The 576,716-nt window shown below is 40.7% G+C and overlaps 1 protein-coding gene, 2 long non-coding RNA genes and 1 pseudogene across 11 annotated transcripts, besides 17 other annotated features; 1 reads left to right on the forward strand and 3 right to left on the reverse strand.

Moving 5' to 3' along the window:
• Positions 9,338–9,887: an enhancer, noted in NCBI's record as "active region_25901". NCBI's record gives its function as "activates an Ori minimal core promoter by ATAC-STARR-seq in GM12878 lymphoblastoid cells {active_cell/tissue: GM12878}" and the evidence as "EXISTENCE:reporter gene assay evidence [ECO:0000049][PMID:35858748]".
• On the reverse strand, positions 57,496–61,489 carry LOC124901618 (uncharacterized). The gene is made up of 2 exons (XR_007060294.1): positions 61,275–61,489; positions 57,496–57,888 (listed from the first exon to the last, which is right to left on the reverse strand). It is a non-coding gene; the product is annotated as an uncharacterized LOC124901618 (long non-coding RNA).
• Positions 88,848–392,167, reverse strand: GLI3 (GLI family zinc finger 3). 8 transcript variants are annotated; one of them, XM_047420208.1, is made up of 15 exons: positions 391,893–392,167; positions 351,029–351,194; positions 276,125–276,367; positions 204,651–204,756; positions 176,390–176,595; positions 173,283–173,429; positions 167,937–168,138; positions 154,098–154,311; positions 153,163–153,276; positions 151,367–151,507; positions 106,498–106,647; positions 105,457–105,621; positions 100,236–100,526; positions 95,495–95,822; positions 88,848–94,540 (listed from the first exon to the last, which is right to left on the reverse strand). In XM_047420208.1, the coding sequence occupies exons 2-15, from the start codon at positions 351,150–351,152 to the stop codon at positions 92,229–92,231; spliced, it is 4,743 nt and encodes a 1,580-aa protein (XP_047276164.1). In that variant the 5' UTR covers positions 351,153–351,194; positions 391,893–392,167; the 3' UTR covers positions 88,848–92,228. The 8 variants fall into 8 exon arrangements, with proteins under 8 accessions (XP_047276164.1, XP_047276163.1, XP_047276161.1 ...); XM_047420207.1 differs by lacking the exon at positions 391,893–392,167 and adding an exon at positions 365,683–365,803; XM_047420205.1 differs by lacking the exon at positions 391,893–392,167 and adding an exon at positions 365,398–365,555.
• Positions 157,097–157,597: an enhancer, noted in NCBI's record as "H3K4me1 hESC enhancer chr7:42068797-42069297 (GRCh37/hg19 assembly coordinates)". NCBI's record gives its function as "activates a minimal SCP1, AML or CMV promoter by ChIP-STARR-seq in primed H9 embryonic stem cells {active_cell/tissue: H9 hESC(primed)}" and the evidence as "EXISTENCE:reporter gene assay evidence [ECO:0000049][PMID:30033119]".
• Positions 193,743–194,396: an enhancer, noted in NCBI's record as "OCT4-NANOG hESC enhancer chr7:42105443-42106096 (GRCh37/hg19 assembly coordinates)". NCBI's record gives its function as "activates a minimal SCP1, AML or CMV promoter by ChIP-STARR-seq in primed H9 embryonic stem cells {active_cell/tissue: H9 hESC(primed)}" and the evidence as "EXISTENCE:reporter gene assay evidence [ECO:0000049][PMID:30033119]".
• Positions 219,429–220,124: an enhancer, noted in NCBI's record as "OCT4-NANOG-H3K27ac-H3K4me1 hESC enhancer chr7:42131129-42131824 (GRCh37/hg19 assembly coordinates)". NCBI's record gives its function as "activates a minimal SCP1, AML or CMV promoter by ChIP-STARR-seq in naive H9 embryonic stem cells {active_cell/tissue: H9 hESC(naive)}" and the evidence as "EXISTENCE:reporter gene assay evidence [ECO:0000049][PMID:30033119]".
• HMGN2P30 (high mobility group nucleosomal binding domain 2 pseudogene 30) lies at positions 241,155–242,338 on the forward strand (annotated as a pseudogene).
• Positions 266,552–267,062: an enhancer, noted in NCBI's record as "NANOG hESC enhancer chr7:42178252-42178762 (GRCh37/hg19 assembly coordinates)". NCBI's record gives its function as "activates a minimal SCP1, AML or CMV promoter by ChIP-STARR-seq in naive H9 embryonic stem cells {active_cell/tissue: H9 hESC(naive)}" and the evidence as "EXISTENCE:reporter gene assay evidence [ECO:0000049][PMID:30033119]".
• Positions 273,902–275,808: an enhancer, noted in NCBI's record as "VISTA enhancer hs1586". NCBI's record gives its function as "enhancer in: limb[3/3]" and the evidence as "EXISTENCE:transgenic organism evidence [ECO:0001131][PMID:17130149]".
• Positions 280,028–281,938: an enhancer, noted in NCBI's record as "VISTA enhancer hs111". NCBI's record gives its function as "enhancer in: forebrain[4/4]" and the evidence as "EXISTENCE:transgenic organism evidence [ECO:0001131][PMID:17130149]".
• Positions 320,901–321,488: an enhancer, noted in NCBI's record as "OCT4-NANOG-H3K4me1 hESC enhancer chr7:42232601-42233188 (GRCh37/hg19 assembly coordinates)". NCBI's record gives its function as "activates a minimal SCP1, AML or CMV promoter by ChIP-STARR-seq in naive H9 embryonic stem cells {active_cell/tissue: H9 hESC(naive)}" and the evidence as "EXISTENCE:reporter gene assay evidence [ECO:0000049][PMID:30033119]".
• Positions 341,131–342,860: an enhancer, noted in NCBI's record as "VISTA enhancer hs1213". NCBI's record gives its function as "enhancer in: hindbrain (rhombencephalon)[5/6] | midbrain (mesencephalon)[5/6] | forebrain[3/6]" and the evidence as "EXISTENCE:transgenic organism evidence [ECO:0001131][PMID:17130149]".
• Positions 341,881–342,455: an enhancer, noted in NCBI's record as "OCT4-NANOG hESC enhancer chr7:42253581-42254155 (GRCh37/hg19 assembly coordinates)". NCBI's record gives its function as "activates a minimal SCP1, AML or CMV promoter by ChIP-STARR-seq in naive H9 embryonic stem cells {active_cell/tissue: H9 hESC(naive)}" and the evidence as "EXISTENCE:reporter gene assay evidence [ECO:0000049][PMID:30033119]".
• Positions 349,957–350,465: an enhancer, noted in NCBI's record as "OCT4-NANOG-H3K27ac hESC enhancer chr7:42261657-42262165 (GRCh37/hg19 assembly coordinates)". NCBI's record gives its function as "activates a minimal SCP1, AML or CMV promoter by ChIP-STARR-seq in naive and primed H9 embryonic stem cells {active_cell/tissue: H9 hESC(naive and primed)}" and the evidence as "EXISTENCE:reporter gene assay evidence [ECO:0000049][PMID:30033119]".
• Positions 356,211–356,990: an enhancer, noted in NCBI's record as "H3K27ac-H3K4me1 hESC enhancer chr7:42267911-42268690 (GRCh37/hg19 assembly coordinates)". NCBI's record gives its function as "activates a minimal SCP1, AML or CMV promoter by ChIP-STARR-seq in naive H9 embryonic stem cells {active_cell/tissue: H9 hESC(naive)}" and the evidence as "EXISTENCE:reporter gene assay evidence [ECO:0000049][PMID:30033119]".
• Positions 364,852–365,833: an enhancer, noted in NCBI's record as "H3K27ac hESC enhancer chr7:42276552-42277533 (GRCh37/hg19 assembly coordinates)". NCBI's record gives its function as "activates a minimal SCP1, AML or CMV promoter by ChIP-STARR-seq in primed H9 embryonic stem cells {active_cell/tissue: H9 hESC(primed)}" and the evidence as "EXISTENCE:reporter gene assay evidence [ECO:0000049][PMID:30033119]".
• LOC105375249 (uncharacterized) lies at positions 454,201–466,235 on the reverse strand. Of its 2 annotated transcripts, XR_927202.3 has the most exons (4): positions 466,133–466,235; positions 465,777–465,862; positions 460,662–460,756; positions 454,201–456,919 (listed from the first exon to the last, which is right to left on the reverse strand). It is a non-coding gene; the product is annotated as an uncharacterized LOC105375249 (long non-coding RNA). The 2 variants fall into 2 exon arrangements; XR_001745011.3 differs by lacking the exon at positions 460,662–460,756.
• Positions 464,848–465,352: an enhancer, noted in NCBI's record as "H3K27ac-H3K4me1 hESC enhancer chr7:42376548-42377052 (GRCh37/hg19 assembly coordinates)". NCBI's record gives its function as "activates a minimal SCP1, AML or CMV promoter by ChIP-STARR-seq in primed H9 embryonic stem cells {active_cell/tissue: H9 hESC(primed)}" and the evidence as "EXISTENCE:reporter gene assay evidence [ECO:0000049][PMID:30033119]".
• Positions 465,353–465,857: an enhancer, noted in NCBI's record as "H3K27ac-H3K4me1 hESC enhancer chr7:42377053-42377557 (GRCh37/hg19 assembly coordinates)". NCBI's record gives its function as "activates a minimal SCP1, AML or CMV promoter by ChIP-STARR-seq in primed H9 embryonic stem cells {active_cell/tissue: H9 hESC(primed)}" and the evidence as "EXISTENCE:reporter gene assay evidence [ECO:0000049][PMID:30033119]".
• Positions 473,449–473,743: a silencer, noted in NCBI's record as "tiled region #1141; HepG2 Repressive non-DNase unmatched - State 24:Quies, and K562 Repressive non-DNase unmatched - State 24:Quies". NCBI's record gives its function as "represses a minimal TATA promoter and a strong SV40 promoter by Sharpr-MPRA in HepG2 and K562 cells {active_cell/tissue: HepG2 | K562}" and the evidence as "EXISTENCE:reporter gene assay evidence [ECO:0000049][PMID:27701403]".
• Positions 498,996–500,195: an enhancer, noted in NCBI's record as "MED14-independent group 3 enhancer chr7:42410696-42411895 (GRCh37/hg19 assembly coordinates)". NCBI's record gives its function as "activates an origin of replication core promoter dependent on BRD2, BRD4, P300/CBP and CDK7 cofactors, and independent of MED14, by STARR-seq in HCT116 cells {active_cell/tissue: HCT116}" and the evidence as "EXISTENCE:reporter gene assay evidence [ECO:0000049][PMID:35650434]".

Raw genomic sequence — 576,716 nt, forward strand, 5'->3', positions numbered from 1 at the left:
ACCCAAGTGGTGATGTGCTGGTAAACATTTAGTGACCCATTTGAGGTGTGGGGGGAGGCTCTAACTGGTAACATTTGTTAATTTCTGTAATGCATACTCCTACTAAGGCTGCTTTTAGGCAACCAACGTGATGTCACTGAACACAGTTTGGAATGGATGCACATAATCAGTTCTCATGATCCAGGATGAACCAGCCCTAGCATACCACTGCCCCTAACCCACATATAACTGTGTCATCATTTAAAAATAAACATATTGGGTTAAGCCTTTGAGATTTGGGGGTTGTTTGTTATAGCAACTAGGTAGTGTTAACCTAGCTAATATAATCCAGTACTTAGAAAATTATGAGAAGCAATCTACTTCATTTTAGTGTAGCTGTTACATCAAAATTTGACAATGTAATAGAGGAAAGAAAACATAAACAGTCCTTTGTAAACATGAACAATTAATGTCTTACATAAGCTTTAAAGCTCTTAAACAAAACCCAGTTAGTCAAACAAGCAACAAACAAATATTTGTGTGCAAGTTCAATTTATTGTGAGGATGCAAGAATGATTTAGAGTTAGAAATTCCATTCATAATTTATCACAGTAGGTTCAAAGAAAAAAAGCATATTAGCATTATAATAGGTCCTGAAAAAGCAACACCCATTCTCCACGTTGAAAAAAAACAACAAAAACTCTACTAGGAATAAGTGAATGTTTGTTTCTATAATATGAGAAAGAATATGGATACTAAATAGCCAATGTCATAATTCATGCTAAAATATGAGAATTTAGAATCAAGAGAAGGATGTCCCTTCTTTTTTATTTTATTTAACATTGTTCTGAAGTCCTAGCTATGCAAATTATACAATGAATGGAAGTTCAATAATTACTCTGGGAAGGAAGAAGAAACAAATCACATTATTTATGATTATACATCCAGAAAACCCTAAGATTCATGGAAAATCTATTAGAACAAACATGTAAGAAAAAACACACAATAGCTGTTATATCCTGCCCAGTATCTTTCAAGCCTAGAATGGAATTTGAAGATGCAAGATGTTTCCACATAAGCCTGTTGAAGATGCAGACAGAGCCCAGAGTAAGGAGGAGGTGTCTTTGCCTGATTCTCCCTTCTCTCTTTCTAGCCTGCGCATTTTCATTCTTCTCCTCTCCCTCCTGTCTCTCTCTCTCTCTCTCTCTTTTTCTCTCTCCTTCACAAACACAAACATACAGCCCTTGGGCATCTGCTAGATAGAAGGAGAATCAAATTCTCTGCTCTTTTCTCCTGCTTATGGAGGAAAATAGAGGTGTAGACCTGACAAAGTGTTTGCATTTGATTGGAAATATTTAAAAAAAAATAGCTAATTTTGAAACTTCCTCTGGATTTTCCTGATTTTAAGGATGGGGCCTTTTTTGGCTTAGCAGATCACTCTGATGAGTGTAATGCCAGGATGGAGTATAGTGATCATATTTGGAAGAGAATACACATAGAGAAGCTCAGAGATTGATGTGATCTGAAGAACAAAAATCCTCAGCATTAGGAACAGCCAGATACTGGGGAGAAATGGACAAGGACCTGAGCGAGAGGAGAAGAAATTGAGTAAGTCTGGCAATATTGTGGGAGAGTTGGGTTAGGAGAAAAGGGTGCAAAGCAAAGCAAAAACCCTACTAGCCCATGTAGCTTTCAGAGCCAACTGTTCATGAAAGACGTCTGCACATGTCTACTTTGTCTCCTCCAATTCACACTTCAAAGAATTCCAGTCTAGTTTTCTCCCCAGAGACATCTCTGATCCTGCCCTTGTCCAAACCGACTACTACATCCATACTCCAAATCCAAGATTTATTTTCTTGGCCATTTTATTTGACCTCTCAGTGGCACTCAAGGCAGTTAATAATACAGTCAGCTACTTGCAATTTCTTGCATAACTTCTCTGCTCTCCCTTCCTTTTCACAGCATACCCCCTCTTGGTACACATTGCTGGGCAGGACAATCCTAGTGTTGAAAGTTGGTGGAGTTAAAGTACAATAAAAATTACATAAAATAATAAATTTCAAATGCAGTGACATTGAATACAGATCATGGGGATCACTGATCTAAAGTGATCCTAGACATGAGAATGGACTAATCTCATTTCATAAAAATGTATACTTTATGTAGAGTTTAATTTAAATTATGGTGTGATATCCAATAATAGCATCTCTCATTGGGACACCCTGGGTTCTTGTCTGTACAAGAGAGAGAAAGAGGGCAGGGAGGATGTGGTCTAAAACCAACTGATGCTGATCTGATCAACTGTTGCTGATCTGCAGCCCCATTTGGGTAAGATGTAGCAGATGGGGGAAAAGAAAGCTCCCAGGAGGGAAGATGGAAATTCCAGGATGCCTCATGTTGTCTGGACAAATGAACCTAAAGCCAAAAGGTCAGCTTGATTTGCTCTGCTACAGACTTAGAGTTCTCCGAATGCACAGGGCACACAGATAAGAGTCCTTCCCTGAAGGCACCATCGCAAACAACCCCCTCCCCCCATCAAGAATTCAAGAATGCCTCTCAAGATCTCCTTTCTGTTGTATCCCTGATCTACCCCTTTTTGCTGCCTCCAGAGCCCAGCAGTACGTTTTCTTACTCAGATAAAAATTCACCCCAGAGCTATCCAGTGTGGCCACATGGAGTGACATGAGGGTTCAGGAGGCTCAGAGCCCTGTTGAAAAGTCAGTTAATGAAGGTTTTATACCTGGCATTGTGGAGACACCAAGCATCGCAGATGCAATCCTAGTCATGGAGGATATAACCGTGTACTTGGAGGAGACCAGTCACACATCTGAAAAAAGGAGAATATGAGTGCAAGGGAACATCAGTAAAGCTTCAGGGATTGTGAGTAAACAGGGCACAGAGATGAACAGGGCACCACCCAGACAGGGGACTAGGATGACTTCATTGAAAAATGGGACTTGACCTGGACTTGGAGTGGCATGTAGGATTTGGAAGTGTGTTGAAGAAGGAGTAGGGATTCCAGTGACAAGGACAGGGGCTGTGCTGACCACTGGTTCCTGTGGGAGGGAGCCCCCGACTCTCCAAACACCTCTTTTCTTTATCATGTTGGCCACATAAAGCAGCCTTCATTCTCTGAAGAGAAGGCTCATGTCTGACTCCACACAAGATGCACAACTCAACACTTGTTGAATTAGGGATGGAGGAAGTCTGAGGGTGGCTTGTAGCTGCGCTCCTAACAGATAAAATTGGATCTCCCTTCCCTATGACTCTGTTTTTCTCTCATTATCTCTCCTGGTGTGAGTCTGCCATGTACTTTGTATAACACTGTTCTGGTGGAGGACACACGTTTTTATTGGAACCCAACAAAAGCACCCCCTGTTTGTGACTCCTTGGGATCCCCAACTATGCTCTCACTAGCTTGTGCATGGGATGGGATTACAAACTGTAAATCAAAAGAGAAGGCTACAGAATAATTAACCACTGACACGACCCGAGTGATGACCAGCGAGCATGGACCTAGTACTCAAACACATGAGCTGCCTGTCCAACCTGTCAGGGCAGACACGGCCCAGACCAACTTTTCACTCAGATTCTGCAAAGACTGAGCATTTAGTATTGTTTGTCTGGGAGGCCATGTGCTGCCAATCAGCACCATTAGAGACTGATTTCCCCAGAGAGCATGCAGAAGAACACAAGCTGCCCCAGCTCTCCCTCCTGCAGCTCATGCCTTGCCCACAGCCCTGGAGATCGTCTAAATATCTCGACATCCACTATTTACTTCACTCTGTATGTAGTTTCCCCTACCTGGCAAAGCAAGAGCTGTTAAAACTATTCTCCTCATTTCTCTCACTTTCCCGGAATGGAAACTCCAGCCCCCATTTCAATTGTCTACACATCATTTCCACAGGTAGCTCCACTTACAGTGACTTCCATCCCCAAAGACCTACTTCTGTGCACATTCCCCGCTTTTGCCACCATTCAATTCTATCTGTTCTATCTGATATCTTCACTGGTGTGTATGCATGTATTTAAAGATTTCCCAGAAGGAATTGGGACTGTTAGATCTTTTTTTTTTTAGACGTAGTCTTGCTCTGTTACCCAGGATGGAGTGCAGTGGCACAGTCTCAGCTCACTGCAACCTCTGCCTCCTGGGTTCAAGCCATTCTCCTGCTTCAGGCTTCCAAGTAGCTAAGATTACGAGCATGCACAACCACACCCGGCTAATTTTTTTATTTTTAGTAGAGACGGGGTTTCGCCATGTTGGCCGGGCTGGTCTCGGACTCCTGACTTCAAGTGATCTGCCTGCCTCAGCCTCCCAAAGTGCTGGGATTACTGGCATGAGGCACCACACCCGGCCAATGGTTGGATCTTTAGAACTTCCTGTTCATAACTGTTGAGAAATTACTGTAAAGGGTTTAAACTCCAGGGCATGGAAGATTCCATCCTCTGGAGGCTTTGAACACCCCCCTCACCCTGTAATGAAGGGCACTGTGTGAGGCTTTGCCCTCCAGGCACAAGCAATTTTCTTAATTAAATATCATCCTGTGGGAATGCAATGACCAAGACATAGTCTGAACAATCACTTAATAGGGATGAGAAAACACCTTTTAGCTAATCTACTTCTTGAACCGAAATCACAGTGTCATGTTGAAGTTGCTTTATAGCTGGCCAAAGATTACCTTTAGGAAGAGTGTTTCTAAAGTCCTGTGAAAAAGTTCAGAAGGCTTCTTGAACATTAAACGAGTCTTACAACACAAGGTTCTAATGAGTTATTGTAATTGCAAATGAACCAGAAACAGATGGATTACATTTCCTATTGAAATACATAAGGGATTGAAAATTAAAGGGAAAAAAAGAATGATTGGCAAAATACAATTTGCGGCTTGGCAAAAGCCAGCCACTTGGAATAATCATATCTAGTATGTGCCATGCCCAAAGTGTAGCCAGGTCAGCTAGGAGGGTGTTCTGTGGAAGTCCAGTGTTGAGAGCCGGATGCAGGTGAGGCCCAGGCCTGTGGTGGAGATTCTGGAATGCAGCTGCCAGATGAAAAGGAAGACTAGGGACAAACGAGGTGGAGCAGGTGAGGTAGGGCAGGGAAACGCACCAGAGCGGGTATCAGAGGAGAAAGATAGACGTGGAACACAGGCAGCTGACTTTGTGAAAGAATTTGGAGAGTAGAAGCCCCCTCTTCCCTCACTCCTACCCTAGCTCCTCCCACCTCCACCTGCCAGGCATGTGAAAGAGTCAGCTTGTTCTTTGAAAAGGGCACTGGCTCCTAGAGGTGGGGCTGAGCATCCAGATGTGCTTAGGAGCAGTGACTGAGTATGAGAGGGGATTTGAATAGGGCAATGGATTACACGCAAACTTCTCCCCTGGAAAGCAGGCAGAAGAATACGATTTGAACGAGAAGAATATAAAACATGAACATCAGATATAAACTATGAAAAATGCTTTGTTTTCAGTCTTCTCTGCAAAGTTAAATAAAGCCATTTGTTGGAAGCAATGAGGTTTGCTGGGCAGATGAAACCGTCAGATTTGTTGGGAGACGTTGACACCAAGGGGTTAGCTACAGAGAAATAAAAACAGCAGGAGCCCAGTCCAACTCTAGGAGGATGTGGCTTAAAGTCCAAGCTAGGTTACTGCAAAATTTGGAGATATGAAACATTTCCCTTTGCCTCTTTGTCAGGCCTTCCTTTCCCACACAGCTACATTAGCAGGAAATTCTCCAGCTAAGGCCGGCCTGCCTCCATCTCTTGAGCAGCCTCCTTGTAGGCTTGTTATAGGCTCTCAGTCCCTCGAGTCCAGGATATTGACTAAATAAGCCATGTGGGTGTTTGGGGACCTCGCAGAACCATAGGCTAAGAAGCACCTATATTTGCCTAACATATTTTTTTTCCTTTTTTTTTTTTTTTGAGACAGGGTCTCGCTCTGTTGCCCAGGCTGGAGTGCAATGGCGCGATCTCAGCTCACTGCAAGCTCCGCTTCCCGGGTTCACGCCATTCTCCTGCCTCAGCCTCCCGAATAGCTGGGACCATAGCCGCCCACCACCACGTCTGGCTAATTTTTTGTATTTTTAGTAGAGAGGGGGTTTCACTGTGTTAGCCAGGATGGTCTCCATCTCCTGACCTCGTGATCCGCCCACCTCGGCCTCCGAAAGTGGTTTTTTTTTTTTCCTTTTTAAAGCACTGAACACATCTTAGCCTGACAATATCATGTCACAGTTGTGTCCCCAAACCCTTTCACTTCACACTTGAAATATTCAACAGGAATATTGGACAAATAAAAGTTACAAAGTAACATAAGCTCTATTCAAAGAAATGACGGAAGAAACAAATGTAATTGGTCATTTCTCAAACATTTTGTGGTGACTCTGTCCTTATGTGATTCGTTTTTGGCACAGATTTCAGGATCTTTAAGGCCACTGTATTTAGATTACATTTTATAATGTCATAACCTTATAATTAACATATTGAACATGCCCATGTTTTTCTTCTACCCTGCCTAGCAGCTTAGTTTGGACAAGGGAAATGTAGATAAGAAACTATTAATTATCTGCCAGAAAGAAAAAAAAAAGACTACTTATCTTTTGGGGTAAAATAGATCTGAGCACACATAAGAATTATAACTATTTTTGCATAAAATAAATAGTCTCCTTTTGGTGTTATCAAGAAGGCGTGGTGAGTTGTCATTTATCTTGTACTCCCAGCCCGCACTCTTGATCCTACTGTAACCCTTATTATTTGCAAAAGATGAAAGCAAGATCAGAATTTTGTGGAGCTGGGAATTGAACTGTAGTTTTGTTGCAATAACAGTGAACGTCCTTGAAAGTGTCTCACTCATGAAGACTGTCTGGTTTATTATGATTCTCTGGTATTTGGCATTTGGTATCAAGTCCAGCTGGATGAAATTATATCTGGGAAATTATCATCTATCTGATGCCAGTCTTCAAGTGTCACCAAAGCCCCCTTCATCTGGTAGGCAATTAAAGGAAGCTCTGGAGTCCTCGGGGACTTCTCAGCCCCCACTGAGTACAGTACACTTCAGATAAAGGAACTTTCAAGCTGATCTCATCTGTAAAGTTCTGGACCTGGAGAGGAAAGGCTGGGAGATGGGCTGTCCTGCCTGAGTCACTCCTTGCGGTCAAGTTAACAGGACAATGGTGAGCTTCTGCTTTGAGAAAAGGTACATACACTTTCTGTCCTGAGGACCCCTCCCCTTGCTCACCCTAGAGATGGCAAATGTGAAGAGCTGATTTATCTCTGCAGATTTGCAGCTTCTGGGATTCAGGAGTGGAGCCGCATTTGTATCCCTCTCCAGCCAGAGAAACTGGTGGACTTTCACACTGGCCAGTTGGATATGTGGAAGAAGAAATAAAGTTCATAACTTTGGGGATGCAAAGGAAACTGTTTTCATGATTCCCCAAAAAGCTAATCACAGGAGAGCTCTGTGAAGTTGGCCAAGGGCATGCTTTGAGAATGATAGATTTAACGTTTGCTTTCTTTGGCCTGGACGTTTCCCAGAGTCTCCTTATATCTTTTCTTGATACATAATGTGCATTCTAAGGGAGGCAAGGGAGGACTGTAACTTGGCACAATCTTCCTTACATGTAAATCCCTAAACTGAAACGAAAGACTACGATACGCTGACACAGAGAAGATGATGGGAAGGGAAATAAAGAGGGGACAATCATCTATAAATTTTAATAAAACTCTGACTTAATTTAGTATAACAGTCTTGTGATTTAATAAAGCACATATTAAATAATGAAAAGGTGCTTGCTTGAAATGGCTTTCAGTAAATATTGTCAACAATAACTGGCCTTTTCTTTATTGTCATAAATGTCCCTGCCAATAATACTAGATATGTAATCAAAGAATATCTACAACTCCAGTTACTGCTCTGTTTTTCCACATGTGATTTGGACCCTTTAGTCACAAATATAAGATGAAGTCTATTTACAGACACCTTTCCTTTGGCAGACACTAATTAAGAATGAGAAAGATAATGAGAAAATTTTGATAAATGAAGAATGAAGGAGAAACAAATGGTTCTCTCCAGGGTATTCCCAGAGCTCTGGCCTTGAAAGATGGGGCAAAGCAGGAATGTCAGGAATTGCAGGCATGAGAATGGAGGTGGCTGGAGATATTCCATAACCAGACCAGACAGACACTGCAGAGCACCGTGTGACATAGACTGGGGAGAAACCAGAAGGTCGGGGGAAGGGAAAAGCAAAGTCCAGAGGCCTGGACAGAGTCCAGACCAACATCCTTCCTGCTGCAGAGCTTTAGGTGGTGGACCCACAGTGGGATGTCTCATGGATGCCTTTCACAACACGGATTTGGCACTCACTCTTTGTCAAGAAAGGGGCCAGGCACCAGGGGTATATGCCAGATTTCCCACTGATGGTTGAGCTCCAGGCCCTATAAGCCTACAAAGGCTGGCTCAAGGAGGCCAGCTGTGAACACTCATGGCCCTGCAGTCTACCCTATGCCAACTCTAATGCTGGCAGGTTTTCACCTCACCTGCATTATTTTCTGCCTTTGCTGTATTTTGAAAGACAAACAGAAGATTATCTAACAAATACTGAAGTAGTCATTGGGATTACAGGGATCCACATGGTCAAAGGAGGTGAGGGGCGAACAATGAAGCTGTGTGTCCCAGGAGCTGTCAGTGTGCACATGGCTGGTCTATAGCATGAGAAAGGTAGGAGGAGGGCAGTGGATGTCAGTTTATGAAGGATAAAGGTTGTCAAAGTATTCCAATTAGGGGGCCGTCACCTACTAGCCTTCTGCTTTAAGAAGACCAGCCTGGCCAGGCGTAATGGTTCATGCCTGTAATCCCAGCACTTTGGAAGGCCAAGGCAGGTGGATCACCTGAGGTCAGGAGTTTGAGACCAGCCTGGCCAACATGGTGAAACCCTGTCTCTACTAAAAATACAAAAAATTAGCGGGTGTGATGGTGGATGCCTGTAATCCCAGCTATCTGGAAAGCTGAGGCAGGAGAATCACTTGAACCTGGGAGGCAGATGTTGCAGTGAGCCGAGATAGAGCCACTGCACTCTAGCCTGGGCAACAAGAGTGAAACTCCGTCTCAATTTAGAAAAAAGAGAAGACCAGGCTGACTACAACCCCAGGGACAGTCAGTGGCTTACACAGATCTTCTGGAACCTGATGTTATACAATTTGAGGAGCCCTTCTTAAGCAAAAAAATTCAAAACCAAGAATATATAATTAGGTATAAAACTGAACAGTTATTTAGAATGAGAAGATAAACCTCAAAAAAAATAGAACTTTAGAATGATGATAAATACCACAACCATAGGTTAAAACATGAGAATTCCAATAAATCTCTTTTGCAGAATTCTCATCAAGGAGGAAAGGAAAATGTATGAGGCCTGTATAATTGTATACACAGCATGGCGTGCTATATTCCTGAAAGGAGACAACTTCTGTTTTGACTAGCTGTCATTGAAAACAAAGTCCTCTGCTTACGATTTTACATATCTGACTTTGGAAGAATTTTCCAGAGACCAGCTTCCTGCTTTGTATATTTCAAACTTTGCTTCTCCTTGATTCTGCATAAACGTCTGGTGTCAGATGCTGCAGGACAAATTCATATCACCAGATGACGTTTGACCCTCCACTTCCTGTCACGAGGCTGGGTGCGTCAGTGCAGGGGGCCGTAGGAGTATTCCTAGAAGCCGTTCCTACACCAGGATGACTAGTAATAACTTAACTGCATTCAGAAACAACTACCAACCACAAAAATATCCCCTACTGAACCCAAACTAAATATATTCGCAACTCAACTTCCTTTTAGCTGGGGCCCCAAAGTGCTGGTGACGACGCTGACACCCTAACAGTAGGTGCACAGAGGGGAAGTCGAAACAGAAAGGGGAAGCAGTCTTAACCAATTATGGCTAAATATAGCTCACTTTTAATACATTTTACAAAAATATATGACCATGTGAACACATTGCAAGGTCTTCCCCCAGCTCTTGTAAGGGACCGTGCAAGTGAGGCCCTGAGCTGAAGTTTATTAGTTTATTAGCTAACAGGTAGATCTTTCTCTGAGGACTCACAGATCTATCTGGTGGTCTGACTGCAGCTGAGGACCCCAATCTGGAGTAATAGTAAATAGCTGTAGAAGCCAAGGATCAGAGGCGAGGCAATGCCATTGTAGTGGAAGGGATACATTCGAATGGTAATTAGCAGGTGGAACCAAGATGATTACAGTTTGGAAGAGGACAGAGTTAAAAATGTGGCACCATCTAGTCTGGCACTTGCCCCTCTTAATTTATCCAAAACATTGAACAACACTTAATAACTTGTGCCAGGCATAGTGCTTGCTGCCAAGCAGAGGGGAGGGTGTGTGACCTGGGCTGTGAACTCATACTGGCCGGCTCGCTGTAGCGTCCCCTGCCAGCCTCAGCTCCAGAGGATGTCTGTTTCTCCTCTACTCAGTCAGCAAGGGATCTTTCTCTTTGTTCTTACGAATGAGGCCACCCATTAAGATGTGTCTAGATACTTTGGCTCCCAGGTCACACCCAACTATTGCCTCTTTTTGATCCAATATATACTTTTTCCGTAAACTGGTCAAAACCCATACTTACACAGAGATGGAAAGAGGAGTATAATTTCAAATTGCAAGGGGAAGCTGGATATAACTCAGTTTTTAAATCTCGAATGTATATATTTTTGGCCTGATTTCCCACTCTGAACCCCCAAATCAGTAAAATCACAAGGTGAATGCAAACAGGAAAGAGAAAGGAGAAAACATGTCTGCCAGCCCATAGATATGACCCTGGGGCCCTGGGGGAAAAGAGAAAGCAGGCACTTTCCCATCATTACGGCTGCACCACCGCAGTAATGATGCCCTGAGAACATGAAAGCCAGCAGTAGGGGAAACCCCACCAAACATTTGAGATCCGCAGTCTAGGGATTACTCCCCGCCAGGCACTCGATCTTTGCACAAATCTTACAGCTAACGTGCTCCTTTCACAGGAAGCCTTTACTGCTTCTCAAATAATCCCGAAAGGAGAGTTGCTGGATGTCCCATAATGAATAAAACTGCTGATAGGAATGGAAAAAGTTTATGAAGGATTTGTAAACCCAAAATACCATATGTGGAGTCAGAACGTTTTATTTATACCTTTGCCTGATACTTTGCCCGCGCATACAGGATTATGGAAGAAATATATGGCCGCCTGCTGGCCCAGAATTCTCTCAGGCCATCCCCACCGGCCTGCAGGGAGCGCCGCTGACCCTGGGCCAAACGTCCTGTAGCACAAAATTCCTTTCCAAGTTGAAAGGAAAAGTAATAGAGAGTAGAATTTAAAACAGCAAACATAGGCCCGTATATTTTGTTTCTGTTTCACTCTACAAATAAAAATAAACCTAAATGGCCTCTTTTGGCATAAGATTATAGGTTAAAAAATAAATCCACAGCATATTATATAATAAGATAAGAATAATTAAGACCAATATATTTCCTTTTAAGAAACTTGATGGATAACCTTTAAGATGTTTTGAAGGTTGTGTTCAGGCCACACACATGATAGGCAATATTTTATCTTTCTTTTTTACAAAGAAAGAAAGCTAATTTTGCTTAAAATAGTAGGAGGTCTATGGGTCTTGCCTTTACCAAAGAAATAAACTTTGTTAATCACACAAAATCATCTCTAACTATTTCAAGGAAATTAGAACAAAAGCCAAACAGGGAGGTCTGTATGCACATCCATTTGCAATGTCTGTGGACAGGGAGAAGGAGCTCAGTGGATCCTTGGTAGAAATAGAATCTTGTTTGCTGACTTTCTGTGATTCCAGAGCTCCTGTGGAACCCAGAGGCTGGGCGGGGTGAGGGGGATATAAAATCTACAAGGAACACAGAATTCAATTCCAGTCTGGGTTTTACCCCTACTTCTATTCAGTAGTCTATATGGGGCTTTGACCTCAGCAGATTTTCATTCCTTGAGCCCTCTTTTCCGTGACTGTGGAAATAGAATGAATGGGCTGCATGCAGCCAGCCTCCAGGAACAGGGAAAAGAGGGTCCTTCTCCTTCAGGAGTATCCCCTCCACTAAGAAGGGTGTAGAAGGAGCAGAAAATGTCCCACACTCCGAAGCTCTGCTACCACGTGGCCCTCCTTTTGGGGAGGAGCATGGTTGGAATGAGAGCGAGGTAAGAAGGTGAGACTGTCTACCATGAGCCAGCAATGTCACAGCTGTTTATCAGACATGCTGTCTGTTTTAATCCTTGTCACCGCCCCATGAGGCGGGCATTATCGCATCAATGTGAAGTGAACAGAGGCTAGGAGATCTTAAATAACTTACCTAGATCACTTCATGTGAGGGCTAATTCTATGTTAGGTTGGCTAGGCCACGGTACCCAGATTTGGTCAAACACTAGTCTAGGCGTTTCTGGGAAGGTACTTTTGAGATGCAAGTAACACTTAAATGAATAGATTTCAAGTAATGCAGATGTCCCTCCGTAATGTGATTGGCCCTCATCCAATCAGTGGAAAACTTGAATAGAACAAGACACAGAAGCCCCAGAGGAAGAGGGGATTCTGTGGCAGATCACGTTTGGCCTCCAGCTGCAAGCCCAGCCCTTCCCTGGGTCTCCAGCCTGCTGGGCCTGGCCTGTGGATTTTGGAATTACCAGCCCTCAATCATGTGTGAGCCAATTCCTTGAAATAAATCTCAATCTCAGTCTCTCTCAATCAATTGATCTACCTATCTATCTATACATCATCAATAGATAAACAGATCTCTGTATATATCCTATTTCTTTTTTTCTATCTTCCATCTATCTATCCATCTATCTCTCTATTATCTGTCTATCTCTACTATTGGTTCTGTTTCTCTGGAGAATTCTAACACACCATGCCACTACTGGACCCAGGATTCAAGTAAAATTTGGTCTGATTCCGGGGCTCATGTTCTTTTCCTAACACCTGGATGTTACCATGATTGACAGAGACTTAACAACACTATGCTTAATCTACTCCCTCATTCATTCTGGAAATATTTATAAAGTACCTCTTGTGTCCTTGGTTCTGTACTAAATTCTAGAAATCCACCAGAACAGTATAAACATGGCCCCTGCCCTCACAGAGCTCAGGAATGACTGCCAAGAAAACTTGCACTTCCAAGATGCAGTCAGAGTAGCAGCTCCTGGAGAAGCAGGGAGGAGGGCCAACTCATTGACAGTGGGATAATTAGTAGATATTTAAGTTGAAACCTTGAGAGTGAACTTGAGTTAGTCAAATAAGAAAGAGGAAGGTGATTCAGGCAGAAGGAATTGTGTGTGTGCAAAGATTCAGAGGTGAGAGAGAGTGAGAAACTGGAGGTAACCCACTAAACCTGAGGCTTTCAGGGTCCCAGGTTGAGAGGGAGAGACAGGTCTGGGAGTGAGCAGTGCCAGCTCTCCTTCTGTAGCCTGTGAGGGTCTGTTAAGGCTTTAGGGTAAGAAGAAAACACTGGAAGCATCACAGTCAAAGATGACTATGGCTTTCTCTAAGATCCCAGCCAAATGTGACTGTTGCTGAGGGTGAGGGGAAGGTTGGGAAAGGGGAGGGAGATGGAGGCCAGGAAACCTGCTAGGTGGCAGTAATTGCAGGTGAGAGTGGGCTTGGCCAGACCAGGTGACTGGCTTATGGGCTTGGGGACTGGGAGGAATCATAAGGAAGAAGCAATTTGGGGGATAAAGACGGTAAATGCACTTTGCGTTTGTTGAGTTAGGGATCTCTGTATGATGGCAGGGGAGAGCCATCCAGACGTCCCTCCTTCATCCCTGTTTATCTCTCTCTTCTCACTTCTCCTTCCTGCTCCAGGAAACTGGAGATAGGCTGGACGACCTAATCTCCTTTGGCCTGAGAATAATCAGGGCTATGACGACATACCAGGTCCTAAATCTCCACTTGCTAAATGGAAATGAACTCTTGCCCCAAATATTCAGCTTTTGCTTTTGCTGAGAATTTATTCAGCTGAAGACATATATATTGTGCAAAAATGTTAAAAAACACACAGGATCCCGCTACCTTCTTTTGACCAACAATGGCTCCCTGAGCACAACCAGGTCCTTCCCAGTGTGTGGCTGAATATCTGGAATAAAAATCCTATCACCTGCAGCACTAATAGGTCAAATGGCCCCAGCACAGCACTGCAAGCTTCCGATGACAAGAAGGAGAATTCCAGAACCCAGCCTCTTCTGGCTTCCTCCTGGATCCTGGCCCCCACAGAGCAGGGAGCGTCATGCCCTGAAACCTGCATTATGCTTCCAGAATCCCCAGGCTCAAATTTAACCAGGGCTTTGAGGACCACTGAGTGCATGCAGGCTTGTAAAGGATGACTCAGATTGTGTGAAACCCCGGCAGGCGCTGTCAGGAGCTAAGTGCTTTTGGCAATGGCTGAGGGGAAGCTGCCGACACAGGGGAAGAATGAGAAGAAGCTACAGCTCCTTGGGAAGATGCACAATCGACTTCCCCAGGGACCCTCAAACACAGCAGTGGAGATTTTCTCGGGGATGCTTTCTATGAACCCTTGCACCCTGGGCTGCTTCCAGAGGACACTATTACCACTTAAAATGTGTGTGTGTGTGTGTGTGTGTGGTGTCTGTGTCTGTCTGTGCATACAACATAGAAAGTAGGAAAACAGTAGAGAGAAGAGAATAATTATTTCTTCCTCTTTGTCTTCTACATTAAATCTCAGCATTACATTCAGAGAGCTTCCAAGATGGAATTAAAGGCAGGCAGTAAAATCATGTTTTTCTGATCACAAAACACTTTAACAGTTCATATTTTGCAGGTGTAGGTCCTAAATTGCTCCTGATTTGTTTGCCTTAGCTTCTGGGTGGGGCCCCCATTTTCCCTGGCTCCGGCTCCTTGGCAAGGCCTCCTCTCATGCAACGTGTCTCCATGAACAAGTAACTACCCAGGAATGTGTATTGCAGAGCAGGCAGCCCCTTGGCTCTGGGCCCTCCAGGATGGGGCAGTTTCTGAGAGCAGAGCCCGGAAGGCTCCCACATGGGGCTGCAAGCTAGACTAGCCCCTGCCGGGCCCTGCCGGGAATAACCTCTCCAGGGGCACTGAGATTCTCCTGCAGCCCTGGCCAGCTGTCTGTCTCCAGCTTGGAGAACTAGGCAGCTTGTTAATTATCTGATGGCTTCTCTGCTTGGGTTCACTGACTCTGTAGGCCACCTGTGGTCTCTGAGGTGCTGCCACAGCTCCTATTTCACCCCTCAACCCATCCCTGCCACTAAGCAACCTGGAAAATGCTGTCATAACAGCGGGATAGTAGACTCCTTCCCCTGCCCTTCCTGTGGCCAAATCCAGGTCTTTATCAGGGGTTCTTTCACTTCAAGAGACAGAAACGCTCTCAATCCAGCTCTACCCTAAGAGGGGAATCTTCTCCAGGGTCCTTTCTTCCCCTTATGGATGCTGCAGATCGTAGGACTGATTTTGTTTCCCTGTTCGTGCTGTGCAGAGCCAAATGTGTGGTCCATCTCCAGCAAATGCACAGGAAATTACATTATGCATTTTATGCAATAGCCTCACTTCTGGATTCATCTTTCACTCCTATTTTTATCTTCTCTTTGCCTTATTTCTTCACTTCTTTTAACTTAATTTTATCTTGCTGCTTTGGGTCCTTTGTGCTTCTCTAAAATCTTTTTAGCAACAAGGCTGGAAATCAGCCACCCAGTTAATCAGTCTAGTCCGCTAGCACCCAGGCTCCCCACCCACCCCAAAGCCTTCTGTAGAGCACTTTGAGATCAGTCTTCCTGGCCTCATTTCTTTATACTCTCCCTTTCCTAACCCTGCACTGAAGGAAGCAATTTCAGAATATAAATTTTAGACTTGGAGCTGGTTGACCTAGGTCTGTGACTTTGAGCTTGAACCTCACATTAGGTTCTCACAAACTACATGGAAAGCGCTGTAGACCTGCTCTGTCTCTCACTGTATCTTTTGACAAACTGCTCACACTTGGATTCCCAGTGTCTTTACCTGTAAAATGGAGCCACAGATACCAAACTCCCAAATGTAATGTGAGCAGAGCCTGCATCTCTCCTGACCATGCCCTTCCTCATGTTTTATCCACCTGTGCTTCAAAGTCAGGCTTGGACCCACCCCCACCCTCCTTTGTGAAGCCTTCCTTAACCAAGAGTAAACTACAATATGGGCATAGGGCTTTACAGTTTACAAAGTGCCTCATATACACAACCTCTTGATCTTCATGCGATCCTCTCAATCAGTCCAGAGAGGTGGGCAGACCTGACTACTCTTCCCTGACAGTTAAATACCCCACTCTCTTGACAGGTCCTTCTTTTTGTTAAGGTTCTCTATGGATGTGTGTCTTGTCTCTCTGACTATTTTCTAAACTACTTTGGGGTAAAGGTCACATCATTTATTACCTTCCCTGTGCCACAACATCCGTATCCAGAAATGTATCTACACAAACACAATTTGCCACGTATTTCATACTCAGAATAGAATAGACGTGCCAAGTTCTCAGCTATCCCCATTTCGAATACTGGGGCTTCTGATGGAAGGGGCGACTCCCCTGAGCATTGATGAAGGAGGGGAAAATCTATGAGAGGCAGGGAAAGGTTGATTTGATATCAGAGAAGTAGGAAGTCATTAAACATACAAGTACGATGGTTCACTTGCTCTTACAAGTAGCTAAACCAAGAAAATCCACAGCACTAACTTCTGGAAATGTAACTAATCCTCTCTCCTACTAAACTAAAAAGTAAGGTTTCTCTTCTACTTTTCAGGTTTTTTTCCCTAAAAAAAAAAAGTGCAAAGCCAACAGAATATATTGTTACTCTCTTTTCATAAATGAAAAACTGATCAAAAAGTGATAAGCCACTCCAAATGTCTCATGACCAGACAGGGGCCAAGTGAGCAGTTCCAGCTCTCCTTCCTAAACCTGAAAGTTTAGACTCCAAATGCAAGGAGCTACCTTACGAAAAACTTCTCCTGCTATGTTCAGTAGTTTACCCTTAGACAGAGACAGAAAATGAAAGTGTTTTTCCAGGTGGAACGCAACTGGGTGATGAGCTCTCTGTTCCACTTGTGTGCATGGGCCATCATCTGCCCCCTAAGACATGAGGGCTCCCTGTAGACCAGACACACACCACCAACCCAGAATGGGTGGGGTGTTGAGGATCAGAACTGCAGAGCATGGCCCTCTCCTGGCTAGAACAGGGCCCTTCATGCCTGGTGCATGTCAGCACACACAATCGGCCTGCAGAAGAAAAAATCCGTCTATCAATCAGCTAAGCAGCAACACCTCCTTCCTGTTCTAATCAGTCGTCTAGGGGCTGCCACAAGCAAGAGAGCAAAGCCAGCAAAGAAAGCCACCCCAAGCCCTGTGTTTCAGTGTCCCCTCCTCTCACAGTCCCCCTCTGCCCTGGCATGGGACCCACTTCATTAGCGCATGGTCCCGCTGAGCCTATTTCAGCTGGGCTTCATACCCTTCCACTCCCATCTCCTGATTCCACTGGAGCCAGGCTCCTCTGCACTCAGTCAGTAAACATTGAGTGACTTAAGTATTCATTAGCTAGAACACTTGAGGCCCTCAAGGGACTCAGGAATGAGTAGCAGCCTTCTGAAGGTCATGTCCCATCATCTAGGCAGAAAGCACTGAAGTGACTCAGACGGAGGGAACCTCAAGTACAACAGGGAGGATTGTGGCACTAGATTCAAATGGGGGCGAAATCACCTTAAGACTGTCTTATTTTCTTTGGATTCTCAGATATTAGCAATGGATATGGCACACAATGGAGATGGAAATTCAAAAAGGTGATAGTAATGGCTTACACTTATTGAGCACCCACTGTACACCAAACAATTTATAATGGAGTATCCAATCGTTATAATAACCTTCTGAGGCCTGTAGCATTATTCTTACTACTTACAGATAAGAAAACCGAGGCAAGATTGTTGAGTAACTTTCCCAAAGCTAGTAGCTGGTGGAGCTGGGATTTGAATCCAAGAAGGCTGGCATCAAAGCTCCTTTTCTGTGGTAGACACTGATAGTTGTCCCTATAACTATTCTCTCCTTCCTTAGTGATGGAACACCCATTTTCCTCCAGAATATTGTCTCTTAGAGTAAAAGACGTTTCTCAGCCTGCTTGATAGCTGGATGTGTCTATATGAATAAGCTCTGCTCTCTGCCATATGAGTAGCAGAGTGATATGGGAACTTCAGGACACTTCCTTGACAAGGAGGTGGTGTGCCCTTCTTTTTCTCCTCCTTCTTCCTGTTTGGAGCCTGAATGTGATTGCTGGAGTTCTAGAAACTATTGGGGACTATGAAGTAATGTTGGTAATATCAGACCAGAGAGTTACAAAGAGCCAAGGTCACTGATGACATCCCAGATCTGATGTGTCTACCTTCTCTGCCCGGGGATGGAAATTAACTTTCTTCTTATTTAATTCACTGCTGTCTGGTCTCTCTCATAATCTGACGAATAAACTTTCTAACCAGATCTCATGCTTTCCTGATTACTGGATTTAATCCTCACAACCATATTGTTAGGTGAGTGGCATCCATTTTATAGATGGGAAAATGGCAGCGTAGGGAAATTAGGCAACTCAACCGAGGTCACCCAGGGGGAGCAGCAGGAATGGGTACTCATGCCCAGGACAGCAGATGCCAGGTGAACATGTGCAGATCAAGGCAAGGCTGCCTGCATCAGAGCCCACCAGGGGATTCGCTGGTCCAGGAGTTCTGGGTGGGGCCTGGGAATGTGTACTAGAAACAACTTCCCACGCAACGTTAACACACAGCTGGAATCACTGCCCTTTCTGTGTTTTATGATTGTTGGACAAAAAAAAAAAAAAGGTGAATGGAAAAGGAAAAGTGAGACTGAAGTAACAAGAGTGGGAGCATGAGGGAGGATCCCTGTGGGTCAGACACACTCAGAGGGTGGGAAGGAGAGAGAGAGGAACAGCTTCAAGTCAAGAGGCTTCCAGCAGCTGCAGAGACAGGGACAGTCTGAGCCACAGCAGCTGGGACACAGGCACACTGGTCAGTTAAGGAGATCTTGGCTGGACACCCATAGCATTAGCTCCAGTATGAAATGCATTAGAAAGGACGAAGCTGAGTTGACTGTGAGCTGTTGTTCTCGCGGTTAATCCTAGACAAGGGAAGGGCAGGCTGTCTTTAGCTTCAGTACACACTGTCCACGTGGCTCAGCAAAAAGCTAGGGGGTTTCTGTGACCATGGCCGCTGATGGCTCCAGCCTCCTCTGCTTCTGTGGATCTGTTTTTATCATGTTACTGAAAGGGTGTTAATAGATGGAAGAAGAAAGAGAGCGTCTACTTTCCCGTTTCCTTTCTCTTACTAAGGCTTGTTTCAGTAGTGCTGAGAAATTAACTGCTCAATAACTATCAGATTCAAATTACCAAAACCTCATGAATTGAGACTAGCTGCAAGAAAATCCAAAGTATAGAATTTTTCAAATGCCATTTTATTAGTGAACAGCACATACAATAATGTGTCGTCTGTTAGACATTTTCAAGTGGGATGGAGGTGGCAGAGGCTCCAGAACCTCCCATACCCTTGTGCTGCTCCATCTGCACCCTTTGCTCTGACTTTGTCCTCCCTTTCACTTCCAAAAAGTTCCTGTTAGACGCATACACATAAGATGAGAACTTCATCTCATTCACTCAGTGCCACTACCCTTGCATCTTATGGAGAAAGAACCACTCATGTATGCCCCCTTCATGCAGTGCTGCTGGGTACTCCACATTGTGCTCAGGGCTAAGAGTACAACCCAGGAAAGCCTGACTCTTACCTCTAAAAGCCCACCGTGGAGTGTCCCATGAGCTTGGACTTACAATGCTACCCAGTGAGTGCTATCCAGAAGTAGACACAGTATATTTTGGGCGCACAGGGAAGAAATGAAAACTCCATCTGTGTACAGGAAAGGGCAAGAAGTGTTTTTAAAAGGAATTAGTTTTAGTCTTAAAATATGAATAGGAATTTTCCAGGTCAGAGGGTGGGCGGAGTGGGGTTTCCAGGAAGAGGGAAGCCGTGGGCATACGCACAGAGGCAAGAAAGCTGAGAAGGAGTTGGGACGCTGCAGATAATTGCGGGGGCGACCACTGCACACTGAAGGCCGGCTGGATCAGACAGGCCTCTCTAATTTAAGAATGGTATCTTTCCAAACAGAGAGGACAATTTTGCCTTCAAAATATCTCTAATTCTCACAGATATTTTAGTTAAAAATTAATTATTTCAACAAATGTGAACTAATAACCTAAAGTTCGCCTGGTCAGTAGATTTAAACATGGATCAGATCAAAATTCATGTTCAAATTTGGATGGCTCTGAGTCTTCCTCTGTCCTAACAGCCTCACCACCCACAACACACGGCCCGGCTCTCAGTGGGAAGCTTCCCTTGAGGCTAGTGCCCCCTGTTACCCCTGGAGACCCTGAAGGACACCTCTGACATGCCCCCTGCAGGCCATCTGCTGCTGCTTCATTCAGTGGTCTCCTGGCCCCTGCAGACTCCAGGCTGCCTGAAGTAGCTTCCAGCTGGCTCCTGGGGCAACAGCTCAGGGGTGGGTTCTAGAGTGGGAGAGTGGCCTTCTCTTTATCATCTTAGTCCAGAGAGGTGATGCTTACTCCCAAAACCTCACAAAATATACTTTGAAAGCAGCTCTATCAGCTTCTAAGTTTCCCTCTCCCCACAATGACCAGGCATGGCCAGGAAGCAAGCTGTTCTCATTCTCCTCTGGCCCCAGCCTGCTCACAGCATTGGTCCTTACCCCTTCTCAAGTGCAAGAAGAAAGCCTTCTGTGTATGTATGAAGGAAAACAAATGGGGAGGAGGCCAAAAAGCCAGAAGGCCCAGTGAGGGCTTGAATTCTGACTGGAGAAATGAGAAGGAAGGGGAAATATGGACTCTCCTCTCAGGACCTAGCAAAAGAACTGGAGAAATAAGATGCAGTGAGTATAAACATGAGCAGGGAGTGAAAATGAAGCCCAAGGCTACATAGAAAGTATCTTGAAGGGTAACAAGCTAATGGTCTATTTTATTTTATATTATTTTATTGGAGAGAGGAGTAAGAGGAGGTGCATTTTAAAGAATATTTAATGTATTTGTATTTAACTTTCGGAGTTGATCATTCACATGGTTCAAAATTCCAAATGGATGAATGAGTGTACAATAAATGTTTCCTGTCTCTGTGCCCAAACACCCAGTTTCCTCCCCATAAACACCCAACATTAACTGTTTTTGCATATCCTTCAAGAGACACATACAAGCAAATGCTTATACATATGTTCCCCTTTTATTTCACAAATGGTAGCATATTTACACCAAATTCTACACTGTACTGTTTCCATTTAAGAATGTATCTTGAAGATATTTTTATACTGACTGCTGTGGTCCAAATGTGTCTCTCTAAAATTCATATATTGAAATCCTAACCCCCAAGATAATGGTATTTGGAGTAAGTGATTTTGGGAGGTGATGAGGCCATGGGGAGAAGCCCTCATGAATTGGAATTATGCCTTTATAAAAGAGGCCCCAGAGAGACCCTTCCCTCTTCTATCATATGAAGACACAGCTAAAAGGCTTCTTGAACCAGAAAGACACTGAATCCGCCGGCAAGCTGACCTTGGACTTCCCAGTCTTCAGAACTGTGAGAAATAAATTTCTGTTGCTAATAAGCAACCCAGTCTATGGTACTTTTTTATAGCAGCCCAAAAGAACAAAAACACTGTTACATAAAGATGTCCTTATTCTCTTTTATAGCTGCATAATATGATTCCACTGTGTGAATGTCCAAAGGTTTCTTTAACAAGGCCTATTTATAAGTATTTTCATTGTATACAATCTTTTGCTACTCAAACAATGCTTCAGTGAATAGCCTTGTGCATATGTCAGTCCATTAATGAATGAGTTTATCTGTGGGATAATTTCCTAGAAGTAAATGCTGGGTGAAAAGGTGTGTGCAAAATTTGTAATTTTGACAGTTATTACCAAATTATCCTCCAAAAATATCATTTCAATTTACACTTCCACCAGTAGTGTAAGAGAGTGTCTCTTCCCCACACCCTCATTAACATTATCAAATTATTTGCCTTTTGTCATTTATATGAAAGATAAAAAATGGTCACTCAGGGTATGGTAATTTGAGTTTCTCTTGTTCTGAGTAACATTGGATATTTTGTTTCCTGTTTTTACAGAGCCATTTATATGTTTTTTCTGTGAAAAATCTGTCACAGTCTTTGCCTGTTTTATTATGGTGTTGCTAATATTTTGTTCTTTTGTAGAGATCTTTCCACAGGAGGAGAGAAAGAAGCCCTGGTCTATAATATGAGATACCAGTTTGGGACACACCTCATTTGATTTCATTTATATGACATTTTGACTATGCAGATTTTTGGTTTGATGCAATTGGTGGATTAGTCTTTCCTTTGTGGCCTCTAAATTTTGTGTCATAAAGAAGTCCTGGCTGGGCGCAGTGGCTCATACCTGTAATCCCTGCACTTTGAGAGACAGAGGCGGGTGGATCACCTGAGGTCAAGAGTTCGAGACCAGCCTGGCCAACATGGCAAAACCCTGCCTCTACTAAAAAATACAAAAATTAGCCGGGCATGGTGGTGTGCTCCTGTAGTCCCAGCTACTTGGGAAACTGAGGCAGACTTGCTTGAATCCACAAGGCAGAGGTTGCAGTGAGCCAAAATTGCGCCACTGCACTCCAGCCTGGGTGACAGAGCTGACTTTGTCTCGGGGGCAAAAAAAAGTCCTTCTGAGTGCTAACGTATTTGGGAAGAAAAGCAAAGGTATTTGATTTTGTAAAATAACTTTTTAGTACTTCTGAAGATAATCATATGGCTTTTCTCCTTAAATCTATTAACAAGATATTTACTAACAGACAATCTAACATTGAATCATCCTTGTATCTATGGAGTAACTCCAGAAACTGGTCATAGTATATATTATATTTGAGTATGCTGTTGGATTCTTTTACTAGTGTTTTATTTATTTTGTACAAGTATTCATAAGGTGAGATCCTCCTTATCCTTTCAAATTTTGCTATACCATTTCTATATCGTCTGGCTCTATATCCCTCAAATTCTGTTTTATTGACTTAATTTCCATATTTTTGTACTACAAATAAGTAGATTCAATTGTCACTCCCAAAACTTCTCCTATAGATTTTCCTCAAGAGCTCATGAGATCAATATTTTTGGAGTATGCTAAAGACTATCTGGGGTTTTTTTTTTGTATGCTAAAAACAATGGTTTGACTGTAAATTTGTAAGTATGATGCCTTGCTTCTAACAGTGAATGAAACTGTGAAGAGGACTAAGCCAGCCTTATTGGTCCCCTTATAAATAACCTTATGGGGGAGAGAGTGAGCTGATTTAGATATTTTTTGAAGCCCAGTAAGTTTGCCAGAATCTTGAAATGGATCTGTTTTCCTTGTGGCACACAGTGCCCCTACAATATCTAAATTTAACTCCTCTCATTTTATGAGTTATCTTTTTTATTTTTATTTTATTATTATTATTTTTTGAGACAGAGATTTGCTCTTGTTGCCCAGGCCAGAGGGCAATGGCACAATTTTGGCTCACTGCCGCCTCTGCCTCCCAGGTTCAAGCAGTTCTCCTGCCTCAGCCTCCTGAGTAGCTGGGATTACAGGTGCCTGCCACCACGCCAGGCTAATTTTTTGTATTTTTAGTAGAGATGGGTTTTGCCATGTTGGCCAGGCTTCTCTCGAACTCCTGGCCTCAGGTGATCCACCCACCTCGGCTTCTCAAAGTGCTGGAATTACAGGCGTGAGCCACCACGCCCGGCCATGAGTTACCCTGAGTTCTAACTTCAATATTGGTTCTGTTGCATTCCTTCAGTTTCTTCTTTAGGAGTTCTCATTAAGCATGTCAGATCACCTTTGCTGTCTTCCAAACTCATCATTTTCCCTTCAGTTTTTTGTAATGCTTTATTTCAGGTCATTTTACTCAATTTTGTCATTTCTGTTTCTGTCTCCTGCTGGGATTTGAGCAATGTCCAACCCTCCTTGTGTTTCTTTGGGTTTTACCTGCATTTCTATGGTAGTTTTGATTTTCTTCCACATCCTCCCTTCACCCTCTCTGGTGTTCCTGCAGTCCCTTCCCTCAGCTCTAGCATTTCACCATTATTCGTAATAAAAAGTTCGCATGAAATTCTTTATCTGATGCATGGCAAGCTGTTTTTCTGAAATTGTTCTTTATCTACCATTTTTTCCTATCTCTTTTCTCATTTTGCTATGGTATTTTGGTTTAGATCCTCTGTTAGTTCTATTTTTTTTTTAATCATTCATCATTAAAAGCTGAAATTTTCCTAAACAACTAATTGCAGGAAGTTCATGTGCCTAAGAGCCGGGGGCATGGACCACACTAGTAGAAACATTTCCCATGATTCCTAGTTTTCCATGAGTTTAGCCTTTACTCTCTCTCAGCTCACGATAATGAGCAGCTATTGAATTTTTCCATTGCAAAGTCTTTCTTCTCCAAAGTCACATAAATAAGTTGTTTTCTGCAGATATGGCTTTTCTATATGTCCTCAAAGAGCCCAGCCTACCCTGTCTTTCAGCACCAAGTCGGGAGAGAGAAGCAGCTGCAGACGTAGCACACCAAGGTTCCCACTATTGCCAACCTTGTTTTGGAAAACGAGGTTTTTGATGACTCTTTTTGAGATTTGCAGCTCCAGTGTCCTTTCTCTCCAGCATCTTCTCCAAGCTGCCCTCTATGTATCATATGTCAATTGATCACCCCTGCTTTTGGCAGCACTTTCAAATATTCTGTCATCTGGGCTTTTAGCTGTCTCCTGGTTTCACCCAAAAGCAGATTTCCATATCTGTTTCTTGTTCTCCTTGGTACTTGAGATGACTTACCAGAAGAGAATGGGTAATACAAAAAAAACTCAGTAAAACTATTCTATTTTTAATAAAATTCAAGCAGAAATAATTTTTTTAAAAAAGATAAAATACAGTGCTTTTAAGACTCAGAATAATGGGTACTGTCAAATTCTACAAAGTGGAAGAAAAAATAGTAAAACCCATTTGTAAGTCAATTGACAATTTTAACAGTTATGTCAAAAACCTTAAAATGTTTATACCCTTTGACCCAGCAGTTTCAAAATAATAACTAAAAAGATGTTCAATAAAGCATTACTTATAATAGCAAAAGTACAGAAATAGATGAAAAGTTCAATAATAGGGTGAAATGATTCATAGTTCATCCCCATGGAGTTGGAGATGTGTAAGATCATAGAACAAAGTTAATGTTATAAGCCCATATGTGTAAAATAAGTAAAAGGAAAGAAGAAAGGAAAGAAAGAAGGCAGGCAGCCAGGGAGGTAGAGGAGAGAAGAGAATGAGGAAGAAAAAAGAAAGAGGAAGAGAAGATGGATAAAGAGAGGAAGGATTTACACTATAATATTAACAGACATACTTTTGGAGGGACGAAGCTACAGGTATATTGAATCTTTTCTTTGGGCTTCTCTATATCTTCTAAATTTTCCAAAAAAAAAAAAAAAAACTAGTAGGTCAAGACCTATGCTGAAGCAGACATATCTTTTGCCCCACTCCTCGCCAACACACAAAAATATACTCCGCAACGTCCCAGACCATGGTGCCACTGCTTTCCTCTATTCTCACTCTCGAACCCAGAATCTCAGCTAAAACTGTTGATGTGCTCCACCTGGTCCCAGGGGTCTAACTCAACAAAGAAATGCTCTAAGGAGAATTTGACTCTTAGTTTTGAATAGGAAACATTGATAGTAACTATTATCTTTTGTGAAACAAAAATATATAGTGTTTTTAAAGATCTAATTTAAGCAACTTACAGACAATAGAGTAACCCGACAGAGTCTCTCCATTGTAGTGAGATGAGTTTGGGTTGAGAAGGCTGTGTCAGGTATTTCTTATCATTCTTCTGAGTCTGCACCCTCTTGAACTAACCTCTCATTACACAATCGTGTATGTTTTGAAAGGTATCCTCTCTTAGGTTAGGAAATGTACTATACTTGAGCACTATCTACAATTGTTAAATTTCACATGTGAAGAATGGACCCTTGAGCAACTATTCTTATGTAGGGTTAGCTTTGCCACTTCCATCTCAACTATGCACAGATCCACGTGTGTTATAGGTGATATTTTGGGGATATTAACTGAAGGTTTTCATTCCTGGAATAAAATGGCTCTAATGTCTTGTAGCCACCACCCATCTACTCCCCCGTTGAGTCAAATGTATTCTGGTGTAATTTGAGTGTCTGTCTCCTGATATTTTTTAATGTTTAGGCATTTAATGCCCACTCTGATATGGGCTTGCAGGGACAACATGCTGACACTAAAGAAAATTACTAGCAGAAAAAAAGGAAAAAGATACCTGTGGGTGCTCTTTTAAAAATTAAAATCCATGGAAGATGGCACCATCTGTCAAGCCCTCCAAATGCTTTCACCAATAACACCATCCCTAGCTCCCAACCCTCCAAACCCATGTCAACACAGATTACTCTTCCTTTTTTTGAGACGGAGTCTTACCCTGTCACCCAGTCCCCCAGTGCAGTAGCTTGATCTCAGCTCACTGCAACCTCAATCTCCCAAAGTGTTGGGATTACAAGTGTGAGCCACCATGCCCTGCAGATTACTCTCCTAAAGTTCCATTTCCTTTTCCCTCTCTTCCAGACTACCTGTTGATTAATTTAAATTCAATGCCTTCTAGACTCCAGAGTACTGTATGTATTATGGGGAACCACTCCCTGAGACAGTGTGGTAAATGATCAGGGTAACTCTGATCATGACAACTGGTTCTGAAGCATCAGCATGGAAGCCAAGCCTTTTCCTTGTCCACACTAAGGGGCAAATGTGGGGAAATAGAAAGAAATCTGTCCCCTCACATCCTAACAATAAACATACCAATTGTGTAGTTATGATTTTGGCTACATTTCACTTACTTATCAACTGTTGTAAAATTATCCAACCCTATTTAAAACACGAGTCCTATCTCAGACTCTGGAAAAGCCCCTCTGATATGGATAATCATTTGTACTAAATACAAGTGAGATAAGTGAAAGGAGCACCCAGAAAGGTATTTGCATAATCATCCTAGAATTCTGCCTAAATGTAAAATGGCAGAGTCTAAGAACAGAAGATCAGAGAGCTAAACACGGAGTTACATGACCAAATTCGGAGATGCAGGATAAGTCTCAATGGATAGCCCAGAGGCTGTCTGTTGGGGAAACAGAAAACTGGTTGCCCTAGGTCACAAGCTGTGAGCACTCTCATTGGTAGCTTGGGATCACTGTCTTCATCCCAGGACCGTCTGGCACTCCATCCGCTCAGCATTCTACAGGAACCCATCAGGGCTGTGACTGGGGGCCTTGACAGGATTGGACTTGATATTTAAGATCATAAGTTGTCATTTCTCCTCAGATGGTTGTGTCCCAAAGTTTAAAACAATATTTTCTTCCTAGGAAAAGTATTAACTCTTCTCTCAAAGGAGAGTTTAACAACTGAACCTTCAACAATCTCTCTCTGGGACCAAGTTCATGGGTCCCCAAACCTACCATCACAGAAAACGAGGCACTTAGCCAGGGAGCCAAGTGTTTCATGCACAGTTGGAAGAGTATGATTTTTCCCTTCTTTTTCAGGTTTGCCTGAAATTTTCATCACAATTCTATATTTCAAGTACTTCGCCTGAAAGAAAATATTTTTTTCCTTTGGTGCTTACTGAAAATTTAGCAAACAGTAGGAGGTGATTTAGTGTGCCTGGCATATGTAGAAAATAAAATGCTTTGTTATTTTCATGTCTGAATACAAAAATCCATAGAGGCTACACTTTTCAGACATTCTTGATGATTGCCATTGTACAAGAAAAATTATTTTCTTTACTTCTCAGTCCAACAAAGATCAGCGTGAGAGGGCTCAGCCAAGGCTTCTGAAAAACTAGGAACACAGTCCCCAAAGTGCACTGGCTGACAAACAGAGTGGGGAAGAAACAATGCAATATTCGGAATTTGAAACGCCAGCTTTGACAGGAAGCTGATGATCAAACAAACTATATTTGTTTCTCTTTTATTTTCTGTCTGAGGAATTTGCCTTTTAAGTACTGATTTTTTTTAACTTAATGGCATACGCTGCCCACTGACTCAGGATCTCTAAGATGAAACAAAGAAGCTATCTGGATATTTCATCTTAGAGGGCCATTAATTGTCTACTGATTATGTCATCATATCAAGGTTCATCACAGGAAGGAATATTCAGAAAGTTAAGAACACAGAAACAGTAAGAGAGCTCACCCTCAGCTGTTTTTTGAACCTAGCCACACATATGTTGGTATTTACACATGTTTTTACCAAACACACTAACATGGGTCAATCAGGAATGTATAAGTGCCATCTCTTCAAAAGGGGTTATCATAGATGGCATAATTAATCTTTGAAACTTCACTAAAGGATACTGTGCTCTCAAAATCAATGTGTTTCTCTACCACTTCCAGGTGTTTGCAAGATTGTAATACTAGAAAAGGAAAGGAAAGACAGAAAGATGGCCTCATTTTCACAGACACAGTGGGCTGGATGAGGAAGGAACAAACCCTTGCCTACTTCTGATCTGGGAAAATAACCATCAGTATACCTGGCTCCAAGAGTTCTCAAATGACCCTCTAGGGGTTCGTGATGACTCATGAAAAAGTTTGCAATTGTTTGCAACGCAATGAGAGAGAAAATAATACAATGGCAGTTAAAGGGGATTTTTTTAAAGCTCAATTTATTCTGTGTAAAGATCATTACCTTACTCCTTAATTAAATACTTTTTATGTTAGGGTGGTAAAATATATTTTTAATAGTATATTGATGATAGTAGAGGATGGGTTTTCATTGGTGTTTTAATCTTTGTATTTTGCAAAATAAAAAAGTTGGTGTTGCTGAGTTCTGGGAGCCACTGAAGGACACTGCACAACCAGAGTGGTGTTTTCCATTCTGGAGGTACATTCGAATGCCTGGGATACTGAACCAATACTGATGCCCACTCTCCACCCAAAATCAATCCCATCAGCATCTCTGCAGGTGGGGCTCTGAGTCAACATTGTTTTTAAAGTTCTCCAAGTGCAGCCAAGATTGAGAAGCTCTGAAGGAGGAGCTGGAGGGGATGTAGTGTTCTTGCCCCGTCTGTCTCTCTTTCTGCAAAGCGTTACTGCTTAACTGTTTCATAGGTGTAAGAGGTATCTATTCAATTGAATCCTAAGATTCTAAAATATAGCTGATAGTAACTTCTTTATCCTTTATTAAATCCTGTTCAGCATCATAGATAATCTCTCAATGAAAAGCAGGCCTTAAAAATTATTTCAGAAAGAATAAAAAAAATGCCATGGCTTGACAGCAGTAGGTTAGAGTTTAAAGGAGGGTCCCAAGAAACATTTGGTTTTCGTTTTCACAGAAACTGTTTTAAAAGGCTGTTGAACTTCTCAGTATATAAGAAAATATAAATAATAAGTAGGAGATAGTGTGGAAAGAAATGAGGTTTTAAAACATGGAAACAGAGAAATTGAAAAAGAAATAAATAGACAAGCTAATAAAAAATGTAAGATGATGTGAGAATTGTGACACTAAAACAACAAAGTGCTACAGCCTGTAAGAGAAGGCGCTCCCCACAACCCCTCAGTATCCTCCCCTCCCAAACACTGCCTGTTGTTCACCCTTAAGGTACCACTGTCCTGATTTTTGACACTCACTTCCTTGCTTTTCTTTAAAATGTTAATATCTAAACATATACAGTAAATTCTCACTTGACACAGATAGGTTCTTGGAAACTGTAACTTTAAGCAAAAGGACTCTAATAAAACAAATTTTGCCACAGGCTAACTGATACAAATTCCTCTGGCATATTTCTGGTTACAAAAACATCACCAAACTTCTAAACAAAGACCCCAAACACTTCTAATAGCAAACATTGGGATAAATGTGAGCTGCATATACATTTAAGAAAGATTAATAAAAACAAAGAAAATAATTACTCAATTTCTGGTGAATCACTGAGTGACAGTGTTAGTAGTGGTGGCCTAAATCAAGGAATAAATATTTGTGAAGTGAAAATTGTAAAGAGCACCTCCTATAAACATGTAGTTCAAACAATCACAAATAGGGCAGGCTCACTGAGAGCTTTCTACAGCATCGTTTATTGTTGTGCATTTGTATAACTATCATAGACTATGAATTTGTATTTGACAGTAATTTGTACTCATTCATTCATTTTTCATCCTGCTTATTTGAGTTCAGGGTCACCGATGGCCTCAGCCTCTGCGGCAATTCAGAGCACAAGGGAGGCCCAGCCCTGTGCAGGACGCCATCCCATCACAGGGCCTCTCACAGCCAACCACCCTCACTCAGACTGGGACCACATAGCCATGCCCATGGACCTCAAGTGCACCTGGAGGAAACCCAAGTACACATCAGTAGAACATGCAACCTCAACACAGACAGTGGCCCCAGCTGGGAATCAACTTTTTTTCTCATCAATGTTATGGGCAAATGATACTAAATGAAGCAACTATTGAAGAACATGCTATGCATAATAGATTGAATGATCACTTTCATTTTTTTATCCCTTCCTGTAGCCATGGTTTTTGCTAGTCATACTACCTGGTCCACTGACTTTGGGCTTGTCCATATGACAGGTTTTGGCCAACAGAATGTATGTAGAAGGAACAATGCACCAGTTCTGAATCTAGGCCTTAAGAAACTTCACACCTGTTTATCTGTCTTTCTTTCCTTTTAAATGCTTTCAAAATGTTATTTTCTTGGGGAAAAAAGAAGACAGAATCTACAGTTACTTAAAGAGAAAAAACTTGAATAAATATTCATCATGACCCAATATACTTTCAGGGAGGCAAAGGCATCATTACAATGCGAATTTTTCTTTGCTTTTTTTCCTCCCTAAAAAACATTATAGAGATATATTTATATGACATACAATCGACTAATTTAAATTGTACAATTGAATTATTTTTAATTTATTCAGAGTTGTGCATTTATCACTACAACTACTTTTAGAAAGTATTCATAATCTTAAAATTAAAAACCATACCCGTTAGCAATCACTCCCCATTTCACCCAAGAGGATTTATGTGTTTCTGCTTGCTGTTTTACACACAAGTTAGCATGCTGATTCAAGATGCATGTAGAGAAAACACAGAACCCACCTAGAACTAGAGACATGTAAACAACCCCAGCCCAGATCAGTCAAACCTCAGCCCAATCACAGACACACAAAAAAGACACATGCTATTGTGGTATGCTAGTAAGATTTTTGCAGGGTTTTGTTATGCAGCAATGGCTGACTGTTACAAGCAAGTCATAGACAGAAAATATTTACAAAACACAGATCTGAAAAAGAACTCTCACAGCTCAATAACAAGAACGTTTTAAAAACCTAATTTTAAAAAATTAAAAAAATTTTTGAGCAAATATTTCAGCAAAGAAGATAGATGGGTATAAAATAAGCACATGCAAACAGGCTCAACATCATTAATCATTAAAACTACAGTGAGATACCACTATAAACCTATTAGAATGGCTGAAATAGAAATTAGTCAATCTGAAAACACACTGTCTTAGTCCATTTAGGCTGCCATAACAAATTGGGTGCCTTATAAACAACATAAACTTATTTCTCATCATTCTGGAGGCTGGGAAGTCCAAGATCAAGACACCAGCAGTTTTGGCGTCTGGTGAGGGCCCACTTTCTGGTTCACATACAGCACCTTCTAGCTGTGTCTTCACATGATAAAAAGAGTGACTGAGCTTCCTGTGGCCTCTTTTATAAAGGCACTAATTTCATTCGTGAAGATTCTGCCTTCATGACCTAATCAAGACCAAAGGCCCCAAGTTCTAATACCATATCTTATAGGTTAGGATTTCAACGTATTAATTTGCTGGGACACAAACATTGAGATCGTAGCATCAACTGTTGGCAAAGATGCAGAACAACGTGTATTTTCATGGATTACTGACGGAAATACACAATGTTACAAGAGCCCCTTTGACAACAGTTTGGTTGCTTCTTATAAAGGTAAATATCCATGTAACATATGATCTAGCAGTCTCACACCTAGGCATTTACTTGAGAGAAATGAAAACATATGTTCACACAAAAGTCTATACATAATTGTTTATAACCACTTTAAGTCACCAAAAGCTGAAACTAACACAAAAGTCCGTTGCTGCAGACTGAATGTTTGTATCCCTCCAAAATTAAGACATTGAAACTCAATCTCCAACGTAATACTATTGAAGGTGGGGCCTTTGGAAGGTGATTAGGTCATGAGGGAAGAGCCCTCGTGAGTGGGGTTATTCCCTGATAAAAGGGACTCCAGAGAGCTTTCTTGCCCCTTCTGCCATGTGAAGACACAGTGAGAAGACCGCGATCTTGAATCTAAAAGCAGGCCCTCTTGGACATCTCAGCTTCCAGAACTGTGAGAAATAAATTTCTGCTCTTTATAAGTTACCCAGATCATTGTAGTTTGTTATAGCAGCCCTAATGGACTAAGACACCCATCAACTGGTGCATGCATTAACATTCTGTGGTACACTCATACAATGGAATACTATTTGGCATTAAAAAGAAATAAGCTACTGATACATTAAAGAATATAGATGAATCTCAAAAGCATTATGCTGAATGAAAGAAGCCAGGCTGAAAAGGCTATATAATTGATGTGAGTGTATTACCAGCCTTTCATTGGTTTGGGACTATTCCTCACCTTTATCTAAATATTTCTTCTGCAAACGATTTTCCCTCTTCTCCTTCTATACTTCAACTGCTTATATATAAGACTTTCTCACTGAAATTTTCATAACTTTTATCTTGTACCTTCCATCCTTTTTTTCTTTCAGTACTTCTTTCTGAAAGTTTTTGTCTTAACTATCTTCCAATTCACAAATCTCTATCCAGCTGTGTCTAAAATGCTGTCCATTGAATTCCAAATTTCAGTTCGTGTATTTTCCAGTCACAGATTTCCCATTCAGTAATTTTTGTATTTTCCAGTTCTCTGCAAAAATAAATAAATAAATAAATAACCAATAATTTCATCAGAAGCATAGTTTCAAAAATTTGGTTTTTGGTAACTTTGACATTGTCATCCTCTATGTGTCTATTTCTACTATATATTGTTTCTGCTGAGCTTTGTTCATGCTACCTTATTTATTGTTGTTCCTAGTTATTTTTTGCCATATATCACATGTTGTATTTGCAAATTATTTCAAAACATAAATTCAGATCTAGAATGATATGATCTTCCATTAGAAAGGATTTACATTTTTTTCTATCAGAATCACCTCATTCAAATTTCAGAGATTAAGATAAGATTAAGTTGTGCTTCAATCTATGCAAAGACCAGAGTACCCACAGTTTACTGTTAGTCCTGCTGTGCAAGTTTCTATGGTCTCAACCCAAGTGAGAAGTTTTACTCACTGTTTCTCTTTGGTTCCTGGATTTCAATCCCTGTACCACTAACTCTGAGAGGCTCTCAGAATTTCTCAACTTCCCAGCTGCCCATTGTGAGATAGGCACATATTCCCCAGGAAAAAGGATCTTCCAAGTGTTGAGCCTTTTTCTCCTTCATATCATGGCCCAGTATTTCTTCATGATCTTATTTGCCCTCCGGCACCTTCAAGCATGTTTTATTAATATTTTGTCAAGCTTTAAATATGTCTTAAGTAACAGGGCTGATTTGAATTATTTATTCCACTATTAAGAAAAGCACAACTTCCCAAAACTTTTCTTAATATGTCCAAAGTCAATCATCTGATCTTCCTGACACCTGGATCTCCTTGATTTTCAGTCTTTTCATCACAGTTAATGGTAACTTCATCATTCTAGTTTTTCAGGCCAAGTTTTAGCATCACCCATAACTCCTCCTCTTCTCTCACATCCTCACTCAGACCAATAACAAATCTTTTGGGTCTATCATCAAAATATCCAACAATGCTATATAACAAACCACTTTATGGTACTTTATAATAATGAGTATTATTGACTTGCTTATGAGTTTTCAGATTGATTGTGGATTGGCTGATCTAGTCTGGGCTCGGGTGGCTCTACTCTAAGCAGCACTTCTGGTTGGACTTGGCTCTTTGCTGTGGGTTAGGCTTAGGTCTACTATAAATGGCTCTCTGATGACAAGTCTGAAGGGTCAGCAGAAGTCAGGGAAAGTTCTTCTCACAGTGATGTGAGAAGAAGCACAAGAAGCACAAGACAGCAAGCAGAAACATGGGATGTGTCTCAAGGCCAGGCTTGAACTGGTGCATTGTCATCTCATTGTCCAAAGTAAGTCACATAGCTGAGTTCAGACTTATGGATCAGAGACATGCCCTCTATTTCCAGCTGGAAGCTCTGCAAACTCACGTGACAAAGGGGTGAGTGCAGGATGGAATAAATAATCTCATTTACCACAAAGGCCTAACATATAGTGGCCCCTAATTACTTCTCTGAACTCACCTCCTCGTCCTCTCTTCTTTACTGAATCTCCTGCTCCAGCCACATTGGCCTTCTTGGCATTCCTTGGCCACACCAGACCAGGCAAAGCCCTCACATTGGCTCCTCCTGGACTATTCTACCCATTTTAGTCTACATGGCTTTCTTTCTTCTTTCAGGTCTATATTCAGAATGTGCATTCCCAGTGAGGCATTCAGTGACCATGCTATTCAAAATTGCATTCCCTCCATCTTGGCATGCCTCTTACACTGCTCTCACCAAAAGCACTTTTACTTTGGAACAAACTGCACAATTCACTTAGTTGTTTTGACTATTGTCTGCATTCCTCCCACTAGTGTATAAGTTCCACGAAGTCAGGGGTTTTGCTTATTTTGCTTACTGAGATATCCCTAACACCTATCTGGCACTGAATAGTTGCTGAAAATATTTAGTCATAAAATAATATAATAAAAGAAAACAATGATGTGGAAAAAAAGAAATATCAAGAAGAGTAACAAATCTGTATATTAAAGAAAACATAATTCAATCTGGAACAAGTAATATTTTCATAGCCATATTAATATAAATACCATTTATATTACTGATTTTAATGAAATTCACACTGAATTTAACTAAAAACAACAATTTAACTACAATAGACGTTCTCTTCAATATAATTGACTTGCCAGATTAACGGCACTCTTCATTTCATTTGCAAATTACATTGACGGATTCCCATGTACACTGAATGCAAGCCTCTAGCATACCATTTTCTACTACTGCACTTCCATGGGCAAGCATCAACCTCTCTTCACTTTATTATCTTCATCTGTAAAATGAGATGTTAAAAGTTTATTTTCCAAAAAGACAAAATCATGATTCTCTAAGAAACATTAAATGAATATGTATCAAAAATTGTATTCAGCTCATTGAGTAAAGCAGTAAGATGTTAACCCAGTACAAAGAGCATTTGAGAAGATATATATAATTTAATAATTAGAATAAGATTTCTAGGTCAAAAGCAAGACTGATAATATCCAACACAGTCATAAATCATACCTTTTGGGGTTACTTCTTCTTTCACACTTAAACTATTTGCATCTCTACCACACAAAAATATATAAATTAGCCTCTTCCTCTACATGGTTGTAAAATAGTCCAGTCAACAGAAAGTCAAATCCCAGTGGTGTACTGAAAGAGGACCCAGGAATCCCTTTTGGTTATTTCAAATTTCACATTATTTTTCTGAGAGGAATAATAACAGGACTTGTGAGATAGGACTATTAAGAGCTTAAAATATGTTAATATGTCTGAGCACTGAGGGCAGATCCTGGCATACAGTCAGTACTTAATAAATGCCCACTGTGACAGCAGGAGCAGGGGTGGGAGCCCAATCTAACACCATATACTTGGTGCTCACTTGTGAGCTCCATGCTTCCCAAAATTCTGTGGGTTTTGTTTTCAAACCTATGTTGTATTTGTTATGGTAATTACTTGATTTTGTTTCATATTACAAAAACTAACGAAATTAGGGTGAGACAAAGAGTTCTTTTTAAGGAAGCTAAGTTGAAAGCTTTCATAATGACAAATCACTAAAAATATTGTTAAAAATTAGAGCGATAACTAGTAATGACTAAAGAGAATAATCCAAACTCTAGAAGTATTCTGTTCTCAGTTTGCTTTGCAAAGGTTTTTAATTTCTTGCACTGCTTTAAAGAGACCAAAACTGCAACTCCATCCTAAAGATGTGCTCTGCATTTGGTTTTTGCAAGGCCCATACTAAAGAAGAAGTCCTTGGCCCTACTTCAAAGGATTATATGCTTTCTGTTATGATAAAATAATCAGGAATTTTATATGTAATTCATATGATACTTGCTTTAACTCACTATTTTCACATAAAGAATCAACTACCAGGCATGATTATGTTGGTAAGAAGGTCTCTATAATACATGGGAAAAATGAGAAATCATGTAGTGAGAAATCATGTAGGTGACATGTAAGAGAGCTAAATCTTCATCTATGGTAATGTCAGAGGTGTTTGAACCAGAGTGACTCCATCTTGAATAGGGTCCGGATGAAAGAAGGCTGAGACCTACTGGGCTGCATTCCCAAGAGGTTAGGTGTTCTCAGTCACAGGATGAGATTGGAGGTCGGCCTCAAGATACAGGTCAAAAAGTCCTTGCTGATAAAATGGGACCCAGTAAAGAAGCTAGCCAAAACCCACCAAAACCAAAATGGCAATGACAGTGACCTCTGGTTGTCCTCACTGTTCCTTATACATTAATTATAATGCATTAGCACACTAAAAAACACTCCCACCATGACAGTTTGCAAATGCCATGGCAACATCTGGAAGTTCTCCTATATAGTCTAGAAAGGGGAGTATTGGTGGAATCCACCCCCAATATTTCAATGTAGGTTCTTTCTATTTTCCATAAGTGTCGGCCAGCTGAGAAATAAACAGAGACAGTACAAAGAGAGGAATTTTGCAGCTGGGCTGCCAGGGGTGACATCACATATCAGTAGGACCGTGCTGCCCGCCTGAGTCTCAGACCAGCAAGTTTTTATTAAGGGTTTCAAAAGGGGAGGGGGTGTAAGAACAGAGAGTAGGTACGAAGATCACATGCTTCGAAGGGCAAAAGGCAGAACTACTAGTAAAGGTCTAACAAAGATCACAAGGCAAAGGACAAAAGCAGAACTATGATAAGTGTCTATGTTCAGCAGTGTACATATTGTCTTGATAAACATCTTAAATAACAGAAAACAGGGTTCAAGAGCAGAGAACTGGTCTGATCACAAATTTACCAGGGTGGAGATTTTCCCCACCCTAGTAAGCCTGACGGCACTGCAGACCAGGGTGTATCTCAGTCCCTATCTCAAACACGTAAGACAGACATTCCCAGAGTGGCCGTTTATAGACCTCCACCTAGGAATGCATTCTTTTCCCAGGGTATTAATATTAATATTTCTTGCTAGGAAAGGAATTTAGTGATATCTCTCCTACTTGCACGTCCATTTATAGGCTCTCTGCAAGAAGAAAAATATGGCTCTTTTTGCCCAACCCCACAGGCAGTCAGACCTTACGGTTGTCTTCCCTTGTTCCCTAAAAATCACTGTTATTCTGCTCTTTTTCAAGGTGCACTGATTTCTTATTGTCCAAACACACGTGTTTTACAATCAATTTGTACAGTTAACACAATTGTCACAGTGGTCCTGAGGTGACGTACATCCTTAGCTTACGAAGATAACAGGATTAAGAGATTAAAGTAAAGACAGGCATAAGAAATTATAAAAGTATTATTTGGGAAGTGATAAATGTCCATGAAATCTTCACAATTTATGTTCCTCTGCCACGGCTCCAGCCGGTCCCTCTGTTCAGGGTCCCTGACTTCCTGCAACAGGGAAGAACCCTCAGTTCTGGGAAATCCTTGCTCCTTTCCTAGAGAACTCATGAATAATCCACCCCTTGTTTAGCATATAATCAAAAAATAACTATAAGTATACTCAGTTGAGCAACCCATCTCCCTGCTCAGCCTATGGAGCAGTCATTCTTTATTCCATTCCTTTCGTAATAAACTTGCTTTCACGTTACTCTATGCACTTGTCCCAAATTCTTTCTTGTGTGAGGTCCAAGAGCCCTCGCTTGAAGTCTGGGTCAGGACCCCTTTCCGGTAACAGTAACGGTTAGTAAATAGAAAATATCTCAAATTGGTAAACCTAGAAATAATAGCAGAGACGTATGTGGAGATAGAGAGTTAACATATAAAGAATCAACACAGGAATTAAAGTGTTTGCCTCTAGAGTGTAGGACTATTGGCTGGGGAGGCTTGGAGCAAAAGACACTATTATCGGAGTTTGGCGCCACTTAATGATTTTAAGCATGTGCATATATTACTTCAGTAAAATAATTTTTTAAGTGATGGGGAGAGGAAGCTGTGAAGATAGCTCATGAAAACTCTACCATCTCTTATGGTCTTTAAATAATCAAAGATGTGATTTTTCTCTCATTTCCATTGGATGGCTTATTCTACTGCTAATTAAAGCTGTTTTCTTTTTATGCTTTAATTCTATTAAAGTAATATTTTAAATTTAAAATTTAAATTTTTAATTTTTAATAAAAATTATGTTATTCTATTAAATTGATAGTTTTTCTTTTCTTTGAATTTGCATTTTAACTATCTTTAATATTTACTATCTGTGCTGTTTTAACACACTTCCACAAATTCTTTGATTTTTCTCCCGCCTTAAATGTGGGCTCGTGCTGACACTGAAGTGTGACAGAAATAAAGCAGTGCGACTCCGGATGACAGATCATAAAAGGTATTTTGGCTTTTATTCTACTCTCTCTCTTGGGTCATTCACTCTGGGGGAAGCAGCTGCCGTATTGGAAGGATGCTCCTGCTGACCTATGGAGAGTCTCCTAGGAGAAACTGAGGCCTCCTGATGACTGCCACGTGACTGAGCCTGGAAGCAGACCCTCCAGCTGCATTCACATCTCCAGATGACTGCAGCCCTGGAAGACACCTTGATTGCAAGTGCATGAGAAACCCAGAGCCAGAACCACCCAGCTCAATCACACCCAAGTTCATGATTCACAGAAACTGAGATAATAAATGCCTGATGTGCTAAGCCACTTAGTTCTGGGATAATTTCTTACAGGCAGTAGATAACTAATACACCATGAAAGTAATATAGATCTGGTCCATCTGGCCTTTTCTCAAGAAGTAATTCCATTCCAGAGACGTTGATATTCAACACTTTTCATCAAGGAGAGATGATGAAGAATTCCTCCCAGATTGAAATGAAGGTCACCCTAGAAGCACAGATTATGCAAAGAGCACTACAAGAATACTTAACACTTGCATAAGATTTATTTTAGTTTATTCAGGCCCTAGAATCTTTCCTTAAGTCATTTGCAAGTTAAAATATAACAGCTTAACTGCTAGTGGTTTTACATTTTTCTCTTCCCCGTTCTTTTGATTTACTTACCTATGTAATAGCCCATTGATCAAGATCCTCCCTACACCTGAATTATACCCTCAAGGAGGAAACATAAGGAATTGTAAGGGACAGCAAGGCTATAGGTCAGGAATGCTCCTCAGGTCATAGCATGGAAACTAGTACCAAGGCAGAACTTGCTGTCTGTGTAATTTATAAAAGATTTTGTTTTGGTTGTTTACAATTCCAAAACTTCCTTACAGAGATTCCTAATATTTACACAGTCTGCAAGGGCCAAAAATAGACTGTTAGGAGAGGATGGAAGAACAGAGAAAGGTACAGAGAGATGACACAGAAGGGAAATGGAGAAAAGCCTGCTACATCCCCATGTGTTGCGTGCAAGCTGGTCTGACAATTAGTCTCCATGGTGGGCTCTGCAAAGTGTGTTTCACATGAATGGCTTCTGACTCACAATACCTTTGACTGTTATTATTCCATATCTCAAAGGCCATTCTACTTGCCATTTCACATCATCGATTCATATGGTGTGATTCATTGTCATCTTCCATTCATTGCAACTAACTTTGGAATGACTCTTTTTCTCTGCAAGTCTCTTTCCCATAAACTCAACCATTTTTATCCTGTTTCCCAAGGAGTATTAGTCTATATTTTTCCAAATTTGATTCAGTTGTTATGTTACTCTTGCATTTCTTCCCACGGACTAAGTATTACAAACTCTTGTAATACAAAAGTATCACAAGACTTGCCAGTAAAGTCTTTGAGAAGCCATATGCTAACTGCATTAGTCAGGAAGCTTTCAATTTCAAGTGACAGAAATCTAACTCCAACTCAATCAAGCCTAAAAAGGACTTCATTTGCTCACATCACAAAGAAGGGCAGGGGTATAGCTGGGGAAAAATGGAACAAGGATCTTGACACAGCCACTCTCTGTCCCCTTCTGCTTTGCTTCTCTGCTTGTGAATTTCATTCTCTCCTACTGCTAAAGGACTTTTCTCCATGAGAAGAACATATGTAAGCAGTTCAGTTGTTACAAACTTACAGGTTTGCCAGAAGAGAGAACAAAAGGTCTTTCACTCCCAAACAGTGTGAGGAATTCTGGTGACCGGTTTCAATTTGGTCTAATGTGAGTTGCATGCCCATCTTGGACATGTGGAGACAGGACACTGGGAAGGAAATCAAAGAAGATTAGCTAGAAACTCATAGACAGAGGAGAAGAGGAGGGTGCTATTTTCAGATAAAGAGCGGTGAAGGAGTGATGTGCATACAGAAATACTGTGGATATACTACACTGACTGTCCAGATTCATAGTTGTATATGATCTATAACAAACTAAACACCCGGGGAACTAGGGAAATATTTGCAAAACATACAACTGATGTGTCTAGTACCTAGAATATACAAAGAACTGTTACAATTGAAAAATTAAAAAGGCATAAAAATCAATTTAAAAATAGGTGAAAGATTCATATAGACATTTCCCCAAAGAAAATATATAAATGACCAATAAGCATGTGTAAAGAGGTGCAGCATCATTAGTCCCCGGGGAAATGCCAATCAAAACCACAATGAGATAGCAATTCATATCCATAAGGATGGCTATAATTAAAAACAAACCAAAACAGAAAATATTAAGTGTTGGGGAGGATGTGGAGAAATTTCAGAATCCTCATTAGTGAGAATGTAAAATGGTGCAGCTGCTATGCAAAACCGTTTGTCAGCTTTATAAAAAGCTAAACAGAGAGTTACCGAATGATCCAACAATTCCACTCCTAAGTATATACCCAAGAGAGATGAAACAACATACCCACACGAAAAAATTGTACACAAATGTTCATAGCAGCTTTATATTTCATAGTTAAAAAATAAAAAGGACTCATAAGCTGATGAGTAGATAAGCAAACGCGGTATATCATTATAATGGAATGTTACTTATCCATAAAAGGGATGAAGTTGTTACATGCTACAACAGGATGAATATTGAAAACATTATTCTAAGTGAAAGATGCCAGACATAAAAGACCACATATTGTCTGATTCTATGTATAGGAAATGTCCAGAATAGGCCAATCCACTTAGAAAGAAAATAGATGAGTAGTTGCCAGGGGCTGAAGAAAAAAGAAAATGGGGAGATTGTTCACGGGTAAGAGATTTTGGGAGTGGATGGTAACGATGTTCTAGAATTAAATAATAATGATGGTTGTTCAACCTGGTGAATGTACTAAAAGCTACTGAAGTATACATGTTAAAATGGTTATTTGGTATGGTATATGAATTATACATCAATAATAATGAATTAAACAATTTTTGGTCCATTCTGATCATCATTTAGTTGGGGTGTTTTTCCTTTTTTTTTTTGGCATGACATTTTTGCATCTGTCCTAGTTTCAAGTTCCTTACCAAATGATTTTGTGAAATGTATACACATTAATTGGCTCTTTTCCTACAAAGAATAAAAAAAAAAGCCTCTAAGAATGCTAGTTCTAAAATATGTGTGTGTGTGTGTGCATGTGTGTGTGTGTGTGTGTATGTATAGATATAGATATAGATATAGATATAGATATAGATATAGATATAGATATATGTACACATTCCTTCATGGGTTTTATTTAATTCATTCTGGAAAGTATTTTTGTCAACACTTCTCTTACAAGACTCCTTAATCAACCATGGCCATGAACTCTAAGGTATTTTTTCAAGCTATAATAATGACATTATTCCACCAAAAGGGCTTCCTTTGTAATCCTGTTAAAATATTTGCAAAAAAGAGAATTCCAAATACTTTGAATTATCCAGCATGCTACTAGTGGAGAGGCAGCTAGAAATGATAAATCCTAGCACTTCCTAAGAAATTCCTAACAGCAATTAAGCCTGTTTCGCAGTGTTACTGTACTGCTTAGAAAGGAAAGATACTCAGATACATGAGGGAGGGAGAGAAAGGAAGGCACAGAAAGCAAGAGAGAGAACAAAATTGTTGCAATTATCTTGGTATTAATTCTTTTTGACCAGAATGTCATCCATTTTGACTAGAAATCATCCATGCAGGAGTTGAGATTGTAGTGGAGTCCAAAGCTCACACTGCTCACCACACGACAGCCAACACATTGAAAGACAAGGTGTTGGAAGACGACTTTACTTCAGAGAGAGCCAGCAGAACAGCGTCCTAAATAACTATCTTAGAATGCATGAATCTCAAGCTTCTTTTTATACTGGGGAAGAGGGAAGAAGGAGGTGGCTGGTGACCACAGACATCTGAGCATCAGCAGAAGTCCAAGGAGGATGCAAAACTTCTTTGTCCTTGGTCAGGTCACAATGCTCCTATAAATCTTCAACATAACATTGTTACTTGTGCATATGTCCTCCTTATCTCCTCGAGGGTTACTTTGGGGCAGGCACTGTTATCATCTTTGCTTTAAAATTAAACTATAGGCTGGATGTGTTTGTTCAGGCTTGTAATCCCAGCAATTTGGGAGGCCGAGGCAGGAGGATGGCTTGAGCCCAGAATTTTGAGACTAGCCTAGGCAACAAAGAGAGACCCTGTCTCTACAGAAAAAGTTAAACAATTAGCCAGGCATGGTGGTGTGTGCCTGTAATCCCAGCTACTTGGGAGGCTGGGGTGGGAGGATCATTTGAATCTGGGAGTCATGTTTGTGCCACTACACTCCGGCCTGGGAGACAGAGTGAGACCCTGTCTCAAAAAAATAAATAAATAAATAAATAAATAAATAAAAATTAAAAATAAAGTTAAACTGGAAACTAAATTCCTCCCATAGTTAGCTTGGCCTACGTGCAAAAACGGGCAATGGCAGTTAGCTTGTGAGGTCACATGCAAGAAGGAGTCAGCTGTATTAGATTTCTCTCACTGTTACAAGATTAGCTCTACATATGTTTTAAAAGTTCAAACTACAATTTTCTTATTCATTTAGAAATAATTGAAAAATCAACATGTGAGTACTAAATTATCAAAATTACCATTGATAAAACCTAACCTAGCTCTCCCAGTGTGCGAAAGCAATGCTGAGCATTATTTATATATTCTTCCATATCTACTAGTGAAGTAAATAGTGAATAGAAATGCCACTGGTCTTGGACTCAGAAACTTAAGGTTGAAGTTCAAGTCCATCATGGCCTAACCATCTGTATGGTCTTTGAGTCACTGAATCTATTTGGGTCTCAATTTTCTTATCTATGAAGAATATTTTTCTGCAGTCTGTGCAGAGATAGCTCATGTCATTCAGGTCTCAGGTTAAAATGTCCTCTGCTCAGAGCTGCCTTTGATGGTCATGTCATCTAAACTAGCTGTCCATCCCACAGCCACCTATTTGAATTATCTGAATAGCACTTAGGACTCTTCAGTTACTTTTTCCTCATTTAATTGTTTATTATGTACTCTTTGTTTTATTGTCTGCTACCCCTGGCAAAATACAAGCTTCAGGGAGGGAAAAAACAAAAAACAACAAAAAAAAAACACCTGCCTACTGGTTCACCAGTGCATCACCAGTGCCTGGCACAAAAATAGGCATGCAATAAATAGTTGATGAATGAATAAGTGAATAAATATAAAAGGGGCTCAAACTGGTGCCCTGCCAGCTTTCAAAGGCTCTTGTGAGGACCACAAAGAGGAAGTAGATGCGACCATGGCTTAGAATGATGGAACACTCTGCAAATGGAAGATTTTATTACTCTGATTTTAATTTTCCTTCAAGGTTAACAACATGTTTCTACCCATAACTTCATGAATTATTTTCATAGCTAATAAATTCTCCACATGGAATGTAAGATGGCTCTCCAATTTTCTGAAGCAATTTCACTTAGAAAAAATAAAAAAAAAAACACAATGAAATTCACAAAGATAATTATGTCAGGGTCCATGTCCTAATTACAGTTTCTTAGCAAGAGTTAGTTCAAATTTCTTCGTTTCCGTAGCCAATGGAACCTCAGGACTTGAGTGCTTTCCCACAGCATTCCATAAGAGGTCACAAAAGAAAGAGGAGGCAGGGAAGAGCATGCCGGCTTGTGTGCATGTGGGTCTCACATTCTCCACCTCAACGTCTTCTCTGATGGCCTGTCTTACTCAACCTCTCAAGTGATGGCAAAGTAGGTGGCAAGTCACAGACCTCATGATGAAACTCTGGCCTCTATGTTCTTGTTCAAAGCTGACTGCACAAAGCCCTGCCTTTTTCTTAAGTCTTCATGATTTATAGGAGGCTGTAGAATAAATATCAGGCTGGAGCCTTGCTCAACATGTTGTCATTGCCTGAGTATGAATTCCTGAGCTATGGAATCACTTGCTTTTCCTACTGGGGGTTGGTGAGTTGGAACGCTTCAAGATGTCAGTGTGGAATCTTCTAAATCCACCCGGCTTCCTGAATATTATGAAAACATAGTGGTTAAGATTATTATCTTTGGAGTCAGCGAGACCTGGGTCACAAACAACTCCATCACCTATGATCTCTGCAACTTTGGCCAATTTCTCGCCTCTCTAAGTCTCAGTTTCTCCAACTTTAAATGGGGTGATACCATCAACTATCTTAGAAAACTGTTCGGATTAACTGGAAAAATGCATATGAAGCCCTTCACATAGTGCCTGGGATAACAGGCTTACTTATTGTTAATTATTGTATGACAAGTCCACAAATATAGAACTATATGTGCTAAAATTCAAGGTTGAGAGAAAAAGTAAACTCTTCTAAACTTCAGTCTCCAGTATCCAGAACCACACAGGCATGATTGCTGCATAACTGAAAGTTAGTTTATAAAAATCTTTTTGCTTTTGAATACTCTTCTCAAGTGTATGGGTTTAATGCTTTGGTGCATTAATAGTAATAGATACATAGTTTTAAATTCTGTAATATACCTAATAATTATATATATATATATTTTTTTTAATTTATAAAGTGGTAAGAGCCACTTTATAAAGTACATTGAAATCAAAGGGTCAGGTCTTTAGCTCTGTTTCTTTTCTTGAATAAGTCCTGAGCCCTTAGGAGCCTCAGTTTACTCTTTGTGATAAAATTAGATCATTGATCCCCAAAATGAATTCTCCAGAACATTAGTTCTGGGAGATGACAAATAGTGTTTAATAGTCAAATTCTATTTGGAAAAAGATAAGTAACAGCTGTCTTTACCATAGAATTTCCCAAATGCTTTGAGCTCCAATTTGGTCATATGTATTTCCCTATGGAAATGTAGTTTTCTGTATTTCCCAAATATAATTAATTAGAGAATTGTTTAATATCATCAGGCATCTTGTAGGACTAGAGTTCTAAGAAATATTTTATGAAATGTAGGGCTATATAAACACCCAAGGTCCCTTCCAAATCTAAACTATAAAGCTCTGATGCACTTCTCCCTTCTCCATGCTCAGACTGGACTTTGCCACAACAATGCTGCTGATCTCTTCCACAACATTTTACCAAAACCCAAGCTGCTGGACGTTTCCCCAAACATCCCACACTTTCCACTCAATTCTTCATAGAACAGATCCTTGTATTGCTGGGGTCAATTGGCACATCAGCCAATGCATGATGCCCGTCTTCAATCATCATGAAAATGCATTTGTGGAGAGATGAGACCATGGTCTGCATCGCAAGAGTAGAAGTGGTGGTCTCTGGGCTGCGGTGAGGAGCTCACCCTCCCCAAGTGTCTATCAGTCATGGTTTCCCAGGTAACACTGCACTTTACCTCTTTCTTGGAGGACTTTGGATGCTCTTAGAGAAGGAGGAATTGAACTATGTTGTTTAAAGACCATGGGATTTATAGCATTAAGAAAGCTGCCTGACCTTTTTGAGCAGCTGATTTATCATCCATAACATGGGAGTGTAATGGGATAGGACCTGCACAGAACCCACCACATGCAAAGAACATGCTAGGTTCCTTTCCTTCATTCCTTGCCTTACTTTTTTTTTTTAACGTCCTTTTATATCATGGAAACACATGTTCTTTCCTCACCGCAAAGCTGGAGAAGAGCGGCAAATGGACCACCTGAGTCCTATTTATACTCTGAGAGGACACAAAATTTAGTGAATTCCAAACAGTTTCACCATGGTACAGGGCATTATACTGCAAAATGATGATGCAGGGGAATTTCTTTCTCCTAAAATAAGTTAATTACAAAACTTGCTTTTGCTCAGAAAGCTAAAATCTTTATCAGGTTAGGCAAAGTATGAACTGAGGGTTGTGAATGAACTTTAGTTCCCATGAAAGGAACACGTGTGCTATTTATATGAGTCACAGATACGATGGGAGAAACTGACCAGAAACAGAAGGAAAGCCACTCTCCTATGACACACTCCAGTGGGTGGGAAACTCAGTAGGTTAGGATGAATGATGCCTATGACCAGAAACTGACGACACTCGCTCCAGAGGTGGTCTTCCTTCTGGTACACTCGATGACCATACCTTATGTTCTAGATTCCACACAGTCAACTTAGGTGGGTTGGGACACAATTCTCATGACCTGAAATCTCAGGTTATGAAAGAGGTGGCTGGGGTGGGTGGGGAGATGCTGTACACTCACACAAGTGTCAAGCTCATATTTCTACACTCTGTGTCCCAGGAAACAATCCTCCTGGGGGCCATGCTATCTTTTCTAGTAGATGGGAAGAAGTGGACCAAAAATAGTCCTTTAATCATTATATTAACTCAGAGGGGAAATGATTAGTATGTCCATTTTACACATGAGGAGTGCTGAAGTTGATAGAAGTTAAGTAACTTGCCCATGGTCATAATGCCAGTATGTGGGGATTTGAAATAACCTTATTTTGCGACATGCTCTCTCTACATCATGTTAATGACAAAATGATCCCCAAAGCAATCCTTGCAAAACTTATAAGTTAATTATAAATTTAGAACACAGAAATGAAAATGAAGAACCAGAGTTCTGGCCATAAATGAATTCTGTTAAGAGATTTCCAAAATTTAATCAGAGTCCCTCCAAATTCTATCTTGACACAAAATACGTGTTTTCACTAGATTCCAAAATCTTACCGAAGGTATTTATCTGCTTAAAATAAGTAAACCAAGCTAAAGAAGTATTCACTTAGCATATGCATTGAGAAAACACTGAAGGAATGATAGTAGAAAACTGAAGTGAGAACTTCTAATAAACTCCCCCAAGGGTATATATGCCCTCTTTCTAAAAGGACGTTACTTTTTATCGGAGCCCTGGCTTGGGAGTTAGGAAATGTAGATTATACCTTTAAAATATCATTCCAGTTCATCTCCACATCTCACTGCTTCCTTTGAATTAAATTTACTTCTTTCTTTTTTTTTTTCTTCTTTTTTTTTGAGATGGAGTCTCACTCTGTCGCCAGGCTGGAGCGCAGTGGCTCAATCTCAGCTCACTGCAACCTCCGCCTCTCAGGTTCAAGCAATTCTCCTGCCTCAGCTTCCCAAGTAACTGGGACTACAGGTATGCACCACCACACCAAGCTAATTTTTGTATTTTTAGTAGAGGTGGGGTTTCACCATGTTGGCCAGGATGGTCTCAATCTCTTGACCTCGTGATCCATTGGTCCACCTGCCTTGGCCTCCCAAAGTGCTGGGATCACAGGTGTGAGCCACCACGCCAGGCCCAAATTTACTTCTTACCCAGGTACATTCAGTAATTAGTCTATGAGTACTAAATTCTCATAGTCTTTTTCCAGAAATGCCTTTATTTTCTCTCACATTAAATCATAATATCACAGTATGTAGAATTCTAAAATGATAGCTATTTTCCCTTTGCATTAGAAAGTCTTCCTCCCATTAATTTGTTTGATTTTTCTGATGAGAAATTTTCTGTTTATCTAATTTTCCTTCCTGTCTAGATAATCTGTCTCTCTTTGATTGTCATTAGGATTTTTCTCTTTGGTAATCTCCAGTTCTATTACAATATATAAATGTGTGAATTTTTCTTTTTAACTTGTCTTGGTTTTCATTCTGGAAGCTGTGGTTATTTTAATCTCGGTATTTGTATATTCCTTCAATTCTGGGAAATTATCAATCATAATCCCTTCAAAGGTATCTCTCCCTTCAAAAATACCTTTCTATATGAGTTCCTTTGAGAATTCCCACCAGAAAAATGTTGCATCTGCTGTCTCCCATCTGTCTTAACATCTTTCTTCATCTCTTTGTGATGCTTTCTGGGTGAGTTCCCTGCTATGTCCTTCAATTATGAATTCTCTCAATAATCTTCATCCCTCTACCTCTCTACTGAGGGCTTCCTTTTAATGACTATACTTTTGATTTCTGGTTCCATAAACATACCTATGTATTTCTTAGTGTCCAGTTTTAAAATTATATTTATATTCCTTCCTTTATTTATTTAATGCTACTGGTAGACTTGTTAATAATCTTGTGTATAAACCATTTCCCTTTGCTTGGATTGGCAGGAGTGCAGCTGGGGTGCCTGTAGGGGTGCTGTGGGAGACGTGGCTGGTCATGATGGGTGCTACGGGTCAAAGTCAGTTCTTGTAAGCAGGGAACTATTAAGAGTTTTTAGTAACAGACTGGTATGACCAGATCTGCACTTAGGATACAGTTCTCTGACAATAGTAGGTACGATGATTCTGAGTAGGCAGAGATCAGATTTCCGGAGACTCTTGTAATGTTCCAGAAAAGATCTATCTTTGACTGTATCAGTGAGGCTAGCATGGGTGGAAAGAATGGCAAAGACATTGTGGATGTCCCTCAGTTTGACCTTCCTCAGATAAAAAGAAGCGTTCAGCATCCTGATTTTAACAGGATATATTTGACATGTCTCCTAAGTCACTCGGGTTTTATATGAAATTGCTCCAGTTGTTAATAAACAGGAAGTTCTTTATTCTGGAATTTGGTCACCTCTCTTTGCTTTCACTCCAGTTCAACCTGGTGACCAGATACAATTTGAGGTGAAACTTAATCAAGTCCTCATTTTGCTTAAAAAAAAAAAAGTATCTTTTTCTGCCCTGTGGCCAATGGAGCTTCCGATCTCAGCAGCCACTGGAGAGAATTTACAGTATGTCAATCCTAAAACATTTTCCAGATGCACTTCCCCATCCAGCACCCTAGCTATGTCCGATCCATTCTGACTCAGAGCAGGCAGCCTTAGGGTTAGGCAGATGTGCTGGTGCTGTCTGGCCACTTGAGCAGGAGGCAAATTAGATATGCACAGACTTCATGGCAGGGAGTATTGGCCAAGATTAGGCCTAACATGAACTCTTGTGGGTTTGAAGATTCCTGTGCAAGAACAGTCCTTTTTGAGAATTGGGATAATTTGTTTTTGGCAAAACACTGTTTCTTTTTTTGAGGGTGAGAAGAAAAGGAGTGTGGGAAAAGCTTTGGAAATCTTGCAAGACCTCTTGGACATGGACTATGTGTTACAAAACACATTTTGATGAGTTAAGTGTTAACCAATCAAAAACAGACAGATTGTCTTTCCCATGTTGGCTTCAAAATGCGGCAGGGGAAGTGCCATTGCTGAATATGGTTGAGAATTGCTGAACCCAGTCATTTACAAAAGAATGTCAGAGTCCATATCATAAGAGGACAGGGTTGAGTTTGCTTGTTCCTTTTCACAGAATATGACTGCAACCTTCTGGGAGAAAAAAAAATGAACAATACCAAATCAAAAGCAGCTCCAACTGTCAGCGGAGGGCAGTCCAAAATAAAAATTTCAAAGGAGAGAGAGATTAGTTTTAAGCCATAATGAACTCTCTTTGTCATTGAAAGCTCATCCAAAAAAAAAAAATAGTTCATGACAACTTTTGACAGGCAATGATCTGGATGCTTGATATACACAGACAGTTACTTCTTGCTCTCACCCAGCTCCTAAAGTCTCCCTAGGCAAATAGACTTACAGGCAGATAATTACAATATATTGGGATTCTATAGAATTTAATGTAGCAAGGAGGGAAATGCTGACTTTGGTGAGATTGGGAAAGATCTTGCGGAATTGTTGTTTTTAAAGAAGGTCTCTAAAGATGTTCAGGCATCCCAGAATAAGTAAATAGCATATGCAAAGATTTGGATTCATGAAGGAATTTTGTGACCATACACCAAGAAAGGGAAAGTGTGTACACGTTGCAGAAGGTGTGGCCAGAGCCCTTAGGACAGATTGGAAGGGTTCCTGCATGGCATGCTGAGATACTTGAGCCCTAATGCAATGCAATATTTGTTTAAATAAGGGATTTTACTTTTCAGCTTAGGACTTTATTCAACAGAGATGTGCACTTTTTTTGTGTGAAAAATACCACTGTCTTAGGATGCTGACCCCATATCTATAAAGGAACAAGAGCACTACCTTCTGCATATAGCACAATTAAAACTAAAATATATCACAGAAAGACACAAGATTTCTTACAAAAGACAGTTCAGCTCAGAGACATGGAGGATAATTTAAATACTGAACATGTCTGAAAGGAGTTCCATAAAAATGAATGGAAGAAATAGGGGAAAAAAGCAGCAGTATAGAAGGGAATTTTACAGAAATGAGGATTAAAAAGTCTATAGATTGAAAATGGATTCCAAGCACTAAGAAGGATGAATAAACATGAATTCACACCCAGAAATATCAATATCAGTATAGCATATTAAACAAAATAAAACAAGATTAAGAGAAGCTCTTAAAAGCTTTGAGGCAGATGAAAGAAATTACCTAGGCAAGAATGGAAAATAGCAGCCTTCTCAGAGATATCTTCAGAGTAAAGGGAAAACAACCATCAAGCTCGGAGTTTATATCCAGCCAAATAAACTGTTACTAAAGAGTAGGGAAAAATAACAACATTTTCAAACTTGTAAAGTTTTTGAAAGTTTACCATCCTCACAGTTCCCAAAAAAGCTACCAAGAAATGAGTTTCTGAAAGAAAAGAAGCAAAAATAGAGGTGTTGGAATAAAATTTAACCAATAATATTGATAACATGTCTTCTTAAATGTTTTTATTTTTAAACTTTTTGTTTATTATTTGTTTTTGCTATTTTATTTTGCTGTTCATATTAACTTATTATGATTAGGATATTTTAATTGAAAAAATACTAATTTTTAAAGGACAAAATTAAACTCCAGACAACAATAACAAGAGTGGGAAATAGAATGTCAAGTTATGTAAAAATTTGTGTGTGTGTGTGTGTGTGTGTGTGTGTGTGAGACAGAGTCTTACTCTGTTGCCCAGGCTGGAGTGCAGTGGAGCAATCTTGGCTCACTGCAACCTGTGCCTCCCAGGTTGAAGCAATTCTTGTCCCTCAGCCTCCTGAGTAGCTGGGACTACAGGTGTGCAACACCATGCCTGGCTAATTTTTGTACTTTTAGTAGAGACGGGGTTTCACCTTGTTGGCCAGGCTGGTCTCGAACTCCTGGCCTCAAGTGATCCACCCGCCTCAGCCTCCCAAAGTGCTGGGATTACAGGCATGAGCCACCACAACCGGCCAACATGTGTGAGGATTCTTGATTCTTATAGTGATAACTAGGAAAGTATACTGAATAATTTTCAACTTCACTAGAATAATATACAGTTAAATGTATATGTTAGAATTTTAAAGTAACCACTAAAATAATAAAAATGCAATCCATATATATTCCAATCCAACATTAAAAGTGAGAAAAAAATTTTAAAAAAACAAATGTTTTTTAGTTCCACAGAGCACAGAAAAGGAGAAAAAAGGGCAAAGAAAGAAAATGTTCTTTGAAACATAAAACTGTATGGTTGAAATAAATCCAAATATATTATTAATCATAATAAATATATACAGATCATACATGAAAATTGAAAGGCAGAAATTATCATGCTAGGTAAAATAAAATAAGATCTAAGATTCAACTTACAAGATATGCCTCTACGGTAAAAACACACAGAAAGGCTAAAATTGAAAGGAGGAATAAATATGTTTTAATAATAATCCAAAACAAAATAATACAACAGTATTAACATCAAACAAAATTTACATTAAGGCAAAGCATGTTAATAAGTATAAACAGAGGCTACAACATGATCATAATAGAACAATCATCAGGAAGTTAGAGTAATCATAAATTTGTACGGGCCTAACTCCAAAACCTCAAATATAGAAATCCTGAATTAACAAAATTAGGAGATAATTGACAAGCCAATGAAGAATTTAACACAATTGTATTAGAAACTGATTGCTTAAGCCTAAAAATCAGAAGTAAGGAGAGAAAACTTTTGAAAAATTCTATTAATAGACCTCAGAGAGATCTGGTCTCCTGGATTGATATAATATGGAACCATATTTCCAACCAATATATGTGTTTTTTTCAACAATGCTTGGAAATTTTAAATGATATATCTTTAAACTAAGGTTTCTCAGGACATGTCTTCTTTTGACACGTTTTCTCCTATTTTTCACTCAGATTTATTTTCTATGACTTATGTCTTCCATGTGTCTACTGAAGAGTCATCTAGCCAGTCAGATGGTGTCTACTGTGGCTGTGATTTGAGACTGATGCGTCTCCTGGGAGCTTCCCAACTTGACCAATGTCTTCCTCTTCAGCCTTTGAACAGTCGTCAGTAATAAGATTTAGTCACACTGATGTGAGTTGAATTTCAACTTGTGGCCTCGAGTTCAGAGGTGCTCATTTTCATTTTCTGAAGAAGAAAGTTTCTGTCTGGGACCCTCCCTGCCTTTGGAGGGAGACACGCAAGTCCGGAGGTTATTCGTGCCCTTTGGAACTCTTCCTGGGAGAGTCCAAGGAATGTCGTAGAATCAACCCGAAAATGACAAACACTCACCAGTGCCCTTGAATGCCGTCACTATCTCTGACTCCATTAGCCTTTTATGGTCTTTTCCAAAAAGAACCTAATTAAGTTATCAGAACGGGTCAGGCCATATGTGTCTTCTGACCTCAACTCATCTCTCCAGGCTTCTACTATTGGGCTGGAATGCTGCCTGTTTTTACTTTCCCAGAAACATAGAGAAATTAATATGCCATCCTTCATAAGTGACAATGATGCTATGGCCATACTCTAGGCTAGACGTTCATTGTGCCATGATAAGAGGTTTCCATGGAGCCATAACAACCACTTACATCCCCACCGCCCTCACACTTTACCAAGCCTTTTCCTAAGCTGGTGTCATCTGATATGACCCCAAATCTTATTATATAGGCAAGAGAAGTATTATCCTCTTTATTTGAGAAATTTGAGACTAACAGAATTAAAAGCGATATCCTGATTTTCACACGGCTTTCTGGAGATGTAAAAATTAAAACTGACATTTTCTAACTCAAATTCTTACCCTCTTCTCACACTCTTTTTGGCTGTGTCGTACATTTCAAGCTGGATCTATGGGTGGAAGTGCCCTGGGCACTGTTGCTCAGCAACAAAATTCACTCTTCTGAGAGGACCTGACAACACCTGAATATACCCAAATTACAATTTGGCAAAAGACACACACTCTGAAGCCAGACTGCTTGGGCTCAAATTCTGACTCCAACACACAGTCTAAGCTGTGTGACCTTGGGCAAGTTTCTTAACCTCTCTGTATGTCAAGTTTCTTCAACTATAAAATGGGGATATGAATTTCACCTAAGGTTGTTATAGGATTCTATAAGTAAATACTACACTCAAAGTGTCCAGAATAGTGCCTGGCAATTAATAAGTACTTGCTGCTGTGATGTTGTCATTGATGTCGCTGTTGCTATAGAATCAGGATTGTTTGGCTCAGGCAATGACCAGTGTTTAACTGCTGTGACCAAAACACCACAAACATGCCAGGATCTGAGGTTAGCTTAGAGGAAAGGGAAACCCTTCCTTCATTGATGAGGTGGAGAGGATGGTCTCATTGTAAAAAGAAAAGCCAGGTGGGTCTGCACAGATGAGCGGGTTAGAGAGGCACACAGGCCTTCTCCTGGTTGCCGTGTTCCCAGACACAGAACATCGCCACTGCAGCCACGGTGAATTTTCTCCTTCTTAGGGATTTTCTCCAACTCTGTAACCAGCTCACGAATCTCATCCCTTCTTACCTCCATAGGCCTTTGTGTCTCCCCTGCACCCCCTTGTTTTGGATTCATTTTAGAAAAGAATGAACTTGAGTACCTAAAGTGCCAAGAGCCCAATCCTGCTGATGACAGAAGTCGATGTTCCAGTCACTGAGGCCTGACATGTTCACTCTTCTTTTGTCATCACCTGGTTCACTTCGGTGCCTAACATTTGCTGGTTCAAATACAAATCTGAAGGGTGCCACAGTGGACAGAGTGTTAGGTACATGCTAAATGGAGCCCCCAGGAAACCCTAGATAATTTGAACTTTCTCTATGATCGAAGAAAGATTTTAAGTCCCAAGCATCCCTTCTTTCTGGTTTTCCCTTGCTTCTTTCACTTTTTTTTTTTTTTTTAAAGAGACAGGGTCTTGCTCTGTTGCCCAGGCTGGAGTGCAGTGGCGTGATCACAGCTCACTACAGCCTGGACCTCCCAGGCTCAGGCGATCCTCTTGCCTCAGGCAATCCTCCTGCCTCAGCCTCCCAAGTAGCTGGGACCACAGGTGTGCACCACCATGTCCAGCTACTTTTTTAAAAAAAGTTTTGTAGAGGGCCAGGCGCAGTGGCTCACACCTGTAATCCCAGCACTTTGGGAGGCCGAGGCAGGTGGATCACAAGGTCAGGAGATCGAGACCATCCTGGCTAACATGGTGAAACCCCGTCTCTACTAAAAATACAAAAAATTAGCCAAGCGTGGTGGCGGGCGCCTGTAGTCCCATCCAGCCTGGGTGACAGAGTGAGACTCTGTCTTAAAAAAAAAAAAAAAAAAGTTTTGTAGAGATGGAGTTTCACTTTGTTGCTCAGGTTGTCTTGAACTCCTGGCCTCAAGGGATTCTCTCACCTTGCCCTCACAAAGTGCTGGGATTACAGGTGTGAGCCACAGCACCCAGCCTTCACTACTCTTTGGAGCCCGAAAGCCCTGTCCCAGACCCTGAGACCATGACAGCTCTCATACTGTGCCTGCGTCCTCCAGCCTATCTGGTTTTGTCATTGTCGTGGGCTGTCAGGGGAGCAGACCCTTGACTTCCTGGGCTCCATGAATAATTACTGTGGTTTCTGGCAGGAACTCCCTGTCTTCCCACCACCCAGCCCGCCACCCTTGTCCTCTCCCTCTTCCAGGAAGCCTGCTTGTTCCTTCTGCTCTCTCCAGCCTGTGCTCTCAAGCACCACTCGCAGGCCTCGCCAGCTGATTTTCTGGGTCTTCTCTGCCCTTCCTTAGAGAGTGCATTTCTTTGGTCCTGCATGTCTTGTTCACTCCAGTTTTCTCACTTGGCTCCTCACAGCCCATCCCAGAGACCACACATCCACTTAGCCTTACGTAAGCAAAGCTGGGTTCAGCATCACCCAGCAATGCCACACACACCTCCTGACGAGGCTGGCCTGCTCCTACCTTGGAAAGCCACCATTTCCTTCCCCCGTGAAATGCAAAATGCCAAATTTACTCTAGGAAAGTAAAATTAGTTTGTGGTCATGGGGGTTGTTTGCCCCTCCGTTTGTGGCCTGTCTTGAGGGAGCTGTCATTGTTTGCTGTTTGTGCAGTTCAGGTGTGCAACTAACACCTCTTCCTTTGCACATCAGCCCCAGGAGGGGACTATTCCTGAGATATGCAGAACAGCTCTGTAGTCCACCTGAGGATCCTGACCATACAAGCTTCAGGCCTCAGGTTCTAACTAACATTTAAGTACATTTCAATTAAACATCACATTTCAGACTAATATGTCTTTAAAGTAAATGCACTAGGGAGATATGGAAGCCCCATGACACATTTAGCAATCACATTTTCTCGAATTAGTAGCTAATGGTACATGAAGTGAGGTCTCCTGTTCAAACCCAGAGCTCAGCTGTATGGAAGTCCTGTCTTTCTTCCCTACTTCTATTTGCCATTGAAACTTCTCCCTTGGCAGGTCAGCTGCTATGGAGTGCCTTACTTCTGCCTGGGAAACATCTTCACTTCCCCATCTAGTAATATGGGAGATATTTACTTTTTCTCTGTATTTCCCTATTAGCCTGTATATCTATATATCTATATATATTTTTCATCCATGCCCTCTATCTCCAAAAGGCATCTGTTTAGGGTATCTATGCCCACATCCTGATATCCCAGTCCCTTCAGCTGACAGTTAACCCCACAGCACTTTCAGACCCAAAGTGAGGTCCACTGGTGTTTTTGCATGTTATATAATACTTACACGCACATATATGTGTATGTATATGTGTATATATATATATCTGTGTGTACATATATATATATGTAGATATTCAGCTGTCAGTGTTATCATTATGTCTGGCAGATTTATAAACAACAGCTTTTAGACGCTCAGTTAGAGTTTACATCATTGAAACCCACAACAGATTGAAAAATAAAACGGAAAATTTACTGGAATGGTAACCATCCTCTTCCCACTGGCTCCAGGATGTGATATCCAGAACAAGAAGATTCCAGGATGTGAGGCACAAAGGAGGCTGCTGTAAAGATCCCCTAATTGGGGCTCTCTCCTCCCACCCTGCACTCCCCAATACCACTGGCCCAACCCATTGCAGATGTCTGTGGTCCTGCTGTGAGGAATAGGAATGCCTTTGAATTAGCAATGTTTTAATACTAAGAGAGTAAGTAACTGAGGGAGCCAAATTTGGTCTGCTAATGTAAACTGCTTTATCAGATCCTTTCCAGTTTGATAACAACTAAGAATATTTCCCCAGAAGAGGACAAACTATAGGAAAAATTGCAAAGGTTGGGGGTGGGGACTTAAAATGGGAACAGATGAGCAAGTGTCCTGGGGAGGTCAAAAAGGGGGCAGAATCCAAAGAGCCTGAGGCACTCCTTGCCTTCTTCACCACCCACAGAGACCTGTTCTGGATAACCTGTGGCTCTGGGCTCCGGTGGGCAATTCCGGCCCTCACCACACCTGTCAGCTTTTGAGTGTCTGTCCATCCATAAGTCAGATCAGAAATTCTTAGCAAACTCAGCTTCTCTCCCAGCCCATCCACCCCACAAACACTGCCCCTCATACACCTTCCCACCATGAGAACAATCCTCTTTCAGGTCTTTGAATATCAAAGAACTCTCTTTAGGTCATAGATCATCCTTTCCCAACCAGCCATAGACAAGTGGCTGGAGGGAATAAGAAACCAGGAGATGGAATAATAATGGTATTTATTAAATAGATGATATGGAAATATATAGTAATGGCATTTCTTATAGAATAGACTTATGTAATTGTTACCAGAGCACCAGGCATTCAGTCTAGGTCCCATTGCTCACTGCACAGAAAGCCAATCGCTGAGACAATGAGTATCGCCAGGAAAGAAAGGCTTTGTTCAGGTGATGTCAACAAGGAGAATGGGAGAGGAGTCTCAAATTCATCCCCCCGACTTGGGGGGTTTGTACGGTGGGGGAAGGAAGGTAGCTACATGCAGGAAGGATTGAAGGAGAGATAAGGAAGTAATCACGACAAATGAGGGGTCTGTCTTCTCGTTGTCTGGGAGTAGCAATCTGGCGAGTTTCAGTCCCTTGCCTGAGAGTGGGTTTCCTGAGGAAGAAACTCAGATGAAACAAGTGTAAGTTTCAAGTTTAAAGACTGGAAAGGTCAATTTCCATGTTTATTCAAAAACTCATAAATATCATTTTTATGTGACAATTGGGTTGTTTTATAATACTTATGAAATAGATAATAGTATATATAGTTAAATTTTCCATCCCTCAATTTCTTATCTTCCAAATGGCAATAACAATAGCATGTACAGAATAGAGTTTTAAAGATTAAATAAGCTGATATCTGTAAAAACTTGCTTGGAAAATAGTAAGTGTTCAGTAAATATTATTTATTGATATGACTATTTCTGCAGAATCTTTCTAATATTCTGGATTTAAGAAAAGTTGAGTAGCAAGTAATAGATTCCCACCTGCATCTGGGTCGTTAGTTGTAGTCAGAGTTGGTGCCAAAATATTCCAAGTGTTAATCCTCCCACATACACACACTACTCCCCATGTGAAATGAACTCAGGTAAAAGCAGAGAACCATGTGGTCAATTAGGAGGAACTGGCAGAGACCACTAATTTTTGGGAAAACTCATTTCTGACTTTTTTCAGATCAAACAGAGCTGTGAGCAAATTTTTTCTGGCTGTAAGGAAGGAACACATTCATAAGCCAAAGACACAGACCTATGAGGTGTGCAACTTCCTGTTTCCTTGGTGAATGCTTCAGAAAACACTCAGTTGGGAATTTAAAATTTTTCCATTTGCTGTCACCCTTCAAAGCTCGTTGAAGAATGGATGGGGTGAGTCAGGGAGCTGGTTTGGGGATAGACTTGGGGGAGGCTTCCACACTCTTCCTTGATTTTGTAGTAACTCACAGAGACCAGTGACCTTTGCATTCTGACTCTGGCTCTGGGTAAGGGTGTGTGACTCCTTAAATGCACAGACCCAAAGCTTCTGAAAAGCATAAGGTATTTCGTGCAAGTCAATGACTAAACCATTCAGGGAAAATGGAACCCTATTCTCTAACAAAAATATCTCTTGGGTTAGTGTTCCACTCTGATGGCTCATCCTCAAGATATAACTGTTTAATTAATTCAAATAAGTTTGTTTTGACCTTTCTTGACCTTTCTGTGGCTCTTGACAAGGCAGGCATCGGCTCCATCTTGAAACCCTCCTCCCGGGGCTTCAGGTACTAGTCTTTCTTGGTTTCTTTCCTCTTTCCCTCACCACAGTTTCTCAGCTCCACTGCTAATAGATCCTCTTTCTACAACTGCTTCTAAAATGCCTGGACATTCAGAGTTTCATATTTATTCTTTTTCACATTTTAATTCTAACCAATGGTTTTTAATCTTTTCTGGCGACCAATCAATTCAAGAAATCTGATGAATCTATGGATTTTGTCACTGTAAAATTCACACTCTTACATCTGAAATGTTACACACGACTTCGGGGGATCCCCAGCCCACTGTAATGACCCCACAGCACCCCAGAGGATCTGTGTGGGAAAGAAAAAAAGCAGCCCGTGAGACTCAGGAACTTGTCTGACTCTCGGAGCAGGGCCTCTGTGCTGAGAAGGTTGCTGGTGCTCACATGGAAGATGGAGGATGTCTTATCCTCCTGTCGTATATGAACCATCTCACAGAACACCAGAAACACCAACATCAGACAAGAGCACTTTGAGACCATAATAATCACAGACAAAAACAAGGTGACCATGTAACTAACAAAATGCTGCACCTACCCCCTACCCCAGCAAATATGAAAGATGTTTTCAATTACTTCTTTATCAATTACAGCTGGATCCTCACTCTCTCATCTTCCATTTCTATAGAGAAGATTTATTTAGATACTCAGCCATAGAATTGTCTCTGCTTTCTTTTCACTTATTTTTGGTAACAGCTTTATTAAGATATGTTAATAATTCATACAGCATACAATTTACCTATTTAAAGTGCTCAATTCGATGATTTTTCCAGTATATTTAGAATTGTTCAACCATCATAAGAATGAATTTTCGAACATTTTCATCTCCTGCAAAAGAAACCCTGCACCCCTTATCAATAACCCCCAATCGGCTCATTCCCCCAACCCTAAGCAACCACTAATCAACTTTGTCTCTCTGTATATTTTCCCATTCTGAACATTCCCCATAAAGGGAATCTAATAATACATGTTATTTCTGTGTGGGGGACAGAGGGAGGGCTGGCTTCTGTCAGTTGGTATAGTGTTTTAGGTTCATCCATGTTATAGCATTTATCAGTATAGCATTCCTTTTTACGGGAAAATGGTATTCAACATGTATTTCAATATTATTTCAATGGATATACCATATTTTGTTTATCCGTTCATTAACTGATAGACATTTGGGTTGCCCTTGTTTTCTGACAGCACCCAATCTAGAACAAACCCCTGCTTTCTTAAACCCACCTTAAATCACCCAACTACAGCCAAAGTCTTATCATAAGTCCTTTCTAATACCATCTTATGGAGACACCCCACAGTTCTCCAGGATACATGTTTTTCCTTACTGCAATGAGTAATAAACCCAAGCCTTTGGTGGTCTTTGGCTGGAGAACATTGACACACAGATTCTATGTTACTGCAGATCCTTGCTCCAGAATTAAGACCTGGCCTAAGTTACACCATTCAAGTCCTTAGCTTCAACAATCAGCAAAATGTTAGCTCCTAAATGAATATACCCAGGCATCATACATCTCACTATTTATTAGACATATCTACCATGGTGTCCTACAAATACCTCAAATGCAAATGTCAAAAACAAAGTACTCTAAAATTTTATTTTCCTCTGACTGCTATCTTAATTAAAGCCACCACCATCTAACAATACACAATTCAAAAATCAGGAGGTCACCCCACACGTGTAATCCCTCAGCTCCTAAATCTGTACTTGCCTCTTCATTTCCACCAAAGCTGCCTTATGTCTTTTACCTAGACTTTTGCAATGACCTTCTTGCTACCTGGCCTCCTTCCTCTCCAGCCTTCACTCCTTCCTTTGTTCCTTCCACATGGCACTGACGTTTTAAAAATAGAAAGCTTATTATGTCATTTTCCTTCTCACAATCCTTTCATGGCTCCCATCATCTGCAGAATAAAGTCAACATTCCTTAGGAGGGCATTTAAAAACCCCTTGTGTTCCTGTCCCTGGGTATTGCTCCAAGTACCTCTGTCTTTCATGAACTCCCTGTGTCCCAACCACAGCAAACAACTTGAAGGGCCTGGAAAAAGTCACCATCTTTAAGATCTTCTCACATTAGCATTCCCCCCCACACCCACCCCCAGACTACTTAGCAAGATCCTTTTTTCCCCGTCTCGTCAACACTTACTTGAGTCCCCTCATAAGTCACCAACTCCAGGAAGCCTTCCATGTTTGACTCCATGAGTCCATAATGCTCTTTCATACTATTTTTTAGCACTTACCACCTACTGAGATTCTTAAAGATGGCATCCTGTCCCAAGGAGACTAGAATTATGCTGTAATAACTATTGTATCTTCACCGCTTAGCGGCGCTTCACACAAAATAGAGAGTCAATAAATATTTGATAAATAAAAGAATAGTGCAGTGATCTGATGAACCCAGCCCCAGCCAGTGTCTGACTCCTAACCGCATGAGACCCAGAACAAGGACTGCTTAGCCAAGCCCAGTCAACCCCTAGAGCTGTGGAAAGATAGTAATAATGAAAGACCATTGTTATACTCCACTGAATTTGGAATGGTTTGTTATGCAACAATAGGTGACTAGAACAACCTTAGAAGAGCTATAAGACATAATCAACCTGTACTAAGAGAGGCCAGGAGAGTATCTATGGGCCTGGATCCTGGGGGTGCTAGATCAAGGAGAATAAGGAAGAGTTAGTCTTTGTGAAAGCCCTGCCCCCTGACCCAAGATTTAACACTGTGGCAAGGTTCCTGACATGCTGCTAGGTCAGACCTTGGAAGCTTAGGCACACTAACCGGAGGAGAAATGCTGAGTCAAATGGTAGAGAAAGAATACAATGCCCAGGGAAGTGGGCATAGTATTGTAGATACACTTCATAAGGCCAAAACTCTACAAGACAATGAAGGCCTGGAGTCACTCCATTTACTAAGGTAATCAATCATTTTATTGGCAAGATGGACAGCAATACCATTAAGCTCAGGGATGACTGTCTTCTCTAGGCAAGTCCTGCAATAAGGGATGCTTACATAAAGATGCTGTCTTTGGCTCATTAATATAATTCTGTAAAGCATCATACCATTCTTCAAGTGGGGTCAAGAGCAGATCAGGACTCTATAACAGACTAGGCTGCAGTGCAAACAGACCTTCCACATAAGGTATATGACATAAAAGACCTTAGGATTTCAGTAGTACCTGTCATGGGAAAGACAATGTGCTATAGAGTTTTTGGCAAGCCCTGATAGTAAAATTCCAACCTACACCCCTAAGTTTCTGGAGCAAGGCCATACTATCTGCAGTAGAGAACTATGTGCTAGTTGAAAAATAGCTCCTGTTGCTATGATTTCTTAAAGGGCTGGGCCTTAGGGTTTCAAGTGACCATTCAGCTAGAATGGTGCCTATCCGTTCTGCTAGATCTGTGAGGCCATAAGTTCTGCTAGCTCTACAAGGCCGTAAGGTCAGGTAGGCTTACCAACAATGCATTGTAAGTTAGATGTGTTGTATTGAAGATGATCACAGAGATGGAGGACACAAGAAAAGGGCATGAACATGTGTCCCAGACCCTCATGTCATTCACCACTGTCATCCTGAATCTCTTCCTCAGCTCTTGTAACCTACTGACAGAGGAGGAATTAGGCCAATTTTGCTTCACAAATGGGCTACTGAATGTGTAGGTGCAAGCTGAAAAACTGTCCTGAAATACAGCCTTACTCAACTGGTGGTTCTGAGAGTCAGGGGTGAGGTTAAATCCTCTCAAAGGGCAAAGCTTGGATAGTGCACTTGATCACTTACGTTGTGTAGAAAGAAAAGTAATCTAACTTAAGAATATGTATGGACTTATGGTCTGTGGTGAGTGCCTCTGTTTTTTGTCATGACCCTGGAAGGAGAAAGATAGGAAGATGGGGAATAAAGCAGTCTGTAGAAGATGTATGTGCCTAAGTCTGTGGAGTGGACACAATTAATGAAGATTTTTGTATCACGTTTTAAGGTTCACCAGAAAGCAACTACCACTAGAGAGCCAGTAAGCAACTAAGCAGACAAAATTAGTTGATACCATCCAGTCTCTGTCATTGACCACCTCATATCTATCACGATGGGCTCATGAACAGTGTATGGAGAATAGCAAAGAAGGAGGCTATGTGTGGGTCCCACAGCTAGGTTCCCATTCACTAAGGCTGATTAGCTACATCTGTATCTTCAGTCTACCAGCAATAGATACCTGTGCTGAGCCATCACATATGGCACCATTTCTCAAGTTGATCAACTGGCTACTTGGTGAAAAGTTGACTACACTGCACCAATTTTACCACTCAAAAGTAGAAATTCATCTTGACTGGAAGCAACAGATATTCCGGGTACAGGTTTGCCTTTTTTGCTTGCAGGGGCTCAGCCAGCCCCACTACCAAACGCTTGCAAAGTATTTGATCCATGATGTGGAATTCCACATAATATTTCTTCAGACCAAGGAGATGTGGCAAAGGAAGTGTATCAGAGGGTCACAGAACTATATCACACCACTAGAAGCTACTAGCCTGATAGAGTACCAAATGACCACCTGAAGCCCCATTTGAAAATCATGTCCTGTGAGATGGGACGTCATCCTCCAGGTACAGTGTACATGCTCGATCATATATGATGCTCTGACCCTGATAAGTAGAATATAGAGTCCACGAACCAAGAGACTGGAGTAGGCATGATCCTGCTTATCATTATTCCCAAATGTGCACTTGAAGAAGCTGTGCTTCCCATTCCTGAAATTCTAGGTTCTACATAACTAGAAGTCTTAATTCCCAGAGGACAATCACAAGGAACATTGCATTAGACTTGAAGCCATTTCTGCAGCCTGGTAACTTTAGACTCTTTGTTTCTAGATTCCAGCAATCAAGGAAGGAATCACCATACTTGCAGATGTAATTGACGTTGGTCACTGAGGGAGGTAGAACAGGCATTACATAATGAGGGCAAAAAAGAAATTTGGTCCCCCAAGTGATCCAGTGACACATCTCTCAGTATGCTCCAGTCCAAATTTGACAAGAAATAGGTAAGTGTATCAACTGTGGCCTGAGAATGTCATGGTACTAGGGGCTCAGAGAGATGAAGGTCTCAGTCACCCACCAGAAAGCCACAATACAAGCAGAGGTACTAATCAAGAATGAGAGTCATCTAGAACAGGTGGTAGGGGAGAGAGATGGTGAGTACATATTGTAGCCTCAAGACTGCTGCATTGGCTAGGGGTGAGGGAGTAGATCCTTCTACTAGCTTTCTTCATCTTGTAGGTTTCCTCAAGAAGAGCGCCAGCCACAGTTCTGGAGTATCTGTTCCTAGACGGAGGTGAATGCACTAGATGAAGTGCATGAACCTGAACAACTTGAGGGAAGGACAGTAGTAGATGCTGGGCTGCTGTCAAGATCCCCCTTACAGTTGGGGCACCCATTCATCCAGCTGCCCGGGTTGTTGAAGGGTAGTGATGGCTCTCAGATGACTCCCTGTCCTGAAATATCCTCAGCCAAGGGAAACTGACTCATCTAAAATTTTGCCCCCTCCCTGGGCACAGGCTGCACCCATGACTAGTCTTTCTGGGGACACAAAGACTTGATTCCCTTGTCTCAATTGAGACAATTCTCACGGCTGTCTCAAGTCCAGAGCTCCCTGTCAGCCTCTGTTGAAACTGTATTGCAATTCAACTGCTCCATTTGCCAAGTTCTGCCTTTGCTTCTCCCTTTGCCCCATTCTCATCTTTCAAGATCTTTACTCGATAAATATTTTGCATAAAAAGCTCAGGGTTGTGGAGTCTGTTTTCCAGGAAACTTGCAATACAACAGATGGGTAAACGAATATTCAAATAAAGAGATGATCCAATCCACCTGGCTCAACTGTCACGTTGTCAAGGAAAGAAAAGTTCGGTTTTGAGAAGCTTAAAGATGTATGTTTGATATGGTTTGGCTGTGTCCCCATCCAAATCTCAACTTGAATCGTATCTCCCAGAATTCCCATGTGTTGTGGGAGGGACCCAGGGGGAGGTAATTGAATCATGGGGGCCTGTCTTTCCCTTGTTATTCTCATGGTAGTGAATAAGTCTCATGATATCTGACTCTGATGGGTTTATCAGGGGTTTCTGCCTTTGCTTCTCTTGTCATTCTCTCTTGCCGCTGCCATGTAAGAAGTGTCTTTAGCCCTCCATGATGATTGTGAGGCCTCTGCAGCCACGTGGAACTGTAAGTCCAATTTTACCTCTTTCTTTTGTAAATTGCCCAGTCTTGGGTATGTCTTTATCAGCAGTGTGAAAACAAACTATACAATAAATTGGTATCAGTAGAGTGGGGCACGGCTGAAAAGATACCTGAAAATGTGGAAGCGACTTTGGAACTGGGTAACAGGCAGAGGTCGAACAGTTTGGAGGGCTTAGAAGAAGACAGGAAAATGTGAGAAAGTTTGGAACCTCCTAGGGACTTGCTGAATGGCTTTGACAAAAATGCTGATAGTGATAAGAACAATAAGGTCCAGGTTGAGGTAGTCTCAGATGGAGATGAGGAACTTGCTGGGGACTGGAGCAAAGGTGACTCTTGTGTTTTAGCAAAGAGACTGGTGGCATTTTGCCCCTGCCTCAGAGATTTGTGGAACTTTGAACTTGAGAGAGATGATTTAGGGTATCTGGCAGAAGAAATTTCTTTCTTTTCTTTTTTTTTTTTTAAGACAGAGTCTTGCTCTGTCACCCGGGCTGCAGTGCAATGGTGCAATCTCAGCTCACTGCAACCTCCACCTCCCAGGTTCAAGCAATTCTCTTGCCTCAGCATCCCAAGTAGCTGGGATTACAGGAGCCTGCCACCACACTGAGCTAATTTTTGTATTTTTAGTAGAGATGGGGTTTCACCATGTTGGCCAGGCTGGCCTCGAACCCCTGACCCCAGGTGATCCTTGGCCTCCCAAAGTGCTGGGATTATAAGCGTAAGCCACTGCGTCTGGCCTGGCAGAAGAAATTGCTAAGTAGCAAAGCATTCAAAAGGTGACTTAGGTGCTATTAAAAGCATTCCATTTTAAAAGGGAAATAGCATAAAAGTTCAGAAATTTGCAGCCTGATTAAACAGTAGAAAAGAAAAACCCATTTTCTGAGGAGAAATTTAAGCCAGCTGCAGAAATTTGCATAAGTAGTAAGGAGCCTAATGTTAATCCCCAAGACCATGGGGAAAACTTCTCCAGGGCATGTCCTAGCTCTCATCCTTCTGTCTCCCCACACAGAGCTTTCACGGCAGCAGATTCTAGAAAAGGGAGAGAGAAATCAGACAGGGTGCTAGTGCCTTAGTCGGCTTCAGGCTGCTATAACAGATTGCTACAGACTGGGTAAATTATATAGAACAGAAATTTACTTCTCACAGTTCTGGAGGCTGGGAAGTCCAAGATCAAAGGGCTGGCATCTGGTGTTTGGCAAGGACTTTCTCGCTTCATCCTCTGAAGGGAGAAACACTGTGACCTCACATGGCAGAAGAGTGGAAGAATACAAGGGATAAGCTCTTTCACACAGGCCCCTTTATATATAAACAGCATTAATTCATTCCCAAAGGCAGAGCCCTTATGATGTAAACATCTCCCAAAAGCTCCACCTCCCAACACTATTGCATTGGATATTACATTTCTAACACAAGAATCCTGGGGGACATATTCAGGCCATAACAACGAGATAAGTAGAAATTTCTCCCTCTGGCTCCTCTGGGTTGGGGAGTTAGGGCAGGGTGAGGGAACATGCTGGGGAAATGAGATTGGGACATTCATGCTCATGGATGGACCACAGGCTGAGTTTTCCACTGGATGTAAGAGTCACCTTCTCAGATATTATGGAGAATTTACTTTGTGTGCCTGCACCAAATCACATAGGCCAGAGGAGAATGCTGAATGTTAGAGAAAATTATTGAACAGGGCCAGGTTTAAACTCAAGGTGAAGGGAATCTAAATAGGAAGGGTAAGACCTGGCAATGTAGTTATGACCACCTCCATAATTATTAACCCCCAATCCTTGGTTCCAGACTTTTAATCCAAAAGGAGAAGCATCTATTGGGCATGCCTTCTTGTGTGCCAAGTAATGCATTGTCTACACTTGAAAGGGGATGGGATGTTGGACTTTAAAATCAGTTAAAAAGCCTATTTCAAATGCAGATTCTGGCCTCCAGAGATTTCAGTAAGAAAGGGACAAGGAATCTGATTTTTCATTTAAGAAGCAGACCAGGGCCGGGCGGGGAAGCTCATGCCTGTAATCCCAGCACTTTGGGAGGCCAAGGCGGGTGGATAACGAGGTCAGGAGATGGAGACTATCCTGGCTAACACGGTGAAACCCCGTCTCTACTAAAAATACAAAAAATTAGCCAGGCGTGGTGGCGGGCACCTGTAGTCCCAGCTACTCTGGAGGCTGAGGCAGGAGAATGGCGTGAACCAGGGAGGTGGAGCTTGCAGTGAGCGGAGATGGCGCCACTGCACTCCAGCCTGGGCGACAGAGCAAGACTCCATGTCAAAAAAAAAAAACAAAAAAAAAAAACAAGAGGCAGCCCCGAAGATTCTGAAGCAGGTGATCTCTTAGCCACTCTTTGACAAGCACAGATTTAATGTCTCCTAGACCAAACAGGCAGACACAGCAGAATGAAGCTCTCCAGCTCAACTGCAGGGTGGATGTGCCTAGTCTGTCTTGTCCCTCTTCCTTGCCAAGGTGGCCCTTTACAGCTGCCCTGTTCAATACAGATGAGCCACAGGAACTATTGAGCATTTGAAACGTGGCTAGTCCAAAGTGAGATGTGCTGCAAATGTAGCACAGACATGGAATTGTGAAGATTTGGCAAAATCAAAAAATGTCAAAGGCGTCATTAATAATTGTTGATGTTACATACTGAGATGACAATATGTTGGATTTATAGGTTTAAATAAAGTATAAACTTGATTTCACTTTTTAAAAACTTTTTAAAGTAAGGCTACCAGAAAATTTAAAATTACATTTGTGGCTTTAATTTGTGACTTGCATTATATCTCCATTGGGCTGCCCAGGTCTAGTCAATCCCTGCCACAGAACACGGAGCAACACCTCCATCCTGTCCCCAGACCTACTGCTCTTAATCACTGAGGCCCCTTTGGAACTCTAATAACTATAATTTGTGGTTCCTTGTGTGCCAGAATTGCACTAAAAACCTTATCCATGTTCTCTCATTTAATGTTCACAATCGCCCTCATGAAACAGCCATTTCAATCTCTGGTTCTCAGATACACTGCTCCCAGTACTGACCTCTTCTGAAGCTTTTCTGGTGCTGTATTGAAAACCTCCTCCTCTCTGTAAGTCCTCCAGCCACCTCTGAGCTGCTGGAGATCAGACCCATTTGTATTTTAATTCTCACTTCCTAGCACATGGCGCTCTGGGACGCAGACAGATTAAGTGACTTATCCACCCTCTGGGTCACAGGGCACCAGGATTTGAATATGATCTGTCTGCAAAGTCCACGCTTTTTTTGTGTGTTTTTGAAAATCACTTTATTGAGGAATGACACGTAAAAAGCAGTATGCTTTTCAACCATCACATATGCCAGCTCCCAGGTGGGCTGCTGTGGGAGCAGGGAAGGGTGCAGGGAGGAGAGCCCACTTCTCTTTCCCTGTGATTATTTTTCCTGCACGGGGTTGTATGGCCAAAAAGTGCGCAAATAGATTGGTAAACACTAAAGCTGGTCCTCGTTACTGACAGGTGAAAAGAACATGTGTAAGACCCAAAACACCTAGGAAGGACATTTGTAAGGTGACTAAGCCTGAGCTCCGCCTGTCTCTTTGGAAGCAGCCAAGGTACAGTAAATGCTCTTGAACACCAGGGGGCAGTGTGTGACTGCCGTTTCTCATTCCGCTCCCTACAGAGCCTCAAAGCAGTTTTTCCCAGTAAAGCTGATCTCTGCTACATGGGTCCTAACTCTGAGCCTCTGTCACCTCTGTCAACAAGACTTTCCTTGAGTGACAAAAACTGAACTTAAGTAATGTAAGTGCCCACAACAGCTGAAGTCTGAGCAATTCTTAGCGGCAGGAAGATGTTTCTCTTGCTGCCTGAACTACTCCTAGAATGGTAGAGCATCAAAGAACCATAGCTCCTTAAGCATCTCTGGGCAAGAGGTGCCTGACCCCTATCCCTGATGGCACTGAGTCCTGTCTGGGACACTCTATTACATTTCTTTTCTGTCTTTCTCCTTCCTTTCACCTACAAGTAAATCTTTTCTGTTTTAAGAAATCAGTCAAGGCATCAGCAATGAACTCTGGGTATGAGACGCCCACTCATAGGAGCTCAAAATCCCCAAGCTCCTGGGTATTTTCACATGGATGGGATGCTCTCCTCACCCTCAGTGTGCCCCAGCCGCGGCTCCCCACCCTCGGCCCCTCCCCTTGTGGGTTCCCTTCTCAATGCCCTGCACCTGGGAGCCTCCCTCTCACCCAGACTTTGCCATGACCTTGTTCTGCTCACTCTCTTCTCCTTTCCCTGCCTCTGGCTATTCCCTGTCACCCACTGACTCCGTGGAAGAGGACTCCCTCCCAGCTGAGTGTGTGACCCCAGGGCCCACTCTGCTTTCCGCTGGAGGCAGCCAGTGAGTGGTAGACGCATGGGATCTGCCTTCACACAGTCCAGGCTCTGTCACTGACCAGGCAGATAGCCTTGGACACCTGCCTGAACCTCTCTTCCCTTCCGCCCTTCAGATCCCTCATTTCCTCATTTTGGAGCCTCCTCTGGGGCACACGCTAAGACCTCTGGGCACATGGTCATCGCTATGACCAGCCCTGGCCCTCTCCTTTTGGGGGGCAATCAGTTACATGCTTCTTTTGGCACAGAGTTCATCTATATCCATGTTTGAAGTGATTGCCCGGACATGAATATAAGGGTCACTGCCTAACTCGCTGCAATAGTTAAAGGGAGTAACGAGAAGGGGGCCCTGCTGAGTGGTCTGGAGTGGGGTAAAATGAAAGGCAAACACACCGCCCTTGATGATTTAGACTCCTCTACAAGAGAGACTAATCTACTACATAGACTAGGACACATTCCACAGATGAGGAAACAGAGGCTCATAGAAAGTTCAACAACTGGCCGGGCGTGGTGGCTCACGCCGGTAATCCTAGCACTTTGGGAGCCTGAAGCAGGCGAATCACTTGAGGTCAGAAGTTTGAGACCAGCCTGGCCAACATGGTGAAACCCCATCTCTACTAAAACTACAAAAAAGTAGCTGGGCTTGGTGGGGGGCGCCTGTAATCCCAGCTACTCTGGAGGCTGAGGCAGGAGAATTGCTTGAGCCGGGGAGACGGAGGTTGCAGCGAGCGGAGATCGTGCCATTGCACACCAGCCTGGGGGACATAAGTGAGACTCTGTCAAAAAAAAAAAATTCAAAAGTTCAACAACTTGTGCAGAGCCACTTGCTACCCGAGGACCCGTGACTCAAGCACATCGGTGTGGTTTAAAGTCCACCCTGTGGCTCCTCTCACGCTCCTCCTACCTCCGGGTCAAGGGGCGCTGATGTAAGGCATTCCGCTTGTGCCTTTCAAAATAAACAACTGCTTTCAAAAGACAAACGGAATTATACATAGACTAGGACAGTTGAAAAAATGCTAGATTCTGTCCCCGCAGGGAAGTGGCCGACCCGATGTGTGGAGGGGCTGGGAGCTGCCATGCCCCGCACAACCCGGCGCACCCTGCGGGCTTCACGCGTGGGCTTCACGCGTGGGACTCGCAGGCTCAGTCTGCAGGGGCGCTGCTGTCACCGCACCCGCCTCCCCAGCTCAGGCAGCCCAGGACTCCCTCTGGCTTATATGTAGTAAAAAACAAAGGCAGTGTCTGGTTCAGATCCAAGAAAGCCACAGCAGTGGCCACAGAGATGTTTCTCCAAGTCTCATATTGATGAATCCCAAGCATATTTGAACTGTTTAATACCCCCATCTCCAAAGATGCTCTTTTTTAGCTAGTGTCCAATCCCTATATTACAGTTCCTAAACAAGAAACATTCCCCGTGCTGAATCCGCGTGGTTCTTTCCTCTTCAGCGCAGAGAACGGAGGTGGAGATGGGCTCCGGTGCTCCCGCTGAACAGGGACGGTGCGCAGTCATTCCCCGCCTGCACCACGCGGTGGCAGCAGCAGCATGGGCTGAAGGGGCTGTTGGACGCGTTTGCAGCTCCGCCCGCTGAGAAGCCACTATTAAATGCCCTGCAAACTGGGCATTAATCCCCAGGCCCTCCACAAGTGTGGTGAGGGGAGTGTGGAGGGAGGGAAGGAGGGCAGTGGACAGTCAAGTCTTGGAGATTGTGCCTGATGGCTGAGTGTTCTGGAATAGGCCTGTCCTTTCTCTCATTGACAGGGGGAGCTAGAGCTGGCAGGAGAGGGCCAGGAATTTTTCTCTTGCTGACACTTTGCAACAGGTCTGGCCTTTGGACCCAGAACCCCATAAGACCAGGCCTGTTCTTTTGCCTATGAGACTTCCTCGTTCACAGAAGCTATGACTTCTAGACCAGGCATCGTTGACTTCTGGCCTCCTCCCTCTTCTTCTAAAATTTTCTCCAAAAAGCACACCCACTGGCCCCCCTGGTGTGTCCCCTCCAGCTCTGGTCCTCCAGGGCAAAGCCCAGACTCCTTCATGGGGTGTTTGGGGCCTATGCACCTTCACCCCGAGTTTTCACTCCTGCCAGTGCCTTATGTACATCCTGTCAACCTCCTTCCTGACCCTCATCTACAGAGGTCCACTCTCCCACCTCATACTGTCTCTTGTACCTTCCTCTCCACCTCTTCCTCTTCTGAAAGGGCCCCTCCTTAGTCAGTGTTTAACTCATGTTCTTGGAACCCTTCCCTGATGTCTGAACTGTTAATTATAACCTGTGCCACTTCCCTGGTGCCTGCAAACACTGCAAGACTTAACTCATCTCCTGCTCACAATGATTCAGTCATCTGGACAGATGAGGACACTGAGGCACAGATACATAAACTTGCCTGAGGTCCCAGAGCTAAGGAAGAGGCAATCTTAAATTGTCATCTCTGAGTAAACTCACATATTCTCTGCCTTGGAACTCAGAGACTGGGATTTTGCCACTATGTTTCTCTGTGACTGATTATGACCCAAACAATGTCATAACATCTTTTTTTTTGAAACATAGTCTCACTCCGTCACTCAGGCTGGAGTTCAGTGGCACAATCTCAGCTCACTGCAACCTCTGCCTCCCGGGTCCAAGCGATTCTCCTGCCTCAGCCTCCTGAGTAGTTGAGATTACAGGTGCACCACCACGCCCGGCTAATTTTTATATTTTTAGTAGAGACGCAGTTTCACCATGTTGGCTAGGCTGGTCTCGTACTCCTAACCTCATGTGATCTTCCTATCTCAGCCTCTCAAAGTGCTCAGATTTACAGGTGTGCACAACCACTCTCAGCCAATGTTTGTATTTTTAGTACAGATGGGGTTTTACCATGTTGGCCAGGCTGGTTTCAAACTCCTGAGCTCAGGTGATCCACCCTCCTCGGCATCCCAAAGTGCTGGGATTAGAGGCTTGAGCCACTGTGCCTAACCCCAAACAGGGTCACACATCTTGATTCGCAAAACAAGGAATGTGGAGAAGTGGTGAGGGTTGGGATCCCTGTTCTTGCACTTGCTAGCTGAGTGATTTCAGAAAGGTAACACACACACTTTCTCTTTCTCTCTCTCTCCATTTTTAAAGTGGTGGTAATACTAGTAAGACTATTATGAGAATAGAGATTAGAGATATAATATAAATGTGTTCAGTTTACAGTTGAGTCTGTGAGTGCAGTATCCAGAAGTATTCCATAAAATGGAATACTCCTATAGCCAGGAACTCAGCATCAGTCACTGTAAATGCAAATACATGCAGCCGTACCCGGATGGCTCTGCGGTTTCTTTTCTTTTTCTTTTCTTTTTTTTTTTTTTTCTGAGATGGAGTCTCACTCTGTCACTCAGGCTGGAGTGCAGTGGCAAGATCTCAGCTCACTGCAAACTCTGCCTCCTGGGTTCACGCCATTCTCCTGCCTCAGCCTCCTGAGTAGCTGGGACTACAGGCGCCTGCCACCACGCCCTGCTAATTTTTTGTATTTTTAGTAGAGACGGCATTTCACTGTGTTGGCCAGGAGGGTCTCCATCTCCTGACCTCATGATCCACACGCCTCGGCCTCCCAAAGGCTCTGTGAGGTTTCTAAATAAACACTGTAACTCAGAAATATGTGTTTGGAGGTATTAAACTGCAGAGAATTGAAGGATGAAAACTTACCAAGAAATATTAGCTAGGGCCCTTTCTTTGACAATGTATCCCACATGAGGTTAAATCCCATAGCTGTGACCCACAAGGGGGCCCAAGAAGCCCCAACTCTCATTTCCAGAGAACACTCTCCTTCTGCAGACCCCATTTTCCTTCCGAGCTTGCAGCCTGATTTCAGGGTGTGTACTGGTTCACAGTGACCCCCAATCTGACACCCGCCACCCCACCTTATGCACAGGACTTACCTGCAACCCTCAATTGCACGATTCAACCCCACACTTCTGGCTGGGATGCTGGTCACATCTAACCCTGACAGAGTCATTCCTAGACCCCAGGACTTTGGAGGTGGGAGTGAGGAAGAACCAGTCTCTGTAGGTGACTGTAAATCTGAACGAAGAACCTGGGCACTGTGGGCCACCATTTCCCACCAGCCAGGCAGAATAAGTGTGCTGGGTGGGATGCGTGAAGAGAGGATGGAGAAATCAGAATGTAAAGATGTGAAGAGGTTGCTCCCAGGGCTCCCAGTAACAATGTAAGCTCTCAGTTCTGCTCTCCCCAAAGGAGATCTCCCTACAGCACCATCACTCACCTGGCTACCTTGAATTGGCCTCTGTTCCTTGCCACCAAAAAATGTCCTAACTATGACGTCAAGCTCTCTGCAGCCAGAGACCCCCAACATGCTGTGATGAGAAAGTGCTGGACACTGGTGATCTTGTCCGCAGCCTCACACTGTGTCCTGCCATCCCAAGTAGGTCTTTGAGAGAAGGGAGAATCCTTCCCTGCCATTGTTCTGCATGAAGAAAAACAGAAGTAAATGGCACTGGTGATGCTTCTGCCATCAATAGAAGTCCCTTGCACATCCCTCCAGTTGATTCATGGGAGCCCCACTCTCTGGGTGGATTGGGTCACCTCCAGCCACCCAATTCCCACTTAGAGCTATAATGGGGCTTGCGAGGGGAGTGCAAGCCCAAGCCTTTCCCCTGTAAACCACAGGTTCTGGGCCTCCTGCATCACCTGGGAAACCGTGAAACCCTTTCCTCTAAAGCCTCACCTGGCGAATGGCCCTTCAGCATGAGCTCAGGACCCACATCCTAGGAAGATCTTCCAGGAACCCCCACAGGCTTCAGTTGGGAAGGTCTCCTCCTCCAAGCCCATGCCTTCTGCTCTCACAATACTTCCCATCCTCCCCTCCAATGTTGCATTTTTCTCTTTTTCTTTCTGGACTGTGAGGTCCTTAAGAGAAGAGTTATCCTTCATCCTTTTTATCCACTGGTGATAAGTATTCAGTAAATATCTGTCAAACTGACTTTTCAAAATAACAACCAACCATCACACCCTTTCTTAGCATTTCTGTCCTTCCAAATGGAACTTCAGGATACACACAGGCTTTCTAGCTCATGTTCTTCTCACTGTCTCATCCACCCACTCCTAAGAAGTGTAGAGACCCTTTTGGTTTTACAAGATTTGGAGTAGATCTCTTCTAGAGAATCTAGAATACAGGAAAGGCAGAGGCAGTAGGTAATCATACCTCCCTGGTTTGATTACCCGCACAAGATTCCCATGGGCAGCTCCGAATCTTCTGGAAATCAGTCCCAGGTTGAGCAAACAAGCAAAGTTTTCACAATCGTGTTTTTGGGTTCTAGTTTTTGACTTACAGATTTGATAATTCTGGAAGTCCTGAGGCCTCTGCACCAGACCAGCTGACCCTGTGGTTTCAACATGTGGACCCCATGTGGACCACTTTGAGGCAGCTGTTAGACATAGTAATGTCAACATGTAGGAACTCTGTGTGATACCAAGTAAAGAAAGCACTAGGGTGGCATGGGAGACATGGAAGGGTTGGGGTGAGGGTCAGGGTGAGGGGCTGGTGACTGTGAAAGAGGACAGTGAGCCATGGGATGCAGAGTGGAATCTGGGGAAGGCATGGAGGGGCAAGGATATCTACGGACCCATTAGCGGGTCATGTTTCCATTCGACTGTGGTTTTAGGCCATCTCAAAATGTCTCCATTATAAAAAAGACCCTGTGTCAATGCTTGTGTGCCAATATTCCATACCCCACAGGGCTCCTCCCTCCCCTCAAACTCCCCTTCTGATCATCTGCAGTGAGGCTCAGAGCTACCATCAGAGGGTGATGTTGCCGGGTGTCCAAGTATTACTCAAATAACCTGTCCAAGGTGGCATACATTTCTGGAGACCCTTGCGCCAGAGTATCCCCAGCCCCAGACTGTCAGCTGCCTGGTCCTCACATACCCTGCCCTCCTACCACAGTCAAAACCCCGGTACAGACCTGCTGGAGCCAGAAAAGGAAAACAAATAAACAGAAAGTCTCTCTCTTCAGAGCAGATGACTTTCAAGCTACCTCGTGAGCTGACCTCAGGAGTAATAATGATGACAGTTGGATACTCTGCCCCTACTAGTTTTGTTATGGTACAGACACTCACTCTCTTCCCTCTTCCTGCCACTGTGGCTATGAAACCAAGTGTGGCTGGAGCCTGGTCAGCCTGGGCCTGCCTGGCAGTGATGGGCAGAGTTCTTCCTTTACCTATGATGGGTGGACAGCAGGAGTGAGAGATAAGGGTTTTATTCTTTTTTTTTTTTTTCTTAAGATGGCGTCTTGCTCTGTAGCCCAGGCTGGAGTCCAATGGCGATGATCTCAGCTCACTGCAACCTCCGCCTCCTGGGTTCTGGTGATTCTTCTGCCTCAGCCTCCCGAGTAGCTGGTGTTACAGGGGTGCACCACTACCCCCCAGCTAATATTTTTGTATTTTTAGTAGAGATGGGGGTTTCACCATGTTGGCCAGGCTGGTCTCGAACTCCTGACCTCAGGTGATCTGCCAGCCTTGGCCTCCCAAAGTGCTGGGATTACAGGCATGAGCCACCGCACCCAGCCACGGGTTTTGTTTCTAACCACTAAGATCTCGGGTTCTTTTGCCAACATTGCGTCCTCCTGCCCAGCCACTGACACTATGTGCAACTGACTCTTACATGGCCTCTTACATTTTACTATTAGGTTGGCACAAAATTAATTGTGCAATTACTTTTACGCCAACCTAATATGTTTTCACGTATCCACACATGGCCTGCAAGAGTAAGCTAAGGTTCAGAAGGATAAAGTGGCTTGTCCAGGGCTATACAGCAAGTACACAGTGACATTAGTTAACATTTCATAAATACTTGCAGGCTCTAGGATCTGAGCTAAGTGCTCTGCATGGATCATTCATCTTGGCCTCACAACAAGCCTAAGGTGCAAAGTTCATTTACCACCTAAATGCATCTCTGTCTGTCCCCTGTGGAGCTCAGGAACTGACTGTGGCCTGGAGAGTGTAACCTGGACTCAGTTCTGAAGCCTGTGCTCATCTGACTCCACCTTTAGCATATCCTGACTAGCAAACCCAAGCAGAAAACAAATGCATGCTTTTATTATGCTTAATGCTGAGAGCTCAGAAGACATGACTGTTTTTTATTAAACTAATGACACCAAACTCATCTTATGTACCAGATTGACCAAATCATGTGATAGTGAAAAACACTGGATTAGCTCCTGTACTTCTGAAAGTTTTAGGAATATTTAATTTATATAAGTGCTTACTTATTTCTATCTAAGCCTATTAGAATAGAGCTCCTTTAAGGAATTTTATAAATTAATTTAGTAATACCATTCGGAGGTGGGAAAATATCACATATATAGTCATCTCTCAGTATCCCTAGGGGTTAGTCCAGGACCCCCGACAGATACCAAAATCCACAGATGCTGAAGTCCTTGATATAAAATGGCATAGTATTTGCATATAACTATGCACATACTCCTTACACTTTAAATCATCTAGAGATTACTTAGAATACCTAATACAATGTAAATGCTATGCAAATAGATGTTAAACTATATTGTATTTGTATTTTTTTATTGTTTTGTTATTTTTATTTTTTCATGTACTTCTGATTTGTAGTGGCTTGAATCCATGGATGTGGAACCCACTGATACGAAGGGCCCCCCGCACCTCACATGCATACACAAACATATAGACAGACACAAATAGAAATGTTATGGCTTTCATTCAAAAATTTTAGCTACCAGTCAGAAATAAACGGAGGAATGCACAACTTCCCAATTTATGTAAGGGTCGTTTCTTGTCTTTGCCCCACTGTATAGTTTAATCCAAATTGTATTTCTAGAAGACAGAACAAATTGGAGCTACCTGCTTAATATGAGGGTTAAAACTTCCCACCAATATTTGCAGAGGAAATATTTTAAAATTTAAAATTTTTAATTTTTAATTTAAATTTTAAATTTGAAGAGGAAATATTTTAAAATTTTAAAGTTTTCTTTGCCCTGCTGAGTAATCCTATGGGGGCTGTGGACTAAGTTTTAGGTGGGGGCTGTGGACTGAGTTTTAGGTGAGGGACTGAGGATACATCTGTATGTCTCCAAAGCCCATCTGAGTAAATAAAATTTGAATCTGCCTCAGATTAGTGTTTTAAGCCTCAGGTGCTTGCTTTTAGGGGTCCCTGAATCTTTCAAGAGCTCCTAAATCAGGGGAGAAGGGGGTCTAAATTCCCAGTGACTACAGGGAGTTGAAGTGCTGGAATGGAATGTAAAAGTCTTAGAAAAGTCAACTTGGAAGATCTTAAGTTTTCTCAAAGAAGCCACTGACATTTTAAATTATCCTTAGTGCAATGACGCCGACCATAAAGGAAGTGGGTAGCAGTGGAGCAGCAGCAGGGGCTTGAGAACGGGGTTCCAGTCGACTAAGAAGTTTCCATGGAAGCAGTAAGATCAAGTAAGGAGATTAGCAAGGCCTTGAAACAAAAGCTAGGAGGAGCTTCCAGCCCGAGAGGTACCTCTCAAACAATCCAGCCTCAGAGAATATACTGTGCTCTAATCCAGCCTCAGAGAATATACTCAGTCTCAAAAGTGACTCAAATGAATAAGCCTTTTTATGACTTAACCACAGACACAAGAGGCATCTCCAAAGGGGGCACAGAAAATGCAGCCCTCGTAATCCAAAGTCATGCCCAAAGATAACAGAAAGAAGGAAACCAAGTTGTCACAGGCATCGAAGGCAATGGTCAAGGAAAGGGCTTAGATTCGGACATCCCCTGAGAGGTGGCAATGGTGGGTAGGAGTGTAATGTGCCCTGTGTCTCAGGTTCCCTACTTGACCTCTAGACACTACCTCCAGACACAGATCTGGCAATTGACAACATTGACAGGTGGAAAACCAGAGAGAATGCCCTCTCTGATTTCTAAAGCCAAGCTCTCAGGACACTATCAGTGAGCAATACTGGCTTATAGGACCAGTACCTGGGTTCTGCCCTATCATTCACTTTCTTATAACAAATAATACTTTAAAATATTACAATATTTAAAAGCAATATTTATAAGCAATATTGGCTTATAGGAGCAATACTTGGGTTCTGCCCTATCATTCACTTTCTTATAACAAACAGTACTTTTAAACAGCACAACACAAAACAGAGCAGAGACACCATTGCTATCTATAACAGGGGTCTCAACAGCCAAAGACCTAGTTCTAACCAAAAGCATTCTCCTGTAAATCTAAATTTTGAAAAAGACAGGGAGAGACTCATACTACCCTTGCTGGGCTGGACCCTGAACAGAAATCTTAGGTTCTGACTGGTGAGAAAGCATCTTTCATCCGACTTGGTCATAGAGCGAGGAGTCCCAGCCACATCACCTTCATTGTCAGAACTGTCAGGAAGAAAACTTTTCCTCTACCATATTAGGTTTAAATGATTGGAAGCCTGCGAATTAACTGGCAATAGATATAGAAACAGGAGAAAAGACAAGGCTGATTACCTGCATGCAGGAGCACCCTGTAAAGAGTAACTCACTGTCTAGCCAGAGGTACAGGTTTATGCAGCAGCTTAGCAAAAGGGAGAGTTTAGAGCTTTAAAGGCAGGAAGGTTCTGATGAGGCTTAACACAATTTCCTTTTTGGAATGTCATGGTGCCTAAGTCAGTCACCATCCTGACCTCTGCAGATTTGTATGGGGGATTGTGGTGGCAGCTGAGTCTCTTAAAGCTCTGCTTAAATCAGATAAGGTAAGTTCAGATAAGATTTCTTTCTGTGTCTGTTGTTGAGTTTTTGATCCCTTCATAAGGAAAGAGAAAACAGAACCTAGCCAGCTTTGCAGCTATGAGGTGGGAAAAGCAGTTCAATCTCCTGATTCCCCACCACTGGTCCTCCCTTTCCCTCAGCCACTGAAAAGTTTCTGAAGGATTTTTAATGAATGACATGGAAAAAATATTCATTAGCAAATGTATTATGTTATAAAACAGACCCAGAACTAGATCACAAAATATTATTTCTGGGTAATTGAATGACAGGTGGCTTTTATTTTTTTTGATGCCTTACTCTATTTTCCACAAAGAGTATGTAGTCATTCTTTTTTTTTTTTTTTTTTTGAGACAGAGTCTCACTCTGTCACCCAGGCTGGAGTGCAGTGGTGCGATCTCGGCTCACTGCAAGCTCCACCTCCTGGGTTCATGCCATTCTCCTGCCTCAGCCTCCTGAGTAGCTGGGACTACAGGTGCCCGCCACCACGCCTGGCTAATTTTTTTGTATTTTGTTTAGTAGAGACGGGGTTTCACCATGTTAGCCAGGATGGTCTGGATCTCCTGACCTCGTGATCCTCCCATCTCGGCCTCCCAAAGTGCTGGGATTACAGGCGTGAGCTACCATGCCTGGCGTATTCATTCTATAATAAGTAAATGAATAGGCATTTTTCTGAAAAAAAAATGCGTTAAAAAAAGACATAGCAAACATAGCAAACATAGTAAACATAGCAAAATATTGAGTGTCTGTCTTTGCACAGAACTATATGTTTCTCCTCACCAGACTTATCACTGGGTCACATTCTTGAATGCTGTGGAAGATAATTTATCTTAAATTCAAAATACTTGAAGCATCTAAACAATAAATTTTGTGATAAAATAATTGTTCAGAAATATCACCCCTGAGGCTGTGCACGGTGGCAAGTGCGGGTAATCCTGGCAACTCAGGAGGCTAAGGTGGGAGGGTCACTAGAGGCCAGGAGTTGGAGACTAGCCTGGGCAACATAGCAAGACCCTATCCTAAAAAAGTTTCTTTTTTAATTAAAAAAAATAAATGATTACCCATTTTCAAAACCATGCCAATAAAATAATTGAAGACAAATTTGCTACAGGGTTCTATGTGGTGAAATATGGATTGCCTTTGACCTCAAGTCTTACTGCAGTGAAAAGAGGTGTGAATCTTACAGTCTGGTGAGGTTTCAGAGTGGGTCTGGATTGTGCAAATATATTTGTTGAGTGTAGACACACACACACACACACACACACACACACACACGCATATCCAGGGCAAGTATTCCTTATCCAAAATATTTGGGACCAGAAGTGTTTCAAATTTCAGATTTTTCTGGATTTTGAAATATTTGCATATCCATACTGAGACATCTTGGGAATGGGACTCAAGTCTAAAGACAAAATTCATTTATGTTTCATATATACCTTATACATATAGTTTGAAGGTAATTTTATAAGATATTTTTAATAGTTTTGTGTGCCCATCACATGAGGTCAGGTATAGAATTTTCCACTTCTGGTGTCAGGTTGGCAGTCAAAAAGTTTCAGATTTTGGAGCATTTCAAATTTGGGATTTTCAAATTGAGGTGCTCAATTTGTATTATAGCTATATACACACATAGATATATATAAAAAAACAGACTTAGAACTAGATCACAAAATGGTATTTTTGAATGGGCAAATGACAGTTGGCTTTTATTCTTTTTTTTTTTTTAATTTTTTTTTGAGACAGAGTCTCGCTGTGTCACCCAGTCTGGAGTGCATTGGCGCAATCTCGGCTTGCCGCAACCTCTGACTCCCGGGTTCAAGAGATTTTTCTGCCTCAGCCTCCCAAGTAGCTGGGACTACAGGTGCCGGCCACCACGCCCAGCTAATTTTTGTATTTTTTTAGTAGAGATGGGGTTTCACTATGCTGGCCAGGCTGGTCTTGAACTCCTGACCTCATGATCTGCCCACCTCAGCCTCCCAAAGTTCAGGAATTACAGGCTTGAGCCACCGCACCTGGCCTATTTTTTAATTTTTATATCACATATAGGTATGATAACAAAATATCTTTTAAAAATGGTTGTCCTTTTTTGTTAATTTGGTATTAAATATAAATTCTAGAATTCCTGTCAGGAGCCGATTATACATTGGACATTGGAGTAAAATACCATGTCCAGTGCTTGCTTCTTTGGACTTTTGATTGCTACAAGGTTGGATGAATGAAGATACGTTCATAGTGTTCTGTTCTCACATCCTAACACACAGTGCACAAATCTGTCTGCCTTTGGTTTCAGAACTAACAGCAGGTGGATGGGCTGGAGAGTATAGGCCTCAATGCACCCCTTTGCGAGGGCTTCTGGCTCCCAGGAGCTGTCCCTCTTCCTGCATATTGTGGGCCTTCTTTCCTGCAATTCAGTCCTGTGCAGTCCCTGTCAGGGTGAGGGAAAAGAACGAACAACAACACAAACTTTCACTGAACACTTACTGGGTGCTGAATATGCTCGGCATTTTATATCGACAATCTCAAGTCCTCTTTTCCAGATGAGAACTTTGAAGCTACAAGGAATGAATACATTGAACATCTAGTTATTGGAGAAAGTGCTGGGGCTCTGTCCAAATGTCAGCCCAGGTCAGCTCTTCTCCAGTAACCTGGGACTCCACAGCTCTAGGCATGTCTTACTCTCATCTCTTTTTCTTTCTTAGTCCTAGACTGGTTTATTTCCAAGGAGATGCCACTGTTGTATAAGAAGAAATTTGACTGAGGCCTTTTTCCCTGGTTCCTGGTAGGGAGATGCTAAAACCCTTGGAATTTCTCCAGTGATAGGAGTGTCTTTGTTATTATGAGACCCTTGGATCGCACCTGAGTTTTTTCTAATGAGGTAACTCATGGTGGCTTCTAGATGGCTTCAAGATGGGGTTGGTCACAAGAAAGACCAACCATACGATTGAAGGGCTGGGACAGTGGGCCAAGCCTGACTCCTGGAGAGGGGAAGGGGGCTGGAGATGGAATTTAATCGTGTGGCCAATGATTTAATTAATTATGCCAACATAATTCAGCCCCAGTAAAACCTCTGGACCCCGAGAGTCAGTGGAGTGTCCTGGTTGATGAAGATATTGATCTGCCCACAGGGAGAAAGACCCTGGCTCCATAAGGAGAGGGCACGGAAGCTCTGGGTTCAAGGCCCTCCCAGACCTCACCCTATGCATCTCCCCATTTGGCTGTCCCTGAGTTGTAGTCTTTATAATAAAAGTTTAATAACAAGGGTGGTGCTTTTCTGAATTCTGTGAATGGTTCCAAAGAATTATCAACCTGAGGGGGTTAGGGAAACCTCTGAATTTGTAGCCAGTTGGTCAGAAGTATGAACGGCCCTGGGAACCCCCTCAACTTCTGGCTGGCATCTGAAGTCGGGACTGTCTTGTGGAGGACTGAGCTCTTAATTCATGGGGTCTACGCTGACACCAGCCTCCACATAGTTGATGCCAGAACTGAATTGCAGAATTGAATCCAGCCAGTTGGGTTGGTGTCAGAGCACCACCTTTTCTTTACCCTTTTTGTACTCCTTCTCAGGAGTGGAAACCCTGTGACTGAATGAAGCTAAAATTCTAGTACACAGGGCTGGTAAGGCTGGATTAAAATCAACTTGTTTTCCAAAGCCTTCCTTTTGGCTCAGTGTTAAATCTACTTGATTTAGGATAGCCTCAGAATGCATTTCAAAAAAGTTGGAATCATCACCCTGTTGGAAGCTGCCGGGTGTTCAGCTGGAACAGTGGGAAATCATATTACCTTGTCTAAAACTGCAGAGCTAGTGAAGAAACTCTGGGTCAAGGGAATCCAAGGAAAGTCTGTTCCTTGACCTTCGGTCTTGCAGGTCAGCAGAATGTTCTTCTCCCCTTTGCCTTGAAGGCTCTGAGAGAGTGTTGTTACTGTCCTGTAGATGAGGCAGAGGTGGGTGAGAAAGGGTCTGGGCTATTATCTCAATTCAAAAGACACATTTATCTAAGCTCAAAGGGGAAGGAGCTTGGATTGTATCTTTGGTTTTTGTTCTTTGCATGAACTTCAGAAGAAATACTTATCATATTTCATGACTTCATCTTTGGACAGATGTGGATCAAATGGAAGGTGTCTCGGGGACCTGGGTTCATAAAGCAGTGAGTTTCTGAAGAGCATCAGGGCTAAGAATGGCTGAGCAATAAATCTGTAACTTACAGTCACCCCAGAGAGCCTGAGATATCCAAGGCATGAGAGAAAGAAGTCTCTTATTTAGGAGAATATAGCCAATCCTTGAGCTATGACATACACACTGGGCTTTTTTGTTTGTTCTTCAGCCAATACAATTTTTCTTGCCTACCCAGTTTGCCGCTTAATAAAAAATTCTCTCTGGGCAATGCATCTAGGTATATTTTGGATAAATATTTGGGGGCGTCAGAATCATCTTCAAATGAAAATGTAAGCATTTCTTGTCTTGGCTCACTGGGGATAGCAGCCACAGCCTTCTTATCTTGGTAGTAAGTGAGGCAGCTCAGTTCCTTTTCTTCTTCCCCCAGGGCCCTGGCCTGTCTCCAGCTCTGCGCCTCAGCGGGGGAGGAAGAGAAGGGAGGTAGCTGGCTGCTTGTCTCCAAACAGCAACGGAATGCCTTGGCCTGGCTGTTCAGTAATCCCCTGCCAGCTGGCTGCCTCCCTTTCCTCTGGGAACTCAGTGAATCACACCTCCGCAGCGCGTTTGGCTCTTGCAAGCCCTGAAGGGCTGGAGGCTTGTGCCTGCCAGCTCCGAGGAGCTGCAGCCCAACTTCTGAGCATGGATCATGTCGGGACCCTGGAATTTCTGAGCACAGGAGGCTTTCCAGCTGCAGGGGAAGAACACTCATCTGGAGGCACTGCAGGATTCAAAGTGGGTTGGGCTGTTCACAGGGAGGGGGCGAGCGCTTTTTCTTTCCCCATCTTTTCTTAGGGACCCTTCCAGGAGCAGAGGTTTTTGCGTGTAGGGAAGCAAAGTAGGAGAAGAGTGCTTAGTCCTCTTCCTGTATCTGCTCCATGATGACCTCAGATAAGGTAAACCTTGCATATGCTCTCCAGCCATCAGTCAGGGCATGAGCAGAGCCCCAGGACGGTTGCACCATGTCCCACGTATGACCAAATGCGTATTTGGAGTTTTTATTTCAATAGTTCAGGAACAGGCATACAGAAGGGAGGTAACTGCTGAGATGTCCCTTCTACCGCTGGCGTAGAAGCATGCATTCTAAAACTGGATCTTTTTCAAAGGTAGGGATGTGATCAGGTTTTAGCTTCTTCCAATTGGAGTGACTAGAGGGTCTTTCTTTAGATGGGGTAGGAGGACAAAGGCCGAAGCGGCGCAGGAAGAGAGCAAAGCCAATCCATCCATGCACATTCTCCTATCCAGGCATGCTAAATGCTTCCTGAAGTTAACAGCAAGCCTCGGTTCCAAACGGAGGGCCCCAGGGTGAGGCTGGCCAGCTCTTCGGCACTGCAGTGCTCCTTCTAGTCGGGTTAGCAGACTTGCCAGGCCACTTCTCAGCCACAGGCTGGGAAGTCTCAAGTAGGAGAAGGGAAACCAGGAGCAAGAGGGAAGTGTGAGCTGAGCCCCACAGAGCCGCGGCAGGGTGGGAAGTCGAGGTACCTGTGAGGAAATTAACCTGGTACTTCATTACAATATTCCTGTAGAGTGAAAGGAAAAAAACTAGGTCCATGCCCTGCTCACGGGGAATTCCACATACAGTTCCCTCCTTACTTGGTGAAGAGCTGGTGATGGCAAGTCCTGCTTCTTGGCCCCAGTTCTCCCCAGCATCCCACCTCTGTGGTCACGGTCTTCCTTTGCAGGGGTCAGGCTGGAACCGGCCTCCTGGGGGCTGGGAGGAAGCTGAGGGAAGAGTGCATCATTCCTGACCTCTGCAGCCCCTCCCTTGCCCACTCTCCTGCTTTCTTCCTGCAGGGAGGGAGGAGGAACTTGCAGAATGGGAGGGGGGTCTGGCCGCTTGAGGAACCCAGCAGCAGGGCAGCTGTGGGCCCCATGAGAGTCCGAGGGCACCCCAACCACCTCCAGTCCTTCTCCAGCACCCTCCTTGCATGCCACTCCTGTCATTGCCAAAGGGTGTTTTACAGAATTATTTTTCCTGAAAAGATCAAAATAATCTCCCCCCACCACCCCTGAGGCTTGCCCCCAGTCTATTCAACCCAGGTCCTGGAGGAACTCAGCAGTGGGCAGTGAAGCATGATCCTCGGGCTGATTCACGGGGTACTTCATGCTTCCTGCTCTACCTTCCAACCGCTTCTTCACTCCCCATTCAGTTCAGAGGCCCAGGTCAGGCTCAGCGGCCTTCCTGACACATTGCCAGATGGTCTTGTCTTCACAGGTCTAAGTCACCTTTGCATTCTCTGGGTTGCTTGACCTATGGCCATTCCAGCACATCAATCGGAGCTTCCCCTGGTCCTTACCCTTTGCCTCATCACTCAGGACAGGTATCTATCTCATGGGTCAAGGGAGTTGCCATGCCGGCTCTGTTCACTAGAACATCTACCTTGTCCATGCTGCTGCCTCTTTCCTATTGGCCAAGTAGCACAGCCAAGCCTCTTGCATGGAGGAGGAGAGAGAGAGGAAGAAAGAGGAACAGTTACAAGAAAAGTTCAACCTTTCCTACTCTCCACCCCTTCTTGATCCACTATCTCTTTCCTTTCCTTGGGAAATAATGTCTTTCATACTCTCCAAGGTATGCATTTTTTTTTTCCAATTTGGTAACTACTAAAATTGGAGCTTGCCTGTTAGAGGATGAAAAGCACCATGTCATAGTTTAATGGACAGTGCGTGTTCTTTCTTAGTGGGAACATGGAGTACCATGTGTCTTACTGTGGAAGGCGTCTCAGAGGGGGTGAAATGCAGTATGTGGCTTAAAAGAGGCCACTGCATTCCCCTTTTCTCATGTGCCACTTAATTCTCATCTGTTGTGTTCTAGTTTCTCTTCCCAACCACGCCACTGAAAAATACTTCCCTGCGGTCATCCAGGGTCTCCTAACTCTTAAAACCTGTCTTTTCCTGTCCATGTTTTACTTGATCTGGATGTTGTTTTTGATAGTATTAGCCTTCTAGAATCGGCCTCCGTGTTTCTAGAGCACACCCTCTCTGCTGCCTCTCCCACCCTCCCTTCCCTTCCCCTCCCCTCCCCTCCTCCCTTTCTTATGCAGGCCTTCTTGTCTCTTGGTCCCTGGGGCCAGTGATCCTCAAGATTTCTTCCTCAGTCCTCTACTCCTGCTACCCCTGTGCCTGGCAATGACACTCTTACCCTTTCTTCACCTGTCACCTGCAGACTAAAGGCTGCTGAGTCTGGGCGTGTACTGGGATCTCTCTCTGGGCCCCTGCCTGCAGAATATCTCTACTTGTATTTTCATTCCATAAACCAGGGGTTCTCAGTCTGCAGCGATGTCTCCCCACTGCCCCGTGTTGTCTGCAGATGTTTTTAGCTGTCACCACGTGGGGGAATGCTACTGGTATCTAGTGGGTACCGGCCAGGGACACCACTAAACATTCTATAGTACTTAAGACAGTGCCCTACAACAAAGAATTATCCAGCCCCAAATGCCAGTAGTAGAATGTCTAAGAAGCCCCACGATAGGCACTTCAGATGGACAGTGCCCCAAGCTGAACTTCCCCTTGAACATCTTCCATTATGAGTTGCCATTGCATCCTGTTTCCCTGTCTGCCTCTCCCACTGGGCTGGGAGCTCATGGATATGAACTGTGTTTTATTCATCTCCTCATCTCCAGTCCCTATAAGAGAATATGAATGGAATATTAGATACTCAGGCAGCAAGGTTGAATTAATGGAACATGTCATCACTGCCCTATGTCCCAGACAGTGCAAGGTCTCTGAAGGCAGGGGTCATGATAACCTACCACTGGGTGCTGAGGAAAGGTGGAAGCAGTGTGTGACATTTGAGATTTGGGGACGGGTGAGAAAAGTTGTAGAATGGAATTTCCATGGCTCTGCTGGGTGAGTGCTGGCCACAAAATGTATGCAAAGAAAAAAAAGCCTAAAAACAATTTAGACTCTATTACTGTTTTGAAAATTGTCAAGAGCTTGAATAACTAGGTAGAAAAGGCATGAACAAGGTCTATGTTAGTAAAATGAAATTTTAGAAAGTAAAGGCTAATATGAAAGGAAAGACGTGTTCAGATTATGTTTGGAATAGTAAATGTACTCTAAAGTCAAACCAAAAGGGAAGACTGCCAAGAAAATAAGTAGAAAACCTGGGAGGGGGAAAAAAAAAGGACAAATAAGACATTTTGGCAGTAGGTAAATTTTTGCTTCTCATTTTAGCATTCTATTATATTCTTGTTTGGGTAAGATATAATGTCTTTACATTCCCAAAATTACTTAAAGGAAATCTTTATGAAATAACAGATTGTAGCTCCACCTTTTTACCTCAAACTCTGCTTCCTTTGTATTTACTGTGCAAGAGGCATTTTTACAAACAAAGCTGTGAGCCCCATCCACCCCCAGCTCATGTGGATTGAAGGAGTGCACATCACCCACCTCGTTCCTGGGGGTGTCCCTTCCCTAAGTTTCCTTTCTCTTAGCCTCATTTCTCTCATTTCTTTTATTTTGATTTGGTACATGGCATGTCTCTTTGTGAGCTGACAGTTTATACCTGAGGCAGGGCATAAATTCATATTTTCCTTATTTTTTTCTGGATTCATTTGGATACCTTATATAAGGGATCTAGTTACAAAAGCAAAGCATCTTGGATTGGATGGGGGGAAATTCTCCCCGAGAATCAGGAAAGCATGAAGCATCCCTATGGCCAAAGAAACCCTGCTGGAGGACAGGGAACATACACCCCCCACAGGATATAAGGCCTGGGGAACACATGCTGTTGTACCTGTGTGTGTATACATGCATGTGTCCATCCTTGTAGCCTTGAGATACCCACAGCCAGGACTCCTGCCCTTCCCAGAAACAATTATCCTCAGCTGATGGCTCAAAAGACATGTACTACTACTTAGAAAGAGGAAGGGAAGGCTTTTGGAGTGGCTTACGGTAATCTGGAGAATAATATTGCACACTGACACAAGAAAAACATGGGAGACAATTTATTCTGGCTGAGGTCAGTTACTAAAAGCCACATAAAGTAGGCTTCTATCGTGTCAGATTTTCTGTTGACATGTGGTAGGGCATCTCTGAAATGAGAGGATAACATACAAAAGAGGGACAAATTAAGTTGTTAGACGTTAAACCCCATCACCATCCTTCCTCACTGAATTTAGAAAGCAATAATATAAAGAAACACAATAATTGTTGCAACTGGTGTGCCCCCCGGGTACACATCCTCAAAACACCATGAGCATGTATGTATTTGCATCTTATTCTCCAGTTTAGGGCTAAGGAATCTGGATCTCACAGCAAAAGTCCATTCATCTTCTACGTGAGGGGTCTGGATCCAGCTACAGGCTCTGGATGTTTTCAAAGAAAGCAATCTTTCCATTCAACTATGCATTTAATAAACAACCCAATAAAAATTTCCATACAAAGAATTTTTTATTGACATTGTAAGAAACATTTTTTTTTCTTTGTTACAAAAGGACTAAGTGGTTCTGAAAGCAAAGGTAGAGTTCATCTGTGGCTGGGCTGCAGCCCCTGGGCTTGAGGTGGGCGTGATCACGGGGAATGCAGGCTTGTCCGAGGAACGCCTGGGCCAGTCACATCTGAACGCTATGCCTACAATACTTAAATGTATTTACATGTGTTTCTTTTAAAAAAAGGATTACACATTTTATTTTTTAAAAAAATCTAAAAAAGGTGAAAAAAATGAACTTGTATTTTATTTTACATGTCTGCAGGATACACAAGGGTAACTTGTCAGAAGAGAACATCCTCCTATCAGTTCAAAACAACACATGAAACCAGGATACAAGACAGCCTCGACTCTGCTACCACCGTGCGCTCTCTGGCTGGTGCACACACAGCCTTGGAGTGCTGATTGGGCAACACCAACTGGTCCCTCTCATTGACAAGATTAACATAAAATAAGGCACATACATCGCAAGAATCAAAACTTTGTGGCTCAAGAGGAAGAGCCAATGTGTGAGGAGTTGGGAGGGGTTAACTTTTTCAGAAAAATAAAACAAAAATGGTTAGAAAACGTTTAACACAGACATTAAGCAGGAGTAGAATGTGTGAGCCTGCATGTTTTAGAAAAGGCAGGATGGTGACACTAGTGAGGCGGTCCTCTCGCTCTAAAATGCATAGGTTAGAGAAATGGAGAGAGGCTTGGAGGCTGGGGGTGAGTCTCAAGATATGAGATGCCTAGCCTACAGAGATCCCAAAAGGATGTCCCAAAAAGATGCTTCTAAGTGACCTCAAAAGACCTTCCTTCCACTGGACTGCCACAACAGATCACTGAAATTCTGGAGGAGTATACTTTCTTCTTCCTCCCTCCTCTCCTCTGTCCTTCTGAAATTTCCATATTGAGAGAAGCCAAACATTGAGCTGAAACTTGCATCTCCTGCAAATCTAAAAGCAGTAGAAAGGAAAGCAAATATAAAAAAAAAAAGAAATAAAAGAAGAATAGGGGAAACCCAGAAAATAACCTGAAACCATAGGAAAGAGCAGAAGCACAAGACAACAACAGTGGTGGGCCGGATCACTGTGCATCCCTCCAGGAAGGACAAAGCTGATACAGGAAATAATGGTAACTGAGAAATGGAGGTTGCATCCGAGAATACTACTGGAAGAGCCCTCTGATGGAGGAGGTCAGCATGGTCCCTTCCACCCAAGCTCCTTTCTTAGGAGGAGTGGAGAACACTCAGGCCCCATGCTTTGAAAACAAGAGTTGGAAAGGGATTGAACCAAACCATTAGAGCACACAAGATAAGACTGGAGATTTGGAGATTTGTGGAAAAGTGAGACTGGATCTCTGATTCTGTGACAACATTATGCCTTGTTTCAGAAACACAGAGAAAGTCTTGCTTTTTCAACTGAAAAGTGGTAGAGCCTCTACTTTCCTATGCTCAGATCAGTAGTTCTCTTTTGTTATGGGGCTGTTCCAAAGGAGACACATCCGTTAATTTCAAAGAAGACTTACATGGGGGAGAACAGCAGGCATGGAAGGGGAATTGCAGTGTCCCTCTGCTTGTCTCAGGAACATCTAGTTGAAAGCAAACCTAATAGTCTTAGCCAAAGTCCCCAGTGGCAAATCAACCTCCATGCGGAGATTCTTGGTCCAAATGAAAGAACATAAACATGAGAAAAGTGGGCTGGTCTTAACACTCTTTCTATTATCTAACACTTTATTTTACTTGATTTTGTCTTTCTACTGTAATTTAAATGGCAAGATTAAAGGGGAAAAGCCACATAATTGAATTATCAATCACTTGCAGTAAATCCAATTCCAGGGGTCAATGGGACAGAATACAGCAGGTAGCCTGAGGTGTTAATATTTTAACAGTTTATATAATTTTTTAAAGCAATATGCTGGAAAATCCATGTACTCTTTGTGCACACACAGTATGACTTTTATGTGTATCAAATGCACGTGGGGAGTAGCTGCACTTCAAAAATCTTTAAATGTTTTAATCCAAAACAAAAGTACAGATCCAGTCCACATTAAGGACTAACTGCATGTAACATTTAACTTCGTGAATGGATGCAGCATTCAATAGACAGGGTGTGAAAAAAGGCATCCACACAGCTACTAAACATCTTCCCTAGTGCTCTCAAATACTAAAAATGGCTGAAGCAATTTATTCCCACTATGTGGGCTTTCTCTTTTACAACTAAGTTTTATAAATCCCTCAAAATAAGGTATTTAGAATGGAAATCCTCCCTCACTATAGTGGAATTAATAAATGTTACTGATACAGCCGCTTGTGGGGTTGTTTAAATACCTATATACTTAGAGCTATATATAATCAATTCTCAGTTAAAATGGGAAAGAGATGGAACTAATCAACAAACACAGCAACTCATAAATATTCCCCCAACTAATTCTACCCAATTGCTTCAATCTACCATCTATCTAACTTCTTACCAGAACAGATAAAAGTAGCAATGTGGCTGAGTGTCACCAACTGTCCGTCCCTTCTCTCTAACTGCAGTGCGAAACAGCACTGAATGTTCATGAAGGTAGTGGGAGGAGAGGCAAATGTGATAACTGAGAATCGACCATACAGACATAGCCTCCCCCAAAGCACACTTACAGACATGAAGAGCTGAAAACCAAAACTGTGAGCGCCCATTTCATTTATAAGAGCCCCACGTTCCCATTTCTGTTTAACTGTGGAATGCCCTGAACTGAATTGGAGATGGGGGGAACATCAATATTCTGTCATCTATGCTACAGTGCACCCACAAAAGTTTCTTAAACTAGCTATCCATATTCTGATTCTTGTGCCCAATGTGGGAATTAAAATAAAAAACAGAAACCAAAACACAAAACAAAACACTGAGCACATGTAAAGGAGAATTTTAAAAGCTGGAAGTGTAACCCCTTGGTCACAAGCACACCAACTCCTATTTCCTTTGAGCAACAGCAAAACATGTCAAATCCTTTAATTTGACTGCTCTTCTAAAAGAAAGAAGAATATGCACATCACAAATTTACATCGGTTTACTAAAAAGGGGGCGGGGCTTACAGTTTTTTTTTTTTTTTTTAAAAAGAGGGTGGTTTGAGTGTAACAATACTGATTCAAAACTGAAATGGAAGACAGTTTCTCCCTAGAATACTTTAGGGTTTTTCAGAGTCCTTTTCCATAAAAGGAATATAATTGAAACACATCTCAGTTAGGTGAGATGAGATTGCTAAAATACATACAGAACTAAAAAAACAGCCAAAACAAAGTCAGTTTAATCTCTTCAACTCCTATTGATTTCCGTTGGTTGCAGTCTTTTTTTCCTAAAGCCTATTGCATAACTGCAAGGAATTTGCTTTCTTCCGCTAGGGAGGTCAGCAAAGAACTCATGTCCCCGATAGCCATGTTGGTGGTGCTCATGGACAGCGCTGGGAATGGGAGGGACGCCCGAGGCGTGGTGAGGCGGGAGGAGCTATGGGAAAGGTTCTGAATGATACTTGGGCTCAGGGCCCCCGACATCAGGCTGGAGTGGTCCCCATCGTCTATGATGGCATCGAAGTCAATCTGTACCCCTTCCAGGTCATGGCTGTCGAGGCTGTCCACTGTGCTTGTCACCTGATTAGCACCTGGGGAAAGTAACTCAGAGTTTTTGGCGCTGGTCCCCTGTAGCAGGCAGCTGGCGTCTGAAATAGAGAATGAACCAGCTTTCGTGTCTTGCTGACTGAAGCCCACGGTTTGGTCATAGAACTGACCAGAGTAATTCTGCAGATTAGAGCACAGCGGATGGGGCTGCCCTTTCATCTCCATCTTGATACCATTCACCCTGCAGGTCTGACTTGTGTCACTGAGCTGTCCTGACTGCAGAGCAAGGCTGTCCCTCGGCATAGCCTGGCGCCTGCTGCCCCCAAAGCTGGCACATGGCTGGTAGCCCCTGACAACTGCCAAGCTTGACGGCTGGCTGCCCATGCCGTGAGCCCCTGGCAGGCAGCTCTCTGGCCCTTGGTAGATGTTGATGTGTGAGGTAGCACTAATCTGCCCAAGCATCTGCTGACCGGGGCGGCCTGCCCCCGGGTGCTGCATGCTGTCGCCGAGGAGCTGGTGAGCCAGGTACCCCTGTCCCACTGGGTCCTGGTTCTGCATGCCATTCACCATGCTGCCAGCTGACTCATTTGGCGCTACCGGCAGGCCGAAATTCAGCTGGCCCCCGCTCCCTTGCATGGGGGTGCTCTTCAGCTTTGAGGCTTGAATCCCGGCACCACAGGCACCGTCGAGTGCACCAGGGGCCACTGGCTGCCTGTTGAGACAGTTCCCATACTGCGGGGCCTTACAGGGCTGTTCATGGAAGGCGTTTCCACTGGTGCCACTTCCGGGGCTGTTGTGGAGCATCAAGTGCTCTGGGCCACCGTAGGGGTTGCTGTTCTCCCCGAGGGTCTGATAGCCCCCAGCAGGCCCGCTCCTCAAGGGGTTCTGCGGGTGGACGACCATGCCGTTGCAGAACCCAAAGGCGCGAGTCTGCGGCACAGCGGGCCGCGGCCCACACTTGAGCTTGGAGGAGGACAGGTCGGCGCTTCCGGAGCTGACTTCGTTCCACTGAATGGGCAGGTCGGTTTTGCTGCCCTCGGGGCAGGGCTGCTCGAGGGCATGGAACTGCTGGCCAGCGTGGCTGTCTGGCAGCCCGGGCGCGTCAAAGTCACCGGGCCCGTGGGGCACTTTGCTGTCGTCCGGGAGGGCGCTGGGGAAGTGCTGCTCGTACCCTGCTTGGTTCTGGGAATTTAAATACTGCACCACGTCGTCCGGCAGGAAATCCTCATCGTTCAGGTTGGCATCAGCGTCCATGGTCAGGGACTCCAGGGTGACGTTCTCGGTGATGCTGGGAGGACAGGGGGACGAGTGGAAGTTTCGGGACTGGCCGCCCTCGGGCCGCGTGTAATTCTGAAGCACGAGACTGCGCTTCTCCGCGGACGTGGCCATCGCCGGGGGGTTGCAGCTGCTGAGGCTGCTGAAGCGCGGCACACGAGGCAGGGCCAGGCCCTCGGAGCCTGTCCGCACCGGGTCGCTGGCCCTCCTCACGCCGTGGCCCGGCGCATCGTGCGGCTGCAGGTGGCGCCGCCCGTAGCCGTGGGCTCCCCCGTCGCTGCACCTCCTCGGGGCATGAACTGGAGGCAGGGCCACGCCAGGCTCGAGGGCATCCCCGAGCAGCGCCAGGCGCGTCTTCAGGCTCATCCTCTCCATGTTGGGCAGGGGCGTCGGCGGCGGCCCTCCTGTGGCAGCCGCGTACTTGGCCTTGAGGCGGTACTGCTGGGCGGGCGTGAGGCTGAGCAGGCTGGGCAGGCCGTCGCTCTGGCTGGCTTCGCTGGAGCGGCGCGAGGCGTCGGTGGAGATGGGGTCGTAGGAGTCGGCCACGCTCACGTTCTGCGGCCGGCCCTCGGCCTGTGACGCCTCGCTGGAGCGGCGGCTGGAGAAGCAGGGCGAGATCCCTGAGGAGCGGCGGCTGCTCAGGTAGGCCGAGCTGATGGTGCTGGCGCTGCTGTCCCTTCTGTTGAGCATGTTCAGCATAGTGACGTCCACCCCAGAGAGGTCGCTTCTGCCCGGGAGAAGCGTCATGGGCCCACCCAAGCTGCAGGTGTTGTTGGACTGTGTGCCTGGAGACAGAGAAAGGGAGAGACCATGCGGAGATGAATTCCCTTCGAGCATGACTTACACCAGGCATGAGCAACCCTTTTCTGTAAAGGGCCAGCTAGGAACTATTTCTGGTGTCCCAGGCCACATTGCCTGCCTCACAACTACTCAGCTCTGCAGTGTAGCCCCAACACGGCCACAGAGAGCAGTGAGCAAGCAAGCGTGGCGGGGTGTCCATGAAGCTTCCTTTACAAAAACAGGGGCGGCTGGAGATGGCCGCAGGCTGTAGTTTGCTGATGCCTGGCTTAAACAAAACAATAACAACTCCCTCGATTCACTGAAGCCCCTCCCCAAGCGCTGTGCAAGGACAAAAAGAATCTTGTGATGGTACACAACGCTTGAGTTCCAGGCAAGTCCCCAGGCAAAGGTACTCCACGAGTTTCACATTCACGCTCAGGGCGTCCTGTTCATGCCACATCCTACCAACAGGTAACACCTGTGTTGGTGCAGGCAAGAGCTTCACCCCTTAGGTGCTCTCAGAAGTGTAATCTCAGAAGTGCAAACTGACCTGGGGACTGACAGTGGGGAGGGATTTCTGACTTTCCTTGAACTGGGTAAATATAAATAAAAGTGGCTGCTAACCTCGTGGTTTTAAATTTTGGAAACCAGAGACAGAGTTCCAACCACAGATGCCTCCACTGCTGGCATTCCCTTACCCTAATCTAACAGTTATGATTTCACCATCAGAATATGAGTCATGCACAGTCACATTTTTTTCTCAATATTATCCTGTTCCTAGCTGTTTTTAAAATATGGACAATCCCAAAAGGCAACTTGAATGGGCTAAACATTAACGGATGGTTACAGCGTCATTTTAGGACTGGTGGAGAAACTAGCAAACATAAAACTGAGGGCCTGCATTTAAAAGAACAGAAAAAAAAACCCTGAGCAGATGCATGGTCTGATGTAGAACTCACCATTTCCTATGAGAGGAGAGACCGCAGGGGCTTTAGGGGGTAGAATGGGGTTCAGTCGCGGAAACATTCCATTCACTTGTTTTAGCCTTTCTAGTTTTACGTGCTCCATCCATTTGGTCCCTGCCGGGTTTCTCCTGGCTTGCAAAGCAAGGGCTGTGGTTGCAGTGGAAATGGTTGAGTCCATGATTGGGGTTTCATCGATGGCACTGAGGTCTCCTATACTACCTCCATCGGTCAGAGGAAGCTCGAGCCCACTGTTGGAATAGTTGCTGATGGGGGACTGTTGGCTGCTGCATGAAGACTGACCACCAGGGCTTGGCTGAGATGTCTGTTGGGGTCAAGTGGAAAGGAAAGAAATGTCACCAGGGAGGGTCAAGGAAAGGGAGCCAATAATGAGAGCTCATGCATATCGAGATCTTCAAGATCATCAGTTGGTTGAATGAGAAGAAAAACTATGTTCTGGTGAATGGAGCTGGCCACTTTTGGCCAGAATGACGGATGGACCACCAGGCTGATGGGCAACAGGAGGCAATGGAAAGCAGAGAATGCTAGCTGCAGTGTGACTGGCATGGTATCAGCCATGGAATCCTGCCCCAATCGCCAACTCTGCAGACATACTTCCTCGGTTCCAATCCCATCTCCACCACTTTATTCTTTGGGCACATTACTTAGCCACTCTAAACCTCAGTTTCCTTATCTATAAAACAGGGACCATTTATTTCAGGGATTGTTGTGAGGAATTAAGTGTGAAGCCCAGAGAGCACACAAGTATAAAAAGACCTGGATAATAGCAATTGGTTCACAGGATGTTAGCAATTATTATGATCCCGGGTGGTTTTAGTCTTGAGGTTCATTTTGCTCAGCTGAAACATAAATGTAAGATATGCGCCATCAGCACACATTACCTCCTCCAACAAGAGCCCCTCTAGGCTGTTCAGGGCTGGTTAGCCAAGCTCTTTGTAACCTCTCCTCCCTCCTTCCACATTTTCTTGCTTTTGTAGAACCTCAACCAAGGTGTCAGTAAAAGCAGTTGAGAGAGGTAAAACTTCAATCACTTAGCTTGTGCTATACCAAGAAAGAAAGAAAGAAAGAAGAAAGAAAGAAAGAAAGAAAGAAAGAAGAAAGAAAGAAAGAAAGAAAGAAAGAAAGAAAGAAAGAAAGAAAGAAGGAAAGAAAGAAAGAAAGAAAGAAAGAAAGAAAGAAAGAAAGGCTGCAGATCACAGCCGTCATGAGTCTGTAGAATGATTTCACTGTTCTCCTTAGTGTACTCCCTAATAGTTCACTAGGAGGATTAGGAAATGATTCCCTAACCCCAACCGAGTAGACTCTATAAGACAATGCTGCAAACAATGGAATCTTAATCTAGTCCACCGTAGTCCTCAATCAGGGAAAGTACTGCCTCCTCTCGCTCCCAGGGCTCCTGGAAATTCAGGGTGCCCAATATCTGGGGATTACTATATAAAATGGCCTACAATGCACAGGACAGTCACACAGCACAGAATTGTTCCATCTCAAGTTCCAGCGGTGTCCTGGTTGATAAACAGTCGAATCCTTTTTGTACAGATAAGAAAAGTGATGTTCAGAGAAGTTTAGTGACTGCCCAAAGTCACAAAGTGAATGGTGCAACTAGCCTGGACTCCTAGGCCGGCTACTTCCATGCGTCTGCAGCGCCTTCACCAGTGTTACTATAAACACGGACAGCAGCCGAAAGGGAGAGTGCTTTAGGGAAAGATAACTACACTCACTCGGTTACAGAGTACTGTAGTCTCAGGTGGAATGCACAGTGCCACCAGGAAGGGCTCTTCGCAGTGGAACCCTTTCACTTCTTCTGCTATCATGGTACATACACCCAAGCAAATGAACACTTTCTAAGTGAGTGCTGCATGGTACACTAACTTTGTCCCGGGCAACCAAGCAGAGCCAAATAAGTTATACAAATTTGATCGTGAGTATGTGAAGCCTTGCTTAATTTTTGGCCTCAGCAGAGTGCTGGAGTGCCAGACCACCTGCTCCTTCCTGAGGTACTTGTTTCCAGAGTTTTGGATGTCTTTGACTCCTGGACTGTCAAATCAGAGTGTGTGCAGACATGAACTTGTGCATTTGTGCAAACACACAGGCAGACACACTTCATATAAGGCACAAATGCACTCACAATTAGGAAATTGCTTCAATGAGCGTCCACATTTAAATAGAGATTACATTGCTAACAACAAATAAAGCCAGATCTTCCTCAAAGAAGGTGGTGCACATCTGGTCTAAGGATGAATTTGCATTAGTCAGTACAATAATGAGTCTTTCAGAACATCTGCTTGGTAGGCCCCAGTGTGATTTGTTATGGAAACCTAGACAGATAGAACAATGAATTTCACCAACTAACTCCACATTTTTCACATGCTGAATGTTGAAAACACATTGCTTCTATATTTGAAACATATCTGAGTAATGTTCACTACCAAAAGTATCACAAAACCACAAAAACTAAAGAAAAATTAACAGAAAAAAGTAAATGTTAAAAAAATGAAAACAAAACAAAAAGGACAGAGAAGCCAAAATTCCCTCACCTTATTACCCACTGTCCTTAGGAAGTGAGAACAAGACATTTAGGAGCATTAGACAGAAGAGATGTTGCATTAATAAGAAAAAAGAAGAAAGAATTTAATTTATAGCATGATGATCAAATCAAAGACATGTTTTTTAAAGAAAACTAGAAATGTAAATTTCATGTTTATTAGTAAATGTCTGTGAAGATACCTACTTTTAAATGTGTGTGAGCATATACACACATAATATCTGCTGTGGAAATGTGATTAATTTATTAACCTCACTAAGCCTCAGCTTCCTCAAAATATGGGCATAGTCTTGATCTCCATGGTTTCTTTTAGTCCTATGGTTCTAGGTTGGTGCCAAAGTAACTGTGGGTTTTGCCATTAAAAGTAATGACAAGACCCACAATTACGTTGGCACCAACCTAATATGACTGAATTACTTTATGAAATATTTCACACATTGGGACATCTCAATGTTGCTGAGCCAAATCGCTGTAATTTTTATTTCTACCAATTTTCTTTTTAAACAATGGGTGTTTGAAGAGAAAATGACAATTTTCTTGAGCTAGGAATGTACACTAAAAGTAGAAGAGATTTTGGGTTCTTGGAATATCCCAAGAATATAAATCATCGGTTTCATGACATAATCTAAGACTGCAAATTAACTTTCTTTGTTTTGTTAAACACGTGAGGATAAACCGTTGAATGTTCTGTACAATTATTATACAGGTAGGCTTTATTTTAAGAATAGACATGTGCTCCCCTTCAAAAAAAGTATATAAAACACAGTTTATGAACTGATTAAAATACAGTGATCAACCATAATGTATAAACATCTTATTAAGATACTTTTTTAAAGCAAAGTACAGCTACCCACTGATAAATCATGATAAATCTGCATAGCTGATTTGTGTTATTTTTGGCTAGACTTAATGTCACTCTCTAAGACTCTTAAGAATTCAAAGACAAACTCAGTAAGTCATTAAAACATAGCTTCTCACCGTCTCAATGGTAAGATTGTGCATTATTTCCCACCCACACGTACTGTGACATCACTCATGAATTCATAGGCTCTCCATCCGATAGACTGCTCTAATTTTAAGAAAATGCTGGCTTTAAGTATAAATCTGTTTGCCTGATTGTTTCCGTGCATCCGGCAGTCTGAGCATGAAACTTCTCTCTGGTACACTTCCTTCACAGGTTAGAGAGTGACAGCCCAGAACCCAATATATTTGCACAATTAAATCCATTCTACGCATGGCCAGATGGGCTGAATCTCCTCTACTATACTATCTACTCTTAATTTTTCTTGTTGTCTTTGAAATTTTTAGGTGTTTTATAAAATCACATTCATGAAGCGAAGTCACGAACTGAGGTTTGAAAGAAGCTGAAAGAGTAGCAGAGCCCACATGTCCTATTAGTCTCCAAACACAAAGATTGCCTACTGAATCTTCCAGATCCCTCTCTCATGCTCTGCCTTACTGGTTCAGGCCCAACTGCAGAAGTGGTCTCCAGTTTACCCAGTTTCTAGACTGGTACTGGAGTGGTTTCCTCAAAAAACAAGAACAAAAAAACAAACAAAAAAACTCACCCCTGCTATGCTGTTCCCCTCCCACCCCTGTGCTCCTCTGCCTCCTCATCCTCCTCAGCTCTTCCCTCTGGAGCACTGAACTCCTGTCCCATGGCTTCCTCTGCCCCGACTGACCGGCAGTCCGTCCCTCTCCTGAATCCTCTTTACACAGACTTGTGTGTAAGCCTCCATCACACTGCACGGTATTTGTTTTTCAGTCTATCTATCCCACTGGACTGTAAACTCCTAAAGAATATGGGCCATGGCCTATTTACCTTGGGGTCACCAGGGCAAAGAAGACAGAAAGCATGTTTACAGGAAGAGTCAATGAATGATTTTCGACATTACAGACACGCTGGAGAGACAGACAGTCGTGTCTTTCTTCCTTCCATGGCACAGTGGTATGGTTCTGGGAGGGATTTTAAAAATCAGTTAGGAAACCTGGAAACTCTTTTTCTGAGCTGATCGACTTCACGTAAGCAATACGGGTCACTGCCCTCATCGCCTCCTCAGATCAGAGACAGCCTGACACAGTGAGGACCGGGAAGTCCTGTCCCTCTATGCACCCTACCTGGCTCTTTTAAATGGGCCTGCTGTGAAGTCAGAAGGAGAGTGAATGACATACCATTGGCTTCTCTGCCTTGACGGTTTTCACCTGGAGGCATTCTTCCCGCTTTGAGGTAGTGTTGCTGAGGTCCTGCTGCTCACCAAGGGCTCCCTGAGTCGGTCGGCCAGGCGACCTGGACTGTGAATGGCTGCCGGAATCTCTCGGGGGTGGCGGCCGAGGATGGATGTCCCCTCGCTGCTTCTTGGTGACATGAGCCTCTGGGCCATGCACTGTCTTCACATGTTTCCGGAGGGAGCTTGGGTCTGTGTAACGCTTAGTGCAGCCTGGGATTTTGCACACATATGGTTTCTGCCAAATCCCACAAGAACGAGGTAAGAGATTGTTATGAAAGAGACTATGCCCCAGCCCAAAAGTCCTTTATGGTTGCTCATTACATTTTTAATCCTTTCAAAACACTTTCACAAGGCTTTGAGGTGTTCAGATACCTCTAGGAACTAATAGTTTAATAAGGCCATTAGAACACTGTTCCGTGTCCATAGAATTTAGCTTTAATAGATTATGGCTTGAGAGAGAGGCTCAGGGAGAACTAAGAATGTGTAAATTGCCTTGATGTTCTTGGAAGCATTTACACTGTGAGTGAGAAGTATCACGGTGCCATAATAGGCACTCAATAGATATTTGATGATGATGATGATGATGATGACGATGACTATGAAGATGGCTTAAAAGACACCCATCATCTAATCAGGAGAAGACTGCACACCTTTCAGAAGAGATTGTGTGACAAAGTTTTTTATGGATGTCCTGGTTGTGAGATCTAATATCACTCTGATCCTTTTGAAAATGTGCTATTTATGCACAGGCATAATTTAAAAATTGCCGATGGCATCTCCCATGTTAGATGACACTAAAATGTGCTCCTTTGGGTAGCATTACAAGTGTGGGGATGTTCAGGGCTCAAAATAGCCAGAACCTTTCTGCTCTTTGAAGTTGGAAAGCCCTGTTACAGACTGTCCATGAATCCTCATCATAAACTGCAGAGGGCTGACGGATGTTCTGGGGACCAGGATTTCTGGTCTGTTTTCTTCTCCTCAGTGAATTTATAACTAAGGTCTATAAATTATTTCATGCTAATTTCATTTTCTATGTGGGTCAGTGATCAAGCCTAAGGATACAGTCATAAAAAATTATGCGGATGCTTATATAAGCGGATTATTTTCTGAAATCACAGAACTGCTGACCTTTGGCTCATGACCAACATCGGATTTGTGAGTTTGTTCACTTGGCTTAAAATATAATATACGCAAGAATGCTTTCATGAATATATATTTATATCTATGTATAGCAGAGGATGAGCTTTTACGTAAGCAAGCGTCATGAAAAGCAGGATTACTATAATGTACCTATTATATTTAAAAGGATGCCGTGTCTTGTAGAATGTATGTCTAAAAGATGCTTTTTCACTAAAAGCCCAAGAACAGACTGAGTGCTACCTAAAATGCTGAAATGTCCTAATGCAGTGAAGCAAAGATCCTGAAACTGAGAGGTTTCACCTCCAAACCTGAGACTCCTTTGGGCAGAATTGATTCCCATTAACTATGAATTACATCTATTCAGGAGCTTGTGTGATTTGCAGCATATATATATATAATAAGATGAGCACATCAAATTCTATGCATTAGGGACAAAAGACTGGCTCTGATAATTAGTGCCATTACCTTACAGTGTTCTGACACAGGCCCTATGCTTGCTCACAGCATTCCTGTGACAGGTTGTTCCATCAACAGGCAGACTGGGATATATGGGGCAGAGGTATGGAGACCAGAAGGAGAGAGGGAGCACAAAGCCTGCATGTTTGGAGAGCTACTCTTCCTGTAAATATATGGATGTACATTATGGGTTAGCTTAGAACCAAGGACGCAGCCAATATGTAATGAGATACAAATGTGTCGGCTCCTGCACTTCCAGAAACAACAGCCCATACAGGTGCACCTGTGCCCGTGTGCCCTTGTGTGTGAACATACACATTATCTACCCACAAAAATTCACAAATTCACAAGAATACAGGTTCAGGAAATGTATACCTCACAACAACATAACATAAACAAAATATATTAACCCTTCACACAACTTTTGCCCACAAATTTTGTTGTGATCAGTGACTGAAATAAAATATAATTAGAGACTAAGAAAAATGTTCTCAGACTTACTGAAGTGCAAGATTCTGCAAGCACAAAGTTGCATACAACAAAATTTAATCATAAGGAATACAAAATCTGATAGGAAAAATAAGAAGATGCAATGATCTGTAATATAAAGTGTGAAAGCTATGTAAGGATATAGACAGAGGAGGGATCATTTTTCAGCTAGGATAATCATGGGAGGCATCAGTTATTAAGATTCTATATCTGGGCTTAATGCCCAGCTCACGGGATTATCAGTAAGTGCTAAATTAGATCATGTACATGAAGTGCTTACCAGGATGCATGGAACATAGTAAGCACTCAATATACAGAGCTTTTATTAGGAGTCATTTTACTTGGGATGCCAAAAAGAAGTGTCCTCAGCAAAGGTCCAGTGGCAGAACCACTTCATGCACCTAAGCATGGCAGTGCACAGCACCAGCTTCTGGAAGGTTTCATTCATGGTCATGATAGTGAGAGGTCAGGACTAGAGGGATGAGCTTGGGCCCTGTGAGAACTGACACTTACACAACCTTAGGGAGTCTCAAGTCTCCCTATAGGAAAGAGGGAGCCATTGCAGCTTTCTAGAGAGGGAGGTTCAACCGAATCAGAGCTCAGGAAACTTGTTTAGCGGTATCTTTGGGGGAAAAATGAGCTGTCTGATCTGGAGTAAGAAGTCCTGTCAGAGCTACGGTCAGTCTAGCAGCCCTAAATGAGCAGGACAGCCAGAGGAACAGAGAAGTGCCAGCAATTACTCCCTTCCCATTACAGTCCATTATTTTCTTGGCCACACTTAGAACAGCAAAGGGCTTGGCACATAAATAGCTTTAAGTATTTGTTCAATGAATAAATGAAGTTGCAAATAAGAGAGGAAATAAATGAAGGCAAATCACTTGATTCATCTAGGATTGTGAAATTGCACAAATCTGGATTTCCTGGACAAACTTAGTTTTGATGCGTCTGAAAATGTCCATCAGTCACACACAGGGCCAAAGTCTTGCATATAGAAGAGAGAAGTATAATTTGTTTGTAAATATGTCTGTGGGTAGAATTTTAATTATGTATTTATGATAAAAGTTAGTAATTTAAGTAAATTGCTCAAGTGTGGTCAATGACATTACTACCCAAGATATCCTTATCTTTTAATCTTATAACAAACACTCAACTCTCACACAACATTGCACTTTTTACCTTGGAGAAGAACACAAGCTCAACTACACCACAATTAAAGCAAACAGACATGTACAAATATTTTAGGTCCATAAAAAGACAAAAAAGCTTGGTAATTGTCTTTATATGTGTGCATTCTGATCCTAACATACCCTCTGTCCAAACTTCTCCATGATAATAGGAGACAGCATTGGCCTAACATCTATAGGAATGAATGCCCCCTAAATTTCTAGTCAAAATTACACTTAAATCTATGAAATATATGAAATACATTCTGTTAAGTCAAAACCCCTTAAAATTTTAAATTGAAATATAATTCACATGCCATAAAAATAATCCCTTTAAATTGCACAATTCAGTGGCATTAGTACATTCTAGACATTGTGTAATCATCACCATTACCTAATTCCAGAATATCTTCACCACCCCAACAAAAAAACCTTGTATCCATTAGCAGTCATCACTATTCCCTCTCCCCTCTGCTTTTGGCAACCACTGATCTACTTTCTATCTCTATGTATCTATCTATTCTAGACTCCCTAAAATTTTGTACAAAACAAGTGTAATAGATTATATTCCAGCTACTGCATACTGTAAAAGCATTTTTACATTAAAAATGGAGATGTGGCATCTTTAAAATGTCTTCAAACAGTTAGAAAATGAGATTCCGAATAACTCCAGTTTCCATGACCTTTTCACACAGAAAGTTGGTATATATATGAACTTACATGTGTGAGTTTATGAGTGAGTGTGCTTTTTACAGAGTGCAGTTAATCCCTTTAGAGATGTTTTTGCTCTGTCAGTTTCAGCTGAAGAAAACATGGTGAGAACCATCTTTGCCACCTTAAAGCCAAAAGTCCACTGAGCAGAATGGCTCACTTTGTTTCTATCAAGATTCTCTCTGCCCAGCTCTCTGTCTGAAAGATCATGAATGTGTTTGACCTGCACTGGTGAGATGAAATGACAGCCACTCCAGGGTCTCATGTGTGCACGATGTTCCTTCTCTAACACATTTCAAGCAAACTGATGACACGCTGTGGTGCTGAACTATGTCTCATGTTAACAAATTCTGGTTAGCTATCCTATTTCCACTCAAAATGTGGGGAGTCCTTTTGTTAATCTCTCAATACATTCAAGAGAAGATTTCACAGACAAGCCAGAATTTGAGCTAGACCTCCAAGGCCAAATTGGAAGTCTGTAGGAAGATGTTCACTAAAATGTAAGCAATGAATTTGGAATAATTTTTATTCTTATGCCTCTCTACAATTTAGGGGGGATCGCTACCTAAAAATAACAGTAACACAACAGGAATCACCCTGAAGCTTTACTCAATATGTTTTCTTAAGTAACTGCCTAGAAAGTATTCTGGGTTTCTGAGACCATTTTCCAAGATCCTTTGGAATTTAGAATGTCTGAAAATTGCATTTAGCCAAGGCTGGTTGCTCTGTAAAAATCTTTTTTGATATAATACCATTTGAAGATACCACTTGGAGGAAGCAAATAAAAGTGGATGACTTAGCAGGAAGCTGTCAGCTGTCAACATGCTACTTCTTAATATATCCTTGGGGCTTATGGGGTCATCCTTTGCATGGATTCCTGCTATTTTGGGCAGCGTGACTGGCTCAGATTCCAAGTCAAATGCTCCCACTGTTTGACCAGTAGGTGGCAGTTCAAAACAACATGAAACTAGTAAGTTCGCAGGGGTTTTAAGAAGTTTCCTCCTCATCTCTTATTATTCTCCAAATAAGATCCAGTTTCCAGTCCCACCTAGGAAGCTCAAGCCTTCACCTGCAGGGGCAGAGCCCCTCATGCTGGGAATGGCCAAGGGGAAAACAAAACAGAACACACTGCGCCTTCCCATGTGCCTTCCCCGGGATAGTTCTTTGTTTCCTTATGCAAGCTCCATGCCCACTGAGGATGCTTACCTCATTGGAATGCGTTCTGTTTTGGTGTTTGGCGCGATCAGAGGCATTTGAGAAAGCCTTGTTGCAACCTTCGTGCTCACAGACGTATGGTTTCTCTCCAGTGTGAGATCTCAAGTGTGTTTTCAAGTTTTCTAGTCTCGAGTAGGCCTTTGTGCAACCTTCAAACTGAGGACAACAGGTAAATCTGGATTACTCTGCACAATGGCAACAGCAGCTTATGCCTAACACGCCCTCCAAGTTGATGAAAAACTGATGTTTCAAGGGTCAGCAGCTTTTCAAAACCCAGGAACAAAAAGTCCACTAAACTCTGCATTTATTGGGATTCAGATGTAGCTTGGTGTAGTTCCAGATAAAGAGTTTTCAGTGCCAGTAAAAGTCCTGAAGTTTTTTTTTTTAATAGACCGCTCAATGTGGACAATGGGTTTCATTATCTGCTCATTGATCTCCTCAAATTCCCACTGATTTCAGATTCAGCACAAAGTTCATTAATATAGCTTTGTGTCCATACAAAGACATGGAATTTGATCATGTTTGTAAAGGGCCTTTAAGATGTAAAGTACCAGGGCTCAGCGTGCCCAGTGCGCCTCGTGGGCACCTCAGTGAAGAATGCACAACCTTGCGGCACCCCCTTCCCATTCCATACGCCTATGCCTGAGGACTCACTAGGAAAGGAAGGGAAAACTTTAAAACCTCGTATAGGGATTAGCTGTTTTAAAAGTCAACTTCAACTCTGTAAGTTGGAAGCTGGCACTTCCCTTTGCCTTCCAAGCCCCGTGGTACCATAAGCTGTTGGGCTGCGGCCAGCAGGGTGGCCCGCTATTCATTCCCAGTGCCAGCCACCACTGCCCCCTTGCCACTGTGCAGAGCTGCGCTGTCCAACTCAGTCACTCAAACACCGAGGCATTTATCACCAGACAATACTCTAGTCCTCTTCTCTTGCCACCCAACCACGCTTCCCCTGAGCTGGTGTCATCAGTTTGCACAGCTCTTATGAGTATGGGGAAGGACCCAAGTGTGCCTGCCACCCACTTCTGTACTCACAGTGCATTTGTGAGGCTTCTCGCCCGTGTGTCTTCTCATATGCACTACCAACATATACTGGGCTTTGAAGGGTTTCTGCTCTCTTGAGCAGTCCAGCCACCTGCACACGAACTCCTTCTTCTCTCCATGAATATGGTCGTTATTTATATGCTGGGGTTTGGAAAAAGAGAGAGAAATCAAATGGAAACGTATTCATCATTTCTGAAGGCGACAGAAGAAAATGCAGAAAATACCCCAATCTTAAAAATTCTAAAGACCACAAGAATAACTTTACCATATTACAGATTATAAAAATTCCAGTTAGTACACTTCTCAAGTAAATTTGCTTTTGCTAACTGTGTATGCATGCTTCCTAACCAGTGGGAGTGGCAAGACCGGGATGGAGCCTGGCATTCCAGGAAATATACTACAGTACACTGGCCATCTGAAGAGCAGAGTTCAATTCCAGGTTTGGGACCAGCTAGTTATGAAATGAGGTGAGCCACTGTTGACCTTTCTGAATCTCTGTCATTTTTCCTTGCCAAGGCTGGCGATTGAGGCTAAACAACTGCAGAGATGTTCTCCAACTCTCACATGCTGGGCCATGGGTTAGCACCGCGGCTTAGGCTTCAAAAAGGGAAGGCACACACAGACATGCACAATTCCAGAACAAAAAAACCAAAAGCACTTGCAAATGAAACTTTAGCTCAGGGTTAATCAGACTGCTTCCTGAATAAGAATTGCAGAGAAAAGAATTATACTGAGGAAGAGGACTGTGTGGTCATCAACAAATAAGTTAGTCTTTCAGGGCCTTGGTTTTCTTCTTGTAGAAAATAAATGACTGGATTCACTAGTTGCTAAGGGACTTTCTAGCTCTAAAATTCTATTAATACAGTTTTTAACATAAAGATGAAGTTCTCTGAATTACTTACCAATTCATGGTTTTAGAATCATTTAATTTCTTGGATTAATACAATTAGGAATCATTAGAAACCTACTGCAGCATGAGAGGAAGAGAAGCTTCTTAATTTGAATCAAATTAAGGTCAATTTCAACAGGTTGAGCATACTATTTCAATGTCCAGCTATGGACTACTGAAGACATTTGCATCCTAGGTTGATGCTGTTGGTCTTTATTTTCTGGTGATTCTACATTTTATTTGCCTTAATTTAAGGCTTGTGGGAACACTTTCTGAAGTATACATAGAACTACATCACCAAAAAACTTCGTTCAATAAGAGAAAGCTCCCTTTGGCTCCATGCCTCGTGTGGTAGTGACACAACCTCTCATTACTTTCCTGCTGAGTCCAGGGCTCCTAAAGCGGTGGTCGCTGTGAGTCTGAAGGTGAAGTTCTGCCCTCAGAGTGTGCCTTTCCCAGTTACTCCACTAGATGGCCTTTCGCTTTAGGTAAAAAAAAGTTTTACAAAAGTAAAGTTTTCTATGCTGTTTCTGGAGTTTAAAACTGGGTGAGGACAGAGAAAAGAAATTGTTGTTCTCTATCTCCTCTCCTTGGAGCAGTTCCCAGAAAAATCTGATGAAGAGCAGAGAGAGAGTGGTACATTGCAGCACACAAGAAGAGAGCCAATGTCCCGTCAGTAGCTCCAAAAATGACACAGAAACTGCAGTGGTTGGGGAGCAACCCCACGGCAAACAGATGTGGGTTTCCTATGAAAAGCCAGCCATGCTCCATGTCAGTGTTTCTTTAAAGTTATGATGATGCACACAGGTATAGGAAGAGAACAGATGTTCTGGACAGGGGTCAACGTTCAATCCGCACGTCTGCTTCTAGTAAGTCTTTGTAGCCCATACACAAGACCAGGGCTTTCCCAAATGTGTGCTGAAGCCCAGCCTTGGAAACCAAGCTCACATCTTACAGAGGGGTTCTATGGATTCTCAAACGGGAGAAAAAGAAATGATCATACAAAAACACTCCCTAACAGTTGCTCTTGGTTCAGTTTTCCAAGTCATTGGAAATAAAGCTTGGATCCTTGGATTAATGCATATGAAAGGGAAAGAAAAAAGGAAGGAAGGGAGGGAGGAAGCAAGGAAGGCAAGCAGAGAGTGAGGGAGACAGAAGGAAAGGGAAGAATAAGGAAGGAACACAGGAGGGAGAAAGGAAAAGGTAAAATTGGGAAACTGAATTATAATTTGTGCTGAGCCAACTGCTTAAGGTTGGATCCATGTCTTATTAGTTCCCTGTTCTCTCTCATGCTTTTATGAGGATGTGCTGGGTGCCACTCACACCAGGCCCTGTGCTGGAGAACATGACAGACATGATTCTTGCCCCAAGGAATTAAGTCTACCAGAGGGAAACAGGTCATGGCTTAAATTACTATACAATTACAGTTGTGATAGGCATTATGAAGGGAGATAACAGGGTTTTATAAAAACATGTAATGGGATCATAAGTCAGTGTGCAGCATCAGGAATCAGGGTCCGCTTCTCCAATGAAGCAGCATTTAGAGCAGGACCTGAAGGATGAGTAGACACATCAGGTGTGCAGGGAAGGATGGGGTAGGAGAATGGGACACTACAGCGGACCGATGACACAGAAGTACCTGCAGAAGAACAGAGCCTGGTGCCTTTGAGGAACAGCGTGAGGGCCACGCATGGCAGGAGAGAACTGGCCAGGGAGAGACTGCCACCACTTGGCATGGCGAGAAGGCATGAGTTTTCTGTGGGTCAAGTGGACATCCATGACGTAGGTAAGCTTGGGTTAGCTTGCCAGGGCTCACCTAAAATGCTGTGTGCTCAGTCATGTCTCCAGCAGTGAGGATGTGGGAAATACCCCTGCATAAAACTCACATACACCCCAGGGGAAAGCCAGGCTTGCATGTCTGCCCCTGAAGAGGAGGGCATCAGGGAAACCTGGTGCTACTCAAGGGAGCAGGGGTGGCTAAGAAGGAGGTGCCAACAGTGGCCAGTAAAAAAAGGGACTCTCATATTTTCCTTTCCTGTCTCATCCAACACACTGGAGGAGCTGGACCCTAGAAAGAAAGGGAAGGCATCTCCTGGCAGCACTCCCAGGCCCCAGCTCCTTTAGGTGAGGTGGCAAAGGGAGGGCAAACAGCCTGCCAGTTCCCTTGAGGCCTGTGCCTCGCTGCTGACAGGGAAGGGAAGGCTCTGGATTGGACCTGAGATTGGACGTTTAAATTGGACACTTTAGTTATCCAAAGTGACGGGGAAGGTATAGAATCTGCCTACAATGGTGTTGAGGGATCCGGCACTGAGCAGAGAAGGGAGAACTGGCAACCAGCGGAGGAGGGCAGTGCCTGGAAAAATCCCAATCATTTCCTATTTATACCGCACCCAGCTTCTTCTACCTTTGCCACTGAGACAATGTGTGGAAATTTGAGTGGCAGGAAATCCCACACCAGTCAGCAAGCATGAACACCCTTGCTGTTGTCTCCATGTGGGGAGGGGTGGGGGAAACTTATGTTGGGCACTTAAAGCAACCTCATTTTCATAAGGTTAGCATCTTGGGAATGTTCCCTTTCCAATCCCTTAGACCCGAGTCCCAACTAATATATTTTTGCAATTTTCTGGAACTGCTCTTAAGTTCAAACTTGCATTGAGACCACAGTTATTTTTCTTTAAATGAAATTCTACACCTAGGAGGCTGGGGAACCAAGTCAATCTTCCTCTTCTTTACTGCTTAAATGCTGCACAGAGGATGTAATCAATTGCTATAAGGAAAAAGGGAGGCATCTCTCTGCCTGTTTAAGCAGTTCAAATGTATTTTAAGCTTAACATATTTCCTAGAACTAGATTTCAAGTGAAAATTAAAATTCTAAGAACTCACAGACTTAACATGTGCATGTGTTCTAAATATTTACTTTCCTTTAAAAAGCTGCATTGGGCCAGGCATGGTGGCTCACACCTGTAATCCCCATATTTTGGGAGGCTGAGTCAGGAGGATCACTTGAGCTCCAAGACCAGCCTGAGCAACACAGCGAGACCCCATGTCTAAAAAAAAAATCAGGGTGTGGTGGTATAGGCTTGTAGTCTCAGCCACTTGTGAGGCTGAGGCAGGAGGGTCACTTGAGCCCAGGAGGTCAAGGCAGTAGTGAGCCAGGTTTGCACTACTGCACTCCAGCCTGGGAGAGCAAGAACTTGTCTCAAAAAAAAAAAAAAAAAAGAAAATACATTGTACATTGCCCTCTGCAGTGAGTGTTCATCTGAGGGCCTATATCACAGTAGGCAGAGCACTGGAGGGCAATGGAGGAAGCATTCCAGACAATTTCTGATGAGTTGTGTACCTTTGGACAGACCAATTCACCTATTTGGCCCTTACTTTTCTCATCTGTAAAATTAGAGTAATGAATTAGATCAGGTGTTGGCAAACATTTTCTGTAAAAGCTAGATAGTAAATATTTTAGGCTTTACAGGGCTGTAAGCAGCCACAGACAACATTTAAATGAATGGGTTATCTGTTCATTTATGAATGTGGAAAACTTTCACGTGTCACAAAATATTCTTTGACTTTTTTTTCAACTTTTAAAAAGTCTAAAAACCATTCTTAGCTCATAGGCTGCACAGAAACAAGCAGCTGGATTTGGCCTATGGGCCATTGACTGCTAATCCCCAAAGTGGATGAGCTCTGTTTCCTTCTCGTACTAACATCTGACAGGTGAGCCCTCAAGCCTGAGAAAGCAAAATTAGAAGGAGGTACGTTCTAGTGCCAGAGAAAAGAAAAGGCAGTAGGAAGGACTGAAAATCAGGATCCTGCGCTATAAAAGGTACCCCAACGAAGGGAGGGCCATACATTAGGCCAAACTTCACTGTTTGTATCATATTCCTAGGACTAAGAAAAAAAAACACATTCTTTTTCTCACCAAAATCCAAGGTAGATAAGAAAAGTGATAGGCAATGAATTCTTAACATTCGATGGACGAATTGACCCCATATGAAGCTGGCCTGAAATTCAATGGGCACGAGTTTATTTGTGGTTTCATTGAAAATTTGACTTCCCAGCAGTGAAAACGTTAATCAAATATATAAATAATTTAATTGGAGGGAAAATAATGCATGATTAAATTCCAAACTAATCCAACACATAGACATGCAATTTGCCAGAGGCCCGAGAGTCAGAAAGAGATAGATGGTGTAAATTACAATGTGGCATGCCAACTCTCTCGGCGCAGCCACTCTGAACTCTCCCTGTCTGAATAAACAGGGCCAGGACATCAGGACCAGGAAATTTCCCCAGAAAAGCCAAGTCCCGACACTGAGCTTCCCGATGGGTCCATGTCTTCAGTTTTCCAATTGGGGCTCCAAGCATTAGCCTTAGGGAACTGGTGACTGAGGAAGTGAACACCTCATGAGCCCATAGCAAACCAATGAAATGATGTTTTTTTAACTGTCATCGAATGGGAGCAAAATGAGCCACGACTCAGTATTTCTTCCACTGTTTCTTCCACTCCTTTGGGGCTCCGGGAGCCCATAGAAAGGTGGGAGAAATCACAAGCTGGTTTAGCAATCAAGGAGGCAGAAGGTGCTTCTTTCTTTTAACGGAGTTTCTTTGGGAAGCCGAGCCCTGGATGTCCACCAAGGAGGCTTGGAGAGCTACAGGAAGAAATGGGAAAGTGAAGCTTTTCTTTCACTAGCAGCAAAATAGATGCCACAATGGACTTTACTGAGCTAATCAGGGTCCTTTCTTCTCACTTTGTTATTTCACTATTAGCTCAGAGCAGGCAGTTTTCCCTTGGTCTGTTCCTAACCCTCCAGATGAAAGGACACATGCAGTCCATGGCTCGCAGCTCTCCAAATAAAGCCGCCGTTCACGCAGCTCATGAGGCTGGGAAGTACACTTCTGCTTTCCTTCAGTCTCCTCTCCACCAATTCCCACTCAGAAACACAGTTCTCTGGATCGATAAGTGTCCTCCCTTCTAAGTGACTTCTTCAGAATGCTACCACAAGGCTCAAATGTGTGTGTGCAAGATCTGCACATCCCCATTCAAACCCTGCCCGAGGGAATCACTAATCCATAGATACACACCTGGCTGCCTCAAAAGTCTGTCCACTCTTTACATCAGCCAGTTTCTTAACATCAAGAAGGTGAATTCCACTGTTGTAATAAAAATATTACCTTTAAGCATTGCTAAAAACAGTGGAGGGGGGAAACGCGAAGCTTCAGGCTCAACCCTCACCAGTTTCCAGACAGCTCCCCTGCGCATGTACTTTTCACGCCAGTCTTTCTGTCAGTATCTAATGTTTCTCAAATCCCACAGAACTGCTTTATCAATTTAAAAGATTTCTACAAGGTACGACGCCAAGTTCATCACAACACAAGCTACATGTAAAAGCAAAATATATGTTCATAGTTTTCAAATACATATGATCTCTCTCACATACACACAAACACCCATGTGCACACACAGGTGGTGTTATGGCCTTCATAGAAAATAGAATAAGGGCTTAGAAAGCAGTGTGTTCCATATATAAACATCTAAGAAAATGGAACAGCCTTTCTGGCTGGTAGTTCACTGGGTTCACTGGTGAGTCACTGGTGGAAGGCTGAGCACACTTGCTCCACCCCCAGTTGTATTTCCAATTCATGCCTTTGCTACATTTCTCTCTCTTGAACCATTAAGATGCCACCATTTGTTGCGGTGATTATATTTTTAAAAGGCAGAAAATAAAACTGAAACATTCTCTTCTCAGAATGTCAAACTGGAAATGTTTGATAGTTTCAAAATCTTTTTATGTTAGTCTACCAGGTGAGCTCATAAATGCAGCTTGAGTTAATTAATACACTGAACAGGATTCGATAATTTGAAACTTCTGTGGGATTTGCTGGGGAAAGATATTAAGAAAGTCTTCTACTTTGACATAAGATGGGATATAAAGAAGTAAACTATTTCAAGTAAGCTCAATTTTCAGTGTTTCTTGACTTTATGTTATAAGCCTATTACTCTTTAGGTAGTATTACTCTTTAGGTAGTAGTCCAGAAATATTTCTGAAAAGAAAAAAATGGGAAAATAATTTAGAATCTATTAAAATTTAATTTATATTAAAACTGATTTGCAAGAAAGACTGAAATGTTTTGCCTAAAAAAACACTTTCCACAAGAATCCCTCAAAACTTCCTGCCTGAAATAAGGTCTATACCCTCCAGTTTTGTGTATTACTTGATAAATGCAACATTTTTGAAAGTTTTACAACTGTCATGATGTGGATTATATTGGGGATACCTTGTAATTGGATTCCTAAATGCTTCACTAGGCAGACATAGAAAAAAACATGAATCACAGACTATCAGGACTGAAATAGGCCTTATATATCAATGTGCACTTTAATTTTAGATAAATAAAATAATTTAAATTGTTTTGGTGGCACCCATCAATCTTCCTTCCTAACAGATTATTTAAAAACCTGAAACAGCCTCTGCTGTGGGAGGGATCTCCCTGAGACTTCACAAAATGCCTGTTTCAATTCAAACTGGTTAATATAAATATCAAGGCATCTTTCAGTTTCTGACATAACTATAAAATTATACCAGAAAATACCCAGAGGACTCAAGACTTTGGGTACAAACCAGCATTCTCTTTATAAAAATAAAGCAATTTCTTATTTCTGATTTGTGAATATTAAGAATTAGGACGAGATAAAAAAATACGCTTCTTGGTTAAAAATGAATAAATAAATGGACTTCTTCCTGGCTGTTATTTGAATCCTGCTTTTAGGTACAAATGTGTAACAAAATTATTTTTTCTTATGTGTAAGAAAGGCAAAGTTCTTTAACAAGGTAGATGTTTTATCTGAACAAAGGGCTTTATAATGTTGGATCTGAAGAAGAGAAATGAACTAACCTAAAATATGACCCCCACCCCACCCCACCCCATCACCTCCCCAGACCTCCCCAAGGAAAGCTGGACTATGCTTCACTGCAGCAGAACACTATCATTTCACATTTAAAAACAAAAGTCTATTAAAAGGAATGAAATACGCATACACATTACAACATGGTTGAACTTTGACAGCATGCTAAATGAAAGAAGCCAGTCCAAGAAAAGATAAATACTGCATGATTCCATTTATATGAGTATCCAGAATAGGTAAATCTATATATTAAAAAAGGTGGGTGAATAGAGAAATTGGGGATGACAGCAAAAGGGTATGGGGTTTCTTTGTAGGGTAAGGAAAATGTTCTAAAATTCATGTGGTATTGGTTGCACAGCTTTGAGAATATATCAAAACATACGAATTGCTGTATACTTTAAATGGATGAATTACATGGTAGATAAATTATATCTCAATAAAGATATTACCCCCCACCCCCACCCCACGCCTCCAAAGAAAAACTCACAAAAGTATACTTGGTGATGAAGTCTGGTACCAGGAAATTGTGGGAGAATAGGAAGAAGGTTGAAGGAACAGCCAGGTAGAATGGAATCTGACTTCCCCAGAGCTACACCTCTCCTTCAGACTGACTGGGGTAGGGCCCGACAAGTGTTTTTCCATGGAAGCACAAGACTGCATCTTAATCACAACTTCTGCTACAACATACACAGACACAGACACAGACACACACACACACACACACACACACACACACACACAGATGGGTTGAGTCAAAGTGGAACCTATTTTATTTTTTTGAGACAGAGTGAGACAGAGTCTTGCTCTGTTGCCCAGGCTGGAGTGCAGTGGTATGATCTCAGCTCACTACAACCTCCACCTCCCGAGTTCAAGTGATTCTTCTGCCTCAGCCTCCTGAGCAACTGGGACTACAGGCATGCGCCACCACTCCCAGCTAATTTTTGTATTTTTAGTAGAGACGGGGTTTCACTGTATTGGCCAGGCTGGTCTTGAGCTCCTGACCTCATGATCCACCTGCCTCGGCCTCCCAAAGTACTGGGATTACAGGCGTGAGCCACTGCGCCCGGCTGTGGAACATATTTTTATGATACAGTATTTTCCAGTGGGTTTCTTACTGGCCTCAGTTAATAACCTGGGAACCTCACATAAATGACGACTTCTCTGTATTCCTCTGTCCTCATCGTCCAAGTTGTAGAGATGAGTGGAAAGATGGAGAAACCTGAACTTTGTGCAGAGTTGTTAACAGAACAAAGCCAAAAAACATCATACGCTAACATCAGTTCAAGTATGCAAAATAGTGCATGATTTGAAAAAGCAGATAGTTTCTAATCCATGATATATTCTAAAATTTACTAAAGATGCTTGAAAAATTGACGCACTGTTAATTCAGAATCTCTATCTTTTCAGTTTTGCTGTTACCTTGGATTATATAATAACTAGGTATAAATGTAAAATTTGTGACATAATTTATCTAGCTGACCCTCCACCCTACCCTAAGGAATGCACATGTCGCAGGCTCAAACTCATATAAATAGAATCACAGTAGTGACTTAATATTAACGTGACCTAAAAACTGAAGGAAATGTGAGTTTTTGAGAAGAGTTTCTAAGAAGTAAATATTCATAATATTGGTTGATGTTATTTATATTATTTAGGTCAAAAGGAAACATCCTCATTCTTCAAAGTGCCTTAAGGGCCCTGCTATGGTCTGAATGTGTCACCCCTGAAATCCATATGTTGAAACTTAATCACCAGTGTGGGTGTATTAAGAGATGGGGCCTTGGCCAGGCACGGTGGCTCACGCCTGTAATCCTAGCACTTTAGGAGGCCAAGGCGGGTGGATCACCTGAGGTCAGGAGTTTGAGACCAGCCTGGCCAACGTGGTGAAACCCTGTCTCTACTAAAAATGCAAAAAATTAGCTGGACATTGTAGCAGGTGCCTGTAATCCCAGCTACTCGGGAGGCTGAGGCAGGAGAATCACTTGAACCCAGGAGGAGGAGGTTGCAGTGAGCCAAGATCACTCCATTGCACTCCAGCCTGGGCAATAAGAATGAAACTCCATCTCAAAAAAAAAAAGGGGGGGGGGGTGGGGCCTTAAGGAGGTGATTAAGAGGGCAGAGCCCTCATGAAAGGGATTAGTGACCTTATAAAGGGACTGGAGGGAGCCCTCTCCCTTTCTGTGTGAGGACACAGCCAGAGGCTCCAGCTATAAGGCATAGAATGAGCCCTCACCAGACACTGAATCTTCTGACGTCTTGACCTTAGACTTCCCAGCTTCCAGAACAGTGAGAAATCAACTTCTCTTATTTATAAATTACCCAGTGTTAAGATATTTTGTTATCGCAACAGAAACAGGCTAAGACAGGCCCCTAATTCCTTCTAGAAACTATAAAAGTGCTCCTTCTCTTAAAATTTTGTTTTCTGAGTTCTAAGTTATTTTACTAAAACGAAAATGTAACTGTTGTCTCTTAAGAGGCTTCTCTTACCATCCAGTAAGTTGCCTTTTGTTAAAGAGCTTCTCAGAGTTTCTTTCCTGGAGTGGCCTGTATTTAAGTCCTATTGTGATTTTACATGGAGAAGTAAAGTGACGTGTGTAAACTATTCTAAGACTCTGTGCACATCGTTTCTACAAGTTACTGAGCAGATTTAATTTTATACCATATCCTTTTAAATATCGACTTTGTTTCAGCCAAATGACAACAAAACCAGTAAACTCTTCTTAAGCAAATTGATTAGGGGCTTAATTACCAAAAAGAAAGATATAGAGTTAAGCAAGTAAGGATTCAGTAGTATCTATTCTAGAGATACTTTTAAAAAAGACTATTAAACACAGATAGGCAAAATTATTTTAACTGTGTAGTCATGGAACGAAATTATTTGGAAAACCATTCTCCAAAGAGGCACCTTCTATTTCATCTCTGTAATGAACAAATCCAGCAAACATGGTAAGAGCCAAGGTTTCTGATTTGAGCTCTAGCCCCAAAGGAGGTGCAGTTAAATCCCAATTTCCTGTTCCACAACTGGCTCCTAGATGAGGAAAATAGAAAGGCCAGAGGAGCTAAGAAAGTGGCTATAAATGCAACCTCTCCGAAGGATCAAATGAATTTGTCACTCTTATGCACGATCATTCCTACAAGTCCAGCATACGGAGAAAGCATTACCATCCATTGCAATTGCATTTATATCCAAGTTAAGGATTTCAGAAGCCAGATTGTATCCCAGAACATTAAAATTCCCTCACCTATGGGCTTGGTTTTCTGCCAGATTCAGAAAAGAGAGTTAATGGATAGTTTCTCTCTACACTAATAGCAATTTTACTATTCAACCTGTTGTCAAAATAATGCTTATTTTGGGCTGGGTGCAGTGGCTCACACCTGTAATCCCAATACTTTAGGAGGCTGAGGCGGGAGGATTGCTTGAGCCCAGGCGTTCAACACCAGCCTGGGCAACATAGTAAGACCTCATTTCTAACAAAAAATAAAAATAAAAATTAGCACACGCCTGTAGTCCCAGCTACCTGAGAGGCTGTAGTGAGCTGAGATTGCACCACTGCACGCCAGCCTGGGTGACAGAGCAAGACTCTGTCTCCAAAAAAAAAAAAAAAAAAAAAGGAAACATAATGCTTATTTTCCTATTAAAACTTTGAAAGGTAGGACGAATAGGTATAATAATATTTATAATAGTACATTTGCACTTTTAACTGTAGGGTGATTAATGCTTGCTTACACACACACACACACACACACACACACAATGACTATCCCTAAGAAGAACAGAGAAGATTTAATTTTTAGTCTCCTTGATTACAAAGGTAGGCACAAAGTTTTCCTGTTGGAAAATCAAGCTACTAGGAGCACCAGTATCTAGAAGTACACAGAACATTAGCCTTTATTTCCTAATTTTTATGATTTCAGCAATCCACATGAAGCCTAAGCATATAGGTATTACTAGTAAAGGATCTGAACATGCAGTGTGATTCCAAGAAAATTCAAAAGTTAAGAATAAAATAAAAAACGTAAATGAAAAACGAGATCCAATTTGAATGGGTGGTCTCTGTCTTCAATGCCCTACGAAAGCAACCATACTCCCTCCACATCACTGAAGTCTGATTCTGAACATTAGAACAATCAGCTCTTGAACTGGCCTTCAAGTTTAGAAATTCTGATATAATTTTGATCACTAAAATATAGGTTAAAATAATCATAGTTACAATAAAATGTATTTGAATTTCAAGTAGATTTGGAGAGAGTATTTTTAATATTGGGAGAAAAGTTGACAATTCGTTTTAATGAAATCTTTTGAAGATGGGAGGTAGAGAAGTGTTTTTGGTACCAGCCACAGTCCAAACTACATCCACGGTCATGGCTCTCCCTGAAGGCCTACTGCTCGTCACATTGCTAAGGGAGGGTCTTACACGGTAAGTGCTGGGAGAACTTTCCATTGGCAATTAAAAATAGATTAAGGCAAGTGTGTGTGTGTGTGTGTGTGTGTGTGTGTGTGTGTAGAGATGGATGGTGATTGCTGATCACAGAAGCACAGGCACGTCTCAAGAACTACTGGAAGAAAGGAAGGAGGCAGGCAAGTAGGCAAAATTATCCCTTTGGAAATCTGCCCACAGTCCCTGCTGAGCTGACGCATTCATTCACTATTCACTCAAAGCTTATTTATGATATGACAGTTACTGTGCTCAACACTGAAAAGGCAAGACAGAATAAGACATGTCCATTGGATCTTATCCAAGGTTGGCTGCGGGAATGCAGAAACGAATACTGTCTAAAAATTAGCCTTCAATGCACGGACACATTTGCTTGGCAATTAAAAGTAAGCTACTCAGAAGAATGCATGATTCTTTTGCTTCACTCATGCTCCCCACATCATAGAAAACTAGCAGGCCCATTGCCCAGGGCTTTTCCAGGTTTGTCCTACCAAACCAAGGTGGAAAGCAAGCCCCTCCGCTTCGGCATGCTTTTCAACCTGTAGAAGTATCAACTCTATCATTTTTCAATCAACTTTTATTCACAAGCCACCCTGGTGTGCAGTACCCTCCTAAACATCTTGACCCCCTATTAACAGTACATCTAAGTATATAAAAGCAAAATCTCCATACACGCAATATGAGTATCCACTACATGTTCTATACCTAGATTGTAATTTTCTTTAGCTTATTAGTAGAAGGCATAGAGTTTAGAGAAAGAGCATAAGCCCAGACAGTAGGCTATAGGGATTCATTCATTTGTGTGCCATGGGCAAAACATATATGAGACATAGGCATTGTGCCTGAGTCTAAATAAGGTGAATGGGAAACAATGGGATAGGCACTAATAAAATAGTGAAGAAGGGAAGGTTTCATAAACAGGGTAACTGAGCTGAATTCAGAAGGAAGAAAGGGAGGCTGACACAGGAAAAAGTGAATTGAGGAAGAAGGGAAGAGAGATACAGAGGCCCAGTGTTAAGAAAAACACAATGTGTTGGAAAATGGTGCCAAGTATAGGATTGGGGAATGTGTGTGCGTGTCTGTGCATATGTGTGTGTATGCATGTGTATGTGTGCACATGCTGGTGAGTGGCTGTAGGATGAGTGCTGCAGAGGCAGCCTGGGGAAAAATTATAAGGGGAGTTGAGTGCCCTAAGGCAACCAGATCCCAGGCAACCAAGAGCAGGTTTTAAGCAGGGCAATGATCAGATTTGTTCTTATAAAAGGTAACTCTGGCAGCATCATAGAGGCACTAAGCAAAGACTGGGCAATGAATCCATCTAGGAGTTGCTATAATCATCCAAGAAAGCTGTGACCTTGAACTACAGCAGTAGCCAGGAGGATGAATAGTAAGGGGCTAGATGTGAAAGACATTATGGAATAATTTGTGGGTGATGAATTAGAGAGAGGAGTAACAGGTGATACCGAAGTCTCCAGCTTGAAAGATCTGAGACAATAACAGTATTGGAGGGCCAGGAGATTTGGTGACGATTACCCTTCTGTGTGGAACATATCATAGTGGAGATGCCTCCAGGACATCTCTGGTAGAGAGATCCCACAGAGAAGACAATCCTGGACATAAAGATTTGAGAATCTAAGAAAGACTGCAGCTGATGCAGGAATGTGGGCCCCTTCCCTACCCCATGTTATCTTTGGTAAACTAAAAAACACCTACACAGTATTTTAAAGATTTCACAAAGCCCAATTTGAAAACCCCTGACCAATGGAGACTGTACAGAGGATGAAAAAGGAAGAAATTGAAAACAATGACGAGACCGGTATTTTAAGAGATAGGGAAACAAAAAAAGAAAGTAAAGGAGAGAACAAAGGACACAGTAAATGGCAGGGGACAGAGCATGTCATCATGTGGGGTGTCTTTGGAGGACCCCAAAAGAAGCGATTAAGGCAAGGAAGTATTAAGTTCTTTGCCAGTGGTAGCTTGCCAGCCCCAGTAAGTTTGGGGGGATCAGACAGGAAAGACAGAAAATGTCTAGCAATATGTTGGAGTGTGGGCTTAAGCAGGAAAACTGGTTCATTTGAAATTACTGTGCTGGAAGGGGCTAAGGAGTTGCAAATAGAAATCAATATAGCACTCGAGTTTTAAGCAGTTTGTTGTTTTGAACCTTTTGTTTCTCCCATGCTGCCTGCAAAATTCAGTTCTGTGCAACAGCCTTTTATCAAGGAGGCCTGCTGGAAAAGTGAGACTGTGACCTCATCCCAGAATACAGATGAGTGGTCACCAGAAGTCAGCTGGATGTGTGACAAAGTGTCCGGCAAGAAAAAAGGTGGAGTGAGAGGAAACCCGAGGACCACACTGACCTGGAGGCACACCTGACCACCCCTGAAACAAGGGAGACAGAGCAGAGCCAGGGTTTTAGAGGAAAATGCCCTCCAGAGGCTGGCAACATAGAGATCCACAGCTGGAGACGTGTGGTCACGTCTAGGATGGGGTCACTGAGCGAGGATAACTTGACCTCTGGCAGTCCTTCTTCAAATGCCACCTCCTTACAGAGACTCATCGCCCCGCTCGATCCTGGTCCTGATGACCCCACTTACTGTCCAACCTCCCCATCCTTGAACTCTCCAAGCCCTACCCTGCTGCTCTCCCTTTTTTCCCGTGGCCCTTATCACTTCCAACACACTATAATTTACTGACTGACATTGTTTAATATTTATTGTCTGCTCCGCCCACCAGAATGTGAATTCCACACAGCCAGGGATTTTTATCAGTTTTGTTCAATGATATGTTCCAAGTGCCTGGAACAATGCCCAGCCTATAGTAGGAACTCAGTAAATACTTGCTGGAGGAATGTGTTATTAGAAATGTGTTATTGAAAACAACAAGCTTTGGAGCCAATGTGGTCCCAGGCCTCAATATACTCCCAACCGGCTGCCTGCCTTAGATTTGTGCTTTGAGAATCAGAAGCCACAGGAAACGGAAGCAATTTCCTGTGATTGCTCTATTCCCCACAATCTGATAAACCTCAGCATCACAGATGCCTGTAGGGTCCACCAAGGAGGGCCTCCTTTCAGACTATAATTTTAGACTGGGGTTCTGAGTTAGTCATGACATAATTCAGAGTTATCTTAGTTGGCTCCTATTTGTTATAAATGAAAAGAATTTTAAAATTTATTTTTGCCCACCATGACAATGTTGACATAACTGTGGGGTAAGGGTTCTGGCATTTAAATGGTAACCCTAACTTTCAATGTTATGTCCCACTGGCTGTAGAAAAAAATAATCTGATGCTTTATCGTAGGTTTCTCTTGAAATAATTCATTAAAGCATCAGATGAAGGAGGAAAAACAAAGACCAAGTTATCCTTGACAAGATTAAGCTGCACTCTATCTCACTGGAATTTGGGCCCCTAGCTATTGTTCTTGTGGACAGTTTGCACAGAGATTTCTTCCCAATGCAATGCTGTCAACGAATAGAAAACTAAAGGGCATATTTCCTCCTTAATCTGCTTGTGGAAATCTCATTCACGGAATAGAAATCTTGCCCCCTATCATGACTAACATGTTTGAAGAGTCAAAAAAGGGAAGTAAGGTTGGTCCTACAGAATTTTCATTGGAGCAATAAAGAAGGCACTTTACCTAGAAACACAGGTTTAAACTTGGCAATTTAAAATAAATAAATAAGGGTGTGTGTGTGTGCAAAATTCTGTGGTCCTTCCAAAGGGGAACTGGGAAGAAAGCCTGCCTTGTGCTAAGCACCATTCTTCACATGGTGAAATCACTCCTGGGGGAGGGTGACTTTTCTTGAATTTGAGCCATTTCTGCAATTTTGTTTTCTTGCTTTGTCTTTTACCTCCCCACCAAAGTAAGAATTTCATTCCTCAAGAAGTGCTAATTTATTCCTCAAAATATGTTTTTAATTTGGTACTTTTATTCCATAAAACTTATTTTTATAAGCAGATTTTCTTGGGAGTATTTGGCCGGTGTATATTGCATAATCATTCAAGTCTTTAAAATCTTTCATTTGACACTTCAGGCACATGCCTGTGACATATACGTGGCTTTCATAATGATCTCCACATTGCATGTGAACAGAATATTAATTTAGTGTGGTTATACCAGAGCAACTGGTTAAAAGTTTATGAATTTCAGCACTCTCTGGGGAATAAATAATGAATGCGCTTGCAAAATAAACCAGACTGAAACTAACTGAAACTCAATGTTCGGCCAAATTTTGCCACCTGGATTTTTAAAGTAAAAGTGTCCTGTTAGTTATTTTATCTAAAGTACATGCAAAATGATGTCTGTATATTTCATTTGTCAGGTAACACAACTGCAGTACAAGTATCAGGAGCATAGTTTGTTTAGCAAAAAGTCAAGATGTGTCCCCTGGTCCCAGGCTATAGGTATTAAGGTCCTTGCCACCCATGATGGATGTGAATCCATCCGTCATAGATGTGGGAACATGGCTGCTTGCGTTATGCTCCTTCCTGGTTTATCTTCTCTCATCTGTTTGCAGGAACCTGGTGTGTAGGCTGCACACACTGGGCTTTGGCTCATGCCAACTCTTCTGCCTGGCCTGCTTGTCCGATGTCTTTCTACTTGGCTGCCTCCTCCTCACACCTCATCTCCCACAGGAGGGTTTTCCTGATGTTCAGAGGGGTTCAGAAGCTTACCTAATAGTGCACCATGAGTTTGTGGCATAGATAAGAACAAAATTCAGGGCTAAACTTTCTACCCACTATGTAGATGTAGCTGAGGAAAAAAGTGGCAATTTCAAGGTCTAAAAGTTTGCTCATTTGTGAGAGAGTCAAAGGCCTCGACAGAAGAGAACATTTCCCAAATGCCTTTTAATTAAATGCTACAGAAAATGCACAGAAGAGAAGGGGTGCTGTGTACCCATTAAAATAAATGAGATGAAGAAAAGAAAGAAGAAAGGCAAGAAGGGAGGGAGGGAGAAAACCGAAAGCATCCATGCAGACATGCAGACACAAACACACACAGTGTACTCCTGATACTCTGACTATACTTGATACATATTCCAAGATCCTAGACTCTGGGGCACTGTCAAAACCAGTAACCAACATTACAAGGGTTAAATTAGTTATCCTTGGTTGGCAATGGGTCTGACCTCTGCTAACTGGTGGTCTGGAAGGAGATACCAAATCTAAGTGAAAGTCCCCTTCAGTGTAAATGGTAAATTTGCTCTGTTTTGATCCCAGGGCCTGTGGTTCAACTCTCAGGAGGGATGTGTTAACACTTCATACAGTGGATGGAGAGAAAACTGCTGTTTTTAGAAAATTTATTTTTGGTGGCTAAATGCCTTTAAACTGTATGTTCATACATTTGTATAAACTATAATTCCCTCTTTATTTTGGTCTTGATCCATTCTTATTAAAATGAACTGGCTAATTTTCCTAAATTATTGTACCATTAAAAATTATTTGTTGGAACAATTATTTTTTTTTTCCTCGAGTCCACATTAGAGAAAAGGCCTCTCTCAGAGCCACGGCCAATCCACTTTCCCAGTGGTCTTCACTGAGCATCAGCAGTTCAAACATACCCAACCTGTACCTTTCAAATGCTCAACACAGAGAATTCCCCAAGGGTTAGTCAACCGCTGGCTCATATACAAAGAAAATACTGTATTTTGCTCTGAAGAGCTTTCTGAATCAATTTAAACACAGTGAGACAGACACAATATCCCAGAGAGAGGAAAACCTACCTTATTACATTCCTGACCCAAGAGAAAGGATTTGCCCTTAGGACATAAAAGGAATCTGAGGGGGTATGGGGAAAGAATTATCTAATCCTAAACGTAAAAACAGTTCATAATGCAGCATGACAATGCTTTTAATCGCTGACATAATTGTAATATGTATATATAATATGATACAAGGAAGGTAAATGCAGCTTGCTTTTCAGCCTTAAAGGCTCTCTTCAATATTCTACTTAAGGTCTTCTGGATTTTATGCATGCTTGGGGGAATTTTCAGGGGGAGGTAACGTGATATTATAAGGATTCTTTCTCAGTAAGATCACATCTTGTTCTGATTTGATTTGATGCATCTGTATGTGGCAAGTGTGGTAAAGTGAAACTAAGCTCTGTGAATGCAGTGTTTTACAATTCCTCCTTGATTTCCTGTGCAAGCCCATGTGGCCATAAAACAATGGGCAGAAGAATTGGGATTTTTATTTCTTCATATGGGAAAGCTGCTGGGAGAGACACTCCCGTAATCTCAGCTGTGAGTGGTGTGGGCGTTCACTGTTTTCCTTTCAGGGCTATATAAAATATATTTTTTAATGGGAGTTGAGTTTTTCCCCCAGATGTTTCCATACATGATATAATGTAAGCCTATGGTACCATCTCCCAGGAAGGAAAGGCATCCCTGAGTGATTGGTTGGAAGGCTGATAAAGAAACCTGACATTTTGAGAAGTCCAGCTTTTTTTTTTCTTCTTTAACATTATTTATGGAAAGAATTTTACAACACCCTTAAAAGTCACTATGTGGTGGCTGGACTTTACCAACTTTGCAGGCTGACATTTTTACACTAGGCATGGCTGGGACCTAGGAGTTTTGCAGTGTTCACATTTTACTAAAGTGAACGCTACTGACAATTCTGGCAGATGCCAATGATCATTCCAGAATACTGAGTATCAGATCCACTATTGCTCTTTGCGGTCATATGATTAGATGAGCAAAAGAAAAAAGTGTCCAAGTAATAGAAATTTAAAAATAAAGAGAGAAAGAGCTGGTGTTCTGGCTGGACGTTGTGTGTGTCCTAATTCTCCTGAACATCAAAATCCCTCAAATGATACCTTCTGCTTTGCTTTCTAGCTGGGTTTATTTTGCGTGAGCATGGCTTTGACCCCTTCTGGACTGCTTCCTGAGTAGAGGAACTGTATCACATTCATCCTGGTACCCCACAGGCCTTCACCCTGACTTCCACACGCAGGTGCTCAGGAACTGGTGCTTGGTGCAACATAAATATATAACTTGAACCAATAATCTGTTTCCTCATATTTCATTGTAGCTGCAGTTAAGCCGTTCACCAATCCAGATGCACTGAAAAGATTTTCTCAATTTAGCTCTAATATTGATGTTTTCTTGCTCTACGTCAGAGGAGGGAAGCTTCTGCTCTAGGGCAGAAGACATCTCCTATATGCCGGCTGCACACTTAAAATTTTTTAATTTAAATTTTAATTTATTTTTTGCAAAGGGCAAGAATTAGGAATTCTTTTTGGTTCACATGTTGTCATTAAGCTGGCTCCACCAGGTCATTCTAAGGTAATGCTTGGAAAGAGGCGGTAAAGGATGGAAATGGTCACTAGGGACTTAGAGGAGCCAGGGGCTGACTTCATTTATTTTACAAGTAAACTGAGATGGCTGAAGTAATCAATATATGGCACCTCTTCTAAGGTATTCACACCACAGGCTCAAATTCCAAGCATGTGACAGAGAACACTGTATTTTCTTTATACATATTAAAAAAATAGCTCTTTTACTGCTTCTTATCTGAAGTGTCCAGAAAGCCTGTAAAAACCATTCAAAAGAAGCCCAAAATATGCTGCAAACAGCTGCTTCCCACCATGGCAGGACACGGGATATGTCAAACAAATTGCTAATTATGCATTCATTAATGGGACCTATTCCATGGCCCTCACTTATATAATTTTTCCCTTCTTAAATGCCTCAAAAATAAATTTCACCTCTAACTTTTAACACCTCTCATCAGACTATGAAGTACAAAATCCATTACTCCTAGTAAGAAAGTAAAATAATAAATTAGAACATTTCAATAGAGTGCTTGATTTTATTGGCAGAGACTCTGAATGGTGTTAACATTGGCTCAGTACAAATTACACTCCACAGCCAACTTAATGCACAAGCTATGGATATTTTCACCTCTACATTACTCACCAAATTATTCGTCAACTTTGGACATCAACAATCAAAGCACTTTTTTGTGTTATGCAAATCTATGATGTAAATATAAACTAACACCTGCAATTATTTTGCATCTTTCTCTTCTGCTAAAAATATTAGTTTTCACCCCAACCTACTTCAATGTCCTATTTAATCTTCTGTGTTTTCCCCCACACAGCCTTTCACCCTCTATGGAGTGTGATGGGCACGTGCACTGAGATTTTGTTCAAATGTGTCCAGGGTTTTCCACATTTGGTATCAAGTGACTTGAGAAGTTGGAAGTTTGCTTAGTATGAAAAATGGATTATTCAGATGAATGGAGTTTCCTGTTGAAGAGAGGGTAGCATATCATTTTCCACAGGACATTACGCCATGATAGGAAGTTATCATCAATAAATGCTGGACCTTAGATGGCAAAAACTACTAAGAAAAAAAATGAGACCATCTGGATTAACATGGGGGAAAAATGAAAGTGACCTAGGACACCTGCCTTCATCACTGTATGCACAACAGCAGCACTGAAAACTCACCCCACAGACTGCTGCACCCTCACAGAGCAGCGTAGTCTTGACTTATGCAATGTGGCCTTTGGACACATCTTCTGAATCAGAACTCAATACTGTCCACAAAGACAGAAAAAGGTTCTGATTGATACTATTGCTTTTCATTGGCTCTGGGCTACTGGGGCTTCACTGGCCACAAAATTAGGCAAACATCTTCCCATAAACCACAAGTACGTCAAAGTCATCCAGGGTGGTTATTCTTGCCCTCATCCACTCCTCTTTTACACCTTTCAGACACCACATCTCCAACGCCCTGCATCAGGGGCCCTGAAGCTCTCTGTGGTGAAGGACCATTCTGGCCTCTCTCATCTGTCGCCGATGGATATGTGGTCCTGCTACACATGACTAGAACAAGTGGGGGCCACTCCTTGGCGACCTTGAATTTGATAACATCCAAATGAGTCTATCCTCTGTTTGGTGAAAAGAACCTTTAAATCCCACACTTTTTGGCAATGTCAAAATGCCATCAAAGTTTCTAAATGCATACTATCCATTCTCTGCCCATGAAGCACATTTTGAGCCCCAAGGCTCTACAGAATCAGAAAAAAAGAGAGCACCTGCAGCAGCCTCATGGATAGGGCCTCAGACCAGCAGGGGAACTGAAAGCCACACATCCAGAGACCCACACTATGACATGCTGTACTAACTAGAGAAGAACCAGTGGCAATGTCTTACCCAGACAGGGAGAGGGAACATCCCACCTTCGTCCTGCAGGGCTGAATGCCCGTCAATCACAGAACTGGTTCAGGCTGAGCCAAGCACGCTCATCTGTTGACCGTATTACACACAGGAAGCACGGCGGGAACTTTCTATCTTAGAAGGGGATGGAGAAAGAAAATGTATACTGTGTTTGCTTATGTATCTACAAAGGAATTCCAGAAATATGCAGAAATTAAGGGTAGTTGATTTGTAGAGTAGAGTGAGAATTAGGCAGATCCAGGACAAAAGAAAGAGGAAGATTTTTCAATATAAACTTTACGACTTGCTGGTTTTTTAAGTACATGAATGCATTCTAATTCAAAGCTCTAGAAACAATGTAAAATAAATCAGAAAAAGCAAACAAATTTTTAACAACCTAAAAATGTTTGCGAGTTGAGATAGGAAATGTTCCAATATGGAATGGGATTATTTTTGTACACCTTGCACACAGGCCAAAAGCCCCCACAGTCATAGGAGGTCCACGAACATTCTTTTCTTGCTGAGGACAAGGGGGAGGACCACTAAAGACTCGGTAAAAGCAAGCTTGTAAACAAAGAATTGAAAAACAATCAGAAAAAAATTAGAAATGTCTGCTTTCTGTCCCCAAATAAAAAAAGCAATGATGCCTATAAAAAAAGAAAGCATTCAAGTGGAGAAGCATGTGGCTAGAAGGCTGAGGGGGATAGGAAGCAGTCTAAACATACAACAGCAGGACAAAACCCACAGTGGAGGCAGCAAGGAGCTGATTGAAGACCAAGGAAACCAAATCAGATCAACTCATGGACCCACACATGTCCTGAGAGAAGAAAGTGGAATAAAGGAAACTGAGATAAATTAAGTCACAACAGAATTAAACATTCTTGGAATAAACCAGACCTGAACTTCACGTATAAGACCTAGGTATATTTGGCACCATTAAAACATTTTAAGAAAAAAAAAGGAGGAGGGCCGGGAGCGGTGGCTCATGCCTGTAATCCCAGCACTTTGGGAGGCCAAGGTGGGTGAATCATGAGGTCAGGAGTTTGAGACCAGCCTGGCTAACATGGTGAAACCCTGTCTCTACTAAAAATACAAAAATTAGCTGGGCGTGGTGGTGAGCGTCTGTAATCCCAGCTACGCAGGAGGCTGAGGCAGGAGAATCATTTGACTGTGGGAGGTGAAGGTTGCAGTGAGCCGAGATCACACTCCAGCCTGGGCGACAGTGTGAGACTATGTCTCAAAAAAAAAAAAAAAAAAGTTAAAAAAAAAAAGGGGAAACAAACACAGAAGTATCCTCCCAAAGAGGAAAGCACAAGTTAACATAATTTTGCCATATACTAATCAGGAATAGGATTCTATGATCAATGGTGTTAGGAGGCCAACCTGACCATATTCTCCTCTTGAAGAGCTGCAAGACATAGTGGCATAAGAAAGGCTTGGATAAGTCTCACAGCCAGGTATGGTTAACTCTATTTATCCTAGCTTTCATTTTCACCTGATACTTGTCGACATCCTGCAGAACTAGTGTGCTGCAATCCATTTTAGAAAATATTATTAATAAATGCATATAAGAGAAAATAAAATTTTCTCTGCCAAATTCTTGAATTGTTACTAAGGAACAAAGGGATGGCAACAAAAATATTTCAGGAAAGAAGAAGCCATTGCATGAGGGAACCCAGCGTTGAAGTCAACTAACACACAGGGCAAAATATGAAACAAAGTTGAAGACTGTTATAAAAATAAACATATAAAATAATAAGCAAGGGGGACAATAATGGAATAATTAATCATTTTACAATAATAACTGAGTCTACTGCATTAATTGATAAAAGCAGAAAGAAAAGAAAAGACAGAAGGTAAAAAAATTTTTAAATTATAAATTGTCTTGCAAAATCATGTATGTGTGTTTGGGGGGCAAGGAGTGATATTTATTTTTCCACAATTAGAAATCATGCATTTAATTATGTGTTCATTAAATGTATAAGCAAAAACACTATTTTTAAAACACTGTGTTTACTTCCAAATTGACCATGGTAAAAATAAGGAAAACATGGCAAGACACACACACACACACACACACGCACACACACACACGTGTGCAAATAAAGGGAAGAATTGAGAGGGCACACAAAAATTCACATTCAAAATAAATGACTCATTGCCACCCACTTTAAGGCAAAGTTTCTCAGAGGGTGATGAACGCAGCTATAATGCTCATAAGAAAGTCACTAAAAATTATAGAGAATTGTTAAAAAATAAACAGATGAATATATTAGTGATAATAATCTTGATATTAAACAAATTAGACTTATGACAAAAAGTTTAAATAGCGACAACAGCTGTAGTTGTTCTCTAACATAATCATTAAAGAAAAGCAACACTTTTCTCCACCAAATAACAGAGCATCAAAACATAAAGTAAAACCTGTTAAAATAGGAGGAATATGGCTAGAACCATAATCACCTGAGATTTAATATACCAGTACCAATTTATAATAAAATACGTAGACAAAGAAACAAGTAGAGACAAAATGAATTTGAACATCATTAGGAATCCTGAAAGAACAGACACATAACAATCAGTATTGCCTGAGAATCTATTTTCACTTGACCACAGAATATCATATATATCACATCATGAAAATAACCTCAATAAAATATTTAAATCTCTATCGTCAAGATAAAATTATAAAATTGTACCACAAGCTGAAACACTAATAAGCAAAATCTCATGTCCAGGGGCTATAAGAAATCATAGCATACTTATTGGCACAGTTTGTAAGAAGCCAACTTGGCTCTCCCACTTACTGGCAATGTGACAAGAGACAAGCTGCTCAGACTCACAGTGACTTGTTTCCATCATCTGGAAAATGAGGCTAATGATAATATCCACCTCATTAGGTTACTGAGTGGATTAAGTTAGTGCATGCTCTTAGAATAGTGCCTGGCATGTAACACGTGGTGACAAACCAAGCACTAGTTGCCTAATATTAGTTTCAGAGCCTGTATTGTTACAGGAATGCAAGCACCATGAGGACAGGCATCTTTGACTGTTTCATTCACTGATGTATCTCCAGAATCCAGAACAGTGTCTGACTGATAGCAGTAGATCCAAAAACATTTGTTGAGCAATAAGGAATTAATGACTGAATAAATCACACAAATATAATTACAGACTATTTTGAAATATCAAAAGAAAGAAGACAGTCAAAATTCATGGAAGTCAAAGGTAAATTAAAGTGAATGTTATAATCTCGAAGTGCATGTATTATTTAAAAAGAAAGAAAGAAATGAAAGCAGCATTTCACACTAGAAATTATGGAGGGAAAAGCAAAACTCAGCCCAAGAAAATGATGCTAGAGAAAAATATTTCCTAAAAGACACAATTAAAATTTAACATAGCAGCATAAATAACTAATTTCAGAAACTCATTCCTGGAAAAAAAATGAAACAAATAAAAAAGAAACCACTGATAATAACTAAACAAATGAGTGAAAGTACAAATGACAGAGAAATAAAATAATGAAGGTGATTTAATAAAGTGTACAGCAGGCATTTAGTTTAAATAACCACAGTTTGATAATATTAAAGTTGAAAATCTCATCAAAACCCGAGATTCTTCTGGAGAAAATAGAAATAACTCATTCATTCAAATATGACCCAAGTCATAAAAAGAAATTTTAAAAATCATTATTAAAGGATTTTATTCTCAAAAGGCTGTAGATCCAAACAGCTTTACCAGAATGTTATTTCAGAAATTCCAGGAGCAAATTATTATGCTACGTAAGGCACTCAAGAGACGGAAATGATAGATATGACGTAGAATATATATTTTTGTACATCTAGCCATGTCTCTGGTATCAAAGCAGCACAAAAAATGAAACAAAGATATAAATCTCAGTCATAACAATGTGAAACTTATAAATAAACAGGAAACCTGTATCTAGCAACATATCAAAAGAGTAACTCACCTGGCACACTCAAGGGATGCAAAGATGATTTAAGACATAGAAATATATCATACCACACAGTAATCTCTATGTGGCAAACAGTCAGTAAAGTAACTACAATCACTTGAGATAAAAGTCTTAGAAAATTTAGGAGGAGAAAGAAGGGCACTTCATTCACATGCCCAAACATTATCTATGTTAACTGAACAGTAAAGAGAATAATAAAGGTTGAACCCCAAAGGCATTATTCCCTTTAATACCAGATACAAAACTGGTGTTATACAACCAACACAATTATCTAACACAATGCCAAGAAATCTATCCAATGCAATGAGACATAAATGAAATATGTATCTGATATTTTAGATAAATATGTATCTGATATTTAACAAGATAAAATTATTCTTACTTACAGATCACAGGAGTGTATTATTAGAAAACCCAAGACATAAAATACAGAGGCATGAGGAAATATCAAGAGTATTCAATAAGTTGATTGCACATAAAATAAAAAGAAACAAAAACCCAGTATACCTTTGCTATTAAAAGCAATGACCAGGAAAGGAAAAATGCATACAGAAAAAAACTTCCTACCTAGGAATAGGCCAGAAATGAAATATGAGGTAAATCAAGGTAGAAAGCTCAGAAAATGAAAAAAATATATACTCCATTATTATCTGGGGAAACTGAATTTAAAGGAAAATTATTTAAAATAGAGACAGGGTCTCACTATGTTGCCAGGCTGGTCTTGAAGTCCTGGGCTCAAGCGATGCACCCACCTGGGTCTCCCAAAGTGTTGGGATTCCAGGCATAAACCACCGTGCTGGGCCAGGAAACTGGATTTTAGAGAATGATATTCTTTTCAATTCAAGGCTTTAGTAACATTCCAGGCAAAATCCGAATGGTATATTCTTTTAAATTTAGTTCAAATCATTCTAAAATTCATCTGTTTAACTCAGTTATTTGGTTTTAAAAATTATATCTGAAAGGAACAATCCAAATTAGGAACAAAGAATTTTACACAAAGAGGTTTATTATTTCTGATGGCAAAAAGAGTGGTGAGAAAAACCGTAAATTACACACAACGATTCAGTGATGATGGCACATACATATGATGAAAGCAAGACACAAAATAGAAACTCACAGAACCAACACATGAAGTACAGACTCAATTTTTAGAAATACATGAAGACAAAAATATTTTAAAATATTAATATTTTAATAAAAGTTGCCTCTGGTTTTAACTGCTTTTGAAGGAATTATGGATTTGGGCTTTAAAAAAATAGTTATCTGAACCTTACCGTTTCCCTGTTGCTTTAGTAAGCCTCATTATGTTCCCCTTATTGAATGCTTTGGTGAGCGTGGTCTCTTTAAGGGCTCTCTACCGTATGTGACTATAATGTTTGCCATATTTTAGAACGTCAAAATTTAAGAACGGATGGATGGATAGATGGATGGATGTGGTGCAAAGTGCTTAACTGCTAAAAAACATTTTTTATCCTGAATTCACATACACACACACACACACACACACACACACACACACACACAGATTCAGAGTCATGTCTGGATGGACCTCCTCTAAATTTTGGGGTCCATTGAGTGAACACGGTGCTGCCTTTTGTACCCTTGGCAGGGAGCAGCTGATACCTGCCTCCCTAGAATACAGCCCAGGTGCTCGCCTCCCCAGGTCTCCTGTCCACTGTTCAGACACCGACCCATTGGGCTCTGCTGCAGCATTAACCACTGCCCGACGTGGGAAGGGAGGGAAGCGTATGAAGACAAAGGATATTATTTTACTATCTCTCTAACTTCCTGTTCAATTTCTCTTTCCTTGTTTTGTTCCTCTCGAGTTCTAAAGACCAAAGACAGGGTTCCCCTTGGAGTCCTCTGGAGGACACTAGTTAGTGAGAGGAGTTGAGGAAGGGGAGAGGGATGAGGCTGTTTTCAGGGCGTGAGGGATGGGTATCTCACATTATTCTCTAGAAATAGTCCCAAGTTCAGCATGGTCTCCATAAGCGAAATGATGTTACAACTCTTAGAACCAACCAAATGCATGTTTCTACCATAAAGGATCTTGTTGCTTTGCCACTTATCCCTAATTTGAATATATCATCCCTCAAAAGATAAAATAAGTTTAGCAAATGACACAGAGAACAAATTCTAAACTAGAATATGGATCCCCCTGTACTTAAAAAAGTATAAGGGATACCCGAGCTCGAAGGGCAACATTGCCCAGAACAAGGCTGTCTGTTGTCTGCCAGACTTCAGGCTCCAATGGGGCACAGGCTGCCTGGTGCTTCCCTCAATGCAGAGTTAGTGGGGGCAGTGGTTCTCAGATCTCTGTATGCACAGGAATTATTCCTCAGCTCTGGAGTGAGGCTCAGGAACAGACATCTCCAAGAGTGGGAGGAGAAGAGGGTGGGCTGGGAGACAACTGTCCCTGGGCCACCACGTGCTGGCAGAGAACTCTGAGGAGTCCAAGAATTCTCTATGAAACCTGCCCTCCCTAGTCACAATGCAGGTGTATTAGACAAAGTATGAAACATTTCATTCATTTATCAGCTTGTGAGCTTGGCTTACAGCTTCTAAATATTGAGATATACAGTGTGTGAACCTGCATGTGTATGAGGCTACAGATATCCTATCAGGGGACAGGCCCAAAAGGCTCTGACAAGGACTACAACTCCTAATTTTGGGGGCTAGGGACAGTAAGGTTTATTCCCAAGTCAGGAATGTGCTATTCCAGGGAAACATGGATAACTTCAAGTGACCCAGCCAGGTAGAGCCCAAGTTTCTCAGGGGGAGACATTTCTGACACTTACAGGATCCCTAACAGGAATTGCCAGGGAGGCCCTGGTAAGTGCATTTCACAGAGCACTTTCTTAGGACTTAAAGACCAGTTCATTTCTATTTGGTTCTTTTTATTCATTTCTTAGTTTCTAAATTTCTTAATACATTTCAGGAGTTCCTGACAATAAAAGCATTAGGAAGTGGAAGTGATAACAGGGTTGGGTCATTTCTCAGGCAACAGAAATGTGGCTGGGTTCCACAGGCAGCAGGTGAGGCTCTCCCAGGTGTTTTTAGCTCAGCCTCAGCTTAGAGCCAACAATCTCTCAAAAGGAAACGTTCATTCTTAACTCGAAATTCTTGAAGGAGAGAAGGAAAATGAAGGGCCAGTTGACCAACACCACCAAAGATATCTTAGCTCCACCCAGAACACAGGGGAATAGAGTGAAGTGAATTACCAAGATAATGATGCTAAGGAGGAAATTTAAAAAAAAAAAAAAAAAAAGGAAGGAAGAAAAAAGAACCCAACAGCAAGATATTGCTACGCAACAGACAGAATGAGAAAGAGCTCAGCCAAGTTAAAAGTTCTTATGTCATCTCTTATGTGCTTGAAATAAAAACAAGATTGAGATGCACTCTGCTAAGGACTGCAGTTTAAAAAAAGTGATTTTAAAAACTCAATGATCACACCAAGTTTTATATCCTTCAGGTTAAGAGTTAGGGCACACATTTCCACAGTGCAAACCCAAGAGAAAAAGAAGTACTTATTGAGGAAAAAAACGCCTTTCCTGGTATTCTCAAAGTACTTGATTATTTACCTCTCAATAAGCTCGGCACTAATGTTTTTATCTCAAAGGATCTCAGAATAAAATGTATGTGATACAAAAGCACTCACAGCACAAGACTAATTTCTAAAGAAAATTATATGGGAATTTTCATATGTAATACCCATAGCAGGAATGGTTACATCAAAATGAAGTGAGAAAAACTAAAAAAATCTAAGAAGTTTTTACAATAGAGGTGGCTCTGGTATACAAGGAAAAACTGAGGCCTCACAGTACCCACATTCTTACCCCATGTCAGTTACCTGAGGAACTCAGAGGTTCACCCTTTCAAACAGTATGTCGGCCTAGTTTGTTTTACTAAGTAGTAATATGTTTTATAATAAAAAAATTAAAATAAAGAAGGAAAAGTCTTGACCTAGATGGAGAGGAAAAACTGCTGGAGTGTTATAAAACTGAGATGATATTGTTCTTTGTTGAGAACAAATGAAAATGAGTCCCTACTTTAAACATAGGCATGTAACTGGCTTGCAAGAAACTTCTGCGGTATAAAGAATTTCACTCAGGTTCGAGTGGGACTAAGTAAATCTAGTCCAGCAACCCACTGGATGCTCTGTATTACCTCTATAATACCCCACACCCATGGTGTACAATTTAAACAACCTCACATTGCAGTACAGGAGCTCCCTTTCCCCTGGGTAAACATTTTGGACGGGTCTCAGAGGACAATTCGGTTTTCCTTATACCAAGCCTAAATCTGTCTCCCTATGGTTTCCATGCATTGGACCTTTGATCCATACATTGAGGACAAGCTGGATGCAGCTCCCACAGGACAGCCAACCACCAACAAATATTTGAAAGCAGTTATCATGTCCCTTGGCACTTTCTGCCCACCTTCAACTTGCAAAACTTCTCTTCCTTGGTTCTTCTTTATTTTTTCAGAGATGGGGTCTCCCTATGTTGCACAGGTTGGAGCATAGTGGCTATTCACAAGTGCTCACTGCAGCCTTGAACTCCTAGGCTCAGGTAATCCTCCAGCCTCAGCCTCCCAAGTAGCTGGGACTATAGGCGCAAACCACACCTTCTTATCTGGTTCTGTCAACCACTCTACACGAGGCAAGTCTGGTTCTTTCTCTACCTGATCCAATGCCTATACATCAGTGTATCTTTAGAAAGTGGAGTGCCAGACTAAGGTGCTCTTTTCCAGAGATACTTTGAGTGTAATTCTAATAACATACTTCTATTTCTATAGTTGAGAATCACATTAGCTAGGCTTGGTGGAAACTATCTTTGTCTTGTAATAGTGAACTTATAGTTGATTAAAGGTCCTATGTTGTTATCATAATTTTTAATCTCCTTAGAGCTATTTCATGTTTTTTATTTTTCAAGATCTCTGAGGATCCTGATTCAGTCACTAACTGGATATAAATATTCCTCACAAACAACTCTGATGATAATTGCACTCCACAACTTCATCCTGGAAACAGGTACACCAAATTGTTATGCAGACCAGGGCTGGGAGCCCAGCCCAGCAGCACGATTCTAGAAACAGCTCCCTTGACTGATGCCAAGCCATGCCCTTATCATCCACCCAACAACTACATCTCCTAACTGCTGTTTAACACAACCATCTTCCTCTGCCTTGGCCGTAGTTTCTTATTAAAGGTTTTGCTGAAGTCCCGTCAATCATATTTACTGTATTTTCCTGAACAACCAGTCTAATGATATTGTGAAAGAAAATATCAGCCCGGTCTAGTGTGACAGTTTTCTTAGTGAACCCAGAGGGTATCAATGATCACCATTTTATCTTATAACAGGACAACACGTTTATGATAATAAAAATAGAGTTTTCTCTAGAATTGACTTGACCCTACCCTTGGAACTTTCTGAATTCATTTTCTTGTCCCCTTTGAAAGTACAGAACGATAGTCACCACTTTCTATCTCCCCCAGCAAATTGTTCTTTTTTTTTTTTTTTTTTTTGTAATTGATCAAAAATTTCTGATATTGGTTCATCGTGCCATTTGTAAGGAATTGCAGTCCTGACGTTGCCACTCAACTGGCCTCTGACTCCCTTACCAATCAACGATCTTACTCTTGTGTCAGCTGGGCACGCATGCTTCCTTTTCCTGCTGTCTCTGTTCCCAATGGGAAGCCCCAGGAGAACGGGTCTCATCGGCGTCATCACTGTCCTCTCAGTTCTCGTTCCAAACAAATAACAAAATGAACAAATGAACATTCACTTGGACCAACACAGAAGATGAGCAAACGAGGAAGTGAGCTGCTTGCTTTCACTGCCATTCGTTGATTGTAAACCATTCATTCCAAGGGATGTGCCTCCCCGTTCCTGGATCCCACAGCATCCTCTCTGTGGCCATCAGGACCCACAGTAGCCCCAGTGGACTGGATATGTTCAGGTAAGTCTATGTCACTAGTTCTTTCTTATTTCCACATATTTACTTTCTTTCAATCTTTTGTATGTATCTAACTTTATCAAAGAATTCCATTGAGATCTATATTCTTCAAACTTGGTCTTTTCTTTCTTAGATAATCCATGAATGCTTACAGTGGCTTTCTGGAATGATCCTCAACTGACTTGCAGCACTTTCTCCAAAGTCTCTTGCTATTCAACAAGGCCCCCAGGGAAGCCAGGATTGACACTCGGAGCTGCTCCTGGGCACCTGCTCCTGTGCCTGCACGAGGCTCCAGAGGCTGCCCTGAGAGCTGTTTCCCTCTGGAGAAGCCTCATCTCTGCCTCTCTCCATGTGAGGCTGCGGCTTAAAGTGGGACGGTAAATAACACAGGGCTGGGTAGGGGAGTGCACTGGGAGCTTGGAGGTTCAAGTTAAGAAGTTATGCTTCTTCTAAGTGTTGCTTCCAGCTTTAAGTTTAGGATAATCGATAGCACACCTGACCACATCAATAGACAGATGCCTCTTCTGGATGAGTTCATGGGTTTCAGCCTGAGTGGAAATATTCAGTTATAGATGAGCATGTGATTTTCACCTGTGTTTTGATCAAAGAGTCTGAAGTTTCTGATGAAGTGTTATATTCGCTTTCAATGGTATCTAACTGGCCATAAACATGTGGGAAAATATCAAACTTGAGGCAACTTGACTGAAGTGGACAGGGGAAGGGGACTGTCTTTGTTGGGGTGAAGTGTGAGATAATAAAATGCATACATTTAATAGTTAAGAACATCTAAAGGCCAAACCTTCCTTATATGCACCAAGCAGCCATTAAAACAATATGATTTGTGTATGAGGAAACTGATTAATCAGTAGCAAACCACTCACTAATGAGTTTAGTGGCCTTCAATATGTTTTTTAGCCTTGCTAGACCTCCTTGTAGTTGGTTAGGTCATTTTTAAGATTCCACAACTAGGAGGGACCACAGCAATAATGTCCAGGAAGGAGGACACAAACCAGCTACTAAAAGAGGATTATGTTCATTCCTACAGAACAGAACAGAACCTACACCCCATTCCTCTGAATCACCATTTAGAAATAAAATGTGGTCAATCTACCAGTCTATTTTATTTGTCTGAGTCCACCTAGCCTAATGCTTTGACTATTCAGTCCCACTTTGTTTAGGGGAAATGTGGCCACTGTAGATGTGGCCACTGTAGATGTATGGAGTTATTTGCTGGGTAATGCCTGTGTACCCACAGATAGCAGTGTCATAGAGCACTCCACAGCCAGACTGAGTCCCCAGCCCAGGGGAGCTTAGGCAGCACTCAGGCAAGAAGGGGTGGTACTGAGGGAAGCAGAATGAAGTTAAAGGTGAGACCACCTGAAAAAGGCAGAGCCTACAGCTTAAACCCTGCCATAGCTTTAGCAGTTTCTGAAATAAAGCAAAGAGAATCACCATATGGCCCAGCAATCCCACTTCTAGGGATATACCCAAAAGAACTGAAAACAGGTGTTCAAGCATGAACTTGTAAATGAATGTTCATAGTAACACAATAGCCAGAAAGTAGAAACTCAAATATCCATCAACGGATGCACGGATAAACAAAGTGTGGTATAGCCAGCCATCCAAGAGAATATTATTCAGCCATAAAAAAGAACAAAGCACTGATACCTGCCACAGCATCAATGAACTTTGAAAACATGGTAAGTGCAAAAAAGGCAGACATCGTACAAAAGGTCACATTTTGTATGATTTCATTTATAAGAAATATCCAGAATAAACAAATCCATAGAGACAGAAGGCAGGTTGGTGGTTTTCAGGGGCTGGCGGGGAGGGGGAATGGGAGGTAACCGCTTCATGCATACAGAGCTGCCTTGTGGGGTGATCAAAATGTCCTGGAAGTGGACAGTGTTGGCGGTTACACAACACTGTGACTGCGCTCAATGCCACACAGAACTGCAAACTTCAAAATGGACAAAATGGTAACTGCTATGTGATATGTATTTTACTGCAACATGTTTATGCTAGCCCAGTGAGTACACTGGCCAGATCCCTGGCCGGGGCCATCATCTCTCCTCTCTTCCTCCCCGACTTCCTGCTGGTCCTCACCGCTCGTGCCTCTGAGCAGAAAGGATAAACCTAATGAGCCCAAGTGTCAGCGCAATATAAATTACGGCCAGGGGAAAAAAGAAACGACTTGATGCATGGCCGAGGATCTAAGAGAGGAATGTCCACCATTGTTTGTGATTATGGATCACGTCACAATCTAATAGCCATTTTTATTTAATCAATAATTTCCATGCTGAACAGACAGCCCTGTTACAGAGAATCGACAAGCAGGTACTGATAGCGACAAGCCTCGTTATTAATCTTTCCTCTGCCGGCTTATCAGCCAAACTACTGTAAAAGGCACCACCAAGATGGATTTTAGAATCCACCTTGCTCCTCTCCCCCCTCCCTTTTCTTCTTCTCTCTCCTGTAACATTTCATGTAATGCAGACACTACATTTACTTGAGTAACCTGGGGCTTGTGTAGCATAAAAAGGCAGTTCACGTTAAGCAATTTCACAAATCAGTAGGACCTAGACCATTGCTCAGGGTTAGCCATTATAGGCTAATAAATCATACTTTCTCTTTGAGTTGTCAATCGCCAAAAAGCTTTGTACAAGTGCTGGCATCTGTAATTCCGTAAAGGCTTTTCATCTTAAAATAAGATGCTCTGGACTGATAACAAGAATAATCCCCTCTTGATCAAGAAAAAAAAAATCTGCATTATATCAATTAAAGCTACAGCCAGAAGCCAAATGGCTCAGTACTGAGATTCCAGTGAAGTTTATCTCTGCTAAACACGAGGAGGAATACAGTGAGGGCTGTGTTTCACTTGCAGCTTGACTGCTTTATCTTGTGGTAGAAACTGCACCAGAGGAACCTGTGCAAACTCTCCCTGCCCCCAGGAAAGGCCACCAGGAAGACCTCCTCTTCACAAACTGGGCTCTCCCGCATGTCCTAGAGAGCTCCTTGGGACAGGTCACATGTGCTGAAGCACAAGGGAGAGCCTAAAGAAACACCATGTCCCTTTAGGCAGGTAGAGCAGCCGAGATAAGATTGGGCCGGTTATGTTAGAGACATGGTTGACCGGAGAGAGTCCTGTGAATCTAACAGAAGACAGCTGGTGCAGTTTTGTTTTCCTGATTAGAAAGACATTTTCATTCCTGCCAAACAGATCAGGAACTACATCCCATTCATCTGAATCACCACTTAGAAATAAAATGTGGTTGACCTACCTGTCTATTTTATTTGTCTAAGCCCACCAGACCTAATGCTTTGAATATTCATTCTCTGTATTCGTCCAAAACAATCCTGCCCTGATTGGAAGAAAAGTGGCCACTGTAGATGTATGGAACTATTTGCCAGGTGATGCCTGTGTGCCACAGGATTATATATTCATAACTAGAAAATAAGACACACCTTATTTTTTTTTTTTGAGACAGTCTCACTCTGTTGCCCAGGCTGGAGTACAGTGGTGCAATCATAGCTCATTGCAGCCACCTCAGCCTCTCAAGTAGCTGGGACTACAGGTGTGCCTCACCATGTTCGGCTAAATTAGTATTATTATTGTTATTTTGTAGAGATAGGGTCTTGCTATGTTGCCCAGGATGGTCTTGAACTCCTAAGTTCAAGTGATTCTCCCACCACGGCCTCCCAAAGTGCTGGGATTATAGGCATGTGCCACTCGCTTGGCCTGGCACATCTTATTTTGCACAAAGCAAAATAATGACAAAGGAAAAATGATAACAATCACAATAAAAGCTAACTGGCTCTAAAAACTTGACTAGCACTGTAGTAGGTATCTCCCATAAACTATCAGAGATAATTATCCCAACGACCCTGATAATCCTGTTTTAAAGAAAGATAGCAGAATCTTAGTACCCTTTGGTAAAGAGCCTGATGCCACACAGGCAAGACACAGAGGTTCCATGGGTAACGTCTCCTCCCAGCACTCAGCCAGCAGCCCTGAAGCTTCTGACTTCTCTCTGGATATCATGCAGAACATCCACATCAGCTGCTCAAACTGTACTCGTAAAACATCTCCAAACTATCCTCCCAAATTTTAAAAAATAATTTCAAATAACTTCCACTGCAGAGTCTCACTTCTGGCCCTACCCCAGTCTAACCTTGCCCTCTTTAATACACTGTACTTGCAACTTGCCAGGTTTTGCAAGGCTCAGCCCCATCTTTCTAAAGCTGATGCTGGCTCAAGCCATTCCTCTCATCAAAAGCATTTAATTATCCTTACTCCACCTGGAATAAAAGTCAGACTCCTAGTCTAGCAATCACATCTCCCATGACATGGTGCTACTCGGCTCTTTAATCTTACTACCCACTACCCTTCTGCCTTCCGGACATACTTTGGTTCTGCTCTAACTGCATTACTTATCATACCACTCTTCAACCAAAAAGCATAAAACAAATCATTTGTAATTATATTTCTAATTCAAAGAGATGCCAAAAACCTCAGTCTTTTATTATATTAGCTATAATCATAGATAAAATTTTCCCATACTTTCTGTACCCTTTAACTTCTTCCTGCTGTCTTCTCCACATAGAATCCCCAATGCCTTTCTGCAATGGTCTTTCTGTGTTTACATCCACCAGTTTATTCCATACCATGCTCATATCCAATCTCCATGAGATGTATCTTTCATTCCTTCTTCTGTGCCTTCACCTTACTCATTTTCCCACTGTCCTGCTTGTACATCGATAGTACTCATAACAGCCTGCCCTGTATGCTCCCCTTACTCAAAGGGATAGCCCCCAACCCCAGCACCCTAGATCGGACATGCATGAAGCGTTTTCTTCTAGCTGCTATGCCTGCAATTTCTGTAGTGGCCACCAGGTGGTGACGATGGATCAACAGCAGATGAGTAAACAGGTAAGATGAACAGCAGCCTGCATAGGCGAGCCTGTGCAACTGAAATCAATGGTATACTTATGACTATTTTTAAATGTTCATAAAAGTGCACTTAATCTCTCCATTCTTCAGTTGAGTGAGTTTATTAGTACTACTTGCTATGGATTTTTCCTTATGTTTGAATAAAGCTTTTGAGTTTACAAAGTACTTCCATTATAGGATCTCATTCTATCCTCATAAACAAAAAACAAATTAAAAAACCCAGTGAAGAACCTAGAATGGATATTATTATCTCCACTTTACAGATGAGACACGGAGGATTTACTGCAGGGTGACTTACTTAAATTCAGAAACAGTTTCTGGCAGATGTAGGAATGAAAGACAGATCTCCAACACATTATCTGGTGTTCTTCCCATCCCCCACTCACTGATTAATGCTGGTTTTACTGGTAACTGGGTGGGGTCGGGTGGAGTTGGTTTAAGTTTAAGGCCTTGGCTTACACATTGTCTCCTGAGGATATCCCATTTACAGTTCTCTTCTCTTGCAACATTAATTGTTCTAGAAAAAATAAAAATGCCTCCATGGTAGTATTTGGCTAATCCCAGAGAAGCCTAAATATCCCCAAATCTTAAAAAAAAAGTCCTCGCATTAGAAAACTGCTTTCTGTTCCCGGAGCTCTGTTTTATGTCAAAGCAGGAGCCTGATCTCCAACTCTGCTTGCTATGATCTCAGAAGTTGGAGTCTGTGTGACTTCCCTAGGCCTGAAAAAAAAAATAGTGATGGAGTTTCTCCACCAAGAAAACGGGCTTGGCTGGTTATGGGCCTTACTGAGAACTACTGTGTGCCTAACCTTAGCAAATGTGGTTTTTAAATTAAGCTCTGCCAGTTTACACACGCACACACACACACCCACCCCCCCACACATAGGTATATTTAAGTAGCTTCTTACTAGAGACATTTTAATGAGATCATCTCTTATTTCTAATCTGAACATTCTAAAGAACATTTAAACAGGAGAAACTTTTTCTTTAATCACAATTTTTTTTTGTTTTTCTTACGTGTGTTTTTCTTTCTCCACACTACGCGACAAGAGGAAATATTTAGGGCAGAACTGGGGGCAATACTGTCTCCCAGGGACATCTGACAATGTCTGGAAACAGTTTTGGTTGTCATGACGAGGGAGGGAATGCGCAGGACAGCCTCCCACTATAAAGAACTGGCATCTCATGGGGAGAGGCCTGGGATGCTGCTTAACACCCTACAATGCCCAGGACAACCCCCAACGCCAGAGAATGATCTGCCCTTATGTGCTACAGTGGAGAAACCTTGGTTTGGTGTAACCACCGAAGAAAATTTCCAGAAGGATGTCAGGACACATGAACAGGAGAGATGGAATCTCCGCACTGCAGAAAAGCACAAGGAAGAACCTGCAATGGAAGAAATGAACCCAGAGCGCCGCTCCAGTTCTTCTCTTGCAGTGTTTCATGAACTGGGGGCCTATCGACATCTTTCTGCAATTACTAATTTCATGCTGACATACCAACCCCAACACTGCCTGAATATTAACCTAACCCCTGCTTTTATACGTGACATGCATGGACACAGCAGCCTCTAAATATCTTGACATTTTTCTCTCGTAAGCAGAATCACTAACATTTTATTGAGTATAACTTTTTTAGCTAATTCCCTCACCGTTTTATGTGGTAAAAGTCACTATTTTCCTTGGGAGCAGAGCAGGCCGTGAACCCAGGTCTGTCTGCTTTGAAACACATTCACACTGTACTGCCACTGGGTAATGATGGGAAACAAAATTATTCCTTCAAATCAGGTGCTAATTCTTCTCAAATCATCATCATCACCACCATCATCATCATCATCATCATCACCACCATCATCATTTCATCAGGCCTCAAAAGTTTACCTGCATGATTTACTTTGACCCTAACCATATTTTCCACCTGTTTCCTAGGAGTCTTTTCCAGTATTCCTCTGTACTCCTCCCTCTCTCAGCCCATAGAGTCGCAATACACAATTATGGCTTCTTTATGTTTCACCTCTTGTTGTTCACTATGCTTTTATGTTTCCTTATCTCCTCCTCCCAGTCAGACTGTCCAGTCTTTGAGGGTGTAAATCATGTGTCCACCACAAAGCTGGGGCTGTGGGTACCACATGGGCTGTCCCCAGCCCATGTAGCACCTGCCAGGGCTCTGCACATCTCATCAAGAGCTGTTGAGCAAATGGCTGATCCACTAATGTTGGCTTGTACTTTTCCTAATAAACAGGAGAATACATTATGCCAGCAACATCTGCTATAGGCAAGCATATTCAAATGAGGTATGCAGCCCAGCCCAAAGTGACCACCATTCCCACTTGTCTGGAGTGGATCCATACAGAATATTCCAGGGCACTAACTATTGGCAGAATCTAGAATCTCACCTAAAGTATCATTGAGAACCAGCTAAAAAGCTTTCAATAGGAAAATGTTCCCCAGATGTCAGAAACAGTTACTCGGAGGAAGATTTTGATGAAATATTTCAGGGAGTATACAACGGATGAATGAATTAAGAAAGTAACTAATACATGGCCGCCTCTTAAACTCCACCTGGGGGCAGTCACCCATAACTGTTCACAGCCCCCCGCCACTCCCAGCCCACCCCAAACTCCCTCCCAGGCTGAAAGGGGAGGGGGACTCTGCACAGTACTCCTGGTGGCTGCCAGCCAGCTAGCTCGCACTTGAGGGAGAATCTGTTTACCATCCCTGTCCTAAGGACTATCCAATTCAAACTTTTTGCTTTCTTTGACTGAAACCAAGGTTGAACGAGGCAAGGCCAGGTCTTATTCAGCAGACACACAATGCGGAAGAAAAAGGAAGTCTCTTGGCTTCAGTCTAGCGTACATCCCAGTTTAGCAACAATTAATATAAAATAAGCCACAGAAACCGACAGTGCCACCGCATTCTCCTCCCCCACTCAACCCAGCGAAACACACACATAAAACAATGAGAGACTGAGTGACCTCTTCGAGACCCTCTGTCTGTTTCTCATTAGACCTACTGCATGTGATCTGTGCTTGGCCTTGGACGTTGGGGACAGCGTTTATTTTCATGGCTGTTTCACAGTATGATAAGTGAGAAAATAACGTTCTAAGGGGTCAAATGGTTCTAAGGAGGTCATCCCAAGAGTCAGGGCAGAGATGGGGCTGCCACTCAGAATCCTAGCTGGGCCTGGGGGGCTCTGGCCGGTGGACCACACAGCCCTCACACACCCTCGCAATCAATCTGATCTCCTGAGTGTCTCTTTATGGGAACAATTTCTGCAGGTGCAATTTAGTCAGCAACTTTAAAGAGAACGTGACCCTTAAGGCAAAATTGTCAAAAGATGGCTTTGAAGTTTGTAGTTCTTAGTCTATATTTTATATGCCGTGTTTCCAAATAATTAGAGTAACCGAATTAACTAGCAACTCCATGTAGGGAAAATAAGATCAAAATCTCCACTCATTTGTTTTATGTTTTATGTGCACACAAAACTAATTTCTGCCTCATATCTGAGACCCCTATCGCATCTTAAACTCAATTTTCTCTTAGGTAAGGATAGACAATGCAACTTTAGCAAAGGGATCGAAATTATATGGGAAACATTTAAAATGCAAATTTAGGATCACGGTATTAATGTGAAAAGAATGTCTTCACATCCTAACTCTTCCTTGCGTTTCTACAGACACATCAATTCTTCACAAATTAGATGTGTTTTCTTTATATCTAAATCTCTATATTAAAAAGAAAGCCCCTCATTTTCATGCTGCTGATGTATAGAATTTGTTTCCAAATGGCAGCAAAGGTGATTATGACTGTGTTCTTCTGATAAAGGAAACTTCAGCATGCTTTTAGAGATCAAAATTCGCAGCATATGAAAGCATTTTAAAATCCAAGTAGGTGGTTAATCACTCTACAAAAAGATGAATTTTTGACACAATGCTTCACGGAGACAAATGGAGGATTACAGAGACTTGAACGCCACCCAGTTGAAGCTGGGTGCTAACAGAAATACATCTCACTTTCTCTGCGGTTCTGCCCCACAGGTAGAAGACAACATCCCCCAGTGCGATTGCCAAGGGCCCTGCAGGGTTATGCTGCTGGGGATTGGGCTGGGGAATAAAACTTTTAAAATCATTTGACTTTTTAAAGACCCTTGGGGATAATATTACATGTGTTATTTCTTACACAGAAATACGGGGTTGGATTGTTGAAATTGAGGGTGAAGAGTTGCAGAGTTACAGCAAACAGGTGGACATGAAGTATGGTGATGATACTATTATTCTTTCGATCTCAGCACTGATGTTTTCAAGCATAACCAGCCACTCAGCAGTAATGACTCCACACTGAGATGGAAGTTCTTTATGTTTATTCCTATTCCTCCTCTTAGAAAGCCTCTCAAAACATAGTTGGTATATACAATGTCATGCACAACCAAAGTGTGCAGGTTTCAGAGAACCTGAGACTAACGTGTGCTGCAGGCTGTGCATATTTCAGACACCTCAAACATCAAAGACCCAAAGATGGAACTTACTTCTCGGACAAAATTAAAACATGAGGGAAATGGATCTCCGTGTAGACAGAAAGCATCCTTCCTCCTTGGAAGAAGTTGGGCTGAGCTGTTTTACATAATAAACATAAGCTAAACCAAATAACATCAGCACAAACCAAATAGCATAAACAGAAAGCAAAACCAAACGACACTTTGAGAGTGGATACACTACAACTCTCAGAAACACATTTGAAGTTATGATTCACGTCTTTTATAATATAATGCTCAACAAAAAAAAAGGTCTGGTTAATTTAAAATTGAAGAAAAATATGGACTTTCAACTCATTTTGAGATGTTAGAATGTGTGCCTTTCAAATGGCAAGAGAAAATACTTGCATCTTGGCAAATCAATAATAAATTCAGTCTTCAATGTACTTGGAATTAATTTTCTTTCTATATACTCCTCTTGCTTTTTTGTTTCCTTCAGTTTTAACCGACACCAAGAAAGGGATGAAGTACAAGAACAAAGCTAACAAAAATACACACCTATCTTCTTAGCTTCTGGTCACAGAAGTAAATTTATGACAAATTTAATACTAGCTTGAGAGTAACTAAGCCCAGTTGTAATTATACTGCTGGAAAGAGAAATTAATTAAACATCCCTGTGATAAAGACCCAGCAGCAAACCTAGAATAAACACATAATTGGTGAAGAAGAGGGGCTTGAAATAAAGGAGAAGAGAAAGGAAAGGCGAATGTTTAGCCCATCTGTTCAGATAGTAATGAACGAGGTAATCTTTTCAAGAGTACATGGAGTGCATTACAGTGGAAATCAGACTACCTGGCGGGCAAAGTCAGCCAAGTTTCTAATTCTCTTCTTCAAATCAAATTGTGATTTGCTAATGTGAAACACATGTCTCAAGTTCAAATAACTCTGGAATTCCAACCGTGCAGCTCAACGACTGAACCAGAACAAGGGGAGAACTTGTCAGGATTTAAGAGCTTTCAGCAAAGCCCTTCAATTGCAGCCAGCACCCTATTCCCCGGAAGGATATCAATTATAGATAGTGACTTGCTTTAGCAGGCAGTCGGGACTGTCAGACACTAGATAGACAACCATGAAGAATCATGAATCTTTCTATTAACTGTAAGAGGGGGAAAAAGAATGGGTCACGGCTATAAATAAGGCAGAGCATCAGAATGGTTTAACACCTTGCCTCTTGGTTGTATGTGGCATGAAAATTCAACTAATTCACAAAATGTCCTCTCTCCAAGGAAAGTCACAGGAATGGAAACTGTTAATGCTTCCCTCTGTAAAAAAGTAGTTTTTTCCTGGCTAACACGGTGAAACCCCGTCTCTACTAAAAATACAAAAAATTAGCCGGGCGTGGTAGCGGGCGCCTGTAGTCCCAGCTACTCGGGAGGCTGAGGCAGGAGAATGGCGTGAACCTGGGAGGCGGAGCTTGCAGTGAGCCGAGATCGCGCCACTGCACTCCAGCCTGGGCGACAGAGCGAGACTCCGTCTCAAAAAAAAAAAAAAAAAAAAAAAAAAAAAAAGTAGTTTTTGCAACTGGTATTTATTCTACCACCAAAGTAATTAGGTGGACTTGAAGTAGCTATTCCTTCAATCAACATAATACAAAGCACCTACCTATTCTATAACAGGCCACCATTACTGCTGCCAGATATACTCATGGGTAAGAAAGTACACGCATGTCATGCAATGTAGAATCAATTTAAACATGCAAACTTGGGGTTCCTGCACCTCAGACAGTAAGTAAAAAGGTGGAAAATAAGTGACATAAACTAGTATTCTTATTTATGTTGTTGTAAATTATAATTCTTAATTCATTTAATTAAGTTTATTTACTCATATAATTTATCTCAGACTAAAATTAATATCATAAAGGTAAGATATTAGATTTTCTTCTAATCCTGACATGAATTTCTTCTGGTTAATCTGAAATTAAAATAGTCCACTGTATATGTGCGCATTCATATTTTTTAAAGACCATTTCGATAAAACAGACAATATGGTGGTCATTTAGTTGGTAGTTTTAAGCAGCCTTCCTTTAAAACTACTCAGATCTCTCTATTAAAACATCGAGACCATCGGCCACTGAAATTAAATTCAAATACCTGCAATTTCACCATCTTTTAAAAGCTTTCACATTACTGTATTTAGGTTGTGAAAGGGTTAAGCTACTACCGCACTCCAAAAAATATTACTTCAAACCCTGCCTCTTATGAGGAGCACAATTCATTTTAAATGTAGACTTAGAATAAGCTCTTATTTCATTCCTGATTTGGTAATGACTGAACCAGTATCCAACATTCCTTGCAAACTACAATGACTTATCCTCCAAAACGGCACCATGAGACTGTCACCTTCAGGATATTTTAAAAACCAAGACACCCTGCCAACATCTGTTCTATAATGGCAGCTTTTACACAAACAATTCTCTTCATGTTTGTTGGTCATTCGTTATATCACTAAGGATACACATAGCATATGCTACTCTTTGGGAGTATTTCCCCATAATAAAACAAAAATTCCAAACTTTTCCCCTTTGATATTCCAATGTTTTTGTGATTTCCATTAAAACAGTCAGCAAGAATAAACGGCCATTAAGTCAGGCTTGGCTTCAAAATAACACTTGCATTAAATTAAAGAGAAAGAATCGAATTAAGTTCATGGAAAAATTCTGGAAATATACCTTAATTAAAAACATTTGACTTTTTTTTTCTGTGCTCAGAAATCTATAATTCTTCCCATACAATTACCAGGAGACATGATTTAAAAAGAAATGGAGGGGAGGGACCCTGGCGATGTCATGTAAAATCCTCAAAACATTCTGTATAGAACAGAGCTCAAAATCTGGCAACCTGCGTGCTTAACACTATAATGTAACTGCAATGCGTGGAATACATTACATGGGATGCGCCGAGTTGCAAGAGACACACATTAAAAGTTCACACTGCCTATGAAACGTGTGGGATGTAAGAGGGACTTCATAATTTTAGTGTTTAATCTAAATGGAGGAGGGTTATCAAGAAACATGAATTGCCTAAAAATACAGTTACTGTAAAAAAAAGAATGTACCACGAAAGAGAAAGTGGAGAGAGAAAGAGAAAAAGAGAGAGAGCAGGAGGAGGGGAATCGCAACAAATGCTACTTTGTCCAATTTTTCATATTAAAAGTTTAAAAAACTGCCACACTTAATGCCTCAACAAGACCCTGTGCTTCTGCCAGGAGTTGTAGCACCTGCATCTTTTTATTCTCGATCATCTAAATGCCCTCCACGTCAGCCAATCCTGGTCCCATTTTCCAGGGAAAACTCCACTGGCCTTCAAGAAAGTGCCAAGAACAGTGAAGCACTGGGAAGGGGGTATCACAAATCAGGCATGGGGTGGGGAGAAGGCTTTGTGCACACTGCATTTTTTGAAATGATATGCAGGAGAGTGTGTAAAAATTTCTGAACCTGGTTTGGGAGAGGAGGTGTGGTTCTCAATCTGACCATGCTGCAGTTTCCAAAACATCCATCACTAAATACATTTAAAAACACTTACAACTTTTTCCATGAAACTACTAACCCCACAAGGGCTGGCCTCAAACCAAGAAATTATGCTACCTAGCTCATATAGAGTACTAACTGCAGCTTAAAAGAACGGGAGCTTCCTTAGGCTTTGAGAGTTTGGGAGAGGAAAAAAGAAATCCCTCATCTCCACATTTTTTCCATTGTTACCGGGTCTTGGAAGGGGAATCAAACTTGTTTAAAAGGTTAATCATAATTCATGTCCAGCTTACTATTACTCAATAACCATCAAAGTCGCTAACTCAAAATAGTGTTTTCTGGCTTACAGGATCAGAGTCATTACACTCTCTATTGAAGACTTTATTGAATTTTACACTCAGCTTTAGCTGACTGAACAGGTCAAGCACCGTGGCTCCGAGTTTTCTTTATTCTCAGAAAGTCATAAAGCCCTCTCCAGTTCGCAATGCGGCTCCTAAGAAACTTGACTCAGCTCAGGGTCAGAGAGGCTGACCTCCCTGGAAAGTGTCACAGAGCTGTAAAGCTCGGTTCCTGAATACCATCCACTTACGTGCACAAGCTGCTCTTGGGTGTCGAACTCCCTCGCGCAGCCTTCCCAGTGGCAGTTTGTCTCATAGATGACTTCAGGCTCCTGTTTGCTTTCATCTTTGTCCCCTTCCTCCTTGACAAGGGTTGTTCCTTCGGGCTGTTCCTGAAAGAAGAGGGTGGGGGGCAGGGAACAGAGAAGGGGGAAGAATCAGACACAACAGGAGGGAAGACAAGAAGAGAAAGTAAAAACCCAATTTAGATTTGGGTCTAGGGTTTTGTGAAGTGAAGAAGTCAAACAATAAAATCATATCTGTGCATATTTTCAGATTTACCAAATACACTCTGAGAGTTTTAAACGTCTGATTCAAGGCAACAGCCTGTCAAAATTATGAATTAAAAGTTGAGGTCAAACTTTGCTGCCCTGATTACAAAGCTGAAAATAAACCCAAATGTCATCTAAAAAAAAACCCAAAACAAAACGTAAAACAAACAAACAAAAAACAAAACAAAGCTCATAAGAGAATAAATCAAATCAGGTCTTTACCCAAAAGATTGGTACTTCTATTTTGTTTAGTTGTTTTAATTATTTTTGGTCTGTTACTTTGTTTATTCTTATATTTTGTAATCCAGGGAAATGGTTTACTAGTACTTCTAATGCTGTTTTCGCTGCTGTTGGAGACTGTGTGAGACACTTTTGTAGACTTTATAGGGATAATGCCCTCTCGATTCAACCTCTGATCTCTAAGGATATGCTCACTACCCAGGGCCCAGGGGCCACAGCATCAAAGCTCAGGGGCACAGTCCTTCCTAAACCCCTGTGGCAGCTTCACAGCAATGCCAATACAAGTCATTTTGAGAATTCATCTTGTGTAGATTCAGGTCCCAATCCAGGGCTAGATGATAAAAGCCATATGCAGGCATTGAAGTGTAACCAGCAAGGTTGTTGCTGTCTGGCGATATGCAAGAGGAAAGATCCATTTCAGAGCCCGTGACACAATTTACTCCAGCCTCCACGTTCTTGCTGAAAAGGAAATTTGGGCAAGCAGTCTGAGGTTTGGGCTGAAGCAGCCTGATGACAGCAAGGTCCAGATTCTGTGGACATCTGGACTCTTGTCCAATCTCTATGGTGGGGAATTAGCATTCATAGAGCTCCTTCCTGCATCAGGCTGAGAGCCCTATGAGATGATATTATGGGTATAACCTACACATCCTTAAACTGAGGCCCAGAGAATTTAAGTGACTAGAGGCGGAGTCCGGATTGAAATCCTACACTCTTCCTTTCAGAATTTTAGGCTGAGTGCCAGAATCCAACTAGCCTTAGGTTAGTTATGTTTTCATCCCTTCTGGTTCGCCAGGCTCTCCTAGAAAGTGGGAAGTAGCAAAATAAGAAAAAATGATATAGGAGCCATCAGTAGATCCGCCACAGCTCAGGCTTGGGTCCAGGAGCTCAATAATTCAGGCCCAAAATCACAGATGAGGACTGAGGCCTGGTCGCACCTGTGGCCAGCAACAAATTAATGCAACCATTTCCTCTACGAACTACAGTTGCCAATACTCCCAAGCTGCCTAAACTATCAAGAAGGTATGTCCCGCATGGCTTCCTGCACTGCCTGTGTTTGCTTCTGAGCTAGAAAAATGATTTAGTCACTCCATATCTAGCCTTTTGTACAACATGTAGAGTACGGCCAAGGTCAACAATGCAGTGGACAAGGAACTGCCGTGAAAAAGACACCAGGTCTGGGGAGGAAGCGGGAGCTGACCCAAAGACACCAGTCTTGGGAGGAGTGGGCGCTGGCCTGTGCGGCCTCGGTGTCCTACCTGCTGCCCCCGAGCCCCTGGGCTGGGGAGGTCTTCATCGGGTTTGATCTTGGACCTCTTGTTGTGCATCGGGTCACCAGTGCTGCTCACTGCAGACTCACTCGTGGGCTTGTTCTGCTGGTCACATTTGCAGAGCCAGAGACAAAAAGATTTTCATCAACAAGGAGCAGTACCATAATTAAAACCTTGCCAACTCGGGACAAGCGGTCTTATTTGGCTATAAAGCAATGACTCTGATAATTCTCCAATCCCAGTGTAAGCAGAGTTCAGATAGTATGTTCAAAGCTAGAAAATACGTTCATGCGGCAGCTCTTCATTTTTAACTCGTGAGTATAAACTCCCTATGGCTTTTAAAAGCTAGAAGAATGGAGCTGAGGCCCTAGGCTTTAACAAGCTCCAACAGGGTATTTCAAAAGAACAAAGTTGTGAGGAGGGTAGAAGACCAACACGTTCCATTTGTGAAGTTCTTTAATTAGAGCAACCAGATTCTTCTCCAAACAATATCAAAGTGGCAACAGTTAACGCAGGGCAAAGCACAGTTTTAGTCTTACTCTAAAGTACCACCTGGTGGTAAGTCGCAACTGTGGTTCTAGCGGAGGGAGTGAACAGTGACCAAATGAGAGCAATGCATCCACATGCTGCACTGACATGGGATGCAGGTTACAGATGGCACCAGGTCACAGTGAAGCCTTATCAAGCAGCCTGCTGCTATGCCCATGGGAAAATGACCCTGGGGGAAAAAACTGTTTGATGAGAAGCATTTACACAACACGTCCACCAAAACTGAAGACTAGACCTCAGCATTAAGAAGACAGGATGCTAGTACAGAGGCTGTGAGAACACAGAGGTGCCGTGTTGATTAACAGCTGACGTGGTGGCCTGCCCCCACCCTCGGCTGACCAGCACGGCCGGGTGCATCGACCTGTCCCTCTCACCTGTGAGGACTCAGAAGGGCCGGAGCTGACCTGGACGGGGTTCAGAACCGTAGGGATCCCTGGAATAGGCCTCTGTGTTGGAAAAGTTGGGGCAGGGTGGATGAGTGGAGGGCTGTGTCCAAAGGCTGAACCTAAGCTCTGTTGTCGGCTTAGGATCTGCTGATGCATGTGGAGAGAGACGGGCGCGGAAGAGTAGGTGAAGCTCAAGGCAGGGCTGCACGGGGGAGATAAAAAAAGACGATCATCACTTAAACGCTGAGCTCAGACAAGTACACAAGATCTGCAGCTTTCTATCTATAATTTTACCATCCCAAATCAAATTTGTTTAAATGAGAAGGTAGGATTATTGCCAAGCATCTTGAAAACTTCTAAGAGAAAGATGAACACTGAGATGAGACACACATGTGTGTGCACACATACACGCAGACCTAAAACAAGATTCTGCAAAAACGGAAATAAAAGGCATCAGTTCAATAATAACTATTTATTGCAATAACAAACTTTATATAAAAAGAGAATGGGTGACTACATGCTTTATAGGACTTTTATTGGCTCTTAGTTCCGTATGTTCCTGTGCATGGAGCAATTCCTTTAATCTTAGCTCACACTGCACGCTTTCATATGTCTCCAGATCTTATTACAAGAGGAAAGAAAATCAATTGGTTAAATGTGTTTTGAACACCATGCTTGTCATATCACTCATTTGTTTGTAAAGATGGAAAGCTTGGTTCATCCAGAATGCCACCTAAAGAATTTCCATCAGTGCCGTCTGGTTACAGAAGCTGATGGATTAACCTCTCCCCGCTGAAATCAGTGATCAATGGGCTTCGATGGAGGAATATTCCAGTGGGAGAGCACTGCTCCCTCTTCTAGCTAAACAGCATTTAATGTCTATTAAAGCCCATTATGCATGCTAATGACTGTCACCACTTTATTATGCCACACTATTTCCCAGGCTACAGTAAGTCCTGAGGAAGCAGTGATAATACCTAAAGATTTCTCGACTAGCAGGCAATGCCAAATCATTCTTTGTGCCAGTGTGGTTCTGGAATCAAATCCTCTTAAAAGAATGGAGTGTTCTTAAGGAATTTGCCAATGGCTTAAAAATGCATGAAAAACTAATAATTGCATTCATGGAAATTTCTTTTTAAAAAAATAATCAGTGAAAAAAATATTTATATATATATATGTATGTATTTCTCCCTGTCCTGCTGTGTAATACCCAGAAAGAATCAGGGTTTCTTGTAATGTCAAAGTTAGAACTCATGCAAATTTCCAATCTGGTGGGTTAATTACTATGGCTATTAAGCGCATTAAAGGAGAATAAAATAATTACAATAGCAAAATTCAAACCATTTCAACAACTTTAAGTAATAATTCCAAAGATATACTCTGTTCATTAATGTGACTCTACATTTTGCCTATTTGACTACAATCCATAACAGGCAGCTTCAATGGGATTACATTACTATCATTCCTGCAGAGAACCTTACATTACAATAGCTTGCCCATTTAAGACTGAATATCATTAAGAATACCCTAGGAGAATTTCACCAGGCTTTGAGAAACTCTCCTTTCATTCTACATTGTATTTCCTTAATAAAGGAAAGCAGAAACGTGGTGAAAACAGTCATTGTTCACAGTAAGTTAGGGAGAAATCAGTAATAATATTCCGTTTCTGCAGCGTTATAGTTACTGCCAGTGTTTCCAAAAGCAAGCATGAATGATTATGGCAAGACTTAGCTAAGGTAGCTGTGTGGATGATTGATAGGGCATTAATCAAAAGATGCATATCTGCCTCAGAATTTGTTCACAAGCTTTCTTCTAATAGCTGATTTCATGTTCACTGAGCTCTATGCCAGTTTGTCCAATTTATTTTTCAGTGTACAAGCCATTCATCAAAAAACACAATGATTTAACAGCCCCCCTTCCTTTGGGTGAATGAGTATTACTAAGTGTAACTACGTTATTCTATTCATTAAATAAACAAAAACCAAAATAACCCACTTCACATATAATTACCATGGCACACCGACTTTGCATGTATCTCCAAACACCTTTCCAGGGTTCTAGGAGCCTAGACTATCTGGCAGAGTTGAAAGAGGGTCCCTGAAGGTCATTTATACTTCTAATTCTGGGAGACACGACATTTGGGGGCTTAAAAAATCAGTACTTAATTAAAAATAGAGACCATTCAGAAAACATGCCCTTGATTTTATACAAAAGCAACTCAAAAGCATTCACAGACGGATAAGGGAAGTGCATTTTAAAAAAGATGTAGGAGGCCGGGCGCGGTGGCTCACGCCTGTAATCCCAGCACTTTGGGAGGTTGAGGCGGGTGGGTCACCTGAGGTCAGGAGTTCGAGACAAGCCTGACCAACATGGCGAAACCTCGTTTCTACTAAAAATACAAAAATTAGCCAGGCGTGATGGCATGCACCTGTAATCCCAGCTGCTCGAGAGTCTGAGGCAGGAGAATCACTTGAACTGGAGAGGCGGAGGTTGCGGTGAGCCAAGATCGCGCCACTGCACTCCAGCCTGGGTGACAGAGCAAGACTCCGTCTCAAAAATAAATAATAATAATAATAATAATAATAATAAATAAAAATAAAGAAATAAAAAGATGTAGGAGATATCCTTACAAAAGATAAGACTCAGCATTCCCACCGCAGTTTCCTAGGTCTACGATCCTCCTTGTCCTCGGGGAGCAGGGGTAGGGGTTCTGAAAGCTCTTCACATACTTTGGCCATATCCCCATTCAGGGCCTCCACCTTTTTGCTGGTAAAACCAGGTGACGGGAATAAATGTTCTCTAAAATCCACATCAACAATTAGACTGCAAGGGCTATGAGGGAACACACAGTGGACGGTGATCCTGAGCCTTCAGTGCTTATTCATAAGAAGCCAGCAACAGAAACATTCTCCTCCTCCTCGTGCACAGACCTGGGCCAGGGCAGGGTATGGGACAGCTTGTCTGGACCCAGAAGGGCTGGCCCTCGACCTTCTGCTGCTGCTCCTGCCAGGGACTGTGCGCAGGAAGGCTGCTCCACTCCAGATGACAAAGCCAATTTAGAATTTGATGACAAAAGTAGAAAGTTCTCAGCTCTGACACAGTATCACTTAACAGATTTGGGAGTCAAGGCTCCTCTGCTCTCAGAACACTGCCATCAGAGTGCTGGGGCAGAGGACGGGCGATGACTGGGCACAGCAAACGGATGTCAAGAGTCGCAGACAAAATGCCCATGAGAAAGGATGCCTCCCACGCATACCCTCAACTCTCTTGGGCAAGATCAAGGTATGAAAAGATTCTCCTGAGGTTTTCCCACTAGGGGGATAAGAAAACCTGAGCCACCACAGCCTCCTCCTTTAAATCAAGGTGGGGAGGGCCGTGGAGGAGGGGAGTCCTGCATCCTTTTGCCTCCTGTCACAGCATGAGTCCCTCTGCATCTTCAGCACTCACAGTGTCCCCTGCCTGGAACCCTTGGCTTCCAGAGCTCACAATGGCCACTTCCTTTTTTACATTCACGTTCCAGCTTAAATGTCACCTCCTCAGAGGGGCCTTCTTAGACTCATGCCCCATCAAAACGAGGCCCCTCTGCACCTCCTTGCCCCATCGTTTTCTACTGCGTGACAATTCTATTCTCATGGCAGCACGCAGTACTCTCTAAAACTCTTTCTGTCTCTCTGTCTAGGAGGCAAGGTCCAGCTGGGCCGGGCAGTGTGCCTGGCAGAGCAGACACGCAGTACTGAGTCAATGAGTGACTGAATCCATTCTTCAGTGTCTATTAGTTCCCTGTTGCTGCTGCAACAAACAGCCCAAACTGAGTGGCTTAAAAAAACAGACACTGTTTATTACCTTACAGTTCTGGAAGTCAGAAGTCTGCAATAGGCCGGCGGGGCTGCATTATTCCAGACGGTCTAGGCTCCCTGCCTGTTCCATTACCTGGAGGCTGCCCACATTCCTTGGCTCAGGGGTCCACATCACTCAGGCCTCCTCCTCCTCCTCCTCTGACCCTAACTTGCCTCTCCTGCTTCCCTCTCACAGGGGACCCTGTGATTACATCACTGCCACCCGGATAATCGAGGATCATCTTCTCATCTCAAGATCCTTAGCTTAATCACACCTGCAAAAGTCGTTCTGGCATGGAAGGTAACCTATTCACAGGTCCTGGGGATTAGGATGTGGACATCTTTGGGGCCGTTATCCTGCCTACCACACTCAAAAGAGTCACCTCAAAGAAAACTATGTTTTCCTCTGAAAACTACAATTTGACAACATGTCTGTAAAGCAGTATTACACAAACGAAGCTAGTGTCTACATCCATTTCTTTCTGCAGCACTTCAATGGCACAGGACAGACTTTGCTGATTAAAGATATCAGAATTAAAAACAGAAGGTAAATTCTATTTTTAGGGGCCCTGAATAAGAACCTTCCTAAATAGTTCATGTATTCATTCCACAATTTCCTACAAATAGAAATTATTACTATTGTTGATTTGTTTTTTTTTTTTTTGTTTTTTTGTTTCTTGTTTTTTTTTTGAGATGGAGACTCGTTCTGTCTCCCAGGCTGGAGTGCAGTGGCACGATCTCAGCTCACTGAAACCTCCGCCTCCCAGGTTCAAGCGATTCTCCTGCCTCAGCCTCCCGAGCAGCTGGGATTACAGGCATGCACCACCATGCCCAGCTAATTTTTGTATTTTTAGTAGAGATGGGGTTTCACCATGTTGGCCAGGCTAGTCTTGAACTCCTGACCTCAAGTGATCCGGCCGCCTCGGCCTCCCAAGGTGCTGGGATTACAGGCATGAGCCACCACACCCAGGCATAGTTGAAATTGTTAATAATCTCTTATACCTTCTCTAGAGCAGGACATAATCTACAGTCTAAACCTTGGTACCTGTGCTTCCCATCCTCATAGCCTCCATGTTTCTGTTCACCCCACTCTTTCCAATGAGTCACCAGAAATTAATTTTACATTCTGATTCTGAATTCTCTGCATTCAACAATTAATCTGTTATTATTTCTAAAATTACTTTTATAGCTTTTGTTTCTAAATAACTATATGAAAGATGGGGTAATTTAAGACAATAACAACAAACATTTATAAAAATGTGACCTGTAACTGTTAATCTATATTTAGTCAATAAGATCAGTAGAAAGAAAGTGTTAGATGGCCCAGATCTTCCCAAGCAACGTGCTAACACAGTCAGAGGCCTCCTGAGGTGAGTAAGTGTAATGGAGAGAAAGAGAAAGAAGTACCAAGGTCATCAAACTCTTAGGAATACAGCCCAGGCCTGTTTCTCTGTGCATTCCTAATGTCCACCCCAGATACAGGTGGCAGCAGGATGTGGAGGAGCTTCCAGAGACCAGTGTTCCTCACAATACACTTTGAGAAACATTCTTCTAGGGCAACAATTATAAAGCCAGAATAAATTAATTTAAAAGTTAATTTGCCCTTTATTTTACTGAAGAGCAGACAAGGAGAAAAATGTGGTTGTTAGATAGCTTACTAACCAGAGCAGGTGTATGGTCACTGGATTGTTAGTTTGAAAGGGCATTCCACTGGATGCAGGGTCTAAATAAGGATAATTTCTCAGTCAGTTTCATCTCCATATTCAGCTCTGAGCTCAGTTAAAAGTGATTAACAAACCGTTGTCTGACTGGGAACCATTTTTTCTATTTTACGAAGACTTCAAAATAAAATTATCAAAGTCTGAATCTTTAAGAAAGTTCTGATGTAGATATACATCAGAAATCAGACATATAAAGTTTTGTCAATACTCTTAAAAAGTGTGATCAAAGTTTGCAAACTGGTTCTTGTTTCTTAGCATTACAGTAAACAGCACAGTAACACCTCACTTACATGGAAGTCTCCCTTCTGGGAATCTCAAAAACTATACCCAATAGGGCTAAACAGAGTACAGGTAAAAGGAAAACTGCTAAGCAACCAAAATAAATGTCCTAAAGTCTACACACTGCATCTCATTCATTAATTCAGCAAGTTTTAACTGAGTACTTTATACAAATCCCATTTATATTGCCAAAGAAAAAAAAAATTATTTGTAACCAGAAAGTTACATATAATTTATAATTAATACATTAAACCTGGAAATACATAATCATGTTTGGCTTTCACAATAAATATTTATTTTTTTCACACCAAGGAAGTGATGTAAGTCAACATTTGTACAGAAACCCTTGTGATCCATTCTGCTAATACAATTTATATTTATTCCCAAAATAATATATAAAATGGAAACACAGAGTTCATATTGTAGAAAATCAATCATTAAACATTTATTTACCCTACTATACATATAGGCACTTCAAAGTCATTAATATTCAAATCAAATGGATAAAACCCAATTAAAACAGTATATGAGAAAAGCCTATGTTTTTTAAATGCTTCAGGAATTCTATATAAGGCAGGAGGGTCAGAGCGCTGGGGATATACTGGATTCCTTAACAATGGTACTATAAATAAAGCAGCATAATATGGCTTGCTGTAGCCCTTTAAATTGGAATGGTAAGTAAGAGCTGATTACAATATTCAAGAAATTTGTTTTTATATAAAAATAAAGAAAACAATAGAGGAAAGTACGAAAAATGTCAAGAGGCCGTATCATCCAGCCACCACACACTTAAAGGTAAAAGCTACTATTTTATTGTTTGATGATTTCAATCCACAGGACATTCTTAACCCTTCCCTAACATAACAGCTTTTCCTAGAGTTGCCATGGAATATCTCACTCCCATGTAATCACAGTGCCAGGGTTTCTGCACCAGCACACGATATATGTGGGGAAAGGGCACAGGAGGATGTAGGAAGCTGAGCAGAAAGGAAGGCTCTTCAGTTTCCAGGTTCATCTCTGAAATCTCTCAATGACCCAGCGCGGTGTGCACAGAGCTGGGCAGGTAGGTGATGCATTAGAGAACTAAGCCACAGGCAAGCCCTGGCGTGAGTGGTAATCACACTCCATCACAAAGGCGCCAGCTCTCAGTCCAATGTGAAGAGTAATGAATATGTGGCACTTCTGGATTCTTGGGAAATGTCTTGTAAATGTAAAATCAACTCTGTCTACCCGCCACCTATAAAACACTTCTTCCAATTGCTTTGGTTGTTAAATTTCATTCAGGTTTGAATTTTTTCAACATCCTTAAAAGAAACTCATGTGATAGTATCAGGATGTATTCCTTTAGGTCAGGGCACTGGAATTAAGAAACTTCATGCTACAACAAACCTAGTTTACTACAGGCCGAAGAAGAATCCAATGAGTATCCCACCTCTCCTAATTCTTTTGCTCATGAAATCAAGATTGGAAGTAAAGTCAGGCAACAGGAACCACTGAGATGACATGGTACCAGAATGTGAGAAACTGACTTCAAGAAAAGAGAGGGGAGAGAGACACATTCAAAGCCAAGCCAAACTTCCTGGCTACTTTGTGACTGTTGCACTAAGAGGTCATCCTCACTCTGGTTACAGCTGTGGAATTCACTGCACAACAGCTGCCATCCAAAGAACCATTTTTTTTTTCCAGTTTTGCAGAGAATGGGCCAACAGCTATCATTACTTGTATATGTGTAGGGACACACATGCACACATGTGCTTCTATTTGAGAGGGAAAAAAATAAAGCTTCCACTTCCATCTATAAAAGTTTCCAGGGCAAGTTTATTGGAAACCCAGCCCAGCCTCAGAAGTAGAGTACACAAAGACCCACATGCTCTTAAGTATCTCAACATTTACATTTAGGCATATGCTCTCTGAATAATGCTTTGGAGAAAAATACATTAGGTTTTACATTATGAAACTGATCTAAAAAGCTAAAAAGCTACTTGCCATTAAGCAGCCAAATAGATATGACCTCAATGAACGTGAATGGCAATAACACACTCTTACATGAGATCTGGCTCATCAGGTATGTTAGATGTGGTTAGAAAAATCATGTTAATATATGCATAATCCGTTTCTTCAAAATATCATCAGGTATTATTATTTCTATTATAAATAGCATTTCCCGCCAATGCTTTTCACCATGCCTCTCATTTGAGGATTTCTAAGAGAGAAAGAAGTGTGTCTGGTGAACACTCAGAGTTCGACCCACCAGGTTGAATTTGTGGTTCTGCCATGTGAGTAACTGAGTGCCTTTGATTCAGTCTGCTAACCTCTCTTAACATCAGTTTCCTTATCTGTAAAATTAAACAGCCTTGTGGGGGGCCTCCAGGGAAGGCCCTTAGATTTCTGCTCTTCCAGATCTAAGGCCCCAGATCTTAGGCCCTTCCTATTGTCCTTAGATATGTGGTCCAAGATGCTGTGGTATAACTTGGACCCTGCCTGTGTCGCCAACCTTGTGCTTTGGCTAACCTGCCCCGTGTTTAACTGTCATCTGCTGACAGTTCCCCCAATGCCTTACTCCTCCCACCTCAGGGCCTTCACCTGCTTGGCCTCCTTCTTAGAAACTTGTAGAAAGCTTTCCAGGGTATCTTGTCATCATCCTATAAGTCAATGGCCAATCCGCTGAATTAGGCCCGTGGTGCTATTCTTTCTTAACATCTGGGTCATTTCCTTTACAGCACTGACCAGAACCCTTACCAGCTCCTTTGCTCCTTTGTTCATTCATTTGTTCCCTCACTAGCTCTTTTGCTCATTCATTCGTTTATTAATATGCTTAGAGGCTTTTCCCTTCTGTAAGTTCCATGAAGGTGGGGGTCGTGTCTCTCTCAGGCATTTGTGTAGCCCCCATTCCCCCAGTACAGCGACTAGCACAGAGTTAAGCTCAGCTAAATATTTGGGGAATTAATAACTGATTAAATGAAATACTATATAAAACTAACTACCACTTCAGGTAATATTAATTACTTTTAAGGAAGTAAATGAGAGCTATCTTTTTAAGGTAGTATTAACTACTTTACTGAAAATCGGGGAAGGGAATGTCATCTCCAAATTTTTAGAAGACAGAATGAGAATTTTAAAGACGTCGGTAATTTGGCACTGTATTTATCTGTTTGTCAGTATGTTTCTCAATTCATTTGTGTGTTATTTCTCTGACATAAGCAAGGTGTTTACTAAGCACAGAGCCAAGGAGCTATGGAGGCCGAGCTGACTTCCACCCTGCCTCAGGCAGCATCAGTGGACCTGCCAGATGCACCCTTACTCCAGGGTCCTAGTGTCAGACAGGGCTGATGATCCACGAAACAGAAAGCACAACTTGCCCTCTCATCATCAGGCTGAGCTCATCAGTGTTGGCAACAGAAAAACATTGCACTGTTTTGTGACGCTGGAGATCTTGGCACTCAGAGGGGTGATGTGCAAAATGGGAATGTCATTTTCACTGAGATCTCTTTCCTGGTCACACCAGAATTAAAACCACTAAGAATATAAAACCACTTTCATTGTAGCCATTAAATAGAAAGTGAGAAAGTGATACCCAGTGGGTTAGAAATGCGTAGAGTACTCATTTCTTCATCCCATTTACATTTGCCGGAAGACTACAGAAGAAGGGGGTCATTTTAAACACCTTCTCTTCCAGTGGTGGCCCAATTTCCTAGAGAGAAGGGTTTTAGCAAAGGTACACTATTTTAACCTACTGTGATTCACTGGCTATTTACAACGTTAGCCTTAACTATGTAGAGTGGGGGTTACTGGCTGTATTTGATAAATATAAATTATCTAGTCTTAGATGGGGAGTCTTCCAGGTGATGGAGAAGCCACAACTTCTTGAAACATGCAATATTTTATAACATACTTTCCAATGTGCATGGAGTTATTTTTGAAAGCTATTTAATTATGAGATTTTAAAAGACTTGTCAGGTACGTCTAGACAATGCATTTTAAAAAATCTGACATAATCAAGTACTGTTATAATATGTCAATGGGCTTTTGTGAATAAATATTAGTTTTATATGGTATTTTTATAGTAGTCTGGATTATTAAGTAAATATATAAACAAAAGAACCACACACAAACTTAAAATAGACATTTGCTTTTTTAATCCTTTATTTTCTATTCACCCCTCTGGCTCTGTATCTATCAATCTCTGGCCATGTAATAATATAACACTCATACAGATTGCAACTTTCAGAAAGCCAGAATTATTCATCCACCATGTAGAAACTTACTTTAATAAGGGGATGATGAGAATTCTAATTACTCATGAGAGAGCTCCTTAATTTATTTACTCAAGAAATATTTACTGAATGGCATCAATATGAGAGAATGCAGGTGTCACAGGGGTTGAAACAAGAGGTACACAGTGATTGGCTTTTTGGTGCTTGTGTTCTATTGGAGAGAAATGGATAGCAGACTACTAAAGGAGAAAGAAAATATGGAAACGTCAAATAGTGGTAAATGCTATTACAGGCGTCTTTAACCACATTTGCACTAGGGCATAGATGTGAAGGAGACAGCTATGGCATTTCTTAGAAACTGAATGAGTATCTTTAAACATTTAATGACATGTTTAGAAATGTAAACATCATTACTGATGCACTGCCAATACCAACAGCAAATTAGGTATTAGAAAACATGTAAGTGTGAAAGTCAAGTGTGTTTAGAGTAAATTAACAAGCAGGAAACTGGAGTGCTAGTGCTGATGCCCACCAGGCACGGAACTTTGCTAACTTCATCTTGCAAAGACCCACTGGGCTTATGTGTAAAACAAGAATAAGGCCAGGTGTGGTGGCTCACACCTGTAATCTTAACACTTTGGGATGCCAAGGCGGGTGGGTTGCCTGAGTTCAGGAGTTCGAGACCAGGCTGGCCAACATGGTGAAACCCAGTCTCTACTAAAAATACAAAAATTAGCTGGGCACAGTGGTGGGCCACTATAATCCCAGCTATCGGGAGGCTGAGGCAGAAGAATCGCTTGAACCTGGCAGGCAGAGGTTACAGTGAGCCGAGATCGTGCCACTTCACTCCAGCCTGGGCAAAAGAGTGAAACTCTGTCTCAAAAAAAAATAATAATAATAATAACACCACTTGCTTTGCCAAATAGCTGTGACGTGAGAACGGTGAGTGAGCATGAGCCGTGCACCTGCCCTGTTAGTCAGCATGTCGCAGAGGCTAAACGCACCTGAAGTCGACTTTCTCTCCTGTACCTTTCGCTGTTGAGAAAGTTAGTTACCTTTTCTAGATGTCTCCTTGCTTCTTTCCTTTCCCAGATCCTCTGGTGCTACCACTAACTGATTATTCCTGAAGTCAGTTTTTAGATCTCAGAAAATGAAACTTACAGCAGGAGTAAGCAAGGCACTAGCACTCCTCCAGCTAAAGAACTGGCAAGTGGTGCCAATGATAACAATTATTATCATCATTATATGGGAAGCTGATCTCATCTTGGGTTATCTGCATTACCTGCTCTGTGTAAGAATAGACATATAGTCCTAAAATACAGCAAATGTGTACTAAAGAAGGAGAGATTGCACTGAGAGAGAAAAGATGCAATCGAAAGTCTCAAAGGCAAGAAAGAAAATGAGGACACAATGGGCCCAGGCACCCAACTGTCACAGCCTCCAAGGACCTGACTGGTCTTTAAGTGAATCTCTTCTTCCATCTCTAATGATATAAAGAGTTGTGGTATAGCTCCTTGGAGACGAAATGGGCAATGATGATTTCAAGTCAGCAGATTGACAGTCTGTTAAGTACTGTCACTAGCTTACCTGGGTGAAGATGAGGAGACCAGGAGACCGTAAGGACTAAGGAGGCTGGGGTAGGAATAAATAAAGATAGCATCATGACCATTTCTATACCATATTCTAATCTATGTCCTTTAGATGCTGTAAAAAGTCAAGAGACCTGGGCAGAGAGCAAGAGGAAAGAAAAAGTAAAGAGAAACAAGAGAAGTGAATGTTCATGAAGTGATTTTGTGTGTTATCTTTCTGACTATCACTGTGTGCCACATTTCTGCTACTTGGATGCTATGACTTTAGTCATGCCATGTAATAATTGCACAATTGCAGTAAAGTCGCCTCCAGTCCATGTCAGTCTATGACCCAGGAATATTCGCCAGGAGTGCAGGAGCAGCCAGGCCAGGGTTCTGAGACTGGCATGCTTCCTCGGGGCCAGACTGGGATGGAGAGCAGTGTAGCATAGACAGCCATCACAGGATGGCTCCTCTCCTGGATGAACCATCCCAGCTCAGCTCCCCCTGAAACTTCACCCCAGGTAGGAATCTCATCCTGCCATTGCAGATCCACACCAGCTTTAGTAAAATGTGCATTCTTCCTGTATAGAGGGTGTCTTATCTGTAGTTTACAGATGTGAAGACTAAACTTCAAAGAGCTGAGAGGTAAGTTAGGTTTGTATAGCTGGTTGGTGGCAAAGCTGGAATCTGACCATAGACATATCCAACTCTAAAGCCTATATTTGTAACTACAGTGGTTAATCTGGAAAGTGCCCCAGGACCCCTCCCTGTGCACTGACTGCTATCACAGTTGCTTGCAGCTATCCACGTTTCCACACTTCAGTGACCATATGAAAAGAACAAAGAAAAGCAGCGGAAAATGACATCATATTAAAATTAGGATTTACCACATTTAAATATTAACTTGCCTACTGAAGAACATTGCTGATAATTGAACAAGAATTAAAACTGTAATGGAGAACATTAGGGAAAGACAACAGTATTCATTATTTTTACTAAATGTGGGTATCTTGCTACTGCAAACACTTTTTTTTCTGAACTGATGAAGTTTCCCTAATTGTAATCTACCATGGAAGACCTATCAATGAACAACTAACGCTACCGCTCATTCATAGAAACAAACAAAACCTCACTTATTAAAACAAAGGCTAGTGAAAACATCCGTTAGTATGTACTTTTCAAGCAAGGAATTATTCACAATTAACAAAACTACAATTCAAAAAGATTGCTAGTAACTGAATTCTTAAATTATTGGCAAAAAATTTAGGGGAAATGAGAGTTTAAAGTTTATAACCAGGATTGCTAAATTAATTAATTAGAGTACTATCTAATTCTATGTCTCAACCATTTGTGAGCTGGCTTAGTTCAAACAATAAATGATCAGGTAATTCACCTAAAATTCATATGTTGGCTTACTTTTATTCCCTACTTACTGACATCAGTCCAAGTTGATCATTAGCAGTAAGAAATATTTTATGTTAATCATGTTTACAAAAGTCTGTGCTTGTACCTTCACATGCAAAAACAGACATGAGGTGCTTCATGGAAGGAAGTGTCAAAACACTTTCTGTCAAGCAAGGAACTATCCACGGTTAACAAAGGTGTATGGTCAAAATAGGGATCTTTCAGATTAAGCTAAAAATACTTAATGGAAAAACAAAGAAATATTCTTTTGCCAGATTTCCTCTGATATCTATGCTTTCCAATGTCATCTGCACTTATTTTCCATCAGACGAAAAGTCCTGCTGTTTCTCTCTCCCTCCCATGGACTCCTTTCTCTTCAGAGTTGTAGGACAAGACTTCTGCCATGACTGGTCTTTTTATTTTTGTTCATGTTCTGTACATGTGTCATACAACCAGGTATGAAGTCAGTTTTCCTCTAGAGAACATTATTACAAGGAAAAGGCTGGATAAAAAGATTTGCCCTACTTACTGTCTCTACGAAGTGGATTTCATCATAACTCAATAACTGCTATTTCTATATAGGGGCTATTGACTAATGTCTGCAAACACAAAATAATCTGGGGCCCAATAACTGGTTTTGCAATTCATTGTGATATTTGACCTGCCTCTTGGTATAGGCACAGCATCATGCACTTTTATTCTTCCTCATAGGCAGTTGGTACTGAAAATGCATCACTACAGGTGCAAACAAGTGCTGACATTACATTTAAAAAACACATAATGGATTCAGGAAAATACATACCTGATTGCACTTGCAGATAAGTGACCATAGGAGCCACTTGCTGAAGAGCTGCTACGGGAATTATTGAGAATCGTGACCAAGGAGTTGGGAGACGTCCTTATCATGGTCTGAAGGTCAAAGCTATGATCGGAGAGTGGTGATATGGACAGTGTACGTTTTCGGCTCGGCCTGGCTGACAGCCTGGGGCTGGAGAATCTGGTGCCTGTTATATAAACAAAAAAGAACCTAATTACCTGCAGTTGGACTCTATACCAGCTATTTATTGCTACTTGCCTACGTGGAAGAAGTGAAGGATAAGAAGCTGGCAACTTGCGGTGACAAGCACCTCTCCTCCCCCATGTGATCTACTAGCTACAGTTGAGGAAACTAGGGAGAAATATTTGTCTTCCAGGGGCTTACCTCGGGGGAGCTCTGTTTATTAATGTGCAGGGAAAATGATAAATTGCTAAACAAAAGGGAGAGATTTTTATGTGTTATCCCTTTCATTTCTGGTGATTTATGAATCTGACGGCTGCTTAGATATTCCCATCATTAATTCACCACAAGCGACAAAGACAGTGGTTCCCACAATGGCAACATACCACCCTCCCCACCCCAACACACACCATTTTAAGTCATGAGCCAAAGGAAGGAAATGAATTAAAGTATCCTAAGATTAAAAATTCAGCTCAGTTATGCCCTCAGTGCCCAGTGATTTCTAGAGTTACCTGCTCTATGGTATACTTAAAGCATTACTAAAACAACTTCTACATAATTACCCTGAATCAGTGCTTCTCAACTGAGAGCAATTTTGCCCCCCAAGGGACACCTGACAACATCTGAAGACATTCTGGTTTTCGGGACTCAGCAGATGCTACTGGAATCTAGAGGGTAGAGTCTAAGAATGCTGCAGAACACCCTATAATGTTCAGGGTCACCCTCCCCACAATAAAGAATTATCTGGCCCAAATGTCACCGAGGTTGAGGACCTCTGCCTTACATTCCCCATATAAGAGGATAAATCCCAAGAAACATTTAAAAGGTGGGGATGTTGCTTGTTTACAGATTTTCCAAGGCAGAGGAGAAACCCTTACGAGCATGATAACGAGGTACAATGAACCTATAGGGCATTTTAGCTCTTCTCTGGACCTTGTTTCTCTAGTCAGACCCAATAAGGGGTAATAAATTTATTAGAATTTTTAACCTTCAAGAAGATTCCACTGATGGAGTCTTAACCTGGAGTCCAAATCCGGAGGTGAGTAACTCAAACTTAAATGCATGCCAACTTAATACAATGGTTTCTTCCTGAAGAGTTCAAAATTAAATGCCAATTTGCATTCAAATTTGGTAGATATTAGAGATGTGAGCTTCAAGACACAGAGATGAATGTGGCCCACAGGTCCATTCTGCCTTTTTGAAGGTCATATTTACATTACAGAGTCATCAAACTAAAGTTTAATGAACGAATGAGAACATAATCTCACCACGTAGGAGGCAAACAAAACATGATTAGTTTTAAGTAAAATGAAGAGTTTCTAACACCTCATAGAATGAGTATACCAGTTTATAGGAAAATGGCAATTTTGCGGTACCCAGAACAACTGAAGTAGCAGGTAATCTTTCTTTATTTAAAAAAAAATGTCCAGGCTCTTGGTCTCCAGAAAATTCTTTGGGAATATTTTATTCAATAAAGATGGTTCTTGATACAAGATAACAATCCAACATGCTTAGAGATCATTTAATTAAATGGGATAGATAAATATGAATGACTTCATTGTCAATACTATAGAAATAATGAAAAAAAATCCACAAACTGAAATTTACTAAGTTAGTGCCATCCACGTATAAAACTTAAAAACCAACTTGAATGATAAATGTGGTACCTACTCAAATTTTTCTTTCAGGCACAACTAAAACGAGTTCCTTCATTTAGAATAGTTTCATTACCAGCCTGATTTAGAGCATGTTAGCACAAAATAGCAATCCCAACGATTTCCTTTTTTTTTTTTTTTTTTTGAGATGTGGTCTTGCTCTGTTGCCAGGCTGGAGTGCAGTGGCACGATCTCGGCTCACTGCAACTCTGTCTCCCGAGTTCAAGCGATTCTTCTGCCTTAGCCTCCCGAGTAGCTGGGACTACAGACACACACCACCACGCCCGGATAATTTTTTTTTATTTTTAGCAGAGACGGGGGTTTCACTGTGTTGGCCAGGATGGTCTCGATCTCTTGACCTTGTGATCCGCCAGTCTCGGCCTCCCAAAGTGCTGGGATTACAGGGGTGAGCCACTGCGCCCACCTGTGCATATTTTTAAGGCATTTAAATCAGCATCTTACTTTTATAATGGCATCTGCCTTATTAAACACAACTCCTTCACATTTACTCACCATGAGAGGCTAATTTCATCATGGAAGTTTTTCAATGAGGAAATACATGTCACTTCCAAGTGACAAACCAGATTTGTTATCAACTTCCATATAATCCTGGACAATAATTGCCCTTCTCAATGGTACTCAGTGATCACTGGCAAAGTTAGAAGTGACAGCACATGCTAGACAGGACGTGGATATATCCCTAGAAAATCTCTAATGTTTTAGATCACTAATTGTGATGCAAAAGGAAGAAGCCCATTTGATGCTCTCAAACCCTAGGAGCCTTAGATCACTCTCACATCCTCCAAAGAGGGTGAGGGGCCTCTCAAGACCTTTTCACCCTTTCCATGAAACCCTTTGGCTTGCTCATAGCCTGGCTGGAACCTTTCCTCTCTGTGTTTTTCCCTCCAAGACTGGCTCTTATTTAAGTCTATTTCCACCAATATAAATAGTGGTCTTCAGGGGCCCTCATCTCTAGAATGTTCCTTATAGGGAGTATTTGTTCTCATCTTTTAAGGTCACTCCAACACTGAGAGGTAGAATTGGGACCATAAACAGACTAGTTTATCCTAACAAGCTACATATAAACACTCTGTCCTACATCTTGCTGAAACCTAGACGTGCCCACTATTTAAAAGTCAGGTGCTTACCTGAACCCAGTTTATTGAGGGTTGTGTTAATTAAGAAGTCCTAAATATCTGTAACAAGGGATGAAGAGTGACCAGATAGATCCCAGGTTTCGATCTACCACTGCAGATGGACAACCACTATAAAAATTTAGGATTAATGTTTCGCTTCTTTGTTGGAAAAAATCTCCTATGGTGGAAATTTCTGGGCAATCTTCTTATATTCTAACTAAATAACTATTAATAAATGCTACTTCAATTACTTTAGAGGAAAAGAATATAGTGCCTTAAGAACTTTCCAGCCCTTTAATATGTTCTTCCCAACTCCTTAATAAACAAGCAAAAGAAGAGAAAGTCAGCATTTGGGGACAGTGATTTGGGATACTCTGTTGAAGGGAGCTGCTAAAATACAAGGTAAGCATTTTCAGAACAGCCAAAAGAGAAGTAGCCCAGTTCTTCACTGATCATACCACTTCCTTCTTAAATATAAGCCAGAGAATTCTTATTGTTCTAACACAGATATCTCCGATCTGGCTTTCTGTTAATTATTTTGTTTCCCTATTCTAATAAGAAATTCTGACAAAGAAAAAAGAGGTTTATTTTTATGTGATGAATGATAGGACATCTAAATTCCTACTTAATGACAATCAATTTACCATATACTCAGGCAAATTAAAATTCCTTTAATTAGTTTTTACAAAGTAAAAGGGTAGCTTCATCCTTTATTTAGATAAAAACCGCCACTGCCTGACTAAACACATTCTCATCAAATAGGGAAAGTAATGCGGGCTGACCTTCCAAGGATTCTCTCTTATTTTAATTCTTTATTTGCAGATTTTAAATAACTGATTTGCATAATAACACAACTTTTTTTTCAACAATCGCTAATTGAAATGTGGTTATGATGAATCTGAAATGTAAGCTCTCTATGCTAAAAAGCCAAACAACAGAACGCCTGAAGAAGACGTAACACATTTCTTTTACTTTCCATGTAGTAATGAGCTTCCCAGTGGAAACCAACAGAATCTTGTGTTCCAATGAAACACACAAAGGTAGCTCTTGATGGTAAGCAGACTAAGGCTGTAGAGTTTTTACCCCTGTATGAAATAATCACCTTCTTTCTAGTCCGAGACTCAGGACTAAATAACTAGAGGACATATGCTCGCCCTCTGTCACAGAAGAATCCAAATAGATTGTAAATGGAAAAGTGTAAGTTAATTGCTGCTACTAGGAAAAACAAACAAAACGCTAAGCAAAGGCCCTACTCAAAGTCATACTGTTGTCCTATTCAAAGGTAGTGGCTTTTGCTGATGTATGACTTGGATGATGCTTTAGGATCACTTCAGAGCGCCTTGCAAACGGATGTGTCCTTAAAGGATCTGAAGAGATGAGCGCTCTGGAATGCTCTGATGAGAGGTAATTATAGGCTTACTTGTCTATGCGTCTACATAAGTGACCCACAAAAATCATTACACACCTAAGGGACCCCAAAATAAGTGATACAACATGCATCAAGTAATCTCACCTTATTCCACTGCTAGGTACTAAAAGTAGTCCCTTCTGATTTGGAAAAAGTTTTTATTTTTTCCAAATAAGCTATTTGGCAACTATTGATAACTTGATAACTATTCTGATCCTTTCATATATTCAGCAGCTACAAACTGTCTTAGTGGAATACAATTTTTTTAATGTAAAGAAAACATATGGGGCAAACAATCATTTAAGGCAAAAATGTAAAACCTGTTAAAACAGGTATTTTTTAAAATTAATTTTTAAAGCATAAAATCCATGAAACCAAGGAGTGGGGAGGCAAAGTCCATCCATATATCAAATCCATTCCCCCTTATTTTGTTATCAAGACAATCACGACAGGAAAAAATTTTTTTGGTTTGGGGAGACAGGGTCTCACTCTGTCACCCAGGCTGGAGTGCAGTGGCGTGACCAAGACTCACTGCAACACCGACCTCCTGGGCTCAAGTGATCCTTCAGCCTCAGCCTCCTGAGTAGCAGGGACTACAGGTACATGCCACTACACCCAGCTAATTTTTAATTTTTTGTAGAGATAGATCTCGCTATGTCACCTGGGCTGGGATTTTTTTTAACCAGCTAATATTTATATATCGCTGTCAATTACAATTGCCTGCATCTGTCAGTTCACTGGTATCCTTGAGCTAAACAGGGGGTCTCAGGATGTCCAAATCTGTGGAAGCTTCTAGAAAACGAAGGGAACCAGAGCACCAGATAGTGGTGGTTCCACTTTCTCCTCCAGATCAAAAAGTTACACAATCACCTAATCTTTGTATCTTCTTCTCTGTTTCATAAAGTTGCCTTTGCCATTTCCCAAGACTCTAGAAACCAGCCCCGTCACTTACTATCCATAGCATGAAGATATTCCATGTGGATGGCCCCCGTGCCGGCGGTGGCAGCTGAGGGAATAATGTCTGCATAGGGGCTGCGCTGGCCAGTTAGCAGGGCCATCTGATGATAGTATTCTGCTGGGCTGACTCCTGCATGGGGCGCTAGGAGGAGACAAGAGATGTATGGTTACTAGCGAAAGAAGGTCAACTAGAAGTTTCTCTTGAGGCATCTCAGAGTCCATTACACAACCCACATCAGCAATTCCTTTTATGGCTTATTAGAGTAAAGCTCCTTTAACTCAAATTGTGCTCTTACTTCCATGAAACATCTTTTATTTGAAAATAAAACTGAAGGAAAGGAATAGAAAAAAGTGAAATGCATTACTAAGTTTTTGTTGTTGGTCTAAGAAATTATCAACAAATCAGAATGATTAAAATGTATATATGTACATAACCACATTTGCCCCCCAAATAAAATCATTTTTATATCAAATCACTGTATGTTTGCATTTCTTACAATAGTAGACAACTTAGAAGACTATGATATCTTTCCAGACATACTTAAAATACTTTTCTAAGCTTTCTGACAAGAGTGTCTGAGTTAACTCTCACTCACATGAAAAGTCAGGGTTTACCAGTATGAAAAAAGGCAGCACAGCTTTAATAACACAACTGAATGATAAGCTACAATTTTACATTCCATAATTTAAAAGCTCTCTTTTCCTTTTCTTCATTACAAAATCAAAAAGAAAATATACCTATCAATCTGGAGCAATTTACTGCCAAGACTCAGCTTTCTAACAGGATAATAGTCGGTTTCCACCTGCCAATTTTCGTGCAAAAGCAGCAAGACATTGTAGCAGTTCTGAGGGTGGCCTCCAGACTCATAGAGATCTGGATTTAAACTGGCTCCATGAGGTCGTCAGGAGCAAAAATTAAATTATGTATGTAGCACACTTAGCACATAGCATTCAATCAATAAAAGTTTTACGATTATTATCTAGAAATACCAGCACTCTAGTGATAGGTTTGTGGGTATTTTATATTTGTTTCATATACTTTTTATCCATGATACATGGTAAAGATAGAGATTTAAGGAAAAAAACTTTAGGCCACAAGGGAAATATTTATCATGTTACTTTATTTGATTATATTAACTGGATTCTTGAGAGGCAAGAAAAGGAAGGCAAATGAACCAGTCAAAGAATGTGATATATATACTCGTCATCAAATGCTACACAAAGCAGATGATAAGAGTGCTTTCAGTAGTTTAACTCGTGGTATGACTTTCCACTAGCCCGAATAAATTTCTGCAGGCCAGGCATAATTCCAAGTCCATTGTCAGCTAGCCTCCCTCTCTCCCTCAGTCTATTCTCCTTGTTAGTCATTTCCACCAACTCCCAAGGACTTGAAGGAGATGATTCTCCAGTTCTTCAAGTGCAAAATAAAATCTGAAGCAGAAAATCTAATTCATATTTGATTTTTATTTTTAAAATGTGAATCTTGGCCAGGCACAGTGGCTCATGCCTGTAATCCCAGCACTTTGGGAGGTAGAGGTGGGTAGATCGCTTGAGCTCAGGAGTTTGAGACCAGCATGGGCAACATGGCGAAACGCTGTCTCTACAAAAAATATAAAAATTAGCTAGGCGTGGTGGTGCACACCAGTGGTCCCAGCTACTTAGGGGGCTGAGACAGGAAGATGACTTGAACCCAGCAGGTCTGGGGTACAGTGAGCTGAGATTGCACCAAGGCACTCCAGCCTGGGGAACAAAGTGAGACCCTTTCTCAAAATAAAATAAAATGTTAATCCTGCCCAAAGGGCAAAACTTATTCTTTAGCTACCTGTATTACTATTATTAACCAGTAAATTCAATGCACTGAATCAAAAAAGAAAAAAGTGGCTGTTACTGAAGGAAAGCTATTTCTGAAAACCCAAGTGAGTGGATGTTTCCTGAGACACTTCATGCAGCTTCTCACCATGCACACCCAGCCTCAGGAAGGCGTCTACCTAGAGAATGTGGATAGGGCATGGAAGTCGCATCAAGCACTGCTCAGTGAAATGAAATGCCTGGTGTTTCTCTGATGTGGAACAGGCAGTGGTGATTTGCGATCTCTTGCAAAGAATTCAGAGCCTGCTACCTGTAATTAATAGGTGATGCAATTCTGGACCTTGATTCAGATTCCAGTGATTATTGGGCAAGTGAATTCCTATGTGTGCGTGATATGGAAAATACTTTTCCTGAATCAAAGGACCAGTTTATAAGTTGACACCAGGAGAATACACAGCTCCAATTAAGAAGAGTCATGTGGAAAGTAATGGGGGGACTAACAGAACCAACAGGAATTCGATCCTTAAGAGCCTAAAATGAGCAACAAGTATAAGAAAGTCTAAGCTCATTTCCTTTCCCAGTACATACTTCTTCGGATTTTCATGTGGCATGGTCAAGAATAGAAAGCACAGGCAACAGCCCTGGACCATGATGTTTTCTAAGACCTTGCCACTCAGAGTGTGGTCCAGGCACCAACAGCACTGACATCATCGGCTTTTGAGGAGCACAGAATCTCAGGCCCCACCTGATCCCACCTGATGCAGAATCACGTTTTATCAGGCTCCCCAGGTGATTCATAGACACACTAGAGTTTGGGAAGCCCTCCTCTAACAGACGCATCTGTATAAATGTGCTCAGACACACAGAACAGAAAAGTGTTCATCAGAAGGTGAGTAAAACACTCATGTTACACATGCACGTGTGTGAATGGCTACAGGACCAGTCTAATCATATGTGAAGCAGCAGAACAGAACCCTAGTTACCAGCAGGGATTTGGGAATCAGAAACATTTTCAATGAATTCCACCTCTGCCCCTTACTAGCCATGGGATTGACTGCGTTGCAAGTAAACCCCACTGCACGCTGCTATTCTGACATGAAAATGGAGATAATAACACCACTGCCAATGAGGTGTTACAAAACTGAAACGCAATCATGCATGTAAGGCACAGAGCACAGCGCCTGGCACATGGGAAACACTCACTAAACATCAGGTCTACTTTATACACGTCCCGAGTGAGGAGCGGGGAGGAGGCTGCATGATCTCCAGAAGCAGAATCCATCCTGGACTTACCATCTGTAGGGCTCAGCCCACGGGTTGCTGAGATCATGGAGAGCGATGGGCTGCTGTGCAAGGAGCGGATATAGTCCATGTAGGGATTAATGTAGGGATGTGGAGGGCTGAAGGGAGACTCGGAAGCAGCAGTGGGGTTCCGGTGTGGGGAGATCCTAATGAAGGGCAGGTCCGGATACGTAGGGCTACTAGATAAGGCGGAAGTCCTGGGTACAAAGAAAACCAGATACAAGGGGTATGCATGAGACAAATATCTCCACAGGCAGAGGCTGTCTCTGAAAGAAAATAAGTAAGATTTTAAGTGAATTCAAAGGAGCCTTGTGGAAAAAACTGCAGGCAAATACATATTAGTACTATTATTTTAAAATCAGCATGATATAATGCAGGCAGAGCATCGCTATGCAATTGTTTGGGAAAATAAATTGATCTCTGAGAAACTTCATTGCACTCCAAAATAGTAAAATAAAGGTCAACCTATGGCTTCTTCCATGAGAAGAAATTCTAAATAACAGGCAACTGGGCTTAAAGTGGTTGCTACAATTGTATTTTCCACTTGACCCAAATATTAATGTTACCATTTAAAACTTACCTCTTACTAGCATGGTGTTGCATAAAAATAAGAAAGAAAAGAAAAGAAAAAAGAAAGGGAAAGAAAAGAACAGAACAGAACAGAATGAAAGAATACAATCCCAAATTTGTCTGGTCTGGAAGCCTGATCATGCACATGGCAGAGCTGTCCGTAAGGAAGAAGACCCATTGCAAAAGTCTGCTTAGAAATGGGAAATCGGTCACTCTAAAGATCCAGGCACATGTCTGTTTAACTTCCCAGGGCCTCGCAGTGGTAAGTAAAATGACTTTTATGGATCCAGGTGTGAGTGCTTGGAAGGCAACTCCTCCCCTTTGTGCAGCAGCACCTGGAATCAGCTTTCTGCTCAAGCCCTTTTCCATGAGGCATCCCGATGAGCCACGTTCAGTGAGCAGTAGCAACTAAGTGCTCCCGGGTTAGAAAGTTGGGGAAGAATGCATTTTCAATCAAGCCCTTGCGTCGGTTATAATGAGCTAAGGTAGAATGTAGGCTTTTGGTTAATAAAAATAAATTCTAAAACACACCTTGCTACCACGATATCCTGATCTGCTTCTGGAGAGAGATTCCTCAAAATCCCCTCACACCTGCTGCCCCATAGCCACAGCCACACCCTGAGACAGCCACTTCTAGAATGGCCAGTCTGCATAACCTCCTGGACCACCAAGTTCCTTCTCTAACGGAAAACATTTGGCATGGATAATCAGGGAACTGGCTCTGACAGGTTAAACAGTTGTGCTCCCCGCTTTTCCTCATTCACAGAGGGTGCGGCCATAGGAAGGGGAGGCCCTGATAGAGAGAGATCAACTGAGAACAGCAAATTCCTCTTCCACCACTGGCTTTAGGAGTGAAATGAAAGGGAGGGGGAAACACATTTTCTCCTTGCAAAGCAAATGCTCACGCACAGCCCGGCCCCCATCACCCTGTCAGAATATAATCTTGGTAAAAGCCAGCTCCACTAAGTGCACAGCGCAGACACTGAAATAAATGAAATCAGAGATCAGATAATGAATTTTCTCTCAGTAGAAAATGAAAGAAGTTGAAATATGGTGGTGGGGGTGGATTTTCTCACTTTCTCCTTCTGACTCTTTTTTCATTTTGAACTAAAAAAAAAATGAGGCTTTTTATTTGTTACTTAGATGCTACTTTGGGAAAGCAAAATAAAAATCCAAAGTTTTCTAAATTTACACATGGGAAGAGTAAGAAATCACCACCAGCAAATAGCTATTTCTTTTCAAAACAGCTTGAGGCTTTCACACCCAATCAGAAATTAGTAAAATGGCTTGTTTAAATAGAAATCAACATAACCTATTAGTCTTTCCTATTTTAGCTCTTTACTACAAAACAAGTTGGCTTTCTGTTCTTTGTTAACTCAGCCCCTAAGCTCCATTTAGACGTGTCCGCCATTGGTTAAATCTTACACCGTATTTAGATGTGTTTGCTACCTTAGAAGGTACAGGGGATGCTCTAATTCATTCATTTATTCTTCACAAGAAAGGACAAGCAATCCTTCCAATCTGATTCTAAACACAGACTTGTTTATAGATTTCCACTGAGGGACTGGTGCCACCGAATGCAGAAGAGCTGTTTCAAGAAAGCCATGAGATGACGCCTCCTGGGCCAGCTTTTGCAATCCAGGAATAACTTGGTCTGAGCAACATGAACTAAACATCAGGGTGGGCAGTGACATTTCTTACTGGCTTTTCTTGATTTACCCAAAGATTGAAACCTATTATTTCTCCAAAATTCCAGAGTTGAGAAGAGTGGTAAGAATATCCCTAGAGGTCCAAATTCTATTTTGGAGAATTATGCACAGGAAAACCAATCAGCATCTAGAAAAACACAAAAATTATAGCGGCCAGGCTAGGGTGGTCATCAATCCCAAAGAAAGCCTAGGAAGCTGTTTTCTCCTCACAAAAGTCTATCAAGTCTGATGTCCCTGTCACTGCTTCACTTGGATTCAAGCCTTTCCCACCAGGACACTGAAGGTACCTACTAAACCAGCTTCCCACGAGTGAGGCTCCAAGACCTGGTCATATCTTCTCTGGCAGGAGCACTGGGCTCTACGGTCCTTTTACATACTGCTGAGAAGCAACAGTGGAAAGGAGGGTTCCTCCAGGATTTGAAGATAAAGATACAGGTGCATCAGGCAGTCATAAGGGGGTCATCAGGAATTCTAGATACAGATGTATCCAAGCAGTGGGACTCAATGTGCGTGGACCTCAGCCTTGATACTCACCTTCTCCTCTTCCTTAAAGGTCCAATGGGGAAGATAACCTCGTGGGAGTCTTAGGAAGTTGACAAGAGTAAAGTCTCATGTACTGAGCCTAGTATATACTGAATGCTCAACACATACACACACACACATATATACAAATATACACATACATCCATATGTAAAATCATATGTGACATATACATCACATACTGTGCTAACATATTCCACCCATAATACACATATACACAAACATATTTATATACACATGTGTATATGTACACAGATATATGCACACATATAAACATATATACATGCATAGTAGGGGTAGCAAATGCAACATACTGTGTGATTTCAAATATTGAAATATTAAGACATTCTTTTTGTTAGCAGACTTTGTTTAGAGCAATTTAAATTCATAGCAAAATTGAGCTGTAGTACAGAGATTTCCCATATAACCCCCACCCCCAGCCTCTACATATAAATAGCCTCCTGTCATTATCAACATCTTCTACCAGAGTGGTGCATTTGTTACGAGTGATGAGCCTACACTCACACATCATCGTCACCCAAAGTCCATAGTTTAGGGTTCACTCTTGGTGTTATCCTTTCTACGGGTTTGGGCAAATGTATCTACCGTTACAGTATCATACAGAGCAGTCTCACTGCCTTAAAAATCCTCTTTCACCAATTCTTCCCTTCTTCCTTCTCCCAGCCCCCAACCCCAGGAAACCACTCATCTTTTTGCCCTCGCCATAGTTTTGCCTTTTCCAGAATGTCAGGCAGTATGTAGACTTTCCAGATTGGCCTCTTTTACTTCGTAATATGCATTTAAGTTTCCTCCATATTTTTTCAAAGTTCATTTCCTTTTAGCACTGAATAATATTCCATTGTATGGAATAGCTTATTTACTCTTTCACTTACTGAAGGAAAACTTGGTTATTTCGAAGTTTTGGCAATTATGAATAAAGCTGCTATAAACATCTGTGTCCAGGTTTTTTGTGTGGAAGAATCCCCTTTCCATAGCAAATCTGATCACACCAGTCGGCTTTGCTCCTCTCCCTGACAGCACCTTGGAGGCACCTCCTTGGATTTTCCAGGACCTCCCTTAGTAAAATCATAAAGTCACATGAGGTGGTTAAGAAAATGAAGTCAGTAATTAAATGCAAGGGCTTTGAAGGAATGGGATTTGAAGGTTTCTTCACTTATTCCCTCACTCAAGCATCAGTTTCCTTATACACAAAATTGGAACAATCACAGCTCCCTCCAGGAGCTGCCGTGAGGGCTGAAATCCTGTGTGTAAAGGTAGGAACACAGTGCCTAAGTGCTGTGGTTGTTGATATTCTTGTAGAACCAGCCAACAACACTTCTTTTCTTCTGATTCTAAACTCAGAAAAAAAAAAGTCCAAATGGCGATTTGTTCCCTAGCGGAGCAGTGGCTGGTATTCAGTTTCTCATTAAAATGTGGTCACTTATTAATTGTTTCCACATTAGGCTCTCGTGAGCTGGGTTAGCATATTTCTCTAATGCTAAAGTGTGACAAAAATGAGTTTCTAAGCAAACAAAGCTGAGCATCCAAACTTCAACTACCATAGCCAAACAGCCTCCTGACATGTAAATAGTCTTTAAATAAAGGTGTTTTTAACCTTACCTAACGGAGCCATCTTCAAATTCTTGGCAGCTAGATCATTTGTCAGTTATTGTGGCTTTGTTTTTTGTTTTCGAGACAGAGTTTCACTCTTGTTGCCCGGGCTGGAGTGCAGTGGCGCAATCTCGGCTCACTGCAACCTCCGCCCTCCAGGGTTCAAGCGATTCTCCTGTCTCAGCCTCCCGAGTAGCTGGGATTACAGGCATGTGCCACCATGCCCAGCTAAGTTTTTGTCTTTTTAGTAGAGACAAGGTTTCACCATGTTGATTAGGCCAGTCTTGAACTCCTGATCTCAGATGATCCGCCCGCCTCGGCCTCCCAAAGTGCTGGGATTACAGGCGTGAGCCATGGCTCCCGGCCCAATTATTGTGTTTTTAACTGGAAAGCAAATCTGGGAGAGAAGGTTAAGCTCCTTAAATTTATCAGGCAGACGTGTGTTCACTGCTATGTGAGGGGCACTCAGGATTATGACCAGAGGAGGGCTGAATTCCACTGAAGGAAGAGGACAGGGGAGGTATGGAGAAGGCGGCCACAAAATTTCCCATAGAAATGACATATATTTTCCTACAAACTATCATCAACTTGGCCTGGTAAATATTTGTCGAGCTTGTTAAAAATCTTCATTTGAAGATTAAAAGTAGTGCCAGGAAAAAAACTGTGGTGTCTGCTTGATGCACATTTTTAGTAGATACACACAGAAATGAACTGAGGATCACCGCTTTCGGTCTTTGTGGCAGTCCACCTTCTCTCTGTCCTGGGACTGTCTGTGGCTCAGTCATTGGAGGGAGACACAAACCAGGGAGGAAAGAACAACAAACAAACATTCTGAGAAAAACACTGAAATTCAGAACTGGTCCAAGAACAGACATTCCATGCTATTTATGTTGCAGCAAAAGAGTATAGAAATATGCCTGTGGCCCTCCAAACTAAATCTGACAAACTGCTGTCTGGGCACCAGAGATTCCCAAACTGTAGAGTGTTGTTGGGACTACAGGGCACAGCTGGGAAGATGTGCCTCGCCCCATTATCCCTGTGTCTTGGCTCCTGTATGCAATGCCTCTGTGTCCTCTCAGGGATAAGGCCCTTTATGCTGTTTCTACCCCTCTGTCTTCCAAGACATTGGAGACCTAATGAGTCACTGGCATTTTGTTTCCGTATTGCCCAGTGGAAACTGTTTGTTGGTGTAGGTAACTTGATTTCAGAATATTTTTTATATGGTCATGAAAATAGATTACAATGAAAGAGTAGAAGATTCTTATCAGAGCATTTTTAACAGTACACCATGAGAAACTTAAAACATGTTGCAGAGAATAACTGGACTTCTGAGTTAGAATGAAATATTATTATATAATCTAATTCATTACTGCCTTTTCATCTATCTTACTAGGTTACTAAAATGCCAAGATTAAAATCACAGTATTTAATCACTTGCATTACCCATTATGAGAGCATTAAACAAGGTTTACATGCCAGATTATTACAATTTGCTCGCACATTGCTTGGGATACTGGAAATGTACACATATCTCCTGCATCTCTGCATGACTGCTCCAACTACTGGAAGACTGAAATATGTTGGTTTTTTACATAAGCTTATTTTTTGTTTTTTTAAATATAACAAGTAGACATCCTTCTTCATATTCAAGCAGTGGTCTGATAGAGAACAGAGGGTAGTTGTTCTTTTTAATGCATTTTTAACCAATTAATTAATTATTCAATAAATACCATTTTAATAAATCAAAATTTGTAAGAAAAAATTTGCTTTTGTCCCAGTGCAGTGGCTCCTGCCTTTAATATCAGCACTTTGGGAGGCTGAAGCAGAAGGATCACTCAAGCCTAGGAGTTCAAGATCAATCTGAGCAACATGGGGAGACCTCATCTCTAGAAAAATAAAAATAAAAAAATTAGACTGGCATGGTGGCACACTCCTACAGTCCCAGTCCCAGCTACTCGGGAGGCTGAGGCAGGAGGATCACTTGAGCCTGGGAGGTTGAGGCTGCAGTGGGCCATGAGTGCACCACTGCACTCCAGCCTGGGCAAGAGAGTGAGACCTTGCCTCAAATATATATATGTATACCTATATACATATACACATATATGTATACATATATATATACACACACATATATGTATACATATATATGTATATATACATATATACACATATATGTATATATACACATATATATACACATATATGTTTTTCTTCCTTTCCATACACTAAAGAAAACAAATATCTAAAATGTTCAAGAGTAAAACAGTAGACACTGTCATAAATCTGCACAATCCTATACTTTTTTTTCCCTCTATGCAAGGTAAGCTTTCAGATAACCTCTGCCCTAGAAACACCACGTGACCCTGAGAGGTGCAGATGGTTATGGTGGTTACTTTCCATCTGCTCTTCCTCCTCCCCAAGGCCACAGCCTGTGTGGGGAGTCTCGTCTTTAAGGTCTGAATCAGCTGGCTCGCCTTCCCTCCGGTTTCCACTTAAGGGAAGCAAGGCAGGAGATGGCAGGAAGGGAAAACAAGTCCCCTCCTCCCTCTCTGCTAGCTGTGGCTCTGTGGTATGGCATTGCTCCCCCAAGGCCACTGTTCCTGGTGGGCGAGCCCTCCTCTGCTGCTCCAGCCCTCACTGAATCACTTTTTCATTCCAACTTTGACTGTATTAGGGGCTTTACTATTACTTGTTTGTCCCCTTAACCCTACCCACACCTCTGTACATACCCACTCCATCAGCCCCCAGGCCCCTAGTTGATAAAATGGTTCCATTTCCAATCCTATTTTCATCATCTTTGTAGCTATGAAATATTTTTCCATGAATTCTTAATTGGCATATGCTTTTTACAAATTTACCATTTGGATTTTAATTTTTAAAAACTACATGTATAACCACACAGATGAACATTTCAATGATCTCTTCATTGGATATACATTTGATATCATTTGGCTGTGTCTCTACCCAAATCTCATCTTGAATTCCCATGTGTTGTTGGGGGGAACATGTGGGAGGTGGTTGAATCATGGAGGCGGGTCTGTTCTCCTGATGTTGAATGGGTCTCATGAGATCTGATGGTTTTATAGAGGGGAGTTTCCCTGCACGGGCTCTCTCCTCTTGTCTGCCACCATGTGAGAAGTGCCTTTCATCTTCCACCATGATTGTGAGGCCTCCCCAGCCACGTGGAACTGTAAGTCCATTAAACTTCTTTCTTTTGTAAATTGCCCAGTCTCGGGCATGTCTTTATCAGCAGCATGAAAATGGACTAATATAACATTTTATTGAAAATCCATTCCCTAAGAATCCGCTATGATTTCTGCACTTGGGAGAGATTTCAAGGAGCATGATACATGGTTGCATGGTCTCTTCTCTGAAAGAGCCTACAGTCAAATGAGGCAAAAGGCTACACTCAAAAGAAGTGTGTATGAGTAGATGTGACCTAATGAGTGGTGGCACAGCTAAAAAGCATTCACAGGAGGCTCCCAAAAGCATGTGGGTCATGAAAAATATGGACAATGAACCAGCACAAAAAGTAAATATGATTTGAATGAAAGTGGCCACTAAAGGTGAGGGCTAGAATATTGCTTAACGTATGCATTAATGCTAAGGTGATGAATATTTTCTTACATGGAGAATTTAAAGGCTAAGGCTGATTTTTTTAAAGACAGAGAAGGGAAAAGAAATATTTGTTTTAATGATGAAACATTACTTCAAGAGATTTTTGTAAATAAGTTTATTGGCCGGGCATAGTGGCTCGTGCCTATAATCCCAGCACTTTGGGAGGCTGAGTCGGGTGGATCACCTGAGGTGGAGAGTTTGAGACCAGTGTGACCAACATGGAGAAACCCCGTCTCTACTAAAAATACAAAAATAAATAAATAAATAAATAAATAAATAAAAAATTAGCCGGGCATGGTGGTGTATGCCTGTAATCCCAGCTACTTGCAAGGCTGAGGCTGCAGAATCGCTTGAACCCAGGAGGCGGAGGTTGTGGTGAGCTGAGATCACGCCATTGCACTCCAGCCAGGGCAATAAGAGCGAAACTCCGTCTCAAAAAAAAAAAAAAAAAGTCTCTTATTCTGAGTATAAAAGGACTTAATATTCCATGAATGAAAAAGACAAGTGGTTATTTAAGAAAAGAAATAGCCATTCACTCTATCCAAGCTAACCAATGTCAACATTTTAACATAATTACTTCCAGCATTTTCTCAGGCATTATGCACTTCTTACATATTAAAAATAAAAATCATGTATTTTGAATTATACTTTATTTCTTAGTATGATAAGGTTTTTCTATTATCTTTTAACTAACTCTCCATAAACATCATTTATAGTGCAGTGCAAATTAAAACCAAAATGAGTTATCATTAAACACCCACTAGAGTGGCTAAAATTAAGAAGTCTGACAGTGACAAGTGTTGATGAGGATTTAGGCCAACAGGAACTCTCAATATGAGCGCAAGCTAGAACTACCTCTTTGGAAAACAATCAGGCATTGGGTACTTGCACAAATTCTTACCATATATTCCAGCAATCCTTTTCTTTGGAATATATGAGACAATCACGTGTGCATATGTGCCACATGTACTCAAAGAGTCATAGCAGCATTAGTCATCCACTTAAAAATTGGAAACAACCTAATATCTATCAACAGTAGAATGGACAAATAATGCATACAATGAAACAGTAAACAGCTATGAAAATGAACAAACTACAACATAAAAAATCTCACAAACATAATGATGGATAGAAGAAGCCCAGCACCCATAAAAATAATGAAATAATTTCTTTTGAAACTACTCGGATGGAGCTAGAGGCCATTATTCTAGGTGAAGTAACTCAAGAATGGAAAACCAAATACCATATGTTCTCACTTATAACTGGGAGCTGAGCTATGGGTATGCAAAGGCATACAGAGTGGTATAATGAACTTTAGAGACTGAAAGGCAGCAGGGGGCGAGGGGTCAGCGGAGGGGAATAAAGGATAAAAAAACTACATATTGGGTACAATGTACACTACTGGTGTCACAGGTGCACTAAAATCTTAGACTTCACCACTATACACTTCATCCATGTAACCAAAAACCACTTGTACCCCAAAAGCTATTGAAATAAAAAATATGTAATAAAAAAGCTTTAAAAATAAAAAATATGTGATAAATAAAATGGGAAGTTCATCAGAAAAAAATTAAAATTAACTAAAAAAAGAAGAAAACTGGCACAAAAGAATATAATGTATGATCCCATTTATATAAAGTTCTTTAACAGGCAAAAGTCAACTTCAGTGTTAGGATAGTCAGGATAATGTTGACTTTCAGGTGGGTGGAGAGTATGGAAGAAGGGCTTATGAGGTGTGGGGATGTTCTATTTCTAGAACTGTTAAGTTAGAAGTTTTCACTCCATGATCATTCATCATCATTTACTGAGCTACATGTGTACATTTTGTGCAACTTTCTCTGTATTATTCATCAATAATTTTTTAAAAGGATACATGCCAAATACATCGAGATTTCCCACAGTGGTTTCAACCATTTCAATTAAATTCAGAAAATCAAATTGATACACATTTTTATTTCTCAAAACTTACAAAATATTGATGCTTTAAAGGTAACATAAATAATAACATATCTACTGCTATAAAACAAAAATAGTCTAGCTGACACATTAGTCTAAATTCAAGGTAAGCTATGGAAGGTGGACATCTGTGTATTAACTTTGGAGGGGGCAGGGGCTACCGCTAAGCCAATCAAAGGAGCTTCTTGTGAAGAGAGAAGCCAAACAAATACATGTTAGTCATGTTCTTCCAACAACTGAAACAATGTTATACAAGTATCACTGTACAAGAGCAGTGCAATTGTTTATAGCTAAAATTGATTTCATTCCTTCCAGGAAAGACTGCAAAGAACAATGTGCCAAATTTGTCTCTACTCTGTACTGTAAATATAACTCATTAATAAATTAAAATTTCAAGGTCAAAGAATTAAAAAGAAAGTCCATTCCAGCCACTGTAACATGCAATGCACTGTTATTAAAAAGAGATCTTAATGAACATACTGCTGGTTCAAATAAGTACTTGAGAGCTAAATGACCACATCTCATAGCATGGGACTGCGTTCTATCCCACTAACTTTTGTTTAAAGAGAGCTCAATGTATGTTTCTCACATTTTAGAATTAAGAACAGAAGAGAAAAAGAAGTGGAGAAAAGAGCGTACCTGAACCAAATGGCAGATGACAACTTGTTTTTAAATAACATATGTTTTAAATATTTTAATTCCATGAATACACATTATATATTAAATTATTATTTTAGCAGACTTTTTTGTCCTCCAAATGGAGTCCAAATAGTTCACGCAAAGGTATCCTTGTTTCTGCAATGTCTAATAAATGAAAGACATTTTCTTATCTTCTTCCCCTGATTACTAGAGTTGGTAAGAAGGATAAAACCAGTAACTATTATATAAAATGTTTTATTATATAATGTATGTATTATATAAATATAAAGTGGAATTAATAAGTATAAATGAATATAATATTCATTTATAATTCTTAATTACAAATTATAAATTAATTAATATAATAAAAATAAATATAATTCATTATTAGAAGAACTAATATGCTATGTCCATCTTTACAATGTCCACAGAAGTACCACCTTGATGAGGAAACAGCTGTCGCTGTCAAAAGAGACATTCATATGTCCAGTTGCAATTCTTTTCCTACCACCTAGGTGCCATGTTGAATGGGCGATGGAGAGCTGCTCTCATTGGTTGGATTCTGTGACATCTGATGGGGCTCTGTTTTCTAGACAGTTTCCTAACTGATCTGCATTAAGAAAGCACACAGATGCTGTCCTTTCCTCTCCTCTTCCCCTAAGATAACAAGTGGTTACCTTTGATCAGCCAAGCTTTTTCCCTTGGGTAGTCCCTTTTCCTCCAGTGGAGCAGGCCACGGCAGAGGCCAATCCAGCCAGGCCCAGAGGATCAAAGGAGTCTTTCCTTCTGTCTCACTCTCCTGCTCCCTATACCTGGAAGTGTGCATTCAGTAAGCTGTTCTATACACCAGTTGCAAGGTCTTGGGCTTAGGTTTGCCTGTTGGGTGAACTAGATCCTTAAAAGCCTGCTTTGCTCTCCAGCTACTTAAGCCCAGACAGAGAAGCGGCAGCACTGTACCATTTCCTTTTTAACAGGGAAGTATACAGAAAGCATGTAGCCTGGTGACTGTCACATGGTAAATTCTCAGTAAATGTTGGCCCCTACAACCAACACCTTCATTCCTGCTGCTGCTGCCATTCCTAGAGCTCTGGGTTGGTTAAGGCCAAAGTCACCTGGCTTCCGTTGCCTTGTTGAGTACTGATTTCCCTCAAGGACCTGATAGGGAGTGAGCTGTTTGTGGCCGGGTGAGTTCAGCTATGATGTCACTTCGGCATTACTTAGGCGCACCCATCTCATGTTTTCTCCTAACAGATAGATTAAGCGATTTGATTTACCTTAGTTAAGATGATGGATTTTTTTTCTTCAAAGTAAATTCAAGAGCATAATAATTCTGTAGTTTTAGTTCAGCAACTTCATTGCCATGAAGAAAAAAAATAAAAACTTTTGTCTTTAGAGATAGAGAAAACAAAAATTTTTTAATCAGTTTGATTTCTGTGACTTTCCTCTCTATTTTCCATTAATTCTACCAATCCTATTTTCTGTAATTTGATGAATTACCAATTCCATCTCAAAAACAATACTCAAATAGGCAAAATAATATCCTTTCCAAAAGAAAATACAAGGCAAAATAGAAAAATATTGACACCCAATAGTGTAGAAAGAATGGCTCCTCAAACAACTAAGTCCCTCTATGATGAACTAACTGTGCCTAGAAAACTCCTGGGATAAGTGACATTTGTTTGTATAGGTGTTACATTTTCCAACAATGCAGAAACTTATCCATCATGATTTCCTTTAGCAGAAACTTTTGAGTCTGAGCCATAATACACATCAAGTGTAAGGGAAAATGACTCTAACATACATACAAGAGACTCAGTTAGATCTGTTTACAAACAAACCAGCTCATGTTTGTATCATTTACATGGAAATCTCAACAATTCAAGGTAAACAGCTACTTTAAAAGTCTCAGCAGCACTAAGGCAGAATCTGTTATTCAAGCAAGAACTTTCCCCTCAGAGGACTTCAGGTACTAGGTGGATATAATTAATTGAAAACAGGAAGTTGGGTTCCAACTATTTAATCCTTGCTTAATCTTGGGTCTGGTGGCAGGTGTTATAGAGGATATTTATAACAAAGACAGGAAGCACCTAGAATTCTGAGCCAAGAAGACAGTAAGGCTACCTCAAGAATCAGAATGAATCTTTTATCAACAGTAGTCTCATCTTCTAGCTAGTATAAAGACTTTTTCCATATTAGTATCATCATCATCCTCATCATAATTATTATTACTGTTAACTACTAACTAGTCTGTTTTTTGAGTTATCCCTTGAACCTTGACATCTCACTCCTACTTCCCCTGATTCTTTTAATCACCTTTATTTTAAGTTATATAGAGATGTCCAACAAGGAACTATCATTAGTGATTCAATAACTCTCCTCCAGAATAAAATCTTCAAGGTTTGCTAGGGCCATTGGTCCCATAAAGGTGAAAAAAGTGAGCCCTTTTGAAGTGGCAGGCTCTTTAGATGTAACTGGAAGTAGAGCTTGTAGGACTACTATATGAGACTAAGGCTTTATGTCCTAAGCATACTTCTCAATATTTCAGAACTTTATCCCCTTGGAGGGTGTTAACTTTTCAAAATTAAATTACATATGGAAAAGGAGTATATGTAGTGTACTGTAGAGTGTATGTAGTGATGGGGAACAATTTGTCTATATTATTCAACAGAAAAGCAGCATCAACTTCTACATAAGGGGATACTTTTCTTAGGGGTCTTGTTATCATGGCCTTCGGGAACTTTGCTCAAGACGTAGAGAACAGCATCATGGAGGACTGAAAATGAGTCTGGCTACTTAACAAGGAGCTACAAAGTCTCCTTCTGCAGTTCCTTCTTCAGAGAGAAAGCAAGTCTTCCAGTACCATAAAGGAGGAGAGATTCATCTGATTGGAAATGTCTATGATGTGCAAGAATTACTTGTTCATATTACCCTTGGAAAACCTGTGCACAGGACCATGGTCTTATCAAAAACAGCTTTTTGAGCCTCACTGTTTCATCTGTCAAATGAGAAGCTTTGGAGTAGATGATCTCCATTCTACTCACAAGGTTTAAGGCCCCATTTGTTCCTAAAATCCAGTGCTTTCTATGATTCAAACCATATTCCCCTGTCTGTCATTGCTTAGCTTTGACCATGTTATAAAGTCTGTTGCTTGAATACACTTTTGTTTAAAATTTAGTGACCCATCACTTGAGTATCCTACAAATGAGAACTCTTTTCTTTTTCCTTTCTCGAGAATAGCATCACAATCATTGCAGCAACTTATGTCCTCTCTGGGCCACTGTGGTCTTCAACTTTGATACTACTCCCAGGAGAAACGATAGGGTCTGGCTTTATGCTAACTGGATTTGGATGGTGATTGATTAGAAGAAAGTGGGACCACGTAGCCTTGCAAAAGGTTCAGTACTGAGCCACAAGCTTCAACACTAAAGGAGCTTTTACCAGTGAGTTCACAGCTATTTTTATATTAACAACATTTCTCCCATCCAGGTTTGTGCATTTTATCTTTATTCTTTCAAATCCTGAAATTGCTTGGATAAGAGAGAAGGTTTATATATTATACACACACACAGACACACACACACACACACACACATTTCTAAGAGCAGCCTGAACTTTTAGGAGAAATTGAAGAGGCTTTGTGTCAAGTACAGCTAAATCCAGCCTTTCCATATCAAACCTCTGCTAGAAAATTACTGTGCAGATGATAAGGCAGAAAGATATAATAAAAAGTGACTCTCCTCAATTTACACTGCAATATTGGTATGACTGAATATTTTTCATTCAGGTGCCTGATAAAATCGCTAAACTGTATTGCAGATAAATAAAGGAGGCTTCTGTCAAGAATAAACACCATTAATCATGAAGTCTTACCCTCTCAGAGCCTGTGCTATGCATCTGCACAAATACACCAGCATAACCATCACACAACACATGCTTGCCTCCTTTATAAACTGTTCCAAGCTGAAGAAGTGCTCGTTTTTCATTTTGCAAGGTTTAGGCAGCTATAGCATTTTGAAAACATTCTCTTTACATTTTTAACTTTACATTCTTGCAACTAGGTCCATTATTGTAACATTTAGGAAAATGTGGCTGGGCTCTCAGGGGAAAAAATCTTGACAATGAATCAATTTTTTGACCAAATACATACGTACACACACAAATACATATGACATACTACATATCCTCAACTCTAAGATGTTACTGATCTAAAGGTGCAAAATTGTGTTAGATACCACTAAAAAAAGATAATGGTTCCCTATCACTTTTGGTTTTTACTTTACTTATTAAAAGAGCTCTTTTAGAATTATTCAGACATAGATTTTTTAAACATGTATCATTCCAGCACATGTACAAAAAAGGGAAATATAAGCAAAATTATTTTATTAAAAGATACCTGGAACTTCCTCATGACTGCCACTTCACCAATAAGCAATTGTAAAACACTATAGATTGTAAAATACATCCCAACTTCAGAGATGTTAAAAGATGGAAAAAGGGATGTACTACTTAGAATAGATGATTTAAATATGGGGATAGATATGTAGTAGGCAATCCTGCCATTCGTCAAATACCTATGCTGTGACAGACACTGTGTTAAGTGCTATATATATGCTCCTTTGCTGAATCCTTGATATAAAATGGTATTGAATGGTGAAACTGGCTTAGACAGATTCAGTAATCTGACAGTAAGTATCTGAGCTGAATTCAAACCCAGTCTATGCTTCAAAGTCTATGTTTTTAAACCCAAAGAAAAACTGCCCCAAACCAGATACACATGTGCATGTATGCCTACACTTACATTTTTAACATTATTGAGGCTTTTAATAGAAAAGGATGGTATGGTTATCTAGCTACCTTAACTTCCAAAGGGAATCTATTTAAATTGATGTTCAAATTGTAGTGCCATGGCAGGTCACACTGGTGGCTGCAGTATACACAAAGTGTCACTTGCAGAGTATAAAGAGTAATGAGGGAAGTATGACCACCATTCAGGCAAGACTTTTCAGCAGAGCTTCACATAAGGAAAGTGCAGGCAACAAACTTTATGGCTTAGGGAGAAAAATGGCATGTGGGCATGCATGTGTCAGGGCCACAATATTTTCATGGAATCCCCTTGTAAGTGTCCACACTCTAGGAAAAAACAACGAACAAATTTAAATTTTTCCATAATCATGAAATGTTAAGAACTAGAAAGGATCTTAAAGATCATTTAATTAATTTATTTTGTACATGAAAACAAGGCCTGCAGAGATGACGGAAAGTGCTCAAGGATCCGGTTAACTTGTGGTAGAGTTGAGAATGGAACCTCACTGAGGTCCACATGTATTATGAAAACAGATGATTAACTTGTTTTACGAAGATGATCATGAGAAGCCATGTGCCAACAGCACTATGTTTGAGTTTGCTGGAATTACACTTTGAAACCCAACCAAATAGCATTGTCATGGGTGAATGTAACCAACATATTATTGGGTGGGGAAGGGATGTGCTCAAAGGAACTATTCAGCAAAGCCATAATCCAGTCACACTCATGAGGGATGTTTAGCTGTGTTACGCAGGAAGTATTATGGAAGCTGCAATTCAGCTCACTGGGGGTTCTGTTTGCAGAGCCCACTCCAAGCAGGAAGTGCCTTTTCTAGCCAAAAGAGGTTTAACTCCCATCTTCCTGATAAATCCTCCCTCTGTGAAGAAGCAGCTTGATCCTGTACAGTGAAGTGTTTATTTGCTAAATGGAACACAGGCAGAGAGCCTCACAATAACGTCTGTGCTCCAATGATGCACAGCCATATTGGGGGCTCACAGAGGTCAGACCCCAAGAAGCCTCGTTCAAGCCAGGCCCAGCAAGAAAAGAAGAGGATACCAATGAAACCAGGCCCTGACCCCACTGCTTGGTACTTCCCCAGTTCTTTAAGGAAGAGCTTCTGTGTTAAAAATAAGTATTTATACTGTATCATTTTCATCACAGACTGTGTGTTCAATCATTCCTGACAAACTTTTTGGTCCTCTTTTTTATTATTTTTATTTTATAAAAATTATATTTTATTTATAATTTATTAAAATTATTATTTTAATATTAATTAAATATTATTATTTAATACTTTTAAATTATTATTAAAACTGCTCCCAGGTACATTATCAATAAATGCAGACCCCTGGTTAGCTACAATGCACCCCACCTGCTTGTTAAGAGTAGAAATTCTCATGCACAAAAAAGCAAGTAAAAACAACTGAATGTACCCTTCATAAGAATTTTGCTTTTAAGACAGCTGAATTTTGTCAAGCTATATCACAATGTTTTACCACTATCTACATTGAGGGTATAATGCATTAAAGAATAAAATATTTACTCTTTGTTAATAGAGTTAAAAACATAGTTCATAAGTTTATCAGCTGTTCATTTCTGTCCCAGTCATAAACCATGCTTCAAAAAATAGCATATGTACAAGAAAATGTAGTGGTTATAGTAAGATACTCGAATAATTTTGTTTTTGTTGTTCATTATTTCTATACATAAGGCAATCCATTTTATGCAAATTATGATGAAATTCTTTAGATATGTAAATTTAACTCAAATGGAGCTAGTGGGCTCCCCTCTCACCCTACACGGGATGATTTATGTTACTAACTTGGGCTTGAGTGTAACACCTGAACTACCCTCCTTCAATAGCCTTATTCACACTGAAAGAAAACCAAATGACTTAGTAGCCTCTTTCACTGATTTTAAGGCTAGTAATGATTCGAGTAGCCATGTTATTAAACTAGAATGAAGCACTACTCTCCTCACTAATGAGGTTAAAAAATGTCTTTAGGTCTCCACGTTAGGGGCACTTAGCAAGCACTCTGCTTGGCAGAGACCCACAGCGGATCGAAGCCATGGACTAATCACACAGGCCGGAATCAAATGGACTGGAAGAATTAGGAGACTTGTGGCTCGGAGGAATGTAATTCATGCAGAAAAGCGTTGTCAGAGCAAGGCCAGGGAACCTCATGGGAAGAAAGCAAAATAAACAGTTCAACAAAGAAAACAAAGAAGGGCCAATAGGCTTTTCTAAAGCTTGAGTACACTGAGACTTCAGTGGGTGCCTAGGACAAAGACCTCATCAAAGGACACCCTTGCAAAGCAAACAGACCAAGGAAGGATGTTTCTCTCCAATACACTCGGGGGAAGGGGGTGGACTCTACTTTTCACTCCTTCCAATTCAACTTCCACAACTCCCAACTTCCAACTCAACTCCCTCCTCCAACAAACACAGAAACCACCACCAATAATAACCTAAGTAACTAAAAAGTCCAGTCTGTCTGGGTTAAAAGATGGGGAAAGGTGGGGAGGTTAACACAAATTAAATATGGTGCAGTGCATCTCTGGATCGCACTTCAGATCACGAAAAGGCCTTTGGAAGTGTACCCACCTCCTGGGTCAGATCCCCACAGCCTGCTCCCCACATTCCAGAGGATGAAGAGAGACTCCAGAAGTGTTCAAGGATTTAAACTTTGAAAATTCTCTCTCACAAACAGTATACAACATCCACAACCGTGCAGCTATTCAATTGCGAGAATGGAGCCTAGCATGGCTTTCTGAAGAAGGCTGCACCTCTGCTCACAGCTCCAGCCTCACTCTTCTATTTCCAGTGGACTCTTGACTTGGACTATTCTTCCCTCAATCCAATGACTACGTGTATCACTGCAGCCCTGAAATGACTTTGGTCATTAAAACAAGATTAAAATACTTGAGGCTGACCTTCTTTTCCCCCTCTTGACTACTTCCTTTAAGATGGAAGACCATGCTGTCTTTGGCTGACTAATCCCAAGGACAGGCTTAGAGTGCTACAAGGAACACAGACAGAAGTGAGTGCTGTACGGGTACATACGCATATACAGTAACATAGTGAAGATATATAAAAAAACATAAAATACTTACTTTAAATAAATCAATACAACATGGCAGGTAATAAAAGTATTAACATAATCCAACATAACTCTAATATTAATTTGTTATATCCCTGGCAAATAACATATGAAAAATCAGAGGCCCCTTCAGAGGTCTGATTGCTTACGTTATGGACTTACAATTCTAAATTTGTTCCTGAAAACTTTCCTTAGTGTGCATAGTATATGTTAACGACAATGGGTGCTAGGAATATGGGGATTTTGCTCTGTGGGGGAACCAGAGATTACTTTGAACAGAGGCAAGAAGCATTTTAGTAAACTGGAAATGTTTATTTCCATGCTGTCTTAAAAATGTAAAGCATATTCAAGCAACATGGTTTGGTGATTTGTTTTGCAAATGAGGCAATTCATTTAACTCTAGAGCTTCCCTCTCCCCACTCCCCATCAGATGATAGAGATACTATTCACTTATGGTGAACTTGGCAATATTTGGATACTATTTGAATGTATTTAGAAGAATATTGGCAGTTTTCCTGTTTCATGTGTAACTTGTTCCCAGGTTTTGAAAGACATATTAACCTTGTCAGGCCTGAGGGAATCATTTACTGTGCCCAGTTAACCTAACTCCCTTAGGCTGGCTACCTAGGCCATACTAGACTTGGCCATGGTATGCACAGGGCTCCTTAGGAACAATTTACAGGTGCTTCCAGGCAATGAGGGACCCTGTATGGGGGAACCTTAAAAAAAAAGCCTTAAAGAGAATGTCTTCAAGGGCAACTGTACACACAATTCATTTTGGTATTAGTTCAGATTTTCAGTCTGGGGCCAGGCTTCCATTCCCTGTAAGAGTCCCAACTGAGAACTTTTTCTTTTAGTGAATCTGTAACCTCCCTGTATTGCATAAGAAAATTTTAAATATCTGTCACTTATAAACATGTGTGATGCTGCACATGCCAAAATATTAGGTGATGGGATTTTTAAAAACCTATGGCTTTGGGTTAGACACTCACTTTTATCTTTATTGGAAATGCACTCACATGCTCTAAGGCAGTTCCTGCCACTCTGACCATTCTCCCTGCATTATTTTCTTCCTGCACACGTGTGTAGACACACACAAGAGAAAAGAGGCAGAGTATATTTCTAGCATCGCACTTGATGTTTTTCAACACAGAGTTATAAAAATTGAGGCAATGTCACCAAATTAGCTAAGTCAGCACAGGAGGTAAACACAGGCCAGTAAGCCGTTTAACTTGTTAATTTTTACTGAACTGCAACACAATCATGCCCATTTCTGCTCTGGTCTGCCTTTTGCAAAGTCCACATCAAAACTAAAAATGGCCAAGATTGTATTTTTCAAATTTGTTTCAGTATAGCTCTCTGCCAAAACATCCCTAGTTTTCTCAGAGCTCCAAGGATGAGTTTCAAAATCCACCTCTCTCCTCCTATTTCCTTTTAGTGTGCTTAGCTTGCTTGGGTCACTGAAGATCCAAAATCTGGCTAATCTGTTACTTCATACTCAAAAAGTTAGCAAGCAGGTTCCTGGAAACATATCTGCTAACATTTATTTTCTGATGTGTGATTTTCCCCGGGGCAGGGATGGGGATGCAACAATAACAACAATGAGTGACAGGCAGCCCTGTGTCATTGGCCTTTGTTCCCCCGAGGAAAGGTCTGAAATGAACTCAGCTTGCAGTGTGGCTATAGGAAATGGCATGTCTTTGTTTAGGTGAAAAAAGTGGGGCTCTGTTACCTAAGTGAGGGAGAGACGGCCACATAGGAAAGGCTGCAGGGAGCTTCAGTTTAGGCAGTATTCACCATATAAACCTAACCTCAAAGTGTCTTCCCATCAGGACAAATTCTGTTAAAGTTCAGTTTTCTCAAACACATACTTAAAAAAATAAATAAAATGACAACAGTAAATTTCTGTTTTCTTTGAAGCCAGGCTTAACATGAGTGGAAGCATTGTACTCAAAGAAAAAAGTCTGTTACAGCCCAGTACCTCCCAGGCCCCCGCAACAGGTTTGACAGCAGCCTCTATAGAGTCGGCGGCTTCCGGTTCAGTGAACGTGAATACCTCAGTCAATATCTGCTCCTGGACCGTGCTGCTGAGCGCAGCACAAAGAACACAGGAATTTTATCCAAGAAGCTGGGGCTCAGACTCTGAATATACACTATAATTAGGGCCTGCTTTCTCTGCAACTGAGGACCGAATTCAGTATTTCAGTCATTAGAAATACTGCAAAACAGAAAGGAGTATACACCCTTTGAGTACAATTTATCTGTTTTGTGGTTGTTTCTTAACGCAAAGTAAAGTGTGTATCGGCGGATCTGGATTTATGTGCCCGCTCATCAGAATTTTAAAAGTTTAGGAATTGAAACTCAACCATCTTTTCCTAACTATGAGGAAACTATGTATGTAGGTGGCCTAAGATAGTTCTTGAAAATTAGGCAGGACTTAAACTTTTTCAGTTAATCACGAGAAATGATAACCAAATAATAAGACATTTATTTTTTGATTTGACATGATATGCAGTGAAAAATGTGAACAATAGCAGTAGAAAAGCATAAAAGTAGAAAACATGACACATGGCATTGCTCATAAAAAAGAGAAAAATAAAGCAGAGAAAGAAGTACAGAGTGAAGATGGAGAGGGGGTGTTATTTTAGACCAAGGTTGGCAAACTTTTATCTTTCAGGCATTCCAGGTCATATTCTCTGTCACAGTTACTCAACTCTGCCCTTGTATTGCTAAAGCTGCCACAGATAATACTAAATAAGGAATGTCACTGTGTTCCAATAAAACTTTATTGACAAAAACAGGCCATGAACCGTATTTGGCCCATAGGCCACAGTTTGCCAATCCCTGTTTTAAGTAGTTGTTCACAGAAGACCTCTCTGAGAAGCAGAAACTGAGCAGGGAAATGTGTGAAGGGAGGGAGCAAGCCATAGGTATCTGAAGGAAGAAGGCTCTACGCAGATACACATTGTGTTCTAACATGGCTTCCCTTCTATTGGGTTTACCGCTATAATCACTAATTATTATCTACCCATGTTCTAACAGAGTCTTCTCAAATGTGATTAAGTATTGGTCAACACTCCACCCAGTTGATGAATCACAATTTACCAAACCACTCCAGTGGCTGAATATGTAAACTGTTCTATTGTATAGTGTCATACATTCTACAGCAGCAAAGACTGATAAGCATCTCATTTTTGGGTTACTCAATAGGTACATTAGGTCAAAAGGCCTGAACGTGGCTTTTTATGGCTCTTCGCACACTGCTGTATTTCCACCTTGGGAATTTGCAGAAGACAATGACAGCCAGTAACACTGAAAACTTCCTATCAGGTACTGTTAGAAATAGTTGTGCTCATCCAGGAAGTAGAAACTAGAGCAGCCAAGTCTGTGGTCTTCATTTTCACTAGCAAGGCATGGAAGTCCGGAGCAAGGGTGTGGAGTCTGATGCCTGGGTTAACTCAAGGGCACTACCTACTTGTAAGCTGAGTAACTTCTCTATGTCAAGGTTTCCATGTCTTTAAAATGAGACTAATAACTCCAGCATAGAGTTGTTATAAATATTAACACACATAAATATTATGACTACATAAAGTCTTTAATATTGTGCTTAGCCTATAGTAAGTATTCAAAAATGTCAGCTATGGTCATGATTATATACTTTTTCATCTGAATTATCTATTCATCTCTTTTTTGCCCTTATCTTTGATATTGCTATGGTCTTCTTAAATTGTTCATTTAAGATGGCTAATTTCATTCATTTTATTTCCATGTGTCGGCTCTGGAAAGCAGCAATACATTAAATAGCACTCAGTCATATAAGGGGACCAGTAACTGCTTTAATATCAGGAAATTAGTTTGACAGTGGAGAGCATCTGATGTGGCAATAGCTACTATTAATAGAATCTATTCTATCAAAAGTAGTCACTGAGCTTTTATTTTTTGAATCCTAGCTTGTTGGCACGAGGTGACACACTCAAACAGAAACAAAAGAAAAATGATGGTCATAGCAGTGACCCTATTATTTTTATCATCATTAAAAATAATATTTATTTAGGAGCTACCATATGTAGAGCATGGGCTCAGCCTAGCAAATGCAAAGAAATACACAGATCGTCTTCACCCTGAGAGATGTAATTATAATTTAGTTCATGTTTTCTTTTTCTTTTTTGGGGGGGCGGTGGGGAGTGTTTTAGGGTTTGCTACAGTATTTGCTAGACTTTGCAATTTGATATGTCATTACACTTTACCAGTCTTAATAATGTTATGGTAAAGCACAAACACTGGGTGGAGGAGGCGGGGGGAAACTTTCCTTTGTTAATTTTAAGTTACACTATTAAAATATTCCAAACTAGTTTTGACCCCAAATATAATTATAAGGTTTTACTAAATCTCCATATTTTACCGGAAACTTCCCTAAGAATGCAACGAATGAAATCACTATTACATGAACAGGCCCAATATAGTGTTTTCAGTAAGCAGCTAGACTGAAGAGGCTCCTTTGGAATAAGTATGTGAGCTCTCAGTAAAGATAATACCAGGACAAGCAACGTGCTAAATTTAGGGGAGGGGAACTCAGTAGTAGCCCTGGTCATCTACTTACTATTTCCTTCTCTAAGCTTTTACCATAATGATATACCTTTTCTTAGAGCTTTTTCTCTCTGGGAAGAAATGTATTTATTCATATGCCAAACTTGCCTCTCATCTCCCTGCTCTCATCCCTAACAGGCAGCCATAATTACGGGGGCGAGGCCTTACCTATTTCCAGTGCACTCTGTCTCACAGCTGATATTAATGATCTTCATAATACTGAGTCCTCTCCCTGAGGTGAAGGGAGGTGGCCACTTTTAGTGGGAAGAACAGCTCTCCTTACTTAGGTGGAATGATTCCAGAGAGTGTCAGGCAGCCTTGGAAGGAGACACATTGACTCAACAAAGAAAAAAAAAGGGCTGACGTACAGAACAGAACATGAGTGCTCATTTTCCCTAAGACAGAAAAGCTGGTTTTCGAAAGTGGATTAGTAAAGTGGATGGTGAAATGCAACAGCCTTTATGTGAGCTGGCTTGGGGTGCAGTACTGTTCACATCCACAGCACAAAGCAAGAGCAGCTCACAGCTCGACTGGCAAGAAGATTGGTGGGGCTTAATTATTGCAATGGATTAGTAACCAAGGACCCTGCTTTGGAAAATGAATTGCAGATCTCAGTATGAAACAGAAAGACAGTTCGAAATTCAATTAATACTGGTCCATAAATTAGAAAACCTTGGCTCAGAAAGATTGTACATAAGGGCTACATTTCTTTTTCCCAAGAAAAATCCAAAATGAATGAAATCAAATTGGAATTTAAAGCTACTTTATAATTTGGGTTTCTACAAATACACCATGCCTACTTTTAAAAAGGAAGCATGCTTAATTGAGTTCTAACACTAAAAAACAAAAAACACACACTCAAAATGCAAGAGAGAAAGTACTTTAATTATTACTGTGGAAAGTAGCCACTTGACAATGCAATTGTATTCTGGGGTAGTAGGCTGTAATATACCAATTGCCTACATTCCCAAGTGAAATTTTAAAAATTAGTACTTATTTTTAGCCTAGCAGGCATCATTTGTTCCCATAGAATACAGTAGTGTCTCCTCGAGTTAGGGAAGGAACAGCCCTGATGTCAACAATGCAAGGCAGGAAATACAGAGACCAAGAAGTAAAAATATACACATAAAATAAGAGTATGTGTGTATAGATTCAGGTTCTTTCATTAATGCACAAAATAATCTCAGTAATAAAGTAGACTCACTCTGATATTTTTTCTAAAACATTATACTTCTTGCAATCTAGCTTAACAAGTCTCTCAAAGGATTTGAGAGAGAGGGAGAGAGAGCAACATTCCATTTGTTTATTGGGCCTAAGACCTGGTGAATTCAGTGGAGAATAACTTTCCGAGGAAACGGGAAGATTCCTCATATCCAGTGTTTCTTAATTTTCAAATTACTTGAATTAAACAAATACAATGCAGGAATTGTACATTTTATAACAACCTTTACGTGACAACTCAGAGAATAATACTACTTATATTCCAGGTCCTACTTAGAAGTTCTGAGTCTAAATTCACAATTTTGATTTAAGAAACAAAATGCCAATAAATTATAAATTATTTCTAGTGATGTATTTGAATCCATTCAAGTTTCTATACTCATTCTACACTGCCTAACCATAAACTGTGGATAACACCGTAAGAATAAGCAGGGCAAGCTGAAGGCATTCCGTTTAGCAAACTGGGTTCTTTAACACAAACTGACGTATTTCCGTACATATTTATAAGGCTTAGTGGTTATTATTAGTCTGTAATTGCAGTTGTTCTAACACCTAATAAGCCATGGTTGGAAAAACAAAGGCAGGTTAATTTGTGATTTCCTCTACTCATTCAGAGGCAAATTAAGTGTCAAACAGCTAATACGAAACATATTTCATTTTATGAGATTTTAATTTAATTCTGCACCATATCGTTGATGCCTTAATATAGGGTGGTTTATCTAAAAAGAGGAGCAATTTATAAACCTCTTTCAATAGAATCTTTAATGATAGGATATGATAGCATAATTATAGAAGCGCCTGCCCTTCTTCTAAACAGAGATCTGTCGGCATTTCCATCAACACAAATCCTTGTTTTTAGGAGACTCGTAATTTAGTTTTTAAAGCTGGCACCAGAAGAACAATTGTGTGTACAAAATAATGATAATATCTCCAAATTTTGTCTTCTTAGAATTAAAAATATTGCAAAAACTTAGTACTCTTCACTTGATCTCATTTTCTATAAGACAATTATATAGCAAACAGTTTGGAATTCAAGTTTTGGATGAAGTGATTTTACTTTCCCAGGTAACTGATTCATCCCTTAGCAAATACGTGCTTTTAAGATTTCTATAACCAAGCCACATTTGCCTCGATTAGCCTCCACTTTCAAGGTGATCACAGGTGTCTACTTATCATACCTCAGAAGGTGCAAGAGCAACCCAGGGTCTCATAACTGAGCAAGGGCAGAATAGAAACTCCCAGTATTTTTCATGCCCCCCACTGCCTGGAATGCCAACCTTCAGCATTTATTTAGAGCTCTGTGCTTTTCAGAGTGCTTACATGAACATTATTTCATTGAACTCTCCCTGTGATCTGAAGAGGTGGGTACAGCAGACAGCTTCATTTCCACGTTACGAAACCAACACATGCAAAGGTCAGTGGCCAGAGTGCACAGCACAAGTGAGTGGCAACACAAGAACAGGAATTCGAGCTCTCTGACTGCTCCTCCACTGTCTCTCAGACTGGGCCAATGTGAGTGTCCACTGAGCACCTTTTACAAAGTGCCTGACCAAGTGCTGGGCACTGCCCCTGAAACTAGAAGGGAGCAGTGACCGTTAACAATAAATCACCAAGCAAGAGGAAAAGCATCACAACAAAGCTACATGCGAGTCTCTGGGACGGCCCTTAAATTAGGCCTTGAGGATGAATATAAGCAGGAGTTCACCATGCAGAGAGGGAAGGCCACTGAGACCAATGCAGACAGAATGTCAGTCACAAAGACACAGGGGCGTGACATGCCCCAGCTTGCTGGGGCCCACTTCATAAGCATAGCGTCCACCCAGGGCCCTGCCAGGATGCACTAAAACCAGGCAGTCCCAGGAGGCCACAAACCCATAAGCTCACCATTCTCTGTGCCCGCAGCAATGATATTCCCTCTCAGAATCTTCCAGGACTTGTCTTTTGAGGCTCAGGATTATCTATCAGCTTTACATCATCAATCTTTTTGATAATTATACATTTAGGCTGCTAGAGAACCATTTAGTCAGATGCTAGTAAAGTATCCAAAGCCTGGCTAAAAAAGCAGGAAGAACTAAAATCCAAAGAAAACCCAGCTCAACAGTCACACCTGAAATGTGACTCCCCCGACTCTGCCTACGAGGATGGTCCAGATGTGACGCATCTTGTCTCGTGATGTTATCACCACGGGCCAATGCAGGTCAGTAATGAGGGCCTAGAACACACAGTGGGGGCTACAGGAGGGCTTGCTGTTATATTCCGCCATAGAACCAAGACTTGGGGTTTTTATTGATAAATTCATATTTGAATTTAATTACAAGGCAAACTATAATGAATGCAGAGGAAATAGTTCAGCCTATTATATAAACTCATTTTAAAAAATTGCTCTAGAACATCATTTCTGAAAGAATGAAGAACTCCAAAATTCCGGAGAAAATCTGACTTAAATTAAGTACATCACAAAGGCTCCAGTCTGGGAGGAATTAGCCATCCATGTCTCCGAGGTCTATCTGGCCCTTGCATGCTCTGAACCATGGGGCAGATCCTCATCTGAGACCCATGTGGTCACATCTGTATCATAAAACCTCTGTATAATGGGGTGAATTACATGTCATGTTTCAGGCTGAACTAGGAATTTCCTTCCCTTTGTATAGAGAATTTTAAATTGGCCTCCTGGTTTTATTAGAGGGTATTTTTAGCAGGCTTCAGAACCCTGTAAATACTTACTTGTGTTCCAGTGAAAACTCAAAGGATCAGTCACAAGTTTCTGCATTCTCTCTCTATAAATACCCACTTCTCCTTTAATGCTTATAGAAGTCTGCAACACAGATTTATTACTTACCTCCAGGCAAATCTGCTCTGAAATTACAATTCAGTAATGGGAGATGGATCCAAAAAACTGTTGGTAAAATATTATATGTGTACTTGGGCATGTAGTTAGGATTGTTAATATCAATTAATTCTGTTCACAGAGGAGGACTTGTTTTAAAACAACTTCATTTTTCTTTGGCATAATATGTAATTACACAGCTGTAACTAATAGCCACGGAGATGCAATCTACCATCTGAATAACCAGCATTATTCTTCAAAGTATTATTTGTGCTTTTCTAACTTTACTGTCTCAGAATAAAGGGTGATTATTAGATATGAATAAATGTATATATCAAGGCCGTTAGCAAGGGACAGCCCATCCCAGAGAGTGGCTCCAATTATTATGGTACATGACAGTTTCCTGGACAGTACTACAAAAAAATACTGTTTTACTTTGCAACTCCACCATCCTTTATTTCCTCCAAACCAAGGAAGATGGTATTTACTTCCAAGAGATTTCCTTTTTCCTTTTCTAATGTATGTTATCACTAGCATTCTTTCCTTTTATCTTTCTGTAAACCATGTGCTCGATCACATTTGCCATTTTGTTTGGCTGACATTCCCATCAATCAAGTGACTTCTGGTGTACTTACATAGGGGCTATGAAAATTTACCATAAAAATTTCATTACAATTCCTTGTGATCCCCAGAACAGGACTTTCATGTTACAGAAATTTGAACATAACAAACTTCAAACCTAATGTCGACCAAATACATATTCTGAGTGGTAACTTTCCATTAGGCTTTTACTTTTTAATTTAGTATTTACAGCCCACAGAACACACGTCAGCAAAATATATAGGAAATACTTGTCGGCGACCTAGTGTGACAGGCATTCCTCAGGAAGCAGCAGGGATTTGCTTCAGTGAACCCACGAACAGATAGGCTTGCTATATTTCAAAAGTAAATCTTACACTTCTATCACATCTTCAAAGCCCAGTGGACATGCCATTAACAAAAAGTCCTGAGATGGTAAAAGCCAGCATCTCGTTCCATTTCATTAATGAAGAAAGTGTTAATACTTACATATGCAATGGAGGAATCGGAGATGGATCGTAATGGTAACGGCCCTCATGATGTCTGGCATCAATTGGTACAGGAGGATGGAAGGCAGGGAAAAGATGAGGAGGGTCTGAAAAGAAGAGAGAGCCCAATCTATATCAAATGAACACTTTCAAACAGCATTCCGATTCACAAAGCAACATTGCTATACTATTGTATCTTCACTACCTACACTTAATCTAAGAATTTGTAAAAGAACTCTTTAAGGTTAGTTATGAAGCTCTGTGAGGTACTGCAGCAGTGTGACTAAGTAAGTAGTGCCTGCACCTACCTGAGAAGGCAGAGCCTGGGACTGACTGCAACTCAAACCCAGACACGAAAGCAAGAAAGAGAGGAGCAACACAGGCTCCCTATCTTGAAAGACAGGCTGACCAGAGGAGAAGGGCTGAAGGGAGCCACAAAGCCAAGGGGAAGAGATTAAAACACACTTATTTGAAAAATAAAACTACATTGTCAAGTTAAGTTTTAGACAAAGACACTGTAATACAAATACCAGTTTCATTTCTCCCATGCTCACCATACTTTTAAGAGTGAAAGGCTTGCTAGAATCTGTGGCTGATATACACATGCATGCATGTGCTTCTTTTTTTTTTTTTTAACTTAAATACATATTCCCCTCCTTCTTGGCCGGGCTAGGCCTCCATAGTCCCCACACAAAGGCAGCAAATCTATGCCCTGTCCAGGGAAACACTGTGCAGCCCTCCAGGAAGAGATAAGCTGACCCACTCAGACTCACAGACATCTAGAGCCAAACTCAGGGAATTCCTCCCAAGGTAGTGTTAACATTCACCTTGGACCCAGGCCCTCTCCTGCTTCCACCTTTCCCCAGTCCAACGCTCCGGGTTCCTGAGCTGCTGGGTGTGTGCTCTTCCTTAAAAATAGCTCTCCCACCCCCACTTACTCCTAGTAACTCACACCCATTGTCACTGAAAATAAACCTTTATTAAAAAAAAAAAAGTGATTCACTGTAAAAACTGAAGAGAGTTTTAACAGATTTTATACTTAGAAGCATGACTGATGAGTCAAGGTTTTCCCAAGTTTCAAGAAGCAAAATGAAGGGGTCCAAAACTTGGAGGTTTGACTCCATGTCTATGAGACTAAATACGACAGCAAAATGTGCCAGGACATGTTCTTCAAATGTGACGGGTCCACACTGGTCATGCTGGGAGCCTGCCTAGAGCCAACACTGCTGAGGATTGGTGTGTACACCCACAAGCCTCAGAATGGCTTCCAGTTATTTCACCCTAGTGCTGAGGGTAGCAGTCTCTAAAGGCAATTCCAATGGGGCCTTCTCTCAGCGGACAGGTTCTGATCGACCACCTAAGAATGCACAGAGCGTCCCCCCGCTGAAGTCGGCTGCATCCCCCGAGGTCGGCAACACCGCCATCCCAACTGGGTGGAAATGGATGATTATTAGATGTGTGTAATGTTGAATTCAGGTGGTTTTGATTTTCTTCCCTACCCATTTCTCTATTTTCCAAATTTTCTTCAACAAGCAACTAGTAGAATATAAGCACAACAAACATGTTTTTAAAGTTATAGTACATTGCTTCCCTTGTTTTGATTTTGTCCCTGCTGCCTTCAAGAATATAAGACTCTGTTTATGAAGAAAAAAATCCAGTAAGAGTAAAAAAAACGATGAGCATAGCATTCATAGAAGCTCTGTGGTCTACCAGGGAAGGACCCGAGGCTGTAATTCTACAGTTTACCACCAGATCTAGAATCTAGAAAACTTCCCAGAGGACTATTTTACTGAAATGTCAATGACTCACCGTACTTTGTGACTGTCATAAGATTGAGTAGGGAGGGAGTGGGGGGCATGGAAAGAGGAAGGAATCAGTTTGATCTTGTATCACTGTCACTGTAGTATCGTGATATACAACAATGCTGAAAATTCAACAGGTGAGGGATATACTAATGACCTGATCATTTATCACAGTTTTTTTTTTTTTTTTTTTTTGAGACGGAGTCTCACTCAGTCACCCAGACTGGAGTGCAGTGGCTCGATCTCGGCTCACTGTGAGCTCCACCTCCCGGGTTCACGCCATTCTCCTGCCTCAGCCTCCCAAGTAGCTGGGACTACAGGCGCCCGCCACCACGCCTGGCTAATTTTTTGTATTTTTAGTAGACACAGGCTTTCACCGTGTTAGCCAGGATGGTCTTGATCTCCTGACCTCGTGATCTGCCCGCCTCGGCCTCCCAAAGTGCTGGGATTACAGGCGTCAGCCACCGCGCCCGGCCTCATTTATCACACTTTACACATTTTGTAAAGTCCATATAAAAATTGATTATATTTTAAGTTTACCACTTAGTACTTAATATGAAAGGGTGTAGGTATTATTATTTGTAATGTAAATATTGAAAGTTGATTTGGTAAGTTTGAAAGTTTAAGTTGAATGTTTATTCAGCAATGTTGGCACCTTCATTGCTGCACATAGTTCAGCCATCTTGACAGTTAAAAGCCACCCTCTGTAGAGCCAAACATTCTCTCTCATTTAACCATTTTCAAAGGAAATTATGCACCCTTCTTAAAACAACAAAAAATTAAGTGGGGTCATCTTTTGCACTCGTTTGAAAGCCTGACATATACTAGTTTATGTTTACTGATTTTAAACTTTAAAACAAACCCAAATCAATCAGATTCAAATCCGGGTGAGGGTGGATGGCCATGAAATATGGGGGTGGCTCTTCTTTCTCTTCCACACCTTTCAGCTATCACTGCCAATGCAAACACGCATGCCCCCTGCAGACTTCTTACTTAACACACATCATCTGCTCTTGGCAATCACAGAAATAAACTTACTAGAACAGGGTGTGAATTCAGCATTCATAAAGTCGTACCCATCTCCTCAGGGCATCGCACATGCACCAGTTTATGCGGCTGTTTTGAGGGATACTGACAACTATGTCAGAGTTGGAAGGTATTTTCACTTCTTTATTTCATGGCTTTTGGCTGTGTTCTGCATGATGAAATTCTCTCCACCAGGTAAGTGGGTGTCAACTGTATCTGGTTTTCTCTATGTGGGTGCAACTATGAATTATGACAAAGTACAAAACCACGTTTTTCACTCAAAATGTGTGAATTTATTCCACATTTAATATATGCCTCATATATCCCCGAAGTAACAGTCACAATCTTTTATATGAGTGTTTATAATGAAGTTGCAGTGATTACGTGTATGGAGTGAAGACCAACCAGTTAATCCCATAAAATCAAAAGCGTGTACCCAACAAGTATAAAATTATCTTCCTCAAGGAAAACCTACAATGCTATCAAGGACATTTAAAAGACACTGCCATCTTCTCATTTTCAAGAAATTATTCTTTCAGGGTTTAAATTTTCTCTCTCTCACCCTCTCTCCCTCTTTCAGAATAAAGGATAAAATGACCTAGCACTGCAACAATAAATTTGAGAGGAAAATATAAAACACAATTACTGGGACACTAAGTAGTCATTTCTCACTGTTGAGTCCACAGTATTCTATGAATTTAAAAGTTAATTCTGACTGAAAATATGTGATGCATCTCCTAACACTGCACCAAATTCTTAATGCTTATTTATGTCCCAAGAAAATTTATGAATTCTGCATTCGAGAATTATGTTTAAATAAAGAACAGAAAATTAATGGATATGATCTGATTTGACCAAAGACATCTGATTTTGGTTTAAGTGTCTCACTGTTTCTACGTTTCCCCTCTTGATTAAATTTAAAATAACTTCTCCTGGATTGCAGAAGTCTGTGTGGACAATTATACCTTGTGTTGGTTATTAGTAGAAATCACACCTCTTAAGCCACTTTCTGGGAAAATACAATGGAACTCCCCTCTTCCAATTCAAGACGTGCTTGACTATAGCTTAACAGGATAAATGAAGAATGAAAAGCAGTATGGGCATGTCCTGTAACATACGTGGCATCTCATGGCATTAATCCTAACACATTTCTTGAAAAATGCTCCTGAATCCTCAAACGTTGAGTACTTGCCTTGCTGGTGTCTTGGTTTGTCGTTTCTATGTGGCTCAGCGGCATATTCCATCATCGGCCCAAAAAGCTGTCCAAGAAAACCCACATGACGAGAACAGGCCCTTGTCGCCAGAGCCGCCATAATTACCCAGCTCGCAGTTTATTATTTACACATGAGCAGTGCAGCTGTGACGCATCATAACTCAAGCGTATATGTAATAAGTTACTGCACCGCAGCCATCTCCTGCCCTGCCCCTTGACAAAACACCACATGATGACTTCTCCAAAGTCAGGCGAAAACTGCTGAAGCAGAAGGAAGTGCCACGAAACCTGGCTACCTCCTATTTATCATACAATTTCCTGACTGATGGCTCCACAAACCAGCTGCTAAGTGCTGTGTACTCTACTGTCAGCAAACTAACGGGCTAAATGGAAGACAGGGAGAATAATGTGCAGAACTGGTGGAATCAATTTTACTGAGGGAATTAAAATTCTACCAGGTGGGGGCGGGTCTGTGGAGCAGTGGTAAGCAGTCAACTGTACATGCTTATGGTTGCAAAGATGATTTATTACAGACCTGCGAGAGGTTTGACTATTGTACCCGAGTCCTCTTACACTAAACAGAGATTTGAAGAGTGTGCACTCTCCCAGGCTTGAGTGGAATGGTCTTTAAACCCTATAAATATGTAACTGGCTTGACACATGTTTAAACTGAAATGCATAGCAAAAATATTTGTGCTGGGTAGAGTTGTCAGTATTCCATTTCACACTGGCTGTCATCACGTTGAGCATTAAGGGTCTCATTAGGAACGAGAGGCATTGATTTTTAGGTCTCTTCACAACAGCCTGGGTTGATCATAAAACCTGTAGCCAGAGAATAACCGAGAAAGACACTTGGAGATTTATCTCTAGTTGCATCCTTCTCCCAAGAAATAGTTATAGTATCCTCAGGCTATAAGATCTCTTGGATGCCATCCTGGGAAACTGTCTTTTAAGGTTTGAAATTTACATACAAAAATTGCAGATTAAAAAAGAGAGATCAAAGTCTCTCAGTTAGTGCCCTGAAGGAGTAATTCACCAAATGATACTTGAATGGTCTGAAAGTGCCCGGGAAACAGTGCAAGAGTAAACTGCTAAGTGCAGAAGTCCTCATGGGTGATTTAAATACTGAAGTCGTCTGTACCCTGGCCTTGGAATTTACTCAATCAGCTTGGAATCATCTCAATCAGCTAGGGATGATTTTCTGTCATTAGAGTTAGTCCAGCCTGTAGGAATGGCCAGTCCCCTCAAACTCATTCAATCATCTGCCATCAGCAGAAATATCATTAAACAGCATCCGCTATGCTACAACCAAAATCACCATCCAGCTTCTATAAAATGAAAGGTCTCAAGCAGGAGAGGGAGAGAAGAGGAGAGACAGAATGAGAGATCCGACTGCCAAGGAACTCACTCTAGTGAGATAGTAGAGAGGCAGCCCAGGCCTCATCACTGTCTCTTCCCACCATGGAGCTTCTCCAGTCATCATCCTCGTGCCTGCAAGTCGTTTTTCCAGGGCTCAGTGCACTGTGGGAGGCCATTTGGACTGACTCCAAGATGCAGACTGACTTACTAACTCAGACAACCTTGCAATTCCTGCCTATGGATGACACGGCACCAGAAATGAGCTGATCCGCCCTCTGAGGACACCCCAGGTAACCTGACAAGGAGAGTCTAGAGCAACGTGTTTTGAGCAAGACAGTCTGTGGCCCACCATGATCTACCGTGAGCGGAATCTAAGAAGTGCTACCCCCACAGGGCCCCGCTGAGGACTTGCTGGGCAGAATCCCCACAGCATCACCTCATGGAGCACTAGGAATCTTTTTTCTGGTCTCACAAGCATATTATGTGGGGTTAGAAACTCCTCCGGAATCATCAGAATGAGACATCGTATTTATATGATCTTCTATAGGGTAATGCAAGTTTAAAGAAGCTGTGGTTCTAGCATACTCTAGAAATCCTGTAAAAATGCCCTGAAACTTTTTTTTTAAATTATCTATTATTTTGTCACTTTACACAATGGCAGGAGCCTTAACTTGAAGAGTATATGCTATAGGAGGAAACTGCAAACTATCACATGTGGGCCGGTTTTTGTAAATAAAGTTATGTTTTAATTTTTTAATTTTTTATAGGTACATAGTAGATGTACATATTTATGGGTCACATGAGATATTTTGACACAGGCATGCAACACATAACAAGCATATCAGGGCAAATGGGGTATCCATCACCTCAAGCATTTATTATGCGTGCTATAAACAATCCAATTATACTCTCTTCATTATTTTAAAATGTACAATTACATTGCTTTTGACTATAGTCACCATGCTGTGCTAACAAACATTGGGTCTCATTCAATCTTTCTATTTTTTTGTACCCATTAACCATTCCCACTCCCTGCTCAACCCCCACTATCCTTCCTAGCCTCTGGTAACCATCCATCTATTCTCTATCCCTCTGAGTTCAATCATTTTAATGTTTAGGTCCCACAAATAAGTGAGATCAAGTTCTTTCTGCACCTGGCTTATTTCACTTAACATCATGACCTACAGTTCCATCCATGTTGTTGCAAATGACAGGATTTCATTCTTCTTTACATCTGAATAGTACTCCACTGTGTATATGTACCACATTTTCTTTACCCATTCATCTGTTGATGGACACTTAGGTTGCTTTGTAAATAAAGTTTTATTGGAATACTGCCATACTTATTTGTTTACATATTGCCTATGGCTGCTTTCCCACGCCAACAACAGAGCTGACCAGCTGAGACAGGAAACCCATGGCCTAACACATTTGTTATCTTATCCTTTATGGAAAAAGGTTGACAAACCCTATTCCAGTGTACCATGATAAAGTAATTTGCAGAAATTATTACATTTCAGAAAAAAAAATATCAATTTTTTATTTATTGTGTTGTCTAAGCGATAACACTAAGTACATCAAGTATTTTCAATGCACTTTCTTCATATGCTAACTTGTGTGACTGACTTAATATAGTAAAAGTGTTCATATTAATCATTAATCAATAGACATCTCATCTAATTTTAGCAAAACCCGTAACAAGTAGACAAATTTCAAGATAATGGATGAAATTAACCATAAATCTAGCAATAATAGCAGTAGCTAAGCATTTGAAAATTGAAGTTACCTTATAAATTAAGTAAAACAAATACAAATTTACATAAAATGCTAATTAACAATAAAAAGTAAGCTATTTCTAAAACCCAATAAGCTTTTACTTCTGGCAACTACCTGACAGTCTTGACTCCTGGTCTATAAACTTCCACGGACATTCTCCACTACTCAAATAACAAGCTTTTTATCATTTCTTTTGTGTAAGCATGCAGACTATTAAATTAATTAGTATTTTAGACCTAAATGCTACCCATCACTACACTCTGGCCACACCCACAATTCATCCTTTTTTTTAAACAGTCAGATAGATCCCTTCTGTGCTCCTCAACAAACATGGTCATGTGTTTCCCACAAGAAAATGCCAAATGTTCCTCTGCAAGTGAACTGACAAAAGAAACCTCTGCCTTTACTGCTTCAGGTATGTCCTCAGTCGTGAACCAACAACTGATCTCGCCCCTTTCTGGAAACTTCTAACTTCTTCTGTCCGTAAGTCTGCATGTTTCTCCCTTCAAGATCACATCCAGTGGATGCCCAGTGGTGGAAAGAAAACCACATCTACGTACTGGCTGACCAGCCATATCCTTCCAAACAGAGACTCTGGAATGTGTCTTGCCTGTGATTCCACATATATGCATCCAACATTTTTGTTGTTTTCAGCTTTCCTGCCAGGATAAGAGAGAAGAAATAACCAGAGGGAAAGGCAGCAAAGAGAAATAAGGAAAGGTTTACATCCATTCTAGCTGAACTGCAGAACTCTCTCAGGGAAATCACATGTAAACATATAAGGAATCACTTAAAAGTGACAAATCTGTTTACTTTGAAATATGCTAATGGTGTATTTTCAGTGACAATAAATAAGCTTGGAAATTAAAAATGGAAATTAGTTACCAGTGACAAATTTTTAAATCAATGACTGTATTTTTGTATCACAAAATTCAAAAGTCACAGTTATAGCTCTAAAAATATGCATTTGGATTCTTTTTTTTTTTTTTTTTTTTTTTTTTTTTAGATTGAGTCTCACTCTATTGCCCAGGCTGGACTGCAGTGGCACAATCTCAGCTCACTGCAACCTCCACCTCCCGGGTTCAAGCGATTCTCGTGCCTCAGCCTCCCGAGTAGCTGGGATTACAGGTGCCCACCACCACGCCCGGCTAATTTTTGTATTTTTAGTAGAGACAAGGATTCACCATGTGAGCCAGGCTGGTCTCGAATGGTTATGAAATGAAAGCAGAAGAGGAAATGTTTCCATAAAAACTGTTTGGTTATCTCAGATCTAACTACGGAGACCCTGGAGTCAATAGGATCAGAAGTTTAAACTAAGCCTGGTTTAGTTAGGAAACCAACAACTGATCCACAAAGGGGAGGTTTGGAAGTTGTATTCTATTCAAAATTAACCTGCTGCAAAAAGAGCTTTCAGTGTTGCAAAACTAGCAGAAGCAGGTAGGGAAATGTGAAAGCAAAATAAGATAGTATATTTCATAATAGTATATATCTTCTTAAGGAATCCTCTTGACATAAAATAAGCATTCCCAAAACGTTATTATTATTCTCCTAAGTCTTGTTTCTTCTTAAGTTCTATTATCAAGACAATCCTGAGAACTAAGAAGGGAAAATTTTATTATCCACTCAAAAAAGCTAAATGATCTACCCAGTGTTGCATAAAACTATGGCCTTATGATGCAAGTTTGGTGCTCTTTCTATTCCAATACCAGAGCACACAGGACTTGGCACTTCAAACGTGATCCCTGCCAGGGCAGGGAAACCCAGGTACCTTCATGAAATGTCAATCCTGCTTTGGAGGCGGCAACCCTGAGGAGCTCTCAGGCAGCACAAATGCAAGCCTGCCAGAGATTGTCGGGGCTCAGGCTCAGCATATCAAGAGGTTTACCCTTGTCTTCACAGTTGCACAAGAGAGAATGCTGCCATCAATCATAAAGAATCACTTCCAGAAATATTTGGAAGTCTCTGGAAGACCAGCAGTATTTCAAGAGTGTGCTGGTTGGCAACTTTGTAGCAATTAAGAAATGAATGAGGCACATTCATTTTGCTCAAAACCAGGCAAGAAGCTCTGAAGGATTATTGACTCTGCTTCTTTTATCTGGACCATCCACTCCATCTGCAGTTCCTGTCAATCAACAACTAAAGGTCTTCCAAGGTTTGCCCCATAAATAGTAATTAATAAAAAATAATAAAACAATCTTGATGAGCACAAGTGCAAGTCACTGAATACTTTAATGCAGGTCAAGCAATGTGCAATGCCTTTTAGATTCACCTCATTTATTTCTTCCTGGGGCCTGACCCTGAGAAGCAGGTACTATTCATACGCCCATTCTTATGGATGGGGAAACTGACCTTCTCCAGTGTTACAGGGGGAGACAGTAGTAGAGCTGTGTGTCTTTCTTACTTCAGAACCAGGGCTCTTAGACATTCCACTTCCTGACACAACAATGTCAGAGTTAAGGCTTTTTATCATAGCTTATCTAAACTATACTCCCCACACCAGCATCCCTAAAACCAAGTCTGAACCATATCCCTCCCTTCTCCCAAAATGTATAGTAGCCCAAGATAGCCTCCCCACTCCAGCCCAAGCTCTTCACCATGAGTTTGAGGCCCCAGCCACCAAGCTCTGTCCAGGACACCTCCCCATCCGAGAGTCAGTGCCCCCTCAGGCACCATGCACTTCATGGCTTATGGTGTCCCCTCAGTTGAGGACAAATTCCCTCTTACCCAAGTCTTACCCCCTCTTCAAGACTCAATACAAACACCACCCCCTCCATCAGGCTTCCCAGGGGGCTCCATGGGATCGAGTGCTCCTTCCTCCCTTCTCCATAATTCAGGTTGGCCAGAACCAGTAGGGACGACCCGAGGAATTCTACTTGGACCCGCATCATGTCCTCCCCACTGCCTTGCCCTCTGACGGCCCTGTGCTCATCCTCAGTGCGCTTCCTCAGACAAGCACACATTTACTGAATACAGAGCTTATACCAACACAGCCATGGGGGTGAGCACACCACACTGCCTTTCCTGCTGGGCAGTATGGGGATGAGTCCCTGCCAGGGTGCACACACCCACAGGTCAGAACTGTCTTCTTTCCCTCCCAGGAGGTCTGGGGTGTGAGGGCAGAAGAGGCCCACTTATCCGTGTATACCCAGCAGGAACTCAATAAATGTATGTTCTAGGAAAGGTGAAAAGGGGGAGGAAAGACATGAAAGGAAACTGAGGCCACGCAATGACAGTGGTGGACCAGGCTAGCCATCCCTCCTGGAAACTGCAGGACACTTCCATCTACCTAAGGGGCCTCCAACAACAGGCAAAATGAGGGGAACCCACAGGTATGGGCTGTCTCCTCTTTGGAATCCTCCCTGTGCAGTTTTCTGCATGCTTCCCATGTTCAGAGTGAGCCCAGGGCCAAGGCCCAGCAGATGCATGCACACCCTGGACCAAATCCTAGCACTCTGAAAGGCAGCTTCCAGCCTGACCAGGCTGCCTGCCTTCTGCTGGGCAGTGAGTAACTTCAGTGAGTAAACTCACCACCCTACCCCATGCCACCACCTCTAAGACAGGGCAGACACTGATGGGCGCTCAGCAATCACAATCCTGGTTGGGACCTTTTGACTGAGAATGCCCTTTCCCATCAGAGAAACACTGATGGCTCCAGTGAATTCAGGATACTTGATCAGGCTGCTAACACCCATATGGAAAAAGCTCTTAGACACAAAAGGTTGGAGGTCAAAAGTTTAAAAGCTCATGACAGAAATGACAGGGGCCCCTTTGCCCCCACCACCACCTACTTTTTTTTTTTTTTTCATCAATAACATCAAAGGCTCTGGCATGTACTTAATGCTATTATTGTTACGCTTTGGAATCCATTGAAATTCCAGCATGTTTACTGCACACTGGGAGCATTAAAAGGCTCCACTTTCTTGTGTCCCTTAAACTCTGAACCCTCACTGTCTAAGAAGCATCATTGTTTGCAGAAACACATAAAGCTTTAAAGCAAAGAGTTTGTTTTAAGGGTTTCTTTCACCATGACTGTAAAACAATAAAGCACACGACATGGCTTCCTTGAAAGGATGAGCAAGGAAATGATAGAAAAGGGAGAGAATCCCCCGCTGCTTAGAAAGAAAAAAATCCACTTCACATTTCTTGGCTCATGGGAGTACAAGTAGAAAACATTCCCCATTTTTCTTCTATTTCTCCTTTCTCTGCAACCCTATGTTAGCCACAAGCTGCACATTTTACACACACCTCAAAGACATTGGCTATGTGAGCATCTATCAAATGGTATCATCTGAAGGAGTCCGAAATACCTTTCTTCTTTAGAATGCCTTCTCAAGTCCACCGTCCACTTTGCAGCTACCTCATACTCATTGCTGGATGTGCAGATAAAAAGCCCCACAGCTGCCTGCAGGCTGGTTCAGAACTACTCCAAGCTCCACTCTCTGAAGTTCCCACTAGTGGCTTCCTCTCTTGTTGGCTACCCTTCCCTTCCTCGCAATCTCATCTGGCTTCCTATTTTGATTCTTAGCTTAATTCCAGTTGGAATGCTGAATGAATTTCAGACTATCTCTGACCGTCCACCCCTTAGAGCACCTGCTCCTATGGTAATGCCTTGGATGTCTAACCTATGCTATAGGCAAGAGGCATCCTGCCTGGGCCTGCAAGCCCACCATGCCCATAAAAGGCAGAGGCCACTCATTGCCCACTCTTCCCCTCCATGATTCCTGCAGTCCAGACAAGCTAATGTGCTCAGACACATCCCAGAGGAATTCAGTTTGCCAGCGTTCTGTTTTAGGACTGGGGAGGATGATAGGCTTGGGGGTGTCAACAAACCTATTCAGCTGGGCTCTGATGGGGACTCTCCTCTCTGGGGAGGCAGTGGTCCTGAGGCTCCTTTCACTGAGCCTAGGCCACTGGCTGTCTGCTGCCTGTGCTTCCCTGAGGCCTCAAGCTCTCTTGCGCACTTCCGCTTCTGCAGCCTCAGTGGTGATCTCACTGGCCCTTCATCTGGACTCAGCAGCTGCTTACCTTGTCTAACAAGACTCAGGCTCTAATGTGATCTCCATCTGAGTCCTCTCCTCCCTCTCTACAAAGTAACCCCTGGCTTCTAGACCAGTCTTCATAAACTATACTTGGTAGGTATCTGATGTCAATGATGTCCATGTGCTCCAAGTGCCCCTAAGGACAGAGAACATGGTCTGCTTCTGGAGTCTGCATCTATACCTTGTACGCCTAGGTCCACACCTACAGCCCTAGGGACTATAGCCTCAACACATGGATGCGTAATAGTGGACACACTCACACAAAGATGACCCCAATCTGCACTTCCTCAATGAGTTTCCACTAATCAGAGGGTGTGGCCTACACTCATTTTGAGAGTGCAAGACTGCTTCTCATGCTTCTTTGCTGTTTCCAACTGTTACTAATGACTTGAAGCATGATAATACGGGATTTAAACAAAACATTTGAAACAAAGCATGGATTTAATAACTGACACTAGGCAACAGACCAAATTGATGGCAACCTACTGGTCATCTTGACACCAATATATACTTGTACAGAATTTATCACCCTCAATATGAATCCTTAGAAAAGCCATCCTTTCTACTGAGTTTTACCTTCTCCAAAATCGGGAAAAGGCCAAATACTCAGCACACTGAATGATGCATGCTGCAACCCTTGGCTGGGTACACCCTTCCCATGGGAATTTATCTGCTCTCCATTTTGCCCAAGGCAGCTGAAAAGGCTCCCCCATTTAAAGACGTATTTTCTAGATTTCTATAAAAACAAATTACAATAATCACTACAGCCATAATATAAATTTTCTTTCATCCGTAAAATAAGGCTAGTAAGACTTAACTCTGTTGACTCCACAAAGTTGTACAAGGCCCCAGGTGACATAAGTGAAGGTGGTTCATAAATTCTGAATAACAGTCATGCATCTCTTAACAATGGGATGCATTCTAAGAAATATGTCTTTAGATGATTGTGTCATTGTGTGAACATCATGGAGTGCACTTACACACACCTAGATGGTGGAGCCTACTACACGCCCATGCTGTATGGTATAGCCTATTACTCGTAGGCTATAACGGTACGGTAGCATGTCCCCATACTGAATCCTGTAGGCAACCGTAACACAATGATAAATATTGGTGTATCTAAGCATATCTAAACATAGAAAAGGTACAGCAAAAATACAGTATTAAAATATTTTTAAAATGCTACACCTATATAGAGCACTTACCATTAATGGAGCTTGTAGGACTGGAAATTGCTCTGGGTGAGTCAGTGAGTGAGTGGTGAATGAATGTGAAGACCTAGGACATCCCTGTACAGTACTGTTGACTTTATAAACACTGTACACTTAGGCTGCACTAAATTTATGAAAAGTAAAGTGACTGTACTATGACGTTATGATAGCCACAATGTCACTAGGTGATAGGAATTCTTCAGCTCCATTATAATCTTATGGGACCACTGTCTTACATGTGGTCAGTCCTTGACCTGAATATCCTTAGGCAGCACATGACTGTACCCATGTTTAAGAAGTCACCGTTCCTTCTAAGTCCTTCTTCCTCAACATAAACACCCAAGTTACCATGAGAGTCAACAACTTTATGTGGGTGTCTTCAGCTTTGCAAGTAATCTGAAGGTTCAGGTCATGCTTCTCTCTTGCCCTCAAGCATTCTCTGATCATAAGACCCAGGAAGAGTCCTCCATATCTCTGTCCCTAAGTAAGGTCTGTGGCAAGGACCTCACTCTGTCTCCTGAACTTCACACTAGACAGACACTGTCCTCAGCTTAACCTTCAGGGAAAAGAAAAAAAGTTACAGCTACAAATACGCTCAAAAAAGAACTATCATTTACTGAGCACTCACAGGTACTAAGGACTGCCCTAAACACTCTTCATATATTTTCTTGCTTATACCACATGACAATCTAAGGAAGTAGGTATTCATATGCTATTTTGCAAATGAGAAAATAGGGATAGAGAAGGTAAGAAGTTAAAGTCGCTCAGTTAGGAACTGACAAAGCTTGGCCTCAAGTCCAGATGTGCCTGACTACAGTGCTCTGTAAGCTACAGCAGGGCCAACTACCCAGGCATGGGGCCTGTGCAGCCCCTGGGCCTGTGGTCAGAAGGGCCCGAGCATGGTTTAATGTTACGCGCAGTAGCCGTCTTGAAATTCTTAGTAATTTTTCAACAAGGGCTCCCCATTTTCTTTTTACACTGGGCCTCACAAACTATGGAGCTGGTCCTGAGTACACCTGTATTTCCCACAAAAGTACTCCCACTTCCAACCTTCTCTGCTTCACCCTTGCCAACGACAAAAGCTAAAAGCTGCTAACAGACATTGTCATGGGTACACTGGGTGATTGCACACATCCTGCCTTCACTGCCCAGGTACAGGTCCCCTACCTCACCCAGGCCCTGCCTCAGGCTTACACTTTGGTCCCCTTGCCCCAGTCGCTCAGACACTTCTCCCAGGCACCAGGGACCCAGCCTAGCAGGCAGCAGGCCCCTAACCAGGCCAGATCTGGCAGAACACGGGCCAGACATCAACCCCACGACGATGCTCTCTTGCTGCCACTGGGGCCTGCGCACACTGTGCTAACACAGTCGCCATCCACCGGCCTGCTGTCCTGAGGGCTAATTGGGCTTGTTTAGACCGAACACAGCAGAAGTCCCTCTACACATATATAAATCACAATTACTAACTGCAAGAATCCAGCCGCTCTCTTCTCCCCTCGTGGCTGCTACAGAGGAATTCCCAGGCCAGCCAGGACTAGCACAAAAGCCCCAGACTGGGCTGCAGCAATATCCGCTCGCTCGGCTCAGTTTATTATTTAAACAGTTCCTTAACGATTCTTCCCGGAGGTGAGTGAGGCCAAACTGTTTTCCTTCCCTCCACAAAGCAGATATGCATGGCTTATTTGAATGTCTTCAACGTTTACTTTAGTCCCCAGTTAAATACCTTCTACCGCAGAGTCAAACAAACAGTTCACTTCATTAGAAAGGCAAACAATTTAGCAAGAGAATACCACCAGCACTTGAGGGGAACCAAGCTGGGCCTCGAAACCCTCTGCCTGGGAAGCAGGGCCAGTGGCGGCCCAGGCAACAGTGCGTGGAGCTCACTTCAAAAGCCTTTGCACAAATACTTCACACATTCACTGGTAATTAACAGATAACCCCGAAGAGATTATCTGCCCTGCGGCCAAGGACCCTGGAGGATTATCCACACCACCCGTGCAGGAGAAGGCAGAGTCCAAGAGCACACCTTTTTCTCTGCAAATGCAAGTGGATAAAGTCATCTGAGAAAACACCAAAGCGAGCAGCTACACCTCCCCTACCCCGGTGAAAATAATAACGAAGCAACACCTCATTAAGATAATTATTAATTTAAGCAACAGCCGGAAGTTGTGCCTGAGAAAAACACACAGGCTGGAGCAGCAAGAGGACACAGGGATGGAAAGTTCAAGACAAGAACCAGGGCAGGAGCGCAAAGCCCGTGGTGTGCTGTCAGGATTCCAGCTCAGAAGTGGAGACAACGCTGTTCCCAACAAAGACTTGGGGCACACTGAAAACACTGTGGGGGCTGACCATGAGCAGGTTAAAGTCTGGGCACTTCTTTGCGAGAGACCCTGAGGCAGGGTCAGCTGCCCATTGAGGTTTGAAGCCATCTGTCGCACAGCAGGCAAGCCCCGACTCTCAGTCCAGTGGGCACCGCACTGCCCCGGCTTTTATCTCAGAACCACAGGAGGAACGCACCAGAGTCAGCTCTTCAGTTGACCAACAGATGACAGGTTATACCTATCCATCCAGGGCACAGGATTTGGGGCTCATCTTTTATTTTATTTCATTTTATTTATTTATTTATTTATTTATTTATGTATTTATGTATTTATAGAGACGGAGTCTTGCTCTGTTGCCCAGGCTGGAGTGCAGTGGTGCGATCTCAGCTCACTGCAACCTCCGTCTCTGGAGTTCAAGCAATTCTCCTGCCTCAGCCTCCTGAGTAACTGGGATTACAGACACCCGCCACCACGCCTGGCTAATTTTTGCATTTTTACCAGAGACGAGGTTTCACCATGTTGACCAGGCTGGTTTCAAACTTCTGACCTCAGGTGATCCACCTGCCTCGGCCTCCCAGAGTGCTGGGATTACAGGCATGAGCCACCGCGCCTGGCCAGGATCTTGTTTTTAAAAACAGAAGGGCGCCCAGCATGGGCAAATCACCTGAGGTCAGGAGTTCGAGACCAGCCTGTCCAACATGGAGAAACCCCGTCTCTACTAAAAATACAAAATTAGCCGGGTGTGGTGGCACATGCCTGTAATCCCAGCTAGTCGGGAGGCTGAGGCAGGAGAATCACTTGAACCCGGGAGGCGGCGGTTGCAGTGAGCTGAGATCGCCCTATTGCACTCCAGCCTGGGCAACAACAGCAAAACAATGTCTCAAAAAAAAAAAAAAAAAAGGTTCCCTTCTCTTTTCTACATAAGAAACACATATACTCACCACCACTGTCCCCCATATATACGGTTACCACAATCGTAGACAGTAACATCAAATAAAAATGGGGTGGGTGGTGCAGCTGTTCCTATTATACTTAAATTTGGGTTTTCACACATGCTGTGGTTGTTCTGGACAGGGTCAGATTAAGCAATTTCAGTGCTTATGGCTCTTAAGAATTTGGTAAACCTCAAATGCCAACTGTAATAAATCATACAAGTCTCTATTATAACTATAAATCACTATAAATCACTCATGAAATTTAATACTGTCATGAAGAGTAATTAAATGCTAATGTAACAAATTTACAAAAGGAAAAACAAACACATTAATGGGGAATCTTAAGAGCTAGAGAACACTCCTGTATGGGAGCTTTCAGAAAAATCTTTGTCCCCAAAGAATAAACACTGTTTCTTTATCCAAAGCCAGAGGTCCTCAGGAAGTGAAAATCAGGAAAGGGCCACACTCCCCAAATAAACTCAGGACTGAGTGCTAAAGTCCAACTCCCTTCTTCAATGCAGAAAAAAGATACCAAAAATTGACTTTCATTCTGCATTATCCTACTAAGGAAACAGAGAGGAAGGGCGCAAAAGTCAAGCAGGAGATGAGGAGAGGCCAGTGCCCAAGAAGGGTCTTGGGGTTTAAAGGAAGTTTCAGGAAGGAGTCACAGTATTTCCCTCAAGGTCACTATCTCCCTTGCACTGCCCGCCCTTCAAATCATTGCTGGGTTGATACTCAGCTGTTCTTAGCTCTTCAACGATGCTGACTCTTAAAGTTTAGACAGGACAATTAGAACCACGAATTCTGTTCTGTGCTGCTTCAGTCCTAACACCTCAGGATTCAGTAAGTAGTTGCTGAATACAGGAACAAGTCAAAACCAATTCACTAGACAGGGTGTGGTGGCTCACACCTGTAATCCCAGCACTTTGGGAGGCTGAGGCAGGTGGATCACTTGAGGTCCGGAGTTCAAGACCAGCCTGGACAACATGGTAAAACCCCGTCTCTACTAAAAATACAAAAAATTAGGGCATGGTGGTGGGCGCCTGTAATCCCAGCACTTTGGGAGGCTGAGGCAGGTGGATCACTTGAGGTCAGGAGTTCGAGACCAGCCTGGCCAACATGTCGAAACCCCATCTCTACTAAAAATACAAAAAAATAGGGCATGGTGGTGGGCACCTGTAATCCCAGCTACCCGAGAGGCTGAGGCAGGAGAATTGCTTGAATCTGGGAGGCAGAGGTTGCAGTGAGCCAAGATTAAGCCACTGCACTCCAGCCTGGGTGACAAAGTGAGACTCTGTGTCAAAAAAAAAAAATTAATTAAAAAAAAAGACAATTCACTCTGCAGATCTAAGCAGCACTGCCAGGTACCAGGCCCCACGGATTCCCAAAAGCCTAATAAGCCAGTTGCTCCAAGGAGCCCCAGAGGGGAAGGAAGCACGTGGACTGAGGAGTCACAAAGCCACCCACAAGCACAACAGCTCAAAAGCATCCCAGGTCCAAAGACCGCACATGAGGGAGCAGTGGGCAGAGGACTAGGTAGGGGAAGGATGAGGGCCAGAGGAACCTCCTCTCCTTGAGGAAAAGCCTTGCTCAGAAAGGTGACCAGGAGTGTGGAGAAAAGACACCACAGACAAGCACAGCCTGCTCGGGGGCAAGGGCGTGCTTGGTGACTCCTAAGCAGCTCAGTGTTGCTTTCCAGCATCGGTCCTCCAACTTGACCTTGCCTCCAAGTTCCTGCAGAGCTTGTTACAATGAAGACTGCTAGGCTCCACCCCAGCAGTTTCTGACTCAGTAGGCCTGGGGTGGAGCCTGAGAATTTGCATTCCTAGTAAGCTCCCAGATGAGGCTGCTGCTGCTGGAGACCCTCCGGGAACCACGGAAGCGTGCAAGAAGATGAGGCCAGGCCTGTTCAGGGCTCCTACACCATGCAAGAGAGCACGGAAGGCTCAGCAGGAGACTGGAATGATCAAACACATCTTTTGGAAGTATTACTTTGGTGGTAACATGGAGAATGGGTTGGAGTGGAATGAAATGAAGGTGGAGAACAAGAGATGTAAAGACTCAAAAAACCAAGGCAGGGCAGTGGAAGGGAAATGAATGGGATGGAGGAGGGGCTCTGGGAGAAGCAGAAGTAAAGGACACAGGAGATGGGTGAGAAGAGAAAGATGGAAGGTGGGCTGACTCTAAGGTTCTGGCCCAGGTGAGTGTTAATGATGGTCCTGGGACCAAGGCAGCAACAGAGAAGGAAGCAGGAGAGGACACAAGAGGAGGGAGGAGAAAGCATGGATTCAGCCTGAGACAGGTGGGGTTTGAGGTGACCACCACAGCCAGGCTCCTGGTAGATGTCTGGAGGGAGGTGGATCTGGGATTTGAGAGCCACGTCTAGCCTGGAGATGGAGGCGGGAGAGGCGATCACAGGAGTGGATGGTGACATCAGAGTTAGTGATATCTCCAGGGAAGGTACAGGAAGAGGAAACCTGGAGGGAGGCTGGCAGTTAAGGGATGAGGGGAGGAAGCAGAGTTGTGCAAGGAGGAAATAGGAGAGACACAGGACAACCACCAGTCAGGGGCCTCCAAGGGGCCAGAGGGAGGAGGCAGTTTCAGGCAAGATGCACAGCTTCCGGAGCCAGGGTGTGTGCACTGCAGGGAGCTGACGGGTGGAGAAGCCAGGGTGAACACTGTGGTGCACTCCGGGATGTTCGGCTGCAAATAGAGAAGACAGGGCAGCAGCTAGAGAAGACCCAAGGCCAGAAGTGCTGTGTGGATGTTTTGACTCTGTTTGTTTATGGGTGGAAGGCACTGGAGCCACCGAAGTGGAGGAAGAATGAAGTGAGAAAGGAGAGTACCGATGGAGTCAGGGTCCCTAGAATCCAGAATAGGACGCAGGTTAGCTCAAACTCGCTTCCCCAGAAATAAAGGAGAGGGATGGGAGAGTACAGGAACGGGCTGGCTTTAAAGAGTGTCCAGTGTCAAGTAAAGCACCTGATCTGGTCCCACCCCTAAACAGCAGGCTCACGGGAGAAACTTCAAACTTGGTAGCATTGCTGAGTCAGAGGTCATGGTTTAAAAGGGGAGCAGGGTACAGGGCATTCCTCTTGGGAGTTTCAGCCTGAAGGACGCATTCAAAGCGGTCACACCTTTGCTGCCCACTGGCAAGGAGAACTGCTAAGATCCTCCAAGAGCGGGTGTTCAGGGTCCCTTCAGACTCCTGACCCTCCACTTTGCCTGGAGCAGCCACATCCCTCTCTGCCTGGAGAGGGGGAAGGAAGAGATTCCAGAAGCCAGGTCAGAGCATGGAGAGTAAGCAGCAAGGGCCCAGAGAACTCTGCCATGGAAATCAGCCATGAAACCAGACTCCAGCCACAGAGCTCCAAGGGCCTGGTGCCATCAAAGATAGGTTATCTCAAAAGACTGTTGCCTAAAAGTTGGATGTGATTGTGAGGGTTGGGGAAACACTTGGAGGCTGTGCTGCAGTGGCCAGGCCAAGCCAGGTTTTACAAGTTCACAGCAGCTGCGGTTGCTCTGCGGCCAGCCTAAGGGATGTTTAATAAAAAGCTGTGCTCAATTTCACCCCCTTCACATCCCTGAATTCAGCCTCTTTATTTATAGCCCCAGACTAGGCATGCAGTGGGAAATCAGAGAGGCCAGGAAAAGGAGAGGGAAAGGAGACAGACAGAGATAGAAGGAGTTAACAGGCAACAGCTTTTAAAGGGTAAAGCGTTTCAGAAACAGAGAATTCACTGGCACTCCCTGCTGCTTTTATTGCTTTCGTTCAACAGCTGGAGAAAATGTTTGATCAAAATATTTGTATTATTGTGTTTAAGTGAAATGACATATGACAGCTCATTATCCCAAACTCAGAATTCCCACAGCATCTGTCACAGCCACCCTATTAGAGACAGTCGCTCCCCCTGGAAGATGGAGGGGCAGGGGGCGGGAGATGTGAGACAGGAAGCAGCAGGCATCAGACCCCAGACGGTCTCAGCCTCACAGGCCCTGGCCCAGGCTCTGGTTAAGCACGAGGGGAGATGCTGGAGGGAGACGCAGGTGATGCCTGGGGCCTACCCCGGGAGCCCCCCTTCCCCTGGACACCAGCAGCCTGCCAGGAGCACGGGACCCAGCAGGGGCTCTCGTGTCCATGGAAATGGCCAGGATCCCCTCTCTTAGACATTACTTGGCAAACAGCATTTACTGATCTAAAATTTAACAAAATGTCTCTCTCAAGCCTTTGTCCTTTGAAAGAAGAAAAAATAACTTTTTAAAAATTATCATGCCATTTTCTCTGTCCTGAAGTGAGTAAACGTGTAATTCTGCAGAACTTGGCTTTATGAGCCTACGTTCCTCTCCATGACAACCTTCAAGGGCCTCAGTTCTGCTCAGGCCATGTCCTTCTACGACACCCCTAGTGGACAGATGTCAGGGTATATGTTCTATACCAGACATACCAGGGAGGGAAAATCATCTACCAGCTGCTTCCTGTGTGCCTAGCCCATTTCTGAGAACTTACTGGCCTTATTCAAATCCCATGACAATCCCAGGAGGCATATGATATTATCTCCTCTTTGCGGATCAGATTATGCTCAGAGAGGTTAAGCAATAAGCCCAATGACTCACAGTTGAAAAGTGGAAGAGTGAGGACCTAAAGCCACAGCCTTGACTCCCTAAAGCAGATTTATTTTCCACAGCCTGCAGGTATGACCACAGAGAGAAACGACACGTGAAGAAGAGTGCTCAGTGGCTGTGGGAAGGCAGGAATCAATGTGGATGTACTTGCACATGCCCTCCTCATCACACGCTGAACAAATTCTCATTATTAGACCATAGAAAAGTTTGTTTTTATCCCCATCTCTCTGTCTCTGTGTAATGTACTAAAAACTGACCCACGCTAACGGAAAAAGATGCTCTACATTTTAGCCCCATGTCAGCCATTTCCAAAAAAAAACCTCAGGGGCCTTCCCTCTTGAAGTTTTTGAGTCCCAGTTTCCTCACCTATAGGATCAGGGAGGTGATGTGTTTCTGTTTCATGGGGCTCCTATTCGATGTACAGCAGAGGGCTCTGAGGCAGTTCCCCAGAATAACCTTGTACACATGACTCCATATCTCTGAACATCCATTTTCTCAGGTGTAAAACCTACCATATAAACCTACTGGTCATTTTAGGAATCCAAACCAAAATAAGATCGTGTTTATAAATATGCTTTACAAGCTGGAAAGTGCTGTGTCAATTTAGGCTATCTTCCACCCTATCATTTGGGACTACCACAATGCCTCATTTCTAGCAATGCTTTTCACCCCAATTACAAATGTCCCTTATTCCCCATTGGGTCAGATTTTTCAGCTACCCCAAGAGAAAACGGAAATAAAATGGGCCCAGTATAGAACTCTCTTTATCCTGCTTGGGTACAGAGAGGATAGGTCGCAAATATCACAACCCAATTCCTATTTATTCTCTCAGAGTGTTTTGAGGCTGAAATACATAAGCTTGCGTGGGTAGAAGAGGGGACCCTTGTGGGTGATCCTAACAGTGGGGCATCCAAAAGGAAGAGCTGTCGCCATTCATCCAGGGATACATCTGCCCTGAGAGTGGCTCTATCCCCTGCCTGCTCCCCCGTGCCAAGGAGAGGGTGGTGATATCAAGGAGTACAATTTACCAAGGCTGAGTGAGTTCTGCCCAGGGACTTCATGCTCCGCCCTCTTCCCCACTATCCACATAGGGATCCCTGGACATGCCATTTTCAGAGCAACCAGTTGCTACATTGATAGTAACTTGACATGTTTGATCAGCTTAAGGCCAAAACTTCGGGTTAGGAAATACATATGCAAGCCAAGGTTTCACATTCTCCCAATAATGCTCACTTTGAGTGATTACTTCCTTTGAATTCGACACCATCTCCCATACACATTGTTTTTATAACTGAAAAGCAATCCACCAACCAACCAATGACTCATTCAATCAATACATGAAATAATTGAAATAGAGCATACTTAACAGGCTTTTTTCGTTAACAGTAAACATATTTGTAATTTACTAGATTTGTTTTTTTCTGTAACTTTAAATTTTTGTGCAATGAACATATTATATTTATTTAATTATTTTTAGAGATATGTTAGTTTAGTTAGTTATTTTTAGAGACAGGGTCTCACTCTGTTGCCCAGGCTGGAGTGCAGAGGTGCGATCACAGCTCACTGCAGCTGCGACCTCCCGAACTCAAGTGATTCTCCTGAGTAGCTGGGATGACAGGCACTCACCACACCTCACTAATTTAAAAAAAATTATTTGTAGAGACAGAGTCTTGCTATGTTGCCCAGGCTGGTCCCGTACTTGTGGCCTCAAGTGATCCTCCCACATTGGCCTCCCAAAGTGCTGGGATTACAGGCATGATCCACTGCATCTGGCCATGATATTTTAAATATAAGACAAAACACACTTTCGAAACAGTCTGACATTCTAGAAGTCTCTGTGACAGCATGCACATGCCAAAGTATTTTCTCTCCATGAGGATCACGGGCACGTTAGTGCCAATCCACTCTCTTTCTCTGTAACCAGCATCAACATGTCTTTGTAATGAAGAGCTGCTCATTGGATAATGTGTTTATAAAGTCTGTGTCATCCTCTTCAAGTCTAAACACAGGCAGCTTTCTCATAGCAAGTGGGTAGTTAACATGCCAAGTCAATCAATACCAGTGTCTCCCACTCCCAACCCCAGTATTTTCTCACGGAGCTGAAAACAAAGACTTGGGAGCTGCCCGGTGCAGCCAAAGCACAGATAAAGGGACTGTGACTGTGAAAGTCCAGCAGCATGTGGCCACCTTCTATGCTGTGGAAGGAGGAAGCCACAGCTGCCTGGTGCAGTGGGTTGAACTGTGTCCCTTTAAAAGATATGTTGAAACCCTCACATCTGGTATATGTAAATGTGACCATATTTGGAAATAGGGCTTTGCAGAAGCAATCAGGTTAGATGAGGTCATTAGGATGGGCCCTAAATCAATACTCCTAGTGTCTTTATAAGAGGGGATCTGTGGCTGGGCGTGGTGGCTCACACCAGTAATCCCAGCACTTTGGGAGGCCAAACTAGGCAGATCGATTGAGCTCAGGAGTTTCAGACTAACCTCTGCAACATGGTAAAACCCCGTCTCTACAAACATAAAAAAAAAAAAAAATAGCCAGGTGTGGTGGTGCACGCCTGTAGTCCCACCTACTTGGGAGGCTGAGGTGGCAGGATCACTTGAAGCCAGGGGGCGAAGGTTTCAGTGAGCTGAGATTGCACCACTGCACTCCAGTGTGGGTGACAGAGCAAGACTCTTTCCAAGAAAAAGAAGAGGGGGTGGGGGTTTGTACACAGACACACCACAGGAAGACAGCCATGGAAGAGAGGCAGAGAGTGATGCTGCCATGAGACAAGAATTGCCTGGGGCTTCCAGAAGCTGGAAGAGGCAAGGAAGGATCCTCCCTTAAGATTTCAGAGGGAGGATGGCCCTACCAATACCTTGATTTTGGACTTTCAGCTTCCAGAACTGACAGATAATAAATTTCTGTTGTTTTGAGCCCCCAGTCTGTGGTACCTTGTTCTGGCAGTGCTAGCAAACATACACACCTGGGTTTCCTTACAATTTTGTTTTGGGAAGGCCGCCCTATACCAGTGACTTTTGAAGAGGCTACATTCTCTTCTCCTGTGAGTAGGAGTAGCAGTAAATATTGACAAGAAACAAAGAACCTAACAACCCTCAGAAGAGCTGAGAAGAGGAAAGCATGTGCAGTATGCCCATCGTCATTTTCTGGCTGTGAAGCATCTATTCCTTCTTCCCACAGAACTCTGATTTCCTTTGCAGAATTAACTTCTCTCCTACTGTATTTAGGCATTCTGGGGTGATAAATAAAAAATCCAGGACTGGCGTGGTGGCTCCCGCCTGTAATCCCAGCACTTTGGGAGGCTGAGGTGGGAGAACTGCTTGAGTCCAAGAGTTCGAGACCACCCTGGACAACACGTCAAGACCTGGTCTCTACAATTTTTTTTTTCTTTAAATTAGCCAGGTATGGTGGCATACACCTCTGGTTCCAGCTACTCATGAGGCTGAGGCAGTAGGATTGCTTGAGCCCGGGAGGTGGAGGCTGCAGTGAGCCATGTTGGCACCACTGCAGTCCAGCTTGGGCGACAAAGCAAGACTCTGTCTCAATTTTTTTTTTTAAATGTATAATTGCTTTAATATGCTGCTGAATTTCGTTTGCTAGTATCTTTTTATTTATTTATTTATTTATTTTATTATTATTATACTTTAAGTTTTAGGGTACATGTGCACATTGTGCAGGTTAGTTACATACATATACATGTACCATGCTGGTGTGCTGCACCCACTAACTCGTCATCTAGCATTAGGTATATCTCCCAATGCTATCCCTCCACCCTCTCCCACCCCACAACAGTCCCCAGAGTGTGATGTTCCCCTTCCTGTGTCCATGTGATCTCATTGTTCAATTCCCACCTATGAGTGAGAATATGCGGTGTTTGGTTTTTTGTTCTTGCAATAGTTTACTGAGAATGATGGTTTCCAATTTCATCCATGTCCCTACAAAGGACATGAACTCATCATTTTTTATGGCTGCATAGTATACCATGGTGTATATGTGCCACATTTTCTTAATCCAGTCTATCATTGTTGGACATTTGGGTTGGTTCCAAGTCTTTGCTATTGTGAATAATGCCGCTGTAAACATACGTGTGCATGTGTCTTTATAGCAGCATGATTTATAGTCCTTTGGGTATATACCCAGTAATGGGATGGCTGGGTCAAATGGTATTTCTAGTTCTAGATCCCTGAGGAATCATTTTTTTAAAAAATCCATGAGCCTCACTGCCCAAGACAGCCAGGGTACCTGGCTCTGATAGCAGACGGCCTCTGCTGAAAGCCTGAGTCCTGAGCCTGAGTTGGGGGAAGGAGAAGCAGTCAGAGCTCATTCCCCCAGGGAGACTCTCACGCCTGCTTCCTATGCCTCTACAGCACCTGCTTCTCGAGATTTTCTGACAATTTTAAGACAATTCTATGTCATCCCAGCAATTCCTGTTGGTGCAAGGGTTGGAATCAGTTTCTGTTGCATGTAACCCAATAGCCCTGGCTGATGCAGGAGGAAAACCTCAACAGCCCAGCCACCGAGCAGCTGTACAGGCTGGGTGTGCACTTAACTTCTTGGGCTTCAGTGCCTCACCAGGCAAGTTACACCAAATCTCTTCCCATGCCTAGGATTAGAACATTTATGATTCTAAATGTTTCTGCTATAAGACGTAAATTATCTAAGGCTCAGACATGGTGAGCTGAACTGCAGGTGAACAGCAATCCTGCTCCGGCTTGTCCCTAAGTCAAGCAGGGTCATTTGAAACTTTTGTCTTTAACAACCCCCTGAATACAAGGATATGGGAGTGCCATCTCAGTTCGCCGGTCACACTGGCGCAGAAATGCCTAATTGTGGCATATTATAACATACAGCAAACTCAAAGCTTAAGACGCTTTGAACTCCATTCTGCAGATAGATGCTGAGTTAATCACAATTGACCTTCCATGTAGCAGGTGAAAATAGTGAACATGTACTAACTCACACTTTTGGAGGGTAGAGAATCCGGAAGCGGCTTAGCTGAGTGGCTCCGGCTGAGGGTCTCTCAGGAGGCTGCAGTCACCTCAAGGCCTGACTGGGGGAGAGTATGTTTCCAGACTTGGCTCCTCCCCATACAGCCTCTCCACCAGCTGAGTGTCCTCATGGCATGGCCACTGTCCACCCCAGAGTGAGGGATTCAAGAGGGAGGGCAAGAGAGCCACCTGAGTCACAGTCCTTTTGTAATCTAATTTTAGAAGTGCCATCCCATCACTTCACTGGAAGTAAGTCATTAAGGAAAGAGGAAGGAAGTCCCACCTCCTGAGGGCAGGAGTATCAAAAACTTGTACACATGTCCTTAAACCCCCCACAGTGCCATAAATAGCTGAACTTTTTATCCAATCTCCGATTTATACAGTGACATGATTCAAAGATCAAATGTATCTTATTAAAAAAAAAAGCAGGACTAGGAGGCAAAAGACTGTGGCTTTGATTCAAGTTCTGAAAGCAGCTCACTATGTAATTGGGGAACCAAGATAACTGATTCTCCAAGATACTTAGGGAACCTCTCTGCAACTATTTCTTCAGCTATTACACTTTGGCCAAGTGCTATGCTTAACACACATGACCTCACCCAGTCCTTTTCACATTCCAGTGACGTAGATATCTGAATCCTCATTTCTCAGCTGCGAACACTGAGGCATAAAGACACTAAATCACCTATCCAAGAGCACCCAAGATAACCCAAGATAAGGAGTCAGGATGGGGCCCTAAATCTGTCTCTCAAGCTTCAGATGTAGATTGGCATGTGAAGAGACTCAGAAAAGAGGAAAAGGTAGAAATAAAAGTGCTACAATCTGATAATGCATTACCATGAACCATAAATAATAACAGAGTTAATAAAAGAAGTGAGAACAATAGTAATGATGGTGCTGATGATGATGTTAGGCATGTGGGTGTCACGTGAGGGGCCAGCTGACTTTCTAGTATTCACTGTGCATCTCTTTCCTTGACTGTTCACTGTATCTCTGAGGACGATGTGCTTTGTTTGGTGCCCTGTACAAGTATATGAGCATACTTACGGTCTCCACTTGAAGAAGATGAAAGCATTGAAAAATAAAATGGTGCCAGACAGTTAGGCCAGTAGTTAGGAATCTATCATCTTCAGTAAAATCCTGAACTTCACTTCTCCAAAAGTCAACATTAGTCTAAATTAAAGATGTTGTCAGAAAAGAAGATAATGCATCACGTAAAACCTACCTAGACATACTGCGTACCCAACATCCTTCAGTACCCAGTTCAGTCTCCTGTGAAGACGCCCTGACATCTGCACCCTCCAGCCTTGTTCACACATCCGCTCTAGCATTTCCCACTTCCCATCTCTACAGTGGGTAAACAGGCAGGGCGGGAAAAATGTCTTACTAATCTTTGAATCCCATAAACACAGCAAGGAATCTGGCATAAAGTAGGCATTTCCAAATATTTACTGAATCAATGAACCACTCCTGAGATTACTATGTGTAATGGGTGTGAGATTATGAAATCATCATTTAATAAACACACATTTCTGAGATTCAAACTCTTGGCTTAAAAAAGGTTTAAAGATGGATTGATTCAGGGAAACATTTAAAGTTACAACATTGCTATAGACTGAATATATTCTTCTAAAATTCACATATTGAACTCTAATCCCCAATGTAATGGTATTTGGCAGTATGGCAACTGGGAGGTGTTCATAAGGGTGGAGCCCTTATGAATGGGGTTCCTTTTAAAGAGGCCCCAGAGAACCTATTGGCCGTTCCACCACGTGAGGACACAGTGAGAAGAAGGCCATCTATGAACCAGAAGACAGGTCCTCATCAGACAACAAATCTGCTGGCACCTTGATCTGAGACTTCTCAGTCTCCAGAACTGTGAGAAATAAATTTCTACTGTTTATAGGCCACTCCATTTATGGTATTTTGTTACAGCAGCCTGAACAGATTAAGACTGTGATACTGCCAGGAACTTTGATAATTATTATCTGAATTTATCCAAAGAAACACTGTGAAATTGCCTTCATTTTACAGGTGAGGAAACTGGGGTTCAAACAGAATAAATAATCTGCCCTGGGTCCTTCATGGCCAGTCCTGAAGCCGTGTGTTTCTAACTCCTGGTCTGACATGTGCCTGCTACTGTGTGCCCTGAATTCAAGTGGGCAAATTCAGGAAGGCACACTGAACTTGGCTTGATGTGGACTGATAATCAGGTACTAAATGGCTGCTTCTTTTTTTTTCTGTTTCATAATTTACACCCAGATTTGGAAAGATTTGGAAGCAGATTACATCTTTATCACCCAAAGTATGTTTTCAGAAAGAATCTTGTTTCTGAGAAGCATAAATTTAGTTTCAAATATTTATAAAAATTACTCTAAATAAAAGCAAAACTCCATGAAAAAGAAAATGCACTGGCATAGAGAGAAAAGCGAGAAGCGAAAGGAAGTAAGAGGAAAATGAGAGATGGGGAGATAGGATGACGCCGTGGGGAAGGAGAAAGAAAATCAGGGAAAGATTTAAAAAGAAGATAATATGTACTTAAGTTAATCACAGATGATAGAAAATCTTTTCAGGAAATGTACATCTGAATTTAAAAACAGCATTCTTTAGTTCCACTTCATCAAGCAAACAGCAGAATCTGCAAGGTGTGAATCCTCCCACTTAGGGCTGGGCCTTAATAGACTGTGTGTGTCCAGTGCTAGCCTCGGGGGAACCAGCTCTCCATACACATCTGTTGAATGGAAATCAATTTTCCTCAAGCAAAGAGGCAGCTCTGTCTCTCGTAAACAAGCACCTCCACGTCTGCAGTCACATAAGACTGATTTTAATGAGCGGGGTGTGAGGTCACGCCCGAGGTACATCCGCTTATCCAAGGGGCCCAGACACCCCACCAGGAAATCAAATTTCTCAGTACATACCTCAATGATGAACCTTCCTTTTAGCCCCTAAAGGTTTCTCTCATCCTTTTTGCATTTGGTTTTTGGCCAAGCAGGCTGGAAAGTATAAAAGCCAAAAGAGGCAGGGGTGGAGCAGCCGGGCAAGCAGGAAGAAGCATGTGTTTTCTGGCCTCCATCTCCCCAGCAGTTCCAGCATGTTCCGTAATTGGGCAGCCTGGCCTCACCGTCCAACAGGCATCCTCATGCAGCCCGCAGTTTCCATGCTGCTCACTGTAAATGTCTGATATCTGCACGTCCTCTGAGAGCACAGCCCAGAGGCTGAGCATGCTCACAGACACCCACTCAGCACCTGGCCCTCAGAACTGTGCTGTCCCCAGCCTAAGGCCTCAGGGTCCAATGCCCACCCCTCTTGCTCCTGCAGAAATCTAGGCTGCAAGGTGCTCCTAATCTCTGTGTCCCTCCAGCTGCAATAGGAACCCTAGTCACAACAGATCTTATGGCCACATGAGCAAGGACGGGCTCCTGCCAAGGCATCTGGTAGCTTCCTGCCCAGGTAAGGTGGGCCTCCCTGGTGGGCTCTGTATTTGTTTTGCTGCTGGACAGAAGAGCTCCTTCTTTTAGAATCATTTGCAGCAGTGGCCTCTACATACTGGTTGGAAATCTATAATTATATGGAATAAATAGACACAAAATGAGAACAAGAAGGATTGAAGTGATGAATGTTTCACACAGCTAAAGTTACTCATTTTCAAAGAATGTCCTCTGCTCAATAATCTGTTCTTCCTACTTCGTGGTGTGAAAACAGCCTTTGTGTTGTGAAATGGTAATGACAGCAGAGAATGCTCTGGGAATTGTTTGCTATTTTCCAGTGTCCCAACTTACCCCAGCCCTGCCATGCCCATATTTGGACAAATATCTGGTATCCCTATGTTGGTATCTGCCCCACAGTATTTTTTTGGAGGGGAGGGGGCGGTGGGGAGGGCGGATATTTTTTCCATTTCTTACTGCCAACAATGTGGGAACTACTGATTTGTAGTAATTAAAGACTGTGAAGATTTCCAAAGAGAGAAATGGAACACAAAATTGTGTCAGGTGTGGCGGCTCACACCTGTAATCCTCGCATTTTGGGAGGCCGAGGCTGGCAAACTGCTTGAGCCCAGGAGTTTGAGACCAGCCTGGGCAACACAGCAAGACCCTGTCTCTGCTCAAAATAAAATAAAATAAAATAAAATAATTAGCCAGGTGTGAAGGTGCAAGTCTGTAGTCCCAGCTACTCAGGAGGCTGAAGTGGAAGGACCCCTTGAGCCCGGGAGGTCGGGGCTGCGTGAGCCGAGATCACACCGCTGCACTCCAGCCTGGGCGACAGTGACCCTGTCTCAAAGGGAAAACAAACAAACAAACAAACAAAAAACAGAAACACAAAAGCATCAGGGTAGCTAAAAAGAAATGGCACCAACTCATGAACTTGCACAGAAGCACGGAGTGTATTCAACTCAGGCGACTGAGGGTATTTGGGCATAAGAAACAGGTCGCAGGACAACAGTCACAGGGCTGACACTGAAGGCAGGGGACAGCGAGAGTTCTGCCCTTGCTGACTGAGAATGGCACTGAGGGCAGGCGATGCAGAGGGGCCAGAGAACAGAGCAGGAGCTGGCAGATGAGAAAAGTGGAGGGAAGGTGGCTCTCTTCCAGGGTTTTTGTGAATGGATGGGTGGGGAGTATTTCCTCCACATTCCAGAGGAGGGAGGAACAGTGACAAGGCCAGAGGGTGGAGAAAGGCTTAAGGAATCTGTCTCTGGGGACACTTCACAAATGCACAGCAATCTCTGCATCTCTTCACGCCTGCTCAAAGAACTGCTGCCTGCTATCAGCAACGCGACCTGTGTTTTGTTTCCATTTTGTTTACTGTTGTTGTTGTTTTAAAAAATAACCAACCTTGCCGGTGGCGTGCTGGATTTTTTAAACTTTTTCCTCTTCACTGGCACACTCACAAGTTTGTTTAGTGTAAGTCTGAGAATCCAAAGGGGTTTTATGTGCCTCACATTCATAAATCCTCAACTGCTTTTCAACCAAATTTATTGCCCCTGAGGATTGAGGGTGAATGGAAGAGTCAAAAGGAATCTCCTGGGCTAGAAGGAGAATGCACAGAGCTGTGTGCACACAATGTCAAATATCCAGATGAAAAGTGAAAACTTGAGCAAATCCTCCAGATGCTTCCAAGGACCTGAATGCTTGGTGAGTCCGCAGAAATACGTGGATGCTTAATGGAACTTTGCACCGTTAGTAGCAATAGTTAGCACTGTGTTTGTACAGCCCACCACGGAATTCACAGATGTGTCTAGACTTAACTTTGTCAATCCTGATAAATTAAAAATGATATGTTATGCCTCCCTCTAGAGTCATGACCAGCATCTTCAGATTAGACTAGAAACCTCTAATCTAACAGATTAGAAAACTATGCCTCTTCTGGGGAGACCTAGCCCCTCTGGCACTCAGCTTGGTGAGCTGATGGCGCTTTCCGCAAACTGGAAAGATAGACTCTTCCTCTGGGTAGCTTGGTGAGCAGAGTATGTGTTCAAGTTTAGCCCCTTATTTCTGTCCTTTGTGCAGTAAACACCCAGCACAACTGTACACAGACACCCTGCCTCCCTCTACAGTGCCCAAACACAACTCAGCTAGAAGTCTGACCATTTCAAAGTAAGAGGATAGGAAATAATACATGATTAAGACTTCTTTAGCATAAGCCACACACACAAATAGATTCCACAATTACAGAGGGAAAAAGAAAGAGAAAGGGAAAGGAAAAGAGTGAAGCTGCCCTAAAATGGCTTACCTTAGCATAATAAAACCATGGGATTTCAGAGCTGGAAGGCATCTTTTTAAATTATCTATTTATCTATTGCAACCATCCCTTGCAAGAATCCTTTGCACGACGTCCCCATCCCACCCTCCACCAGCAGTCATCCAGCCTAACCTGAAACACCCTCCCACCCCTGTCTCTGAGAACTGGAAGTCTGACGCCATCACCCTCCTTTCACACTGCTCTATGCACAAGAAATCCTGTCCCCTCCACCCCACCACACTGGCCTCCCTCTAACTTTTGCCCAGCCCATCAATGCATCTTAGCGCTGCATTCTGACGCCACCTACATTAAGTGTAATTGCTTTTCTATGCGATAGCTCTTTAAGTACTGGTAGACATTTAACCATGGCCCCCTACAATCTTTTGTTTTCCCAGCTAAATAAAGGCACCTTGCTTTAATCCAACCCCTCCTACAAAACTAAGTTAACTGCCAGCATCCATGAACAAATCTGCGGTTCATCACAGTCACTACAGGGCAGCCAAGAGCTGGATAAAGAAAGACATTGCTTTCACTGACAGGCAACCCCATGTTTTGGAAAGTAGAATTCCTGGAAGTCTGGCACCTCAGGAAATTTAAGTCCCACACAAACCCCATGGGCTATAATAAGATATTGCTGATGTTTTGGCTGATATGCACCAGAAAGCCTTGGGAGGAAAGTGGCCTAGAGACTGTAATGAATGAGAGCATAATGTCCTGCCCTTGAAGCCACACAATCAGAAAGTGAGAGGACTACAGAAAAACCAGCAGGGCACTGGCATTTTCCAGTTGAGCATTCTGAGCTGACAGTGAAAATAACGAATGAAACACGGCAGAGCAGAAGTGGACTTTATTTGGAAAACCTTGTTTTCCCGGAACTGAAGCTAACCTCTGGGACGAGAGGTTTCAGAACAATGAAGAATCAACAAATAAGATGAAGAGACGCCTACTGACAAAGACAAATTCCATACCCTGGAACTGGACATCTTCCTGGCAGAGGGAAACATCCTGCTCTAAAATGGGCACAATCAGCAGCAGTTATGAACGTCGGCTTTTCCACTTGCAAAAGAAAGATTTTAACTTTGCCTGACAGGAAGGAACACTGACCAAGAAAACAGTAAGTTATGGATTACTTTGCTACGGATGCTGGCTATACCTCTTTAGGATACTTTTTTTATAGAAAACCAAGCATTACTTTTCTGTGAATGGAATTAAGTGTCAGGAATATGCATATCTTTCTTATATAAGGCTTTGTTTTATTATAACAGCAAGAATCATGACTGATGCCTGAAGGCGGCCACAGATAATGCCAAGAAAAAATGGGGTAGTAAGTGGAAGAATCTCACAAAAAATTCTGTGTAACAAAAAGACAGAGGAACCAACCTCTGTCTTATTCCTTTCTTCAAATGTTTCCAAAATTTATTGTTAGTATCTCCATACAAATAAATTAATTTTCAGTTTTATAGTAGAATTCAATTTTAAAAATTCCTTTTACAACCAACTTTTCTAAAAATCCAGCATAGGATACCCAAATAAAGGTGCATCTCCATTCATTCATATTTTCATTCATTCATTCATTCAAACTTCAACAGATACTGATTGGTTGGATGCCTATTATGTGTCTGCATCATGCTAGGCATTCAAGAGGCCGTGTCAGCAGCACAGGCAACGGAAGTGGACATTCGTTATTTCCACATACAATCACCTACTTTAAAACCATGGTAAGTCCAAGAAAGGACAAGCCCACGGTGTGAAGAGAAAGCCATAATAAACCCGGTAATTCAGAACAGAGGTCAAAAACACATGCCCTGCACAGCATCTACAAAACACAGGAAGCCAACACTTGGTTTTGTGAATACCACAGTGTTGCAATTATCTTAAGCTGTTTTTAAGTTATTTCCAAAATATTATTTTTAATTAAAGTAGAGCACATACTAACTTTAAATGATAGAGGGAAAAGGAGGGATTTGCAATTAAATGAATAAATAATGGAACCGACACATTTTGTTTCTTTTAGTAAATGGGTTCCTGAAAAGCAACATCAACTTATTCAGTGATTGTCTGCCCCAAGGACAGTAGACACCCAGTGCAAAATGGCTCCCAGCTCTGGTTGGTGGCACATGAGCCTGTGGTGGTTTGAGAACGACAAGAGTCCAGAACAGCACGAGCTTTGGAAACCAGTCAAACTTGGGTTTGAATCCCAACTCTACCACTAGAGATGCAAACTCTGGAAGGCTATTCATCTTCTGTAAGCCTCAATCTTCTTCTATAATTACTACCAGAGTAGGAAAAGCAGTATTAAAGATTATTAAGGACTTACTACAGGGTTGGCTGAAATAAATAATAAGTAAATAACAACTTGCATAGTCTATCAACCCTTATCCACACTAAGTTTTGCCAGAAAGTCTCCTGCCAAGAGTGAGACTGGACTGAGGCCGAAAACAAGGGGCAAGGCATGCATGCAGAGTGCTGGGATCGGATATGAGTACCAGCGAACTACAGCATAAGATCTGCTCAGGTGAGGCAAGTTCAGCAGTGTGAGAGTGTTCTCATAGGTGCCAAGTTGCAAGGTAGCTCAAGGGGTCAGATCAAGGGGTCTGGACGGTGTTGTCAGTGAGTAGCTATGGTCTGAGCAGGAAGGTAATCTTGGGGGCATTTCAAGAAGATTAACAAGGCAGCAGTATGAAGGACAGACTGGAGAACAGAAAGTCTGAAGGCCATTACCACAGCCCAGACATGAACAGGACACCAGGAATAGAATGGAGGTGATACTTCAAGAAACTGTGTCATTTTCTATGGGCCAAAGGCAGGAGAGCAGGCCTGAGGAAGGTAGAAAATGTTTCAAATAGCCAATATCAGGTGCATGAGACACAGCAACAAGAAATAAAGTTCTAGAGCACTTAAGCTTCCCTGAAGCTAAGCACCTTTTCTACCAGCTAGCTCACCTAGCTCTGTTCTTTCCTCAGCTCGCTCTCTTTAGTCCAGGAAAAGGAGCACAGAAACCAGGTGGGATGGCTTAGGTTTGCACAGTCTGTAACGTGATCATGAGCATTGCGGGTAAGCTGGAAAAACACTAGATGACCCATTGTGAGCAGTGCACCCGGTATGGGGAATGTTAAAGCAAGATCCAGAAAGTGGCCACCCTAGTGCTTAGCTCCAGGGTGTAAAGCCCTGGACATCCAGGAAATAGGAGCCCAAGAAGAGGAATAATAGAAAATGGAACCAGTAAAGACAGACACAGAGCTTGTGAAGGACAAAAAAGTGTGCCAGATGCTGAAGACTCCCACAAACAATGACAGGGGAGATTTTACCCCACTATTCACTGCATGACAGGAATTTCATCTGCCGTCTATGATAATATCATGGACTCTTTCTGGAAACCAACGCTTTTTCTCCAAATGCATTATGCCTCACTGTGCATATCTGGGCCCCAGAAGACTGTGTCCACTGTTATTATAAGCAGGAAGCCAGCCAGGTATCTTCAGTTGATGAGGAACAAGATTTGGGCTCAACTGTTCAGTGACCTACTTAGCTTTATTTGGTTATATGACCACAGAATATAGTTCTATGGTTATGGGAGCAAAAACACAGCTAGATAGAATGAATAAGATCTAGTATTTGATAGCAAAACAGGGTGACTACAGTGAACAATAACTTATTATATATTTTAAATAACGAAAAGGGTGGAATTAGAATGTTCCTAACACAAAGAAATGATAAATACTTGAGATGGATACCTCAATTACTCTGATGTGATTATTACATATTGCATGCCTGTATCAAAACATCACTTGTACTTCATAAATATATATGCCCATTATTTCCCATAACAATTAACATTAAAATTTTTTAAATTAAATATAATATACTTCTAATCCCAACCAACATTCTTTCAACTAATAACTATAAGGATGCCTGACATTTACTGAATGTCAGAAGAATCTATGGGCTAGAAACGTGTTCTCCCTATGAAGAAGGTACCACTGCCATCCCCACTGTAGAGGTGCATATCTGGGCACCAGGAGACTGTGCCCACATGAGATCATGCATCCCAGCCTGCCCAAGAGAGAGGAGACATTCAGTTAAAAATAAATAAATAAATAGGGCCGGGTGTAGTGGCTCACATCTGTAATCCCATCACTTTGGGAGGCCGAGGTGGGCGGATCACTTGAGGTCAGGAGTTCGAGACCAGCCTGGCCAACATGGTGAAACCCTGTCTCTACTAAAAATACAAAAATTAGCCGAGCATGGTGGCAGGAGCCTGTAATCCCAGCTACTCACTCGGGAGGCTGAGGCAGGAGAACTGCTTGAACCTGAAAGGTGGAGGCTGCAGTGAGCCGAGATCACACCACTGCACTCCAGCCTGGGCGACAGAGCGAGACTCTGTCTCAAAAATAAATAAAGCCCAAGGAATGCCAGGGATGCTCGTATGATGTCTGCATCTCTGGTGAGTAAGAAATACAGAAGTACGGAGCAGTGTGAAGAAGAAGAGGCGAGAACGACCCCCGGACCGACCAAAGCCCGCACACCACCACATCCTGTGCCCAGCACCTACGTCCCGTCGCTGTTGTTGCCAGCATGCCCAAGAGAAAGGCTGAGGGGGATGCTGAAGGAGATGAAGCCAAGGTGAAGGATGAACCACAGAGAAGATCCACAAAGTTGTCTGCTAAACCTGCTCCTCCAAAGCCAGAGCAAGCCTAAAAAGGCCCCTGAGAAGGTACCCAAAGGGAAAAAGGGAAAAGCTGATGCTGGCAAGGAGGGGAATAACCCTACAGAAAATGGAGTTGCCAAAAAAGACCAGGCCCAGAAAGCTGAAGGTGCTGGAGATGCCAAGTGAAGTGTCTGCATTTTTGATAACTGTGTACTTCTGATGACTGTACAGTTTGAAATACTATTTTTTATCAAGTTTTATAAAAATGCAGAATTTTGTTTTACTTTAAGCTATGTTGTTAGCACACAGAACACTTCATTGTTGTTTTTGGAGGACAGGATATATGTCCCTAATAGAATGTCTCTGAAGCTGGACTGATGTGGGGAAAACACCTTTCCCTTTCCCTTCTAGTTCTGAGAGACTTCCTCTTGGCTCCCAGGAGGAGGGGGGACTCCCTGACTTTGATACACATGTCCACCTTGGCACAAAAACCTTGTGGGAGGGAAAAACAAATTTGATTTTATGTCCTCTTCTCCCTTTCCACCTTTCAGCATAGGCTTAACTCCCTTAAAGCCAGACATCTGTTGGGACATGATCCCCAGTCATTGGTTACCAGTGTGTCACACAATCTGGACTTTCCAGTGATGGCAATGAGATGGCACCCCTCAAAAGAGCAGTGGTTCCGTTTCTAGATTGTGGATCTTCAGATAAATTCTGCCATTTTCATTCCACTTCCTGAAAGTCAGGGTCAGCTTGTGAAAAGTTGTTAAACAACATGCTAAATGCGAAATGTCAACCCTCACTCTAAACTTACCCTGTTCAGAGCATCAGATGAAGACTTATTGGGTTTTATCTTGGCTTTCTGATTATTGGTAGTCCATAGAAGAAGGGAGTTTGAAAGTTGTTGTATACTGTTAACGACTGTCTACCCATGTCCTGCCTGAAATACGATGATTGCTTATGGAACATATCTTTTATAAAGCTAGGTACGGTTTGGCTTGGGAAAAAAAAAAAGAAATACAGAAGTGCTTTCTCAATAGCAGGTGTGTGTGAAGGATTGAATTGGTTATTAGGGTAAAGAGGCTTAGGAAAAAGAAATGTGTCCTTCAGTCACTGCTAAGTGACACATCCGCACTGTGCTGTGAAGTTCCAAGAACCCTAAGGTCAACTGGCTCCTTGCCAGTATATACCTGTATTAACTCTTCCAGAAATCTAGTGGTGTAGGTATGTATGTGTGTGCAGGTCGGGGAGAGTTTTTTGTTTGTTTGTTTGTTTGTTTTGTGAGATGGAGTCTTGCCCTGTCACCCAGGCTGGAGTGCAGTGGTGTGATCTCGGCTCACTGCAACCTCCGCCTCCCAGGTTCAAGCGATTCTCCTGCCTCAGCCTCCTGAGTAGTTGGGACTACAGGCATGCACTACCACACTCAGCTAATTTTTGTATTTTTAGTAGAGAGGGGGTTTCACCATGTTAGCCAGGCTGATCTCAAACTCCTGACCTCAGGCAATGTGCCTGCCTCAGCCTCCCAAAATATTGAGCTTACAGGCTTGAGCCACCGCACCGACCAGGAGAGGCATAATTTTAAAAATAACAGAGCATTTGCAATAGTGAAGAAATAAGAAGAGAGAAAAGGGAAAAAAAGGGTAGGAGACAAAAATGTAAACCTTTTTCTTGTGTTGGCCCCAAATAATTTTCCTACTTTTTTTTTTTTTTTTTTTTTTTGAGACGGAGTCTCGCTCTGTCTCCCAGGTTGGAGTGCAGTGGTGTGATCTCAGCTCACTGCAACTTCCATGTCCCAGGTTCAAGCGATTCTCCTGCCTCAGCCTCCTGAGTAGCTGGGACTACAGGCGCCCTGCCACCATGCCCAGCTAGTTTTTGTATTTTTAGTAGAGACAGGGTTTCACCATATTGGCCAGGCTGGTCTGGAACTCCTGACCTTAAGTGACCTGCCCACCTCGGCCTCCCAAAGTGCTGAGATTACAGGTGTACCCACCGTGCCCAGCCCATTTTCCTACATTTTCGGAAACTTCAAATTACCACAGATTTTCAATCTCTGAATGGAAGCCAATATAATTCATCTCTTCTTTTCTACCAAACTCCTGATAGTTCAGGTGACGTGGATGTTACATTAACTCTGTCAGGCCCCCGGGCTGCTATTAAGTGCCCTGTAACACTGAGGTCCTACACCTATTTCCCTACAACTAAGAGTTTTTGTCTCCCAAAGGGCCAAACTTGCACACAGCAGGGACACAGTGGGGCAGTTAGTTGCTTGGGAAAGAGAAACAAAATTTCTTTTGAGAGTGAGGTTATTTTAAGGTGGTCACAGGTATGCAGAGTCAGTTTTATGCTCTCCGTGATTTCTTATCCCCTCTGAGAGTGGGAAGGAGTTGGCATAGAGATTTTTATTTTCATAGCACATTATATAATTTGGGGTTGGTGGCAAGTGTTAACAACTGTCATACTACCCACGGCTATATTAAAAATAAGACCAAAATAGAGATTGTTGTGGGTTGTCTTGGGTTTTCCCTCAGAAGTCCTGAGGAAGAAAGTACCTCAAATGAACAGGGAGGGCATCATCAGCTCACAGAGCAGCCTGGGCAACACCAAGACCAGACAGAAACCCTTTCCAAGCAACAGAGTGGAAACACCAACAAACCCTTTTCATGAGACACACATTTCTGCAAGACCTATCTTGACAGAAGCCACCAGGTCCCAAACATGTCACATGTATGAAAAATTCAAATTCAAACGTGGAGAAGAGCAGTTTTATGGGACCCGCCTTCAGGTACAGCTCCCTATTTAAGTGCTGAGTTAAAAACCTCTGCGTTTTGAACAGCAGCACACGAGCTCATGTGATTTAATTTATGTGATGAAATGTGGATGCTGGGTAAAATTCACCCAGGAAACAGAGGGGAGAAGCAGGATGCTCAACCCATAAACAACACTTATCCTCAGAAATTTTGGCCCTTTGAAACTGGGTGAATAAACTAAATAAACTGAAAAGCTTCATTAATACCCAGAGGATCAGGTCCAAGTTTTAGATCTGCAAAAAGAAAAAAAAAAAAAAAAGAATTAAAGCTTTCCATCCCCTTTCTAAATACGTGGGGATCTGTTTTCAACCCATTCGTAAAATCTATCCATTTGTTTTTATTATATGAACAACTTAAAAATTGCCAGACAGACCACCTCTGATGCACGAGGGCACAGCATTGGTTACCGGAGATGGCCAAAGCATTCTCCAAATCAAATTAGGTTTGCCTCAGTTACAGAGGTCATCTTACTGTATGTTTTCAGGAATATTAACACAAAATGTATCAAAACACTAATAGGATCCATAAACACAGACAGCTAAAGCTCCATCACTTTTAACACGCCATAATTTAATAAGAGGTCTCATAAGAGACCTCTTATTATGGTCTCATAAGACCGAGGGTGTCCTTTTCAAGTTCCTTCCCTCTCAGCTACTTACGGCAATTCTCAGAAGTCTGCAAAGTTATCTACATCCTCCCTTTACCAATGTTCAGCCATACGCAGATATCACTTGTGAACTAAACAGTGTCTTTCCTCCAGGGACAGGGCCAAGGCTACAACATGCTGGTGCACACTTTAAATTGTAGGTAAACGCTCAACCTATGGCAGAATTCCCTATTTTGTGGGAGTCCCAGTTCTTTAAACTAATTCTAACTTTTGGTGTTGGCTTTCAAAAATTACTATGTCAAGGAATATGCGATGTTGAGATTTCACTCAATAGATTGGTCAGAAGGACAGGAGGGAGGAGAGAGAAGAAAAGATAGTGGTAGGGGAAGGAGAAGGAAATGATACCAGCAAAAAGGCCAGGGCTCTGGATTCCTGGATGCCTCTTTGAGCAACGTTTTCATTCGCACCACCTAGGTGCACCCTTATATGCCTCTGGTCCTTTATTTACAAGGCTGTCACCTGTCTGACAGGTAGTTTTACATGTTTTACATGTTGCAGTACCAAGGACCAGACGCCTTTTAGGAACAGTTTTGAGAATGACAAGTCACTTAGACACTCATTGCCATGACTCAGTTTTAAGAAAAATGACCAATGACTGAGCATTCCTAATGGGGAAGCTTTCCCATCTGATGGGTGCGATTCTGACCCAATGAAATGGGTGCAGGAGAGAAGACATTGAGAACTCCAGCTTTAAAAGAGGCCAGGACTCGTTAGTGAAAATAGTTTTGACTTGTTAGATGCCTGCTTTTGCTGGGGGAATGGAACAAATGATGTTTCAGGCAGGAGCTGCCAGCACATGAACCTCCTTCTAGCAAAGTGTATGATCTCAGAGGCCATACATGTTCATTTACAGTAGAGTTTAGATTAAAGTGATAAATGTGGATCTGGTGTACATTTAAATGCCATTTTGAAAGAAAACCCAGCTCGAGGCTTTCCCACCCTACATATCACTGCAGATTCCGTGGTCAGGGAGATGCTGGCCCTTGAGTAGCTGCCGCTGTCTCCATGGAAGGACGGCACCATAGTTAATTAAATGTCCACTCTGACGGTAAAATTCATTATCTAACACTGCAAGTGAAGTTATCAGAATATACTTGATGGGCCAAAGCTGTCAGAAGGCCCTCTCAAACACTTAACAGGAAAAGATAAGATGAATTTGCCTTTCATACAGGGATTTTTTTCTTTTTAATGGAGGCTCAAAATACCAACTTCGGGTTTGCAAATATTCTCATCCCCTTTAAAGCTTAATCATCTTAATGAAATACACTCAAGGGCTTTTTCACCTTTCCATTATTTTTTATTTTCTTAATGTGCATGTTAAGTCCCAAATAGTTTCCACGGATGGCAGCGTTGAGTTCAGAGTCCTAACTATGGACTAAGCAGTTTTTATTTCCTTTCTCACTGAATTCTCCACAGCAGATCTGAAAAGACAATATACTTATCCTCAATTTTCAGGTGATGGATACAAAGTTTAGAGAAAATGAAGAGCTAGAAAGTGGCAGTGCCATGACTCAAAATGGGCCTTCTAATCACACCAAGTCTAACACACAGCAACTAGAGACCCCTAGCCCCCAATTTTCAGTGTTTTTCTTAGATTGGTTTTTGATTCACGTGGGGAATCTCAGAGTTTCTGTGGGGCCCAGGGGGCCATAGTTTCTTTTCGCTCTTAAGCATCCCAAACCATCCTTGCCAGCACCCTTGATTGTTCTGCTTCACTAAGAATGTGAAGCTGTCAAATTCAGGCCAGAATGACGTGATCATCTTGACACCTTGACACTACACCACTTCCGCTGCAGCCAGGGGGCCCAGTGGCCTTCTGATTTCCAAGTTTAAGTTCTCACCAGCTTAACTTGCTCATTTGACACAGTAAGCATAGAATGACAGGCTGTCACCACTGTTTAAGAGCTCCTAACGTACATGGGATAGCTATGGGTCAAAACCCAACAAATCACTGTTTTGAAAGAGAAACGAACTCTTTCAAACTCTTTCAAACTCAGCATCGTGAAACCCAAAACTATGAAGGGAAGAACACCATTTGGGTGACCCTTTCACAGTTCAGCAAGGCTCCTTCAACCACTCTCCATATAAGCCTCCTGCAACCTTGGAGGCAGCCAGGGCTGTAGGAGGCAGGCAGGGCTGATAGGAGCTTCCCTCACCTACAAGTGACAAGGCTCAGCCAAGGGAAGGAGGGACAGGACAGAGCACACCAACAAGGGAAGCCGAGGCCTCTGACTCCCGCACTGTATTCTTTCATTCCGACTTCTATTAGAAAAAGGGATCTTGTCAATGAATGTGTCCTGTGTCTACATTTCTATGTAAGCAAAACAAGAAAACCAAAAAGAACATGTGAGGAAAGCAATTTTCAGTGTTTTTCCTCGACCGGTTTTTGAATCACGTGGGGAATCTCAGAGTTTCTGTGGGGCCCAGGGGCTATAGTTTCTGTTTGCTCTTAACCATCCCAAACCATCCTTGCCAGCACCCTTGATTGTTCTGCTACACTAAGAATGTGAAACTGTCAAATTCAGGCCAGAATGACGTGACCAAGACCAGCTGTAATGTACACTCTCTTCTTAAAGTAAGTGCTGGGGTTTGGGAGGTTCTTACCCTAGGCATTAAGGCTTGGGAGTACCTGCTTGTTATATCAGCTGGGTCCCTTCCCTGCATTAAAGAGCAAAGGTACCTCAAACAGAACAGATAGAGAACTGACACAAAGTAAAATATTCCCAGATTTCCTATAGAAAAATACAGTCACTTTTCTAAAAATGCCACAAGGGTGACGGTTTGGCAGGAGCATCTCTTAACAATCAGCAGAAATCTACTAAATCCCTCTTAAAAGGTCCATTCTAAACAACATTCCACAGTGACACAGGGGCCTGACTTTGATTTCTGAATAATTTGACTAGAAGCAAGGAAAGTCACAACAACATTAAGTGCAATAACTTTCTACCCCCTGTTTGGTTCCCAGTGTGAAATTTGCTGAAATAAAACTTGACAGCCCAAAACTCCCGGGGATGTGTTCCAGATGAATCGAGTCATCCACACAAACTCACAGACACACGCACACACGCCCTGGACCCTCGCACTTATAGAGGGAGTTGTCTCCATCTGTATTTGACAACCCGGTGCCATGGGTCTCAAGGCTGAGGGCTGCTTATGGATGCAACTTTAAATTTAATTTGCGGGGGATGATAATTGTGTGGAGTGGTAGGAAAATGCTGGCGACATTTTGACTTTAGCAGCCCCACTGCCCTGATTAAAAAATATCAGCTTTCCATATGCAAGACATTTCTAAGGTGGACACCTTACAAATTGTTAAGGTGCAATTTGTGCACAGTTAGTTCTTTGTTTAATCGAGAAATCTGCCCGAACTCTGATTGGGCTGATTTCTCTAAGGCCGGGAGTGAAGGTTATTTCCTTATGCCTTTTGGGAGCAGCAATCTCTCTAATACGTTTCTGAATTATTCCAGCTTGTGCCGAGGTTGAACAGGAGAACAAAGCCCTGGTTCCACAGCAGAAAGACTAACTGAACTCCCAGCTGGGAAGGTTTAGGCAGAGATTTATAAGTACAAACACTGAAGAAATTTGCAAGTAATTGCATGTATTTGCTTTCCGTTGTGGGATGCAGTAAACCAGTATTTATTAAAATGCATCGGCGAGGTACTGTTTATTACCCCCTCTCCTTGATGTCTTGTAGAGGGGAATAAAGTGCTTGGTTCTTTTCATTTCTTTAAATTAAGGGGGCAAAACAGTATTTCAAAGAATATAAGGAAGAAGCTGAAATTAGACATATACTCTGAATGGCTACTGCCTCTTACTTAACTTGGAATTGGTGCATGAACATGGCTCCAGATATGCTGTTCTGATTTAATCTTGTAAAGCTTAACTTTTTTTCTACATTCATAAGTTTCCATGAATCCAGTATTTGGGGATCAACAATTATCATTTTCTCCCATAGAATTTCTGTTATTATTCTTGGATTGCCGCCTGCAAACCTGAGTGCTAAATAGGCACATGTTCATGGGATATAAAATGACAGGCTCAGAAAGTTACAGCTTAATAAGAGAATGACTTAAACAAACCACCACCAAAAAGAGATATTATGTTCACTGGCTCCTGCATCTAAATTCCTGTGCCATCAGCTACTTTGGGTTTTAATTTGCCAATGACAAAAGGTCAGAAGAAACCAGACAGACGACTCTCTTTCCCTCTTCGACTTGAATCACACCTCCCCACCTGCCTCAGTGTTCCCCTCTTAATGACAGACCCAAATTGTTCTACGTAATACTCCTTAACACAATGGTCTCAAACTTTCGCTGCATCAGCTTTGCCTAAAGAGCTTGTTAACACAGATTGCTGGGTCCCAGCCCAAGAGTTTCTGATTCAGTAAGACAGAGAAGGTGCACAAGAAGTGCCATTTCTAACAAGTTCCCTGGGGATGCAGATGCTGCGTGTCCTGGGACCACATGTTGATAAATGCTGGTCTAGAAAGCAAATAGGCAAAAGTTTGGTGCAGTGAAGGTAAGCGGTACCTACTGCCCCTGCCCCCAAAATAGCAAATAACAGAAACGAAATACCAATGTATGTTATTTTAGTCAACAATTGTTAATTGCAACCTGCTTAAATATATGGCTGACAACATTATCTCCATGTAGAATTCCCAAGCCCCTGCCCTCTCTTCCACATTGGTCTTTGCCTACTTTTCCTTCCATCTGATGTCCCTTAAGGATCTGGATGGGTGCACCAAACTGGGGAGTGACAGCTTCCAGTTTGTATGTCTGCTCTTCTTAGAAATGCAGGATCCTCATGTCCCCACCTCCTCCCCCTCCATCAGGAGTGCACCCACCTAAGCAGTAGGCACCCATTGAATACCAGCTGCTATTGTTTTAAATCAGAATAAAACCAGAGAGCAGTAACAGAAGCTAGTGTGTGCTTCTCTGTCCCTCAGCACAGCAACTCTGGTTATCTTAAGTTCAGCATTGGTAATAAATAAGCCCCAGATCTTAAAATTAAAAGGTACCAAGTAGCCACAACAAGTGGAAGGTTTCTGAGACTGGCAACAGAGATGGCAGCCAATCCCCTCTCCCCTTGGCTTGAGGGCCATTACCTCCCAGGCTTCCACACCTGTAACTTTAAATCAGAGAACATGCAAACAAGTTATCTCCCAATGTCTGTGACATGAAGACAAATGAATTAGAGACCCTAGAGGAATATTAAAATGAAAAATGCTATTTGATAAAAATAAGCCAGACCAGGAAATCAGATAGCATGCTTATATATATTAATATATGTCATATATTATATATAATTTATATTTTATATATATGTATTTTATTGAAAAAGTCCTAGCTTTCACACAGTCTTTCCAGTTATAAAACCCTCACCTCCTAATCACATAAAATCAGATTTTTTATGATTTTTATTAGAGAAGAACCATGAGGTCTGTAGGTATAACCACAAATTGGCCAGAAGTGATATTGTTGGAACAGGAAACTAGACTGTTCTGTGCCTCAGGTATTCAAACTTCAATCACTTAAGAGAGAGAAGAGCTTCATACCAATATGGGCTCTCATGACAAAGTGCATATAGGATGTCAATGTCTGGATCCAGATGCTCGACCCTCATACAATCATCTGAAGCAGGTACTTGGTGTCAGGAAGGAAGCTGAGGGGTTAAGTGACTTACACAAGTCAGCCAGCAAAGGGCTGAGACTAGAATCCTGTCCTTTCTAATTCCAAAATCACATCTGATTTTCCTCCAAGAAACCAAGTCACCAGCACCTATCTTTTCTTTATTAAAAGCATGTGCAAGTCAAGTATATTCTAAAAGATAATCAGCTGGTAAAACTGAATAAGGAAAACCAGCTGTAGTAATCCCCTCTGTACCAAATGCTGAATCAGAAAAGACACCTAGCTTTCTGATAATCAGATTTTCCTAGAGCCTGAACAGGGTGAAAAGTTATTGAATGCAGAATATTTTTACTAGAACACGCAAGAGTGTCTTTTAGACCTTACGATCAAAATGTCCAAAAGGATAAATCTGAATATTAATTACAAAACTTGTACTACTTCAAACTTTTTATTATATTCTACACCTCTACTGTTTTCTTATGGTTATCACAAGTGCTAACAAAATATTAGCATTCATATCGGTAAAATCAATTGGCAAGTCCATTATCGACATTTATTTCAAATGCGTATGTCTGAAGTATGTGTTACTCATCCCTTAAATTAACATCTTCCACTTTGATGGGACAATTGGACAGACCAGGCCAACACTTTTTTCACCAGTAATTAGTAACTCTATTTTCACATTTCCGGAGAGAGAATTACACTCAACCAACATTTCTACATCCTGAATCTGCTAATCTCAGCAATAAGACCTTCCTTTAAAAGACATGCAGTGTCTTGACCAAAGAGTAATGATAGAAAACTAATTCACAAACTTGGTGGTTTTTCTAGCAAATGAGAGCAGTTTCATATTTAGTAAAGTCTATATTTTTGTTGACAGTACACACCAAAATACATACGCATTAAAATGCATACAAGGGTGTATATATTTCTATTTCCTAAAAGGAAATTCAGAGATACAAAAACGTAATTATACAAATTATCCTTACTTCTTGTTGTTAATTCAGTTTAGGCACAACACTTGAGAAATAAATAAAAATTCTCCATAGCATAAAATAACTGGTATTCCATCTTTACTTATTGGGGAAAGTACTAAATTGATGTCATCATAAATATTCAATTTTATTTTTAAGTAATTACCAAAAGTAAAGTGTAATTCAAAGAATGGTCTGATGTGCCACAACTAGCTGTGCAAATGTACAGGATCTTTTTAAGACGGAAAATGTAAGTGCTTACCAACTGGGAACTTGAAGAAATTGAGATTGACATCTGACCTTTAAAAGCAGTGGTTCTCACACTTCATTGTTTAAAAACTTGTTAAAAACACAGAACCTAAGATCCAGTTCTCAGGAATTCTGATTCAGGAGTCTGGCACGAAGCCAAGATGCTACATGGTCACACCAAGATTCGCAAGGTTGGTTCTGTTACTACAGTTTAAAGAGTCACCTTCAGAGGCAAGGCCCCTGATGCCCACCGAGTCATCATTCTGCTTTGTTCGACTCTCCCACCGCAGCTGCCTCTCCCCACTGTCTTGTCTTGCCTTCCATTATTTACTCACTCATGGGTGGAGAGGAGTTACCCTTAAAATAGACCATCTCAAAAGGTGATTTTCCTTTTGATAACTGTCAATCAATGTAAACACACCACAAAACAATCCTTTGCAGAAGTTTAGAAGCCAAACACATGCTTATCTGTAGAATGTCAGGTGGCCTATATGACTATGTCTTTTTCCCTGACTAAACTGACTACAGGAGCTTAGCTTGTTTCTGCTGTTATTTTAAAGATTATTTCAAATTTGTAAAGAGTCTGACCTGCAGAAAATGTGGACGACACTTATTGTGGGACTGTGTACCAGTTATGGTACTCGTTTTAATTCTAAGTGCTCCTCTTCCTACAGAACCAAACCAACACCGGAGAAGCTGAGCAAATGCAGTCAGTTGGATGTGAATTACCTTTTAGTTGCTGACAACAGAAAGTTACCCTGAACCACTGACCAAGGGATGAAAAGCGTCCGTGTACTATTAGTAATTCTCAGAATCATCTCTGTCCCCAACCAAGTATGGAAAGCCAAGTACAGTATCATGGAACCAAATTCAAATGCTGGTCTCAAAGTTCCCGACTTGCTTGCCTTCAAGTGCCACTTGAGAGATTTTAAATGACAGTGAAATGCTTTGTTCAACTAAAAATTCAAAGTGTCGGGACAAAGTTTATTTCTGAGACTCAAGAGATAGTTTTTGCTTTAGTTGTTGCCATTGGTGCTGCTGTGTGTGTGAAAAAAGTCAGAAATAAAATCTGCCACTTTTCTTTTCCTAGATGATGGTATTTAAAATAGCAAGTCTAATAAAATCTAGCGGTTTGATTTGCTCGCTCAAAGAATGTATTTTTAAGATGAAGTGTTCCAGGTAGATGCAAGTTATGCAGATAGATATTTCATAAAGACAATGGGTCAAAAGAACTCAACAATCCCTTCTACAGCCAAGCTACAGCAGATTTTCTTTCAAAAAAGGGACACAGTTGACAGAGAATAGAGTGAGGAAGTGGAAGCTGACAATTTAGTGCTAACGGTATTGCTCGCACAATAGCAAAAACACAACAAGAGTCAGCAAAGGGTGCTGCATGCTTACAGTCCTCACGCTAACAAGTATTTGTAAGTACCAACAACTTGGAGAGGTAAGGGGAAAGAAAAGCCTGCCATGGTGCCTTGTACAGGTGGCGCCAAGGTCCCTGTCTGGGCCCTTGGACAAAACCATCTCATGTAAACCTTAAAGAGGATTAATCCTCAAGGAGCACTGTAATGAGACCTTAAAAGGCTGAACAACAGCAGCAGACCACGGAGGAAGGCAGTCATCTGCTCCCCCAAGTCTTGCTAGCAGAGTTACATCAAAGCAAACGGGCAGCAGATAGCAGGCTTCCACGGCAATCCCTTATCTCGGCTCCAGCGGACACCACTACTGTGATTGTCTTGAACTGCCACCTGTCCCAGGCATCTTTGAAGGCAACGCTAAGCCTCTGATGGATCTGACCTCCTTGAGCTGAGATCCTTTTATGTCTTTCTTCATTTTCTGCCCTGCGACATTCTTCCCCTGCCATGCACACGACATGAAACAAAGGGAGTTCTCACTCCTGACTCACTGTCCCCAGCCATTTGAGAGCAAAGAAAAACAATGTTCAGGATTATACTCTGCCCATAATACAGAGCTGTCCTCAGGAGACAAGCCTCTTATTTTTGAGGGTATAACTATAGACGGCATTTACGTGCAAACTCTGTACAATGGGGTTCGATGGAGCTGGGCGCCAAGATAGGAAAGCTGCATGTCTGAGATAACTCAAAAACACAAGGAATGATCATACAGAACTCGATTAATAAAATCACATATTTTCACAGGAGGAATACAAATATAAATACTGAAATATTAAAACTTACTTACAAAATCACTGCACATTGGGGCTTGAAAAAACAGCAGCACACAAATATCCTTAAACCTGGTTCAACTTAAAAGGAATTTTTTTAAAAAAATGAGAGAGAAAAATATTTAAAACACACATATACTGCAGGTGAGAAAAGTTTGAAACCTGAATGGTAAAACAGTTCCCTCTGAGACCTTTCTAAGAGGCTAGAGGTACTGACTTTTCCAAATCATACCAGGAGAAAGGGTAGTGCCTGTGTTTCTCTGAAAAGTTCTGACATTTGAGGAGAAGGAAAACTGCTGTGATCAAATTCATTCAACACAAGACTTCTCAACATCCACTTATTCTGTCACACAAGTCTGTCTGCACACATTGCTTTAACAACGCTCACCTATATGACTATTTCTCATACTGAGTGAAATTGTAACATGCCTCAGCAAGTGATCTAGAGTGGTATGATTTTAATACTTTGCCTCATTTCATTAAAGATTTCAGCCAGCATACAAGAATTCACAAGGTAGAAAATGCTAACTAAAGAAAAATCTGATCAGAGAACAGTTTAGATGATCAAGACCTAGAGAAAGTTAAGAGAGAATATGCAGGCCGCAATCCAATAGAGTTGGAATAACTGAGCAGCTAATAATCTGAGTTTCCTGGAAACAACAATCTGAGTTTCCTGGTAAGCAATGAGTAAAGGAAACCAAAATCAGCCATATGATATATCCTGCAAGAAGTCACATAACCACACTATCTTATATCATGGTCTTGTGTTTTATCTGCACAGTATTTAAAATTTTCAGAAAAGTATACACCTCACTTGACATAGACCAGCAATTCTATAGCTACCATGACAACATTCTTCTACTCTGGGCTTTGGTCTGGGTTCCAAAACCCACTTATTAGAAGAGGGTCAGCCTAAAGGGCTGGGAAGCTGTGGCCTTCCTGTTTCTGGATTACAGGGCTGTCTCCAGCCCAAAAGAGTGAGAACCCCAGAGAAAAACCCAATGACGAGCGTCAGTCCACAGCCAGCCCCTGAACCATCTACACTTTACACTCCCACACTCGATATGGCCTCCTCAACTCTGGGGCTATTCCAGCTCTTTCAGTTTGGATTTTTTTAGCTTTCAGTTTTTCACCAGCTTTCAACCACACAGTCTTGTTCTCTGAATGACAGCCTATCTTCCCACTTCTGACATGGCTCTTGATTGCAGGCACTCCTTCTGGTAACAAGCCTTTTTAACTTCGGCCAGAGAGGCCCAGCAGTAAGCGGACCTCAGAGCTGATCCCAGGCTTGCAGTAGACAAACTGCCTCATGCTCTTCTATCCAAGCTGGGATAAAGATGTTTTTCTCTGACACCACAGCCCATTACACATTTTTCAGAGATGCATGATTTGAAAAAGAAACACACTGACATGTACTTCATGTGAGGTGGGCAGCATGTATTTGAAGCTCATAAATCTACCCACTTCCCTCTTCTCAATGAGATCTGACTTGCAAAACTGTTTGCAGACTGTGGTGCCTTTAAACAGCACACATGCATCCCCATGATTCACTATGCCCATTTCTTAGACAGGGCCAGTTTCTATGAGGGAATAGCCTATTTCAATACAGTGCCAACTTAAAATATTTAAACTCCAGTAGTGTTTGGGACAGACTGAAAATAACTTTTCCAATTTTAAAGCAACCTAAGTTTTACAGCGTATTTTTATTTCTCCAAGTTCATGATTTTTAAACAATGCAGTAGGCATTAAAATGAACCATGTTAAGAAACAAATGTAGGGCCTGGTGCAGTGGCTGTCGCCTGTAATCCCAGCACTTTGGGAGGCCAAGGCAGCAGATTGCTTGAGCTCAGGGGTTAGAGACCAGCCTGGGCAACATGGCAAAACTCTATCTCTATAAAAAAAATACAAAATTATTAGCCAGGTGTGGTGGCACATGCCTGTGGTCCCAGCTACTCAGGAGGCTGAGGCAGGAGGATTGCTTGAACCCAGGAGGCAGGAGGCGGAAGTTGCAGTGAGCCATGATCGAGCCACCACACTCCAGCCTGGGCGACAGAGCAAGACCCTGACTCAAAAAAAAAAAAAAGAAAAAGAAAAAAGGAAGGAAACAAATTTAAAACAGGGTGCCAATCAAGTATCTTCAAATAGACTTAATATGCAATAAAAAAATAAAATCAAAGAAAATATACATATATAGGAAGATGTTTGGAGAAAAACTTACCTGAGTAGCCAGTCTGTAATAAGGGAGCACTCAATTTAAGACACAGTTTGACAGCATCACCCACTTTAATTGTCTGTTATGGTATTAGCCAGAATTCAATTATTTGATTTAAATTTCTATCAACCTATCATGTATTTCTATTGAATACTACCAGTTGGATATGGTTGTTACTGTTTTTAATCCATTTGGTTAAAAAAAAATAAAAAGTGACATTTTTCTCAGGAAATGAAAGACTAGCTCTTCCAGTAGCAAGAAGTAAGATTTTCAAAAGACTTTTTGGCTTTTGGATCACTGTCTTTGGAAAGCTGCCTCTTTAATCTTTGTAAGTAATTCTATAAAATATGATACATGCCTAGTTTTTAGGTAGAAGTTTAGAATTAAATTCATTTATTTTCAGGCTTCTCAAATTTGTAAAATCATAAGGAGAATAAAATACATCTTAAAAACTAAAAGTAAGAAAGTTATAAAGAAGGATTCAGCAGCATCAGAAGAGATCTTAAATGTGCAGAGGGAAAAACTGTCAGTCAGACAGCCCATGAGCCGTCCTTGGTATGTCAGTATTTTTTTTTTAGGGTGAGAACCAAGACATCAGAGAGGTGATGGTAGGAATGGAAGTCCATGGGTCTTAACAAATTATCTCCCTTAATTCCTGTTATCACCCTGTGCGGCTGCCATTTCCACTCCCATTTTAGAGATGAGGAAGCCAGTCCAGTATCTAAGAACTTGCTCAAGGTCACACTGCCAGAAGGTGGCAGAGGTGGGCCTGGGTCTTAAGTTTAACTGACACTATTGCAGTCTAGCAGAAATGCAACATATTTAATCCATCATTTCCAGTTCAAGATAGCAGGCTGGGCAAACATATTTCTCACCTGTCCCTCCAAAGACTTCTGTGAAATGAAAAACTGGAAGTAAGTTTTGTAGTAATGATAAAATAACAGTACCAAAGAATAAAATTTACCAGGCCCTTACTCTGTGCTAGGCACTTCTAAGAGCTTTATTTATATTAAGTAATTTAATCCTCAAAACGAACCCATGATGTCAGAGCTACTCCCGGCCCCACTGTATATATGAGAAAATGGGGGCTCAGAAAGGCTAAGTAATTTGCCCATAATCACATTGTTAGGAGTGGCAGAATTAGGATTTGAACTGAGGCAGTCTGGGTCTATGGGTGAAACTCTTAACACAGTCAAAGAAATACATAAAATTAAGATAAAAAATTTCAACCCATTTCTGCAAGATGCATAGTGGGTAAGACTGGAATTATAGGTGGACATGGTGCGTAGAGAAGCAGCAGCCTGAAATATTCTTCAAGAGGGCAAAGAAACAGGTGGCAGCTGATTCACCTAAGAAGCCATGGGCTGGGTTGGGCGCGGTGGCTCACGCCTGTAATCCCAGCACTTTGGGAGGCCGAGGCGGGGGGATCACGAGGTCAGGAGTACAAGACCAGCCTGGCCAAGATGGTGAAACCCCGTCTCTACCAAAAATACAAAAAAATTAGCTGGGTGAGGTGGCGGGCGCCTGTAATCTCAGCCACTAGGGAGGCTGAGGCAGAGAACTGCTTGAACCCGGGAGGCGGAGCTTGCATTGAGCCGAGATCGCGCCACTGCACTCCAGCCTGGGCGACAGACCGAGACTCCATCTAAAAAACAAAAAAGAAAAAAGCCCTGGGCTGGGCAGATCTTTTACCGGACACACCCGTGACAGTCAGATGGCCTGTCTCCTGCCCACAGCACATGAGCACAGGTAGCTGGCATTTCTCCAGATAAAAATTTTATGACTCTTTTTCAAAAAACAGAATGAACTTTCCTGGGAAAGTGAAGGCTTCAGCGTGGATTTTGAAGCCCTGTTTCCACCCAGGTCTATCACACAAATGCACTCACCACAAGAGTCACACCAGCTCTAACTTCTAGTGTTGGTCCCAGCAAGTTGGTGTGACACCCTTATTGGTACCCAAGCCATACCGGTTCTTATAGCTCCCCAGAATCAAGCCCTCTTCGTTCTGGCATGTGGAGAAGCTCCACCCTATTTCCCTAAAGGAAATCCTGCCAACTGATACACGTGGTCAGGATGTTCCATCCATCCATCCAAGTTTCCATATGCCAAGCAGAACAACATTAGGCCAGCTATCCTTCTCCACGGTTTTGGGGAATGACACCCAAGGATCACTAGGTTTTATGAGGAGAAAAAAGGACAGGAATGAGAATGACCAATATCAACAAGAAAAACTAACCTTGGAAGAAACTTTTAGAAGGTTTTAGAAAGCATTACATACAAAAGGCAAGAGCAAGATGTTAAGAAGAAGTTTCAATAAAAGATTTCTTAAAGTTCTTAGAAATTAAGATTATGACTGCAAAAAGTTAAAAATAATGTGGAGCAATGAAAAATGAAGTCAAGGAAATTTCCCAGAGCACAGAACCAAAAGCAAAGACATACAGGATATCAGAGAAAAGAGAAGAGACACACAGAAGTAACCTAGGAGGTCTAACAGTCAACTATGTAGAATTTTGGGAAGAAAGAAAAGAGAAAACACAGCAGATAAAATTATTAAAGATAGAATAGAAATCATCCATAGAGTTAACGAATGAATCTTCAGATTCAAATGGTCCATGAAGGGATGGGCAGAATTAATGAAAATAAAAATTAAATTAAAACACATCTAGGTACATACTTTCAAACCACTAAGGATAAAAAGATCCCAAAAGTTTCCAGGAAGGAAAAAAATAAGCCATCTACAAAGGAATACAAATCAAAGAGACATCAGACTTCTCATCTACAACTTTGGATGGTAATAGAAAATGTAGTGATGCCTTAAAAGATCTTGTAGGGAAGCCTTTTAAGTTAGAATTCTAACTACACCATCAGGAAAGAGCAAGGGCAGAATAAAGAGAATTTCACAGACACAAAGACTCAGAAATTCTGCCTCCACTGTTGTTGGGAAGTTACTTGATGTATTCCAATAAAATAAAGGAATAAATTAGGAATGGCAAAGTTGAAGTCGTAAGACCTAGGAAACAGTGGTTCCAATCCAGAAGATCACAAAGGGATGTCTAGAGATTCCTCGTTCAGACTTCTCAGGAGAATGAATTGGCCAGGAAAGAAGGGAGCTTTCCCTTAAGTGCAAAAGATATGGTTGGGAGGTTGGGGAGTGGGGGGATGTAAGACTATTGTAAAGACAAATAATAGGGAAAAAACTAAATCAACTACCAAAAAGCAACATGATAGGTAGGAAAGCAATTAAAGAGTAAGTGTAGATAAAGCACTTGTTCGTAATGCTAGACACATCGCCATTGGGTGATTTAAGAATTTAGAAACTGGACTAACACAGAAGGTTAGGTATGATCTTAACATTCTACTGGTTCAACACAGAGAATTTCCACAACCATAATGCTGTAGATGCTTTCTAGATCTTCAACTTTAAAAATCAATCTATGGACAAAAACATAGCAGATGTGGTTATGATAGTAAGACCCCACAAACATATTAACAACCCTGACACTATAATAGAAAAGCTGGCTCCAGAAGATGAGATGTGGATGGCACAGGGGACCTAACATCTTACTCGTTTTGCTATGAAAAGCTGATGAGGAAAAGAAAGAGAAGCTTACAACACTCTTTAAAGTTATAAAAGCACCCAATATACAAGTAATAATATAATATCAATATTGAAAGAAGAGGGCAGAGTATTAAAAATTAAAGATTAACTTTCTCATTTCAAAGTCAATATATTGCATAAGAAATATCTAGAGTTGACATGTCAGGATATAAAAATATAAGCACATTCTGGAGTTGTAATGATTGTTTACCAAAAGAACTAAAACAAAAACAGTGACAAGTGCCCCTGGGACTAGGGTTGGAGAAGGAAGGATGGACCACTGTGGCTTTCCATTCCAGGGTCTTCAGGACTTCATTATTTATTTATTTATTTATTTATTCATTTATTTATTTATTTTTGAGATGGAGGCTCGCTCTGTCGCCCAGGCTGGAGTGCAGTGGTTCAATCTCGGCTCACTGCAAGCTCCGCCTCCTGGGTTCACGCCATTCTCCTGCCTCAGCCTCCCGAGTAGCTGGGACTACAGGCGCCCGCCACTACGCCCGGCTAATTTTTTGTATTTTTAGTAGAGATGGGGTTTCACCATGTTAGCCAGGATGGTCTCGATCTCCTGACCTCCTGATCCGCCCGCCTTGACCTCCCAAAGTGCTGGGATTACAGGCGTGAGCCACCGCGCCCGGCCGGCTTCATGATTTATTAAAATGAGCATGTGTTAACTTGTACATGATAATTGTCATCAAATATGGTAAAAAATGTTAAATTATAAAGAGAGCTTCAAGGTTTCTTTCTTGCTGGATCTTTCCTAGAAAAACAACAAACTAATATTGGAATAATCAAATAGTCATCGCATATAGAAAAAAAAAGTTTGGCTTTTTCAAATCCATTTCAAGGAGAAAACTTTGCTTCTACCTGGCTTGGCATCCCAATTTTGGAATATTACTCTGAGGAAGAATTCTAGTAACATCTCTTTATAACCTCTCAGTGGATTACAGGCTTACAGCCTCACAATTGTCATTCAATTCTGGGATCCTCAGAAAATTAGCCCCAATTGTTCAACCAAATCTGACACCACTGATCAGAAATGAGCCAACATGAGCAGGTTGATTTTGTAAAGCATTTAGCAGAGCATCATCTTAGGAAACATTAAACTGAGACTGGAAAAAAGACCCTAAAAGGTATTTAAACATAAAATGAGCTCAAAAAAAAAAACACAAGTAATCTTCACCTACCACCCTATCAATAATCATTTGCTTCAAATCTTTGCACATCACCATATTCCATTGTTACTAACACCATAATCCTCTGCACCAAAACCCTCTCCTACAATTTCAGAACACCAAAAGGCCTTCAATATTAATTCCTAAAAGAAATACTTTTTTTTAGAAATTAACTTTGAAGAATGGAATTTGTTTAATAAAAGTAAAACTTATACAAAAACATTCTCTCATATCATCAGCTTACTTAAGTGAAAAGAAAACAAACTTATGACTCCTTAGAACAACTCTGTTTCTACTTTGGCTCTTGGCAAAACTAGGTTGGCATTCAAATGAAACAAGGAACTCTGAAATAAATCAGTATTTTACCTTGGTCTCAGATATCATTAGCTAAATGAGGACAAGTAAACGACAGAACACACTCAAGCATTAGTGTTGCCGATGCCTCCAAGTTCATTTACTTCCAAAACCCAGACAATGCAGCCTGTGGAGCTTCTCAACCAGTCAGACTCCAGGCCTCACTCCTAATTGCACCGAGTTCCCTCCAAACACTGGGATCAGGAAATTCACAGAACAGGAGGGCTGACACTACATCATCACCCCACTGAATCCTGACTCTTTTCAGGAGTGGGGCCAATCACAGCTTTCCTATCAAGCTCTGCATAATAGAGTTTCTAATTAGAATCTTAATACTCTGGATAGAAAGCAGCAGAAAAAAAAAAAAAAACTGTGCCTTAGAGTCTTGCTCACCTGGTGGCTCATTATGAGAGAAACACTTCAGAAAATCTGAAGATTAATAGCAGGAGTGTGGCATCAAAGGAACAAGACTGCACCATTACCAAAAGGAAAAAAAAATTAAGAACATCCTAGCTGGGCGTGGTGGCTCCTGCCTATAATCCTAGCACTTTGGGAGGCCCAGGCAGGCAGATCACCTGAGGTCAGGAGTTCGAGACTAGCCTGAGCAATATGGTGAAACACCGTATCTACTATAAATACAAAAATTAGCCGGCGTGGTGTCGCGTGCCCATAATCCCATCTACTTGGGAGGCTGAGGCAAAAGAATTGGTTGAACTTGGGAGGTGGAGGTTGCAGTGAGCCGAGATTGTGCCACTGCACTCCAGCCTGGGCAACAGAGCGAGACTCTGTCTCAAAAAAAAAAAAAAAGAAAAAAAAATCCTATTGGCATACATTTCCAAAAAGGAACTCTAAGGTGGGTCTCAAAAGTCTTTTGTCCTGGCAGTGGGGTAGGTAGTCCCCAGGGATGACATCTCAAGTAGGCTATTTCACACACAGTCCAGCAGTCTGATGTCTGCGCTCCCAGACATAAGAATACATGGTCACCAATGCGAAATATTAACTTCAAATAACTATGCATGAGAAGGACTCGTGTATGAGAAACATCTAGCGTTAACGACCAAAAGCTGAACGATTCATGTCCTAGAATCAGTTCCCTGTTACTATAAACCCATGAGAAGACACAGAAGAAAGGAAAAGGGCACTTTCCGTAGCCGCTATGGTAAACAAAACATGCCAAATGCAACTTTTAACTACCCTAGCTCAGAGGGCAAACCCACAAAAACCCAGAAAATTTATTACTTCTGAGTTTATTAGATTTTGGGGACAGGAACTATGTGCTAAATTAGGCATGCTGTGGGCTCTCAGGTTTGATAAATCAGGTATGAGGCAGAATGAAATCAACACTGACAAAGACTAGCTGCGCACCACCCTCAGAATATGACAGCACGTGCCAACATCACTGAAGGGCCTTGAAAGGTCATTAGACAATAAACTATGTGCTTGGCTGAAATATTAGCAAGGGTCAGGATGAGCTCACGTGAAATTTTCCCTGCAAGAAAACTCTAAAATTCAGGGGAGCATTTCAGATTGCAGTTCACAACTCCTCATAAATTAATGAAAGTCAGGCATTAAACTTAATAAAAGCTGGAACGGATCAAGCAGAAAGAAAACGCAGCATCGGCATATGTGTTATGTGAATTTCTCAGAGTCCATAAATTTGATATTTGGAAGGAAGAAGGGAAATGTTAATTAGGAGAATTTCATAGTGTATTTAAATTTGCCATGGAGTCAAAGCTCTATTGTAAAAACCCCCTTGGAATCTGAAATCACCGTCACCAGATCTAGGTCCTGCCTTTTATCTTGCTATTTTACACTTGTTGATATGCAACTTAATTGTTTCATGTGTTGTTTCTTATTTTCTCTCCCCAAATTATAAAATCTAGAACGCTAAGGTCATGTCTTTTATTCTACTGTGTGTGGAGCTCAATTAATGTTGGGGAACCAGTAAAAAAATCTAAAAATTCATCCCTCTGACTTCTCTAAAAGCCTTGTAGCAATTTTTCATGATCTTTAGACTATTCTAGCTAGCTATATCTCAGAGTATTATAGTCACTCTTAAAAGTCTCAATGTTGCCTTTTCTTATTTTCCTGATGTAGCAGGAGAGCATTGCCACAACATGTATCTTTATCTCACAGACCAGATATATCTCAGGTCAAATCAAGTCCCCTGAAACATTACTTTATACAGATCCAGGCAGATATCTCATATTTGTCTTTAAAGCAAGTATCAGTCCTACTTGCAGGTCCCAGAGACAGGAAGGGATCCCAGTGGTCTTCTTCTTACTGTTTTCACAGATTTTCTACTCAGAGCTCTCTGTGTCAGTCTTGGCCTTCCTTAGCATATATTTCTTTAAGTTATTGGTTGAGAATTTCCATGTCTGTCTTTAGCCTGCACGGGCCCTGCTATCTATACTCAGTCCTTTTGATCTTTTCTCATAAATCATTCCTCCAACCTCTTCATCATGCTTAAGATTCTTTTAGTTTATCTGAGACACCAAAGTCAGGAGACATGAACTGTCCATATTAGCGGGACTGTTGGATACCAAGATGCCTTTGTGGAAAAAAACTGTTTTCTCTCTGTCTCTCTCTCTCACTTTTTTTCTCTTTCTCTCCCCCTGCCACATGTAAGCATTAAGTATATTTATAAACAAAGGGGATACTGTCTTCCCACCACCTCCTCCCCTGGGTGGGGCAGGGTGGTTTGCAGCCCTGTGTAGAACCACATATAGAGACAGTTAAGGATCTTACAGTGGACTCTGTATGGCTGGTAGAGCTGGTCCCCAAAAATGCCTAGGTAGGGCCAGATACTGGCTTGTATTATCTGTTGACATGTGAAAGCTCCAGTTATTATACAAACTGTTCTTGAGAACTGAGATTTCACATAATGAATTAAGATCTTTGATCCAAAGAGACAGCCCATCTTCCAAAAGCCACTGCACCATTAACGAAGCAGATGTGGGGGCAACAGGAGCACCATGAGAAGGACAACGTTTTATAAGACAGCTAGAAAAGGAATGCACGTAGGCCTCCGTTTCTCAGTTACAAAGCCGAGGTCTGGAGTCCAGACTCAAACCAGCACCATGAGCAGGCTGTATAATCTCCATAATTATAATTCAAGTGCTAAATGAGTTTGTGTGAAAACTAAAGAAGATCACATAATGAGGTCCTCAGCCCAGTGCTTGGCACATGGGAAATATCACACATATGGCCTGTGGTGGTGATTACTACTGTGTACCAACTCTTACATCCTCCAAAACATGGGGGTACAGAGAGGACCACAGGCTTCCCCATTTTTAACTTCTAGGTAAGGTAATGTTAAGTTCTTTGCAAAATATCAGTTAACAAAATAAGAAGAAATGTCTCATTCTCCCCTACAACCCAACACCTGGAGCACGGGGAGGGCAGAGGTAGCAAGGACCAGTTCCTGCCTCTCTGACACTGGGATGCATAAGAACAAAGCCTGGACACCGAAGTGGCATTTGGCCTGCCTTCCCTGATTCTACACCCTTGTACTCCAAGCCCCTGCCCAAAACTGGCAATGCCACCACCTGGGTTCCAGGACATAGTTTCCAAGCACTCCCCAGCTGGGCTGATCCCAAACCACTGGCAACCTAGCCACGCTCTTGCACAGATCTGGACTATCATTTTGAAATCTCATCCGTTATGGGACATGGGTGAAGAATCTGAGTTCTGGAGCCAATAAACCGGGTTCAAACCTCAGTTCAGCCACTTCCAAACCACGTAAAAATGGACAACTTACTTAGCTTTACCAGGTCTCAGTTTCCTCATATGTCAAAGGGGAAAATCATGACAACCGCTCATAAGGTTGTTTTGTGGGGATTTAGTGACTTCAAGAGCAAAGCCCATGGCATAACATTGTGGTGCAGACAGAGAGCTTACTTTCTGCTGGCTATCATTTCAGCAAGGATCATTTCCCACCTGGGCCACTGCAACAGCAGCCTGCTAAGTCACCTCCCTGATTCCACATTCCATGCCTTCACAAACGTCACTGCACACCAGCCAGAGTGACAGCCCTAAAATAAAAATCAAATCACAACACTTCTTCCACTGGCTTTTTGTTGGCCCACAAGGTCCCTCAATCTCATCTCCCCCTACTGTCCCAACCCCTGGCCAATGACCACATTGGCATGCTCTCCGCTCCTGGTACTTTTTCACGGCAAACCTTTCAGTAGAATGCTCTCCCTCAGATCTCCCAGGGCAGCTTCTCTTTTTTTATTCAGTTATTCTGGCTGCAAAGACACCTCCTGAGCAAGGCTTTCCCTGCCCCACCCACCTGACCTAAGGCACAACATTCCTACCCAAGTCTCTCTCTAGCACATCACCTGGTTTATTACCCTCAGAGCACCACCAGCTATAGGTTGAGTATCCCTAATCTGAAAATCTGAAATGCTCCAAAATCCAAAACTCTGAGAGCTGAGATGATGCCACAGGTGAAAAATTCCACACCTGACCGACCTCATGTGATGGGTCATAGTCAAAATGCAGCTAAAATTGTTTCATGCATAAAATTGTTTTAAAATACTACATAAAATCGCCTTAAGACTGTGTGGAAAAGGTATATATAAAACATAAATGAATTGTTTGTGTAGACTTGGATTTCATCTCCAAGATATCTCATTCTATATATGCAAATATTCAGAATCTGAAATCTAAAACACTTCTAGTCCTAAGCATTTCAGATAAGGGGTACTCAACCTGTATCTTCTTGTTAAGGCTCTGCCTAGGTGTTTGTTGTATGTCTCTTCTGGCTGGTATGTCAGCTTTGAGAACAAGAACCTGATTTGTTTTGGCAAACGCTGACCCCTCAGGACCTAGAATAGTGTCTGACTCACAGCAGGCTCTCAAAACACTGCACAAAGTTTTTTAATGAAAATAAATATCATGCATCATGTACTTAATGGAGTGAGACTCGAGGCAGGTCACGTCAGCAGTGTTATCAGAAGGACTGAGTCCCCCAGAGGCACTCAGGTGTCTCCAATTGTTCACTATCTCCCACATCATCGATCTGTGGCAATGTGATAAACACATACTGCATTTAAAACATCATTCATCATAAAAGATAGAGGCTACATAAAAATGCATCTCACAGACCTATATATGAGAGGTAAACTGCACATTTGATCAAAAGGTCAACCCACTTGGTCAGGTTCACTGAGCCAAGCTGGGATCACAGACACCAAGTTGGAGTGGATCACAGATTCTCTAGCAGGGAGCGAGGTCACAGGAAAGCTACCATTGTATGTTAGTTTCCCTTCACCCCTGGGGGAGGAGGGAATAAATTTCTTACAAAGAGGAGACACAGGGGTAGGGGAAGGGAAAGGAAATGTGAAATCTTGCCCCATTTGAAAACAGGCTTATTCCACGAAAGCAAACCAGAAGAAGAGCTGGCATTTGCTTCTCAGCATCCCCCACGTGCACTTCTCTGCTCTTGTCTAAATTACCTAGGAAACAGGCACCTCCTTTTACTCCACTCACAAGACAGGAGCACAATCAGGATGCAGATCTGGGTCCCCCCAGTGGACGACGTAAACACCCCGCTTCCTAGAGTGGGCTCCCTTTGATCCTCACAATGTCCACTGATTAGGCCTGCGGCTCCCTAGGGAGCATGGCACAAGTCTCCTCCGGGGTCCCATCCTCTCCCCTGAGACTCTTTCAGTCCTGGCTGGATTGCAGGCTCATCCACTAATGCCAGTCTTTGTTCTCATGCTCCCCTGGTGGTGTTAGCTACTAAATTTCCCAGCTGAATTTCACTTGGTTATTTCTGGGCCCTATCTCCAACCTCAGCCTGGCCCTGCTGCACAATTTCTCTAGCTTGACTGATGTGAGAGCATTTGGGAGTTTTCCAATAAAATAAAACTCAATGCTTTTTTTTTTCATTTTGAACACTGTAAGTGGAAATTAAAATGTGCCTTGATACAGAACACTGTTAATTCTTTAGGAACGAAGCCACAGTTATTTCCTATGTTTTTTATTTGTACTTTGTGATCAAGATATTGTGGTGATTGGGGTTACCTATTACAGAGCAGCTCAGCAGTTGAGAACAAGTAAAAATAAATTGTGTTGTCTTGAAGAAAAAATATGACCTGCTGGCTGGGCATGGTGGCTCACGCCTGTAATCCCAGCACTTTGGGAGGCCGAGACGGGCAGATCACTTGAGGTTAGGAGTTCAAGACTAGCCTGGACAACATGGTGAAACTCCATCTCTACTAAAAATACAAAATTAGCGTGGCATGGTGGCACATGCCTGTAATCCCAGCTACTCAGGAGGCTGAGGCAAGAGAATCACTTGAACCCGGGAAGCAGAGGTTGCGGTGAGCCGAGATCACACCATTGCACTCCAGCCTGGGCAACAAGAGCGAAACTCCATCTCAAAAAAATATATATATGACCTGCTACACAAAGGAATGCAGCAGCACATCCTTAAAGACCAATGAGACAGCAGCCCAGCCAGGGACGCCTGGGAGGGGAGCCCTGTGACCTGCGATGGAGTCGCACGCTGTCAAATTGAAAGCAGGGGTGAATTCAATTCTGCAATGGAGAAATTCTGGGTAAGTGATTGGGAACCCAAAGGTCTGTTTAAATATACAAAGGGCCATGGAACAAGTCTTAGTAATCACCCCAGACTCTTGCAGGAGAGAAACAAACAGCTCCTCACAGAAGCCTGCTGGCCTGGACCTCTTGAGCCCTGTCTTTGCCACTTCCCTCCTGAAATTCACCCTCCAACCACAAAGATTCTTCTCAAGTCCTGCAGATGTCAGTTCTTCCTTTGGCTTCCAGGCCTTGACAAATGCTCCTTTTTGCCTAGATTACTCTTTCCTCACCTCTTTCAGATATCACCTCCTCCGGGAGGCCTTCTGGACTGCCAAGGCTGGGTAAGTCCCTCACCTGCTCCCAAAGGACTCCTCACTCTCTCTCCCCTGACAGCTCCCTTGTATTGACTTTTCGATGGCCTAAAGCTCAACAGAAGCAGGCACTTGCTCATTTTGTTCAACACTGTTTAGCACTTAGGTGACACTCAATAAGCAAATGCTCAATTAATACATGACTGACAGAATGAACACAAAAATAAATAGCTAAAGGAATCAAATGGAATCTTGCTTTATTTTGATCTAAGAAGAAGAAACTCATTGAAAAACTGAGGTTAATGAAAAGCCTGGCCCCCCTCAAAAGAAGTGAAGACATTAGAATGATGAGAACAGTCCATTGTAGGATAGACCCAAATTTAATAGCTTAAAGAATTGAGGAAGTTGGATCCTTTTCAAAGCGTACAACAAGAATCCAAACTATATCAGAAGACAGGGAGAAGAGAGCAATAAAATGCCAGATCGGTTACTCTAAATTAACCCAAACTGTGAACAGCACACAGAGAAAAATCAAGCCCTTTCCCTAAGAACTATGAAGATACAGCACAAATTTACAGGTATGAGATCAAGAAAGCTAAGGCAGGATGGGAGATTGCAGCTTCAAGAGACATCAAAGGTAACATTCTTTAATTATACAAGAAAAAGGAGGAGGGCCGAGGATAATGTTGCCTCTATTAAGAAAGCGGGAGGGAAAGCTGTTAGCAGATGGCTATGAAATGGCAAGAGTTGCTGTTTCTCATGCTTTACTCTAGGAGGGAAGGAAGGAAGGAAACAGGGAGGGAAAGGACGGAGGGAAAGAAATCACAAGCAACTACTAAAAAAGTGCCATTTGGGTGGGTGCCAAATTAGAAAAGATAAATAATTACATGGAATCTTTAAGCAACTGGATTCATGATCCTGAACTGAGTTGCAGATGGGGCCTCCCATCAACATGGATCAGACGCATACTTGGATGCTAAGTTGGGAAGATGTTACCAAAATATGAATTGCCTAGAGGCTGTTGAAGACAAGATACATCACTGAAATTTGGAAAAAGGCAAACAAACATCATGCTCCCCTTAACCACAGGGAAAATACCTACTTGTTCGATGCCAGATGGGTGTCATGGAAGAGAGGCAGCTCTCCTGTGTTAATCTTACAGTACTTAAAATTACGGTCCCCATCCAAGTCTATGAGTGAAATGCCAGCTTATTCCAAAGAATCGAAGTCCCTGCCTTATGCCAGTGAGGTGGCTCAAGCCTGTAATCCTAGCACTTTGGGAGGCTTAGGCGGACGGATCACCTGAGGTCAGGAGTTCAAGACCAGCGTGGCCAACATGGCGAAACCCCGTGTCTACTAAAAATATAAAAATTAGCCAGGCGAGGTGGCACATGTCTGTAATCCCAGCTGCTTGGGAGGTAGAGGCAGGAGAATGGGTTGAACCTGGGAGGCGGAGGTTGCGGTGAGCCAAGATCGCACCACTGCACTCCAGCCTGGGTGACAAAGCAAGACTCCGCCTCAAAAATAAAAAATAAAAAAATGCAGATTTTACAAATGTACAAATGTACCATAAATACTTTGTACATTGCCTGCTCTCAGGAAGGATTAGGTGACTAAGTTTGGATCAGAGGTTGTGTACAATAACTAAATTGTAGAAGGGAAGCAGAAACAGCAATGTCTCTTCAGGTGGTCAAGAAGCCACTCTGATGGGCAGGCTGTGAGCATGGGTCACCTGGAATTCCACCTCCATGGTGACTGTGATAAGCATCTGAGCAGCTCCCAACTTCTCTGCCCTATGGTGGCACGCATGAGTCCCCAGTCCTACCCTAGGAGTTTTGGTGCCCACAGAAAGTAAGTACTGCCTCGGACTAATCACATTATTCCAAAGGAGGTCGGGCCACCAGGTAGGGGCAACACAAGGAAGTAGCTGTGATGTGTTTAAAGGTGAGAATGACATGACTACTCAAGTGTCCACGGTAGGAAAATATCCTTGTAAGATGGCTCTTAGAGACTTTCCAAGGAGGTGGGTTGTTAGATAGGCCTTTAAACATAAGCAGGATTTGAAGGCAAAGAGAAAGCAAGTAACTGGTCCAGGAGAAACAACTATACAAGCAGGGCAACAAGGGCAGGGCCAGCACCAGAGCAGTGGCCAATGGGAGCTGAGTCGTTGTAGAAGAGAACAGTGCCAGGCGGCAGGGGAAGAGAGGACTGGACCAGTGCACTAAGGGGCTAAGTGATTTTCTCTAGAAAAATGCGGTCTCTCTTGGTCTTTTCTTTCTCTTCCTGACCTGGGTGGTCTTCAAGCTTCTCCCAGTCTCCTTTAATAAATTTATCCTCAAAATTGATGAATAAAATTGTTAACAAATTTTTCTAAATGCTACAGGGACTTTTCTCACTGTTGGTTCCCAGTTTCATTCACTATCTCCTAAAACAGAGATACGCAGACTCACGGTCGCATCAGGCACAAGAGTAGTCAAGATTCACTGGCAACAGTTCAAATCTGGAACACTAAGAATTATCCCTAAATCTGTATTGCTTTGCTCCAAGTTGTCTTGCAATGCAGCTCTTTAAAAGTCTATGGATCCTGGCTAACATGGTGAAACCCCGTCTCTACTAAAAAATACAAAAAAAAAAAAAATTAGCCGGGTGTGGTGGCAGGTGCCTGTAGTCCCAGCTACTCGGGAGGCTGAGGCAGGAGAATGACATGAACCCGGGAGGCGGAGCTTGCAGTGAGCCGAGATTGCGCCACTGCACAGCCTGGGCGAGAGCAAGACTCTGTCTCCAAAAAAAAAAAAAAAAAAAAAAGGCTATGTAAGTGGCTCACTGTTTCTAGTCTTAAAACATTACCTCTGGATTACTAAAAGAAAGCCAGGTCATTCTATTGAATTTCTAAGAGAAAGACAAGAATAAGCAGGGAGCTATTCTCAAGCTCACAAATAATAGTTTTGCAAAGGTTTATGGACTTGTTTGGATCTCCTCACTCCAGCTCTTACTGCAATTCAAGACTAACAGCCTAGGAAGCAAGAGACCTAGCAAAGCCCCCAGGGTGTGACCCAACATCAGTCTTTCTGGTTAAACAATCTAATTTTCAAAGGGCGGAAAAAAACAAAGCATTTCTGATTGGCTCATCAACTGTTCTCCAAAGATGTAAAAGACAGTCTGGATGAGAAGAGAACTAAGAGCTCAGGGAACTGTCACTGCCTTTGCAGTTTGGTCAAGACAAAACTGTTCATTTATGCCTCTTAGGCATTTTTGTCTCTCACAGTCTCAAGATGACACTTGGATAGTAAGAGAGAGAAGTATGAGCAAGTGTACCTATTAAATATGTAAAATATACATCCTCTCTTCCATTCACTCAGAAGATGTATTTCTAAAGGGATGTGGAAAGTCACCTAATATAAAGACAGACAGGTAGAAAAAAAATCTATGCAGTTTTTTAGCACACAAGAATGCAAGTGGGCTTAGCACAACAGCCTTCCACAGAAAATAAATGCAAGCCAATTAAAAATTCAGGGTTTTTTCTTTAAGCTAATTCCTCAGGTTTTGCTAATTAGCAACCAATAGTTCTGTCATCTGAGCTGGGGAACATAGGAAGAATACCAGTGGTATGTTTTCAATCAAAGCATTTGCATGGAAGAATGAATCATATTTTCCATGAAGAACTACTGCTTAGGAGCAGTTGGGGGCAGAAGAAAAGCAGCCTTCACACAACTATAAAACTGTAAAGGAGACCTGAAATTTTTTAAAAAGCAGGCATCTTTCTGCTCCCTTTACCAAAGCCAGCAGAGACCCTATAATATGACATGACTAGTGAATCCGAGAAACTTTGCACAAAGATCCCTGCAGGAAGAGTTTAAAAACTAGACTCTTGACAGTAAGACAGAAGACAATGCAACACATGTTTTCTGTAAAAGGGAAGCGAATAAAAGTTAAGTGTCGGCCAGGGTACAGGAATGCTTTAACTATTATGTCACCTGCCTTTGAAAGTTTATAGAAGATAAATGCATGGCAGTCAATGAAAGCAGGGAGAGATGGCGGTTAGAAATACCTGGCTACAGACAGAGCATGGGCAGAAGAAAATTGCTGAGGAATCTTTGGGCAGAGGATGGGGCTTCTTACCCTGACTCTGATACAAGATCAGGTCCTCCAATCTAACCCCTACCACGCTCCCCCAAATTATAAAGCGCCAGTGATCCTGTAGCTGAAAGCCTGTCAACACCACGCCATGTCTGAGTCATGCATCTAAAACGTCTACTTTTGCGCCTTGATATACAGCCCGTCCACTGCGACCCTTCATGAGAGAATACCCCCGTATCCCCCCGGGAGATTTTATTCTAAACATATGCTGTGAATGTTTGAAGTGCCCGCTGTCCCTGAGTTTTCTTTTTTCTTTTTTTTTTAAGCCACAAAACCTAAAATACTTTGATTTTTGCCTAACTACAATTTCTGAAGATGCAACATTGCATACCCAAATATAATAAAATCTTGTGCAATAAAAATTTTACAGATGTCCTTCTGAAGGGGAAAAAAAAACAAAAATGGTTTTCCCTTTTCCGGTCTTACAGGAAGCCTGCCCACACTTTAGAAATACAAAGTTCATATATATAGAAACACAAATTAGGCATCTTGGAGAGTCTACAATTTCCAACCACAGAGAAATGAAGGAATTGCTGTGAGTGTTCACATGGCCAGCCCACTGGATTAGAGGAGTCTTTTCTTTTGACCGGCTCAGCAGAGCTAGCAAATAACTCAAGGGCAAGGGGACTGGCCTAAAAAGATGTTTCTGAACTTGAGCTACTGAAGGTCTGCAATGCGCTTGTATTGTTGACAGGGCCCACGACTGAGACAAGCTATGCCCACAAGATAAACAAATGTGACCAAAACTGTATGTCTCATTTTAAAAAGAGGGCATTTCTTCATACACTAAAAAATTCATGGAAAATTTATCACCTTCAATTCACATCAATCATTAGCTTTGCCTGGATAATTAAATCCATGTGAGCAGATAGATTTTATTATAAAGTATCTCAAAAAATACTTGTGATACTGGCAGGAGATTAAGTAATCCAACAGAGTTCTAAAGAAAAAGTAAAGTCATATCCCATATGATGCTGAGGCTTAGTTTAGGATGTCTTTAAATATTCAATATGAATAAATAATACTATATCTTTTATGTTCCTGCATGTATTAAAGTTTGCATTTGTTACATAAAACACTTTCTGCTAAGAATTTAAAATGTTAACACTTCTCAAACTCATTTAAAATCTTTACAATTTCTTCACTTACAAAACAGAAAAAAGTTATAGTCGATCTACTGAGGTTGACTGAGAAAAGATTATGTTCAGAAGGCCACAGTGCACAGCTCTAACGACACCACAGTTACAGGTTTGCAGTTTGCTCAATTCTTAATCTGTGTTATAGAAGAAACTGGTCTCAGGCAAGCAGGTGACCAGGTCTGGCAAGAAAGAAAGAAAAAAAAAAAAAACAGTCTACACTGAATCAAATACAAGTGCAACCCTCACAAACATGACTTAGAGAGTCAACTTATCACATATTGATGATGATGAGGAGGAGGAGGATGATGATGTAGAAGAGAAGGAAAAAAAGAGGAGGAGAAGGAGGAAGAGAAAGCAGAGAAGAACTACCTTAATACATTTGAGGCACTTAACATGTGCCAGAGATTTTAGTTAATACTTTATTTGCATTGTCTCAATTTCCACAAGAACACCATGGAGCAGGCAGTCATATTATCACCCTATCCCACAGTGAGGAAAGGATTCCTAGAGGGATCAGCACACTTGTCAAGGTCACACAGCTAGCAAGTGACAAAGCTGGACCTTGAACCCAAATTCCCAAGTGTTGAGCCAATCTGTGCAGTCTTTAGGACTTCCCATCCATATTATCTATATAATAATGTAATTTATGACCAATTTAGGGAGTACATTGGGATGGTAGGTCAAAATTGTATTTGCCATTTGGTTACAGAGAACTTATACAGTTTATAAGTTATCACATAATTTTAACACTGATTTGGACAATATTGTGGGAGAATGTAACGAATAATCCACTATGAATGCTGTAACCTCAAAACAGAGTGATGATGAATGAATTCAGATCCCCCTAAGAGCTCTCCCGTGCCCATCATTAGTTAATAGGACATTGGAGGTCCAGGAGATGGGTCCCACTTGCACCGCTGAAGGAAGACAAGGGTCCCAGGTGTAGAGAGCTCCCAGCCCCTCAGAGGACGGGAAGATTCAATGGGGGAAACCGTTAAAACAAACGAACCAAGAACAAGCTGCAAGTTGAATGGCACAGAGAGAAAGTTAACGGTTATCTGCTCACTACTGTCAGCCAAAAAAGAAGTACTCTTCAGCTGTCCTGACTAATTAAATACCTCACTAATTAGTGGGCATCTTGAAAAGACAACAAAACATAAATATGAGATGGGAAAAGTTTGTGTTCACACATAAGAACAAAAACAATGCAGGGAGCTTTGGCTAAGAGTCTAGCCTGAATTTTTCTTAAAAAGTAAGTCTACTACTGGGGTCTATAAATACAGGTAGAAAGCATGTAGGAGTCCCTCACATTTTCTGCATGGATGATGTTTAAAAGAGACTCACAAATAAAAATACAATGCAGAAAACTTAGGAATGTGCTCAGAGAAAAAGCCTACCAAGGCTATTTTAAACCTTCATTACTAAAAGGAAAGATGAATAAAATAAAACTAAGTAAACCCTGAATGAAGGAAGGAACAAGCCCAATAGCCTTCCTCCTTATTTCTGTATCTGCAGAAATAAGATGGACAAGCACTTTTGAAACAGAGAAGTTGTAACCTTTTTCAAAAGCTTAGAAGAATCCAGAAAACTACCCTCCGTGCTTCTGACCACTTTTTAAAAAATGCTCTCTCCACTTAAAAAAAATAATGTAGCTTCCATCTTTTCCAACAATATAATCTGGTTGGGGGGGAGGTGGTGCGGGGTAGCGGTTGCTGAGACTTAAGGTTATGCGAGGCCCTTTGATCTGAGGAGTGAGCATTCCCCTTTGCTGCAAGCCAACTAATGAAGGGATGAAATTAGCTTTTATCCTGGGCACTTTCTTGAGCAAAAAAACATGCACTAATCAGCTGTCCTCACTAATCAGTCATCTGGCTAATGACCTTTTGCCTTAAAACACTAAAATTTCTGAATGATGTGGAAAAGGGGAAACACAAACCAGTCCCCCTCACTGGAGCTCAATGGATCATCTGGAATTGGAGCCGGGAAGGTTAAATGGCAAGTCTGAATCCTGGCAAGGTGATAAATCTGTAATCAAGAGCTGCAAGCTTTGGCACCTCAATATGAACTTCATTACTCCACAACCAAATTGTATTTTTTTAACTAGAAACAGGTCAGAAATAAACTCAACCCTTATACATTTTTCTTTATATTCTGCCGTTGGAGAAAACCATCCCATACATGAGTTCAGAGTCCTAGTTAATTTCTTAAACGTGATTAGTGCTGAGAAAGGAGCTTCTGATGTGTCTGGCACGCTGGTTAGAGAGGAAAATACAGCACAAAGGAAAATCTTCCATTTTAAGGAATTTAGCACAGATTTGTTAAAAGAGGTTTGTTTTTACAAACCATCAAAAATGGGAATAGGCAAAATCATTACATTAAAAAATCATTAAAAATGGGAATTGCGGCTGTTGAGCACTTCTCTTAATGCAGCCTGCTTTCATAACTTCATAACAACAAATTTTTCTCCTGCAGCATCTGTTTGGATGGAGTAACTCTAGTTCTACTTCTCAACAAAAGTCTCATGTGGATTAGTCACAAATGGACCACTCTCCTGAAGGCCGCCCCACTGAAGACTGATGTTGCTTAGAGACGTAAGAAAACATCTCTCTCTAAAAAGAATGGGAAAGAAGTAGGGAAAGTAAGAAGGAAAGTGGAAAGAAAATTACACCTTTTAATAAATTATACAAGCCAAAACTTCATAAAGCGCGCACACACACACACACACACACACACACACACACACACACACAGCCCTCCCCATAGCTCCTGAACAAGTGCCGACTGGCATGGGCACTTACGGTAGTGGGGCTCCATGTAACCATTCCTGGGGTCCATGGCAAACACCGTCCCGCGGTACGGCACAGAGGGCTCCGCCACGTGTGGCAGGGACCCATGGATCTCTTTCTTGATCAATGAGGCCCTCTCGTCACTCGATGTTGAAGGTTCCTCACTGACTTTGCTGAGCCCCTGGACATTCTGTGGCTGCATAGTGATTGCGTTTCTTCTCTCTCTGTGATAAGTCTGTCCAGGACTTTCATCCTCTAAAGAAAGAAGAAAAATGAAAGACTCTGTAAACTACTTTAAGGAGCAATTAAAAAACCATGATCAATTAGGTCTCATTCTCGATATCCCTCTCCCGGAAAAGAAGTATCTTTCTCATTCACAGCAACTTTGAGAGCTACAGGGCTGGGATGGGATCTTTGCAGACAAAATTGTTTATGAATGAGGGTCCAAAGTACACAAATACACAGGGAAGGATGAAGGAGAGCAGGAAATGAGCCTATTAAACTGAGATGTAGGGGTTGGCAAATTGGCATCACCAGCTTCTAGATGGGTCTGCCCATGAGGTTTCTGCTCATGGGCTGGCCAACATCTTGCAGGTCCCACGTGGAACTGAAACCTTTGCCAATCTAAGACTGTGCATGTCCAGCTTCCCTTTGCCTGCCTGGGGACGCGGGGCCTCCGGGGTGACACAAAGTCCTTCCAGCTACCCACTGAGGCTCTGGTTGCTCCAGGGGATGTAGGGCCTTTGCTCCTAGAGAATGACCTATTAGGAAGCTATCCAAAAGTTTATGCTGTTTTGTTGTTTTAAGTCAGATTTGTAACCCAGCAAGAGATTTGACAGAGCCAAAAATGGAACAGAAAACTCATTGGTGAAAAGGGATAAAGGTGCCAATCATGAAAACCTACAGAGCCTCTCGTGAGATACTTCCTGCTTCTGTCCATACAACAAAGCTGAGACCTAAGAGGAACACAGAGTGAGACTGAAAGTCCAGGTGTGAGATGGCTCTGAGGGTGAGGAAGGAAGGTGTGGGGGATGTTGATATGTGTCCATGCTCTGATGGGTCCATACATTTCTTCAAACATGTAAGAAACAGCTTGAAGAAATTCCATATACAGCGGGTATTCCAGTTTCCTAATACTTCAGTTCCCTTCGATCAGTAAGAACTTTCCATTTCTCCACTATGGTTCTCTGCAAATGTGATTGGATGACCTTTCTATAATAGCAGATCAAAGAACCCATGCATAAAATTAAATCACACTGCCTATGTGAACCCACAACAAGTGGACCAATTCATCTCTTTGAATCATACATGAACTCTAAACTACATGCTCCTAAACAAGTTCCACATTTAATCAACAGACTGTGCTCTGGCAGATAAGTGCTGATGGAAAGAAAGCTGCTGTCCAGGTACCACTTAGACATCTAATGTAAAAACCGTTTCCTATTCCTATCTTAAAAAAAAACTGTATTTGGGTATAAATAATAATATTGTTGTGCATTTTAGATAAATAGATCTTGAGCACATCTTATTCTCATATACAAATTTATCTTCAAAATAATCCATAAAGCAGATATGATTAACTAAGGGCTCCCCCAATAAACATAAGAATAATGCTTTAGCAGTTTCATAACTTTGTTCAAATTCAGAAGAAAGTAGAACTGTAAACACAGACTTGCATAAAAATACAAACCGAAAATAACAAATACTATTTATGTTGACTCAGGACTTGAACTACCTAAAGCCAGCAGCAAGTTTAGTCTTTCTGCCTGTGTGTAGGACTTGAAAACTAAGCAATATATTCCTTACCTTAGCAAATGACTTGCAGAACAGAAAAGACAATGAGGTATATTTTGGTCTTTACAGAGAATTTGCTGACTACTACAAGGTAACTGTGAAATATTATTTTAATAATGTTTTGTGCAGATCCTCATCCCAAACTTTATAATTAAGGGGTAAATTATATGTTTAATCTATCAAGTAAAAACAAAAACAAAAAAAATCCTGTAATCTCACATGTTCACATTGATCTCTATGAAAGCAATTCATACCATGCTCCTTGCAATTTTAAAACAAACTACAAAAGACAAAATACATTTTTATTTTCCCCTCTAACTAATATTTTTAGGCAGTAGGTCACCCTTGTACTTCATTAGCAGAAAATTCACAGTCTATAGAATAAGAATTTTGCAGTTACGTAAAAGCAAAAGGGTGTCAAAAACACTAAAACTTATGTCAGTTTTATAAAAATTCCCATAACCTACAAATGGCCCAAGTCATATTTTCCACTAATTTGTGCTCTGTATAAAGCCTTTATTTCAAACTTAAATCTGAAATGAACTTCTAGCACTGAGGTGCAAATTCTGTAGAAAGGGACCTTCATTTGGAGGCCAGAAAACCCTTCCTCAGGGGGGCTCTGACACATAATTAGCATTCTCTGGGAAAGATGAATAACCAAACTCGGCTAACCTGTTCCAGGTTTAAAACAGGATTTCCTTGACTTAATTGTCCTAGAATAAATTAACTTTTCTTCTCTTAAAACGGCATCCCTATAATAAACCCTGTCTTAAAAACTACATGTTTATGATGAGCATTTGAATCCAACCTCACAAATAACTGAATAATGAATGGGTTATGGTCTGGCCAGAGACTCTTCCCACCATTCCCCCAACCTCTTGAGAGAATAAACTCAGGAGGGTAATCGGGGCGGCGGAGTGGGGAGGGTGAGTGGAAATGAGGGTACCTTTTAGCTCAATGATTTTCTTAATGAGAGTTCACCCAACAAAAGTAAATATTAAAGTTATAACAAGAAGTAACCGAAGTGCACATTTTTAATATGGAAAAAATTAAATTAAAATTACTATTCCCTTAGTAAAGTTAAATGCAGGCAGGAATTTTTTTTACGTGAAAACTTCCATCAGGAAACTTGCTTTTACAATAGTCAGTGCTACCCTAATTTTACCCAACCACACCTCCCCGCTCCAAAAGGAAAACTCCAGCAGACAAATACTTCATGAAGTTTACCTCCTGTACCAAGTTGCTTTTGACGGGCATTCATATGAAAACCTGACAGTATACACACTCCACAATACAAACAGCTACGAGGCTTGAAAGCACTCTGTATACAGTGAAAGGGACACTTTCCAAGCAATATTCCTGCCTGCTCTTATAAATTTAGCAACCACTTCAGCAAGCCAAAAGACGAAAGCTGTCTAATCTTGTTCAGTTGAGCCGAGTTGTTCAATAAAGTTTGAGAGTCAGTGCAGACAGGCTACGCCAGGCCAAATTATTGACAGAAACACACTGTCCACCATGGCAACAGGCAGAAGTCTGCTGCAAAAATGTAAGCAAACAGCCCACTGCTCCAAGAGCATCTGCCAATGGACTTTAACAGCCAAACACAAGGCAACTGTTCCCGCTTCTCTATGTTTAACAGCTGCAAGCTCGGGGGTCAAACCGAAACATGCAATTCACTAAAATCTTTCAGGAAAAAATGACTTTAAATACTGTCATCATAATCCCACTTTGTACCTCCTTCTCTTTTCATATCCATGCTCAAGTGGAAGTTAACAAATCCCTGCCCCCAGAGAGCTGCCCAAAGCATCACGTTTTAGAAACTGTCCCAGAATTTCCAAACTCATCCAAAAGCAAGTGACATCAAGTCAGATATTCTTGGTGCTAGAAACTCAGAAAAAAAAAAAAGTGGGGTCCTTGCAAGCAGTGCTTAGGACGTTTGCAATAAAAGTCTGGAGAAGGTAATCACGTTGCTGCATGAAGCAGGACTCGAACACGCACTTGTGGGCGCTTGCAGACAGACATCTATCCGATTTCTCATGGTAACCGAGGGAACAGGTTTCGGGTTTTTTTGTTTTGTTTTGTTTTGTTTTTTTCTGTCCATGACTTGAAAGAAAAGTTTCAGGTGATTCCTTCAAGATAAAAACAAAACTCTGCCAGGCATCACTAACTAAGGACACCTCCTGTCACCTAACAAAATTAGCTGATTAGGAGCTCACAGTACACGTGTTCACCCCCTTTTCCCACTTAACATTGATTTTCCCTTAAAACCCATTTTAATACCCACTACTCCTCTCTTGTCCCAAGACCTAGAAGATGCGGAGTATAAGAGAACAGACAATACTTACAACACAGTCCCCAGGCTCTGGCTAGCTACTTTGCGCCAACTTCTCTTGGTGAGCTCTCTCTAGCTGCGCAGACCCTCTAGGAACATTCTCGGTATCTCTCTGCCTCCCTCTCCCTCTCCCTCTCCCAGGCAATGCTGCTCCCATTAGAGGAATTAAAAGTGGTTGGAGCCATGCTAAATTTAACAAGCTCATTAGTATTCTTTCTGAGTGCTTCCGAGTGAACTCTCCCTATTCAAGCCTCTCTCTCCAGCAGAAGGGTCAGGCGGCTAATCATTAAATCAAACTAATGTCACCCTATCACAATCAGCCTGAGAGAAGGAGGGTTTATTATTTCAGTTTATGCTAAATAAACGGTTTTACAAATGGTCCCCAAGCAAGGTCAACAGCAGCTTCAATTACAAGACAAACTTAACAAGAGTTGCTATAAACCAAGTACTCTGTATTGACTTAAGAACAGGCTCCACTCCACATATTGCCACTAGCAGGATTGTACAGGAATGCATATTGTAAAATAAAGGAAGGGGTGAGCTTTTTTCTTTGCCAGAATTTGCGAGTGCACAGCGACTCCTCATTCACCTCTCTCCAACCAGCTAGCCGCTCAGCTCAATTCACCCCACACAAAGGCTGGAGCCTAGACCTCAATGGACCGAGTGAAACATGTTCAAAACTAGGCTCTCTATTGTGACTGAATTTCTTAACATCTTTTCAAAAAGCGGAGAATGCCTTGAGGCTAAAGGAAGAAACAGGCTAATGGTGAATTGGGAATTCTGAGCAAATTTCAGAGCCCTTTCCTCCTAGCTTTTGAGGTTGAAAGCAAGCTCTTTCCTTTCAAGTTTCAAAGTCCTTTTTCCTCCCGCAGTGTCACAGAAGGATTTGAAAAGAAGGTAATTGTGCTCGCAGTCTCCCTGATCAGAGCTTACGTCCTATTTCTGGTATTTCGGAATACTTCTTGCAATAATAGTGCATATAGCTCAATCCCTTAACCGGCCTGCACTCTGCAATTGCTCATTAAATGAACAATTGCGGGTATAAAATGCCTTTTATGTTCAAGGTCTGGATATAAGATAAGCATTCTAGGACTCTAAATTTGGTTTACTAAGGAAACTCTCCATCATTAAATTACAAAACTGAAGTCAGAATATCAGGCTTTCCCAGAAAAGTGGCACTCAGGTTGCAGCCAGCCAAAATGAAGGGAGGATGGGGCGGGCAGGGAGGAGGCAACAAAATGTTAAGGGGGGGTGGGGGGAAAGACCGGAGGATACTCAGATTTCTAGCCAAATGAGATTCTAACAAGAAAATACTATTTCCATATTTAAGGTCTGAGTTTGTGAAACCTTGTAACTTCTATATTGAATGATATAATAAAGTCACGTTCAAATGAATTAAAATACAGGACTGAGGCTCCATAAATATGTTGTTGACTAATCTGGACCCCTCACAAGCAAACATCTTCCCCATCCTTAAGAAAAGAAATAACCCTTTCCCATCATTATTTACATCATCTCATGTGATCCTCACAGCAACCCAATGATGGCGGTAGGACAAGGTATTAGGCCCAGCTCAGAAACTAGCCGTCATGTCCCAGGTGAGTAAGTGATGCAAAGAAACTTCCCAGTATGCTTTACTGAATCCACACCTCCCTGTCCCCTGTTAACAGGACAAGAGCTCTGTTCCTGGGTAGGCTTTTGGAATGATACCTGGATATGTGCCCCAACATCCACTACTACCACCAGTAAAAAGAAAAAAAAAAAAAGAAAAGGAATGACATTGCTATGCACAGAAAATTTCAAAACTGAGACACTCTCCCATTAAGTTTTTGACAACATAAATCCACTCCTGGGAAACACCGACAGAAGCCCAAATGACAAATCTATGGGGAGACACTGGACCCACGTGGAGGACCCGCACAGGTGCAATCCTCCCCCTACCACGCGCAAAGATACACACAGGCCCCACTCAGCACTGCACACCCTCTCCACCGCACTCCAGGACTCGGCCAGGGGCTTTGTGTGTTCCAGGCATTTTTAATGTGTCTCCAGAAGCTTGGGGCCCCACCCTCCTGTCCTGAACAAGACACAGAGCATAATCGTCTCTCCTTTCCTCCCAGGAAATTGCTTCGCTGTGTTTGCAAAGAGCATTATTTCATTTTTTTCCTATTATTCATTTGTTGCATCTTATCAGCTTTTATTTCTTTGGTTATTTACATGTTGATGCTCTTTGAATAAAAACCAACGGAATCCAAGTCCTCGCTCCCTGTTTCAGAATTCTCCCCAAGACTGACCAAAGAGAGATCAGAAATGAAAAAGAGAAGAGGCTAAGTATATTCAAAAGCATTGCAGAATTACGCTAGGAAGGGGGAATAAAGTTCCTGTAGTTTTAAAAAGCAGAATATTTCCTCTTTCCATCTAGATTGCAGTTCTGCCAAAGCCAGGGGCTGCTCCCTAGAATGTCTAGAGCTTGGCTTCCAAAGGGCGTGAGCAAACAATGCCCACTCTAAGAACATTTCCAATACCCTCGGGGTCAGACTTTGCCCTTGTGCAGCTACACATACATCTCCCATTGACAATGACGGATGACAGAGGGAGGGGCCCAGATGGATCAGGAGAAAGCACTCAGCTTTGTTTGCAACCTTTAAACTGCACTGCCAGGCCTGCAACATGAGAGGGCTGCAGCAGAATTTGAAGCCTTGGGGAAATTCAAGTGACAACTCTCCCTCAAAGATTATGGGATTGCTCTCTCTTCCTACTTTCACCAACCAGGAGGTCCCAGGGTGAAAGGAGAGAAAGTAGAAAATGCTCTCCATCAGGCCAAGCGTGGTGGATCACACCTGTAATCCCAGCACTTTGGGAGGCCGAGGTGGGCAGATAACCCAAAGTCAGGAGTTCAAGACCAGCCTGACCAACATGGAGAAACCCCATCTCTACTAAAAAAACAAAATCAGCCAGGTGTGGTGGCGCATGCCTGTAATCCCAGCTACTTAGGAGTCTGAGGCAGGAGAATCGCTTGAACCCAGGAGGCGGAGGTTGCAGTGAGCCAAGATCACGCCATTGCACTCCAGCCTGGACAACAAGAGTGAAACTCAGTCTCCAAAAAAAAAAAAAGAAAGAAAAAGAAAATGCCCTCCATCAGAGCCATAGAGTAGCTTAATTGTTTTCATATTTCTACTGTTCTTTTTACCAAAGAATAAAACATAATCTAGACTGACCAATATCCCAATGGCTTCCACTGGAAACCATTTGCTCCAAAGAGCAGCAGGTTAGAGCTCAAACCAAGGCAAAATTCTCACCTCACTCCCCAACTGCTCAGTTTACAGAGCTCCATTCAACTTCAAAAGAGGTCCCTGGGATAGAAGGGAGTGGGCAGAGAGAGCAAGATGAGAATTCAGATAAACGAAAATGTAAAACCTGAAATGGCTGTTCCCCTCACTGCAGCAGAAAGCTTTGATGGCATGCAGAGCAAGCTGCCTCCTGTATTTTTTTTTTAAAAAGATAATGACAATGATGAGCAGATAACACTATCAGCTTGTCTGAAGCTTCAGCAAGTATGCCCTGTAGCCCATAGGGTTTCCATACATTTTCCTGTGCCCCTGAACCCTCACAAATAAGAGGTCTGCAGCCCCATCTCTACCCCCGGGAGGATGCTTCTGAACACTGATGACGAGGTCAGCGAAGATTGCTGTGACCTGGTTGAACACTGCCCTGAACAGGCACTTAAGTGCAAGCACAAACCCAAGGGTACTAACCATCTTTCAAAGCTCCCTACAGAAAGACTTGCCAAATCCAGCATGCACTTGAGAACAGGAAAATATAAACAAAACAGTACCCTTGAGGGCCCCAGCGGGTTCGCCTTTAAAAGGGAGGAGATCTACCTTATTTTTCAAGCTCTTGCCAAGACTCTTTCTTGAATTAAGAATTCTAAAACAACGTCATGGAGCTTCTTCTATTAGTCTGCTATTAGTTGCCAGTCGCTGCTTACACAGAGTGAGTTAATTAGTGGCATCAAAGGCAGTACAATAAATTCCCTGGAGGGTCAAAAATTTTGCCTTTTGCTTGGTAGCACATTTATGACTATCTCTCTCTGTGAGTCACAGTCTCATGAGCATTTAGGTATTCGAGATTTCTTTGAGAATTCAGTTTTAGTCTTTGACAAGCAAAGAATGAAGAGTCTCTCTTTCTTACTTTGCACATACAGACCTGAGCAGTTAAGATTCCATAACGAGATCCACGGCCAACAGTTAAGCAGAAACAATGACAGGCCTGTTCAGAAGGCCAGAGTGTCCAGGTTGCTGCCACCTGGCTGCATCCTCCGATGGGAATGATCCTATCACTCTGGAGATCTGGCCCAGCCCCTGTGTGGCCAGAGGACTTACAGCTTGGTTTTCCTTTAAAGGCACGAAGGAATAAACCTCTGTGTGCAGCAGCTTCTTCCTTTGGCAGTGCTTTCAGATGCTGGTTCCCAGGTCCACACCCTCCTCCCATCACCAGCAAAGTTCTATTTCCTAACCTTTCTAACATTTTTCCAAACTGCAGAAGTGAACACAAACTTAATGGGCTGCATCTGGTGTGTTTATGTTGCATGTTTTTGTTTTTAGAAGATCACGGAATGAGAAAGCCTGAGCATATGGTGGTATTATATTTTTAATAACATTTTAGAGACCATGCTTATGCCCTTGCAGGAATCAGGCGCTCCTGGAGAGTGCATTTAAATATCACGATAATACCATTATTGTACCAAAAGGAGCTAGAGGCCACATGACCCCCATGAGGGACAGACAGCAAGGCTCACCTACACTCAATCAGCCTCTGGGCAAAGGCCAGGTGCTGCCCGGGTCAGGTTTCTGCAACAGAAACCCCCTTTAGCTATGGCCCACTGACCTCAGCTATGAAATGTGCATTTGAGAAACCCAAATGAAAATACCACCTTTTGATTCTTCACAATTGTATCTAAGCAGCCTGCTTCTAGTGAGTTAGCCACAAAAGTCTGTACCTTTACAAAATCTCAGATAATGGCTCAGGTACTGCCTATGAGGGAGGAGAGAAAGGCCACAAAATTTCACCTCTCACAAAGCACACCTTCATGGCCACAGACATGACGCTAGCTGCTCTCCTTCCTCACACCACAGCCCCAGGAGTTCACTCACTTAGCCACCAGGCTGCCATGTCTCTAAATTGTTTAAGGATTCGAATTTTTGGACGAAAGGAAGTGGGAGGAAGAGAAATATATAATTATTTCTATACAAAATTTCTAAACAAAAAGAAAAATGTCAAGGAAATGCACCAATTAGCATAAAAATATTTGTATGGATTTTTAACTTATATTTCTCAATCATTTAGAGTACAGAAAAAGCTGATTTGTTTGTCTTTTATTTTTAATTCTATGTATGACCTTTACTATAATTATCTAAAGAAGTTCAAATTAAGTACATACAAATTGAAAAATTATCCCACAAGTTTATCTGTTGAAGCCTTGCTTTAAACTATTTATTCCATCCCTTGAAACAATAGAACATAGCTAAGATACAGGAGGCTAGGTGTGCACATATTAATAACACCCCCCGCTGGTATAGGACTTTAAAAGATTTTGATAAATTAGCCTATGTAAAATTATGTCATTTTATGTAAAATTAGCCTATGTAAAATTATATCATTTTGATAAATTAGCCTATGTAAAATTATATCATTTTAATTATCTCCTATGCATATGCAAACACCTCCCCAAAATGTCAAAAATACCCTAAGGTCCCTCCCTGAAAACTTGTTAACTCAGCTTTTACCAGCCCACTCTGGAAAGGCATAAATGGGAAATGCGTTAACAACACTAGACTATACTCTGCGCCTCACATTTATTGAGCACTTACTAAACGCCAGGCCAGTGCTATGTGCTCCACATGCGTTAATCCCACTGAATCTTCACAGACCTGTCCAGGATGCAGTATCATCAACCAGTTATTCAGCTAAACGTCCTGAGGTTTAACAAAGATTAAGCGACTGGCTTAAAGTCACCCTTCAGGTAAGTGCCCAGCTTGGCATGACTTTCCTTTGTATTATAAATTACTATTAACCCCTAAAATGTGGCTTCTGTGAGGAGTTTTTGAGAGCATTCATTTGCTTGCCACTGTTCTATCTGTACATGTGAAGACTATTTTTTTTTTTTTGGGATGGACTTTCACTCTTGTTGCCCAGGCTGGAGGTCAAAGGCACAATCTTAGCTCACTACAACCTCTGCCTCCCAGGTTCAAGCCATTCTCCTGCCTCAACCTCCTGAGTAGCATGAGAGAGAGAGAGCCAAGCACTACACCCAGCTAATTTTTGTATTTTTAGTAGAGACAGGATTTCACAATGTTGGCCAGGCTGGTCTTGAACTCCTGACCTCAGGTGATCCACCCGCCTCGGCCTCCCAAAGTGTGGAATTACAGGCGTGATGTGAGCCACCGCGCCCAGCTGAAGACTATTTTCATTGTTAAAATTATTCTGCCTCTTCCTCTAAAGGCCGTCAGGAAGAATACTACAGACTTTAATCAAACGAACTTAACTGTAAACTTTAAGCCAGAGTCATGAATGAAACATGGTTCAGAAACTTCTTCGAATTTCTCATTCTACTTCTGTTGTCGCTGTTGTTACTTTTGTCAAGCTCAGGCCTTGGGCACATTTAGTATCTTGCAGTGTAAATGACACCTCTCATGCTGTGGCTAAATTATCTTCTTGTCACCCTATTTCTCCCCACACCTCCCCATTTCTATAGGGTTTCCAGGTTCTGAATAGCTATTTTGCAAAAAAACAAAACAAACAAACAAAAAAAACACTGTCTTCAGGGGGACTGTGATGAACGCTTAGATGCAAGAAGCAGCCTAAGTATTTGGCTTGTGCTTAACTTAACAATAGCTCCAACAGTTAGAGCCGCACATAGTTTATTGAAAGGGGCATATGTCCAAAAGTTAAAGAAGCATATGGTTTACAGAAAAAGGAAAAAAGACTTGCACTTGGAAGCAGCTTTGCTTGGATTATTTACCAACAAATGAAAGGCCCTTCATGCTGCCCAAGAGTATAATCCCTTCCCACTGGCTGGAAAGGAATGCTAAATGAGTCAATAAAGTCAGAATCATACAACACAGAGACATTCTCCCTTCCCAACTAAAGATGATTATCGAATTATAGCAAATTTAAGAAAGTTTTCTCTTTTTTTAATCAAGAACAAAACCAGACTACTTCTTAAAATGCACTATTAGGAATTGTAACTGTTCCTAAATGTGCCAGATATATTTCCATCCATGCGATATTAAAACTAACAAGCGTCTTTTCAATTTCTTTTAATGATGGGGTATGCAATAAAAATACAGCAGTGCTTCATTTAGCCAAAGGAGCTGGAGCAAAAAAGACCTAAATAAATAAATAATAAACGTGCATGGGCCACTTACCAAAACTAAAATCATTTCATTCAACCTTTTACAGGAGGTGCATGCAGTATTTTGAAAGCAAAAATTCTCATAACACAAACCTCCACTTAAAAATCACTGCCAAGGGCTGGAACCATGGCAGGATGTTATTTCTTTTTCAATTTATTTTTTAATGTTTGGGTATTAATGGCATCAACTGCCATGTAGTATAATAAGGCAGCACAGTGTAATAAAAGGAGTTAGAAAACCTAGCTCCCAGACTTGCTCCTAGCACTTAATCGGTATGTGACCCAGGGTACATTAAAATATATCAGGTTGTCAGCTGCCTCCTCTACCAAAGGCAGATAGTAAAACTTGCCCCTCTTACTTCATAGGGTATTGTGAGGGTTAAACATAATAGCATATGAAAGAGAGCTTTATAAACTGTGGCATTTATGAAAGCTAGGTACTATCACTAACCTGATAATCTGTGTGATAATGCAAAACAGGGTGGCAAGATAATTGAGCCCTGGGCCAGGCATTGGATTTCCAGGCCTTGGATGTCCAGGTTGAATATCCCTTATTCAAAATGCTTGAGACCAGAAGTCTTTCGGATTTGAAATTTTGTCAGATTTTGGAATATTTGCATATACATAATGAGATATCTTGGGGATAGGACCCAAGTCTAAACACAAAATTCATTTATGCTTCACATACACCTCATATCCATAGCCTTGGGGTCACGGCATACAATATTTCTAATAATTTTGTGTATGAAACAAAGTTTTGACAGCAGCCCCTCACATGAGATCAGGTGTAGAGTTTTCTACTTGTGGCATCACGTTGGTGCTCCCAAAGTTTCAGATTTGGAAGCATTTGGGATTCCAGATTTTCAGATCAGGGATGCCCAACCTATACTGCTAGAAATGTCTAATGTTAGGCAAGTCACAGAATTTCTTTGGGCTGCTGCTTCCCCTTATATAAAATGGGACATCTCCTATCAACTTCAGCCAACTTCTCATAGATGTCCTAGGAAAAAGGATGGTGCAGAAGAGAGCTCCGTAACCTCTAAGGCAACAGACCAGTGGACGCCTTCACCAAGCATCAGGATAGACAGCTTAGGAGGGAATAACTGCTGTTTTACAACCAGAAAAAAAGCTCCAAGTTAATAATCTATAATTAAAACTGGTCATCTCTTTTACCCACTTCTTCAACGTATCTCTGGTCAAGCCCCAAATCAACATTTACTAGACAAGTATGCTTAGTTCTTCAAATATCTGTTGAAAACATCAATCCCTTCTACTTGGTTTTCTACAGTGACTTGAGACACTTGAAATTTTCCCGAGGAATACATTTTGTTTCTCCATAAACAATATTTACTAAGAAAAATCAAGCAAATTATTTTAGGGTGATTACTGACAACCTGTATCCTCTGACTGCTTTTGTACAGCCTGTGAGCTCAAATATATCTCAAACTTTTTAATGGATGAAAAATAACCAAAAGAAGAATAATATTTCACAACAGGCAAAAATGATAGGAAATTTAAATTTCAAGGTCCATAAATAATGTTTTGTTGGAACACAGCCAGGCTCATTCATTTTCATGTTGTCTACAGCTGTTTTGGAGCCACAACAGCAGAGTTGAGTAGTGATAGAAACTAAATCGCCTGTTAAAATCTGAAAACATTTACTAGCTGGTCTTTTGCAGAAAAGTCGTGTTGTCCTCTGACCTACCTTGTCTCAGGATATGACAACAACACCCATTAGTAAAACTATGAAACACACCTAGGAAAAATATTCAAAAAATAAGGTAACTATCATCTCCACAGTATTTAATATGAATGCTTTGAAATCTTAAAATAACTATGAGGCAGACAGCAATATCATCCTACAGATGACGGAAATAGGCTTAGAGAAATTAACTTCTCCAAAGTCACAAAGTTAGTAAGTCAGGGATCAAATCAGTCTCCTATGATTCTGAACCTGACAATTATATGACCTAGTGTGGCACATACATTTGTTAATAGGGATGAAAGAGGCATATCCAAGAATAAAGTTTTGAGAGTTCCTCTTCCCACATAATTGGGAAACTCCTTGCTAGAGGCAGAAACAAATGTAGTCAGGATTCTGAGGGAGTGTTTCCACCTCTTGTGTCAAAAATTGGGTAATAGGGTTTAGAGCAGGCTGAGTCAACACAAACAATACAAACCAGCCCAGGTTGGTTCTTCACATTCAATTCATACAGACTCATCCATGTCAAGGGCTCCGTGTGTCCCAGCATGAACCCTGACCTTCTAAGGGGAGTAAAAACAGAATGGCTGCTGCCCTCAAGGCCCACATTACTGATTTTTCTAGATGAGAAACTACCTGAGAAGGGACGCAGAGGCTACAGGGTTAACACAGGGTAAGCAGTAATGTAAACATTAGGTAAAGGCCATGGAGAGGAAAGGCCTCTTCTTCAGGTTTTGACTGTGGGGGGATAGACCAGGCTTACCTTTGTAGAGGAGGTTTGAACAAGAATTGGTTTGGAAAGTCTCTAGTTCAAATTTTCAAAGAGGCTGCGATCTCAACCCAACCCCTCAGGGATAGATTCAACTGAACTTTACAGTCTCAATGACTACTCTGATACTCTAAAATGTTGCACCTTTGGTTTAAGTTGAGAACACATGTAATTTTTTCTGCATTTTTCTTTATTCTTTAATTCACATCTTGTTGACACAAATGGAAATGTACTTTTTTGGCAGAAAAACTTTAAGAGAAATAATAATAGATTTCGCACTGCACTGCTGCCAAGTCATTCAAAGAACTCTTCCATCCTAATCACATTGTCTGGGCCAGTTCTACGAAAGTTCCCAAGAAGAGTTGATGAAAACGGCAAACGAAAGACATAATCAAGGCTGTGTTACTGTGCCTGACAATTCTGTCAATTCTACTGAGTTCCTCTTATCTACTCTACTGCCTGTAGACAAAAATAAAAATCTTAGTATGGACCAGCTAGAAAACGAAACCACCCCTCCTATAAAATGAATGCACCTCAGAGCTCATTCAGCAGAATATTAGCAACCACTGCAACTTCAACCCCTGCTTTGTCACAAAGAAGCAGCTTCTCCTTGGCTCCCAAGTAGCTCGGCCTTACAAAGCTCTCTTGCCTAAAGGAAATTCATTTCTGTTTCCCTTTCTATGCATTACTGTCTCTGAAGTCCTGGGGAGGAGTGGTCCAGGGGAAGGAGGAATAAACACCTTTTTTTTTTTTTTTTTTTTTTTTTTTGTATTTTCAACCTATCTTCAAATCTACACGGCAAACTTGGAATTTCCTGTCAAATAACAACTATCCTCACAAACTAGATATCTTCCATCCAAACACTGATCTTTTGCAATACTGACCTCCTTCTGTAATATTCAGGTCACAGTCTTCCTTGCCAAAGGCCTCATAAATTACTCAGACTCAAACCAAGAGTTATCTATCTCTATACACCTGCCTTTCTTTGCCCCACATTAAACAGTACTCTTCTATCTCACCTCTGCTTGTCACACCCCTCCGGACACTGCCAAAGAATGCTCATCTCCATCAACAACAGGCCTCTGCTCTGTAGCTGCCTCTCTCTGATTTGCCTTTTCCCCAACTGCAGTTGTCTCTACCCTTTCACTCTGAGTCCTTGTTGAATTCAACGCTGCCTCTATCTAATGAACCATCTCTATTTTCTTTTCTTTTTTTTTTTTTGAGACAGAGTTTTACTCTTGTTGCCCAGGCTGGAGTGCAATGGTGCTATCTCGGCTCACTGCAACCTCCATCTCCTGGGTTCAAGCGATTCTCCTGCCTCAGCCTCCCGAGTAGCTGGAATTACAGGCGCCCGCCAGCACACCTGGCTAATTTTTTGTACTTTTAGTAGAGACAAGGTTTTACCATGTTGGTCAGGCTGGTCTTGAACTCCTGGCCTCAGGTGATCCACCCGCCTCAGCCTCCCAAAGTGCTGGGATTACAGGCGTGAACTACCGTGCCTGGCCATGTACCATCTCTATTTTTTACACATCACAACCACTGGGCACATCATAGATCTCATGACCCCAGTGTCTCTCTTTTTGACTTTGTCTGGCTTGCACTTGACCCCTAAAGTTTTCCACAATGTTTCTAAGGATTGTTCTTTGGCCAATTTAATGGCTTCCTTACTGTGCTGATGCTTCAGTCTTCCGGCCACTCTGTTCAAGTAATAATCTTTTGCTTACTTGTCTTTATCAATCTTTGAAATCTGAATGGTTTTAAAATATTACTTTCCAAGCCTATGCAATTTTTTTTTCCTTTTGTAATGGGTCTATCTGGATAGACTTGAAATTCATTGCTAGAAAAACACCAAAATGCATGCAAAAACACAGGTTCTAATTTAATGGCTGAGTAGAAAAAATAATCACTAGGACACATCCTGTCCATACCCCTGCAATATACGGACAAGCTTTGAAAGCTGGTGTTTTAATATAGTTGTATATTCCCGTGTTGAAATCTGTTTAAAGAATCTAAAGACCAGACATGGTGGCTCACACCTGTAATCCCAGCACTTTGGGAGGCTGGAGTGGGCAGACTGCTTGAGCCCAGGAATTCGAGAACAACTGGGCAACATGGTGAAACCCTATCTCTACACAACATGCAAAAATTAGCTGGGCATGGTGGCGCAGGCCTGTAGTCCCAACTTCTTGGGAGGCTGGGGTGGGAAGCTCCTTGAGCCTAAGAGGCAGAGGTTGCAGTAAGCCAAGATCATGCCACTGCACTCTAGCCTGAAAGACAGATAAAGACCTTGTCTAAAAAAAAATAAAAATAAAAATAAAAATAATTGCCGAGCACGGTGGCTCACGCCTGTAATCCCAGCACTTTGGGAGGCCGAGGCAGGCGGATCATGGGGTCAGGAGATCGAGACCATCCTGGCTAACACGGTGAAACCCCATCTCTACTAAAAATACAAACAATTAGCCGGGCGTGGTGGCCTGTGGCTGTAGTCCCAGCTATTCGGGAGGCTGAGGCAGGAGAATGGCATGAACTCAGGAGGTGGAGCTTGCAGTGAGCCGAGATCACGCCACTGCACTCCAGCCTGGGCAACAGAGCGAGACTATGTGTCAAATAAATAAATAAATAAATAAAAATTAAAAAAATCTAAAAGGGGGTTTTGGTTTTTTTTTTTGTAATGAAATCTTTCATTCTAGGAACAGTCTTAACATTGCAAGGGAAAGCAATAATGAAATGATCATAAAGGAAATGAGGCTTTTAAATCACTATTCATGGGCCAGGAGCAGCGACACGTGCCTGTAATTCCAGCACTTTGGGAGGCCAAGGCGGGTGGATCACTTGAGGTCAAGAGTTCTAGACCAGCCTGGCCAACATGGTGAAACCTCATATTTACTAAAAATACAAAAATTAGCCAGGCGTGGAGATTGCAGTGAGCCTGGGCAACAGAGTGAAACTGTGTCCAAAAAAAAAAAAAGAAAAAACAAATCACTATTGAGTAGGGTGCGCTCTCTGGTGGGTTATAGCAGATCTGTTACAAATCTTTGGCATTATAGTGTCCCTGCATCCCTACTATAGAAACCACAGAAACCAGCAAAAGTTCTGGTATAATACTTACCTATCCAATGTGAACTATCTTTCTACATGAAGGTTTTAAGAGTTCAAATAATATGCAAAAACATCAGGGTTTTCATGGGGCTGGGAGGATATTTTTAAAATACCCCCTTAGAAATACATATTCCTGAAGCCCAAGTATGGAAACATTTTTCCACATGGACACTTAAACATCAGAAAAGAAGTAACAAATTAGTTTAATTTCACTGATTGGGTCATGAAGACACAACTGTACCATACAATTTATCATGCCATTAAATCAAATAGACTGCTGGTGCATTTGGGGGTCTCATTCCCTACTTGTTCTGGGTTTAGGCCTTGTCTATAACTAGCTGCTAGTGATATCAAGTCTTGAACTTCTTTTGTACCTGCCTGAGCTGACCACAGAAAGAAACATCTAAAATGCCTCTTAAACGTGGGCAAGTCAATTTTGTAAAGTCACTGAGTATACTAATATTCTAAATAATTCAATCAAAAATGTAGAATCTAGTCTTGCAAACAAAGTTAAAACCATAAAACCATAGATGAAAATCCAAAACATTGGGAAACAGATGCTTGGCAAATCCAAAAATCGCATATATTAAATCTTAATGTCAAGAGTACAAAAGCCAACTTGTCACAGATTAGTGAAAATGGAAGCAAAGTTAAAAGTTACGGTGTTCCGTATGCTCCCCTTCCTAAAAATCTTCTAGAAGCACATGTCACTTCCAGGCTCACAAACCTTGCATGAAGCCCAGGTGTCTGCAAGACCAACTCCAAACTGCCCAGCCTGAATAGAGGCTCTGAGCATGAAGAACCATCCTCAGCCCCTTCTGTCCCATCTTCTGAGCCTGCTCAACTTTCCACCCAATGTCTACCAGAGCATTTCTTACCTTGTTTGGTAATTAGCTATTCACTTGTATGTCTCCATCACTAGACTATAAGATCCTTGAGGGCAGGCGCTGGAATTCAGTACTCTGCTATCTCTTATGTGCACACCATAGGCACTAGTGAAGTATTCTACAGGTGAATAAATAATTGAATGAATGTGGTGGGACTTCCAGGGAGTGTCTGGAAGCAACAGTATACGTTTGCTGCTGTTGCTGTTCTTGCTGTCTTCCAAGGGTGGCCAAAACAACAGGCATCTTTCTGATCGGGATGAGGCCCCAGAGGGAATAACACTGGAGCATCCCTGTGGGCCTTGGCAATGGGGCCCCAAGAAACAAGATGCCAAAAGTGAAAGCATAGCTCCAGTTGGGGGGTTGGAGGGACAACAAACAGAGGAGAAGGGGGCAGAGGGAAGTCTCTTATGGCAGCATTCTGCCAGCCTGGTTCTGATTCCTTTTTTTTTTTTTTTTTTTTTTTTTTTGAGACAGGGTCTCACTCTGTCTCCCAGGCTGGAGTGCAGTGACACAATCTCTACTCACTGCACCCTCTGCCTCCCGGGTTCGAGCAATTCTCCCACCTCAGCATTCCAAGTAGCTGGGATTACAGGTACACGCCACCATGACCAGCTAAATTTTTTTTTTTTTTAGAGATGGAGTTTCATGCTTGTCACCCAGGCTGGAGTGCAATGAGGTGATCTCGGCTCACTGCACCCTCTGCCTCCGGGGTTTGAGCAATTCTCCCACCTCAGCCTTCCAAGTAGCTGGGATTACAGGTACATGCCACCACGCCTGACTAATTTTTGTAATTTCTAGTAGAGACCGGGTTTCGCCATGTTGGCCAGGCTGGTCTCGAACTCCTGACCTCAGGTGATCCGCCCACTTCGGCCTCCTAAAGTGCTGGGATTGCAGACATGAGCCACTGTGCCTGGCCTGGTTCTGATTCTTTATGCCTCTGTTAGCGCTTGCCAGGTTATCACCTAAGAACATGATATTGCTATTCATCAACTTAAGGCTGGTGTTCTTTAGTGGAAGACAAAATGCTAAGGACAGTAAGCAATGGGAACGAAAATAAACAAACAGATTAAGGACAAGACAAATGGACACAAACTACCATACTACAGAATTCCTCTCTCCCAGCATTGATTTTCCATCTGTTCCATGCTCAAGGGAGTTGCTGTGGAGGTTAATATTTAGCCCATGCATATGAGAGAAGTACAAGATGATTCATAGTTTACAGAGATACCCATAAAATTGGAAACACACCAGCAAATATCTGGCCCTCCTTGAGTTATTAAATTGTCAGTTTAGATATGTTTGGGAATTACTGATAAATTTTAAATAGGTATATATACACTTGAAAGATTAAAGAATAAAAATTTAACAATTTAGCTTTTTCCGTATACATACAGAGAAAGAGAGAGAGAAATAAACGTAACTCTGGCAATTTCTTAAAAAGGTAGGGCATTTTTATGTAGCACATGCTTTTGTTTTTTTCTCTTAACTATCAGCCTTTCATCTTGATGTTGGTAAGGACTGCATTTGCCACAGGCTGATAAGTGGATATGGCAGAACTTCAAAACTCATGTCAGCCAAAGAATTTAGAGAGAGAGAAAAAATCAGACATAAAGCTGGTAAAAAGCAACTATAAAAATTTTTAATGCCTTCTATTTAATTCTGCCAAAAGATCACACAGCAGCAGGATCCAGATTTGGTACATCTCTCAAACTCAACTCATGCATGCACATGGCCTGAATCCAATTTCTTACCCCAAAGATTGTTTTTCATTAAGCTAGTAAACCTAGGAAGGTTGCTTATAAGACCAACAAGTTAATAAACTCCTTCCTTTTAAGACAATTCAAAAGCCTTCCATTTACTAGAGTAAATCAAGAAAAACTGATAAAGAAGAAAATAACAAGACATAAGACATAATTCTTCACTTAGAAATGATAGCCTGGTCTTAAGCCAACAGTCATTATCTACAATTTAAATCAGAACTCAGTACCTTGTTAAGAAAACTTCATTACTCTCATCCTTCCTAAAAGTAACGTCAAGGAAAGACAAAAACACTGTGCATTGCCAAGTCTGTGCTGTTCTTTACTTTGCTCAAGAGATGTTAGGGGAGAGGAGAGAATAAAGATGTGGGCACAAGAAAGTTTGTGAAAATATTGTTCTACTCCCAACACCAGGGGCACCAAAAAACATGTAGCAGAATATTCACAGGATCGCTCTTTGTAACCAAAAATGTGAAGCCACCAAATGTCCATTAGCAGTAGGACAGATTCATAAATTGTGATATAGCCACACAAAGGAATACTATACACCAAGGGGGATGAACATGCACAACTACATATAATGTAGATGAATCTCGTAAACATAATGTAGACCAAGGAGAAGAAGCCAGACACAAAAAGAAAACAAATCTATAAAGTTCGAAAACAGGCCGAGCACAGTGGCTCATGCCTGCAATCTCTGCACCTTGGGAAGCTAAGGTGGGAGGATCACTTGAGGCCAGGAATTCGAGACCAGCCTGGGCAACACAGCAAGACCCCCATCTCTAAAAAACGTTTTAAAAATTAGCCAGGCATGGTGGCACGCACTAGTGGTCCCAGCTACTCGGGAGGCTAAGGCAGGAGGAACACCTGAGCCTGGGAGGTTAAGGCTGCAGTGAGCTGTGATCGCACCACTGCACTCCAGTCTGGACAATGAAGTGAAATCCTGTCTCAAAAAAATTAAAAACAAAAAAATAAAAAATAAAATACATGCTGTTAGGTGTCAGAAATCAAGATGGGCTAGAGGGTGCTGAATGGGTCTGTTTCTTGAGCCTAATTCTAGCTTCACAAATGTTTGGTTTGTGAGAAATTATCTAACTGCCCATTTATGAGATGTGTCCTTTTCTACATGCATATTCTCTTTGGTATAAAATGGAAAGTGTCAATTCAAAAAACTTCCAGACAGCCCTTCAATGTCTGCTTCAGATCTGTCTCTGTGCACCCATTCACAAGCACCATTATTTTTCTAAAATATGAAACTTACAGCTGTTTATTTTAGACAGCCTAATATATATTCAAACATATGCAATATATAACAAAATGTTACTCTGTATCAAAAAAGCCGCCTCAAACTGTGCATGAACAGCCAATTCAGTGAAGAAGAAATTTAAATGTGCAATATGAAAATGAAAAATAGTTGTATTTCATTGTGTTATGAAAAAAATAAAATTGAAACATGATGCTATTTTTTTGTCTTGGTATCAAACGAAAAAGTGCTGGTAAAGGTTTAATAAGGAGCATGCACTGTTATTAGCAGGATAGCATTGGTGCATGTTGAATACTCACATATACATACACCAATTTGATGATATGGAGGACAAGTCTTAAATGTATATACTGGTTGGCCCAATCCTCCCCTTGCTGGGTACATACCCAAAGAAGTAATTCAGGTTCTATGCAAAGACTTCCCTAAAAGGATGTTCACTGAAACAATATTTATAATAGAGCAAGTAAAAGTCCTAAATGCCCAACAATAGAAGATTAATAATGCCCACAAAGCACAAAAAAAAGAAGAGAAGCAAAGAGAAAAGAGAAAAGAACAGGAAGCAAATGCCAAAATGTTAGCAGTGATGGTTATCTGTGAGAAGTCAATTACTTCTTATTACTTCTTATATTTCAATTACTTCTTATATTTCAATTACAATCAATTGAAATATAAGAAGTAATATTCAATTACTTCTTATATTTACTGTGTTTTCCAATATTTCGCTAAAATTAAAAAAAAAAATCAGGCCAGGCACAGTGGCTCACGCCTGTAATCACAGTACTTTGGGAGGCCAAGGCAGGCGGAGGTCAGGAGTTCAAGACCAGCCTGGCCAGCATGGTGAAAACCTGCCTCTACTAAAAATACAAAAAAATTAGCTGGGCGTGCTGGGACGTGCCTGTAATCCCAGCTACTCAGGAGGCTGAGGCACGAGAATCAGTTGAGCCCAGGAGGCAGAGGTTGCAGTGAGCTGAGATTACAACACTGCACTCCAGCCTGGGCGACAAAGCAAGACTGTGTTTCAAAAAAAAAAAAAATTATATATATATATATATATATACACACACATATGTATATATTTAAAAACTTCTCAATGTAGAAATAAATGTGTTTTTATCAGGGCTGTTTCAAACTTAAATATTACAGTTCTTACAGAGAACTTACTGATCTTTTTTTTTTTTTTTTTTTTTTTGAGACAGTGTCTCGCTCTGTCGCCCAGATTGGAGTGCAGTGGCACAATCTCCGCTCACTGCAAGCTCCGCCTCCTGGGTTCAAGCCATTCTCCTGCCTCAGCCTCCCGAGTAGCTGGGACTACAGGTGCCTGCCACCACACCCAGCCAATTTTTTGTATTTGTAATAGGGACGAGGTTTCACCATGTTAGCCAGGATGGTCTCGACCTCCTGACCTCGTGATCCACCCGCCTTGGCCTCCTGAAGTGCTGGGATTACAGGTGTGAGCCACCACGTCTGGCCTTGCTGACTTTTTAAGAAAGTACCTGGTCTTTCTGAAATACAAGTTAATGGTAAATAAAAGAGATGCCAGCACTCTCACCACAATTGCCACAATCAAGTATTTGCTTGAGAATTATTTTTTTCTTTCCTAAATCCCCTGTAGGGGTGGGAAGGAGGTATTAGACATTCTGTGAGCTCATGCCCAGTTTAACCCTAATTCCTCAGGCAAAATATAACCTGTGAGCTTTTTGTGGCTTCTCCCTGCAGCAACAATCTGATTGACTCAGCACACAGTTATTTATTAATCATTCTATGTAAAATTATAGGGTTCTATAACAATTGTGCAGTGTCCTCCATTCCCCACTCACCTCACTTTCCAGCTCTTCTGACTCTATACAGCTCTAGGAACTGTATTATCAGTTCACTGTCTTGCATCTCACCTTAGCTTCTAATAAGTGTTAGATTCAAAGCTAGACTTGATTGCAAAAATTTTCAAGATTGTTCAGAAGTCTGTATGAGATGTGATTTCATGGCCTTTTCTATCATACAAGTCCACTGTCACAGGCTTCACGAAATAGACATTTAGCAAGACATTTTAACACTTCTTCCCAAGTGAAAACTTCAGGATTTTTTAAAAAACTTTTCCTATGAAGAGAACTAAGGAGATAATAGGCCTAAGTACAGAAGAAGCAAATTAAAAAGAATTTCCAACTCCCACATCACTATGTTTAAGCAATGTGAATACATCCACAAGTAGAAAAAAGACTAGAAGGAAATGTACTAAAATGTTAACAATTGTCATCCACACATGAATAGTGAAATAAGGCTAATATTTGTTTTATTTTGCTATGTTCTTCAATATTTTTCAGACTTTCCACAATGATTATTGCTTTTGTTATTAGAAACCATAATCAAATGCTACAGGACACAGAAAATGCGGGGAGAAAAAAGGTAGACGTCTGGTAATCGAAGGCCCTGGGACTTGCAGCTTCTCAACTTGCTCAAGTTTATACAGTTCTTAAAGCTTTCTTCCAAATGTAGGTCAAAGCTAAGTCACTGAGTCCTTAGAGAATTCCTTCTGTCACTGCAGACAGCCCTCTGGCATTTATAATCCATAGTGGAGGTTGAAAATACAGGTGACAATAAAGAAAAGACCCAAGACTGTGCCATGATCTGTTTTTATCTATTTTTCTTAGAAATTTTAATGGTATTTGGGGGCAGAGTTTCCCAACAAAATTGAACAGAATGTACCTTCACATTGCCTCTGAGAATAAAACAATGTTTACGGCTCCAAAGGACGGGGGTGGGGGTGTCTATAGGACTCGTGCACATTCTGCTCTCATGCATGAGATCTCAGCTATGGGTTTTGAACAGAAAAGTATATTTCCTTCTAGTCTTTTCTCTACTCCTGGATGTATTCACATTGCTTAAACATAGTGACATGGGAGTTGGAAATTCTTTTTAATTTGCTTCTTCTGTACGTAGGCCCGTTATCTCCTTCGTAGTTCTCTTCATAAGAGAAGTTTTAAAAAAAAATCTTGAAGTTTTCACTTGGGAACATAAAACAATATTAACTGCTCCAAAGGGCAGAGGGTGGGGGTGCCTGCAGGATTCATGCACATTCTGCTCTCACCCATGAGATCTCAGCCATGGGTTTCAAACAGAAAAGAGGGATCCGCATGTCTTAACTCACTGCCTCTGTGGTAGAGGAGAATTTGCATGGCTGGCATTTCTATCAAAAAGCAGAATTAGATAGTAAGATGAAAAAGGATAAACTTTTTTACACTAAAAAGTGTAAATGAATTAAATGAATAAAGTGGTCTTGCAATCATCCCGCACCTAGGTAAATGTATGGGTTTGTACGCATTCTTTGGAGCTTCCCCCTTTCAAGGTAGCCCATCCAAGAGGATCTGTGGCTGAGTCGTTTGTGCAGCAGCAGGGATGGACAGCGCGGATGCATCCAATCCTCCTGGTCCAGCCTCTGGCCTGGGCCTCCAAATGGTTGCCTGGGAGAAGGGGATGAGTTTTCAGCAGTGGAGCTGAGAGTTTTCCGTGAGTAAAGTTAACACATTTCATTACTTGGCTATTATCACCTTCTATTTAACAAAGCACAAGCCATTTATGACTCTCAAAGAGCCATTCACCTTCTACCTAATATCACTCTCACAGCAACCTTGCAAATTATGAAGATTATTCCACATTTTACAATTATGAAAACAGACTTGGGATGAAGTAGCCCAAACCCCATCCCTGGGAAGCAGCAGTCAGAAGGAGAGAGAAAGGACCACGGACAAGTGAACAAGAAGTCCAGTGCCCTTACCCGGTAGTGCCTGCCCTCTGCAGGGTAGCCCACTGAGCACACTGTAGACCTTACTCTTCCCTGCAAGTCAAATTGTCACAACGACGGGTATATTTTTATGTTGCATTCTCCCACAGGTAGATGTACCATAAGTGCTGGTGAAATACTTGATGCCTGGCTGACTTGGAGAGATGCAACCTCCACGAGCACTAGGCTGCATTAGCCAAGCCATCGTTGACAGACACGGCGGGCAAAAAATATTCTAAAAGAATCAGTTGAAATGCCTAACACAGAGACAGAAATCTTTTCTCTCTCTTCATGTCCCCTCATGTCCCAAGCAACTTTAAGTTACTTATTTCTAAAGCCCAGTCTGGCCCTATTTTTTTAAAATTGCATTAATATGACTTGTTCAGTCTTTGCAATAAAACTAGCAGCATGAATGGATGAATGTCCTGCACAGATCCAGGTAACGAGGGTACTGTCTATTTTGGCTTTTGTGGAAAGCTGCCCATTTATTCTGATTTAGAAGCAAATAAATATTATAATATTCTCCAGTCATTTTTTTCCTGTATTTTCCTGTCCTCTTTCCCTTTTTTTATGTGTAACCTGAATGATCCTGCCAGAGTCTGATGAGAGCCTTCTAAACCAGGCTCCTTTCACGAGCACAAAAGACTTTCAGAACCTCTCATTCCCCCAAAGCAGAAGGAAGCTCAGAGAACTCTTTGGGAACATGATCAACTCTAGCACAGCCACTGGCTCTCAGGAAGGGTCCATGTTCCCTGCAACAGGGGAGTTACCCAGGGGAGATGAGGAAGCAAAGTACACGCTAAGAGAACTCAAGAACAGAAGCAGAGCTGGTCTATATCAGCCCCTTACCAGTTTACACTTTTAGTCATTTTATGCTGGGCACAAGCTTGACCACTGCCACATGGCTTTTATTTCTGAGAAATCACTAAAGGATTACAGAAATTTTGGCCTGCTATGTTAATTCTACCAAAATATCCTAATTTTGTATTTTTCCAAAAGGCCAAAAGGCAAATGGAAAGCAGATAGCTGGTGATATTTGATTTTCTAAAAAAAATTAAATTAAATGCAGCATGGTTTCAAGTATTCCATAGGATAAAAGACTCTCAAATATGTACAAGCCATTTATAGTTAAAATACTAGATAAAACATAAATGTTATAATTGAGAATTTCTGATGGCAATTTTACTGAATTTAAAATCAATAAAGAACACCCATCATCTGGGTAACTAATTTTGCTTTTCCGTCTGACTTATTCCACCTAAACCAGGTAACCTTCCCACAAAATAAATATTTCTTTTGACGTTGCTTATGAAATGTGGAATTGACCCAGAAATTCTAATTTCCTGACTTTGTTTACTGAGAACTCTGATTCAAAACTGGGTCAAGAGATGTCTGCATTGTATGTCAAAACTTCTTCCAACTGAATTCACCTTTCAGCCAGTCCCGCGGACTCAGTGGACTTCATCCCAAATGCCTGTTTATTCATTTCCTCCCCTGGAAACGTTAAAAGCTCCGTGTTGTTAACCAGCTGGTTAGAGTTGAGCAAATCCTCATAAATCAGCCCTTTGCCCAACGAGCTGGGAGTTCATGGTCGCTCTTCCCTGACACACAGAGAAAACAACTGAAGCACATTTCGGTTCACAAAAGAACATTCACATGTTCACAGACCTCGGCTTTCATCTGTCGGATCACAGTTCGTTTTTGATGAACTGTGTTCATCAACCGCCCCCCAGGGCCGCACAGAGGGTGACGGCACGGGCGAGGAGTCTGGCTGCCAGGGTTCAAGGCCTGGCTCTGTCACTACACTCAGCTCCAGCTCGGGCAAGTCACTGAACTCCCCGAGCGCCATTTCCTCATCTGTAAAACGTGGAAACAGCAGTGGGCTTGCCGGGAGGATTAAGTGAGGATGCGCAGGGGAAGTGTTCTATAGATGTCAGCTCTCAGTAGAACCTCTGCCCCCATGCTGACATGAAGTATGTCTATGAAGCGGTGGGATTGTCTTTCCTGCCTGATTTCTGTAAATGCCGTCTGTTACCTTACAGTCGCACCTTGTGCAACTGTTTGAGTCCATTAAATTCCCAGAGAGACCCTGAGACTAGCTGATCAAAAACACACCACCTATGTGGTACTTGGTGTGTCTGTGTGTCTGTGATCAACAAAGTGATAAATGCTTTTAAGTGTTGGGATTCACCATTGATGCTAGCATGAATAAAGTACACTGGGCCAGTCCCCCCGAAATGCTTGCCTTCCATCCCTCGGTCCAGTTGTATAAGCTGAGGAAACAGACTTCACCCTTTTGGGGCTCAGTCTCTTCATTTGGAGAAATAGGGGCTGGGTACAGTGGCTCATGCCTGTAATCCCAGCACTTTGGGAGGCCAAGGTGGGCTGATCACTTGAGGTCAGGAGTTCGAGACCAGCCTGGCCAATATGGCAAAACCCTGTCTCGACTAAAAATACAAAAATTAGCCAGGCGTGGTGGCACACACCTGTAATCCTAGCTATCTGGGTGGCTGAGGCACGAGAATCACTGGAACCTGGGAGGCAAAGGTTGCAGTGAGCTGAGATTGTGCCACTGCACTCCAGCCTGGGTGACAGAGTGAGACTCTGTCTCCAAAAAAAAAAAAGAAATGACAGTAGTCTCTCTTACAAAACTTTTGCGGCTGAAAGTGAGTTTTAAACAAACTTATATAAAAAGCATAAACATTAAAAACCATTAACTCTATATGGGAGTAACTGGATTCCAACTTGCATACCATGATGTATAATAACACTAACAGTAACAACTACCGAATATCAGACTGTACAAAACCCTTTATCTCTTTGATTTCCTTAAATCCTCACCATGAGCTTATTGTTTCCATTTTATAAAATAAATATAAATAAATAAAACCAAAGCTTATAGAAGGTAAGAAACTTCCCTAAGGCCACACAGCAAAGCCAGAAATTAAGCCTGGGTCTGTTGGATCCCACAGCCCACGCACATAACTCTGAACAGTACAGGGCCCAAAACCACCCTCCTACTGGCACCAAGTCTGAACTTGTCAACTGAGCTCCAAGTCACAGACAGAATGATAAAGGAGGATTGTCACACAAGTCAGGCATGGTGACCGAAACAGGGACTGATGTCCTGGCCAGCTTGTCATGAAGCCCTATTTCAATTTGATTAACATTTACTCATACCCCATTACTTTAGTCCCCATATGCTGGTGCTGACCCAAAGATATCCTCAAAGATCCACCAAGATGCCAGAAGGCAGCTGGATTCCAAGCAGAGGTACAGAGAATGCCCCCTCCACAGTTCTGTACAGGACTTTCCCCACAAGTCCTGACAAATCCTGTGAAGGCCCATAGGTCACATGAAGTCCTTCATGAAAACAGATCTATCAGCTCAGGTTTCTAAACCTTCTTCTCTAACGCCACCCAGGTTCCTCTCTCTCTTTCTCTCCAGGGGCCTGCCTGTTCCTTCTGCAGTCAGAAGAACAAGACATGAATTCATGCAAACAGATGCCCAGAGAGGCACAAGCCCATGGCTTGCACAAATAGCGGGATTGCCAACCCCAGTCTGAACTCTGCCAGAACAATCTGCTTCCTCATCTTTTATGGGTCTAAGACAATCTGCTTCTTTAGCCCTAGGCTATTGAGAAAAATACAAGGTCCACAACTTAACTCAGTGAGCATTCCCTCAAAGAAACTATTCCCTGAATCTTCACCTAGTTTTGCTGCTCTCCTTTGGAGGTCAGTGAAGGTGGGATATTGATCCCCAGGGTCCACAGCCCAGCCCTCCTCAGTGCAGCCCTGCCTGAGGGTCCTGGGAAACCAGGCAATGCTGGAACCCAAGGAAGAGCACAGGATCGCTTCCCTCTCCCCTCAGGCACTTTTTAAATCTAGCCCCCAAATTTCCAGGCAGGGGGCCAAGCTGTTCAATAGAAGGCATACACTAAACTGAGGAGCCAGACTGGAATGGGAAGTGGCCTTCTCACGGAGCTAAGAAGGGACTCTGTTCATTGATTTATCCATCCCTGTCTAATTCACCTATTTACTGAACACCCACTTTGTTACAGGAGGGGCTGATCTAGGTGCTGACGCTCCAGTGATAGGGACACTCCGTCCTTCCCTTGAGAGCTTACATGTCCTAGTTGCAGCCCATATTCTAGTAGGGGTGGGTGAGAGTGATAGAAAGAGAGTGGCCAGAGGTGGAGAGGAGTGTCAGCAAAGGCCTCAGGGACCCTCACATCAAATATTGAGAAATATCCCCTGATGCAGAGTGGGGAGGAGAGACGGAGGCAGCAGGAGGTCACATATTCAATGATCAAAAACATAAAGAGGACTGTAACTTCAAATAAAGAGAAAGATTTCATGACCTTGGCCTTTTAGAAGCTAAGGGAACTGAAACTGAAAAGGTCATATAAGGGCGGAAAATGAAGCAGAGTCCACAATTATCACCTGTTTAAAGGTGAGGAAAATGAAGTGCAAAAAGGAAGAGAACACACTTGGCATATGGCAGCGTTGGTTTGTGAGCCCCATCAGTCTGATCCAGAACTTAAGCCTTTGCCCACTGAGCTCCAGTTCTACATTTCTATGGCTTAAAAACATGTAGATATTCAAAATCCTAAATATGATGGAAGGAAGATCATCAGTAAGCAGCTTATTCAAAGGTTATGGGGACTGAAGACAAACGGAAGAGTAAATTAATGTGAAAAAACATAGATGGGCCAGCAGAGATAAGCAAGGGGAAGGTTTAATAGAGCGAAGCTGATGCAAACAACAGTGTGCTCCTCTGCAAGAGTGCACCCTGTCTCCTCGACGGGCTCGTCCAGTAAGACAATAGCAGAGGCTCACATGCTGCTGGGATGTCTAACATATGATGTCTGGAGAGGCTTTGCTAGGGGCAGTATCACTCACGACTCCATGAACATTCACGCAACCCCGCTAAGTGTGGGGACCAGCTGGATCCTGGTGCACCAAGGATGATAAAATGGCTTCGCCTTCATGGATCTCAGTCACTAGCCAAACTTGACATGGAAAAAATCAGTGCTAACAAGAACTTCAGGTGCTATTCAGCTGAGAATCTGAGGGGTACAGTGAATGTGCTGCCTCTGGGCCCAAGGGCCCAGCTGTGTCCCAGCTGAGATGTCGGCCAAAAGCAGCACACAACAAATGTCCACACACTCAACTGCTCTGCTTAGAACAGAAAGCTCCAGGGAAGACAGTCAGGACAAAATGTGCATCACCTAAAGTGCCAACAAAGTTGTGTATCATCCCTGCAGCTTCTGCTGAGACCCCAGCTTACCATCATATCAGTAAGGCAAACTGCAGGCCACCCAGATGCAGGCGCTTAATTCCATAGTCATTGTAAAAGCTCCTCGGGCAATGACCAGGACGGCAGATACCATGGTACTGACCATTCTGGAATATGTGTCTTTGAAAAGATAGCCCACTCCCACCACCTACAGAAAAACAAATTAAAGCTAAACGGCCTTGCCTCTTATCTCCAAGGAACTCATCACCCCCCTTCAAGAAGAAAGGAGAGCTATTCCTTCACTGCTACAAAGAAGGGCTGCACTAGACTGAATCAGGCCCCTTCACTCATTCAGCAAACATGTACTGAGCTCCTACTGTGTACTGGGGACTAGTAGCTAGACCCTGGTCTAGACACTTGGACTCTAGCAATCAACAAAATAGACACATCCCCATCACTGGAAGATTAGAGTTTACCAGGAGGAAAGGATAGTGTTTGTTAGAGGTTACCAAGCGGCTATGGGAAAATAAAAGTAGAGTGGTGTTCAGTGGGACCAGGCAACCGGGGGTAGGCAGGAGGCAGGCAGGCAGACAGAGCAAGGTGATCTGGGTGGATCACACAAAAAATGGACATTTGAGCACAGACTTGACAGACATGAGCGAGTCAGGAGAACAGACACAGGGGAAGAGGAAGAAGAAAGAGCCAGGGCAACAAGGCAAAAATGTTCCTGGTGTGTTTAAGAAAAGGCAGTGGGCAGTATGGCTGGTGATATGGTTTGGCTGTGTCTCCACCTAAATCTCATCTTGAATTCCCATGTGTTGTGGGAGGGACCTGGTGAGAGGGAATTGAATCATGGGGGCAGGTCTTTCCCATGCCATTCTCGTGATATTAAGTCTCACGAGATCTGATGATTTTTAAGAGGGGAGTTTCCCTGCACAAACTCTCCTCTTGTCTGCTGCCATGTGAGATGTGCCTTTCACCTTCCACCATGATTGTGAGGCAACCCCAGCCATGTGGAACCGAAAGTCCAATAAACTTCTTTCTTTTGTAAATTGTCCAGTCGTGGGTATGTCTGTATTGGCAGCGTGAAAACAGACTAATACAGCTGGAGCAGAGGGAAGGCGTGGGTGGGCAGGTAACGGGAGGGACAGAGTGTGCTGCCCAAGGCCACTGTATGGACATTGACTCCAAGGGAAATGGGACCCTTGGGTGAGTTTTAAGCAGGAGAGTGACATAATCCAACTTATATTTGTAAAGGCTCACTGTGTTGACAACAGACTCTAGTAAAGCAAGGATGGTGGTGAGGAAACTGAGGGCTGTTGGTGCAATCCAGGAAAGAGCTGATGGTGGCTCCTAGGAAGGCAGTGAGCAGGGGGCAGATTCTGGTGCTTTATGAAGAGAAAAGTCCACAGAATTTCCTAGCAAGCTAGACTTGGGATGTGTGTGTGGCAAGGGGGTATGGGTGTGTGTATGTGTGAGAGAGTGAGAGAGAGACGGAGAGGTGAGGGAGTGGGGAATATGGTTCCAATGTTCCACCGTTGGGAGCCTGAAGAACTGAAAGCATGGCCTTGCCATCACCTGGGCTAGAAAAGGTGTAGCAGCCTGAAGTGGGTGGAGAGTAGCTCATTTCGCCAATGTCATGTTTAAGATGTCTTGCAGATATCCAAACAGAAGTGTCTGATGGGCAGCTGATACACAAGTGTGAAGTTTGGATGGGAGAGAGCAGGGCTGGAAGAATGAATTTGGACGTTATAAGCAAATCAGTGGTATTTCAATTCATAAAACTGGCTGCGAGCTCCCAAGGAATAAGTACAGAGGGAGAAGAGGGCCCAGGTCTGAACTCTGTGCTCTCCCATGTGCAGGAGATAAGAACGAGGAGTGGCCTGCAGAGGACAGGCAGTGGTGGGGGCGGAGGACAACAGAGAAGGCCCAGCTATCATGCAGAGACTGTGCCAGGTGGAGCAGGGGGAAGACCCCTGTCATCATGTCAAGCATAATGAAGACTGAAAACTGACCACTGGTCTAAGCAACCAGAGGACCAACAGTGGCCTGGACAAGGCAGCTTTTGTGGAACAAGTGACTGGGGCAAAAACTAGAGTGGGTTCAAAAGAGAATGGCTGAGGGTGAAAACAGCGAGCTCCAATGGCCCTGTGAAAGAGAGCTTACACACAGAGGAGCCAGGGGAAGGTGGCAGCTGGTGAGATGAACATGGTCACTGAGTGTCTGTTTCTTTTCAGAGGATGGACATGTGTATCCTGATGGAGCAATCCAGCAGAAAGACAAATCAGGTGACACAGGCGGGAGAGAGGTGGAGTGATGGCCTGGAAAAGGCTGGAGGGTAGGACCCAGGATGCGCTCAGCATTGCCTTTAGACAGCAGCCAAACAGTTCGAACAGCTCATCTGTGGGAGGCAGTGGGCACAGACCCTGGCAGATGAGAAGTCGGTGAAAATTATCTCCTGTTGGAGTGAAACTCCAAGATTTCCTTAGTGAAAGTAGAAAGTAAGGTTATCGCTGAGAAATGACATCCAAAAAAGTCTTTGACATCCAAAAAGGTATAATGTGTAATTACCCTTTCTATTGTCTACTAAATTATATAGCCCAAGAATAAGGAAATCTCACATCTACTCTAAAATCCTCTGGCAAACCTGGACCTGCACAGATGTTTCCTTACTGGAAAGGCGTTCCAATCGTTCACCCAGTATCTGGACTGGGGGCTGGCAAAGCTTTTTTTGTCAAAGGCTACAGTGTAAATATTTTCAGTTTTGCAGGCCAGTCTGTTGTAATTCTGCAACTCTGCAATAGTAGGGCTAAGGCAACCACACACAATCATAAACAAATGGAGTGGCTGTGTTCCAATAAAACTTTACTTACACAAACAGGCTGGGTTTGGCCCTCCAACTATGGTTTGCCAACTCCTATAATCTAGAAAACAGACTTTCTAGGGATTATATTAGAATATCAGAACTTCTCACCTACACTAAAAATATTACTGCCTAACAAATGGAAGGTCCAGATACATCACAGACAGCAATGGGTAACATGACTTAAATTTCAGCCTATGCAGAATTTCCAGGCTAGGCGCGGTGGCTCACCCCTGTAATCCTAGCACTTTGGGAGGATGAGGTGGGTGGATATCTTGAGCCCAGGAGTTCAAGACCAGCTTGGGCAACATGATGAAACCCTGTCTCTATAAAAAAATCCAAAAAAAAATTAGCCAGTGTGGTGGCGCATGCCTGTGGTCCCGGCTACATGGGAGGCTTAGGTGGGAGGACTGCCTGAGCCCAGGAGGTCAAGACTGAAATGAACCATGATCACAACTTTGCATTCTAGCCTGGGTGCCAAAGCGAGACCCCATCTCAACAACAAACAAAAAAACAACAAAAACAAAAACAAAAACTTCCAAAGCCAGTTCATATAGTTTTTAGTATAACTCTATAAATACCATTCAACTGTGATTTCGAGGTGTAATAAAAACATTCCATTGCCCCACACTACATTCCCCTAAGATGACTATACCCATTTTGCAAAAAGATAATGGCCTAGGTTAAAATACTCACACGAAGGAACAAGGTCTCATACATCTTGGTAAATAACATCAAGCACTAACTAGCTAGAAAAATCATCCATGTACCGAACTTTCCAGGAACTAGTTGCCTGGGCCAGTAAAATGAGACTTCCATCTTCAGATTACAGGACTTCAGAGTGGTCCTTGTAGATGAGCTAGCTTTGTTACTGTTGTTGTTTCATGTTTAGGGTCATCTGTAAGTTTGTCTGTAAGAACTCTTTCTCTCCTAGGTTCCTGGGGCCCTACGATTTACAACGGGCCTCCAAGAGTCCAGGAATCTCTTGGATTCTAAGGCTATGAGCAGCACTGTCCAATAGCACTTTCTGTGTTGATGGCGTGTTCCACAGGTGCTCCGTTTGGCAAGGCAGCCAGTAGACCCGTGGCCGGTGAGCACTTCAAATACGGCCAGTATGACTAGGGCTGAATATTTAATTTTATTCCATTTTAATTTACATAAATTTAAATATAAGTAGTCAAATACGGTGAGTGGCTACCATGTTGCGCAGGACAGCTTTAGGGGAAAAAATGGAAATGAAAATGTAAACAGGTACTACTTTTCCTTTCTTCTTTTCTGTCTAAATTCTCCAAATAGTACCAAAGACCCTGCTTTATATCCTTGCTTTAAAATTAAAAAAATAATAATAATAATCCCTGTAAACGCATGCTCTTTACCCAAAGAGCCGAAGTTTCTCCTTAAACTTTTTCGCCAAAGGACCTCACATTTCACTTCTGACCAGCTAAGCTTATTACCAACTTTCCAATATTCAATGGAAGACAAGGCCTCACATAGTATTAAAAAAACACATTTTTATATGCATATGTATATGTGTGTGTATATATATATATATATATATATATATATATATATATACACATGTGTGTATATATATATACACACATATAAATACACACACACACACACACACACACACACAGAGGAATTTTTTTGGCAAACAAGAGTCCCAAACAAATTGCTTTTGGCCAGGCGTGATGGCTCATGCCTGTAATCCCAGCACTTTGAGAGGCCGAAGTGGGCAAAGTGCGCAGATCGTTTGAGGCCAGGAGTTCAAGAATGGCCTGGCCAACATGGCGAAACCCTGTCTCTACTAAAAATACACAAAAAAATTAGCTGGGCATGGTGGTTCACATCTGTAATCCCAGTACTCTGGGAGGCCTAGGTGGGCAGATCACTTGAGGCCAGGAGTTCAAGACCAGTCTGGTCAACGTGGTGAAACCCCGTCTCTACTAAAAATAACAAAAAAATAAGCCTGGCATGGTGGCGCACACCTGTAGTCCCAGCTACTCAGGAGGCTGAGGCATGAGAATCGCTTGAACCCAGGAGGCAGAGGTTGCAGTGAGCCGAGATTGCGCCATGGCACTCCAGCCTGGGTGACAGAATGAGACTCTGTCTCAAAAAATTAAAAAAAAATCACTGTTAATATTGACGTTCTCATCCTTTCAGGGTATAAACACTATCATATTGGTGATGCCAACCTCCATATTTGCTTTTCACCAGGTGCAAGCAAACAGCACAAGGACAGGTGGCAACAGGCTAAATGCTGATGAACTTTCATGTGCCAGGCTGTTATTTGGGTGGGGGGCAAATCAGGAAGGGGCCTGAGGCACCTCGTCATTACCTTATCTTACCCCAGCCAGGGCCATAGCAAGGGCCCAGGACAATCAAGCTTTGAAAAGTGGACAATTTCTGGGGACAGCAGATAGGAAGGGGTTCCTAGTCAGAAATCCATGCCCCTTACAGGAAGTGAGTTTAGTTTTCTTTCCAGGTCACTGAAGGACCTGTGACAGCCTGAAGACTTCCCAATCCCTACACCGCCGTCAAATAAAGAACAAGTAAGATGTCCTATATTATATCTATATTTATGTTTTATATTTGCTCAAGTCAAAAAACGATGAGTCATCTTGGATTCCTCTCTCCACAACATAGGCTGAGTCCATCCACTTCCCTCCCTCTTCAGAGCTGGACCGTCACCCCCTCTCACCCGGACTCAGCCAAGCTGCAGTAGCCTCCTAAATGACCTCCTAGCTCTCCTCCTGCCCCACATGTTGACCAGGCCACCTTTTCAAAACAATGACCACAGCATGGAAATCGGGAGCCAGAAATGTAAGCCTGGCCTCCTCAGGTTGGGTCCCCAGCTCCGACACTGGCCATGGGCCTTAGGCATGTCTCTGCCTCAGTTCCCTCTTCTGTAAAATGGGGAGGGATAATGACAGTAGCCACTTGATAGGATTACCGAGGATTAGATGCGTCACTCATGCAAAACACTCAGAATGGGATGAGCACATGCTAAGCACTCTCTAGGAGGTGCCCTCTCTAGAACGCTCCCCTCTGCTCTACCTCCCGTCATGCTTAGAATAAAACTAAAATTCCTGCCTCAGCCTCATCTCCTTCCCCTCGTCTCTGCTCTGGCCAGTCTCTGTTTCTGTTGTGAAACACACCATGCCTAGGTCTGCCCCAGGGCTCTGCGCTGCCGTTCCCTGACCTGCAAGGCCCCTGCCGCAGATCTCCCTGTGGCTGCACCTTCAGGTGTCTCAGGGTCCCTCAATCACCAGCTATCTCATCAGCCCATTTATGATCATCAGAGCACCCATTCCACCTGGTACCTTCATGTTCACTGCCTTGTTTACCGACTGTCTCCTGACTAGAAGGCGGGCCTGCTCTTCCTACAGTGAAGGAACACCATATCTGTTTCCTTCAACACTCCCTTCAGGGCCTAGAACAGTGACTGATTTTAGGAAAAGCACAATAAATGTGAATTGTTTTAATGAATGAATGAATGAAGCCATGTAATATATGTTATGGTGACATCATGATGCCCAACCCAGAGACACAGACACCCTTTAGCGCTCAGCCCATGCAAGGATTGCCTGTGCCACAGAGAGCTGCTTTGAGCAGAGGGACACTCATTCCTGGGGCAGCCCTCACCCCCAGGAATTATTAGATCAATAACTAATTTGTGTGAAGGTGTGAAGGCCCAGCCGTCTCAGTACGACTTGGGACAACTCTTACTCCCCACTGGACCCCTGTGGGGTCAGCTGAGGCTGGCATGGCACCTTCGTTGCATCCTGACATCTCCCTGTACTCCTTCCTGCTCCTCCCCTCTCTTCCCCAGATGCCTGTCTTGAGGGCATTCCCTAATAAACATCCTGCACACAAAACTCTATCTCAGAGTCTGCCTCCTGGGAAATGCAACCTGCAACACACATGATGCCTGTTAAGGTGAACACTGGCTCCCATCCCACCTGGGCATGCAGGCAGGCAGGCTGAGGAGATCTACACAGTTTGGTGTCTTCCTGTCCTGTGCTACTGGGTCCCCTCCTCTACCTGGACTGACTGCTTTTACAAAGCTGGCACCCAGGGCTCTTAATTCACCCTACTGTGGGGGTTTCAGGGCATGTTTCCTGAGTCCATCAGAATCCACACATATTCAAATCCACTGTAATTTAGCCATGTGTTTTCTCCCAACTCATGGGAAGAGGTCCAGGGACCACCTAAAAGACCGCTTCCTTCTCCAGGCTGCTTTCTTATTCCCTATCACCCACTCATGCTCTCCCGCATCTTTTTCCTGCATCCATTCAGAGGGGATTCACAAAACATGCTGAGATGCTTTCAAGTAGTAGTATGATCCACACGCTCTTCAAGCCACATTTTTCCTATAATTATGGCAGGATGCTCAGAGCCATTTCTTGGGCAATTCTCAGATACTACAGATGAGCTCTAGCTTCTGTCTTGCAGCTCTCAGGAAGTACAAATATCCAGATGCTTTATTCGTGACATTTTGGAGCTGCCCAGATGTGCTACAGCTTCCCTTGTGCACTCCTATGCACCACAGATGTGCTGCTACAGAGTATATGTGCATTGTCTTCTTGAACAACCAGTGAGTCTCTCCAGCCTGCAACTGGTGCTATTAGTATCAAGGATGAAAGATTGTGATCTAAGAAACACACGCACACACACCCTGGCAGCAGTAGTGTGTACTCACTTTCCTGGGTTGACCATTTATACAAACACCAGCCTCTCAGAGCTTAGAGCCTCAGCCTGTCCCTGGAGTCATGGGGCATGTGCTAGGCTCCCTCTTTGGGCCAGGGCAGCCATTTCAGCAACTCTTGGCACACACTGGGCCTATTTGGACCAGCAGCTAAGAACTTAGCCTCACTGTCACCATGCATTATGCAAATGATCACATAAGCCAGACCATATCGTCAGCAATCCCAGGTATAAAACACAGCCTTAAAACGTGGCTCAGCATATGAGAACCAAATAGCGAACTTACCATGGGCTTATGCTGCAGAAGCTGGTGTCTAAAACGAAAAACAGTAAAATCTCAGCTCCTCTCAACAACTTTCCCTGACAACCCTCCTCCAATCAAATAATTTCATATTCCTCCTTCCAGCTCCCCAGAGCACTTTCAAAGTCTCTCAACCATAATATTCTTGGCATGGTATTATAACTGAATGTTTAGGTACTGCGTTTCACCCTAGTTGGAATTCCTTAAAATCCACCCTCTCCGCCTTGGTTAGCACCCCTAGTGGCCAGCACCGTGCCTGGCGTATAGCAGGTACCCATGAGAGACTCACAGAAAGAATAATGACGTTCTTGATTTTGCAAGAAAAAAAGTATTTGAAAGGCCTTTTGAGAGTCTCAAAACAAGATCATGTGCTCACAAGAAGGCACAGATGAGACACCTGAAAAATCACATGAGCACCCAGAGGCAACAGCAGCGGAATGACAACTGCCCTGCCTGGGGACAACACCCCTGACCATCAGTGCAACTGCACTATGGAACGCAAAATTCAGGGTCTTTCAGGCCTTAGTCACTGGAAGGCCCACAACATTTACAACAAATCCAGTTGCCTAAATAAACCTAGACAAACATCATCTTTGAAAATAATATATCCTAGATCTAAATGCCTGAATTTTCAGTTAGTTCAAACAGACTTCTGGTTCTACACCAGATCAACTTTTATAAACCACCACATCTCATTTTCATGATATCTACATTTTGGGATTAAATAAAATAATGGCTAAAGTGAGCTTTTAAATGTTTTGGAGCCATCTAGAATAAACCTGACAAAATAGCATTAAAAATGATCATGATGGCTGGGTGCTGTGGCTATGCCTATAATCCCAGCACATTGGAAGACTGAGGCAGGAGGATTGCTTGAGCTCAGGAGATTGAAACCAAACTGAGCTATATAGTGAGAACCTGTCTCAAAAAAAAAAAAAGTTAATTAGCTGGGTGCGTTGGCACAGGCCTGTGGTCCCAGCTACTTGGGAGGTTGAGGTGGAAGGATCACTTGAGCCTGGGAGGTTGAGGCTACAGTAAGCCCCGATCATGCCACTACACTCAAGTCTGAGTGACAGAGTGAGACCCTGTCTCAAAAAAAAAAAAAAAACATGAAGAAGAGTATTAGCAATAAAATTATTTTAAAACGCTATTCACCCCATATCTAAGTAAACCCCAAATACATTTTCTTTTGAAAATGTTACAGTGAAGTTTGATATCTAGGATATTATTGTTTAATATTTGTATTAACAAGGAAGAAGAAATCAAGAATAAGTTTATCAAGTTTATCACTGAAGATGATGGCAACATAAGAGGAAAGGGTGAAAGTTCATTTATCATCATTCCTGTGGCTGCTGCTTGGTATTATTAATTTTCTAATAAGATTTTCATTATTTTTTAAAGCTGAGTAACAAAAGAAAATAAAAATCAGGCAATCATGCTAGATTGAATAGTGTCCTCCCCAAAATTCATATCCACCAAGGACCTCAGAATGCGACCTTATATGGAAACAGCATCTTTGCAGATGTAATTTGTAAGATGAGGTTATACTGGATTAAGGTGAACCCTAAATCCAATTAGTGGTGTCCTTACGAGAAGGCCAGCAGAGCCGGGCACAGTGGCTCACACCTGTAATCCCAGCACTTTGGGAGGCCGAGACCGGTGGATCACAAGGTCAGGAGATCCAGACCATCCTGACTAACATGGTGAAACCCCGTCTCTACTAAAAACACAAAAATTAGCTGGGCGTGGTGACAGGCACCTGTAATCCCATCTACTCAGGAAGCTGAGGCAGGAGAATCGCTCGAACCCGGGAGGCAGAGGTTGCAATGAGCCGAGATCGCGCCACTGCACTCCAGCCTGGGCGACAGAGTGAGACTCCATCTCAAAAAAAAAAAAAAAATAGGCCAGCAGACACTAAAATACACATAGAGGGGAGAACATCATGTAAAGATAAAGGCAAAGACTGGAGTGATGCATCTACAAGCCAAGCAATAGCAAGGATGGCCAGTGGCTCCCAGGAGATGGAAGAGGCAAGGAAGAATGCTTTTCTAGAGCCGTCAGAGGGAGTATGGGCCTGCAAACACCTTGGTTGCAGAATTCTGGCTTCCAGAACTGGAGAGAGTAAAACCACCCAGTTTGTGGTAATTTGTTATAGCAGCCTAGGTAAACTAACTAGGTGGAAAGGTCTCTATCCTGGCATCTATTGTATTGAAGACGACTAATAATATAAATACACACACCGCTGGTAAAGGGTAAGTTGAGTTAGCTCTTCTGAATATGTATTAAACCCTTAACATGTAACTATTTCTTGATCCAGCAATTCTACTTTAAGGAATTTATAAAAATAATCAGAGATAGGAACAAAAAATCAGCTACAAGGATAACCACCACCTGCTTTTATATCAGTAAAAAGAAAAGTAAAACATGAACACACCACAGAGATTATAGCAGCTTTATTCATAATTGCCAAAACTTGGAAACAACCAAGATGTCCTTCAGTCGGTAATAAATAAATACATCCAGACACTGGAATATTACTCAGTGCTGAAATGAAATGAGCTATCAAGTCATGAAAAGACATGGAGGAAACTTATATCACTAAGTGAAAGAAGGCAGTATAAAAAGTCTATGTACTATATGATTCCAAATATATGGCACTCTGGAAAACGCAAAACTGTGGAGATCACTGTTTGCTAGGGGTGGTAGGAATGGATGAGTGAAGAAAGGGAAGAACTGGTAGAGCACAGGGGATTTTGAAGGCAATAAAACTACTCTGTATAATACTATAATGGCAGATACACATCACTATCCATTTGTCCAAACCCACAGAATGAATGGACAACACCAAGAGTGTCCCCTAAAGTAATCTATGGACTTTGGGTGATAATGCGATGTCCATGTTGGTTCACCAGTTGTAACCAATGTACCTCTCTGGTGGAGGATGTTGACAGTGGGGGAGGTTGTGGCTGTGTGGGGGCAGGAAGGCATATAAGAAATGTCTGTATCTTCCACACAATTTTGCTATGGACCCAGTACCACTCTAAAAAATAGTCTATTTTTTAAAAAGAATGCCTTAAATAAGCAACAATAAAGGACTAATAAAATAAACTATAATCCAGCCAATCAATGGGATGTTTAGAAAAGAACAAACTTAGAACAATCATCAATCAAGAGAGAACATGCAACGTACAAAAATCCTAAACACATTCACACAACAGGGAGATGGTTGTAGAAAGTCACCCTATTTAAAAACAAGATAGAAACAGATATTAAACCACTAAGGTGAATGACTTCATCAATAGTTAGCATTTCAGAACTCCTTCCTGTATTGAGTACTAATCATACCCTTATAAAAGCAAGGAGTCTTTTGTTCTCCATTTTTAAAAGCTAATCAGGAAAAGCTGTAATCAGCCAAAATCAAAATAAAACTATCAGTGGAAGAAATAAAATATGGAAGGTTCAGATACTCTAACATGTATCTTCAAGCATGTAAAAGATTACTAAGAACACCCACTTTGTACTCTGATGGCTTTGAAGAATAAAGGGGAGGAAACAGGCTCAAAACACAGCAAGTAAGACCTGATGACACAGAAGTGAGAATGTTCTTACCAAAACTTGACAGAGTGCTGGAGTAAATTAGCAAGGATAGCAGGAGTCTCTCTTCCTCTCTGCTGATTATTAACAACAGGATGAATCATTTCCTTTCTTGGATTATAAGAAGCAAGTCTGAATCAATTACTCTTGAAGTATTTTCAAAATCTATCATCATCTAATATTATACCAAGATAGATTCGGATATATCCTATAATGAACATTCATGCCCAAGCAACACATATATGTGTGCATGGGCTCAACACACACACACACACACACACACACACACACACACACACACACACAGAGAACTATATTTTGCAATTACATAGGGAAAATGTTTAAAGGTATTAACATTTGCAAATAATATTACCAACAGTCATTTTATGCAGTAACAAAGTCAGCGGCATGAATATCATCTTACTGTCAAAAAAAAAAAAACAGTATATGGAATCATTTTTACAAGTTGAAAAAGGTAAGAAGTGAAAATAACAACAATGGCAAAAATAAGTTATGATCTGGAAAAAATGAAAACCATTAGAATTTATAAATATATCCCGAAGCAGGCTGTTTAGAGGATGGGGAACACAACAAACTAAAACACCACGGGCAAATCCACCCAAGATTAGAAAGACAGACAATACAAGCACAAACTGAAAATGGGGTGTAAACATAGACAGGAAAGAGTTGTTTGCTTTTTAAAAAAGTGTATTTCAAAATTCTATGCAATTAAATTTTAAAATCCTGATTAAATATAAGTGACCAGAATTGACTTAAGAACATATGAAAGACTCAATAACAATGGAAGAAACTGAAATAGCTCTTCAAAATTATTTCCAATAAAGGCTCCAGACTCAGACCCTGGTAGCGTTGTGTGTGAGTTTATTCAAACACTCAAGGGGCAGATGGTTTCATGTTGTGAAAACTTTTCTAGATTAAGACATATGGAAAAAATTGCAATACATTTTGAAAACAAATGCAATCTCAATACCAAATCTAGTATTGTGAGGACAAAAAAGAAAAACTAAAAGTCAAAACTATGTATGGACACACAGCAAAAATACTAAGATACTAAATACAATACTAGCATATCAAGTTATACCAAAGTCTAGAATCAAATAGACCTTATACCAGAAAACATGATTAGAAATATTATGAAAAAACATACAAAGATCATCAATAGGTCAAAGGAGAAAAATTATATATCATAAAAGCAAGAGATGATAAAAAGTAATTGATAAAATTTAATACTTTTTTTAAAAAAAAGAATGAAACCCAAACTAGAAAGACATTTCCTTAACCTGATAAAAAAAATAATATTAAAGTAACAGCCAAGATAGTTATGGTCATTATTAATCACTATTATCCAGGAAGTTGAAGCCAGTTCAATGTTACATAAAACAGAAATACACTATACAGCAACTGAAAGGAAAATAAAAATATTATTATTGGCAGATAGTATTATAGACTAATCTGGAAAGCACAGAAGATGTAACAGAAAAACGATAAGACAAATAAAACATTTAGTATAGCCATAAAGTTGAAAATAAACATGCAGAAATCCATAGCTTTTCTGTTCACCAGCAATTACCAGTCAATAAAAATAGATAATAATAGCCGGCCGTGGTGGCTCTCGCCTATAATCCCAGGCAAGGATTCATTCAATGAATCCATTGATCCATTGAATTCATTGATTCATCCTTTGGGAGGCGGGCAGATAACCTGAGGTTGGGAGTTCAAGGCCAGCCTGACCAACATGGAGAAGCCCCATCTCTACTAAAAATACAAAATTAGCTGGGCATGTTGGTGCATGCCTGTAATCCCAGCTACTCGGGACGCTGAGGCAGGAGAATCGCTTGAACTCGGGAGGCAGACGTTGCGGTGCCGAGATCACACCACTGCACTCCAGCCTGGGCAACAAGAGCGAAACTCCGTTTCAAAAAATATATATATATATATATAATATTTTTTGAACACATACTAACTGCCAGAAACAGTGTTAAGCCCTTAACATATTAACTCACTTACTTTTCACAATAACCCTATGAAGTAGATACCATTACTGTCCACCTTTTAAAGGTGAGAAAACCAAGACTTGGAAGAATTAAATATCCTGCCCGAAGTCTCACTGGTAGCCACAACAGAACCAGTAGTAGGTTCTGGCAGTGTGAATGCAGAGTCCTCATGAGAATCCATTTTACCATACTGCTCCCAATTAAGCCAAAAGGTCATACAAGCTAAACTGCCAAGAATAAACCAAACAATAGCCAAGAAAGACATGCGACCCATGCAAAAACATGAAAAAATTTAAACTTCTACAATCACAGAAAAAAAAAATCCTATTTGAACAGAGACATGTCATATTTCACAATAGGAAAATTGTACCTTATAAAAATGTCAATCCCCTTGAAAAATAATAGATTTAACACAATTCCAATCGCAATCTATAGAGATAGCATTTATTTTTGTTGATGCTGTGTTTTGCTTGGAGTGAGGCGGAGTTTAATGAGGTGACTCTAAAGTTCATCTAGTAAAAATGTGAGTAGCCAGCCAAGAAATTGCAATCATAGATACAAAAATGTCCTCTAAGATGCTAGTCACTGGAATCTCCACACTTGGGTCCATGCAGCATCTCTTCCTGACCATCAGCTTCCTAACAGAGTTCTGCCTACACCTTTGGTGGCTCCTTAGTTTTAAGAAAAATAAAATACGTAAGAACCAACAAAACCTGAGACAAGGTATAGATAAAGACAAAAGAAAAGATGCTAAAATTTAAAACAGCTCATGTATTAAAGTGATGAAATTATATTTGACATCTACTCTTTGGCCTTCAAACTTTCTTTAACAAGTCCTTATCATAAAAAGTCTAACAAAACAAAAAAGAACCAAAGAGAGATGGGGGCGCTGGAAAGAGGATGATAAATGTGAAAAACAAACTCTAATTTTACAACATTCTTTCTTCTGTTGAAAATGTTTAATCTGGAAAATCAAGGTTCAGGAATCATTCTGCAGCTGTGTTAAAACAGGAGGGGAAGGCCTCCTAATCTCTGCTTAAGCATACCTTGGGGTCCACTTCAGGGCCACCCCCTTAGAGCACCACCTTGAATTCGTGCCTTTGGCAGTCCCTTCTCTACCACTTAGCACCAAATTATCTAGCATCTTGTCCTCTAATTACGTGCAAACAGGCAACGAGAACCAGCAGGACCTGAGGCCAGCCTGTCTCCAGCCTTGCACAGACCACAGGCCCCAGGGGCCCAGCACCCAGAAAGACTTGATGATTAAGAGACTGCAATCCAGGGCTTTGATGGCCCCAGCAAGTTTAGGGTTTCAAAAAAGGGGGGAAACGACCACATCAAAAAGGTGACGATTTTTTGACTCAGCTCCAGAGTTTTTAAATATTATGTTTCTAAATAAAGTAAATGGATACTCTAGAGAAACAGCTCAAGGAAGGTCACAGAGAGGCACAACTACTTGAGACTTGATAAATCAAATAAACAATGAAGCTGAGCAAAGGAAAGCCGAGAGCACATTACAGACCCTCTTGCCTTTTTGTTTTTCCATTAAGGAGCTGTTCTTATAAACAATGAGCCCATTCAAAAGGGGTTTAAAAAAATCCCTCGAGGAAGCTTCTATCTCCTCCACCCAGAGAGCTGCTCTCCCTTTCCTCCTGCCTGTGAAAGCCTGGCCTCCAGGAACACACTCTGCCTGAGCTCGGAAGGACACACCTTTGATCTAGAGTTCCAAGAAAAAAAAAAATCCTGACTCAAATTACTCAGGAATTCTATTGGTAGCAAAAGGTGAGAGAAAATTAAAAGTCTCCACATAAAATTAATTTGTTCTCAGGTGGGACGTTTTCTCCCATGCCCAGCAAGGAGCAGAGGTTTTTGTGTTTTATGACTTTGATGAAGAACTATCTGAACACCCACATCCACCCAAGGCCTGGTTTCTGAATGCAGCTCCTTTTTAACTCAATATTACCTGTGGTTTTCTCATGGTTTCCTGGATATAAATCAAACAGGCAGTCAGCACAGACCCCATCCCATCTTATTTTTATTTCTTTAAAAAATAACTCTTGATTACGAAATATTCCAACATACAGAAAAGTACTAAAAAGGACATGCTAGTTATCCACGTTACCTACAACTCAGATTTAAGGAATGTTAGCATGTTCCCATATTTGCCTCAGATAACTTTAAAGAAAATAAAACAGATACCGCTAAAGCTCCCCTCCTCCGTCCCCTGAAAACGTACTCCCTCCCTCTCCAGAAGGACAAAAATAGCAAATAATGTAAGTCAGTATGTACATTTCCTGTGGACTTTCGCTTTTACTTTTTTGCCCATGATGATAGTATCGATTTTTGTATTGTAAAAATGCCTGAAGGACAGTTCCTTGCCCCTATTCCCAGCCCATATCCATTTCATACAGCAAACTGCTTGCAGAAAAACCTTTCAGCTCACACCAACTCTATTTGTCCCAGTATTGATCAACCTCATCATAGGTACACAGACCACATCAAAATGAGGACAATAAGCTTAGAGGATAATTAATTAATGAAACAGACTCATCAATATTTACATTAAGAAAGGACAGGGCCAAACTTTAATGTGTATAGTCTAGGAAGAGTCACCATATTCTCAGTTAGCCAAGCTCCCAGGAGGCAGCACTTTTTGCTCTATCTGCTTTCGGCATTGTTGTCCCAAGGGGTTCAGGCCTACATCCAACTTTTCTGGCTCTGCTTCTTGGACTTCATCCTTTCCCAATTAACATCAACAGTTCCAACTCAAGTCTCTTTTCTAAGTTTCTGAGCTTTATATCCAGCCACTTGGATGCCCTCCAGCTTAACCTGACAAATTTGGGGTCATCATTGTCTCTAAATCTGCTCTACTCCCGTCTGTCTTAGCGAACGGCATTCCATCTACCCATGAAGCCCTAGCTAGAGAACCAGGTAGCATCTTTGACTCTCCTTCCTCCATCCCCAGAGTCCTACTAAGCCCTGTCAATTTTAAACTAACATGTCTCTAATGCATCAACTTCTCTCTCTGTCTCTTTTTTTTTTTTTTTTTGGAGTCGGAGTTTCACTCTGTCACCTGTCACCCAGGCTGGAGTGCAGTGGCATGATCTCGGCTCACTGCAACCTCTGTCTCCCAGGTTCAAGCGATTCTCCTGCCTCAGCCTCCCGAGTAACTGGGATTACAGGCACCCACCACCAGGTCTGGCTAATTTTTTTATTTTTAGTAGAGACAGGGTTTCACCATGTTGGTCAGGGTGTTCTCAAACTCCTGACCTCAAGTGATCTGCCCACCTCGGCCTCCCAAAGCGCTGGGATTACAGGCATGAGCCACTGTGCCTGGCCTCTAATGCGTCAACTTATCTCACCCCCACTGCCACCAATGAAGTCTAAGCCATCACCAGTCTGCACTTGAGTTAATGAAGTAGCCTCCTAATGGTCTCCTGTCTTCTGTGTTGCCCCACTAACCTATTACATACACTGTAGCTTGAGTCATATAACACCAATACAAACCTATCTCCCATCCTTGAACACTGTCATGTCTGCCTTAAGGATAAAATGAAACAGGGCTTCTTAGGCATTCATAAGCTAGACTCTATTTAGCCAGCTTCGTCAAAACATACCACCTCCCACTTCCATTCCCCAGTCCCAGTAAGGTGATTTCAATTGCTTGATATACAAGGTTCCCTTTTACCTCTGGAAAGTCTGCCCAACAACCCCGTTTGTCTGGAACATAACCTCCCTTTGTACCTGCCTCCTCACATCTGTTTTTACAGTGCTTTTTCTGATTCTTTCATAAGTTTCAGCTTGCATACCTCTTCTTCCAGGAAATGTCCCCAGATGCCCAGCTCTGTTCCCAATGGTGCCAGTGCCCCCACTAGGTCCTCTCATATCCCTGCAGTGTTGCTCTATTGCGGCAATCATCACAATTTATTAGTATAGCTTATTTAATAATCAAGCTTCACCACCAGACCATCTATTCCCTAAGGGCAGAAATTATTTGTTTAATTCACTCCCTCAGTACTTAGCACAGTATTGGCACATAGGACATACATGAAAAATACCTACTGAATGCATGAATTAATGGGTGGATGGACAGATGAGTAAGTATTCAATAAATCTGGTTTGCTATCTTCCTCTGGCAGGATAGAAGGGCCAAATGAGCAGACACAGTGTGTCAGTTTCTATGTATCTTGGCTCTAACTAGAATGCTACAATTAAATGTAATTCCTTTTTTGATCATTTTTCATACATGACTTTGTTGCCAAGTTGTGCAGGTGGAGTGTGTCCAATAAGGTAAACAACGTTAAACACAAAAATTAATGGGGAGAAAAGCAAAAACAGCCTCCCCTATCCTCACTAATATCCAACAGTACATAAATAAATAAGGTGGATCCCCAAGATTCTTCAGAAGACAATGCTGGCTCTCTTCATTTACTCATGATTAAAGACATTTTCATGGTCCTACAAAATGGGAAATATCTTTTAAAGGGACCTACCTCTCAATGCAGGTACATCGTAAATCTCTTTTAGCAGAAAGTGGTAAGGAAACATAGTTGGATTATCTAGGCTAGAGAATGTCAGTCAGCTCTTTGAATTTCAACTATTAATTCTCACCAGTGTTAAATAAGAGCTGCAGAAAATGTGGATGGGAGGGGCCAGCTTTACAGGAGACTAAATATTTTCTCTACCTACAAAGGCGTCCTGATTAACGTTGCATTGCAGAAGATGTACCTCCCAAAAAAGATCTTTTAAAAATCTACGTGTAAATAGAACACCAAAAAATATATTACACAAAAGCATCCTTCAGCATCCCCTTTTAAAGCATTAAAGATTAAATTTATATAGATTTTTAAAGAGGTCACCACCTTTGTTACTTAAAGTTCACACTATAAGTTTATCTTAGTTCCACCTTATGAACCTGGTGAAGACAACACTGCTTCTGACATGAAGATTCCAAATTTCCTCTAAAATCTCTGTTGGTACACTTGACAAGAGATCATCTTCAAAGCCGTTTCATGTCTCACTTGAGATGTTAAAAAATGCTGGACCTTTCTAATCAAGAGGGAAAGAAAAAGAAGGGAAGGAAAGCAGAAAGGATAAAAGAAGAAAAGGAAATGTATCTGAATATTGGTTGGCAGCATGTTTACTTATGGAACAAAATGGTAAAGAAGCCATCAAGTAGTATTTCTCAACAGAAAGGACATGGACAGGGAATCGACAATGTCGTGTATACATCATGTGCTTCATTTCTATTACTCCTGATGGCAACCCTTCAAGAAGTTTTATCCTCTGGATTTTACAAATAAGGAAACTGAGGCCTACAATGTAGCCCTGACTTAGGCCTTCCTGGCCCCTGATACTTAGGGCAGGACCTGAACTCACATCCGAGTCTGGCTGTCTGCAGGACCCCCGTTACTGACTGCTTTTCTCTACTATATGTGTCCCTCTTAACGTCATCAAGTTTAATCGGCTTTTCCCAGGGTCCCTAGAAAAATCAAGTCTTCACAACCTATCAACAGCTATCCAAGATCTATGCAGCTAAGAGTAATGACATAAAAATCACTCCATTTTTAGGCTTTATTTAATACACCAATACCAACCAATAGGCCTCACCTTGTGGATACCAAGATGCCCCGGCAGAAGTTACAGAGTTCTGACACTATGGTCCCTTTCTAGAGAAATGCAAGGATATTAACTTGGGCATCCTCTTCTTATTTTAATCCTCTGACTAACACAATCACAGTTAAAACAACTTGCTCTTAGAGAGCAGGGGGAGTTGACCACTGGATGGCCTTGGGGCCATATGTTCAAGCACACTCTGAATTCCTCTTCATTACGTAACTTGAAAACCAAATGAAATGTCGTGCTACTGGAGCACGGAGCCCTTACTCAGTACAGAGAAGGATGGGGGCCTTTGTCACCTGAAATTCACCACTTTGCTATGTTCCGGTCAGCGGGAGGTACAGTTCGCTACTCACAGGCCTAAAAGCAGTGTCGGGCTTAGCTACCCCAGACAGGAGAGTCAGCGCCTGCTCATGCATTGAGACTGAAACAATGGTCTGGGCGTCACAGCAGCTGTGCAAATCCCTGAAAATTCAGTCCACGTTAACGCAAGGCTCTCGCTCTACATAACCTTCAGGAAGCCCACGTTGATGTGTTTAAAGGGAACCAGTCAAAGATGGTGAATCAGACTGGAGGCAGGGAGCAGAGAATCATGATTCGGGTACATATAGGTGTGGCCGCCCCAAATAAATGGCCCAAGCATCTACTCTGCAAACGCATCTTAACCCAAAGCTAGACTGGAGCATTTTATTCCCTGAAGGGAGTAAAAATTATCCTAAATTCTTCCAGGTGTGGCTTAAGGTCATTTTTATACCTACTCATTCATTCCACAAATATTTATTGAGCCCCTGCACTGTGGCGGCCCCTGTTCCAAGCACTGAGACACTATGTGAAGGACACAGGACAGGCTCATGGTTCTTACATTCTGCACAGAGACAGAAAGTAAACACGCAAATGTGCAAAAAATGGAATAACTGCATTGAGTGATTGGTTCCTTAAAGGAAAAATGAAGGGAAATGTGACGGGAAGCCCTGGGCCAGGGCAGGTTCGGAGCTTCAGAGAGGCAGTCAAGTGTCTGAGGCTGGAGAGTGAGAAGGATCCAGGAGCACAAGCGAGAAAACACTCACCATGAGGTGAGCTTTCCCAACTCCACTGCTTGCCTGAGGAGCCGTCCTGAGATCTCCGTTGCAGAGCCAATCCTGGGGATGCTGAGCTCCGGGGATGTGGGAGGACTGCATGACTGTACTCACAGGCCAGGACAAGTTCTGTTTATTTTCCAAACACCCTCTACCTCATCTGAAGGTGGTTTGGCAAGACCTGGAATCAGGGCCTTCTAGGCAAATGGCTGTGACCTTCCTAAAGGTATCAAGACTGTAGAACTTCCCTTAAGGGATTAATGTAGTATCTAAAATTTTTAAAAATCAGTACTTCCCTCTAGGGCGCAACTTTGATACCTCCTTGAGATGCATATGCACACACACACATACACACACACACACAAACACACAGGCGGCACACACAGATTAACTCTCTTGCAGAAAAAAAATGTTAGATGGTGGCACTTTAAAAACAACCAGATGAGACATAATTAATGGTGTCAAAAACACATAACTTAAAATACTCAAACTCTAAGAAAAAGTTTCTTTTTTTTTTTTTTAACTAAAAAGAAAAGACTTGGGACAATTTCACTGCCAACTAAAATGACAAGGCATTTTTTCCCCAAAATTTATTATGATGATAGATAACAAATGGCATCTATAAAGCAGTCAGTTAACAACGAGAAACAAAAGAAGAATACACTGAGAATACTAGGAACAGAGTTATAAAAATGCCAGTTAGACATGCAAGAAGCAGCAGGGCTTTGAAAACGCACAAAGCTGGATCCAAATGTTAGATGTGGTTTTAGCTACTCACCGCAAAGCTGGGTTACTAACATTTCTAAAATTTCTGAAAATGATTTTCAGGCCTCTAGCCTGCTTTGGAGCAGATGAAAATTTTCCATTGTTGATCCACAGACATTAGTATGCAAGGTAAATAACAGGCATCAGGCAAGATATCTATTTCTAATAAGTTTACAGAAAGCACATTAAAAGCCCGTTAGAACTCTGATTTACCTCAATACACACAGGCAGAAAACCAGAGTACGGGCACACAAGCAGGACTCCCCTTCCAGTTCCCCTGTCTCACCAAGCAGGTTACAGTCCCAGCTGGGGCAGACAGCTCTACCTCAACTGCTTTCGTTTTTACAGTGAGTTTTTATATGCAATGGTTGTCATGCAAAAGTAGAAGGTGAACAAAAGACTGTATATATGTGCGTGTATGTGTGTGAGCACACGTGTGTCCTCTCCTTTCACCTTAGCCTAATAGCTGGACAACATGGTGAGCTCTTTGAGGGCAGGAGCCATGTCCTATCGGATTTATCCTGTGATGATGGGCTGAGGCCAAGGAGAAGATATTTAATAAAGATAAATATAAAGACCTATACCTGGCCAGGTGTGGTGGCTCACACCTGTAATCCCAGCACTTTGCGAGGTCGAGGCAGGCGGATCACATAAGGTCAGGAGTTCGAGACCAGCCTGGCCTACATGGTGAAACCCCGTCTCTACTAAAAATACAAAAATTAGCCAGGCATGGTGGTGGGCACCTGCAGTCCCAGCTACTAGGGAGGCTGAGGCAGAAGAATTGCTTGAATCCGGGAGGCGGAGGTTGCAGTGAACTGAGATCATGCCACTGCATTCCAGCCTGGACAACAACAGCAAAACTCTGTCTCAAAAAAGGACCTATACCTAAGGCCAAACAATTACTACTCAAGTCATTTTCAGCAAAGAATGGCAGAAATAAGACTTGGCAGCAGGTAGGAAAGAATACCTAGGATATCGCCTTCCGTCATGGAGGTCACGGAGAGTCAAACAGCTGTGAAACCTGGTTTCCTAATTCAATCTATCCCATTAACAGGAATAGTTTGCTCTATGGTGTATCCACCATGCCAAGCAGCCCACTTTATCCTTTCCAAAGGGACCATATGTCCAGGCCCAGGTGAACAGACAGTGAACATTCAAAGCCAACTCAGACAGGAAAAAGGTAAAAGGAATGAAGGAAAGAGACTTTGAGGCCTTATCCTTCAAATATTTGTAAGTACTTGCGGAAGAAGAATTAGCACTAACTCATGTAGATGCAGAAAGCCAGAGAACGCTCCACTACCTCCCGTATCCACTATTTTAAAGTGCCTTTGAAGGACACCAGGCAAGGAGGGGTCAGGCAGTGTTGAAGTGATGGGGAGGCAGATTTTTGCCCCACACAAGAAAGAGTGATAAATTATATCATTTTAAAAATAAAGCCAGCAAAAACAGTTTTCTTGTGTCTGAACAAATGCTTCTCATTTTGGACAGGCTGGTCTGGCAATTCCTGTTATGAGAAGGAAGGTCAGGCTTCAAGTCTTATCCTAGCTCCCTCACGACTTCTTGGGCACTGTGGGCAAATCATGAGACAGAAGACTCTCCTTTAGTCAAAACTTTTCAGAAAAAAAAAATAGGCATTTATATGTGGATTGGTTAAACCTGAGCCTGTGCAAAAACACAGGACAGACTGAAATGCATGAAAACCATTTCTAGGAGAACAGAATGCTGCCTAGTGGACACACTCTAGGACTTAAACAATAAAATTATGTGCAATTTAGTTTTAAGTAATATTAAAATTCAGTACAGTAGTCCCCCCTTATCCTCCACAGATACATTTCAGTGGATGCCTGAAACCACAGATAGTCCTGAATCCTGTATACACTAAGTTTTTTCTTATAAATATATACTTACGATACCGTTTAGTCTATCGATTAGGCACAGTAAGAGATTAACAACAATAACTAATAATAAAATAGAATAATTACAACAATATACTGTAATAAGTTATATGAATGTGATATATCTCTCTCTCTCTCTGTCTCTTTCTGAAAATATTTTCTTGTACTGCACTTACTTATTTTTGGACCATGATTGACCATGGGTAACTAAAACCTCAGAAATAGAAACCTTGGGTAAGGAGGGACTCCTGTAATAAATGTCCAAAACTGCTGGGCAATTGACAGAATCAGTCCATCGGGTAGAAACTGTTACTGCCACAGCTAAGGGACAGGTTAAGTACTTTATTCCAAGACCCAAAGCTAGTAGGTGGCCACAAATCATGATATAGAATAGCCCTCACATACACATAGACAGACACACTAGCGCAAAGAAACCAGAAGTCACTTTGGGGCTGTACTGTCATGCAAGGATGGGAACACATTCTGGGAAATGTGTCGTTAGGCAATTTTGTTGTGAGAACATTATGGAGTGCATTTACATGGACCCAGATAGTAGAGCCTACTACATACCTAGGCTGTATGGCATAGCCTGTTGCTCCCAGGATACAAACCTGCATAGCATGTTACTATACTGAGTACTGTAGGCAACTGTAACACAATGGTATTTGTGTATCTAAACATAGTTAAACATAGGAAAAGTACAGTAAAAGTACCGTATTGGCCGGGCGCCATGGCTCACACCTGTAATCCTAGCACTTTGGGAAGCCGAGGCGGGCAGATCACAAGGTCAGGAGATCAAGACCATCTTGGCCAACATAGTGAAACCCTGTCTCTACTAAAAATACAAAAATTAGCTGGGCATGGTGGCGTGCGCCTGTAGTCCCAGCTACTCAGGAGGCTGAGGCAGGAGAATCGCTTGAACCCAGGAGGCAGAGGTCGCAGTGAGCCAAGATCACGCCACTGCACTCCAGCCTGGAGACAGAGCAAGACTCCGTCTCAAAAAAAAAAAAAAAAAAAATACGGTATTATAATCTTATGGGACAACTGTCATATATGCAGTCCATTGTTGATCCATCATCTTCATGTGGCTCATGAATGCATTTTTTTAAAAACATTTAATACTTAAAACTGATGGTAAATGAAAATTATAATGGGATTCCAAAGATAGAGGCATTGGCCCCTCTTTGGTCTGTGTTCTCTCCAAAAATCTGACCTCACCTGAAATTCATAGAATCTGTCTCTCTCTCTCTCTCTCTCTCTCTCTCACACACACACACACACACACACACACACACACACACTCACACACACACAGGGCAAATCAGTATACTACACAGACTCACTAAACATGCTTCCTGGTTCTAAAAACATGTAAGACAGCAATTCCACTAAAACTAGTGATTAATATCAGAGCAGTAGTCAGTATCGATTGTATTCATTTTATGTCAATGATCAGGTAGCATCACTAAGAACGAAGGCAAGGTTATGGGTTTCATGTCCACAAAAGCTATGTTCGTAAATGCCATCTTGCACAAATAAATGGCTAAGTGCCCTCACAAGCATGCACATCACCAGGCTGATGGGCTGAGAGCAGCCAGGTGAATGCATCGTCTTTTGCCAGTGTCCTCCAGGCCCCCAGGCTGCCATCCTTAACTTAGGACAGCCTCCTGTTTTCTCCGCTCTGTTAGAAGCTGCAGTGAATGGACGGGGGTCCCACTGACGTCATCATAAAACCACCACACCAACCTCAGGGGGCCCCCAACATGACTGTAAGTCCCACTCTTATGCACTCAGCATCTTTTCCCATTCCTCACAAAGACAGTTCAAAATATTCACCATTCCTAAACCCAATTCTTCTATTCATATCAGCCTTCACAATCTCATGCTAAAAACTAGGGAAAGGAGGAGCTGACCATGGGAGGCATGAACATTCCCACCCCAGTCTTGAAGAACAAGTGCGAGGGGGCTCTGATTTCCTCCCTCCTACAAATTGTTTTATTTATTTGTTTGTTTACTTATTTATTTTAAATTGACAGAAAAAATTGTGTGTATTTATTTAAACATGATGTTTGAAGTATACATACACACACATTGTGGAACAATTAACTCTGCTTAATTAGAATGTGCATTACCTCACATAATTATCATCCTTGTGGTGAAAACATTTAACATCCACTCTCAGCATTTTTCAAGAATACAATGTAGGGTCATTAACTATAGTTACCATGCCGTACAATAGCTCTGTTGAACTTATTCCTCCTACCTAACTGTAATTTTGTATCCTTTGACCAACATCTCCCCAGTCCTGTCCCCCAAGTGCCCCATCCTCTGGTTACCTACTACCATTCTACTCTCTACTTCAATTTTACCTCCCACATATGATGAGAACACATGACATTTTTCTTTCTGTGCCTGGCTTATTTCACTTGACATAATGTCCTCCAGTTGCATCCATGTTGTCAAAAATGACAGGATTGCCTTCTTTTTAATGGCTGCATAGTATGCCACTATGTATATAACACATTTTCTTTCTCCATTTGCCCATGGACATGGGTTGATTCTGTATCTTGCCCATTGTGAATAAGGCTGCAATGAACATGGCACTGCAGATATCTCTTTAAAATATTGATTTGAGGCTTGACATGGTGGCTCATGCCTGTAATCCCAGCAGTTTGGGAGGCCGAGACAGGCAGATCATTTGAGACCAGGAGTTTGAGACCAGCCTGGCCAACATGGTGAAACCCTGTCTCTACTAAAGATACAAAAGTTAGCTGGATGTAGTGGTACAAGCCTGTAATCCCAGCTACTTGGGATGCTGAGGCAGGAGAATCGCTTGAACCCAAGAAGTGGAGGTTGCAATGAGCCGAGATCGTGCCACCGCACTCCAGCCTGGGGTGAGACTCCATCTCAAAATATATATATATTACTCTCTTCCCAGGCCTCCTGATCACATTCATTCTCCCCACTCCAAACCATTTTTCCCACTAGGGCCGAAGGGTAGTTTTTAAAGCAGATGGTATCCCACCACTCTGCTCTTCCCACTCACATGAAGGATGGAGCCCAAAGTGTCTAGCATCGCCTTCATGGGCCTCCACCAATAGGACTCATATACCTCTCCATTCACATTCTCTGCCTCCATCCTCCTCTCCCCAAACCATGCCTATCCAACAAGCAACCTACCCTGATTGGTACCATTTCCCCAAACCACCGAGAATGCTCATGCTTTAAGTATTTGCTTCTACTGCTCTCTCAACTTACAATGCCTTTCTCCAGCCCCCAGTTCCCACTCCTGTCTTCCCCCTGCCATCACTATTGACATGTGAAGGATTTAACTCCTCACCTCTTCTGTGAGACTTTCCTTCATACTCTATAGATGTTGTTTACATTGCACTTAATAAGTGTACTGAATTTTGCTAGTTTACTTATCCAATTATAAATATCTTAACAGCAGGCCCCACATTTTGTTATCCTCACAATCAAATAAAGTGCCTGGCACTTAGCACAGCCTCAATAAGTGTTTGTTGACTATGGAAGCACATCAGTAAAAATAATCCTTACACTTATAACTGCAAAGGAGTTCAGAAAATAGATGGTCCAGGGTTTTCTATATTTTATTTCCCTAAATTCTGTCCCCAACCTCTTTCTGAGCTTGATTCCATTTGAGTATGCTAAGGAAAAAAGAAAAGTTCTTATGAGACAGAATTCTCCTGGACCAGGTCTAGACATGAAAAGTTCTATTGTATGCACGACTTCCCCGAGACTCTCCTTCGGGAAAGGAAGGAAGTTCAAATTTCTCTGTGGGCTGGCAAATTTTCTGTACTTATTGACATGGCTATGATAAATTTGTATCTCCTCAGACAAAAGGCCAACCAAACGCTGCATGATTTAAAATTTGGAGAATAAACAAGAGCCATGTCTCTCAATGACTTCCAAAAGCTTTCAGCAGCAGGTTGTGGGTGTGCTTTCAAGTGTACGAAGTTGAGGCTTAAGAAACTGCTGGAATTACACCTCAGACGGTGACACTTCTTATCTTTGAAGGGATGTATAGCCTGCTATGTGGTGTTCTTAAAGGTGTTTGTGATACTTTTTATAAGAATCCACCTCATACATACGCATCCTAGCAACATACCATGTACGGAACTGAGACCACATCCTACACATACCTTCTCTCTTTGATTTGACAACCAGCATTATCTTAAGTCTGGCACCTGTAAGTCATTAGTTGACTAAGGTTACCCTAAAGTTAGGGTAACTTAAGGTCAAGGGTAAGAGCTCCAATATTCCTTTGGCCTTTTCCACCACTATTAAGTAACTCCCAGCAACAACAAACAAATAACAAACAGCCTCAACCCACTCCTAATCCTTGTCCTTGGCACTGACAGATTTCAGAAGAAAAAGTCACCAAACAACAGATGCCACTCTCAAAGAACAGAGAGGGCAGCTGGTGTGACTTAATAAGCATGCAGCCCACTGTAGAGAAGCTGGAGAATCGTACTTTTCCTGAGCCAATATAAGAGGTGTTTACATTAACCAGAGTACTCATCAACGTACCTGCAACTTTCAGTTCAAGACAGATGAGACAAAAGTAAAACTAAATTGCTTCCAGAACATGTTAAAGTATAAAAGGTGAAAACACAGCAAACACCTGTTAGGTCTTGCCAACTGTTATTTCCTACGTATTTTCTTATAAGTGACAGATTTTTTTAAAACACTTCTAAAGATAAATGCAAAATGTAAACACCAAAGCAAGTGTGCATTTGTGTGGCTTTGATATACGCCTGGGAAGAGAGTAACCTTGTGAGAATGCCACAGAAAAACGACTAAGATTGCTTCCCACAGCCAATATAATTACAATAAAGCCCAATAAGTTAGCTTAATATAACACCAGACTAAATTCTGAAGGGGTTAGGTGCAGTGGCTCATGCCTGTAATCCCAGCACTTTGGGAGGCTGAGGCTGGTGGATCATCTGAGGTCAGAAGTTCGAGACCAGCCTGACCAATATGGTGAAACCCCATCTCTACTAAAAATACAAAAATTAGCCAGGCGTGGTGGTGCATGCCTGTAGTCTCAACTACTCAGTAAGCTGAGACAGGAGAATTGCTTGAATCTGGGAGGTGGAGGTTGCAGTGAGCCAAGATAGCACTACTGCACCCCAGCCTGGGCAACAGAACGAGACCCCATCTAAAAAATAATAATAATAATAATAACAATAATAATAATAATAAATTCTAAAGGGATACTTTTAATCATGACGTATTTCAGAGAATAACATAAGCAACATCTAGGTATCCGCCACACAGGTTTAATACATGTTAATATTTTGTTACATTTGCTTAAAACCTCTTCTCTTTAACGAAATAAGATAATACAGATAGAGCTGAACCCTCTCCATCTTGTTCCCTTTCCACTCTCCCCAGAGTTAACCACTATTAAAGAAATGATTATATCCATGCATGTTTTTATACTTTCACTTCATACATATGAATTCAATAAGTAACATAGTTCTACAAAGGTGTTCCTCAAGTTCAGCTAGAAGAAAAAATCGAATAGAAGCCAAGAGCCATTTGAAAAGGAAGAATAATAAGAGATAATGTGCATTATCAGATAAAATGTACTCTGTGTATAACATCTGAAAGAGTATGGTACAACAAAAGAATAGACAGGTTGATCATACAATAAAATTTTACAGAAAAAGAACCTAAAATATATATTAAGGCAGTAACCAATGCAGGTATCACTTCAAATCAGTGATAGAAAAACTGGTAAACAATTATCTACCCACAAAGAACTAAAAAATTTTTTAAAAAAGAGACTTCAACAGACACTTCAGAAAAGAAGATATCCAAACGGCCGATAAATATCTTAAAAAGATACTTGAGTCCCTCAGTCATCAGAGACAAATGAAACCACAACTGGATACCACTGCATAGCCCAAAGAAGGGCTACAGTGAAAAATACAGAAAATACCAAGTGTTGACACGAATGAGAAGCAAGTCTATACAACCCCTTGGGAAGAGTATTAGGCAGTGTCTACTAAAGCTAATATATGCATACCCTAGGAGACAATAATTCCACTCCTAGGTTTATGCCCAATAGAAATGTGTATTCAGATCCACCAAAAGACAGCTACCTGGCAGCCAATGTTCCTGACAGCCAAACCCTGGATGCCACCCAAATGCCCATCAGCAGTAGCGTGGATCAACAGAGCGTTTCTTTCTTGACCTGGGCTCTGTTTACATGGTGTGTTCATTTTGAGAAAATTCATCAAGCTGCTCACTTATGCTATGTGACTTTTTAATCTGTGTATTGTATTTCAATTAAAAAGTTTAAAAAGCGAGGTAAGGTTTTCACCTATCCTATCTTCTTTTAAAATATTTCACTAATGTTGATACGTGTTTCTGAAAATGAGCACTCACATAAACAGCTGATGGAAATATAAGTTGCTGTGTTTCTTGGAGCTAATTGGGTAAGATGTAGTCAAAGCACACAGTTTTTTTGGAAGGAATTTCATCACATCATTATTCACAATTGAAAAAAAATGTGCATGTCCAATGATAGGGGATTGATTGAGTAAATTCATAGCTATTAAAGCCAAGTTGGAGAAGAGTGGTTCATGACACAGAAAATGATCCTAGCATATGGTTACCTGAACAGAGAGAAAGACTGAAAATATACCAAAGTGTTAACTTTTATTTTCCAAGTGGTGAGATTCCAGGCCAGCTTCGTGTTTTTCTTTTATGCTTTTCTGAATTTCCCAATGAGCAAGTATTCCTTTCATAAAAATAAAAGCACAGCCGAGCACGGTGGCTCACGCCTATAATCACAGCACTTTGAGAGGCCAAGGTGGGTAGAACACCCAAAGTCAGGAGTTTGACACCAGCCTGGCCAACGTGGCAAAACCCCGTCTCTACTAAAAAATACAAAAATTAGCGAGGCGTGGTGGCACGTGCCTCTAGTCTCAGATACTCAGGAGGCTGAGGCAGGAGAATCACTTGAACCTGGGAGGCAGAGGTTGCAGTGAGCCGAGATCGCACCACTGCACTCCAGCCTAGGCGACAGAGGGAGACTCCATCTCAAAAAATAAGTAGATAAATAAAAATAAAAATAAAAACACATTTAAGACAGAGGAGAGCAGGGAATAGCATGGATGGGTCTAAGGTCTCAGGCTGGAGTGAGCAGGCTATGTGGCCTTCAGTGAAGTCAGAGGCGTCCTGCATTCCTGGGGCTCCTTTAGGCTCCATTTTTACTGGAACTCTTTCTAAAATGAATTATTTTAATAATTTCTATATAATAAACCATCTAATCTTCGTTAGATGATGCAGCACCTTCTCCAAGTGTCCCTGTGAAAGTTTAGTGCCCTTGCTTCAGCTGCATCTGAACGCTGCTGCCTAACTTTTCAATAACAACGTTCCCCAGCTCCCGCCTGTAAATGCCAATCTGAAAGAATAAATTACAAATATGGGTTACTTGAGAGGTTCAGTGTTTAGGGGTCTGGTAATCAAAGTTTATTGTACTCTTGGTTTTGTTTCTTTTTTCCACTCCAAAAAGTTTAATGCAACTAAATTAGCATCAAAGAAATTTGCAAAAGCTCTAAGTGAAGCCATGATGAACTATAACTACATAAAACCAGATGCCAAACAGAAAACTATGCAAAGCACTCTATGAGGATGTTCAAGAGGTTTGAAAGAGGGCCATGATCTGGGAGGAGTTAGTCACACAAGAGTCCAAAATGTTCCTTCTGGCTGCCACACACATCTTCTTCCAGGAAGATGAGTATAGGAAGCCTGGTGGGTAATGAATAATACCAAGTCTAAATCAAGAAAACACACATTTCAGATTTCAAAGGATCAACTGCTGTTGTGGCAGCTAATTGTAATTATCAGCAATTCAGCCAGAATTGGGCAAAATCTCCCTGAATTTGTACCTGAAACTTTTATCTGTAGAGTACCCTTCAAAATACTTGCAATTTTTTTTTTAATTTTTATTTTAGAGACAGGGTCTCACTCTGCTGCCCACACTGGAGTGCAATGGCATGATCATAGCTCACTGCAGCCTTGATCTCCTGGTTCAAGTGATCTTCCCACCTCAGCCTCCCAAGTAGCTGGTACTACAGCCACCATGCCCAGCTAATTTTTTAATAATTTTTTTGTAGAGACAGGGTCTTGCTATATTGCCCAGGCTGGCCTCAAACTCCTGGCCTCAAGCAATCCTCCTTCCTTGGCCTCCCAAAGTGCTGGGATTACAAGTATGGGCCACCATGCCTGGTCTCTGGAATAGTATTTGACTCAACAATGTGATAGTACATTTTGGCCTAAACAAAATCTTCAGTGGCTTTTAACCCAAGATGGACCCATACATGTGATGTACACAGCTTAATTTAAAAGGAATTCTGAATTTCCTGTTCTAAACTTAAATTATATTAACTCATTCTTCTCCAGCTCCCCTTATTTATGGGACATCTTTCCTTTCATTTAACATTCTGCAAAATTCCTGTGGAAATTGGAGCCCCTGTCATGGAGACTTGAATATCAAGAATATCAAGGGAGAGAGAGCTCTTTAAATCATGTGACCCAAGTCCTTCGTTTTCACAGATAAAGTGATGTGCAGGCAGAATCTTTTGAATTCTTAATGTGCAACCAACTACAAAATTAGCTAGGCTACAACTATGTGATCACATCATGTTGTATATGAGAAAGACTCAGCTCCACGTTTCCTAATCACTGAGAGGTTCTCTCTCTTTTTTTTTTTTTTTGAGACAGTCTTGCTCTTACAGATCATCATTCCTCCAAAGAGAATTCTAATCATTTGACCTAAATTTTCCAAGTGAAAGTTAGAGCTCCAAATACTCCCTGTAAAGGAGAGCCTCTGGCAAATGCTGGGTCATACATCTCTTTAAGAATCTGAAAAAAAAAAAAAAAAAAAAAAAAAAAAGGGCATAGGCCCATGTCCATAAAGTGCCATGTAAAATAATTCCAAAGGGGTTCACCCATTCTCAGATGCCTCTCCATCAAGGTCAAGGGTTTTGGGATTGCTGGTGAAGACGCCCCGCTGTCGAACATGGTTCATTTCCCTTAGATTTCATATTGGGCTTCAAGTCGTTGTCACTGTGGTCAATGGTATTTGTTTACGGAGGTAGGAGCTAGGCTTTCCTAGAGCTTGAAAACTGACATTATCACCACAAGAGAGAATTTCTATAAAAATTGTACTCTTGTTTTTAAGCACATATAATCCCTCACTTCTATTCAAAAATGAAAGCCCCCCCCCCCCCCCCAAGTTAAAATAAGGTACAAAGTTATGCTGGCGTTTACCTGTAAGACTTGTACTTGTATTATTAGTATACCCCAGTATTATAAAGTTTCTATATTTGATAGAGACTCACTTTCTCCCCACCACCAACCTCCCTGCCCCCAGAGCAGTGTGAATACCAGGGATCTAGTCTGGAATAGTGACTCAGCAGTATTTTGTAGCCTGGTCCCAGCTAATATTATCACTTCTTTATTAAGAAAGGGTTTTTCTCTTCTACCCCTAACTCGCAACTCTGAACTTTTTGAAAAAGTAGTAAACGAAAATAAAACATGCTTTTTAAAAATCATATCTTTTTTTTTCAAGAAAAGGGGAGTGACAAGAGATTTGCAAATTATCTTATCTCTCTCTCTCCTTACAATCTGTTGTTGTTGAAGAGAATCAAGGCAGAGATACTTTGCATGTATCCAGATGAAGGCCTAGCAATAGGTACGTGTAGGACCATGTTTCCTCTTCAATCTAGAAAAACCAACAAACTACCTTGTGCTAAGCCAACACTAGTCACTGGCAAGAACAAGCAACAAGAGAAATTTTTCTGCTGTAACACTGCACCAGCCTGTTTAATCCTTGGATTCCCCAATATTCAGCCAGTATGTATGCTGATATGTGTGTGTGTGAATACACATGTAGACAGACAACTGAGAGATTTATAAGTATCTTTTATTTTTCCCTGAGTCATCCAGTTTTTTGGGCCAAACAGATGGATAAAAATATTCTAATTTTGTACGAAACTGATCAAAGAAAGTGCTTTGAATTTATGTGAAAAAGTTTCCCATTAAGACGGTAGCTATTTTTTTCAAGCATGATTCTTTTTAATTGCGGAAAAGAGCCGAAAGGCTTTGTCAGAGGGCACATGTTTTCTATAAATCAAAAGGTAAATAAATGTGAGATTATTTCACTGGGCATACACATGGTTTTTGCTAAGTAAACTCTATTTATAAAACATTGTTAGCCTACACAGGAACTGCTGTCAACGTTTATAAGAAAGGAACTTTTCTACTGCTCTCAAACTTGCCAGGATTTGAAAACAAGCCTAGAAACATTAGTATTTTAGGAAAGATTGAATTTAAGCTTAATGTGAAATGGACCAACGTATGTTTTCTGGTTTTTAAATGCTTGGAACAAATCTTCAATTGTATATTAGCTTCATATTTTACCAGAAAATGTTTACATTGATGTAAGTTCCATTATTTCAACCATGCCATTGTTCTAAATCTTTCTGGAAGTTCTCTTTTGGTTATAGGTAAGGGTCTCAGATTATTTTTCTTATCATTGCCACTAAAACAAAAAATATTCTGTGAAAGGGGAGTCTTCGACATTAACTAAGCCTAGTATTCATAACTGCCACGCCATGTCCTCCCAAAGGTTCATTTGCACCATCTCTTCTCTTTATTATACCCACCCTTGACCACAAACACATTTATCAGTTCTGCTCAGAGCAGTCCTCAAAATGAATTTGCTGTGAAAGGAATTAGCCATAAGCAAGCATGAAGCAAGAGTCCTAGAAAACCAACAGCAAACCAATAAGGTAATGGTAACCTTAATAATAATTTACATTCTCCATTTTCCATTCAACTTTTCTTTCTTGAGCTGCAGTGCCTTCCAAAACAGAATTTTTCCCAATGCTTTTGCAATTGATCCCTACTCTAGGTGGATGTAAGCCAATGGTTACAGTCGTGAGCAGTTCCAGAAAGAGACATCTCGCTCTTTCTCTCTCCCTCTTGCTTTTTATTTTTTCCTTTCCAGTTGCGTCTTTCCCAATTGTAAGACTGTCATCTCTTGGCATGAAATGCATTTGTTTTTATTTTTAAAGATAAATATGCACACAGAAATGACTCATCCTCTTGAATGACAAGGGGAAAATATTAGGTAGTTCCACAAAAATAACTCAAAGGATTTTAAAATCTGCATAAGAAACTCCTGAATGTCCAAGTTAATAAAACACTTAAATATATTTTAGGATTATCTAACATGTAATCTGTATGTGATTAAACTGCTTTGGAAACAATGTAAATATCTTCACACCCACATATTTTTCCCAATTTATATGTCAAATTCCAAAATATTTAACCCAATTTATAAAGAAGACTCCATTTCTTTGCAATATATTTAAAAGGGAAAGGTTGCTTATAAAATGTAACCATGGTTCCAATAAGCTTAAAAAACAGTCATAGATGAAGAAAAACACAATTATTGTCTGTATCATTCATTTTTCTAATTTTGCGGATTGAGAGCTAGCAATCCTAATAGACGCTAATGAATTTGAAATTATAAGGAAAGGCCGAGTTCTCCAGAACTTCTGCTCCTAATCAATCAGCAGAGATCAGTGACATCATTAGCGCCTTTGATCACAGCTCCTCTTTCAAGCTCAGATGGGATGGATTGATCCTTGCTGGCACAGAGAATGGAGAAACACCTAGGAATACAATTCACTGTGAAACATGAGAGGTCATCAGCATCTCTTCCCTTCCTTCAAGGGGAACAGAGAGCGCATTCCAGAGCAGCCCAACACCAAACAATAGAGCCACCTCATTAAATCCAAACCTAATTCCCGTCTCATCTTCCTAGGATTCCTAAAGCACTTTAAGAGAGGAAGGGATGATAAGCTACTTTTCTTTCAAAGAACCTAGGTTACGAGCCTTTCAGTTTGTTCTTCCTTACCCAACATACCTACCTGGGGCTGGCCCCAAATCCCGTCACCATGTGGGGAGGGAAAGAATCTGTGGATTTTTTTCTCCCATTTTCCCCATTATGATGCGCTTAAACAAAGCAGAACTTCCCCTTCTACTTCTGAATTTTACATAATGAAACAAGTAATATTTGAGAAATAAAATTTTACTTAATAAAACTGCCAGCTACTCTACATTGGCCAAGAAGAAAGTCCTTGAATATAATGCTGACCACTACAATTTCAAAATACTTGCACTGCAGTCACTCAGCATGTTCTCCTCTGAAATGGTCACTTCGGGAATGAAAAGTTTTAATTGACCTTTTCTACATTTATTCCATGGTTGTTTTCTCCCCCTCCCTATTTGTAATAGCAGTCTAATTGAGTTTCGTGACTGGTGGTGAAATGTAGTTTATTATCTCCCTCATCAGGTGATCAATGATTTCATTAATAAGACAGATAACAAAACTGTCATATCATCGACACTGTTATGAAAGATGATCCTAGCTTTCTGCTCCATTTTCCAAGGTCTGGGGTTCTCTGTGGCAGCTCTGAGTCCATTCAATATTTTCCACAGACAGAGAAAAGTGAAAATCCATTTTGAAACCAATTTCAATTAGGATCCAGAAGCTGTTATCACAGGTGTCGCAGAATGGGCCCGTAAGTGGAAATGTCGCCTATCCATTCTGAAATGAAACCTTATCAGGGGCTACAAAGATGGCTGGGGACAGCCTATCTGTAAATTACTTTTCGTCCTGTGTTAACTCAACCTTAGTTGTGTCATATGGAATTCTTTCCACCCACTAGTAATAATCTAATGACTAACTAGACACAGCACCCAAACGGCTTTCAGCCGGGCAGGGCTGTCCCCAGAAACCCTTAAACATGGGTACAAATGCAAACACACTCGGGCCTGCAGGCGAGCAAAGGGACAGGCATGCTTTAAATGATAGAACTAAAAGTTTATTATGGGAAATAAAAGAAGCCCGTCTCCACCCATTGCATTCCTGGTGATTTTTCAATTGCAAACTCCAAGGCCCCGTTATTTCATTAATGCAGCACCCAAGTAGTGAGGCTTTTCTCTCACATCTTTCAGTCTCGTTTTAGCAAATTATCCCATGACGGCAGATTTATTCAGTCAAAGACCTCGGACTTTGAGAGGGAACAAAAGAATCAAGAGACTTTCTGGTCCACCTGCCTGGCGAATGATGAGGCAGGGAAAAGTCTCCCCCAGAGAAACCAATCAAACCATTGTGTGGCACAGTCAGACCTTTTCAACTGTCAAGCCAGAGAGCAGGGAAAGAGATGAAAGAATGCGGGATGAAGCTACCATTTACGGAACCATGTGGGAATGGTCTCCTAAGATTTAATAATTGGGATGGAACTCAACTTTCTACAACTAAAGAAAAAAAAAAGAGACAGGAAGAAAGAGACCAGGAAGAGGAAAGAGTCGAAGAAAGGGAAAAAAGAGCAAGCAAGAAAAAAAAAAATAACAGCCTAAATTGCACTAGGAATAACTTTAATACAAAAATTCTGTCTACCTGAGACAAAGTCCAATCTATATAAGTAAAGAAGAAAGGGGAAAGATGCTTCAAAAAAAGAAAAAAAAGACAAAAAAAAAATAGCAAAGCATTTGCTATTTTCCCTTTAGGTTATAGCTGCATTAAGTGTTCAGATTCTAATTTTCTCATGTAATTAATTTAAAGTAACAAAAACAATAACTAAAAGCCCTTTAATATGGCTGTCTTGTAGTTTTAAACATAAAACGGAATTTTAAATTGGCCTAAAATGTACATTCACTGGATGCTAAAAAAAAAAAAAAAAAAAGATTCAAAATAGCAGATGCTTTAGGTTGTAGATTTCTGAACAGTTTTCAAAAAGATTTTCGTTCTACTACAAATTCGACATAAGATATTTAAATAGAAGAAAGAAACTAACACTAAGTTTTGCTAACAGGACCCAGAAGAAACAGGTTTTTTGTTTGTTTGTTTGTTTTTAATGTGAAATGAACACAGCATCAAGCAGCTACTGAAGTTCCTATGCTTTCTATCATTACTGGGGACTCACACCATATGCGTTACTGAGCTGAGTTTAAAGCACAAGTGGTGGTCAAAATTTTGGGGAGGTGCTGGAACCGTTCTGTGTCTCGATGGTGGTGGCAGCTATGTGAACTTACGGATTTTCAAAACTCATAGAACGGCACACCACAAAGAGTGAATCTTACTGTATGTGAATTTTACCAAATAATAAACTAAAGCAGACATATCTGGAAACGTTTCTATGTAAACAAGGTAACAGGGAGTTTTTTGCTTTTACTATCACCCAGTCTCCCCAAAGCTGCCTGGAAAAGCAAGCCCTCCTCGACCTTGGGGGTCAGAGCAGGAGGTGGTGGGAGGCCACCAACTACCTCTCCAGAGGGAGATTTTCCTCCCATCATCACCATTTCGCCGCTTAAGCATCCACTATTTGGTGGTTGTTTCTGGTTCTGAGCAGCTTGTTTCTGGAAATTTGAAATGTTCACACCCCATGATCACATGTAATCAAAGGCAACCCAGAAACATCCCATCCAAGCAAAACATCATGCTGTGACTTCTTTTTGCTCTTAAATTTGAAAAATGGGAGTGATATTTATTCCTGATTTATCTGATATTCATTTATCCCAGGAATTGTTCTTTTTGAGGAGAAATCCAATAGCTAAAATCCCAACTTGTGCCAATTTCAGGACCAGTGATTTAAGATATTGTTCCCTAACTCTAGCCTGTTAAGCTAGAACCTGATAACCAACCTCATGTAAGGATCTCCTATTAGCCAATCCTTCAATCCTCAATCCTCAATTAGCCAATCCTCAATCAGACTAAAGCCGAACCATTCAGAGAATACTAACAACTGATGTTATGCTGAAAGGAGTGAGATGAAATGCATCAATAAATTTAATCCTGGCAAATTATACCCATAAGAGTCATATTACTATTACTATCAATAGCTAACATGTTTGGGTACTCTCTGTGCCAGAGTCAGACAGGTTAAGTACTTAGCCCATGATCACACAGCAATTACGTGGTAGGGATAGGGCTCAAACCCTGGCTTCTAACTGCACAACACTAATGCTGTTACACATGTCCCCTGCCCTCCTGTCTCAAAGTGTTGTAATTTGCAGGTTTATTCAGTATCTGCTGAGGCCCTCTCAGCAAACACACTGAATGTGAGCAGGGAGCGGGTAAGGTAGAAAAACCAGGTGCTACTCTCAAGAAGTTTAACTAAAATGTAAAACTTGAGTGCTGTGAAGGAAGGGACAGGATAAACTGGTGGAGCATGAGGGATCTTTAGAGCATTCAAAGTATTCTGTAGCATACTGCAGTGGTGGATATGTGACATACATTTGTCAAAACCCATACAACTGTACAACAGAGTGAGCCCCCATGTGAATGATGGAAAGTTAATAACAGTGCATCAATATTGGTTCATCAGTTGTAACAAATGTACCACATTAATGTAAGATGTTAATAAGAGGGGAAAGTATGTATGACGGGGTATATGAGAACTCTCTGTGTCTTCTGCTCAATTTTTCTGTAAACCTAAAACCTCTCTAAAACATGAAGTCTATTACTTAAAATAATAATAATTTTAAAAATAAAAAAATCTAGTGTTATAAGCTAGTTCCCCAAAGGACACAAGACCTTATGAGGAGAGAAAGAGACTGGGGACATATTCACATTTGAGAATTTAAACATGCATTGGTGTTAGCAAAACATTTCTATGGACAAGAGGCCAAGAGCCCTTGCATTTAGCTAAAGCATAGGTTATGCGATGGGATAGTAGCATATCTACTTCTGAACATATCAGATTGGACTGTCAGACTGGGGCCAGATTTTAGAAGATATCTAAATGTTAAGTCAAAGACTTTGAGCTTTATTCTACAAGTAGCTGGGAGTCACTGGAGCTTTTAGAGCAGGGTTGTGGCATAAGCAGAACTGTAATAAGCCTAATTTGGCAGGAGCAAGTCCCATGCGTGACAAGAGTGGAGATGAAAGGCAAGGTGATTAGACAGAGGGTCATTTTAATCATCTAAGCATGAGGTGTGAGGGTTTTCACCACACAGTACAGTAGGTTGGCCTGAAGAGACACACGAGCGAGTAATTACAGAGGAAAATCTAACAGGACCTCAAAACCGGTAGGACATGGGAGCAGGAGAGAAGGAGGGGTCAAAGGTGATGGTGCGGTTTCAAGCCTGGCTGACCACAGGAAAGGTGATATACTTAGCCAAAATAAAGAACACAGTGGTAACCAGAGTTCAGGACATGTGAGTTTGGAGCTCAAGAGAGTCGGGGCTCTTATTAGAATCAGAATATTTGTCATCAGTTAGTTGGTTTAGAAACATAAAAACTCTCTATAAAAAATAAAATCTAATTCGAATACAGCACAAACCACCAGTTCAACCCAGGAAAAGAATCAAGAAAAAGGATGTATATATGCTGCTTCTAATGCAATAGCATATAATCAGTACAACACTAGCTTTCAAGGTTGAGGAAACTGAAATAAATTTTCCCAAGATTATCTTCCCTATTTTCCGATTTAAGAAGGCATTTACAAGGAAGTTTACAGAAACTTTGTTTTTTTTAATCCATCCCTCCTTAAGATGTGCAAACTTAGTCACATTTGGGATTTGTGAAACATCTTGAACTGTTTTTCAGACATCTGAGTCCAGCAAATTCACCATTACTTTTGGCAAACATATTTCCCTTAATTTGAAAACTGACGTGTATGTTCAAGAAAACAGAATCTTTTTGTTTTGGATTCATAACGTTTAACTCACCAACATGCTTTGTCCTAATAGCAGAGGCTAACGTTTGCAGAGTCCTTCCTATATGTTTATGATACGGCAGCCTGTGAAGTGTGAAGTAGGTCTTACTATTGTCTTCCGAAACTGATGAGGAAACTAGAACGCTGAAAAGTTAATCTGCTCACACTCACATGGCTAGTCCTTCGTGTTGCCAGAACTCAAACCAAGCTTTCAGATCCCAGAACCTGTGTGTGCTACAAATGAACATCCTATGATCTGAAATCCATTTTATCTGAACATCCTTTCCACGTATCTGTCATGTGCCAGGAAATGGGATGTGGCAAAGAAAAAGGGTTGGACCTCTATAGAAACAAGAAACCGAAAACTCACAACCTATGTTCTTTATGGCGTGAACTGCCTGCCCATTTCAGAGCAGAACTGGCACATATACTCTTACCATTAAAAAAAAGTCAAGGAGACAAGAGCTTATGGTGAAGAATAGCAGATAAATTTCAAACTTCCAACAAAACTCAAAGCCATCTGACTCCCAGCTAGAAGACCAACAGACATCACAATCAGTGGTTGGTGCAAAAGTAATTGCGGTTTTTGTCATTACTTTTAAAGGCAAAAACCGCAATTACTTTTGCACCAACCTAACAACACCCATGCAATGGACAATTTAAAAGCAAATTGCAAGGCCAAGAAGTGACCAAAAGTTAAAGCAAAAAAAAAAGCAACTCCTTAGGAATTTGCAGACCATAACACTTTCCCCTTACCAACCTTGAAGAAAATAATTTTTTAAGCAAAGAACCAAATTCTTGTTTTTGAAAGAATCAAAGTGAACAGGGAACTTCCTTTGCATCATTAATCTATCAACTTTGGTTTCACATTGCATCAGCGTTAGGATAATAATTTCTGCTTTCTATCACTTTAAAGTATGTTCCCAATAACTATCAGATCTGATAAAAGATCCCCAAGACCACAGCCTACATACGTTTATCATTAGTTTCTTTTTTAAAGCCGAGTTGCAGATTAATAAGAACTATCGAATTACTCCTTTAAAACGAAATCATGGGCCAAAAATGAGGCAAAACACTTCAAATTGAAAAGTCAGTATTTGCAAATTGTTGAAAAAAATTTTATAAGAGAATGAGAACATGTAGAACATTGGAAGATTTAGATGAAAAAAACTCTTATTATTTAGAAAACACAACATGTAGCTTATGAAGTAATGCATCTACATCAAAAAGAGATTATTAAGGCATTTTACTTACAGTCTTCACACATTAATGGACTTGGACATTTTAAAGTCAACAATTATACCTAAGATCTGCATGCATACTTTCTATGGGAAAGCCAATATGTGAAATGCCACAAATGATCACTTAAACCACAATTGCATTTAAATAATTCAGAAAACTAAATGTCATCTCCTTCGTCATTTACACTTCAAATATAACAATAAAATTTAAAATCAGACTATGGGCACATGAAACTACGGGTACACTGTACTTCCTGCATAAAGATTACCAAAGGCTTTATATGTTGATATAGGTTCCTAAATGTTACAAAAATCAAATTTGACTTGCCTTTTTTTTTTGTCATACAAGATCTACAACACAGTTTTTCACTTGCATTATTTTAAATTTCAGTGTTAAGTGGCAAATGCTTCTTTAAAAAGCTGTTCAAGTTTTCTGAACTGTACCTTTTGGTTGTGGGTCTGCGTATGTTTAAACAAAACTCTATACGCATGTTATTCCAGGAGCAGATACTCAGCTGAGAAAAGTACGAAAACAGATCTGCAAGGACATGCAGTGGAATGTGAGTGGTTTGGCTGGGAAGCTCACAATGAAGAACAAATTGCACCACAGAATGGCTGGAAAAGTTAATTAAAGCAACCTCACCAATAACTCAGCCAGTAACAAAACTTTTTGTTCATTTGTGTGATTTTAATCATGAAATGGTGGATAGGAGAGAAAATGCAGGTATCACATTCATTTGGTTTTTGAAACTGAACTCTTTTTTTTTTTTTTTTTTGAGACAGAGTCTCGTTCTGTCGCCCAGGCTGGAGTGCAGTGGCACGATCTTGGCTCACTGTAAGCTCCACCTCCCGAATTCACGCCATTCTCCTGCCTCAGCCTCCCGAGTGGCTGGGACTACAGGCACCCGCCACACGCCCAGCTAATTTTTTATATTTTTAGTAGAGACGGGGTTTCACCGCGTTAGCCAGGATGGTCTCGATCTCCTGACCTGGTGATCCGCCCGCCTCGGCCTGCCAAAGTGCTGGGATTACAGGTGTGAGCCACCGGGCCTGGCCGAAACTGAACTCATTTTTAATTGTTCAGTTATAAATGGATATAGTTCAGGGCTTTGTTAAAGAAAGCACAAGAACCTTTCTGGAAACAGTAGCAATCAAACTACCTGTTATAGCATCCATATGATTCTGTTTTCCTTTCTACGAATAGCGTCAGTGCAGGGGTCCAAGCATTTATGAAATATTCATAGAGAAAAAGAGAAAAGATAGGAAGAGGGACAGAGGGACAGATGGATGGACAGAAGGATGGAGGGCCATGGCGATGTCAACCACCAGCCAGCACACGAATAGTGTCCCAACTTGGAAATCCTGCACCCCACGAGCTCTAAACCCAGACAGGGCCAGGTCCAAAGCCCACACACCAGTCCCTGTGATCAAGACTGAGTGCAGAGGCAGCAGGTGACCAGGTTGCAGAAGAAAGGGCCTCTGCGCTTCCAGCAATCCACGCCCCTCAGCATAATCCTGGGACTGTAAAAAGGCTCTGAACTAGTTAGATGAAAACTGTAGAGGACTCTGTAAAAAAGACCATGGTAATTATTAGCATCACATACACAAAGAAAGGGTTTATTGTCCTTTCTTTTACTTGTTCCTCTCTTTAGATTTATTTGTTTTCCAAGAATCTGCCTGTCGGCTTGCAATCCATGTTTAAAAACACCACTTCCATTTTTCTTTTATTTGATTTTTGTCCCAAAATATAAAACAGTAAATCTCTTAGAAGAAACAGGAACACTGAAAAACTGGCCAGAGTTCGCCAGATTTCTAGGACAGCTATCACTCAGGCATGTGCCCTGCAAGTTTGACCAATCAATGTCGGTCCCCAAACAGGACAGGATTCATACACATTTAGGAGAAAATGTGGGCTCAAGGGCACAAGCTGATCAGGGCAGAAAGCCAGGGGAGTGTGGTTGAGGAAACAGGTGATTATTTAACACTGCAGCACAAACATTTGTAAATCATGACTGCTCCTTCTCTGGCTAGTTTTATCTCGTGGCTTTCTGGTTGTTGTGGGGCTGGTCAGATTAGTTCTGTTCCCAATCACCCTCAACAGAATCATGAGGGAAACCCGAGGTCCAAGACCAACTCAAGACAAATGCAGCTGCAGTGGAAGACCTCCTGAGAATGTGTCCAGGTGTGGTAGTGGCACAAACAACAGCATCTTCATAAGAATGAGACTCTGTGGCCATGCAGCTGAGATTGACAAACAGGACAGGCGCTTCTGCAGGCTCCATGCAGTGCAGCAACATCTTCTGCCATGCACTTGTTCTTGCCTGTTCTCACATTCACACATATGCATGCTCACACGCATGCACACTCATAGTTACCTCTACCACCCACACCCACACACCTACACACTCACGCATACATTTGCCTACACTCACACATATCCTCACACACTCACACTCACTCACACCCTCACACACAGGCATGTGCACTCACGCAAACTATAAAGATAACCAAAAGCTGATGTTCCTGAAGCCAAGTACATAGGAAGCATTTATTCCGACAGAATTACCATAAAAATTACCAAATAACCAACACTGCATATACTGATTCTATTTCTGAAATAATAAATTTGCCTAAATTTTACCAATTCCAGAAAAAAGAAACCAAGGTAACATATTTCTAAGGAGAAATGCCTTCTATAACCACATTGGATGAAAAATGCAAATATTCTGGCTCAATTAAAATAAGCTCCAGTCTTGACTTTAAATACCATCAATAAAGGAGGAAATATTTTCACATATATGTAAATTCATTATTTTAACTCAGACGTAAATATATCTCCCTCAGGATCAATTTAAAACTGAAGTCATTTGCCAGCAGGTTTAAGAGCCAGCTCCTTCCCTACCCAGTACAGTCAGCAAAGCACACTCATGAAACCGGGTGAAGAAGTGCAGGTGAGAAGCACAGGCTCTCAGCAGACATGGAGGGACCCAGAGAGAAGTGGCCAGGCTGCTTGGAAGTATATGCCCTTAGAGTCTAATGTTCTGGACTGCAGTTACCTTCCAAAGGAGATTCTGACTCTCTAGGTGGATGTAAAAACTTGTAAATCAATCAAGTAAAACCTGTCTTGGAATATAGAAAATATAAGAATAGCAGGTTGACTCATACAAATCAGTGTGCCCAGATAGGCAGTGTCCAGGAACGAGGAAAACGGGCCAGCTCATTCTTCCTAAAGGCCCATGGAAAAGCAGAGAAATTCAGGGAGGCCAAGAATGGCTATGAAATCTACAAAAAGGAAAGGCATTAGTGGCCCACAATGGAGAAACAGCAGGGACAGGAAGTGAAGGTTACCATTAACATATTCAGTCTGTTTGTACCAGGGATGCTCTGGAATTTATTTTCAACACTCCATGCTTGAACTGAAATGCCTCTCAACACTTTGCTTAAACTTTAAAAACACAGAATACAGAAACAGTGGCTCTGTGTTATCTCTGAACACAAATAAGTAAATTAAATTTTTATAAGCTAACAACAAAACCTGCATCTCAGATACTAACATTACCTTGAGGTTCAGTCATTAACAATTCTTAAAATCCTTTAAAGTAGACTACTTAAAGTTGGGGTTGGAGGAGACTGCTGTCCTGTCACTAATTTTGACAAGACAACTTTTGTGTCTTTTGTACTAATTATTCCGAGTAGTGTAGATGATCCATATGCAACACAAAGCATTTTGAACTCTTGCCAGACTAGTCAAGATGATTTCCAAAATGCCAAAACAGGAACTTCTGATAATAAATAACCTATCACATTTACATCTCAAATTAGAAAGTTTGGAAGTCAACGTGTAGGTTGAGTGCCAAAATAGAGATTACTACATTCCATGTCCCCCCGCCGTCCCCCCGCCCCTGCTCCATTTGCTTTCTTTAGCGTCTCCTAGAACAAACACTGGTCCAGGTGCAAACGCTCAATTCACAAGGAATGCAGAGAACACAGAAATGACTCCAGGCTGGGCTGCTGGTAATCCCTGTGCTGCTCACCATTAGAAGTGGTGCTGGAGGCAACGGCTTTCTCGCTCACATCTGTTCGAGTGGAGCACTTCACTATGGAATTCTCAACTTTTTTCTTTTCAGTGGTCGTGGAGCTGTGGGACTGGGCCTCCATGATGTCTTCTCATTACTTCAGCTCTCTTCGACCAAAAATGCCCTAAAGAAAACAACAGAGCCATCAACTTTCCAAAATGGTGGAAAAAAAAAAAAAACTTTCAAAAGTCCACTTCACCTGTCATCTGAGAAAAGCCTAGAGCTTTAGGAAATTCAAAATGTGGATGACACTTCTCCACAGGTTTTCTGGCAAAAAAAAAAGTCTCAAAATTTAACAAACCAGTGAAACTCTACACAAGCAAAAAAGAGAACCGAGGGAAATGCCCATAACATGGTACTTTTCCCAAATCCCTACTGAGCGTTTGGTATCAAACGGTATAAAAATCTCAATTTGCAACTGTGTCTATCATGTGAAACAAGTGTCACATTACTTTTTAAAGCCACGTCTGCAAATGTCTCTTCAGGTGGCCAACTTTACAGGAAGGGGCATTTGAACAAATTCCAAAGGGAGGGAAGGTTTTTAATTATTAATTAGATGTTTTAAAGAGAGTCCGACAATTTCTAACATCGAAGGCCTACTCCAAATTCTGAATCAGAGGATAATTCAGGCCAAGTAGTCAGTGATTTTTGCCTCTTTCATAAAGATATCTGAATTGCAATATACCTCTTAATCCTAATTCATTCTGGTAAGCTATACTCTTTAACCTCTTTAAAGCATGAGAATATTTCAGTTCATTTAAGTTACACTTTTAAGACAAAGGTAATAGAACAACACGCTCTTGATTCCACATGGAAAAGTTGAAAGGTGCCTTAGCAAAGACTGGGCTCACTTAGGAAATATCAAAACTCAGCTAAAGGCAGGTTCAGTAGGTCTGTCTTTCACTGGCTTCATTCATGTGATAATCGCCCTAACTCATCATTCATCAATTTTCACTCTGGTTCATGTTCCTTTTTGCAGTCATGTTCTACACCTACAAAGAATACAAGAAAAGAGGAAAAGTACCCTCTCTAGCATGTTTTCTTCAAGTTATCTAGATTGCAACATTCATGGAAAGCATTTCTTAGGTCTGGCCATCTTGCTTATTTTTCTACATTTAGTAAATGTCGACATCCTCAATCACAGCAGTGGTTAGTGAAATGAAATAAGCAACTGCTTGACCAACTAAAAGTTAAAATACAAGATAAAATATTTTCAGTCTACTTTAACACATATTTGCAAGGGAACTGCAAGCTCTTCATTGTATAATAAATTCCTCCTTGATCTGGAATTCAAGTAACTAGAATGCTTAAGAACCAGAGGCCACATGGCACACTGTAGCACCGGCTCTTCCACTCACTTCCATCTCTTTTCTGAGATTATCCAGTGTCATTCATTGTAAAACACACAAGTTATTTAAGAACAGCTTTTGTAGAATAAAAAAGAAAAAAGAAGCACTAAGTTAAATTTACATATCAATTGTAAGATCCACTCCAAATTCAGAGACACCCCTCAAAGGGCACTGACAAAGTATTATACAACAGAAAAGGGGGCTTGAGATTTCCCTTCCGAGTGCAGCCACCGTGCGTGAGTCCCAAGGGCAGGGCTACCTGCATGGCGCCCCCTGGGGCTAGCTGGCCAGTGCACAACCGCCAACAACCTGTTGCTGAGCCTCAGTGATCTCATCTGTCAAATGACAGAATCGGGCAGTGAGATCTGACCTTTACTTTGGGCGGGAGGAAGTAACATCTTAAGAAGGTGTTAAAAGTTAAAGAGCTTCTCCCCAGAAAATACCCTTAAACTTAAAAGTATACATTTAATTTCCAAGGGATCACAGACCTTCCAAGCTTTTCCAAGAATCTGGACAGAGAACCCTTAAAGGAGAAATCTTTGATGGTCCCTTCTAGCTCTAACAATCTCAGAATAATTACTTTTTGTAATGGTCCTTGAAAATTGATTTAAATATCATCTTTAAAGTATGCCACAAGAATAATCCAATACAATTGGCATCATTGTTTCTCACTTGGTACAAGAACCATTTGTATCAGTGTTTCTACAGTGCTTGCTAAGCATTCAGATTCCTGCAATGCATTTGCCTTGGAGGATGGCACCCGGAACCTCAATGTTAGCAAGCGTTACTAATTGTCAGATTCACTAAAGCTTGTTTTTTTGTTTGTTTGTTTTTGTTTTTTCGGTTTTGTTTCTTTTGAGACAGAGTCTCACTCTGTTGCCCAGGCTGGAGTGCAATGGCGTGATCTCAGCTCACTGCAACCTCTGCCTCCCAGCTTCAAGCGATTCTCCTGCCTCAGCCTCCCAAGTAGCTGGGATTACAGGCGCCCACCACCATGCCCAGCTAATTTTTTGTATTTTTACTAGAGATGAGGTTTTGTCATGTTGGCCAGGCTGGTCTCGAACTCCTGACCTCAGGTGATCCACCCGCCTCGGCCTCCCAAAGTGCTGGGAGTACAGGCGTGAGCCTTGAACAACTGTTCTACACGTTTATTTTTGCTCACTGCTGTATACCCAGTGCAGTATATACTCATTGAAGTCTTTGCTGACCTGATGAACTAATGAATGAACTGCACTCTAGAATCCTGAATTCTAACACCCTACACAAACCTATCCTAGCACCCATCACAATGATAAACTCTCCTTCATCTGGAAAAGTCTGTGCTGAACATCCACCTCCCCTTTCCAGGCTGTATGCTCCATGAGGACAAGGCTTCTACTTTCCCAGCACTTAGTTCACGTAAGAATGTTTACTGAGTACATAAATGATCGCATCAATGACCCTGTGACTTACAGGACTCTGCAGCGTCTTGAATTTCAATCACCACTGGTTTAGCTACATACATTTTCTTTTCATATTCAGTGTTTCGTTGAAAACTGGCAAATTCTATAAAAACTAAAAACTTTAGCAGAAATATTTAATTGATCCAAACACTCCATTCTTAGCCATTGGGATAAGCAAGAATTTACTATGCTATAATTGTTCCCTTCGACACACACATAACAGTTTTATTGGCTGTATTTGAGTAGAGTCTACAACGTTAAAACTGCACACTGAAACATGCAAATGCACCAGAAAAAAACCCATTCAGAGATGGGATTCCTAGTAAGAACTAAGTATCTTCCTTAGCAGAGGGTGCTAATTAATAGGAATCAGGAGACAAGTTCCCAAAATTCCTTGACAAACCTGGTTTTTGTGGAGTTGTTGGTTTTTCCCCCAAGGCAAAGGACTTTATTTTAACAAAGCAATAAAACCCTCCCAATGCTCATCACCATAGAGAGAGGCTCAAGTGAGAAGAGGTAAAGCTCCAGGCACTGACTGAAATCACACTAATTAATGGTCTTAAAGAATACTAATTCCTACCCCCGTCTGAAATGGATTTTTTTAAAAATAGGCCCTTGGTCACTCAACAATCTACCCCCTTCTATTTTGACAACTTATTTTTGGATCTCATTAGTTAGTACCTAATTATTTAAAAGTGTGGTTTATGCTTGGAACTGGGCTATAAAGATGGCAATGTGCCAAATCAGACATCTGCTTCCTGTACACTCCTATAAATTATATCAGCTTATTTTACAACTTTGTCCCTGTCAGTTATAAAGAAGAAAGTTTAACATTCTAGACGCCCACACCTCATCAAACTGTGGGTGAAGAGTCAGTGAGCGGCAAAAGGTGGCCGCTTTGAGTTGTGGTGATGGAATTTTCAGGGAATAGTCAGGAGCTTGGAAAGTCACTCCTGAGCTGGTCCATTCAAGCATTCGGGATAGAAGTGGTCAGTAGAAATTCCTCATGGAATCTCAAAACACCACTAGGACAGTAGCTCCACGACACTTTTAAAACCTGGAGTTTAAAAAATAATGAAGTATAATTTATTTAGAACTTAAGCATCAAGGGAAAACGTTAAGTTCTGCTTCACTTCAAAGACTTTTCCCTGAGGAAAACATGCCACTGTTTTTCAGATGTGAATGAAATGATACTTTTTCCCCCGACATAGTTTCCTTGCTTACGACTCCACACTGTTCTCCTTCAATCCCTTTCACCACTGAAACATTACATGCAAGATTTGCTGGCATGCCCCTTGACTTTTCATGCTTAAGGGGAAAAATGTTTGTAGCTGATGTTTGAGTCCCAGGAGCTCGGTGAAGAAAAAAAAAAAAAGCAACGCAAGGAAAATTGCTCTAATGGTATATCCTTCCTAAAGCTTGAAGTTTCATAGGTAAAAGGAGGGATAAACATTCCTTCCTGAAAGCAAACAGTCAAGGCTTTTTCCCACTCAACTATCCCTGAACCTTTTGTAATTTCCCCGAGGCCTAAACCCAGGGCACAATTAATTCCAGACCCTATTTTAAATCTAATCCGTCTCCTATTTGCAACCTGCCTGCAGGTGGGTCTTTTCTTTCTAAATTATAAATCTGAACCTGCGTCAACCTCTTACAACACAAGGCATTTAAAGCTTCCTGGAGCCACTGACCTGGTGACGCTGTAGTGCACGTCTGCATTTGAAAGTAAGCAAGAGAACAGAAAGCGAGCAAGAGAACCGCAACCTTTACCACCTTGGCGAATTCTTGCCGGGACCTACATATTAAACAGCACTTGCACACAGACGCCTCAAGTCGTCCTCTTTAGAGTCGTCACTTAGACCTGCAAGGGGCGGGGGACCAGTGGAAACCCAAACAGAAACTTTCACCATTACAAAGGCGAGTCCCCATTGATTATGGTAATTGTTTTGCTCAGGTTGTACGGGTATGGCCAATTTTGTTTGAAAGCTCGCTCTTTCTCTGCGCTTTCCTGTCGAGTTCCCTTCAGGTTCTGGTTTCCTCCGACGGTGGCAAGGGATGTTTTTCACGCCTTTCACCACTTTTGCCCGCGCCTGCGTCCCCTGCCCGAGGTCCCAGGCCGCGGCGGCGGCGCGGTGGGTTCATTAGCGGGCGCGCCGGGCCCGCGCAGCGCTGTCTGCAGCCGCGTCGCCGCATCCATCATCATTACATCAGCGCGGGGAAGTCCACGCCGAGTTCTCCCGGCCCCGGCGCGCCCCAGTCAGCGCGCCAGCAAACAGAACATGCTGGATTGCTCAGAGACGGCTCTGGGTGTCTGGGGGCAGAAGGGGTGCTCCCAGGCCCGGCTTTGATCCGCATTTCTGAAGCTGGCTTTGGGAGACAATGCATCTCCGCCAGCCAGGCCGCGGGAAAAGTGAAAAAAGGGCTGGGGGCCATGTGGGGGTGGGGAGGTGAGCTCCAGCGCCAGCAGCGCCTGGCAGTCTCCCTCCAGTGCAGAGAAGCGGTCTGTATCAAGGCGTATCAGAGTGGTCACCCTGCTCCTCGGAATATTCACGGGCATTTGCAAACTCTACAGTTGGCCCAGCCAAATTTCCAGCAAACACTGGCAAGGGCCGGCCCTGGTTGCGTTCAGAGGGCTCTTTTAACTGGCTGAATTCAGGGAGCTGCAACCTTCCAGGTACTTTGCAATGCAACCACCCTGAGTGTCGCATTATAATAAAACATTGGGGATCCCTTGAAAAGCCTTCACAAAACCAATAGGTGTGTGCTTCGCTCACAAAACGTCGAATTCACCTTCTATGAACCTGGCCCCCAATGTGTTTTTCTTCATTAGCTGCCATACATAGATTCAAGTGCTGTGAATGGCTAAGACAGACACATCGCCTCATTGTCTTGAGCTCAGGGAGGCCCTGAGTGGAGTCCCAATGTTCAACCTCAACAACCAGAGGCTTTCTGTAGTAAATAGAAAATATGAAAAGTCACAAGTGTGGGAACGTGAGAAAAAATTAGCTTTTCTCCTTTCAAGTCTCTGCAGTGAAACCTCTAACCCCCATGGGAGCAGGATTCCTTTATCGTTTAAACACTAAAATGTTTAAAAATAAAGCACCCATGCCAAAGCCAACGTTTAAAATGATGTTTGAAGTGAATAAAACAACTTTCTAATGTAGGGTGAAGTCGAACAGCATCCTTCAATCATGATAGTGCATCCTCCCTGAACAGCAGACTACTTCATTTATTTCCCTAAGCCAGTTGGTTTAAGTTGCCTAAACTTGGGCAAAAACTCTCTTCTCTTTTTTTTCTTAGTGTATTTCAAGATTTAAAACAACTAAGTTAAAAGCCTATTTAATGATAACCCGATCTGTTTCTGATAGGTTAAAACAGCTACTGGCAATAAGAGATCAGAAACAGAAGACATTCCAGGCGAGGCAGTGCTATTAACAGCACCATGGCTCAGCCTTAAGTGAGAAATTATTCCGTGTAGTTTAGGGAACTATTACTCCAGTGGAAGAAGGTTTTCCTCCAGAGAAATAACATTTATTTACACCTGCCTGTATTTTCATAAGCTGAATAATCTTGATTTGCTGTTTTAAATATCCAGAAGAAAGCAGCTTGTCATAAGGATTTTTGAGGCAACCTACCCTGTAGCACTGAAGAGTGACATTGCTCTCATACTTATATTACTAGTAGATCAACTGCTACTTCAAGATGCTACTCCCGGATTAACCATCCAGGTAAAACTACTATTAAAGATATGTACCTCCCTGTAGCTATTTAATAACCCATTTCTCAAAAATAAATAAATCCTTTAGAAAGAGAATTTTTTTTTCAGAATCAAGAAGTACAAACTAATGTTGATTTGAACTTTTTGATCAATTCTGGAAGTGAGAAATAGTCTGAGTTTCAATGAGCAAAATGCAGGGAATTTTAAACATTTCATTGGATTTCATGTATTCATGCACCACAGAAAACCTCTTATAGGTTTTTAATGTGGTTGATGTTTCCTTGTGTTCAAAATATCTTCTGAGGGCAAAATCAATTAGATATGCATAACCTTTGTGACACTCTAGCAGTTCCCAGGATTCCTAAGGCTTCATTTCCTCTCCCTTCCCTGTCTGTGTTGCCTTTTTCTGCAAGGGTTGGGCGGGGGGGGGGGGGGTGGAAAGCCCAACTTCATAAGTTCTTAATGAAATCTTCATTAATTTTTAACCATTTTTTCATGTATAATTATTTTACCTGTATATATGATTATTTTTCCATAATCAGGAAAGCCTAGAATCTTAACTCCAAATAGGAAAGCTTCTATCTGTCCGCTTTGCCATTTGGTAGCTCAGGGTTCCCCAAATCCACTGCCTAGTGTCTTCAATCTTTCTTTCCTACATTTCTGATGCTCCTAATCACAGATAAGCAGTATTCATGACAGACATACCCAAATGGAATTACTCCAAGGGGAACTAAATTACTCTAAGGGGAAATAATTGCCTGGCTATGGATTAAGTGAATTTGGTTTTGGTAAATTAACACTATCTAAACTTTTAAGAAATCCATATATTTAACTTCAACCACTGAAAAGCTTATTTGACATGAAAGTAATCATTGCTACTGCAGTTAAAATCACAAACAACATTTCTGTGAGCCAGTTTTACTTTTCTGCCATTTGTATTTAAAAGAAAAGATCATCAGCTACTCTTCCCCTGTTGCCAGAAGTACTTGATGAGAAACATTTGAGGGGAGTATGAGGTCTCCATCTAATACTTGTTACCATTTCTCAGTTCTGTAAAACTATGAGTCCCACGTGCCTTGGTTAGGCACTGCAGGAAGCAGCATGCATAGCAGGTGCCATTAAAAAATGAGCAATAATGTGCAGCACACTGGCACCCCCACTTTCTACGGGGTTAGCTGGATACAGGCAATCCTTCTCAGACAGAGAAGGAGATCTGGAAGTCAGTTATCAGTCTATAGATCAGCTAAGCTCATGAAAACTGTATTCCTCTTAAATCCACATATATCACAAAAATATCATGACTGATCAGATGTGTCCCTTGTCTCGCTTCCCTGAGGCTTATAGGAATTAAAAGTTTTCACACATTTTCAGAAGAAAAAACTTTAATTATTCTTATAGAACTTGTGTAGCTTTGGTTTCTTAGAATCATGTGTGTCTTTACAGTAAGGCTTAAGGGAGTATAAGGGAGTAGAGTGTATGTTCCATGAATAGTAATTTACTTTTAAACCATCACAAATATTAGACCAATAACCTGTTGCATGTTAAAATCATCTACAGCTATCCCAAAGGTATTTAACATTTTTTTGTGAAGTACTACTTACCATATTTTATCCTCCCAACTTTTAAACTTTTGATCCTTGATTCTTAATTGCAGATTTAAAAGCAATACTTTCAGAATTTAAGCATTTATAATTAAGGATTATCCAGTAAAAATTACCCCATGGTCCACTTACCCTATAAACTTTGCTTGTTCACAGACAGAATTCTTTAGCTGTCTTATTTTTCTGCCTTGCATGTACAAAACTGCCAGTGTAACCTACACCAAACTACACACCCTCTCAATGAAACTCTCTGATATGGAATTTCATTGTAGTATCCACAGTTCAAACAGCAGACACTGTCCTGAAGTGGCATGGCCTGCTCCACACGTCTGGCCACTGGATTCCAGGTTTCCATACATCAGAGTCATTAAGGCTTCAATCTTAAGCTGCTGGATGAAATTTCTCTACACACTGCTAACTTTCTTCAGACTGAATCATTCTTTTTAAAAATATCACAAAATGAAATCAATAATAGGGCTTAACTATCTCAGTCCTTCATTACTGCAATTTGAAACTTATCTTTCATCTAAATGGTGAGTTTTCAGTCTCTCTTTGTACAAATCAATAGTTTGTAATGTAAAGCACTCTGGAGCCTTCCTAGGCATTTCATGCAATCTTCAAAAAAAAAAAAAAGTTAAAGTAGCAAAAGTTAAAAATTTCCACATGAAAATAAGCAATATAATGTCACACTACCTTCTGAAGTTACTCCAATAAAGATTTAAGTAAAAGTGCACTTATCCCCCATTACTTAATTAATTTAATTTTGTGGCATAAGAATTATAGAAGTACACAATCAAATGCTTGTGGTCAAAATGTACTCCTGTGCCACCCTCCCCCACCACCTAGCCCCCTCCCCTCTTAAAAAAGAAAAGAAAAGCCCCTCTAGCTGTTTCAGGCCAGCAGTCAATCCAATTTACTGCAGGTACAATTTATATGTACAGTGCATGCCACAACAAAACCACAGTATGATGCCAACACGGCCCTTAAGAAAGTTTTCCCCTAAATCTCTGGAAAGGAGCTTTAAAAGAAAGCAAGGATTACAGTCAGCTAGAAGGTAGGGAGGGGACTTACCTCAAACCCAGTCAAGCGGAAATCAGAGCAGTAATTCTACAAGTCGACAGAGTACACTTTCAAAGCTATAATGGTGTGAAGAAGTGCTGGGCAGCATGGCCTGAAGGCAGCACTAATACACTGATGACTAATGGCTGGGCCCGGGCAGACAATGAATTTGGGGCTTGAACACTAACAGAAACCATGCAGTACTTTGACAAATGGGCTTTCACAATTTCATTCATTGAATAACCTTTAAGCACAAAACTGGCTAGCGTTCTCTTGGGAATTATATGACATGTTGTTGGACAATGATGTAAGTATTTTCTTTTTTAATTATGACTCCTATGCAAAATGCAGAAGTGCCATATATGAGAGTACAACTATAGATACCACAGATGCAGATGTGGAGCTCAACACAATATTGCCTTTCAGGAGGGGGCTGAAATGTTCCAAAGCCACCTTATTAACTATGTAATGGCTTTTTCATTCAGCTTCTTTAGAAGGCCATAGATTTTCTGAGACATTTTGTCGGGTTGAAATATATACACACAGAACAAAAAACACTTTCACATTTAAAAAAACCAAAAGACACTCACAGAGGTAATGAGTAGTGAAGAAATTTGGCACTCAAATATAGCGCATTTAGAATTACAAGTGGAAAAAGTCTCTCATTTTCAGGGGCCAGGCAAAAGAAAAGTGCCATAAAACAATTGAGACACCATGTAAAGTTTGCGATCAAATGTACTTCCAAACACATTTAACATTCAATTTCTTTCAAACAGCTCTCCTCCCTCTCCCTGGAGTGACTGGCCTTTCAATTTAAAAATAATAATTATGGCAATTTTTAAAAAAGAGAATGAAATATCTAAAGTGGCTCTAAATTAACAAGTACCACTTACTCCAGACAGCATTGCCTTTAGCAGCTCCTAAAAACTTAAGAAAAGGATCTTAAAACAGGAAGCTTAGTGAGCTCATAAAACTGTTGCTGGAGCCAGGAACACATAGCATATTTAATCTGCAAACTGTGAGAGTCTACAGTGATTTCAGCAAGATCTGAGGCATGCCCTCAAGGTTTGCTGGGATCTGGGATTAGGGGGTTGATAAGAACCTCCACTGCCCATGGACATGTTTTTCTTCTGCAGTTAAACACAAATGCATAGAGACGTTTGACTGCTGCTTGGCGTTACTGCTCAAGTTATATAAAAGCTTTGCAGCTCCTTTTGCTGTCAATATATCAAAGTTTAAAAAAAATCATCAAAGTGTGAAATTTCATTTAAAGTCTTCGCCAGTCTACAGCTCTATTTCACAGGCCCATCAAATAAAAGTAAAGATGAAAAATACACTGAAAATACTTGAAAAAGTTTGCAGCAGTACCCCCTGCCCTGTTGTTGTTTATTCTGTCTCCCTTTATTTGCTTTGAAACCAGAAACAGATCAATTTTCATCTAGAAAAATGACAACGTGAAGAGAAGGGCAGTATCTTCTCCTAGGCTTTAATGAAAAGACAACCTGAAGTCATTATTAGAGTGGAACCTTTTGTTTAACAAACGTGTGTGTATGTGTGTGTGTGTCCTATAAAGTCATTTCAGCATTTTAATTGCCTCTCATGATATAAGTTGGCAGAAAATTTACTGAATCTTCCAAAACAAATCAGACCGACCTCAGAATATGAATGCCAGCAAAACTAAAACCTCCTTCAAAGAATTCTTTAGCTGGGGATTTACAACAATTGCATAAAGAAGAAAAGTCTGACTTTTAAGATAATCTACTATAGTCTAAAAGCATTAACATTCCATTGCTAAGGTTTTCTTGAGGATTTCATGACTCATTGATTCACTTTTCCTTCAAGACTGGTTTTTCTTAGTACATTACTGTCTCCATGTAAGTGAGTGCATGCAACAATGATCATTAAATTGTTTCTTTTCATAAGCTCCCAAACTCTATCCTCAAAAAATGGAGGGGGAGAAGAGGTCTCAGTAAGCAGGATACCTTACATAGGAGGAAGGACCTCTAAATGGCTAAGCACAGAGGAAGTCTGAAATGCTTACAGCATGCAGGTAATTAAGGAAACTTCACTGGCCAAGAAACAAAGGAAAGTCCAACTTTTAGGCTTGCACATCGAATTGATAAATTAACAATTCTTTCATTAAATAATTAATGAAATAACTCTACAGAGCCATTTTTCATCAGTATTGAATTTTCTCATTTCTGTCTATGGTCCTTTGCAAATTAGATATACAATAGAAATGTGTTTATATCAAGGTTCAGTCAAGGAACACAAGCATGTTAAAGGCACTGGGAATTGGTAGGCATCTGAGTTGGACCTACCAGCCTACTAACAATAATACAATCTATATCTTTAAAGTGTTTCTGCTTGTGTGAAATTTCACTAGACACCTCTCACATTGGACTCATTCATGCATCTTAAACCAAAGCTTCCCTAGGCTGACTTTAAGAATTGCATACCCTGAAAGGATCTCCCCTTAGGCGGGGAGTTTCTAATTAAATAGCTTTTAGTATAAAATAAACTCTCTACTCTGTATAAGCATGCTATTACAACTAATTTAAATGTTATTTCATGTTTGTTTTAGGTTTGAATATAGTTTAACTGGCCAAAGTGTTTGTGTACCAGGTCGTTAAGACCAATATTTCCTAACATAAACAAATTCTTCAGATACTTCACAGAGTTTACATTGTTAAAACCAGTCCCGGCAGCTTTAATATATCCCCTCAACTGAAATACTGTTCTGCTTTAGAAAAATTAAGAGATTTTGAGGCTATTTCACTATTTTAAAACATAGCATTTTCCTCCTTCAAAAGAATCTTGACACATGTAATTAAGAAACTGTCAGACTACTATTAATTTTTAATCTAAAACCTAAATGAAATAATTACAGGAATCAATCAATAAGGCACCTATTCAAAATTACCGAGCAATTACATAAATACTCAAAATTAATACTTTAGGTCAATTCTTGTAGATTTCGGTCTATAATATGCTAAGACATCAAACAACACAAAAAGTGTAGCATGGGGAGGATGAATGGTTCCTGCCTTAAATAGACTGAAAAGAGCTCATTTCAGACGGCCAGGGTGCAGGCCCCCCACCCGCCATGCCCAATGCGCTCAAGCTGAAACTCTTTTATTTTTAAAAGTTAATTTATTTCCACCAGACACATATTTCAGGGATCTAAAAAAACGGCCTCATCCAAATTCTGTACAAAAATCACATTTAAGAGGGAAAGGCCTAATTACTCGAATTTTCAGCAAAGTGTATATACTGTGCTCTGGAAAGCCTAACTGGAGAGAAGAGGGAGGAGAGGAAAAGGGGAGCAGGAGGTATTTTTTAGAACTAATAATACCAGCCCGGCTAATGGCACTGCCATGTATTTGCACAGCGGCCGGCCCTCCATACCTTTGACTAAAGGGTTCTTTGACTTGGAGACGCAGACAGTCCATCATTTCAAACTGAAGTGGCAGCTGGAAAATGTGGAACAGCTGGCAAAGAGCTGGGAGAAAATGTTTTACATAAATATATGTACATATAAACTGGCAGAGGGCCATGAGCACTGTACCCAAGGCCAGAATCTACCCGGCAGTCTGCACTGGGGAGATGAGAAGTTGGGGCAGGATGACCAGCGGCGGAGGGAGCCTCCTTAATCCTCTTTCCACGCGGGGTCAGGCAGGGAAGCCTGGGGTGCAGCGCCTCTCGGGGGACGGCATCTTACAGAAGGAGGTGCAATGGGGGACAGGAGCACAAAGTTCAGGAAAGGATAAAAGGCCGGGTGCGGGGTGGAGCGTCCGCTTCGGACAATCTGCTTAAAAGTCGCTTCACAAACTCTGCAAGTTTGGGATCAATATTTACACCCTCTCTGCCTTCTCCCGCCCGTTTTCCCGCTGCTACTCAAGAAAGTAACTGTCCCCTGCTGCTCTGTGTAAACGCGGCACCTTAAATGATTATTGCATGGACCACGGTTACTTTGTGTGTCTGTGCGCGCTGCCCCTGGAAAGGAAAAGAAATAAGAGAATCCCAAATCATATACAGATGGTACAACTTTCACTTTTCCTCTATGACGACGAAGGCGCGCCTCTCTCCATCCGCTCACACCACACCCCCGCCCTCCGAAGCATAGCCCGGGCTGGAGAAGCCCCAGCGGCGGCGGCCCCCGCGGCGGAGGTCCCCGCGCGCACCCACCATGCCTCCCGCCTCCTTCCGCCCATCCCGAGCGCCGTGCGCGCCCGAAGCCCGAGCCGTAGAGCGCCACCGCGCAAAGGAAGGAGCCAGGCGCGTGCGGGGCTCGCGGAGTTCTTCTGAACCCTTTGGATGGGGGCGGAGGCGAGGGGCGCCGCCACCACTGCGGCAAACTTCGTCCCCCCTCCGGGAGGTGAAATTCTCCAATCCGTCTCCGGCCGGTCCGCGGGTCGGACTCTTCGGAAAGGACCTTCCAGGAGGAGGGAGCGAATGCAAGCCTTGCTCGGACGCCTCACCGGCGGCTCTCTAAATCTGGGCGCCTTTTGACAGCCATTTTCACTCCATCCCGTCCCCACGCTGGGGACCACCTCTGGCCCCGGAGGCGCGGGCGCGGCCGCAGGAGCGGGCTGCGGGGTCCGCGAAACAAAGAACTTCGAGCGGGACGTACCTGCGGCGGCAGCGGCTGTCAAGTCCCCGAACTTCCCATAGACCCGCGGACGGGGCGCAGGCTGGCGGCTCCCCGCTCCGCGCGGCCGCGGGCGGCTACGGCTACCGCGAGCGGCCGGGCTGGGCGCGGGGTGCGCCCGCCGCGGGCATGGTGCGGCGCGGGCGGCCGCGGGGCGCGCGGGGAAGGCGGGAGAGCGGCGCGGGTGAGTGGGAGCGGCGGGTGTGCGCGAGTGCGAGTGTGCGAGCGCGCCGGTGGCGCTGCCCCTGCCCGCTCCCTCCCGCTCGTGCAGCTCCGGCATCAGTTTCGGGGATCGTGTAATCCGATCCCTTCTGACTCACAAGCCCTGAGTGACAGTTCTGATTTGGTTCAACCGCGGGAGGGAGGGGAAAGAGAAAGAAAGAAACCCCCAGCCGTACGCCTCTCCTGGCATCCAATCGACTTTCTGGAAAAAGGTCCCATCCCGGCCTGGTGCCCCGTGCTGGGTGGAGAAGCCCCCCGCCCCGACCTGGCACCGCCTGCACTACTCACGGGGTGGAAAAGTTGTCCCTCGGCTCCGCGCTCCCCTCCCGCGCGCTCCCTCCTTCCCTTCTCTCCTCCTCTTCCTCCTCCTCCCCGCGCTCCTCCTCCCCCAAGTTTTAACAGATGTTGCCGGACTCTCCTCGCTCCCTCGCACTCTCTCTTCCTCCGCCCCGGCCCCCGCCCAGTCCCTTTTCTTTCAGCCACTCTCGGGCTCGGAGGGGACGCGCTGAGCAGCAGGACGCCTGCCGCCGCAGGGGGCGAAGTTGGGAAAACTTGGAGTGCTGCTCGCCTTACTTTTGCTTTCTCGCTCCTTCCAGGCCGCGCCGGGAGCCCCCGCTTCTCCCGCCCGCCGGGTCCCCAAGCCCGGAGTGGGTCCCAGCTGCGAGGCGGGCGGCGGCGGCTGGGAGGCGGCGCGTCGCGGGCCGGGGTCGGGGGCTGGGGGGGAGCCCGGGCGCCGCGAGCCACGCGCGCGCTCCCTCCCCGCCCTCCGCCGCCGCCGCCGCCGCCGCCGCCGCCTCCTCCTCCTCCTCCTCCTTCTCCTCCTCCTCCTCCTCCTCCGCCCCTCCCCGGTCTTCACACAGACACATTCATGCCTGCTCCTCCTCTTCCCCCTACTTGACCCCGCGCCCTCCCGGCGCGCCGAAGCCCCACCCACCCGGCGAGGGGAAGGGGGCCCGGGCGTGATGTCACCCGCGCCCTCTCTCTTCTCTCTCCACACCGCCAGGACACCCCCCAAATGCGCGCCCTGGCACTCGTGCTGCGTCCTGTCTGCTCCCATCTTCTCCCACCCAGCCTCTCTTTCTCACTCTTGCTCAAGGGCTGGACTCCCCTTTATTCTTTTAAGGCTTCTCTGATTACCACCGCCCCCCATCCTTGGCTCCCCATCTCCTTGTTTTACATTTTCCCAAAGCCATCCCCGAAACTCCCTCTCGCGGGATGATGCCTTTGGAAGTTCAGGGTTTTTCTCTCCACCGGACTCGTCTGCCCTCGGGGCCAAATCCGCGAAGCGAGGAGGAGCTCCCACCACACAGCCTGCTGTCCCTATGGGCCACTTTATAAAAGACACAAAAACAAAGACCCCAGGCTTGGAGCCTGGTCTCTAACGTGCCGCTTTTCCTTGAGCTACAAAGTGTCTCTGTCCCTGCTTCATTTTCAGAGGCCCATGCTAGTAAAAGTTATTTGGCCTCCTTCCTCGACCATCCAGTCCTTGTTCATCTGCGTCATTTTAATATATCCAACCTGGACATGTAACTTAAAAAAGGAGTTCTCGGGGGGAAACACAGGAAGAAAAAGAAAGAAAAGAAAGCCCCTGTGACATTCCAACATCCCCTCTTTCTGGTTAAGCCGGGTCCACCCAGCCAGAAGTGCCCCGGAGCTCCGGGTTGCTTGTGTGGCGTTGCCGCCAAGTGTCTTGACTGAAGGAAGAGTGTGGGTGGATGAATGATGAGCTATTAGAATTTGAAGAGCATTTTGAGATTCAAATGCTTAACTGAAGAATCTTTTAACGAAATTGAGGGTGGTATTCATTGTTTGTTTCTTGGGACTCCTTCCTTGTCACAATGACATGACAAGTGCAGAGACAGACTTAAGGTTTTATGGTGGAAGTGGTGGAGGTAAGGTGGGGCTAAAGGCCCTAGTTAGCCATTTGTTTTAAGATTTCCCTCGACCTCACGGCTCAGGAAAAAACAAAACACCACTGACTCATCGCAGAGAGCACGAGACTCAGAAGCCCTGTGGCAGCCCCATCTCCGCGCTCACTAACTGGCCTCAGGCCTGGGAGGATTCTCTGAGCCTCCATAGGCTCTGAGCCCATCTAGGGGATAGTGTTAGGAGTGCCAGGTCGCGTACCTCCCAGGATGGCTGAGGGTTTCCAATGAGAAATACATGGAAAAGTATAGAGGGCTACAAGTGTGTAAGAATTATGCTTTTACAATTGAAGAGAATTGCAAGCCACTCTTTCCTTTATATACTCCCAGCATCAGTTACAATTGTTTTTAGTATTCATGTACTGCTTCTGCCTCAATCACATGAATACAAATAGTACATCCTGATAGCCTACTCTGTTCACCCAATGGCAAAAAATAAATACAAAGAAAGACAGCCAATAAATCATCAAATAATAGAATAAACTAGATATTTCGACTCTTACTTCAGTCTTATAGCACATTTTGAATCATGAAGATCTTGATTTTTCAGTTCTTAAAAGACAAGAACAAAGCAAAAGCAGCTAATCTTTCCCCCTATGCCCGTCACAATAGCTAAACAAAAAAGAGGAAGAATAATGCTGTGTCTCTTATGTGTCCAACTCTGCTTTAATGGTAAACCCATACATATAAGTAGGCACATTTTGCAGAAACAGTGGAGGGGTAAAAAACCCACTTTGCCTGAGTGTGGGTTAAATAATGTCATAATGCAGTGACTTTCTCTCTGTGTTAACACCAGAACGCTTTCCAAATTAAATCTTACGTAGAATCCCAAAATATAGAAGAGTTATTATGGTTGAAATTGGAGTGAGGTCTCGGAGCCCAATCCCCCTAAGCCTTTCTCTCTTTCCCTTTCCTGCAGTTGCTCCTGAGACATCTGTAAAAACCCAAAGACACCCAGAAAGACAATGCTACAACCTTTGTTTGTAGTGATACACAGCACTAAGAGACTTACAGGATTCTGTGCACTGCCCTTCCTTGATGTCTGAAATTCTATCATAGATTGACTTATTGCCATCTCTCATCAGTTCTCTTTTCAAATGCAGATATCTTAAGAAATTTTAATATAGTAAGTCCTCAGAATAGTTAAGCTTTTAAGACAGACTTTCTTTCTTGTTGTTGCAACAGTGAAGTAGGAGATACTTGAAGATACTTGCATTTGTTTTCTAGGGCCATGGTAACAAAGTACCAAAAACTGGATGGCTTAAAGGACAGACATGTATTGTCCTATAGTTTCTAGAGGCTTGAAGTCCAAAAGTAAGGTGTCTTGCAGGGCCACACTCCCTCTGAAACCTGGAAAAGAAATTTCTCCCTTGCCTCTTACTGGCTTCTGGTGGTGGCTGTCAATCTGGGTGTCCCGTGGCTTGCAGCTTCTCCCTTTCAGTCTCCACCTCTGTCCTCATATGGCATTCTCCCTTTGTCTCTGGCTTCTCTTCTTATAAAAGCACGAGTTATATTCTGTTAGAGACCCACCCTACTCCAGAATGACCTCATCTTAACTAATTACATCTGCAACAAGCCTGTTTCCAAGATCATATTCTGAGGTTCCTAGGGTTAGAACTTCAACATTTTCTTCTGGGGGACATAATTCAACTCCTAACAACACTGCAAAAGATAGTGGGAGAGGAATGAAGGATACGCAAGAGAGAGAACAAAGGATGAACCTGGAAACAAACTTCACGTGCTCCTCTGATTCCTACCATGGGCCGATGTTATACAAATACTTTTCTCCCCTCACTTACCATGGCAGTTCTTCCATCTCCCTGCACAGTAGCACCCAGTTAATTATTGGAAAATTCCAGGAGGATAGTCCATGTGTACTAATAAACTTCAAGTTGCATGGGACAAAATTCCACCTCCAATTGACTTAAGTTAAACTTCAGAGGGATTGGGTGGCTGTTTTTATTGACAAAAAAGTCCAGAAACATGTAGGCATGCTTTAGGCAAAACAGGATCTAGGGGCTCCAATAACGTCTACTGGGTTCTGTTTTCATCTTTCGGCTCCACTTTATTCACACTTCATACAAAGTTTCTTTAGGCAACCGAGGAAGGTGGCCAGAGGCAGCTGCATTTTCATAATCAATCTGAGAGTTTGCATTCCCAGAAAATAATGACCTTTCCCAAGTGGATCCGATATTCCCCTTGGCCAGGCTCACCTCTCTAGGTTTCCTCCTGCCCACTCTGCTTTCCTGGGTCCTGGTGATTTTGCGTGTTCTGCACACACTTTGCCAGCCAGCCTGCATGTAAGGAAAGTACTAGGGAACAAAGGTAGATCCCTGGCCACATGAATCTCTCAGGAGTGCCTTGGGAAAGGAAACACTCTGGTGAAGAGTGGTTGGGCCTGAGCCTCCCCACGCTGACTGGCCAGCTGCCAGGAAGGAGAATACTTTTAAGTGCATCGCACACGGGGCCCTTCTTGGGGTCTCTCACTCAGCACCCGCGTAACTTGTTCTTCCATCTTCCTGGAACATTGGGATTATAAATGTAACCCAGATGTCTGCTGTGTCCCTCTTCACCTTGGAGATGTAGCTATAATTGGCTTGGACCTCCGCCAATCCCACAAGTTGGGAAGATCTAAAACCCTCTCTTTGGATTTCTGCAAATTTCAGAGCCCCTGTGGATGCTGTGTGACATTGACCCATACCCTATACTCAGATCCTTGCCTGCTCTTCTGGAAACTCGCTCACAGCGGGCATGAGGTGAGCATGGTGGATTTTACTCATCATTTAGGCAGCCTAGAGATGATTTTCTGTATCCCGCTTTTTCTAAATAAAATAATTTTCTCTCAGTTGTCTCAAACCAAACACTTCAGTAACCAGTGTTTTCTTGAGGTCTCTCCTTCCTTCCCTAGGAACTTATTTATGTGACCTGGTGGTTTCACCTGTCTCTTCTATCCCTCTGAGGCCTCTCCACTACCTTCATGACCATCTCTTATCCACCTGGCAGCAATGTTCTGTCTTTCTTTGAGTTTTCTTAAAGCTGGGTAACAAGCAGTGGTCTGTAGGGCAAATGTCATCTGCCAATGCATGTTAATTTGATATGCACCAGTAAATTTTGCATGCCTTCAGGTGAAGCCTGTACTCCTCATTTGGCCACAGTCGCTACCACTCCCTACAGCCTTATACTTGCAGCATCACTTGTTTACATAACTTGCCTCACTCCTGGAAACGTAGGTTTGCTACCTTTGCCCTAAACAATCCACTTACATAAACTGCAGGTTTTACCAAATCTTTCCGAAAACAGCCTATAAAGGAGAGGATGTGACATCAAACACATCACAGCAAATAGCTCCGACATTCCCCACTAGAATGTCTGTCCTTTGTCCTTCTCTAGTCATGCCCCCGTAGGGATATTTTTATTTACACTGTCCTTCTATTCAGTGCCCAACCCCACTGACTTCTCTTCCCTTAGGCAGAGCAATTCATATCTGTCCTGCCAAACCTTGTGTTCTGAGAGATTCCAGTATGCAGAAAAACAAAGAGCCCTCCAGTTAGCAGGACCCATCTTCCTTAGAAGATGGTTTACAGCATCTTGTACTAGTTGATCTTGTCTTTTAAGTTTCACCCCTAGTCACCTTGTCCCCACACCTAGAAGCTTGTGAATTTATTTTTTTCCAAAAACTATAAGGAATTCTTATGAGGAATTTTGGTGAATACAACCTCCTCTATTTTGTTACAAAAGAGATGGAGAAAATGGGGGCCACCCACCTGGGAATATAATGGAGAGTTTGGGATATTTCAAGGAAAGACAAGAAGCAGTGGTCATGAGCTTGGGAACCACAGTACCCCTGGGAAAAGGGCATTCCCCAACCTCTGTGGTATTCACAGGAGGAGCTCTGAGATCAGAGGGAGAGGTTAACATGAATGATAACAGGAAAAATGATCACCTTCCAGAAAAAACTACAGCAAAGCCAGTCAAGACCAGGTGAACTGGTAAAGAGCTTACAGTGTCCATGCGAGAACTTTAGTGAACACCAAAGAGACTCCTAGCAAGGGAAAGGAAGGACATAGGATCTCGGAGGCACAAGATTCCAATAGCGTGGAGCCAAGGGCCAGTGATGGTTTCTATACCTTTGTTACTCTAGCATCCCTTTCATGGTCCAGCATGACTAGGAAAAGTAGCACAAATTATACAGAGAATTTGGTAGGTGGGAGTTTGTCTATCTCTCCACCTGTAGCTCTCTCTTTGTCCATTGTGTGTAGCATACAGTTCTGCTTTTTATGATAGTGACTAGTAGCCTCACTTCTTTGGTGCTTTAATATTGATCAGATGCATATAAAAGAGAACAGGCCTGGATTTAAATCATTTCTCCATCATTACTAGCTTTGTCACTTTGCTAAATCAATTCACTCAGTTTGCCCATCTGTGAATTGGAGATAACGATATTCATCTCACAGAGTCATTGTGATTTAAAAAGAAAGTGAGATGGTGTAAATAAAGGAGTGGATCTACTATCCGGATTAGTAGATGCCAAGGAAAGCAAGTTTCTTCTTTCTCTCTACTTTTTTTAAACCAGCTGAGCCCCATGTTAACATTCACAACGTTTTCACACACAGTAAGTAGGATGCTTGAGATGTGGAGATTTATGTCTGTGCTCTGCCTCACCTGTGAAAGTGTGATTGATTTTGACTCATTCTTTTGTTGTTGTTGTTGTTGTTTGAGACAGAGTCTTGCTCTGTTGCCCAGGCTGGAGGGTAGTGGTGCAATCTCCACTCACTGAAACTTCCACCTCCCGGGTTCAACCAATTTTCCTGCCTCAGCCTCCCGAGTAGCTGGGATTACAGGCACGTGCCACCACACCCAGCTAATTTTTATATTTTTAGTAGAGACGGGGTTTTACCATGTTGGCCAGGCTGGTCTCGAACTTCTGACCTCAGGTGATCTGCCCACCTTGGCCTCCCAAAGTGCTGGGATTACAGGCGAAAGCCACTGCACCCAGCAGATTTTGACTAGTTCTTTCTACTGAAATATACAAAGGCACCAGATTATTTTAGGAGACTATTTCTTACAGAGGGTTCTTGGGAGTCCAATTTCTCCCCCAAGAGAAATTAGTTTCTTGTAGATACCATCCAGAGAAACACATATTCCACTTACTTTTTATTTGAAATAACAATGAAAAAAAATTCATTCTGCTAACTTCTTAAGCTCTACCAAAATTGGATATGTTTTAGAACATAAGGATACAAGTTTACATGTAGTGCCTTCCTATAGAGCACATTTCAGAGACAGGCATGCCAACCAGCACTTTTGTATGAAGTTTGTAAGTAAAATCAAAGTTGAGCCTGAAATACAAATTTATTGCAGCCTTCGTTGCTTGTTAACTTGAATTAATAGTGCCTGAGCAACTACAGTCAGACTTCATCTACACATGAAAAATGAAGTGGAGAATTGAGTAAATTATCTTTGTATGGGCCAGGCAATTAAGGCCAAAAAGCGGTTAGTTAGCCTGGATTATCCAGATTCTGGCCTTATCGGAAGGCTACATCAGAAAGTCAGAATAAAACACCTTTAAAAAAAAAAAAAGTAAAATAATCACAGTGTTGATTGGAAAGGTGCTGGGTAGATAGCCATCAAAGTTAGTTTCCCAAGGAAGGATCCCAGCCATGAAGAATTCATTCAAGCTTGCCCAAATAAGAGAGACTTGGTCAGTAATTAAACTCCTGCATATTTCTCAAGCCCAAAGAGAAGGCTTTCACTTGGACAAGGCACCTTTTACAATAGGTCTTCTATTAAAGACAAGGTTTTAGGAGTTTTTAGAGACTTTTAAAAATATTGTCAATTGTACCATGTTCTGGAGCAGGAATGGGCAAGGAGACTTGTGTTTCCCAAGGGAAATGACTCACGTCCCAGAATCATAAACTCAGCTCCAGCTTGCTTTCCAGGAGCCTTCACAAAAGGCTGTACTGGTTTATGCTGGACTGGGCCTTCCCATTCTTATCCCATTTGCAGAAGATCTCAGTGATGGCGATAGTGGAAGGAAAGTATTTAGTCCATCCACCTTGCTGTCAAGTCAGTGTGGAAGCTCCCTGGCCCTTAAGATTCAGCTCAGTGTTGACAACAAAGCCTGTAATCACAGTATTACAGTACAGCCTGTAATCACAGAATCACAGTAAATTTTACTTTTGCCGCTTCTCAGTCATATATTTTTGGGCAAATGACAAAACCATTCCTAGCTGCAGTTTCCTCACAGGTAAAATGGAATTTTAAGATCTACCTTCTCATGCCTGTAATCCCAGGCTTACTTTGGGAGGCTGAGGCGGGTGGATCATGAGGTCAGGAGTTCGAGACCATCCTGGCTAACACAGTGAAACCCTGCCTGTACTAAAAAATACAAAAAAATTAGCCAGGCTTGGTGGCAAGCACCTTTAGTCCCAGCTACTAGGGAGGCTGAGGCAGGAGAATTGCTTGAACCCGGGAGATGGAGGTTGCAGTGAGCTGAGGTCACACCACTGCACTCCAGCCTGGGTGACAGAGCAAGACTCTGTCTCAAAAAACAAAAACAAAAACAAAACAAAACAAAAAGATGTATCTTATAAAATAATTTAGAGAATTAAATATAATAATACTTATTCTATGCCAGGCACATAGGCAATCAACTTGATTTCATCACCCCTTATTTTAAAGATACTTAGAGTAGTTCCAGGATAGGATCGCAACAAACATTTGTTAAATGAAAGAAACAGAGAAAGAAAGAGAGAAAAAAGAAAGAAAAGGAAAAAAAAAAAAGGAAACCATGAGGGGAGATAGACCATAAGGAAATGAAGCTAAATATTCTTCTCAAATAGAAACTGGAGGGTTGTGTGGCATACAGGTCACCTCAGAGATCCAGAAAAATTGCTCTCAAGTTTGGGTTGAATTGCCTTGGACAGAGGCCCACTGCAGGAAACTCTGAAAAACCACTGTGCTAGGCACCCTCTTCTCACTCTCAGCTCCTCCCTTACCAACTTCCACCTCATGTGGTTCTGCAGTTGTGCATTCAAACACACGATAACATGCTGCTGTGGATTTCATAAACTCTAAATCCCTGAGATCCATGTGCCTGGAGTAGAAAGACTATGCCATGCCCATTACCCTTGACAGGGGAATGGACAGTCATGCTGCCAGGCCCAGATATCTGCCCACCCCTGACATGTTCATAGGGTTCAGCCAAACCCAACTCCTGGGTTTGGACACTGCTTTTCAATCTTCCCAGTTTTAACTCTCTCCCAACATACTCTGTATGCAGGAATGATGTGGGGGAATAAACTCATATGTGAAAGTTTTTTTGTTCTCATTTATTTACATGTTAGCAATTGTATGCTTTCTTTCTACTAGGCAAGGATGTCTCTGAGCACTGCATATACACTCCTAAGAGGGCAAGAATGACTGGCCATATCATGAAGCTGTATTGTTTTTAAAAGAGCAGAACTGTACATACAGAAAAACAAAACAAAACAAAACAAAACAAAACACTACATTGGACTCATGACTTGCAACCAAGGGAATCTCCAAGGTTATGTTCCTGTCTCTAAATAATATCTTTATGGCAGTCCCAAAACTGTTGAAGCTGTTATTTTCGGCGGTTGGTAAATGTTTAGTCCTTGGGAGTTAAAGGCTCATTGGATGATAGAATCTTTTTTTTTTTTTTTTTTTTTTTTTTTTTGAGGGACGATATCCTTTCTGCTGGGACTCTCTGAAAAAAGTCTGTGAAATCCTTGACACCTTCTGAGAATGGGTTTATATGCACTGCAGTCTTTTATGTGCCAACACCCTGAACAAGGCAAGGCAGTCTGTAATCACAGCCTTTGAATGTGGTGGTTCCATTAAGCCGGTTGTACAGGGGCAGGCCTAATGTCTGGCTTTTCAAAGTTTAGAGATAGATGCAGTTGTTTTATGTTGCTTTGAGGCAGATGTTGGCAAGGTGTTTAGATGCAGGAGGAAGAAGGGAAAGGTTGAACATTGAACCTGGGAGGTGGTGGTTCACTCTGGAAAAGGGATTCAATATTTTTATTATCGATTACAAGTACATTTTAACTAAAAATATAAACTCATAGCAGCATACCTTCGAGTCCTTTCCTAAAGACTCCCATATCTCAAATTGGTTGCTTTCTGCAACCACCGATGTCCTTCTTCCAGCCCCCAGTTGTATGGGCCGGAGGCTGGTTGTGGCTTGTAACCCAAACACCACTGATGTGGTGATCAGTGTGGGTTTCCAGGCTACCTGATGATTAAGAACTTCTAACCATGACACTGTACAGTCATTGTCTAGTGTATTGAGAGACAGCAATTCTTCCGCAGCTGTAAACATCCTGAGATCTCAGGGGGATCAAAGCCAACAAAGTTACAGAAAGGAAGAATGCAAAATATTCCATTCATTTTCCGGTCCACCACCAGGCGTCTGCTTCTTATTCTGCTTCCGTGTAAGTTTGTGGTGCATGGTCCAGTACTTCATTCTATGACTGGTTGACTTGAAAGCCCAAGTGTTAGGAGGGAATTAGAAACCACTGACCCTGCCATGGGCAGAAGCTGCAGTACCCTTCTACTGCACTATGCTTCCACCCATTCCTGCTGCTCAGCTCTTTCTTCAGGGAAGGTAGATGTAGCATCTGGTCAGGAGCCCTAGCTCTGGCTCCTTGTACAAGGAGTTTCTCTTTGCAAACTATTCTACAGTCACTCCAACTCCATCTGAACTGCGTGAGCAACACAGTGGCAATGCAGAATAAAATGAGCTCGTCCTAGGTAGAATAACAATGCTGCTTTTGAGCTTTCCTATCTGATCCATTAGACAGAATAGACAAGGATCTCTGATAGAAATATGTACCATGAAGAAATACAATGAGTGTTTGTTTCAGTATTTGGATCGGTATGTCAATAGATGGAACACTCTGGAAAAGGGATTCAATATTCCTATTATCAATTACAAGTACTTTTTAACTAAAAATATAAAATAGCAGCATACCTTCGAGTCCTTTCCTAAAGACCCCCATATCTCAAATTGGTGATAAACCAGAGAACTATAAAAGTTTATACAGTTTTTCCCTCAATGCATCCCTAGAAACCTTCTTGAGAAGCAAATCATCATAAAGTTGCTCATATTTTCCTATAGGGACAGTGCCATAATCAGGAGTGGAGATACTGACTAAGAATCTGGACTAAAATAAATCATAAATATGGCCACCGATCTACCATAAATGCAAAGCCATAACTGCTATAAACCTCAGTGATCACTTAACATTTTAAAATTATGTTCTAAATCACAGAGGCCTATCATTTTATTACTACCAGGGACCTTGGGGATTATCTTGTCCAGTCCACAATTTGGAGATAAGAAAATTTAAATCAAAGACGATTAAGTGATTTGCTTAATTTACTTAACAGTAGAGCCAGGAAAGGGCTGTGGCTCCATCTTTCCCCTCTGCTGAGTTCTTCCTTGGCAGTCCCCCACAAGTTAAACAGGTACATGCTGATAAGAAAAGGGTGAGGATATGCATATAGTAGATGGAAAAATTATTTCACCATCATGTGACCACATGTTAATATTTCTATTATAATAAAATATTAATTTGAGATCATTTAATAATTCTCTTATCCTCTTTTATTTTTTTATTTATTATTTTTATTCATTTATTTTTTTTGAGATAGGGTCTCCCTCTGTCACCCAGGCTGGAGTGCAGTGGTGTGGTCACAGCTCACTGCAGCCTCAACCTCCCTAGGCTCAGGTGGTCCTCTCACCTCCGTTTTTGTATTTTTAGTAGAGATGGATTTTCACCATGTTGGCTAGGCTGGTCTCCAAGTCCTGGGCTCAAGAGACCCATTCACCTCAGCCTCCCAAAGTGGCTGGGATTGATTACAGGCATGAGCCACTGCGCCTGGCCTTATCGAAATTTAGGAGAGTATTTTAAGGGACAAAAAAATTCCCTTTTCTCCTTCTTAATAAACTTTTCTAAGCAATCACAGACTCTCAAAAACATTCCGTTAGTACAGGAGTCTTTTACAAACTTTTTATGTAAAAGACCACAACTTTTCAGGCCATACAGTATCCACATGAACTATTGCGCTCTGCCATTGTATCACAAAAGCAGTCATAGAGCATACACGAAAGAATGGGAGGGGCTGTGTTCCTGTAATCTCTACCGATGGACACTACAATTTGAATTTCATATAGTTTTCATAATTTTTATGTGTCACAAAATGTTATTCCTTATCTGATTTTTTCCCCTCAACCATTAAAAAATATAGAAATCATCCTAAGCTTGTCACCTTACAAAAACAGGTGGAAGGCCATATTTAGTCTGTGGATTTGTTAACCTGTCTTAGTGGGAAGAAAAGGGGTGAGAGGTTCAACCCAGAAAGATTTAGTTTCAAAATTTGTTTATGCCTTGAGGTTGTGACTTAACTTTTCTATCTTCATTTGTCCACCTGTAAATGCAGGTGATGCTATCTATTTCATAGGGTGCTTGTGAGACCGACTGAGCTAACACTTAGTCATAGAGGGCCCAGTATAGACCCTGAGACTAACAGATCTTTAAATGTTAGTTCTCTTCCCTCCCTTTTCCTTTCCTAACCCTCATACAAGTACATATACACATGTACATGCACAAACACACACACACACACTTTTTGCTTTTAAAAAAAGTTACTGGCCAGGCACGGTGGCTCACACCTGTAATCCCAGCACTTTGGGAGGCTGAGTTGGGCGAATCACTTGACGCCAGGAGTTTGAGATCACCCTGGGCAACATGATGAAACCCCAACTCTACAAAAAATACAAAAATTAGCCAGGCATGGTGTTGCATACCTGTAGTCCCAGCTACTCTGGAGCCTGAGGTGGGAGGATTGCTTGAATCCAGGAGGTCAAGGCTGCAGTGAGCCAAGATCACACCACTGCACTTCATCCTGGGTGACAGAGCAAGACTCTGTCTCAACAACAAAAAAAAAGTTACTCTCTTTTCTTCTTATCTCTTTCCTTTTTCCCTTTCCAAGTTACCCACTGTAGCACTGAAGTATGTGAAGGCTTACCCAAGACTTGGGTTGTGATGGTTGGAAAATCAATTTTCTTTGTAATATGGACCATTTGTTTTCCCTTTGCTATTTTCACTCCTTAAAAGAAAAAAACCATACCAACAAACCACAAACAAGAAACCTCACATCTTTAGGAGTCCAAATGTAGGAAGCAACAGATATGAGGACTTGGGTGATTAACTAAGGCAAGAAGAAGAGAACTTTGACCAACTCATCTTGCTTCCAGGTAGATGGACTTCAGTTTGCTGACTGAGTCAGAATCCAGAGCCTTCCACAGCTGTCACAGGGAGTCATCACCAAGCTGAGATGTGTGGCCCAGCACTTGTTGCCATTTCTCAGGCCTTGACTCAGGGCCCAATCCAACTGACCTCCAACCAGCCAGAGCCATGTCCCCCATGACCAATTCTCCCCTCATTGCTGGAGCCTTGGGAAATTTCCACCAATGCACAGCCTGGTGCATGGCTAACACCAAAGTGCTCTAACCTTACTCTGAGTCACCAACAACTCTAAAGAGAGGGACAGGAAGTGCCAAAAGGGCAGCTGGGTGGATTTGTATGGAGGAAAAGGCGGGTGGGGGGGCTGCCATTTTCCTTCACATAAAGGCCAGCGGGGAGTTGGGAAAGGGCGAAAGAATAGGAACATATCACGGACATTTACCTCTGTAATCAGACCTCTAAATACACATTAGAAAAGTTGCCTACCTTCTTCCTGTCTTCCTCAGTCATTGCTACAGAAACAGGGGACAGACTGGGGCCCCTCAATTTAGGCATCCGCCCATGTACTAGTCAGGAAGTATGAAAAAGCATGGTGGGGAGCTGGGGATTCATGAGTTGATGGAACCATAATTTCTGTTCCCAGAAAGCTTATGCTAATGAAGAAGGGGCAGGCAACACACAAGAAAACAAAAGTGACCATGCCCTTGTTAAGTACTGTCCTGGGGCAACACTGGGCCTTAGGAACTCCTAAGAGGGCCTCTGGTCCAGCCGCCCCCAACCTTTTCTGCACCAGGGACTGGTTTCTTGGAAGACAATTTTTCCACAGGTTGGGGAGTGGTATGGGAGGGATGGTTTTGGGATGAAACTTTCTACCTCAGATCATCAGGCATTAGATTCTCACAAGCAGCACACAACCTAGATCCCTTGCAAACACAGTTCCCAATAGGGTTCTTGCTCTGGTGAGAATCTAATGCTGCTGCTGATCTGACAGGAGGCAGAGCTTAGGCGGCGATGCTCTAATGCTCGCTTGCCGCTCACCTCCTGCTGTGCAGCTGGAGTAGGGGGAGTTGGGGGAGTGGCTGGGGACCCCCCTGCTCTAGTCTAGTCTGTGCTTGATAGGGAAAGAAATAACAGTCAGAGGAAATGACACACACTAGGCTAAGGGAAGGATAAGGAGAGCAGAGAGAGAAGAAAGAGGGAGAGGGAGAGAAGAGCTGGCATTTGGGGGTTCCTACTACATGCCAGGCATCATTCCTGGATGTTTATGTGTATGGCCTCAATTATGACGTGGTTACTATGATGATCCCCTTTTACATGATGGAACAGAGAGGTGAGGTTACCTGCTCAGTGTTACACAGCCAATAATTGGCAAAACTAGAATTCAAATCAGGCATTCTGGCTCCAGAGCCTCCACTCTTAACCACTACACAGAGAAAACAGCAGGAGAATATGGCGTGTTCAGAAGTAATGGCAAGTTATCTAGTGTGATCGAGTGGAACCACACTCATGAAACAGTTGCATCAAAAAATGAACACACTCTGACAATTCCTCAAAGAACTGAAAACGGAACTACCATTTGCAATCCGATTACTGGGTATATACCCAAAGGAATATAAATCATTCTACCATAAAGACAAATGCACACTGCAGCACTATTCACAATAGCAAAGATATGGAATCAATCTAAATGCCCATCAAGGATAGACTGGGTAAAGAAAACGTGGTACATATACACTACTGAATACTATGCAGCCATAAAAAAGAATGAGATCACGTCTTGTGAGAACATGGATGGAGCTGGAGGCCATTATTCTTAGCAAACTAATGCAGGAACAGCAAACCAAATACCGTATGTTCTCACTCATAAGTGGGAGCTAAACAGTGAGAACCAATGAACACATAGAGGGGAACAACAGACACTGGGACCTACTTGAGGGTGTTGGGCGGGAGGAGGAGGAGGATCAGAAAAAATACTAGGCTTAGTACCTGGGTGATGAAATAATCTGTACACCAAACCCCATGACACACGTTTACCTTTATAAATAACAAACCTGCACATGTACCCCTGAACCTAAAATAAAAGTTAAAAAGAAATGAACACACTTAACATATAGTGCACAGAGGGACTCCTCAATACTATTCTCACTATTATACACACAAAAAGTGATTATTGGAGCAAGCTGGATAGAATTTGAGTCACCTCTATGATGCTTGCTGAGAAAGCTACGTTTTCTTTATATTATATAATTATTTCAAGAAAAGTAAAAGTATTAAAGAAGATACTAATATAAAATGTATATGAAAGTTCTAAATGATATCTTTTTAACATTTTTGGTGAAACACTTGAGCTTGCTTCCACAAACATAACTTTTATATAACAGATTTTAGGCTTCAAATGGTTACAGGGAACTTCCAATTAAGAGTTTTTAATGTCCATCTTTTAAAAGTCTTGATAGTCACCATCAATGAGAAATTTCAACCAGAGAGACAGGTAATAAAACATTTAAAATGTTTTATTTTGCAACCATTCAAAATGGTACAAAAGTTGAAATTATTAAAATGTCTAAAAGCTCTTTTTCTTTCATTGACAAAGGTGGAAACGAGAAAGGATTTCCAAAGCAATCATAGTCTTAAATAATTTCAAGATAATGGTGGAGCTTGCATTAGCAGAAACCACGTGCAATTTTAGGGCAGACGCCTTGTAGCTAGCTGAGCCACGACTAAAAGGACATGTCATCCACAACCAGACAGATGTATTCAATTATGTGAAGAAAGAGTTTCCTGCCCCACAACCATCAGCATCTTGGGAGGCTCACTGTGCCCCTGGTGCACCTGGAATATGAACTTCACCAGCATCTCCAGAAGCACCTTGTTCACAGTGCACAGTGGCTTGCTCCATGGCTGCTGCTCGGGGAGACATCCAAGCCTGGTGTGCTCAGCGCATCTGCAGCAGAGCAGCAGGCATTAGTTGGGGCTCCCCATTCCTCCTCCTGGGATGGGGATACACCCTTAGACCTGCTGTGCCACCCTTTGAGAAGCCCTGCACAAGGCTGCTCCCAGCCTGAGGCTACCAGCTTGGCTGCCCCAGGGCTGAACGAATCAATTTCTGATGGCATATCTGTGACTCATTCATGGCTCACCAATTGGGAACTTCTGAATTAAATAGTTCTTAAGCATGAAGTCTCTGGAGCCAGACTGCTTAGGTTTGAATCCCAGTTTCTCCTCTTCCCACTCTGTGTCTTTTGGGTAAGTTAATTAAAATTTCTATTTCCCAGCTTTCTCATCTGTAAGGTCCTAGGCCTTTGTTTACATTAGTTGACTTTACACATGAAGTGCTTTTGACTTGTCCTCAGTACTCAATAAATGTGGGCCATGATTGTTACGCTAAGATCCTTGAGTTGAGCATCACTTAGTGACTGAATTTTGATACAGGTTTAATTGTTGAGATCTTTACCCTCCAAGTCTTTTTTTGGGATTTTCTTAAGGCAAAGGCGAGTCACTGAAATGTAGTTGTTATTTAAAAGCAATGGGCCGGACATGATGGTTCACGCCTGTAATCCCAGCGCTCTGGGAGGCCGAGGCAGGTGGATCACATGAGGTCGGGAGTTCAAGACAGGCCTGACCAACATGGTGAAACCCTATCTTTGCTAAAAATACAAAATTAGCTGGGCATGGTGGTGCATGCCTGTAATCCCAACTACTCAGGAGGTTGAGGCAAGAGAATCACCTGAACCTGGGAGGTGGAGGTTGCAGTGAGCCGAGATTGTGCCACTGCACTCCAGCCTGGGCAACAAGAGCAAAACTCCGTTAAAAAAAAAAAAAAAGCCAATGGAATAGAGGATATCGCCTTGGGCACGAATGTAGGGTGAAAACCAAGATGACCTAGTTCACAGCCTGAAGCCCAGCATGTGGGCGGAATGCAGGTGAAGGAGGCCATAGCGAAAGAGTGGCCAAAAATATAGAAGAAAATCCTATCTTTATAGGTTGGCCAATATGATGACACAAGAGTGAGGAAAAGAGAGTATTTCAAAAGGGTTGACTGGCCGACTGGGTTGAATGCTGCTGAGAGAGCAAGTGGGAGAGCATTTAAATGTGTCATGGATTGAGCAATAGTTGTCATCAGTGACTTTAGTCAGAACATTATATGGCCTACATAGCCTGAAATGTTTGTTATCTGGCTCTTTACAAAAAAGTTGGCTGATCCTTGATCTGTAGTGAGTGATTTTTCTAAATGCCAGATATAATTCAATAATTTCTCATTGCTCTCAAAATAAAATCCAAATTTTTTTCTGTAATGAAACCTAGATCCTGGGTTCAAACCCATCTCATGCTACCTGCCCACTGCCTCTTCCACTTTTCGGTCTGTTCTCTGTGTTTCTCTCTGCCTATCAATCTCTCTCTTGCAATGTTTGTTATCTGTCTCTTTAAAAAAAAAGTTGGCTGATCTTTGACCTGTAGTGAGTGATTTTTCTAAATGCCAGATATAATTCAATAATTTCTCATTGCTCTTAAAATAAAATTCAAAATTTTTCCTGTAATGAAACCTAGATCCTGGGTTCATACTCATCTCTTGCTACCTGCCCACTGCCCCTTCCACTTTTCCATCTGCTCTTTGTGTTTCTCTCTGCCTATTTATCTCTCTCTTACATCTTTTTTTTTCTGTTTCTGTTTTTTTTTTTGCATCTTTGTGCATAGGATTCTTTTAGTTTGGAACGCTATTTTTTTCTTCCCCACTTTCTATCTTCCCTTCACCCTATTGTTAATGCTACACTACAAAATTATGGTCTTCTTTCAGATAAAAAAATAAATGTATTTTCCTTAAAAATGATTTTCCTGACCCTCTCCATCTAATTTGGTCATCCTGTTACACTCTCTCATAGCACTGCCAGCCTTATCATTGTTTTAAACAGCTTTATTAAAGTATAATTTGCATTCCATGAAATTTATCCATTGTAGGTATACAATTTAATAATGTTTAGTAGATTTATAGTTGTACAGCCATCATTACAATCCCATTTTAGACAGTTTCCATTACCTAAAAGAAAAATCCCTCATGTCTGCGTGCATCAATTCCTGCTCCTGCCTTCAGTCTTAAGGATTGCTAATATGCTTTCTATCCAAGTTTGCCTTTTAGGGACATTTCATATACACAGAATCATATAATACATAGTCTTTTACATCTGGCTTTATTTACTTAAATAATGGTTTTGTGGTGCATTTATGTGTAGCGTATTTATTCGTCTTCATTGCTGAAGAGCATTCCATTGTATAGATGCCCTACATTTTGTTTACCTACTCATCAATTGATAGGCATTTGGCTTGTTTTCAGTTTTTGGTGATGATGAATAATGCTTCGATGGACAGTCATATAAGTGGCTTTGTGTGGACATATGTCTTAATTTCTTTTGGATAGTTTCCTAGTAGTAAAATTGCAGGGTTGTATGGTGAGTTATGTTTCACTTTTTAAGAAACTGATGAACTGTTTTCCAAAGTGGCCATACCATTCTGCATTATGACTGGCAATACATAACGGTTCCAGTTTTTCCATATTCTCACCCACACTTGGTGTTCACTTTTTGTTTATAGTTATTCTAGTCAGTGTGTAGCGGTATCCCATTGTGGCTTTAACTTTTGTTTCCCTGTGAGTAATGACTTTGAGCATCTTTTTATGTGTTCATTAGCCATTTTCATATCTTCTTAGTGAAATTTCTTTTAAAATATTCTGCCTATTTTTAATGTTTTTTAATCTTATTGTGTTGTAAGAGTTCTTTACATATTCCAGACACAAGTAATTTATAAGATATATGATTTGCAAATATTGTCTCCCAGTTTGCCTTGTCTTTTTTATCAGTTGAAGCACAAAAGTTTTTAATGTTGATGAAGTCCAATTTATCAGCTTTTTTTTTTAATGGATCATGTGTTGGTTTCTTACCTAATAATTCTTCACCCATCCCAAGATATTGAAAATTTCTCCCTTCACTTTTTCCAGAAGTTCTATATTTTTAGCTCTTAGATTTAAGTTTATAATCAATTTTGAGTTAATTTCTGCATATGATGTGAGATGAGGGTCTGAGTTTATCATTCTGTATGTGGATATCCAAAGACTGCTGTACCAATCGTTGAAAAGACTATCCTTTTCCTTTCTAGTTGTCTTTGCATCTTTGTTGAGCACAGGTTCACTATAAACACAAGGATATATTTCTGGACTATCAAGTGTATTCCATTCATCCATATGCCTATCCTGCATTAATATCATACTGTATTTCTTACTGTGGCTTTAGAGTAAGTTTTGAAATTTTGTAGTATGAGGCTTCCAAATTTGCTTTTTCCCCCAAAATTGTTTTGGCTACCCTAGATCTTTTGTTTTTCATATAAATTTTATAATCAGTTTGCTAATGTCTACAGAAATGCCAATGGAAATTTTGATAAGGGTTATCTTCAATTTAAATATCAATTTCCAAAAGCTGTTATATTATTTTTGAGTCTTCCAGTCCATGAATATGGAATTTCTCTCCATTTATTTAGATCTCCTTTAATTTTTCTTTGCAGTGTTTTGTAGATTTTATTTCACATGTCTTGCATATTACTTGTTAAACCTAGCCCTAAATTTTTATTCTTTTTGATGCTATTTTGAATTCAATTTTTTAAACTTTATTTTAAGATTTTTCTTTGCTAGTAAGTAGAAATACCATTGATTTTGATATATTGATCTTGTATCTTGAACCTTGCTAAAATAGTTAATTAGTTCTAGTGGTTTTAGGATTTTCTACATACAAAATTATGTCATTTGCAACTAAGAGAGTTTTACTTCTCCAATCTAGATACCACTAAATTTTTTTTCTTTTTCTTTCTTTTTTTTTCTTCCCTATTGCACTGGCTCTCTGGTGCAATGTTGAATGACAGCAGCAAAAGCAGGCCCCTGATATTAGGTGGAAATCATTCAGTCTTTTTTTTTTTTTTTTTTTGAGACGGAGTCTCGCTCTGTCGCCCAGGCTGGAGTGCAGTGGCTCACTGCAAGCTCCGCCTCCCGGGTTCATGCCATTCTCCTGCCTCAGCCTCCCGAGTAGCTGGGACTACAGGTGCCCGCCACCACACGTGGCTAATTTCTTGTATTTTTAGTAGAGATGGGGTTTCACCGTATTAGCCAGGATGGTCTCCATCTCCTGACCTCGTGATCCTCCCACCTCGGGCTCCCAAAGTGCTGGGATTACAGGCATGAGCCACCGTGCACGTCCCATTCAGTCTTTTACTGTTAAAAATGCTGTTAGATGTGGATATTTCACAGATTCCCTTTATCAGAATCTATAAATCTATTCTTAGTTTGCTGATTGTTTTTTAAAAAAAAAATCATGAATGGATACTGAGTTTGTCAAATGCTTTTTCTACATCTATTAAGATAATTATTGTTTTTATCATTTAGTCCATTACTATGGTATATTATATCCATTGCTTTTTGTATATTAAGCAAACCTTGTATTTCTGAGATAAAAGCCACTTGGTCATGGTGTAGAATTCTTTTTGTATGTTGCTGGATTTGGTTTGTTGAACTTTGTTAAAGAGTTTTCTATGTTCATGAGGAATATTGAACTATATAGTTTTCTTTTCTCGTGATGTCCTTGTCTATGGCACTCTGTAATTCTTTACACGCTGGATTTTATACACACACCTGCTATATATACTATGTATAACCCAATCATAATGTGATTAATGTGCGTCTCTCCAACTAGACTGCAAGCTCCATGAGGTCACAGATGTTTTCTGTCTTGTACACTTCTGTGTATTATACATACTGAATTCATAAAAACAGGATATCCAGGGCACCATTATTTTATATTTTGATTTGAACATGAAACAAATATTGTCACCTGTATGACCAACATTTTTAGCACACTTTGCTCTTATTTAGCTCTGGTCAATATACTGTAATCAAGTAGGATTTTGTCTTTTTTGTTGTTGATAAATGTTAATGAAGGAGTGTAGAGATACATCTGTCTAATCTTTGTATTGGCTCTTCATTTCATACTCTGAAGGTGATTTTGAATCCAGAATCTGTTGCCCTCCATGAGTTACTGTATTCTCTTCAAATTGTGTTAAAATGCCTTCTTGGTTTTCCTATACATGATTAAGATGTCACCATAACTCTCTTCTTCCATTTGGGCTACAATAACAAAATAGCATAGCCTAAGTGGCTTATACAGAATAGAAATTTATTTCTCCAGCTCTGGAGGCTGAGAAGTCCAAGAGCAAGGTGCCACAATGACTTCTTGATTGATGAATGGCCATCTTTTCACTGTAACCTCACATGACAGAATGGGTGAGGGAGGACCCTTGGGCTTGTTTTATAAGGGCTTGAATCCCATTCACGAGATCTCTGCCCTCCTGACCTAATCACCCAACAAAGGCACTACTTCTCAAATCATATCCTGGGGATTAGGATTTCAACATATGAATTTTGGGGGGACACAAACTTTTGGCCCATAGCATTATCTTTCCTGATTGGCACACAGAAAATGTGCTTGGGTTTTCTTTTTTCTGTCTGTTTCATTTTTCAGACTGCAGTTGAAATTGTCTGAACTAGTTTGTTGTTTACTCTTTTATGTGCTCTATCTCTGAGCTGATGGGCTCCATGGCAGACCTCCACCACCTTGGTCACCTGTTAACATTACAGATTGTCCAAGCAGTCAAATTACCCTAAACTTGTTCATCATCTAGTTCCAAGCTTAGCTAAGGAACGGTTTCGTTGTTTTTAGCATGCTTTCAAATATTCAACTCAATCTGAGCTTTGACCATTGCTACATTATTCTTATAAACAAATGCTACCATTTTTGTGTCTGTGAAGTAAAATAAAGAAGGCAGTTCATGAGCCTGTCAACCATACTCTGACATGCAACAAATATAAACATCTAATGGGTTGCTTTTCTTCATCAGTAAATGGTAGCATTATCTTTAGGGCTTAGAACTCTGTTTTAAGTGGCATTTTATAGAGAAGTGCTTAAGAATGTAGCTGTTCCTAGTTAAGCTCTAGCTCTAAGTCAGTTTCTTAATCTGTAAAACAAAAATGACAACAATTATAATTTATTCTTTTGCTGTTAAGATTGAATAATATAACTTACATAAAGCACTAGTACAGTGCCTGACACATAGTAAGTTCACAATGTATTGTTTTGTTATTATTATTGCTGAACATGATATTAGCATTCAGTCTACACTTGTAGGGATTTCTGCATGATAGAAAATTATTTGTGACCCCTCGTGCAAGTAGTGAAGGTTTGAGATCATGTCTTTTTTGATAAACGCAGATGACCTTGCATTTTCCTGCAGTCAGTAATCTCTGACAATTAGCATTACCCACCAAAAGAAGACATTTAGGATCCAAATCAATAGCATATATAGTGCCTTCCCCTTTGCTTTTGACTCAAAATTGCTTGGATCCAGCTAACAAAATTTAATTTTTAAAAATAAACCTGTGGGCATCTATCTTCTACTCATTGCATTGTTGTGTATTAAGGCAAAGCAGCTTTGTCTGTGGTATGCATAGCATTGTATGCATCTGCTGTTGCAGCCTTTCAGGACTGTAGTTTGGTTCTGTGTATGTACAAAACAACTAGGAAATTTACCATGAGAAAATGCTGACTCAAAATGCCTGTATCCCCAAAGAAAATATTTGTCAGGAAGATCATTGTAGATACTTGGAAGGGAGTAAAGAAATTATAGAATTCAATTTTGTAGCAAATCACACTGGCTAGAGCATCTCTAGAGCATATGATAATTTCTGCAGGGTGAGAAATGACATATATAATGAACATCTACGTACCATTTGACAATTTCTACAAATAATCTCCCTAACAGAATCAAGTCCATGAATGTTCACAGATCTGTTGGAATTCCCACTGCTCCTTACACGTGTTGTACTGTATTTAAATAGAAGCAATGTAAGAGTCCATTTATTATTTTACGCATTCAACTGTCAAAATATTGAATAGCTGTTATACTTCTCTGGTAAGATGACCATAACACATATGAAAGGTATTATATTTTTAAAAGAGTATGTATGTATACTATGTGTGTGTATAAGTATATACCTATGCAGAAATAGGACAAGTTAGCAAGAATCTAAACTAAACAATTACCTCTTGTCAATAGAATTTTGATGAGCAAGGTGTGAGAATGTTCATTTTCTTTATTATATAATTAACAAAACAAGTGGTATGTCTGATTTACATGTTTAAAAGTTTAACTACAACGTAGTGAATGAAGGGCCAGGGACAAGAGTAAAAACAAGAAGGGCAAGAAGATGTATCTCAATGAAAGGTGATGTTGGCTTGCATCTGAGTGAAATGAAGTGAACATGGCAACAAAAGAATGAATTTTGAGTACATTTTGCATGTAGAGACAGCAATCTCAATTTTCCTGATAGAGAGGGGGCAGAGTGAGAGGGAAAGAGTGAAATAAAGGATGACTCCTGGTTTTTGGCTTGAGAAACTGGGTAGTTGGTGGTGCTATTTATATATTCACAATCCATACGTTCAGGCAACTACAAGGTGTGCAGCATGGCTAGAGCATACTCTCTGTGTTAGTCCATTCTTGCATTGCTATAAAGAAATACCTAAGACTGGGTAATTCATAAAGAAAAGAAGTTTAATTGGCCTACAGTTCTGCAGGCTTTGCAGGAAGAATGGTGCTGGCATCAGCTCGGCTTCTGGGAGGCATCAGGAAGCTGACAATCATGGCAGAAGGCAAAGGTGGAGCAGGCATGTCACATGGTGACAGCAGGAACAAGACACACACACAAACACACACACACACACACACACAACACACACACAGAGAGAGATTATGGGGTGCGGGGAGGTGCCACACATTGTAAATGATCAGATCTCATGAGAACTCACTATTGTTAAGACATCACCAAACCATGAGGGACCCACCCCCATAGATCAAATACCTCTCACTAGGCCTCACCTCCAGCATGGGGATTACATTTCAACATGAGAGCTGGGCAGGCTCAAATATCCAAACCAGATCACTCCTCATCCATCCATCCATCCATCCTCAGCTATCCACTAACCGTTCACTGTATGCAAAGCCAGGGTTCTAGATTCAGGAATGACAAACCAGAGTCCCATTCTCATGAAACTTAGTTGGGGGAGTTACACAAGAAGTAAACAAGGAAAGATTTCATAAGTCAGACTATATATTTTATATGAATGTAATAATTATATTAGGCCTTACTAATATACTCAGTACATTAGTTTGTGTAGTAGTTATACTAGGTCTTACTATTCAGCAAGCCATAGACTGCAGGATGAGGCAGTGCCTGATTATAGGTGCCCTGCAAAGAGGATTGGCTTTGATAAAGTATTCTTTAAAGATAGAGATTTAAGTGAATTGAAAAGTGAGTTGAAGTCTGGGTTGACCCTGGCATCATAAGGAACAGTCTTTGTTTTCTTTCCTTCCCTTCCTTTCCCTTCCCTTCCTTTCCCTTCCCTTCCTTTCCCTCCCTTCCTTCCTTCTTCCTTTTCTTTCTTCTTTTCTTTTCTTTCCTTTTTCTTCCTCTCTCTCTCGCTCTCTCTTTCTTTCTTTCTTTCTTTCTTTTCTTTCTTTCCTTCCTCTCTCTCTCTCTTTCTTTCTTTCTTTCTTTTTTCTTTCCTCCCTCTCTCTCTCTTTCTTTCTTTTTCTCACTCTCTCAGCCAGGCTGGAGCGCAGAGGTGCAAACACGGTTCACTGCAGGCTCAACCTCCTAGGCTCTTTTTTTTCAGCCTCTTTCTTTTTTCTTTCTTTTATTTTTTTTCCTTCCTTCTTTCCTTCCTTCCTTCTTTCCTTCCTTCCTTCCTTCCTTTCTTCCTCCCTCCCTCCCTTCCTTCTTTCTTTCATAGGGTCTCACTCTGTCATCCAGGCTGGAGTGCAGAGGTGTAAACATGGGTCACTGCAGTCTCAACCTCCTAGGCTCAAGCGGTCCTCCCACCTCAGGCTCCCAAGTAGCTGGGAACACAGGTACATGCCACCACAGCCAGCTAATTTTTTTAAATTTTGTAGAGATAGGGTATAACCATGTTGCCCAGGCTTGTCTCAAACTCCTGGGCTCAAGCCATCCTCCTGCCCCGGCCTCCCAAAGTACTGGGATTACAGGCCTGAGTCACTGCATTTGACCAGTCTTTGTTTTCTAACTAGTCACTAAGTGAATTCAGAATTTCTGGGGCAGACTCTCTCACTGGTTCAGCATGTTTAAGAGTTACTTTATGGCTCTATAAATAATGACAGTGCAACATTTTAAAGAATTAATTTAAAGAAACTCACACTTTGGAAATGGTCCTTATTTATCAGCCCAAATACCTTTTTGTTGTTTTATCCATTCCTAAGAATTTTGAAGATACTTTCCTAACATTACTTTTTAAATTATTCATGCTACATACATTTTATTTATCTTTATACCTAAGAGGGATTCCATTTTCTCTGCATTTCCTACTGACTGGCAGAAGATAGAACCCAGTGTTTCTCCCCAGACAGAGCAGTGCCTTGCAAGGCAAACCAGAATATCTGCACTTTTTTTTTTTTTAATGATTAATACCACAGGATATGGTCTTTGGCGAGAGCTATGGAACTAGACTAAGGAGTGTTCTTCAGGTCCCTGGGCCTGTAATTATCCGAGGCATACATGCCAGATGGGCCACGTGCCATCGCCATGGTGACCCACGGCAAAGGCATCTCTTTCCTGGCAACTTGAGAACAGCAGATCCAGCATAGCTGGTCTCGTGTACGCCTTCTGAGTGCTTACTATAGATACAAAATGAGAGAAGCAAAGGCTCTTTCCTGGCTATGACAAGAGCTCAAAGGGAGTTACTGGCACTTTCATGTCCATTACCATAACAAGAAAGTGCCTCCCCCTTGCCAGTGACAAGTTTATGTGCCTATGTTAACTAAAAGGGAGAGCTGTGATGCTTCTTAGGTGGAAGGGTTGAAAGACACTGTGGGTCAATGTGTACATTCTTGCACCTTTTGATTTTTCAAGAACTCATAAACATCTTCTTACCTTATTTTATTTATTTTTTTTTTTTGAAAAGGGGGTCTCACTCTGTTTCCCAGGCTGGAGTGCAGTGGTGTGATCTCTGTTCACTGCAACCTCCTCCTCACATGTTCAAGCAATTCTCCTGCCCCAGCCTCTGGAGTAGCTAGGATTACAGGAGCGTGCCACCATGCCCTGCTAATTTTTTGTATTTTTAGTACAGATGGGGTTTCACCATGTTGGCCTGACTGGTCTCTTACTCCTGACTTAAAGTGATCTGCCTGCCTTGGTCTCCCAAAGTGCTGGGATTACAGGCGTGAGCCACCGCACCCCACCAGATCTTGATGCCTTTTGAAATTCCCCTAGCTGTATGCTGCAGAGGCTGCAAGTGTCTGGTGGGGTTAGATCAGTCTTTTTTGTCCCATATATCAGGATATTTTTCTGCTATGAAACATACAACAACAACAACAAAAACAGCAACGACCACAACAAAACAGAATAGCTGAATAAAATGATTTGCAGAGGTTATTGCTAACTTACCTACCTAGAAATCTGGAGATAAAAAATTCTAAAATCACTTACTCTGGCAGCTCAGCAATGTGAGGCTGCTGGGATCGCTTCACTCTGATTGTGTTGGCTGTCTCGTCATGGTCATGAGATGGGCTGTCCAGGCATCCAGCAGCACTTCCCTACCCAAAAATGTCCAAAAGCACGAAGGGCCTTGTCTCAGAAGCCTATCAGGAGACTTCCCAGTATGTCCATTGGCCAGGCGTGGGCCACATGACACCCACCTCTTGGCAGAGGGCACTGGAGTTACCATGAATGCCAGTTAGGGCTCAAACCCTGAGAACACTGACACCTGATACACCAATACAATCAGAGTTCTTTTGGCAAAGAAAGGAAGGCATCTAGGAGTGCCTGCTGGCTCCTGAGAAAGGACAGTCATTGGAGGCTTGTTCTTTGTTTCTTGCTGCAGGTGGGACGTCCTATTAGCTTTCTATTAGCTTTCTAATATTAGCTTTCTCATTCTCTCTAAAATTCTAAATCACCGGATTCTCTGATGACCTGTATTTTTTCTCATTTTCACTCACATATGCCAGTAAGAACACATAAACAAAAAAACCCGACAGCCCTTCAAACAGCAAATTCTGCAGTACTAAGTTTTGTGCATTTATGGGCGTTAACAGCCTCTCACCCTCGAATTATTTCATCCAAGCATTTCTTTATTAAGAAGATCTTTATTACGCTCCTACTGTGTGTTAGATATGTTCTCTGTCTTGCAGTAGCACACAGTGTAATGAGACATACCGTAACCATGTGGCTACCTGGTAGTTTTCTTCCACGTAATTTGAAGTGTCATAAAAATAAATTTCAATGCAACAAATTTTACTCAGATAAAGGAAAGAAAAATAACTTAACTAGGGAAATTGGCCACTAGGGTCTAGGGTGGAGAGAGAGAGGGTGTGCGAGTGAGTGCAGGAGGAGAGTGAGAAAGGTGGGTGAAGGGGGAATCGAAAGAGAAAGACAATGTAAGAAAGGGGTAAGTAGTTTTCATTTTTATTTCAGTTAGGAAAGGACCATTTCCCTCAACCATTTTGGATTTCAGGACTTCTGAGTTTAATTATTAATAAAATCTGGGGAACTTGACTTGTGTATGTTCTCTTATTCTCTTTTTGGGAAGTCCATTTTGTGGACTAAACATTTGCATTCTTTCAAAATTCATATGTTGAAGCCCTAACCTCAATACAATGGTATTTGGAGGAGGAAGCTTTGAGAGGTGATTATGCTTAAGGAGGACCTGAGGGTGGGACAAGTGTCCTCTCTCTGCCACATAAGGACACGGTGAGAAGGTGGTTGTCCACTAGCCAGGAAGTGGGCCCTTAGGAGGAAGCGAATTGGCCAGCGCCTTGGTCTTAGACTTGCCAGCCTCCAGAACTGTGAAAAATAAATGTCTGTTGTTTAAGCCACCCAGTCTATGGTATTTTGTTATAACAGCCTGAGCTGACTAAGACATCCAGATCCTCTCAGATTCCATTTGCCAGGAAATAAACTGTGGTTTTCTTTAGGGGATGGGATGGGATGGGATGGGGGTGAAGGTGGTCCCCTGGCTGTGCCTAGATGGAAGGATCCCAAGGTTCTCAGCCACTATGTATTTGCCAAATGCTCTGTGTTCAGCAGGGACCTCAGCCCCACTGTCCCTCTCAGGGAATTTGCAGGACAACTGGTCTCATGCCAAGTTAATACCCCAAGAGCTACGTCACTTAGCCTTTTGTCCGCTTTGTCTTTTCCTGCTCACTTTACTCTTGGGAGTTAATACCTTATAACATTTCTTTTCTCACATTTTAGTGAGATTTTAGGAGAAACAGAAGTTAAATGTATGTGATCAGTCTGCCATTTTAAACAAGTTAGTCTACTTTTCTTACCTAATATTCTCTTTGTTAAACTTTAGTATTCAAGTCACAGTAGCATCTGAAAATGAGTGGACAACTTTCACTCTTTTATTATTCTTAGGCACAATATGTATAATACCGAGAATATTAAGAACTATCTTTTTCTTAAAGATTTGCTATTACAGAGGGTTCAAACCATCTAGGCCTGATGCTTTTAGCAGGGAGAGTAAAGATTTTGCTTCAGTGATTTTATCTTTCCTTCCTTCTACTTTTGTAACTTTTTTTTTTTTGATGATTGATTCTAGGTAATTATCCCGTTAGTCATTTCAGAGAACTGCCTTTTAGTTTGTTAAACTACATCTGTTATTTTTTTCCAATTTCATAAACTTTTACTTGTATCTTTGTTATTTGTTCCTTTTGGTTTCTTTGGGCTTACTCTGTTCTTTTTCTAGCTTCCTGAGCTGAGCACATAGCTCATTTGTTTTCATATTTCCTGTTTTTTCACATACATGTATGTTAGGACAGAATTTTCCCTCTCAATGTTGCTTTTTTTTTTTTTTTATTTTTGAGACAGATTCCCACTCTGTCACCCAGGCTAGAGTGCAGTGGCATGATCTCAGCTCACTGCCACCTCCACTTCCTGGATTCAAGCAATTCTCCTGCCTCAGCCTCCTGATAGCTGGGACTACAGGTACGCACCACCATGCCCGGCTAATTTTTTTTTTTTTTTTTTTTTTGTATTTTTAGTAGAGACAGGGTTTCACTATGTTGGCCAGGCTGGTCTTAAACTCCTGACCTCAAGTGATCTTCCTGCCTTGGCCTCCCAAAGTTTTGGGATTACAGGTGTAAATCACCACGCCTGGCCTCAATGTTGCTTTAGAACACGGTTTAAAATTTGCTTCATAGCACTTGGATCGTAGTTAGTTCTAAATATTTTGTAATTCTGATTGTGATTTTCTCTTTAATTCATGTCTTTTTAAAAATTTGTTTTTAGTTTAGACAGTATTTTTTCCTTTTTTTAATTGTTGGTATCTAATTCAATTGTTTTCAGTAAAAAAAAAAACTTACACATGAACATTAATTTCTTGGAATTCATGAGTCTTCCTTTGTGGCTTAATAATTGGTCAGTTTTTATGTACGTTTCCTGAAGAACCAAATGTTCTCTTTTTCAGGAGTAGAATTTCTAATCACATATTCCAAATTGATTATAATCTTACTAATTTTTTGTCTTCTTTATCTATCATGCTCTGAAAGAGATATCCTGAAATCTTCCACGTTAGTTCTAGATTTGTTAACTCCTTTCATAATCCTTTATATACTTTGAGATTCTGTGTTTAAGTGCATTCAATTTCTCAATTATTGGTTCTTCTTGGAAAATTGTTTCTTTTATCATTTTATAGTATGTCTTTTTATCTGTGTTAGACTTTTCATCTTATTCTATTTTCTCCAGTATCCGTACAAATATTTTTTCACTAGTTTCCTTTTGGTATGTATTTTTCCAGTGTATCTTTTGCCATCTTATTATTTTTGAATTTGTATTTGTTTTTAGTGTTTCACATAAGGAACATAGAAACATATTTGGCTCTGGTTTTTGTTTTTCCAAGACAACTAAATAGTGTGTCTTCGATGGGTGGGTTTAATTTATTGATATTCATTATGATTATTGATGTATTCAGACTTATTTCTGCTATCTCATTTTGTATTTTTATTCATATTTTCCCTTTGCTTCTGTTTCTTTCTCTACTTTAGTGATTAATACTTTTTTTCACTTTTCTCACCCTGCTAATTTCAGAGTTGAGTTATAGATTGTCTTTCTATTTTTAATATTTATCTTTTAATTTTTACCACAAACATTTAACGTTCTAGGAAGACTCATGTCTTTAATTCTGATAAATTCTATGCCATTTCCCTCTATCAAGTTCTGCCTCACTGCCATTTCCTTTATCATGTACTTCTGAAATTCCTCTCAGGTGAGTGATGGAGTCTCTCAAGGCTAACTTTAGCTGCAGCCATGTATCTGCCCTTCTATCCCATCCTATCCCATCCCATCCCATCCCATCCCATCCCATCCCATCCCATCCCATCCCATCCCATCCCATCCCATCACATCCCATTCTATCCTATTCTGCTTCCTTCAGTACAGATTTACCTGAGAACAACTCCCCTATAACGTTCTTGCTTTGAAGAAGCTCTGCTTCTAAAACCCACTGGGTAAGTAATTTGCTCAAAGTCACACAATAGTGAAGGAGTGCACCACTCCCTCAACTATGTCACTGCAGCACCCACTGCAAACGGGCTGTTAAAAACAGCTCCCTCCTCTCCACCATCCCAGTGCTTCTTCTGGCAGCCCTCAGTGGATGGCTGTCTCCAGCTTCCATTCTCACTGGACTGCTGAATCCTCATGGTCTGTAGGCCTTGGCTTGGCATGCACAGCTGGTTTCCTTCCCAGGCCCCCTTCAACTGCTCCTGGGGAATGTCCCAGCCTTGGAGTCTGGGAGAAGTCCACATGGGGAGCGTGGGAGTCTGGTCTTCCTCCATCTTCTTTTCAGCTTCTTGTCCTGGCACAGAAGTTCTGCCCTCCTTCCTCTAAGGCCTTCTCTTTTTGGTTCTTAATAGCCTTTTCTTCTCCTAAAAACCTTCCTCTTGCATATCAAAAACTTGGGCTTTCAAAAGTATTGTTTCTGATCTGGGATCAAGAACTTATTTTGGAAATTAGCACCCAACACTGACTATTTATTTCTCTCTGGATTTCAACTGTCCTCATTCTCCTTCAGGTTCTATGGGAGCTGAACAAGGAAGAGAAGAAAAGTACAGACATTTGTATTTCAAGATGCCTTCCTGCCATAGCATTTAGAATACACTGGCAAACAGCCTGGCATAAAGTATGCATGCTGTGCATGTTATCTGTATGCTTTTAAAATTATTGAGTGATTTTCAGCAGCAGCATTTGCTGGTGCAGATTTCATTACCACAGATTTCTTCTTTGTCTGGTGAGCTCTGACCTCCTCAAAGTTAACTGCTCTATAGCCCCAATCTCTTTCCCTACATAGATATCCAGTGGCCTGGGCCATGGTTCCCTTTAAAGTTTCTCCCAAGGACCTTGGTGGCATTTGTACTAATGGAACTCCTGGAGACCTACTATTTCTGCAATAAAACCATTGCACCCATGGAGATTTACCCTTCTCCATACGTTGTTATTGAATCACATTGAAATAAGCACAAATGTTTCTCCCTTTGCTTGCCTATTGTCTCTGTTTTGCTTATTACCTTTTCTTTCTCTTAACGATCTAGGAGTATAATATTTGAATTTCTGTTTTCAAAACCAAAAAATGAAAAGGCATAATGCAAATCAAAAATTACTCTACTATATCCGTTTGAAGATTAATATCATGGCCTTGTAGCTATAGGGATATAAAGACTTGGAGGACAAAAATAAAGAGTATGCAAAGAAGTACGTATATTAAGTTGCTTCATGAAATATTGGTGAGCTTCTGCCGATTTTACTGGTATGAGACTGTATACTGGTGAGTACAAAGGAAATGTAAATTACGTGGTTGGTTTCCTGTAGAAACTCTTGGTTTCCATGGAGAATAACCACATGAAGTAATTGTTGAGCTTTTTAGTCTAGTGATTTATATTTAAAATATTGTATCCAGACCAGGTCCAGTGGCTCACACCTGTAATCCCAGCACTTTGGGAAGCAGAGGCAGGTGAATCATCTAAAGTCAGGAGTTCCAGAGCAGCCTGGCCAACATGGTGAAACCTTGTCTCCACTAAAGATACAAAAATTAGCGAGGTATGGTGGCCCATGCCTGTAATCCAAGCTACTCAGGAGGCTAAGGCAGGAGAATCGCTTGAACCCAGGAGGCAGAGGTTGCAGTGAGCTGAGATCATGCCACTGTGCTCCAGCCTGGGCAACAGAGTCAGATTCTGTCTCAAAAAATAAAAAATCAACAACAACATTGTATCCACGTGGCACATAGATTATTCTTAATACATTAATTTTATTCTTGCAAGAATTTTTAGTTTTAGTTTAAATTCTTTTGGGCTCTCTCTCTTATATATGTATTTATTTATTTATTATAGCTTATTTATTTATTAAACTATAATAAGAAATTTATTTATTATAGTTTGGGAGGCTGGGTAGTCCAAGGTCAAGGGGCTACATCTGGTGCGGGCCTTCTTGCTGGTGGAGACTCTGCAGAGTCCTCAGGTGATACAGAGCATCACATGGCAAGGGTGAGCTGTGTGTTTTTTTCATTTTGCTTTGATTTTTTTTCCTATTTTTAATTTTCTTAAGAGACGGGATCTTGCTACATTGCCCAGGCTAGTCTTGAACTCCTGGCCTCAAGTGATTCTCCCACCTCAGCCTCCCAAGTAACTGGGACTATAGGCATGAGCCACTGTCTCCAGCTTTGCTTTGATTTTTGTTTTGAATAGATCCTACTTACCTGAATCTGTAATATGATGAGTAGGAGTGAGTCTAGTTGCTCATTGTTCAGAGGGAATTGCTCTATATTTAGATGATACTCTTAATGATCTTAATATTTAATAAAGAAAACAATGCCTTTGTGTAGCATGCTGAGATTAAGACAAAAATTTCATATCATTTTCCCCCTTGCTTGTTAAATGATCAAAAATGTAACATAAATACCCAGTAGCCAGTAGGGATTCCATAAAGTGGAAACTTTTAGATATGGCTATTAGCAATGATAATCTTTGAAATAATAGGGCAGTGTGAACTGACCTTGCAGACTGCCTGGTGTGAGCATGGCTTTACCACACATCAGTGGTGAGACTTGGGGCAAGATGCTTACCTTCTCTAAGGCTGAATTTCCTCTTCTGTAAAATGAAAATGATAATAAAATTTAATTTTGAAGAATTATTGTTGGGATTAAATAAGAATAATAATTATTGCAGGGAATCTAAATTAAGCAACTAATCTAAAAGAATTAAAAGGCTGTTTATACAAAGGTGTTTATTTTCCATCATTCGTAATTCAAAAATTTGGAAGTCTGTTAAATGTTCATCAATAAGAGAATCATTAAACAGATTATTGTATAGCTTTTTGGTGGAATGTCTTGCCGCTGTGACACAAACACTTATAAAGATTGTGTGGCAAAATAAAATGAACAGAAATCCTTAAATAACATAAATTGAAAACATAAAACACAAAATTAATGTATCGCATTATTAAAACATAAAATATTAATATGAAAGAAGGGAGAGGGTTCACAAAATGGTAACAGGGTCATTGGGTTATACATTTTTACTATTTTTAAATTTTTCTATTACATTATTATATTGTCTTTATAATTAAAACAGCATTATTATTAATCACTTTTATTTTTCCTATTTATAAAAATGCTTACTTTTGAGAACATAAATAATGCTGAAAATCATGAAGAATCCAACTATTAATCTTAATATTGCCATTAGTATTTTAACTTACATTGTTCCATTTTTATGCATTATATATTATATATTATATGTATGTATATGTATACATATACAAAATAAAGCAATAGTATTGCTTTACTATCAATTTACCTCTCAGTCTGCTTCTCGAGCTCTTGGTTTCATATCTCTTCTTTATCTTTGATCTTTTCACAGAAGTCTATTCTCCTTTTCCCAAGAGCTTTAAATTCCTATGTCCTACTGGGAACACCAATCAGCCTTTTTTTGAAATGTTCTCGTGTGTCTTGTCAAAAATAATTACCAGAGGTGAACTGTGCCTCCCAAACTTCCAAATAATACTTTTTCCTTGTGGTGCTGTATTTCCTCCATAGATACTACACCATTATTGTGGTTGTTTTCTCTTTAATTATCCTTAAATATAGTGAGAATCCCCTGCCCCAGACCCTTGGTCCTGTGCACCTGCACTTGGGTCCATGAAGAGTTCTCCCAGATGGAAGGCAGTGGAGCAGGTCAATGCACTCAATTACTTCCCTTTTCTCATTATTCATCTAGTATGATTCTTCTGGATTTAATTGGAAAATTCACCTGTTCTCTGCTCAGTTCTCTCAAAATTAGGGAAACACGTATATTTTATATAAGTATAGACTCTCTTCAACATATACATCCAGGGAAAACTCCCAGCCCAGGGTCCCCTGTCCCAGGCATCTTTATATCTTGACTCCTACCCATAGCATTTTATGTGAAAGGAACTATCTGCCTGTGGGTAAAATGTATTCTCTTCTGCTTCTTACTTAGGCATAGAACACATATGTGAAGAGTTCACTTCAAAGGCTGGGTTTGTGTAGATGCCTGTGATTCACATTGTCAGAGAATTGACTGTAGGGCTACGTTGCTCTTCAGCTTAGTACCGGAACTGAACTGAAGGAAGCAGTTGCCCCTTAGGAGTGGGCAGGAAGCTCCGCCCATGAAACAGATCTGCTTCTCCATTGAACTGGAACCTCTAAACAAATGTAAAAAGGGAATGCCGATAACTCGTGGAGCACTGAATGGATCTGATGAGCATAAATATGTGTGTCAGAAATCAGTGCCTCGGCAGTAATGGCTATACACATTTCCTTTTTCTCTTTTTCCCATCAGTTACAGAACACATATGTCCCAGCTAGAAGTAGACAGTGAGGGAAGTTTGAACCTTCGTCCTACCTACTTTGTTGTAAAGGGAAATCGTATATTTTGAAGGGCAAAGCATGTACAAACTTGTTCTGCATTTCAATCCAGCCACAACTAAATATGCTTGGTAGTAATTTTTAGGAATACATCTAAGAACTTTCCAAAATGTTGCCTGTGATCCTCGTTTTCAGAGCTGCCTAATTTTTTTTTTCTGGTCAGTGTGATAGAACTGTGGGAGAAAAATGTCAAAAATTTATTTTAAAATTGGAGGTCCCTGTTTTCAATTTAAATACTTTGTTAAACATACTTTAAAAAGTCGTGACCTTTTATAACTTCTCACTAAACTTGATGCAGAAACACAAATAATTCTCAAAAAAAATTAGCTGACAGAATCTTTGAGGAATTTTCACAAACTGTTAAGATTAGTGGAGATAGATGGAAGAAAGAGAACTGGTAGCTTGCCCACCCACCACCTTGTTAAGACACAGCATTCTGGCTCATAAAATTGATGGAAGTAAGGATGAAAGACATTTAAACTCTTCTCCACTCTATGACCCCTGACTCAGAGCCATGATTTGACTCAACCAGAGAACCTGGGGGCCATCACTTTACTCTGTGGGTGCCCTTCCCTGCCATAGGCTTCTACATTGTTTCCTGATACTCAGCAGGAATGGAGAACCAGACTAGCAGTGGTACATTGTATTCAAGCAGATACTTAACAGGATAGGCTTTTATTTATGCTGGTGATGGTGATTCACATGTCAGAGAATCGGCCCCAGGACTGGTGGCTCTTGCACTTACTACCAGAGCCCAACTAGAAGCAATTCCCCTTACCCACAAAACAGATCTTTTGCTGGAGGTGTTAAAAAGTGGATTAAACCACCTGCTAAGTGGACTATCCAGGGAAGATCTTCAAGGTACATACAGGCCCAAGTTAAGGTTATGAATCGAAGAGAAAGGTGTTTTGCTTTGTTAATAATGTCAAAGATAAAGAGACAAAGCTGAGAATGAAACATGAGGCAGAAAGCAGTGCACTGCAACTAAAAGCAGCAAGAGGGAGCAAGGATGCCTGAGAGGATGCCTGTGACTCAGTCTAGAACACAGAGGCAAGGAGCTAGAATCTGCCTCCAGGGTGGGGAGGAAGCCATGCACAGCATTCTGGGGAATGACATTCCCACACTTCCTTGGCCAACGGAGAACCTTGGTCTGATTAAAATGATCTGGATGTAAATCTGCCTCTGCATAGTGAGATGACCAGCCAGAGGAGTCAGGAGATGCCTGTTGCAGGGCAACAGAGTCACACATATTTGGCTTCTTTATGGAGCTCATGGGCAAACATAATTTGGATGGGTCTCCATGTGCAACACTGTTTTAGTTATAATGATATATTCTGGAGAACAATATGATTTTGGTAACTTAGAGAACTACCTTTTAAGGCTCCCTGGCATTTTTGTTTTGTTTTGTTTTTTGGTTAAAGACTCTGTTCTCCCCTTCCCCCACAGCCCTAATCTCAGCGTTCTGAAGTAGGCAAAAGCCTCCCTGTCCCTAACTCCCATTATTACTCTTCAGTAGAAAATAACTTTGGGGTAACAAAGAAGGAAGGATAAAATACACAAATAAACTTGGTAGAAGCATATATGAATTGCTTAATATTTACTGTGAAATTATTAACTTCTATGCAAGGTTTTATATTATGAAATTGTGTTCTGTAAACTTAAAAAATAGTCCAGTAATGTTATTACAGTTAACTTCATGGTATAAACAACGCAAATGCACAGGCATTGTACGAAACAAAAAGTGGGATGATTTTCCATATACGTATTAGTAATAGAAAGTGAGTCATGCTTGAATTGCAAAATATGTATGTGGTAAAGGCCAGTAATTTGAAGTTTTATGTCAGAAAAATTGCTGATCTAGCTGTCTCACCACGCTGTGGGAATAACCAATCAACTCACAACATGATCAGGTCAAGAAGTAATTTATACTTAAAAAAGCAAAAAATGGGAGCAATTACAAATTACAATGAATTTAAGATAGCGAAAAGGAAAAATTAATAACAAAGTACCTGGTCCCCCCAAATGGAAAGTTTCCAGTCTGTATGTGTATGCACAGTAGAGTATTTGTAAAGTTAGAGCCTTGTGTGGCTGCTGTATTTAAAAAAGATACTAATTTAGAATTCTCAGTAAACTCAAAGAACTTGCTAATTTTAGTCCATAAATTATCAAATTTTAGTTATATTTAATATCTCAATTAGGAAGTTATAAAAAATAGCTCTAAGTGGTAAGGTTCTATGGAATTATGAGTCAGCCACCAAAAAGAACTCACAAGTGGACTTTCATATCTCTGAGAAGGTCTGTTAGCAGGTCCCCAGAACTATGCTTGGAGAACCCTTGAGCTGATGTGTCCTCAATTTGGGAGGGAAGACAAAGAAAGGTTTTGCTTGGAGTTAGTACCAACCTTTAAGGCAGAGAAAACTTGACCCATGAGGAATGAAATATAGAATGATGTAATATTCCTGGACCACAAATAGAGAATTGCTCTTTAAAGCACCAAAATTTTTAAGAACCTTTTTTTTACTGGAAATTGTTCCAAAGATGTGCACTAATCATTTCTTTGGCTTTTAACTAGCAGGTACTCATACTAATTATGTGGCCTTTGTCATCACTATTAATATCAGTTGTTGCAAAACGCTGTAATAAAGTGATACCCATAGGGTTTTCTAAGAGTGGGATACTTGCATCTACATTACATAATCACAATCTAGTCCTTTAATCCAGAAGTTTTAATAGTTTTTTTCCCCAGTCCTCTTTCTCACTGTCAGTGCATCAATTCTCACCTTTCACTTTTTCTCTGGTCATCTTGCTAAGCTTTCTAAACTGATGCTTCTGATGTGAATAAAAAACTACTACTGTATAAAGAATTAAGTTTTAAAGCATATTCTAGGCCAAGCGTGGTGGCTCACACCTGCAATCCCAGCACTTTGGGAGGTTGAGTCGGGAGGATTGCTTGAGCCCAGGAGTTTGAGACCAGCCTGGGCAACATAGCAAAACCCTGATGCTGAAAAAAAAAAAAAATTAGCCATGTGTGGTGGCCACTGCCTGTGGTCCCAGTTACTCAGAAGGCTGAGGTGGGAGGATTGCTTGAGCCCAGGAGGTTGAGGCTACAGTGAACTGTGATCATGCCACTGCACTCCAGCCCAAGTGACAGAGCCTGACCCTGACTCAAAAACCAAACCAAAACAAACCAACAGAAAAGCATATTCTAAGTGTGTTTAGATTTTGTGTAAGTAAAAACTCTTAAAAATATTGATTCTTTTATGAATATAATATAGGAAATCAACCACATGGATTCTGAGGAAGTGTTTGATTGCACGAAATAAGGCTCTTTTTGCTTACATAATCAGTGTTAGATTACTACTGTTATTATTATTGATTTTAACAATAACCACATCTTACATTTTTTATGATATTTTTCAGTTTGCAAACATTTTGACCCATCATTTCTGAAATGGTACTTGCCAAAATCCTGATAGGTAGGGGGAGCTAAGAGTCATTCTTCATTCATTCCTTTGTTCATTCATACAATTACTGATACTGACAATTCAGGTGCCAAGCACTAAGGAAACCAGATCTCTGAGAGGTTACATAATGTGGAAAAAGCAAATGCTCAGTAAGTAAGAAAGTGAGATTCAACTCTAGAACTCTCTGTTCAGTAATCTTTCTCATGTAATAGGTATCCAGATGGTTGCATTTTGTGGGAGTGAAAGGCAACCACTATTTAATCACCTGTATTAACTTTCTGGAATTAGATACTTCTATATAGGCAGGAACTGAGGCACACACAAGTTTTTGGCCATTTATAAAACCAGAGCCAAGATGGTCAGCCCACCAGGCTACTGATGGGATATGAGAATTGGCCAGGATGTGATCATTGTATAATATTTGTGGCTTACATACAATATTTTAAAAATCTTTGCTATTTTTAGCTCTGAAAACCCAAATAGGCAGAAACGGCTTTTGGCAGAAAAAGTCACTCTTCTTGAAGTCAGTAGAAACATTTTGTTTCTAGGACTAGGAGGGTAGGTGGGTGGTTTGTTCCTAATGTGTAAGACCCAAGGCCTCTATGACCTTTTCATTTCACATTCTTTAAAATGGGGACCATCTGAATCAGTTCAGCCTGCTGGGAGTCCCAAGACAAAGATACTTTTAGAATGCCTTAGATTTCCAAAGACTGTCAACTTTTGTCCTGGAAAATATTTTTTCTTTGAAGGAATATATGCCTGGACCCTTGCCCAAATGTGGCTATGTCAAAATTTTGGAACAAATAGGTGTCTACGATGTGCTCCTTCCCGCAATGACAGAAATCAAGAAGTCTGGTTAAAAAGAAGGATAAAAAAATTGACTTCAGTTCATAAACTGGTAGAACTGGAAGGAAATTTTAGGGATTTATTATTGAGAAGAATAGTTCTTATCTTTGGTCTCATGGTAGAATCACCTGGGAAACTTAAAAGGTTCCCAGCATCACCATCCCAAAGATTGATTTAATTGCCTCCTACCTACTCCAGGAAGGTGATCAGGACTGGATCAAGCAGAGATAGACCCTGACTGAGAACATATTTTCCTTATTCAGGTACATTGATCGTGATGGGATCATAGCTTAAAGTATGGTGTGCTTATTTTGAGGGTGGCAGGGTTGATATTGGGCAAGACTATTTCTGGGAGTAGAGGAAGAAGATCAGGAATAAACCTTGTGTTTAGAAGAAAGAAGTGAGAGATATTGAATTGCTTTCTTTTTCCTCCATATGTTGAACACTGAAATCAAAGAAAACTGAAAGAATTGTGGGCTCTCTGAATTGTCAGAAAATATGGGACATGAACAATTATTTGTCATATGGTTTGATTGAAAATATATGCTTTAATTGAACAATTATCAACTTTTTTCTAATATAAATTATCATCCTTTTTTATCTATACACCAGGTAGTTCTAAAAGCCACTTTAGCAGCAAAGAGTATTAACAAGTGAGTATTTGCTCATTTAATACCCATTACAAATGAGGACAAAGTAATACTCATTGCAAATGAGTATTCACTCATTTAATTCCCCAAACGACAGTGTCAGGAATTATTATTTTCCTCTACTAAAGTACAGAGCAGTTATGAAATGTGCCTGTGGCCTTTCTGTACATGGCAGAGTAGAATACAACCGAGGCCCTCAGGCACCTGAACCTCAGTTTTCAAGCACTGTGCTGTTCTGCCTTCTAGTTACACAAACTGTCTCAAACACAGAATTCTTATTATTTCAAAAACATCTCTTTGCTCCTTAGCTTTTCAGAAGCAGCCTATTTTCAAAGCTATTATTACGAAACACATATTTAAACTGGTCAACTGCTTTTTCTGAAAACAATGCAGGCTTCTGAGTTATCCAGTGGAGGTGAGAGATGAGAGGGAGAAGTGAAAGTCTGATCCAGACAATCGTACTGAGATGAAAGCCACAGGCACTGGGGGCTGGAATAAGGTCTTGCCACTTCTATGTGCTCCACAGCTGTAGAATGGAGAAGGGGCTTTTCTGACTACCAAGAAAATACCTGTGAGGCAACTCAGCTATGCTCTCTCTTGACAAATGTAGTGGCCAGGTTAATCTATGTGAGTGAGAATAATGATCACATCAAGAAATTAACTTAAAAAAATACTTCAATAAGATGGATTTTTAGGACAGTGAAACTACTCTGTATAATACTGATGGTGGAGACATGTCATTATGAATTTGTTCAAACCCATAGAAAACATAACACCAAGCGTGAACCCTAATGAAAGCTACGGACTTCGAGTGATCACTATGTGTCAATGTAGGTTCATCAGTTGTAACAAATGCACCACTCTGGTGGGGGATGTTGACAGTGGGGGCAGCTGCATATACGTGGGAGTAGGAAGCATAAGAGAAATCTCTGGACTTTCTGCTCAATTTTGCTGTAAACCTAAAACTGCTCTAAAAAATAAAAAGTCTATGAGAAAAAAAAATACGGCAAGACATTATGCTAAGTGAAAGAAGCCAGGCACGAAAAGCCACATATTATGTGATGGCATTTATATGAAATATTCAGAATAGGCAAATCCATGGAGACAGAACACAGATTCGTGGTTGCCAGGGGAGTAGGCAAGAAAGGGAAGTGACAGCTTACTGGGTGCAGGGTTTCCTTTTGGGCTGATGAAATGTTCTGGAACTAGACAGTGGTCATAGTGATTGCACCACAGTGTAAATATACAAAAAGCCAGTGATTTGTACACCTACGACAGGTTAAAATTGTGAATTTTATGTTATATAAATTTTTCCTCTTTTAAAAAATTGAAAATACTGGAGCACAAGAGAAGAAAACATCACTTTGAAAACTTAGGAAAAACCATGTTTTTGAAAATGATTTATTATAAGAACTAGTTTAAAAAGAAGCATCCTCTATGACTTCAAGTGAATGTGAGAAGTTTTGACTTCTTGAATTAGGTGCAGAGAGAAGTAGTGAGGCTATTCTGAGGTTAAGACAACAGAGTGATGTGAAATGAAAGTTCTGTGAGATATGGAGGGTTTGAAATAGCATTAAAATTGAGTGGCAGAATTTAAATCCAGATGAAGGTGCTCCAAAGCTGAATTGACACTGTGGAAAAGTAAATCACTGATGCAAGGGAAAAACTTGAGATGCTCTCAGAGAATGCAAAAAGAAAGAACAAATATAAGAAAATGATGAGCGGGTAGGTAATAAATATGGCAGACAAAGAATGGTAGAGCCCAGAACAACAGATTCAATGATCAAAAACATAGTTTAGGTTTTTTTTTTTTCTGAGCTAAAACAAAGGCCAACTGTTTTTCTTATATACCCCGTGATTTTAAAAGCAAAGGAAAGAAAGCATCTTATAAATATCAAAACAAGACAAACTCATTGCCTGCAAAGGAACAAAAATTAAGCTAGAAACAGATTTCTTTGAAGCATAGACTATCAGAAAGTGTTAGAATAAATTCTATATAATTTTGAGGAAAAACTAATGTGAAACGAGTATATTTTCCCAGCCAATTTATCATACGTGTGAAGGCAAAAGACAGACATTCTGAGATAAGTAAGAGCCCAGAAAGCATAAATTCATATCTTTCTTTTTAAAATTGCTTGAGTAAAACGGTACAGCCACTCTGGTAAAGTTTCACAGGTTCTTATAAAACTAAACATGCAATTGCCATATGACCTGACAACTGGATTTTTGGCATGTATCCCAGAGGAAAAAAAAAAACCAACTTATGTTCACCCGAAACCTGTACATGGATGTTTATAGCAGCATTATTTGTAAGACCCCCAAGTAATTATTTGTAAGATCCCCAAACTGGAAATAGCCAGATGTTCTCCAAAATGTGGATGCTTAAATGGTGGCACATTCATAGCATGGAATATTACTCAATCACAAAAAGGAACAAACTATTGATATATCCAGCAATTTCAATACATCTCTAGAGAATTATACTCAATGGAAAAAGCCAGTCCTCCAAAGTAACATACTATAGGATTCCATTTATGTAACATTCTTGAAATGAAAACAAACAAAAAAAGAAATGGAAAATTGATTAGTCCTTGCCAGGGATTAGAAACTGGATGGAGTAGGGGAGTATGAAGGAGGGGGTGGGTATGGCTATAAAAAGGCAAGAGGAGGATCCTTGTGGGGGTGGAAGTGTTCTGTATCTTGACTGTGGTGGTGAATACAGGAACTGTCACGTGAGATAAAATTGTATAAAACTAAACACATGTAAACACCGCAGAGTGAGTACAAGTATAGGAAAATCCAAATAAGAGCTGTAGACTACAACCATGTCAGTGTCCCGGTTGTGATACTGTACTAGAATTTTACAAGATGTTGCCATGGGGCGGAACTGAGTAAAGGCTGTGCAGGATCTCTATTATTTCTCACAACTGCAAGTGACTCTACGTGCAGTTTATCTCAACTACCATTTCAGTGAAAAATTATCTGAAATATACTTTCCTTATTGAGAATTTCACAAAATTAAGATCTCAAAAACAGCATAGTTTAGTAGAAAGAATAAATATCATTACAGAATGAAATTCTAATGTCAAAAATAATTTCTTAAAAGGATTCCACAAAATGAAAAACATAATAATCCGGCTTGAAAAACCTCATTTTATATTTGCCAAAAATAAGAACAGAAGGAAATAAAACTGGAATAAATTTCAAGGAAACAAAACTGGAATAAGTTTCTTCTTCAAGCAATAGAGTCAAAAGATACCATTTCATTTTCTTTCTTTCTTTTTTGAGACGGAGTCTTGCCCTGTCACTAGACGGGAGTGCAGCGATGCAATCTCAGCTCACTGCAACCTCCACCTCCCAGGTTCAAGCGATTCCCCTGCCTCAGCCTCCCGAGTAGCTGGGACTACAGGCGTGCACCACCGTGCCTGGCTAATTTTTTTATTTTAGTAGAGACAAGGTTTCACCATGTTGGTCAGGATGGTCTCAATCTCTTGACCTCATGATCTGCCTGCCTCGGCCTCCCGAAGTGTTGGGATTACAGGCATGAGCCACTGTGCCCAACTACCTTTTCATTTTCTGATTTTGGTAGAAGAATTTTTTTTAACTTAAAGATAATATGAAATAGAATTAAAACAGAATGTATACTGTTCAAGTCATTGAGGGAGGATGAACATATAATAAAACGTAGAAAAGGGAAGAAAAAGCAAGTAAGCATAAGAAATAGAAAGTATAAAAGAAGGTAAGTAAGGACAGCCACTGGCCGTGACAAACCAAATAAGTAAATTCCCTAAGAAAGAGAATCAATGATCAGATTAGTTTAAAAGCAATATTGAATTACATGCTTTTTAAAAAGACACACTTAAACTGTAATTACACAGAAAGTTTAAAATAAAACATTTTATTCATTCAACATTTATTCAACAAACACAAACTGAAAGAAAACATGGAGCGATACCTTCATATTAAGTAAAATAAGTCTACCCCAATATTTGCAAGACCTGGACGAGAATGCAAATGAAGGCCCACACACCATAGGTCTCAATATTCAAAAGTCAAAAGTCAAGCTAACAAACTGTTGAATAAAATATGTTTTGTCCATCTACCTTGACACATTAACCTTCAAAGCATCCTGGAAGCCTAAAGTCAAAAATGCAATTTTTGGGCTCTTGTGACTTCCGTGATGAAGTAGGGCAGTAAAGTGAGAGCAGCTGTGGCCCAACCCAGCACTGGCCTGCCCCCATTGTCTTCTGGGGAGGCTTGGCAAGCGCTTGTGCGACACCCCAGCCTGTGCATCTCCTGCCTCCCAAACCCCAAACACCTGCCTTTTGTGCACCCACTGGGCCTGGGGATGTGCAAACACCCAGAGAAGATGACCTTGGAAAGAGGCTGCCCAGGTAGTAATCTGCTCCTTTCACTTAGCACACCCTGGAGAATTTTCCATAGTGTTCCATTTTCTTTTACAGCAAGTGTTTTTGCATTGCAACCCAATATCAGGTTGACCAGGGAGCCTGCAGAAAGTGCCTTGAGAGATGGGGGAAGCAGCTGAGGACTCCTCACTTTCAGTTCAGAAAGTACAATTTTGCTTTTAGCTGCTTTACATATAAGGCTCCTGCTTAATATTTTGTTTAAATATTAAACAGGAAGGGTTGTCCACAGCCAAAAAAAAAAAAAGCTTGTACATTTCAACTTCAGTGACTTAATTAGTTCTCTATTATTGGGTTCTTAGGTTGTTCACAATTTTTCTTTATTATAAACACCTTTCTCATCTTATCTAGCTGACTAATTTATATTCTTCCACTAAAAGTCTTTCAGATATCAACCCATCCCTGCCTCCCACAGAAAGTCTTTCAGTTTTCTTTCTTTTCTTATATTTTCTTAATCCAGTATGGAGTTTCTTCCCTGGTGTTCAGCAGAAGCCTGTACATAGCTCTATCCTACCACCCTCTGTTGCATTTAAAATCTCTACACACTTATTTCCTAGGGAGAGGACTTTCTGTCTTTAGGAAAATGACTCTTCTTTGAATTTCTGCATTCCCACAGAGGAGGGATTCATTAATGCTTACTGGATAAATGGATTTCCTGTGCAACTCTTTTTGTGCAAGTTCCATGCCCATTAAATCAGTGGGTCCTTCAGCAGGCATAAGGATCCCTGGGAGAGTTTGCATTGATTCTTGGGCTATATCCACAGAGAACCTAACAAGCTTCCCCAAGCTACTGATGCTGCCCATCTGAGGATACACTTCTAAGAAGCAATGCATTAACATTCATTTATCATTTTGTCTTCCAAGGGGGATTTTCTTAAGGGAATAACATGTTTTGATAGCAGATGGAAACATGTGAGTCTAGTTGGATGTTCCCTTTTACCTTATTAAAATAGTGAGTGGAAACTCTTATTTTGTAACCATTTTTATGAGTTTGGTTACTATGAGTTATTTACCTTGAGTTTGATTCATGGTGGAAAACAGGTAATTCACTTTGTACTTTTCATTTTCTGTGGTCCAGCTCTTGGAATATGTGGACCCCATTAAGGGGGTGGCATCCTATGAGGCTCTCTGAGCAGCTGGCTGGATAGCTTTCCTCCCCAGCCTCTCTGTCTTCTGCCTCATCACCTCTGCAACAAATGGGGTATATTTTTCTTCCTAATCACTTCCCAAAACTGCTTACAGATTTATGTCCATTAGCATGTGTGCTTAGCAGCAGAAGGCTATCCTTCAAAAATTGGCACTTGGAGGACTAGTTGAAAAAGACTGAAGTAAATCATAGCTGTTATCACAAGCAGAGGAATCCAAGGTGTAGAGGTCTCTCAGGAGGAGGGAGGAACTGGTAGAGTATTGTGCTTCCTGGAGGATAAGTCATAGCGAAGATGTAAGGTAGAGATGATGCAGGGGCAGGAAATAATTCTGAGGAAGAAGATAATTACCCCCAGAGCTGGCTTGTAATGAAGTGCTGACTATAGCTGGGAAATTGCCTTCTTTTGATTCTCATGCATTTAATGGTGCTAGAGAGAAAGAGTCTTGGGTGCCCTGGCTCCGGTCTAGGACAGTATTTAATAATAATGGGTGCTTCTTTCTCACCCAGCAGAGTCTGCAGGGTGGGAGGTTGGTTCACTAAAGCCCCTTTATGTTGTTTTAGTACCTTTCATCCCCACTGACTTCACAACAAATTATTATTTATCTTCAGAGCCTGCTTTGGGTGTGTGTTTGGGGCAGTGGCAGGCAACAGTAGCAAACGTTGATGCCACCACTTTATGACTGGGGCCAAAGAAACATCCAGGGAGCATGTTATTTGCTGAAGCCCACACCAAGCACTGTCAGTTGCTGCAATCCTTGGCAGCCCATGGAGGTTCAGATGCCCAGTGCTTGGCAACACTTTCAGATTCTTGTCATGAGAATGATTCATTTCAATACAATATGAGTACATGGTTTACATTTCCTCACAGAATTGGCAGAAATATGGACGACAAATATAAGCTGGCTTCAATTTCTAAGGAAGATTACACCCTTACCAAATGGCTTGGGTGATAGTCATCCTTAAAATTGTCATGTATACTTCTTGTACATTCTCAGGAAATTCACCCAATGTAGAGCAAAAGGAAACATTTCGAATTTTCTGCCACAATGCTAAGGAAATACTGTAGAATGGAGATTTGAAGCTAATATGAACCTGAATGTCTGAAGCCAATACTCAATCGTTGCAATAAATTTCTGTCCCAGGCAGATCTGTGCAGACCCCACTCACCAGCCCTCTTGACTTCCCTTTTTGGCCATTTAATTCCCAGAGTCATTTAACTCAGGTGCTACTGGGGTAGGGGTAGCAAGGAAAAGCAGGTCAGCTCTTCACTCTCTCCGGGCTTTTGGGGGACATTAGACGTGGGCAGAGATTCAGCAGGGGCCTCGGGAGGTGTCCACAACACAGTCCCTGAATCAACCAGCAAGCCAACCAACCAACCAACCGAACCTACCAACCAACCAACCGACCAAAAAACCAACCTCAGCTTTCAATTCCAAATGCAACATTTCTCTTAACCAGTGCCTAAAAGGCTGAAGCTTTGCTCAAGCTTTGCTTGAACACCGAATTTGAATGACATACTATCTGTCTTTACTAAATATCTCTCAGAGTCCTGTGACTATCTGAATTAAAATGTCAGCAAAGTCATCCACTACTTCTAGGTCAAGGCAAAGCCAGAGATATGTGAACCTCCAGGTAGGCTAATAATCTGGGGGTACCTTAATATGGTGTCTTAAAAAGAGATATTGGACATCCATTTAGGGAAGAGGCTGAGAGTGGCTGCAAACAAGTCCTGAGAAAGATCCAGGGTCTCCTGTGCAAGCCCCTCCCAGGAAAGAAGGTGACCTGTCTGTCTCTCCTTCCTTAGCAGGCAGTTTATAAACTGTTGTCCCTGGACCACCTTCTTTTTTTATTCTGGTAGATTTAGCCCCATACACCCTTTAAGTGGCCCATGAAAATTCTTCCAATCACATATAGTTTTCTTCATGAGAAACTCTTCATGAGAAACTTCATGAGAACTCTATGAAATAAGGCTTTCTTTACTTCTTTTTGTTTGCAGTCTGGTTTGAGGTCACAGTGGTGTTTTTCTATCCCTTATAGACTAGAACCTTGTGACCTGCCCCATAGTCTAACTCTGTTAATGGAAATGCCAATTAAAAGCCTTTCCAATTCTCAGTCCAATAAATTTAGCCACATGCTCTAGAGTCCTCCACAGTAAATGCTGGTCCGAATACAAACACACCACTTTAGCCCAAGGTTCAAATGTTACCTCATCTCATTGGACGCACTTAGTTATATCTTATAAAAACAACAACAGCAGCAACCAAAAAGACACCTCAGCTGTTATGTTGACCCATGCACACAAAATCCATCGCTGCTATCTGCTTTGCTATCTTGAGCAGATCTAGCTTAACTAGTAAGAATTATTTATCAAAATAGAAGCCACTTTGGAAATAAAACTGACCTGCCGCTCTCTTCATTAGTGTATCACCAGGGCTAAGAACTTGGGGTCAGAAGAGCAAACCACAGTAGATTTTTGTGGGAAATGTCAGGGCTTTAATTTAATTACCAAAAAATGTATCAGGGAATAGCACAGGGGACATACAAACAATAAACTTGCCACTAGAGTCTAACTCTGAAGTTGGAGGTTAAAAAAACAGAAACTGAAGAGTCATCTTAAGCTTAGTCTTAACACCAGGACATTTTTACAGCAATCATAAAAACCAAGCTATCATGATGAAGCTAGACTCACTGATTATTTACTCTAGATAAACAATGTAGTGTTTAGGAAATCCAGTCATCTACTGTTTTAGAATTCTTTTAAGTATTTTTGCAGGTTATCTGGGATCTAGCCACATGTTATCTCTTCCACTTTTGATCTGTTTACCAAAAGTTTGGAGAGAAAGAACTTCCTTCTTTAGCTTGCAAGCAAAATTCCTGGGACTAGGAATACAAACTACCATTTTCTAGGCTGTAGTTAAAAACCTGCTATCAGGCAACATATACAAAAATTAACTTGAAATGGAACATAAATATCAAATCTAAAACTATAGAACATTCAGAACAAAATGCAGGACAAAGGCTTTGTAACTCTGGCTTATGCAAAGATTTCTCAGATATGGTACCAACAGCACAAAGCATAAAAGAAAAAAAGAAAGGCAAATTGAACTCCATCAAGATTAAACACTTTCATTTTCTGCAAGTCACTGTCAAGAGAATGAGAAACACGTCATAGACAGGGAGAAAATATTGCAAAGCACATATCTGACATAGGCCTTGAATCTGGAATATATAAAGAACACTCAAAACTCAATAATGAGAAGACAAAGAAAGAAACAACCAAATTTTAAAATAATAAGCAAAAGCTTACCTAGACATTTCACTCAAGTGTATCATATACGTCACTCAATTATATGAATGGCAAATTGGCACATGAAAAGATGCTCAACATTATAGCATTAGAGAAATGCAAATTAAAACCACAATGGGATACTACTGTACACTATTAGAATGGCTATAAACAAGAACAACCCCAAATAAAGCAAACAATAACAACAACAAAAAACACTGACAATTCTGAGTTCTGATGAGAATTAGGAACAACTGGAACTCTCATTCATTGTTAGTGGGAGTGCAAAATGCCATAGCTACTTCGGAAAACAGCTTACAGTTTCTTACAAAGTTAAACATACACTTAACCATATACTAAACATATACTTACCATCACTCCACCCAAGAGAAATGAAAACTTATATTCACAGAAAAACTTATATGTATATATTTATAACAGCTTTATTTGTAATAGCCCCAAACTGGAAGTAACCCAAATGTCTTTAAACAGGTAAATGGATAAGCAAATGATGGTATGTTCATAGCCTGCAATACTACTCAGCAATAAAAGGCATCAAACTATTTACATATGCAACAATATGAATGCATATCAAATACATTAGAAGTGAAAGAGACCAGCTGGGCACGGTGGCTCACACCTGTAATCCCAGTACTTTGGGAGGCTGAGGTGGGCGGATCACGAGGTCAGGAGATCAAAACCATCCTGGCTAACATGGTGAAACCCCATCTTTACTAAAAATACAAAAAATTAGCTGGGCGTGGTGGTGGGTGCCTGTAGTTCCAGCTACTCAGGAGGCTGAGGCAGGAGAATGGTGTGAACCCAGGAGGCGGAGCTTGCAGTAAGCCGAGATCGCGCCACTGCACTCCAGCCTGGGCGACAGAGCAAGACTCCATCTCAAAAAAAAAAAAAAAAAAAAAAAAAGAAGTGAAAGAGACCAGATTTAAAGGTTACATACTGTATGATTCCATTTATATGACATTCTGGAAGGAGCAAAACTATAGGGTCCAAAAGCAGATGGGTTGGGTTAGGGATGAGAAGAGGAATTGAGTATAGAAGGTTTTGAGATAATTTTTTAAGGTGACAGAGCTGGACTATGGCCTGCAAGTAGCTGGAACTACAGGAGCATGGCACATTTGGCTGTGTTTGTTGAAACTGATAGAATTGTTCACTAGGAAGGTGTCTTTTACTGCATGAAATTATATCTCAGTTAAAATGAGCCTAATAGCAATTACTCAACAGGGATAGTTTTAATTAATTAAGACAGTGTTTCCTCTTGATATGTTACTTCACTGTCATTAGCAAGTGTTTGTGCTTATAAACACGTCCCTGCCTTAGAGAATCATCTCAGAGAATTTTCCAGTCAGCCCCATCTTTATTCTCCCTCTTCTGGCTTTGTTCAGGATTTTATCACCTCTCAGGAAGAGTATTGCAATAATCTCCTAACTGATCTCCCCTCTATCTTACCTTCATTGATTCATATTCCATGTCAATCTTTCTTTCATGGCAAAACTATATCACTCACTTTTCTACCCTAACTCCATTTATAATTTTCCCTTCCCTGGAATAAAGTCTGAAGTCCTCACTCCTGAGCACATGCTTTGCTGCCCTCACTCCTTCAAATGCACCACACGTTGTATCTGCTTGCACTTGTTCACATTTCCATGTGAATATCTGCCATGATTCCTTTACATATCTTGTTTCCCTTGCTAACTCCTAACTCATCCTTTATGATTCAGATAGCATCTGGCTTCCATAGCATCCTGGGCATGGAAAATGTAATTGTGGTTGGGCGCAGCAGCTCATGCCTGTAATCCCAGCACTTTGGGAGGCCAAGGCGGGCAGATCACTTGAGGTCAGGAGTTCAAGACCAGCCTGGACAACATGGTGAAACCCCATCTCTACTACAAATACAAACATTAGCTGAGTGTAGTGGTGCACGTCTGTAATCCCAGCTACTTGGGAGGCTGAGGCAGGAGAATCGCTTGAACCTGGGAGGCGGAGGTTGCAGTGATCCAAGTGGCGCCACTGCACTCCAGCCTAGGTGACAGAGTGAGACTCCATCTCAAAAAGAAAAGAAAATGTAATCCTACCTTTTGTGTCTACTTATATTGCTCTGCCTCTGAAACTTAATTAATGCTATCTCCCCTCAGTCTCATCCAAGGTCCATTTAGTGAATTTCCTTAAATCATTTACCATTCCCTTATGGAGCACTGCCTATGGGAAAGGATCCATCATGCTAGGCAACTGGGATGAAGTCCCTGTCCTCAAACAACCCACAGCCTAGTGGGGGAGAAAGAACTAAAGCAAATTAATGATAAGTTAGAACAGAGTGTTAAGCACCGATAAACACGGAGTGATATCTCTGTGTTTGCAGGTACTTCTATCAATATGCTTCTCAGGGTGATTAATAGCTAGTTTTTGTTGTTGAAAGCCTAGTGTGCTCTTTGAAATGTTCCAGGACCACATGGTGAACTAGAGAGAATAACTCTCTGTCCTTATATAACTTTATTAGCTTTTTACAGAGAATAAAATGTTTATTCTTCTAGTTTTCTTTTTTTGCAATTCTGAAAAGGAGGTTTTAAACTTTGTTGTGCCAATTTGGAAACTGGGAATCAGAGAGGTTGACCCATACAACCAGGTCTCAAAGCAAGTAGGGAGAATCTTTGGGGTTGGAAATGGGAATCCAAAGACCACATTCTTTTCCCCTCACGTTCCCTCCACTTAGACTTCGTTGCTACTGGTTTGAATATTTGTTTCCTCTAAAATTCATGTTGAAACTTAATCCCCAATGTGGCAGTATTAAGAGATGGGGCCTGTAAGAGGTGATTGGGTCAGAAGGATTAATCTATTCATAGATAATTAGATTAACGGGTTAAAGAATTAAAGAATTAATGGGCTATCACTGCAGTGGGACTGACGACTTTATAAGAAGAAGTAGAAGAGAGACTTAACATGCTCAGCCCCCTCACCATGTGATGCCCTGCACTGCCTCTGGACTCTGCAGAGAGTCCCCTTTAGCAAGAAGGCCCTCACAAAATGCAGCTCCTTGACCTTGGACTTCTCAGCCTCTAAAACCGTAAGAAATAAATTCCTTTATTTTACAAACTGCTCACTTTCAGGAATTCCATAATAAGTAATAATGGAGTAAGACACCTGTTACTTTAGTGCTTCTCCCCACTTGGTTTTGTGCTCTATTCTTGTATCCGTTTGAATCCTGACCTCATTTTTTCTTTTATTTCTCAATCTTTGACATCTCTTTTGACATTTTGCTAAGCCCAAGATCATAGCTTTTCCTACTCCTACCACAAGTCATAAAATTTATTCATTTAAAGTTTACAATTCAACAGTATTTCGTATATTTATAGAGTTGTGCAATCATCACCCCAATCCATTTGAGAGCATGTCATCATCCCCCAAAGAAGTCCCATGTGCCTAATGGCTCACTTTTCATGGCCCTCCAAACCCCACCAGCTCATGGTAACCACTATTTGCTTTCTGTCTCTGTTGATTTGCCTATTCTGAACATTTCCTGCAAGTGGAATCACATAATTTGTGGGCTATTGGGTCTGGCTTTTTTCATTTACTGTAATATTTTCAAGGTTCATCCATGCTGTAGTGTCTATCAGTACTTTGTTCACTTATATTGCCAAATATTTCATTGTATGGATATGCCACCTTTATCTACATTCAACCGTTGATAGACATTTGGGTTGCTTTTACTCTTTGGCTCTTATGGATAATGCTGCTGTGGACATTTGTGTATAAATTTTTGTGTTAACACATGCTTTTATTCTTTCGGATATATAAGTAGGAGTGGAATTGTGGGATCATATGGCAACTTCGCATTTAACATTTTGAGGAATTGCCTAACTGTTTTCCACAGTGGCTGAGTAATTTTACATTCCCACCAGTAATGTGTAAGAGTTCCAATTTCTCCTCATCCTCGCTGATGCTTGTTAGTTTTTGCTTTTTTGATTATAGGCATCCTAGTGGGTGGGAAGTAGTATACCACTGTGGTTCTGATTAATCCATAGTGACTAATGATGTTAAGTATCTTTTTCTGACCTTATGGGGGCATTTTAATATCTTCTTTGGATCTATCCAGATTTTTTAAATCTGATTTTCAATTGGGTTGTCCTTTTATTATTGAGTTATAAGAGTTCTTGATAGATTCTGGATGCAATTCTTTTTATCAGATATATGATTTAGAATATTTTGTTTCATTCTGTGGGTTATTTAGCTTTGTAATGTCCTTTAAAGCACGAAAGTCTTTAATTTTGATGAAGTCCAGTTTATCATTTTTTTCATGTTGCTTGTGCTTTTGTTGTCATGTCTAAGAAGGTATTGCCTACCCCAGCGTCACAAAAATTTACTCCTATGTTTTCTTCTAAGAATTTTATCATTTTGGCAGTTACATTTAGGTCTATGATTCCCTTTGAGTTAATTTTTGTGCGTAGTATAAAGAAGAGGTCCAACTTTGTTCTTTTGTATATAGATAACCATTTCTTTTTATTTTTAATCATTTGCTTCATTATCCTGTTTCTGCAAACTAGTTTTTGTACTTTTGTTTTGGATTTTTTTGTCCACATGCTAGAAAGATATGAAAACCAATAGGTCCCATGTTTACATGTCATAGTTTCAGCCACCTGGGGGGAGGCTAAATCCTATTTGCAGTCTCAATGTCAAATTCTCACTCTGATTGGCCCAACTGATTAACGTATATGGCCCTCGACTCTCTTACAGTACTAGGGGGAGTCAATCATGACTACCAAGAACTCCCTCTTAAGCATGCAGATCCTGAGGCTGGGCAGATGCTCTTTAGGTATCCTATGCATGACTGTGGTTACTGCAGAAAGCAGTAGATCCACCAGATGAAAGGAGGCCATCAACGCTAAGGGCCATTCTCACCTATAACAGTCTTTCAAAAGACACAGCATACAGCAAACAGACCTGGTAAGGCCAGCTGTATAAGTGAAGAATCATCAAATACATAAATACATTAAACACTGAAATTGCTTAAACATTGTTCAGACATTTAAGGCATATTTTAGTCCCCAGTTAAAAAATGTGAAGGCAACCTGCTGTAATGTGTGGGTGAGGAGGCTTTGATTCAGGAGTCCGTTTAAATTGGAGGCCTGGCTTGAGCACATGCTGGCCATGTGATCCAGAGATCCTCACCTGCAAACTGTGCTTACGATGCCTGTCTTACTTACTTCATAGCACTTACGTGTGCCTAAAATTACAAAGCATGAGCGAGAGCATGTCAGACACTGTGAAGCACAATATTAATGTGAATGCCAGGTATTACTATGGGAGTAAAGGGGTGTGAGGCCAAGAACTTGAGAGAGGACACTGCAGTACAGAAGAAGCTGCTAACATGGTAGTTCAGGAAGCTAAAAGTGAGAGCAGGAGGCAAAAGATGGAAAGACTGAAAAAGATATAAACAGTTCCTCTACATTTCTTGGATTTTAAAAGGGATGTAACTATTATGCACTAGTGCCTCCAATGTGCAATCCATATGTGGGTAAAATATTTCTATTATGTATAGGGCAGGTTTCCCAACCTCAGTACTATTGACATTTGGACTGGGTAGTTCTCTGTTGTGGGGGCAGTCCTGTGTATGCTAGGATGTTTAGCAGCCTCTACTTACTAAATGCCTGCAGCATCCACCAGCTGGGACAATTTTGTCGCGATGCCCCTTGGTTGAGAATCACTGCTATAAGGGTAAGGATGGGAGAGTTAATTCCTTCTCCTCACTGATGTGCAAAATTTAACCTGCAAAATTCCATTACAGTAAGGTCCTAGTTAGATTGTATATTCCCTGTGCCTGCATCACTGGTGGCCCTCAGTGTTCTCCTAGGTTGATTGCATTACCTTCCTAGGTGGACATTTGGCCACTAGTTCCTATCAGTCAAACCTGTCAGGGCTGGGTTTGTTGGTTTCCCAAATGCTTTAGCAATTTGGGCCTTACGTACCTCTTTTCCCTCACCTCCTCTCACCATGCACCTTTGCCTCAGCTACAGTGAACTTCTAAGTCCTCTCAGGAGATGCTATGCCCAGATATAACTGTGCTTTTATACACACACTATTCTCCCAGCCAACAATGCCTTCTTCCACTTCTCTGCCTAGAAGACTCCTGTAATCCCTTTTAAGACCTAGCTCAAGTGTCATTTCCTCTGGGAATCCTTTCCTGATAACTTCAGGCAGAACTGGTGGCTCCATCCATTGCACTCTTTAGACACTCAGTTAATATTTTTTATTGCAGAACTTTTTATACTGGATTTTAATTATCCATTTTAATTATGTCTCTCTTCCCCAAAACAGACTGGATTCCTTGAGTGTAGGAACTGTACCTACTCCACTTGTCATGTCCTCTGCTCCTATCATGTTGTCTGGAACACAGTAGGTGCTTAGTACTGATCAGAGTAGACTAGAAGAATAAACGACTCTAAAGGTAGTCCATGGAAGTATTCATAGTCACAACCCATGCTCAGTTTGGGTAATTCATTTAGAGGTTTCAGTTCCCCAACAATTGATGAAGTTATTTGATTAGGAATATAGAAAAACAAGAAAGGATTTAAGTAGAGCAGAACCAAACAATCCTATGGGCAAGGTACATACAAAACTGTGCCCTAATTAATTTAAACATGCACATAGCTAATTACAATATGCAGAGTGCAGGTAAGATCTTGTTTAAACACTAATTCCTACTGGTTAATCATGGTGCCCAGAGGCCATGTCTCAGTTGGGATCCTGGTATGGGACTAAGCCCCACCCTCAGTGCCTGACTCACTGTCTCTTCTAGAATGTCAGCCACTCTGCATCTTCCCAATGCAAGTCCGTGTCCCACTCCCACAATCTGTTTCGTGCTTGTCTGTCCTCTGCGAGTTTGGCATTGCATCACTGTGTACCCAGGGAGAGGACTGGCAGCTACCTTCCTGGGTTGGAGTTCTGCTTTTGGTTTGCTGCCAGGCTGGCTGTGCTAACTGCTAGCTACATTCTCACCTGTGTGCTCCCTGACTGGCAATCCTTCATCCTGCTGCTGTCTACGACCCCCACGTTTGTGCTGTGTCCGTCTCGATGTGCTCAGGTCACTGCTGTACATCCACTGTTTGCTTTTCTCAGCACTTTGGGAGGGGCTGTTTATCCGGTCCTGTGGTTTCTGATGGGAAGAAATAGCTTCAGGGCAGAGCCTTATGAGAAACACTTCTTAGAAACAGACCTCTTTCTCCTGGTTTCTTCCTGCCATCCACAGTGAAGCCTCCTGTGCTGCATCTAGATGGTAGAAATTATTGTGCCTATCGCATGCCTCCACTTGGTCAGCTGGGATTGGGGAAGGCCTCAAAAATCTTTGAAAATCTTTGGCAGAAGAATGTGTACAGGGAAAAATAACCCAATAATATTTCCCTCCCATTCCATCTTCCCCCTACCGTTTGGGGAAAAAAAAGAGGGAAACACACACATGCATGTACATATGCATATATTTGTATGCTTACACATAGAATTTCTTTGGAAGGGCATATATGAAAATCATGGAATTGGTTGCTTATAAGAAAGGGGTATTGTGTAGGCGGAAGATGGGATGGGAGGGAAATGTTATTGTGTCTTATTTCATATCTTTTGACTTCTCAACCAAGGAAATGCATTATCTATTCCAAATCTTTAAGTAGGCAAATGCTATAAATGAAGAGTTCATAGAAAAAGAAACAGCAACATGTATAAATATGTGAAAAGATGCACACTTATTTTTAACAAAAGAAGTGCAAGTTTAAACTGGAGGCCAATTTTTACATATTTAATTGGCAAAGATCAAAACATTTAATAATACAGAGTATTGAGGAGAGTGTTGGGAAACAGATTCTCTCATACACTGTTGGTAGGATGTAAATTGATTCAACATTTTGGAGATCAGTAGCTATCAACATGCCCTGTGACCTAGCAATGCTTCTTCCAGAAACCTACCTACACATACTTTCATGTATCAGTGCACTGCATATAAAGGTGGTCATTATAAAGTTCTTTGTATTGGTAAATGACTGGAAGCAATCTAAATTCTATCAATAATGGGCTGGGCATGGTGGCTCATGCCTGTAATCCCAGCACTTTGGGAGGCCAAGGCGGGCAGATCACTTGAGGTCAGGAGTTCAAGACCAGCTTGGCCAACATGGTGAAACTCCGTCTCTACTAAAAATACAGAAAAAATTAGCCGGCTGTAGTTCCAGCTACTTGGGAGGCTGAGGCAGGAGAACTGCTTGAACCTGGGAGGTGGAGGTTGCAGTGAGCCAAGATCGCACCACTGCACTCCAACCTGGGCAACAGAGTGAGACTCCATCTCAAAAAAAAATTTTTTTTTATCAATAATAATAAAGAAATTATGGTAAATTTATACAGGTATAATATTGTCATTAAAAAGAACTTGCTACATTTGTATGTGCTTATATGGAAGAACCTCCAAGATATTTAGTTCAATGAAAAAGGCATGATGCAGAACAGTGTGAATACAGTATGTTTCTCTTTGTATAGTATGTTTTTCCTTTAGAAGGTCTCTCTCTCTTTGTTGCTTTCTCTTTCAACTATCTATCTCCTCCCTCTCCCCTTCCTTATCATCTCTCCATCTCTCTATCTGTATCTCTAACTGCTTAGGCATAGAAAAACTTTGAAAAGATAAACAAGAAACACTACCAGTTATCTCTAGTGATAGATGTTCCATTTTCACCATCCAGCCTTTTGCACTGCCTGAACCTTATCCTATGAAAAACATATATCACTTTTTATTTTAACATTTTTACTGTAAAATAAATTGCCAACTCTGTACATCTACTGTTTTCTTTTCCCAGCAGAACTTGCACAAAACAGAAAAGTACAGCTCAGTGGTATAGTCCAAAATGAGCGGTCATGCGACCACCATGTAGGGGCAAGGACAGTACTCTGCCTGCACTCTGGGAGCTGCTCTGTGAACTCACCGAGGCACCATCCTTCCCTTCTCCCAGAGATCACCATGATCCCAACTATGGTTGTAATCACCTCTTTGCTTTTCTTTCCCATCAAAGCACTGCAGTTTAGTTTTGCATATATTTTGAACTCTACATAAATGCATCAATCTAGTAAGATATTCTTTTGTTTGTAGCTTCTGCTGCTCAACATTATGTATTCGTGAAACTCATCAATGTTGCTGCATGTAACTGTATTCTGTTCCTTTTCATTACTGTACAGAATTCCAGTGTTTGGATAAATTATAATTTGTATATCTACTATTAAAGGACATTTCAGCTTACAGTTTGGGGTCATTCTAAACAATGCTGCTGTAAACATTCTTGTACCTGCCTCTTGGAGCAACATTTCTGTTAAATATTAATCAAGGGTGAAATGTTTTGATCATGGTGTGATGTATTTTCAATTTTAGTAGCTGACGTCAAAGAGTTTTCCAAAATAGTTGTACCATTTTCCCATTTTCCCAAGTGATGTATGTGAGTTTCTATTGCTCCACATCCATAATGACGGTTTATTTTTCTGTGTTTTCCCCACTTTAGCCATTCTGGTGAGTGTATAACAGTATACTATGGTGGTTTTAACTTTTAAAAACATTGTTTTCATTATTAGTGAGGCTGACCATCTTTTCACAAGTGTATTGGTTACCTGAATTTCTTATTTTTGTGAAGTACCTGTCCAAGGCTCTTGTCCAGTTTTCTCTTGAGTTGTGTATCTTGTCTTATTAATGTAGGCGTTCCTTGTGTGTTTTGGGCAAAAGCTTTATTTGGTTACATGTGTTACAAATATTTTTCTCTCATTCTGTGGCTTGCAGTTTTACTTTCTTTCAAGTTTCTTTTGTTTGTAGAAATTCTTCATTCTGAGAATTTTGTTTTCTTCTCTCATCTTTTTTCTTTTGTGGTTAGTACTTTCCCTACTTCAGTGTTATGAGGATTGTCTCTTGTATTATTTTTAATATTTTCTGTGCCATGGATTTCTTTTTTGAGACAGGGTCTTGCTGTGTCACCCAGGCTGGAGTGCGGTGGTGCCATCATAGCTCACTGCAGCCTAGACTTCCCAGGCTCAGGTGATTCTCCCACCTCAGTCTCCCGAGGAGCTGAGATTACTGGCATGCGCCACCATGCCTGGCTAATTTTTTTTGCATTTTTAGTAGAGATGAGGTTTCCCCATGTTGCCCAGGCTGGTCTCGAACTCCTGACCTCAAGTGATTTTTCTGCTTTGGCCTCCCATGGTGTGGGATTACAGGTGTAAACACCTCAGAAAAACATTTTAAATGTATAATATGAAATACACATGATTAAAAAGGAAGCTAATGTTGTCAAAATACAGTTGTTAAAATATTTTTAAAAGTCATTTTGTATAGTAATTTATGTGCTTTTTGTTAACATTAGATACCAAGCTCTAGCAATGGGTCAAATAACTACAATAATTTTGAAGTAAAACTGAGTGGAAGTGATATATAAAGCAATCTGCAACATCTGTAGTGTAAAATGAAAATACCTATGATTACTGTTGGTGCCAACTAGACAGGTGCTGCTAACACTACTGTGGATTGTTGTCTATATTCATAATTGAAGGAAATCGTGAATTTGAGTCTGAAAAGTTATATAAAATAAACATCAGTTATTTTTTCCTGTCCAAGTTTATGAACTTTCTGAATTCTAGCTGTGAACTCTTTGGGAGTTCACAGTGTAGACACCAGGCTAAGAGCTCTTGTTCTATAAGCTCGATTGCTTTACTTTTGGCATGCGGTTCCAGAATCCATTTGGAGCTGGCATTGTTATGGTATGAGGTGGGGATTAGGTTTCTTTTTTTTTTTTCCACCACAGAGATTTCCAACTTTTCTTAGCATTACTGACTGAAAAGAACCTCTACCTTAGACTATTTTGCGGTACCACCTTTCTTATCAGTTACATGTAAGTTGAGCATCCCAAATCCAAAAATTTGAAATCCAAAATGCTCCAAAATCTGAAATGTTTTGAGCATCAAAACAATGTTCAAAGGAAATGCTCACTGGAGCATTTTCAATTTTTGGATTAGGGATGTTCAACCAATAAGTATGTAATGCAAATATTTAAAAATCCAAAATAATCAAAAATCTGAAACACGTACGGTCTCAAGTTGATCAGGGACACTCATCTGTATATATATGTGGTCTGCTTTTGGACTCAGTATTTCATCCCATTGGTCTATTTGTTTTGGCAAATATTCCATATTGTCGTAATTACTACAGATTTAAAATTGGACTTGATATCTGGTGGAGCAAGTCCTCTAACTGTTCTACTTGAATATTGTCTTAGCTACTTTTGACCCTTTGCATTTTTACACAAACTTTTGTATTAGATTGTGAAGTACCACCAAAACCAAATCAAACCAAACCAAACCAAACCAACACAACATCCACCACCCCATCCTACCCCAAATAATAACTGTTGTGTTTTGATTGGCATTAACTTAGATCTATAATTCAGTCTTAATTCATGAATTTTATTTAGGTCTTATTTATTTATTTGTGTGTGTGTGTGTATGTGTGTGTGTGTGTACAGTGGTGTGACCATAGCTCACTGCAGCCTCAAATTCCTAGGCTCAAGCAGTCCTCCTGCCTCAACCACCCACTTCCTCCACACTCTGTGTAGAGTAACTAGGACTCCAGGTGTGTGCTGCAGTCAGTGCCCAGCTAATTTTTTTTTTTCTTGGTTGAGACAGTGTCTTGCTTTGTTTTCCAGGCTGGTCTCGAACTCCTGGCCTCAAGCAAACCTCCCACTTCAGCCTCCCGAAGTGTTGGGATTACAGGCATGAGCCATGGTACCCAGCCTAATTTTTTTTTGTTTTTTAAAGAAATCAGTAGATTTCACTTTTTATAACAGTTTTAGATTTACAGAAAAATTGCTAATACAGAAAGTTTACACAGCATCCCCTCCAACATGTGCAGTTTCCCCTATCATTAACATCTTGCATTAGTGTGGGACATTTGTTAAAGTTAATGAATCATTAATACATTATTATTAGCTAAAATCCAGGCTTTAATTAAGATTGACTTTTTGTTTTGTATAGTTCTATGGGTTTTGACAAGTGCGTAATATAATGTATCTACCATTAAACTATCATACAGAATAGTTTCACTGCCCCAAGAATCTCATTTGCTTCAATTATTCATCACTTTTCTACTTCCCCCCAAACCCAGGTAACCCCTGATATTTTTACTTTACATAGTTTTGTCTTTTTCAGATGTCACACGGTTGGAATTACAGAGTAGGCATTTCAGACTGGTTTCCTTCACTTAGCAATATATATTTAAAGTTCCTCCAAGTCTTTTTGTGGCTTGATAGTTCATTTTTAATTGCTAAACAATATTCCTTTGTATGGATGTCCCATAGTTTGCCTATCTATTCACCCATTGAAGTATATCTCAGTTGCTTTCGGATTTTGATGATTGTGAATAAAACTGCTATAAACATTCACGTGCAACTTTGTGGTTGAACATGTTTTCAACTCACCTGGAAATGAATCATATATGGTAAAACTATGTTTAGCTTGATAAAAGCTGTCAAACTGTCTTTTAAAGTGGCTGTTGCATTTCCAAAATGGAAAATATCATTTTGCATTTTCCACCAGTCATGAATGAGAGTTCTTGTTGCTCCACATCCTTCCCAGCATTTGATGTTGTTTTCTGGGCTTTTTACCATTATAATAAATGCGTAGTGATGTCTCACTCTTGTCTTAATTTGTAACTCCCTGATAACATATGATGTTGGCATGTCTCTTATATGCTTACTTGCCATCTGTATATCTTCTTTGGTGATGTGTCTGTTCAGATATTTTGTCCACTATTTAGTTGGGTTGTTTGTTTTCTTATTGTTGAGCTTAAGAGATATTTGTATATTTTGGATACATGTATCTTCATCAGGTATACGTTCTGCAAAATTTTCTCCCAGTCTATGGTGTGTCTTTTCATTCTCTTAAACTCTCATTTTTAATAGTTTTTGTTTGCTTTTTGCTTACAATTTTGTATATTCTTTGTTAGATATATTCCTGGGTGTTTGATCATTTTGATGTTATGACAAGTGATGTTATTACAAATTTGATAAACTGTTTGTTGCTGACATATAGCAATACCATTACATTTTATATGTTTATCTCAAATATTATTCTAATAATTTATCTGTAGATTCTGTAGCATATTTTACATGTGCTATGAGTAAATAATGACAATTATTTTCTCTTTATAAACTATATTTTTTCAAAAAACTCTTTCTTGGCTTACAAAACTGTCTAGGATCTCCCATATAATTTTAGTAAAGTGGTGATGGTGGGTATCCTTCTCTGATTTTTAAACTTAAAAGGAAAGCCTCCAATATTTCACTATTAATGTGATGTGTACTATACGTGGTACATCAAAAAATACGGGCATAGATTTCTAACCTCCCCATTTACGTGCCCCTTTGCAAGGTGAGCGTGCATTTACTCCTCTCATCAGGAGGGAGGTTCTAGTCATCTGTTCTCCCAGAATCAGAGCTGGCCTTGTAACTTGCCTTGATAAAATAATGCAACATACATGACACTGTGTGGATTCCATAGCCTACGCTTCAAGAAGCCTTGCAGCTCTGCTGTCGCTTTCTGGAATTCTCTCATTGTCCTGTCAAGAAGCTCTGGCTAGCCTCCCAGAGGAGAAGGCACAATGGAGAGAGAAAGGCCTACCTTTCTAGCTGTCACAGCCAGCACCGACCACCAGCCCTGTGAAAAAGAGTGTTTCAGACCAACTGGCTTTTGTTGAGCCACCAGATGTGGCTTCGTGAGTGACCCTAGACAACATCCAAGCAAGCCACAAGCAAAAGGAGGCAGAGAACGATCCAAGATGAAGGGACTGATCTACAAAACCTGCCTAGAGCAAATAAAATGGTTACTTTTTCAACCATTAAGTTTTGGGGTGGTTAATTATGTAGCAAAGGATAGCTGACGTGCTGTAGATTTTGTTTATGTTAACTTTTATTAAACTAAAGCCATCTCTTTGTTTATGAGTGTGCTAAAAAATCAAGATAGATGCCAATTCTATTAATGCTTTTCTCTTCATCTGCTGAGAGGTTCATACCTTTTCCTTTTTCTTTATGGTAAATTACATCAATTGATTTTTCAATATTAGAGTAACCATGCATTCCTGGATTAAACTGAACTTGGTTGAATTCTATTATCCTTTTTATATATTGCTGGATTCCATATTATATTGCATTCAGAATTTTTGCATCTATGATTATGAATGAAGTTCATCTATAATTTGCCTTTCTGCAATGTGTCAGGTTTCGATATCAACATTATCTGGCCTCATAAAATAAGTGCGGAGAATTCTTTCTTCTTCTATTTTCTCGGTAAGTTTTTTAAAAAATTATATTATTTTTTCCTGAGATGTTTAGTAGAATTCACCAACAATGTTGTCGGGGCCAGAAATTTTCCTTATAAGAAAGTTTTAAATTTCTAATTATGAACTCATTATATTTACTAGTTTTAGTAAAACTAATTTGGATTCTTGTGTCAGTTTTCATAGGCTGTATTTTTCTAGGAATTTGTGTATTTCAACTAAAATTTCAAATTTATTGGCAAAAAGGTTTTTTACAATATGTTCTTACTATTATACCCCCACCCCTAGCTTTAGTGAGGTATAACTGGCAAACAAACTATATATATTTAAGGTATACGGTACAATATTTTGATATACAGGTACTATCTTTTAAATGTTTGCAGAATTTGTGGGGATATCCCCCAGATTCCATTTTCCTTTACTCTTGACATTGGTTTTTTGCTTCTCTTTTTTTTTTCTTGGAAAGTCTTCTGGAGAGTTATAGATTTTATTCATCACTCCAATGCTTCATTGATAATCCCTATTGTATATTTGTTTGTTTTCTATTTTTATTAATTTCTGCTCTTCTATTTATTATTTACTTCATTCTACTTTATTTTAGTTTAATTTATTTATGTTTTGTAACTAATCTTTAGCTTGTTGATTTTCAACTTTTACTTTTTTCTAAGATATCCATTTTAGGGCTATAAATATTCCTCTAAGCACAGCTGTATTCTACAACTTTTAATATGTTTTAATTTTCACTGCTGTGGAAATCAAAATGTTTACTCAGTCCAGGGTGAGATGTGTCATCATGTCAACAGTCCATTTCGTTTTGGAATATTGGTTGTTTAAAAGTGTAGTGCTAAATTTCCAAACGTATGGGGGCTTTTCTTATTGATTTTTTTGCTTAATGGATTGTGGTCAGAAAGCAAACTTCTTTTTACTTTCAATCTTTCTCTATCCTTAATGTTTTCGATATGTTTCTGGTAAACAGCAGATGGTTATTTTAGATTTTCTTATATCCAACCTGATCTTATCTAAATTGGAGCGTTTAGTTTATTTACACTTATTGCAGTTACTGATATGTTTGAGTTTAAATTACCATCTTACTAAATACTTTTTATTTGCCTTGTTCCTCAATGTTTCATTTTTCCTCCTTTTTTGCTATATTGGATATTTTTTATTATTCTATTTTTCTTCTATTAGCCTAGGAGTAATGCATGTTTCACTATTTTCCTGGTTACCTTAGAGATAGCAGTATGCATTCTTATCAGAGTTATTCTGGACAATGCAAAGACTTCAGAACTAACTTGAGCTGCATTCACCAGCCTCTTGTAATTCTTGACCTTTGTGTATTTTAATTCTATAGGCATTTTAAACTACATAAGGTATTGTTATTGTTTTATACTGTAAATATCCATTTAGGTATTCCCACATAGTTATGATTTTCATTTTTCTTTATTGTTTTCTCACATCTAACCTTCCATCTGGGCTTATTTTTCTTCTGAACACAATTGTAGTATTTCCTTTGATATAAATCTGCCAATTAAAGATTCTCAGGACTTTTTATGTCTAAAAAGGTTAAAATTTCAGTCATTCTTAAAGAATATTTATACTAGGTAAAGAATTCTAGGGTGCTTATTTCTTTTTCTCCTCCAATGTTTTATTTTGAATTTTTTTTTTTTTTTTTTTTTTTTTTTTTTTTTGAGACGGAGTTTCGCTTTGGCACTAGGCTGGAGTGCGGTGGCACAATCTCGGCTGGCTGCAACCTCCGCCTCCTGGGTTCAAGCGATTCTCCTGCCTCATCCTCCCGAGTAGCTGGGACTACAGACATGTGCCACCACGCCCAGTTCATTTTTTGTATTTTTAGTAGAGGTGGGGTTTTACCACGTTGGCCAGGATGGTCTTGATCTCTTGACCTTGTGATCCGCCCACCTCGGCCTTTCAAAGTGCTTGGATTACAGGCACAAGCCACCACGCCCAGCCTATTTTGAAGAATTTTAAAGCTACACAAAGAGTAGTACAATGAATATCCTATACCTTTCACTTATTTCAACAAGGTATTTCTAAGAAGCAGGGCATTCTGTATAAGCACAATATTATCACACCAAAGATATTTAATATCATGAATTAATATTACCTAACATTCAGTATTTCCAAGTGTTCTCAAAAATGCTCATTAGAGTGTGTTAAGTGGGTTTCAAAGTCCAGGATCCAATCAAGGATGATGCAATTCCATTTAGTTATTCCATCTCTTCAGTCTCCATCAATCCAGATCAGTCTTCCTGATATTTTTCTCACTAATGGTATAAACATTTTTGAAGATTCCAGGCTGTATGTTTTGTAAAACGCCCCTAAATCTGAGTTTGTTGAATTATTTCTTTATAAGAATCAGGATAAAAATTTTTGCAAGAAAACAGATGTCATGTGTTCTTCTCGTTGTGTCAGAACGATTCCCCTCTATGATTAATAAGCAATCTGCAGGATCTGTGAGGTGATAATCTGAGACCATATGAATGTTCACTTCCCTGAAGCTTTCACCAAATTGCTTTAGCAGCCATTAATGACTCTTAACCTAAATCTACTACTAGCGTGGCGATTGTCAAGTGTAACTTTCCAATTCTATAATTATTTCTACATTTTTTAGCTGACGATCTTCTGTATTAATTTTCTTTTAGTGCCTCTATGAATTAATCAATACTCTTTTTATTCATCATATTATAAACCATTTCTATCACTATTCTTTTAGATGCTCCAATTGTCCCATATTTAGCCAGTGGGAACCTCTTCAAATCTGTGTCCATTTGAAGACCTTCATCATTCTTTCAGGACCTCTTGCTTTGTGCTACAGTGAAATCTCCTGGCTTATCAGGAACTATCGCTTCCCCAGCACTGGAAATCAGCCTTTTCTTCAGCTAGCTATTGCCCATTTTGGTAGGGAAGAGTATCTGGAAACTGTACTAGCTTCCTACTGCTGTTGCAACAAATTACCACAAATTCAGTGACTTAAGACAAAACACGTTTTAAATCTTATTGTTGTAAGGTCAGGAGTCTGAAATAGATCTTGCTAGGGTAATACCAAGATATCAGCAGGGCTGCATTCTTTCCTGAAGGCTCTAAAGGCAAGTCCATTTCCTTTTCTTTTCTACCTACTAGAGGCTTCCCATAATCTTTGACTTGTTGACACCGTCTATTTTCAAAGCACCAGCAATGCCTGGTCAAGTCTTTCTTACCTCACACCACTCTGATGCGATGGACTCTTCTGCCTCTCCTGTCATCTTTTAGGGACCCTTGTAATTATTTTGGGCCCAATAATGTAATCCAAGGTTAACAAACTTAATTTTATCCACAACTTAATTAAGAGCCAGAGCGCATACCATAGTCACAGGTTCTGGGAATTAGGATGTGAACTGTTTTTGGAAGAAGGGTATCATTCTGCCTACCACACAAACCAAGATCTGGCTTCAGCTGTGCTCATTGCTGCTGCAACATCATCGCTTCTAGGCTGTTATAGGAAACAGCTAGGAACTACAATTTTAGAAGTCATGATTTCATACTGATTCTATTTAAAGCTAATATTGCAGTAATTTTCTTTACCATATGTATATATGGAAAATAAAGAAGATACATGTGTCTTATATTCTGTCACATTGAGAACATCAGTTCCCAACCATATCTGTGTATTGACTTGTGAACTCCATTCTACAATATAAAACAAGGGTTTTAGAATTATGACACCAAACTACCACCCATTAATAAAGTTTACTAAACAAAGTTCAAGATTTCTGTGCAGTTCTTTCAGTTCCTAAAATATGTATTACTTGAAATAATATTTTTCCCATATGGTTGTATTATAAAATTCATAATCAGTCAAGTTCTCCTTATAGATAATTTTAATTTTTTTATCCTTTTACATTTAATTTTTAATATGCAAATATTTACCTGATTCAAAAGTCAAAACTTTGCAAAATCTCACTTATTTTCCTATTTCTACGTAGAATGTTTCCTTTTTTACACAAGAGGTGGCACACTACATTCTTTATTCTTTGGTACCTTGTTTTTTCACATAATATACCTGAAAAAAACACTCCACATTAGTTTATAAAGGTCTTGTTTGTTCTTTTTAAATAGCTTCATAAAACTCCATTGTGTGGGTGCCTTATCGTTTACTCAACCTCTCTCTTTTGAATAGACATTGACGTAATTTTGTACATGTTGCTTTGTGTTTGTCAAGGTATAACTTTAGAATGAATTCCTAGAAATGGGATTTCTGGGTCGAACAGTAAATGTGCACATAGTAGGCTGTATTGCCAAACACTCCTCCATAAGGATTTTACTATTTTCCCTTCCTACTGTCAATTTGTGAGGGTATCTGTGTCTTCACAGCTTTGCTAATAGTGTTAGACTTGAATATTTTGTCCATCCAGTGGTTTGAGAAAAATGACAGCTCAGTGTTGTTTTAACTAGCATTTTCTCAGTGAAGGAAGTTGAGCAGGTTTTTAGTTTTAAGGGTCATTTGTACATCTGTTTGGATAAATTCTCTGTTCATGTCATTTACCCATTAAAAAAAAATAGTGTTTGGTTTTTATTTGATTTTAAGAATTTCCTGTAGGGAAATTAGCTCATTATCTTTTGCAAATATCTCCTCCCACTTTGTCATTTGTTCTTTGATTTTGTTTATTATGGTTTCCTTTTTGTTTTTATAATGCAAAAGTTTTCTTCAAAAATGTATTAGAATATATCATCCTTTCTTTAAAACTTCATCTGGATTTTGGGTCATAGTTAGATCAGCTTTTCCCACATCCATGTGTTGAAGGAATTCTTCATTTTTTTTCCTAGCATTTCTACTGAAGATTTTTTCTTTTATGTATGGATATCTGATGTATTTGGAGTTTATTCTCATGTGTGATATATAGATTCAATCTTATCTTTTTCCAAATGACCATTCGTTTCAAAACCGTTTACTCAAACCTTAATATTTTCTTAGTAATTTGAAATGCTACCTTTATCATAAATTCTTTGTTTTCATATGCTCTTGGATAAGTTTCTGGATCTTGAACCAGATCTACACCAGTTTGACACTGTTTTAATTTTCCCTATTGTCTTGCAGGGGTAGTCTCTCCAATTGTTCTCTTTTTTTCCAGCAGTTCCAAGCATTTCTTGCATTTTAAATTTTTCATGTGAAATTTAGAATCAACTTATCTAGCTCCAGAAAGAAAATTTTTAATATTTGTGTTGGGATCATTTTAAATTTACATATCATCTTGGGGAGAATTGACATGTTTATAATTTTGATTTATACTCCCCAAGAACAAAAGATGTCTTTCCATTTATTCATGTCCACTTTTGTATTTTATACATATTTTGAAATTTTCATTATGGAGATTTTACACACAGGGATACTTTCATTTATTGCACTTCACAGATATTGTATTTTTTACAAATTGAAGGTTTGTGGCAACCCAGCACCTAGCCAGTCTATGGGTGCTATTTTTCTAACAGCATGTGCTTACTTCATGTCTCTGTGTCACAGGAAAATGACACATGAATCTGTGTCACATGAATATTGCAGGAATTGTAATTCTCTTTTCATTGAATTAAACTTTTTCATCATCATCATATCTGTTATGACGCTCCGTGGTCAGTGAGTGACCTTTGATGTTACTATTGTAATTGTTTTGGGGGACTTTGCCCATGGAAGATGGAAAACTTAATTGATAAACGTTGTGTGTTCTGACTGCTCCACCAACTGGCTGTTCACTGTTTCTTCCTTTTCTCTGGCCTCCCTATTGCCTGATACACAATATTTAAAAATATTTAAATACTAAATATTTTTAATATTTAAAAATTAGGGTGGATCATGAGGTCAGGAGATCAAGACCATCCTGGCTCACATGGTAAAACCCCGTCTCTACTAAAAATAAAAAAATTAGCTGGGCGTGGTGGCGGGCGCCTGTAGTCACAGCTACTTGGGAGGCTGAGGCAGGAGAATTCCTGGAACCCAGGAGGTGGTGGTTGCAGTGAGCCAAGATCGCACCACTGCACTCCAGCCTGGGCGACAGAGCGAGACTCGAACTCAAAAAAAAAAAAAAAAGGACAGTTAATAACCCTACAGTGGACTTTAAGTGTTCAGGTGAAAGGAAGAGGTGCCTGTCTCTCATGTTAAAATAAAAGCTAGAAATGTTAAGCTTAGTAAGAAAGCCATGTTCTAAAGCAAAAATAGGCCAAAAGCTAGGCCTCTTGCACGAAATGGCCAAGTTGTGAATGCAAAAGAAAAGTTTCTGAAGGAAATTAGAAGTGCTACTCCAGTGAACACACAACACACAAATGATAAGAAAGCAAAATAACTTTATTGCTGATAGGGAGAAAGTCTGCATGGTCTGGATAAAAGATCAAGCCAGCCATAACATTTCCTGAACCCAAAGCCCAATTCAGAGCAAGGCTCTAATTCTCTTCATTTCTATAAAGGCTGAGAGAGGTGAGGAAACTGCAGAAGAAAAGTTGGAAGCTAGCAGAGGCTGGTTCATGTGGTTTAAGGAAAGAAACCATCTCCGTAAGATGAAAGTGCAAGGTGAAGCAGCAAGTCCTGATTCGGTAAGTTACAGTAAGTTTCCCAGAAGAGCTAGCTAAGATCATTCATGAAGATGGTGACAGTAAACAACAGTTTTTCAAGGCAGACAAAATAGTCTTATATTGGAAGAAGATGCTGTCTAGGACTTTTAATGTCTGGCTCAAAAGCTTCAAAGGACAGGCTAATTCTCTTGTTAAGGTTAGTGCAGCTGGTGACTTTAAGTTGAAGCCAATGCTCATTTACCATTCTGAAAAATCAGAATGGTAGGACCCTCAAGGCTAATACAAGAAAATAGAATTATGCCAAATCTACTCTGCCTGTGCTCTATAATTGAAACAACAGAGTCTGTATGACAGCACGTCGGTTTACAGTATGGTTTACTGAATATTTTAAGCCCACTGTTGAGAGACAGGTTCTCACTCTGTCACACAGACTACAGTACAGTGGTGCTATCTTGGCTGACTGCAACCTCTGCCTCCTGAGCTTAAGCAGTCCTTGCACCTGCACACCACCATGTCCAGCTAATTTTTATATTTTTTGTAGAGACAGGGTTTCACCACATTGCCCAGGTTGATCTTGAGCTCCCGGACTCAAGTGATTCGTCTCCTTTGGCCTCCAAAAGTGCTGGGATTACAGGCATGAGCCACTGCACCCAGTGTGTTCAGGCTTTTCACCCATTTTTAAATAAAATTTTAAAGAACTGTTGCTGTCATTTTTGCTATTGAGTTGTTTGAGTTCCTAATGTATTCTAGATATTAATCAGGCGCATAGTTTGCAAATACTTTCTCCCATTCTGTATATTGCCTCTTCAGTCTACTGATTGTTTCCTTTGTTATGAATAAGTTTCATAGTGTGATGTAATCTCATTTGTCTATTTTTACTTGTTTCACCTATGCTTTTGAGGTCTTATTAAAAAACTCTTTGCCCAGTCCAATTTCATAAAACATTTCCTTCTAGTAGTTTCATAGTTTCAGGTCTTACATTTAAGTATTTAATTCATTTTGAGATGATTTTTGTAAATGGTGAGAGATAGAGGTCTATTTTCATTCTTCTTCGTATGGATATCCAGTTTTCTCCCAATAACACTTATTGAAGAAACTACCCTTTCTTCATTGCATGTTCTTGGTGACTTTGTTGAAAATTGGTTGGCTGTAAATGAACGGATTTATTTCAGGGTTCTCTATTTTCTTTCATTGATCTATGTGTCTATTTTTATGCCAGTACCATGCTGTTTTGGTTACTATAGCTTTGTACTATCTTTTGAAGTCAGGTAGTGTGATGCTTTGAGCTTCGTTCTGTTTGCTCAAGATAGCTTTGCCTGTCTAGGGTCTTTTGTATTTGCATATGAATTTTAAGATTATTTTTCCTATTTCTGTGAAGAATGCCATTGGTATTTTGATGGGAATGCAAACACAACATACCAAAACCTATGGATACATCAAAGCAATGCTACAAGGAAAGTTTACAGCAACAAACACCTACATCATGAAAGTTGAAAGATCTTAAATAAACAACCTAACATTACACCTCAAGGAACCAGAAAAGTAAGAACAATCAAGAAATGAGAGAAAAGAAGGAAATAAATAACAAAGGTTAGAGCATAAACAAACAAATAGGTTCTAAAATATGAAAAAATCAATGAAACAAAGAGCTGGGTTACTGAAAAGATAAACAAAATTGACATAACCTTAGCTAGCCTTCAAAAAAATAGAAACTCAACTAAATAAAATTAGAGAGAAAAAGGACACATTGCAGCTGATATCACAGAAATACAAAGGATCACAAGAGATTACCATGAACAACTAACTATACACCAACGAATTGTAAAACCTGGAAGAAATGGGTAAAATCCTGGACACATACAGCATGCTATGTTTAAATCATGAAGAAATAGAAAACCTGAACAGACCAGTGATGAATAACAAGATCAAAGCAATAATATAAAGTTTCCCATCAAAGAAAGCTCAGGACTTGACAGATTCACTGCTGAATTCTACCAAATATTTAAAGAATACCAATTCTACTCAAACTATTTCAAAAAACTGAGAAGGAAGGAATACTTCCAAATTCACTCTATGAGGCCAGCATTTCCCTGACACTCAAACCAACAAGGAAATTACAAAAAAGAAAACTACAAGCTAATATGCCTGATGAACATAAATGCAAAAATCCTCAATAAAATACTAGCAAACTAAATTCAACAGCACATTAAAAGGACCATTCACCATGATCAAGATGCATTTCAGCTCATCTTGGTTTTCAAATTTATTTACAGAGTAGTGCAAAGTAGTGCCTATAATTTTGAAAATGTCATTTATTTTAATGGTTATTGGTCCTTTGTCATTTCTTTTTTTTTTTTTTTTTTTGAGACGGAGTCTTGCTCTGTTGCCTAGGCTGGAGTGCAGTGGTGCGATCTCGGCTCACTGCAACCTCTGCCTCCTGGGTTCAAGAGATTCTTCTGCCTCAGCCTCCTGAGTAGCTGGGACTATAGGTGCACAACACCACGACCAGCTAATTTTTGTATTTTTAGTAGGGATGGGGTTTCACCATATTGGTCAGGCTGGTCTCAAACGCCTAACCTTGTCATCTGCCCACCTCAGCCTCCCAAAGTGTTGGGATTACAAGTGTGAGCCACCGTGCCCAGCGCATTTCTTATTTTTCCTTAAATATGTGTCCCAGTAGTTTGTCTATATTGATGATTTTTTTCCTCAATGAAAGAGCATTTTCATTTATTCATTAGTTGTATTATTTCTCTATTTTCTACCATATTCGTTCTGCTTTTATTTTATTTCTGTTCTTTTTGGTTTACATTTTTCTTTAGTTCAGCAGAGGTTATGATTTAATATTTACACCTTTATTCTTTAATTTTTATTTTTGTAAGGCTGTTGTTTAAGGCTATCAGTTTTCCTTATTTATTTGTATTCTATATATCCAATATTTAGTGTTATTATCATATGCTAGACATTCTGCAATTTCAATCTTTTTCACTTTTCACATGAGTTGTTTAGTAGAGAGGTTTTTAAAAACATTTTTAATGGCTTTAGAATTTTGCTATTAATTTTTCCTTAGAACTTGCCTATAATGTATTGAAATTTTCTTTGTGCTCTAATAAGATATAGTATGTCTCTGTGATTGGTCCATTTATGCTTTAGAAAAAGTTAACAAAACTTCATAAATATGAAACTTTCAATACATACCCCCAATGTACTACCTTAATGATTATTGTTTAGGATTTTTATAACATTACTTATTGTTTTATTCAGTTCAGGCTGTATCTTAGTCCATTCCTGCTGATATAACAAAATTGCATAAACTCAGCAATTTATACATAGTAGAAATTCATTTCTTCCAGTTCTGAAGCCTGGGAAGTCCAAGATGAAGGTATTGGCAACTTTGGTGTCTGGTGTCATATTTGTCATATTAGTTATCTTATTACTATTGCTATTATATTATATAATGTCCTCAGTACTTAGTTTTATTTACTTAGACTTCTACTATTCAGTTTTGTCTATTTTAAATGATATTATTTGACTCCCACAAATTATCTATGAAATAGTTTTATCTTTTCTAATTTATTCTTTTTATCTTCTGTGTCTTTCCATTTATTTTAGCTGTTCCTACTTTGTCATAACATATAATATTTTATACTATTTTTTCTTCTTTGTCTCCATCTTTCTTTTAGCCTTAGACTTAAACATATTCGATTATTATCACTCCTTTGCTAAAGCTTATCTGGCTATCTCTTGATTATATAAAGCTTGTCCTCTAGTAGCTTCCTTAAGAATAGCTTGTGAGTACAATATATCCTGAGATTGTGCACATATAAAATAGCCTTGGTATTTCATGGACAGCTTGGTCAGATATAAAGTTCTTCATTCACATTTTCTTTACTCCTTTCTTGAAAATATTGCACGACGGATGTCTTTCTTTGTATGTTTCTGTTGCAGTATCTTTCAATAACCTACAGATCTTTCCTTTGTAAGTCACTTGGTCTTTTGTCTATTGGTACAGAATCACTTTTCTCTTTTAAGTCTAATAATTTTATTATGGAATATCTTGGCAAGTAAAATTTTTAGGAACATGGATGGCTCCTTCAAGTATAGATTGGTATTCTTTTCTTTACATAAATTTTATTTATTGTGGTTTTAAGTATTTATTCAGTTCCATTGCTTTCATTTTCTTTTTCTTTAGGATTCCCATTATATCTGTTGGATCTTCTTTGCCTGTCTTTTATATCCAATTCTTTCAGTCTGATTCTATTTCTTTCTTTCTTTCCTTCTTTTTTGCCTTTTCTTTTTTTCTTCTTGAGACAGGGTCTCACTCTGCTACCCAGGCTGAAGTGCAGTGGTATGATCACAACTTACTGGAGCTTCAGTCTCCCCAATTTCAGGTGATCCTCTCACCTCAGCCACCTGAGTAGCTGGGATTACAGGTGAGTGTCAACACAACTGGCTATGTTTTGTTTTTTCGTAGAGACCGGGTTTTACCTGACAGGTGTGAGCCACCATGTCTGGCTTGATTCTATGTATTTCTGACATGATTATGTTATTTTTTACTCAGTTGTTTTCATTCTTCTTCTCAATTCCTCTTATTATAGCTTCATTGGATCTATTCTCCCTTTGACATCTTCCAGTTTTTTCATTTTCAGAAAATTTTGTCTTTTCTTAGTTTCTTCTGAGTTCTGTCAACTCTTGTTTCTTATGGTTATGTTTTTATGTCTTTTTTGCTTTATGTTTTTAAAATGTTCTACTACAACCTAAAAACATCTGAAAATACTCACTTAAAGATATTTATTTCAGTTTAAGGTGTTGTATTTTATGGATGTCTTATGGTGAGAATTTTCATCATCTGAAATACTTGATTCTCACTTTCTGTTTTTTTTCTAATACTAACTTGCATAGATATTGTTGCTATTTTCTGTGCATTTTAAAATGTATTTATTTCTGCCAAACAATAGTAGGCAGATATGATGGGTCTGGGTGGATTACCAGGTTTCTTATGAACATCCTTCGTTGGTATAATAAAGTGCAATTTAGAAAAGATGGTGTTCTTTTTTGTGGAGGAGGAGGTGTGGCTTGGAAAAGTGTGTATGTCTTCTGAATTTGAGAATTTTTTTTTGGTAGGACCTTAATTTTCACTGCTTATAATTCTTTCCCATGGTCACCAAGACTAAAAAGTACTACCACCACTTTGAAGTTCTCTCTGACCTCAGAGTGGTACCTTCGTGAGAACCCAACCCCTGATTCGACACTCTTTTCTCTTTCTATTACCCCCATTTCAGGGAAATCTGCCGGGTCTCAGACCTGTTCTAAGAATTTCTCCATTCAGTGTTGAACTCATTTTTGGAAGATTGTGTGATTTAATTTTTATCACTGTTAACATCATAATGCACTTTATTTATTTAATTTTTCAGACTTCCTTTGTTGCTACTGTAGTACGTGCACTGAAGCTGGCTCTGCTGGATTTGAAGTGTTTGTTTTCCAACTCGCATGGAACTTTATGTTTGTAATATCCTCTGTCATGCACTAAGCATAGTTACATGTCAATTCATTTGCTCTCCTTGTTTTTCTGTATAGTTTTAGAAGGATTTATTAAAAGATTTAGATGTAGGTGACCGATACTGTCCTATAGATGTCCTGGAGGTTTTTATCTTTTATTTCTTCAGGGATGTTTTTAAAATTGTTTTGAATCTTATTATTTCTTTTTAGAAGTTAGATATCAGGTAAAGTGCCTATATATTGACAGTAAGTCCTCTCTTATTTTTGCTGGCAACTTAAAAATTTTCTCTTTTCCTTCGTTTTCAGCACTTTTGCTATGATGGGCCTTCCATTTCCTCCTGCTTATGGTTCATGGCGCTTTTCAGTTTATGGCTTGATGTCTTTAATCAAACCATAAATATTCTCAACCATTATATTTTTAAATATTGAGGCTGACCCAGTTTCTCTCTGCTCTTCTTTTGCAACTCGAATTACATGTATTTTAGGCCTCTTCTCTATACTCCTTGTCCTCTTCTTAGTATTTTTGTTCCTTTTATCTTCCTTTTTGATATTTTTTCTTTCTAGATATTTTTTCTGATCTGTCTTCATTTTACTATTTCTCTATTCAGAGTGCCTAATGTGCTATTAAACCCATTTATCAAGTTCTTAATTTCGGTTATAGTACTTTCCATGTATAGAGTTTACATATTCTTATATTTTCTAGTTCTTTGCTGAAATTCTCAACATTTTCTTTTCTAGGGTGACCAACCCTCTTGGTTTACCAGGAATGAGGGACTTCCTGGGACACAGGACTTTCAATACCAAAACTCAGAAAATTCCAGACAAATTGGAATGAATTGGTTATCCTACTTTTATCTCCTTAAGCTTATTAAGGAGCATTATGTTAGAATCCGCCTTGTATAACCCCAACATATATAATCTATTTCTATCTTTTTTTTTTAGACGGGGTCTCGCTCTGTCACCAGGCTGGAGTGCAGTGGTGTGATCTCAGCTCACTACAACCTCCGCCTCCGAGGTTCAAGCGATTCTTCTGCCTCAGCCTCCAGAGTAGCCGGGATTACAGGCGCCCACCACCACCACCCCACCACGCCCGGCTAATTTTTGTATTTTTAGTAGGGATGGGTTCACCATGTTGGCCAGGATGGCCTCGATCTCTCTCTCTCTCTTTTTCTTTTTTTTAGACAGAGTCTCACTCTGTCATCCAGGCTGGAATGCAGCGGCGCGATCTTGGCTCACTGCAACCTCCTCCTCCCAGGTTCAAGCATTTCACTGTGTTGCCCAAGCTGGTCTCGATCTCCTGAGCTCAAGCAATCCGCCCGCCTCAGCCTCCCAAAGTGCTGGGATTACAGGCATGAGCCACCGCACCCGGCCTTTCTATCATTTTCTTCCTGCTGCCTTTCTTTTTATGATATCTTGTCTCCTGGTATGTTTGGTTACTTTGAACTGTGTTGAAAAATATAGTTTTAAAGTAGTTTATAAAAATAATTTGAAGCCTACCATAAGGTTATTCTTTGCCACAGAGAATTTATGTTTGTCAGATGTGTGAGGCCATCACTCTAGGAAGCCGGATACTTTAGAAAAATGGGATTATCTTAATCTAATGATGATTCCAAGCTGAGACAAATCTTCTGCAAGAAGCTGACTACATCCCTTTATTTTTAATTCTAAGATTAACTCTTTGAGTTCTCAAACAAAGCATTGGGGGTTTGCCAAGGCCATCTCATTTTGTTGAGCCCTAGATTCCAATCTCTGTTTTACTAATTCTGTAAGACTATTAAAAATACTACAAAACTTTTAAGCTGTTCCCTTCATTTTAAGCAAATACATTCTGTTTTAAAAAATTTAAAAATTGTTAATTAAAAAAATCCTTAGCTCTTCTTCCTTCTTTCAGTGTTACATAAGCAAAAGAGAAAGATAGATAGAGAGTAGGGAAGGAATCATTAAGTCTATATTCCTAGAAACAAATCATTCACAAATTCATCTGTTCTTTAGGCTCAGTTTTTCTTTTTCCTATTGCCAGAAAAATCTCCACTTCTCAGAGCCATTACCTTTTGTTCTAGCTAATTCTTAAAGCTTCAAAGAAGTTTATACAGCCAGAAGAGGAGAAATCTGAGCATTGCTTTTCTTGGGCTCGCTCTTGCTTTCTCTTTAGCCTCTCATTGCTATAGGAATTGGGGCAGTCATGAATATCTTAGCTCACTTGCTGGAGTGCTTCACCTCCCAGTTTCAAGTTGGTCATATTTCCTGTTTATCCCCTACTGTCTAGCTTTGGAAAGTTACATTTCCTTAAGGTAAAAGAGGCAGATTGTGGTCATAGTTTGGTCTGATTAGTGCTGATATCCTTTGCTAAAGAAGGTAATGAATCAACAAAGATTGATGAGCAAAGATTAATCCAATAATCAGAACATGTTGGAGAAGCTTTGCCTTTTGGCCAGAGCCTGAGAAGCAACTGAGGTTTTGGCAAGATTAGAGTAATGGACATCCCTTGAGGCAGCCACAGATTTCTAAAATATGCAAGAAAGACTTTCCCTCCTCAGAGGAGTCCTTCCAGTAATCTTCCTATGCCCTCTTTGCAGAATGGGACAGAGGTGCATTTCTTGTGGCACAAGATACTTCAAAGGAGTTGTTTAGACTCGGAAGAATGTGCGTTTGTTTTTATAACCTCCTGGGTTGTAGTTATGAGTTAGAGAGGAGGGAAGCACACGTTGTTTTTAGGTTTTCTGTAAGTAACCACCACAACTCCTCAACAACAAAAGCTTCCCTTGTCACATTGTCCACTTGGGCACACAAAGATCTTTTCCATATGTAGGTAGTTGGATGCCATTCTCATGAATTGATTAGTTGAATTTGAAGAAAAAGGTGTTTTTTGTGTCAATGTCCTTCTCAGATTTCTATTGTCGGGTGTTGTCTTAATTAAAATAAAAATTTGATTTGAAGTCCCTTTCTTAGCGATCTCTGGTTTTGTTTTATGTTTGGTTTAGTTTCATTTCCCCCTTTCCCTCTGCTGTTTGAAAATTAAGTTTATTTTAAATGCAGAGAATGCCCTGTTTATTCAACCAAATGGTATCTTTATGTGGAAAAGGAAAAAAAAAATCCAGACTGCTTTCATTGCTGCTTGACTGTCTCAGCTGAATAGTTCTGTGGTTTGTTTTTTCTCTTTTGTGTGCATTTTTGCTTCCAGCTGTGCAGCACACATAAAACTGCACTGTGGTGAGACTCTTTGATAAACTATGCTACTTGAATGTTCATTGAACAAACAATTGCTCATCATCTCTCAACATCAATGAAATAATATTGCAATGACTTCTTTTTTTTTAAAAAAAAAAAAAAAAGACTTGAACAACTGATTTTCCATTCACATAAAATTTGTCTTGGGTGTGTGCTTGTGGGAGTTTTGTTTTTGTTAGGAGTAAGGACTGTAATATTTCTTTTGATTGTTTTACCTGCATTGTGATAGTTTTCATTTTGTTTCGAATTCTATGTGTAAATACTTTTAGAATTCTCAGTATTTGCAAATATTTTCACCCAGTCTGTGGCTTGTCTTTTCATCTGTTGGTAGTCTTTTGCTGAAAAGTTTTTAATTTTAATAAAGTAGAGCATATCAATTCTTTCATGAATCATGCCTTTGATGTTATATCTAAAAAGTCATTGTCACACCCAAGGTCATGTAGATTTTCTCCTGTGTTATCTTCTAGGAGTTTTGTAGTTTTATATTTTACAGTTAGGTCTGTAAGCCATTTTGCATTAATTTTTGTGAAGGGTGCATGCTCTATATCTAGATTTGCTTTATATTTATCTTTCTTGACAAAAATTGTATATATTTATGGTGCACAACTTGATGTTTTGATATGTATTTTTTGTAGAATGGCCAAATCAAGCCAATTAACATCTGCATTACCTCACACACTTATTTTTTTGTTTATGGTGAGAACACCTAAAATCTATTCTCCTAGCAATTTTCAAGTATATGCAATACATTGTTATTGACTATAGTCACCATGTTGTACAGTGGATCTCTTGAACTAATTCTTCCTGTCTAACTGATATTTTATATCATTTGACTAACATCTCCTCAATCTACCCTCTACTCCCAGCTTCTGGTAATCACCATTCTACTCTCTGCTTCTATGAGTTTGTTTTAGATTCCACATATAAGTAAGATCATATGTTAACTGCTTTTCTGTGCCTGGCTTATTTCACTAAAATAATGTTATCCAGGTTCTTCCAGGTTGTTACAAACTACAGGTTTTTCTTTTTTAAAAGGCTAAATAGTATTCCACTATATATATATACCACATTTTCTTTATCTATTTATCCACTGATATACACTTAGGTTGATATCATATCTTGGCTATTGTGAATATATTCATTTTTATGCATTTCGATGCCTAGTTGTCTCTGCACTATTTGTTGAAAATACTACATTTGCTCCATTTTATCACCTTTGTTCCTGTGTCAAAGATCAATTGACTATATTTATGTGGATTTATTTCTGGGCTCTCTATTCTGTCCCACTGACCTATCTGTCTGTTATCTTGCTAATACCCTATTGTCTGGATTACTGTAGCTTTATAGTAAGTCTTGAAGTTGAGTAATGTCAGTTCTCCAACTTTATTTTCCTCCTCCAATATTGTGTTGGATATTCTTGACTCTCCATATATACTCTGGAATCAGTTTGTCAAACACAGAAAAATGAAACTGGACACCTATCTCACCATAAACCAAAATCAACTCAAAACAGATCAAAAACTTATACATAAGACCTAAAACTATAAAAATACTAGAAGAAAACCTAGGGAAAATTCTCCTGGATATTGGTCTAAGCAAAGAATTTATGACTAAATCTTCAGAAGCATGGGCAACAAAAACAATAATAAACAAATAGGATCTAACTAAACTAAAAAGTTTCTGCACAGCAAAAGAAATAACAGAATGAAGAGATAACTGGTTGAATGGGAGAAAATATTCACAAACTCTTAATTCAACTAATATCCAAGCTAATGTCTAGAATACACAAGGAACTCAAGTCAACAGGAAAAAAATCCCAAATAATCCCATTAAAAAGTAGGCAAAGGACATGAATAGACATTTCTCAAAAGCAGACACACAAATAGCTAACAGGTATATGGAAAAATACTCAACATCACAAATTGTCAGAGAAATGCAAATCAAAACATGATGAGATCTTATTGCAGTCAGAATGACTATTATTAAAAACACAAAAAATAACAGATGTTGGGGAGGATATGGAGAAAGCAGAACTCTTATACACTGTTGGTGCAAATCTAAACTAGTACAGCCACTATGGAAAAAAGTAAGAAGATTTCTTTAAAAACTAAAAACAGAAAATGGAGAGGGGCAAGATGGCCAAATGGAAGGCTTCATAGTCATCCCTCCTGCAGAAACAACAAATTTAGGTTGAATATTTTGGTGACATTTGGTTAGCCATCATAAGAACCAAAAATCAGGTAAGTGACCATACTACCTGGTTTTAACTTCACAGCGCTGAAAGAGACGCTAAACAGGGTAGGAAAGACAGCCTTAATTTGCCAACACTACCCCTCCCCCAACGCCCAGCAGCAGCCATGTGGTGTGGAGAATCTATGCATTTTGGGGAGGGAGAGTGCAGTGGTTGTGGGACTTTGCGTTAGAACTCACTGCTGCCAACACTGGGCAGAACACAGCTGATGCTTAAGGAGGGAGTATTTAGACAAGCCCTGCTAGAGGAGAATTGCCCATCCTAGCCATTGGAACTTCAGTTTTGCAAGCCTCACCACTGTGGGCTAAAGTGTTCTGGGTTCTAAATAAACTTGAAAGGCGGTCTAAGCCACAAGGACTGCAACTCCTAGGCAAGTCTTAGTGTTGTGCTGGGCTTGGAGCTGGTGGACTTGGGGGGCATATTTTCCAAAGTGAGACATGAACTAGGGCAGTTAAGGGAGTGCTTGTGCCACCCTACTCCCAAACCCAGGCGGTGCAGCTCACACCTCTGAAAGAGACTCATTCCTTCTGCTTAAGCAGAGAAGAGGGAAGAGCAAAGAGGACTTTATCTTGCAACTTAGATACAAGCTCAGCCACAGTGGGATAGGGCACCGGGCAGAGTCATGAGGCACCTATTCCAGACCCTAGCTCCTGGATAATATTTCAAGACACACCCTGGGACAGTAGAGGACCTACTGCCTTGAAGGGGAGGACCCAGTCCTGGCAGGATTCATAACCTTGTGACTAAAGAGCCCTTGGGCCCTGAATAATCAGCAGCAGTAATGAGGTAGTACTTGCCATGGGCCTTGAAAGAGACTCTGAGACATGCTGACTTCAAGTGTGATCCAGCACGTTCCCAGCTGTGGGGGCTATGGGGAGATAGTCCCACTTGAAAAAAGCAAAGGGAATAGTAAAGGGGACATTTATCAGTTAATGGATGTTTGGCTTGTTTCCACTTTTTGGCTACTATGAGTAATGCTACTGTGAACATTAATGTGCAATTTTTCCTTGTGAACATATTTCATTTCATTTTGATGTACATGTGAAAATGGAATGGTTGAGTAATATCATAATTCTATGTTTATATTTTTGAGGAGCTGACAAACTGTTTTCCAAAGTGAGTTCACCATTTTACTTTCCTACAAGCAAAGAATGAGGGTCCTTATATTTGTACCTCTTTGCCAACACCTGTTATTGTCTTTTTTATTATAGCCATCCTACTGGTTATGAAGTGTTATCTCCTTATGGCTTGGATTTGCATTTCCTTGAAAACTAGTGATGTTGAACATGTTGTCATGGGTTTCTTGGTCCTTTGTGTAACTTTGGAACAATGCTAAGTCATTTGTCCTTTTAAAATTGGGTTATTTCTTCCTTTACTTTTTCTAAATTTTCCCTTTTGAGAAGCGTTTTGAGACATCTGCTTGATCTAATGAACATTCTTGTTTACAGTCTTAATGATTTCCTTTATACCAATCATTTCACAATCCTTTCAATCTAACTTTATATAATGGCCCATCTAGCCCTTTGGTCATTTTAATTGCTTTTTCCTGATCTTCCTCTGATTTTGTAAAGTTTTTCCTGAGGTATATGGATAAGAATTTTAGATGAAATTTTATTGCTGTGTACAAAGGAAAGGAAATATTTCTTTTTCCTGAGGATGCCCCAGCATGAGTCATATTGGATTTCAAACTATTAGGGAAGTATTTGAAATGACTCTTGTGTCCTTCGTCAGTCATAATTAAAGCCTCCCACGTGCTAAATTAAGTTTATGTATCCCTTATGCAGGTAGAATGGAGAAGAGAAAGCCTGGAATTTTTAATAATAATCAGGCCTGTTCAAGAAGGCTGATTTTGCTACTTACCATTTTGTGACCTGGGGCAAGTTACTCAACCACTTCATAAGTAAAAACTGGGATAATCATAACCACTTCAAAATATTGTTGTGAAGATTAAACTGATGATGACTGAAAAACAGCTCATAAGGTAACTAACAATAAATCACAAATGCTCAACAAATATTAACAACTTTCCCATGGGCCTACATAAAAATTCTTATTAGCTTTCCTTTCTACTTGTTGCTTTTGTGTGCTGTTATGCCATTTCATTTTCCTACCACTTTAAGTCCATTTTTAAAGCTTCAGGTTTTACACTGATTACAGGACATAATAAAATTTACAGGTTAATCTAATGCTAGCACTGATTTCCCAGATACACTTTGCATGTTCTTTTGTTATTCTGAGAAGTGTGCGTACATGCACGTGTGCACACACGCACACACACACGTGCACATACCCACACTCAGATCTTTTCTGTTCGTATAGCAAAACAGTCTCTGCCAGTGAATGTTCACTTATTAAAAATAAACTTTGGCATATCACTTTTTTCTCAGCTTGTTGAATAATATCCACTTTCTTCTTAAAGTGACTTTTTCAGAACCTTTAGTCTTCATTTCCAGTTTTGACTGACTAAACAGCTGTTGCCCTGAGATTTCATTTTCTTTGTAGCATAGTTTCCCTCTTTCTTGGACCTCATGCTTCTTTTTTTCATAGATCCAGTTTCATTCACAGGAATACTTTTCAGAAAGGGTGTATAAAACAAAAATCTGACTGTTGTGCTGGCCATAGAATTTTAGATACAAAACTCATATCTCTTAGAATTTGGCTTATTTCCATCTAGCATTCTCATAAGGACACTAGTAATCTGCTTGCTGTTCATTTGTAAATAAACATGGACACCACTTCTCTTCTGAAGATTTAAGGATATTTCAAAATTTTTGTTACCCTAAGTCTAAGATGTGTCTAAGAGTGGGATTTGATTGTAGTTTGGAGACTAGCATCTTTCTTTTTTTAAATTACTTTTCCAGCTTTATTGAGGTATAATTGACAAATAAAATTATATATACTTAAGGTGTACAATGTGATGTTTTGATAGACATATATAGTAAAATAATTACCACAATCAAGCAAATTAATGTATCTATCACCTAGCATAATATCACTTTTTTTGGTGATGAAAACACTTAAGAGCTACTCTCTTAGAAAATTTCAAGTATATAATACAGTATTATTAATTCCAGTCACCATGCCATACAGTAGATCGCCGGAATTTACTCATTCAGTATAGCTGACATTTTGACCAGCATTTCACCATTTCTCCCACTTCCAGCTCCTGTCAACTACCTTTCTACTCTCTGCTTCCATGAGTTTGATTATTTTAAATTCCACATATAAGTGAGATCATGCATTGCTTAGCATAATATCCTCTAGATCTATTCATGTTTTCACATATGTCAGGATTTGCTTCTTTTTTGAGGTGGAATAATATTGCATGGCATATATAAGTCACATTTTCTTTAGCCATTCATCCAGTGATGGCCATTTGTGTTGTTTCCATATTTTGGCTATTGTGAATAATGCTGTAATGAACTTAGGAGTTCAGGTATTTTTTTGAGTCCTGGTTTTAATTCTTTTAGATACATACCCACAAGTAGGATTTCTGGATCATGTTAGTTCTATTTTTAACTTTTTGAGGAAACTGCATATTGTTTTCCGTAATGGTTGTAACAATATACATTCCCACGAACAATGTGTAAGGGTTCTCCCTTTTTCATATTCTCATCAACACTTGTTACCTTTTGTCTTTTTGATTACAGTCATTCTAGAAAGTGTGAGTTATTACCTCACTGTGGTTTTGATTTGCATTTCCAAGATGATTGGTGCTGAGCACCTTTTCATATCTGTATATCTTCTTTTGAGAAATGCTTATTCAGGTCCTTTCCTCACTTTTTAACTTTTTTAAAAAAATTTTTACTATTGAGTTGTGGGAGTTCCTCATCTACTTAAGATGGTAAGCCCTTATCAGATACATGGGTTACAAATATTTCGTCCCATACTGTAGGTTGTCTCACTGTGTTGATTTTTTTCCTTTGCTGTGCTTAGCTTTTTATTTTCATGCAGTTCAACTTGTCTATTTTTGCTTTTGTTGCCTGTGCTTTTGGGGTAATATCCAAAAAATCATTGCCTAAACCAATGTTTTCCCCTTTGTTTCTTTCCAGGAGCTTGACAGTTTCTGGTCTTATGTTTAAGTCTTTAATTCATTTTTTGAGTTGATTTTTTTATATTGTGTGTGAGATAAGGGTGAAATTTCATTAGTCTGCATGTGGATATACAGTTTTACCAGCACATTTATTAAAGAGAGTATCGTTTCCTCAGAGCATATTCTTTTACCCTTGTTGAAAATTAGTTGACTGGGTTAATTTCATTCTATTGATCTATGTGTCTGGTTTTATGCCAGTATTGTACCATTTTGATTACTGTAGCTTTATAGTATAATTTAAAATCAGTAAGTGTGATGCCTCTAGTTTTGTTATTTTTGCTCAAAATTGCTTTGGCTACTTGGGGTCTTTCTGGTTCATATGTATTTACGATTGTTGTTTCTATTTCTTTGAAAAATGCCACTGCAATTTTCAAAAGAATTGCATTGTATCTGCAGATCTCTTAATGTTTAGCCTATTAGGGATTTTCTGGGCACTAAGACTATGGATGTTCAATTCTATTCTCTGGTTTTGGAAGTTTTCTGTCATTATTTCTTTAAATAAGCTTTCTTTTCCCTTCAGTTTCTCTATTTCTTTTAGGACATCCATAATGTATATATTGGTTCACTTAATGTTCCCATTAGTCACATAAGCTTTCCTCACCCTTTTTAATCATTTTTCCCTCTAACTTAATAATTTCAAATAACCTGTCTTTGAGTTCAGTCATTGTTTATTTTCCTTCATGACTGAGACTCTGTATTACATTTCAGACCAATCATTTTATTCTCAGCTCTAGGATTTCTATTTGGATCTTTTTAATGTTTATTATTTCTTCGACAGACTTCTTATTTCATTCATGTGTTATTTTTCTAATTTCACTTAGTTGTCTATCTCTGTTCTCTTGTAGCTCATCGAGTTTGTTTAACACATTTATTTTGAATTCTTTGTCAATCAGTTCATGAATTCTTTGTCAATCAGTCCTTTACTTTAGGGTTGGTTACTAAAGCTTTTATTAGTTTCTTTTGGTAGTGTCACATTTGCCTGGTTCTTTGTGATCCATGTAGAGTGGGGCTGGAGTAAAGTCATGAGACTTTTCTCAGACAACACAGTTGGGTCTGAAGTCAGCATGCTTGTAACCTAGAGGCCTGGATACTCCTGGTTCCCTTGGCCAGGGGGATATGACTGCTTCTGGTCTGTAGCCAGAACCACAGATGGCAGGCCTGCTAGTGGTGCATGGACTTGCTTTCTCAAAGCAACCCTCCTTGGTCTTGGTCTCTACTGGGCTTTTGCAACCTTCTACCTAGATTCCAAAGTTTCCAAAAACACAGTTCATTCCAAGGATAGCAGCCAAATATTTGGTTTTTTTGGTGGGACATGGGCTGGTGACCTCTTGTTCTACTATCTTTCTGATGTAAACACTAGCGTCTTTCTTAGGCTTTAAGAAATCTTTTTTTCCTCCCCCCTTTTCTAGTCCTCCCACGTCCTCTTCCTTCTTCTCTTCCTCCTCCCTCTTTATATTTCCTCCTTTCTGTTTTCTTTTTCTGGAACTCCTATAAGACAGATGTTGAACTTTTGGTTTTATCCCTGATGTTTCTTAACTCTTCTTTTATATTTTCTTTTTCTGATATTTTTATTTTAGTTTCAGGGTAGTTTCTTTGGCTTTAATTTTTAGGACTTCGGGATTATACTTGCATTTCCATAAACTCTTTCTGATACTATGATGCTCATTTAAAAAAATGAAATCTCTTTCTATTTTACAGATCCATTATATTTGACATTTCCTGGTGCTATTAGTTATATTTTCTAAAATGTTTTCATCCTATATTTGAATAATAAATACCTATTTCTCATAGTCAGTAATTGCTTATGAATATCTGTCTTTTATTTTGTATTTGATTTTTTTCAAATATTTGGTGATCTTATTGTCCATTTGAAACCTTATGAAAGGTTTCCTATATGACTTTCTACATGTTTTTTTTTTCCCCAATCAACATCTCCCCTCAATTTTCAACTTCTAATTCTGTGTTTGTGGGCAGGGCTTATCTTTAGTCTTAGCTCTCAGGCAAACATTTGTTCAGCTCCTGTGGAAGCAGTTTGGAGGTTTCTTGAAGAATTAAAAATAGAATTATCATTCAACCTGCAATTCCATTACTGGGTATATACCCAAAGGAAAGTAAATCATTCTGCCAAAAGGACAAATGCATTCACATGTTTATCACAGCACTACTCACATAGCAAACGAATGGGATCCACCTTGGTACCCATCAACAGTATATTGGATAAAGAAAATTTACCCAATTTAGTACATAAACACCATGGAATACTATGTAACCATAAAAAAGAACAAAATAATATCCTTTGCAGCAAGCTGGATGCAGCTAGAGGCCATTATCCTAAGTGAATTAACACAGTAACAGAAAACAAAATACTGCATGTTCTCACTTATAATTTGGAGCTAAACATTGGGTACACATGGACATAATGATGGGTACAATAAACACTGGGGACTCCAAAAGAGGGAGAGAGAGGGCAAAAGTTGAAGAACTATCTACTGTGTACTATGTTCACTATTTGGGAGATGGGTTCAATTAAAGCCCAAACCACAGCATCAGTGCAACAAACCTGCACATGTACCTCCTGAATAAAAACCAACCAAACAAACAAACAAAAAACCACAAAAACAACAACAACAACAACAACAAAAAGCATATTTAAAAACGAACAGATAAGCAAGCAAAAACTCACTGTCTCAGTCTGAGAGCAAAGGGAGAAAAAAACAGAGAGATTAAAAAAAAAACCACTCAGATCCATCGAACGTGCTAACTAGAGATATGCTAGAGAAAAAAGATAGCAACAAACTTAGTTGTTCAAATAAAGTTCCTCCTAAAAAATTGGAGAAATTCACATTGAACACACAGGACTCTACTGCATAAAAAGAGTAACAGAAATTTATGTTACTTCATTACTGTAATATTAAAAACTGAGGTACATGTGGCAGAGATATGTAGTGGTCAACACTAGGCGTTCAGAAGTCAGGCTTCAGAAATGCCAATAGCACCTTCAGTTTAAGAACCTGCTGGGTCGACTGACCCCATGAAGCAAATGTAGGGACCAGTGCAAAATTATCCCAGGAAGTAGGCTTTGTGGATGTAAGTAACTCTAGAGCATAGGAAATAAAATCACTGGATAGAGCCTGCACCCAGGACCAACAATAGAAAACTGTAAATGGAATGAGCATTAACGGTCTTGGATTCAGCAGGTGGGAAAGAAAGACACCTTAAGCTTGTGGGACGCCTTTGATACAAAGTTCTGAGTTATGTAAGAAAGCTAAAATATCACAGCTGCCCTTCACTGGGAGAGTAGCATAGAAGGATTCACTCTCACTACCCCCTTCAGATATGCTGAACACAATTCCACAATTAACCTCCTGACTTTCCATTCTGAACCATAGACATCAACTGGCCTCTGGGTGAGACAGAATGTCTTCTCTTTCTCCAGATAACCCAGATGATCTTCTATAGAATTTACGGGAATGAGATCATATGCAGATAAAATCAGCACTGGGAAGTTAGATTGCTCTTTTCCTCTTCTAAGAGGAAGAGTCATATCCCTGGGTGACCACAGTCACTGAGGTTACATCAAATGACTTAAGAGAACAAAAGCTCTGCAGATTGTGATAGTTGGCACTTATCCCCCACTAAGAATGGAGTTTCCATTCTTAGTTACTTCTGCTAGTAACACTCCTGGCCTCTCTCTGTACCCCTCAGTCCCATGTCAATGGTAAATTTGCTAGAAAAAAGTGAGCTCAACAACATCTTTCTCTTTTGTATCTTCCAGGAACACATTCTGGTCTGTTCTCTGCCACACAGTAAGGGACCTGACTCTGGCCTGAGGTTATCTGACTCCACAAGTAACTGAGTAGGAAAGTTTGTCTAATTTAGAAAGGAGGTATAGGCTAGCCCATTGAACCATAGAACTAAAGGCATGAACTTCAACCAGTTATCTCATAGACATAGTGCTTTCCTCTTGATACGACTGACTCCTATCACTGTCTTCCACTTGATTGAACTTGAAAGAAGAGAAGGAGCACTGTATTAGTTTGCCAGCGCAGCCATAACAAAAAGCACCACAGACTGATCACTTAAACAACAGAAATTTATTTTCTTACAAGTCTAGAGGCTAGAAATCTGAGATTAAGGTGTCTGTAGGGTTGATTTATCCTGAGGCCTCTCTCCTTCGCTTGTAGATGGCGTCATTTTCCTGAGTCTTCATGTAATCTTTCCTCTGTATCTGTCTGTGTCTTAATCTCTTCTTCTTTTAAGTCACCTGTCACATTGGGTTAAGGGTCACCCTAATGACCTTATTTTAATTTAATTACCTCTTTAAAGACCTTGTCTCCAGAAGCAGTCACATTCTGAGGTACTGAGGGTTAGGAGTTTGACAAATTTTGGGAGGACACAATTCAGTCCACAACAAGTATTGTTTATTGGATTCCTCTAAAACTCCAGCTGGTACAGATGGATGCATTTCTAGTTTTGTCAAAGGGTTACATTCCTTAACTTCCATAGCATCGATTGCAGGTATAACACAGAATGGTTTCTTGGTATAGCTGTTAGTTCTGGACTTTATCGTAAGTTTTAATCGTTTACTTTTAAATATAACTTACCAACATAAGCCTAATAAATAAAATTAATTACACAATCAAATATGCTAAGAAGAACCAGATCATTTCAGCCTGGAGTAGAATGTGACCTCAAGCATTTCAACCATGATTATAAATTACCATTGTATCATTCAAAAATGAGTGATTTTATCAGTCATTTCTCATAATTAATTCTTATACAAAGAAACATGGGCTCAGAATGACAAAGAGAGTTTTTAAATCACAGAAAGTTAAAATAAGACCCTGGAAAGAGGCAATAGAAGAACTGACAGGGTGTTAAATCTGTACCTAAAACCTATAGTAAGGAAGCATGCAACTTGAATTAAAATGGTTGGAGGAAACTGTATGGATGAAACAGAAAATGCCCTGTGTCCTCAGAGGTTAAAGATTTAAGGCAAGTGAGTAGGACTTATTTGGTAAGACTTCTAGGGAGAAAGTGTCTTAGGTTCTTATTCTGGGATGAGGCCAGAGTAAAGAGGCTGAAAGGAATGGATAGCCTCATCTACAAAGACCCAGGCTGGGAGGGACAAGGCATTTTTATAGTTTGGGGAGCAGAGGGCTCATGGAAAGGAGGAAGGGAGCACAAACTAGAATAGATCGTTGGAAGAAAGTCACATCCTCAAATTCCAGAGGGAACTTTGTGTGCGAAGGCAGGCAGTGTTTTGTGACTGTTGTCCCTGGCTTGGGAACCACAGAAGATAGAGAAAGTGTATACCCCAGGTGGTAGGGAATAGGCCAGGGAGGTAGATAAGGACTAGCTTTGAAGAGCTTTGACTCTGATCCTGGGTTGGTTTCTCTCCCTTCTTCACCATGGTATCCTATATTGTTACTAACTGAAAGTCACCACTTCTTCAAAACCAGTTGTTTTAAGTGCTAAACTTGTCCTTCAGATTGATCTTGGAGGTAAATCAAGTGACTGATTTTTCGTTCACCATTTATGTCCTGGAGATTAGGGGAGGGCGTCAGAGGCAAGTAACTGGTAATCGTTGAAACATTTGTAGACATGTCCTTCTTAATTGACTTTGGCCCACTGGTTTACAAGTCTGAGGAGGTGCCTCTAATACAGCGGAGCGCAGATTTTAGACACAGTTTAATTAAATAGTCTGGTGCATTATTTGTTTCCTTCCTCAGCATTTAAAGAATAGCCCATCCATAAGGAACCCTATAAAATATTGTGCCGTTTTATGTATCTTTTAGTTCTTCAGTGCCAGGAAAATAAAATCCCTTTGATCCAAAAGAGTTGTGAGGCAAACTTTTGAAGTTCTCTCCCCACCTTCTCTGGAATCTTTAATCTTTTGAGATCATGAAAGTAAAAAATATTTTTGAAAATCACCAGTCAAATTTAGGACTAAGAAAACGGTGAATTTTTTGGAGTCTGTAGATGTAGGTGGAAAGCATGGACTTTGCCTGCCACAGACCCTATCTTTGCCTCATAGGGTTTTTCAAGCTCTTATCCTGCTTATTGCTCTTGGCTCTGCAATATCCATTTTTTTTTGCCTAATCTCCTTTCCATACAAAAGCAAGGATCTAATTATTTTAGGATCTGGTTCTTGAGTAGGCCAAAAAAAGGTAAAAAAGTTGTCTAAGGAAATCTAGGGAGGTACAGGAGGGCAGTCCATTGAACTAAAATCAGCCTCTCCTACTTTCATTTATCTCCTTAATAAATAGATATTAATCATCTTTTATGTGCCAGGCATTTGCTAGAAGTGTGATTTTTATCAAATTACTTAACTTCTTTATATTTCTGATTCCTCACAATGTTGTTGATAAGATGGACTGACATAACATGTGAAATATTGACTAATATGTGGCATAACGGGGCCTCAACAAGTATAGACTCTTCTTTACCTTCTTCATTGGTTTTTGCAGATTAATGTTGAAATGTGTGTGATGTTTTTGAAGACTATGAAGTAAAAAATTCCTGGTTCTTATCTTATATCCACCATTTACTGAACTTTTCCAAGTTTATACAACTTTTTAAGCAATAGCGTCCCTATTTGGGAACAGTATTAAGAATACCAACCTAGGCTGTGTACTTGTGAGGATCCGTGAGATAATCTGGCACAAAGCCTGGACTGAGGGAGACAGGAGATGCTGTTGCTCTTCTCTTCCCAGAGTGGGGTTCTCCCTCCATGCATCACCATATCTTAATCCTGGGACTCTAAGCTACCAAATGAATGAGAAATTCAAGCCCTAGAAAGATTGAAAAGAGAGAGCCTTTTAGGTAGGAAGGCTTTAAAGTAGGTGTTTCATATATCTTTTTTTAAGAAAGCTATAATGTTCCATATATGAGATTTTCATAGCAAACTTAATGTTATATTTTAAAGTTACCATTTTTACAAGGGCATCTTACTCATCATTAGTGTTTAACACACAAAAAAAGGGTAAAATATGCTTTCATAGAATGAAAGTAAAATCATCCCAGAGAAGTTTTGTGAGGGTAAAATAATGCCAACAAATCAATTAATTAATCAAACCAGTATTAGTGTTATCAAGTGAAGAACCTGATTAAAAGCCAAGATCAAATTCTACATTTCACATAGCAGATTTGATATAATAAAGAAAATGAAGATGACAACAAAAGTCCACTGGATCCTGGACCTTAGATGTGGCAAATAAAATAATCTGGATCAAGCTTATCTACAAAGGGCACAACTATTAATTAATTATAATTAACACCTCTATTACCAGATTCTCTTCTCCTTTCACATTTGGTATTTATAATTTCTTAATAATAAATTAATATTGAAATTAGATTATCAGATATCTGAGTTAATATAGTTATACTATGTTTGCATTTATTTACTTATTACTATTAATCTCGCAAAATATTTGAGAAGTCATAATGAATCAGGTCCATTTTAAGATTATAAATATAGAAATGTGCTCTCTAAACCCAAAGGGGACCACAGGAAGACCTGCCAATATAAAGTCCATTAAAAGGCATTTAAGTTTTCAGTTATTCAACAAACATGATAGTGTAATACATATAATCAAAGAGAAATCTTTCCCCTTTCTTCCTTCCTTCCTTCCTTCCTTCCTTCCTTCCTTCCTTCCTTCCTTCCTTCCTTCCTTCTTTCTTTCTCTCTCTTTCTTTCTTCTTTCTTTCTCTCTCTCTTTCTTTCTTCTTTCTTTCTCTCTCTCTCTTTCTCTCTCTTTCTTCCCCTCCCTCCCTTCCTTCCTTCCTTTTTTTTTTTTTTTTTTATTTTGAGATGGAGTCTCACTCTCTCACCTAGGCTGGAGTGCAGTGGTGCAATCCTGGCTCCCTGCAACCTCTGCCTCCCAGGTTCAAGCGATTCTTATGCCTCAGCCTCCTGAGTAGCTGGGATTACAGGCACCCACCACAATGCCTGGCTACTTTTTTTTTTTTTTTTTTCTTTTTGTATTTTTAGTAGAGACAGGGTTTCACCATGTCTGCCAGGCTGGTCTCGAAATCCTGGCCTCAAGTGATCTGCCTGCCTCAGCCTCCCGAAGTGCAGAGATTACAGGCATGAGCCACCATGCCCAGGCTGAAAGAGAAATGTTTCACAAGTCTGTGAAAAAATATTGTACTTATTTATTTATTTATTTTGCTTTTTGAGACGGAGTTTCGATCTGTTGCTCAGGCTGGAGTGCAATGGCGCAATCTTGGTTCACTGCAACCTCTGCCTCCCGGGTTCAAGCAATTCTCCTGCCTCAGCCTCCTGAGTAGCTGGGATTACAGACGTGCACCCCTATGCCAGGCTAATTTTTGTATTTTCAGTAGAGACGGGGTTTCACCATGTTGGTCAGGCTGGTCTCAAACTCCTGACCTTGTGATTTGCTGGCCTCAGCCTCCCAAAGTGCTGGGATTATAGGTGTGAGTCATCGTGCCCAGCCAAAATATTCTATTTTTAAAGCAAATATGCCCAAAGGGCTTTATGATTTAAGAATGACCTTGTGGTTGTCAGGAAAAATGGTGGAAGAAAAACATCTGAAAAGCCTCTTCTCCATAAAAGCAATGAGAACGCTGGAAAAACATGGTCGAAATTAACTTTTTAAAAACACCGGGGCCAGGCGCAGTGGCTCACACCTGTAATCCCAGCACTTTGGGAGGCTGAGGCGGGCGGATCACGAGGTCAGGAGTTCAAGACCATCTGGCCAACGTGGTGAAACCCCGTCTCTACTAAAAATGCAAAAATTAGCTGGGTATGGTGGTGCGTGCTTGTAATCCCAGCCACTTGGGAGGCTGAGGCAGGAGAATCACTTGAGCCAAGGAGTCGGAGGTTGCAGTGAGCTGAGATTGACCCACTGCCCTCCAGCCTGGCAACAGAGCAAGACTCCGTCTCCAAACAAACAAACGAACAAACAACCACTGGAAAACCAGCAGTCTAGCAGATACTGGAGTGGTCAGAAAAGTGTTAGGGATCTTTCAAAGCTCCATTTCAGAGCGGTATCATTATTTGACCTGTATGATAGTTCCCTGGAAACCCCACTTTTACAGTTTGTCTTCTCTTGACCTGACTTAAAACTCACCCACTAGAATAACCTTTTCTATGGGGGCATTTATCAGAAACAATTGATAGTGATTGTTTATCATCAGAGCTACCTGAGGTGGAGATATTTGGGGTAAACAACAAGCTATTCAGAAAATTTAAAAGGAAAGACTGGGTAGTGAATTCTACAGGGGGCTTTAAAAAGTTCTGACATATTCTTGGGAATTTAGAAAGCTACATGCATGTGTAGGGCTGTGTGCATGCTCTGAAAATATCTGAAAAAACTCTAAGTTCTGACCTCTGGCTAACCTTCAGGTTCTGCCAAGCAGGAAGTGAAAGCTAAGGCACAATTCTAAACTGCCTAGCTAAGTAGTGAAGGCTTACTCCAACATACATACAGAGGTCCTTGACAAAGACTGGGAGATTTATTAGTTCCAGGCATTTAAGGAAATCCTCTTTCCAATAACTATCTAACTACTAAACCAATCAAGCAGAGATTTCAGTGGCATACATGAGAAAGAATGCAGAATTTACAGAATTAGTTCAGGGAATTCACCAGAAAACAGGAGAGCAAAACCAACAACAATAAACAGCAATACAGACAGCAACAAACCCTGGAGAGGAAGAAAGATCTGATTTTCTGATTTAAAATGTCCAATTTTTCCAACAAAAATTGTGATATGGAAAGAAAAAATATGGCTCATATGCAAGAAAAGAAAAAGAGTCAGTACAACCAGTTAATTCCTCAAGGAATCCTAGACATTGGGCTTACTTGACAAAGACCTTATTATTTATTTATTTTTATTTTTTAGAGACTGGGTCCCACTTTGTCACCCAGGCTGGAGTACAGTGGTGCAATCATGGCTCACTGCAGCCTCAAACTCCTGGGAGTACAAGCACACACCACCATGTCTGGCTAATTTTTTAATTAAAAGAAGGTTTTTTTTGGTAGAGATGAAGTCTTGCTATATTTCCCAGGCCTGTCATGAACTGATGGCCTCAAGTGATCCTCCTGCCTCGGACCCCCAAAGTGCTGGAATTACACTGTACCTGGCCAACAAAGACTTTAAATCAGTTATTTTAAATATGTCCAAAGAACTAAAGTAAACCACATCTAAAGAACTAATAGAAAGTGTAATAATGATGTCTCACCACATAGAGAATGTCAATAAAATTTATAAATAATAAAAAAAGAATTAAAAATAATCTGCAGTTGAAAGGTAAAATAATGAAAATAAAAAATTCACTAGAGGGTCTCAGCAGTATCTTTGAACAGATGGAGAAAAGAATCAGCAGATCTGGAAACAGGTCAATGGAGAATACGCTGTCTGAAGAAAAATAAAAGAATGAAGGAAAAAACCCCCATAGGGTTGCAAGACATTATAAAGAGTCCCAATATATGCACAATGTAAGTCCCAAAAGGAGAGGATATAGGAAAAGGGGCAAAAGAATAAGTAAAGAAATAATGGCCCCAAACTTACCAAATTTGATGAAAAACATTAATCTACATATCCAAGAAGTTCAATGAACTCCAGGTAGGACTAAATCAGAGATCTGCGGCCAGACACATCATAAACTGTCAAAGGCAAGAGACAAAGAAAGAATCTTAAAAGCAGCAAGAGAGAAGCATCATGTACAAGGAAGCCTTAATAAAATTAATAGCTGATTTCTTATCAAAAATCATGGAGGCCAGAAGAAATGGAATGATGTATTTAGTGTTGAAAGAAAAAGACTGTTAACCAAGAATTCTATATGCAGCAAAACTATCCTTCAAAATGAAGGGGAGGAAAATGACAAGGATATCTGCTCTTATCATTTTCACTCAACATTGTACTGGAATTTCTAGCCGAGGTAATTAAGCAAAGAAAAAAATGCATTCAGATGGAAATGAAGCAGTAAAAATACTTCCATTTTCAGACTATGTTATCTTTTTATAAACAAAATCCTAAGGAATCCATTACACAGCTATTAGAGCTAGCTAATAAACAAGCTTAGCAATGTTGCAGGATACAAGATCTAAATTTTGAAATACATTATATTTCTATGCACTATCAATGGACAATCCAAAATATAATTTAAATATTCATTAAAAATAGCATAAAAAAGGATAAAATAATTAGTAATAAATTTAACAAAAGAAATGCAGGTTTGCACACTGTAAACTATAAAACATTGTTGAAAGAAATTAAATAAGACCTAATAGGAAGACATTTCATGTTCATGGAAGATTTAATATTGTTAAGATGGTTACATTCCCCAGATTTATATACAAAGTTAATGAATTCCCTATAAAAATCCAGTTGCGTTTTTTTGCAGACATTAATAGCTGATTCCAAACTTCACAGAGAAATGTAGGGAACCCAGAATAGCTAAAACAGTCTTTAAAAGGAACAGAGAAAATGCACACTTCCTGATTTCAAATTTTACTACTAAGCCATGATAGCTTCATAAGAAGAGAGTGTGGTACTGGCATAAGAATAGATTTATAGAACAATGAAATAGGATTAAGAATCAAGAAACAAAGATCTTATATTTATGGTCAGTTGGTTTACTTTAAGGGTATCAACATAATTTAATGAGGAAAAAACAGTCCAGTCCTTTCAACAAATAGTGCTGGGCAACTATTGATAGTCATATGCAAAAAAAAAAAAAAAAAGTTAAATTGTTACTGCACATCATATATAAAAATTAATTCAAAATTGATCAAAGACCTAAATATAAGAACAAAAACTATAAAATTCTTAAGAAGACATAGGTGTGAATCTCTGTGACCTTGGATTAGGCGATTTTTTTTTTCTGGATATGATTCCAAAAGCAAAGCAACCAAAGAAAAAAAATTTGACTTCATCAAAACTAAAAAATGTTGCACATCAATGGACACTATCAAGGTGAAAAGAACACAGAGAGTGAGAAACATATTTGTAAATTATATGTCTGATAAAGGGGCATGTATCCAGACTACGTAAAGAATGTTTATAATAAAAATACAAATAATTTAATTTTAAAATGGGAAAAAATTGAATGGAGATTTCTACACAGAAGACATGCAATTGGCCAATAAGAACATGAAAATATGCTTAACATATTTAATCATTAGGAAAATGCAAATCAAAAATCACAATGAGACAGCACTTCACACTCATTAGTGTAGCTATACTTTTTTAAATGGACAATAACGTGTTGGCATGGATGTGGTAAAATTGGAACCCTTACACACAGCTTAAGAGAAGTAAAATGGTTTAACTGCTATGGAGTACAGTTTGGCAGTTTCTTGAAATGCTAAACATGGAGTTGTCATTAACCTAGAAAGTGCAGTCCTAACTATTTCATGAAGAGAAATAAATACATATGTACACACAAAAACTTGTTCATGAATGTTTATATCAGCTTATTTGTAATGGCCCCAAAGGGGAAACAACCCAAATATCTATCACCTAATGAATGGATAAACACAATATGGTATATCTAGTATATCTAATGTTCCAATGGAATATTATTCAGCTATAACAAAGAAGGAAGTATGCTACAACATGGATGAATCTTGAAAACATGCTGAGTAAAAAAAGCCAGACAGAAAAGGCCACATAATATATTATTCTATTTATATGAAATGTTCAGAATATGCACATCCATAGAGATAGAAAGTAGATTAGTAGTACCTAGGGATAGGGTGCAGGAGAAATTGATTAATAGATAAAGGGTGATTGTTAATAGGTAAAGGGTTTCTTTTTGTGGTAATGAAAGGGTTTTAAAATTGACTGTAGTAATGGTTGCACAATTTTGTCAATGTACTATAAACCATTAAATGGTACACTTTAAATGGGTGAATTATGGTATGTAAATATAAATGTGCCATGATAATCATATCTCTTTCTGAGCTCCATAGGCATACTATCCAATTGCTTACCTGAAATCTTCTTTGGATACCTCAATGGTATCTCAACAACAGTATATTCCATTTGGATTCATTATCTACCTCTTTTCCACTCATACGTCTTTCAGAATTCCTTATCTCAATTGCAAAAATCAGTCCGTCATTCAGTTGCATACTGTAGAAACCTGAGAGCCATTCTTTAAACTTCCCTCCTTTTAACTACTTGTTCATCTTACTTCCCAGGCATCTCTTTTATCCACTTTTATACATCTCTACCTCACCACCATAGTAAGTCTGGACCGTTTTAATAGTATCCTAACTAATCTTCCCATATCCATTCACAGCTTTTTCAAATCTCCACGTTCTCCACTTTAAATCAGGGTGCATTTTCAGAATGCTAATCCAATCATGTCACCCTCAACTGAACCCGTAGACTCAAATTGTAGAGGATCCTACATATTCTGGCCCCTTTCTGCTTGTTCAACCTTTCACACCTGATTTCTGCTAAAAAAAAAAAAAGTCAACAAATATAGCAAAAATCAACAAAGATAGCAAAAAATTATTAAACTGATTATGTATTTTAATGTCTCTTACAAATATCTATACATGAAGCACAACATTTTTCAAGATTTCATGAATAGGTAGGTAATTTAGAATTATTGTGTTTAAAATAAATTCTTCAATATATTTTCAGTGATAATTCTTGATGGTATTCTTGTAATGACTGATTATAAACTTATATTTCAATTAAACAGATAGACCAATCTTTCGTTTTATTATTTTCCCCCACAGTTTGAAAGCGGAGGTAGCCTTTCTTCAAATGGAATCTTATTAGAAAACTAAATGTGAAACAAGAAAAATTAGTTGCCCTGGTGAGGGGTAGTGGAAACTGGTCTTCTGTCAGCTTGATCCCTTTCTTAGTATCTGATCTAGATTCCCAATTATGTAGGAGACACAATTGAAATTCACTGGCCTAACCTATTAAACACTGTTTATAAAAAAGAGTGATGTCATGCTTTGATTTTTTCATTTGCATTAATATTTTTTCTAAAAAACTTACTTTTGAAATCTTCCACGGACCTCTTTTTAATATCATGGGTAGTACCTCCATTCCTCTTTTTTTCTTGTAGTTCCTGCATGTTGGTTTATATTATTTTTTTCCTTTCCTGGCCACCTGTACTGTATTCATATCTCCTGTGAGAATCACCTCAAGGGTTCTCCATAATAGTTTACAGAAAAATCCATCATTGAGATGCATTTATTTCTTCATTTGGTAAGATTAATGGTGCTTTCGGAAGCATTGACAATTTACCCTTTCGCTGACCCTGCGAATGATGCTGATGTGGCCATGGAGCACTCAGAGATGAGCATATAAATGCCAGTCCTCTCAGAAAGTCTTACTGCACTCCTCCCCTCAGATAGTATCTTTTCAAATGTCTGGCTTCTACTTCTTCAACTTTTTCCATGCCTCAAAGTGCTACTGTCTCCAGTGATGTATCGGTAAATGTTTAATAATTGGCTCTCTTGAGGGTCAGGTGGGGGAGAAAGCCCTGATTTATAGTGTTTCCCTATTTCAGGATATTTACACGCTGGCTAATTTCAAACTACCAGCGCTGCCACTGGGTGTGGACTGAAGAAGAGCCATGTGGTGGCAGAGGGTTGAATAGTATTTCCAGCAGACAGAGACGGGAGATGTAAACAACCCCAAGGCATAAATGATAGTAAGATAATTAGGAAGGAGTGAGTTTTGAGTCTTGGAAATGCTTCAGCACAGGGTGACTGTCTCACTCATGGGTAGCCACTAACTGGAAGTGGTAAGGATGCGTGGGCTATTTTCCTAAACGTCAAAGAACAGAGGGAGCAGAGATGGCAAATTGGTTTAACTTGGGAGCCATATCTTGTCAGTTGCTTGTGATTTAGTTGGCTGTGTTAAAAAGAATTCTGAAACTCTGTTCTGAGAGTTCTATAGTCTATTATTAATGTTCACTAAGGGCTAAGAAGGAAGGCATATTATATTTTATTCCACACACTTTTCATCCCCTTTATAAGCATATTTACATTGTAAAGCATCCCCTTTATAACCATCTAAGCAGTAGAGGAATATACAGGATCTATTTCACTCTCCTTTGACCTCTATGCACATCTGCCCATGCCCCACATATGATTCTGTGGTCCCTGCAGGTCCAGAGATGCCTTCCCACCCAGCTTTCTGTGCTCGCCACTGCCTCCCAGACACTGCCCTCCGTGCCCCCCCGGCCCTCAGCCCTGGTGGCCATGGCGGTAGCCTGGAGGGCATCATAAGGGCTCTGGCTTCCCTTCTGGAGCACTCTGGCACTCGATGCCATGACCTTGTCTCCTTGGCTTTCTGCTCCTTGGTTGCACACCCCACCCCGTGATATCTGCTATGTCCCCTCCATTTGCTGGTTCGATGGGCAACCCTTCCATGCTTCACAGACACCAGCTTCTTGTTTTTCTCTCAGCTCAGCCTGTGTCGAATTCCTTAGGCCATAGGGAAGAGACATTCTCTCACCTGACCTGAGGCTCAGGGAATCTTTCCTGACCAGGTGACGCTTCCTGTTAGCTGAGGCTCAGGGAGTCCTTCCTGACCAGGTGACGCTTCCTGTTGCCTCCCCCTCATAATTCCCTCTCTGCTCCCAGCTCCAGCAAAGGGTTTTGGTGTCATTCAGGATTCCAATTAGATATTTGCACTGAGTTCACCTACACAGGGCGGGTACACAGCGTGTGATCGAGTCTTCGTTCAGTCAAATTCTTTTCAGTCTATGTACTTTCTCCCTAAGAGGGTTAAAACTTGAGGGCAAAAAAAAAAAAAAAAATCAATCAATCAATCAATTGTATGTTATGTAATTCCCACAACCCTTAGAAAATACACTTTTTTATTGCTAGAAAGTGGTGACCAGAAATATTAGAAACCGAGGTGACCTTCTGATGGCTTTTAAAGGTTAAATATATTTGGGAGAAACTTGTTGGCATTTTCATTACAACTAGAGGTTCAATGATTTCCCCTTATTATGCTAACAATTGGCTTTAAAAAATAACCAGAAGTTGTCTTGTACTCACCAGTTAGATGACAAACTGTCCTTCACCCTGAAATGGGCTGAACTGCTGTTAACACACTTCTGACGGGGAGGCTTCTGGACTCTCAGGAAGATGAAAAGCTAACAGAGACAGAAAGAGAAAGCAACTGCCAGAGCTGTTGCGGTGGAATGAAGGGGCAGGGCTGCACATTTTTGGGTTTTAGTTTTTAATTTTTCAAACACCATTGAGTGTATGAGGGTTTTGGCTTGTGAACAGCAATCTTTCCCTCATGGGCCTATCCTAGTTTGTGGTCACAAGGAGACACTTGGAGAGCACAGGTCAGAATAAGTGAACAGGCAGCAGAGGTCATACAAGGAAAACACTAGAGAAAGGATGCTTTAAAAACAATGCTATAAAATGATAGCAGGCAAAGAGGTCTTTAAAATGTCACTTGAGTAAGCACCAAAACATTGAAATTCCCCAAAGTCTGTGGAAAGAATGAATGGTGATTTGCAAAGTTTTATGTATAAATACAAGCTCTCTTTTAACTAAGATCTAAGTTCTCAGGCTTTGCGTGCTGGAGGAGGGGCGGAGAGTATGAGATACAAAGTTTCCTAAAGAAAATGAGAACAAAGGTAAAGAAATGAAATGAGACTGCCTCACAAACATGGCATGCAGGAAATGCCCAGAATAGAGACAGAATAGGAGTCACTGCTGCTTCTTAGATGCTATTTACTTGAAGTGTGTTTTATCTTAAACATATCCTTCTGTGTGCTGTTTTCATTATCCTCATTAGGAGATTAGGGGAACATTTACTCAGTTTAAAATTCTTGCCTTTCATTCCCTCAAGACTCATCAAACGCTGGAGTAATGTAGAAGAATAAATAATATTGTAAAAGAATTTTTTCTTTACTGAATCACAGGGAACATAACATTACTTTTAAATATGTTCTTAAAGAGAAAAGGTCTTTTCACAGTGGTAACGCTTCATATTTTAGAAGAAAATGTGCATTTAATTAAAATTCCATATGACAATCATAGCATATTATTTAAATACCAAATGACTATTAAAATCACATTTAATTGTGGTCTAAAAAATATAACAGATATGTACCCACAAAACAGCTGTTAAACATCACCAAAATTTCCTTGATCAGCTTTCTTTTTTTCCTTAAGCATTTCCCAATTACAATTAGCCCGGTTTTGAGAAACGTTTCTTATGCACACATGCACACATACACACATGCAGACACACCAGACACACACACTCATCTTATGAATGTTATAACAAGAAATTTTGTTGAACTGAATGACAATTTTGTGAGGATTATCAGTGATTCAAAAATAATAGCAGAAAAACCCTGAATTTTCCATGTCGGCATGGATGTCTTCACTATGACGTGCTGTATAGAATCAAAGAGCACCAGGAGAATATCAAATATATGCCACATTGAAGACAGAGAAGAGGAGAGAGCTGTCACTCTCAGATGAATATTAATACAGCTACTACAACTGCATGGTTCAGTATATTCCAAAGGGCTTTGTGATACCAACTCTGGCACTAAAAAACTGTGGTTGTATTCTGTCAAATCCACACATGACTTTGAAAGCATGTGACTATTCAATATTCACTTTTGAAATAGCCAACTAAATTAAACTCTCCATGAGGAAATGGTTTTTGTGTAGCCAAACATCTCAGTGCAATTCATCAAGGTAAACATTTGATTCAGGGATTGCAAATAAGGCAGTTGCTGTCACCAAATTTGTAGGCAAAATTGCACAGAGTACAAAATCAATTAGACTTTTCCTCCTATTCTACTTTTGGGTGCATTTCACTCCCTTTTGGCTTCTCAGGATGCCAGTTATCTTGACTGCAGATTCTAGAAGTCCTTAGGCAGGCCAGGCCCATTCCTGTACTATAGTATCACACTTAAATTTCTTCTTCCCCCAGAAATCTGCTATTTTACAGTAATTTTCCTTCCTACCCCCAATTCCATTCCCACAAAATCCTCATTCATTAAGACTCAGGCAAATGGCAAAGTGTTTAAAATAATTCACACTAGAAGACAAACTTGCAGGGAGTTATCTACAATTACGGAGGGGCGCTTCACAAACGGATCTTTGCCTCCCCTGGGCCCTCTCTCTCCCGCCTTACTCCTTGCCTTTCTCTGCCTCTGATTTTCTTTTGTTTTAAAAAAGCAACCTAGGACTTCTGGGTAAGAATGTGATGTCAGCACAAGTGTCTAATTCCTCTCCTTCCAGATCCCCATTAAAATGACCAATAGGTATAAAAATAAGAGAAAAAACTGCTCCAGTGCTGACACTTGGAAAGCCTAAACTTGCACACCGAATCTCCAACAATTTCTGTTAGATGAGAATGAATCGAAAGAAAAGGCGGACTCATGACTCACCCTAAGTGGAAGAGGGGCAGTGTGCAGACAAAGCGAGTGTAGAGACACAGATGGAACCCTGTTAATAGCCCTTAGGTTAAAGGAGCAAGGGCTGGACATGAGGTTAGACCATCAGGAGGTCAGGAGAACATCTGGAATCCTTCATCCTGTTTGAAAAGTGTGAGCTGCTCCTGGGGGAAGCTATTGCAATGGGGCTTACCCACAGCCCAACTACCTAATCCGAAACCTAACCCTAACCCAGCCGTGCCACAGGACGGGGACGCGGGTAGGGGCAGCGGGTGATGAATGTTTTTGTGCTCAGAGCCTCAAATGCATCTCAGCTTATTTCCTAAGGATACACTCTTGAAAAGAGAATGATCAGGCCCCAAACTGTGAACATTTTTCTGATTACTAATTAGAAAATTGCTCCACAAAAAGATTGTAACAATTTACACCTCCACTAAACAGCAAACTGCAGTCCCCTTTTCACCAACCCTCACCAGTGTCAGACATTAACAACAGATAAAAAATGACAACTTATAGTTGTTTAATTTATACTGAGTATTAAGAAAGTTGAATTCTTCTCTCTTTTAATGTGCTTTAGACATTTGCATATATTTCTTCTTTTTTGAATTTCCCTTGCCCATTTTTCTTTTTCATTTTGGGGCCCATCCATTTCATATTGATTTGTGAGACTCTTGTCTATAAGGGAAGGTAACACTTTCAGAGAAAGAATGCGATCCCAGTTCTTCCTTTCAATGTTTTAAGGCAGAGAAAACTTGGTTTCTAGGGGTTAAACAATAAAAGTGCACCCATGTAAACAAGTCCCGCGGTATAAACTTACCAGTATAATTCGCAGCCTTCTTCCTTATCCTTTTTCTGGGTCTGATTGTTTTAAGAGATGCTCTGATTTCATGCTATTTTGTGTTTAGCTTTTGTTGTTGTTATTTTTTGATTTTTTTTTTAGAATGAGTATCTGGGTATATGTACAGGGGTCATATTTTGTGAACTTCACATCAAATCACCTTGTCTGATAAATGAGAAGAACAAGACACTTAAAAAAAAAAAGGAAGCAACAGAAATTTATTTTCCTACAGTTCTGGAGGCTGGCAGTCTGGCATCAAGGTATCAGGGCAGGGTTAATTTGACTTGTAGATGGTTGTCTTCTGTTTTCACGCGGTGGGCACTTTTCTTTTAGGCAATACCTCCAAAAGAATAGGATGATGCTTGTCGTATGTTCATTTTAATTTTTCCAACAATATTAGCAAACCCCGGCCTAGCAAGGTGTCACAAATAGGTGCTTGATATGTAAGAGATTATTGGGTAAGTGTTAAGAGACTGAGGAGCATGTCCTAAGCAATGAGGACAAATGAGCAGGGGACAGAGGGCCCCCAAAAGGGAAGTATTCTGCCTGTAAGAAACTACAGGTATGGGGCACATATACACCATGGAATACTAAGCAGCCATAAAAAAGAATGAGTTCATGTCCTTCGCAGGGACATGGTTGAAGCTGGAAACCATAATTCTCAGCAAACTACTACAGGAACAGAAAACCAAATACCGCATGTTCTCACTTATAAGTGGGAGCTGAACGATGAAAACACATGGACACAGGGAGGGGAACATCACACACTGGGGCCTGTTGGGGAGCGGGGAGCACAGGGAGGGAGAGCATTAAGACAAATACCTAATGCATGCAGGGCTTAAAACCTAGATGACAGGTTGATTGGTGCAGCAAAGCACCATGGCACATGTATACCTATGTAACCAACCTGCACATTCTGCACATGTATCCTAGAACTTAAAGTTAAAAAAACACAGGTAAACATTGCCTAATTTATAGCTTTACTTCAGGAGACTTAAGTTTCAGGGCAGGTAGAGCGAATTCCACACTTAAATATATTCTGTATGGTTCACTAGGAGTTTTCACAGTCATCGCTTGCAGCTGAACACTACTCAAGTTCCTATTAATAGCCATGCTCAAAATGGTCCTACAACTCAGCCTCTGGAGCCTACGACTTTAAAATGCCTGAGGCCAGCTGAGCAGAAGGCTGTGGCTGCTGTGTCCAGTGAAATCCTTATGGCTCTTAAGTTTGGCTGGCATTTTAAAAAGTAAGCTGAGAGTTTCTGTGATTTCCTTCTGAAAAATGCAAAAGAAGTGGCTTCTGTGGGACACCTGGATATCTTATTCTTTACTTACTACTGCTGCAAATGCTTTACAGATCTTCCATTGTGAGGCTGCAGAGAAGGGGGAGAGCTCCTGCCCTGGAGGTATTTCTCTCATCCCATTTGAGGACCCTAATGAAATGTGCTGGTTTCAGAGCTGTAGCAGCTTGCAGTTCTCCACAATTGAATTCCACTCTCTAATGAGTTCCCCTAAATCTGCCATCAGATGACTTTATTGACTTCAGATCGTAATTAACCAACACTCACTTTTTGCAGTTATTTTGATTTTTTCCCCCATTCTGTGTTTGAATGTCTGGATCCAACCTAAGTCATATTTTCCGACAGATACTTAATGATCCAACACCAACAAGGGATGCTGTCTCTTCTCGTCACTTCTGAAAGAAATATTACGGGAGTGGGAAGTGGGGAAGCAGCCTGGAGTATTTTCCAGAACCACTTGATGTCTGAAAAAGTAAGTAGTAGGAAAGAGACCCTTCAATGGGTAATTGACACTGTTTGTGATGTTTTTATTACTTTTCAATTAGGGGAGGTGATAGAACATTCTGTGAGCAGAAAGGCTTGGCTTCATTAGAAGCACATGCTGGCTAAAGTTGTAGATGGACAAGGCTAACTCAGTTGCCACCTTTTCCTTTTTACTTGTTAGCAGACTGAGATAAAGTCTGTGATAAATAAGCAGTTAGAAAAAGATCTCCTTGTTTGTTCTAAAGAGATGCATTCTCTTCAGCTTCCCCATCATTTGTTTAAATTTGGCTTCCAGACTATCCAGCACAATGCCTGAGTTGGAAAACGCTCATTAAACAGACATTGCATTTTAACCCATGTGCGCAGCACGCCACACAGCCTGCGTGCCTTTTGTAAAGTGTTCTTTGTAATGTGGAGCAGATAGATTTAAGTGCTTCACAATTAAGAGTCGGAACCTAGCACCTAGGGGATATAGATGAGTCAATTAATTAGTGAGGCAGTCTTTATTGGGCAGAGCAATGAGTCCCATTTTCCTGATGGGATATTTGTGGCCCAGAGGAAATTAAGATCAGTTCAGCATACGGGCTAATTGCACAGATGTCACTTAAAAGTAATTAACATCCTTTCCTCTAAAGCCAGGTTTCTGCTCTCCAGCCCTTATTCCTAATAATCCCAACATGTCCTTAGTAATCCCTGTCCCACCTCTCACCACCGTGTATCCTGGGACAATTTGACTTCTCTGAACCTCAGTCTCCTAATTTGTACAGTGACAGATGAAGAAACCTAACCTTCCAAGGTTTTCGTGAAGGCTAAGTGAGGTACTATTGGTAAAGTCTTAGGACATTGCTTGCTGGCACAGATTAATTATTTAGCATAGGAATGCAAATAATAAACAGTAATATTAAGAATGATAATCAGAATTTCATGCTTGCACATGAGAAACCCACTGGGTTTGGGGTCCCAGAACTACGTTGGTCCCAGTAAGGACCCAGTGGGAGTGCCCACCTCTGTAACCAGAGTTACAGGGCAAACCAAAGAGTAAGGATGGTACTTCTCAAATTCAAGCACCAGTCTGTGCATAACATCTCAGTCAGTAAGACAGGGCTCAGGGGCCTGGCCAACACACTCGTGAACTTGGCCACTGCCATTCTGGTTTGGATTATTTCAGATGGCTTCTCTGGGCAACTTCCACTCTAAATTTGAAGCACACCTTGAGGGTACTCATGTTGAAGTTCAAAGGAGTCTGGTAACTGATTAAAAATGTATTTCCCAGTTTGCAGCTCCTTCTGTTCTCTCTCTAAACAAGGAAATGGCCAGAAGCAGAAGGCCTCAGGAAGGTGACAGGAAAGGGCAGCCCAGGAGCAGGGTGGGGGTGGGGATGGGCAGTGTGTATTTTAGCTCAATTTGAGCCCTGTCTTGCCGACTCAGATGTTATGCACAGACTGGTGCTTGAACTTGAGGAGCACCATCCTTATTCTTTGGTTGTAGATCTTGTGGGCCCAGAGCCCATCAGCTCTTGGCCATACCTGGCCTGGGTCAGTGCATGAGGCTGGGCATTGGAGGTTCGAAGCTGTGCATGTGTTGGCTATGATTGAATGGATCCACTGCTTGCAGTTGTCATTTAAATGATGATTGTTTAAATTATTCCTTGATCAGCATCTGACTGACTGGAGTCTTCAGTCTGGAACTGGTCTCCTAGAGTCACATTGCAGCCACCTAGAGCCCCTGGAGGCTGGAAGGGTTGAGCAGGAGTCTAGCAAGACTTGCTGGAGTATAACTGCTCAGGGACATTGCCTGAATAAGGTCGCTCTTTGGAATTAAGAAAGAATAAAGCTGCATGGGCATATTATTAAAAAAACGTTGTGTTCTTTCAAAACAGAGTCCTGTGTGCAGGCCTTCAACAGACTGAGACTGTGAATGATAATTCTTCATTGTTCAAATTTTTCCCAAAAACTCTGCTGAAATGTGGATCAGCAGCCACATCACAAAGATTCTCATTTGCTCCATTTGGAGAAACATAGAGTAGAGAGGTTGCCAGAGAGCCTTACAGCTTTGCAGCCTTGGTCAAGTTCTGGGCTTCTAGATGGGCATGGGATCTTGGGAAAGTTACTTCACCTTTCCAAGCCTCTGCTTTCTCTTCTACAAAATGGGGAAAATAATGCTTATTTCAGGGGTTTGCGAGATGGATGAAAATAGGTACTGCAATTGTCCTTGGCACAGGGACAATGAACTCAGTAGGTGCTCAGTATAAGGCAGTTATTGATGGTGTTGATAGTAACACTTTATTAAATAATATAGTTGTGATAAAGAAGAAAAGTGATAGAGCCTTGAGGGGCATCAGGAACAGCAGTGTTCTGGGCTTACTAAACCATAGCTCCTTCAATCCTCACCCCATCCTGCCAGGGGGGTATTGTTAGGCATTCTGCTCAGAGAGAAAGGGAGCTGGCATATGTGAAGTGGCTTGCATATGTGAAGTGGCTTACATATTCAATGGCTAGGAAGCAAAGGAGCCAGGATTCAGACCCAGGGCTGTCTCACATGACAGCTCTTGCTGTTTCCTATAACAGTGCAGCACCCATCCCTTTCCCAAGTCACATAGAAAATTAGTCCATCAGCTGAGGTGTGGCTTGTTCTACTGGCCCCCCTCTGGGGAAAGCACAACCTCCCTTCTGGTTTAAGCTGCTTTTGCTCTTGTTTTCCAAGCATGTTCTTCAATCTCCCTGTATTCCTTCTTTACCTAATTAAGATGTACTCATTCTTTTCTAAGTGAGTTGAACTGTGACTTTTCTGATCTTCAGAGCTGGGCTAATGGACCTTCTTGAATTCCCAAACCAATTGCTAAACACAGCTCTTTCATCACACCTGCCTCTCTGGCTTGGAATAATCTATTTATAGATCTGTCTTCCTACTAGACTGTAAGCTCTTGGAGGGTTATGTTTATCCTTTTCCTCCAGTACCTAACATAGGGCCTGACCACTATAGAAGCTCCATATGTGTTTATTAAATTAAGCTAAACTTAAGTCGACTTGGAGATGTACTTCTGAAGTTCATGTTTTTCCTTTCCTTTATCTATAAATGTGAAAAAAAAAACAGTGAGAATGATTTTGCTTTGATTATGGAACAGTGTTCATGTGAATGAATTTCATAATATTTTAATTAAATATTTCATAACTTGATTCCTAAATACATGTACACACTGACCAAATGTGGCCCCAAAATATATTTAGTTTAAAGATTTCCAGCCAATACTTCAAGTTTTCCATGGTTTTCATGTTAAAAAAAAGTAAACCACACTCTGAAAAAAAAAAAAAAAAACTGAAGAAACACAAACTAAAAAAACTAGTAACTCCCTTTCTACTACCCTTTGATCTCAATTTCTAGTGACAGCTACTACTATTAATATGGGTTATATCCTTTTAGACCAATATCAACCAACAGAACTCTCTGCGATGATGAAAATGTTCTGTAGCTATGCTAATTTCTACTAGCCGTTTGTAACTATTGAACTCTTGAAATGTGGCCAGTGTGATTGAAGAATTGAACTGTTAGTATAATGTAATTGCAATTAGATTTATATGCAAAAAGCTACATGATGTTGTGTTTGGCATGTTAGGAAGCACAGGTCTATCTCTTTGAATATGCAAGCCTATATTTTCTATATATATATATATATATATATATATATATATATATATATATATATATATATAATTTTTAAAACCACATTTATATTGGTCAAAAGGAATACCTGAAAACTGTTAGTGCCAGGAACTTGGTGGCTTTGCTCACCAGAGTTTATTTGTAATACCTAGTAGTAGTTTTGTCATTTTGTTCTAGGACCACAAGGGAATATGCTAAGAAAGATATGCACTAACAGGTGTGATGCTGGAAGTGGGATTCATGGCAGCTGGATTGCGACCTTTTGTTTCCTTTTTTCTTTTTAAGCTCTTAGTACAAAGAAATGCAGTCAGGTGGCAGAAGAATTTCCTTACTGTGAATGCTTTTAACTTTAAGGGATATTCTTTAAGAAGGTTAGAGAATTCTTTTCTCTAATGCTTATTAAAAATATCCTAAAAAGTCTTAATAATCTGGGGTGTTTAAGTATTAGTCATGCCCATACCAGGGGGGATGGGCCACGTGGTCTGTTCTACCAGCTTGATTCTGATAAATCACAGATTCCATTTATAAATCCTAGTGAGGTTTTTGGGAAAGAATCATTTTTCCTCTTTATGATGACAGTGAAAAAGCTGCTGAACAAATATGTATTAAATGTTGACTGTTTTTTAAAAATACCATGGTCAGGGGGATAACACAGTCTGTGTATTATCACAGCAGGAGGAGGGAAAGGCCCAGGTAGGCTCATAAACGCCACTGCCACGGTTCCACACTTTCAGAAATGGGTTGAGCAGTTGTGTGTCATATTTTGGTAGTGTTAAACACCAGGTTTTCAGCCCAGGGATCTGAGGCCCTGCTTCAACCAAGTTGTCTCTCCCTGTCAGTCACTTCTATTCAATGGCTCTGCTTTACCGTCGCTGATCTCATGCACCCCAGTCATGGGTTTAAGCCCTGTCTGGGCTTGTGAGCACAGGCAGCTGTCCTAACCTGAGGCAGCCCCCTTGAAAACACACACCCTTTGTCACAAGCAGATCTGAGTACAGAATATGGCAGAGACACGGAGCTGAATACTCACCCAGTTCCCACTAAAATCTAATTTTATTTGAATGTAAAAAGCGTGACAGTGACTATGTTGCTGATTCCAAACTCTGCTTCCTCAACCCCCACAAACCAATTGAGAGACTGTGAATTAAACATTGCATAAGAAACAGACATCATTTTTATTCCTCACTTGGAATCATCTCAGCATCACCTTCACTTAATCACAATTGCAAAACACCCCAGAGTCTACAAGAGAAGTTGTCTAGGGGTCTCATCAGAAAGAGAGGGAGACAGGATATAAAATTACTTCACATCTCAATAGATAAGAGGTCAGTGTCCCCTGGATGACCTGATGAGGGTCAAGTTTCTCTTGTGCCTTAAAGTCCTTATGGCTTCTGGTGCAGCCCTGCCCTGACCAGAGCTGATAATTCATCTACGGAGCTCAGCTCAGAGGCCCACAGCAGTACAGGATCTTGCTACCCAAAAACATGGCCTTTGGACCTGCAGCATCAGGGTTATCTGGGACACTTTTAGAAATGCAGAGTCTCAGGCCCCCCACTGAATTAGAATCTGTATTTTTAGGAGGCTGCACGTGGTTTGTATGCATATTAAAATCTGAGGAACACTATCTCCGAGTGTCTGAACTTTATCTCCTGAGGGGATCCTGATGTGCAAATCCTGTTTGGCCTCTAAGGTCCTTGATTACAGACTGTATCTTTTAATCTTTCTGATCTAAATCAAGTTTTCTTTCTGTGCACCTATAATAACTGGCATTTACAAAGCATTCCATTTCTCGCTTTTCTCAGTTTTCTGCCCAGAGATTTGCTAAAATGCTCCTGGGTTTGCTTTGGAAAGCCAGGTGGCTGTATTTGGGTCAAAGACTTGCTGTAAGTTGATTACCATCTATGGTTCTGAAAAATTAAGTGGAAACATCTGTTCTGAGGTCAAGATGAATTTAGTTGACACTCAGGATAGATCCCTGAAATTGCACACAACACGGGGCCAGAGCCTTCTTGTTTAGGGCTGCTGTTAAGGAGGGCCTCTGCCAAGCCGGCAATGGATATTAATCACATCCCAGTCACTGGGATTTCAAACACTGAGAGGGAAAATCTCTGAGAACATGCAATGGTGTGAAGGGCTACACAATTTTGCATATGGAACATAATACCATGGGAGGGACATGTTCTCTGGATTTGGATTCTCTTCTTTGTTTTATCGGAACAAATACAGTTTGTTGGAGCTTTCAGGAATCTTCATTTCTACATGGCTGTCACCTGGAATTTGACTGCGTTCCTACCTCTGGTTCATAAGAATCACTTTACAGTGCTCAGACACAACCTCAGGTCTACAGAATCAAGTCTCCAAATGTGAGACACCTATATTTATCTCCAGCTCTACAGGTAATCTTGGTGCACGGGCACAGTCCATGATTTAGGAATGTCCTGGAAGTGTCTTATGGGAGCTCAGTAAAATTCTGCAGGAGATAAACATGCCAATGTACACTGTAACATTAGACCAGCTCAAAAACAGGAGCTGGTGTTTTCTAACTTCTTGAGGCTCAGCGTTTGAACCCTCGGCCAAAATGCTTGTGCAGATAACTGATTCAACCTGTGAAAAGAGACACTGAGGTCAGAAATGTTTTGCTAGGCACTCTGGAAAAAGAAAACCCAAAAACTCCAAACCAACAACGTTAGACTGAATGGGGTTCAAGAAACATCCTCAGGCCAAAAAGCCATTTGGCATTGATTACTGGGGAAAGTGATAAAGGGAGAAGGTTGATGGGGTATACTGGATGTGAAGAGCCTTGAATGCATTATTCTGTTCAAGTATGTAATTTCAGATATTTATTGATCACTTACCGTGTTCATGGCACTGTGCCTCAGAACATGCTGGAAAGATGATAATTCGACAAGACTTTCATTTGTATTGTGTATGTGAATGAAAAGGGCCTTTCAAGAGTGAACTTCAGAAATACAAAGAGTGTGCAGATGGTCCCAGACTTACAATGGTTCAACTTATAATGATTTGACTTTACAATGGTGCAAAAGCAATATGCATTCAGTAGAAACTGTCCTTTAAGAACCTGCACAACCATTCTATTTTTGACCTTTAGTATTTAATAAATTACATGATAGTCAACACTTTATTATAAAATAGGCTTCGCTTTAGGTGATTTTACCCAACTGTAAGCTAATGTAAGTACTCTGAGTACATTTAAGGTAGGCTAGGCTAAGCTATGATGTTCAGTAGGTTATTTTCAATGTATGATGGGTTATCATAACATAACCCCAAAATAAGTCAAGGAGCATATGCATTAGGATGGGCCTTTTAGGCACCACCTGGAGCTTGGTTGAGCTGACTAGGCTGAGATATTGACCACAATCTTGCTGCCTGCTTGTCTGCTCTAATTTTGGACTTTAATTCTGATGGCTAGTTTGGGGCCAATATTAGTGGTGTGTGGAGGTTGCCTGAGTGTGTGTGTTTGCGTGTATGTGAGAAGGGTGTTAGTCCGTTTTCTTCCATAACTACTGCATTCTTTTACATAAAAAAAACTGCTATCTTGTCAACCATAGGCAAAGTTCTGTGTCAGCGTGGTTTCATTCTTGCCCTGCCACCCATACTGCCTTCTCCAAATATTCTTTATATAGAAATTCTGGAATCATGAATTACCTCTGGCTTGGGCCCGTTTGCTGAACCATGTCTCTTCCAATCGACTTTTTGCCTCTTATCCCAGTCCCTGGCTGGCAAGTGCTAATCTTCCTTCTGTAGAGTAAAAATCTGAGCTTGAGTCCCATGATGATAGCCACAGTCCTTGCTGAAGGATATCGATGGTGGCTCTTGCCTGCTTGGACATCCATGTATCTGCCATTCCTAAGTTTTTTTTCTTCTGTTGTTCTACCCCATGAGGACACTTCTTGTTAGACCGTCTGAAATTGACTATTGGCCTGTTCTCTTGCATCTCTCTTGGCTATTAAACTCTGCCTGTTGGCCTGGACTTCCTCCAAGCATCAGCAGCTGGGTCAAGCTGCCTACCACCTGTCCCACCCCAGGAGGGAAGGGCTGGTTTTAAGGTCTTGGCCCCTCCTCAGTCCCACTCTCTTCAAGTTCCTCAGTCTACTCAATTAATTGAGTCATGCCTGGCTGTATTCCAAGATATAGCCCAGACAGGGGGAGAAGTTGCATTTAGTTTGCACAGGGATGGCTCTGTGACTAGCCTTGCGTTTCAAGAACCCTTGTAACAATCAAGCTACCATTCCAAGAAGATTATCTGACACCTCAAAAGGACTTCTTATAAATTGATTCATACACATTATTGCCATTATACCCTCCCCTAGTCTTGATGATGTAATAATAATCAGTATTCCCATCTTATAGGTAGGGAAATGATCTGAAGTTTTTCCACTATTAATCATTGCCTGAAGTTTATTTTACTGCATTTCAGTTCTCAGATTAATCTTGTCCATGCAAAGAGGTAGTAATTTTTAATAGTGGGAGACACCCAAACGGAGATCTTTTTCCAACTCTAGGCATACATCGTGTAATTAATAACAAACTCTTTGGGTATGCATGGTTCTTTTCATTCCAAAGATTCCCAAAGCACTTTTATAAGCTTAACTTGGGCTAAATATCCCCATTACCTCATCCAGCTCTGAAATGTAGCAACCTCTGGGGGAAACTGTGGCAGCTGCTTAACAATGCACAGACATACTGTACCGCAGCGTGAACACAGGAGGCTGCTGGGCTAACAGCTCTCTTTTATTTTGCATGGCAAGAGATGCAGATCAGGAGAACTGAATCAGGAAATTGCCCAGGAGCACTACCCCACTCCACATGAGTGTGCTCTTCACAGAATCTTAGAGGTATAAGGCACTTTCACCCAAGGCATACATTCCAGCAGCCAGGCAACCCTTCTGATGCTTGTAGATCAGGAAGGGAAAGGACTGAATAAAAAGATGGTTCTGGGAGGTGGCTTAGAAGGGTAGCACTTTGTAAAGTTTCCTGCATGTTGAGAATTTGACCTTATGCTTTTGGTTTGTGTGTTACGGGAGCTAGACCATTTCCATGTTCTCCTATCTTCCACTCTGCTCTGTTCCTTGAGAGGCTGAGTTTTGTGGGGTGCCTCCCTGGGATTCCCCTGCCCTCTGGCTTCTGGGATCAGCCAACGGTTAGAGAACAATGGTATCGGGGTACTCATTTCCTCTGTGCAGCGTTCCTCCACCAAAGCTGCAGTGCCTGTGAAAGAACCTTCTCCTCCAGCTACAGCCACTTCTGCATTACCTACATGCAGAGAAACCTCTCCTTACCCCTTAGACCAACAGGACAAGTGCTCCCTAGTGTTGTTAGTCCCAGGGGCATCATCTTCCCTTAACCCCACTCCACTCCACCCCAAGTTACCTTTTGTAAAGAATCCATTTATTCATCTCCTCAAATACGCTGTTTGAGTGTAGACATCTGCTGGGACCTGATGAGTCATGATAGGAACATGTACGAGAAAGTCCAATGAAGAATATGTGTTTATATTAAGACTTAATTTGAATGAACATCTACCTTGGGCTAGACAGGGTTTACATGCTTTACCTGTACAATCTCATTTAGTTTATTCTTCATTCAACATACGATTTGATCATATCTCCATATCAGCCATAATTCTAGGTTTTGCAAAACTAGTGGTCAAGGCAGAAGACAACTTTGAACTTTTGGAGCTTAAATTGTATTGGAGGGACTCAAAAGGTAAACTAGGAATTGATACTATATCTGAGTGTCATGGAAAAAGCCTGGCTAAGGCGAACAGGGAGTAAGGGGCTCAGGGGAGGGCTATGATTTCATGGGGTGATAATGGAAGTCTTCTGTGAGAGGAAGCCATGAAGTAGGACTGAAATGAGGGAGGGGATGAGCCCTGTGGGAAAGGCAAGTGAAATTATTTCTGTTTGATGGATTTTAAAAATGAGGCATTGATGAGTTACATGACTTGCTGAAAGTCATGTAGGTAAAAACTGGTAGAGCCAAGACTGTCTTATGAGAAAGCTAAGCATAGATTTCCTTAGTTACCCAATACAGGAGAATAGCAGGTCTCTATAAATACTTGTTGAAGGAATGAATAAATGAACTTCGAAGTCTGTGTCATAACTAATCATAACTAATAACAACTGATTATGTGTTTATAACTAATAAGAATGCTGTCTCCCTGGGAACAAAGGATAGGACTTTCAGGTTAAGCAAAAGGCTGGCAATCTCTGATATGCAAGATTGGTTCAATGTTAGAAAACTAAGAAGTAGAATTCACCATTATTAGCAGACTGTAAGGAAGAAAAACATATAATCATCTCAATAAATTCATAAAAGGCAGAATTCAAGAGCCATGATAAAACTCTCAGGAAATTGAGAATGAATAAGAACTTCTATAACCTGATGAAAGACATGTAGTACAAGCTTGTAGCTGATATTTCTGATTATGTATTAATGAATGAATGCTTTTATTTTAAGATTGTAAACAAAGCAAAGTTGTTTGCTGTTACCACACTTATTCAACCTTTTTAGTGGAGTTATTAGCCAACAAAATAGGGAAAGAAAAAGTAAAAAAAAAAAAAAAAGGCATACATGTTAGAAAGGAAGAAATAAATTTGTCTTTATTTTCAGATTACACGATGGCCTATGTCGAGAATCCCAAAGTATCTACAAAAAAGCTTCTAAAAGTAGGTAAATTTAGTGAGATGATAGGATACACAGCAAACATCAAAAGATCAAAATATTGAAAATTTAAAAATGTTGAAGTACCGTATTTATATAACAAAACATAAAATTCTTAAAACTCAAATACTCAATACTTTATATGAAATATGTGCAAGATACGTATGCCAAAATTACAAAGCATTCATGAAATAAACAATAGTAGATTTAAATAAAATGGGAGCTATATCATGTTAATGGATTGCAAATCTTAATATTGTAAAGATGCTAGTTTACCCCAAATTGATCTGTAGATTCAAGGTAATATCAATCAACATCCTTTTTTTTTTTTTGGTAGAAATTGATAAGCTGATTCTACTTGGAAAAACAAAGGAGTCAATGTGTCCAAAACAATATTGAAAGAATGAATTTGAAGGATTCACTCTAGATGATTTCAATATGGAGATTCATCAGTTTGGGAACACCAGGAGCGAGCCTTCTTTGGAAGAGGGTGATAACTCTCTCTTGAGGTAACACCAATAGGAGATGTTGCTTTATCACACCTGTATTCAGGACAACATCCAGCTTGACCAATGCACCAATGTTCAAGGTCACTGTCAGCAGCCTGACTGAATCTCATTAGGTAAATGGAGCATTACTTGATAAGGATTGAAGAATTGGGCATTAGGGCATCATTTCCTATTCACCTTTCAAATCTCATCCTAACCCTCATTTCCAAAGTGGTTATATAATCTTCTGAGAGTTTCAGTTCATCTGTGTCCTCGCCAACACTTGATGTATAGTCAGTCACTTTAAAGTTAGCCATCTCGTGGTAGGCCTTTTCTCTTAAATGCAGAGCGGCTTCATTTCTTCAAAAGGAGATCAGATACTCAGATTTATGGGAACCAAACCAACTTATGCCTGTCATCCTGGTGAAATTATTAATAGGGATCCTCTGACCCTCCAAAGTGTCCTGGTCTGGATAATAAAATATATAATCCCTCCACTTCTAGCCCTGTTGGCCAAGCCCCAGGCTGTCCTTCCAACTCACAATGGCCCATCAAGGGTTCTGTTCAACAAAGACTTTACTCTGAAAGGGGTATTACAGGAGGAAAGGACTGGCATAAGGTAGCCTAGTGCTACCCTAGGGGCCATTCTTGCTATCAAGTGAGAAGAGCTTGGCTGACCATGAAACCAACAAAGAGAAAACTAGAGCTGAGAGACAGGAGTCAGCCCATGTCCTGATGACATCATTTGACCTTGGCATCTCTGTACTTTCCACCATTTTGCTGTGAACCTAAAACTGCTAAAAAAAAAAATAAACTCTATTAAAAACAAGCAAACAAGCCTTTGCACACATGTAATGAGTCTGAGATAGTTGACCTGGCTGACTCATAGAAAATCTATCCTGTTGGGCCTTAAGTATCTTATATGTCTTTGGAAATGGCATCAGTGAAAATAACCACAACCAAATCCAGGCTAGTGTGGAAGTCCTGTCTCAATTCTGATTGAATGAGATGTTAATTGGCTTTATATTGAGTAATTTGTTCTTTCTTCCACTTATTAACTCTGTCTGCAGTGATCACAATTGGATCCACAGTTAGCTGCAGAGAAACTCTCGATCTTCCAATATTTAACCTTTTGAGTTTTGCTTTTGCTTTTGTTAATATTAGCATTATCATATTAATATAAATGTTCTCTTTTTTCTGTTAGTGATTTAAAATATTTACTTCATCAGAAATTGATATTGATATTTTTAAAAGCCAATATGAACAAATTATTTATACAAGTATATACAGCTTTTATTTTCTCTTTGACCCAGTAGTTTTGTAGAAGACCATTGTAAAATTTCTAACTTGTGGAATTCTATATCTAAACATTTACTGTTACTTCTAATTTTATTTTATTGAAGGCAGAGATTCTGTTTTTTCCCATATAAATTGAGATTCAATTTGTGGCTTAAAATAAGATTATTTTCTAAAAGCTACTAATAAACACTGCAAACAAAATAATGATTTATATTTGTAAGGTAAAAAGTTAAAAATGTGTATTTTATTTATTTATTTATTTTTTTGAGATACAGTTTCACTCTGTTGCTCAGGCTGAAGTGCCATGGCATGGTCTCAGCTCACTGCAACCTCTGCCTGCTGGGTTCAAGCAATTCTCATGCCTCAGCCTCTTGAGTAGCTGGGATTACAGGCATCCGCCACCATGCCAGGCTAATTTTTTTTCTGTATTGTTAGTAGAGACAGGGTTTCCCCATGTTGGCCAGTCTGGTCTCAAACTCCTGACCTCAAGTGATGTGTCCGCCTCGGCCTCTCAAAGTGCTGGGATTACAGGCATGAGACACCGCACCTGGCCAAAACCAGGTATTTTAAATAATTGTTATTCATTACATTGGGAGCCAATCATATCCCAAAAGACAATCCTGAATGCCATGACCCTCAGTGTTGATGTCTCAAAAGATCAAAAATCCCTACAGTCTAAATCTCAAAAATCACAATCTCAAAAGATGAAAATTCTGAATATATAACTACGGAAAAAAGTTAACTCTTCAACAGATGTTTATCTACATTTTAAAAGGGGATTTTTTTGAGAAACATATAAAAACACAAATGACCACTTCATGGGGCACTTTACACAATAACATAGGCAATAAAACCATACATACATTTTTTTTTTTTGAGATGGAGTCTCACTCTGTCGCCCAGGCTGCAGTGCAGTGGCGCGATTTCCGCTCACTGCAAGCTCCGCCTCCCAGGTTCAGGCCATTCTCCTGCCTCAGCCTCCCGAGTAGCGCAGACTACAGGTGCCCGCCACCACGCCCCAGCTAATTTTTTGTATTTTTTAGTAGAGACGGGGTTTCACTGTGTTAGCCAGGATGGTCTGGATCTCCTGACCTCATGATCCGCCCGCCTCGGCCTCCCAAAGTGCTGGGATTACAGGCGTGAGCCACCGCGCCCGGCCTAAAACCATACATATTTTTGCAGGCATCGACACTCAGATATACTAACAGATAAAACAGCTATGAGCGAATGAACCCTATTTATAATAAAGAAATAGGTTGAAGAGCAAAATGTATAAATGCATATCACTATGGTTGGTAATTCTGTGCACCCAGATTGATAATGCAGTCATTTGAAATACTGTGATGAACAACCCAAATCTTTACACAAAATTGAACAAAAACCTGATAGGTCACCACCACACCAATTGCTCAAAGACTTGAGATCTCGAGAAATTTCATCTTTCACAACTGCAGATGTACATAAAGGACATCTCTTCATTTATTGAGAAAGTTTCAACACTTTTACATATACACACAGTGCTTACTCACAAAGTCAATGTTGTGATAATGCACTTCCATAGAGTCACATTTGCATAAAGTCAATTGGAACTTTCTCAAAGTCTTTACACAATTTATACCTCAAGTATTGGAAATGATGAGATGAAATATACAGCATAGCGAATTGTAAAAGAAAATGCTGACAGTTTAAAATAGCAAAAAAAAAAAAAAAAAAAAAAAAACTAAAAAAAGATAAAGAAAAAAAAAACCAAAAACTAAATAGAAAATCCTGCATATGAAAAAGTGTATTAAAGGGATAGATAATGGGCATAGAGATAGTTCAAAAGGACTATCTTCCTCATAGGAACTATCTTTCTTCATAAGAAAGTCATAAGACTTTCACTATCATTAACTTGCATATTTTGAAGTCTGGTATCATGAGGAATAGGGGCTTTTTTTCTTTTAGGACATGACTTTCCTGGGAGAATATGTTCACATTTTCTATGTAGTGCTGCTCCTTTTTTTTTTTTTTTTTTTTTTTTTTGAGAGAGTCTTGCTCTGTCACCCAGGCTGGAGTGCAATGGCGCTATCTCGGCTCACTGCAAGCTCCACCCCCCGAGTTCACGCCATTCTCCTGCCTCAGCCTCCCGAGTAGCTGGGACTACAGGCGCCTGCCACCACACCCGGCTAATTTTTTGTATTTTTAGTAGAAACGGGGTTTCATCGTGTTAGCCAGGATGGCTTCAATCTCCTGACCTCGTGATCTGCCCACCTTGGCCTCCCAAAGTGCTGGGATTACAGGCGTGAGCCACCGTGCCCGGCCTCCTTTTTAAAATTGTTCTGTGATTCAACATACACCAACATGAGCATTTTCTAGTACGTTTTCCCATTTTGTATGCCATGCTTCTATGTTGTCTCAGGTATGTGGGAATCCATTCATCAGGAAAGGTAATGGGACTTCAACAGAGAAGGTCTGAGTGGGTGGGGTCAGCAGAGAACTAGGAGGCAAAAAGAAGGGTGTAAGAAGCCATTTGAAGATGCACGTCCCATACCCATGTCAGGGAACTCATTTCTGTGAGACCTCTTGGAAGCATCCACATGTCACCTCTCAGGGAAAAGAGCCACTTGAAACATGTCCAGAAGCCAAAGCCAGTGAATCCATTCCTTCTGGGTACACTCATTGTAGACCAGAAACAATACAGGTGATAGTACAGCAACAATGTTGCGTGTCTTCTTATCTTACCATGCACATAATTATTTTGAATCACTCAGTAACTTCGCTGGCTTTTTCAGGTAAACACAGCTTTAATTCATTAAAAGCTCCTGGAATGTCATCAGCTGGAAGGAATGCAATGAGGCAAATGACACATTTTTAAACTGAAGTTTTTGTTGTTGTCATATGGCATGGCCAATCTACTCATTTGAATTTTCTGCCGAATGCGTTGGAGTGAATGGAAAAAAACCAACTTTATAGGTAACACCTTGACGTTTACTTTTAGAAGCCTTGATCACACCTAATTCCAAATCTGTCATTATGGTTTGGGGATTCCATTGAAATCCATTTTCTTCTGCATGAAGAAAATAATGAGGTGATAGTTCCACCCAACATGATGCAACTATCCTGTGATTATGATTTTGGGGATTTTAGCTGTTAGGGATTTTAGACTTTAGGGATTTTCATCTTTCAGGATTTCAACATTCTGGATTGTGTCTTTTAGGATTATGATCCAAACCCCTTATGTTAATAAAATTAATATTTTAAAATATTTGCCTACTTCCTTGACAAAGGCTGAGAGATATGTTCATTTGTTCTACAACTGCGTTTTTGTCATTTTTTTATTTCCATTTTTAATTTTAATACTTCGACATAAGATTATTTGTCACATAAACCTTTATGATGAATATATTGTACTTCTGCCAATATAAAATGACCCCTGTGTCTCATTACTACCTGTAACATAAATTATACATTGTCTGGAATTATCTTGACCTCAGATGTTTATATTACTATTTGTCTTGTATAAGTGCTTGACTCTATTTTTGGCTTGTTTACTTGTTGTAGGTACAGTGTTGGGTTTTATTTTATTTCTCTATAGATTCACCCAAGAGCATTTATCCTTTAGTAAGTAATCTAGACCACTTATGATCAGTGACATATTTGGTAAGTTTGGTCTGGTTTCTATTTTTTTTTTTTTTTTTTTGCTATTTACATTTTGGTTTCCTTGTTTTGTGTTTTGCTACATGAACTATGTTTTATTTGCATTTATGTCCTTCAGTGTTTTGGAGTATATATATGGTAGACAACGCTTGGGATACCTTCTCAGGCCATGCCCCTTTGCCTAAGAATGCTCTCACACCTGTCTGAGTGAGTCCTTGGCAGCCATATTTGTATAATATAATCTATAACACTGGCACTGGTTGAGTGAAACTGGGTAGACATCTGACTCTGGGCTGATCAAAATCTCTCTCTCAGGTATTTGGACTGGGACCTTTTATGTGCTGGTCAGTTTGAGGTTCTCTCAAGAAATAAGAAAATATATACATAGGAGCTGTGTTTGAGCCTTCACACCATTCATAGTGGAAACTGAGGAGAAAGAAAAGAATAAAAGCCAAGGTGCAAATATATTCAAAAGTATCCCCAGAAGCTAGAGAGAGAGTGTGGGTGGGGGGTGGGGCCAGCAGGCAAGTAGAATGCCAAAGAAAGGGAGAGGGAGTGAGGAGAGAGACCTGCCTGATCACCTAGCTTGCCCATGGTTCTCATTTCTAAATCAACCCTCCAATGGGTTCTGCTATGCTTCCTGTCCTTAGATGCCATGAGCGATTCCAGTCGTATTCCGGTGGCACCAACCTGGTGTTGGCTTCTGGACATGTTTCAAGTGGCTCTTTTCCCTAAGAGGTGACATGTGGGTGCTTCCAAGAGGTCTCATAGAAATGAGTTCCCTGGCATGGGCCATTCATACCCAAATGGCTTCCTATACCCTTCCTTTTGCCTCCTGGTTCTCTGCTGACCCCACCCACTCAGACCTTCTCTGTTGAAGTCCCATTACCTCCCCTGTGACCCACTTGGGTTCATCCTTTACAAAGATGCCAGGCTGGCTCTTTCCCTCACATACTCCTGGCACACATCTGGTCCATAGGAAACATGTGCATTTTACTCTTTGTAGGTTGGAGTTTAGTTATTTACCAACCATAGCCCTCTATTGCCCAAGGCTGCTGGAGGAAGCCCTGAGCTCTCTCCACGGGTTTTCTTTCAGCTTCTCTCACTAGGCTTGAGGTTAGGGGAAGCATCTTGCCCCACAGGAGGAGCATAAATCACAGCACTTCTGACAAGTCTCTGTACAGTAATATTCTCTAGAATTTCCAACCTCAGACTTTTACAAGCATCAGGAGGCTGTTGAGCAAATGGTCACAAAGTTAGTTATTGGCCACTTCCTTTCCAGCTCTATGGTGATGCTTAGATGATCAGCCCTTTACTTTGGAATGGGTAAGTAGAAGGCAACTATTATTCTGGGGCTACAGACTAACTAATCAGATTTCCATTTCTACAAATACAATGTACACATAGACAGAATATTTTCTAATACTTATGCACTCACACAGGATAAGGGGCCATTATTTCTCCAAAATACACTTCATAAATAGGTTCAGTTGGTAATCTTTCACAACTCATAATAACTTGAGTAGTTAAAAGAATGATTCATTTTTTGAATGTTTATCCTCTTATTTGGCTTAATATTTCTTTTATGATTAAAATAAATAATACTTTACACTGTTGGTGGGAGAGTAAATTAGTTCAACCATTGTGGAAGACAGTGTGGTGATTCCTCAAGGATCTAGAACTAGAAATACCATTTGACCCAGCAATCCTATTACTGGTTATATACCCAAAGGATTATAAATCATTCTACTATAAGGACACATGCACACGTATGTTTATTGCAGCACTATTCACAATAGCAAAGTCTTGGACCAACCCAAATGCTCATCAATGATAGACTGGATAAAGAAAATGTGGCACATATACACCATGGAATACTATGCAGCCATAAAAAAGGATGAGTTCATGTCCTTTGCAGGGACATGGATGAAACTGGAAACCATCATTCTCAGCAAAGTAACACAAGAGAAAAGTAAACACCGTATGTTCTCACTTATAAGTGGGAATTGAACAATGAGAACACATGGACACAGGGAGGGGAACATCACACCAGGGCCTATCAGGAGAGATAGCATTAGGAGAAATACCTAATGTAAATGAAGAGTTGATGGGTGCAGCAAACCAACATAGCACATGTATACGTATGTAACAAACCTGCACGTTGTGCACATGTACGCTAGAACTTAAAGTGTAATAATAAAAATAAAAAAAGAGGTACCCTGCTTACATATCTCCCCATAGCAAGTCTCATAACCCAGCCTCTAAATAAATAAATAAATAAATGGATAAAAATTAAAAAATAAAAAAAATTTGTAAAAAAATACTTAATAACATTTTCTACTTGCTTATACCTTAGCATTTACAGCATGATTTCAGAAAAATGATTTTATTTCATCTTTACAGCAGTCCTTTAGGGTTCATCTCATCCTACAAAGCTGGCACAGAGAGACATTAATCCACATCCATTGGCTTGAAGTCCAGTGTCCCTTATTTTATATTGCTACTACAGCTTAAATAAATACATAAATACAAGTTAAGATAACAACAACAACAACAACAACCATGGCAATGGGACCCTGACTGGAAGAAAGATTTTGATTCCTGGTCACATCTCTTGAGGAGTGGACTATCACTCACAGTCCCATCTCAGCCACAAGCGTTGTGGCTGATGGCAGGCAGCAGGGAGGACGGGAGCTGAACAGATCAAATGACCCTCTTTATGCCAATGGGTCACACCATAATCCTAGTGAGGTAGGAGTGGGAGTAGGAGCATGTAAGAATTTTCTTTCCTGAGACCCCAAAACAAAAGCATCTCTCTTTATAAAGATTTCCAATGCTCTGCAGGCTTGTGAAGTTGTGAAGACCATGCGTAAGCTCAAGTCAAGATAAATAAGATATGAAACTACAAACATGAGCATCTTGACTCCCCTGCACTTCTCACCCATGGTGCCCCTCCTGAGCAGTGATTCCCACCCTGGTCCAGCTTTGATCCTACAGGAATGAACGTGCTTCCCACCTTCAGTGAGCTTCTCCTTTTGCTCCATCACTTCCAGCTGGAGTTTCCCATCCAACCTGTTTTGAATTAAGATTAATAAATGTATTTGAAATTGAAATCGTCTTTTCCCCTTGGCCTTATCCCTGGCTCTAAATTCTCACCCCAGTCTCAAGGCATGATAAATACATACATAATTCATGTATAGAATAAACCTATCTTCTCTGTTCACTGTATTTTTGCCATTTGCAACTTCCCTGTGCCTTCCAGCTTTGAGAGAATTTCCTGCCCGCTCTCACTCCCACCCAAGTCACTTAACAGTATGTTCTGTAAGTTCCTCCAAGTATGCTGACAGAGGTTGAACCTACTCCTTTTATTGGTTGTATAAGATTCTATTATGCTGATATTCCAAAATTTGTTCAAACCTTCCCTGCAACATTTCATGCTGCTTCCAATTTTTTTTCATAACAGATCTGTAATCAGTATATTTATCCCATATTTTTTTCCATATTTATGCTTACATATCTATGGGCTGGATCTCCAGGAGCCAATGCTGGGTCAAAGGCTCTGTCTACTTTTAATTTTCATGGATGTTGTCAAATTGCTTTCCGAAATGGGCTGAAACAATTTATATTTCCAACTGCAATTAATAAAAATTCTCTTTTCTCCTACATCCGTGCCAGTAGTAGGTATTATTTCTTACTGATTTTTACCAATTTGATGGTTGTAAGTGATATCTGGTTGTTAGCTTAATTTGTAATTTCTTTCACTGTGAGGGAGGTGGAGAATATTTCCACCTTTTTATTGGATTTATTCTTTCAATTATTTACTTTATTTGAATTTACTGTTCTATGAAGTATCTATTCATATTCTTTGTCCATTTTAAATGAGAGTTTTGTCTATTCATTATCAATATTCCTTTCTAATATGAAGATTTAACCTGCCATCCACATCACAAATATTACCAATATTTAATATTAATATATAGACAATGTATCCTTTCTATCAAACATTTGTTTTTTATTAAAATATGTTCTTCTCTCTTTGATAGTATATATGCATATTTTAACATTCCTTTTTTAGTCAATTGCTATTCATTTTTTGTATGAGTAGTAAGGTAGAGAGTTACTTTTTTTGAAAATATTAATTTCTTACAACACTAACTGAATCATCTTTTTGTTCCTACTAATTTATAATAGCACTTTCATTATATTCAAAAATTGTATGTGGCTGGGGGTGGTGGCTCATGCCTGTAATCCTAGCACTTTGGGAGGCCGAGGCGGGCAGATCACTGGAGGTCAGGAGTTCGACACCAGCCTGACCAACCTGGTGAAACACCATTGTATTAGTCCATTTTCACACTGCTGATAAAGATGTATCTGAGACTGGGCAATTTACAAAAGAAAGAGGTTTATTGGACTTACAGTTCCACGTGGCTGGGGAGGCCTCACAATCATGGCAGAAGGTGAAAGGCACATCCCACATGGCAGCAGACAAGAGAAGAGAGTTTGTGCAGGGAAACTCCCATTTTTAAAACCATCAGATCTCGTGAGACTCCTTCACTATCACAAGAATAGCGCGGGAAAGACCTGCCCCCGTGATTCAACCTCTCTCACCAGATACCTCCCACAATATGTGGGAATTATGGGAGCTACAAGATGAGATTTGGGTGTAGACACAGAGCCAAACCATATCATTCTGCCCTTGGCCTCTCCCAAATCTCATGTCTTCACATTTCAAAACCAATTATGCCTTCTCAACAGTTTTCCAATGTCTTAACTCATTTCAGCATTAACTCAAAAGTCCACAGTACAAAGTCTCATCTGAGAAAAGGCAAGTCCCTTCCACCTATCAGCCTGTAAAATCAAAAGCAAGTTAGTTACTTCGTAGGTACAATGGGGGTACAGGTATTGGGTAAATACAGCCATTCCAAATGGGAGAAATTGGCCACAACAAAGGGGCTACATGCCCAATGCAAGCCCGAAATCCAGCAGGGCAGTCAAATCTTAAATCTCCAAAATGATCTCCTTTGACTCCATGTCTCACATCCAGGTCACACTGATGCAAGAGGTGGGTTCCCATGGTCTTGGGCAGCTCCGGCCCTGTGGCTTTGCAGGGTGCAGCTTCCCTCCTGGCTGCTTTTATGGGCTGTCATTGAGTCTGCAGCTTTTCCAGATGCACAGTGCAAGCTGCTGGTGGATCTACCATTCTGGGGTCTGGAGGATGATGGCTCTCTTCTCTCAGCTCCACTAGGTGGTGCCTCAGTAGGGACTCTGTGTGGAGGCTCCAACCCCACATTTTCCTTCTGCACTGCCCTAGCAGAGGTTCTCCATGAGGGCCCTTCCCCTGCAGCAAACTTCTGCCTGGGCATCCAGGCGTTTCCCTACATCTTCTGAAATGAAGGTGGAGGTTCCCAAACCCCAGTACTTGACTTCTGTGCACTTGCAGGCTCAACACCATGTGGAAGCTGCCAAGCCTTGGGGCTTGCACCCTCTGAAGCCATGGCCCAATCTCTACATTGGCCCCTTTAAGCCACAGCATGCAGGGCACCAAGACCCTACGCTGCACACAGCATGGAGATCCTGTGTCTGACCCACGAAACCATATTTTCCTTCTAGGTCTCCAGGCCTGTGATGGGAGGGGCTGCCACAAAGGTCTCTAACATGCCCTGGAGACATTTTTCCCCTTGTCTTGGGGATTAATATTCAGCTCCTCATTACTTATGCAAATTTCTGGAGCCAGCTTGAATTTCTCCTCAGAAAATGGGATTTTCTTTTCTGTTACATTGTTAGGATGCAAATTTTCCAAACTTTTATGCTCTGCTTCCCTTATAAAACTGAATGCCTTTAACAGCACCCAAGTCACCTCTTGAATGCTTTGCTGCTTAGAAATTTCTTCTCCCAGATACCCTAAATCATCTCTCAAGTTCAAAGTTCCAGAAATCTCTAGGAAAGGGGCAAAATGCCACCACTCTCTTTGCTAAAACATAACAAAAGTCACCTTTGCTCCAGTTCCCAACAAGTTCCTCATCTCCATCTGAGACCACCTCAGCCTGGACCTTGTTGTCCATATTGCTATCACCATTTTGGGCAAAGCCATTCAACAAGTCTCTAGGGAGTTCCAAACTTTCCCACATTTTCTTGTCTTCTTCTGAGCCCTCCAAACTGTTCCAACTTTTGCCTGTTACCCAGTTCCAAAGTCGCTTCCACATTTTCAGGTATCTTTTCAGCAGCACTCCACTCTACTGGTAACAATTTACTGTATTAGTCCCTTTTCATTCTGCTAATAAAGACATACCCGAGACTGGGTAATTTACAAAAGAAAGAAGTTTATTGGACTTACAGTGCCACGTGGCTGGGGAGGCCTCACAATCATGGTAGAAGGTGGAAGGCATGTCTCACATGGCAGCAGACAAGAGAAGAGAGTGTGTGCAGAGAAACTTCCATTTATTTTTATTTTATCTTTTATTATACTTTAAGTTCCAGGGTACATGTACACAACATGCAGGTTTGTTACACAGGTATACATGTGCCATATTGGTTTGCTGCACCCATCAACTCAACATTTACATTAGGTATTTCTGCTAATGCCATCCCTCCCCCCGCTCCCCACCCCCTGACAGGCCCCAGTGTGTGATGTTCCCCACACTGTGTTCATGTGTTCTCATTGTTCAACCTCCACCTATGAGTGAGAACATGTGGTGTTTGGTTTTCTGTCCTTGTGATAGTTTGCTGAGGATGATGGTTTCCAGCTTCATCCACATCCCTGCAAAGGACATGAACTCATCCTTTTTTGTGGCTACGTAGTATTCCATAGTGTATATGTGCCACATTTTCTTAATCCAGTCTATCATTGATGGACATTTGGGTTGGTTCCAAGTCTTTGCTATTGTGAATAGTGCTGCAGTAAACATACGTGTGCATGTGTCTATAGGAGAATGATTTATAATGCTTTGGGTATATACCCAGTAATGGGATTGCTGGGTCAAATGGTATTTCTAGTTCTAAATATTTGAGGAATCACCACACTGTCTTCCACAATGTTTGAACTAATTTACACTCCCACCAACAGTGTAAAAGTATTCCTATTTCTCCACATCCTCTCCAGCACCTGTTGTTTCCTGACTTTTAAATGATCACCTTTCTAACTGGCATGAGATGATATCTCACTGTGGTTTTGATTTGCATTTCTCTGATGACCAGTGATGATGAGCATTTTTTCATGTGTCTGTTGGCTGCATAAATGTCTTCTTTTGAGAAGTGTCTCTTCATATTCTTCACCCACTTTTTGATGGGTTTTTCTTTCTTGTAAATTTGTATAAGTTCTTTGTAGATTCTGGATATTAGCCCTTTGTCAGATGGGTAGATTGCAAAAATTTTCTCCCATTCTGTAGGTTGCCTGTTCACTCAGATGATAGTCTCTTTTGCTGTGCAGAAGCTCTTTAGTTTAATTAGATCTCATTTGTTTATTTTGGCTATTGTTGCCATTGCTTTTGATGTTGTAGTCATGAAGTCTTTGCCAATGCCTATGTGTGAATGGTATTGCCTAGGTTTTCTTCTAGGGTTTTTATGGTTTTAGATCTTACATTTAAGCCTTTAATCCAGCTTGAATTAATTTTTGCATAAGGTGTCAGGAAGGGAACCAGTTTCAGCTTTCTACATATAGCTAGCCAGTTTTCCCAGCACCATTTATTAAATAGGGAATCCTTTCCCCATTGCTTGTTTTTCTCAGGTTTGTCAAAGATCAGATGGTTGTAGATGTGTGGTGTTATTTCTGAGGGCTCTGTTCTGTTCCATTGGTCTATATATCTGTTTTGGTACCAGTACCATGCTGTTTTCGTTACTGTAGACTTGTAGTATAGTTTGAAGTCAGGTAGCACGATGCCTCCAACTTTGTTCTTTTTGCTTAGGATTGTTTTGGCTATGTGGGCTCTTTTTTGGTTCCATATAAACTTTAAAGTAGTTTATTCCAATTCTGTGAAGAAAGTCATTGGTAGCTTGATGGGGATGGCATTGAATCTATAAATTAACTTGGGCAGTATGGCCATTTTCATGATATTGATTCTTCCTATCCATGAGCATGGAATGTTCTTTCATTTGTTTCTGTCCTCTTTTATTTCCTTGGGCAGTGGTTTCTAGTTCTCCTTGAAGAGGCCCTTCACATACCTTGTATATTGGATTCCTAGGTATTTTGTTCTCTTTGTAGCAATTGTGAATGGGAATTCACTCATGATTTGGCTCTCTGTTTGTCTGTTATTGGAGTATAGGAATGCTTGTGATTTTTGCACAGTGATTTTGTATCCTGAGACTTTGCTGAAGTTGCTTATCAGCTTAAGGAGATTTTGGGCTGAGATGATGGGTTTTCTAAATATACAATCATGTCATCTGCAACAGGGACAATTTGACTTTCTCTTTTCCTAGTTGAATACCCTTTATTTCTTTCTCTTGCCTGATTGCCCTGGCCAGAACTTCCAACACTATGTTGAATAGGAGTGGTGAGAGAGGGCATCCTTGTCTTGTGCCAGTTTTCAAAGGGAATGCTTCCAGTTTTTGCCCATTCAGTATGATATTGGCTGTGGGTTTGTCATAAATAGCTCTTATTATTTTGAGATATATTCCATCAGTACCTAGTTTATTGAGAGTTTTTAGCATGAAGCGTTGATGAATTTTGTTGAAGGCCTTTTCTACAACTATTGAGATAATCATGTGGTTTTTGTCATTGGTTCTGTTTATGTGATAAGTGATGTTTATTGATTTGCATATGTTGAACCAGCCTTGCATTCCAGGGATGAAGCCAACTTGATCGTGGTGGATAAGCTTTTTGATGTGCTGCTGGATTCAGTTTGCCAGTGTTTTATTGAGGATTTTCACATCAATGTTCATCAGGGATATTGGTCTAAAATTCTCTTTTTTTTATTATGTCTCTGCCTGGCTTTGGTATCAGGATGATGCTGGCCTCATAAAATGAGTTAGAGAGGATTCCCTCTTTTTCCTTTGTTTGGAATAGTTTCAGAAGGAATGGTACCAGCTACTTTTTTTACCTCTGGTAGAATTCAGCTGTGAATCCGTCTGGTCTTGGACTGTTTTTTGGTTGGTAGGCTATTAATTATTGCCTCAATTTCAGAATCTGTTATTGGTTTATTCAGAGACTCAACTTCTCCCTGATTTAGCCTTGGGAGGGTGTATGTGTCCAGGAGTTTATTGATTTCTTGCAGATTTTCTAGTTTATTTGCATAGAGGTGTTTATAGTATTCTCTGATGGTAGTTTGTATTCCTGTGGGATCTGTGGTGATATCTCCTTTATCATTTTTTATTATGTCAATTTGATTCTCCTCTCTTTTCTTTTCTTCTTTATTAGTCTTGCTAGTGGTCTATCTAATTTGTTGATCTTTTCAAAAAACCATCTCCTGGGTTCATTGATTTTTTGAAGGTTTTTTTGTGTCTCTATCTCCTTCAGTTCTGCTCCAATCCTAGTTATTTCTTGCCTTCTGCTAGCTTTTGAATGTGTTTGCTCTTGCTTCTCTAGTTCTTTTCATTGTGATGTTAGGATGTCAATTTTAGATCTTTCTTGCTTTCTCTTGTGGGAACTTAGTGCTATAAATTTCCCTCTACACACTGCTGTAAATGTGTCCCAGAGATTCTGGTACGGAGAGTCTCTGTTCTCATTGATTTCAAAGAACACCTTTATTTCTGCCTTCATTTCGTTATTTACCCAGTAGTCATTCAGGAACAGGTTGTTTAGTTTCCATGTAGTTGTGCGGTTTTAAGTGAGTTTCTTAATCCTGAGTTCTAATTTGACTGCATTGTGGTCTGAGAGATAATTTGTTAGATTTCTGTTCTTTTACATTTGCTGGGGAGTGTTTTACTTCCAATTATGTGGTCAATTTTAGAATAAGTGTGATATGATGCTGAGAAGAATGTTTATTCTATTGATTTGGGGTGGAGAGTTCTGTAGAAGTCTATCAGGTCCACTTGGTGCAGAGCTGAGTTCAAGTCCTGGGTATCCTTATTAACCTTCTGTCTCATTGATCTGTCTAATATTGACATGAGGGTGTTAAAGTCTCCCATTATTATTGTATGGGAGTCTAAGTCTCTTTGTAATTCTCTAAGGACTTGCTTTATGAATCTGGGTGCTCCTGTATTGGGTGCATATATATTTAGGATAGCTAGCTCTTGTTGTTGAATTGATCCCTTTACTATTATGTAATGGCCTTCTTTGTCTCTTTTAATCTTTGTTGGTTTAAAGTCTGTTTTATCAGAGACTAGGATTGCAACCCCTGCTTGTTAGATCTTCCTCCATCCCTTTATTTTGAGCCTCTGTGTGTCTCCGAACATGAGATGGGTCTTCCAAATACAGCACACTGATGGGTCTTGACTCTTTATCCAATTTGCCAGTCTGTGTCTTTTAATTGGGGCATTTAGCCCATTTACATTTAAGGTTAATATTTTTATTAGTGAATTTGATCCTGTCATTATGATGTTAGCTGGTTATTTTGCCCATTAATTGATACAGTTTCTTCATAGTGTTGATGGTCTTTACAATTTGGCAAGTTTTTGCAGTGGCTGGTACCAGTTGTTTCTTTCCATGTTTAGTACTTCCTTCAGGAGCTCTTGTAAGGCAGGCCTGGTGGTGACAAAATCTCTCAGCATTTGCTTGTCTGTAAAGTATTTTATTTTTCCTTCACTTATGAAGCTTAGTTTGGCAGGATATGAAATTCTGGGTTGAAAATTCTTTTCTTTAAGAATGCTGAATATTGGCCCCCACTCTCTTCTGGTTTTTAGATCTCTCTGCTGAGAGATCTGCTGTTAGTCTGATGGGCTTCCCTTTGAGGGTAACTCAACCTTTTTCTCTGGCTGCCCTTAACATTTTTTCCTTCATTTCAACCTTGGTGAATCTGATAATTATGTGTCTTGGGGTTGCTCTTCTCAAGGAGTATCTTTGTGGTGTTCTCTATATTTCCTGAATTTGAATGTTGGCCTGCCTTTCTATGTTGGGGAAGCTCTCCTGGATAATATCCTGAAGAGTGTTTTCTAACTTGGTTTCATTCTCCCCATCACTTTCAGGTGCACCAATCAAATGTAGATTTGGTTTTTTCATATAATCCCACATTTCTTGGAGGTCTTGTTCGTTTCTTTTTACTCTTTTCTCTCTAATCTTGTCTTCTCACTTTATTTCATTAATTTGATTTTCAATCACTGATATCCTTTCTTCCACTTGATCAAATCAGCTATTGAAGCTTATGCATGCATCACGAAGTTCTTATGCCATGGTTTTCAGCTCCATCTGGTCATTTAAGATCTTCTCTACACTGTTTATTCTAGTTAGCCATTCATCTAACCTTTTCCCAAGGTTTTTAGCTTCCTTTTGATGGGTTAGAACATGCTCCTTTAGCTTGGAGAAGTTTGTTATTACCAACCTTCTAAAGCCTACTTCTGTCAACTTGTCAAAGTCATTCTCTGTTTATTTTGTTCCATTGCTGGTAAGGAGCTGCAAACCCTTGGAGGAGAAGAGGTGCTCTGGTTTTCGGAATTTTCAGCTTTTCTTCTCTGGTTTCTCTGCATCTTTGTGGTTTTATCTACCTTTTGTCTTTGATGTTGGTGACCTACAGATGGGGTTTTGGTGTGGATGTCCTTTTTGTTGATGTTGATGCTATTCCTTTCTGTTTGTTCATTTTCCTTCTAACATGTCCCTCAGCTGCAGGTCTGTTGGAGTTTGCTGGAGGTCCACTCCAGACCCTGTTTGCCTGGGTATCATCAGCAGAGGCTGCAGAATAGCAAATATTGCAGAACAGCTAATATTGCTGCCTGATCTTTCCTCTGGAAGCTCCATCCCAGAGGGGCACCCGCCTGCATGAGATGTCTGTCAACCCCTACTGGGACGTGTCTCCCAGTCAGGCTACATGTGGGTCAGGGACCCACTTGAGGAGGCAGTCTGTCCATTCTCAGAGCTTGAATGCTGTGCTGGGAGAACCACTGCTCTCTTCAGATCTGTCAGATAGGGACGTTTATGTCTGCAGAAGTTGTCTGCTGCCTTTTGTTCAGCTATGCCCTGCCCACAGAGGTGGAGTCTAGAGAGGCGGTAGGCCTTGCTGAGCTGTGGTGGGCTCCACCAGTTTGAGTTTTCTGGCCACCTTGTTTACCTACTCAAGCCTAGCAATGGCAGATGCCCCTCCCCCAGCCAGGCTGTAGCCTTGCAGGTCAATCTCAGACTGCTTCACTAGCAGTGAGCAAGGATCCATGGGCATGGGACCCACCGAGCCCGGCGAGGGAGGGAATCTCCTGGCCTACCAGTTGCTAAGACCATGGGAAAAGTGCAGTATTTGGACGGAAGTGTACCATTGCTCCAGGTACAGTCTGTCATGGCTTCCCTTGGGTAGGAAAGGGAAATCCCCTGACCCCTTGTGCTTCCCAGGTGAGGCGTTGCCCTGCCCTGCTTTGGCTCACCCTCCATGGACTGCACCCACTGTCCAACCAGTCCCAGTGAGATCAAGCAGGTACATCAGTTGGAAATGCAGAAATCGCCAGTCTTTTGCGTCGATCTCGCTGAGAGCCGCAGACCAGAGCTGTTCCTATTTGGCCATCTTGGAAGCGACTCCAAAACTTCCATTTTTTAAACCATGAGATCTCATGGGACTCATTCACTGGCGTGAGAATAGCACAGGAAAGACCCACCCCCATGACTCAAACATCTCCAATGGGTCCCTCCCTCAACACATGGGAATTATGGGAGCTACAAGATGAGATTTAGGTAAGGACACAGAGCCAAACCATATTAGCTTTCTCTACTAAAAATACAAAAATTAGCCCGGTGTGGTGTCACAGGCCTGTGATTCCCAGCTACTCAGGAGGCTGAGGTACAAGAATAGCTTGAACCCAGGAAGTGGACATTGCAGTGAGCCAAGATCATGCCACTGCACTCCAATCTGGGTGACAGAGCAAGAAAAAAAGTCATATGTGTTTTAGGGTCTGTTCATGGGCCATTATGACTCAGTGAGTCAGCTATTTTTATAACAAATCATATTTCAAATTTGGTAAGATAAATTCTTCCTCTCCTCTCCCAACTCATCTTTTAAAAAACATGTGAGATATTTAATTGTGTTAATTCAGGTAAATTTTGAAATAACATTTTAAAATTTCACTAAGATTTTGATTAGAAAGGCATTACTCATTTATACTGTAATTTAGGGACTGGCAGCATTTTAGCTGTTAGGAACAAGGCTAATGTATTTAGAAAAGTCTGTATTCAGGACTTAGTTATTTTTATTTACTTGTCTTTATATTTTTTATTAGCTACTCTTACATATTTTAGTTATTTTCTATCTTTGAATCAAACCCCCTCACTTTTAAAAGTATATAAACGTATTTTAAATTTCAGAAAAATTTTAAATAAAAAGTTATCAATGATTCTGTGCTATGAGGCTGTGGAAAAAACTATAACTGAGAAAGGTTTGGGAAGATTTGAAAAATGAAGTCCTCTAAAATAATAAATGACTCCAATGAGACATCTGTTTGAATAGGCAACTGGCTAGCAGCCTGCAGTGTATTCTCCCTTGATGGGTCCCTAAAATATCTATGAAGACACAGGAAAGCTAAGACAGTCAGCTGACCTAATGTTAGATTCTGAGAGGAATTGACACTAATTACATGTCAGATGACACAGGACTGAGAAAAAGGCAAGCAGGGCTTATCTCATGGAAAATCTTGGCTTTGTTTAATGAAGCGGAAACTGTCTGAGCAAAGAGTGGAGGGTGCTTTGCATCTCCTCCACCATGCATACCAGGAAGCAAGGATTTAGGGCTTGTGCTAAAAAGGGAAATGGTGCATTCATTCTTCTGCCTCTAAGATGCTGATTGCGGGGTTGACAAGCATGCTATCTGCCCCGTTGCTTCTTTCTCTCTCATCTTTGTTTATCTACTCATTCAAAGACCTAGAAAAAGATTCAACCAAACAGCAGGGCCTAGTGTTGGCCCTGTGTAGAGAAGGACTTCATGTAACTCTCAGTAATAAGGCAGCCATTCCTTGCTAATCTTCAGGTGCTACTTTGTATAGCAAGTAGACTGCTATTTCAGCACACCTCCAATCTATTACTGCCATCCCAATTCTTATGGCCATCTTTCCATGTTCCAGCAGAGACATCTTTTATGTGCAATAGATGTGGAGGGATGAATTTGTGGCACACTCACATTGTTGTCCAGGAAAGCCCTCTGTCTTGACTGTTTACTTATTTATCCATCCCCTTCCATTCCTTATTCACATTCCTACTCCCCAGTAATCCTCTTGTTTTGAATGGAAATTATAAAATTTTAGATAAAGAAACACATCAAAATTTTCCAGTTGTTAATGCTTTTGGCATTGTGTCTGAGAAGGCCTTTGCAGATACCTGTTATCTGGACCTGCTATCCACAGCTGTATAAACTGTAAAAAGTCAGAAACTGCTCACCAGTGTTGGACAGCAACCAACACAGTGCTATATTTTTGGAGAAATGAGAAGCATGGGAGGTGAGCTCCATATTTACTCAGACTTACTCCCTAAGGGCATTTTCCAAACCATGGCACAGAAAAATAGAGTCCCCGCATACAGCAGTAATTTCATACAATAAAATAAACAAAGATGGGAGTTTGGATTGCTAGGGTGGCTGGGATTTGTGTGGTTGGGCACTGGATGAGAGGAAGCTGCAGAAAGGAAGCTCAAAAAAATCAGTTTGAAAATATTGCTTGTTTCCTCAGCCAACTCCAAAGCTGTGCATGCCCAAGATGGGACTGTAGAAGGCAGAACTCAACAGCACTGAGAGGCCAAAAGCTGAATAGATATTTTAGAGGTCAGAGTGGAATATGTTAAAATTTTGGCTAGTCGGAGTGGAAGGACTTTGGTAAACACTTCTGAGAACCCAGGAAGGCCATACCCTAGGAGGAAGGATAGGCTCCAGAAATAAAACAAGTTTCTGAAAAATTAGGCCTGGGGGGGAAAGTGCCTGGGGTGCAAACTTGCATGACTCAGAATGAAGACCTCGTTTGATGATGTGCTCTGGGTGCCTCATGTGCTGCATCTTAGTGTTGGTCCTGTAGAGGAGGACTTCATGTAACTCTCGGTAATATGCTAAAGCAAACTCAGGAAAAGATGGATAAGATGGGTGAACCAAAAAGTATTTTAATACAGAATTAAAATAATCAAATGGATATCTAATAATTGAAATATTGGAAATAAATGAAACAGTGAATGAATTAACCTCGGGCTGGAGAGACAGAGTAGAAATCAGAAATAATGAGTTCAAAAAGAGATTGGTATAGCTAAATGGAAGCATAGAGAGAAAAAAAATGAAAAACAAAACACCATAATCCTAGAGATAGAGGGTAAAAGCCATGTAGGACATAGAAGGTTTAACAGAAGTGTAAGTGGGGTCCCCCCAGAAAGAGGAGAGAGAGACTGAGGAATTACATTATAATTCAAAAACAGGAAGATAAATTGAAAATCTCTCAGAATTTTTTTTAAAAACACACTTGTAAATGACTCATAGATCAAAGAAGCAATTATAATAGAATTTAGTAATTACTCTGAGCTGAAAGGGAATAATTAAAATAAGAGTAAATGAAAAAGAAAACAGACATATAATAGAGAAAATCAACCAGGTCAAAAGTTGGTTCTTTTAAAAAACATTGATACATCACTGGTAAGATGCTACAAGAAAAAAAACAAGAGAGAAGGAAAACACAAATTACCATCGTATGTTTAAAAGAGAACAATTACTACAGATTTGACAACATCTAAAGAATGATGCAAGGATATTCTAAAGAACTTTATGCTATTAAAATTGAAAATCTAAATGAAATGAACAAATTCCTTGGGGAAAAAAACTTATCAAAACGAACACAAGAAGCAGCACAAAAATTTAAGTATTTAATATCTTCATAAAATGAATCAAATATCATCCCACAAATAAAACTTCTGGACCAGATGGCTTTACTGGTGACCTCTCCTGTACATTTAATACAAAATTTATTAATCTTACATAAATTCAGTGACCTCTCCTGTACATTTAATACAAAATTTATTAATCTTACATAAATTCTTTCTGAGAATAAAAAGGAAAACATCTTTTCATTGTTTTACAAAGTGAATATAATCTTGATACTACAACCACATAAGGACATAAGAACAAAGGAAAATAAAAGCTGATGTCTCTCAAGAACAAATTATTAGCAGCCAACATTTGGCAACATAAAAAAGAGATAATAAATCATGTTCAAGTAGAGCTCATTCTGGGGATGAAAATTTATTTTAACATTCTGAACTCAATAATCACCACATTTAAAAATCAAATGAGAAAAATTATGAAATCTGATTTGATGAAGAAAAAGCAGTTGATAAAACGTAACACTGATTCATTTTGAAACCCTCAGCAAACTAGGAAGAGAGAACTTTCTAATTTTAAAAAGAATATCTATAAATATTACTGATAGTGATATACTTAATGGAGAAATATTAAACACTTTCTCCCTGATTTTAGGAATGCAACAAAGATGCCCCATATTCCCACTTACATTCAGTATTGTAGTAGATGTTCTAATCAGCTCAGTGAAGTGAGAAAAGAAGCAAAATATGTAAAGACTGGAAAACAGTACAACAGTCTTTATTCTCAGATAACATTGGATAGAAAATTCAAAGGAATCTAGAAATGAACTATTATAGTCAATAAGTGAATGTAACAGGATTTCTGAATTCAAGGTCAGCATAAAAACAATATTATTTCTGAATGCTAGCAATAAACAATTAGAAAATCAGATAAAATGTCATTTATAATACACTGAGAGATATGCAGGACCTCTACATTGAAAATCATGAAACATTGCTGATATTAAAGAAGACCTAAATAAATGGTGTACTATTTATCTGTTGCTGTGTATAAAATTACCACAAACTTAGTAACTTAACACATATTTATTATTTCACAGTTTGTGTGGGTCGGAAACTTGGGCACAGCTAAATTGGGTTATCTGCCTCAGGTTCTTACCAGTTTGCAAACTAGCTGATGGTAGCAGGGCTCTCAACTGGAGACTTGACTGGAAAAGAACACACTCCCACACTTACTTAGGTAGTTAGCAGAATTCATTTCCTTGTAGTTGTAGAACTGTGTGCCTCTTTGCTAGCTGTCTGCTGGAAGTGATGCTCAGCTTCTCCAGGCTGCTTGCAGTTCCCTGCCATGTGGCCCTTTCCTTAGGCAGTTTACATGATGGCAGTTTGCTTCAAAAGTAAAACTAATAGTAAGATAGAGCCTTATAATAATGTAATGTAGTCAAAGCAGTGACAGCCCATCATCTGTGTCATGTTCTATTGGTTTGAAACAAGTTCCAGGTCCCACCTACACACAAAAGAAGGGGATGATAGAAAAGAATGTACCCCAGGAGGTAAGGATCATGGAAGCCATGATCATATATCAGGTGCATAGACTAAAAGACTTATTTGTTTATCTGGCAATTATTTTAAAATTGATCTATGTATTCAGAACATCACAATCAAAACTTCTGCAAAATTTTTGGAGGTTGGCAGATTTCTAAATTCTAAAATTATAGGGAAATGCAAAGGACCTAAAAGAGGCAAGGTAATCTTGAAGAAAACAGGAAATTTTCACTACCAGATTTCAAAATTTGCTATAAAGCTACAGTAATTGAAATACAATTAGCAGGCTGGGCGTGGTGGCTCACACCTGTAATCCTAGCACTTTGGGAGGCCAAGGTGGGCAGATCACTTGAGGTCAGGAGCTTGAGACTAGCCTGACCTACATGGTGAAACCCTGTCTCTACTAAAAATACAAAAATTAGCTGAGCGTGGTGGTGCACACCTGTAATCCCAGTTACTCGGAAGTCTGAAGTGGGAGAATCACTTGAACCTGAGAGGCAGAGGTTGTAGTGAGCCGAGAGTAGGCCTGGGCGATAGAGTGAGACTCCATCTCAAAAAAAAAAAATAAATAAATACAATTAGCACTTGATCAATAGACAAATATTCCATTGGTATAAATTAGTCCAGAAATAGACTCACACATATTCTGTCACTCGATTTACAACAAAGACACTACTGTAATTCAGTAGGAAAAGGATGATATTCTAAAAAAATAATGCTGGAGCAATTTTATATCTGTATAAAGAAGAAAATGAACCTTGACTGTTGATGTTACACAATACTCAAAAATTAATTTATGGTGGATTATACCCAAATAATACTTAGATCTTCTCAAAGAAAATATACAACAATATCTTAACAACCTTGGGGTAGCAAAGCCAGCACTAGCAGCATCCTATAAGCACTAAACATAGTGTAATTTTAACTCTGGTTTAGTTATGGAATTATGTTTATCAAACAATGTCATTAAGAATGTGAATAGGCAAGTCACAGACTAAGAGAAGATAATCACGATAAATTTATTGTCAAATAACATGTACTCAGATTATATAATGAATTTCTACAATCAAAAAAGAAAAGACAGATGTATTAGTTCCTTTTCATGCTGCTAATAAAGATATACTCGAGACTGGGTAATTCATAAAGGAAAGAGGTTTAATTAACTCACAGTTCCACATGGCTGGGGAGGCCTCACAATCATGGCAGAAGGCAAAAGAGGAGCACAGTCACGTCTTACATGGTATCAGGCAAGAGAGAGCAGGTATGGGGGAACTCCACTTTATAAAATCATCAGATCTCATGAGACTTATTCACAATCACAAGAACAGCATGGGAAAGACCTGCCCCCATGATTCAATTATCTCCCACTGGGTCCCTCCCACGACATGTGGGAATTATAAAGGCTACAATTTAGGATGAGATTTGGGTAAGAATACAGCCAAACCATATCAATAGATATTTATTAAAAATGGAGCAAAGTTTGAATAATCTCCTCACAAAGGAGGGAATTTAAGTGGTTAATACGCATATTAAAAGGTGCCCAACTTTATTAATCACTAGGGAAATGCAAATTAAAACCACAGTGTGATACTTCTACACATCCATCAGAATGTCTAAAATTAAAAAGAGATAGAAAATATCAAGTTTTGGTGAGGATGTAGAACAAATTGCAACTGGTCATGGGTGGTTGGTGGAAATGTAACTTTGTTCAAACATGTTGGAAAAACTGTTTGGCAGTTTAATAATACTAAATATACGCCTACCCTATAGGCATGCGATTCCATTCCCAGGTATAGACCCAAGAAAAATAAATGCATATGACTACAAAAAGAGATGTGCGAAATGGCCATAGCAACTTTTTTCATAATGGTCCCTAAGCAGGAAAAGAACTCCAGTGTCAGTTGGAGAAAGGATAAACAATTGTGCTACATTCATGCAATGGAATATTGCACAACAATAAAAAGAACTCAGACACACACAACAACGTAGATGAATCTCAAAAACATTTGTTAAGCAAAAGAAGTCAGACTCAAAAGAGGAGATATTGCCTAATTACATTTCTATAATGTTCAAGAATAGTCAAAATTAGTCTAATAGTTGCCTGAATGATGGCTGGAATTCTTTTCTTCCTGAGAAAAAGCACAAAGGAACTTCCTGGGGTGGCAAATATCTATATATAGTTTGATCTTTGTAATAGTTACACAGTTGTATATATGTGTAAGCTTTGCATAAAGTACTAATTTGTGAGATTAAAAACAAACAAACCAAAAATGAATAATTTTTCTATCCTTGAGGCATGAAGATATGTTCTTATAATAACTTCTATTAACATTTTAGTTCTATCTTTCACCTTTAGGTGTTTTATCTACCTATAACATTTGTATACGATTTTAGGTTAGGATCCAGTTTTATTTTTCTTTGCGTAGTGATCACCTTCTTTTTAGCTCCTTGACTTAGTTTTCTTCTTTATAATGCATTAGTTTCCATTTATAGGTAGATCTATCTCCAAGTTCCCAGTTATGTTTTATTTGTTTCCATGCCAGTCCTATACTGTTGCTATTACTGTGGTATGTCTTAATATTAGGGAGAGCAAGTTCTTCCTCTCAAAGTTGCCTCCTATTTAAAAGTTAACTTAGCTATTCATAGACCTTTATTCTTCAATAGACACTTAAAATAAATCTATCAAGTCCTTTACAAAACTTCCAGTCAGAATTTTGATTCAGATTGCATTGAATTATGTTTTTTATTTCGACTCCTATAATTTTCATATTTTATATTTCATTTGGTTCTTTTTATGACTTCTTCCTGCTTCATATTAATATGCTTCCTTATGCCTTAGAGGTATTATTATGCTTATTTAAAATTCTTTGCTCAATGATCTAATAACTCTCCTTTCTGCAATCTGTTTTTTGCATTTGTGATTTTTTAAGTGGTTGTGTTGTTCTCTTATCTATTCTTTAGACCTATGACTTTAAATCTCCCTGGGAATATCAGCTGCCCTATGCTGTAATGTATGCACAGGCAGGGTCAAAACACACACGCTAGTTCTCATCATACTACAGAGTTTGGAAGAGGGAGAATAAGGAGTGAACCCACAGAACTCCATTGATCACTACCTCTTTGCCGCCTCTGTGCCAGTCAACCCTTTGTCCAAGAAGTCATCTATAAACCCACCCAAAGAACAAGCACCCCATCAGGTCAGGAGTTCAGGAGGGGGAAGAAGTATGGTGGATGCCAAAGGCCAGGGCTGGTTGTCACATCTGGTTCCATTGGCTCTGCAGGCCTTTTATGAAACTCTGATATTCCTCTGATTGGGGGATGTCCTATGGCAACAGAACCTGCAACAGCTGTCTTCCAGCTGAATGGAACAAGCAACAGCAGAACATACCCTCTTCTTGATGTTCTATATCTTGACTGACACGTGGTTTATGTCGAGTATGGGTTTGCCAAACTCACTGAACTGTACACTTGAGATCTGTTAATTGCACTGTATAAAAATTATACCTCTGAATGACAAAAAATCCACCACTATCATCTTTATTTTACTGTCACTGAAATTTAATCTGGAAAGGCCAACTATTAAGCTGTAAAACTAAATTGGATTTATAAATATTAGAAAGAAAGATGTAATGTTATTTTATTTGTTCTTATCATTTTTCCTCTGGAATCCCCAAAACTCATTGAAGAAAATATTAGAACTACGGAGAGTTTAGTAAGGTTGCCAGTTAATCAATAAGCCCACGCTGATCTATAACCAGGGTCACAGTTCAAATGCTTGCAGCATTTTCCCATAATGAAAATGAATGAAATAAAATAAACTGTTAGGAAGGTAATACAAATTTTTTCTTTTATTGAATTTTGGTTTAAACAAGCAATATAAACATCTGTGATACTGAAGATTATATTTTAAATTTGAAATAGAAAAATACAAATTGATAAATTGGAACAATTTTGTTTTATAATTTTTTTCTCACTTGGGGAATGCTGATTTAAATCTGAAAAATATGACACATTGTGTATTAAGATATAAATACCAAGTTTTTTGTTTCCATCTTAATGTGTAGAACAGAATTCAACCTTGAGTTCTTTAACTGGGAGCAATATTTTGTTTTATATAGTTTCATATTTCATAATTGAAAACAGCTGCTCACAAATTTAGGAAATTCCTAACCTAACAGAATACTTACACAATGATTTTTCTATTCTGTGAAATCACACCCAGATATTTGTAGAATTGTGGAATTCTGATGTAATGTTGTAAATATGTACCACAGTACTGTACTGAGCTCAGAAACTTTCATCTGTAGCTCTTCCTTCAGTCTTATTCTGATAAAGGTGAAGGGATCACTTAGTTGTTTTCTCAAAAGCGGAAGTTAGGATATAGTGGACTGTATGAACAATATGGTTTCAAGGTTAAGAGCATTAACTCTGTAGCCACACTGCCTGGATTCTACCCTGGCTCCAACACTTAGGAATTGTGACCTCGGACCAATTTCTCAACCTCTCGGGGCCTCAGTAAAGTGGTCTGTAAGGTGATGACAATAACAGCACCTACATTAGAGGAAGGATTAAATTAAATATGTAAAATTTTGGGATGATGCCCAGTGCATTGTAAGCCCATTGTGTTAATTATTAAAAGAACCTGTTTTTAAATTCAGTCTTAAACCTCACTATTTAGGGAATATAGTTCATGCTAGCATATTTTTGTCTTTGGAATTTGATTGCAATGTAGAAAAATCCACCAGACCCAATTTCATCACGTCTAAGCGTGTCAAACAATAACTGGGTATCTGTCTATGGAGTCTCTTATAGGGTATTTTCAAAGTATGTAGGACTATTTGTCAAAGCAAAGGCCATGTCTTTGGTTGAGTCTTTGTGAACTGATGTGGAGAATATCCCTTGGATGAGCCAACAAGTCAGTTTGTTTCTAATATTCTGCTAAATTACTTCCCTCTGCACAGAACAGCAGATTACTGTAATGTGTATTGAAGGCATCAAGGACAGCAGTGAACATTTGTCCAAGGGTCAGGCCACTTGAGTATATCCAGATTATGGTGTTAATAACCCGAGATGCATGCTATATTCTGTTTTTACTTTTTCAAGCTCAAAGTGTGTCCTAGTAAATGCAGCAACATGTAAAATGAAAAGTCTCCACCTCTCATTTTCCTGGCAAGGTGTAGATTTCCTGGCAATAGGGTGCTAACACCTGGCATGGAAGGAGCATCATCTGCAGGTAGACTTACCAATTTGGGCAAGTTGTATTAAAATTCTTCAGACACCAAAAATAAGTTATTCTCTGTTTTGTGTTGCCATGGATACTTCCTCCAAAATTTCTTCTGGTTCATAAAATTTCTCAAGGACACCTTAAAACAGCTAATAAAGTGGTATTTTGTGTGTGTGTGTGTGTGTGTGTGTGTTATCAGCTATGACAGAAAATACCAGAAGTAATTTTACAATTCTATGAAACTTCTTCTCAAAGTTCTTAGCCATATTTTCAACAAACTGAGGATATTTGGGCAAAAATTCAAGCTTCTGTAACAAAGAGATCCAGAACTACAGTGGCAGGAAAGAAAAAGGAAAAAAAGGAAGTTGGTTTTACTGTCATGTAATAGTTTCAAGGTGTGTGGGGACTAGGCTGGCTGAGCTGCACTGCCTGCTGCAGTCATTTAGAAACCCAAGCTCCATCTTGTTCTGGCTTTTCTTGGGGTGTTTAACTTGTCCACATATTTGAAGTGATGTTCTGGGAATCCATCTTTAGAAAGAGAAATTGCTGAAGTATAAGGCAGGCATTTTCCTTAGCAAGTGATACCTCATTAAGATCCATCTCCTTTGTTCACATTTCATACATTTGCACTTTGTATTGGTGTCAGCTTAATCACGTGGCCAGCATTGCCACAAAGGAGGCCGGGGAATGGAGTCTTGTCCAACATAGTATTTCCCAGCAGACTTAATTTGTAAATGCATATTTGTTAGAGACATGCAATTTTTGCTGCACTGAATAGGTACTCCTATATAAACTCATTATCTGGAAAATGTTTCAATGCCCAGGGAATTTTTTCTATTTAACATATGACTTCATTTTACTGCAGCCCAACCATTTTATTCAAATTCTGAATCAAATTTTTGGTTTTCATTTCAGTTTATTAAGATTTAATTAACTTATCTTTTGCAAATCTATAAATATACACACACACAAACATATATACACACACTCACACACACACACTGATATAGTTTGACTCTGCATCCCCACCCAAATCTCATCTTGTAGCTCCCATAGTTCCCACATGTTGTGGGAGGGACCTGGGGGAAAGAATTGAATCATGGGGGTGGGTCTTTCCTGTGCTGTTCTCATGATAGTGAATAAGTCTCATGAGATCTGATGGTTTCAAAAACGGGAGTTCCCCTACACAAACTCTCTCTCTTTGCTTGCTGCCATCTGTGTAAGATGTGACTTGCTCTTCCTTGACTTCTGCCATGACTGTGAGGCCTCCCCAGCCATGTGGAACTGTAAGTACATTAACCTCTTTCTTTTGTAAATTGCCCAGTCCTGGGTATGTCTTTATCAGCAGCATGAAAATGGACTAATACACACACACACACACACACACACACACACACACACACACACACGTACATATACATATATATATTCAAACTCTGGTTGGTTGTACAATGACATCTTAATTAAATTTTCATATTACACTGGAAATGATATTCTTCCCTTTGAAAAATAACCATTCTCTCTTTAGAGAAAAAAAGATTTATTTTCCTTAGTCTTTTATTTTCCCAGATTTTGAATAAGATATAGATATGAGAAATAGTTAACATTCACATAACTTTAAGATTAATAAAATCAATATCACAAGTGAAACGATAGGTAGCAACTGACATTCAACCACATGTTCAGAAAACCCAGGTTCATTTTACTGTAGCACAACCAGAAGAACAACAGGCCTGTGCTTCTTTGGAGACAGAGAGCTCCATCTACAAACGGCAGCTGCAGCAGAGTCCTGGCTGGGTGCTGCCGTGCTCATGTGGCCCTAGTTTGCATCTTTTGACCTATAGGTTTCTTAGTGTCAGCAACAACATATGAGCACATGTAATAAAATAAAAGTGTTAAACTCATCATGATTACAAAAATTATTAACTACTTACAAATAATCTTTACAGGAATTGTTAGGCCAATAAGGAAAAATTACAAAACTTTATGGATGGATATAAAAGAAGATTTGAATAAATCCCAATTATACCGCATTTCAGTAAGAGAAAACCAAATCTTATGACTATTGTGATGGTTAATTTTATGTAAATGTGGCTAGACCATGGTACCTAGTTTTTGGTCAGATACCAGTCCAGATGCTGCTGTGAAGATACTTTTTAGTTTTGACTAACATTTAAATTAGTAGACTTTAGTAAAGCAGATGACGTTTCATAATGTGATTGGGGCTTGTCCAATCAGTTGAAGGTCTTAAGAGGAAAGCTTGACATCCCCAGCAGAAGAAGGAATTCTCCTCCTGACTGCCTTCAGACTTGACTGGGCAACATCAGATCTTCCCTGAGTCTCCAGCCTGCTGGCCTGTCCTGCAGATTTAGGACCTGTCAGCTCTGCAATCTTAAGAGCCAATTCCGTAAAATAAACCTCTCTCCATAGACATGCATATTCTAATTTGTTCTGTTTCTCTGGAGGTCCCTGACTGATACAAGTATTTCTATTCTCTTCTCCTTATTCTAATTCTAAACATTTAAGATAAATTCAGTGAAATGCTCACCAGGATGAAAATTACAATGATGATTAGGAGACAAAGGAAGAGAAGTTGATGATTTTTATGGGTGTGGAAGGACCCAATGCCCATATAATCTCAAAGTTGGCCTGGAAAAATAAAGAAATAAAAATATCAAAAGTAAATATTAGGAAATTAATGAAGAGGGGAAAATTTGCTTTATCAAGACCTTCACACATATTTACGAAGACACAGGATTTAGAAACAGCATAATACTAGAATATCAAATTAAAGAAATAAACCAGATTTCTAAAAGAGAGCAAATATACTTAAGAATTTAATATATGATAAATGCAGAATTTCAAATAAGTGAAGACAGAATGTATTTAATGAATACAAGGTGTTGAGGCAACTGACAAAGCATTTTGAAAAATATGAATTTAATTTTCTGACTTAGACCATAAACCACATAGATTCCAGACAAATTAAAAATGTAAATATAAAAAAAGAGTATACAAAATATGAAAGAAAATACACATGAATATAAACATAATCTTGGGACAAAGAAGATTTTTTAAAATATCACACTTAGGCAGGAGTTGTAAACCTGTTGATATACTTGAGCACATTAACACTCAAAAATGGGATATATTTGCAAACTATAGGTGAGGAAATTATCTAGAAATCAATAAGAAAGGCATAATTATCCAAATAGGAAAATAAAGGATAAAAAGAGGCAATTTATGAAAGAAGAAACAAATGACCATATCTGTGCTGGAAAAAATTCGACCTCATTAATTGTAAAAATTTGCAAATAAAAGAGCATTAAAATACTATTTTTTTTTTTCACCTAAAAGTTTGGGAAAATGATGCCCTTGCTAATAGATTTAGAAAATGTGTACAGGAATGGAGACTGGTGAAACCATTTTGGAGGGCAGTATTCAATATGTGTGCATATGTCCTGTAGATGTTAAGGTCAAGACCTTCAAATGATTGGACAAGCCCCACTCACATTGTGAAAGGTCATCTGCTTTACTCAAAGTCTACTAATTTAAATGTTAACCAAATCCAAAAAGTATCTTCACAGCAGCAACTGGACTGGTATTTGACCAAAAATACCAGTGTGGGTTGCGTATGTGTACCTGTGTACATGAATATACTCTCTGTGAATGCTTTTATTCACTTGAATCCAACAATTCCTCCTACAGGCTATATCATAAGTGTCCAATCATGATCACTTTATTGTCAAAACAAAAAAGCACCAATAAAAAACACTGCAAAACAACAACCCAGAAACTTATTTGACCCAACAAAGGGGAAACTTGTGATACCAACTCAGAACCTTAGAGAGAAATGTGTGAGATTATGCGTGAGATGGAACTGTGATCTGGGAGGCCTCAGGAACATGGCAGCTCTTGTTACATCCTTTGCTTTACCTTAGTGTCCATGGGAGCAAACTCTCTGAGAAGGGGACATGGGAACAGCCTCTAAGATGAGGGATATAGGGTAAAAGCGGACTTTTCTTATATGCTAAGGAAACAAACGTAAATTGTGCAAAGATGCAGTTAAAAAATTTTGTTTATAAAAATAATATATGTCACATGATACATGATTCATTGTCTAAATTATAGTAGTCCCACATAATGGCAAATTATATAACCATCTAAATTATGTTAGAGAATATTTAATATTCTTCTTATTGATTTAGTATAATTATTAATATTTACTAATGTAGGAAATTATTTACCATATTATTTGCTATTATGAAAAAATGTAAATTTCAGAAAAAGGTCAATATCGTATAAATTAAATTTACATCGAAATTATAAATACATCCTGCAAGTGACCTGGCTTCACGTGCATGTGACTGAAAATTAAGGGAACACTTCCTTTTCATGCCTAAATAACAGCATAGCAATGGCTCAAATTCCCATGACTACTTAGGTTATAGACATTTCAGCCTTTTCTGAGGGGATTCTTGCTGGGTGTTTTTGGGGACTCCTGGTGGTTGTTGCCAGCACCTCAGCTAATGGTCAGGGTTCACACACTGTTCTTGTCATTCCTGGGACACAGCTTCCTCTCCCACAGGTCTCCTCTTGCAGTCTCAAGACCATTGCCTCATGCACACTGCTCCCTGCTCACTACTATGTTTCCATCGTGAGCATGGATCCTTTTCTTCATTGCCTATATTGATAGAAAAACTCAGACTGTAATTTTCTATGAGACATCAATTAAATTTCATAATTGAATAAAGGTAACATCACAAGGATTAACTAAGAACAACTGCCAGATATGGACATGCAAAGAGCCTACATACAAAGGCGTGGCCTGGGGGACCTAAGGAGTATCCTGGCCTAGCGAGGTGGCTCACACCTGTAATCCCAGCACTTTGGGAGGCTGAGGCAGGAGGCTCACGAGGTTAGGAGTTCAAGACCAGCCTGACTAACATGTTGAAACTCCGTCTCTACTAAAAATACAAGCATTAGCCGGGCATGGTGGCAGGCCTGAAATCCCAGCTACACAGGAGGCTGAGGCAGGAGAATCACTCGAACCCGGGAGGTGGAGGTTGTAGTGAGCTGAAATTGTGCCACTGCACTCCAGCCTAGGGGACAGAGCAAGGCTCCATCTAAAAAAAAAAAAAAAAAAAAAAAAAAGCATCCCCGCAGCCCACACCCTGGCCAACCTTCACTCTGCAGTGACCACACTTGCCTTGAGCCCTGGGAGAGTTTTGGTGCCTCCTCACCTGAGATTCTGGGCCTAACCTTTGGAAGCTCGTAGGGAAAGACTCCCCGCTCCCCTTATCCCAATCTATGATTCACATTTAAAGCTTTTTCAAAATGTATTTTGTTTTATTAAGATATAATTTACATGACATAAAATTCACCATCTAAAGGCACACAATTCAGCGTTGAGTAGATTTACCGAGTTGTACAACCATTACTGCTGTCTAATTACAGAACATTTTCTCCATAACTCACTTAAAAAAGAAAGCAACAGAAATGTATTTTCTCACAGTTCTGCAGGTCAAAAGTCTGAAATCAAGGTGTTGGCAGGATGATGCTTCCTTTGCAGGTTTTAGGGAGGGACCCTTCCTTGCCCCTTCCCAGTTTCCAGCGGCCACTAGCGATCCTTGGCCTGCCTTGGCCTGGGGCTGCCAGAGACTGTGGCTCCCTCCAGTCTCTGGCTCTGTTGCCACATGGCCTTCTCTCTGTGTGTCTCTCTCTGAGTCTTCACATGGCCTTCTTTTTTTTTTGAGATGGAATCTCTCTCTGTCGCCAGGCTGGGGTGCAGTGGTGTGATCTCGGCTCACTGCAACCTCCACCTCCTGGGTTCAAGTGATTCTCTTGCCTCAGCCTCCCAAGTAGCTGGCACTACAACTGCATGTCACCATGCCCAGCTAATTTTTGTATTTTTAGTAGAGACAGGCTTTCACCATGTTGGCCAGGAAGGTCTCAATCTTTTGACCTCATGATCTGCCTGCCTCAGCCTCCCAAAGTGCTGGGATACAGGTGTAAGCCACTGTGCCCGGCCTCACAAAGCCTTCTTCTAAGGATGCCAGTCATTGGATTTAGGGCCCACCCTAATCTAGTATGACCTCATCTTACCTTAACTAATTACACCTGCAAAGACCCTTATTCCAAATAGGTACGCATTCTGAGGTTCTGGTTGGGCATGAACTTTGGGGTACACTATTCAGCCCAGTATAGACACATGAGGGGGATTCACTTTCTGTTCATGTGATTCCCTTTTCAGTACCCATTTTGTACATGTAGGTTTGAGAGGGTCCAATGCAGTATGGTGCTGTTTGCTGCCTAAGTCATGAATTATTTGAGAAATTAGACAAAAATATTAGCTGATGGAAGTCAAAATATCATCTCTTTTTACTGATAGTGTAACTTGAAGAATGTAGCTTATATCTGGAACCAAGTGAGTTTCCCATCCTGAGTCCAGAACTGGAATCACTCCCTCAGCTGTGCTGGCGTCAGTCGGTGTCACTGCTGTAAAAGCAGAGAGGTGGTGGCTGAGCACAGCCAAGGCCGCCACACTAATGGCTTCTCCGTGGGAGGAGACATCAGCTCTTTGGGGAGCAGCATGTCCCACCCTAGTTACTATTCCTCAGACCTGTGCGCCTTTCTTTCCCATGGAGGGAAAGTCCCTCTCAGGAGACACCCATCCCCTTCTGTAGGTACAGTTTTGTCCTAAACCTCTGGGCAGATAATCAAGCTCTATCATTACAGCTCTTCAATTGTCAATAACACCAAATGCAGCCAAGGACACCATTCATGGCCAGTTCTTTCCCTGGTCCCCTCTGGCACAAAGTGAAAGGCATGTCCTCCCTCTGCCCTCAGGGTCTCAGCTCTGGAGTTCCACAAACACCTGCTTAATGTCCCAAGTCTAAGTCTTGCCTATGCAAGAAATAGCTCCTGAGGGCTATTTTTATATGCAGAAATATATTTTAGTTTATGTCACCGAACAGCTTCCCCTATTACCATCCTTATTCCTGATGAGGACCTGTGCTGTCTTATGCACCAGACCTAAAGTCTCCTTGAGGACCAGAGCCACTTCTTATAGATGCCTGTGTTCCCAGGATTTAGTGGTTGCCAAGTTATGCGGCCATCATCCATTTGTAGTGTTTAAATGGCACAAAAAGTGTCTGGGCATCAGATCTCTGACCACCACCTACCTCACACGCCCTTTCCACTCTGCTCCCGGGGAGCTGTCAGGGACCACTGAGCATCACCTGATGATCCTGAAGCATCAGCGTGTCCTCAGGGATGCATGTTCCACACATGGCAATGGATTTGGAGAATACCCAAATACGATTCTGTGAGGATCATCAGGCCTTTCACATCTTCCTGAGGGGATGGGATTCGAAGAATGGAGAAAAAGGAGAGAGGAGAGGTGAGTTTGGAGAATGTGGTGTCTTGAGGAAATCAGCTCTCAGGTTTGGGCAGGGAGCCATATGGTCCTCAAGAGAGCCCAGGAGCTCTCGGTCTCCGTAAGAAAGCCCCAAATTCTCTTAACAGAACTAAATCTAGTTCATCTGAGGAACGAGCTATGCAGTGAGGATGTGGCTGAACGTCAATGTCCAGATCCTGGACTTCAGCTTCACTGTCACCTTGGGATGTCACTGCACAAATTGCTGCTACCCCCACCACCTGGTCTTAGGGGGTGGATCACTGCCCCATCACACAGTGGCTTATGCTGGCTTAAACCTGTGTTCAGGCCCAAGAGGAAGAAGCCTAGAGAATGAGCCATGACTAACTTACCTTTCTGCTGGACAGAGGCCCTCCCTCAAAGCCACAGGGTCCTTTCTGAAGACCCTCCCTCCCCCAGATGACTGGCAGCCGGGGGAAAACCCACTGAGTCATGGGAAGACCCCCACTCTTTGCAGCCTTTTCCAGGACAGCCTCACCAGAATACAGTGTAGGAAGCACAGCCCCTGCTCAAGAAAGGCCCACAGGCAACATGGATGCAGAGGAGGTTATAGCCAGGATAGAATAGCCCTTTAGGAGGAGAAGAGAAACACCCTTAGAGAGAGCAAGAAACAAAAGCCATGAAAAGGCTATAGGATTACCTGCACTCTGTCAGCTGTGGAGAGGAAATGGAGCTGCCTTCCTCTCTGTAATCCTCTACTACCATCTTTCCTCTAGTACAGTAGAAATACGAAATCAGTCTTGCATAGGAGTTCCCAAACCTGTCTGTGCATTAGATTACCTGTGATCTTAAAAAAAATTTGAGTCCAGGCCACACCTGAGCTGATTAAATCATAGTCCCTGGGGCTGGGACACAGGCATTGGGAGACTTGGAAGCTACCCAGGTGACTCTAATGTGTGGACAAGTTTGGGAAACTCAAGTCTAGACTGGTGGTTCCTAAAGCTTAGCATCATCAGAATCCCCCAAAGGGCTTAAAGCACTGGCTGCTGGGCCCCACTCCCAGAGCTTCTGATTCAGGAGTCTGGGGTGGGACCCAGGAATTTGTTTTCCTAACAAATTCCTGGGTGATGCCATGCTTCTGGGTCAGGGACCACATTTTGAGAACCACTGGTCTCGATATTTAAAAAGGTCATTTTAGTCAATAATGTAAATATACCTTTGAGAGTGAATTCACCCACTGGAAGGAAAATTGTTCATTCTCAGATTCTTCTCTGCGATAGACGATCATATGGGACAGGGGAGGGCTCCCCCCTCCCTCAAGATCTTGGGCTCAGTGACTGCTCTGCACTCATTCCAAACTACTTTGCTGGTGTCTGGGGCTCATGTCTACATATGTTGAACTTGGGCCTGTCCTACTTGGCACACTGAGCATCTGGTGGCCCTGCCTATGGACTTGGTTTCCTTTCAGCTCTCACAGGTCCTACACACCCTATGGGAGTCTGGCCCTGCCTTTGCAGTGCCATCACTTTGTCCTGCCAGCACAGGCCCCGTGGCCAGCTCACAGGTCCTCAAAGTAGTGAGCCTGCCATGCATGGATGAGGGCTGAGGGATCCTGAGTCAGACCCTCTCTCTTCCGGCCCATGCTGCTCTGTTGGTCAGCTCTGTTGGGCCGTTGCATGACCGGGTCCTTAACCAGTGCTAACAGGGAGGAGGCAAGTCCCCTTTGTCTGGAGGTTCCTCTGGGCTTGATTCCTGCAGCAGATGAACAAGAGCGCCCCACTATGATAAGGAACCTGGGCCTGAATGAATCTCCTTTAGCGGCTTCGGGGCTCTCAAGTGGAGGGGTCCACAGATGCCAAGGCTGCAGCTGGATGGGATGCTGTCCCGTGCTCCACCTCTGCTGTCACTCATAGCAGCTGTGCTACAGCTCTGTTCTCTTCTGGTTCAACTCCCTCATTAGATCTTGCTCTACTCGGGCTTGTAGGTTCCATGACACATTCCTGTTTCTTTTTCCACAAAGTGCTCCTTAGAATCAAAGTCTTCTTGACCATCAGACCAGGTGGTGGGCTGGGGGTGCATGCACCTGTGACACCTGGGATGCTTATTCAGCATGGGGTTAGAGTTAAGTCATACCCCAGCACCACTGAATCAGAAACTCTAGGGACAGGACACAAGAATCTGCACTATAACAGGCACCCCGGATAATTCTTATGTACACTAAGTTTGAGGACAACCACAGTAGGGTATTAGCTTCTGAGGACAACTGCATGCTCTTGACAAGACTGTCTTTACCATCTGCCACACACCACACAGGAATCACCATACAGAGGATTAGGTCCCAGAGAAAGGGGATAAGGACATGATCACAGGTATGGGAACATGATGCTTGCAAATCCCTAGGAAGGCCCATATTTGTGTGTGTGTGTGTGTCCATCCTCTCAACACAGCCTGAATTTTTTTCAGTTTAGGAATAAACAGATCCCTGCTTTTGCTTAGACAGTGGTCACAAGAGGCTGTGGTTATTCTTCAAACACTAGAGTCACAGTCTGCTGCTTACATGAGGAGAGATCCAGGGGGACTGAGGCCCACTTGAGGGAATAGCAAGTGTCTTTCCCTTTCAGGGTTTCCAGTTCTCTCTTGGGCAATCACAGGTGCAGTGAACAGCTGGGACTGTGCAATTTAAATGGTCCTGAATCTGAATAGTTGCAACCCTATAAGTTGAAAGTGCATATAACACATCTCCATTGTAAACATGAATACATGAGTGTTGAATGAATGGATGGGCAACATAGATGGCAGTTCATGGTCTGCGATGAAGCTCCTACAATGAGTAACAATGCCTGTCATCAGTCGAGCACTTTGCGTGTGTCAGGCCCTGTTTCAGGCACTTTACTCCTTCTCTGACTGAAAAAATTTTCCATTCTCCAGAAGCACAGGCACAAAGATATAAAGTGACTCACCTCAGGTTACAGGGCCAGGGGTGCCTAGGCAGACCTGAGTGTTCAGCAGTCCCCTCCCTGCCTCTCTGAACATGCATTTCAGAAGACTCCAGGGTACGTTCCTGAAAGTCTTCCTCAGCTTGGGTCCTCTGTCATAAGCATACATTGCTGTCCCTTTGAATTGAGACAGGTACAAACATTCCTGGAGACAGAAGCCACCTTTAGGCTAAGGTGTATTTTCTCAAGCACATTTGGTGCCCATGAGGAATTGGTAGCGGGATAACTTTTTTTTTATTTGAAATCCACAAAAAACCCACAACTCCTATTTAGTTTGCTTCCTCTTGCACTTTATCTTATGTTAAACTCAGGAGGAATTTTGATGTTATAAGACATTGTCAATTTTTTTCTTTTCTTTTCTTTTCTTTTCTTTTTGAGACTGAGTCTTGCTCTTGTCACCCAGGCTGGAGTGCAATGGTGTGATCTCGGCTCACTGCAACCTCCACCTGCTGTGTTCAAGCAATTCTCCTGCCTCAACCTCCCAAGTAGCTGGGATACAAGTGCTCACCACCACACCCGGCTAATTTTTGTATTTTTAGTAGAGGTGGGGTTTCACCATGTTGGCCAGGCTGGCCTAAAACTCCTGACCTCCGGTGACCTGCCTGCCTCGGGCTCCCAAGGTGCTGGGATTACAGGTGTGAGCCACCATGCCTGGCTGACATTGTCAATTTTACAGCTAAATAAATGTCCAAATTTCAGGCTTCACTCTGTAGTAAGAGTTGAATGTAAACATGGGAAAACCCGGTGAAATAATTGTAATACCTAACTGTTTGCATGTCAAGATTGTAAAAATTCTACTTAAATAAAATAGTATAAACAACATAACATTAAATTATGTCATATAATAGTCATCCTGTGACACACAAAAAATTTGGGGGCATTCCACTGATAATGATGGATAGTTTCTACAATTTGTACCTTTTCTAACAAAACTAGAGAGTCTGTTTTTCTTGTTAAAATGCATGGTGATTTACAATAGTCGAAACTACATTTGGCAGCAAGTTATGTTGAAGACAAGATAGGTAGGAAATATTTTCTTGATTAGATAATGGTTGGTTGAAATTCCTTCCAGCTTTTGTGAAACAAAAGTTAGCAACTGAAAGCATATCAGAGGACGCATCAATTTTCCATAAACAGAAGACTGCGCAACCTACTTTATTGAAAAACCTTTATGTGGAGCTAGATTTAATCTCTCAATTTGAGAAGCAGTGCCATGAAATAAGATGTTTGCATGCAAAATCTACAGATTTCCAATGGAAATATAAAACAAAGAAGCGCTGCTTTCCCTTGGGCTTGGCACCTATCTCGGGTTCATTTTTTCTCTGATGTTCTTGCATGGTTTTATCGGTGGCTTCAGGGAAGTGAAACAGCGGTTTGCTTCCTTAGGAACAAAGGCTTGGAGAATTAAAAAAAAAAAAAAGAAAGAAAGATAATATATTAAAAGTACTTTCTCTACCGTTCTTTGTATTTGTTATGGATTTCCTGAGGAGTAATCATTGTTTCAAATAATTTATCTTTTAATGATTTTAGCATTTAATCTGGCAAGTAAATATGACCTGATTTATGCTTTGCTTTCTTTTTTTTCCCTCTAAATCTCACATGAAAATGTATCTTGAAGTAGGTAAGTTTGAACTATACCAAAACTGAAAAAAAACATAGCCTTAAAGACATAAGGAGCAAAGTATACATTTTCCATTAGCATATGTCTCCCTAATCAAAAAATGAAACTTTATTAGCATCTTTAAGTTTAGTTGGTAATGAAGTATTTAGCACGTGGTGTGTGCTTGGTAAATAAATGAATGACAAATAAGATGTGGTCCCGTAGTCAAGATGCAGCAGTGTAGCTGTGCGCTAACTGGTATATATTGCAAATGTGGTGCCCAGGGACAAAACATACTTCCAGCATGAGCACCTTATGGTTAACATGATAACCATGTTAGTTTCTTCTTCTCCTCGTTTTTATAACAAGATAGTCATTTCAAATCTGTAATATAGCTATTTAGTGATTTCTGTTTTCTTTTGCCAAATGTTCAACTGTTTTACCTACTTATGTAAAAAGTGCTGCCACAAAAACGTCAACATTGTTTCACAGTCTGTTCTCACAAAGCCATTTCTCTCTACACATTTATTTGTGTTTTTACTGGCAATTGTAGGTGAAGTTAGCATAATTTCTTACCAAGGCAGTTTAGCCAAACAAACAATTTAATTATCTGAAGCCATAAAATTATGATATACCCAGATTGTTTTCTCCAAATACTTTTTCCTATGTAAGGGAACCAGCCATTCTTGGAGAAATCACCAATTCCAGATCTGACTCCTGCATCTAGAAATAAAAAAGATAAGCCTGGATTATCTTGAGGATACAGGGGACTTGCAGAGACTTCTCTAGCTAAATGTAAGACAATTTCAGCATCAAAAATAATGACTGTAATGTTTTGAAACATATTAAGTAGGTAAAAATATGTGATTTCAAGTGATGTTAACCACATTGGTCATCTTTGGAAGTTTCTAGGGCACCATCACATTCTGAATAAGTAGTAAAGACATATATAATTAAGTTTTTGAGGGGATGATATGTACACATTAACTTTCAGGTGATATTTGTAGAAGAATTCCAGCTAAAAAGTACAGAAGAAATGATAGAATTAGATAATCATTTTACAACCCCAATGAGAGGCTGGATCTAGGCAGCTATAAAAATTGCCTGCTAACATCATTAAGTGAAGATTGATGGGGAGCTCAATAATGGCTGGACCACGCTGACCACACTAGAATCTACAGACTTAATCCTAACATACAGCATTACCCAGAATGGAATATCTATCACGCATTCTGGGCAAAATAATTAAGCCAGCATCTAATCAAATCTTGTCATTTGATTATCAGTTTAGAAGAAATATGGGAAATTAAGGAATATGTGAAATGACATCACAAGGAAGTAACCAACCAAATCTAGAACATAGGAGGTGCAACAGGACAAATAATCTGGTTATTTTAACAAACAAATGGCATAAAAGAAGACAGGGGAAGGGAGACTCTTAGAAATGAAAAGAAAACCTTAGAGACTTATCAACCAAATGCAACATATGGAACTTATTTGGATCCTGATTTAAGTAAACTAACCATATGATGTTTTTAAGACAAACATGAGACTGTAAATCCAAACTGAGCATTAGATGACATTGAGGAATTGTTCATTTTGCTAAATGAGATGGTTGTACTCTGGTTATTTTAAAAATTGTACTTATTGGACTGGAGAATGATACAAGGTATTTATGGAGGAAATGATACAAAATATGAGATTGCTTTAAAATACTCTAGTCATCCTCCCCAGAACATCTGTGGGTGAAAGATAAAACAAGATTGTCAAAATGCTGATAATTATTTAAACTGGTTGATTAGGATTTATATGCCTATTCTCTCTGCTTTTGAGTATAATTCAAAATCTCTAGAATAAAATGCTTATAAAATTTAAAAGGCATTAAGTAAGCAAAAGTAAAAATCAATTGGACTACATTTATTTGTTTCATTTCCCTTCTGGTAAGGAAAATATCTTAAATCCCTCCCTTTTTGTTCTCTGAGAACAGCTCTGGATTTCTGGGCCTCTGCTCTTGGATATCTTGATTTATCATCCTATATATATATATATAAGACACCTAGTTTAAAACCATACTACAAACACCCAACCAGACAATCTGCAGTCACATCTTTATAATTGGCTCAAGGGTAAAAGTAGCATGAAAACTAGGGACTCATTCCAACAATAATGAAAGCATTTCTCTGTTCACTGCTGTGGCTTCAATGACTGTGAAATTTTTCCATTTCTGGAAATCACATCAGTAAGAGAAGTAGAGCCAAGAGGCTGAGAGCAGGGGCACCTGAAGGGGCCAAGCTTCTAGCTCTGGCTTTGCCACTGAAAAAGAAGTTGTTCTGTAAAGGGTGGAAATTCATAGTGCCCAATGCAGAGGATTATTGCTAAAAAGAAGCACATTTAGCTTAGAGCCTGATATAGAGTAAGAGAGTAAGGCATGGTGCACATACTAATGTAATATAATCTGTTTTTACTAATTTATGGTGTTTCTGAATTCATCTTTATACTCCTTCCAAGCTCATTCCTTCCTTACAATCAAATTTATTATTCTGGTTTGGAAGTGAAATTTCTAAATAAAATCAAGTTACCTATACAAGAGAAACTACCAGCTTAAGCCAATTCTTGTGTTTTTTTAAAAAATTATTTTCCACTTTTATTGTAGATTCAAAGGGTACATGTGTTTGTTGCCTGGCTATATTGCGTGATGCTGAAGTTTGAGATACCAGTGATCCCATCACCCAGGTACTGACAATAGTACCCAACAGTTAGTTTTCCAACCCTTGCTCCCCTCCTTCTCTTCACCTTCTATCAGTCTCCACAGTCTATTGTTACCATCTTTATGTCTATGAGTACCCAGTGCTTGGCCTCTACTTATACAGGAGACCATGCAATTAAACCAATTCCTAATCCAATACATTTCACTCAAGAAAACAATGGAAGCACCCTATACTTCATTTTCGATAATTTTAGACTCACAGAAAAGTTGCAAAGATAATGCAGTTTCTGTACAACTTTCCGCAGCTTGTATTTGTAAAACATAAGTGTGAATTATTTGATAAATGATATTTACTGACGTAGGTAGTAGCTGGACTATTTTGAGAGAAACAAAACTGCACCTCAAATGGAAGCCAGTAAAACTATTCATTCATTCATTCTCCCCTACTTAATAGTTGGTTGCCTGGAATGGTGCTTGCCTCATGGTAGACAGGCAGTAATTTACTATTTATTCGTGCTTAAAGAAGTTATTGAGATCATTGACAGCTCTTTGCAATTCTCCACTGTGGAAAATTTCTTTGGTGACAGGAAAGGTTTCTGGCTTCTAGTTCAAGAAAAATGGCAGAAATGGAAGAGCTGAAACCTCAGAGATAGTGATTAAAATATAACTATGTTATTTCAGGCACTGGTTCTCAAAGTGTGGTCTAGAGACCCCAAAGACACCCTTTTAGGAGTTTATGCTAGATCATTTTCATAATAATATTTATGAAATTGCTAGTGATATTAATCAAAGTGTTTTATTACTGTAGAATGATATTGTAACATGAAATGTATTGGCATTTGGAAGATTTGCAAAAGTCAGCGAACCAATATGTTTTAAACGAATAAAATCATGAATGCAAGATCTATTTCAGTCACAAGGCCGACCAAATGTGTTTTAATGTAACAGAGTAAGGAAAAGTCATCATCATGGCTTCAGATTTCATATTGCAACCAACCTCTAAGAAACTACCTCTTGTTGAACTTTGGTGTGGTATGAAAGAGGAATATCTACTGTTATCTGAAAAGGCTACTGAAATACTCCTGTCTTTTCCCACCACCTATCTGTGTGAGGCTGGATTTTCTTTATGTATTTACCAAAACAACGTATCACAACAGATGAAATGCAGAAGCAGATAAGAGAATCCAGCCATTTTCCATTAAGGCAGACATTTAAGAGATTTATAATAATATAAAACAGTGCAACTCTTTTCACAAATGTGTTTTTTTCTGGAAAACATATTTTTAATAAAAATGTATAACTTATCAACATTTTAAGAATTTATTATTGGGATTTTAAAATGAATTATTAAACAAGTATTGATTTATTTTTAAATTTCAAATACAGTAACTCTTAGTGGATATAAGCCACCTGGTGTCATCAATTAATTTTACAAGTGTAAAGGGGTCCTGAAACTAAAAAGCTTGAGAACCACCGATTGAAAGTGTTTCTGAAACTGAGAAGGGACCGCCAGGGCAGTGCAGCCGTGAGCCAGGCAGCAGCCATCCCATGGGGCTAGTGATCCAGTTAGGGCTCTGGGTTTGAACTTTAATGCCCTCACAGGGCTTCTGTTCCTTGCTCCTGCATAAATGGGAGTTGGATGGGACACCTTTGCATAAAGCCAATACTTTAGAAGACCTGCAACCCTGGAGAAAGGGGAATAATGAACTTTCTTTACAGGCTTCCTAGGCTTGGGGGATGACAAGAAAGCCCATTCATGTCGTGAATTTGATGCAAAAACACAAATTCTTGTGAGAAATAAAACTAATTCTCACCTGAATTGGAATCCTAACCTTCAAAGGGTGAAAAATCACCAACCAAGGCATTAATGTAAGAATTGGTTCAGAGTGTTTGCTACTCATGAGACACATAGAACAGGCAAATACAAAACTTCTTCAGTGATGCTCTTTAGCAACTCAGTCTCCCTGAGATTCAAAATGGTTTGGGGCAAACTGGGTTGCGGTAAATTGACAAGTTTACAGAAGATTTTCCTTCTCTTTCTAACAACTGTGATGAAACAAGAACCTCCTTAGCCTGATAAAGGACTTAAAAAAACAAACACCTGCAATAAATACTTGTAGATATAAAACCATAGAAGTAATTCATTTAATATCTGGGAAAGGACAAGAATAGCCAGTATCAGTGTTAATATGAAGGTCCAGGCACTGCAGTAGAACCAATTTCAACAGAAAGGAAAGAAATAAAGTTGCCATTTCTCACAGAAAAATTATTTGAAATAATATGGTACCTCTGAAAGGTTTCTAGGTAAAATAGCCACATGTAAAAATCAATAGCATGGCTGTATATCAATAAAAAATGATTGCAAATGCAAATAAAGAGACATAATTTACTATGGAAACAGAAGCTGTAGGGTAATGAGGAAGAAAATATATTTTTTTAAAAAATAAAAAGAAACCTAAATAAGTGGAGAGCTACACCAGGTTTTTTTTTTCCAGAGAAGGAAATATTCAACAGATATTCTCCCAAAATAAATTCATACATTCAGTGTAATCACCAATAATATTCTGGCATGATTTTTTTCTTTAAACGTTGATACTAACTTTCATACAAATAGCACATGGTCAAGTATATCTAGGACAGTTTTAAAACAAGAGTAAAAATAAAGAGGGACACATTATACTAGATATGAAGACTTATTTTAAAGCAAGAGTAATTAAAACAGTGTAGTATCAGTTCTAGGTTAGAACAATAAACCAAAGGAATAAAGTAAAAAGCCCAGCAAAACCCAGATATGCACCTTTGAGAAGGATATGAGGGAGGTGACATTATAAATCAGTGAGGAACAAGTTGACCAACCAATAAAATATTGAGTTTTCTGCTGGCAATAAAGATAAAATTAGATCCTTCTTCATTCCATAAGCAAAACTAAATTTCAGATTGTGCAAAACAACAAAACTCTTAAAAGAAAGTATGAGGTAATATCTGAATGGCATTAGAAGAGAAAATGATGTATTAAATTATATACAAAGAAAAAAAAGGAAAAGAGTGGAACATTTTAATCATGTATCAAATAATCCCCCAAAACTCATGGCTTAAACCACAAAGGTATATTTTTTGATCATGCTACATTCCCTTCAAGGTTTGGCAGGGAGCTCCGTTTATTGGAGACACTCAAAAGCTTATGTTGCCAAAGCAGCCACCACCTTGAAATTGTCAGACCTTAGTGAGCAGTGCTGAGGGTACCTTTGTGTAAATTCTATATGGTCCAAGCTAACAGGGCATTTACACTGATAGCACGTGCCACAGAACCAATAAAGTACGTGAAAACACAGAAATTCTGGTTTGGCTTTGTGAAATTTATAGTAATCAGAGCCACCTCTGCAAACTACTATACAGTAATGACTAATTATTATGCTTAAAATGACTGTGAATACATGCAAATAAGCAGAAGATTCGTCTTTCCCTATGCTTGATTTGATTTGATTAAAACACAGAGCTCCATACATTGCTTCAGAAGATACTTAGAGGGACCAAGGTTTTAATGTAATTCTTTTCTGTGTCTTTGGGCAAGTGATTTTGATCTACAGACTTGACTTTTTTATTTGTATATTGAAGAGTTTGGGCTGGATTGTTGCTAACATTCCTTCTAGGTTGTTGATGTCCCTAACTCCATGTTTCCACAACGTAGCCAAGGAAGCACAGTATTAAAGATTAATCTGAGAACTCCAAGCCTGTGGATTCACTGTCTCCCTGAAACTGGCAGCATGATCTCTTTAATACCTTAAATTTGTTTTCTCCCTTTTCAGTCATCTCTGAAAATGGCTTTTGTTTAACTTTTCTTTTAGCCAATCAGTGATATCATTCTTTTGAAGGCTGCAATTAGTTGATTGAAGAAACCACCAAACGAAACCATTGACTAATTAAGGAGCAGAAAACTTGGTTTATGCAATTTTGGTCTACTGATGAATTAACAATAGATGTCATAAAGATTGCCAGTCTAGGTCTCAGGGCTAATTTAGGCATCCTGTAAGTACCACACAAAAGCCCTAACAGAATGTTTTCTGAGACTGCCAATTTTTCTTTTATTTTCAAAGTGAAGGGTTAATGAGGAGATGGGAGAAAAGCTAATGCGAAAGAATCTTGTTCATGAGCCTGAGAAGCAGATCATTCAAGGAGACCAAAATGTAGGCATCGGCAGAAGTATCGAAAGTATTTGGTGAGACCCAGAATGAAATTATCACCAAGATCATCTCTGCATTGTTTAACTTGCATAAGGTCATCTGCAGCTTGGTTAATGTGCAGCCAGCAATGTATACATTGTGTCTTTGGAACAACCCATCTCTCTGGAATCTGCTTTCTATGTCAAAGATTGTTTGGAGAAGGAGATGAGGCCCATACTAACAGAGTTTGACAATTTTTAAATTTCTGTTCATTAAATACATTCACATCTAGGCGCAAGATGCTCTCAATATGTCTTATTTATAAAAAGATGCGAGTAGACTCATCATTTGAGAATAACATATTTTTATTATTTTCTCTTTTAAAAAAAACACAGATAAAAGAATGTACACACTTTAATGTAAAATATACCAAACCTATAGACCTTGAAGATATTACATATAAGGCTTAATCATGCTTGCGTGTTAATGAAGCCTTTATTAGGCATACAATTCCCAGAAGTTGCAGGACAGGAGCAGCAGCCTCCTCTCCGGGGGGTGAATCAAGTCCATATGGTGGCCAGAGAAAAGGACTGATTCCAGGAGAAAGCCAGGGGGTATGACTTATTAACGTGCCCCCTGCTTGTTTTGCTGGGCTAGTGTCAGCATCCTTTTAGATCTCTGGGCTAGATTAGAATTACCTGAAGCAGGCATCAGACAGGAAAGCGAAGAATCCTCTGGAGAGATTCCAGGAGCTGTTGGCAAAGGCCTACCCTCAGACAGATCTTGAGCGATAATGCTTTCGGCTCTCTGTGTTGGTTGGACAGAATCGAATGGCGCATTGCTTTTTCCAGTGTTACAAAAGAGAAGGCTATGTAATAATTTTTCTAGAAAAAGTAAACAGGGACATAATTTCTCGTTTTCAAAGCTGTTGTGTACGAAGAGGTGAGGGAGTGAAAAGACTAAATATCTCCCCTATTCAGTGGCTTGATGAAAACCGATGCTCTCTGCTTTGTTTTTTGCCACCTCCCCAAAGCAGGCAGGGCAAGAGTGCAAAGCTTCGTCTTCCTATTTGGTGGGTCTACTTTGCATCAAAGGTCTTTTAAAGCTTGTCTGGATTCTAAGGGCAGTTGAGTCTTGTGTATCTGAACATGTAGATCCCTTATTGGAAAACTCTCTCTAGAGCAACAATGTAATTGAGCTCCATTTCCATTCTCCTGGCTACTGCCTCACATGTGTTAATATCCTACTGAAATTCGCTCTTTTCCATTCTGATCCTTCTAAAAGCAGGTTAGTGTAAATGTACATGGGAATCATGTATGTGCAGATCTATGTGCACAGACCCATGTTTAATAAATATTTATGTATAGTCCATAATAGAGACTGCTGCCTAATTGTATGTACCAGCCTTTCTGCAACGGCCAGTTTCATAAGTAGACTACAATGCAGAATTCTATGACAGATCTGAAAAAGAAAGCTGTATCTCCCTACGTCCAAATGCCTCATTTTAAGTTCAAAAACAGTCGTGATATAAGAAACTTTGAAAGATGATTATCAGCTCTGAAATATGATGTTGCTCTTCCCAAGTTATACTTGGGCACTGTAAACACAGCCATTAAATGCAATAGAGAGGACTTGCCAAGAAGGGATTAGAAAAGCGAAGATGGGCTTTACCGGGGGAAGGGTTTTTTGTTTTTGTTTTTAAATCTCTAGTGTATATTGTTACTTGCTAGAACAAAGCAAAACCAACCAACAAGGACAATAGTGAAACCAACACAATCTAACCCAAACAACACAAAACAAGAACATGTCAGAGAATGTGAAATAGGTTCTTCCTTATTGGCAGAGACTACAGTTAAGCTCCAAATTATGGACAAGTGGTACTAAGTTTCTGAAATTCTAAGTTAGAGCTCTGTCAGTAGTTTGGCCAGCCATCTCACCAGAAGGCTGCCAGAGAGTTGGCAAGAGAGAGGGGGCAGTACTGCCACCCTCCACCCTCACCATCACTTTAAGGGTAGGCTTTGGAGAAAAGGGCAAATTAGGAGAATCCTGAGTTTGTGAAAACACGATGATTTCTCCTGGCAACCCTTGCACTGGGAATGGGGCTTGAGTTCCTGCTAGTTCCTCTCTTGCAAGCATGGGAAAAATAGAGTTAAGAATTGCTCAGAAATAAAGTTCCTGCAAGACACGGAGACAAGATATTCACCCTGGCTGGAATGTTTAGCCAGTGTACCTCCTGACTTTCCCAGGACTACTACGGCTGTTGGAACTTAAAAGAAATTGAGAAAAAGCCTGTAATCCCAGCTATTGGCTTGAGCTCAGGAGTTTGAAACCAGCTACGGCAGGATAGCGAGGCCCTGTCTGAAAGAAAGAGAGAGAGAGAGATAAACAAATACATAAATTGAGGAGAGAGGTCATTTTGATAGACTTTTAGGTACAGAAAAGGCCAGGGTTATAGAAGTGGGATCCTACTGAAATGAGGAGTAGATGCTAGATGTTTGGGATTCAGGGTACCAGTACCAGGTGTGGTGTGATGCCTCCAGTGGGAGATGCAGTCCAATCACCAGGGGTGACCAGTGCAAAGGAGTGAGACCTTTATCAACTGGGTTTGTTAGGGCCACTCCCAGGTCTTCTCATATGTCTTCAAGAGAGCAACATATGCCCATTCCTCTTTCCCTCTTTTGCTTCTCACAATTAGAGAAGTTTGTTCCTATAACAGGCTGAGGGAGAGCCTGGTTCTGTCTACTCTCTGACCACAGACACAGCCTCCATTAAGGAAAGGAGAAGAAAATAGCATTGAATTCCCAAATTGCATATTGTTCCAATGATTCCTGGTGGCTGGAAAAAACACAGAGTTGGGCCAACCTCTTGTTAAAAGGGTCCTAAATTGGGGATTTATTGGTGAGATATTGAACAGTACTTAGAAGAAATAAAACTGTTGCAGGTTTGATTCCTCAATATACCTGTTACAGAGACCAGATTTCAAATCTAGTCTATTCCCTCAAAACATGGAAAACTCTAACACCACCCTGGTACAGAGTGAACAACCCACGTTAATGAGGTGGCACTGGAAGGGGACCATACGTACTTAGTAGCACTTCCTGCTGATTGGAGTTGAGACTTGAAGAGATGACAGCCCCAAAGAAGGTATTTAATTTCTTAGTTTTCTGTAGAAAATTGAGCCTCATTTGTATGTCACTTCCAGGGACTGCACACTGGAAATAATAATGAAATTTGGTTGAAATTAAAATGCAAATACCCTGTGGACCCAGTTATAATGGGCCTAGTCATTGGCATATCACAGGTCTCTGCCACTTCAGGACTGAGCACTCATCACCCCAGATGCTAAAAGTATTGTAGATGACAGCTCTCAGTTGAGTCCCTTTCTGGGACTTGTCCTTTGTTGAAGAGAGCCACTTTATTGGAGGTCATTCCCCTGTCCCATGGACATATTGTATCTAAGGCCCCGGTTTAGGGGCAACTAAGCCCTGATTCAGGCTCTCAGCTGGGCCATCCAGTTCAGGAGCTACTCATGAGATAGGCAGAGGCCCTGCTGCTGCTGTATCTCTTTTCAACTTCTTCCTCTAAACCAGGGATCAACAATCTACAGCTCACTGGCCAAATCTGGGTTGCTGCCTATTTTTGCAAGGCTTATGAGCTAAGAATGGTTTTTACATCTCTAAATGACTGAAAAAATTCAGAAGGAGAATGATATTTTGTGACATCTAAAAATGATAGGAAATTCAATTTCAGTGTCCATAAGTGAAAGTTTACTGGAACCCAGCCAAGCTCATTCATCGATGTATTTTCTGTGGCTGCCTTTGTGCTATAACAGCAGCGTTGAATAGTTGCCACAGCAACCATATGACCCACAAAGCCTAAACATTTAGTATCAGGTCGGTAATAAAAAAGTTTGCTGACCGCTGCCTTAAAGCAGGCCTGCCTCCTTTGCACCCCACAGGTGGTGATTCTGAGTGTATTTCCTAATAAGCTTGCACCACGTAAACCTTCAGTGCAGGGCCTGGTTCTGGGGCTCCTGACTGGAGATGGTACATCATTCTTGGTTATTAAGGTTCTCAGAGAAAGGATACTGTATTTCATACTCTTGGACACCTCATCCCAAGGAGTACTGAATAGTAATCTAATTTTAGTCAGCTACATGGAACTTACTTAATAATGGTTTAAAAAGTAATACTTGCTATACAATTATCACATAAAACTGAAATGTATTTAATGTTCTCATTTGTATAGTATTATTTTCCCCTCCAGTGAGACATGCTCATTTTCCTCTAGGGCCTCTCCACTCCTGGATCATATAAACCCACCCCTGACACATTGGGTGAGCACATAACCAGGCTAGCCAATGAGAGCACCACATCCCCACACCCTCAAACCACAGGATGCGCACATGACCCTAGGCAGACCAGCAAGAGCCCGGCCCAAAAAGTTCCTGGCACTTTTAGAGAAGGGGTCTCACTAAGCTGATGGGATATCAGCTTGAAAATGTGTGGGCCACCATGATGAAGGCCTGCCAAGAGCTGGAGAGATAGAGGTGAGGTCCTAATGGGGTCCTTCCAGCTCTGTTCTCCGTCATGATTTGTCAACAAATTCCTCGGCTTGCTTCAGCCAGTTTTGGTTGGTTTTTGGCACTTGCAGCTGACAGTCCTCACCAATGCAGAGATTTGCTTCTGTCCCCAGGGTTTTCACACATGGGGCTCCTTGATCCTTACAACACTCTGACATAAGAATCTTCACACTTGAGGACACCAAGGCTCAGGGAGAAGTAACCTGCCAGCAGATGATGAATCTGAAATGTGAATGCCTGTCATTTCACTCTAAATCCCTGTTCTTTCTCAGAGATGATGTACATGATCATTTCTCAACTGCATATATAAAGCAACAGAGAAAATGTTCTCTGCAATTTACAATCAAAGAGAAAGAACGTGCCCTTTATATTGTGGTATAGTGTGGACTTATTTAATTTTCATCAGTGGAAATGTAAAACTTATTTCAAGAAAAATATTCAAAAGATTTTAAAGACATCAGAGGACGCTTCAATAAAAGAACAGTTACAAGATTTCATACTAATTGAGTTAGAAATATGCAAATTTAATATTCTTTAAAATCCCCAACGTCTTGAAGTTTAAAACAGAGAATCAGTGGCATGTAGAAAGCATCATGTTGTTCTGCTTTGTTTTAGAAGTCTCACTGTTCATGCTGCCACCACTGGCCTGGGGTTCCCTTCATATAGCAATAACAAATCCACCTACCATAAAGACTTCATTATTTTTAAAATTAAAATAGAGGTATTGTTTTTTCTGATTACATAAATAATGCATACTGATTTTAAAATAAGAAAGAGAACAGAAGATTAAAGAAGGAAATAAACATTGTTCAACATCCTTGCCACTGAATGCAAACCACTGTTTCTATTTAGATGACACTTTTCAGCCATTGAAGCTTCTCACTCCCTATTTCCTCTTCACACAGGCTATTTTTCCTACATTTCCTTCCCACCCTTTTTAATAATTCATGCTAGGGGAGGAGTGTCTGGAGGGCATTGGGTGAGGGTGAAAGTGAAGTAAGACTGGTGTGCTTTGGCAATGGGGAGCTGGAGGATGGATGGACAGAACATGAGAGTTTGTTACATATTCTCCACTTTTAAACATGCTCGAAAATTTCTTTAACACAAAAATTTAAAAGTATTCTGTAGTTAACATTCTTAACATATGCATACTAAATTACAATAAACAAAACATTAAAATATCACCAAAAAAAGGCAAATTATACTTATTTTTATTTTATTTATTAAATAAAACAGAAAACCACTGATGAGGCGGAAGCCCTTTCAGGATCTTACTGGAGTTAACACGCATGCCCTGCCTTCTGGGTGCAGGCTTCTGAGTCTTCAGAGTACAGAGGGAGCAGTCTGCTCATTCTCTTCTCCTTCCTTTCCCTCTGCATTTCTCCATCTTCTGGTATTGGGACAGGGAGGAGAGTAGGGAAAAAGGTGTCGCCTCCCCTCTTGGGTGCTTCTGCTTCCGAGTGTGCTTGCGTCTCTGTGCGCCCTGAGAGGTGTGTGCTGCGTTCCTGGTGGCAGGTACCGAAGGCGGCGCCGGGGCACGAGTATCGGTTGCTTAACCCCACAGTACCCCAGGACCCATGTGCATGTAGGCTCAGGCTTCCAGTGCCATCCCGCCCTCCGCCCCCTCTCTCTTTTCTCTCCTTCCCGGCTTCAAACAGGAACCACGGGCGGAGCAGCACAATAAATAAAATTAAATAAATCAAACAAATTAAATAAATAAAATTAAACAAATTAAATTAAAGAAGCACAGTGGAGGATGAGCCTGCCTAGATCGAGGTACCCATCCGCTTTCCCTCCTTACAACGCTGTTATTGGTTTGTTTTGATTACTGTTTTGTTTTGTGGTGGGGAGCCATCCTGAACCTCTTCCTGAGAAGTGGGAAAGTTGCACCGCCCTCCACAAGGCTGACTCTGAGTTAGGACTGGGAGGGAGCATTCCCATTTCTTATGGGTTTACCATTTATTTGGCCCCCCGGGTGCCCTGAGGTGGGAGTACTACCTCTGGAGAGCCAGGGCCGCATGAGCGCCTCTATTCCTCACTGGATCTCAGGGACTGGGAGACTCTTTCCCACGGCTTTTGTACCTGGTTGCCAATTCTGCCTCCACAGGAAGTTGTCGCTCAGCCTCTTCTTCCACTGGCCCTGAGCGTACTTGGCAAAGTCCAATTGCCCGGAGGTAAGTTCCTCCCCAGAGTTCCTGTCTTCAAGCATCACCTCTTGCTGCTCTCACCATCTGTTTCTCCAAGTCTGTGTTCTGTTTCCATACATAATGGGAGATGGAGGAGGAAAGGAGCCGCAGAGAAAACAGCGGCAAAACTACCCTTTGTTCTTCCTTGGTAAAAGGATGAACTAATCCATACTCAAATGATAATGGTTGCGATTTATCATGTCTTCCTACCAGTATTCTGCAGATTGCCCCGGAGGATTGCCACCTCAGGGCATGGAAAAGCTCCTTAGAACTGAGCGTGAGAACTGGGTCTGTTCACATGAAAGGAGCAGAAAGACGCTGAGGGTTGCTGCGTAGTGACTAACCAAGCATTCAGGAGTCCAAATGCTGTTTGAGTCCTGCAGTAGTAGTGTCTGCTAAGTAGCAAATACTTCCATAAACCTCAGTTTCCTTTTCTGTGAAAGAAACGAGTACCCTTCTCCCAGGGTTGCTGTGGGGGATTAATTGAAACGATGCATGAAAAAGAGCTTTGGAAACTGTAATGCACTTATGCAGATAGCAATTATAAAAGCCCCTCAGGGCCCTGAGATGGTAAGATATTATTACCATGGAGCTGGTTTTGCTTAGTTAAATCAAGAGAAGTTTTGAAAGTTAGTAAGATATGAGATTTATAGGCTACCTTTTGTGGCCTTGATCCATTTTATACTTCTTCTAACTCAGCACTTTGGGGACTTCAAAGAGGAATCTACTCACAGAAAAAGTGCACGGACCGGAAAGAAGAGTCAGGAAGCTCGTGACCGGTTACCTCCTCCACATGGCAAGCTTCCCCTCCCTGCACAGGGATGTGGTGAGCTGGCCTCTCTCTTATTACTATCCTAAGGGCAGGCCAGGACTCTTCCTGGGGAAGCATCAGGAAGCTGAATTCCACTTGGGCTTGCTTGTAACAAACCAAAGGCAGACTTTCTTCTCTTAGCTGGTTGGGGCACCCAGGCCCTTGGACTCACTGTTTATTGTCACCTGGCACCAGGGTTTTAGATAGGGCTGTAATCTCTCCTCACTCCTTTTAGTCTGAGAGCCATGGATTGCACTGCAGGTCCTTCATTGCCATTGTAGCATAACATACGCACTTGTGAGGAAGGACTTAAACACAGTGTCTCTCCTCTTTATATTTTGTGTAGCTATAACGTAACTACTTCAGAAGTGGGCAATAGTAAGCTTTGGACAAAATCAACTACTTGGCTTGAATCTTAAGGTAATATTGTGTTTGTCACTGACTGAACAGTTGAGGGGATAATATTCTCCCAGTGATATGCAATAATCATGCCTTTCAGAGTAGATGTTCATTGGCTCCACAAATTCCTCATGAACTCCTACCATGTGGCCACCTTGGTGTGAATGCTGAGAATATGACTGTGACTAAGACCAATGGAGTCTTAGCCACAGATTACTGGGAGAAGACAGACATTAAATAATTATACAAATGCATAATTAATTACAAGCGTAACATGTGCTATAATTAGGGATGTCAGGTAAGATACCAGACAGTTAAATCTGAATTTCAGATAAATATATGAAACTTACTTATACTAACAGAGTATATACTGTTTGTCTGAAATTCAAATGCCACTCTATATTTTTAGTTGCTGAGTGTGACAATCCCAGCAGCTATGAAGGGGTGCAGGATGCTGTAGGAACATATTTACAGTAAGTCTTAAGCTTGTCTGAAGGTAACAGTGAAATGGACAACTCAGGGGCTAAGAGTAGAAGAAGCTGACAAGCCATTATCAGTTAACTATAATTTAGTATTTTTAAGAGGGAAGTAACCTTCATACACAGCTAAAGAGAAAACATTGACAAGATATGGACAAAGTTTGTCCAGCAAGCACTCGTAGGTAGGAAGCTGATTTCTAAAATTTAATATTGCCATACAGGGTGATTTATAGATTGCACCATGGAAAGGTTTTATGGGAAATTTCCATGCTGAGCTCCAGAGCTCAGGGCAGGTGTAGGACTATGTTCCAAGAAAGTCCGGAAATGCTCACCCTAACCAATTACTGCAAATCCTCTGCTCACAAAGGAGTCCTTGAGAAAGAAAGGAAGGCAGGTGGACACATACCATTTTCTCCAGGCAAGACCAATAGCCAAAAAAAAAATAAGAACGAAAAACCCTGCAGCCTTAGCTTCCATGGAAGAATGCCTGTTTCACAGTGCATTTACTTTTCGGTCTGGAGCCTCCAGGGCTGGCGTGCCTGAGTGCAAAGCCCCTTGGAGGCGGGTCTGAGGAAGAACCCTCTGCAGTGTAGGGGAGGGTAACAGCAGAGCTCTACTGGGGGTTCGTGCGTGGGCCCAGGCCCATTCTCCATCCTGCCTCCAAGGCCTGGAGCACACCCTCTTGGGCCTTTTCCTTTCCTTCCTGCCTTCTCCTTCACTGAGCTCCCTCCATCTCCGCAGGTCCCGATCTCCTTTTGTATTTGTCTCTTATGTTAAAAGAAAAACCTTAGACTAGTTAAATGTAACAGAATGTAATTGAGCAAAGAACGATTTGCTAATCGGGCAGCACTCAAACATGAATAAGTTCAGAGAGACTCCAGCACAGCTGTGTGGTCCGAAAACATTTATGGACAGAACAAGGAAAGTGACCTACAGAAAACAGAAATGGGTTATAGCAACAGCTGGTTTTTGCCTTATTTGAACACAGTTTGAATAGTTGGTTATCTTTGATTGGCCAAAACTCAAGGCACAAAAGTAGGTTACAGTCTGTTGACACATCCAGTTAGGTTGCAGTTGACTGTGTACTGAGAAACCTTTAGGCTGAACTTAAAATATGTGAAGAGGCAGATTTAAGCTAAACTTAATTTAACACCCGCTTTTTCCCTTCTCTTTCCCCTTCTGTTTGCTGGTCAACCTATGAGATTCAGCTATTTAACACAATATCTGCTTATTGTTTGAGGGCAGCAGCATTGCCCATTCTTAACCTTAAAAAAAAAAAAAAAAAAAGAACTGTTCTATCAAGAAAACCTAAAAATGAAATTAAGGTGTGGCCCTTAATTATTAGCTATGGTTTAATTCTTTCTCTGTAAGTGGTCCTCCCTAGAAAAACATTCCTTTTTTTTCCTATTGTAGATAAGGCCTAAGACCTAATACAGAGTTCAAATCACAGGCATGGAAAAAAGTCATTCAGAATATATCACACAAGTTTAACTTTGACTTTTGTCTCCACCCAAACATTTATTACTCTTTAAAATTCTTAATTATAATGTGATGCAACTGGTTAGGAAAGAGCTGTATTCACGCAGTATTGATATGCAGTGCTACATTTCTTTAACAATACCCAAAAAACCTATGTTAAATTGGATTTCTATAAAAATCAGAAAGGGAGGGGTGGACAATACAGTCATCCCTCACTACCTGTGGGAGATTGGTTCCAGGATCTCCAAGATTCTCACATGCTCAAGTCTCTGATATAAATGGCATAATATTTGCATGTAACCTACCCATATCCTCCAGTATACTTTTAATCATCTCTAGATTACTTACAGCACCAAATACAATGCAAATGCTGTGTAAACCGTGGTTATACTGTGTTGTTTAGGGAATAATGACAAGAAAAATAGTCTGTACATGTTCAGCACAGCAGCCATGCATTTTTTTCCAAATATTTTCCATCCCTGGTTGGTTGAATCTGTGGGTGCAGAACCCGTAGATACGGAGGATCTATTCTGTGGAATGAACCATGTGCGGTGAGTGGAAATAAGGAATCATTCTCACTAAGTACAAATTAAATCATTGGCCAATTGGGGCTTAAGAAATATCTCTGCCCTCTCTGCACTCTTTCCTTCTGTCATCTGCCCCAGTGTCAACTGATAATCCCTTTTCACTTTTCACATCTGACTATGTCCCATATCATTCCTTTCAAGGAAGCAATCCATTCCTTGTAGCATGGTGTTCTGGCCCCAATTTTTTTTTTTCCCTATAGGATGATTGCTCTTTCTGCCTCTGGACCTGTTTATTTTCCAAGCCTGGCTCTTCAGCCTTTTGTCAATTCTAAAAACCAAATATGCTTCCAATGAGCCCCGTATGACTTTATAAGGTAAACAGGGCCTATTTCTGTTGCTTGCAATAAGAAAGACTGATTCACTTGCTTAAAGCGAAGTCTATTTTCTTCTTCTGAATGTCTTCAAAAGTGATAAATTTAGATTAAGCCTCTGCAGTATTTTCTGCATATTATATTTAATGGTTCATTTCATTTTTTATTTAATTATACAAATAATGCACAACTGAGTTCACATTATTAAATGATCAGAGGTAAGAAGAGTTCCTCTTCAGTGACACTCTGTTGATGTTAGGTCTCCTCCAGTGTGCTGGAACCAGCTCCTACCAGCTCCTCAGAATTGCTGTTGAATTTTCAGGGATTTCTGTGAGCTGGTTGTGAAATACAGCCATTATGGGTGGGAACCACAGTGTAAGTATTTACACCACAGAAATTGGCAAATGCTACAAATCCATCTTTGTTTTTCTTCTCTTGAAAGCTGTGCAGACCATTATGCTGTGCATGTTGTTTTCCAATTTCTTTTTCTCACATAACCTAAATGTACTGTAAAACTTACCCTGTTGACATACACAACACTTCCAATTCATCCCTGTCACCTAGAACAACAGTGCTTATTGTGGCCTGAGACCCCCATGGGAATTGCTGAGCATCTCAGACTGCCTGCGAGGTCCTTGCTTTTCCAGTGATATGTCTGTGCAGGGCAGCATTTTCTTCATATACTTTAACTAAAACAATATACCACAGCGGATTGATGCAGAAGCAGATATGAGAATCCAGTTTTCTTCTATCAAATCATACCTAGAGACAACACAAATGTAAAACAACATCAATCTTCCCTCTAAAGTTCATTTGTATAGTTATTTTTCATGTTATTTATGTTAAATTGAAACAGATTTATTATTGTTATTTGTAAATCAATTAGTAAATAAATATTTAATGTTTTTTAGTTTTAATTGTAACACAAAAAATATTGATAGTGTAACCCACATAAATAAAAAGTCTTTGCGGGCCTCAATAATTTTTAAGAGCATAAAGGGCTCTTGAGATTAAAAAGTTTGAAAACTGCTGCCATGACCTTTTGCTGTGGCAGCTGTCAGACACTGCAGACAGCCTCATGGTCTGGAGGGAAATTCTCTGTGTGCAGTCAGGTCTTATGGATTGTAAGATTCCACATCACCCATTGGTGGACAAAGTGTCTCACATCAGTTGAAGGTACTGATAAAAGCATTGCTGTCTAGCTATGAGGACAGCCATTATATTTAATGGTTCATTTCATTTCTCTTGGAGAAGGACTAGATCCCAGGCAGGGCATTCTCCTATGAAGGGAGTCAGCAGTCTCCCTGAGATGGAGCAGCCCCTCTGGTGTAGACCAGGTGCATTTAGCCTGAAGACACATTGTACTTGGTAAGCTGCTTTTCAAGGATCTGTAAAAATGGGGGGCCGGGTGCAATGGCTCATGCCTGTAATCCTACCACTTTGGGAGGCCAAGGCAGGCAGATCACGAGGTCAAGAGATCGAGACCATCCTGGCCAACATGGTGAAACCCCATCTCTACTAAAAATACAAAACATTAGCTGGGCGTGGTGATGCACACCTGTAGTTCCAGCTACTTGGGAGGCTGAGGCAGGAGAATGGCTTGAACCCAGGAGGTGGAGGTTGCCGTGAGTGGAGATTGCAACACTGCACTCCAGCCTGGGCAAGAGAGTGAGACTCCGTCTCAAAAACCAAAAAACAACAACAAAAAACAAAAACAAAACAAAGCAACAAAAACAGCTGAGAACTAAAAAATGAATCATGTCAAATATGAAAATATGAAAGGAAAGGACCAAATCAATACAAAAAATAATCCTAAAATCAAACTCATAAAAATGTGTTCAAATTTGGGGCAGAAAATGCATATGGGATGCATGTGTCTATCCACATTTTTACTATGATGTGGAGGGGGCCTCAGCAACTAAGACTGCTTAAGGTTTACTGAAGTTTTTTGATAGCCCATTTGCAGATTCCAGGTGGAGTAATATTTTATGAGATGTTCCTCTGCATGTGGTTCATATTGCTGTGACTTTGAAGTGTAGGTGCTTTATCTAGGTCATCAGTGACAAACACCTAGGCTTGCAGAATTGCCTACTATGGGATTTTTAAAAGATTTTTCAAAAATCGATTTTGAAACTTTTTCCCAATGATGGGAGGTATAAGTAGTTTTAAAAAGCCAATATGGAGATCAAATGACCCACAATGCCCATGTGGCACAGTTTTGGTTTACATATCAGTGCTTTGGTATCCAGACATCATGTTTCCAACACGAATTCTTGCAAGTCTTGAGTGCCTCCTTGCTCTTCCTTGGAATTGCAGATGCTCTCCTGCGTGTGGTCTTTCCCTTTGCATTTATTTGTCCTGGATGTTCTTCACCGCTCCTCACCTCCATGTCTGCATGTTTCATTCATTCCTAAGCTAATTCAAATATTCACTAAAATGCCTTCTTAATGAGGCCTTCCCTGGCCACACTACTCAAAATCAACTCCTCCTCCTAATGCTTTCTAACTATCCTCTTTCATTTTCAGTTTTTGTTTCTGGCTTTTTCTTATCATCCTTCTTCCCACTTTCCACTAGAATATTCCCATCAGTAAGGCAGGAATTTCTGCCTTCTTTGTTCACTGTGGTCTCCCCAGCATCTAACATGGTAGATGTTCAACAGATGGGTTGACTTAATGAATAAAATCAAACTTTACTAGGAGGATATTATTTCTTTTTGATGGTGTAGTTCTACTTTTAGAGGAAATGAGGAAAATAGTGGAAAGGGGTAGCTTGGAGCACCCTGGTCTCCATACCATGTTAATATCTCCAGGTGCCATAGCTAATAGGGACTGGATGGAAATGAGAGGTGCAAGGATGGGGAGAAGACAAAATCACTCTACTTTGAGGAACACTGGGAGGGATGGTTCTTCTTTGAGTCATCTGTCAGTGTATCTTCCAGAGCAGGAAATGCCCCTGGTGATGAATTCTTGCCAGCCCAGCAGGTTTTGATTTTGGAATGTGTTCATGTTCCTTGTAGGGGGAGAATGGGTAGGTAACTTCTCTATGTCCCTGCTTTGAGGCAGCTCCAAATTATGTCTTAGAAAATTTGACTCTTACAGGTGCTTTCTTGGGTTCAAGAAGATGTGACAAGGCATTCTCTTTAGAGGTGTGTTGACCCGTATCATCCCCAGCCTATGTAATCGGTTTGTTACAGCTCATGGCTCTATTTAACTGGCAGCATAAAATAACTGTTCTTGAGGGCTAACATGAAACTCATGGATTTTCAATGGCTATCAGCAGCTCAGTTGAGAGAAACAGCATTTAGAGAGGGCTGCCTTAATAAATCATTTCTCTAGATTCATATTTCTCAACCTTGGCTGGGCATTAGATCACCTGGGCATTTGTAAACATATAGACATCTGGACTTTTGCTGGGCTTTTCGATGGAATTTTTACTGGGAATCTGATTCAGCAGGTCTAGAGCTATCCCAGGTATCAGCATTGTTAAACATCTCCATGGATGTCTTTGTTGAAGAGCCAGCTGTGAGAATTACTGCAAGACAGTCTAAATATTGATCACAAATTAAAATGCCTAAGTGGGGGCCAGGCAGGTAATGTAAATGAGTTACGCAGATTAGTGAAGACTGGACAATTTACTGTCTATCCCCTGGCCCAAAGGGGCAGCCTGGTACTCGGTGCCAACTAATAGCAGCCATGTGAATCCGCTGTTGCCAGGTCTTACAATTGTTTAAGGAATGCTGAAGTATCTGGATTTTTATGTGCAATTGTCCAATTTTTATGTTTGCTTAATTTAAACTCCCCACTATTGTGGCCAAACAAAATATACTTCAGGCCAAATTCTAGCTCGAGGGGAGTCTGTTTGCAAACTCTGCAAAATCTTCTCTTGGTTAAAGGCAGTTTGCTAGAGAGCCATGTTCCTGGACTGCATGAACTGGCTCTCCACTTAGTAGTTTTTATAGAATGGTGGTGTATTCCCATATTAGGAGAAAGTACAAGAACAGCCCCACCAAGATGAATCACATTGTTCATTGTAGCACTGCTATAGGGGCATTCCTTGTTACACTACTGTTTATCCTCTTTCTGATGACTCTGGGGGAAATGTGTTCCCAGCCTTAGCATGAGGACAAGCTGAGGCTCTCCTGAGTGGCTGCTTTGCACTGTTCTAAAGACACTCTGAATGATGTAACTGATCATACTCCTCTCTTTCGTTGGGTTTTATAATTCTTGGAGCCATGTTACATCTCCTGATTTTAGCAAGAATATAAAATGATATGGTATGTATTTTTTCACACTGACTGAATTCGTTTTCACTTTGTAATATTACCTTGTTTATGCTTTATGTTTTCACTCTTACTTCTGTCTTATCTTGCTATGTTTCCAGGATTTAATTAGATATCTTAATTTATTTTTGAGTGGATGTAGAACAGGTGAAAAAATAATAAATATTGAAGAAAATTTCTGCTTCCCCCCTCCCCCTTTTTTAGAGACATAGTCTTGCTCTGTCACCTAAGTTGAAGTGCAGTGGTGCAATCACAGCTCATTGCAGCCTTGAACTCCTGGGCCCAAGCAATCCTCCTACCTCAGTCTCCTGAGTAGCTGGAACTACAGGTGTGCACCACCACACCCAGCTAATTTTATTTTTTACTTTTTTGTGTAAACGTAGTAGGGGTCTCACTTTGTTGCCCAGGCTGGTTTCGAACACCTGGGCTTAAGCCATCCTACTGCCTTGGTGTCACAAAGTGCTGGAGTTACAGATGTGAGCCACCACACCCAGCCTGTTTTGTTTTAACAGAATGAAAATATCATTTGAGGTTTTTGAGAGGAGACAGTCAGGAAATAATACCTCAGTGTCCAGCAGAGCTTAAAGCATTCTATATTATGCCCAGAGTGAAAGCAAAGTATCTGCAATATTTATGCATTTTCACACTTATCTACATTAATTAGAGTCTGTAGGATTAATCTGGATTTAGCATGACATGGGGACTTCAAAGCCTATTTATAATTAAGTTCTAAAAATCATCATTACATTTTTAATGTCTCAAAAGGAATGCATATTTAAATTTTTGAAGGATACTACAAAATTGTCCTTGATGATTTGCGTCTCCAACTTTCTCCATCTCCACAAGAAAGCTGGACATTAGCTTCAGCCTTGTCTTCGCCAGCACTGAATAGCATCAACCTATAAAACATTTCCACAATGTTTTAGGTGATAAGTTGCTTTCATTTGTTGGTGAACTTGAACATTTTTTCCATACATTTTTTGGCCATTTTTATTTCATCTTCTTAAATTTTTTTTCAAATATTTTCCAGTGTTTTGATTTTTTTTTACTAGGTTGTATGTGGCTCTTTTATCCTGTAAAACTAAATATGTAATTAGTAATAGGTAATTGGTACCATGTTGTAAATATTTCTATCTCTTGGACACTGGTATTTTAATTTTACAATAACAAAAGATACCATAAAGTTTTGTTTTCATGTTGTCAAATCTAACATTGCTTTAATTCTGAGTATTTTGCTCTGGAAAATCATCCCGAATGAAATAGTGGTAAAATATGATAAACTATAATAAAATAGTTTAAAATTTTATATGCAAATGCAAAATTACATGTTTCTGTTTAGTTTTTAAGTCCATTTGGAATTTATTGTTGTAAGTCATTGTGGGTTAGGGATTTTATTTTCAGTTTGATAATCATTTGTCCTAACATTATTTGTTGTTCAAACAGCTCCTAATTTTTCTGCCATTTATATTTTAAGTTTATTTATCATTTTTAAAAATCACCAATATATTCATTGATTTGTTGAATAAAATCAATAATACAAATCAAAGACAGCCCAAAATATTGAAACTTTTTAAAGTAATGATTTGTTTTGACAGTAGAAGGGAATTGCATTCAGGTTATTTTGCTTTTGGCAACCAAATTTTATAAGTACTGTGATGCATATTTGAATTACCCAATACATTTTGATAATCATTGTTACTTACAGATAATGTGGTTTGGATTAAAACAATAAATGAAGAAAATCAATTTTGGTGATGCTTTGTTTAAAGAAATATTGTAATTGAAAAATCATTTTTATTTAAAAGGGGGGCATGTTTGGAAAATTATCTGAAATGTCTTATGAAGATTTTATTATATGCCAATTGATATATTTGTATAATTCTATGAAATTATGTATCACTATATTCCCTAGAACATGCTTCCTATGTGGTTCTATTTTTTAAACTTCAGTTATATATTGGTGGTCTTAATAACCACTTTGTCTTATTTTTTGAAACTTCCACAGTATTTTACAAATCAACTTGCTTCATCAGTGTCAGGAACATGGTCAAAGTCATCGAGCATTTGCAAAAAAGAAGGCTTAGTGAGGTTAATGTAGAAGTAGAGAAACTGAAAGCTCTGAGATATCTTAGGAGTGAAGAAGCATGACACCTTTGTTTTGGAGATGGTGGGTTGAGGTCTTGAGTTTAAATAAATATAAAGGTCTATATTTAACGCATGTATTAAAAAAATATATAGCTTCAGTTCATTCATTTTAACTTCTGTGTAGATTCTTGCATATGAATATGGTATTATTATTTATCCATTTCCCTCAGGCTGTTCGTAATTTTTACTATTACAAAAATGCTAGACCTCCTTGTACCTATCTCCTTGAATAATTATATGGAATAATATAATTGAATAATTATATGGAATAATCTTCTAACACAGTGGTCCCCAACATTTTTGGCAACAGGGACTGGTTTTGTGGAAGATAGTTTTTCCATGGACTCTAGGGGGATGGTTTCAGGATGACACTGTTCCATTTCAGATCATCAGGTATTAAATCCTCATAAGGCGTGTGCAACCTAGATCGCTTGTATGCACAGTTCTCGATAGGGTTCAAGCTCCTGTGAGAATCTAATGCCGCTGCTGATCTGACAGGAGGCAGAGCTCAGGGCCTTGTTTGATGCTTACCTCCTGCTGTGCGGCCGGTTCTTAACAGGCCATAGACTGGTACTGGTCCATGGCCTGAAGGTTGAGGACTCCTGCTCTAATGCCTATGGCTAGAAGTATGCAATGTTGGGTGTTAAGGAATATGCATTTTCACCTGAATGCATATCACTAGATCGCTCTTCTAAGCAGTAGTTATGACACTCAAGCAATGAATAACAACTCATTTCTCTAATATTTGATATTTTCACAGTTTTTATTTGTGTCAAACTTGTGTGTTAAGAAGTATATCACTGTTGTTTTAATGTGTTTGTCCTTAGTTGCAAGTAAAGTTACATATGTTTACTGACCATTTGGTGTTCTTCCACTGATAAACAACTGTTCATATTATTTGCTTATTTTTCAACTTTATTGAGGTATAATTCGCATACAATAAACTGCATGCATTTTAAAGTGTAAAATTTAGTAAGTATTGGCATATGTACATATCTATAAAACAATCACCAGCCATCAAATTAACATAATGAACATACCCATCACCCAATATGTATGTATGATCTATCACCCACAGACATACTGTATGATTAAATTTATATAAAATTCTAGAAAATGCAAACAAATACTTAATGACATGAAGCATATCAGTGGTTGCTTGGGAATGGCAGGGTTTGCAGGAAGACTGAGAGGAAAGGAGGAGATGACAAAGGGGGGACCAGCTCCTTCTTCTTCCGTGTAAATTTTAGAATGTTATTCAAATCTCACAAAACTATATTTTTGGAATTTTGATTGGAATTGCTTTGAGTTCATATATGAATTTGGAGAGACTAACATTCATGCAACATTGATTTTCTCCATCCGTGAATGTTTTTTCCTTTCATTAATTTATTTTTATTATTTATTTTTATTTTTGTAGAGACAGAAGTCTTGCTATGTTGTTCAGTCTAGCCTCAAACTCCTGGCCTCAAGTGATCATCCTGACTCAGCCTCTCAAAACACTGGGATTACAGGCATGAGCCACAACACTCAACCTCATTATTTTATATTTTCCACTAATGTCTTGAATATAATTCTAAAAAAGTTTCCTAGGTATGCTCAAAGTTTTGTTTCTATTGTGAATGGGGTTCATTTTTCTCTTCCACATTTTAACTGGTTATTTCTGATGTATGAAAATGCTATAGACATGCGATTTGGCTATTAAAACTGGAAACCTTAAAAAGCAGCTGAATTTTAATAGGTTTTTTTTAATACATTCTTAATCTTCCTATGGAGACAATCATGTTGTCTGCAAATAATGACAGTTTTGTGTCTTCCTGTCAAATCCCATACCTCTAATGTCTGTTTTTTTCCATCACATTGGCTAATAATTCTTGCACTGTGTTGAATAGTACGTTTTCCTTAATTTGGAGAGAAGGCGCCTGTAGTTTCACCAAGATCATAAATAATACTAGGCCAGACTCAGTTCAAATTTGTTTTCAATTTTAGTTTCCTATAAAACCATAAAGCAAGCTCGCTAAGAAGATAAGTAACCCCATTAAGCCCATGCAGATTCCCAATGACTCCTTTACTACTCAGAGATCTGTGCCTACGCTGGTGGTTAATTCAGCTATGCGAAGTGAGAAGTCCACATGTCAGTGGACCTCAGAATCATTAGTTCGGTGCCTTATTTACAGTAAGGATGAAAGAGGGGTCACATTAGGCCCAAGCTCTATCTCTTGTCAGGTAAGAAATTTTTCCTTTCAAGTACTCTGTTTCATTCTTGAGCATTTTATTTCTACTGTTTCACCAGGGCTGCAGTGCCTTTGGTCATGGACTGCCACATTAGGTTAGAGATTTTATTTTATTCATAGTTCGCTAATTTTAAAAAATAACTTAGTGTTTTTATTAATTACAATTTTTACAAATTGAAATAAACATATACATTTACAAATATATTAATGGGTCAATTTATGTCAACAGGTTTTTTGTTTTGTTTTGTTTTTTGAGATGGAGTTTCACTCTTGTTGCCCAGGCTGGAGTGCAATGGCACGATCTCGGCTCATCGCAACCTCTGCCTCCTGGGTTCAAGCGATTCTCCTGCCTCAGCCTCCTGAGTAGCTGGGATTACAGGCATGCACCACCACACCCAGCTAATTTTGTATTTTTAGTAGAGATGGGGTTTCTCCATGTTGGTCAGGCTGGTCTTGAACTCCCAACCTCAGGTGATCCACCTGCCTCGGCCTCCCACCAAAGTGCTGGGATTACAGGTGTGAGCCACGGCGCCTGGCCTCTTTTTTTTTTTTTTTTTTTTTTTATTGAGACAGAGCCTCACTCTGTCACCCAGGCTGGAGTGCAGTGGTGTGATCCCGGCTCACTGCAACCTGCACCTCACGGGTTCAAGTAATTCTCCTGCCTCAGCCTCCCAAGTAGCTGGGATTACAGGTGCCTGCCACCAAGCCCGTTTTTTTTTGTATTTTTTTGTAGAGGAGGGGTTTCACCATGATGCCCAGGCTGGTCTCAAACTCCTGGGCTCAAGCGATCCACCCACCTTGGCCTCCCAAAGTGCTGGAATTACAGGTGTGAGTCCTCGCAACTGGCCAAAATTACATTTTCTATAATTTTAAGGTATTTTGGAAAGAAAGAGAAAGAGGAGAAAGAGGGAGGGAGAGAGGAAGAAGAGATAGAGGTTTGACCACTCTGACTACATAATCTCCATGTCATTTACTGTGATGATACTTGACTTTGAGCATTTATAATCTTTCAATAAATATATACATGTCTTCTTGTAACATACTTACAAGGCAGGTACTATTAATTTAGCTATTTAAAAATGAAACTTTAAAAACTAAGATTTAATTAAAGTTGTGAAATAATTTTCCAAAATCATTACAAATAGAAAATTTTGAAGCCAAGATGCCAATTTTGTTTTAAACTCCATGTATATAATACATTACCTGTAAAATATAATATATACATTTATAGTGACCTATCTAATACCATATATGACCAGATATATAAAACATGTGGTCAGCATATCATAATACCCATCATATTCTATATTCTGAATGACTAAATTAATCAAGACATAAGAAGGTTTCCCTCCCCTCTGCAGGCAACATTAAATTTCTTGAGTCCAGGCTAATTAAAGATAAAACTATGTTATAGGTAATATCCAAAGAAACATTAAGAAAACTCCAAACCTTACAAAATATTTTAGTGCGAGTAAGGCAGAATCTCATCTGAGTCCTCACTGGGGCACAGTGCGTCATTCTGGATTAGAATTAGGAAAACTTAAAATGACACAAAAGTCCATAATTCAGTGTTTTACTTATGTACTTTTCCTAATTTTCTTTTCCTCCTCTTATTCTACCTCTCAGGAGAAGGTTTACAAGAAAACTTTTACTTTGGGGGAAAATGAACCCCTTTTCCTGGCACTATTGCTATCAGTAGGATTCTGACCTTCGGAGATCATAATGCCCATTGCATCCTCACCCAGTATCTGCCCTCCTCTCCTGCCTCCTTTCAGCATCCCAGTGGCCATGTGGGGCTGAGATGATCTGGAGGCTGCTGAGAAGCTCCTCCAGAAGCCTCTGGAGCCCAGATCAAGCACACCATATAGAGCACCCCGAGAAACCACAAAGTTAGCTTTGGTGTCCTTTTGCTCCCATAGCCTTCTCTGATGCAAAGTCAAAGGCTGTTCAAATCACCGAGGGCTTCTGTAGTATGATACTCCATTTTTAATCACTTTTGCCCACGGAGAGCAGCCTGATCTTCCAGAACTTCCAGACTTTCTGGTCCGCCTATAACTTCTTTCTACCCTCATCCTACTGTCCAGCTCTGATGAACAAGTTTGGGGGCAGAAGGAGAGTTGTTTGGTTCAGGCCAGCACTGTGACCTAATAAAATGGACTGGAAAAGCACATCAAGGGAAATCCTGCTCTTTTCTGATCTCTCACTCTATGCCAGGTTCTGCCCAGATGCCCCTTTCGGGGAAGAAGGGCTGACTTGGACAAATGTCTCAGTAACCACAGTCAGCAATTTGGATAGAAGGAGCTATTACAATGGCAGGCATTGCTACCCGATGTAGGAGTAGATTCAGAAACCCAAGAGGACAAGCCAAGGCAGAGTCCATCAAGGAAAAGAGCACGTTCTGATGGAGGAAGAAGAACTAAAAACGTTATGTCTAAAGGGCCAAATGGGTGGGCACCATGGTGCCTGAAGCAGCATAGGCCCAGGCTGGGGTGAGTGTCAGGGTTCACAGATCCTTCACAGTAATCCTGTGAGGTAGGCATTTAGCCTCATTTTACAGATGAGGGACCAGTAGCTCAGAGTAGTTCAAGGTACTTCACCCTGTATTTCTCCAGGCCAGACATTCCTCTAGTCTTCAGACTTAATATAGACATCTCCACTTGGAAATTCCATGTGAATAATAAATGCAATATATTGCAATGTATAAAAATGGTGCATGTCCTCCCACAAGCCTGCTCCTTTTCTAGTCATTCTGGAGCATTCCTTCTTTCTCCACGAGCACCTATAATCAGACATCAAGTTCTGTGACTTAACCATTTACATATTTTTTTGAAGCTGCCCTCTCTTCTAGCATTGCTTTCATGGACCTTGTTGAAAACTTCATCTCTCACCTGCCAATTTCAGCAGCTTCCTCATGAGTGCTCCTGATTTGAGCACTTCCTCCCTACAACTGCCAGAGTTATCCATCTAAAATATAGGTGGGAACAAGTGAGTCTCCTTCTTAAAACACCTCTGTCTTCATCTGGGCCACTCAATCTAATTGTTTAAGGCTGGGGCGAAACCTCTGTTCTTTCAGGAAATTTCCCTGGCCCCTTCATGATTGTTAGCCTGTCTCTTTCTCTGCATTCTCATATTACCCAGGGTGTATTGCTGTCATAGGCAATGGGGATCCTGAGTGAAAATATTGAAGTAAAAGGGAAGGGATGATTATACTGATGATTCAGATGAATGGCAAGCCCCCAAAATTTTTTAATGTGGGGAAAAAAAGGAAAAATAATTTCAGAAGAACAGACTGAGTTTGGAAAGGCTAAACTTTAAATCTAAGATGAAAAGAGAACTAAAAACTTCTGGGAAACCGAAAATGGCATAGTGGAATTAAAATTAGCATTGGAAGCAATGTAGAAGAGAATGGACATTGTGAAAAGGAAACGACAACTGTTGAGGATAAACTGGAGTTCCCTCGGGTTATAGAAAAAAAGAGAGAGGATTATTGATTTAGGGATTTTTTGTTTGTTTGTCATCCACAGCACATGAATAGAAACAATTCTTTAAGAAACTAGAAAAAAGAGAAAGATGTATTAAATAAATATATGCATAATGGAAGAAAATTTCCTGTGCTGAATAAAGAGCTACATATGTAGATTTCAAATACTTTTTATAAGACAAAGCTGATAAAAAGAGACTTGCATTTAGAGAAGTCTTGGCAAAAATGCTTCAAATATAAAGAAAAATAAGGAAAGTAGGTTTTTTTGTTTTGTTTTGTTTGTTTTTCTTTTGAGAACAGTAGTTAGGCAGCTTTCAGACTTATTTGTAACTCTGATGCCAGAACATATGGAAAAGACCACAGCGTATTTGAGGAGAGTTTGTGCCCCCAAATCGTATATTCGATACAAACCTTGTAATGTTTGAAGGCAACAAGATTAACAGTTTTGGGAAGTGCAAAATACATGTATGAATAAAGAAACAAACAAGATAAGACATAGGAGCAATCTCAGTATAATTGAGATGCAAATTAATATTAAGAATTAAGAATTTAAAATGTATGTGTATGAATCATATATGAATAATATGTCAGATAATAAGCACTGAAATCTGTTAAACATAAATGCTTAAATATTTATTTTAAATAGACTTAAAAACTAGATACCAATTGATTTTTGATAAATGAATATCATATGATCAAAACAATACTAGAAACAATAATAATTCTGTTCCTAAAAATCTCAGATTATGTCAACAAAAACCAAGAAGTGAGTGAATAAAGAGTAAAGGCATAATAAATTTATCCATCTTACTAAGGGGATATGAAAATATGCATTAGATTTTTACTTGGCCAATCAGATAAATATTATTCCAAATTCAATTTTGAAAATATTATTACTACTACCATCAAATAATAGAATCTATATCTACCTAAAAATCACAAATAAAACCTAATAGAGTAAATATAAGTCTCTATAAATAATAAAAGAGTTAATATTACTTATAAAGAGACTAAAATGTGTTTTAAAAAAAGACAAAATTCAAGCACAAGCATTCTAGCAGCAAACCTAATTTGTTTAAATGCCACAATTAAGAAAACAAATTGTGTAACCTGCACAGGTCTCCAAATCAGAATCAGCGTCCTGATAAGAAATGAGTGGGACCTGGAGACCCAGGATGGAATGACTTGAGTGGATGAGCCTGAGAATCTTGAATCTCAAACTTCCCCTTGGGCCCCTCTGGCTGGCAGATGTAACCTCCCTCCCCTTGCTGGAAGGGAGCACGTTTATCCTGCAGACCTCAACTGAGGCCAAGGTTCCACAAAAGGATGTCCTGTTCCTCGAGGAGACCAGCTAGACTCTTAGTGGCAGGTTGATTCTATTAAATCCCTCTATCTGGGATGCAGGTGTGACTTCTATACCATATATGAGTAGTCCCCCTTGACTCTGCCATCACTGCAATCCAGTGGCTTACAGAATACCAAGTATCTCACCATGGAATCTTATATAATGCTCTGGACCAAGAGACTGATTTCATTATCCTGTAGTTGCAAAAATGGATACGTGACCATAAGGATCCACTTGTTTTATCTCATTGCACAGAATCAACAAGATTTACAGAAAGTTGGAGTAACCTCTTAAACACTCAGCTAAGGGTCTGCTTTGAGGACCCTGCAGATTGGACACTGTCCTCTAGGTTGTAGTACATGCAGTAAACCAATGGCTGATCTAAGGTGCTATAATCCTATTAGAACACAGGAGCTCAGGAACCTAGAGGTGGAAGTGGGATTGGCTCCCCAACTTGCAGGATATTATATTGCTAGATTAGATATTCTGGATGCCCAGGTTGGGGTTGGGGTGGATGCTTCCACCAGGAGACAAAGTATGATGTTCCTTTGAACTTGAAGCTCTGACTACCACGTGCCCCTGACAACAGGGATAGGTTCTGAGAAACATGTCACTAGGCAATTTTGTCATTGTGCGTCATAGAGTGCACTCACACAAACCTAAGTGGTAGAACTTACCACACACCTAGGCTACATGGTATAATCTATGGCTCCTAGACTTTAAACCTGCACAGCATGTTGCTGTACTGAATACTATAGGCAATTGTAACACAGTAGTATTTATTTATCTAAACATATCTAAACATAGAAAAGGTATAATAAAATAGGTTATAAAAGATAAAAAATTGTATTCCTATATAGGGCACTTGCCATGAATGGAGCTTACAGGACTGGAAGCTTCTCTGGGTGAGTCAGTGAGTGAGTGGTGAGTGAACATGAATGCTGAGAGCATTACCATATGCTACTGTACACTTCTTAAACAAGATGCTCTTAGGTTACATTAAATAAATTTTAAAAATGATTTTTCTTAAATAGTAGATTAGCTTACTATAATATTTTTACTTTTTAAACTTTTTGTCTCTTTTGTAATAATGCTTAGCTTAAAACACACATTGTATAGCTGAACAAAAATATTTTCTTTCTTTATAGCCTTATTCTATATAATTTATTTTCTATTTTTAAATTTTTTTATTTTTATCTTTTAAACTTTTTTGTTAAAACCTAAGATACAAACACACACATTAGCCTAGGTCCACACAGGGCCAGGATCCCCAGTATGACTGTCTTCCACTCCCACCCCTTTTCCCACTGGAAGATCTTCGGGGCACTAACTCACATGGAACTGTCATCTGCTATGATAATAATGCCTTCTTCTGGATACTTCCTGAAAGAAATGCCTGAGGCTGATTTACTGTTTTTTTTTTTTTTTGCCTCATGAGCAGAAAGAGTACACTCTAAAATAGCAATAAAAAGTACAGTATAACAAATACACAAAGCAGTAACATAGTTATCATCCTTATCAAGTATTATGTACAGTATGCAACTGGATGTGCTATTCTTTTATATGACTGGTGGCACAATAGGTTTGCTGACATCAGCATCACCACAAACACATGAGTAATGCGTTGTGCTATGATGTTATGACGGGCTATGACGTCACTAGGTGATAAGAATGTTTCAACTCCATTATAATCTTACGTGGCCACTGTCATATATGCAATCCATCACTGACCAAACTGTATTTCATAAAGCTGTATTTCATAAAGCTGGACAGAATGTCCCCTGAGATCCTATGAGTGCTAATTTGATTGGTTTTCTTTCTCTGTGTTTCTGATATCTCATTGCCAAAAAAATATCTCCACACAAGTCTTTATCTTGGGCTGTGTTTTCAGACTATGATTCTTGGAATGTAATAATTTCATTCAGATTAACAATAGAGCAGTTCTCAAGATTTTGGTTTTAGGATCCTTTAAAATCCTTTTTTGAGGATCAGCCTATACAATATATACAATATAGCATACAATTTTAATAATTTTATTCAGATATACAGTACAACAGTTTTCAATATTTTGGTTTTAAGACCCTTAAATATTTTTTTGAGGATCCTTTTATGAGGACTTTGGTCCTCATGATTATACTTTAAGAGTATGATCTTTAAAACTAATGACCCCAAAGAGCTTCTTAATGTGAGCTATATTTATTGATATTTACAACACCAAAAATGAAAATTTGAAATTTTTGCATTCATTTATAAATTCATTTAAATATATTAGTAAATTCATTCCATGTCAATATAAATAACGTTTTATGGAAAAGAAACTACATTTTCCAGAACAAAGTAAAAAACTTATAAGAAGTGTGGCATTGGCTTATTCTTTTGCAAATCTTTTAAATGTCTGGCTAAATAAAAGACAGCTGGCATCTCACAGTTGCTTCTGTAGTCAGTCTTTGTAAATGTTGTTTTAGTTCAAGTATCCGAAAAAAAATCCAGCCTCACAGATGAGATGTAGTTGGAAAAGGGAGGAGTGTTCAATAGCCTTTCCAGGTAATTGTGGATATTCTTTGATACAATACCAGAACTCCATAAGTGGTAGTTTATTAAAGGTTAGTTGTAATGTAAAATCTGTACTTTTATCAATGAATTTTTTGTTCTGTTATATTAAAATACATTTGGTCTATCTTACAATTTGGATGGATCTTTTACCTGTGTGTGACTTTATAGTTCCTGTATTGGTCAATTTGGACAATACTGGTTTTCATTGAGCTATGCAGACCTTTCAAATATTGGCACATTTTATTATACAGTATAAAAAAGCACATCTGTTAAGAACTCACTGCTTGCATCATCAAAGTCTTTAATTATCAAGAAGCTGCCAAGCTCACTGTGGGGGGGTACAAGTTTCCCAAAATTATAATTTTTATTTGAAAACTTCAGGTTATCATTGGCAACAAATATTGTCAGTTGTTTTTCTTGAAGTGACAAGCTCACCTCATTCACTTTCAAGAAAATGTCTGACAAATACCCAGGTCTGGGTAATTACAGTTTTTCAGTTGTTCTTTCAAGTAAAAATGACGCTTTATGAAAAAAAGTGGTTAGTTCAGTTCATGACTGAAGGAATCTCACGTATTTTTCCTGAAGACAATGTTCCTACTGGTGTGAGCAATAGAAGTGCTTTCTGCAAACTTCCTGTGTCATCGCAGAGAATACTGAAAAGACTGACTCTCCAGGGTAGGTATAAATAAAATTAATCTTTTGCCTCATCAAGGCAAAAGGTTTTAATTCTTACGTGAATTTGGCTTTTTTTTTTTTAAATTGTGAGTGTATGGAGATGAACAGACTCCTGGTTTGCCCCATAGCCTTGATGCCCTGTCATCCACAGCTGCCTATGCACAGTCACTGCTAATGTTCACACAGTGGGGGAACCAATGACTGCTTATTATGAAAATAGTTTTAAACTCTTAGATTCCCTCAAAAATTTAGGGGAAATACTAGAAGCCCATGAACCGTATTTTGAGAACCATTGATCTAAAATATGGTAAGTTTTCTTTTTCCTTTTCCATACTTTCTGAAAGCACAGCAACTAAAACAAAACAAACACATGAGAAAACTTACTTTGAATGCAACATCTAGTTATTTTGACCCTCGAAAATATCTAGTCAGCCATGGTGTCAGAAACAGAAGTCTGCTCCATTCTTTTCTGTGCCCAGAATTGTTTGTCTTTCTAAAACACAGATCTGATAATATCACTCCCCAAATAAACCCTTCCTGGATTTTCTTTTTCTTTCCTTTAAAAAAAAATTTTTTTAAGACAATCTCCCTCTATCACAGACAGTCTCCCTCTGTCACCAGGCTGGAGTGCAGTGGTGTGATCACGGCTCACTGTAGCCTCAACCTCCTGGGTTCAAGCAATCCTTTCACTTCAGCCTCTCAAGTTAATAATGTTTTCATTTTTTTGTACACATAGGGTCTCATCATGTCGCACAGGCTGGTCTTGAACTCCTGGACTCAAGCGATCCTCCCTCCTTGGCCTTGCAAAATGCTAGGACTACAGGCATGAACCACTGCACCCAGTCCCTTCCTGGATTAACTATCTCACTGAGGGCAAAAAAAAAACTCCTTTGTTTTCTCCTAATGCCCGTCATCAGGCTCCTGTGTATACTCCAAATACTTTTGCTTCCTTCCCTTGAAATCTCTGCTACGTAGTTGATTTCCCTTTGCTTGAAAACTCCTGTCCTCCTTCCAGGTCCCAACCTTGATGGCTTCTTTGCCATCCCAAGCCTGATGAGACCCTCCAGTGTCCTCAGGGCTGGGGCTGCGGCACCTTTCCCAGTGGCTTGTGATTTCATGTTTAATTATCTATTTTCTTCACACTCTGTAAGTTTACTAAGGCAGTTCCTTGGCTCACTGTTGTATTCTCACTGCCTGTCAGAATGCCTGGCACACAGGAAAATCCTGCTTCTTCCACTTCTCCCTAGATGAGGAATTTGGTACTGGAGGCTGGGTGGGGAGCAGGAAAGCTATATGCATCACTCAGATTCCACAATTTCCAACATATTTTTATTACCAAATCAGTAATCAGTGCTAATTGTAAATAAACAATAGATATGTACATTACATATATATGATAGTCACATGTAGATTTTAAATAATGCAATCATGATTGCATAGTTGCGGTTTTTATGTCATGCCTAAAAGGACTCTTAGCTACCAACAGTACAAAACATTCTCTTTTGTTTTCTTCCCAGACAAGGCCGTTAAGGTTTTACAACTCGCTGGTAAGCCAAGATGTCTGTCTTCCCTTGTTCTTATGTGATGTTTCCTGCAATGACCAAGCCAAACACAGTCCTCCAGCTTTGTCATAAACACATGCAATGACTTGGAAAAATCAGGCGCATTCTCCTGTCAGGATTGCTCCTAATTATTTTTGGTTTGGAACATGGAAAAATGTTTTTGGTGGAAATTTGAGAGGAAAAAGTCACACAAATAGGTTTTTAAACAACCTGAAAACTTCATGTCTCTCTATCAGAAATCAGGCAGATGAATGTGAGTTAAATCAAGATAAATTTTGAATTTGTAAGCTTAATTTTTCAATAATTTATTCTAGAGATTATTAAGAAAAAAGGCTTCATTAATGTTTTTATTTTTACTTTCCTCCCTTGAGTTCTGAAATTCCTTGCATTCTCAATAGCTGGAAATAGTAATTTTCACCACTGTCATCATAATTAAACATAATGTGATAATGGTTAAGATTATGAATCACTGTCTTAATGAATGGTTATTATATTGCTCATTATTATGGCGGTTGCTATGATTATTATTTTGGGATTATAGACCATCCAGAAATGGCAAGTTCTTTCCTAAGATAATTACTATAAATAATGACAAGGATGCCAATAATAATATAACAACAGATTTCTTACTTTTTGGGCACATAAAATTAACTTAGAGGTGAGACTCCCTAAAAGCTCACCCAGTATTTTTTGCATAGAGGGCAAGGTAGGAAATGATGAGTAAGAGTGTGATGTTTCTCACTACCTAAAACTTCTGTATACCAAAAGAGTAGAAAGTTTTATAAATGTAACTGAATTTATCAAATGTCTACTTATGAACTATTCTCTGTGATAAGTGATGTGGGTCAGAACTGTTAGATTTTTAATTTCTGGTATTATAGTGATATGAGTAAAATACAAAAACAAATAAACAAATAAAAACGACCAACCAAAACCTGAAAAAGAGTACAGAGTATTACTGGTGGCGTGGGGTGCACAGTATAAACTCCAGTGAGAAAGTATCAGATTACATCTAGAAAACAAGATTATTTAGTCCAATACTCCCACCCTCCCTTACACTCCTGGGAAATTATGCATTTTCTCCATAACCCATGTGGTATAATATAGACTATTACATTTTAATTTACTTGAGCAATGGGTAACAGTGAATAATTCCCTTAAAAATTCTGTCCAAGAGTTTGAATATATGCCCACTTTTCACAATTTTAGATAAGAAGAATGCTATTATAGTAGTGATAGTAATAATAATAATGGACTTATAAAAAGATGCTGAGAAAACACACATACTTTATTGAAAATCTAGCTGAGCTCCCGTTTCAAACTCAATATATTGTAATGCCTAATATTACAGATATGATATCAATTCTTATTTAGATTTTCATAGAAAATGAAAAAAGAAACACTGGAAAAAGATGGACAGTGCCCCAATATGATATTTGACATTTAAAACCATCAAATAAAGTATAATGAGCACTTAAAAAGAATGGATGGTGTTAGAAAACCCTGAGTTTTTAAGATAAGCCAAGTGAAATAAAGGTGTTACCCATGAAAAAATGCTAGTTTATAACAGCATTGTATTTTGCAGTTTACACTATCTCATTGGAGACCCTCTCATTCGTGGATGGCAGATACTATGCTCTACAGTTTGCGAATTTGGGAACTGAGACCCGGTCCTACCACAGGACTAAATGAGAACGAAAGCATCAGCCTGCTGCCCTTTGGCCTACTGTTCCTTCCAGCATCTTAAGCTAGTCTGGTAGACAATCACCTTGTTCCCCAAGAGTAACTGACACATAGAGAGCATTTATATGTGCTAGCCACTGTTCTAATTTCTTTACTTATATCCACTCTTTAAAATCTCACAACAACTACCAAAGGCACATATTATTATATTATTCTCTTTTGCATATGAGAAAACGTAGGTCTCCAGAGTTTAAGTAACCAAAGTCACATGACTGGTAATTGGTGGAGCCAGGATTTAAAGCCAGGATTTTAGCACTAGAGCTCTGTTAACGCTACTGATGAATTCTCAATACCTGGCACAATATCCAGCACATAGCAGGCACTCAATAAATATTTAATGAATAAATTAACAAGTGAGAGAAATCACTTGATGAAGGTGTTTATTGTTAACAGCATAATTTAAGGGCCCATGCAGTCTATGTCTGATTATCTCACGTTATTTTGTGTTTTGTTGATTGATTTAGTCTTTTATTCATCCAACAGATATTTATTAAACATTTCCCATATGTTAGGAACTGTGCTAGGGACTGAGAACATAGAAGTAAACAAAAACAATGTGGTTCCCCTTTTCATGGATTATATAGATAGGCTAATGGGAGCAAAAAATCCTAACTACTCAAACATATATTTAGGTGCAATTTCTGAGAAGTTTAATAAAGAAAAACCATAAGAGGAAAATTGGCATGCAATGGATGAGTGCAGGGGGCAGTCAAGGGAGGATTGTGGGAGCTGACATTTCGTGTGACATCTAATGGAAAGTTGGCAAGGCAAACAGGGTGAGGACGTCACAGGTACAGAACACAGCAACTGAGAAGGTTCTTAAATAGGGTGTGGGGAGGGATCTGATATTTTCAGAACTTTTTAAAAAGCCAGTGTGACCTGAACTAGGGAACAGGGTAGATGGTGGCCCTAAAGGAGTCTGACTCTGTGATCCATAGACAGACAGACACATAGAACCCCAAAGAATGCAAAATGTGTCTGAAATGAAAGAGGAAGAAGGTTTTATGTTATGGGGAGTTATGTAATCCAACGTGTATTTGAAAACATGGCTTTTCTTAGTTAGCTACAAAGATTATGAACCAAACTCCCGGCCTCGGTGTTGATAAATCTGTGAGCACCACTTCTAGAGACACAGTTCCAGTAGTTAAATGTTCCTTGGTGATATTACATTGGCCCATTTTTATTAACCCAGATGATTAATGTTTCTGAGGACAAGGGCTAACTTTTGTAACTACTTTCAGATCCCTTCAGCCTCTGATAGTGGAGTTGAAAACATAAAATATGTCTTCACTTAATGTTCATAAATTTTAATCCATTATGACATATTAAAAATGCACATCCCCTCCCCCTGCCATACATACACAAGGGAGATTGAGGTTCTTGGTCACATTTCTAGAAGATTCTCTAGAGGGCTCACACACAAGCAGTGTGGGCACAGGACTGGCAGTTTATGATCCAGCCCAAATCTGCCCTAGTGAAATTCCCACCCCTGTTTTATAGACTCGACTTTACTCCATGTTAAGATAAGCATCTGAAAAGAATGACAACACTGTACTGGGCTGAGGCTCAAGTTATCACTGGTTGTAATTCTAGCCTGGGCCATAAAGCTTTCAAGAATGAGGCTCTCTCCTGACAGAAGCACCTGTTTGAAAGTTCATTAGGCACAATGCTTTTACCTGGGAATTTCCTTTTTGTTGAAAAAAGAACTCCCTATTACAATTTGGAACTTGCAAAAACTATTCTAGCAAAGACAATAAAGAGTGATCCAATTAATAAAGACTTCCAATTAACCGAGATATTTTTCTCTACTTCATTGTTAAGGAGAAAGAAGCAAATTATACATCCCAGACTCAAAGCACAGCCATCTCTGCGTTTCCAATACTCTGTAAGGAGAACTGATGTTTAGACTGACAAAAATAAGGCACGTAAAGGACAATTTTTTGGTGAATATCAGATGTTAATCCTTGGTACACTGTACTGTGAACTAATGCATTTTAGGCAGATTCTTAACAAGGATAAAAGTAAAAGGATTTGCCATTTAAGCCTGAATTTACCAGTAAATTCAATTATCTGGAAGGAATATCCTTCTCTCAAGCACTTTGATTAATTGATGGTGCGCCGCACATTCATTAGATTCTGGTGCATGTACATTAAATATGAAATCATAATCATGTAGCATTTATTGAATCCTCTAGAAAAGGCAAATTATCACATGGAGCCAAACTAAAGGGGGCTACATATTCAGAAAGAACAGTTTCTTCAAAATGGGCATGACAAACTAAAGTTTCATCACCACAGTTTTTCTATCTAATGTTTAATACACACGAATGTTATATATTTTTTAATTAAACCATAGCATGAACAGAAGTTATTTGTAAATAATCTCTAAAATTCCAACATGATTTAATAACAGATTTTGTGTAGATCTAAAAGAAAAAAAAAAGGCCCAGAATACATTTTGTAAATAGGTCGGACCTATTTACAAAAGGAGTTTATTTTTGATTCTAGGTACCAAGAGTTTAGCTGTGCACTTAGACCATACACATTTCAGCAAACACCATTTATTTTGTAAAAGCATACATTCAGGAAATTTAAAAATATCTGAAACCTAGGAAATGTGGAAAAAGTAATCTAACAACTGGAAGAAATACACAGGAAAAAACACATTTTCACCCAGTTGTTACTACTGGCAGGACAATTCTGCAATGTTTGCACTAGGTATGACCAGCAGAAAAAGGCTTCACTTATCCACTCTGCCAGTCACCAGTGCTTAGAGGTTCTATTCTTCACTGGGATGATTCAATAGGTTAAATAGGTGGACTCCAAAACAAACAAGCAAGCAAGCAAGCAAACAAACAAACAAACAACTACTGTTATTACCAAACAAATGTTTCCCTGCGGCTTTGCAGAAACTTCATGTTGTGTTTGGCAAAGAAACCTGGTGCCCCTGAAATTCCTGTGGTGTGATCGCTCTGGTTCCCAAGTGGGATGTAGTTCTTAGTTTTTATTTTTTTCCAACTTTTATTTTAGTTTTAGGTGGTATATATGCACGTTTCCTACATGGGTAAATTGGCCGTCACAGGGGTTTGATGTACAGATTGCTTTGTCACCCAAAGTGATAAGCATAGTACCCAACAGGTAGTTTTTTTTCACTTTAAAATTTAAAAAAAATTTTTTTTATATTTCAATAGGTTTTTGGGGAACAGGTGGTGTTTGCTTACATGAATATGTTCTTTAGTGGTTATTTCTTGTTTTTTTTTTTTTTGGAGACAGTCTTGCTCTGTCGCCCAGGCTGGAGTGCAGTGGGGCGATCTCGGCTCACCACAAGCTCCATCTCCCGGGTTCACGCCATTCTCCTGCCTCAGCCTCCCAAGTAGCTGAAACTACAGGCACCCGTCACCATGCCCGGCTAATGTTTTTGTATTTTTAGTAGAGACGGGGTTTCACCGTGTTAGCCAGGATGGTCTCGATCTTCTGACCTCGTGATCCTCCCTCCTCGGCCTCCCAAAGTGCAGGGATTACAGGCGTGAGACACCGCGCCTGGCCCCCTTCAGTGGTTATTTCTGAAATTTCAGTGCACCCATCACCCGAGCAGTGTACACTGTACCCAATATATAGTCTTTTATACCTCACTACACCCACCATTTCACCTGAGTCCCCAAAGTCCAATGTATCATTCTTATGCCTTTGTGTCCTCATAGCTTAGCTGCCACATGTGAGTGAGAACGTATGATGTTTGGTTTTCCATTCCTGAGTTACTTCACTTAGAATAATGGTCTCCAATTCCATCCAGGTTGCTGCAAATGCCATTATTTTGTTCCTCTTTGTGGCTGAGAAGTATTCCATGGTGTGTGTGTGTGTGTGTGTGTGTGTGTGTGTGTGGTGTGTGTGGATATAAATATATATATATAATGATTATATGATTTGCATTTCCCTGATAATTAGTGATGTTGATCATTTTTCCGTATGCTTGTTTGCCATGTATATATGTTCTTCTGATAATTGTCTATTCATGTTCTTAGCCCACTTTTTGATGGGATTGTTTGTTTTCTTCTTGTTGATTTGTTTGAGTTCTTTGTAGATTCTGGATATTAGTCCTTTGTCAGAGAGAGAGAGAGAGAGATAGCTCTCCACATACACACACACACACACACACACACACATATATCCACACACACACATATATATACACACACACATATTACAGACACACACACATATATACACACACACACACACATATATATATATCACATTTTCTTTATCCAATCGTTGATTGATGGGCATTTGGGCTGGTTCCTCAGTTTTGCAATTGCAAATTGTGCTATTATAAACATGTGTGTGCAAGTATTTTTTTTGTATAATGACTTCTTTTCCTCTGGGTAGATACTTAGTAGTGGGATTGTTAGATCAAATGGTAGATCTACTTTTAGTTCTTTAAGGAACCTCTACACTGTTTTCCATAGTGGTTGTACTAGTTTATGCTCCCACCATCGGTGCAAAAGTGTCCCCTTTTCACTGCATCCATGCCGACATCTACTATTTTTTGATTTTTTTGATTATGGCCCTTCTTGCAGGAATGAGATGGTATCGCCTTGTGGTTTTGATTTGCATTTCCCTGATAATTAGTGATGTTGATCATTCTTCCGTATGCTCGTTGGCCATGTGTATATGTTCTTCTGATAATTGTGTATTCATGTCCTTAGCCCACTTTTTGATGGGATTGTTTGTTTTCTTCTTGCTGATTTGTTTGAGTTCTTTGTAGATTCTGGGTATTAGTCCTTTGTCAGATATACAGATTGTGAAGATCTTCTCCCACTCCATGGGTTGTCTTTTACTTCTGTTAATTATTTCTTTTGCTGTGCAGAAGCTTTTTAGTTTAATTAAGTCCCATCTATTTATCTTTGTTTTTGTTGCATTTGCTTTTGGGTTCTTGGTCACAAAGTCTGCATAAGCCAATTTCTAGAAGGGTTTTTCCGATGTTATCTTCTATAATCTTTATGGCTTCAGGTCTTAGATTTAAGTCTTTGATTCATCTTGAGTTGATTCTTGTATAAGGTGAGAGATGAGGATCCAGTTTTATTCTTCTACTTTTGGCTCGTCAATTATACTAGCACCATTTGTTGAATAAGGTGTCCTTTCCCCACTTTATGTTTTTGCTTGCTTTGCCAAAGATCCATTGGCTGTAAGTATTTGGCTTTATTTCTGAGTTCTCTATTCTGTTCCTTTGGTCTATGTGTCTATTTTTATACCAGTACCATGCTGTTTTGGTGACTATGGCCTTACAGAATGGTTTGAAGTTAGGTAATGTGATACCTCCATATTTGTTCTTTTTGTTTAGTCTTGGTTTGGCTATGCAGGCTCTTTTTTGGTTCCATATGAATTTTAGGATTGTTTTTTTCTAGTTCCATGAATAATGATGGTGGTATTTTGATGGGAATTTCATTGAATTTGTAGATTGCTTTGGGCAGTATAGTCATTTTACAATATTGATTCTACCCATCCATGAGCATGGGATGTGTTTCCATTTGCTTGTGTCATCTGTAATTTCTTTCAGCAGTGTTTTGTAGTTTTCTTTGTGGCAGTCTTTCACATCCTTGGTTAGGGTATATTCCTAAGTATTTTATTTTTATTTTTTTGCAGCTGTTGTGAAAGGGGTTGAGTTCTTGATTTGATTCTCAGCTTCTTCGCTGTTGGTGCGTAGCAGAGCTACTGATTTGTGTACATGAATTTTGTATCCTGAAACTTTGCTGGATTCATTTACCAGTTCTAGGAGCTTTTTAGATGAGTCTTTAGGGTTTTCTAGGTATATGATCATATCATCAGTAAATAGTAACAGTTTTGACTTCCTCTTGACCAATTTTGATGCCCTTTGCCTCTTTCTCTTCTGATTGCTCTGGCTAGGACTTCCAGCACTATGTTGAAAAGAAGTGGTGAAAGTGGGCATGTTTGTCTTGTTCTAGTTCTCAGGGGGAATGCTTTCAACTTTTCCCCGTTCCGTATAATGTTGACTGTGTGTTTGTCATAGATGGCTTTTATCACCTTGAGGTATGTCCCTTCTATGCCAATGTTGCTGAGGGTTTTAATCATAAAGCGATGCTGGATTTTGTCAAATGCTTTTTCTGTGTCTATTGAGATAATCATGTGATTTTTGTTTTTAATTCTGTTTATGTGGTGTATCACATTTATTGACTTATGTATGTTAAACCATCCCTGCATCCCTGGTATGAAACCCACTTGATCATGGTGGATTATCTTTTTGATATGTTGTTGGATTTCTTTCATTCATATTGTAACGAGGATTTTTGCATCTATTTTCATCAGAGATATTGGTGTGTAGTTTTTTTTTTTTTTTATTAAGTCCTTCCCTGGTTTTGGTATTAGGGTAATACCAAATTACCTAGCTTCAAAGAATGATTTAGGGAGGATTCTCTCTTTGTCTGTCTTTTGGAATAGTGTCAATAGGATTGATACCAGTTCTTCTTTGAATATCTGATAGAATTCAGCTTTGAATCTGACTGGTCCTGGACTTTTTTTGTTGGCAATTTTTAAAATTACCATTTCAATTACATTGCTTATAATTGATCTGTTCAGAGATTCTATATCTTCCTTATTTAATCTAGGAGGGTTGCATAGTTCCAGGAATTTATCCATCTTCTCTAGGTTTTCTAGTTTATTCATGTAAAGGTTTTCATAGCAGCCTTGAATAATCTTTCATATTTCTTTGGTATCAGTTGTAATATATCCCATCTTGTTTCTAATTGAGCTTATTTGGATCTTCTCTCTTTTTTTCTTGGTTAATCTCACTAATGGTCTATCAATTTTATTTGTCTTTTTAAAAAACCAGCTTTTTGTTTCATTTATCTTTTCTTTTGTTTTTTTTTTTGTTTGTTTGTTTGTTTGCTTAATTTCCGTTTCATTTAGTTCTGCTCTGATCTTCGTTATTGTTTTCTTCTGCTGGGTTTGAGTTTGGATTGTTCTTGTTTCTCCAGTTTCGAAAGGTATGACCTTCAATTGTCTATTTGTGCTCTTTAAGACTTTTTGATGTAGCATTTAGTGCTATGAACTTTCCTCTTAGCACCACTTTTGTTGTATCCCAGAGGTTTTGGTAGGTTGTGTCACTATTATCATTCAGTTCAATAATTTTTATATTTCTATCTTGATTTCATTGTTAACCCCATGATAATTCAGGAGCAGGCTATTTAATTTCTATGTATTTGCCTGGTTTTGAGGGTTCCTTTTGGAGTTGATTTCCAATTTTATTCCACTGTGGTCTGAGAGAGTACTTCATATAATTTTGATTATCTTAAATGTACTGAGACTTGTTTTGTGGCCTGTCACATGATCTATCTTGGAAAATGTTCCATATGCTGATGAATAGAATGTATATTCTGCAGTTGTTGGGTAGAATGTTTTGTAATTATCTATTAAGTCCATTTGTTGTAGGGTTTAGTTTAAGTCCATTGTTCTTTGTTGACTTTCTGTCTTGATGATCTGTCTAGTGCTGTCAGTGGAGTATTAAAGTCCCCCACTATTATTGTGTTGCTGTCTATCTCATTTCTTAGGCCTAATAGTAATTGTTTTATAAATTTGGGAGCTCCAGTGTTAGGTGTATATAAATTTAGAATTATGATATTTTCCTGTTAGATTAGTCCTTTTATCATTATATAATGTCCCTCTTTGTCTTTTTAAACTTCCACTGTGTTAAAGTTTGTTTTGTCTGGTATAAGAGTAGCTACTCCTGCTAGCTTTTGGTGTCCATTTGCATGGAAAATCTTTTTCCATCCCTTTACCTTAAGTTAATGTGGGTCTTTATATGTTAGGTGAGTCTCCTGAAGACAGCAGAAACTTAGTTGGTTTCTTATTCCTTCTGTCATTCTGTATATTATAAGTGGATCATTTAGGCCATTTACATTCAATGTTAGTATTGAGATGTGAGATACTATTCTATTCATCATGCTATATGTTGCCTGAATACCTTGTTTTTTATTTTTTAATTATGTTATTGTTATGTAGTTCCTGTGAGATTTATGCTTTAAGAAAGTTCTATTTTGGTGTGTTTCAAATATTTGTTTCAAGATTTAGAACTCTTTTCAGCAGTTCTTGTAGTCCTGGCTTGGTAGTGGCAAATTCTCTTAGCATTTGTTTGTCTGGAAAAGACTGTATCTTTCCTTCATTTATGAAGCTTAGTTTCACTGGATATAGAATTCTTGGCTGATAATTGTTTTGTTTAAGGAGGCTAAAAATAGGACCCCAACACCTTCTAGCTTGTAGGATTTCTGCTGAGAAATCTGCTGTTAATGTGATAGGTTTTCCTTTATAGGTTACTTGATGCTTTTGCCTTACAGCTCTTAAGTTTCTTTCCTTCATCTTGACTTTAGATAAGCTGATGGCTATGTGCCTGTGTGATGATCTTTTTGCAATGAATTTCCCAGGTGTTCTTTGATCTTCTTGTATTTAGATGTCTAGATCTCTAGGAAGGCCAGGGAAGTTTTTCTTGATTTTTCCCTAGAATATGTTTTCCAAACTTACAGATTTCTCTTCTTCCTCAGGAACACCAATTATTCTTAGGTTTGGACATTTCTTGGAGGCTTTGTTCATTTTTCAAAATTCTGTTTTTTAATCTTTGATGAATTGGATTAATTCAAAAATCTTATCTTCGAGCTCTGAAGTTTTTTCTTCTGCTTGTTTGATTCTATTGCTGAGACTTTCCAGCGCATTTTGCATTTCTCTAAGTGTGTCCTTTATTTCCAGAAGTTGTGATTGTTTTTTATTTATGCTACCTTTTTCATTGAAGAGTTTTCCTTTCATATCCTGTATCATGTTTTTGATTTATTTAAATTGAACTTTACCTTTCTCTGGTGCCTCCTTGATTAGCTTAATAATAGACCTTTCTAAATTCTTTTTCTGGTAATTCAGAGATTTTGTCTTGCTTTGGATTCATTGCTGATGAGCTGATATAATCTTTTGGGGGTGTTAAAGAAGATCGTTTTGTCATATTGCCAGAATTGTTTTTCTGGTTCCTTCTCATTTGGATCAACTATGTCAGAGGGAAGATCTGGGATTCAAGGGCTGCTGTTCAGATTCTTTTGTTCCATGGGGTGCTCCCTTGATGTCGTGTTCTCCTTTTTCCCCTAGAAATGGGGCTTCCTGAGAACTGAACTGTAGTGATTATTTTTGCTCTTCTGGGTCTCACTGCCCAGCAGAGCTACCAGGTTCTGGGCTGGTACTGGGGAGTGTCTGCAAATAGTCCTGTGATGTGATGAGATCTGTCTTCAGATCTTTCAGCTGTGGATACCAGCACCTGCTCTGCTGGAGGTAGCAGGAGAGTGAAGTGACTCTGTGAGGATCCTTGGTTGTGTTTTTGTTTAGTGTGCTGGTTTTGTTGTTGGTTGGCCTCCAGTCAGGAGATGGCGCTTTCAAGATCGCATCAGCTATGGTCCTATAGGGAGGATGCAAACTTGCCCTAACGACACCTGTTTAAGTATTCAGCTTTCTCAGGTGGTGGGCAGGGTCATAGAACTCCCAAGAAATTATGACCTTTGTCTTCAGCTACCAAGGCAAGTAGAGAAAGACCACCAGGTTGGGGCATGGATAGGCATGTCTGAGCTCAGCCTCTCCTTGAGTGGGTCTTGCTGTGGCTGCTGTGGGGGATAGGGGTATGGTTTCAAGTCCAATGAAGTTATATTTATAGGGGGATTATGGCTGCCTCTGCTGAGTCATACAGGTTTCCAGGGAAGTGGGGGAAAGCTGGCAGCTACAGGCCTCACCTCGTTCCCATGCAGTCCGCAGTCCTAAAGGCCAGTCTCACTTCCGCCATGCCCCCTACAATAGCACTGAGTCTATTTCCAGGCAGCTGGTGACTAAGGCTGAGAGCTTGTCCCAGACCGCATGCCTCTCCGTTGAGAAAGTAGGCCAACTCACAGTTTTTTGGTGTCTCAAGGTGCCTTCAGTGGTGATCCAGTTCCTTCAAAGGGTCTGTGGATTCTCTTGGCTTTCCTGGTATGTTCCTTTGGTAGTTCTTAGAGCAAAAGTTCATGATGTGAGTCTCCACTTGCTGCTCTGTTCATCTGAGTGGGCACTGCAAGCTAGTCCTGCCTTCTGTCTGCCATCTTAATCCAACTCCCAATACGTAGCTTTTTGATCCTCACCCTCCTCCCTCAAGTAGGTCCTAGAATCTATTGTTCCCTTCTTTGTGTCCATATGTACTCAGTGTTAAGCTCCTACTTATAAGTGAGAACATGCAGTATTTGTTTTTCTGTACCTGTGTTAGTTCACTTAGGATAATAACCTCCAGCTGCATTGATATTGCTGCAAAGAACAGAGTTTTGTTACTCTTTATGGCTGCATAGTATTCCATGATGTATATGTATCATATTTTCTTGTTGCAGTCCACTGTTGATGGGCATTTCGGTTGATTCCATGTTTTTGCTATTGTGACTAGTGCTGCAATTAACATATATGTGCATGTCTCTTTATGGTAGAATGTTTTATATTCCTATGGGTATATACCCAGTAGTGGGATTGCTGGGTCAAATGGTGGTTCTGTTTTAAGTTCTTTGAGAAATCTCCAAACTGCTTTCCACAGTGGCTGAACTAATTTACATTCCCACCAGCACTGTATAAGTGTTCCCTTTTCTATACAATCTCACCAGCATCTTTTGTTGTTTTTGTTGTTGTTTTACTTTTTAGTAATAGCCATCCTGAGTGGTGTGAGATGATGTCTCATTGTGGTTTTGAATTGCATTTCTCTAATGATTAATGATGAGCATTTTTTTCATGTCTGTTGGCTGCATGTATGTCTTCTTTTGGGAAGTGTCTGCTCATGTCCTTTGCCTATGGGGTTGCTTGTTTTTCACTTGTTAATTTTTTTACATTTCTTAAAGATTCTGGAGGTCTAATAACCTTTGTTAAAAGCATAGATTGCAAATATTTTCTCTCATTTTGTAGATTGTGTGTTTACTCTTTTGATAGTTTCTTTCGCTGTGCAGAAGCACTTTAGTTTTGTTAGGTCCCATAAGTCAATTTTTTGTTTTGTTGCAACTGCTTTTGGTATCTTCATCATGAAATATTTGCCATGGCCGATGTCTTGAATGGTATTTCCTAGGTTTCACTCGAGGGTTTTTATAGTTTTTGGTTTTACATTTAAGTTTTTAATCCATCTTGAGTTGATTTTTGTATATGGTGAAAATAAGGGGTCCAGTTTCAATCTTCTGCATATGGCTAGCCAGTTATCCTAAAACCATTTATTGAATAGAGAGTCCTTCGCCATTGCTTATTTTTGTTGACTGTGTCAAAGATCACATGGTTGTAGGTGTGTGGCCTTATTTCTGGTCTTTCTATTCTGTTCCATTGGTCTACGTATCTGTTTTTTGTTTTTTTTTTTTTTTTTTTTTTTTTTTTACCAGTATCATATTGTTTTAGTTACCATAGCCTTGTTATATAGTTTGAAATTGGGTAATGTGATACCTCCAGATTTGCTCTTTATGCTTAGGATTGCTTTGGCTATTCAGGCTCTTTTTGAGTTCCATCTGAATTTTAGAATAGTTTTTTCCAATTCTGTGTAAAATATCATTGATAGTTTGATAGAAATAGCTTTGAATCTGTAAATGGCTTTGGGCAGTATGGCCATTTTAATATGATATTGATTCTTCCTACCTATGTGGATGGACTGTTTCTTCATTTGTTTATGTCATCTCTGATTTCTTTTAGCAATGTTTTGCAATTCTTATTGTAGAGATCTTTCATATCCTTGGGTAACTTTCTTACTGGGTATTTTATTCTTTTTGTGGCTATTGTGAATGAGATTGTGTTCCTGATTTGGCTCTCAGCTTTGGTGTTATTGGTGTATAGAAATGCTACTGATTTTTGTACATTGATGTTGTATTCTGAAACTTTGCTAAAGTTATTTATCAGATCCAGCAACCCTTGGGCAAAGACTATGCTGTTTTCTAGGTGTAAAATCATAGTGCCTGCAAAGAGCAATAGTTTGGCTTCTTCTTCCTATTTGAATGTTTTTTATTTCTTTCTATTGTCTTATTGCTCTGGCTAGAACTTCCAGTACTATGTTGAATAGAAATGGTAAGAATGGGCATCCTTGTCCTGTTCCAGTTCTCAAGGGAATGCTTCCAGCTTTTGCCCTTTCAGCATAATATTGGCTATGTCTTTGTCATAGATGTTTCTTATTATTTTGAGGTATGTTTCTTATATGCCCAGTTTGAGAATTTTTTTAATATGAAGGAATGTTAAATTTTATCAAAAGTCTTTTCTGCATCTACCGAGATCATCATGTAGTTTTTGTTTTGGGTTTTGTTTATGTGATGACTCACATTGATTGAATTGTGTATGTTAAACCAACCTTGCATCCCAGGAATGAAGCCTACTTGATTATGGTGGATTAGCTTTTTGATGGGCTGCTGGATTTGGTTTGCTAATATATTGTTGAGGATTTTTGCATCTATGTTTTTCAAGGACACTGGCCTGAAGTTTTGTTTTTTCACTGGGTGTTGAGCCAGATACCAGTATCAGAATGATGCTGGCCTCACAGAATGAGTTATGGAGGAGTCCCTCTTTGTAAATTTTTTGGAATAGTTTTAGTAGGATATGTACCAACTCTGCTTTATATATCGGATAGAATTTGGCTATGAATCTGTCTGGTCTAGGGCTTTTTCTGGTTGATTTTTATTATTATTATTATTACTGATTCAATTTTGGAATTTGTATTGATCTGTTCAGGAATTCAATTTCTTGGTGCAATCTTGGAAGGCTGTATATTTCCAGAAATTTATTTATTCTTCTAGGTTTTCTAGTTTGTGTGCATAGAAGTGTTCCTAATAGTCTCAGAGATTTGTGTATTTTTGTGGGGTTGTTGATAACGTCCCCTTTGTCCTTTCTCAATATGTTTATTTGGATCTTTTCTCTTCTGTATTAGTCTAGCTAGAGATCTATTAATCTTGTTTATTATTTCAAAGAACAAACTTTTGGTTTTGTGGTTGTGTATGGCTTTTATATCTCAGTTTCATTCAGTTTAACTCTGATTTTGGTTACTTTTTCTTCTGCTGGCTTTGAAGTTGTTTTGCTCTTGTTTTTCTAGTTCCTCTAGGTGTGACGTTAGGTTGTTCATTTGAGATCTAACTTTTTGATGTAGAATATTAGTGGTATAAGCTTTCATCTTAACACTGCTTTAGCTGTGTCCCAGAGATTCTGGTATATTGTATCTTTGTTTTCATCAGTTTGGAGAATCTCTTGACTTCTGCCTAATTTCATTATTTACCCCAAAGTTATTTAGGAGCAGGTTGTTTAATTTCTTTGTAATTGTATGACTTTGAGATAGCTTCTTAGTATTGCTTTATATTTTTATTCTGCCCTGGACTGAGAGTATGATTTTGGTTTTTATGAGTTAATTGAGAATTGTCTTATGGCCATGCATGTGGTTAGTTTTAGAGTGTGTGCCATGTACATATGAGAAGAATGTATATTCTGTTGTTGTTTGGGTGGAGTGTTCTGTAGATGTCTGTTAGGTTCCATTGGCCAAGTGTCAAGTTTAGATCCTGAATACCTTTGTTACTTTTCTGCTTTGATGATCTGTTTAATACTGTCAGTGGGGTGTTTAAATCTCCTACTATTATTAAGTTACGTAAGTCTCTTCATAGGTCTCTAAGAACTTGTTTTATGAATCTGGGTGCTCCAGTGTTGGGTACATCTATATTTAGGATAGTTAAGTTGTCTCGTTGAATTGAACTCTTTATTATTATATAATGCCCTTTGTGTTTTTTGATCATTGTTAAAGTCTTTTCTGTTTGAAATTAGAATAGCATCCCCTGCTCTTGTTTTTCATTTGCTTGGATAAATTTTTCTCCATTGCTCTACTTTGAGCCCATGGTTGTCATTGTATATGAGGCGGTTCTCTTGAAGAGAGCAGATGGATGGGTCATGCTTCTTTATCCAACTTGCCACTGTAGGTTGTAAGTGGGGTTTTAGCCTGTTTATGTTGAAGGTTACTATTGATGTGTGCAGATGGCTATTTATGCAGACTTGATTGTGTAGTTGCTTTATAATGTCAACGGCCTACGTACTTAAGTGTGTTTTTCTGGTAGCCGATAATGGTCTTTTGTTTCCACATTTTGTACTCCCTTAAGAACATCTTGTAAGGCAGATCTGGTGGTAACAAATTCCTTTAGCATTTGCTTGTCTGAAAATGAAAAGGATTTTATTTCTCCTTTGCATATGAAGCTTACTTTGGCTGGATATGAAATTCTTGGTTGGAATTTCTTTTCTTTAATTATGCTGACTATAGGCTCCCAGTCTCTTCTGGTTTGCAGAATTTCTGCTGAAAGGTCCACTGTTAGTTTGATGGGGTTCCCTTTGTAGGTGACCTGTCCCTTCTCTCTAGCTGCCTTTAATATTTTTTCTTTTGCATGTGCCTAGAAGAATCTGACAACAATGTGTCTTGGGGCTGGAGATCTTGTATAGTATCTTGCAGAGGTTCTCTGATTTTCCTGAATTTGAATATCAATCTCCTTAACAGGGTTTGGGAAATTTTCATGGACAATATCCTCAAATATGTCTTCCAAGTTGCTTGGTCTCTTTCAGGAATGCCAGTGAGTCATAGGTTTGGTCTCTTTACATAATCCCATATTTCTCAATTTGGTTTGTTGATTCTTTCTTATTTATTTTCCTTTATTTTTGTCAGACTGAGTTGATTCAAAGTACTGGTTTCTGAGATCTGATATTCTTTCCTCAGCTTGGTCTATTCTGCTGTTACTTCCTATTATGTTATGAAATTCTTGTATTGAGCTTTTCAGCTCTATCAAATCAGTTTGCTTCTTTTTTTATGCCTATGTTATCTTTCAGCTCTTGTATCATTTTATTGGATTCCTTAGATTCCTTGGATTGGGTGTCAACTTTCTCCTGATTCTCAATGATCTTCATTGCTATCCAGATTCTAAATTCTATATGTCATTTCCACCATTTCAGCCTGGTTAACAACCATTGCTGGGAAGTTACTGCAGTTGTTGGGAGGTAAGAAGACACTCTGGCTTTTTGAGTTGCCAGAGCTCTTGCACTGGTTCTTTCTTATCTTTGTAGGTTGATGTTCATTTAGCCTTTGAAGTTGCTGTTCTTTGGATGTGGCTTTTGCTTTTATGTTCTTTGATGCTCTTGAGAGTTTCTCTGTGATATAAGTTGGCTTTAGTCGACTGGTTTCACTTCTGGATGATTTCAGGGGCCAAGGATCAGCTCAGCACTCCAGTGCTGGGTTCTCTAATCCTGCAGGGTCTGGGGCCAGGCCCACAGCTTTGTTCTCCAGCCCCTTGGGGCTAAACACCTGTTGCACTGGAGGGGCTGAAGTTTTTCCAGTCTGCTGGTAACAACACTTTGATGGGGGATGCTGGAAAAGTGCTTCATCACGTCTGTATTTTGCATGTGTGCACTGGCAATGGCAGGGTGGCAGTGATGCAGCAGCGTTTGTATGCACATGCACAACTGGTAGTGGAGCAATGAGGTCTGCATGTGTGCACCAGCAAAGTGGTGGGAGGAGGCTGTGGGGATTCATCTGCTAAAGCTCTCCAGCCATCAGGTGGGGTCTGCCAGTGAAGGAGCTATGGCGGTGGCTGTCAGGAAGTGCCTTGGTTGGGCATCCAAGGCTGTGCTGCAAGCAGGTATGGCCAGGCAGGGACCCTAGGAGAGGCTGGCAGGCAAGGGGCTCTCAGATCAGTCTGGCCCCATCTCAAGACAGCCCTGCTATGCTCAGGTCTGATGGTCAACAAGGGCCAAAGCGACTTCAAGGAGCACAGCCAGCCTTGGGAGATGGGTGTCTGTGGCTGTGCTCCACTGTAGCCATTCCTATGCCAAATCCTCTAGGCACCATACAGGCTGGAGTCCTGTTCCCACCACTCCTCCAGGAAGCTCTCCCTGTCAGCTTAAATGTCTGTGGGAGGCATAGGGTCTCCTGCAGCTAGAATTCAGGAGGTCCGTGGTAGTAGTGGGCTACTCCCTTCCTATTTAACTCACCACTTCCCAGGAGCTGCTGGGGGCCAGAAATGATCCCTGGTGGTTGGCAGCCTGGTGCAGGTTTCCCAACTTCCTGCTCTTTTAGCCCAGGATCTTTCTCCTCCTTCTGTTCCCTCTCAATGCCCTCCTTCTGAAGATCTGCTCAGAGTGTACCAGTCTTCTTGATGGTCTGGTCTTTTAGTGGGAGATGCTCTTCCTGGCTGCATCTAGTCAACCATGTTGCATACTGGCTCTTCTCTGGGGATGCATTTCTCTCAGGGATTTTGGATTCCGATCACAGTGGGGAATAGAAGGTATTTTGCCACTGCTCTTGCCATTTTAACCTGTTTGACAAATACATAAGCAGCCCACATTTCAAAAGCTTGCTGGTCAGAATAACATAGCACTATTCCTAGAGAATGTCACATCATACTTGTTTTGCGTTACACGTAGAACCTAGCATGGAGTTTCACGTATGAAGGTCTTCAGCACAAATTTGTAGAAAATTTGCTAACTTTTTCTTTCTCTGCTGTCCATGTCCATCGAAGCAGAGAAAGAGATTGGGTGCATCACTTTAGCCATAGTCTCCACAGGATAATGACAATTACATGGCCAAATTGCTAAGGATTGAAATTAAAGTTGGATGTTTCACTTTATCTCTATCATTAACAGACACATTTCTAGGGCCTGGGAAAGGAAGACTGTTTGACCATGTTTTGTGAATTTGTGCTTACATTCATTAACTAAAACAGGAAAATGTAGCATATCTGAGGGATGGCAACTGTGGAGCACAGGGGCTGTCCCCTGCCCCTCCTACTCAGGTGGTCAATGCTAAGTGACCAACCCCTCTAGAGACTTTCAAATCTTCAGGCAGCCACTGCTGTCTAGACATTGACACAAGCTGGACCATCCATTTTACCGGCATTTGCATATAAAATAAAGTCTTGATTACTGTTAATAAATGAACTTGTAGACTACCTGTTTTAAACTCAGCATGAGTCAGTGATTTCAGTTATCCTTACACTGAGACACTCTTGATTCTTAGTCTTCTGTCTCCTTCCTTCCCTGGCTGTGTTTGGAGGGGTGTCTGTGTGTCTGGGGAGGTGGGCTGGCTTGTGTGACTGTGTGGAATTAGGTCTTTAGAGGCCCCTCCATTCGCTGTTCACCCATCCTTTGTCTTTGGGTGGCCCTGGCATTGTTAGCACCCAAGCCTGAAGTCTATGACTAGGAAACCTGTGGTCTGCTGTTTTGGCTCAGGTGAAGCTCTGTTGGAGTCATCAACCAGCTCTTATGGCTGAAGGGTCTCCTCTCTCTTCAGATGGCTGTGGATACCAAGTCTCTGCCACACCCCCATCCAGTCCCAAGCCCAGTAGTCCACCATGGTGGTTGGCCTCAGCCCTCTGTGCTATGCAGGCCCACTGAAACCCCACTACAGGGGCTACAGGAAGCGTGAGGCACCAACTAAGGCATCTGCCTCCCCTACCCTGCTGTTGTGCTCTCTTATCTAGGCTGGGATGCACCTTATTGG

This window comes from Homo sapiens, chromosome 7 (genome assembly GCF_000001405.40).
Source record: "Homo sapiens chromosome 7, GRCh38.p14 Primary Assembly".
Classification (NCBI taxonomy): domain Eukaryota; kingdom Metazoa; phylum Chordata; class Mammalia; order Primates; family Hominidae; genus Homo; species Homo sapiens.

Coding starts and splice junctions, on each gene's coding strand:
- GLI3 (XM_047420208.1), bottom strand. CDS start 351,152: ATGGAGGCCCAGTCCCACAGCTCCACGACCACTGAAAAGAAAAAAGTT. Junction 204,757..276,124: donor TTACATGGAGCCCCACTACC/GTAAGTGCCCAT, acceptor TCTTCTTTTCAG/ACCCTCCTCATCTTTTCCCT. Junction 153,277..154,097: donor GCCCTTCTGAGTCCTCACAG/GTGAGAGGGACA, acceptor TGTGACCAGCAG/AACAAGCCCACGAGTGAGTC.